The sequence below is a fragment of the Schistocerca nitens genome, chromosome 7, assembly GCF_023898315.1.
Source record: "Schistocerca nitens isolate TAMUIC-IGC-003100 chromosome 7, iqSchNite1.1, whole genome shotgun sequence".
NCBI classification, from domain to species: domain Eukaryota; kingdom Metazoa; phylum Arthropoda; class Insecta; order Orthoptera; family Acrididae; genus Schistocerca; species Schistocerca nitens.
This window is the reverse complement of record NC_064620.1, coordinates 583,316,710-583,893,425: the sequence shown is the minus strand read 5'-3', so window position 1 is coordinate 583,893,425 and position 576,716 is coordinate 583,316,710.

Below are 576,716 nucleotides of genomic sequence, written 5' to 3'. Positions count from 1 at the left end.
TTATTTGATTGGTAATGTCTGTAAGTTTTATCTCAGAGCTCCTTTTGTAAATTTCTACTTTTTCCTCCATGGTTCTCCTAGTCTGAACAATCTCTACCTTAAGTTTAGAATTTTCTACTTCTGCATGCTTATCTAGTTTTTTGAATCGTTCCTCGTTTTTTGACAACTCTTGTGTGAAATTAGTTTCTAATAATTCTAACCTTCCTTCTACTGCTCCACGAGTACTGAGTTCAGCCTTCCTTGTCTCAACAGTAATTTTTAGTGTTGCCAAACCATCCTGGATTTCCCTTATCCACTAGTATCCTGCCTAATCTGTCCCATCTGTTCCTTCACTTCTTTAATATGCTGCATTAATAACATTAACAACTATATTTCTGCCTACTTTTCCCTGCACAATTGGAGTACTCGAGGCAATATTAATTATGGAGGAAGACATAAAAATAAATAACAAATGAAAAGAGATCGCTTGGTAATAACTTTTAAGCTGTTTCTCAAGATATTGAGGTCTAAGGTTACTGGATTTTTAGATCATTTTGTTAATTAGAACCATTGATTTTTCATGCTAACATTTCTGCAGTCTCTAGTTATTTATTTCTAAGGACTTATTATTCAATTTCTTGATTAGTTTCTTAATTTAGTATATGTACAATCCACTGATAATTACGACAATGCACGTCCTTCCAGAACATTCCACACGCATTTGCAATGAAAATATATCAGGAAACATTCCACGCGGGAAAAATATATTTAAAAACAAAGATGATGTGACTTACCATACGAAAGTGCTGGCAGGTCGATAGATACACAAACAAACACATACATACACACAAAATTCAAGCTTTCACAACCAATGGTTGCTTTGTCAGGAAAGAGGCAAGGAGAGGGAAAGATGAAAGGATGTGTGTTTTAAGGGAGAGGGTACGGAGTCATTCCAATCCCAGGAGTGGAAAGACTTACCTCAGGGGGAGAAAAGGACAGGTAGCAAAGAGGTTGGGCAGAGATGCCAGTTGAGGTGGAAGTACAGAGGCAACGATGTTGTTGAATGACAGGTGAGGTATGAGTGGCGGCAACTTGAAATTTGTGGAGTTTGAGGCCTGGTGGGTAACGGGAAAGAGAATATATTGAAGGGCAAGTTCCCATCTCCGGAGTTCTCATAGGTTGGTGTCAGTGGGAAGTATCCAGATAAACCAGATGGTGTAACACTGTGCCAAGATGTGCTGGCCATGCATCATGGCATGTTTAGCCACAGGGTGATCCTCATTACCAACAAACACTGTCTGCCTGTGTCCGTTCATCTGAATGGATAGTTTGTTACTGGTCATTCCCACATAGAAGGCTTCACAGTGTAGGCATGTCAGTTGGTAAATCACATGGGTGCTTTCACATGTGGCTCTGCCTTTGATCGTGTACACCTTCCGGGTTACAGGACTGGAGTAGGTGGTGGTGGGAGGGTGCATGGGACAGGTTTTACACTGGGGTCAGTTACAAAGGTAGGAGTCAGAGGGTAGGGAAGGTAGTTTGGGGATTTCATAGTGATGAACCAAGAGCTTACGAAGGTTAGGTGTACAGCAGACAGACACTCTTGGTGGAGTGGGGAGGATTTCATGAAGGATGGATCTCATTTCAAGGCAGGATTTGAGGAAGTCGTATCCCTGCTGGAGAGCCAAATTCAGAGTCTGATCCAGTCCCAGAAAGTATCCTGTGACAAGTGGGGCACTTTTGGGGTTCTTCTGTGGGAGGTTCTGGGATTGAGGGGATGAGGAAGTGGCTCTAGCTATTTGCTTCTGTACCAGGTTGGGAGGGTTGCTGCGGGATGCGAAAGCTGTTTCCAGGTTATTGGTGTAATGGTTCTGGGATTCAGGACTGGAGCAGATTCGTTTGCCATGAAGACCTAAGCTGTAGGGAAGGGACCATTTGAAATGGAATGGGTAGCAGCTGTCATAATGGAGGTCCTGTTGCTTGTTAGTGGGTTTGATGTGGACGAGTGTGTGAAGCTGGCCATTGGACAGATGGAGGTCAACATCGAGGAAAGTGGCATGGGATTTGGAGTAGGACCAGATGAATCTGATGGAAGCAAAGGAGTTGAGGTTGGAGACAAAATTCTGGAGTTGTTCTTCACTGTGAGTCCAGATCATGAAGATGTCATCAATAAATCTGTACCAAACTTTGGGTTGACAGGCTTGGGTAACCAAGAAGGCTTCCTCTAAGTGACCCATAAATAGGTTGGCGTACGAGGGGCCATCCTGGTACCCATGGCTGTTCCCTTTAATTGTTGGTATGTCTGGCCTTTGAAAGTGAAGAAGTTGTGACTCAGAATGAAGGTGGCTAAGGTAATGAGGAAAGAGGTTTTAGGGAAGGTGGCAGGTGATCGGTGTGAAAGCAAGTGCTCCATCGCAGCGAGGTCCTGGACATACAGAATATTTGTGTATAAGGAAGTGGCATCAATGGTTACAAGGATGGTTTCCAGGGGTAACAGATTGGGTAACGATTCCAGGCGTTCGAGAAAGTGGTTGTTGTTTTTGATGAAGGATGGGAGACTGCATGTAATGGGTTGAAGGTGATGATCTACATAGGCAGAGATACATTCTGTGGGGGCTTGGTAACCAGCTACAATGGGGTGGCCAGGATGTTTTGGTTTGTGAATTTCAGGAAGTAGGTAGAAGGTAGGGGTGCGGGGTGTCGGTGGGGTCAGGAGTTTGATGGATTCAGGTGAAAAGTTTTGTAGGGGGCCTATGGTTCTGAGGATTCCTTGAAGCTCCTCCTGGACATCAGGAATGGGATTACCTTGGTAAACGTTGTATGTTGTGTTGTAGTGTTGTCTGAAAGCTGACACAGTCCCTCAGCCACATACTCCCAACGATCAAGTACCACGGTCGTGGAACCCTTGTCTGCCGGAAGAATGATGATGGATCGGTCAGCCTTCAGATCACGGGTAGCCTGGGCTTCACCTGTGGTGATGTTGGGAGTAGGATTAATGTTTTTCAAGAAAGATTGGGATTCAAGGCTGGAAGTGAGAAATTCCTGGAAGGTTTGGAGAGGGTGATTTTGAGGAAGAGGAGGTAGGTCCCGCTGTGACGGCGGACAGAACTGTTCCAGGCAGGGTTCAATTTGGATAGTGTCTTTGAGTGTTGGATCATTAGGAGTGGGATTAGGATTATTTTTCTTCATGGCAAAGTGATGTTTCCAGCAGAGAGAATGAGTGTAGGACAGTTAATCTTTGATGAGGGCTGTTTGGTTGAATCTGGGAGTAGGGCTGAAGGTGAGGCCTTTGGATAGGACAGAGGTTTGGGATTGGGAGAGAGGTTTGAAGGAAAGGTTAACTGCTGAATTGGGGTGTTGTGGTTCCAGACTGTGTTGATTAGAATTTTAAGGTTTTGGGGTGAGTGGAGCTGGAAGTGGGAGATTGAGCAGATGGGAGAGACTGGGTCTGTGTGCAATGAGATAAGGTTGAGGTTTGTTGGAATGGTTGTGGAGGGTGAGTGAGTTGCCTTTCCAGAGGTGGAAAACCAGGAGATTGGATAGTTTTTTGAGGTGGAGGGTGGCATGCTGTTCTAATTTGCAGTTGGCCTGTAGGAGGATGCTCTGAACAGCCGGTGTGGATGTAGGAGAGGAAAGATTGAGGTCTTTGATTAGGAATAGGAGTTGACGGGTGTGTTCATTGGCTGAGTTGATGTTTAGGTGAAGGATTAGGTAGGTGAGGGCTATGGATTGTTCGGTTTTGATCTGGTATAGGGACTGATGGAAAGAAGGGTTACAGCCAGAGATGAGAACGTTAAGTGTGAAGCCTTTGGGGGTAATGCCAAATGTCAGACAAGCCTGAGTAAATAGAATATGGGAGCGTAATCTGGCTAGGGCTAAGGCATGTTTGCGGAGGGAATGTAAATAAAACATAATGGGGTTTTTGTGGGGATGTTGTGAGGGTGACATGGTATTTAGAAGATGGAAAGTGTAGCATGAGGCTAAAATGAAAATAAAAATAAAAACATATGGGGAGTGATAAAGGTGAACTAGATAGCAACTGGAGTTCCGGTGTGAAAAAAGTCGAAAAGTGTTGGTAAAAGCTGAGCTATGTTGATCCTGTGGTGAACTTAGGTTGGTAAACAATGATGTGCACAAAGGGTAGGTAGTTGTGTTGCCTCCAAAACACATTAAAGGGTGGAGAAATTCGGGAAAATTTCGAAAAAACTGCGTGTAAATGTATTACAAGGACTGGTTATGTGGTGGCAGAAGTTGATGAGCTAGGGGCAATGACCTGGCATGAAGGGCAATGGAGCCTGTTCTTTTAGCACTAGGGTATCATTGACACATTGTAAGGTCCTTGACTTTTTTGTGGAAATATCAGGATACCTCTTCACAAGCTTTTCTACAGAATCTGTCTCTGGGCAGAAAATTTCCAATTGTTTAGTTTGGTATATTTTGACAATATTGTCCCAGTTAAATGGAAAGGATCTTAGCCAGTTTCTACCCAGTACAGCTATGAATAGCTTACTTTGTCAATGTCAACAACAACATTAACTATATATACACAGCCCTTCACATGTGTGTTATCACAGTGAATAATTTTTGTATTCACTTTTCACAACATATCTTTCAGAAATATTTACATCATTCTTGATATTTCATACAAGTGGCATGTGCACCCTTATCCAACTCAAATGGTATTTTATTTTCATCCACAACCTGCTCTACAACACAGGCATCATTATCCATTTGCTTAATAATGCTAATTCTGTACACTGGAAATTGCTCCACCATAATGGAACACACATCAATACTGTAACACTCCTTGCGCATATTGACATTTTCTTCAGCAAGATTGCTTTTTTGGTACACAATTGATGCACTCTGCTTGAAGAGGCCTAATTATATCCTTAGCCAAACATTGCAATATCAGTTATGGCAGTCTCCATAGTCACGGCATTTTCTTGCCGTTTATTGAATGTCAATTCATGTTCTCCAATCAGTTTTGGTTTTTTCTTTTTTTTCTCTAAAAATTGTTTCACTTCTTAAACCACAGACTAATCTGTCCTACAGGGTGGTCCATCAATTGTGACCAGGCCAAATATCTCACAAAATAAGCGTCAAAAGAAAAAAACTACAAAGAACGAAACTTGTCTAGCTTGAAGGGGGAAACCAGATGGTGCCATGGTTGGCCTGCTACATGGCACTGCCATAGGTCAAATGGATATCAACTGCATTTTTTAAATAGGAACCCCCATTTTTTATTACATATTCATGTAGTACGTAAATAAATATGAATATTTTAGTTGGACCATTTTTTTTTCTTTGTGATTGATGGTGCTGCAATAGTCACAAACATATGGCTCACAATTTTAGAAGGACAGTTGGTAACAGGTAGGTTTTTTAAATTAAAATACAGAATGTAGGTACATTTGAACATTTTATTTCAGTTGTTCCAATGTGATACATGTACCTTTGTGAACTTATCGTTTATGAGAACGCATGCTGTTAGAGTGTGATTACCTGTAAATACCACATTAATGCAATAAATGCTCAAAATGATGTCCATCAACCTCAATGCATTTGGCAATATGTGTAACGACATTCCTCTCAACAGCTAGTAGTTCACCTTCCGTAATGCTCACACATGCATTGACAATGCACTGATGCATGTTGTCAGGCATTGTCAGTGGATCATGATAGCAAATATCCTTCAACTTTCCCCACAGAAAGAAATCTGGGGATGTCAGCTCCAGTGAACGTGCGGTCCATGGTATGGTGCTTCAACGACCAATCCACCTGTCATGAAATATGCTATTCAATACCTCTTCAACTGCATGAGAGCTATATGCCGGACATCCATCATGTTGGAAGTACACCGCCATTCTGTCATGCAGTGAAACATCTTGTAGTAACATTGGTAGAACATTATGTAGGAAATCGGCATACATTGCACCATTTAGATTGCCATCGATAAAATGGGGGCCAATTATCCTTCCTCCCATAATGCCGCACCATATGTTAACCCGCCAAGATCATTGACATTCCACTTGTTGCAGCCATCGTGGATTTTCAATTGCCCAATAGTGCATATTATGACAGTTTACATTACTGCTGTTGGCGAATGACACTTCGTCGCTAAATAGAACACGTAGAAAAAATCTGTCATGATCCCATAATTTCTCTTGTGCCCAGTGGCAGAACTGTACATGACATTCAAAGTCGTCACTATGCAATTCCTGGTGCATAGAAATATGGTACGGGTGCAATCAATGGTGATGTAGCATTCTCAACACCGACGTTTTTGAGATTCCCAATTCTCGCGCACTTTCTCTGCTACTGATGTGTGGATTAGCTGCGATAGCAGCTAAAACACCTACTTGGGCATCATCATTTGTTGCAGGTCGTGGTTGATATTTCACATGTGGCAAAACACTTCCTGTTTACTTAAATAACGTAACTATCAGGCGAATTATCTGGACACTTGGATGAAGTCATCCAGGATACCAAGCAGGATACATAGCACATGCCTGTTGGGCAATTTGATCACTATAGCCTTACATCAACACGATATTGACCTTTTCGCAATTGGTAATCGGCCCATTTTAACATGGGTAATGTATCACGAAGCACATACCGTCTGCACTGGTGGAATGTTATGTGATACCACGTACTTATACATTTGTGACTATTACAATGCCATCTATCAAAAAGCGAAAAAAGTGGTCCAACTAAAACATTCATATTTCTTTATGTACTACGCGAAAATGTAATAAAAATTGGGGTGCCTATTTAAAAAAAAACACAGTTGATATCTATTTTACCTATGGCAGCGCCATCTAGCATGCCAACCATAGTGCCATCTGGTTTCCCCCTTCAAGCTAGAAGAGTTTCGTTTTTTATAGTTGTTTCGTTTGATGCTTGTTCCATGAGATATTTGGCCCGGTCAAATGGTTCAAATGGCTCTGAGCACTATGGGACTTAACATCTGAGGTCATCAGTCCCCTAGAACTTAGAACTACTTAAACTTAACTAACCTAAGGACATCACACACATCCATGCCCGAGGCAGGATTCGAACCTGCGACTGTAGCGGTCGCACGGTTCCAGACTGAAGCGTGGCCCGGTCACTATCAAAGGACCACCCTGTATAGTGCTTCTTGCAGATTGTCTTTAAACTCAAAGTTTTGGGCCAAATATTTCAACTGAGACATGTACTGTGGAATACATTCTTCCAGATGTGGGTTTCTTATGTGAAATGTATAGTGCTTCCAAATCACTGAAGGTGCAAGCTCTATATGATCTTTCACTAGTGTCACTGTTTCATTCTGGCTTCTGAGGGTATGTTAGCTTCGTAATAAGAGCTTAACATGTAAATCCAATGAGGCTCAGTAGTTATTTCATTTGCAAGTTGTCTAGAATCTCGTGCACAATGAACTTCTTTTTCACAATAGAGATATACACACCCCACCGTACTTGTTTCGTGAACTCGGGCATTGTGATGACACTGGGACTATCTACAGAAACTTTAATGTTCTTTGCTGCTTCCTTATCCTCATGTTCACTGTCAGTGCCTGACATGCTGCAGCCAACAGCTAATGCAGACTAATTTCCCCCTACACACTATTTCAGCAAAAATTTATTCACAAAGGTGCATACACTGATTTCTTCTTTAATTTTTCATTACCGGTTGTTATGTTTTGTATTGGATTGTTCAGTAATACATGGATTTAAAAACCACACACTTTATTTAGCTTACTGCATGCTTGTACACACACAAAAGATGACACAGACGATAATATCATAGCAAAGAACATAGAAAGGCACCTTACAGTAAGTTACTTTGCTTACTTAACTAGCTGTTATAACAAAACAGAAGTGAAATAACAGGGCCTTCCAGACAGTTAATAACCATCCCTATATCATTAAGTAATTTCAGGTTAATATTGTTGCTGAGGAAGCTGGAACAGTATAGTTACTGTAGTTGCCGGCACGGTAGCTCAGCATGTTCGGTCAGAGGGTTAGCTCCCTCTGTAATAAAAAAAACTGAGTTAATCAATCAACAACAAACTTAAACAGATGTCTTATGACGTCTGCCCCGAGCAGATGCAATGAACATAATTGAACAAAATGAGTAAATACATACCATATGTGTTTTGGCCGGAGGCAGTTTGCTCCATGATCTTGTATGTGCAAGTGCTGAATAAACCTTTGTTAAGTGAAGTTAGTGTTGTTCATTCATCTACTTACACCTTCTTCTGCATGACAAAATAATAAGAGAAAGTTGAGATGGCAGACTATAGTTTTTTCAACAATTATAGTTGTAAAATTTAGTATAAAAGACAGTTTTTTGTAAATTGCCATTATGTGCATCCTTATGTATTATTTTATGATACTGATCCCATACCAAAAGTCAGTAGTTCAGTTTCTTACTTTTGTTTGTTAATTTACAATGTACATGTCTAAATTTTCAGTGCTGTTCTGCAAAATCTGTAAAAGAAGTTCAGTATTTATTCAGTTGTGAATTTAAATATCAGTGGATATAAGAAATGAATGTGTGAAAACAAAATGGAGAAGAGATTAATGAAAACTAACTATTTTTGCTTTGTTCAAAGATTACATATGCTTAATGTCTTAAGGAAATGAGTGACATTTCAGAAAACATAATATGTTAGTACTGATCAAAACAAATGATAGGCATGTAAGAGGTGTAGCTACTGCAACATAAGTTCCAACTACAGTGTAAACAGATTATCAAGATGGGCTCAATATCATAAGGCATGTCAACCAATAATAACTGACAAATCAGTTACTCAAATATTTCTTATGTCAGGAAACTTCTGATTGCAGAGGCACTGTGTGGATTTCTTAGCATAACCATATTTTAGTGTTCTGCTACTCAAATCATGCATAGCACATTTGGCTTTTCCAGTCTCTTTTCTGTGAGAAGCAAAAAAATTTCTTTTTTTCTGAGACTAAGTGATAAGGGGTTACGAAGGACAACATAGTAATTCTTTGACAGTAACTGAAATATAAGCCAGTTCTTGCTGAAGGATATGACTCAGTTTGGCTAGCTAACATGGGAAGAGTGGAACATATGACATTTGTATGACACTGAACCAAATTTACACTGTCACATCAATGTGATTTTTCACAGAATGGAGAACTCTATTCTACAATAGAAATTTCTAGTAATCAGAAGAGCCTTGGAAAAATTGTTTTATGTAGTAGTAGTAGTAGTAGTAGCAGCAGTAGCAGTAGCAGTAGTAGTAGCAGCAGCAGAAGCAGGTTTATTCAGCTGCAGATCTCTTTTTAAAAGGATATAGGACATGTCAAAGTATTTACAAGTTTAGACCAATTAAAAATAAGATAATTCATATACACATACATTTACAGACTTCTAGTTAGATTTACTCCTGATATACAATACCTTTTTTACAAATAACTTATTAAATAATGCTACACACACACACACACACACACACACACACACACGTACTGTGCTATGCATAGCTAGGGTGTAAGTTTTTTCAGAAAAGGAAAAAAGAAGGAAAAAGACATAATGTGAAGGTATTATGTGGAATGTTGGATGTTTTATAATCATTATTATTATTTATTTATTTCTATAACATTTTTTTACCAAACCCCTACTCTGTTTTATCTAAGTAATCCTTCAATGTATAAAATGTATTGCATAACAGGTACTTTTTAGCTGCCTTTTTAAATAAGTGTATTTTTGAAATTTCTTTAATCTATTTTGGTAATTTATTGTACAGTTTTATTCCTTGGTAAAAAATGCTGTTTTGAGTTTTATGTTTATTTTTTCTTGGTAAATGTAAAATTGAGTCTAGCTCTTCTTACATGGTCATGGACAGAGCTGTTTGTGCAGTAATTACCAATGGTATTTTTGATGTGTACAACTGATTGGTAAAGGTATTCACAAGGAGCAGTAAAAATCCTGTGTTTTGAAGAGACTTTTACAATGATCTCGACTACCATTTTTGGTTATTATGTAAATGAAGCAAACTCACAAACACCTCTCCACTTAAGTTCACAGTAAAGGCTTCTACTTTTTGCTTAAAGAGTTATAAACAATGGTTTTTAGATTAACATGTGCTCTCCCCCCCCTGCAGGCTTCCTAGTTCAATTCAAAGGAAACTATTTCATAAAAGTATTCGATTGTTTCACATATTCTGGTTCCACATCACTGACTGATAATGTACTAAGTTTCTATTCACTATTGCTTTTAGTTATTGTGACACTTTGCAAATAAGTAAACTACTGGGCATATTTTGAAACATTTGCAGTGAAGAATGTAGTCACTGGCCAGTTTTAATTTGGGAGGCTTTAGGTCACACACTGCTAAGTATGAAATTTAGCTAACATACTGAAATTGTCTTTAATGGTGGAAGGAAAGTGGTGCCTTTTTCCATTTAGAGAAAATATGAGAGATATGTTGGGAGTTGTCTGCATTGAAGTTGGCAGCTCTATGCAATAAATGAGGGTATTGCTGCCTGCTATGCTGTCCGCAGAGTTGCTTCATGTCCCTCTTATTTGTATGCTGCCAATGCAGTCAAAAGCTGGAAATTAAAACTTACTGAAATGAAAAGACACTATGATTCTTGAGCTTATGATGATGACTGGATGTTTGTGGTCTACTCCCCAATTTCTGGAAACTTTGTGACAGGTGTAAAAGAGACCTGAATGCTAAATTCCTGTTGCTTATGAATGAACAACTGGATGAAGCCAAGTAGGACATGCTGGGATTTTCCTTAGCACCATGAACTACTTCCATTTCTTCAGAACAAGTTGTTTACCCCAGTGTAGAGTTCACCACCCTCTGCTGCACCACTGATTGTGGCTGAAGTCCTTTCAAATCCAGTATTTCTTCTGAATACTTCTAAAAGTGAATCAGTTACTGCTTTGTGAACTTGAATAGTTGTATAAACACTATGTTAGCTTTAATAATTTGCAACTACTATTTGTATATGCACCATCTTGAGCAAAGTTCCACTTTAGGTGGTCTTACAAAAAATGGATTTATTTTAGTGGCATTACCAGTTTACCTTATTGTAATGGTAGCTTCTCAGCAGTAGAAATAGCAAGTTGAAAATTTGTATCCTGCTCCAAAAAGTGCAAACTGTCTGGACTCATTCTATAAAATTCACCGAATTTGTGTCTTTTCTGAGATATTTCATGACATTTATACTATTTTATGGGTTCATCCAGTACTTCCTTTTCTTTTTCAGTTTTCTTGAGTTTTAAGTGACGATAAGCCAAATTAATGTCCTTTTCTCAAGAGCTCATGATTTCAACTGAAACTGAAATAAACTTAATTTCCAAGGAAACTGCCATGGGGATGCATATTCAAATACAGAAATATGTAAACACGCAGAATACAGTGCAGCGGTCTTCAACATGTATATAAGACAACAACTGGTGCAATTACTAGATCGGCTACTACTGCTACAATGGCAGGTTATCAAGATTTAAGTGAGTTTGAACATGGTGTTATGGTCAGCATGAGCAATGAGACACAGTATCTCCAAGGTAGCTATGAAGTGTGGATTTTCCCATATGGCCATTTCATGAGTGTTTTGCGAGTATCAAGAATCCAGTAAAACATCAAATATCTGACATCACTGTGGCCGGAAAAAGATCCTGCAGGAATGGGACCAACAATGACTGCAAAGAACTGTTAAACATGGCAGAACTGCAACCCTTCCACAAGTTGCTGCAAATTTCAGTGCTGGGCCACAAGAGTCAGCATGATAACCATTCTATGAAACATCATCGATATGGGCTTTCAGAGCCAAAAGCCCACTCATGTGCCCTTGATGACTGCATGCCACAAAGCCTTACACATTACCTGGGCCTGTCAACACTGATATTGGACTATTGATGACTGAAAACATGTTGCCTGGTCAGACAAGTCTTATTTAAAATTGTATTGAGTGAATGGATGTGTATGGGTATGGAGACAACCTCATGAATCCATGGACTCTGCAAGTAAGCAGGGACTGTTCAAGCTGGTGGAGGATCTGTAATGGTGTGGAGTGTCTGCAGTTGGAGTGATTTGAGACTCTTGGTACATCCACAGGTGACTCACACACAAGCATACTGTCTGATTACCTGCATCCATTCATGTCCATTGTGCATTCCTACAGACTTTGGCAATTCCAGCATGACAATGTGACACCCTACACATCCAGAGTTTCTACATAGTGGCTCCACGAACACCCTTCTGAGTTTACACACTTCTGCTGGCCATCAAACTCCCCAGACATGAACATTATTGAACGTTATTGAGCATATCCGAGATGCCTTGCAATGTGCTGTTCAGAAGATATCACCACCCCCTTGTACTCTTACGGTTTTATGGACAGTCCTGCAAGATTCATGGTTTCAATTCCCTCCAGCACTACTTCAGACATTAGCCATGTCCTGCCACATTGTGCTACAGCACTTCCGCTTGCTCGTGGAGACCCTGCACAATATTAGGCAGATGTACCAGTTTCTTTGGTTCTTTACTGTGGAAATGTGACTTGTGCTATTGTTCAGCTTGTCATATCATGAGTCATGTTAGTATTGTATCACACATTGTATAATCACAATAGGAACACAATTGTTGCCCTGATAATCATTATGTCATGTGATCTGCATTTCCACATTTTGTATCACATGTTGTATCACCTCAGTGACAACCAAACCCAACAAGTGAAACAAAAATCCTGATTTTGTTATGTAAATTAAATGCTATAAAGTTGTATTCAGGAAAATTGTACTTTCTGCTAAAAATTTACAAGTAATAGACTCATCTTATGACACAGAAATAAGACAAAAGTAGTGTGGTCAGTTGTTCGGTCGAAATCAGGAGCTAAAGTCAAAACTCAAGAGAGTCTGAAAATTAGATTTGAAAATGATATAGTATAAGTGTAGCAACATTAGATGTAGATATGGAAACCTATGAAGACAAAGTAAATTTCATAAGCTTGGAAAACATATATTTTAAACAATTTGAAAAACTGATCCAAAGAGATGTGGAATATGAAATATTGTCTTTAAAAAACGAAATATCAGGTTAGGACAAGTACATCTGTATCAAGGATTTATGTGATGTTATTTTGCTAACACTGTCAGTTATTATAAAACAATCCTTTGATTAGGGATGCTTTACAAACGTATAGAAATATGCCAAGATAAGATTTCTATAAGAGATATATCACCCTGTCTTTCTTCTGCCAGTCTTCTACGAAGTGTCTGAAAAAATTGCTGCAAAAGAAATTAACAAATTTATTATTATGATGACATAATTTTTAGAAATCAGTTTGGATTCCAACAAGAAAAAAAAAAACACTATAAATGTGATCAATGACTTTACTCAAAAGATATGCTCCACATTAGATAAGAATAGAAAGATCACAAGAATATACTGTGATCTAACAAAAGCATTCAGTCTAGTCACCAATTCCTTACTTCTACACAAATTACAGATATATGGAATCAGGCACACTACTTTACAGTGGTTCAACTCTTGTTTAAGAGATAGGAAGTAAAGAGTAATTGTAACTTTAAATTCAAACAATTACTCCAAAACTGGAAACCTATTTTGAAAGAAGCCCCACAAGGTTTATTAGATCCATACCTCTTCAATTTCTGCATACCACTTGCTACTTAGATTCATTTAGTTTTATTTGCTGATGAAACAGCAGCTCTAATGAAAAATGAGATGTGTAAAAGAAACCCAGAATGTGTCAAAAATGCTTTAGAAAATCTTCAACCTGGGTTCTATCAAAATGGACTAAAACTATATGAAACTAAAATCAAAATGATGCATTTAGAAATTACATCTTTAGAACAAAGTGAAATAAAAATAACATGCAATGACCAGGATATCACAGAAAAAAACCTTGTAAAGTTGTTGATACAAATTTAAATTTGAATGTACATGTTGACTACCTTATAAATAAGCAGAATAGCTGAGTATTTTCAATTGGTATTTTGCTAGGTGCCATAAACATAGACTCCAGAAAGGTAATCTATAACTGCTACTTTGAGTTTGTCATTCATTACACTAAATCTTTTGTGGACATTCAACAAATGTATCAAGGCTTCCAGTATTACAGAAGAAATTAATTAGGAAAATATTGTTGATGCTAAAAAATTAAAAATACTATTCATTCTCTCCCTTTGCATGCGAAAGGCTGTAATGTAGGAAAATAGGACAGTATTTAGCAAAGAACAAGATTCCAAACATAATGGGGAATGAGATACTACAATGCATGTTTACGCTAAGTTAGACAGGTGCAAGAGCATTAACTATAAGGTTGTTGGATTACTTTATTAATGAGAGTAAGTTCACTTAACAAGAACTGTGGTCAATTAATAAGTAATTTATGGAGATACTGAACTGCAAACTAAAAATATGAAAGTATAATGTAAGCAAAAGCTCAGTTTGTTATTTGTAACAATATTGTGGAAAGGAAAGTTACTACTCACCATATAGCAAAGATGCTGAGTCATAGATAGGCACAACCAAAAGACTGTCACAAATATAACTTTTGGCCAGTAAGGCTTCATCAAAGTTAGATGACAAACACACACATACATACTCATGCAAATGCAGTTCACACACACATGATTGGAGTCTTGCAGTCTCAGGCAACTGAGGCCACACTTGGCAATGTGTTCCATCCACCTATCAAGGTTAGGGCACTACTCGACTCTGTGAAAGATTATTTGGGGTTAAGGAAAGCTGATGTACACAAAATTCTGTGTCAACATGGGAAGGCTTACATCAGCCATTTGATTCACACAGTTTATGACAGGTCCATGGAACATCGCTATCATATGAGGCTACAACAGCCGGAAAAATTTTCAGTAGCAGAACACTGCTTAAGCACAAGACATGGTATGAAAGCTGAAGGAACTGAGATAGTTGCCAACACTTCCAGGTTTTGGAATAGTGTCTATAAAGAGGCAATTGAAATTAGGTTGGTGGATAATTCAGTTAATAAAGACAATGGATTACCTCTTAGCATTTCGTGGAATCCTGTATTGTCCCACATCAAAACAGAATGTTCTTTGTTGCAGCCAGTCTGAGTGTTCAAAAATCATCTCTGAGTATATTATATCATTGCTAATGGCAGTATCACCTGCCCAGTCTTGGAGGGCAGCATGCACCGTGTACGGTATGGAGGCCTATATAAGGTGTTGATTTGCAGCCTGGCATCTGTTCTCAGTGGGACTCATCAGCAGAAACAGTATTCTCCTGAAGATAGCCACACACCGTCAGGTGGCTTGCGGAGTATGGATGTAGATGTAGATGTAGATAGCAGTTGGATTGCTGAAATATTGAATGAATTTGATTTTAGAATCCAATAGCAAACCTGAAGAGACTTTCAAGTTGTCTTCCATTTTTAGAAGGTACGTTTTTCACTATCTATGAGTAGAAATATTTTTTGTGTTTGGTGACATTAGGTACAATGAATTACTGTGCTGTATGGTTTAATAGAAGTTCCATAAACATAAATTGTGGAAATATTTGAGGAACTTTAGTGCTATATTTACAACTGCAAAGATAGGAAGTTAGATTTGTTGGTTTGCTATTGTAATTTTCATGATCTGTTGCCAGCATTTGAATGTAACTATTATAGTGAAAGCGTTTGCAAGACATGATATGAAAAGAGAATAGTAAGATCAAAATTTAAAACTTTAATAACACTTGTCTGTTAAGTATATTCAATGGTGAAAAATGGTGTGAACTACAATAATGTTTGAAATGTATTAGGGAAGAGTACTGATCATGTGTTGGATAGTTATAATTTGAGAATTGATGCACTATGGTCAGAACCTATAACAATGTGGAGACAGAAGGTTGAATACTTATGAGAAGTTGACTATGAATATAATGATATTACATTGAGGTAGATGTATATGTGCTATGACAATGGTATGAGAGGTTTCCTTCGTGTATTGATTAAATCTCTATGAGATATAGGATGTGTTTTAGCAGATCGAAGATGATGATTATGATAAGGCAGCTATAAGTTAGAGAACTTTATTCTCTTCTGTGGCATGTGATAATGAATTGTGTCACATACTATAAGTTTATACCTGGAAATTAGATGAAGGAGTACACTAATTGCTTCTGATGAATTTGTATCAGTACATGTTTTGAGATGATGAAAGTAATAAAACTGTTATTTGTGGAAAATGTCTGGGTTGAAGTGATGTTGGTGACTAGCATTTTGTACTAGCTTAGTTTCTTATAGCAATCTACACTATTTAAAGAGAATAAGGCTCTCCTCGTGTACCAAAAAATTTTGTTTCTAGTAAATGAAATTTTCTGAAGAATCAATAAGCACAATGGGATGCTAGTGACTAGAAAGACATTCTGTACAATAGTTCTGTACTACTTACAAAGCTGTATAAAGCAAAAAAAAGATATTATTATTATTATTATATTGAAATATGCTTTTGTGAAATCAATACTGACATAAGTCTATACTCAAAGGGTCAGAACTGACTTAGGCCCTAATTTACATGTATACATAATTTACATGTACATGTGCTTGACTGTCCAAATGAAATGGTTTGTATCTTAAGTGTCTAACTACACAAAAAGTTAATGGGAGGAAATTTTGACAAGGAGCAACAAGCTGTGCTAGCTATGGATAATGAATTTAATGTAATGTTATCTAATGATCAATATACAGGGTGATTCAAAAAGAATACCACAACTTTAGGAATTTAAAACTCTGCAACGACAAAAGGCAGAGCTAAGCACTATCTGTCGGCGAATTAAGGGAGCTATAAAGTTTCATTTAGTTGTACATTTGTTCGCTTGAGGCGCTGTTGACTAGGCGTCAGCGTCAGTTGATGCTAAGATGGCGACCGCTCAACAGAAAGCTTTTTGTGTTATTGAGTACGGCAGAAGTGAATCGATGACAGTTGTTCAGCGTGCATTTCGAACGAAGTATGGTGTTAAACCTCCTGATAGGTGGTGTATTAAACAGCAGCTATCCAAACTGTTACGCCTGATATGCTACAGAGAATGTGGAACGAGTTGGAGTATCGGGTTGATATTGCTCGAGTGTCTGGAGGGGGCCATATTGAACATCTCTGAACTTGTTTTTGAGTGAAAAAAAACCTTTTTAAATACTCTTTGTAATGATGTATAACAGAAGGTTATATTATGTTTCTTTCATTAAATACACATTTTTAAAGTTGTGGTATTCTTTTTGAATCACCCTGTACTATACAACTACCCTTGTGTAAGTTGAGGAACTTGCAATTACTGAAAATAAACATGGGTGTGAATATGAATTATAGTCAGTGACAGCATTATTGGCCTCTGGCCATGAAGTTCACAAAGAATGCTGTGTTGTGAACTCAGCTGGAAGTGCAGAGATAGCTCCTACATTATGTTCCTTCAATAACGCCTTCTAGGCATTTCAGCCATTACAAAAACACTTGCAGAACACACAGATTACCATGTAAATCAGTTAATCATATTTTCATGCATGTAAAACATGATAGAATGCCCAAATATGGTGGAAGTTTACACTGTACAGAACACGGAAACAGACTGAGTGCTGCTTGGATAGTTGCACAGCTGTCTACTGCACATCCCCAGCCTAGAGGCCATAAGTGCTGTTGTGGACTGTAATTACCTGTTTCAAGAATATTTCATACAAGTGAAGCCCTTTGCATTTCATCAGGAATAACAACAGCACAAATCTTTCCCAGATGGCAAAGTGACCACAGTAATTTTAAATATGCTATTTTCCTAACGATGGCTTGTGTGTGGAAAGTATTGCCACATCATTTACATGCATGAAATGACTTATATACTATACCAGTTACATTTTTGGAGTGAGTCACTTAGATGCCTGATACTGGTATTAATTCAGTTTAATGTAACATTGTACTGTGGTGCAAACTAGTTATACTATATGCCAATTATTGCTATATGAGATACAGTTATCCAGTCATTATCATGATATGTAGAATTTTGCCCTTTCCTATACAAATGACAAACACTCATGTATGCTTGGTTACTGAAGGATGGAAATAAGAGTGTACTATAAATGAGTGTACATATAAATTCAGAATCAAAACAAATATATGTTGCTAAAAACAAAGATGATGTGACTTACCAAACGAAAGTGCTGGCACATCGATAGACACACAAACAAACACAAACATACACACAAAATTCAAGCTTTCGCAACAAACTGTTGCCTCATCAGGAAAGAGGGAAGGAGAGGGAAAGACGAAAGGATGTGGGTTTTAAGGGAGAGGGTAAGGAGTCATTCCAATCCCGGGAGCGGAAAGACTTACCTTAGGGGGGAAAAAGGACGGGTATACACTCGCACACACACACATATCCATCCACACATAATTTTAAATATGCTATTTTCCTAACGATGGCTTGTGTGTGGAAAGTATTGCCACATCATTTACATGCATGAAATGACTTATATACTATACCAGTTACATTTTTGGAGTGAGTCACTTAGATGAGGCAACAGTTTGTTGCGAAAGCTTGAATTTTGTGTGTAAGTTTGTGTTTGTTTGTGTGTCTATCGATGTGCCAGCGCTTTCGTTTAGTAAGTCACATCCACTTTATGTGTGGATGGATATGTGTGTGTGTGCGAGTGTATACCCGTCCTTTTTTCCCCCTAAGGTAAGTCTTTCCGCTCCCGGGATTGGAATGACTCCTTACCCTCTCCCTTAAAACCCACATCCTTTCGTCTTTCCCTCTCCTTCCCTCTTTCCTGATGAGGCAACAGTTTGTTGCGAAAGCTTGAATTTTGTGTCTATGTTTGTGTTTGTTTGTGTGTCTATTGACGTGCCAGCGCTTTCGTTTGGTAAGTCACATCATCTTTGTTTTTAGATATATTTTTCCCATGTGGAATGTTTCCCTCTATTAACAAATATATATTGCATTTGATATATGAGTGTGTCATTACAGTGAGAATGCTACTTGATGAATTAGCAAAACAGCTGAATCCATGGTAATTAGTAACTCACTTATTTAACATTTCATGCTCTATGTAGACTAAATGCTTCCCTAATGCTAGAGCAAGGCACTCTAGTTACTAAGAATCTGTATGTGTGACTGAGTTTTGCTACCTAAAAATGATTTCTTAAACTATATACTTTCATAAGATGTTTAACTCTGAAGTATGTCATGTTAAAAACTGTAAGGTTTAGCCATCCACTCATCATTTAGAACTGTGCTTATTTCTGTAGTTGTGCTATTACTGAACTTATAGTAATGTAGACTTTTTGTTATTTTACAGAAGGACGAAGCTTCTGAATAAAACTGAGAAGAAATGGGATACTGAAAGGTGATGCTTAAAGTGTAAGTTCACAGAGCAGAGGAAGATCTTTGAGAAAGCATTTATAAAAAGAAATGTATGTTAACAATCTATGGTAATGATATGTAATTATGTCAAAGCAATTCTTTGTATGAAATATCTGTGTAATGTAAGTAATAGAATATAATTTCTCACAACTTTGTTTTATATCCAGATTGGTTGCCACAGTAATTTTGTATATCGTAACAAACTACCTATTCTGGTGGATACATTTCATGACAAAGTCTCACCCATAATCCTTACATATAATAATTAGGGTGGGGACATGGTATGCAATGTACACAGAATAAGTCAATATTTAACAATTTCAAATGTATCTGAGAATGCGATACTACTATGCAGTGTTTGCACAAAGTTACATATATGCAAGAGCTTGAATTGTAAGGTTGTTAGATTACTGTATAAGTTGACTTACAGTTTATTGTGAACAATTAAAATGAATTCTATTTAATTTATAGAGATACTGGACTGCAAACTAAAATTACATCAAATAAATGTAAACAAAAGCCCAATTTATCATTTATGGAATTTATATGTAGAAAAGTGGTAGTAATTACAATACAGCCAACTGTAAAGACATAGGATTTATGTTAGGAACAAAAGCTACATTGTATTTGTGAAGTAATTGTTACTGATGTACATTCTGCATAACTTTAATGTGAAAAATAATGTATCAACATACTAACTATTTCAGAAACATTGTAATGGATTCATTGTATTTCTCTTCAAAACGTCCTTACTGTAAAACTTCACACATCTCCTATAAATCAAATCAAGTGTCTTGAAACTGCCCACAACAAGATGAATAAATCACACTTCAAATTGCACTTTACCGGGTAGCCACTGCAGTAAATTAAATGTAGACAGCTGCATTTTTCTCCTATATGAAAATTATTTTCAGTTCTGTTATTCTGGCTTTGACCTTCACAGTTCATCCCAGTTCATACTATCAACCAAAAATACCACTATGGAGCAAATCTAGTGGCACTTTAGTGTAAGCATCCTTAGGTCTTTGAATAAGCTTCTGCAAAATATTCATTTACCAAATCTACACAATACCTATCCTGTACATCTCTGTAGAACAAATACTTTTTGGCCTTTAGCTACATTGCCCTGAAATGTACTGACTGAAAATAAGCTAACAGGTCCATCTGCTGGATAACTCAATGAGAGAGACTTCTAAATGTAAATCAAGCATAAATCAGCCTCTTCATTAACTTTTGATGCCTATAAGACACTATTTACATGGGTAGATTTTTAAACAGTAGCATATTTCTTTGCCAAAATTAGTTGTAGAAAGGGTAAAGCAGATGATTTTTTTTCTTCTAGCACTGTACTTGTGAATATCTCTGTTACTCTCAAACTGATAAATATAAGTGGATAAATGTCCTGTGGGGCTATAGTTAATGTTTTCAGCAGCTTAAAAAGATGTCTGCAAGATGTTTGTGTGTGAACCCTACAAATAATTGCAATTACTTTCTTTTGCACAATGAATGCATTACACCTAAGTGTGGAGTTACTCCATAATATTATTACATAAATGAAAAATGCAAAATATGTTGCCTTACTGACTTCTGTATCCCTGAAAGTGGCAGTTTTTCCTCTGGTAAGGTAATAGTTATTTTCTTCAAAAGATGGTTTCAAAATTAATGCAAATCTTTCTTGAAGTAGTTGGTACTGGTTCTCATTTTCATGGATATACTTCATATTAGGCACTATGAATGACCTTGAATTCCTTGAAACAGAGTCAGGATCAGGGTGTTGCGGAACCGTAATTGTTTGTTGGCACATTAGCAGAGAAGTCAGTTTCACACATACATGTAATTACAAATGGTAAAAGTACATCAACTTTTGTTACAACTGATCAATATCATCATTTAAACTAGACCATGATTCTGATAGCAACATTAAATAAAATTTTTCTTCTGAGAAAGCAGATGACAGTTCAACAAGTCTTGTTTTTTCTGCTGACGTGATCAAAAGTCATGCAGTGACAATAAATGAGTTTTTAATCCACAGTTAATTTTTATTTTTGATCTGCTGTTCATTAGGAACCTATAGATATTCACTCTTTTCATGTGCTGAACAACATCTTCAATAAATCACCTCCAATAAATTTCTTTAGTATCCAACAATGATTCGGATTCCCTGACTAGCCTGATTGTGATATGAAGGAAAGTTCAGAGATATTTGGGCTTCATAGCGTGCTGCAGCTTGCTCTGCTGGAGGGTATTTCCACTGCAGGTATATCACATTGGAATGTCCATTGATGTGACAGTGTTTATGCACCTGTCCTGCATTGCTACTCTCTGAAGCATTTGGTATGTGTTATTTAACATTAAAGTGATTATCCTTTCATGTGTTAACATTTCTGATTTGCTTTGCTTCTTGGCTGTTTCATGCTCACTTACGGTGACTCACTGTAGTCTGAACTTTTTTTCTGGCTAACCATTCACTTCAAAAACTATTCTGTCACTGAGTACAGGAACCATCTGCTTGTTCTGTCACCAGTCTCCACATCACTGCCATTGCCAGAGCTCATAGACTATGTTCTACCTAGGCAGAGTCAGAGAGAAAAATTTCTCAACTATTTCAACCCCTTTGTCTTTTAAGGGACTCTTACTGTTTTTTGGAATGAAGCACATTTCAGGTTGCCATCTCTCTAGTAAATACTGCCTTATTAGTGTCAAACATTCCTTCAGACAATAAAAATTAGTAAATAGAAGTAATTCTACGTTTATTTTGCACACATTTTTTTTTTAAATTTTATGAAAAGAGGTATGTACATTTTGCAGAACCATTGAGTGATCTTCAAAGTTCCATGGAACACAGTATTAGAAACACTGGCCTGTCATAACTTTCTGCATACAGTTTTGTTAATAAGAATAAAACCTGGCATGAGCAGAACTACATATTCAACAAAAACTTAGTTTATCTAATAGAGTATTGTGTTTAACACAACTAAATACCTTTGATAAGTAGCAGAAGATCTCAACTGGTGATATTTGAAGATTTTATTATGTGCTCAGTAAATCTATAAAATATCTGACTCTGAAAGATGGCCCTTTTGAAATTCAAACTGTGATTGGCTAAGTATCCCATTACTACACAGTGAGTGACAGCCACGAATCACATCACCTTATAGAAAATTTAAGAAAATGATGTAAGATGCTACACTGGGCTGCTATTATTGACATTTGTGGAATCGCCCTTGTTATAGAGTGACTTGACGATGCCACACTTTAATCTGTCTGGGGAAACAACCTGAAGTAATGTTGAATTATGTAAGGGAGTAAGTACATTACATAAATATAGTGACACCACTTCTTACTGTCTTGTTGGCGATATTGTTTGCCCCACATGATCTTTTACTTTTTAGACTTACGGTGATCATCTTTATTTAAGATGGCAATGAGACATTAACGTTTATTTCAGTATATAACCTCTGTATTGCTTCTTCAGTGCAGGTTGTTGCTTTATCTTACGAATTTTATAGAAAAAATTTTCACCTTTTCTTAAAAATTAATTATTAAAAAATCTGCTACACAAAACTGTCTTTTATAATGATCCATTTAATTTAACAAAAATAAAGCCATCATCTATGGTTTCCTTCTCTGTCTCTCTTTCAATCATCTACCATACCTATTTGCTTTTCTTGTGTGATCTTTCAGTTTCAGAAAAGATGTGCATACTCCTGTTCTTAATATGTCACTGTACATTTTGTATGCTGAAATTATTTCTGGATCATCACTTGTTCTGACTATTTTGTACAACTTCTTTTTCTTTGTGAAGAGATTGATAGCTGTAGTGATGCTTAGTTTCTTTAATAACTTCCCATTACCACATTTAATTATGTTGTTAGGAAAAGTACTTTCACAAATAGATACAAACCCATGTGGTGAATTTAGAGCTAGCAATGTGTTTATTTCAAAGACTACCTCACTCAAAATTTTTTAAGCTTTCCTTAAACCCTGAGTACTTTTGCCATTAGTGAGCCTCACTATTTTCTTTGAGTATTTCTGAACTGTACATGAAACTAAGCTACATAATATGACTACATGTGCATCTTGACCTGACAATCTGTGTGCCACAGGATAAGCCCATATCTTTGACTTAATCTTTTATGAATACAAAGATAAGGATCCCAGTATTCTGAGCAACTCTTGTAGGGAAGCTGATGACTCATACTAAATTATAAGTAACTAAATTGCAACTATAGATCACTTTTTGTGTCAGATTTCCTCAAAACGTTCACATGAATATTACCATAAGCATAAACCCTTCCTTCTAACAGACAGCACAAAAATCTGTCAAAAATTTTCCATGAAAATTTCCCAGTTATCCAATAGGGACTTGTTCCACAATTCTGGCTGTGTCAGGTATGGATGTGCATGGCTCATTTATCAGTCCACTTCTTAGGTTTGAAGAGTCCTCCAAAGTTCTCTGGCAAACAATGTGTGTAGGTCAAGAACAGGAACAGGTGAACCACCAAAGTTTTCCATATCTGAACTTCGACTTATTATTGTGGCGTCATTTGATAACATGACCCTCTGCTTGCTACTGTTAAGATAATATGCTATATACAAGGTAGTCAGAACATGTGCAAATTCAAGCAACTCACCAGAGACAGTATCACCAAATGTGTGTTTTGTTTGGTTTCCTAAAACCAAACAAGAAAATTACACAGAAACTGGACTTGTGATGGCAGTAATGATCAAACTCAAGCAAAGGCTGAGCAGTCTCATGGACTATCATCTAAGATTCTATATTACAAGAACAACTGACACTAATTGTAATTGGTAAGGCATTTGAATTTGCACGCGCAATAGCCTGATTGGCTAATTTCAATGTTAATTAACTCAGAAATGGTGCAATGTATCAAATTTTTTATTAACAGTTATTTCTCAGCACAATCTACATGGCAACACCTTTACAAACTTTAAAGACTGTTTCTGACCGCCATGTATATGGTGGTGGAATGCCCTTAATGACATAACAATTGGGTGTCTCTAGTAGAATTTTATGAGGTATACATAATATTTCTGTTTGCTGATGACACTAGCTTGGTGGTAAAGGATGTTGTGTGCAACACTGGCTGAGTTTCAATAAGTGCAGTTCATGACATAAGTTCATGGCTTGTAGAAAATAAAATGACGCTAAATCACAGTAAGACTAAATTTTTTACAGTTTCTAACACACAATTCAACAAAATGTGACGTTTTAATTTCACAGAATGGGCATATGATTAGTGAAACTGAACAGTTCAAATTTCTAGGTGTTTAGATAGATAGTAAACTGTCATGGAAAGCCCATGTTCAGGATCTTGTTCACAGACTTAATGCTGCCATTTTTATTATTCGAACGGTCTCTGAAGTAAGTGATCGTTTGACACAAAAATTAGTCTACTTTGCTTACTTTCATTCACTTATGTCATGTAGTATAATATTTTGGAGTAATTCTTCCCATTCTAAGAGCATATTTTTGGCTCAGAAACAGATGGTTCAGGCAATAAGTGGTGTACATTCATGAACCTCTTGTTGACCCCTGTTCATGAGTCTGAGTATTTTGACATTGGTCTCTCAATACATATATTCCCTACTGTCATGACTTGTTAATAATATTAGCTTATTCCCAAGAATTAGCAACTGTAACCCAGTTAATACTCGGCAGAAATCAAATGTGCGTTTGGATCGGACTTGTGCAGAAAGCTACCATTCAAAAATCTTAGCAGTAATACATGCACTTTCAAATTGAAACTAAAGAGTTTCATCATGGATCACTCCTTCTATTCTGTCAAGGAGATCCTTGAAAAATTAAGCTGATTCTTGTTGTATTGTTGATTGCATTTACTTAAACTTATGGCTTGACTTTTGGTTCATAAACATTTGTTTTTTTATTTGTTATTAATTTCATGTTGTAATTTCATGGACTGACACATTCGATGACATTGGATTTTTTTCTCCTGAATTTGGTGTGTGAATAAATAAATTAATTAATTAAATAATCCACAGATTTAGCAAGAGATATAAAATGCCAACAAGATATTTATTATTGCTTAGTGGAAGTGAGAGAGTTGGATGACATATTGATTGCTTTATACAGAGGCCTTTACAGAAGCTGAGCTGAGCTGAGCTGAAATACTTTAGATTTGGGGAGCAGGATGTGTGTCTGTAATTGAGGATCACTTGCTTATTTCAGATTTATAATTAGTTATTACTATTCCACACTCCAGTCTTTCAGGACAAAGATCTTAAGCTATCTGTTCTGCTGATTACAAAGATAACTTAAGAGGGATGCTAAAAGTCAGCATAGTACCAGATTGTGCTGCTTTCTTTGAAATACTTTATAATCAGAAGAGCGACTACCTTCTCCACTGAATATTTTACACTTGGCTAGGGGACTCCACCTCCCTCACCCATTCTACACTCTTACCATGTTATGCAATGTTGCAGCAAAGTGGAATTTTCCACTGAGTGAGAGATGCAGAATAAACTACATCATTGGCATCTTCCTGAGGTTTAGCTGACAGCAGCTCCAAGAGCCTCACAAACTGCTATGTGCTGCATCCTATTTCTCGTGGACAAACAGAATCAACTGTATTTCTTGGAGTGACCCATAGGTTTTTATAGTCCTTTGCAGTGCTTCATTGATCCTAAGCTAAACTGCTCAGAAATGGAGAAAGCTCTATCACATAATCTTCCTGGCTGAAAATCCAAAGAGATTCTGGTCGTATGTGAAGTATTTTAGCGGCAAGAAACAATCAATGCCTTCTCTGCACAATAACAATGGAGATACTATCGAAGACAGTGCTGCCAAAGCTTATTTACTAAACACAGCCTTCCAAAATGCCTTCACAAAAGAAGAAAAAGTAAATATTCCAGAATTCGAATCGAGAACAGCTGCCAACATGAGTAACGTAGAAGTAAATATCCTCAGAGTAGCGAAGCAACTCAAATCACTTAATAAAAACAAGTCTTCTAGTCCAGACTGCATACCTATTAGGTTCCTTTTAGTGTATGCTGATACATTAGCTCCATACTTAACAATCATATACAACCATTCGCTCAATGAAAGATCTGCACCCAAAGACTGGAAAGTTGCACAGATCACACCAATGCTCAGGAAAGGTAGTAGGAGTATCCACTAAATTACAGGCCCATATCATTAACGTCAATATGCAGCAGGATTTTAGAACACATATTGTGTTCGAAAATTATGAATTACCTTGAACGAAATGGTCTATTGACACACAGTCAACATGGGTTTAGAAAACATCATTCCTGTGATCTATATAAACGATTTGGGAGACAATCTGAGCAGATGTCTTCGGTTGTTTGCAGATGACACTGTTGTTTATCAACTAATAAAGTCATCAGAAGAACAAAACAAACTGCAAAATGATTTAGAAAAAATATCTGAATGGTGCGAAAAGTGGCAGTTGACCCTAAATAACAATAACTATGAGGTCATCCACATGAGTACTGAAAGGAACTCGTTAAACTTCAGTTACACAATAAATCAGTCTAATCTAAAAGCTGTAAATTCAACTAAATACTTAGGTATTACAATTATGAACAACTTAAATTGGAAAGAGCACATAGAAAATGTTTCGGGGAAGGCTAACCAAAGGCTGCGCTTTATTGGCAAGACACTTAGAAAATGTAAAAGACCTTCTAAGGAGACTGCCTACACCATGCTTGTCCATCCTCTTTTAGAATACTGCTGCATGGTGTTTGATCCTTACCAGGTAGGACTGACGGAGTACATCTAAAAAGTTCAAAGAAAGGCAGCACGTTTTGTATTATCGTGAAATATGGGAGAGAGTGTCACAGAAATTATACAGGATTTGGGGTGGAAATCATTAAAAGAAAGGCGTTTTTCATTGCCAAGGAATCTTCTGACGAAATTCCAATCACCAACTTTCTCCTTTGAACGCAAAAATATTTTGTTGACATCAACCTGCATAGGGCGGAACAATCACCACGATAGAGTAATGGAAATCAGAGCTTGTACAGAAAGATATAGGTGTTCATTCTTTCTGCATGCTATATGAGATTGGAATAATGGAGAATTGTGAAGGTGGATTGATGAAACCTCTGCCAGGCACTGAAATGTGATTTGCAGGGTATCCATGTAGATGTAGATGAAGACTCAACAGGTCCAGCTGCCTTCTCCCTGTCTAGTGATATTAGTTCATCTCAGTTCCACTATCAGTCACCTCAATACCATATCTGTCTCTTTGGTGTTCAGATGTTGTGTTAGGGAATCTGAATTTTATCCATTATTAATCCCATGGATGTACTATGCCTCCAAGTGTAGTCCACATCTTTGTACCAAGAGATGACTGATTGATGTTGACTGTTTTCTTACCTTTCTTAATATTTCTTTATACACTTATATTTATTCATGTTGTAACATCCATATGATCACTTTATTTCCTCCTCTGCTTTCATCTAAACAAACAGTTGGTGTCTGTTGGCTATCATGATGTCTCAGAAGTTGTTGACATGAGTCAGTTTGCAACGGTACTTTCGCGTTCTTGTCAATACGATACCAGAACGTTTAAGTTCTACCACTGTAAAGATGGAAGATCCGCGATTCAGAATGTCAGAACTGTGCAGTAAGTAGCAGCAGGAACACCACCACAACATCACGCAGCACTAACACTCCAAACCATCAACTCTCGGAGAGAGATTTTAACCGTGTTCAACCTAACGGTAAAGTATCAAACTATTTTTCTCCGAATCATACAGTTTGGGGGAAAAGCAATGAGAATAATTACTTTTGGAAACCTTTTATCAGACAAAGCCTGTTATAACAATAAACTGTTTCGGTTAATAAAACGGCCACCAGCCCAAATTGGGCACAGTGTCTACACAAAAAGATGAAGTCAATTTTTTGACATTGAATAAATAACTACTTTCATTTACTACAGTCACTTGGCAGTAAGTACTATTAATCCCACTTTATGTTACTTATGGAATTTATCACTATACTTCAGTAATTATTTAAAGAAGACACACACATTTCAACAAGTATACAAAAACATATTAAACTTAGAGCTATGATTCATATGACCAAAACTATTATTTAACATGACTAAATTTCATTTCTTTAGTACTGTTATTTGTTAACGTTTTACTGACACCAATATTTGTCTGGCTTTCTTTGACATGGAGAAGCAACACGAACAATTACTGTTAAGACTGTTGCGTTAAACAATTATGTTACTTTACTTTCAGAAATACTGTTGAAAACTTATCCTCATGGTCACGCAACACGGTGGCCCTTAAACTGGTACGTGCAAAATTTAGTATTTAATAACGATTTTCAGAATTTACTACCAAAACAGTACTCTTGCCAGTAATTTACTATTATTCAAGCTTCAATAAACATCAGGATACTCGGAATAAATTTGTTTAGGTAAGGACCCTACTGAGATAAATGACATAGGAAAATCACAGTTAAGGGATGTCAAAGGTGGCGTGAGGCGGTGCTGCGTAGTAGCATTGTGCAGGTACGGCTCTTGATGTACATAGCTCTGTCTTCCTCTTGGTGGCAACGATGAAATTGCAAATTTCTGAGTTATTAATTTATTGCCGTACAGCGCAAATCATGTAGAACACGTCCGAGGCCAAAACCCAGTCTTGCAGTTAAATTTGGGGCCTCTAGTGCTTGACCAACGTAATGCGTGTCCACCACTTGCAGAGCAGCTACCAACCGACTGAGCCACCTGCACGCGAAATCTCACTTTTATTTACAAAATATGTTTTAATACATTTATTCCACCTACATCAAAGAGGTTATTTTAAATATATAAACTACACTTAACAAAAGCTTACTCTCATTATAGTATTTTCTTAATTTTTTAAAATTATTATGGAACCAAAAAAATTTAAGATATACAGATTAATGGCAGTATTATATTTACAACAGCATTACAAGCTCACTGATAATTGGCAATTTTCAGAGGATACTGCTCATCCAGGGGATTCTGAATGAATCATCATCCCTAGCCTATCTTTTATAATCAAGATTGTATCCTAGGCTGTTGTTGTGAAAACTGAAAACACTCCCTATTGTTGTAGAATATAACAAAATATATGTGCGCCACTGTCTGTTTTCCATTAAGCATTCTGCCACAACACCTCCTGAGACAGGTGGGCTATAAAAGCATCAGATAAACATCTTTGATGCTTAATTTCATCCAGAGTATCCACATTTGGAATCCACAGTAATATCATCTGATATTATTATTGTGTCTACCAATGAGAGCAATCAGGATGCAGATGACCAAGGTCAGATGACAACGTCAGAGAACACAAGGTTTATCGGACTGTGCTCTCCTTACAGAGAATAGCACTCCATGCAGCTGACACATCAACTAGCACCATTCACGGTCACATCTTAGACCTTAGGTGCACAATAGAACATTCATGGCACTCTGCTGTGTCAAGGTTTGAAACCAATGCAGAACAGTTTAGCCACATTACGAAGGGCAAAAAGCTGCCATTCTGTCATTACGCACCATGTGAAATGGAATCAACAATAACAGTTTTTCTCATTTTTAGCTGAAAGCAAGGACTGATTAACTATTGAACGGCTATATACATTATTATTTCACATGTAGTAGTAAAATTAATATAATTACCCTGTAATTTTGAATATTAATACAATGCTTATTTGGCCAGATGAAGGGGTAAGGAACAGTATGGATCACTGTATTGGTGTTTCTATCATTTTGAAAGTGACAGAATTATTGTTCTTCAGTGCATTTGTGTATTTGCTACACTACGAGTCATTCAGTTCACCACATCCACAAGAGTATAAGAAAATTATCAGTTTGGCAAGAAACACATTTAGTTTTCTGATGATTCATCCACAATATTTATTTATACATACTGAACTGTGATTTATTTTCCAAGAATATTCTTAAGAATTTATTTTATTTACTGCGATTCATCAAGAACATTAACATATTTAATCACACTATGTCATCATGGAAGTAGTTGCCAGGGAGTAACTGATGAAATCATAACCAAATTCCTTTTAACAAATGGGAATTTTATTCACTTTAATAGTGCCTAAAAGCATTTTTTTAAAGAAACTGATTTAAAATTATAATCAGAAAGCACCCTATAAATATCAAAGTTACAATTTATTCAGAGACAGAAAGAAACAAGCTTTGACTGTATGAGCTCTCGGGAAGACACGGCCATAGTTACGACCGCTCACAACAGTGTCTGAAAGACTAGACTGGTGCAAATCTGCAACACACCAGATAACTTTAAACTAAGAGTTTTAACAATTTACACAAGCACACAAACTATGCACCCCCCATAGGAGGGATGGAAATGGTACAAAACACTAACAATTAAAATATTAACCTTGCCACCAAAGGTGTAACTTGATTTTAACTTCTAAGAAACGTCTTACAGTGAAAGGCTGGCAACTTTATATACTAAAATGATCATTTAAATAAAATCCCATGAAATGCAATGTTATATAAAATTCTACAAGACTGGCCAAACAATAGTTAAGATGCTCTACATTACACAGATACTCCCTCTCACGATCATAGGCAATACTATCATAGTTTCCAAACATCAAAACATATTTCAGGTATTAGGCCATTACACTCCAAGCAATAAATTCGTTAACACACCAAATCCGACAAACATGACAGAGGCAGCTACTAATGTATGGTAGACTGATAGGGAGATCACCGAACAACCTGAACCGCAGTTTGCTCTAGGCCGCCTCTACTACACAAAGGAAAAACAGACCACCCAATTTATAAACAACCACCTTCCTGCGAATGGGAAAACGGAGAAGAATGGTGGGACGACCTCAAAGCAAAACGGCTAGTGACCTCACCAAGAAAACAAGTAGAATTTAACAAGAGTAAATGAAACAAGATATAACCAATCACCTAACTTCTAATAAACTGCAATTTCTCAAGAAGACCTGGCGCAGCACCCCCAAATCACGCTCCCGAACCGTCCGCGGCCAGCCGCTTCAACGGACGCAGGAAGGCGCGCCGATCTCCCGTCTCACGGCGTCGCATCTCTCACCGGCCAGACCGATGTCATGGGTTGACTCCTGTTGCTCTCGTGTCGACCGCGAAGTCACTACCCCTCGCTATACGGCGCGGCCCACTGCACTCACGTGGCGACCTCACATGCGCCGATGCTCAAGACGGACAAGTCATCTTGTGTCTCAGTGCGCGACCGACCAACCGATCGATCCAATTGCCAATGACCATTGGCTGAGCAAACTCGAGCAGACTGGCAGTGTAACGGGCAGACTAAGATGCAGGAACTAAGCCCCGACTGGGTGACCGCAAGCTGAGTTCTCTTACTGGCGGAGTGTAAAGACTCTCATTCTGCCGGCTTTAAAGGTTGATCCGAACGACAGACATACTAGCACTCTGAGCGACAGACTTACACTAACTGCCTAACAAATGCGGACGAGAGACAGACTAGCAAGCTGGGGACGAGAGACTGACCCACTGGCGAGCTGATAGCGCCTCTTAAATGCGTGTGAACAGGCAACCTTTCCCCTTTCCCACCAGAGGGAGACACCAAAGCTGCGATTGCCACAGCGACGCCACCGCCAGAAATGGTGGGCAACTGCTTCACACAACACGCTGCGGCGCGCTCTCAAAACAGCAATTTTTACCATGGCTTAGATACAATTTATACATATATTGTATGATGAATGGGTATTTTTTTTTATTGTGTAGTGATGTCAGACAGTTATTCTACAGTCACACACAGATAGTAAAAACAGTTTTTTGATAAACAGGATTTGACAGCTTTCTTGAATGCATTTACTCACTGAATTCTCTCTGCAATTTGTCGCAACTTAGTGTACAATGATGCACCTGAATGATAAGTACCGTTTTGTCAGAATTTTGCTGGGACAGTTTACACAAATATTTTTTCTCAACCTAGTATGCTGCTCATACGCAGAATTGTTTCGGATTAAAGCACTCTCCTTCTTCATCATACATTTCCTTACAGGCAACATGAAAATGTAAATACAGTGAAGAGGAAGAATATTTACATACCTAAGAAGTGGTTTACATGAACTTCTGTTTTCTTCTTTTTGTATTATTGTAATTATTCCCTTTTGCTTCCAGAATTTTTTTAAGGCATGATGGGAATTACCACAAAAGGTAACATTGCACCTTAACAGTGAGAGTATCTTGGGAAAATACACAGTGTTTACAGTTTCATGAGTTGCATTACTGGATAGCATACTTAGAGAGTTGTGAGTTTAAGGAAAATAATACGTGAAGTCTCAGTTTAGATTTACTTGCAGCCAAAGGTATGGAAATTTGGTCTCAGTGATATTTTGAATTTGATTATGTGTATTAGTGGCTTTCCTGCATTTTTATTTTTCTGGGTCTGAAAGGGCAAAGTAACAGTTTTTCCTGAGTTTAAGATAAGCTTGTTTCTATAGAGCCATTTAGAAATTTAATCTCTGATGATGATGATGTTTGGTTTATGGGATGCTCAACTGCGTGGTTATCGGTACCCGAATTTAGTCTCTGATGACACCTGCAGAATTGATAATGCCTTCTCTGTTTTTTGCTTCAATAAGTAGACTGTTATCATCTGCATTCTTTACACATGAGGACAGGTCATTAATGTGCTGTAGAAAAAGAAATGATACTAAGCCAGAAACCTGTAGTACACTGTGTGACGGTACGGATGGCCCTGAAAGATAGTTCTGCATAGTGCTACCATGCTTGTGTTTGACCTCTGCAGTATGAAATCAGTTACATAAATAAGATTTCAGTCACTTATTTGGCACACCTCACATACCATGACAGGTAAGTTCATTTAGAACAGAACATCAGAAGCCTTTGTCTCATCCAAGAAAATATCTGAGATTTCGGAGTTTTTCAGCTGCATTTACGATGTGGTTACAAGACTGAAAGTAGCAGTCTCAGTGAAATTCAGAGCTCCGAAACCATATTAGCATACTGATAATACATTATTCTGACTGAAAATGTTTGTTTGCCGAGCTAGAAAGTGTTATTTTTGAAAAGCCAGATACAGTTTACAGATCTATAATTTCACATTTCCTGGGAGTCTCCTTTCTTATCTAGAAGTATTACTTTAGCAGTTTTTAGAAGATCTTGGAAAATGTCCTCTGGCAATGAAGAATTGCATATGTCGACTAGCAGTGTGAGAACAGAGCTTGCTGATATCTTTATCATGTGATCAAACACGTTTGTCCTAACGTCTGGATTTCACATAAAATAAGTGTTTGTGTTTTATAACTTTTTTTGTGTGCAGATAATGAAATATCAAGATAATAAATGTAATATATCGGAAAACGCTGATTATATAAAAAAACTCTTGCAGTGACTTAAATATTAACATTCTGTCATCTTAAAATGTTCGTCATTCATGGAGTTTTCAATCTGAGGACCAACGTATTTTTGAGAGATAGTTTACATATACACTATATACGAACAAAAATATTTGGACACCCACATGTAATGTCGAATGTACCACTAGATTCATGAGATCCAGACAGGCCAGTATAAGAGAAACCAAAGAGTATTCTCATGGTGGATGCAGGTTCTATACCCATTCCTGAGTTTGCGGTCCATTCTTCTATCGCAGCTTGCCATCTAGATGGCACTGGTACGCCCAATCTTCGGATATGTCACTCTTGTCTGGGACAATGCGGCGGACTCACACACACTGATGGTCTGCAAACGCTTGAGAACTGTGTACTCCACCTAGCCTTACACGTGCCAGAATGCTTCTTGACTGGCGACCTTTTGGAAATCGGTGTATTACCCCCTCTCAGCAAGAGATACTGTCAAATGGCGCGTCCCTTTCACCAGAAGACAGAGCAGTCTAACAGCCAGCACGTGCCTGAAATTTTCACACATTTTCTGGGAGTAAACACCACCCACTGAGTGACTAAATCGCTGTTAGTATGAGAGGACATCATTAAATTACTGCAACATCGACGAAGGACAACCAGAACCACAGACCGTCCACCTTACCCAATCACAGTTTTGAGGGGATAAGTTAAAGCGTTTGAACTCTGCCACAGTTCAGTATTTGAAGAAATCCCTTCATTTTCTCTGTGACGACTCGTCAGGAGGGAACCAGCGGCAACAAAATGCGTTGGTCAGGAGAACTCACTGACTCCAAACATGAACTGGCCATGAGATGTCACCTAAGTAAAAAATACGTCAGTAACATTTCAGTTCTTCTAAAGCTGCTCAAGTCGACTGTTGATGATAAGATCGTGGAGTGGAAACGCGAAGGAACAAGCACACCTAGAACAGGCACACTCCACGAACTGACGGACAGAGACCTTGGAGCATTGCTCATGGATGTAGTGGAAGGAATCACTCGTGTGTACCAAAGTGCAGCCTGGAATCCACCTAGCACAAACACTGTGGACAGTGAGTTAAAAAGAATGTGGTAAATGTTAGACAGCTTCTCATAAATCATACATTTCTGTATTCAGTGTTCCGTGACGTTTGAGCTGGTGTACAGAGAAACGTCATTGGACAGCGGACGGCTAGAAACGGGTGATCTGGAGTGATTATCACGATGTAGACTGTGGCAATCCGATGGAAGGGTTTGGGTTTGGCGAATGCATGGAGAACGCTACCTGCCATCATCTATAGCGCCAACAGTGAAGTAAAGGGGAGATGGCGTTACGATATGGAGATGTTTTTCGTGGTGAGGATGTAATCTCCTTATTGCGCTTAAATGTTCAAATGTGTGTGAATTTCTAAGGGACCAAACTGCTGACGTCATCGGTCCCTAGACTTAGACAGTACTTTAACTTATGCTAAGAACACCACACACACACACACACACACACACACACACACACGCGCGCGCGTGCGCCCGCGGGAGGACTTGAACCTCCGGCGGCGGGAGGAGCCGCGCAATCCGTGACGTGGCGCCTCAAACCGAGCGGCCACTCAGCGCGGCTATTGTGCTTAAGAAAACACTGAATTCGGAATAATTTAAGCACATATTACAGTACTGCGTACTGCTTGCAGCAGAGGAACACCTCAGAGATGGTGTGTTCATGTATCAGCATGACAATGCACTCTGTGATTAGCGACATCTGTAAGGTTCTGGTAACTATTTGTGGACAATGACCATATTGAACTGGACCGTTCAGTCCAGAGTCCCAACTTGAACGCGGTGGAAAGCTCCTGGGATGAGTTAGAACGTCGACTTCGATCTAGATCCCAGCGTGCAAACCCACTACCTTCTCCGGTTCCTTCTTGAACAAAAATGGGCTGCATTCCTCCACAGACATTCAGTCAGATCACTGAGAGTGTCCCCAGCAGAGTTCAAGCCATCATGAAGCCGAAACGTATACAGACACCATATTTATGTTCTCCAATAGGTGTCCAGATACATTTGATCAGACAGTGTATAGGCCCCTGATGATCTTTATACTTCAATTTGTAATATTTGCATACAAATAAATACTTTCAAACAGAAGACCGTTCGCATCTTTTTGGCAACAATAGCACGCTTAGATTCAGCCTGTGAGTTCTCTGAGCTGCTTTCGATAAATGTATTTGCAAATTGCTTTTGTATCTAAATCAGCTTTGCCAGCGGAATGGAACATTTTTAGCTTTCGAAATTACTTTCTTTCGATGCTATTAAATGCTACGGAAGATTTCATCGATATATTAAAGAAGCCTTTACTGAAAATATTAAGATAAACTCAACGGTGTTTTAGAAGTCGTGTAGAAATGAATACCACCACCAGTCATCTGACTGAGATGTAGATTTCAACAAAATGACGTCCTGTATGGTATGTGTCATCTCTGATTTACAGTAAGGGCCATGTGGCACCCACCAATGACCTTTAGGCTGGCATATGTCTGAGTAGAAGTAACTCTCACCAGAGCTGTACATGTCTTCCCTGCATGTTATTTTGCTATGCTCCGGCTGCACCATTGACGGCGTCTTTGAATTCAGCTCAGCAGAATTGAGTGCAAATAGAAGAGGAGGCGTTTGTGATTACGCTGTAAGTAAATTCCATACATGTCTCACTGGAGTCAAGCTCCATTTTGTGACGCACCACAAACCTCTGTTGTCATTGTTTGAGTGGTATCATCCAAAGTTTCTGTGCTTTTACAAAGTCGTTGTCTCGCGTCGCTACCACAGGAGATGACGATGTCTTGTAGCACACTGCAGGGAGCGCTGGAGAAGCCACACCCTCTCTCAGCTTTGCAGCGCCACTGCACCGAATAGCCAATATACATCCAGCGGAAGAAGGCTCACCCCAGTTTTTGATCGCCGATTAAGATGACAGCATTGTCTTAAGTAGATCGTGAGTGTATTTCATGTCTTAAGCTGAAGGTTAACTGTGAACATTATGTCTATGTACGCCAGGTGAATAGTTTTGTAAAACTGTCAGTATGTTTCTTTCTTCCTTTTGCTGGTGCCTTGTCCCGCAGTTGCGCAGGGTCGGCACTGTTAGGAACGACTTTGGCGAGGTTAGTTTTAAGGGGTGGCCGGATGCCCTTCCTGCCGCCACACCATATCCCCCCAGACAGTATTAGTGTACCCCAGCTGTCTGCGTCTAGTGTAATCCATGGAATAGTGTGAACGTGTTCAGATGTCTGCGAGTCGTGTAACTGAGGCAGAACGTGGGAACCAGCCCGGTATTCACCTAGCGGGATGTGGAAAACCGCCTAAAAACCACATCCAGGCTGGCCGACACACCGGCCGACGTCGGTAATCTGCGGGGCGGATTCGATCCGGGGCCGGCGCGCCTACCCGAGTCCAGGAAGCAGCGCATTAGCACTCTCGGCTAACCTGGTGGGTTTTGTAAAACTTTCAGTATGTGATACTTTAATATTCAAAGTTAGCTACAAATACTCGGAAAATTCATGTGGAAATGGATTAAACAACGTTAAGTAAATCTTCATACAATTATTACAATAAAGTGAAGCAATATTTCTTATGTTCTTATGTTTCACTCCACCATCTCCCAGAACAATAAAAAAACTCACACTTATACCAGACAATTTTAGCTTCGCCAGGTGATAACAAATGACGACAAGAAATGGGGCCTAAGTTGATCATCTTTTAAGCGTTTTCGCCTGCCACTAGCTTCTGTGTGCGAGTTGTACACGTATTTCTGATAATTACTATTGCTTTAATTTTGTTCTTCCCAATTACTTTGTCCTGTTCCTTGTTTCACCGTATCTGAGGTGCTTCAGAAAATGTCTTAGCCGACCCTGCACAGTTTCAGGCACAGCAAAGTGAATGGCTGCTGCTCGGTGTCGGCCATTTGACATCATTACGGAGTAAACAATCAGCTCTGCTGCTGATAACTGCACCATAGCCAGGAATAAGAATGGTTGGACAAATGGCTGTAGATGGAGGCCACAATTCGAAGCCTACAAAATAACAGGCGTGGAGCGCAATGCTTACTTTTTATGCAACATTGGTCCCAACATGTACCCCTATGTATCAACTTGTGTGCAGACACTGCATCTGAGAACGTCTCGTATGACTACCTTGTTAAATTGGTGGACGGACATTCTGATAATCAGGTCCATGTAGCAGCTGCAAGGTTTAAACTTTTTCATCTGAAGCAGCAGCCTGCTCAGGCAATAAAATGCTGGATCACAGAACTTAGATGTATCATAAGATACTGGAAGCTTAAGCGTTCTTGTGGAATTGCCTGTTGTGATGCCGTGTTACATGGTGCAATCACACAGAATGTATCAGACGGACGCATTTGCGCTGCAGTTCTCGAGCTACACGGCGTCGATTTAAAAACAGTTCTGTCCATTGTGGAATCTCTAATATTTGTGGACTCAACAGAAGTTGATTTTGGGGCTTCATGTGTTTCTGTTGTTCAAAGCATACATGACACTGAGCCTAAAGTACATGATGGTGTTAAAGTGATTAAACCTAGGGCTCAGACAAACCCTAAGCGTAGAAGTAAAAGGATTGTTTGGTAGAACATGCCATGTGCTACAAAATTTTGTGAGAAAGTCTTTTCAACAGTGCTTTTTGATTCATGATCGGGAAACTTGCCCTTTTTTCGTGATGCAAACCGCTATCAGTGTAGACGCCTGGGTCACATTCAAAGAGTGTGTTTATGCGGCACACCAGACATAGCAACCAACCACTGCCGGGTGACGGACCGATCACGACTAAGCTGCCAACAGGTACACAGGTCTACGGTTTCGGCGAATCCATTCACAATGGCACACGCCAAATCTCATACTTCTGCATTGCGGATATCTTCCGCTGCCGTAAGAAGGCAGGCGTACAAACTTTTTTATTCAGTTACGAGTGGAACAACATACAATTAAGGTACAGTTGGATACTGCTGCTTCTGTTTCCCTAATTCATAAAGTCACGTATGGCAAACCAGTCAGTTGACCGCTACAGCACCCTACTTCTATTTTGTCTGCCTACAAAGGACAGGAAATTCCAGTTCTTGAAATGATAATTAAATTAAGACCCTAATCTGCCGACCGGCGTTGGTATACATCAACGGGGATAGTTGAAAATGTGTGCCCCGATCGAGACTTGAACCCGGTATCTCCTGCTTACATGGCAGTCGCTCTATCCATCTGAGCCACCGAGGGCACAGAGGATAGTGCGACTGCAGGGATTTATCCCTTATACGCCCCTCGTGAGACCCACATTCTCAACTTAATGTCCACACACTACATTCGTAGTGCCCCTGCCCACTACACTCATTAATCGCGGCAGACAATCTTACCGAGTCCCGTAAGATTTCGGGCACTGCGTGTGCATCCGCACAGAAGAAGAAAGTCAATGGCCGATTAGTCTTAAATATATGGAGGTGGTATCTGTTCTTTCGGACATGTCTGAAAGAACAGATACCATCTCCATATATTCCAGTTCTTGGCTTGGGTAGTTTGACAGCAGCTTTTCGTGGAGTGACAAAGTGTGTTTCATTGCAATTCTGGAAACAGTGGGATCATATTTTGGATTAGACTTATTTGATTCGTTCAGTCTGCGCATACAAGACAATGTATTACAGATCAGTATTTCAGTGTGTAGTAAGTACAAAGAACTGTTGGAATCAGGCTTAGGAAGGGCTAAAAGACTTTGAAGAACACATTACTGTGAAAGACAGTACACAGCCATGCTTTTTTTCTCGTGCAGCTTGTCACTCATGCAACACATCAGCGAGCTGTTTAGGAACTGCAAAGGTGGAAAGAGAGTGAGGGTATCCAACCTATTTCTGCAAACCAAAGGGCATCACCCTTGGTAGTTATAAAGAAGCCGTCAGGTGGTCTAGTGCGTGCTGATTTTAAAGTAACTGTACCTACAAACTATTGTAGATTCTTTCCCTCTTCCCCGTCTTGAGGAATTGATGGATAGACTGGGACAGGGCAGATACTTTTAAAAGACTGATTTCTGTGTAGCATACTTACAGTTACTGCTGGACTAACAGCCGAAGCGATGCTTTGTGGTAATTCTCACTTAGGTTTTGTCCCAGTATCAGAAACTACCGTTTGAAGTGCTTCAGCTCTTGCATTTTTTCAACGGTTTCTGGAACAGTAAACAGCACGGGTCCCTTGCTGTACAAACTATTTAGATGATATTGTAGTTGTGGTCATACTCTTGCTGAACATTTGGAAAATTTAGACTGCTTGTTTCAGGTCCTTTCTGCAGCTGACCTAAAGTGCAACAAAGAAAAGTTCTCCTTCTTCCAGGGAGAACTGAGCTAATTAGGTAATATAACTAAGACACAGGTTATTCATCCTACTGCTTCGGAAGAGGTTGCTATTAGAGATCTGCCAGTGACCCATAACGTTAAGGACCTGCAGTCTGTCATGAGGAACTTCACCTATTATCAGATTCATTTGTAATGCTGCACAAATTGCTGCACTGCTCAAACTGCTGAGCCACAAAAAATATTCCTTTCATGTGGTCCAAAGAATGCCAGAACGCAGTTCAGCAATTAAAGGTCACATTGTTCAGTCGTCGATGTTTGATTCATTGTGATACAGCTAAGCTTGTCATGTTAGCTATAGATGCATCTTGTTATGGAATTTGAGCAGTGCTCTCCAGTAAAATTGATTCTTCTGATCGCCACTTTGCTTTTGCCTTGGAAACTCTCAAGAAAGCATAGTGTACTTACAGTTAGCTTGAAAAAGTGGCGCTCACCATTATCTACGGTGTTTAAACAGTTCCATTGATGTTTGTACGGCTGGAAGCTCTATCTGCTGACAGATCATCGGCATTAGACAGCCTTGTTCCATCCTCCCAAGCCTGTTCCATCACAGACAGCACAAAATTTTCTAATTATCAGTGTAATTCATTGTACAGGTTGTCCGCCCCGATAGCTGAATGGTCAGCGTGATGTACTGCCGTGCTAAGGTGCCCGGGTTCGATTCCCGGCTGGGTGGGGGATTTTCTCCTCTCAGGAACTGGGTGTTGCGTTTGTCTTCACCATCATTTCATCCCCATCCGGCAAGCAGGTCGCCCAATGTGGCGTCGAATGTAATAAGAGCTGCACCAAGGCGGCCGGACCTGCCCCCTAAGGGGACTCCAGGCCCATGACGCCAAACGCTCATTTCCATTGTACAGGCCCATTGCCCAACATTTCAACATTGACTTGTTACAGTTACAGTTGGTACCGACACAGCATTCTGTTCACCTGATGAATCATGTTTTCATATCGGTTCTTAAGACTTTGAATGTCCTCAAAACTGTCCTCTCAGGTTTCGACGTGTTGCCACATCAGCTTTCTAACGCAGCTCTTCAGACTGTTTTTGTAACACGGTCATCATGAGTCCCCACACAATTTTAAATACATTGCCTACTCAGTGGTGGATCACTACTTTTCGCATTGTTATGCACTGTCCTCATACTCAGGTGTTCTGTCGTTGCATACAGAGGACGATGATATGTCGTTTGTGATTCCTCACTCTCTATAGCGGGAAGTTTGGTCTTTATTGCACCAAGATCATTTGGACATAGTTCACATGAAAAAAATCTCTAGACATCTTCGCAGGGAATAGACGCTCCGATTGAACAAGTTACCGCTCGCTGAAAAACTTGCATGGGAACTCACTCAGCTTCGCGCAACGTTTTCTCGACTGGCCCCGTCCTTCTGGACCGTGGCAACAGATTCACTTCGATTTCGTGGGTCCATACTGGAACATGTGATGGTTGTTAGTGGTAGATCCTTACAATGAGTGTCATTTTGGTGTCACATGAAATCCACTACAACAGCCAGTACTGTATCAGCTTTGTCTTCTATACTTTGTCTTGAAGGTCTTCCATGGATCTTTATCTCGGACACTGGACCACAATTCACGTCAGTCGATTTCCAACAGTTTTGTGTCGCCAATGGCGTACATCATATGATCACTGCACCTTTTCACCCACACTCTGATGGTGAAATTAAGCAGTTAATTGGAACGTTCAAAAGTCACATAGAGAAACTCCATTACTCACACAGTGGGCACTGAAAATTATTCTGTCCCTTACTGCTCCTTGTCACCTGACGGGAAGTTATCGGCAGAATTGTTACACGGTGATAGACACTGTAACCTGTGGCATCAGAAATAATTCATTCTACCAGATCAGACAAAGTTTCTTCTGCAAGATGAATTATTCTACAAAGTTTTCGGAAAGAAACAGCATTGGAAGCGAGAAGTCACTACAAAATCAGTTGGACGTTCTTCTTACGTCGTCGAAAGTTCTACTGGGCTGCTGCTGCATCACCAAAAGCTGCTGTGACACGCTTCTGAGTATGTCTGTGGTACAGCCACAGAATGTTTGTCCGCAGAACCAGCAAATCGCTGGGGTCTACACCAGCTGTCGCGGCTGGCACCATCCTCTTTGGCGCCCGTAGACATCAGTGCGCTGCTTCTGTTGATATCGCCGATGTCGCTGACTCAACCAATGGCCGTCGACGGGCCACTCCCAGGTCATCAAGCCACTACAGACAATTACTCTGCTGTTCGCCCAACCACGCGTCTGTGTGTCTGGATGTGAGTATGCACTCTGCAAATGGGTTTTTGGCCAGTGATCCTGGTCGCTTTCACAGCGAACACTGGGATGCGGGCAAGGAGGCGCTATTGCCTGTTTTTTTACCCTCCCTGCCACCTCATGTGCATTCACATTCAGCCCTCCCCCTTCTACCATTGTCATATGCATATGCCCTGCATGGTACGGAGGTTTGAGGGGGAGGGAAGTGATATCATCCAAAGATCTCAGTGCCATAACAAAGTCAGTATCTTGCATCGATACCACAGACGATAATGATGTCTCGTTGAATAATGCAATGACGATTGGGAGGCGCTGGAGAGGCCTCACCTTCTCTCACCTTCGCAGCATCACTGCACTAAGACACTGATGATACACATCTGAGCAGAGGAAGGCTCATCCTCGGGTGATGATGATGTCGTGTGACTAAGGTCTCCGTCTGGTAGACCGTTTCGCCGGTTGCAAGTCTTTCGATTTGACGCCACTATGGTGACTTGGGTGTCTATGGGGATGAAATGGTGATGATTAGGACAACACAACACCTAATCCCTGAACGGAGAAAATCTCCGACCCAGCCAGGAATCGAACCCGGGACCTTAGGATCGACATTCTGTCGCGCTGAGTACCGGGGTCGGACATCCTCGGGTCATGATCAACAATTAAGGATACTAATGTATTTCATGTCTTAAATGAACGTTAACTGTGAACACTATGTTTATGTGCTCTATGTGAAGAGTCTTGTTAAACTGTCAATATCAAGAGATACTTCAATATTAAGAATCAGTTGTAAATACGCAAAATGTTTATGTGGAACTGCATTTTGCAAAGTTAAGTAAATCTTCCTGTCATTCTTGTGATAAAGTGAACTATTATTCCATATCTTACAGTTCTACTCCACTATCTCCCAGAGCAATCAAAGAACCTACAGTTATAGTGGATGATTGTAGTTTTATATATGACGGTAGTATCTGTTCCCGAAAGAACAGTTACCGTGGATGACCATGCAGCTTTGCTGGAAATGAAATGATAATTAAATGGACACCCTAGCTGCAAACAGGCGTTGATGTACTTCTTTGGGGACATGTTGAAAATGTGTGCCCCGACCGGGACTCGAACGCGGGATCTGCTGCTTACATGGCAGACGCTCTATCCATCTGAGCCACCGCGGGTACGGAGGATAGTGCGTCTGCAGGGACTTATCCCTTGCACGCTCCCCGTGAGATCCACATTCCCAACATGTCCACACCACTACATTCGTAGTGCGCCTAATAGATGTTTGCCCATCATACTCATTACTCGTGGCAGATTAATCTACCAAGTCCACTACGAATGTAGTGGTGTGGACATGTTGGGAATGTGGATCTCACGGGGAGCGTGCAAGGGATAAGTCCCTGCAGACGCACTATCCTCCGTGCCCGCGGTGGCTCAGATACAGTCGTGCTCCGGCACTCGGCCAGTGCACATCGCGCGGTGTCGGGCGGTAGCGCGGGCAGTGTTTACGTCGCGAGCGGTGCTGCGGTGGAGAGCTGCGCAGCGTGTGCGAGCGCTGTTAACGTTTGTTTCTGCACCACTGTTGTAAGTAAGATGTCGACAATTAACAGAGCGAACAGCGTTCAGTGTGTTTTCGATCGTGCTGCCTTGCGACCGACGGCTTTCGAAATCCATGAGTGGATTTTTGAGGATCTGAAATTGCCGGAAGATGTAGTCGACACGTTACAGTTGGACTTTGTGCAGTACTCGTTATTTATCAAATTTATTTCGAGTGACACTTATGAGAAATTCGTTGAGGAGCATGCTGGTGTGAGACCATTTCGTCATAATGATGGCAGTATTAGCAATGTCCAAATCGTGCCTTCGGGATACGGAGTGAGAACCGTCAGGGTATTTAATGTGCCACCTGAGTGCCCTAATGACCTGATAGCACGTTCTCTGTCACTGTACGGCGTTGTTTTGTCAGTTACCAATGAAAAATGGTCGAGTGCATATCGCTACCAAGTTAACAGCGGGGTGCGAAGTGTACGTGTGGACTTAAAAAAGCATATACCTTCGTATGTTGCCATTGGCGGCTGTCGTGCACAGGTAACTTACATTGGACAACCCCCTACCTGTTCGATCTGCCATTCGACAGAACATCTGCGGATGAACTGTACACGTCGACGTCCATTTCAACTTCCACGGGAACGTCCTACAGACGGTAGTGAAAAGCTTGTTCCGCTATTGAGTGAGGTAGTCGCGGGGACTGTACCACCACCTCGGCAGCCGGAACGTGTTAGCGAGGCGGAGATGCCAGTTCAAGTGGAATGCAGTGCCAAAGACATTTGCGGTAGGACGGACGTCGATCTGGCACCGTCATCCTCACCGGGGCAGTTACCGCTGGATACCAACGATGCGCCAGCCACCTCTGAAACTAAGCCGTGTGAGATACAGGAGCGGGTTCAGGTCAGTTTGCCTGAACCGCCCCTCTCGGTAGAGACTGCAGCCGAAACGAAGAAAGGCCGCCGAAGGAGAAGCAAAGGGAATAGTAGCAAAGAGGAAAAGTCGGATGATTTGAGACCCGTACACATGTCAGAAAGTGGCAGCGAGACTGAACCTCAATCTTCTTGCTCCGTGCGCTGCGAGGACACCGCGAGGCAAGACCGCATCCGTGAACAAACCAAACACCTGAAGGCACTACTGAGCGCTGAGAGGGAACAGAGCACCGTAACGGCTAAGAGGAAGAGCGAACAGAGTAGCGAGCAGCTGCAGCAACGCTCCCGCAGGAACTCGGTGACGTCAGTCGCAGCCCCGCGTGGTGGGCAGGCGGACGCGACCACGTTGACAGACTCAGCCGGCGGTGGCGGGCAGGGCGGCGCGCGCACCGCGAAGCACCCCGACAGCAATGAGCCGTGGTGGCAGCAGGACGAGGAGATGCAGCAGTAGCTGGTCTCGCGCGTGCCCATCGCGCTGCGACATTTCCACTCTCTGAGTACTCCAGACGTTTCCAACGAGTTTGATTCAAAGACGTCGAGAAGGCCGATCCAACACAGAGCTCATTGTCCTCTGAACCATCATGTGCGATAGCCAAACCTACAACGTTACCACACTTAACGTCAATAGAATTCAAAGTGCGGTGAAACTCCGTTCGCTAACTGATTTCTTGTATGGTACCGGCGTTGACATTGCCCTCCTACAGGAGGTAGTCACAGTCTTGGAAGTGCCCGGTTACGTTCTCATTGATAACATCAATCTCCAGGATGCTGTCGGCACTGCCATACTTCTGCGCGACGGTATACCATTTACGGATGTGCAGCGGCTGCCTAGTGGTCGTGGCATTTCTCTTCGAGTGAATGGTGTGCAGATTGTTAACGTGTACGCTCCCTCAGGTAGCACTCATAAGAGAGATCGTTCAACATTTTATAAAAACGAGGTTCCCATCCTTCTTAGCGCTTATCGTGCACATCTCATCCTCGGTGGTGACTTCAATTGTGTGCTTAACGACAGAGACCAAACTCCTAACACGAACAGATGTATCGAACTTGAACATTTAATTCATGGCATGCGTCTTCACGATACATGGCAACAACTGCACGGTGAACGGGTAGCGTACACCTTCGTAACCAGTCATTCTGCCAGTCGGCTGGATAGGATCTATGTGTCCGAGGCCCTCCAGCGACACGCTGTGAACTGTGACATAGCTCCTGTCAACATCTCCGACCATTGTGCGTATCAGTGTTACCTTAACCTACACCGCCAGCAAATATACCGCGGGAAAGGCTACTGGAAATTGAATGTCAGCCTTCTGCAGGATGCCCAACTTGAAGCGGAGGTGAACATAACGTGGCAACAGCTCCAGCGGCAACGACGTCGTTACGATAGCGTTCTACAGTGGTGGATTCAGTGTGCTAAGCCTAAATTACGCCTCACCCTCATGAGTTACGCCCGACAAAAAAGCTTTTGGCAGAAACAGACTATTGAGTTTTATTATCGCTGTTTGAGAGAACTGTACAGTCGCGCTAACAATCCTTCTCGCGATATCGACATAAAGATCAAACGATATAAAGCGAAAATCACGGCGATACAACGCCAACGAATGCAAGGCATCATCGTGCGAGCCCACCCCAAGGACGTTGCCGCCGAAGAACGGGCCTCTCTGTACCACATCCTGAGAACGACGAAACGGTGCAAAGCCATGTTGATTGAAGCCGTCGTTGATGACGCTGAGAATGCCATCACGAAGCAACGTGACATCATCTCGCACGTCTACGACTATTATAGTCAACTTTACAAGAAGCAAGCCGTTGATGAACACTCGTGCGACGATTTTCTTAGGACCTTGAGCTGTCGCTTGTCACAACAGGATACTGCAAATCTGGAATCTCTTTTCACAGAGGACGAAATCCGACTGGCGGTCCACAGTGCAAAGAAAGGGAAGTCACCAGGACCCGACGGTCTCAGCGCTGAGTTTTACCAGCGTTACTGGAACCTCCTCGGTCCGACACTCCTCGAGATAGCGAATGAACTCTGGCACCTGGAAGTCATACCCAAGGCATTTACGGAAGGTATCATCCTGCCCTTACCGAAAAAAGGGAACAGCAGGAAGGTCGAAAACATGCGACCCATCACACTCCTCAATGCCGATTTCAAAATCATCACCAGATCGATTAAGCTCAGGATGCAAACCGTTATGTACAAGGTTTTGGGCAGTTACCAGTACAGTGCAGTGCAAGGTCGAAGTGCAATCTCAGCAGCCTGCGATTTGAGGGACATCATCTGTTCGTATGCTGAAACCAAAGGACAGGGCGCTCTGATCTTTCTAGATTTTGAGAAGGCTTATGACCGTGTACGTCATGACTTCCTCTTTAAAAGTATGAAGAAACTAGGTTTTGGACTTCATCTCATAGAATTAATTCGCAAACTTACTACAAACGCTTATTCACGGATTCTCATTAATGGCCATTTTACAAAAGAAGTTTCCATTGAGCAATCCGTCCGCCAAGGATGTCCTCTGTCAATGATTTTGTACGCCATTGCAGTGGAGCCGCTACTGAACAACTTGGCGCATAGCGGGATCGGACTTAGCGTCGAGTCTGTCACTATCCCATGCATTGCCTATGCTGACGATGTATGCGTAACTGTGTCATCATCGCAACAACTTCTGTCAGCGGAAACTCTTTTACAAACATTCACGTTTCTTTCAGGAGCAATCCTCAATAGAACTAAAACCACAGCTTTGCAGATCGGTGGCGGTATCGGAGACATATCCCATGTTACCTGGTGCAAGGTCAAGGATTCTCACACAACCCTCGGTGTTACTTTTGAGGCCAAACCAGACAAATTCCTGACGAAGAACTGGTCACACATGCTTAATAAATTACGTGCTGCTTTGATACTTCACTCCGACCGTGACTTGAACATACTACAGAAAGTTAAGACCATCGAGATCGCCATTACGAGCAAGATGACTTATTTGGCGCAAATTCTTCCAATCTCCGACCATCTAGCCAAGAGTATACAACAAGCGTTATGTTGGTTTCTTTTTAGGGGGCACATTTTCAAAGTTCAATTCGATACCTTAACCTTACCTTCGTTCAAAGGTGGCCTTAACCTCATTAAAGTACACAAAAAATGTGTCACCCTGCTCCTAAATCGCATCAGGAAGGAGTTCCGTACCCGGAGGACCAGTATCATCACAAACCTCATTCAGCGGTGGAAGCCTCATAGCCTTGACCCACCCGTTAATATCGCCGGAATTCCACTTTCTTACCGACATGTGCGACTGTACTATATGGAAATGAGCTACATTCGACACAACATCGTCGATAACGGAAGCCTGACGAACAGGAAGCTTTATGGCCTTCTCACGACAACAAACCACAGGAATCGTCTCGAAGAAAAACATCCACATACACATTGGAGTATAGTATGGCGGAATGTGCACAGCGACGTGTTACCGTCACGCGTCATTGCCGACTGGTATCTAACAGTCAACGATAAAGTAGCAACGAATGAAAAGCTACATAAAATTGGCCTTCATCCAACGCCCAACTGTGACGCATGCGGAAGGGTCGATACGGTTCTTCATAGGTTCACGTGCGGACATGCAGAAGAAATTACTACATTTCTTCGTCAACGATTGTCGGTGATAGACCGTACGACGCTCTGTGGTGTAGATCTTTTAGAGATCATTCAGCCACAAAAACTGAGATATCCACGAACAAAAAACAACGCTGCAACGTGGATCATGGGCCACACAGCATCGTTTATTATGCAGAATAGGCATGCTACTTTCCTCGACTATTATTCTTACATAGAAGTTGAACACTTTAAAATGAGACAACACTGTGACTACAGGAGGATATTTGGAAATATGCTGAACATCATAATTAACGGTTAAATGCTTCAAATGCAATATTTCGGATCGCAGAGGTTGCCAGTGACCTGTATGTATGAATCCTATTTGCTTCCTGGGACTTTAGTACTTGTCGGAATTTTACGATACTATTCAGATGCTCACCAATGCAGAAGGCATTTTTTCTTTCCCTTTTTCGCTTTTCCCTTCTCTCTCAGAGCGAGCGGAGCAACCTTCCTTCAATTATGAAGTGATAGTCTTTTGTGCACCATAAAAATTTCTGTTTACTACTAGGCTCAAAAAAAAAAAAAAAAAAAAAAGAACATACCTCAAGAAGACATTTCATTTCTTATATTGCGCTACGGCAGCCTAGCAATGATATACACTTTGTTCATTCTATTCTTATTACAAATTGGCGCAAATGTTAACAAACCTCAAGAAGATATTTCATTTCTCATCTTGCGCTACGGCAGCCTAGCAATGATATACACTTTGTTCATTCTATTCTTATTACAAAAAAAAAAAAACAAAAAAAAAAAATTAAAAAAGAAAAAATTTAAAAAAAATTTAAAAAATGTTGTCTAGGGGAAAAATATAATTAAAAAAAAAAGATGGATAGAGCGTCTGCCAATAAAAAAAAAAGATGGATAGAGCGTCTGCCATGTAAGCAGGAGATCCCGGGTTCGAGTCCTGGTTGGGGCACACATTTTTAACATGTCCCCAAAAAAGTACATCAACGCCTGTTTGCAGCTAGGGTGTCCATTTAATTATCATTTGATTGTAGTTTTGTCAGGTCACAACAGTTTGGCTCTCATTCTTCTTTACTGGACAAGACTTCTCAGTACTTGAAGCAGCAGGCTCTGTTGAGTTTAGGACTCAACATGCCTACATGCCTACTAGCCACAAATGCAGATGCGTTATCTAGGTTACTAGCTAGTCTAGACCTTGCTTTGATCAACAGGAGTTTATATATTTGAAGATCAACACAGAGGCAGCCCCTCATTGAAAGAGTCACCCATCAGCACATCCGTAATTGAGACAGAGCTAAAGAAGCACACCACACTTCCATATATCACGAAGTGAGGGAAGACCATCTTACCAGTGTGGGCCAAACCAAATCCGGAAATCTGTTTTTCCTTATGGCGTCATTTAAACGCACAAGATGGCTTGCTGAAGCGCAGTAACCGAGTCTCGCCAGGTGGTAGTCCCCCCCTCTCCGTGAAAGTTCTGTCTTTGGTACAAACAAGGCAGTGCGGCACACTGCGCAAAAAGATTCTCAACTGACGCGATGTATGTTCGCTAGCAGTAGACAAGCAGATCGACCGCTTGTCCTGTTTGTGTTCGGATTACACACATCATCAAGTTTTCCGTCAATTTTTTTTTCTCAAGGGCCTTAACCAGCCTGTTCTTGGGACCGATTTCCAGCACCATCCCCCCACCGCAGTCAGATGCGGCTTCCACTGACTCATCGGCTGTGTCTACCGCTCAAGGGGACGACAGCGCCGACACTCCACCACTCCCAATGATGCAACTGTTGCACTGGGTGGCGGAATCACCTCTTCATCCTCGGGGCCCTACCTTGCCTGCAAGGGACGTTCAGGTGGAGGGACCCCCAATCCATGACGCCTGAGGTGGGAACCGAATTGGCTCCAGTGTGTCACCTAAGGTGGGGTGTTGTGCTGTATCTGCCAATGTCAGCAGTAGCGATACAGAGAGGTGCGTATGCTCACTAGGTGTCATTTCACGAGTATTAAGAAAACGATTGTAAATATGTCAGTGGTACCTATATGACAGTTTGTAGGAGGGCCCTAGACTTGGGGGATATGCAGTATTTTTGATATGTCGAATTTTAAGTCGTCATAAAAAACTTGCAGTCAAACCCTATTGCGTGATATCGAGTTTTCAATCATTTTCTTGAAAGACAAGCTCCTGATTACACAATGTTTTTTTCCTTTCCCTGAGAGCTACAGAGAGTCGGCTCCCCTGCGCCAGTGTATGGACGTCATTGCCGTGCGTCCACATAGGTTACCATTGGTACATTCTTTAGAGACAGATAACTTTGCAAGTTAAATGTTACAGCGGGAACATGACTTTCTTGATAGTGTGGTGTTCACTGATGAAGCAGTTTTCATGTAATTTGGAGGTTAAAAACTCACAATGTTCGTATCTGGAGAGAGTGAGAGGGAGGCAGCACATACTTATGAACCTGTGCAATATCAATGAGATACACCAAAATTAAATCTTCTTTGCGCTGTATTCCGATATGAAGTGTACGGGTCGTTTTATTCACTAAAGCTACTCTGGAGGGGGAGGCTTATCTGGATACGTTGTAAGAACGGCTCTTGCCCCAACTAGAAGGTGAATCTGGAAACTTCACCTGGTAACAATATGGAGCACCTCCCCACTGGGATCTCTCTGAATGAGAGTGGTTGAACGTCAAAGTCCCTGACTGTTTGTCTGACCGTAATTGTCAATACGAAAGAGCTCTTTTCCGCCCGCTTCCATGTACACCTAACCTCACACCATGCGATATCTTCCTCTTGGTCTCTACAAAAGATCGTGTCTATTTTACGCCATTAACTAATGCTTTGCCAGAGTTGAGCCACAGAAACGAAGAGGCTATTTCTTCCATTACTCCGGACTTGTTAATCAAAGTGTGGGAAGAATTGGGTTTTAGGTTGTATGTGTGACGCATAACTAAATACGAGCATAGTAAACATTTGTATGAAAAAGTAGGTCAGTTTAGCTTCAGTTTTGTGTACATTTTGTTGTAAATAGTCTATATTAAACTGATAATATACAGTAGAATCTGGGACATTCTCTCTGTCTACGACGTTCTGGATGCCATGGACAAATAGAGCGAGCTGTATTTCCCAATATCTCTCTTTATGGCATCCATGTTCGTTTTATAGAAGACATTCTCATTCTCTAGAAACGTCATAATGCGAGAGCATAGCACATGCTACACAATTTCACAACAGACCGGCGTCAGCGATACAGGCATACAATTATGTGCATCCGTTTTACTATCCTTCCAGAGAACGCGAATGACCTAAGTTTTCCAATCGCTTTGTACCCTTCGCTATTTCCGCGACCTACTACGTAATTCTGAGGAAGCGGAGCAAGTTCTTTCCAATAATCTCACTAAAATGTCACAAGTATCTCGCCCAGTCCACATGCCTTTCAACCAACGATTTCGAGCGATTTTAGTTCATTTGGTTCAAATGTCTCTAAGCACTATGGGACTTAACACCTGAAGTCATCAGTCCCCTAGAATTAGAACTACTTAAACCTAACTAACCTAAGGTCATCACACACATCCATGCCCGAGGCAGTATTCGAACCTGAGACCGTAGCAGCCGCGTGGGTCCGGACTGAAGCGCCTAGAACCGCTCGAACACAGCGGCCGGCTTAGTTTATTTCCTACGCCACGATCACTTAACTCAGTAACTGCCATTCCGGTGTTATTGCTATGGTGAAAACAAGGAACAGTATCACGATCTTCCACAGTGAAACAATTTCGACTACTGAAGTTAGTATTTCGGCTCTCTCTCTGTCATACTGACGTAACAGCAAGTGAACCCAGGGCCATCTGTCGTGAAATCCCCAAACTGATTCGCTGTTCTTCGCCTTCCACTTTGCAACTGAAAATGTAGGGTGGCTCTGGATTCTAAGCGCTTCCAGCAGTCTTTTACCCTGAATTCACGGTATTTTTTCTCTTGTTACCAGCCAATGTCAAAAACTGTTAAACATTTGATTATAGGAAGTACTCACACGTATCTAAACGTTACGAGCCTGACGGAAAGGTAATACGTACATATCTTATACACTGAAGAGCTAAATAAACTGGTACACCTGCCTAATATCATGCAGGGCCCCCGCGAGCAGGCGGAAGAGCCGCAACACGTCGTGGCAAGGACTCGACTAATGTCTGAGGTATATGAATATGATTATATGAAGATGGTATCATTGGTGATCTTGCAGCTCTCGAAGAACGAAATTACAATGAAATCCAGACCATTAGGTACTTACAAGCGCTGATAAATATCAACAGGGACAGCTGAAAATTTGTGACCCGACCGGGACACGAACCCAGGATCTCCTGCTTGCATGGCAGACACTCTATCCGACTGAGTTCCCCGTTAGACCCATGTTTCCAACTAGGGGTCCACACACTACATTTGTAGTGCCCCTGCCCGCTATCAAAACAAAAGCAAAACGAGGATAATGGAATGTAGTCAAATTAAATCGGGTGATGCTGAGGGGATTAGATTAGGAAATGAGACACTTAAAGTAGTAAAGGAGTTTTGCTATTTAGGGAGTAAAATAACTGATGATGGTGGAAGTAGAGAGGATATAAAATGTAGACTGGCAATGGCAAGGAAATCGTTTCTGAAGAAGAGAAATTTGTTAACGTCGAGTATAGATTTAAGCGTCAGGAAGTCGTTTCTGAAAGTATTTGTATGGAGTGTAGCCATGTATGGAAGTGAAACATGGACGATAACCAGTTTGGACAAGAAGAGAATAGAAGCTTTCGAAATGTGGTGCTACAGAAGAATGCTGAAGATAAGGTGGGTAGATCACGTAACTAATGAGGAGGTATTGAATAGGATTGGGGAGAAGAGGAGTTTGTGGCACAACTTGACTAGAAGAAGGGATCGGTTGGTAGGACATGTTTTGAGGCATCAAGGGATCACAAATTTAGCATTGGAGGGCAGCGTGGAGGGTAAAAATTGTAGAGGGAGAGCAAGAGATTAATACACTAAGCAGATTCAGAAGGATGTAGGTTGCGGTAGGTACTGGGAGATGAAGAAGCTTGCACAGGATAGAGTAGCATGGAGAGCTGTATCAAACCAGTCTCAGGACTGAAGACCACAACAACTGCCCGCTATACGCATTACTCGCGGCAGTCAATCTACCTATTCCCGTAAGAGTTTGAGCAATGTGAGTGCATCCACACTGAAGAACATCATCGGCCGGTAAGACTTATCTATATGAAGATTGTATCTGTTCTTTCGGACATAAGGCTTACCGGCCAATGATCTTCTTCGGTGCGGATGCACCCACATTGCCCGGACTCTTATGGGAATCGGTAGATTGACTGCCGCGAGTAATGAGTATGGTGGGCAGGAGCACTACAAATGTAGTGTATGGACAGTAAGTTGGAAATATGGGTCGCACGGGGAGCGTGCCAGAGATAAGTTCCTGCAGTCGCACTATCCTCTGTGTCCTTGAGGCTCAGTCGGGTAGAGTGTCTGCCACGTAAGCAGGAGATACTGGGTTCGTGTCATGGTCGAGGCTCACATTTTCAACTGTCCCCGTTGATATTTATTAACACCTGTAAGCAGCTAATGGTATGGATTTCATTGTAATTTCATGCAATGTCCGAAGCAGTGCTGGAGGGAACTGACACCATGAATCCTGCGGGGCGGTCCATAAATCTGCAAGAATACGAGGGGGTGGAGATCTCCGCTGAACGGCACATTGCAAGGCATCACAGATATGCTCAGTAATGTTCATGTCTGGGGAGTTTGATGGACAGCGGAAGCGTTTAACTTCAGAAGAATGTTCCTGGAGCCACGCTGTAGCAATTCTGGACGTGCATGTCGTCGCAGTGACCTGTCGGAATTGCCCAAGTCCGTCGGAATGTCGGAATGCACAATGGACATGAATGGATGCAAGTGATCAAACAGAAAGCTTATGTACGTGTCACCTGTCAGAGTCGTGTCTAGACATATCAGGGGTCCCATATCACTCCAACTGCATACGCCCCACACCTTTACAGAGCCTCCACCAGCGTGGACAATCCCCTGCTGACATGTAGGTTCCATGGATTCATGATGTTGTCTGCATACCCGTACACGTTCATCGGCTCTATACAATTTTAAACGAGACTCGTCCGATCAGGCAACATGTTTCCAGTCATCAACAGTCCAATGTCGGTATTGACGGGCCCAGACAAGGCCTAAAACTTTGTGTCGTGCAGTCATCAAGGGTACACGAGTGGGCCTTCAGCTCCGAAAACCCATATTGATGATGTTTCGTTGAATGGTTCGCACTGTGACACTTGTTGATGGCCCAGCATTGAAATCTGCAGCAGTTTGCAGAAGGGCTGCAGTTCAGTCACGGTGAATGATTCTATTCAGTTGTCGTTGGTCCCGTGCTTGCAGGCAAAGGGCCGTCGGAACGAAACAAAATTTCGATGTAGACATCCACGCGCGGTATGTCACAGGTCAGCCGGCTCGTCTGAAATCAAAATTGAGCTGACGTTAGCGAAGTATATAAGATCCTTTAGGAGTTGTACCTCGCTTAAGTTATTTGGAGCATAGGAAACAAAATGGCGGCCATTTGAAAAAATGGGGTTTTTTCATCGATTGTTCGACTTCGTTGGCCAAGTAAAAATATTTATAGTTGATGGATCAGAATAAAAGTGGTACAACTCCTAGACAATTTAGTTATCTTCGTCGGAAACAAAGAATCGGTTCCGTAGATTAGAAGTTACGATACCGCGCGATAAAAAAATGTCATTTCGAGAAAAACGCGTTTGAAGTTTTTACTACATATAAATGCAACATTATGCAACGTACGTTCAATCTGCTATTCCGGGTCCATAAACTAGTCCTTCCTCTTCCTCATAGAGGGCGTTCTGCTCGATTGGGCCATCCTGCATTGCTCCAGAGCCGCTCGTACGGCCGGTAACAAGGGGTTTTCGGCCGCTTGAATTCGGTGGTCGTCCGAATGTTGGAGAACTGCGTCGAATAGAGTCAAAGAGTGACGTCCATCGTTGTCATGGTCTTCAGAATTGTTGAATACCCTTCGCTGAAGCTGCTCACTGCCAGGAATGTTGCAATCCCCACAGTCTTTGCACCAGAATGCAATTGCTTGTGGGCTAACTTCCAAACATTTGTTTGTTGAACCAAGAATAACAGACATTACCTTCCCATATTCGGAAAAACCCTTTCAGGGGTGGATTCTAAACACATTTATGGATCCAAAAATTTAATTTAAAAAAAATCGTTTTTTGTGAACCAAAAGATAGTAAACCTCCCCTTAATTGTCTTGATCGGAAAAAAATAGTTGACAAGTCTCAGTTACTAAAGAACCACCTTCAGATCACTCATGGTAACGACAGTGTGTCTACGTACGCTGCAGGCTACAAATGCTCCTCTGTTACTAAACTGTCGGAGTAAAAATCGCAACACCAAAAAATAATGAATGTAGAGTAATAAAATTTCGAGAATACATTTTTATTGGTACGCAACATATTTACGTTATTAACAATGCAAGATCGCATGTTAATGTATGCACAATATAAGCCACTGCAAACGTGAAATGCTAGTACATTAATAAACGGTGTAACAACCAGACTGTTGAATGCCAGCGCACATCACTGCATCGTACAGGCGCCGGATGTCAGCTTGTAGGATGGATTTCCATGCCTGTCAATACTGTGACGGGTAATGCTGGTTGGGGATCGCACGCCAGACCGTAAATCCAGGTTTAGGTCCATTTTGTCTAGCATGTAGATAGGTGGTTGCAGACCTTCAACTGACCTCCTCATGATCAACACACGGCCATCACTGGCACCAAGCAAAACCCGCTTTCATCAGAAAACACAACAAACTTCCACTCTGCCTTCAAATGGGCTCTCGCTTGACACCGCTGAAGCCACTAATGGCAGTGGTTTGGCGCCAGTGGAATGCACGGTACAGGGCGTCTGGCTCGGAGCTGTCCGTGAAGTAACCGATTTTTAACAGTTCGTTGTGTCAGTGTGGTGTCAACTGCTGCTCAGATTGTTGCTGCAGATGCAGTACGATTTGCCAGAGAGTCTAGTTTTCTTGGGGCCGTACATTCTCGTGACCACAGCTGCCATCAATCATGAACAGTGACTGCGTTCCTGCCTAGTCTTCCTGCAGAGTCGCAGAAGGAACATCCAGCTTCCCGTAGCTCTATTACACGGTCCCATTCAAACACTGTGAGGTGCTGATAATGGCGCCTTTGTCCCTTAAAGGTATTCTTCACTAACATCAAGTTACCACGTTCAATCTCTAAGGTAAGTAACGCTGACGACCGTTACAGCGTGTATTTGATGCAAACCTGATTTGCATCCTCATAGTGATTCTGCTAGCGCCACTCGTTTGCGAGGAGACATAACCTTTCGCCGGCTGCTGTGGCCGAGCGTTTGTAGGCGCTTCAGTCTGCAACCGCGTTGCTGCTACGGTCGCAGGTTCGAATTCTGCCTTGGGCATGGATGTGTGTGATGTCCTTAGGTTAGGTAGGTTTAAGTACACTACTGGCCATTAAAATTGCTACACCACGAAGATGACGTCCTACAGAGCGAAATTTAACCGACAGGAAGAAGATGCTGTAATATGCAAATGATTAGCTTTTCAGAGCATTCACACAAGGTTGGCGCCGGTTGCGACACCTACAACGTGCTGACATGAGGAACGTTTCCAACCGATTTTTCATAAACAAACAGCAGTTGACCGGCGTTGCCTGGTGAAACGTTGTTGTGGTGCATCGTATAAGGACGAGAAATGCGTACCATCACGTTTCTGACTTTGATAAAGGTCGGATTGTAGCCTATCGCGATTGCGGTTTATCGTATCGCGACATTGCTGCTCGCGTTGGTCGAGATCCAATGACTGTTTGCATAATATGGAATCGGTGGGTTCAGGAGGGTAATACGGAACGCCGTGCTGGATCTCAACGGCCTCGTATCACTTGCAGTCGAGATGACAGGTATCTTATCCGCATGGCTGTAACGGATCGTGCAGCCACGTCTCGATCCCTGAGTCAACAGATGGGGACGTTTGCGAGACAACAACTATCTGCATGAACAGTTCGACGACGTTTGCAGCAGCATGGACTATAAGCTCGGAGACCATGGCTGCGGTTACCCTTGACGCTGCATTACAGACAGGAGCGCCTGCGATGGTGTCCTCAACGTCGAACCTGGATGCCCGAATGGCAAAACGTCATTTATTCGGATGAATCCAGGTTCAGTTTACAGCATCATGATGATCGTATACGTGTTTGGCGACATCGCGGTGAACGCACATTGGAAGCGTGTATTCGTCATCGCCATACTGGCGTATCACCCTGCGTGATGGTATGGGGTGGCATTATTTACACGTCTCGGTTACCTCTTGTTCGCAATGACGGCACTTTGAACACTGGATGCTACATTTCAGATGTGTTACGTCCCTTGGCTCTACCCTACATTCTATCACTGCAAAACCTTACATTTCAGCAGGATAATGCACTACCGCATGTTGCAGGTCCTCTACGGTCCTTTCTGGATACAGAAAATGTAGGACTGCTGCCCTGGCCAGCACATTCTCCAGATCTCTCACCAATTGAAAACGTCTGGTCAATGGTGGCCGAGCACAATACGCCAGTCACTACTCATGATAAACTGTGGTATCGTGTTGAAGCTGCATGGGCAGGTGTACATGTACACGCCATCCAAGCTCTGTTTGACTCAATGACCAGGCGTATCAACGCCGTTATTACGGCCAGAGGTGGTTGCTGAGTACTGATTTCTCAGGATCTATGCACCCAAAGGCGTGAAAATGTAATCACATGTCACTTCTAGTATAATATATTTGTCCAATCAATACCCATTTATCATCTGCATTTCTTCTTGGTGTAGCAATTTTAATGGCCAGTAGTGTATTTCTAAGTGTACTGGTCTGATAACCTCAGATGTTAAGTCCCATAGTGCTTAGAGCCATTTGACCCATAACCTTTCAGATGTCGAAGCACAATGTCGAAGCACACGTATCATTTTTCGTTTATGTCGCAAAACGCCTCTTTGGTTTTGCGATTTTTTTCCGTCAGTGTATATCGCGGTATACGCTCGTTAATGAGCCAAGTTCCAATACGTTGCTGGTTATACCAGCGAAGTTACAGAGTGCATTTCTGAACCACGCTTCTTAAGAAGCGTACCCGAGTTTAGCGTTTCCACATCTTCGTTACGAAATGTAACTCGTCAATATAAAGAAAGATAATACAAACTTTGCACAGTTTTATATTTCGCAATCTTAGTAATTAAGAATTACATTTCGTAACGAAGATATGTACACTTTGTACTCAGGTGCACTTCATGATAACCATGGTTCAGAAACGTACTATGTAACTTCGTTGGTATAAGCAACGGTGCATTGAAACTTTTCTCATTAATGAGCATGAGATATACTAGAGGAGCCGTTCTAGGCTGCAGTGTATACAGACACAGTGTCTTTCTCTTGAGTGATCCGAAGATAGTTGTAATTTAATTTATATTTTTGGGATCAAGACAATTACAAATATTTGTAAAAAATCTTTAAAAATATTTTAAAAATCAATAATGTTCATATAAATCTTTGATGAAGTAAAGTGCTAAGTACAGGACTCTTCGTCTGCCTTTTCCACGAAATGCTGGTATTAAAGTATGCTTCAAGGGATGACTTCTAGAAGGAAGGAGTCATCCACGGTGGACTTAAAATTGGGAAAAATGGGAAGACTTTCGAGAGAATATAGTTAACTTAAACCTACTTATGAGTACGGCACATAAACACCATCCGCCGTTACAACTGTAGATTTCTCTGTTAGGTGACATAACTCGGAAACAAAAGTTGTTTACAGGCCAACATTGCTTTAAAAGGCTTTAAAGAAACACTAATAGTAACTTGATGCAAATACAGTAATGTGTATATGGTTTCGACTAATTACAGCGACGTATTAACTCCCACGCTGTGGAACAGCTCCGCCGGCCAACCTGTTTAAATTCGTAATTACTGGCCGCACGTTATACCGGTTCCACGAAGCCATTTCGCTTTCCGGAAAAATGCTCAAAGAGCAGTCGTCCATTTCAGCGGAATTGTTTCAGGATCTCATTAAACGCAACTCTTTGTGCCCCTGGCGCTGCCTATTCATTCCGCTCGCTTCCTTGAAAAGCGCCGTTAGTTAAAGAAATATAAAGCGGAAGCCATTCACGTAGCTTTTTTTTTTTGCTGCTCCTAAAATTTTGGTTCATCTCACTCCACTACACAAAATTCGACTTTTTTGTGCTGATTGTCAAGCGCTCTAGTCGATGTGTACGAAATTTTCATCATTCTAGAAGGTTATTTGTTAAAAATGGCATGATATGTTGTTATTTCCGAGATAATTTCTCTATAATGTTCTGCTTTTTTTCCCCCCACAAGTGTCTCTTCCCCCAAATCCACACAGAGGTTTTAACGAACCTGCACAATTACAGACGGAATGAACGCAAAGATACCTCTCTTTTTTTCGCTTATTTCATCAGTTCTTTTTTTAAATAGACATTTTGCGTACGTACCTTTTATTAGGTATGTGAGACATCTGATGACTGAAAAGCCGTCGAAGGACATACAGAGCACAAAATGTCTAACAGATTTTAATCACTTAAAGTACTGTTATGTGATGCTGAGGAAGAATGTGTAGAATTGTTCAAATATATTAATTCTTTCAGAAGAGCGTGTACTACAGAATCGTCTGGTTATGTCACTGCTTCCACCTATATACATAAAACTGTAAATGATCATTTGTTAAAAATCTTAAATGTCCGGACGTTCTTTGACAACTGCTTTTAAATTTTGACACAATGTTGCATTTGAATACACGTGTGTTTTACATTTTTAGCAAAAATCTCGAAAAGATGTTGATCGGTGTACGTCTAATCTTACTCAATATGCTAATGAGCGACTGGATCGACAGGAAACGTCAAAAATCTCGAAATATTCCTGCGTGACTTACTTCAAATTTAATCATTCGAAAGGTTGTAATCCTATGTGTTTGCAGATTAACAATCATACGAAATACTGTCACTGAAGCCACTATCTTCACCATGCCGTAACCAATGATCCCAAACGATTTATCTATTCATTCTAAATTTCCAACCATGGTTTCGTTTGCATCCACAATAAACAAGCGTCAAGGTCAGAGATAGAGAGAGAGAGTGGGGGAGAGAGATAGACAGAGAGAGAGAGAGAGGGGTGGGGGGGAGGGGGATGTTGGACAATGAGCGGAAGGAAAATGAGATTAGAACGAATATCCTATTTCCATACATATCTAACAATTGTCAAGTACTGCTTGATTCCTTGTAAATAAAATTTGGCACAGTCGCTTGACATAGTCTGTGACATGGTGACAACATGGCTATGGTATATTGTAACTTATTTCAACAGCTACGGTCGTGAACGCATTTAAGTTGTTTATTTTAATTTTTAGAAGAAAGATGTCGATATTGTAACAGATCATGTTCAGATCTTGCATTTTGTGAAAATGAATAAAACATAACGCTACAATTACAACCGAAAAGGGCAACCCATTAAAATAACGTACTAAAAAAAGGCAGCTGCCATACCCTTGATGACCGTACGAACCGTTGGCGTTAAACAGTCCATCTGTGCGGGGGTGGAGAACACTGCCAAATACGGCTCGGCCTGCTGGTAGAAAGCGGAAGCCATTCCCGTTATCTCTAGCATAATGTCATTGGTAACCAACGGCCGTGAAACTCGAATATATTGTATGAAGAACGTCTGTTAGAAGCATAATTATTAGGAGTTTGGTCACTGAGAAAACAACGAAGCATATTTAAATGTTATAAAGAAGGAGATACATTATAAAAAACTATCCAATGACAGTGCTCACTTAAATGTTGGCTGCCCTCTGCAGGGCCTTCTTGTAAATATAAACGTAGAAAGATACTCGACAAGACACCAGTTTGCTAACCAAGGAGACGATATACGTTCCACCATTAGTCAAAGATATTAAGAATTCCCACTGGCTAGAAGGATACTAGCTAGGAACCATAGAAACGATGTGGAATCGATAAGTACCGCCATCTGCCAACAGATGTACGTATCCACCTGCAGCTATTACAACACACTTACGTAATGCGTATTTCACGTAAATTAGTTGCTCATTCTTGCACTCTTAGAAGGAAGATTAAGGAAAGGCAAACCTAAGTTTCTAGCATTTGTAGACTTAGAGAAAGCTTTTGACAATGTTGATTGGAATACTCTCTTTCAAATTCTGAAGGTGGCAGGGGTAAAATACAGGGAGCGAAAGGCTATTTACAATTTGTACAGAAAGCAGATGGCAGTTATAAGAGTTGAGGGGCATGAAAGGAAAGCAGCGGTTGGGAAGGGAGTGAAACAGGGTTGTAGCCTCTCCCCGATGTTATTCAATCTGTATATTGAGCAAGCTGTAAAGGAAACAAAAGAAAAATTTAGAGTGGGTATTAAAATTGTAATTCTGTCAGAGACAGCAAAGGACTTGGAAGAGCAGTTGAACGGAATGGACAGTGTCTTGAAAGGAGGGTATAAGATGAACATCAACAAAAGCAAAACGAGGATAATGGAATGTAGTCGAATTAAGTCGGGTGATGCTGAGGGAATTAGATTAGGAAATGAGACACTTAAAGCAGTAAACGAGTTTTGCTATTTGGGGAGCAAAATAACTGACGATGGTCGAAGTAGAGAGGATATAAAATGTAGACTGGCAATGGCAAAGAAAGTGTTTCTGAAGAAGAAAAATTTGTTAACATCGAGTATAGATTTAAGTGTCAGGAAGTCGTTTCTGAAAGTATTTGTATGGAGCGTAGCGATGTATGGAAGTGAAACGTGGACGATAAATACACTCCTGGAAATTGAAATAAGAACACCGTGAATTCATTGTCCCAGGAAGGGGAAACTTTATTGACACATTCCTGGGGTCAGATACATCACATGATCACACTGACGGAACCACAGGCACATAGACACAGGCAACAGAGCATGCACAATGTCGGCACTAGTACAGTGTATATCCACCTCTCGCAGCAATGCAGGCTGCTATTCTCCCATGGAGACGATCGTAGAGATGCTGGATGTAGTCCTGTGGAACGGCTTGCCATGCCATTTCCACCTGGCGCCTCAGTTGGACCAGCGTTCGTGCTGGACGTGCAGACCGCGTGAGACGACGCTTCATCCAGTCCCAAACATGCTCAATGGGGGACAGATCCGGAGATCTTGCTGGCCAGGGTAGTTGACTTACACCTTCTAGAGCACGTTGGGTGGCACAGTATACATGCGGACGTACATTGTCCTGTTGGAACAGCAAGTTCCCTTGCCGGTCTAGGAATGGTAGAACGATGGGTTCGATGACGGTTTGGATGTACCGTGCACTATTCAGTGTCCCCTCGACGATCACCAGTGGTGTACGGCCAGTGTAGGAGATCGCTGCCCACACCATGATGCCGGGTGTTGGCCCTGTGTGCCTCGGTCGTATGCAGTCCTGATTGTGGCGCTCACCTGCACGGCGTCAAGCACGCATACGACCATCATTGGCACCAAGGCAGAAGCGACACTCATCGCTGAAGACGACACGTCTCCATTCGTCCCTCCATTCACGCCTGTCGCGACACCACTGGAGGCGGGCTGCACGATGTTGGGGCGTGAGCGGAAGACGGCCTAACGGTGTGCGGGACCGTAGCCCAGCTTCATGGAGACGGTTGCGAATGGTCCTCGCCGATACCCCAGGAGCAACAGTGTCCCTAATTTGCTGGGAAGTGGCGGTGCGGTCCCCTACGGCACTGCGTAGGATCCTACGGTCTTGGCGTGCATCCGTGCGTCGCTGCGGTCCGGTCCCATGTCGACGGGCACGTGCACCTTCCGCCGACCACTGGCGACAACATCGATGTACTGTGGAGACCTCACGCCCCACGTGTTGAGCAATTCGACGGTACGTCCACCCGGCCTCCCGCATGCCCACTATACGCCCTCGCTCAAAGTCCGTCAACTGCACATACGGTTCACGTCCACGCTGTCGCGGCATGCTACCAGTGTTAAAGACTGCCATGGAGCTCCGTGTGCCATGGCAAACTGGCTGACACTGACGGCGGCGGTGCACAAATGCTGCGCAGCTAGCGCCATTCGACGGCCAACACCGCGGTTCCTGGTGTGTCCGCTGTGCCGTGCGTGTGACCATTGCTTGTACAGCCCTCTCGCAGTGTCCGGAGCAAGTATGGTGGGTCTGACACACCGGTGTCAATGTGTTCTTTTTTCCATTTCCAGGAGTGTAGTTTAGACAAGAAGAGAATAGAAGCTTTCGAAATGTGGTGTTAAAGAAGAATGCTGAAGATTAGATGGGTAGATCACATAACTAATGAGGAGGTATTGAATAGAATTGGGGAGAAGAGAAGCTTGTGGCACAACTTGACTAGAAGAAGGGATCGGTTGGTAGGACATGTTCTGAGACATCGAGGGATCACCAATTTAGTATTGGAGGGCAGCGTGGAGGGTAAAAATCGTAGAGGGAGGACAAGAGATGAATACACGAAGCAGATTCAGAAGGATGTAGGCTGCAGTAGGTACTGGGAGATGAAGGAGCTTGCACAGGATAGAGTAGCATGGAGAGCTGCATCAAAGCAGTCTCAGGACTGAAGACCACAACAACAACAACAGTTGCTCATTATGTCATTACGTTTGCCAGTACATAATTGTTCTTTGTTTAAAAGGCAGAGTCACTGCCTACAAGCACCACACACATTACAAAATGGTTCATCACAAACCATCTTATTGTGAACACAGAGAAAACTGTTGCAATGCACCTTCATATCACAAACAACAAACAACCGTTAACCCCCCCCCCCACCACCACCACCGCAAATCTATTTAATATAAAGTTAGAAACTGTAAAATCAACCAAATTTCTAGGATTATGGATTCAGGACAGCATGAAGTGGGACACACATAATATATATCAACAAGAAGCTTAGCACTATATGCTATGGCATAAAAATACTTGATACGTGCGCAAAAAAAAAAGAAACGCTAAAATATTTATTATCCCCAAGCGGAATCACTGTTGCGATATGGGATAAGATTTTGGGGAAATTCGCCAGTGAGCAAAAGCTGTTTCACAACGCAGAAGAGTATCATTAGGGCAACAGAAAATGCCACACACAGAACTTCTGCAAACCTCTTCTCGAAGTACTCCAGCTACTATTGCTACCATGTCTGCACATTGTTGAGATAACGAAGTACGTAAAGAGAATTTCAGACACTAAAAGCCACTTAGTATGTACAAATCAAGCAGCCCAAGCACACGACTCCAGGTAAAACTCATCCACAGCGAACACGCAAACACAAATAGATCACTGCAAACTGATAAAAGACTCTACAATAAACTTCCCCACCACATCAAGGAAGTGAAAGAAACACAAAAATTCAAAGTGGCTTTGAAAACATATTTACAAGACTTGTACGAATATCTATTAACATAAATGTAGATTATTTCCCTTGATAAATGAATATCTGTAGACATTAAATGATTTCCTTTTTTATATCATGTATCTGAAACTGCAGTTGTCCTCTATTGCACTACATATTATGTTGTACTATTATACAGGGTGATTCACGAAGATACACAAATATTTTAACATGTTATTCTACAAGTAACACTAAAACAAATTTCATATTAACATAGGTCGGCAAACGTTTAGTTACGGAGTTACGGCTAATAAAAGATTTTGCCTGAAATTTAGCAACTTCGCTAATATGAAGCCATCGCAAAACTGTATGAGATTAAAGTAAAGCACGATTTCCATTTATTTTGTTGTTATTGATCTGTGAATCTAATAAAACATGTCCCAGAGGTATTTCTGCAGTGGTTTTCCAGAACATCTAGAGAAGCAATGAAGTAATTTAGTAACATTTTTAATTTATTGACTACTTGACCCCATTTGTTTTTTAAATTCCAGACAATTGTACAAAGTTTTCAACAGAAGTTGTGGAGAATTTAATTTTGGAAAAATGATCGTAATAACGTTAACTGAAACTGTATGAATGTGTCAGATAATCTGCTTTTATTAATACCATAGCACGTGAATTCGTGTTAAACTGGAAAAAGCAAAGCTCAGTGTTAGGGAAGTTGTACAGTGTACATACAATTTCACAATCCCTTCACAATAAATGTTCAACAATGTCTCCACTGAGTTATATGCATTTAGCTGTACATGCATGAACAGATTTTGTGGCTCACAGGGTTGTTCTTAAGTTCGTTTATTGCATTCATAATGCGAGCAAGTATTGTGTATTGACTTTGGCCTCAAAAACATGAGTCAACTCTTCTACCCCCTCGACTCTTAAGTATTGGCTCTGAGCACTATGGGACTCAACTGCTGTGGTCATAAGTCCCCTAGAACTTAGAACTACTTAAACCTAACTAACCTAAGGACAGCACACAACACCCAGCCATCACGAGGCAGAGAAAATCCCTGACCCCGCCGGGAATCGAACCCGGGAACCCGGGCGTGGGAAGCGAGAACGCTACCGCACGACCACGAGATGCGGGCTCTTAAGTATTACGGGTAACACAGAAAAGAAGGAAGATTAATATTTAATGTCCCATCGACGAGGAGGCAATTAGGGATGAAGCAGAAGTTTGGACTGAGGAAGGGCTGTAAAAAGTAAATCTGATGTGCCGTTTCCGAGGAACCATCCTGGAATTTTCCTGGAGCAATGTAGGGAAATTACAGAAAACCTGAATGCGAGTGCTGTATGTTAACCGCTGTGCCATCTCCCTCAGTGGGTGACATCCAGACTGACTAACAGTAAGGCTCAAATGACTTTGTCCTCATATACCAACACTTCAGACTCACGGCTTCTAGCTGAGAAACCCCTGGCCACTCTCACTTAGGGTTCCGTCGTTCCCTCAAATCATTTCAAGCAAATCCGAATGGGTCGTTAAAAATCCCTCGAAAAATTTTCTTTCCCAGCGTAGTTCAGCTGTGCTAGGACTTTTTCTGCACTCGACTTGATGTCACCCAGACGTAAGACTGCAAACTTCTATTCCTCACAGATTTCACTGTTCATTTAGTCATACATTTCCCCGTTTGGCCACCTCAGTGACAAATGGGTATGCAGTGGGGAAACTTATTTGCAGTCATTCCGTATATTTGGATTTCTAAACAAATTTCTTGCGGTACCTGTTGTATGTTGTTGTTGTCTTCAGTCCTGAGACTGGTTTGATGCAGCTCTCCATGCTACTCTATCCTGTGCAAGCTTCTTCATCTCCCAGTACCTTCTGCAACCTACTTCCTTCTGAATCTGTTTAGTGTATTCATCTCTTGGTCTCCCTCTTCGATTTTTACCCTCCGCGCTGACCTCCAATACTAAAATGGTGATCCCTTGATGCCTCAGAATATGCCCTACCAACCGATCCCTTCTTCTAGTCAAGTTGTGCCACAAATTTCTCTTCTCCCCAATTCTGTTCAATACCTCCTCATTAGTTATGTGATGTACCCATCTAACCTTCAGCATTCTTCTGTAGCACCACATTTCGAAAGCTTCTATTCTCTTTTTGTCTAAACTATTTATCGTCCACGTTTCACTTCCATACATGGCTACACTCCATACAAATACTTTCAGAAACGACTTCCTGACACTTAAATCTATACTCGATGTTAACAAATTTCTCTTCTTCAGAAACGCTTTCCTTGCCATTGCCAGTCTACATTTTATATCCTCTCTACTTCGACCATCATCAGTTATTTTGCTCCCCAATTAGCAAAACTCGTTTACTACTTTAAGTGTCTCATTTCCTAATCTAATACCCTCAACATCAACCGACTTCATTCGACTACATTCCATTATCCTCGTTTTGCTTTTGTTGATGTTCAGCTTATATCCTCCCTTCAAGACACTATCCATTCCGTTCAACTGCTCTTCCAAGTCCTTTGCTGTCTCTGACAGAATTACAATGTCATCGGCGAACCTCAAAGTTTTTATTTCTTCTCCATGGATTTTAATTCCTACTCCGAATTTTTCTTCTGTTTCCTTTACTGCTTGCTCAATATACGGATTGAATAACATCGGGGAGAGCCTACAACCCTGTATCACTCCCTTCCCAACCACTGCTTCCCTTTCATGCCCCTCAACTCTTATAACTGCCATTTGGTTTCTATACAAATTGTAAATAGCCTTTCGCTCCCTATATTTTACCCCTGCCACCTTCAGAATTTGAAAGAGATTATTCCAGTCAACATTGTCAAAAGCTTTCTCTAAGTCTACAAATGCTAGAAATGTAGGTTTGCCTTTCCTTAATCTAGCTTCTAAGATAAGCCGTAGGGTCAGTATTGCCTCACGTGTTCCAATATTTCTACAGAATCCAAACTGATCTTCCCCAAGGTCGGCTTCTACTAGCTTAACCATTCGTCTGTACAGAATTCGCGTTAGTATTTTGTAGCCGTGATGTATTAAACTGAGAGTTCTGTAATTTTCACATCTGTCAACACCTGTTTTCTCTGGGAGGGTATTTCGCCTGTCTCATACATCTTGCTCACCAGATGGTAGAGTTTTGTCAGGACCGGCTCTCCCAAGGCCGTCAGTAGTTCTAATGGAATGTTGTCTAGTCCCGGGGCCTTGTTTCGACTCAGGTCTTTCAGTGCTCTGTCACACTCTTCACGCAGTATCATATCTCCCATTTCATCTTCATCTACATCCTCTTCCATTTCCATAATATTGTCCTCAAGTACATCGCCTTTGTATAGACCCTCTATATACTGCTTCCACCTTTCTGCCTTTCCTTCTTTGCTTAGAACTGGGTTGCCATCTGAGCTCTTGATATTCATACAAGTGGTTCTCTTTTCTCCAAAGGTCTCTTTAATTTACCTGTAGGCAGTATCTATCTTACCCCTAGTGAGATAAGCCTGTACATCCTTACATTTATCCTCTAGTCATACCTGCTTAGCCATTTTACACTTCCTGTCGATCTCATTTTTGAGACGTTTGTACTCCTTTTTGCCTGCTTCATTTACTGCATTTTTATTTTTTCTCCTTTCATCAATTAAATTCAATATTTCTTCTGTTACCCAAGGATTTCTACTAGCCCTCGTCTTTTTACCTACTTGATCCTCTGCTGCCTTCTCTACTTCATCCCTCATAGCTACCCATTCTTCTTCTACTGTATTTCTTTCCCCCATTCCTGCCATTTGTTCCCTTACGCTCTCCCTGAAACTCTGTACAACCTCTGGTTTAGTCAGTTTATTCAGGTCCCATCTCCGTAAATTCACACCTTTTTGCAGTTTCTTTAGTTTTAATCTACAGTTCACAACCAATAGATTGTGGTCAGAGTCCACATCTGCCCCTGGAAATGTCTTACAATTTAAAACCTGGTTCCTAAATATCTGTCTTACCATTATATAATCTATCTGATACCTTTTAGTATCTCCAGGATTCTTCCATGTATACAACCTTCTATCATGATTCTTAAACCAAGTGTTAGCTATGATTAAGTTGTGCTCTGTGCAAAATTCTACCAGACAGCTTCCTCTTTCATTTCTTAGCCCCAATCCATATTCACTTACGTTTCCTTCTCTCCCTTTTCCTACTACCGAATTCCAGTCACCCATGACTATTAAATTTTCGTCTCCCTTCACTATCTGAATAATTTCTTTAATTTCATCATACATTTCTTCAATTTCTTCGTCATCTGCAGAGCTAGTTGGCATATAAACTTGTACTACTGTAGTAGACGTGGGCTTCGTGTCTATTTTGGCCACAATAATGCGTTCACTATGCTGTTTGTAGTAGCTTACCCGCATTCCTATTTTTTTTATTCATTATTAAACCTACTCCTGCATTACCCCTATTTGACTTTGTATTTACAACCCTGTATTCGCCTGACCAAAAGTCTTGTTCCTCCTGCCACCGAACTTCACTAATTCCCACTATATCTAACTTTAACCTATCCATTTCCCTTTTTAAATTTTCTAACCTACCTGCCCGTTTAAGGGATCTGACATTCCACACTCTGATCCGTAGAACGCCAGTTTTCTTTCTCCTGATAACGACGTCCTCTTGAGTAGTCCCCGCCCGGAGATCCGAATGGGGGACTATTTTACCTCCGGAATATTTTACCCAAGAGGACGCCATCATCATTAACGATACAGTAAAGCTGCATGCCCTCGGGAAAAATTACGGCTGTTGTTTCCTCTTGCTTTCAACCGTTCACAGTACCAGCACAGCAAGGCCGTTTTGGTTAATGTTACAAGGCCAGATCAGTCAGTCATCCAGACTGTTTGTTGCCCCTGCAACTACTGAAAAGGCTGCTGCCCCTCTTCAGGAACCACGCGTTTGTCTGGCCTCTCAACAGATACCCCTTCTTATTTTTTATAAATAAACAATATACCCTTGAATTTCCTGCTATGAGACCCTTCCTCTCCACCACCAGACCGCCATCTTGCGTTACATCATGGAAGGGATGACAGGGGCCCCTGGTGGCAGTACTGTGTAGTAGGCCCAGACCTCATGGCGAACACACTTGATGGTGGTACTGTCTCTAACTGTTTACATAAAGACTGCATGCATAATAATAAAGACTTATGTCCAGCACAGGACGAGTTTTTTCCGCCAATTCCTAGGAAAAGATGGTGGTCGGACTACTTATGTTAGTGGAGGTATCCCAAGTGACCTACTTTACTGCCTCTAATTGTTCAACTAAAGACTGAAAATAAAGACTTATGTCCAGCATAGGTCGAGTCCTTTTCCTCTCCAGTTCCTAGGAAGAGGAGGCTGTCAGGCGACTTAGGTTACTGGAGGTAGCCTAAGTGACGTATCTTCCCGCCATTTTCTTAGGTTAGTAGAGATTGCATTGTCCTGATGAAATTTGAACTTCCCGCCCGGGGTGTGGCAGGAGACATGGCATTTTCCCACCAAAAGCCGCCATCTTGGATAACAGTACTTGCGTCATCTGCTGTCGTCACGGCCGCCATCTTGGATGACGTCATGCGCTGTTGAAAAGTCTACAGGCTGCCATCTTGGATGACGTCATCGCCATCACCTTGGATACATCTGGCAACAGTCGAGAGTGGGGTGGCGCCGCCCTTGTCCCCCTACTGTCGAGTACATGGGCACTGCAAACGGATATTTGCTAATAGATTCCACAACAATAAGCCTACGAGTGTTCCAAAAGGGACCAGCAAAGTCAATACGCACTCATTGCTATGCGTAAGCTGAAAATGTTTGTGACAGGGCCGACAGATTTTCAGCACAAGTCCAACACCGTGACGACATGTGTTCAATATGGGCGTCCATGTCCGACCAAGTACATTGCCGACGCAGTAACTGCTTTGTGCGTACAATTCCCTAATGTCCTTGGTGGAGCAGTTGCAACACACCTTTTTGCAACGCTTGAGAAATAAGCACACGAAAATATTCAGACTCATTTTGCAATGAAATCACACTGTGCTGGACGGAGAAGCTATGCCGACGAGCAAAATATCGGTGCACAAAAGATTTGTGAATGTTTTTCACCGAACGAGGCCAAGCAGTACGGATGTAGTTCAACAAAAGGGTCAAATCAGGTTCTGGTTTTGTGACCTGTGCTGTTTTCCTATGCTTCAGTGGGAAAGTCTGTAAAAGTTCAGTATTCAGCACATCGATCTGATAACAGGATGTGGCAGTAGTATCGAATTCAGCACCAGGACCAACAGGAAGACGAGAAAGAGCATTAGCATTTGCATGCTTCAGTGTGGCCCAGTACAATGTTTCGTGCTGATACCGTAACAATAACGAAGCCCAACGTTACAGCTTGTGAACCGTGCGTGGCGGAACAAGTTTGGGCGGATGAACAAAGACTGAAGTGGCTTATGGTCCGTCACTGGGTAAAACTGCCGCATAAATTCTCGTGTCCGATTCCACTCGTCGGCTCTGAGCAATGACGTCATACCTAAGGCAAGGAGGCTACGTATAGGCTATCTATGGAAGCAACGGATCATACTCGTGAACAAACGAATGTAGCATACGACAAAATTACAATCACATTCACGCAGTTATTTACTTCGTCATGAATTATATCGAAACGAACTCAAGATAACGGAAATAATTAAGAACAAGAATTAAAAAGAAATTTTCATGTCTGGTAAGAGGTATTCTCGTAATTTACGCTACTAGAAAAGCACAGAGAACCTTTAAATTGCATTACAGTAAAGCCCATGGTGAAGTTACAAAATAGATTTAGTTTTTCATTAATTATTGAATCTAACGGGAGAAGCGCAGGAAAGCAGGGGGTTTGGGCGAGGAGAAACTAAAATGTATCAGAAAAACGGGAAAATTGAATGAATGACAACAAATACGAAACAGCAGCATAAAATTTGGAGAAACCGACTCACTAAATTCTAAAGGAAAAGCCAGTACACGACAAACGAATATCTACAAAAAAATAAGGAATACTGGAATCGATAACTAGAATTAACCTATGTAGGTAAATTAGCGTTGGAATATGGCAGGTGCGGAAGGATGCCAAAGGGTAAACGCAAAAATCTGAACAACCATAAATGCGTGTTGCCCACGAATATTTACTGAGACTCCTTATCTAGCGGAATTTGGAAATACGCATCGCCTACGTCAGTTTTTGAAAAATTGCGGCCTGCACCAAGCCTGTCCATTAATTCTTCACGACGAGGCAAAGGGTAAGTATCAATTATTGTTTGTGGATTCACAGTGGATTTAAAGCCAACGCAAACATAAAGTCGTCACCAAGAAGGCTTTGGTAAGATTACTAAGGGAGAAGCCCACTGACTAGCATGTATAGGAGCAATAATACCATTGCTTCGCCGTTCCTTAAGTTCACTTGCAACGTTGTCTCTAAGTGCATGAGGGATGGGACGCGCTCGAAAACAAAGGTTGTGCATTGTCCTTCATTGTGATGTGCGCCACAAAATTATTTGCTATGCCAAGTCCATCAGAATATAAATCAGGAAACACCTCAATCAGCTGGGTAACATTGTCTTTTGGGCAGAAAGCAGAAACAGAAAGCACATTGTCCTGAATACGAAGACCAAAACAAATCGAATGAATCTAACCCAATAATATTTTCACAGTCTCGCGAACGCAAAATGGTAACTGTCATTGTTCTGGTGTGAGACTGGAATGTGCTAGACAGACTACATACACCAATCACTAGAACGTCCTGACCGTTATACGCAGTAAGTTTCGTGCAAGACTGTTCATAAGTGGCACGATTATGGAATGTGACAGAAACGCCAGTGTCTAACAGAAGTAGCACACAGTGTCCGACAATGGTCAAGCTCACAAACAGTTTGACTGTCGTTGAACACCTCTTGTTCAGGGTGAAGGCACATCCTGAATTTGGTTATTACTAGTAGTGGTTGTTGCTTCAGAAAGATCTATTTTCACTGAATGAGAAGGTGCTCCGCGCTTACGTGAGCGAACACCGGTAGAATTCTTTTTCAGTTGCAAGGACGTAGACTGTACATGACCTGACTTCCCACAAGCAAAGCAAGTCACATTCTGCGAAGACAAATTTTGTCTTTTATGTGTGTAAAAGCAGCGGGTACCCGATTTCACAGGAGATACAGACGCTGACACTTGTTTACTCTGGCTGCGTCACAGCGCTCGATCCCACGGTCGTACCTGATTTTCACTTTGAGTTACACTGCAAATGGGAGCTACTCTGTAATTTTGCTCGGCGCTATCACTCGGATCCTGATGTTCAGTAATTCGTAACACTTGTGTTAAAGTGAGATCAGAATATTTGAGAGTTTGTTCACGAATCCTATTGTCTGGCACATTGAGCGTAATGGCATCACGATTCATTGCGTCATTATACAGGGTGATTCAAAAAGAATACCACAACTTTAGGAATTTAAAACTCTGCAACGACAAAAGGCAGAGCTAAGCACTATCTGTCGGCGAATTAAGGGAGCTATAAAGTTTCATTTAGTTGTACATTTGTTCGCTTGAGGCGCTGTTGACTAGGCGTCAGCGTCAGTTGATGCTAAGATGGCGACCGCTCAACAGAAAGCTTTTTGTGTTATTGAGTACGGCAGAAGTGAATCGACGACAGTTGTTCAGCGTGCATTTCGAACGAAGTATGGTGTTAAACCTCCTGATAGGTGGTGTATTAAACGTTGGTATAAACAGTTTACAGAGAATGGGTGTTTGTGCAAAGGGAAAAGTTCTGGACGGCCGAGAACGAGTGATGAAAATGTAGCACGCATCCAGCAAGCATTTGTTCGCAGCCCAGGGAAATCGACTCGCAGAGCTAGCAGAGAGCTGCAAATTCCACAATCAACTGTATGCAGAGTCCTACGAAAAAGGTTAGTTATGAAACCTTATCGTCTGAAATTGGTTCAAGCACTGTCTGCAGCTGATAAGATTAAAAGAATCGATTTCTGTGATTTTATCCTTGCTCAAATGGAAACAGATGAATCTTTCGTTTCAAAGATTGTGTTTAGTGACGAAGCAACTTTCCACACTAACGGGAAAGTCAACCGTCACAATGTCTGTATATGGGGCACTGAGAATCCGCGGGAAACAACTCAGTATGAACGTGACTCGCGTAAGGTGAACGTTTTCTGTGCCATTTCAGCCAATAAAGTTTTTGGTCCCTTTGTCTTCGAAGGTGCTACTGTAACTGGACTACAGTATCTGGAGATGTTAGAGAATTGGCTGTTCCCTCAGCTCGAACAAGAAGCACAGCAATTCATATTTCAGCAGGATGGAGCGCCACCACATTGGCACTTATCTATCTGTAACTACCTGAACGTCAACTACCCGAGGCGATGGATCGGCCGCCAGGCAGCCCGTGACAGAGCACTTCATCACTGGCCTCCAAGAAGCCCTGATCTTACCCCCTGCGATTTTTTCTTATGGGGGTATGTTAATGATATGGTGTTTCGGCCACCTCTCCCAGCCACCATTGATGATTTGAAACGAGAAATAACAGCAGCTAAACAAACTGTTACGCCTGATATGCTACAGAGAGTGTGGAACGAGTTGGAGTATCGGGTTGATATTGCTGGTGTCTCTGGAGGGGGCCATATTGAACATCTCTGAACTTGTTTTTGGGTGAAAAAAAACCTTTTTAAATACTCTTTGTAATGATGTATAACAGAAGGTTATATTATGTTTCTTTCATTAAATACACATTTTTAAAGTTGTGGTATCCTTTTTGAATCACCCTGTAGTACAGCCCACAGCTACACTGGAAACGACACAGTCATGTCAAACCCTGTAGTGACCCACTGACGGTACGTCTGTTCTGGCTTTTTCCGCAATCTAAAGAACTTGTAACGAGCTGCAGCATCCAACACATAATCGTCGTAGTACTTAGTGAGGGCAGAAACTAAATCCTCAAAAGCTAGCAACTCTGGCCTTCTAGTTGGGAATAACTTCTTAGCAAGGCAGTAAACTCCTGTGCCAGCTGTGGTCAAGGTAAGTTTCACAGTACTTTGCATTTGATGTGCAGCACAAAGAGTGACAAACTGAGCGTAGTACTCGTTCCATCTTCTTGTTGCTCACTGAACACATGGAGCGTTGGAAAACAAGAAGGCAGTGCCGTGGATGTTGTGGCGGAGTTGATGTAGCAGCGGGTTGGGCAGCAATGAGCTGCTGGACTGTCGTCACCAACTGAGTCGTTTGTTGGTTCTGAAACTTAATAAACTGCGTTAGATCAAAGGCGGCATAGGTGCTGGTGGTATAGGAGGCGGGTTAGAGGCCATTTTAATCAGAGGAGCGCCGCAACAAGTTATAAGTAGAAGCAAGGAAAAAGATAGAACACAATTAGTAGCAATGCGCCTCTGAAAGAAAAAGATGTATTAGTGAGGTGCTTGTGCCGGAGTGGCGAAGAGCGAAGCAATCCACGCCGCTAGATGTTGTGTGGCTACTGTGGAGGTCAGCACTGACACAAATAAGGATGGGGAGAAGTTGTGATGGCCGGTAGCAGAAATCCATAATCATCTGTACACTATTGTAAGATTAATTGAACACTTTATTTCTAAAAAGAAAAAGTGCGATGGGAGGCTGGTTATATCAGCGCTGCCAGGGGGCGCTGGACTCTGTCTTCCTGGAGGTGTGGTGCTGCCCGCTCTTTCCACTGATGCGCGGGTCAGCGCCTTCTTGATAACGTTTTGCGGTGCTGCACTGATTGGGGTGCTGTCGATCCTTGGGACTGCACAGGTGCCGTAGGAAAGAGGTACCCACTAAGACACCAGGACTGGATGGATTACCCCTGGAATTTTATAGGATGTACCAGAAGCTGATGATACGCTACTGAATGAATGTATGTCAAGACCTCAAGACGCTAGAGGTGCAACATCTGGTTGTCTTTGTGGAAGGTGTCATCACCCCAGTCCGTAAACCTCGTGGAAGATCACGTGCTACGGACTGCCGACCACTAGCTTTGTTGAACTGTGGTATGAAAGTCTTCGCGAGCCAATTGACAGCTAGAATTCGGCGTACCGTGTCTCGTATTCTGTCAATGGATCAGGCATCGACAGGCAGGACGCATACCATCCATGCCACCCTATGTTGCTGCAGCGACCTGACTGCCCTCGCTGAAATGGATAGCGTACTAGTAGCTCTGGTGGCGACAGGCTTTAGTCAAGCATTTGATCGTGTCAGTTATATGTAGTTAACTGCTATCCTTCAGAATATGCACTACTTGGGCACTTACGTCGAGGTGGTGCTCCGTCTCCTACGTGGTTCAACGTCGAAAGTGCTTGTCAACGGTAGAATGTCTAACACCTTGCAGATTTGTCGCTCTGTTAGACAAGGATACCACTTACCAACGATACTATGCGCTTTGGCACTGGAATCATTGTTGTGCAGTCTGCGACACCGCCTCACAGAATTGTCTCCTGATGGCATAGTTTTAGGTGCACTGCATACCCAGGTGATCTGATGTTAACTCTTCATGATGAACATGATGTTCACAGAGCTATGGATTGATTATCCACTTATGGTGATCCATCGGGGAAGCGTGTAAACATACGTAAATCGCTGACCTTGAATATTGGCATTGGGATGACACCTTGAAGCGTTGTCCCACTAATTCTGGGTGATGCTATTCGCTGTCTTGGTATCGACTTCACGAATGACATCTCATATACGACGACCCCCAATTAGTGGAGCCTCTTGCATCACACCTGTGCTTCATGCATGGATCATCGTGTCTGTGCTTTGGACTTTCGTCAACGGACCGAATTTATCAATGTCTGTGAGGCATCATGAACTCCGCGTGTAGTGCAGGCGCTACCAACGTCTAAACACATAGCCTGAAGCTACATTCAGTTCATTTGTCAGCGCTGGGATGATATTTAAGGTACGATTCTCCTCCCTCGCTCTCCCTAAGGGACGTGGCGGATTTGGCCTTGTCAGTGTCTATATGTCGTACACAACTCAAGCTTTGGTGGTGATGTCCGACCAGTCTCACATCATTACTGATGGAGGCTGTGGCATTGTCTTTCCCTGACCCTCTGGTGACACTTACTGAGATGGCATCGCGCGACTCCCCCCGTCGAAGGTTCGAGTCCTCCCTCGGGCATGGCTGTGTGTGTAGTCCTTAGCGTAAGTGAGTTTAAGTTAGATTAAATAGTGTTTAAGCGTAGGGACCGATGACCTCAGCAGTTTGGTGCCATAAGACCTTACCACAAATTTCCAATTTTTTCCAGCCGCCACTGATCTCCTAATGTCGTCGAAGTGACATATCCTAATTTGCATTGGAAAGTTGCATGGTGCACTGTCAATTACCCTGTTCATTATCCACGTACGAAAACTACCGCCGCCACGTGGACCAGAGGTTATGCGTTTCATTATTTGTTGGGAGGTGGTGTCACATCTCTGTGGAGTTTTAGAACTGTCTAAACGATCCTAACTGTGCTACTGTGAAGAACCCTACGTACAGCCAACACTTTCCAAATTACTTGAGGGGCATCTTCCACGATCCGCCACACAAGTGGATCATTCATGGCAGGAGATGAATTTGATACATCCGCACGTTCAAGAGCCATAAACGCTAGATCGCTGGATCGAGTCCCACTCATTTTTTATTCGTTTTTAATGTATATTTTTTCTACACTGGTCGTATCATTTCATATAAATGATATTTGAAAGGTATGGCCTCATGTTATGAAAAAACACGCGTGTTTGCATAAACATTTATTATGTCCGCAGCTCGTTGTCCAGTGGCTAGCGTTGCTGCCTCTGGAACACAGGTTCCCGGGTTCGATTCCCGGCCGGGTTGGGGATTTTCTCTACCCGAGAACTGGGAGTTTGTGTTGTCATCATTTCATCATCATCATCATCACTATCACCATCATCATTCGTGATAGTGGCTCGGATTGGACTATGGATAAAAATGGACTGTGTAAAAATTCGGACTTTGTACGGGCGCTGATGACCGCGCAGTAGAGCGCCCTACAATCCAAACTTCATCATCAAATTCGTAGTGTTCTTTGGCTTCTCACTAATTGTAATTATTATGTTTGTAACTATCGACAAGTAACCGATAAAAGTGCATAAAATTTTCCTGAAAATGTATGCCTGTCGTGATTTACGAATAAGGTCCGCATTCTGAAGAATAATATTGCGGTACACGAACAGAAATTTCAATTATCGTTTAGATATTGCATTATGCTTTGAATCTTCACGACGTTCATCATCTGCGTTAGTCCAACAACCGGAATTCAATCCATTTTTGCAGTACAAATGTAAATTTGAGGATTTCGAAAATCACGACAGGCATACATTTTCAGGAAACCTTCACGCCTTCCTTCGTTTACTTGTCGACAGTAATAAACATACAATTTGTCGTAATAATTAAAATTAATAAACAACGAAATATCTTTGGAAATTCAATAATAGTTCATGTGAATAGACGTGTTTCAGTATACTAACTTTCAAAAAATGGTTCAAATGGCTCTGAGCACTATGGGACTTAACTTCTAAGGTCATCAGTCCCCTAGAACCTAGAACTACTTAAACCTAACCAACCTAAGGACGTTACACACACCCATGCCCGAGGCAGGATTCGAACCCGGTCGCGCGGTTCCAGACTGTAGCGCCCAGAGCCGCTCGGCCACCCCGGCTGGCTACACTAACTTTCAGATGTCATATATATGAAATAATACGACCAGTGTTGAAGAAAGATACATTTGAAAAACAAAATTGCCGAGACTTGAACCGACGATCTACCAATTACGGCGATTGAACACAAACCACTTGACCGCCTGTATCCTGTGCTTAGAGTCGCATACTGGTGAATATTCCACGCTCTTGCGATTTTTCTCGAAATTGTCTGAGTAGTACGACTTACTACTTCCACATCATGTTGCCCTAATGGATTACTAAAAAGTATAAAGTTCGAAGTAAATCCGTGATCCGAAGGTCGTGGCCTCCTCCTGTAAGTGCAGAATCGGTGCACTCCATCCACCAGCAACAAAGGCATGTTTTTTTCTTTCTTTATTTTGATTTCATTCCCCTGCCCCATATGGGGGGACAATTAAAAAAGTCACCAGAAAGTTAAAAAATACAGTTCGCGATTCTTAAAACACAAAGAAGACACTGAATGCACATGCGCAGGTTAAAAGTCGGCCACAGTATTAAAAACACTCCAGAGCAACACACTTAAAACCCACTTGAAGTAAACACGATGAAGAATAAAACTGCCAGGTGGGACCTGCTGAGGGAGAGGTCAGAGAGGATGGAAAAGGAGGTGAGAGCAACCGGCAGCAGGGAAGGCGGCGGGATGAAGGGAGTAGGGGCGTCAGCGGGTACACTAAGAGGCAGGAGACACGTGGGGCAGGAGATGAAGAGGGAAGACAGAACAGGAGGGAGTACAGAGACACTGAAAGGGAGCACAAGAGTTGGATGGGGAGTAGGAGGGAAAGGTATGTGCAGCGGACTGCAGAAATGTCGGCTTTGCAGCCAATGCTACTGTGGGAACTATACTTAAACGTTCCCTGTTGGCAATAGCAACACCAGTTTGTTTCCTTATACAACTCGGCAAAGATGAGCAACATCCGATTCACGTACAGGCGATGCCCGTGCCACCACTAGAGGCGCGGTGGACACGGTACTACTTTCACCTGCCTTGTCGCTTGCCAGCAAGTAGGCCCAACCATGTGCGTCCATCGGAACGCTATTTAGGCCGCCGCCCGGCCATCTAAGGAGCAGTTCCTGCCGCCATACTAACACGCCAACCTCTGCAGCCACTATGAAGAGCCATCCATCGTCTCTGAGTCTCTAATTCTCCGACACCGGCCTCCTGTGGACTCAGGGCATAAGGGCTCGTTATCTGCCGTTTGTTATTGACTTTGTGATTGTGTTGAAGGAGTGCCATCCGTGGTCCCTCTGGACTTCGACTGGTACTATTTAACACTCTGCAGCGATATAAGTTCGTCCTGAACACATTATTTGAGGTGCTGGCGTATGAGATGTGGACTGTAGGAGACAATTATTCAGTATCAAGTATCGATCAAGATCATTTATTTGTGTTCGTCTAATCTAGCTAATTTGCTTCATCAGTGGACATTAGTTGTAAATGATCTATTTTATGCTTATTAAAATAAAGTGTTTATGGTTTTATCTCTACCTGGGAATCTCGTCTGGTGTTGTGAATATCCACATAAGGTCTGTACACTAACACCTGATAGAAGAACAAACAAACGAACGGATGGGGAAATAGACTGTAATGTATTAAACTCCCTTCACCGTCTCTACTTCTGCCTCACTATTCACTACTGCATTTAATTAATTGTTTCTACATTTTTAGTAAGTGGCTCCAGATTTGGAATAATGATTTCCCTTCAAATGGCCAAATCTGATATGGGATTAACAATCAGTAGTTTTTTTTTCCTAATAAAACTTTCAAATATAAGTTTTATATATCGTACTTCAACACTGTGGCTTAATAAAGTCAAAATTTTCGTTAACGTGAAGGAATTATTCTGCTGTAGCCTTAAAATTACACAGCTTGTTTCTTGTGTATAACAATCAAATAAATACACTGATCCAGCGTGAACAAAGTTTAGGCAGGTTCCACTGTGCTCAACAATAGCAAAACCTGCTGTTACAAAATACTATTGTTGGGGTCATAGAGTCGATTGACCTATTCCTTCAAATCGAAGATGCTATTTAATCTTATCTCTTATTCTGTACCAACAAGTGTACGAAACAAATAAAAAATATATTGAAACAAAAAAAGTAGAAGTGATTCGACAGCTAGATTGGTGGAGTGCTTGGTCGGAAAACGCGAAAGTTCCACGTTCGAGTTGCAGTTCAGCACACCCTTATGTTCCTGAAATACTGTTATGGGGTAGTGTATTCCCTAATTTTTTTTGTTTATATTTGTTAGAGATGACGACATTTTGTTATTTGATTTAATGTTTGGGTATGTAGAGATCCAACCAGTAGCAACTGAAAATTTGTTAGCATTGGCTGTGTTATTCACTAGTAGCACACCGTTGCTGCAAGTACTTTTTGCCGCATTGTCTCTTTTTATAAATTTTTTATAGCGATATAAAACAGCTGTAGTGTTGCAACAAGAACAACAATAATAACAGGTGTAGCAATTATACATTACACGCGTCCAAAAGGTGAGCAATAGATTCTTTTTATTTTGTCGGCCAGATTTGCTGAAAATAGTGGGGGGAAAATTGTCGGGCGGAAAGATGCTGAGGATACTTGACAGTAAGTATGAAAGTGATGCTGAAGGACGAGACAAATATCGGCGCAGTTAAATAGGCGAACGTGAGTGCAATGACGATGATCATTTTGAAGAGGATGCGATTATCGATGACGAAATGATATTTTGGGAGAAGAACTTCAAGTTACACAGTAGGAAAAGGAGATTAGTGTTTAACGACCGTCATTACAAAATGGTTCAAATGGCTCTGAGCACTATGGGAATCAACCGCTGAGGTCATTAGTCCCCTAGAACTTAGAACTAGTTAAACCTAACTAACCTAAGGACATCACAAACATCCATGCCCGAGGCAGGATTCGAACCTGCAACCGTAGCTGTCCTGCGGTTCCAGACTGCAGCGCCTTTAACCGCACGGCCACTTCGGCCGGCCCGTCATTACAGACGGAGCACAAATTCGGGTAATGATGGTGAAGGAAATCGGGCGTGTCCTTTAAAAGGAACCATCCAGTCTGAAGCGATTTAGGGAAATGAGAGAAAACCGAAAACAAACTGGTCTCACGTGGGTTTGAACCATCCTCCTCCCGAATGTAAGTCTAGTGTGCTAACCACTGCGCCACCTCAAGCGGTTGGAGTTACATCCCTATGAACAGTTCCAAAAGAGAATACTACTATAGCAGGACGTGGTTGTGTTTGACCCAGGAAGAAAAACAGAAAGACAACGCATAAGTATGAAAAATGTGACAGATTTATTTCCAATACACATAAAGTGCCTTTATGCCCTGATTGTTCACGTGAAAACTGATTTTGCCGTTCTTTGGATTGTTACCAGTAATTCGATAGCAGTGGAACATGCATTTCCCCCAGTAGAACAGTGAATATTGTTACTGTATTTTGCTGAGGTATGGAGTTCCCCAGCGCAGTGCTCACAGGTAGTGCGAATAAGTATTGTATTGTAGGATTAATCAGCCAGAACGTTTCAAATTAGTGCTCATTCTGCTGAAGAATGAAAATTCATGCTGGAAATAAAAAGAATCGCAGAAGGAACTTGGGATACTTGGCTGTGGAGCACCTAACTACGACTGCCGTAAGCGTACTGTAGAAGGACGGCAACCGTCACCGTGTGAATAGGTCCTTTCCTGTATTCAAAGAGGTGAGAGGAGTGGATGTGATGGTCTAATGAATGGCCGCTGGACGGCACTAGGAAACATCCAGGCACACACATGGACGTGCATGGACAACAGAACAATCACATACGGACACAACTTCCTCTGCTGACACAAAAAGAGATGAGTCACGTTTTGACCGAAAAGTTGGAAGAGGAAAATTTCTGCGAGTAGTAACGCAGAGGGGCAAAACGATGTAAACAAAGAGCCCTGAACTGCTTGCAATAGTTATCAAAAGAAGAGCGAGACTTCAGGTATAGCAATATCTGAATCGGAAGCTATCTCCCATGCCAGACACCAGTTACCTGCAGAGTTTCGTAAAGGAAGTACACAATGTTACTTTAAATTCCGGACCTGTTACAAGATCTTCTACCTACTACGTTTAGCAAAAAAGGTAAAGGAATAAAGCTTGTCACTTAACAGGAAATTCTTGTAATAAAAATGCAAAGCAGCTGGGCTGAGTAGCTAACAAAGGTGATGGAGTGGAGGAACTACGAGGGTTCGAATTTAAAAAGTGGCAACTATTTATTCACAACCGATACAAAAGATGAAAGGGTCCTGTAGCCACCTTTCATTGCCAACTCTCGTAGTGGTCAAGTCGGCAAAGAGGTTTCCGCTACTTGTGAGAAATCCACCTGCGTTAGGTTGGTGGCGGAAATGGCATCCTGGGGTTTTCCGGTCCACGCGGAGCGTGGAAGAGGCTGGAGAAGCGGGAGGCAGTCTGCCGCCGGTACGGGAAGCGTACACAGCTGTGCTCCAGTCGAAGAAGGGTGAGTTGGACTGACCGCGTGGCGCGTTGTCACATAGAGAGGGGAGCTTTTAGCTTTTGGTTTCGAATTTCGTCTTATAAAGATTTATTTGCTGGGTTGCGGCAGGGAATGCAAGGCTTTTGGAGACTTTCAGTTTGATTCCCAATGCAGTCTTGACTTTGATCCGTGAGAGGAACGCAGCACAAAGGAGTTGCATATGTTGAAGTGCCCTCGGTTCAGTGTGAATGTTTATGTGCCTACAACTGTGTGTGTATGCTTCTAATCTTTTCCGGATCTTGGTAATTGTTGTGTATTTGTGAATTTTCTTTGTCTCATGTGATTAAAATTTGGCCACGGTCCATAGAAATTGTCTCCGCGGACCGAGTAGGCACGCGAGTCTGTTATGAAACGTGTAGTATTTCACAAGCAATTGTACATAGTTAGCATGCAACAGCAGCCTATAGATGCACTACATCAATGTTTTAATGAATAAATAATTTTGCCTTCAATCTTACCTTCGCCATTTACCTTGTAGTTTTCCTTGTTGGCCCACCTATAGCGTTTCCATGTGCACAGGTGTAGTGATTAGTGTCCCTTTTTTTATCTGAAACAAATGCTCTGGAATAGATCGTGTTTTCACGAATCTTGCTGCAGGCTGCACTTACGCATGGTGTTCACGCCCTCTCTACTTTACTCAATATTTGATTCACGGGAAGAATGCCTGGATCATATTAATAACTACATCCCATTCTTTATCAATGACTTTACAATGAATGTTCTTTTGTGAGTTTTTCTTATTAATAAATTAAGTAATTTTCCGACTCAGTGCTACCTCTTCTTTGTCGTGTGGCTAGAGTTGGTGGCAAACCTATCTTTTATATTGATTTCAGTGTCAAATAGCATTTTCTTATTCAAAGTGCGCGTGGCTCTTTTAGCTATCAGGATACATTCAAAGGGCGCTTCATGCTCCTTGCACATAGCGTCCTTTTATTCACGCTACTTACAAAGAGTTACATGTTTTCACTTGTTACTGTCCTTCAAAGTAGTCATCGGCGTTGTGCGGATCTCGTTGCCAGCGATGTAGATGGCGTAGTACACCGTTAGCAGAGCCTGTTCTGTTGATGGTGCAAATGGAGCTGTCTAAAGTTATGGTGATTCTCGTGTACGACTGTGATGGTGTTATCCTAACGCCTTACGTTCCTCCACGGCAGACCGTCAGTGCACAGTATTACTGTTCGTTTTTGGAGCATCACCTGCGACCAGCTTTGCGGAAGAATCGGCGACACTCTATGCGCAGCCCACCCGTCATTTTGCACGACGATGCGCGGGCGCATACAGCGCAATCTGTGGCTGCTCTGTTCGGTCGATGGGACTGGGAAGTATTGTACCATCCACCATATTCCCCGGACTTAGGTCCTTGTGACTTTCATTTGATTCCGAAGATGGAGGAACCACTTCGTGGCACTCGCTTCAGAACTGTTCCAGAGATTCGACAGGCAGTAGACCGCTCCATTCGCACCATCAACAGAACAGGCTCTGCTGACGGTATACTACGCCTTTCACAAAGCTGGCAACGGATTCTACACAACGCTGAAGGCTGCTTTGAAGGACAGTAACAGGTGCAAACATGTAACTCTTTTGTATCAGTTGTCAATAAATAGTTGCCACTAGTTAAATTCCAAACCTCGTATAAATAGCTAAAAGTGGTGACATGCCAAAGTATGGGTCGAAAGATCTCAAGGTCACATGCTGTACAACACCTTCGCTGTAAAACATGTGTACCGTCTGATCAGTATTTACGAATGTGTGTCTCATAGTTTTTCTACCAGAGACACTCAAACAACATTATTTCCCGAGCAAAGAGACGTTAATGAAAGATGTTGTGTGATAAGTAGACTAGAAGGGGAAGCTTCATCTTGGAGAAAGAGAACAAGAGCACGATGCAACACGTACGAGCGATTTATAGGGGAGTTTATGAAGCAGCGCTGGTCGAATAGTGCTCAAAATTGTCAGGAGCAACCTATCTGAAGGTCGAAAATTCGATATCAATGAGTGCATGAGTTAAGAAGAGTTCTTCCAGACATTTAGAAAACAATCTGTATTTGCACTATCCACTGAAAGAATCTAATTTCAGTCGTAATCATTAAGTTACCAGTATGGGTACAGGAAAAGTTAATCGCAAATCCAAACATAGACGTTAATGAAACTGTGTAGGCTTTGGATCAGTTAGTCTTGCTGTTGGGTAACAACCAGCATTTTGAAGGTCAGCGCGAAAACAGATGGGAAGGCAACGGACAAAACAAACTGCGAAGCACACACTGCCACCGAGATGTAACGCGACGTTAGTAAAGACAGGCCGGCCGCGGTGGTCTAGCGGTTCTAGGCGCTCAGTCCGGAACCGCGCGACTGCTACGGTCGCAGGTTCGAATCCTGCCTCGGGCATGGATGTGTGTGATATCATTAGGTTAGTTAGGTTTAAGTAGTTCTAAGTTCTAGGGGACTGATGACCAAAGATGTTAAGTCCCATAGTGCTCAGAGCCATTTGAACCATTTTTGAAGTAAAGACAGGGCGCGAAGGAATCGCGAAGGGAGGTCGTAGTGTGAAGCGCAAGATTCGCGTGATAACCGTTACAATCCTCCTAGTCGAGGAAGGGATGCAGTTAATAAAGGAACAGGAAATTATCATGGGTAACTTTGGGATTACCACAACTATGATGATGGAAATTGTGAACAGCAGGCTTCACCTCAGTCAGACTCGCAGGGCGTTTGGAGGAGGTCCAGAGAAGAACTGTAATCACAAATTATCGCTAAAATTAAACTTCTTATGTAATGGAAAAATGGCTCAGGAAAGTAAAATTTACTATGACCTATGGAAAGGGGAAGTTATTAAAGGTCGTAGTTACCATAAGAAAACCAAGGTCAAAAATGTGTGTATGCACAATATAGAGACTGTAAATACAAAAAAGAGGTTCGCCTTGATGGAATCTGCTGAGCAGAAATGTGTGAACGAGAACTTAAAACCTGACAGGAATGACATCCCCTACAGCATTATAGTGCAAGAGGCGGAGTTCAGATAACTTTTAAGTAAATCCATGGAATGATGATTCGTTGAACGTTAATGTTTTAGAAATAATTGTTATGCATAGACAGACGATGAAAGGTTAAAAAATAAACAAATTAGAAATGAGAGAAAACAGGTGAGTCAATAATTATGATGACGTTATTGCTCTCGACTGTGATTACGGACTCAGTTTATGAAGTAATTTACAAAATGGGGCTGTAACTAGAAAATGAGGAGAGGGAAATCAGTGACGATGAGGACGAACAAGAAATGGTCGTATTGGAATACGATGAAGAGTATACTCAAAATGGCTCTGAGCACTATGGGACTCAACTGCTGTGGTTATCAGTCCCCTAGAACTTAGAACTACTTAAACCTAACTAACCTAAGGACATCACACACATCCATGCCCGAGGCAGGATTCGAACCTGCGACCGTAGCAGTCGCACGGTTCCGGACTGCGCGCCTAGAACCGCGAGACCACCGCGGCCGGCTGAAGACTATACTATATATCTCATTAAAGCCAACTTTCTAAAGTCTTACTCAGAGGGTCTGAGAGAGGTTGAAGACATCGGATGCAATGAGTGAAGGTGTCGATACTAACAATGGAATGGTTCAATTCGACATGTCGAAACCTACCCTGAAATTTCTCATGCATGTGGTATAGGCCTACACCGAAAGAAATACTCTGTCAAAATTTTAGCTGCTAAGGCGCACTTCAAGTGTTTCTCCTTTTAATGTTAAAATTACTCATTTTCGGTGCTTATAACAGCGGTTTGTACAGCCTAGAGCTCGAATCAGCGTATAAGGAGACGTCGCCATGGCAAAAGGACGTAACGCCGTGTCCAAAGTGCACAGACTTGAGATTTAACAACTTCGACCGTAACAAAAACGCCTCATTTCCTTTTAACTTGCCGTTCATATCGACAGCTAAACTGCTGCTGATGTTAACAAGCGTCTAATAGAGGGCAGAAAATCAAGGCAGTGTATGATGTTAGATTAAAGACGACTTCTATCAATTGTGACATTAATATGTTGATATGAATAATTTATAATAAGTCCAGTAATACCGTTTTATCATAATTTCTAAATAATGTAAATGTTGCTAACAATGACGCAGTTCCACGTTTATTTCCTGCAGTCATCACAAAATTGTGAAGTTCTATTTGATGACGAAAATGAACCTTTTCCTTGCACCGGGCACAGCTGATAAAAGAAAAATTAAATCATTCAGGCAATTAACAGTAGTTACTAATTTTATTTAGACAGAACTGCACTGCAGTAGAAAAACGGTCGTGGCCGTTGTTCTACGTATGATGCTGTGTACCAGACATACTTGATCGCATTCGTAAAATGTGGTGATGCAAAGTGACGATGCAGAAATGACTGATGCTTAACATTACTGTTCTACTGGTAAACCTGAAATGACAACGAGCTATCGTAGATTATATTGTCCGACAGTTATATGAAAAATACTATAAATTGTTGAAAATCTTTTTATCGAGAGGCTGAATCACGCCATTAGTTCCGGATGGAATCCAAATTATATTAAGAGTCTTTTCGTTGTCCTCCAAAACGCAGAACTGAAAATGTGTCCAGACCAAGACTCCAACAGAAATAATTAATTATTCTCTACAAAAAGTAAGAAGACGTTTTGGATGTAAATCGAAAATTATTTTCTCCCATTTTCCCATATTTTGCTACGTCGACTACAAGACTTTTGCAAGTTAACAGTACTTTTTTCAAAATATTTGGTCCTAATTTCCCTTGATGTTCCTCAAGACAGAGATAGACTTGCGGAAACAGTAATGCACTGATACTTGTCACTAGTACTGTCGTATATAAATGTGTTGTAACATTCATTTTCTGCTCAAAAGACTGTCTTTTTTTCACTCAAAATGATAAAGTGAAGTTTGCACAAAATCTGACTGCCTGCCATTATTCACAGCACTTTAGGGGATCATAAGAAACTCCATCTCCGTCAGCTACGAATTCTCTGCAGTGCTACCAATTACAGACATCTCCTCTACACATTTACTTGAGGAAAACTCATAATTTTGAGATTTAGTTTTTCAAATAACTTCCTGGAAACCAATAATGCTCATCTCACTTGCAATTCAGAGTGCTCTGTCTCGCAGATCTCCCATTGACTCTCACAAGCAGTTCTAAATCTTTCTGTTAAATGACCCTTGGATTGGCACCCTTAGAGGGTGAAACGAGACATCGGGATGACAGTGGGTTTGTTCAGCCGTAGTACATCAGGGACAGTTTGGTGGAGGCATCCAGTTACCTCACACACGAAACAATAGACGTCCAGCATTGCTGACAATGCTAAGACCAGGGACGAGTGTGGCATCACTGGAATGTCACTATCAGCCATGTCTCCAGCTGCGACTGTGACGAAAGCGCGGCCAAAAGAAAGATATGGGACCCCTCCACGCCCGCACCAACGTGGTGACCAAACCATAAGTTCTACTGTCACCTCCGGGAACATGTTAGTTATCTAGAATGGATCACAGCATGCTGGGCTGTGATGTTATCCGTGCGTCTGGGTAAGACTACGCATTAACACGGTCCATCAGGTGATAGATAGTGGACGGAACGCGAGTGAGGGTAGAGATTTGAAGAGCAGAGGGAAAAAAGTGCCACGGCTCGTGCCGTGGGAAAAAAACCTCTGCGACAGTGGGATGGGTAGTAAGAGCAGTAGTGGCTTACTAGCTGCGATAGTTCATGCAAGATTGGATTTGTTAGTATGGGTATCATGCATCATTACCGTGACAAGCGATGGCGATGTATCCCAGTTGCTGCAGCCGCTACATTCCTGGAACAATCAAGATCGTTATACAGTAGCGGGAGATCGGCCATAGATCATCTCACTGTGTGGGGTGTGTGCGTAGCTTCTCTGCATGCAGTGTACGGTACGGCTTCCCTGCGTGGTGCCAGTTTTTCGGCAGTGTATTCCAGCTGGATATCCAGTAATGGCGTCTGATTAACAGGGGCTCCCCCGTACCATTGTGTCTGCGTGTGCTAGGTCATAGATGTTAGGTCCTTACAAGTATGTCTTTTGGTCTTTTATGTTTCCATCTATGGTTGTGGTCGTAGTTCCCCAGATTCAGAATAAACGGGTTCTGCGAATGTCTGGAGTTTCTGTACAGTCTTGTGGTGAGTTTGTGGATTACCTCCGTGAGAGTCTCAAGTCGGTATTCCCGGTGAAGGTCCGCGATGCGCGTGTATCGTGGAGCATTGCTTATGATTTTGAGTACTTTGTTTTGTATGAGCTGCAGACGGCGCAGGAGTGTAGGTGCAGCGTATCCCCAGACAGGAGCTGCGTACGTCATCAAGGGTCGAATAAGTGTCATGTACATGGACCTCGACACCCTTCTGTTCAGTGTGCTACGCCTGTTGAGCATAGGGTAGAGCTGTTTCAGCCTCGCGCTAGCTCGGTTGGTCATGTGTTGTATGTGGTCCCCCCAGAGTTATTTCCGGTCCAGCCAGACACCGAGGTATTTGACTTTCTCACGGAAACGTATTGCACGTGCTGTAGAGTTATTGGTCTGCAGTATCGGTGTTTGCGCAGTTGCTTTGGTCTTCTAGTGAACAGAACGGCTTCGCACTTGTCGCCGCTTACTCTAACACGCCATTTTTCCAACCAAGGCTCAGCCACTCTGAGTGCAGTCTGTAGGCGTGACGTAATGTTTGATGGTTTCCAATCTTGCGCGAAGATGGCTGTGTCATCCACATGGATTGCCATCGTTGTGTTGTGTGTGGTTGGGAGATCGTTTATGTAGAGCTTAAACAGTAGGGGCCCTAGGATGCTTCCCTGGGGTACTCCCGCGTGTATACCGTGTCGTGTTGATTGTTTTCCCTGCACGTCAGTGTTGAAACTCCTATCTGTGAGGTATGAGTGTATTAGACGCACCAGCCCGTCGGGGAATCCCGCGTCGCTGAGTTTGCGAATGAGGCCGTTGTGCCATAGACGGTCGAAAGCCTTTTCGATGTCCAGGAACACCGCCTCTGTAGCTTTGTTTATGTTGAAGCCATGTGTTATATGTTCAATAACCCGTAAGAGTTGTGTTCCCTGACGATGGCCGTGAACTCCCTCCAGCGAGTGGGCGGCTCCCTCGTGACTCAGGGCAGCCTTCCCTGTCTCGTGGTCGAACAGCTGACCCCGTAGTGCGTTACAGAATGTCGCTCCATGTGTCACAGGCGCGTGGTGTAGGCTGTGACACTGAGATTTATACCAAATAAATTAATAAACGACGGAGCTGATCCTCCTTGGTAGTTCCCGGGTTCGATTCCCGGCGGGGTCAGGGATTTTCTCTGCCTCGTGATGGCTGGGTGTTGTGTGCTGTCCTTAGGTTAGTTAGGTTTAAGTAGTTCTAAGTTATAGGGGACTTATGACCACAGCAGTTGAGTCCCATAGTGCTCAGAGCCATTTGAACCATTTTGAACCTCCTTGGTACACAAAACGGGTCAGAACACTGTTGCAGAAACAACAAAACAAACATGCCAAATTTAAACAGACGCAAAATCCCCAAGATTGGCGATCTTTTACAGAAGCTCGAAATTTAGCGCGGACTTCAATGCGAGATGTTTATAATAGTTTCCACAGCGAAGCTTTGTCTCGAAACCTGGCAGAAAATCCAAAGACATTCTGGCCGTATTTGAAGTATGTTTGCGGCAAGAAACAATCAATGCCTTCCCAGTGTGATACCGAGCGAGATGGCGCAGTAGCTAGCACACTGGACTCGCATTCGGGAGGACGACGGTTCAATCCCGCGTCCGGCCATCCTGATTTAGGTTTTCCGTGTTTTCCCTAAATCGCTTCAGGCAAATGCGGGAATTGTTCCTTTTAAAGGGCACGACCGACTTCTTTTCCCACCCTTCCCTAATCCGATTAGACCGATGAACACGCAGTTTGGTCTCTTCTCCCCAAATCAACCCAACCCTCTGTGCGATAGCAATGAAGGCAGTGCTGCCAAAGCAGAGTTACTAAACACAGCCTTCCGAAAGGCCTTCACAAAAGAAGACGAACTAAATATTCCAAAATTCGAATCAAGAACAGCTGCCAACATGAGTAACGTAGAAGTAAATGTCCTCGGTGTAGTGGAGCAACTTAAATCACTTAATAAGAGCAAGTCTTCTCGTCCAGACTGTATACCAGTCAGGTTCCTTTCAGAGTATGCTGATGCATTAGCTCCATACTTATCATATACAACCGTTCGCTCGATGAAAGATCCGTACCCAAAGGCTGGAAAGTTGCACAGGTCACACCAATATTCAGGAAAGGTAGTAGGAGTAATCCACTTAATTACAGGCCCATATCATTAACGTCGATATGCAGCAGGATTCTGGAACATATATCATGTTCGAACATAATGAATTACCTCGAAGAAAACGGTCTATTGACACACAGTCAACATGGGTTTAGAAAACATCGTTCTTGTGAAACAAAACTAGCTCTTTATTCACATGAAGTGTTGAGTGCTATTGACAAGGGATTTCAGATCGATTCCGTATTTCTGCATTTCCGGAAGGCTTCTGACACTGTACCACACAAGCGGCTTTTAGTGAAATTGCGTGCTTATGGAATATCGTCTCAGTTATGTGACTGGACTTGTGACTTCCTGTCAGAGAGGTCATAGTTTGTATTAATTGACGGAAAGTCATCGAGTAAAACAGAAGTGATTCCTGGCGTTCCCCAAGGTAGTGTTAGAGGCCCTTTGCTGTTTCTTATTTATATAAACGATTTGCGAGACAATATGAGCAGCCGTCTTCGGTTGTTTGCAGATGATGCTGTCGTTTACCGACTAATAAAGTCATCAGAAGATCAAAACAAATTGCAAAACTATTTAGAAAGACGTCTGTATGATGCGAAAAGTGGCAGTTGACCCTAAATAACGAGAAGTGTGAGGTCATGCACATGAGTGCTTAATGGAATTCGTTAGATTTCGGTTACACGATAAATCAGTCAAATCGAAAGGCCGTAAATTCAACTAAATACCTAGGAATTACAATTACGAACAACTTAAATTGGAACGAACACATAGCAAATGTTGTGGGGGAGATTAGCCAAATATTCAGTTTTATTGGCAGTACACTTAGAAAATGTGACAGATCTACTAAGGAGACTGCCTACACTACGCTTGTCCGTCCTCTTGTAGAATACTGTTGCGCGGTGTGGGATCCTTAACAGATAGGACTGACGGAGTACATCGAAAAGTTCAAAGAAGGGCAGCACGTTTTGTACTATCGCGAAATATGGGAGAGTGTCACTGAAATGATGCAGGATTTGGGCTGGAAAACATTAAAAGAAAGGCGTTTTTCGTTGCGACGGAATCTTCTCACGAAATTCCAATCACCAACTTTGTCCTCAGAATGCGAAAATATTTTGCTAACACCGACCTACATAGGGAGAAACGATCGCCACGATAAATTAAGATAAATCAGAGCTCGTACGGAAATATATAGGTGTTCGTTCTTTCGGCGCGCTATACGAGATTGGAATAATAGAGAATTGTGAAGGTGGTTCGATGAACCCTCCGCCAAGGACTTAAATGTGATTTGCAGAGTATTCATCTAGATGTAGATGTTATCAAACGAAACAATCTTCGGGCACTGCTTACATTTAAACGTTTTCTCCCCCCTTCGCTTAACCAAAAAACTTACAGCCTTTTTTTTCTCACTGAAAGCTATTACCCTACATGTTTTCTTTGGGCATGGCAGAGGCTCAGTTTTCTTTTCTGGACTTCAAAAAAATGGTTCAAATGGCTCTGAGCACTATGGGACTTAACATCTGAGGTCATGTCCCCTAGAACGTAAAACTACTTAAACCTAACTAACCTAAGGACATCATACATCCATGCCCGAGGCAGGATTCGAACCTGCTACCGTAGCGGTCGCGCAGTTCCAGACTTAAGCGCCTAGAACTGCTCGGCCACAACTGGCGACCTTCTAACGATACAATAAATTCTAACGAAATGTTGATTCACTGGAATGAGTGGCCAAGAAATTAATTAGTAAATAACACATATCTAGGTTTTCAGTAGAAATAGGTGATTTAGATTACATGTTGTGTTCTTCAAGTTTTATCTTTGCAAGATTGAAAAAATTGACTGGATTCAAGATTACAGTGAAACTCTGGAGTCTGCACAAAGACAGGGTGCTATTAGCAAATATAGGCCAAGAAATCATAAAGAAAATTAATTCAGTTTTATCTCAATTGTTAGCACCTTTGATACCGCAAAGGCCACTGTTAATTATTACAGATATTACATGAGTTGCAAATTCGAGCGAATAGTGACCGTGGACAGTTGTGTCAGAGAAACTGTTAACGGAAACTGGAATTCATTTTTCGACTTAGGATCGCGTCGGGCCGTGTTATCCGTCCGCTGATGTGCCGTCAATCAAGGATATGCACCTGGGTGTTGCACAAGCGCCGACTGCTGTAACTACGGCAGGGATCCGCTTTGCCCCAGCTGCCTGGCGGGCTAAGAATGTAGCAAACTGCAGCATTTTTTAAAAATACTTGGAGAGTGTCTTAGCAGCTAAAATTTTGATATTGTACTTCTCTCGGTGTCTTCTTCCTGGGTAAAAAAAGAAAAAAAAATCTTGGCCGGTTTCGATGTGGCGGATTGGACGGTCCCCTTGCAAGACGCCAGCGTGTTTGCCACTATACAAACTACAGTCAAGTGCCAAAGAAACTGGTATAGGCATGCGTATTCAAATACAAAGATATTTAGACAAGCAGAATACGGCGCTGCAATCGGCAACGCCTGTGGAAGACAACAAGAGTCTGGCGCAGTTGTTCGATCCCTTACTGCTGCTACAATAGCAGGTTATTAAGATGTCAGTGTGTATGAACGTCGTGTTCTAGCCGGCGCACGAGCGATGGGACACAGTATCTCCGAGGTAGATGAAGCGGAGATTTTCCCGTACGACCATTTAACGAGTGTACCATTAAGATCAGGAATCCGGAAAAATATCAATTCTCCGACATGCTGCGGCCGGAAAAAAATACTGCAAGAAAGGAACGAACGACGATTGAAGAGAATCATTCAACGTAACAGAAGTGCAAACCTTCCGCAAATAGCTACAGATTACAATGTTGGGCCACCAACAAGTGTCAGCGTGCGAACCATTCAACAAAACATCATCGGCATGCGCTCTCGGAGCCGAAGGTCCGCTCGTTTACCACTGATGCCTGCACGACACAAAGCTTTAAGCTTTGCCTCTGCCCGTCAACAGCGACATTGGACTGGTGATGACTGAAAACATGATGCCTGGTCGGACGAGTCCGGTTTCAAATTGTATCGAGCGGATGGACGTATACGGATATGAAGACAACCTCATGAATCCGTGGACACTGCATGTCAGCAGGGGACTGTCCAAGCTGGTGGATGCTCTGAAGTGTGGGGCGTGTGCACTTGGAGTGATATGGGACTCCTGATACGTCTAGATACGACTCTGACATGTGACACGAACGTAAGCATCCTGACTGATCACCTGCATCCATTCATGTCCATTGTGCATTCCGACGGACGGCAATCCAGCAGGACAATGCGACACTCCACGCGTCCAGAATTGCTACGGAGTGGCTACAGGAACACTCTTCTCAGTTTAAACATTTGCTCTGACCACCAAATTCCCCAGAAGTGAACACTATTAAGTATATCTGGGATGTCTTGCAACGTGCTGTTCAGAAGAGATCTCCTTGCCCTCGTACTCTTATGGATTCATGGACAGCCCTGCAGGATTTACGACGTCAGTTCCCTCCAGCACTACTTCAGACATTAGTCGAGTCCATGCCACGTCGTGTTGTGGCACTTCTGCTTGCTCACGGGGCCCTACACGATATTAGGCATTTGTGACAGTTTCTTTAGCTTATTATATTAAAAAACTAGAAACCCGCCTCGATTGCGTAAAAAGCACCTAGTGTTAACCTAGGTTTCGGCGTAGATAACTACACCTTCTTCAGAACAATAAAACCCACAAGTGCGTAAGAAGAGCTTTGTCAATGATTAAAAGAACACCACAGCTATACATGTATAAACGAATAAAAGGGAAAAACGCAAACAGTAGATGTGTACAAAGTCTGAACCACTACTTAACTTAATGGTGTAACCTCCACCTCACACCGGCCTATGTTCGATGGGCCATGAGTTTATGGCGGGTCATGGCCCAGCGAACATAGGCCGGTGTGAGGTGGAGGTTATACTAATACTAATATTAATAAAGTGGAGAAGGTACGATGTATTATAATACAAGAAAGATTATGAAATATCATATGGAACCAGCTGTTGCAGACATCTCAGGTTATTAAAGAATATAATGGAGATGAAAAGATGTGAAAGAACATTGAATAATGTAGGCGAGAGGCAATGAATCATATTCTGTGAAAGAGTTTACCCCGCAGATGACTTGCAACGTGCTCTCGCTTAATAAAAAAATATTATTGAGTAGGCAACAAGTAGTTGTGTCATGAATTATTCGAAGAAGTAATGGAATGAACAATAAATGACTGGGTAAATACTGAGGTAGGAGCGTCCCAAAGAATTTTCTTATTATAATAGAAGCAATAAAGAAAGGAAATTATAAAATGGGTAAGGTTTATCATTAGTTCACATAGCAACAGTGGCATAAAGATATGGTAACGGACATTATGAGTCAGAGGTGAGACGTACAGAAACTATCCAATATAGCATGAGAGCTGAGAGATAATATTTTAAAACAGACACAGTGTGTATGGGCTGATTTGAGTTATATCACCTATTTGAGAAAGCTTGCACAAAATATTTATATAAGATATGGAATATACCCCCCCCCCCCCATGAACCATGGACCTTGCCGTTGGTGGGGAGGCTTGCGTGCCTCAGCGATACAGATGGCCGTACCGTAGGTGCAACCACAACGGAGGGGTATCTGTTGAGAGGCCAGACAAACATGTGGTTCCTGAAGAGGGGCAGCAGCCTTTTCAGGGGATCACAAATTTAGCATTGGAGGGCAGCGTGGAGGGTAAAAATCGTAGAGGGAGACCAAGAGATGAATACACTAAGCAGATTCAGAAAGATGTAGGTTGCAGTAGGTACTGTGAGATGAAGAAGCTTGCACAGGATAGAGTAGCATGGAGAGCTGCATCAAACCAGTCTCAGGACTGAAGACCACAACAACAACATGGAATATACTTTGAGTACCGAATGAATAATGGTTGCTGTGCGGCAGGCGGAATATAGGACGCCCGGATTCGACGGGAACACACGTCCCAATGAAGTGCATATTAAAACAACATCTACATCCTGTAGCAGCGAGTGTATTTAGAAATATTTTAATGTTCATGTCTTTAAAATGTATACGTAAACTTGTAATGCGTACAAATAACCATTCCATGTACAGATTCAGAGAACTTAACCATTTTCATTCTGTGGGTACCCCGAACGCGTACTCCAAAAATCAGATACGCAATACATTTCGAACAGCACACACTAAACCTCAAGAGTAGCCGGGAGAAACGGACAACTCCACGAGGGTGGTTTCTCCCCATTTTGTTGGTGGCGTGTCCTTCACCTTCGGCAGGCCCTCCAAGAGACATCAAGTAAAGAATGTCTGTCATTCTCTGGCAGGGATACCTACGCTGCTGGGTTATGTTCAAGACGATATAGGTCTAAGGAAACCAGGAACATATAAAATTCCGTGCCAGAGTGGGATATCCTGCATTGGCCAGACGTATAGCACTTAAAGACAGGTGCAGTAAAAATAGACGTCAACCAGAAAAATCTGCTATTGCTGAACACTGTCTGTACACGGAACACACTATGAACTACAAAGAGATCACGTAATGGGACTCCATCATTGAAGAAGCAGTCGAAATGTGTGCAATCTTCAGGTTGGTTGGTGGGTTGGTTGGTTGGTTTAAAAGAGGGGGAAATGACCAAACTGCTAGGCCATCGGTCCCTTGTTCCAAACAAAACTATGCCACAAGCGTGAGACTGAAACAAGCGCGACTGACAACACAAAACGGAGAGAAAGAACGACGGAAGGGCAACAAACACTTAAACGCACATAAGGGGACAAGGAAACCACAGAAACGCAAGAAACAGGTAGAAGAGGTTAAAACGACAAAACAGATTACCATGGTTGGCTGTACATGAGAATAAAAAGGAGAAGCCAGTCACTCTGCAACACATTAAAATCTCCATCATAAAAGCACTAGGGTGGAGGACACAGAGGGATAAAGGACATGCACTAAAATTTAGATCAAATTATAAAACCCATCCTCACGAATAAAACGTACAACTAAATCAGCCGATGAGGCGTTGTCAGATAAAATTAGCGGCAACGAGTCCGGTAACCGAAGATTTCGTCGCAGGACAGTCAAAGTGGGACAGTGCACCAGAATATGGGCCACTGTCAACCAGACGCCGCACCGACACTGGGGCGGGTCTTCACGGCGCAGTAGGTAGCCGTGATTCGCCCAAGCGTGGCCAATGCGGAGCCGGGAGAGAACCACAGAGTCCCTGCGAGAGGACTATCACACATTTGTAGTCTCCTTAATGGCACACAGGTCGTTGTGCGTACTGAGACTATGCCATTCCGTCTCATAAAGCCGAAAAACGTGGCGGCGTAAAAACTAACACAGGTCAGTTATTAGAATGCCAATCTCCATAAGCGGTTTTCGTGTAGCCTGTTTGGCAAGCCTGTCAACAAGTTCGTTGCCTGGGATTCCGACGTGCCCTGGGGTCCACACAAACACCACTGAACGACCGGACCGTTCCAGGGCATAGATGGACTCCTGGATGGTCGCTACCAAAGGATGACGAGGGTAGCACTTGTCTATAGCTTGCAGGCTGCTCAGAGAGTCAGTACACAGAAGAAACGACTCCCCACAGCATAAATGGATGTGCTCAGGAGCACGAGATACAGCCATCAGCTCTGCAGTGAAAACTCTGCAGCCATCGGGCAAGGAATGCTATTCAAAATGCCCTCCATGGACATACGCGAAGACGACGTGACCATCAGCCATCGAGATTGTCAGTGGTAGAGCTACTTAGGCGGAAACCGCCCTGGCACAGAAGCAGTAGGACACGTGACTCCAGGACCCAATCCAACCGCAGACACACCATACATTCCAGCAGCTTACAAAGAACGTTGGTGAGGGCTGATGGGCCGATAGCTATCCACATCAAGCGGGTTTTTGACGGGTTTGAACACTGGTATGATAGTGCTTTCCTGCCAGTGCGACGGAAAGACGTCATCGCACCAGATCCGGTTGAAGATCACGAGTAGATGTCGTTTGTAGACAGATGAGAGATGTTTCATCATCTGGCTGTGGATCCGATCTGGCCCAGGAGTTGTGTCAGGGCAATGTGCAAGGGCACTGAAGAGCTCCCACTCTGTAAATGGGGCGTTATAGGATTCCCTGTGGCGTTTAGTGAACGAGAGGACTTTCCCTTCTATCCATCGTTTGCGAGTGGAAAGGCTCGGGGGTAATTCTCCGACACAGAGGCGATAGAATTGTGCTCAGCAAAGTGCTCGGCAATCGCGTTTGCGTCGGTTGATAACACGCCATTTCTGGTTGGTTCAAATGGCTCTGAGCACTATGCGACTTAACTTCTGAGGTCATCAGTCGCCTAGAACTTAGAACTACTTAAACCTAACTAACCTAAGGACATCACACACATCCATGGCCGAAGCAGGATTCGAACCTGCGACCGTAGCGGTCGCTCGGCTCCAGACCGCCATTTCTGTTAACACTGGAAATACCTGTTGGGCTCTGGTACCCAAAAACTCGATTGATCTTTGCCCATACTTGGGAAGGTGACGTATGGCACCCAATGGTCGAGACATATCTCTCCCAACACTCCTGTTTCCGTCTTTTGATAAGCTGGTGAACGCGGGCACGGAGCCGTTTAAAGGCTATGAGCTGCTCCAGAAGAGAGTGCCCCTTATGCCGCACAGTGGGTCAGAATCTCAAAAAGCTGGTCAAAATATAAGTAGTTGTTCAATTTGTACCAAACTTAGTATGTAAGGGTTTACGGAGTTTCTGATTAAGAATATGATACCAAAAAGTGAAAAAAACAAAATGGTGGACCCAAGATGGCAGCCTCTATGTACACTACTATCGTTTTTTACGTATAAAATTAATTTTTAGGGAATTATCGAGGTTACTGATGATGACAGAGTTCAAAAAATTTAAAAATGGTGGATCCAAGATGGCGGTCAAAATCTATGTCATTTTATTTATTTATACCTTTATATATTTTTTTTCATACAAAAGTCAGTATTTAGGGGTTATTGTAGTTAATGCTTAAAAAATAAACCAAAAAAGTGGAAAACTCGAAGCAAGGACCAAATATAGGTTACAAGATGGTGTAAAATATTACAAAAAATTATTTCATTTTAATTACAATTATTTATTTTGTAAATTTTTTATAACTTAATTTACAAGTTTTCATTTTGTTATTCTTTTTCATCTTCTGCTTCAACTGAATCGTCATCATTCTCAAACACTGTTTCCTCATTAGCTGCATCTGCATCTGAATCTTCATAGTCTTCCGCCACAGGAACTAAGAGGGCAACGGCTTCTGGCGACAAACTCTTCAGTTTCTTCGGCCAAGATTTGCGTAAGGAAGAAACGTAGGGATCTGTCGTTGCCAACAATCTACTGAACACGTCTTCCGTAGTCTTAACTCTTGAAAACTTTCGAGAAAAACTCAGGCGATATTGCTTTATCAACTTATTGGTTGATTCCTGAGCATCCTCCGATAGTTGACCGATGGGTAAAATGGCGGAAGAAATAATGTCTGGACCGTGAATCAACAATCTATGGACTGCTGTTGGCATGTTGTACCAGGGGTATTCTTTCACGTAGCGCCTGGCAGTTGCTAAGGCGTATGCTCGAAACTTTTCAACGTCGATCTGACGTCCGCTCGAAATCGTCTGCAAAATTATATGGAAACGGTGGATTAGTTCTTCGGAAACTCCAGTTATCAGCGCTGATGTTGGAGTGTTTTCAAAAAAACGTCGAGCGGTGTTTCCGTCATTCGTACTGCCAAACCCTTGTTTCGGCATGTCAATTCCAATTCCAAGTTGCTCTTTGAAAGCTTTTTGAATTTTGGCTTTCAGTATTGCTTTTTCCTCTTTATCTTCTGCTTTACGTGCCTGCCACTTTTTTATTTTCATTTGGTATGCCAAATGAATACAACATTCAAAACATCGAATCCAGGCGTGAAGAGTTGATAGTCCGTACTGCAGATAATCGGCGGTAACTTGTTTTTTTTTTTCAAAACATCGTCAATGTTATTAAATTGGGCAGACGTAGCCTTGCAGAGATAGCACCGTTGCGCAGATTTCGTGTTGGTGATAGCATTGCATACTTCACCATCTACCATGGTGACGCTTAAATTGTATTTAATGGAAATGTCTTTCCCATGAATAACTGTTTCGAATGACTGGAGTTGTTCGATCTGTTTGCCGTAATACGCTTTCTCATTTAAAGCCGTTTGCTCTGTTTCCGTTGTTAATTCTAACTTCAGTGGTCTGCAAAAGAGGGTTGAAGACGGCTTCGGATTAATCCATAAGATCTTTTCTTCTTTAGTTTCTTCATTTACACCTGCAAGTTTCAGTGGAACAAGCGAAGTGAAAAATAAAGTTGCATCTGAAATACTCGAATCTGAAAACTTCATTTTATTCATGCTTTGCCCGGAGGTTCCGTCAAAGCTCCACTTACAAATAAGGGCCATATTAGACATTTCCGAATCACTCACATGTAAAATATCGTCTCGTTTCAGCAGCAGAACACGTTGAACAGTGTGATCTAACAAAGTTTGCAACCGTACCTCAGCTTTTGATTCGGTAAAAGTTAGGGTTACGTCTGGAGGGCAGCAAGCTTTTTTTGCTACCAAAACAGCTGAATACGGTGGATATAGTGTGTTTAAGCCTTTTCCTTTAGCCCCATATCTCAAATGCTGGTAAGATTCTTTTGACAATTTCAAGTCGAAAAGGAGTGCTAGACCTTCATTTGCATCATATGAGGATGGCGATGAAGTTGAAAATCGCAAGCCTGCCTTGTATTTTTTCACCTTGGATGGACTTGAGAGTGTGACGTCTTTCACAATCTTCGCAGCATCTGGGTGCCCCGAAGATCGAAGACTCATTTGCGCGGCGAACGATAATTCGACAGGACTGAACTTCGTACGAATCTCCTCAGTTCTCCTTCTTTTAGACCTGTCAGATAATGTTTCAAATTTTGTGGCAGGTCGGCCTGTTGATTTAGTCACACTTGCAGGTTTCGAATCAATCGGAATATATACTAATGTATTTTACCAGGTTTAGTTCTTCTTGAAAAAAAAAATATCCTTGTCGCCGAGTTGCTTCCTTATACTTGCTTCTTAACTTTGTTAACAAAATCGAAATGGTAGGCCTCATATCGTAGGGAATTTTAATTGTATGTCCACTTTTTTTCTGTCAACGACCTTTCCAAATGTTCTATGACCCCTTCCAAATCATTTCACAAATACTCTTTTGTTATTAGAAAAATATCTTTCCTCGAAAATCCGATTCTGGAATACGCTGGATCAGATGAAACTGAAATTAAAAAAAAAATCTGTGTTACACTTTTCGTCATTTTTCTAATTATTTTATTCTTTACAATGCTTCTACGTGTCGATTGTAATTTAAATTGTACAAATAAAACTCATAATTAATTGATTCTATTGTCATTTTGAAGATGTCTGAACAATGACATTTTGCAAGTGTCGCTTAAAACGTGGCTCAAAGCCAGAGTCGCAACTAGTTGCAGGATTTGAAGCTTAATTTACAAAGGTAATAATATATAAATGCGTACACAGCGCAAAAGAAAGCGGAATGTCGTGGAATTCGTAACTTATCTCTATTTTTTTAAGCGCATTTTACGATTTTGTCATTCATTTCCCCTTAGTACGTTAATTGAAATGTAAACGTGCATAATTGATGATTTAATAGTGATATAAGTGTTTTTTCACTAGTACATACCTCCTGGAATACATTCCATATTGAAAGTATTGGTTTCACTTGCACAAAACATAAATAACTTCCTTCAACAACACGACTGTTTTTGTAGCCTGGCCAGCTGCGCGGCGCACGCTAACAATGGCTCAAATGGCTCTGAGCACTATGGGACTTAACATCTTTGGTCATCAGTCCCCTAGAACTTAGAACTATTTAAACCTAACTAACCTAAGGACATCACACACATCCATGCCCGAGGCAGGATTCGAACCTGCGACCGTAGCAGTCCCGCGGTTCTGGACTGCAGCGCCTAGAACCGCACGACCACCGCGGCCGGCACGCTAACAATGAACTGCCGCATTTGACCTAAGATATTACCGAACAAATGAACATCTGGTCGTCCGCACAGCCGGCATTCAGTTGTCCCAGCATTGCTGCTGCCAACCTGATAGTCCAAAATCCCCATCTTTAAACTTTTTTTTACCTTTTCGGCCACGTTTTCAAGATTCTGGCCCACTGTGTGCCGCCATAGAGCTTTCCGACATTCCTTAATTGCCTGAGCGACTTCCGGCGACCACCAAGGGGCTGTCTTTCGCCGAGGGCACCCAAAAGAATGAGGGATGGCTTTGTTTAACCCTTTCAGACCTGATTTTTTATTTACTTATTTAAAAAATATCTGACATCATTTTCTCATTCAGGTCAGTCTCCTGACAACATTTTTCTAAGAAAAAATTTCATATGATCTCTAGTTTTCTAGATATTTAATGTACACAATTGTGTTCATCAGGTCTCAAGCTTCATGTCATACATTACGGAGGTTAACACTATGGATCAAGTATGCTACTCTTTATTTCACTTTAAAACAGAAGAAATAATAAAAATAATTCCAAATTACAGTTCTTATTTAAACAATAATTGTCAAAACACTGATTTTAAGGTTTCATATGAAACTGCAAAAACAATTTCTGCCCTTTTGCATACATAGATGTACTTTACATTTTCTGCACTGAATTCTAGAACCCCCTGTACATTTTGGAAATTTGCAGTGACTTGGAGCTCCTACATCATGCAAAGCCAAATGGCCAATGGAATCTATCTGTATCTCTGTAGCTGGTCATAATTCTCTTCATTTTCTTTGTATGACTCATGTCTGAAGCCAGTCATTTATCAGACAGATGCCCCCTCTTCTTTTCAGTCACTTTCTTCTGGCACAGTATCAATCCATCTGCTACCCTGATACGAAAGAAAAGAAGGTCCGTTTGCTTCTTCTTTGGGATAGACAGGTTGTCTGAATCTCGTCTGTATGCCAACCAACATTGCACGATGGCAAAGTCAACAGCATGAAAAATCATACGGAAAGGCCATTTTCGAGATCTGATGAAAACTCTGTAGTAACTTATCAATTGATCAAATAGTTCCACACTATCCATTGCATGATTATATCTTCTCAATATTTCAGGTCTTTCTACTTTCACATATTTATGGTGTTTTTCGTCCGAACACTCAACTTCATCCACAACATCCAACAAAGTTTGAACACAATACAAATGGCCTATAGTCTAACCACTTGCACATGGTAATGCTATCAGCACTAGTGATTTCTTCTCAGTAACTTCTGGTTTATTTCTTTATTGCTTTATCATCTGAAAAAGGCAAGTTCTTTCCAAATCTGTTTTGACGGACAATACCTGCCACATTGATGCCTTGAGATTTCAGAACTTGAAACATATGATAAGGTGAAAAGAAGTTGTCAAAGTATAATTTATGAACTTTACCTTTTGAGAGCGGAACAGAAAATTCTAAACCATCAGCAGGACCTAACTCAAATTTTTTACAGTATGCGGTGTGTAGTTCAGTTGTAGCACCTTGATACTATTCCACTCTTTTCACATGAAGTCTTTGATTCCCCATGGACTTGGTTTCCCCTTGACATACTGCTTTGCAGAAAACTTCCCAGTGAAAGGAATAATTCCTTCGCTGACACGAACATTCTCTTCTGTAGGAAGTTCACTGCAGCGTTTTCGAATGGCTGAGTAAATTGGCCTGACTTTGTAAAATTTATCTTTATTTTCAGGTGGCTTTTCCAGATTGTTCACCAATTGTAAATTTGTTCATAATTCTAAAAATCTGTCTCGTGACATGTTTTCCCAAAACACATTTACCTTCAGGCTTCTATCTCAATACATTCATAATCTGGGAAATTTCGGCCGGCCGGAGTGGCCGTGCGGTTCTAGGCGCTACAGTCTGTAACCGAGCGACCGCTACAGTCGCAGGTTCGAATCCTGACTCGGGCATGGATGTGTGTGATGTCCTTAGGTTAGTTAGGTTTAATTAGTTCTACGTTCTAGGCGACTGATGACCTCAGAAGTTAAGTCGCATAGTGCTCAGAGCCATTTGAACCATTTTTTTGGGAAATTTCAAGGTGCCAGTCAATATATGCAAACCAAATAGCATCTCTAGTGCTTGAGAAGTTGTTTGCTTGAATGAGGACTTGCCTTGTTGTAATGCATAAATATGAGTATGTGCTGCCATGCTAGTGAAGAAATCATCTGGTATATATATTTTGAAGTATTGCATTGCGAACACAAGAGAGATTCTTCAAAATTTGGAGCTTTGTACGTTTCTGCAATGGTACTGAGAGGCTTTTGTTTCCATTTTATGGATTCTTTAGGTGTCACCATTATGTTGTCACACAGGTTATTCAATTCTGGATTGTTTTCATTGCATAAAAAGTTCATTTCAGCATCCACCACCTCTCCATCTTCATCTTCAGATATGGTGTCTCTACACACGTCATTCACGCCCACTTTATTTGCTCGAACACGTTTTACTATTTGTGGAGCTTGCCTTTCAATAAGTGGTACACTGTCATCCTCATCTCCACTCAAACTTATGTCAGAAACGCCACCATGTTCAATTATGTGCATAATCAAGTCCCAATCTTTCTCCACAGAAAGATATTCCTTATCCATATTTGTAAGTCAAAAGCCAGCAATATAAAATCATATGTACAGGTCACTTATTCTCCTCCTTCCTGCTGGTACTGAAATTAATGGAAAAATTACCACACATAACTACCATAGCAAGGCAAATATAGCTGAGACACATTTTAGGTTATTTTTCCTATTTTACACCATTAAGGACCTGTTGTACACAAATGTGTACATTAATCTTACCTGATACATAACACAAATATGAACTGAATGAAATTGCTGAAAATTCCACTGAAAGAATGTCTAATTTTTCCAAAAGAAGGAAACCACACAAAACATTCATAAACAAAACCCACAATTTGACTATTATAGCAATAAAGTCAATGAGTAATGCCTTCCCACAGAGAACTATGCGGTTCACAAACTGCTCACAAGAGAGCAGCAGCTGTTGGAGCATGGCTAAAAGAAACACACACAAATGTGCACAGTGGGTTTGGATGCACCTGACATTTCTTGTCAGCAAGATATTAGTTAACAAACTTTATGTACACAGTTGTGACCACCAGGTCTGAAAGGGTTAAAGCACATCTGGTTAGGCGTCCGTGGGCCTGGCGCCAGGGCAGTGACAGGAAGATGGGGAAGTCACAGGTCGTTATGTGCTCTCTAGTAGAGAGATCAATGGCCGAACATGTGCCTTGAGCCACACTGAAATGTGTGGGGGCACCTGTATTTAAGAGGCAGAGGAAGAGTTGTGACAGTAAATTTTCGACATCTCTGCCTCGGCGAGTAAGTAAGATGCCACCCCACAAGGCGTTATGAGCGTTAAAATCTCCCAAAAGTAGGAAAGGTTTACGGAGTTGATCAATCAGTGCAGCCAATTGGTACAGGGACACTGCACCATCAGAGGAAGATATACATTGCAGACAGTTATTTCCTGGATTGTCCTTATCCTGATAGCCACAGCTTCGAGAACGGTTTGAAGGGGCACAGGTTCACTGCATACTGAGTTTAGGACATAAACGCAAACTCCACCTGACACAATATTATAGTTGTTATAGTTCCTGTAATAGCCCTTATAGCTGCGGAAGCAGGTGTCCACTTTGCTGGGAACCAGGTTTCCTGGAGGGTAATGCAGAAAGCAGGTGTAAAGCCTAACAGTTGTTGTAGTTCATTCAGGCTGTGGAGATAACCGCTGCAGTTCCACTGGAGGATGACGTAATCGTGGGAAGGTATGGAACATTCAATGAGACCGTCTATGCCTCAGGGTCGCCTGCTGCCATCGACGTATTGCATGAGCAGTCTATATCCATTGTGTCTGAGGATCCGGCGAGATCTAGGTCCTCAGTGGAAGCCAGAATCTTCACCTCATACGCAGACACAGAGCTTGTAGGTAGTGGTGGTGTGGGTGCTGCTGCAATCCCATGGTCTTGGGGATCTTCCTTTTGGATTTCTCTCGCTGCACCTTAGGTTTCGCTGACTGGAAGGACTTCACTGATTCAGTCTCCGGAACTGTGGATGAGCGTGAATCCTTACGACCAGCTGCTTTTGGCCTCTTCAGCCACTGGCGGGTGTCATCTTTCCCACTAGCAGAAACCTGGAAAGGGAGTGACCCAATGGACTCCTTCCTAGTGAGAGGTGCCAGAGAAGACTTACGCTTCTCTGGTGCAGATGTGGGGACTGATATCCTCTATGATTGGGGGGGGGGGGGGGTGTTGTTCCCAAAGTAGGTGGTGCAGGAGCAACAGGGAGGGAAGTACCCCCCACCATCAAGGGGGAAGTGTAGTTTTCCAGCTCTGAGAGGTGACTGGGTTTGACGAGCTGATGGGGCCAGAACTGTTGTAATGGCAACATAAGACAATGTCATACTCGTATGTACAGGATGTAGGTGTTCAAATTTTGTCTTAGCCCCAGTCTATGTCAGTCGGTCCAGGGTCTTGTACTCCATGATTTTCCTTTCTTTCTGGAGAATCCTGCAGTCAGGAGAACAAGGCGAATGCTGCTCTCCACACAGAGGGGAGGCGAGACACGTGGAGTATTGGGATGTGATGGGCGTCCGTAATCTCGACATGTGATGCTGCAAGTACAGCGGGAAAACATATGGCCAAACTTCCAGCATTTAAAGCACCACAATGCGGGAGGGATATAGGGCTTTACATCACAGCGGTAGAGCATCACCTTGACCTTATTGGGTAATGTATCAACCTCAAAGCCCAAGATGAAGGCACTGGTGGCAACCTCATTATTCCTCAGACCCCAGTGGATACGCCGAATGAAATGTACACCTTGCCGCTCTAAATTGGCGTGCAGTTCATCGTCAGACTGCAAAAGAAGGTCCCTGTGAAATACGATACCCTGGCTCATATTTAAGCTCTTAGGATGTGTGATGGTTACAGAAACATCCCCCACCTTGTCACAGGCGAGTAACGCCAGTGACTGGGCAGAGGATGCTGTTTTGATCAAGACTGACCCAGATCTCATTTTGGACAAGCCCTCAACCTGTACAAATTTGTCCTCTAAATGCTCAACAAAAAGCTGACGCTTCATTGCCCCATCAGCTCTAGAACATACAAGGTACCGGGGTGAATAAGAGCTGCTGCCATCCTTAGCCTGACCTTCCTTCCATGGTGTGGCTGGGGAAGGGAACGGTTTGGGGTTGTACATCTGTGTGTTGAATTGAGCCCATGAACGCTTAGAGACTGCTGGTGTTTGACAATGAGCAAGAGATGATGTACTACACTTCATCGCGTGTCATCTGCCCTGATGCCACCCACTCTGACCAGGGGCCCTTCCCATGGGCGCCACCCAGCTGCAGCAAAGGCCACCTGGCACGATGGCCATTGCTGGGAGTCCTGATCTCCCAGGGTGACGGGCATCTACTGCTTGGCAAACGTCGGGAGTTAACGGCGCAGGAATCAGCAGAGCGATCCCTGTGTGGTCAGGGGGCTACAACCAACAGGGTACATGGCGGCCCCGGCACAACGGACTGGCTACCGTGCTGGATATCAGGTGCAACCAAGCAAACAAGTCCATTATCGTCGTTAGCTCAGAAAACGATACTGTACAGTTGATGGAAAAATACGCACCCAGGAGGGTGACCTCCCTCAACAGTTGGAGAATGAGCAGAAGTGCAGATCCACGCCGACGAAGGATGCGATGGTCTCAGCACATGATGTACACGATGCACCATGTAAGGCGCCCTTCCCCAATTGACTCGCTCTTCGGGAAATTTTTTAGAAATGGTCAAACCCTACAAGGGACCATCACATAAAGGCCGCGTGTGAGACTCCATTTAGTCGCCTCTTAGGACAGGCAGGAATACCTCGGACCTATTCTAACACCAGGACCCGCAGGGATTGTGTAACTATCAGCCTAATTAATAGGGACAAGAGATTTCAACTCAGCAAAGCATGGGGGAAATCATTCGCGGCCACAGACAAACGATTGCAACGAGTTAACACAGAAGGGGGATCGAAGCCAGGACAGTTGTGCAGGGCACCAATACCCACGCGTGCATGCACACGGGATGTGCGGCTTGAGGGTGCCCTTTTCCCGTGCGCTGCACACGTAGTCTGTGGCGCGCTACTTGCGCAGGGGCCACTGGATGTTGACGTCCTCTACGCAAGTGTATGAAGGTGTTCCAGCTTCGTCCTGCGCTTTTCTGTGAGCCAGCGCACGAACTAGTGTGTGACAACATTTTCATTTCATTTATCCCGCATTTAAAGACCTGCTGTCTGGTATTTTGAAAAGCGCGTCGCAAATTCTACAATTTTACTTGTAATATAACATTGTTTCACATTACTAGCCTTAGGAAACGGACTGTTAAAATGATAAAGGCTCGTAGTATAGAAGAAAATAATAGAATGAAAGGAAAGGGACGATCTGCAAATTTTATTTTACTGTTAAAATAAAATATAACATATGCATTATGGTATTATGATCCGTGTTGTTGCTATTCCAGGTGGGAGGGCCTCGGCAGAAACATCGAGCCTCTTGAACCTGAACTAGCACACAAAATTATGTCGTCTTATATTACTAAATAAAATACATCTTGTGTACCTCTGTGTGTGTTTGCTTGTACTGTTTAAGAGCCACTACTACTTATAACTTATTTTAAATGCTTATGTAAGGCATACACTTTGGCTGTTTGTGTTTCTATATGCAGACGTAGCTGTACATGTTGTACGTTTGTGTGCTTGATGCTGTTGCCGCGCGGTGTGGCCGCGAGGTTTGAGGTGCCATGTCACGGATTGCGCGGCCACTGCCGCCGGAGGTACGAGTCCTTCCTCAGGCATGGATGTGTGTGTGTGTGTGTGTGTGTGTGTGTGCGTGTGCGTGCTGTTCTTAGCGTTAGATAGTTTAAATAGTCTGTACGTCTAGGAACCGAGGACATCAGCAGTTTGGTCCTTTAAGAATTCACACACATTTCAACACACACACAGACATTTGCTGCTGTTTCCCTTAACCAGTGCCGTAGGCGATAGGGGAGCCTCGGAACTTAAATTTCGGGCCTTATCTCCACGCATTGCGTATTTCTTAGATGTAATGATTGTCTTGTTGCTTATATTAGTCACTTTCCTTTGCATTTTTTAGATATCATGTTTAATGATGATGATGATGTTTGGATTGTGGGGCGCTCAACTGCGCGGTTATCAGCAACCGTACAAATTCCCAACCTTTCCTCAGTCCAGTCTCGCCACTTGAATGAATGATGATGAAATGATGAGGACAACACAAAAACCCAGTGATCTCGAGGCAGGAGAAAATTCCTGACCCCGCCGCTTATCACGTTTAAAGTGCGGCTTAGATACGTAACCAATGACGTCCTATGTCTTCTTTATATCTTATTTATTTCTTACATGCTCTACTCCGTACGTTAAGAATATGATGCTGTTGTGTGCATGTTATTGTGGTCTGTAGCTGTGTCTGAGTTTGTGTCCTCCCAAGGATCTTATTGTCGTGTTTGTTATTGTCTGTTTAGGATCTGCCGTATGGATTTCCTAGTCTATAGGCGTCCTGAAGTGTTCGCGAAACCTTATCAGCGTTGCTGCCTACAGCACACCATTTTCCTCGGCGGCGTAACATTTGTTTGATGTCACTACATTCTGTCGCAGGTGTCACATGAGTGAGGATGTTGCAATGTAAAGCCACGTGTTCAGGAGAGCCACATGTCGCACATGTGCGTGGCTGGCTAAGACCGAAGCGGTTCAAATGCGTCCGTGGCTCCTGAAGATGACGGGCAGCTGTCTCGTGGAAACATAGTGCAGTTTACACAACACTTTCCAATGCAACGCCCATCGATGGTTGAAGCAAATATTACGTGGGGAAAGCCTCAAACAGCAGAAAGCTAGTTTTTCAGGCGTCTCAATCTTTATGATGTCATACCTCGTAGAAAATGTGTTGTACAATGATATAACTTTGCAGCTAAATTCAGTGGTAACTATAGATAATGTCTGCAAAATGTGTTGCGGATAGAGTTTGTTAAAGAAGAAGTAAATTAAGACATCATGCCTGACTCTGTTTTTTTAAGAAACTTTGTGTTCTTCCTCACGGCAGGTCTTGTCATGTGTAAGCCTCGTCAGAGAGGTCCACCGTATGAGCGTCTAGGGAAGTGATTCCAATGGTGGTTTCTCGTTGCCTTCCACTGATGATGATGAAATGATAATGAGGACAACACAACACCCAGTCCGTAAGCGGAAAATATCCCCGACCCAGCCGGGAATCGAACCCGGGCCCCCTTGCGTGGCAATCCAACGTGATGACCGTTTAGCTAGTGGGGCGGACTGACGTTGTAGAGTCAGTATAAGAACAGCAGAAATTTAGTAAGCGATGAACTTGTTCCGATTCTTTTGTGTGTGTATCGGATGGGGGGGGGGGGGGAGGGTTGTCAGCGAGAAATTGTGTATAGTGCCTGTTAGGAATGTACTGGATGAAAGTTTTGTGTAATTTGTGCACTTAATTACACTGCCTCAAGACAACACACACAGTTTATAGTTTTAATACTGGAATTACTGTGTTAAACATTGAATCTAGGATTGTTCCTCTTAACGAGTAGATTTTGACAGAATTTAAAATTACTAAATTCTGACAGTAACTGTATGAAATACTGAGAATCAGATCTACGTCGCCCCTGGAAGTCATTTGAAAAGAGACCTGCAACTGGTGGCCGTTTAGCAGTTTAGTCGCGTACACTGGTGTGGAAAAGTTAAGGATAGATGTAGCTTACTCGCAGCGTGTCAGGAGCGAGCAATACAGATCAAAGAGACACGGACCACACGTAGAAAGAACCGCTACAGTATAGTACAGAAAGCAATTGAAAGAATGACGCATTGAAGTAAACAGAAACGACACTTATGTTGAAAGACAGTAATAACTGTGAAGTCACCGCGGTCCATGATGGCCCTCTGGATATTACAAATGGGGAACATATGCGGTCACCAAGAACGGAAATGCATCCTCTGCAGAGTGTTCCCACGCTGGACACAAGACTAGTAAGGAGTTCTTGTGTTAGGGTGGTCCATTTCTCCACCAGTGCGGTTGACAACTGCTGGATGGTCGTTGTTCTATGTGGACGCGCTGCAATATGCCACCCTAATGCATCCCATAGGTGATCGATGGGATTTCAGTAGGGGGAATGGACAGAGCAGTCGGTTCGCCGAATATCCTCTCGTTCCAAGAATTTCTCCACCTGTGTTGTTCTATGCGTTTGCGGATTTTCATCCATAAAAATGAAGTCATGGTCCAATGCACCCTTGAAAAAGACTTGTATGGTGACAGAGAACAGTGTCACAGCAAAGTTCACTAGTGAATGTACCGTATTCAGAGACTTGTAGGTCAATACATCCACACTACAGTCCCCACACCATAACATCTGGACCACCGAAATGAACATGTTCGACAATGCCAGATATATTCTCACATGGCGGGAGATGGGAGCACGTTGTGCATCCAGAAATGTTGTCTAAAATCATCGTTTTGATGGTCCAAGGTGTTATGTTGCACTTCGTCTTCAGACCACAAGTGGCCCATCGGGACCATCCGACCGCCATGTCATCCTCGCTGAGGATGCGGATAGGAGGGGCGTGTGGTCAGCACACCCTTCTCCTGGTCGTTATGATGATTTTCTGTGACCGGAGCCGCTACTATTCGGTCGAGTAGCTCCTCAATTGGCGTCACGAGGCTGAGTGCACCCCGAAAAATGGCAGCAGCGCATGGGTGCTCAGACGGTCACCCATCCAAGTGCCGGCGACTCCCAACAGAGCATAACGTCGGTGATCTGACGGGAAAGGTGTTATGTTGAGGGTACGTATAATGTTGTCTGGCTGTACTGATTTCCTAATGTCTGAGTGCGGTACACTCACTGGACAATGTTACGGTAATACAGGGTGAGCCAAAAAAGTCTTTACAACCTTGGAATGTGAAATTTATTGAGATAACTTACAGAATCGGTAGAGGTTTCATTTTGTAGCAAACTACCTCAAGTTTCCCGTACAACTGTCAAGCATCATTTTGGTTAGATATGACTACGATAGGCGGTGCGGCAAACATACCACTGGCAATCAATTTCTTCCCACTCTCGAAATCGGGAGTCACTTGTGCAATGGCAGCTTCGATTCGATTTTTCAGATCGACTAAATTGTTTGCCAGTGGAGGAACATACGCACGATCTATAATGGAACCTCAGAATAGGAAATCCACCGGTGTAAAGTCTGTGGAGCGAGGTGACCATGCGATTGGCCCTTCACGAAGAATCCACCGACATGGGAAGCGATTATCGAGGAATCCTCGAGGATACGGGGTGCTGCACCCTCTTACCGGTAGTAAACCATCCCATACAGACCATCTTCATCCATCTGCGGAATTAAAAGTTTTCAAACATATCCGGATACAGAATACCAGTGACACACAGCGAGCACACTCAGCACCAACGAAAGCAACCATTTTAACTGCGCAGTACAGTGGCTCTCCTGGTGGCGGAATGGGGTGCTAATGCACAACGTGAATCATTTTTGAGGTTGTTTGTTACAAAATGACATCTGCCGATTCTGTAAGTTATCTCAGTAAATCAGTAAATTTCTATTTCATTCCGTAGTTGTAAAGTTCTTTTTCACTCGCCCTGTACAATATTTCTTTGCCATGTGTGTCTTGTCAGACCTGCATTAGTCCCTGCCAACGATTTTTTTTTTTTTTTTGAGGGCTTGGAACGAGCGGATATTCGGCGAAGGGACTGGCCTTTCCATTCCCTATCAAGCACGTGTGGGATGCGTTGGGCAGATATTGCACCACGTCCATAAGCACCAACGAGCATCCAGCCGTGCTAATGAAGGAATGGAACGCTCCACCATAGCTCCATGCCTGCATCGGAGCAATTGCAGAGCATGCATTGACGTCTGTGGTGAGCACACGGCCTACTAGGAACTGCGTCCCATCTTTTGTAATGTCTGGGAGAAATAATGAATGGTAGTGACTTCCTTGCAAGTATTGTCTTTTATGTAAAGCGTCATTTCTGTTCGTCTCACTGCATACTTCTTTCAGCTACCTTCTACACTGCACCGCACTATACCGTCCTGTAGCAGTAATTTCAACGTGTGCTCCAAGTTTCATTGACCTAAATACAGAGTGTACATAAAGTACTGAATTACTTTCAATTATTTATTGCACAAGAACTAAACATTGTATGTATGGCATACATATTGCATTTTGAAGAGAAACTCTGATAGGTTTTTTTTTTTTACAAAAATTCGAAATGCGAATCATGAGTGACCCCGCAGACGTCAATACAGCAATCGAATTCACTCGGTAATCGAAACTTAAAACGCTTGTCTTTGTCGTCGACATTGAGCTTCTGCACTAGCTCCAATTTGAATGGTTTCATAGACAGCTTCTGTCGCAGGACTTTCCCCACTGTCACTGGAGCCATTTCGAGTTCACAGGATGCACGACGCACCGACTTCTTTGGACTCCTTCTGAATATCTCTCGTACGCGCTCCACATTTACTTCACTCTCACTGGGACGTCCGCTTCTCTTTTCCGGACACAAGCAACCCATCGTAACGAATTTGCTCCTTGTTGGTGGCTTCTTACTGTACTTGGTTGTAAACATCTGTTGAATAGCTCTAGCACACTTGTTTTTGTCGAACTCCGACACACAGTAAGCTTGCACCTGAACTCGCCATGTTTGCGACTAGCGCTGACTATCGGAAAATTACCAAACTACGCTGTGGCGGTGTACATTAAAAAAAAACTTTCAGGGTTTCTCTTCAAAATGACATACGTATGGTATCTGTACAATGTTTGGTTCTTGGACTATAATTAATTGAAAGTGTTCTCGGACTTCATGTACACCCTGTATTTGGCAGTCACACGTCATACGAAAGTTACCTTCATTCCAAAGTTTTGCACCAGAGTAGGTGGAGATGGACACCTAAGCAAAATGTAGAACAACTGCCGTGGATCTCCATCACAGCCGGCCGAAGTGGCCGCGCGGTTCTGGCGCTGCAGTCTGGAACCGCGAGACCGCTACGGTCGCAGGTTCGAATCCTGCCTCGGGCATGGATGTGTGTGATGTCCTTAGGTTAGTTAGGTTTAACTAGTTCTAAGTTCTAGGGGACTAATGACCTCAGCGGTTGAGTCCCATAGTGCTCAGAGCCATTTTGAACCATTTGAACCATCTCCATCACACTGTTGTGTCTTTAACAAACTCCTTACAGCCTTCTGGAAACACATTTTCGTCCAAATTAAGTACGCTGCAGGAGCTAGCGCTGGTGGAACATCCACTACTTCGTTAATGAGCGTAAAAGGTGACGCAGTATCATTTCATATCGAAGATACAAAAAAAGAAAGTGCCGAGAATGGAACTGATATGGTACCGGGATGCAGGGCACATCCATGAGCCAGGTCTTGGTTTTACGTGCCATCAGATAACGTCTGTTTCCAACGAAGTACACACAATGAACAGGCAGCGACTGTGTGACAAACAAATCTACGTAATGAGCTTCTGAAACAATTTCACAGAATCGTACGCCAGCGCTTTGTGTACTGTTCAGGAAAAACAAATCGGTTTCAGGGAACCGGTCTGACGTGCGAACGGTGATTAGTAACTTAAACAAACAGTTCGCCGGGCTGTTCCATAACGTGGGTGCTGAGACGGTCTCAGAAACATCTGACGTAGTAATATTTTCCGTAAGCGGGAATGGATTTGCATGGAATTATTATCAGTCTCTATCGCTTAATCGTATTCCCCTGTAAACAGCTTTTGTTTTAGAGTTTCTTTAGCAGATACAGCATCAGTTATAATGAAGGAGTGTCCTGCTGTTTCACTTCCGTTTTACTCAAAATAAGAACGGTGTACGTAATTTAAATGCGCTCCCTTTTATGTCCTTATTTTCCGTTCTTTAACCCACTCGGGTCCTCTCCCTCCTTCCGGCCAGATGTTCTTGAAACCTTAACAAGATTTCGTGGAAGCGAGAAAGAAAGAGCCCTGAGTCTGGCTACCAACCTTTATTAAAGGATTTTTGTGAACTTTCCGTGCCAGCAAATTACAGTTCCACAGAAAAGAGTCTCTATAATTGAAATTCACAATTTCCGTAAAAGAAACAAGAGCGACGCAAAATGGCGCTTTCTCCGTTATATGCGTCAGCTACTTAACAATTTCCCTTTGTCCTCATTTTATCCTAAGGAGTTATATTAGCATGCATGCAACCGCTAATGCATCTTTAAATCCACTCTCTCTCTCTCTCTCTCTCTCTCTCTCTCTCACACACACACACACACACACAAACTCAATGATTGTTATGTACATTATTTGGCATATAATAACACCTAAACTTTGCAGCCACTACGTAGAACATGTATGAGGACATAAAAACATAGGAAAACGCCACTATTCCGCACATAAGTCATCAATAAAGTAACGAGACCTGAGTGGAAAAATGGAAACACTGCAGTCGTCAGATGAAGCAACTACCTACAACTAAGTACTGCCTGGGAAAAGCTGAATTCATTCGGTTCTTCATAAGATTTAAAAGCGGTGCAAAGATTAGCAACCTGTTTTGAATGATCATAAACGTAAAACGCCACACACCACAAAACGCCGAAACGTGATGTCATACTACCAAAATATCAGTCAATTACAACTGCAATCAGCCAACTCATACTAGTGAATATCGATAAACAAGAAAATCACATTTAAATTCCGTTAAAATTAGTGTAATAGTGACCAACTTACAGTCGACCACTTTGTGATAAGAGTCGAGGTCCCTTTGTGTAGTCACAATAGTTGAATACGAAATAGAAAACCTTGCGTATGATCAGCCACTTCGAGCAATCACAAACATACACTACTGGCCATTAAAATTGCTACACCAAGAAGAAATGCAGATGATAAACGGGTATTCATTGGACAAATATATTATACTAGAACTGACATGTGATTACATTTTCACACAATTTGGGTGCATAGATCCTGAGAAATCAGTACCCAGAAAAACCACCTCTGGCCGTAACTACGGCCTTCATTCGCCTGGACATTGAGTCAAACAGAGCTTGGATGGTTCGTACAGGTACAGCTGCCCATGCAGTTTCAACTCGATACCACAGTTCATCAACAGTAGCGACTGGCGTATTGTGACGAGCCAGTTGCTCGGTCACCATGGACCAGACGTTTCAGTTGGTGAGAGATCTGGAGAATGTGCTGGCCAGGGCAGCAGTCGAACATTTTCTGCATCCAGAAAGGCCCGTACAGAACCGGCAACATGCGGTCGTGCATTATCCTGCTGAAATGTGGGGTTTCTCAGGGATCGAATGAAGGATAGAGCCACGCATCGTAACACATCTGAGATGTAACTTCCACTGTTCAAAGTGCCGTCAATGCGAACAAGTGGTGACCGAGACGCGTAACCAATGGCATCGCATACCATCACGCCAGGTGATACGCCAGTATGGCGATGACGAATACACGCTTCCAATGTGCGTTCACCGCAATGTCGCCAAACACGGATGCGACCATTATGATGTTGAAAACAGAACCTGGATTCATCCGAAAAAATGACGTTTTGCCATTCGGGCACCCAGGTTCGTCGTTGAGTACACCATCGCAGACGCTCCTGTCTGTGATGCAGCATCAGGGTAACCGCAGCCATGGTTTCCGAGCTGATGGTCCATGCCGCTGCAAACGTCGTCGAACTATTCGTGCAGATGGTTGTTGTCTTGCAAACGTCCCCATCTGTTGACTCAAGGATCGAGACGTGGTTGCACGATCCGTTACAGCCATGCGGATAAGATGCCTGTCACCTCGACTGCTAGTCATACGAGGTCGTTGGGATCCAGCACGGCGTTCCGTATTACCCTCCTGAACCCCCCGATTCCATATTCTGCAAACAGTCGTTGCATCTCGACCAACGTGAGCAAAAATGTCGCGATACGATAAACCGCAATCGCGATAGGCTACAATCCGACCTTTATCAAAGTCGGAAACGTGTTGGTACGCATTTCTCCTCCTTACACGACGCATCACAACAACGTTTCACCAGACAACGCCGGTCAACTGCTGTTTGTGGATGAGAAATCGGTTGGAAACTTTCCTCATGTTAGCACGTTGTAGGTGCCGCCACCAGCGCCAACCTTGTGTGACTGCTCTGAAAAGCTAATCATTTGCATATCACAGCATCTTCTTCCTGTCGGTTAAATTTCGCGTCTGTAGCACGTCACCTTCGTGGTGTAGCAATTTTAATGGCCAGTAGTGTATGAAACGTTCTCACCAATACTGCAGACACGCAGCCGTATCTAACTCCAGCCGAAACTTTTCAGCCATACTGAGCGTCCGTGAACGAGTGAGTACTTGGAATTTATTCGCAAGCACTGGGACTTCACCGCCAGTGTTCTGATTGGCTGAAAAACGTCCAGAAACATCAGACGAGACCACGCTACCGCCATACGTCTCAAAGCAACAAATCGAAGAATCTACAGTGCAAATATCGATACTGGTTACAATAATGTCTTTTCAAAGTATCAGCAAAGTTACCTGCTGTAGGAAAATTCTGGAAAATTTGAAGGTGGCTGTTTGACAGGCAAGTTTCATCACTTTCTCGTTATGGAATGAAGCAGAAATGGAATGTGCTCTGCAGCAAACCAGAAACTTACAGACTGATTAAAAAGCGTTCTACACAAATGAAGACTACCTAATTTACAAAATTTATGTCAAAATGATGATACCGATTTTAAAGGAATCAAGAGTAAGCCTGTAGATTTAACGGTACACAAAATTAAATCATGGGAAGCTGTGTTCAAATTCAAAGGAGCAACGAGCTGATTAACGCAACAAAAACGTGAAGAAACAATTATTTAAAACATTAGCTAACGAAGTGAAAATTAATTAATAGCCCAAAAATTTGCTGTAAAATTGTAAAATAAAATTATATAGTGAATATAAACCATACATAGAAAAAATGATTAAATTCCTAACATAAAGTAATGACATTAATGATGATCAATGAACTTGCTCATGGCTCAATTTAATTTCTTGAGTGGATACAACCGAACACCATGAGCCCATTAACACAGCTCCGAGAGCAGTGGCGTTTGCGTGGAGTCGTCAGTGCTACTACACAAGCAATACTGCGTGAAATAATCGCAGAAATCAATGTGGGACGTTCGACGAACGCATCCGATAGAACATTGAAGCGAAATTTGACCTTAATGGCCTATGGCAGCTGACGAGCGACGCAAGTGCCTTTGCTACTAGCAAGTCATCGCATACGGCACCTCTCCTGGACTCGAGACCATATCGGTTAGACCCCAGACGGCTGGAAAACCCTGGCCTGATCAGATGAGTTGTGATTTGAGTTTGTAAGGGCTGATGGCAGAGTTCGAATGTGGCGCAGACCCCACGAAACCATAGGCCCAAGAATTCAACAATGCACTGTGCAAGCTAGTTATGGCTCCATAATGGTGTGGACTGTGTTTAGATGGAGTGGACCTGCTCCTCTGGTCCAACTGAAGCGATCATTGTCTGGAAATGGTGATGCTCCGATACTTGGAGACCATTTGCAGCCATTCACGGAATTCATGTTCCCAATCAATGGTGGAAATGCACCATGTCATAGCGACCAAAATTCTTGTGGACAATTCGAGTGAATGATTTGGCCAGTCAGATCCCCCAACATGAGAATGCCATCGAACACTTGTGGGACATAATCGGGAGGTCAGTTTGAGCACAAAATCCTGCACCGGCAACCTTTTCGCAATTATTGACAGCTATAGAGGCAGCATGGCTCCGTATTTCTGCAGGGGACTTCCAAAGACTTGTTGAGATGCTGCTCTACGTAGGTGAAACGGACGTCCAACACGATTTTAGTAGATATCCCCTGACCTCTGTCACCTCAGTGTACAGGAAAATGAATGTGAAACAGACTTCATGTAGCACTGAGATAGGTACTGTCCTAAGCATTCCATAAAAACATACTAAAGTGGAGTAACAAAGGAAACAATTTGTACATAAAGAAGAGTAAAATACGAGGGGCGTTTGAAAAGTCCGTGCAAAGCCCGAGAGGTGGCACCACCGGCGCGTATCGAGGTCATGTTTAGTTAGTAGCATCTTTGGAAAGAACGCACACCAAGTTTCAGCCATATTGGTTTATTTCTTTGTTTTGGCATTCGTGTGAATCATGGGTCGAGTGATTGTCAAAAAATGGACGAAAAGGAATTTCGTGTGATGATTCAACATTATTTTATGAAAGACGATACGCCTCAGGAAACTAAAGAGAAGCTTGATAAACATTACGATTGCTCTACACCTTCGATTACAACAGTTTATAAGTGGTTTCAAAATTTTCGGAGTGGCCATATGGGCACAAGTGATGCTGGACGTCCTGGACGGCCTGTGGAGGTTACTACTCCCGAAATCATTGATAAAATCCATGATTTGGTGATAGATGACAGAAGAGTTAAGGTGCGTGAGATTGCTAGTACTGTTGGCATCGCGAATGAATGAATACATGATATTTTGCATAAACATTTGGACATGAGAAAGCTATCCGCAAGATGGGTTCCGCGATTGCTTACACTTGACAGAATCGTGTGAAGTGTTGCAAGGATGGTTTGCAGCTGTTCAGGAAGAATCTGCAGGACTTCAAGCGTCGTTTCGTCACAGTGGATGAAACGTGGATACATTACTATACTCCTGAGACCAAACAACAATTTAAACAATGGGTTACCGAGGGAGAATCTGCACCAAAAACGGCGAAGACCATTCTTTCGGCCGGAAAGGTTATGGCGACTGTCTTTTGGGACTCGCAAAGGCTAATCCTCATCGACTATCTGGAAAAGGGTAAAACTATACAGGTGCATATTATTCATCGTTATTGGACCGTCGGAAAACCGAGCTGCAAGAAGAACGCCGGCTATTGGAGCGCAAAAAAGTCCTTTTCCATCACGACAATGCACCAGCACACACCTCAGCAGTTGTGGTCGCAAAATTAATGGAAATAGGATTCCAACTCGTTTCACATCCCCCCTGTTCTCCAGACTTGGCTCCCTCGGACTACTGTTTGTTCCCCAATTTGAAGAAATAGCAGGCGGCACAAAGATTTTATTCAAACGAGGAGGTGATTGCAGCATATAATCGCCATTTTGCAGACTTGGACAATTCCTATTATTCGGAAGGGATCAACAAATTATAACAGCGTGGTCGAAGTGTATAAGTCTAAAAGGAGACTACGTAGATGAATAAAAAAGGTTTACCCCAAACACGTAAGTAGTTTTTATTTTTGCACGGACTTTTCAAACGCCCCTCGTATTTCCATAGCATGAATTAAACAGTGAAATTAGTCTTTAAGGAAAAGAATTATTAAGATACACAAGTCACGAAATCCCTCACAAGTAATAAATGATATAGGACTTCCATTCGATAAGGCACTCATCATTGGAATGATAAGCAGTTGTACGAAACACTCAAACAACAAGTACAATATAAAACACGAGAAATCTAATAATCGTAACCAAAATCAATGAACTTGAAATTAAGGTTGAACGATGTACCTTCTAACTTCAATATGTTGCAAGATATAAATAATATTCACAAAAAAAAACTAAATACGAAATAATAAGGAATGAAGCAGTTCTTAAATATCACCAAGTATTTGGTAAACTTCACCCTAACATACTGTGAAGGAATGATGGTATGCATGAAGTGTTCATACCAGATGAGCAAATGGTGGAACAACAAAATATGATTTAGTCTTATTCATGAGCTGTTTTGGGTGAACTCACTTTAAACGATGAGGCAGCACAGCAAACATATTATGTCGGAATTTAATATCCAACAGAAGATCTAACTTCCAACATTTCTCACATAACTTCATTTGTGTGGTTACTACGAATTATCCTGCACTATTAACACTATAAATTTCTTTGTTTTGGATATAGAGGAGAATGGAAAACCCATAAAATGATGCTTGTTTGCAGGTTTACATAGACCATGCACACATGGGGTACTCTATCGAGCATAGGGAGGATACACCATATTAGCAAAGCATGCTGACATCGAGTGACGTCGTTGGTTGACCATGTCACAGGTATTTTGGCATTTTCTGTGACATGCCCCATACGACGCAAGTTTCATGCAGTATGTGGATGGACCCACAGGCATCTTATTCTTCATACATTTTTTCATAATCCAGTTGGCAGCTCACCTGCACTGGTAAGTGCTGTCAGCGCTTACGGTAGGTGAGTGCCTTTCTGAACGGTAATGTCTTGCAATTAGAGTACTTACCTTGTCAACTCCTGTTAACTCAGACACTGCTCTGATTGTTAAACGGCGATCTTGTCGAACAAGTTTACCGATTTTTTCAATGTTTGCATCAGTTTTTGCTGACAATGGTCTGCCAGTGCGAGTGTCATCACTGGTGTCTTCGTGGCCATCTTTAAATTGTTTAAACCACTCAAACACTTGTGTTCGCGATAAACAATCATCGCCGTACACTTCTTGTAACATTACAAACGTTTCACTTGCAGATTTTCCTAGTTTGAAACAAAATTTGATGTTAACACGCTGTTTTTTCTGTACACTCAACATTTTCCGACGCACACACAAAACGTCAACTACTTAAAACAGACGCCACGGGCAGACTGAGTGCAGGAGGCAGATGAAACTCGAGCAGTAGGCGGAGCGAGAGTCACGTGACAGGCCACGCGACTTTCAGCCTTATTGCATTCGTTTTATTGTTTCACCAGTACTAGTCCGGTTTTTTTCCAGCCACACCTCGTATTAGAGCTTTTTCAATAACTTTCTGGCGATACACAGAGCGGCTGTTACTAGCGATACGTACTGCCAAGCCGACTCCAGGTCCCCTCTTGCTAGCAGCCGTTACGCCAGAAATGCTGCAAAGTGGCGCTGTTTCTACCAAGACGTAACGTTTATTCAGCCTGCTGAATAAACAGAGGTGATGTAGTCTGTACATAAAACATCACAGTTTTTCACTAGTCCAGTCTTCCACAAAGCCAAACAGACTATTCACTCATCTTTCAAAAAAACGAATCTCATATGGCAACTCACCCATGTTCCAGCGGAATTTGCAATCTTTGCTGGTATGTGGTTAACAATTTTTACATCTAAAGCCGCAGTAAGATTACAATTCAGTGAAAATTCATATTCTCAATGATAGATGATAGCATTAATCTTAAGCAATGCAGATTTTTTCTGTAGGTGGACTGTGGTGCGCCGGCCGCGGTGGTCTCGCGGTTCTAGGCGCGCAGTCAGGAACCGTGCGACTGCTACGGTCGCAGGTTCGAATCCTGCCTCGGGCATGGATGTGTGTGATGTCCTTAGGTTAGTTAGGTTTAATTAGTTCTAAGTTCTAGGGGACTGATGACCACAGCAGTTGAGTCCCATAGTGCTCAGAGCCATTTGACTGTGGTGCAAATGAGGAAATGAAATTTTGCTGTAGCCACAATCAAAGAGAGATTTAGTTGGCCAGTATGGTAGTGCAAGTGAAAACCTGTTTACCAGCACATTTGTCCACTTTCTGGTTTTTGGTTTTGTTTTTCCTTAGACGGCAAACACAAGCGGGAACGTAAACGGTTGAAATGAAATGATCGTATGGAATTGTTGGCTGGGAGGTCCCATTCGGGTTCGGTCGCCAAGTGCAAGTCTTATTTCAGTCGGCGCCACACTGGGCGACTGGCGGCTGATGATGAGGATGAAATGATGATGTGGACAACACAACACCCAGTCCCCGAGTGGAGAAAATCGCCAACCCGGTTGGGAATCGAACCCGGGCCCAGTGCATGGGAGGCAAGCACACTACCACCCAGCTAATCATATGGACTCGTAAACGGTTGAAAAATGGGCATTCCATTAGGAAGTGGTGGACAGTTAAAACTTGGGCGCAATGTGTACAAAGTGGTGGGGTAGCGCCACTTATCAAATTACGATGGTTAAAAAGGCAGTGCCCAATACGCAGCCTAGTTAAAATGACCTCCCGGCGGGAGGACCGAGAGGAGGTCATCCAAGCCGCTGGGAGAGGCTTAATAAGCCGGAGCTCATTCCCATGAAGGGAGGACCATTGGCGATGCCAAAGGGACACCAGCTCCTGACAGACAGCAAAACAGAGATCATCGGAGGGAATATAGGAACTCGTGGGCTAAGGTACGAGGACTGCAGCCTTGGCAGCAGCGTCAGCCTCGCTTTCTGGCAGACCGACATGATCAGGAACCCACAGAAACATCACACTAGCTCCTCCGAGAGTGCGCAAGTGACAGTTTTCCTGGACCCATTGCACTAAGGGATGGGCGGTATACAGCGCACATAGACTTCGAACGGCGCTGAGTGAGTCTGAGCAGAGAACACAAGTGAAAAGGCTGAGTCGATGGATGTACTCCGTGGCCTGATAAGCGCAAAGAGCTCGGTTGTAAATACTGAGCAGTGTGCCAGGAGCCGATATCGGAAGACACAGTCAGTCTGAGACCCATCAGTGTGTACAAAGGTACTATCGCGAAGATGTATGTGAAGGTCGTGTAACTGAAGGCGATAGACCGAGGCTGGAGTAATGTCCTTAGGAAGCGAATGAAGGCCAAGCTTAACATTGGCCGCTTCACGAAGCCAATGTGGTGGAGGGATCACACCCACTGGGAAGGTTGCAGGTAGTGTGAAGTTAAGCCGCTGTAGCAAGTGCCAAAAGCGCACTCTGGGAGGTAACAGTGAAGAGGGATGCGCGCCATACTGGCGATCAAAGGGATCATCAAAGAAGGAGGCATAGGAGGGGCGGCCAAGCAGGGCAGGCAAACGGCATGCATACCTGCTGAGGAGAATGTCACAGTGGTAGGACAGCGATAGTTCAACAGCTTCAGCATACAGACTCTCAGCCGGCCGTTGTGCCCGAGCGGTTCCAGGCGCTTCAGTATGGAACCGTGCGACCGCTACGGTCGCAGGTTAGAATCCTGCCTCGGTCACGGATGCGTGTGATGTACTTAGATCAGTTAGGTTTAAGTAGTTCTAGGGGACTGATGACCTCAGATGTTAAGTCCCATAGTTCAAAATGGCTCTGAGCACTATGGGACTCAACTGCTGTGGTCATTAGTCCCCTAGAACTTAGAACTACTTAAACCTAACTAACGTAAGGACATCACACACATCCATGCCCGAGGCAGGATTCGAACCTGCGACCGTAGCAGTCGCACGGTTCCTGACTGCGCGCCTAGAACCGCGAGACCACCGCGGCCGGCTAAGTCCCACAGTGCTCAGAGCCATTTGAATCATTTTGAACAGACTCTCAACTGGGCTAGTGTAAAAGCGCCCGTGGCCAAACGGATACCACGATGGTGGATAGTGTTGAGATGGCGTAAGATTTGCAGACACATAAACAAAGCACCCATAGTCGAGGTTCGAAGAGACAAGGGACCGGTACAAATGGAAGAGGGTGGTTTGATCGGCACCATAGTAAGTACCATTGAGGGCACATACGACACTGAGGAACCACGTACAGCGAGCTGCCAGGTAAGACACATAGGAGGACCAAGAGAGTTTCCTATCGAGCATCAGGAATTTCGTAGTTTCAACGAGCGGAAGGTCAGCAGCCCCAAGATGTAAATATGGTGGGAGAAACCAACTGCATCGCCAGAAATTTATACAGACGGTTTTGTCAGTGGAAAATCGAAAGCCATTGTCGATGCTCCAGGACTAAAGACGATCAAGACATCGCTGAAGACGTTGCTCAGTAAGACAGGTCCGTGGAGAACTGCAATAGATGACAAAATCGTCAACAAAAAGGAAGCCAGAGATGCCAGTCGGGAGACAGGTCATTATAGGGTTAATGACGATAGCAAAGAGGACTACACTCTGGACGGAACCCTGAGGCACAACGTTTTCCTGGATAAAGGTGTCCGGCAAGGCAGAACCCACACACCTTGCAAAATCGGTCTTTTAAAAATGTCTGAAGGAAACAGAGCAGACGGTCACAGAAGCCGCACGTGTAAAGAGTACGGAGGATACTAGTTCTCCAAAAGGTGTCGTAGGCCTTCTCCAAATCGAAAAACACAGCCACAGTCTGGGATTTCCACAGAAAAACATTCATGACAAGGGTGGACAAATAACGAGATGGTGAACTGCAGAACGCTGCGCTCGAGATCCACACTGTGCATTCATCAGTAAATTACAAGACTCGTGACACCATACCAGCTGGGTATTAATCATACGTTCCATCATTTTGCAAACGCAGCTGGTAAGAGAAATAGGGCTGTAGCTAGAAGGAAGGTTTTCGTCCTTACCGTGGTTAGGTGTGAGTATGACGGTTGCTTCACATCAGCATCCGGGAAATGTGCCCTCTGCCCAGACGCGGTTGTACGTGTCAAGCAGAAAGTGCTTGCCCGCAAAAGAAAGGTGCTGCAACATCTCAATGTGTATGGCGTCTGGCCCTGGGGCGGAGGATAGGGATGAACTGAGAGCATGATCTAACTCTCTCATAGTAAAGGCGGCATTGTAGCACTCACGATCCGGAGAAGAGAAGGGTATCGCCCGAGCCTCCTCGCTTCTGAGGGAGGAAGGCAGGTTGATAGTAGGAAGAGCTCGAAACTTCCGCAAAGTGGCAGCCAAAGGTGTTGGAGATAGCAATAGGGTCCACAATGACATCGTTTGCTACTGTCAGGCCGGAAATTGGGGAATGGATCTTGGTCCCTGAGAGCCGTTGGAGGTTGGCCCACACAACAGAGGGAGGGGTGGAATTGTTGAAAGAACCAGTGAATGAAATCCAGCTAGTTCTTGCGCTCTCCTGATGAACGCGACGACACTTCGCACGCATCTGTTTGTAATGAATGGATTTTCCTTCGTAGGATGACGGTTAAAAAAGTGGAGAGCACGTCGCCATGCGCGAATTGCGTCACAGCATGCCTCAGTCCACCAAGGAACTGGGACACGATGTGGTGAAGAGGAAGTGCGAGGAACGGAACGTTTTGCAGCAGTAAGGATAACGTCTGTGAGGTATTCCAACTGGTCATCACAACTGGGGAAATACGTTGTTTTAAGGCCGCCAGGGAGGAGTACAGGTGCCAGTCAGCCTTATTAAGCTGCCATTTGGGCTTGCAAACATATGGGGTAGGAGTCGGCAAATGGATAGCATATGGGAAATGGTCGCTCTCGTAGATGTCAGAAATAACGGACAACTCAAGACGGTGGGCAGACTGTGCAGTGCAGAAGGATAGGTCCAAATGGGAATAAGTGTGTGTGGAGTCAGAAAGAAAAGCGGGTGCTTCAGTGTTAAGGCAGAAGAGGTTATAATGGTTAAGAAGGTCAACCAAGGGAGCACCTCTCTGGCAGGTCCTGGGGAAGCCCAAAGGAGATGATGTGCATTAAAGTCACCAAGAAAGAAATGGGCGAGGTAGGTGCCCAATAAGCTGAAGAAAGTTTGCTCTGGTGACATCAAATGATGGAGGGATATGAATGGGACAAAGGGAAAAAGTCAGGTGAGGAAGGAAAAGGCACTGCAACAGCTTGAAGATGGGTAGTGAAGGAGATGGGTTGACTATGAATGTCATTCCATATGAGTAGCATGACGCCCCCATGATGGAGGGAAGTGAATAGTACAGAGGGAAAAAGTCTGGTGAGGAAGGAAAAGGCAAACTGCAACAGCTTGAAGATGGGTAGTCAGGGAGATGGGTTGACTATGAATGTCATCCCGCGTGAGCAGCATGACGTCCCCATGCGATAGATTGCTGAGCTCAAGGGGAAGGCCAAAATGAATTGGTAAGAAATGCGAAAGCTCAAAGCAGTCGTGAGGGCGCAATTTCGTTTCCTGAAGGCAGAGCACAAGGGAACACTGTGATCTAAAAGCAGCCATTAATCCTCTTTGTGAAGCCGAAGGCCACAAACGTTCCATTGGAGGAGTGTCATGATGAGTAAGAGATGTAAGGGTGTCATCTCCTCGACTGCCGAGTGACAGCCGGTGAAGAGTCGCTACTACAGGGCACAGAAACAGGAGGATCCTGCTCCATGGGTCCACAGAAGCAGCGGCTTGCTTGTGCGGTCGGTCTGTGTAATCCAACGTTGAAAAACGGTCGGTGTTGTGCACTGGTAACACAGAGGCCAGCCGAGCTAAGGTATCATGTGGTGACACCATCAAAGATGATCTTCGAGTTGGTGAAGGAGAAGACGGTTTGCCTTTGGTGGACTTCTTCAACACTTTCCGGTTGGAGGAAGACACAGGTGTTGTTTGGCTGGAGGGACAGAGAAAGTCTTCATGGGAGTACTCCTTCTGTCCTTTCCGGCCTACTGGTTTTGTAGCTGGTGGCTTCGCCCCGTGAGGCGAAAGTTTGACGGCTTGTTGCACAGCTGGACGGGGGGATGGCGATGCTACCTTGACTCTGCGCGATTTCACAACCTCAGAGCTGAAGTGGAGGTCGAATGTGTGGGTTTCCATGTCCTTCATGGACCGAGGGGTAACAAGAAGAGGACTATAGGTGCCAGACGGGAGAATACAGGGTTTTCCACTATGCAGTAACTTGCGAGCGGCTGGGTGAGGCACTTTTTCCTTTAGCCAGATCTCTTGGACTCATCGAGATACACAGAACAATCCAGAGAGGAGGCAGCATGGCCCCCATTGCAGTTGATACATTGGGAAAAGGAGACAGACAATCGCCCTCATGTGCATCCCTTCCACATGTTACTCATTAGGCTGGGTGTCGACAAGACGTTCTAGTGTGGCTGAAACCATGACACTGGTAGCAGCGCATCGGGATCGGAATGTATGGCCGGACTGCAATAATTTCATAGCCTGCTTTGATCTTGGACTGAAGCACCACTCTATCAAAGGTGAGAAAAAGAGTGTGGGTGGGTACTAAGGAGGAATCTACCCTTCTCATTACATGATGGACAGTAATGACACCCTGATAAGAGAGGTGAGATTGGAATTTGGCCTCAGTTAGACTGTCGAGCAGCCTGGTGTATATTACACCACAGGAAGAATTCAAAGTTCTATGGGCCTCAACACGTACAGGGTAGCTGTGGAGAAGCGAGGCAGCAAGCAGTTGTTGTGCTTGAGAATCAGTAGTAGTCTGCAAAAGCAAAGTGCCATTCTGTAAATGAGAGCAGGATTTCAAAGGGCTGGCAATTGCATCAACACCTTTCTCAGTAATAAACGGATTTACCGTGGTGAATGACTTCAGTAAGTGACACCATGAGGCACTGTGGTGAAGTAGAAAGGGTCTTTGAATCATTTGCCTCATTACGTTTACGTTTCGTAGATGTTGATTGGGAAGATGATAGCCTCATTGTGAGAAAATCCTCCATGATTGCCAGCGTCTCCAACGGCACGCTTCTTCCAGCTGGGGCCCCCTTCACAAGGGGGTGCACCTGCCTTAAGGCCTGGCCAGACAGAATCCGGCCTGCCGCTGCGACGGACGGCGCAGCGGTGGGCCGGACATGTCAGCGTCCAGGGACGCCACACAGGCAACGGCCGGCCGGCCGGCCGGCCGCAGCGACTCTTGATGCGGGGCCGAAACCCATTATTAAGCTTGCATGCGTAGCGCGATTGTCTCGCGTTAGACGATTTGGAATCTTCACGCGGGACACGTTACCTTTGTGCAAGTTCTCTCTCTCTCTCTCTTTTTTTTAATTGCAGAAATGAGTAGCACTAGCGATACGAAATGGCACCAAGAAGAGAAGATGTTGGGTGCACGACATTAATAGCAAGAGAGAAAGCTTAGGAGAATACCATCGTCTGTGTATTGATCTAGAGTCTGACGAAGATAGATTCTTCAAATATTTTCGTATGTCGCGAGAATGTTTCGAGGAAATGCATCGCCTGATAAAAAGGTAGCACCCAGAAGTGCAGAAGGAACTGGAGAAAGGCAATTGATACAATGGACAGACTAGCCATTTGTTTGAGGTAAGTTTTACCGTTTGTGGCCTCTTTGTGCTTCAAATAGAAGTCATATAAATTATTCCATTTCAGTTTTGCTGTATCATATGAAAGGTTCGGCGAAAGAAAGTGCTATCCCACAACGTAGTTACGAGTGGAGTGATAAATTTATCTGCAGTGTTTACGAATACAGCAAACGATAGTAAGATCTAGTTCCGTATGTCCCGCTAGAGAGAACTTTGTACTTAATAGATTGTTTTGTTTCATTGTATTCATAACATTGTCATTGAATTTAAACAAACATATCTGTGGTCGTTAACTTATCTATTCTTTCTATCGGCATAATTGATTTTAATCTTTTCGAGATACTTGACTACAGGCGACAGTCACCAGACCACAGCTTTTTCTTTTCGGTTAGGACGTTCAACAGTCTCAGATATTGTGAAACAAGTGTGCCAGGCAATATGGACTGTTCTACAGCTCAAGTATTTACCTAGTCCTACAACAGAGATGTGGAAGAAATCTGAAGGATTTGTAGAACTTTGGGGGTTTGCGGGCTGCCTTGGAAGCATACACGGAAAGCCTATCAGGTTAAAATGCCCGAAGGATAGTGGATCCCAGTTCTTCTGCTACAAACAATTCTTTTAGCTAGTTCTCCTGGCGATCGTTGATCCATACTACCGAGTTTACAGTAGTTGATAATGGAAGTTATGGACGTCACAGTGACAACACTATTTCTGAGAATTCAGCTTTCTATCAACAGTATATCGAAGGCAAAAGTATTCTACCTCCAAATCACGATCGCGTGTATCATACAAAAAGTTGTATTCTCTCACCTCCTCTATAAGTCTTTCTGTGTCAATGATGCGTGCACTACGAGCTGCAAGACAAAAACCGCCTCGCGCCGCTGCATCCAGTGTGACCACAGAGCAGTCGAGTGCGCCAACAGAGCCAAGCAGCCGCTCCGGCTTGCGGCGAATCTGTAATCTGTGACAACCCGGCGGCGGCCGGTGCGGCAGGCCGCATGCCGGTGCGTCAAAGCCGCACTCTGTGTGACCGCCGCCATACAATAACGAGAGATTCAACAGTGCGGCCTGCCGGCTGCGGTTCAAGGCCACAGGCCGGACGGCCAGGCCGCGTTCTGTCTGGCCAGGCCTTTAGGTGATTGTTCACACCTCAGGTCACACCTCCCGAACACATGACAGAGGGACCAATCGGCAATTTGGGAAGGTTGCATCCCAGACAATAACCCCTCCCTGGGTCTGGCCTGTACCAGGGACACGTTACCCTACCTGTCGACCCAGGGCTGGGAAATGTGCATTACCCAGTCATCTGTTACGCGTCAGATGGCGTGGGCTGGCCTTCAGGAGTGCACAGGGAGGAAGAAGAAAACGAGGAACCTCAAACGCCGAAGCGGGGGAACAAGAGGAGAAGGGGGGAAAAACAAAGGTGATACTCATCACTTAACACTTCCGGGCTGAGATGCTGTGGCCCATACATAAGACTCTCCCCTGACGTTTCGCCTTCGACTGCGGAAGGCGAAACGTCAGGGGAGAGTCTTATGTATGGACTACGGCATCTCAACCCAGAAGTGTTAAGTGATGACAACACCTGCCGTGAAAGCCTTCATTCCTCGTATGATCAAAGGTGAAACTGTTCTTACGTGAGCAATGGACAATGCAGAACATCCCCAATTACACCCCAGACATGTTTCGCAATGGAGGGGGAAAAGAATGAGAAGAGGATAGACAATCAGCACGGAAGTGGAAAAATTCTGCGAAGTCTGAGGCCCCCTGGTAGCCAAGCACGAACCCACCAAAGAGTGGCAAGAGCCCTGGGGGGTTGTCCACCTTCTGCGTGCAATATAGTGTCGACTTTGTGTTACATGAATTGAACAAGACTTTGCTTGACAGGTTTCCTCCTGAGGCATGTGGCATGAAATGTTTCCAAAATGCTCATCTGATTCCAGTGGGGAAGTTGGGATGTTTTCGATCATTCAGATAGAATGTATGGTAATCTTGAAGAGTTGATGAATGGTAGTCAGTGTGTTTCCTGGAGTGCAACACAGATGACAGGACAAGAGGAAATTAGTGGCTGTACTTGACAGTTTGATGAGCAATCGTGACCAGCTCTTTCAGTTCGAACATTGCAGTGGGAACACCAAGTGATGAAGTCGAACGTGCATGTGTATGATTAGAATGTGTACGACATGCTACCGTCCAGCAAGCAGTATTGGGTGACTAATATAGTCCGAAAGTTCAGCGAAATGGAGAAGTCCTTTGGCTCTGACAAGGATATGCTGAAGACAGGGCCGGAAATGTATGATTTCTGAACTGGTACGGCATTCTTCGCCTTTATCGGGTGAGATATATCCAGACGAAAACGTTTCCTTCTGAATCTGACAGATACACACCAGACTAGTATATGGCAGTTAATTCACTGCTGATGTCATTGCTACTTTTGGAATTTGTCACGAAATGTAGAATCCATTGTGCAATGCACAATATTTTCCAACAACAGTTGTACTTTGTGAAGTCAAAGACCGATTTCAATCTGTGAAAGTCGTGAGAAAGGTACTACCTTGTGACAGGAGAACCATGAAACGCCGTGTCACTGTAAGGAAGTTGAAAATAGACACTTTAGATATAGACCTTGTGATAGTAATCTGCCCAAGTGTCTTGGTTAGAATGATGGAACCATTGGGATGTGATGTTCGTGATCTTGGTCACAAGACTACAAAGGTTTTCTCAACGAATTCGATCACTTTGTATCCAGCCTAAAGCAATCGCAGAATCAGTCCACATCGTCACTTGTCTAAGGTCACGGTTTGTAGGTTGGCAGAAGTTATAGGAAAGCCTTGTACGTACAACTGTTGCAAACAACTGTGGACGTTGCAGAATAATCCTTGTGACTGGTGAAAGTCACACCCTGCCGTATTAGACGAATGGCGATTAGTACGACAGGCTTGTGATCGAAGTGAATTGTCGACGCTGGGCACCTATTCTAAAGCGTCGTTGAAGATATGAAGCTAGTTAAATTTTGTCAAATATAGACACTATATATTTCTATTGTGGCCAGAGAAATTACTTTCATTCGGCCATAACTGTGGGTTCTGTTGTATCAGCGGACCCAACCGAATAGCGCGCGCGCCCTGCCGTCGCATCGCTTGCCACAGTTTCCCGTCGCGACCGCCTGCTGAGCTGGGGCCTTCAGCGCCCTCTGGCTACACGATATAACAGGAGCGCTGGCCCCGAGTCAGGGGGTCTGGCAGACAGCTCGCTGCAGTCGTCAGTGCCGTCGTTCGTTGTCTGGTTGGCTAGCTCGCTGTGTGATTCAGTATTGTATAACGCCTTAGGCCACGAATCAGGAATATTCTTTGGACGCTAATTGGAACTGTATCTACGGTACACTCTTCGCTGTCAATAAAGCTAAGTAACTGTTTTATATAGCTGGCGCTTATTTGTCACTAATCGTTTTCCTGCCCCCAGAATTTAGTCACAACCTGGTCACGTCCTACTACATGTCCGAATTATGGTTGCCACGCCCGGGCAGCCATAAAAGGTTCTTTGGTTGCTCTGGGGGATGGCTCATCGTACTAGAACATATGAATATTAATTCACTTTACTACATTAATGACCAAAAGACTTGCTTAGCTGTGACACACTTGTTTGCCACAGGACTGCTGGACAATTTACAACTGTCAATGACTAACAAAGCATCACTTGATGTACTTAATTAACGAACTGTTCTCTTGAGGTACAATGTTCAACATTTGGTCCTACTCGAAGCTGGCTGCTGTAGCTGTAACTGGGCAGAGCTCTTGCTCGTTCGACACTATATTGACCTCAGTGTGAGGGCGCTGCTATGGTGGGAGGGAGGCGTGGTCTTTTGGAGCGCCTCCCATACGTCATTATGGCTGCACCAAGCTCTCCTTAATGTCTGTGGTATGGATTCGCGTTGTCGATTATGCTGTGACACCGCGAGTCCTGGATGATACCACAATTTCCACAGCATTTCTAAATCATTTCTGATGAATGCAGGTGTCCTTGCTTGAACAAGGTCACTACCGATTTATATCGATATGAGTGCGAGCTGGTGCCGTGTCTACAGTGATTTTGATACACACGATACGTTAAACTCTAATCATCTCTCTTATAAGCAAAAAGTCGTCTAGTGCTTGGGATACGTTTTGATTGTGCCATTTTGTTTAGAAATAATTGATCTTTTTTGTTTAAATGAGCGAATTTTGTGACGAAATTATTGAATTTTGTAACGAAATCAGTAAATTTTGTGTGGAAACCAGGAAATTTTCTGTTGAGATCAGTGAATAATGCGCCAAATTCAGTGAATTTTATGTTCACATAGAAGGTTCTTTTAGGAGTGTGATACAGCTTTTCACAGTAGCCTAGTCTCCGCAAGTCTTTTCATATGTATATAATATACTGAAGCGGCAAAGAAACTGGTATAGGTGTGGGTATTCAAATACAGAGATACGTAAACAGGCAGACTACGGCGCTGCGGTCTGCAACCCCTATGTAAGGCAGCAAGGGTCTGGCGCAGTTGTTATGCGGGTTAGTGCTGCTACAATGGCAGATTATCAAGTTTTAAGTGAGTTTGAACGTTGTGTTATAGTCGGTGAAGGAGCGATGGGACACAGCATCTCAGAGGTAGCGGTGAAGTCGGGACTTCCGCTTACGACCATTTCACGAGTGTACCGTGAATATCGGGAATCCGATAAAACATCCAATATCAGACGTCACTGCAGCCGAAAACAGATCATACAAGAACAGGACTAACGACGATTGAAGATAATCGTGTAACATGACAGAAGCGCAACTCTTCCGCAAATTTCTGCAAATTTCAATGCTGGGCCATCAAGTGTCAGCGTGAGAACCATTCAACGAAACATTATCGATAAAGCCCACTCGTGTACATCTGATGACTGCACGAAACGAAGCTTTACGCCTCGCCTGGGTCTGTCGACACAGACGTTCGCCTGTTGATGACTGGAAACATGTTGCCTGGTCGGCAAATTGTGTCTTTTCAAATTTTTATCGAGCGGATGGACGTGTGCGAGTGTGGAGACAACATCATGAATCCGTGGACCCTGCATTTCAGCAGGGGACGGTACACGCTGCTGGAGGCTCTGGAATGGTGTGGGGAGTGTGCAATTGGAGTGATATGGGACCTCTGATAGGTCTAGATACGTAACATGGGTGACATTTACGTAAGCATCCTGTCTGATCAGCTGCATCCATTCACGTCCACTGTACATTCCGACGGACTTGGGAAATTCTTGCAGGACAATGCGACAACCCACATAGCCAGAATTGCTGCAGGGTGGCTCCAAGAACACTCTTCTGAGTTTAAACACTTTCGCTGGCTATCAAACTCACCAGACATGAACATTATTGAGCATATCTGGGATGCTTTGCAACGTGCTAATCAGAAGAGATCTCCATCCCGTCGTACTCTTACTTATTTATGTACAGACCTGCAGGGATAATGGTGTCAATTCCCACCAGAGCTACCTCAGACATCAGCCGAGTCCATGCCACGTCGTGCTGCGGCACTTCTGCGTGCTCGCGGGAGCCCTACACGATATTAGGCAGGTGTACAAGTCTCTTTACCTCTTCATTGTAGATGCACCCTGCCGCCACAGGCAGTGTGTTAAAGCAGTGAGTGACAAGGGCAAGCAAGAGCACCATGACTGTGTTTACGAGATTGTTATCACTGGGAACTACGTACACTGTCAAACCATAAGTGCACGATAGGGTCAGTTATTCTGTTAGAATACATGCGTGAAAAGATGTGGACATCAGAATGGATGAAAGACATCGCCAGTGTGAGTGACTATAGCTACACAAAACAGAACGGTTGCATATAATACAGTGCATATAAACACCGAATTTGGCCACAAACTTATGAAATTGTGTCGTGTTCCTTTTATAACTGCAGTGATAATGCGTAGCTTCACGTAGAGATTAGATTAGATTAGTATTTGTTCCATAGATCATGAATACGACACTTCGTAATGATGTGGAACGTGTCAGGTTAATAAAAGGTGTCTATACAAGACATTACATTACACAAAATATTACATGGCATTTAACTTTTTTTTGTGGGTGTTGGCGAAATTACCCACTTACTATATCCAAAAATTCATCTAATGAGTAGAAGGAGTTGCCATTAAGAAATTCTTTTAATTTGCTTTTAAATCCTATACGGCTATCTTTCAGACTTTTGATGCTACTAGGTAAGTGACCAAAGACTTTCGTGGCAGCATAATTTACCCCCTTCTGAGCCAAAGTTAGATTTAACCTTGAGTAGTGAAGATCATCCTTTCTCCTAGTGTTGTAGCCATGTACACTGCTATTACTTTTGAATTCATTCGGAATGTTAATAACAAATTTCATAAGTGAATATATATTTTTTGAGGCTACAGTGAAGATCTCTAGCTCTTTAAATAAGTGTCTGCAGGATGATCTTGGATGAGGTCCAGCAATTATTCTGATTACGCGCTTTTGTGCAATGAACACTCTTTTAATTAATGGTGAGTTACCCCAGAATATGATGCCATACGAAAGCAGAGACTGAAAATAGGCATGGTAAGCTAATTTACTCAGATGTATATCGCCAAATTTTGCAATGACCCTAATAGCATAAGTAGCAGAACTCAAACGTTTCAGCAGATCCTCAGTGTGTTTTTTCCAGTTCAAACCCTTCATCAATCCATACACCTAGAAATTTTGAATATTCTACCTTAGCTCCGATTTCTGATCGAAGTCTATATTTATTAATGGTGTCATTCCATTTATTGTGTGGAACTGTATATACTGTGTTTTGTCAAAGTTTAATGAGAGCCCATTTGCAGAGAACCACTTAATGATTTTCTGAAAAACATCGTTTACAATTTCACCAGTTAATTCTTGTATATTGGGTGTGATAGCTATACTTGTATCATCGGCAAGAAATACCAGCAGTCCCAACAATGGCTGTTATCAAGATGTGTACGAGTACGTATGGTCATAAAACAAAAGGTCTAAATGATAGACTTTCTGGCACAGCGTCCCACAGTTTCATAATCGAACCCATATCAGGAGCGTAATTTCTGATTATCTGTTAGGCACAAACTTGGTCCCGTAGCTGTCAGTGCATATGCTACCATTATAGTGGTGTAAATAAGCAGTGACATTGTATACAACAGGCTTTTGACGAGGGAAAACTGAAGTTAATCATTGCACTTCTACTAGAGGCATATAGTGACACAGCATGTTCTTCAGAAAAGCTTTTCTTGCCATTGGCAGTCTACATTTTATATCCTCCCTACTTCGGCCATCGTCAATTATTTTACTTCCCAAATAGCAAAACTAATTTACTACTTTAAGTGTCTGATTTCCTAAGTTAATTCCTACAGCATCACTTGATTTAATTCGACTACATTCCATTATCCTTGTTTTGCTTTTCTTGATGTTCGTTTTATATCGTCCTGTCAAGACACTGTCCATTCCGGCAACTGCTCTTCCAAGTCCTTTGCTGTCTCCGACAGAATTACAATGTCATCAGCAAACCTCAAAGTTTCAATTTCTTCTCTCTGGGCTTTAATTCCTACTCCAAATTTTTCTTTTGTTCCCTTTAATGCTTGCTCAATATACTGACTGAATAACATCTGGGATAGGCTACAACCATGTCTCACTCCCTTTTCAACGACTGCCTCCCTTTTGTACCCCACGCCTCTTATAATTGCCGTCTGGTTTCTGTACAAATTTTAAATAGTCATCCGCTTCCTATATTGTACCCCTACCACCTTTAGAGTTGGAAAGAGAGTATTTCAGTAAATATTCTCAAAAGCTTTCTCTAAGTTTACAAATGCTAGAAACGTAGGTTTGCCTTTCCTTAACCAATCTCCCATTAGTCGTCGTAGGGTCAGTATTGCCTCGCGCGTTCCCACATTTCTTCGGAATCTAAACTGATTCTCTCCGAGGTCGTCTTCCACGAGTTTTTCTATTCTTCTGTAAAGGATTCGAGTTAGTATTTTGCACCCCTGACTTTTTAAACTGATAGTTCGGTAATTCTCATACCTGTAAGCACCTGCTTTCTTTGGAATTGGGATTATTATATTCTTCTTTAAGTCTGAGTGTATTTCGCCTGCCTCATACATCTTGCTCACCAGGTGGAAGAGGTTTGTCATTGCTGGCTCTCCCAAGGCTATCAGTAGCTCTAACGGAATATTCTCTACACCCGGGGCCTTGTTTCGACTTAAGTCTATCAGTGCGTTGTCAAATTCTTCACGTAGTATTGTATCTCCCTCCTCATCTTACTCTAGGTCGAGTTCCATTTCCATAATATTGCTCTCAAGTACATATCTCTATAGACTCCTTCCACCTACCTGCTTTCCCTTTTTTGCTTAGGACTCGTGTTCTATCCGAGCTCTTGATATTCAATGCAGGTGGTTCTCTTTTCTCCAAACCTTCTCTTATGATTCTTAAACCAATGATTAAATTATGCTCTAGCAAAATTCTAGTAGGAGGCGTCTTCTTTCATTCCTTTTCCCCAGTTCATAGTCACCTACTACTTTTCCTTCTCTCCCTTTACCTACTATCGATTTCCACTCCCACATGTCTATTAATTTTTCAGTTGCCTTAAGTATCTGAATAATTTCTTTTATCTCATCATATATTTCCTCAATCTCCTCCTCATCTGCAGAGCTAGTTGGCATATAAACTTGTACTACTGTGGTAGGTGTGGGCTTCGTGTCTATCTTGGCTACAACAATGCGTTAACTATACTATTCATTCTACCTTACACGCATTCCTTTTTTTTACTCATTATTAAACCTACGTCTTCATTAACCCTATTTCATTTTGTATTTACAGCACTGTATTCACCTTGCCAGAAGTTCTGTTCCTCCTGCCACTGAACTTCACTAATTCCCACTATATCTAACTTTAACCTATCCATTTTTCTTTTTAAATTTTCTAACCTATCTGCCTGATTAAGGGACCTGACATTCCATACCCTGATCTTTAGAACGCCAATTTTCTTTTTCCTGATCATGACGTACTCCTGAGTAGTCCCCGCCCAGAAATCCAAATCAGGGAGTACTTCACCCCCGGAAGGTTTTACCCAAGAGGACACCATCATCATTTATCTATACAGTAGAGCTGCATGTCCTCGGGAAAAATTACAGCTGTAGTTTCCCTTTGCTTTGAGCCATTTGCCGTGCCAATGCAGCAAGACAGCTTTGGTTGATGTTACAAGTTCATATCAGTCAATCACCCAGACTGTTGGCACTGCAGCTACAGGATTCCTCTTCAGGAATCACGCGTTAGTCCGGCTTCTCAACAAATACCCCTCTGTTGTGATTGCACCGGTACGGCTACGTGTATCGTTGATGCACGCAGGCCACCCCACCAATAGCAAGATCCGTGATTCATATGGTGGTGGTAAAGAGGGGGGGGGGGGGAGAGCAGAGTCGTATAAGCGATAAATTGTGTTCTGGGGATGTAACATGGTGGAGGGGGTGAGGAGATAAATGGTGTAAGGATGGCTGCAGGACTGTGGTCATTAACTTCCCTGCTTAATAGGTCTCCAAACTGAAGACTAAACAGGTGATTCCCCAGTCTCCCTACGCCACTGTGTCACAAGTAGCAACTAAGAGGTGTTTGACAAAATTATACCTACCGTTCACAACGCATCTCATGAATCACTTAGCACGCAGTGCGCAGACACGCTACTGGGCGTTTATAATCCACAGAGTGTATTACCCTTGTCTGGAATATAGATGCACCCGTGGTCTGGGGGGAAGCGTCTTTGATTTGTGATCAAAACGTTGTCTGTCCCGGTTTCGAAACCCGCCACCAGCTAAATTTTGATTAACAATCAGCATTGGTGGCCGTACACTTACGGCATAAGAACTTACCGTCATTCTGCCAACGGAATTGTCAAAGAGGGCGGAGGATCAGAGGTTAAGGGCACTCTCTTATCCTTCGGGTGGAAAATTTCCCCTGAAAGCGAAAGGATCAACAATGATCAACGGCATGAAGATGCAGAAGGCAATGGAAACCCCTGCATTAAGGACACATAACGTATATCCACAGGACATATATGAATAAGAAGGTAGGAGAGAGAGTGTATTACAGTGAACAGTTGGAACTTAGCTTGCGTCATGGTCACATTTGTAAGTTGAGGAAAAAAATTGGTGTTATGTGTAAGTTGTGTGAATCTCACTTTGAATAAGAAAATGCTATCTGACATAGAAATCAACGTAAAAGATTGTGTCGCCATCTACTCTAGCCACAGGACAAGTAAAGGGTTCGACTGAATCGAAAAATTAATTAATTTAATCCTAAGAAAAAAACTCATAAAACAACATTCATTGTACTATCACTCATAAAGAATGGAATATAATTACTAGCTTGGTCTAGGCATTGTTCACGTGAATCAAATATTAAAATAAAGTAAATAAAGCATGAACACTGTGCATAAGAGCAGCTTGCAGCAGCACTCGTGAAAACAACATTTATTCTAAGGAATTTGTTTTAAATAAAAAAGCAACACTACTTACTGGCCCTGTGAACATGGAAATGCTGTGGATGCGTTAACAAGGAAACAAGATAAATAGCGTAGCTAATAGTGACGTAACAACGGTACAGAGGATAAGATTGGTGGTAAAATTATTTATTCCTTAAAACATTGATGTAATGCATCTACACAACTGCTGTTGCTTGGTAACTAAGTAGAATTTCTTGTGAAACGGTACACGATTCACGACACACTCGTATGACCACGTGGTTTGCGGAGACACAATTTCCACAAACCGTGACCAAATTTTAACCACATTAAACTATGCAGCCGCGAACAATTAACATTTTTCAGAAGGCACATTTGAATGGAAAAAGGGCGATGGCAGTGGACCAACAAACTCTAATATTAAACCACGTGAATGGCTTCCAACGGATATAAGGTAAATGAGACAAAGAAAATTCACGAAGAGAGGAAATTATTAAGGTGCAGGAAAGATTAGAACATATACAGACGCAGTTGCAGGCAGACAAACATTCACACTGAACCGAGGGCGCACTTGTTACATATGCAACACCTTTGTGTTACGTTCTTCTTACGGATCGAAGTCTGCATTAGGAATCAAACTGAAAGTCTGCAGAAGCCTCGCATTTCTTACTCCGACAAGGTTAAACAATCTTTATGAGACGAGACGCGAGACCAAAAGCTGAAATTAAAAGGGAGGTGCACGGAGTCGCCAATCAACAAAAACTAAAAGCTGCCTCTCGCTACGAGACAACGCGCCATGCGGTTAAACCAACTCACCCTCCTTCGAAGAGAGCTCGGCTGCAGACCCTCGACCCGCTAGAAGCAGAATGACCGTCTCACACACTCCAACGTCTCTCACGCCAGTCTGTGGCCAGGAAAACCCAGAGATGAGGTTTCCGCCACCAAACTAACACCGGTAACTTTCACGCAAGGAGAGCAAACCTCTTTGCCTGCCTGAAAACTACAGGTGTTGGCCATTCTGTACAACTACCGCTGATTCTATGCAGCAGACTAAACCACCGTATAACAACAAGGAACACACGACATTCATTCACTCACGCCTGCTAGAGAGTTTTGTATCACTGGAAAGTAAATAAAATGATAATGAAAGGGGACTAGAGGACCCTTTCATCACCCCAAACGTCCCGGAGAAGACTGTGCCGTGAATTTTCTAGCCATGCTAGGAGATTCACCAACAGTCTTCGAAACAAACATAACTTGAGAAACAATTATCGCAACAGGCAAACAGCAGATAAAAAAAAGACTAATCTACACTATTTAAATGAATTTTGGATGACTTTAGTCGGCAGTTGTGACCTCATTTGGCCTGCAAAGCAAACAGATTAAAATAAATGAAATGTATGATATTGGAAGCTGACATCACAGCATCCAAGTTATTGCAGCAACAAACATCAGATATCATCTTAAAAATTGCTTCAAACAGTTGTTTACAGTTAACATAGAAACATACCTAAGGGGAACACAAAATAAACCGGTTTACGAAAAAAAAAAACAATATTACAAGATTAAAGTCATGAGTGCACGGTTATAACGATATTCAACAAAAAATCATCATTAACACAGAAACATTCTTAAAAGATATACAGGTTTACAAAAAAATCCAAATATTACAAGATTAAAGTCGTGAGTGCACGGTTCTAACGATATTCACCAATAATTATCATTAACACAGAAACATACATAAAAGACACACAATATATACAGGTTTACAAAAAAATCGCTAAATTACAAGATAAAAGTCATGAGTGCATTCAACAAAAAATCATAATTAACAGAGAAACAGGCTAAAAGGTACACAAGATATACAGCTAAATACAAAAAAAAAGAAACAATATTACAAAATTAAAGTGGTCAGTGCACGGTTAAATGAGAAAGTATTACGTCGGTGGTTTGTAAGCATGACGTCGTAACTTCCGTTGACACCTTGTTTACCATGATAGCTAGTATCACACCGTAACACACTAATGGAATACGCGCCTCGATAGATTATCTAAAGACAATAACACACCCATATTATGCGGCGAACAACGCAAAAAAAAAAAAAAAAAACACTTGCACTTCACTGACCGTGTGGTGACATAATCCTCGAATCCACTAGAGCGCACGCCGTCGTCCCACAGAGTGAAGGACCTCCTTGGTAGAACGCCTCCCTCCGGCATGGCTGTCAGCACTCATGGCTGTCCATTTGCCACGCCTTCTCGGCAGTTCCGAACCTCGCGGAAGTACTTCGTCGTGGCCGGTGTCAATTCTTCCGCTAGGACATCTTAACACACCTGGGTCGTTTGACGTCCCTGCCCGAGGGAGGCAAAACTGGCTCTTCTGTTTGCACCGCCCTCGGCAAGCAAGGAACATCGACCACGACTGCATTTCTTCTGAAAGCCAGGGTACAGCCGTTGACAAAACGAGCGAGACCCCTCGCCTTTTCGTTATGCTGATCCGCAGAGCTTAAGAGTCTGCTACACAGCATAACAGGCAAGGCGACGAAATGCTACCAACATACTACGCACAGACGTGAAATTGAAAAACTTTCCGAACTTTGTCAGACTGTTTTCAGTCATGTGTATCACGTGTAAGACTATATTAATGCTCATTAGTATGTTAAACACAACACGTAAATATAAGATATAAATGAAAGAAGAAACGCTAATTACTATGAACTGTACTAATAAAAGTGAAATTCAGCTTATCGAGATAACATAACTGTTTTAGTAAGACAAAGTACCCCATATCGTTACGAATTAGCAAAATATTATGTGCATTCGGCCGCGAAACGGTCTGTGTCAACGTTCAGACGAGTCATACTGGATTACCGTTGCTGGCTTACCGTGAAAGTGTGCAAATTTAGCAATGCGTGAAGATTCATAACGAAATTCAGTTAAAAATCATTCAGTGCCACACTTAAGTCAATTCAATTATTGACAGAAGCGGAAAAAGTGGGCAGTAACAAGTATAAAATTCTACAAGGGTTTCATATGGACATCCACAGGCTGCCGGTACAGAATAAAGGTAGCAATAAAACGTATTGGGGCGCGAGAATTTCTTAAAATTGCTTTACTGATAGTCCACTTACCTCCATCGAGATTAGAACCGAAAACAAACCAGACCTCCCTTGCAGTAGCAAACACCTTTCAGTACGCTAGCAGACAACTCAGGCAAACAGCCCTCTATTATTACCCCAGACATGAATAAGCCGGCAATTTCGCAAATAAAATGGCAAAATGATATGCAGTTTCTGTTGCGTAGAGCTTTGTGGACTCAAAAAAGTGAATTTTCTACCTTATTGTCACCGCTCATGTGTGAATCATTCGGGATGTTTACCGAAATAACGAAATACTGTTATTGGTTGGTTGGTTGGTTGTGGGGAAGGAGACCGGACAGCGTGGTCATCGGTCTCATCGGATTAGGGAAGGATGGGGAAGGAAGTCGGCCGTGCCCTTTCAGAGGAACCATCCCGGCATTTGCCTGGAGTGATTTAGGGAAATCACGGAAAACCTAAATCAGGATGGCCGGACGCGGTACTGTTATTAGCGAGTAAATTTAGTAGGATAATTCTGCACCACCCCAGGAAATAAACGGCTACATAGCCGCCAAACGTATTCTACAATGTTTCGAATTCTGCATTAGACTCGTCAAAGCCCGAAAACGTTCATTAGACGAAGTGTTTCTTAAGCTTGCTAGCAATGGGAATGCTCGCACTTTTAAAACGCGGTGGCATTAATACTGGGATCTGAATTACCACGTGTATAGGCAAATGGATTTTATTTGCATTCATGTAAACTTGATTTGGATCGAAAGCTTAGGTACGATTAATATGCTGATGTATCGACTGCAACTAGAACATTTCGAATAACGAGTAGGGGGAATTATTTATGTGATTCTCGTCTTCAGTAACGGTCGTAGCTATTTCTGTTGTTAGGATTTCGTCACCTAAATCGGTAAAAATGGAACCGTACTAGTCTCACTTTCTTGACCCTTTATCTGTCTACCCCAACCTTAAACTCTGTTTACCTCGAGTACGGTTAGACACAATAAACGGAAATGTGTCGCACTCCCTGCGGTACACGGTCCCTTGGTGGTTTTAAAAAAGTGAACTTCTTTCATTTATATCTTATATTTACATGTTGTGTTTAACACACTAATCAGCATTACACATGACTGAAAACAGTCTGACAAAGTTCGGATAGTTTTTCAATTTCACGCCTGTGCATAGTATGTTGGTAGCACTTCGTCGTCTTACCAGTTATGCTGTGTAGCAGACTTTAAAGCTGTGCAGATCAGCATAACGAAAAGGCGAAGAGTCTCGCTCGTTTTGTCCACGACTGTACGTCGCTTCAGTCGTCATATCATCGTCATCATCGTTTGCGCACAGATCGGTTGGTAGAGCCACGCAATGTTCGTCAGGACATTCCCGCGCATGGAAGGCAGTAATGAGCTCTTCTTTGTGCCTTCCCTCAGCGAGCAGGGAACGGCCACTTCAGGTGCAGTTTGGTAGCGGTCAGCTGCACAGTTCTGTACTTGTCACATGGGCACGCCCCCGTGCCATGAAACTCAGCGAAACCGTCTTCCTGAGATGGTAACGTCTCAGTAGACCAGGAGCCGTGCCATCGTCAGACCGTATTAATGTCTCTGGGTCGTGCCTCAGGCATTGCCCAAATCTTGCTTGTGTGTGCATGATCGACGCTCCTATGCGTCACGCTAAACCAGTTCCACGCACCTGCGCCTGGCCCGGATCAGCGACCATGGCGATGCCGTGCCGCGCCATGCAGTCTGCGCTGGCCGACAGTCTGGGACTGGGGGTAAACCAGCGTCCGCTCCCCTCTGTCGTGCAACAGCCGTGACCGCTCGCAACACCACTAGCTCGCGGCTGATAGCGAGGCTCCGCAACACCTGCCGTTGCAGAAAGACCCGTACTTTTTGACGCGCAGGATCACTGGGCGGCCTGGCGACGTTGCGCCCACTTAATAGCTGCACTCACACAGACTTTCACACAATATTATCCATGTATTACAACAAAAAATCAGCGTAGATTCCCACTACTGACTATTACATGAAAAATTTCCCAAAAATGGCTTGACAAGGAGGGCCTTCTTAATAATAAAAAAACAATGAGAAAATTTATATGACCAAAATTCAGACAAGAAAGGTACCTTTCATTTAACATAGATACAGCATTACATACGTTGAGACAATTGTTCAGGATAGGTCTTGTACAAGATTTGGTAAGGGCCGGTTGGGTGGCCGAGCAGTTCTAGGTGCTACAGTCTGGAACCGCGCGACCGCTACGGTCGCAGGTTCGAATCCTGCTTCGGGCATGGGTGTGTGTGATGTCCTTCGGTTAGTTAGATTTAAGTAGTTCTAAGTTCTAGGGGATTGATGACCTCAGAAGTTAAGTCCCATAGTGCTCAGAGTCATTTTTTGGTAAGGATTTGGAGTAGATTTGGTGAAGCTACTAACCACAAACACAAAACTTTATCTACTACTACCTACATTCCCACACACAATCTGCCGAATTTGTACCAGTCACCACAAACATATAGAACAACTACGACACCCTCACATAAAAATATATTTTTTCGAAACCTAGTACCCATATTGTTATTCGTTGACTGATTCTCCATGGTTTGCAGTACATATTTGCTGATCTGTGGAAAATTACTGTGACATCTTTTCTATGAACATTTCATAATAGAAGTTATGGTTAATGAGACACAGAAGGTCCATATAAGTCATACCTGGAATCGTAACGTGTTAATATTTAGGCATCAGACTGATGTAAACGAATGAATGGGCATAAAAATAGAAATCAAAATCACTTTATCCTATAAGTAAACATAAAAGATTGTCAAAAAGTCAAGACATTTGCCCATGGCCATAATTACTCGTCTTACTAAGTGTCATACGATACTCACAATCATTGCACCATTACTCACCACTGTCGCCAGGGATCCTTACATACCTTCGCCGGCCGGGGAGGCCGAGCAGTTGTAGGTGCTAAAGTCTGCAACCGCGCACCGCTACGGTCGCAGGTTCGAATCCTGCCTCAGGCATGGGTGTGTGTGATGTCCTTAGGTTAGTTAGCTTTAAGTAGTTCTAAGTTCTAGGGGACTGATGACATCAGAAGTTAAGTCTCATAGTGCTCAGAGCCATTTGAACCATTAGAATCACATACCTTCACGTTATTTCACACTTATAGGTTGTTACCTCGATTATTTATCAAATATAAAAATTGCGTGAGTTTAAAAGCTGTTTCAATATTCATCTTCCAGGGCTTCTATATTCTGGTATCCTTAAACGTACCTAGTAGTAGGTGGTGGCAAATTACAACTTCCAATCATTTATAAGGTGGCATCACTGAAATTCAAACACTGTGAGTCTCACTCCACACACAAAACCATCAGCTACAAGTCATCAAAACGTCTCATAAACATCGCAGTACATTTGCAAAGTCTCACTGAATCATCCTCACCTATGGGGAATAAGCACACTACAACTGTAATTTGTCATCAAGAATTACCTTACGACTATTGACTCGCCACGCCAACACACCCGATACCTTTTTAGTCATACAAAAAAACCACCATCTTACTGTAATAGGAAACGCTTCATCTGAGCCTCATAATCATTCACATTCAGACGTTATAAAGCTGCACAACACTACTCTTTTCTGCTAAGAAGAAGAAATAACTACACACATATTGGGGAACCCTGTACAATTCATAGAAAATATACACTTTAATTTTAATCACACCAGAGTGAATCAAAGCATTGGAAAATATATACTGTAATTTTACTGACAAAAGAATGAATGCAAGAAAAACATGTGGGCAATACGTCATTCCGACCTCCGAGGGGCAAGATCTGCTTTTTATTCAATATAAGGTTTTACATTGGAGATGTGATGCAGGCCCTTCCACTTACGAGAGCGGAGGGTTTCCACTACAAGCGCGTTCGGATGTGGAATCCGCTTCATTCTGCACGGCCCGTTGAATAAGAAAACGAACTTTGACAACCCAGCCCGTTTATTAGAGAGCTTCTGCGAGTGTACAAGTACTTTCTGGCCTATGCGAAAATTTATGTTCCGCACCTTCTTTTTTTTAGTCTCTTATCCAAGCCTCGGCGGCATTCTTTATATTTTTCAGGGCAAGCTCCACAATAGCAGATCTCCATAACCTGGGTTCTGCTGGCCAGAGAACCACCTCTTATTTTACTCGGAGGCTCCTTGTTTTTCAGGACCAGAATCGGTTTCAACATCGTCGAGGCATTTGGCAACTCATTTAATATGTTCTGGAAACCGGATAGTTTCGTGTCCCACGTCCGGCGGTCAGTGTGGCAGTATAACCGACACAATTTTCCAATCTCCTTCATCCACCTTTCACAGGGATTTTCTGAAGCATATACTCCCAGTGAAGTGACCTGAATTGTGGCCCGTAGTCCGAAATCACGCGCTTCACAGTGCCAACCTCCCGTAAGAAGTGATTTGCGACGCGGCAGCTACTGCCTTCCCGGTAGCACTACGCAGCGGGGTGAGGCAGACGAATTTTGACGTCAGCTCTTCTGCCACAAAAATGTACGCAAATCCGTTCCTAGAACGCACTAGCGGACCGAATATATCTGCTGCTGCGAGATCCCTGAATTTACTGGGAACGATCGGGTGTATTGGTGCGGCAAACGACACAGTGGGCGGCTTGGCTTGCTGACAGGGCTTGCATACCCTAATTACTTTACGTTGTAACACCCACCCGCCACTTATCTAGTTTTGGCGTGTGTTCACCCCAGGTAACTAACAGATCAACAGAGAGAGCGAAACTGCCGCAGTATCGCATAACGCAAAGTAATAAGGCCCTGTGACTCCTGATTGAACTGCAGTGGCAGTGTTGACATTAATTGATTCAGAATTGATCCCTTTTAATTAAAAAGGGGTGCACATTGATTTTATATTCAGCTATTGAACACCAGATGCAAATGTTGAACATAAAATTAATTAAGAAACTGACTTGGGATTTCAACTACTTGATTGAAAACAAATGCAGTCGATTAGCTCAAATTTATTTTAACTCACAACCTTCAATAATCACATTACATGACTCTCCTAACAGGCATGGTAATAAATTGCCTTTGCGTGGAGTAAAGCGCGATAAATCAAAAGTAATTCCTATCGACTGACCCAGGCATAATGCTAAGTGCGACAGGAATTCTACAATACACGGCCCATGAAACCCTCGTGGAAAGTTAGCCGACGTGACCCAACAAATTAATCAGTGGCCTGACTCAAGCCAGAGCGGGCGCAATATCACCGAATTCAGCGTGGCGGGCGTCGTCGTTGTGCAGACGTCGGCCAACCTCGTGGTGCTGCAAGGCTGCGCTCGTCTATTCACTCCTAGCTATCTTGCTCAGTACGTAGCTGAACCAAAACTTTATACCTCCAAGCTCAATCGTTCCTTTTGCTAAGTCCTAAACTGCAGAGATGCTCACTCTCTCTCAGGAAAGCTGAGCAAAGAACGCCACGTCCACACTCCAGGCAAGCTGGGAATGGAAGACTTCTACAGAGACTTCTGCCAGTCTGCTCTTCGCCTCGGTGTCCCCTCCAGCAAAATCACTTACGCCAAATGCAGCGCAAGTCGCGTTAATTATGTGTTGCTTCCCAGCGCCGACCAATGCCTGCTCTGGGAAGTGAACAAATTCCCACAAAATTTCCCTTCTTCTCAACTTCTGCTATTTAGATCCTCCCAGGCCACCCATCAAGGTTAGTGTCTGCACAAAACATAATTTTTTCCGGAATTTTGACTCCCAGGAGAGTACTCCTATTTCCTTGGTGCTATGTTTCTATCGGAGGCCGGCGTATTTCATTCTGTTGCTCTTCACCTGATTTGCTTCAGACTCTACGGACCGTGAATTCAGCGTGAAGTTGCTACAGTCATGGACACGCATATTTTTGGCCTCTGTTGACCGCTCTATCGTAGCTTTGCGCGGCTTTCTTGCCTGTTTCACTGGAAACGGTACGACGGACATTTATCAACAGGCGTACAAGTTCTCCGTCTTCTTCCCGGTACACCACCATGGGATCAACCACCCCCCTCACTGTCACTCATCTTAAGGCAGCTGGGGGCCGCGCCCCGTTACCGCTTTCTCAGAGTATGAGCCGTCCGTGGTTGCCTATTGTCGCTTCCCTTCGCTGCTCTCCAGCCTGGCTGCAGTCAACTCTGAATACTTCCTTGGGATAAACTAGCCTCCAGTGAATTGACACATTTCCACAAAGTTTTCACGTCTCGTGTATTACTTTTAAACCATCACCCAACGTTAATTATTCCAATACATCCATACTATACCCTCTACAAGATGCATTGTGCCTTGTCAGTCATTTTTCTTCAACCCCACTGTTCACTCAGCTGTTGGCCAACCCGACTACATATCTACTATTTACTACTTTTTATCTCTAATTTTGATTTTTTTTCTGAATACCCTATGTGGCAGACGTCCCTCTTATTGTGCCTGCGAAGATGTATAAAACATAACAAACTTAGACATGTGTCAGTCTTACCAATATTTTTGTTGGAAGTTTGGATAGCGTCCTTTATCGTGTTCTATTGCGACACCTCTTCTCTCCTCTATTTTCTTCCCGTTTTCTCCATTAGTCACGAATGGTTTTATAAGGCCTGTGAACATGTTTCGGGTTAGCAATGTCACAGTGGCACAACACAAATATAGCTCACTGCTCACACTCGCAGTTGTTACACTATCTGGGTATCAACAAGTAATGCTGTTGTTCGCTACATCTGGTTCATTTTAACATGCACTGGGTGCGCTAATTCACGCAACTGCGCATAGCTGCCCACCACTTACGTATTCACGGGCATTCGAGATGCGTCGGTGCGTCCTCGTAACGACCTACGGGACTGGCCACCTTAAATATGTTCTCCAATGACGGAGATACAATTACGGGGAACCTTTCTGTAATTTACAGAGTTCCTAATCTATCTTTTTCTAGGGGTACGCCCAGAAATACTTGTTTTCCATTCTTTAATCATGTGTTGTTACAGAGTACTCTAGTGCACTTCACTTTCACAGCATCGAGAGGCGAGATATCATTATTAATAATAAAAACACAAAATATCGGCACATATAAACGGGACATTCTACCACTAAGATCAGTACATACACAAACAAACAAGACACTTTAACAAAAATCCTTATCCTAAGCCTATATTTACTACAATTCCATGTACAAAATCTGCAGTTCATCATTCCACAAATGCCTTTACATGTGCTATCGGAGGCACTCCCAGTGATTTTCCTGTTTTTACGGATTCTACTTCCAATGCGTTGGCATGCGCTATTCTCCGCACGCGTACAGGCCCACTATACGCGGTTAAGAATTTGTGGCACAACTTCCTTTGCTAGTTTGACAAACGGTGTGTCTTAATGAGTCCCTTTTCCCCAACCACAAATTGTCGTACTCGCGCCCCTTTATCCGCTCGTGCTTTGCGCTTCTCGCCTGCACGTCGGATATTTTGTAGGACTTCCTCCACGACGGTCCCATGTCGGTGACGTGTTCTTGGAGGAAACTCCACTAACTGACGGAGCCTGTCCGGCGGGTCCCGGTTCTTTAGTACCGTAATTGGAGCTAACAGTGTGGTGCTGTGGGGTATCTCATTAATTACCTCCTGGTAATCTTTGATGAAGATGTCCCACGTGGCGTGCTTCTTACTGCAGTACAATCTGCAAAGGTTTCGTAAATCCTTCATGTTCTTTCAGAGGGATTAGAACTGGGGTGGAAGCGGGATATGAAAACTGGTTTAATTCCATGACTTTCAGGTGTTCTCTTCCATACCTCGGACCTGTACTGTGGCCCATAGTCTGACAAAATATATTCTACTGGCCCTACCTGTGCCAGGAAATCTCTACGTAGCGCCCTGCTCACCGTTGTCCCGGTTGCTCTTTTCAGTGGTGTCAGGGTGACGTACTTAGACGTTAATTCTAAGACCACCATGATGTATCTATAACCCCTTTGTGTGGTTGGTAACTGACCCATCAAGTCCGTCGCCGCTGTTTGTCTTAATTTCTCCGGAATAATGGGGTACAGAGGCGGCTGCATGGCTACAGTACTTGTTTTCGCCTTCTGACACTTCTTACATACAGCGAGAACCTTGCGTAATCGTCTCTACATATTTTTGAAATGACAGACGCTTATTAGTTTCAAGAAGCACTTCCTGGGTCCGAAGTGAGCATAACTGAGATGTGTATACCAGATGAGTTCGTTTATTACTTCCTCTGGCACACACACGACCCACAACGTCTCACCCGGATTTCTTCTGTAAAACAGGACCCCCTTTCTTAACAGATAATGCTGCCTAAGCCTGGCTTGCGTTCTATCTTCCCACTTTTCTTTTATTCCTCTCAGCACAGGATATTTGTCTTGTTCTCGCTCGATATCACGCATTGTCACTGTGATATAATTTTCAAATGCCACTTTTCGTAGATAGAACAAGGAGAAATGTTATTGTTCCAGTTCTTCAGCCTGATAATCGCCTATCCCCAGAGGGGAACGTAATAGTGCATCCGCGATTACATTTGTGGGTCCCGGTACGTAGACTATTGTGAAATTGAATTCCTGGAGGACAGCAACCCATCTCGCAAGCCTCCCATGCGTTAATTTGGCCGTAAGTAAGAACTCCAGATCACGATGGTTGGTATAGCCATGTGTCTTACGTCCGAATAAAAAGTACTTGAACTTCTGGAACCCCCCCCCCCCCCTCCACTATCGCTAGGGCCTCCTTTCGCTTTAACTCAGCACCCTACTCCCGAACGCGACCGTTTTGTGTATCTTTATTCCATCTTCTTCATATTCTTGGAAGACCATTACGCCTAGCCCGCTTTTCGCGCTATCCGTGGCTATACTAAAGTCATGCGTCAGATCAGGATGTGACAGAATCGGAGCCTTTACCAGAGCTGACTTTAGCATACTGAATTCGCTTTCTGCATCATTATCCCATACCCACGCCGCAGTCTCTCCGGTTAATTGACACAGTCGTCGTGTCGCCAATGCCTCTATATATATGAATTTTTTGTAAACATTCACGACACCGAGAAAGCCTCTGAGCTGTTTCCTTGTGGTAGGCGTTCCAAATTCTGCGATTGCCCTCATCTGCTCTGGGTCTCGCATAATGCCTTCCCCTGAGGTGACATGACCCAAAAAATGTACTTGTCTTCCTCCAAAACAAGACTTTTTTATATTTACCGTCACCCCGTGCTTTCTTAATTTGGAAATCACTTCTCCTAGAAAATTGTTGTGAGATTCCCATGTCTTTTCCGCAATGAGGATATCATCAACGTAACTTGTTATTCTATCCCTTAACCCCTCATCCAAAATTGTTCCTAATCCTCTTATAAATGCTGCAGACGAGATATTCCGGCCAAAGGGGAGTTTCTTAAATTGATAGAATCTACCAAATGCGATGAACGCCGTGTATCTTCTACATTCTGAATCCAACTCGATTTGCCAGGAGCTGGATTTCAATTCCAGAGAGGAAAACACCGAAACTCCATGGAATTTCTGGAGCAACTCATCGAGCCTCTCGGGTCTGTCGGTTTCCGGAAATATGATCCCATCGCGGAGCATAAAGTAACCTCTGGCGTGCCACAGGGGAGTGTTATGGGACCATTGCTTTTCACAATATATATAAATGACCTAGTAGATAGTGTCGGAAGTTCCATGCGGCTTTTCGCGGATGATGCTGTAGTATACAGAGAAGTTGCAGCATTAGAAAATTGTAGCGAAATGCAGGAAGATCTGCAGTGGATAGGCACTTGGTGCAGGGAGTGGCAACTGACCCTTAACATAGACAAATGTGATGTATTATGAATACATAGAAAGAAGGATCCTTTATTGTATGATTATATGATAGCGGAACAAACACTGGTAGCAGTTACTTCTGTAGAATATCTGGGAGTATGCGTGCGGAACGATTTGAAGTGGAATGATCATACAAAATTAATTGTTGGTAAGGCGGGTACCAGGTTGAGATTCATTGGGAGAGTCCTTAGAAAATGTAGTCCATCAACAAAGGAGGTGGCTTACAAAACACTCGTTCGACCTATACTTGAGTATTGCTCATCAGTGTGGGATCCGTACCAGATCGGCTTGACGGAGGAGATAGAGAAGATCCAAAGAAGAGCGGCGCGTTTCGTCACAGGGTTATTTGGTAACCGTGATAGCGTTACGGAGATGTTTAACAAACTCAAGTGGCAGACTCTGCAAGAGAGGCGCTCTGCATCGCGGTGTAGCTTGCTCGCCAGGTTTCGAGAGGGTGCGTTTGTGGATGAGGTATCGAATATATGGCTTCCCCCTACTTATACCTCCCGAGGAGATCACGAATGTAAAATTAGAGAGATTAGAGCGCGCACGGAGACTTTCCGACAGTCGTTCTTCCCGCGAACCATACGCGACTGGAACAGGAAAGGAAGGTAATGACAGTGGCACGTAAAGTGCCCTCCGCCACACACCGTTGGGTGGCTTGCGGAGTATAAATGTAGATGTAGATGTAGATTGATCTGCCGGGAATTTAACACAAGTCGAATTTCCCCGGTCTACGATCCTGAGGGGGCTGTTATATTGTGACTTTGCTGGCTCTATCACATCCTCCCTCTGCATCCGCTGGAGTTCGATAAGAACACGATCTCGGCACGAGCACGGAATCGGGTACGGCGGTACTCGAAACGGTTTGTGCCTCTTTACGTCAAATTTATATTGATAGCCCTTTATGGAGCCCGTCTTGGGGAGAAAAACTTCAATATTCCTTCTTAGCACATTGTCTAATCCTTCTTTGTCTGCGTCTCTTATGGCCTTTATGCCCTGCAATTTCTCGCTTACTTCCTTATGTATTTCTACTAACTGTGCTTCTTTCGAAGTACTATCTCGATTGTCCTGTCCACTGTCGGTTTCACCTGTTGACTCCTCCTGGTTTGGAAACTGTAGTCTGAGACAGCTCTTTTGTACCTGCCCTGGGATTGCCTGTTCATCGAAACGAAGATGGATTTTGTCACCCTCTCTTAATGTGACTTCTCCTCGACCCAAATCGATTATGGCTTTGTTTGTAGATAGGAAATCCATACCAATGATAATATCGGTGGACAGTTTCGGAATGACAAAAAGATTAGCAGCCAACTGATGTCTCTGACATTTGAATTCTAAACGTGTCTGTTTAGATATTTCTATGCTCTTTCCAAGTAATGCACCCCTGACCTTCTTCTTTTGTGTGGCAAGAGTCGGTGGGTTCAGCACATTTTTACATGTCTTAAATACCTTTTCTGAGATCGCTGAAAGCTGGTTTCCACTATCAATCATAGCGGCCACCGTTAAGTCACCTATTTTGATTTTGACTACTGGGTATATTTCTTTATTTCGTTGCCCTTCCTTTTCTTCGAGGAGTAACTCGGTGACATCCTCGTATTCGATAATGTTTATGTTACTGACTAGTTCCGAGGTTACGGACGTTTTGCAACTCCTTTCCGCGCTCTGGCTTAGTCATTCGTAATCCTGCCCGTTAAGGTGGGATGGACCAGGCTTCGGAGGGCGGACTTCGACCTCTTCCTGGTTGTTATTTTGGTAACCATTATTCCTTTTCCTTCCCGATTGCTGATTACCGCCCCAGGTCCTTTGTGATTTATTATGTTGCACCGGAGAGTGTCGCTCTTCTTCCGTGTACCTTCTTTTCGAGTTGCCATTTTGATTGTGGCCGTTGTAGTTCGGTGCTGGCCTACTATCCCACTGGGGTCCATTATTGCGACGATGTTATTTTCTTCACGCTGTTGGCGTTTCTCCCGCGCCTGTTCCTCTTGAAATGCGAATTCCAGTTCGCGCAAAATACCCTTGAATACCTCAGTATCGCTACCACAACAACCGGCAAGTAATTGTTGTAACGATATGGGAAGTTTCATGTAGCATAATCTGATGATTTCCGCACCGCTACTTGGGTTGTCTAGGTACTGGTTCCTTTCTGTCATATTTTCAAAAAATTTGACCGGACTCCGGTACCCTGCTCCTTCCATATCTCTGGACGTCATAATTTCTTGTTTCATGCTTTCTTGGGTTTGTTTAGACCAATACTAGCCGAAGAAGGCATTTTTGAATTCTAAGAACGAGGCGCTCGTCTTCGCTACGTTTCTCATGTACTCAGCGGTCGCGCCCTCCATATGGGAGCACACAAAATCCAGCTGGTACATCAATGGCCAGTGTGGGGGCAAAGATAACTCAAATTGTTCCATAAAAGTTTTTGGATGCAAGCTATTACCTTCGTCCTTGTAGTGATGGAACTTTCGGACTGATACAAAGTGCTTGTAGTCAAACCGGTCATCATTCCAGTTACCATTTCGCCCGTTCTTACGATTCGTAAGAACTTCGGGACGAGGACTAATTCGTTCCGATACGCTATCGTCATCTCTCCCCGTCTGTATGTTCGACAGTTGTTCGGTACATCTAATCAGCCGACAGAAATTGTGCTCACTGGACTGCTGGGCACAGTCCGTGTGTACCTCGGTCGTTGCCTCAGAGCTGGGTATCAAGGCGTGGCTCCCGTTGCTTATAGTGTCAACTTTGTCACGCCGTGAAGCGGTTATCTGTGTTCCGGCAAGTGACGGTTCAGTTGACGCAGTAATTACACCCTTCTCCTTTCCTGATGTCTCTGTAATGAGACGTTTTACCTTGTCCTCTAAATTTCTTTTTAATATCGCCACCTCCTGTTTCAACATTCGTTAGGCCCTATGTGCGGTTGCTCTTGTTGCTTTTCTTCGACACGTTTTATCCGGCTTTGTAGCCTTGATAACATGACTCTTCCTACTTTTGCCGCGCTTTGCGTGTAGTCCCTAGTTTCTCTAGCTGTTTTCCTTGCACCTTTCGCAATTAATTTGGCTTCAATTGCCGTTCGTTTGATGATGGCAATCTCTTTCTCTATTTTGACGCCGAGATTCTTTACCTCCTCCTTTACTTGCTCTTTCAACTCCGAATTCGCCTTTTTAATTTCGGCATTGAGGTTGACGCTCTGCTCTTTCAGCTCCGAATTCGCCTTTTTAATTTCGGCATTAAGGTTGGCGCTCTGCTCTAAGTTCATCGTTTGCATCTGTCCCAACAGGTCCATAATATTTTTGGGAGTAGCCGCATTTTGATCCTCGTTCTTTTGTGGTTGAAAATGCGACTCTTCTCCTCTGTTCTGAGGAACCCTTCGATATCTAGACAAGTACCGCCTCCGTACCCCCGTCGGATCACTTGTGAATGAATCGTTTGATAATGGTCGGACACCGTTTTGTTCCAACACACTCTGGCTTCTTAGGCTGGATCTTCCATTCTCATGGATTAATCCTGTACTCCCTGCATCCCCCGAGACCTCAGTATCACTGCCTGAATCAACGTCCTTCCTATTCAGTAGACTAAACCAGTCGTGAGACCCAGTTTCACGAAGTTGCAGCTCGCGTTCGTCACGCCCATCGGTAGAGCTTTCCCTACTATCAATCATGTCCTCCCGAGTAACAGTCTGATTATGTTCTGCCGTTGTCTTGGCTTTTCCCCTCGTTATCATTTGCACTTTTATGTTACACGAAAACTCAAAACCAAGGTACCCCTTACTCTCAATAATAAGATAACGCAAAACATATATCAGGACACAAATCGATACACTGGGTGTGAGCAATGACCCGACAAACAATTCCTGACGAATTCCCCCAGAAAGACTAGTACCAATGATTGTGTTCTGTGTGCTCAGCATCGGCTGATTACGGCAGTGCACATCATAAGTACTCCAACAAATCACAAATACAATGGACAGGCACCTATAAATGTCAATTTGAAAGGACAGGACATGAAGAAGACAATGTAACTTATTATAACTAATGTTACCCGTTTTTCAATTAAAATGGCTAAGCAATGCATCACGTGGAATAATTTCCTTTTTGAAGACTAATTCCTAGCAAATCCCAAAGTATCGTATCCTGGCATGGGTCAGCCATATGTAACATTCCACCCGTCACTTATCTGGTTTTGGCGTGTGTTCACCCCAGGTAATTGACTAACAGATCAACAGAGAGTGCAAAACTTCCGCAGTATCGGGTAACGCAAAGAAAGTAATAAGGCCCTGTGACTCCTGATTGAACTGCAGTGGCAGTGTTGACATTAATTGATTCAGAATTGATCGCTTTTAATTAAAAATAGGTGCACATTGATGTTATATTCGGCTATTAAACACCAGATGCAAATGTTGAACATAAAATTAATTAAGAAATTGGGATTTCAACAACTTGATTGAAAACAGATGCAGTCGATTAGCACAAATTTATTTTAACTCACAAATTTCAGTCATCACATTACATGGCTCTCCTAACAGGCAGTGGTAATAAATTGCGTTTGCGTGGAGTAAAGCGCGATAAATCAAAAGTAATTCCTATCGACTGACCCAGGCATAATGCGAAGTGCAAGAAGAATTCTACAATACATGGCGCATGAAACCTTCGTGGAAACTTTGTCGACGTGATCCAACAAATTAACCAATGGCCTAACTCAAGCCGGAGCGGGCGCAATATCACCAAATTCAGCGTGGCGGGGCGTCGTCGTTGTGCAGTCGTCGTTGTGCAGACGTCGGCTGACCTCGTGGTGCTGCAAGGCTGCACTCGTCTATTCACTCCTAGCTATCTTGCTCAGTACATAGCTGAATGAAAACTTTCTATCTCCAAGCTCAATCGTTCCGTTTGCTAAATCCTAAACTGCAGAGTTGCTCACTCTCTCAGGCAAGCTGAGTAAAGAACGCCACGTCCGCACTCTAGGCAAGCTGGGAATGGAAGACTTCTACGGAGACTTCTGCCAGTCCACTCTTCGCCTCGGTGTCCCCTCCAGCAAAATCACTTACGCCAATGGCAGCGCAAGTCGCGTTATTTATGTGTCGCTTCCCAGTGCCGACCAATGCCTGCTCTGGGAAGTGAACAAATTCCCACAAAATTTCCCTTCCTCCCAACTTCTGCTATTTAGCTCCTCCCAGGCCACCCATAAAGGTTAGTGTCTGCACAAAACACCAGTTTTTCCGGAATTTTGACTCCCAGGAGAGTACTTCAAATTCCTTGGTCCTATGTTTCCATCGGAGGCCGCAGTATTTCATTCTGTCGCTCTGCGGACCGTGAATTCAGCGTAAAGTTGCTATAGTCAAGAACACGCATATTTTTGGCCTCTGTTGACCGCTCCATTGTAGCTTTGCATGGATTTGTCGCCTGTTTCACTGAAAACAGGACGACAGACATTTATCAACAGGCGTACAAGTTCTCCGTCTGCTTCCTGGTACACCAGCATGGGGTCAACCACCCCCCTCACTGTCACTCATCTTAAGGCAGCTGGAGGCCGCGGCCCGTAACCGCTTTCTCAGAGTATGAGCCGTCCTAGGCTGCCTATTGTCGCTTCCCTTTGCTGCTTCCCTTCCCGGCCACGGTCAACTCTGAATACTTCCTTGGGATAAACTAGCCTCCAGTAAATCGACACGTTTCCACAAAGTTTTCATGTCGTGTGAATTACTCTAAAAGCATCACCCAACATTAATTATTCCAATACGTCCATACTATACCCTCTACAAGATGCATTGTGCCTTGTCAGTCATTTTTGTTCAGCCCTACTGTTCACTCAATGTGAGTTTGGTAATCTTTAATAACTTCATGTAAGGGGCGTAGTTCTTGCCATCTTACAACGTACATCCCGAATCATATTATTAAAGTAGCAGGTTTCCCTCAGCTTCTCCAGGCATTTCCTTGCACCAAAGTGACCATAGCTCAGATGCACATACCACATGAGCTTGTTCACCAGTTCCTCCGGAATCGCTAACAGGCACCTGGAGTCATACAGAGCTTGCCTCTTCAACAGGATACCATTCTGGATAATATAATGCTTCCTGATGGCCACGTAGGATTTATCATGCCATTTCTCTTTGATGTCACGCAAGACCTCGTCCTTGTCTTGCTCCTCCCCGATATTGCCTAGTGATGCAGTGATGTAATTGTCGAATGCCACATTTTGAAGGTATAAAACACTAAAATTGTTTTCTTCAATAGCGTTATCCTCAGCATGGGTGATCCCGATAGGCATCCGAGATAGAGCATCATCAATGATGTTCTTGTGCCCTGGAATGTACTCTATCGTGAAGTGGTATTCCTGGAGGAACACCATCCACCATCCGAGTCTACTGTGATTGATCTTGGCGCACATTAGGAATTCTTTAATTCGTCAAATTCGCTCTGTGCTTGTTCGTCCCACATCCAAACGGTGTTCTTACCCGTCAGTGCACATAAACATAAACGAGGGGTGGACAAAACAGTGAGATTTATAAATCTTTTGTAGAAATTGCAAAGCCCCAAATAACCCCTGAGCTGAATCTTCGACGTCGGCGTCGCGCACTCTGCAATCGCTGAAATCTTTTCGGGATCCGGATGAATCCCATCCGCCGACACAATATGACCCAGAAACTTTATGCTTTCGTGCCCGAAATGGTTGTCCAGATTCACGGTCAACCCCGCTTTCTCGAATACTTCGAGCAATCGATTTAGATCCCCGTTGTTTTCCTCCCATGACTTTCCTGCAATGAGAATGTCGTCCACATACACAGTTACGCGCGCTTATAGGTCGTCAGGTAGTATGCTATTCAGGTCTCTTATGAAGGTGGCTGAAGAAACATTCAAGCCGAAAGGGAGGCGTTTAAACTGGTAGCAACTCCCATTGCAGAGGAACGCAGTATATTACCTGCAAGACGAATCTAGCATAATTTGCTAACAGCTGTTTCGGAGCCCCGCGGATGACAAAACTCTTACTCCATGAAACCTTTGCAGCAGTTCCTCCAATCCTTCTGGCCTATCTGTCTCGGACATGATGAGCGTGTTTATTTGCTGCGAGTCCGACACCAAACGCACGGACTTGTCCCGCTTTGGCACAACGAGTAATGGCGAGTTATAGGAACTACTAGCTCGGTCTATTATACCCTGCTCCAGCATCCTACTTATTTCGGCTTCCACACTGCTCTTGTGTACCAGTGGGATGGGGTAGGGCTTAACAAAGAACGTAAGATGCTCGCCAACTGTAAACCAGTACAGAAATCCATCAACTTCCCCTGGTGAATCCGAAAATACTGGGGAATGGCTTCTGAGAACGCTACACAGTTCCACACGATTCGCTTCTGTGGCTCCCCCACCAGCAATACACCTTTTCACAGCGCTTGTGAAAACATGTTCCTATCATGCTCATTAGGTTGTGAATCTATGTCACTAATTAAATTGACCAAAACCTCCTGCCCAAGTCGCGACTCATTCCTAACGAGAAATTTCAGACAGCTCAACTCAGACTCGTTGCGCAAAACACATTCCTCGAAAATTAGTCTGGCAGGGATGCTCCCGGCAATCTTCTCTAATATCGTCTTCCTCTGTCAAATGCACACAAATCTTGGGTGCTTTGTGGGGACTGTGAGTCCATTAGGAGACCTTGGCATTATTCTTGTTGTATTTTGGAGCACGGAGCAACTATCCTTATGATAGAGACGCGTAGCTGTTCAGGGAGCCGCAATCGGAAAAACCAGCCAGACAAAAACCCTGAACAGGGACGAGAACAAAACGTCGAGTCCGACCAGGAACGAAACGCGCAAAACCCAAGTACAAGTGTTGTCCATCCTGAGCCCGCTGTAGTGATTTTGAATCAGTCGATAGATGCAAATTCATTACAGACGTTGCCACGACAATTACTAGACAGTAATAGGAGACATATCGAGGAAGTGAATAAAAAACAAGCAGAAGAAAATAGAAGGGATATCGAGGAAGCAAATAAAAGATTAAGTAGTGAAATAGTACAGGGTGCTGGGGAGAAAAAAAAAATGTTCAAATGTGTATGAAATCTTATGGGACTTAACTGCTTATGTCATCAGTCCCTAAGCTTACACACAACTTAAATTACCCTAATGACATAAATAGACACACCCATGCCCGATGGAGGACTCGAACCTCCGCGGGGGCCAGCCGCACAGTCAATGACTGCAGCGCCTCAGACAGCTCGGCTAATTCGCGCGGCTGTTGGGGAGGAACTGGCGATCATTGACCAACGCATCTCCACTTTAGAAGAGGGGCATGTAGTCATTAGTAAGCGAGTGATGGAGCAAGAAGAAAGGTTCGCTGGGAATCTACGCATGCTAGCAGAACAATATCGGAGTGAACACGACACTGCGGCTAAGTGCCCGGTCCACCTTAGCGCGCAGATAGAAACCCTCAGCCTGGCGATAATAGCCCTCGAGCGAGAGCAAGGGCATATGCAAACACAATAAGACACGGCCCACCGAGATATGCGAGAAGAAATATCCGGGATCTCAGACGCAGTAGCGCGTAAGTCTGACAATAATAGGGAAACGATTACCTCTTCATCAGCGGATGCGGACGAAACACGGTCGATAACGAAATGTCCGCGCGGACGGTGTGATATAAACATACCAGAAAGAGGGGCTACCGAGGGACTATGTGAGCGCATGGCCTGTTTAGAACTTCACCTAAAAGGGTTAACGGCCCATGAAGTTGAAAGAAATGAACTGAAGGGCCATTATTCCGACGATGATTCCGGGAACGATGGCGAATTTGATCATCGTCACGATCACGGATCTCTTACCATCTGGGAACGGCGCGGATCCCCTCAGGAACGTTCGTCAGGGAAAACTCAAGAATTTGACTTTAAACATTTTCTGACGGTGACGAAGTTTGGAGTCTTCCGTAACTCTGCTACGGGGTTCACCCGAGGGCCTGGTTACAGCAGTTCGAGTTCTCCCTTCCTCCTATGTGGCCCAGTGTGCACAAAATAGAGAATATGTGCGGCTAGCGCCGCGGATGAGGTCAATTGCACGCAATTGCTACACAGTCGGGGAGTTTCGTCAACACTTCCTGACGATCTATTGGTCAGTGCCAGCCGGGGTGGCCGAGCGGTTCTAGGCGCTACAGTCTGGAACCGCGCGACCGCTATGGTCGCAGGTTCGAATCCTGCCTCGGGCATGGATGTGTGTGATGTCCTTAGGTTAGTTAGGTTTAAGTAGTTCTAAGTTCTAGGGGACTGATGACCTCAGAAGTTAAGTCCCATAGTGCTCAGAGCCATTTGAACCATTTTTATTGGTCAGTGGCAGTGAAGAGTCGTGCAAAACACGGACTCATTATGCTACCAGAGTTAAACCGGTCGAAATTCTCCAGCCCTGTGGAGATGTTCGAGCACATGCTGCAGGCGAATGAACATCTTGCGATCCTATGGACCTGCAGAAATTATTCGTATATGCCTGGGAAAGTTTCCAATGCAGTTGCGGCACGTTATCCTTGCAGGACGATGTAAGGATGACGTAGAGGGGTTTCGCAATCTCCTTTTAGAGCTTGAGTGCGATGCGAGTGGCACCACGCAGAATTACGGTTAGAGCGCCTAAGAGCAGCGGCCGCGCGAGCAAAGCCGCAACCGTAGAGACAGGTGGGGCAATCCAGACGTAACGGGTCGCCTGAGAGTTACAGAGCGCGCGAGCGTTGGCAGCGTCGCGACTCCTCACGGAACGCCGGCAGAACAAACGTTGCCAATGGTCATCATTCGCCGAGAGGAAACCAAAAACACCCCGGGGAGTTTAGAAGATATGATAATGAGCAGAGATTTAGGCGCAATCATAGCGGACCTAGGAACGGTAGTCGTGACCGACTACAGAATAATTATCGAACAAGCAACAACAGGGGTGCCGTAAACAGTGCGGGTGGTCCGCCAGTGGGTGTTGAAATTCGTCCCGCAAACCCGCGGCACAATCCGACAAATGCCTCTAAGCAAAGGGATCAATGACCATTGGCTGACTCGGTTGGCGTCAACTTAATGAGTGCTATTGATGATATTGATGAGTATTTGATAGAGGACGACGATATTAGGGAAGATTTGTTGAGGGAGGGCCACAGTTTTGGTGTGACCGCGGTAAACCCAGTCGTCGGGGAGTCAGTCTTAGATGTGTACTCGATACAGGCAGCCCCTTTTCGCTGATTAGTGAGGCGGCGTTTCGGAAGTCTGAGGAAACGGGGAGTTGGCCGACTTTCCAGGTGAGAGGGACCACAGTCAGGGGTGTGATATATGGAAAACTTGTTAAAATTAAAGTACAGACTCGAGTAAACTTCGTCTGTCAAGGTCATGAGTTGGAATTCAATTGTTTTGTGATGCCGCAAATGAGCGTGACGATAATATTGGAGACTGGCTCTATGAATGCCCACAGCCCCGTAATCGACGAGGCTGGCGGTGTTGTGACATACACAGATACACGCCAAAAGACATGAATCAACCCACACTTTTAACACAATGGAATACTGAATCACAAAGTCTATACAGTAATACATAATCAAGATAAAACACGGAAGAAAATGCACACCTATATCCTAAATTCACGTAAATTCTGTGTTGCAGAACGATAATATATAAATTAGCACATCCAACCGAAAATAACCAATCCTCATTGCGCATCAGAAGATATCTGGTTTACCGACATCCGTGAGAAGGGTAAGCCATGTGTAACTTAGCTTGCGTCATGGCCACTGTTTGTAAGCTGCGGAAAAAAATATGGTGTTATGTGTAAGTTGCGTGAATCTCACTTTGAATAAGAAAATGCTATCTGACATAGAAATCAACGTAAAAGATTGTGTCGCCACCGACTCTAGCCACACGACAAATAAAGGGTTTGACTGAATCAGAAAATTAATTTCATCCTAAGAAAAAAACTCATAAAAGAACATTCATTGTACTATCACTCATAAAGAATGGGATGTAACTACTAGTTTGGTCCAGGAATTGTTCACGCGAATCAAATATTAAAATAAATAATGCGTGAACACTGTGCATAAGAGCAGCGTGCAGCAGCACTCCTGAAAACAACATCTATTCTAAATAATTTGTTTTAAATAAAAAGGTAACACTACTTACTGGCCCTGTGCGCAAGGAAACGCTTTGGATGGGCTAACAAGGAAACTACAAGGTAAATGGCGTAGGTAATAGAGACGTAACATCGGTACACAGAATAAGATTGGTGGCAAAATTATTTATCCCTTAAAACATTGATGTAATGCATCTACACAACTGCTGTTGCCTGGTAACTAAGTAGAATTTGTTGTTAAACGGTACACGATTCACGACACACTCGTATGCCCATGTTGTTTGCGGAGACACAATATATACATACAGTGGCAAAGTTTTAACCGCATTAAACCACACAGCTGGGAACGATTAACATTTTTCAGAAGGCACATTTGAATGGACAAAGGATGATGGTAGTGGGCCACCAAACTCTAATATTAAACCACGTAGATGGCTTCCAACGTACATAAGGTAAACGAGACAAAGAAAATTCACGAAGAGGCAAAATAATTTTGTTGTTGTTGTTGTGGTCTTCAGTCCTGAGACTGGTTTGATGCAGCTCTCCATGCTACTCTATCCTGTGCAAGCTTCTTCATCTCCCAGTACCTACTGCAACCTACATCCTTCTGAATCTGCTTAGTGTATGCATCTCTTGGTCTCCCTCTACGATTTTTACCCTCCACGGTGCCCTCCAATGCTAAATTTGTGATCCCTTGATGCCTCAAAGCATGTCCTACCAACCGATCCCTTCTTCTAGTCAAGTTGTGCCACAAACTTCTCTTCTCCCCAATCCTATTCAATACCTCCTCATTAGTTACGTGATCTACCCACCTTATCTTCAGCATTCTTCTGTAGCACCACATTTCGAAAGCTTCTATTCTCTTCTTGTCCAAACTAGTTATCGTCCATGTTTCACTTCCATACATGGCTACACTCCATACAAATACTTTCAGAAACGACTTCCTGACACTTAAATCTATACTCGATGTTAACAAATTTCTCTTCTTCAGAAACGCTTTCCTTCCCATTGCCAGTCTACATTTTATATCCTCTCTACTTCGACCATCATCAGTTATTTTACTCCCTAAATAGCAAAACTCCTTTACTATTTTAAGTTTCTCATTTCCTAATCTAATTCCCTCAGCATCACCCGACTTAATTCGACTACATTCCATTATCCTCGTTTTGCTTTTGTTGATGTTCATCTTATATCCTCCTTTCAAGACACTGTCCATTCCGTTCAACTGCTCTTCCAAGTCCTTTGCTGTGTCTGACAGAATTACAATGTCATCGGCGAACCTCAAAGTTTTTACTTCTTGTCCATGAATTTTAATACCTCCTCCGAATTTTTCTTTTGTTTCCTTTACTGCTTGCTCAATATACAGATTGAATAACATCGGGGAGAGGCTACAACCCTGTCTCACTCCTTTCCCAACCACTGCTTCCCTTTCATGCCCCTCGACTCTTACAACTGCCGTCTGGTTTCTGTACAAATTGTAAATAGCCTTTCGCTCCCTGTATTTTACCCCTGCCACCTTCAGAATTTGAAAGAGAGTATTCCAGTTAACATTGTCAAAAGCTTTCTCTAAGTCTACAAATGCTAGAAACGTAGGTTTGCCTTTTCTTAATCTTTCTTCCAAGATAAGTCGTAACGTCAGTATTGCCTCACGTGTTCCAACATTTCTACGGAAACCAAACTGATCTTCCCCGAGGTCGGCTTCTACCAGTTTTTCCATTCGTCTGTAAAGATTTCGCGTTAGTATTTTGCAGCTGTGACTTATTAAACTGATAGTTCGGTAATTTTCACATCTGTCAACACCTGCTTTCTTTGGGATTGGAATTATTATATTCTTCTTGAAGTCTGAGGGTATTTCGCCTGTCTCATACATCGTGCTCACCAGATGGTAGAGTTTTGTCATGACTGGCTCTCCCGAGGCCATCAGTAGTTCTAATGGAATGTTGTCTACTCCCGGGGCCTTGTTTCGACTTAGGTCTTTCAGTGCTCTGTCAAACTCTTCACGCAGTATCTTATCTCCCATTTCGTCTTCATCTACATCCTCTTCCATTTCCATAATATTGTCCTCAAGTACATCGCCCTTGTATAAACCCTCTATATACTCCTTCCACCTTTCTGCCTTCCCTTCTTTGCTTAGAACTGGGTTGCCATCTGAGCTCTTGATATTCATACAAGTGGTTCTCTCCTCTCCAAAGGTCTCTTTAATTTTCCTGTAAGCAGTATCTATCTTACCCCTAGTGAGACAAGCCTCTACATCCTTACATTTGTCCTCTAGCCATCCCTGCTTAGCCATTTTGCACTTCCTGTCGATCTCATTTTTGAGACGTTTGTATTCCTTTTTGCCTGCTTCATTTACTGCATTTTTATATTTTCTCCTTTCATCAATTAAATTCAATATTTCTTCTGTTACCCAAGGATTTCTATTAGCCCTCGTCTTTTTACCTACTTGATCGTCTGCTGCCTTCACTACTTCATCCCTCAGAGCTACCCATTCTTCTTCTACTGTATTTCTTTCCCCCATTCCTGTCAATTGTTTCCTTATGCTCTCCCTGAAACTCTCTACAACCTCTGGTTCTTTCAGTTTATCCAGGTCCCATCTCCTTAAATTTCCACCTTTTTGCAGTTTCTTCAGTTTCAATCTGCAGTTCATAACCAATAGATTGTGGTCAGAATCCACATCTGCCCCAGGAAATGTCTTGCAATTTAAAACCTGGTTCCTAAATCTCTGTCTTACCATTATATAATCTATCTGAAACCTGTCAGTATCTCCAGGCTTCTTCCATGTATACAACCTTCTTTTATGATTCTTGAACCAAGTGTTAGCTATAATTAAGTTGTGCTCTGTGCAAAATTCTACAAGGCGGCTTCCTCTTTGATTTCTTCCCCCCAATCCATATTCACCTACTATGTTTCCTTCTATCCCTTTTCCTACTGACGAATTCCAGTCACCCATGACTATTAAATTTTCGTCTCCCTTCACTACATGAATAATTTCTTTTATCTCGTCATACATTTCATCTATTTCTTCATCATCTGCAGAGCTAGTAGGCATATAAACTTGTACTACTGTAGTAGGCATGGGCTTTGTGTCTATCTTGGCCACAATACTGCGTTCACTACGCTGTTTGTAGTAGCTAACCCGCACTACTATTTTTTTATTCATTATTAAACCTACTCCTGCATTACCCCTATTTGATTTTGTATTTATAACCCTGTAATCACCTGACCAAAAGTCTTGTTCCTCCTGCCACCTAACTTCACTAATTCCCACTATATCTAACTTTAACCTAGCCATTTCCCTTTTTAAATTTTCTAACCTACCTGCCCGATTAAGGGATCTGACATTCCACGCTCCGATCCGTAGAACGCCAGTTTTCTTTCTCCTGATAACGACGTCCTCCTGAATAGTCCCCGCCCGGAGATAATTTTAAGGTGCAGAAAAGATTAGAACATATACAGACGCAGTTGCAGGCAGACAAACATTCACACTGAACCGAGGGCGCACATATAACATATGGAACACCTTTGTGTTACGTTCTTCTTACGGATCAAAGTCTGCATTAGAAATTAAACTGAAAGTCTGCAGAAGCCTCGCATTTGTTACTCCGACAAGGTTAAACAATCTTTATAAGACGAGACGTGAGACCAAAAGCTAAAATATAACATGTATGGTCGTTGTGAACACAGCACTCCATGGAGTCGCCAATCATCAAAAGCTAAAAGCTGGCCTTTCGCTACGAGACAATGCGCCATGCGGTTATACCAGCTCACCCTCCTGCGAAGAGAGCTCGCCCGCAGACCCTCGGCGCACTGGAAGCAGACTGACCGTCTCACACACTCCAACGTCTCCCATGCGATTCCGTGGCCAGGAAAACCCAGAGATGAGGCTTCCGCTACCAAACTAACTCCGGTAACTTTCACGCAAGGTGAGCAAACGTCTTTCACTACCTGAAAAGTACATGGGTTGGCCATTCTGTACAACTACGGCTGATTCTCTGCAGCAGACTAAACCACTGTATAGCAACAAGAAACACACCAAATTCATTCACTCACGCCTGCCAGAGAGTTTTGTATCACTGGAAAGTAAATAAAATGATAATGAAAGGGGAGTACAGGACCCTTTCACAGTTCAGTATACGGTTGTTCTTATCAAAGTCGACAGCAAACCAACACCGATAACGATAATTCAGGTATACATACCGAGTTCGCAAGCTGAAGAGGAGAAGATAAAGGAAATATATGAGGATATTGAAAGGGTAATATAGTACGTAAAGGGAGATGAAAATCTAATAGTCAAGAGAGCTTTGGAGGACTTAAGACTAAATAAGGCAGAGCGGATAGATAACATTCCACCAGAATTTCTAAAATCATTGTGGGAAGTTGCAACGAAACAGCTATTGAAGTTGGTGTGTAGAATGTATGAGTCTGGAGACATACCATCTGACTTTCGGAAAAATATCCTCCACACAATTCCGAAGGCTGCAAGAACTGATAAGTGTGAGTATTGTCGCACCATCAGCTTAACATTTCACGCATCCAAGTTGCTGACAAAATAGTATGCAGAAGAAGGGAAAAGAAAATTGAGGATGTGTTAGACGACGAGCAGTTTGGCTTTAGGAAAATTAAAGGCACAAGAGAGGCAATTCTGATGTTGCAGTTGATAATGGGAGCAAGACTAAAGGAAAATAAAGACACGTTCATAGGATTTGTCGACCTGGAAAAGGCGTTCGATGATGTAAAATGGTGCATGATGCTCGAAATTCTGAGAAAAATTTTGGTAAGCTATAGGGAGAGACGGGTAATGTAGAATATGAACAAGAGTCAGGAGGAAATGATAAGAGTGAATATTAAGAACGAAGTGCACGGATTAAAAACGGTGTAACGCAGGGATTTAGTCTTTCGACCCCACTGTTCAGTCTGTTGATCGAAGAAGCAATTATGGGATTGTAAGAAAGGTTCAAGAGTGGAATTAAAATTCAAGGTGGAAGGATATCAATGATATGATTCGCTGATGATATTGCTACCCTGAGTGAAAGTGAAGAAGAATTACATGATCTGCTAAATGGAAGGAACAGTCCAATGAGTGCAGAATATTGATTGAGAATAAATCGAAGAAAGACGAAAGTATCGACAAGTAGCAGAAATAAGAACAACGAGAAACTTAACGTCAGGATTGATGGTCACGAAGTAGATGAAGTTACGGAATTCTACTACCTAGGCAGCAAGATAACCAATGACGGAATGAGCAAGAAGGACATCAAAGGCAGACTAGCACTGGCAAAACGGCATTCCTGGGCAAGAGAAGTCTACTAGTATCAAACATAGGTCTTAATATGAGGAAGAAATTTCTGAGAATGTACGTTTGGAGTACAGCATTGTATGGTAGTGAAACATGGGCTGTGGGAAAACCGGAACAGAAGAGAATCGAATCATTTGAGATGTAGTGCTACAGACGAATGTTGAAAATTGGGTGGACTGATAAGGTAAGGAATGAGGTGGTTCTGTGCAGAATGGGAGAGGAATGGAATATGTGGAAAACACTACCCATAAGAAGGGACAGGACGATAGGACATCTAATAAGATAACAAGGAATAACTTCCATGGTACTAGATGGAGGTGTAGAGGGCAAATACTGTAGAGAAAGACAAAGACTGGAATACATCCAGCAAATAATTGAGGACGTAGGTTGCAAGTGCTACCCCAAGATTAAGACGTTGGCATAGGAGAGAAATTCGTGGCGGGCCGTACATATATTAGAAAAAAAAAGTGCAGAATCTACGAAAATGTCTGTAGACTGTTCCACTCTGTTAGAGGAGAAATTGATTATTAGTCATCTTGTATAGCAGCTATAGCATGCTTCCGGGAAAGACAACACCCCCCCCCCCTTCCCACATGAGCGCTGGTCGCTTTTTATTTTGCATACAGACTATACCTCTACAGCATTCCCTCTTCAGTTCTTTTATGTGAGTAGAACAAATAACTTCACTGAGCTCATGGTTATTATGGTAGAGATATTTTCAGTTTATTAAATAAGTAGTTAAGTTATTTGCAGTGGTTAAATGGGATTTTACGTAAAATACCTTCGTTTGAACAATGACTGAGAAGTGTATAATTTGTAAGTTTGGTGTTGTCAGTTACATTTGCATTGTTGGTGGGAAAGGGACTGGATTGGTGAATGTGGCACCTTGGTGCTGTCTATCGTTGCCAGTATTCTGTAAAGCCATGTAAATGTGTTATCATTTGGTGGCCAATTAATGAACGACCAGAAAGTTGCTGCTCTTCTCTAACAATTAATTGTGTTACTGGAAGACTTGCATAAATCTCTTCCATCCAGCAGCTGCTGGCACAGAGTGGGCTGCAGTGAGTGTAGCCGCTTACCACACATCCACGGTATATCTTCCAAGATGAATGTGATAATGCGTGATGGAATGGGACGGATCATGTTCAATCCTGGACTCTGTAATGTATTGCTTGACTTACGTTGAAATGTCTGAAGTTCTGTAACACCTGGGTGAGCTCCAGTTTAAGCCTCTGTGACTCATCAGATGTTGGAAGATTTAAGGCTATGGGGATGCAATTGATACTTCTCAAGCCGTGATAGTGGAGACAATGAAATCGACTTTGTCGAACGCATGTTGGCAGCATGTTGCACTTGGGACAGGGTCTTCACTGTGGTAGACAGTGGGCAGCTCCAGCTGTTGAACATTTTTACATCATGCCTCACTTAACAACTGCAAAAAGAAAAAAAAAAAAAAAAAAAAAAACTGCAAAGAAACTGAAAATAACTCCATTACACAAACATGAGTTTGGTGAAGTTTTTTTGTCTACTGCAAATTAAAATCGAACAGTGCTTGTGGTGGTGGAGGATGTCTTTCCTAGAAGAACGCTACAATTGCCATACCTGATTACTAGGCATCCGTTTATCTTGTAGCACTATAGAACAGTGCGCAGAGATATACGCAGAATCAGTCAGTTTTAGTTTTTGCATAAATATTATAAATAACTCATTCCTGTATTCTACATACATCAAAAAAAGTTTTGCATCACCTCGGTTTCAAGAGTTCCGGAACCTGTACAGAACATTGGAACAGAGGTCAACATAAACATCATTTCCGCATCTTTTTATTGCTCATGAAAACCACACATTGCATGTTGTACCACCATACAGCGAGACCTTCAGAGATGATGGTCAGACTGCTGAACACACCAGTACCTCTAATACCCATTAATGCATGCCTGTATTCGTCGTGGCATACTATCCACAAGTTCATCAAGGCACTGTTGGTCCAGATTGTCCCACTCCTCAACGGCGATTTGGCGTAGATCCCTCAGAGTAGCTGGTGGGTCACGTTGTCTAAAAATAACCCTTTTCAATCTATCCCAGTCATGTTTCATATGGTTCACGTCTGGAAAACATGCTGGCCACTGTAGTCGAACGATGTCGTTATCCTGGAGGAAGTCATTCACAAGATGTGCACAATGCGGGCGCGAATTGTCGTCCATGAAGAGGAATGCATCGCCAATATGCTGCCGATATGGTTGCACTATCGGTCGGAGGATGGAATTCACGTATCGTACAGCCGTTACGGCGCGTTCCATGACCACCAGCAGCGTACGTCGGCCCCACATAACGCCACCTCAAAACAGCAGGGAACCTCCATCTTGCTGCATTCGCTGGACAGTGTGTCAAGGCGTTCAGCCTGAGCGGGTTGCCTCCAAACACGTCTGCGACGATTGTCTGGTTGCAGGCACATGCGACACTCATCGGTGAAGAGAACGTGATGCCAATCCTGAGTGGTCCATTCGGCATGTTGTTGGGCCCATCTGTACCGCGCTGCGTGGTGTCGTGGTTCCAAAGATGGACCTCGCGATGGACGTCGGGAGTGAAGTAGCGAATCATGCAGACTATTGCGCACAGTTTGAGTCGTCGCACGACGTCCTGTGGCTGCACGAAAAGCATTATTCAACATGGTGGCATTGCTGTCAGGGTTCCTCCGAGCCATAATCTGTAGCTAGTGGTCATCCACTTCAGCAGTAGCCCTTGGGCGGCCTGAGCGAGGCATGTCATCGACAATTCCTGTCTCTCTGTATCTCCTCCATGTCCGAACAACATTGCTTTGGTTCACTCAGAGACGGCTGGACACTTCCCTTCTCGAGAGCTCTTCCTGGCACAAAGTAACAATGCGGACGCGATCGAACCACGGTAATGACCGTCTAGGCGTGGTGGAACTACATACAATACGAGCCGTGGACCTCCTTCCTGGTGGAATGACTGGAACTGATCGGCTGTCGGATCCCATTCATCTAATAGGCGCTGCTCATGCATGGTTCCTTACATCTTTGCGTGGGCTTAGTGACATATCTGTGTCTGTAATACAATATCCACAGTCAATGTCTATCGTCAGGAGTTCTGGGAAGCGGGGTGATGCAAAATTCTTTTAGATTTGTATATGTAGTGTTAACACACCTTGTGGAAAATAGACGCTCCCAGGCAAGTCTGCGCACTGTGTAGGCAGTGGTTCATATTGCACACTGTAGAGAGTATGTATAACTTTGTGAAACACCCAATAGTTGCTTCCTGTGGTGCAGTGGGGTAGATGGAGTGAGAAATCACCTACTTGCTTTTCAGTTTGCAGACCTCTAGAGGAGGGACAACAGTCTGGTAACCTACTTTCCCTCAAGCCTGCATCTTCCTCACCACCCCCTCCAACCTGTTACACCCTATAACTTAATTTATCCGTTAATACGGTTCTGCGGGACTTAGATGGGGATCACACTTTTAATATTTGTTCCTAACCCAATTCATTTAACGGTAAACAATAATTTTATACCACTAAATCGCTATTTGTAATAATCTGAGATTGTACATTCCCGTTTAACTCAGAACTATTTGTCAGAGAGAAAAAATGAATGGTTCGTGTTTTTGTAGGAAATTTTATTTGGTTTAAATTTGTAAAGAAAAACATTTTCGTTAGATGCCTCCATTTCCAAGTTATTCAAGAAAACATAAAAATGTAACCTTTAAATGCTCCCACCATCCACCCCCATGCTCACACCCTACTGTTGAAGATTTTTAGTATGTTGTTCACGGTACACCCCACTACCACTGTTGAAAAAATTGTGACTACGCGATTTTACCGCTATTCGACACTATTTAGTCTTTGTTTACTGGGCTATTTATTTATCATCTGCGGATAAAAGTGTTATTAGTAATAATACATTTTATATCCATTAAGATTTATTTTTTTCAATTCTTGATCATTTACGAAACGAATGCACATTCTATTGCTTTTAAATTACTTTTCAGAACAACTTCTTCTGTCAAACATCTTGTCAGGAACTTCCTTTGATTTTCGAGGACTTGCCCTGTGACAAAAAGAAAATACTTTCTACACATGCAATATGGACATTGGTGTGTTATATCTCATGAATTCGGCTTTATTTTACGATAGCAGTATATGACTTTCAACTCACAATCTTCTTTAGCAAAAACTGAGCCTGGCTGTGTGAATGATTCTGGGATGCAGCACACAGTGGACTGTACCTGCAGAGGGACTTCTGGCCGAAGCCCTCTCCTCCTTCCTCTTAGGGTTGGACAGAAGAGCGACAGTTGACAAAACATTTTACCTGGGCCAGTCAGCAGTCCATCGTGAAGGTGGTGGAAAGTAGGTGGAGGAAGCCATTTAAGAGTGACTGCCGTAAACTGAGCCATTGTGCAAATGGTAGGAAGGCCATAAAACTCCACGCACTCTCATAGCGGCTAGTAAACGTGTTTAGTGGAGGCAAGACTGTAACCCCCTGAGGCCAGGAAGTCGCCAGGATCTTTTAGCGAGCAGGCGAAACATATATTTCACATGGCATGACTGTCTGGGGAGCTTAACAGCCTTCTTTCAGAAACTGGAAGTAGTCAACCCATGAGGGACTGTGGTTCCATCTAGGAAGATGTTTTTTGCTAAAACATTGCCATGTTTATCGTGAGAACGACGCCTCCCCAGTCTAAAATCTCGATTTTTTTTCCGGATAAGAGATATTTGGAGTCTCTGACTGGTTCCTTTCAGGATATACAAAGTGGAGGCTTGCTCCCCCAGAACTGGAACCCCAGTGCTGTGTCTGGATTGGCTACTAGGCCAACAAAACACTCAAGAGGGGAGATTCAATGAGTATAGTTCAACTGGTCTGGCCAGTGTGGGGGCAGTTTGATCTTGCTAATTCGGCTCCCGTACTGAGCCTTGGTGGAAAGTGGTAGTGATGCTTTGCCTTGTTTTCCGTCTTCTGGTCCTCAGCTGGAGCGTGAGATTTGTGGGCTGTATCTCCTTGTGGACCCAGAGCCAGTGGCCGTTTCCAACTATACCGACAGTGGAACTGCATATCATCTTGGACATATCGTGTGTCACAAGTGTGAACTTATTCGTCCTAAGTCGGCTGTCTCATTTTTGACAATTCCAGCATGCACCGTCTAGCCTGTGAGTCAAATTGGTTTCGACGGACCAGCGAACGGGTGCATCTCACAGAGAAATCTGCCGGGATTTCTGTGCCATGATAGGGAAATTTCCCACGTTCTGTTAATCAGAATGCCAGACCGCGTACTTTACAAATATTCGTAGACGTGTCAAAACATATCAGTTGCCGCACAGCGCTGCTACCTGCCCACAGCGAGCCGTTTACTGCTGCGTCTGAATCAAGGTGAAAGGGTAAAATACTGATGTACCAGCATAGGGTTGTTAAATGCTATTCATAATTCCCTGTTATCGGTTGGTAGGACATGTCCTGAGGCATCAAGGGATCACAAATTTAGCATTGGAGGGCAGCGCGGAAGATAAAAATCGTAGAGGGAGACCATGAGATGAATACACTGCAGAAGGATGTAGGTTGCAGTAGGTACTGGGAGATGAAGGAGCTTGCACAGGATAGATTAGCATGGAGAGCTGCATCAAACCAGTCTCAGGACTGAAGACCACAACAACAACAACAACAACAACAACAACAATTCCCTGTTGCCATAGTTTGCGGTATACTTGGTCGTAAATGATTCCATTTCAATAGAATGGGCTTCACAGTGGATTCATGTAAACAAGGTCAGGATTAATTCAGGGGAGAGTTTGTATAGCTTCCACCCCAATGTATGCTTTATCAGCAAGCAACCACTCCTTTTTCTGACCACTTGGCCAGGATCTCGAATCATGGCACTTCTGTGAGGTAGTTAGACTGTTACCTTGCGGAACAGGTGCGCGTTTCTCTTTTTTTCTAAAGTGAGATTATGGTGCACTGGAAACATTTAGACTCGGAATTGACGCTATGCGCTGTATCTCAGCAACTTGTAGTATGTTGCAGTCATTTTATCTCATTGTATGTATTGTTTGTGTCACTGATTTTTTTGTTTGTTTCTCATTGTGTCTTCTCAGTGACTCCTGCGTCACTTCTTAACTGATGTTACATCGTTGCTAACGTCACTGTGCGAGCTTTTGTGAAACAAATTTGTTTATGGGGTTGTGTACGACATTTCAGAGTAGGTTTTATTACACGGGCGTAGGCACAATGTCTGCATTATTTAATAGAAGATCAGAGTAGAATAGTGGCGCATGATGCATTAGAATCGGAAACTTGTGGAAGTATCAATCGGTTTGAATGCTTAGGAGAAGCAAAGCTCATTTGTATAGTGAGAAAGGCTGCGCACTAACGTCGTCCAAAATGGAACATGAGCCAGCCATTGATGCAGAACAGGACAGAACGGCGGCAGAAGTTCATTTAAATCCCTTTGAAAACAGGGCACAAATGTCAAATGCAGAATACTCCGATGATGAGCGTTCAGGTCACTCAGGAAATGAAAGTGAAAACATTGCCAAGGTGGCAGGTCGTGGAGGTCCTGTAAATACGGAAAGAGATACAGTCAGGGGAAGTTACAGTCCAATTATGCGGACAAGGCGTCACAGAGCAGCTGGGTGACGTGCGTCTAGTCAGGGGTACGGTACTGGAAGTGTGCAGAGTCGATCGTTCTGTTTATGGAGGAGGCAGAGAAGAGACGACAGGAGGAGGAAAACAGTGGACGGAAAAGAGACGGCAGCAAGAAGACCAAAGACAGGAGTTTCACATTAATGAAATCAGGGAAATTCAGAAGCGACTTGAGAAGGAGGAAAACAGACAGGACGAAGTCGTGAAATCAATTACGGAAATTAAAAGGAGGGCTGATGAGTTTGCCAAAAACGTAAATCATGTCAGGAATGAAGTTAAGAGTGTAAAAGCAAAGGTTGAAGACATTAGGAAAACGTCAGATGAGACGCGAGAAGTAGTAGAAGAGTACAAACATGAAGCTAGGACAGCCAGATTAGTAGCACGAGATGCGCGAAAAAATGTCCAAATTGCCGGAGATCAGGCAGCGCTGGCAAAAGTCAAAGTGAGCACAACCAAGAAGGCTATTTCAGCTCTTGTAAAACAGGGACACAAGTAGCTGAAAATACATAGAAAGAAATATTAGAAATTAAAGACGAGCAAATACGTTCCACTACCCAGCAGGAAGAGCTGGCGGATGAGACAAATGTGCGAACGAGCCGCTCCTGTAGAAATTCAGCCAGAAGCAACAGCACATTACCGCCATTTCGTTGATCACCAGGACTGTCAAAGACAAGATTTTGCAACTCAGCCCATAGCCACATCCCCGCCACAGGCCAATATAAGGTTGGTTGGTCTGTGGTCGTGAAGGGACCAGAATGCTACGGTCATCGATTCCTTTTTCCAAAACTTCAAACACCCACACAGAAGAAAAACGAACAATTGACAACAGACGACACAGGACAAGAAAGACTCAGACAGAGACCAGACAAAAGGAATTAAAATCACACAGAGTGTGACAGTGGCCGGCCGAAGTGGCCGTGCGGTTAAAGGCGCTGCAGTCTGGAACCGCAAGACCGCTACGGTCGCAGGTTCGAATCCTGCCTCGGGCATGGATGTTTGTGATGTCCTTAGGTTAGTTAGGTTTAACTAGCTCTAAGTTCTAGGGGACTAATGACCTCAGCAGTTGAGTCCCATAGTGGTCAGAGCCATTTGAGCCATTTGTGACAGTGGTTGGCCGACCACAGAGACAAAAAAGGAAAATCCAACCACCTACAAACACACTAAAAAAATAACCCAGTCTAAAATCGTAGGCCAAAGGCCAGACTCAAATAAAAAAAATGACATACACTTAAATTAAGTGATAAAAGCCCCCTGCCCAAATAAAACGCAAAACTAAGCCTGCCATGGCAGTGTCATCTGTTAAAAGGGCAGGGAGCGTATCAGGCAGCGCAAACGTCTGCCTGAGCACAGCTAAAAGGGGACAGGCCAACAAAATGTGGACCACCGTCAAAGCGGATCCGCAGCGCCATAGAGGTGGGTCCTCACGGCGCAATAAGTGGCTGTGCGTCGTCGGGGTGTGCCCAATGCGCAGCCGGCAGAGGACAACAGACCCCTTGCGAGAGACCCAAAAGGAGGAACGCCACGCACCGGTAGCCTCCTTGACGGCCCGAAATTTCTTTGGTGAAGGCAGGGTGCGCCATTCTTCACCCCAGGTGTAAAGTACCTTCTGCCGCAAAACTGCCCTGAGGTCACTCTCCGATAGCCCATTCGATAAGGCTGGTGCACCGACAGCCTGTTTGGCCAGCATGTCAACACGTTCATTACACAGGATGCCGACATGACCAGGGGTCCACACAAAGACCAGAGAGCGGCCGAAATGGGCAAGAATATGGAGGGACTCCTGGACAGCCATCACCAGACGAGAGCGAGGGAAACACTGGGCGATAGCTCGTAAACTGCTGAGGGAGTCGCTACAGATAACGAAGGACTCACCTGAGCAGGAGTGGATATACCCTAGGGCATGAGAGATGGCGACCACCTCAGCAGTGAAATCGCTGCAGCCAGCTGGCAATGAGTGTTGTTTGTAATAGTCCCCTAGAGTGAGAGCATAACTGACACGACCAGCAACCATCGAACCGTCAGTGTAGACAATGCCAGAGCCCTGATACGTGGCAAGGATGGAAAGAAAGCGGCGGCGGAAGGCCTCAGGAGGGACCAAGCCCTTCGGGCCCTGTGCCAATTCGAACCAAAGGCATGGGTGGGGCACATACCACGGGGGTGTACACAGAGGGACCCGAAAAAGAGGGAAAACCCCAAGCCCGGAGAGAAGCTCTCTGATGCGAACTGTGATCATACAACCCAACTGGGGCCGACGTTCTGGGAGATGGACGACAGACTGAGGGAACAGGAGATGATAATTGGGATGCCCAGGCAAGGTGCAAACGTGTGTAGCATAAGCGGCCAGTAAACGTTGGCGCCGTAACTGCAGTGGAGGGAAACCTGCCTCCACAAGTATGCTGTTACAGGGCTGGTCCGGAAAGCTCCAGTGGCAAGTTGGATCCCACTGTGAAGGATGGGATCCATCACCTGCAAAACAGGAGGGGATGCTGAACCATAAGCCAGGTTCCCAAAATCCAGCTAGCTGGGGTGGCCATGCGGTTCTAGGCGCTACAGTCTGGAACCGCCTGACTGCTATGTTTGCAGGTTCGAATCCTGCCTCAGGCATGGATGTGCGTGATGTCCTTACGTTAGTTAGGTTTAAGTAGTTCTAAATTCTAGGGGACTGATGACCTCAGCAGTTAAGTCCCATAGCACTCAGAGCCATTAGAACCCAAAATCCAGATGGGACTGAATTAACGCCTGGTAAAGCCGTAAGAGGGTAGACCAGTCGGCTCCCCAGCTGGTGTTGCTCAAGCAACGCAGAGCAATAAGATGTCACCAACACATCTGTTCAAGCTGCCGAATATGAGGGAGTCAAGTCAACCAGGCATCAAAAACCACACCCAAAAAGCGATGCATCTCCACCACAGCAAGAGGTTCGCCGTCAAGATGAAGCCGTGGCTCAGGGTGAGCAGTGTGTAGCCGGCAGAAATGCATAACGAAGGTCTTGGCAGCAAAAACTGGAAGCCATGTGCTAGGGCCCAAGACTGCGCCTTGTGGATAGCGCCCTGCAGCTGACGTTCAGCAGCTGCAATGCGAATGGAGCTATAGTAGAGGCAGAAGTCGTCAACATACAAGGTAGTTGAGACAGACGTTCCCACCGCCGTAGCCTGCCCATTAATTCCAATTAAAAACAGGCAGACACTTAAGACAGATCCCTGCTGTACCCCCTTCTCCTGAACTCAGGCGGAACTATGGGAGGCCGCAACTTGCACGCAGAAGGTACGATGCGACAGAAAATTTCGTATGAAAATCGGCAGCAGAACCCGAAGACCCCAACCATGAAGAGTAGAGAGGATGTGATGTCGCCATGTCGTATCGTATGCCTTCCGCATGTCAAAAAAGACAGCGACGAGGTGCTGACGGCGGGCAAAGGCCGTACGGATGGCAGACTCCAGGCTCTCCAGATTATCGGCGGCAGAGCGGCCCTTACGGAACCCACCCTGAGACGGAGCCAGAAGGCCCCGAGACTCAAGTACCCAACTCAACTGCCAGCTCACCATGCATTCGAGCAACTTGCAAAGAATGTTGGTAAGGCTAATGGGGTGGTAGCTGTCCACCTCCAGTGGGTTCTTGCCAGGTTTCAAAATGGGGATTACGATGCTGTCCCGCCATTGCGACAGGAACTCACCCTCGACCCAGATACGGTTGTAATGGTCTAGGAGGCGTCGCTGGCAGTCCAACGAGAAGTGTTTGAGCATCTGACAGTGGATGTGATTGGGCCTGGGAGCCGAATCAGGGCAAGCGTTTAGGGCACTTTGGAATTCACATTCACTGAACGGGACATTGTAGGATTCAGGGTGGCGCGTGTGAAATTAAAGGCTCCGACGTTCCAACCGCTCTTTCAGGGAGCGGAAAGCCAGTGGGTAATTTGCAGAAGCGGAACTCAGAGCAAAATGCTCTACTAAGCGGTTTGCAATTATGTCGGGGTCAGTAAAAACTGCTCCATTCAATCAGAGCGCAGGGACGCTGACAGGCGTCCGATAGCCATATGGCGCCTAATCTTGGCCCAAACCTGTGATGGAGAGTTATGGAGGCCAACAATGGTGGAGACATACCTTTCCCAGCACTCCTGCTTGCCTTGGCGAATGATGCGGTGGGGCTGCGCACGGAGCCGTTTATAGGTGACGAGGTGTTCTAATGAGGGATGTCGCTTGTGACGCTGGAGCTCCCGCCGGCGATCTTTAATCGCCTCAGCGATCTCAGGCGACCACCAAGGCACAGACTTCCCCCACAGCCCATCTGCAAGGGCGCTCAGAAGGGTGACACTATGGCAGACAGAAAGACCAGAAAGTGGTCACTACCACACAAGTCGTCATGCACAGTCCATTGGACAGATCGTAAGAGGCTAGGGCTGCAGATCGAAAGGTCAATGGCTGAGTACGTGCCATGCGCCACACTGAAATGTGTGAAGACACCATCATTTAAAAGGGAAATGTCAAGTTGTGCCAATACATGCTCAATGGTGCTGCCTTGGCCTGTTGCCACTGTTCCACCCCACAGAGGGTTATGGGCGTTGAAGTCGCCCAGTAACAGGAAAGGTGGTGGCAATTGGGCTTTCAGCGCAGCCAGGACATGCTGCGCGACATCACCATGAAAGATACAGACTGCAGACAGTAACAGCCTGTGGCATCCACACCCGAACAGCGACAGCCTCTAAAGGTGTTTGTAGAGGGACAGACTCGCTATGAAGGGAGTGAAGGACATAGATGCAGACGCCACCAGAGACCCTTTCGTAAGCTGCCCAGTTCCTATAATAACCCCGATAGGGCAAGGGTGCGCATTGCTGGAAACCAAGTTTCTTGAAGAGCAATGCAGAGGAAATGGTGAAGGCTGACAAGTTGTTAGAGCTCAGCAACATGGTGGAAAAAACCGCTGGAGTTCCACTGGAGGATGACATTATCCATGGCCAAGAAAGGAGTGAGGGGACAGTGGAGGCAGATTACGCCTCCGGGTCACCTGCTGCCACCAATTGAGTACCCGTGCAAGTGACATCCATTGCGTCTAAGGGTCCAGCGAGATCTAGGTCCTCAGCGGACGCCAGAATCTTTACCTCATCCTCAGACGCTAAGCTTGTAGGAAGCAGTGGGATGGGTGCCACCACAGCGTCTGGATTCTTGGGAGCTTTTTTATTTTTCTGCTTTTCGCACTGTGCCTTTGGTGGTTCTGGATGGGAGGGCTCCACTGGGTCAGTCTCAGGGATGGACGAGGACCATGAAGCCCTACAACCAGCGACCTGTGGTTGCTTCAGCCACTGGCGGGTGTCCACTTTTCCACTGGTCAGAACCTGGGAAGGGAGGGCTCCAAGGGACCCCTTCCTGGTGAGAGGAGCTGAAGAAGACTTACGCTTCTCTGGCTGGGAAGTGGGAACTGATGTCCCCAATAGTTGTGGGGGTGTTGCTCCTGAAGTAGCTGGCGCAGGAGCGACAGGGAGTGAAGTGCCCCCCACCATCAAGGGAGCAGGTGGATTCTGACGGATCATAGAGTTAACTGTACGCGACGAAGTGGGAGATGGTAGAACCGTTGTTGCAGCGGCGGCATAGGTGGATGTCATTGGCACAGGATGGAGTCTCTCATATTTCCGTTTAGCCTCAGTGTAGGTCAGGTGGTCCAGGGTCTTATACTCCATTATCTTCCATTCTTTCTGGAAAATCCTACAGTCCGAAGAGCAAGGGGAAGCAAGAGCACAGTTAACACAGATGGGAGACGGGGCACATGGAGTATAGGGATGCGAAAGACATCCACAATCTCGACACATGACACCGGAAGTACAGCAGGATGACATATGCCCAAACGTCCAGCATTTAAAACACCACATCAGAGGAGGGATATATGGCTTCACATCACAGCGGTAAACCATCACCTTGACTTTTCGGGTAAGGTGTCACCCTCGATGGCCAAGATGAAGGCATCGGTGGCTACCTGATTATCCCTTGGCCCCCAATGTACGCGCTGGATGAAGTGAACACCTCGTCGTTCTAGGTTGGCGCGCAGTTCATCGTCTGACTGTAGAAGAAGATCCCTGTGGAATATAATACCCTGGACCATGTTTAAACTCGTATGGGGCATGATGGTAACTGAAACATTCCCCAACTTGACGCAACTGAGCAACCTCCGTGACTGGGCAGAGGATACTGTTTTGATTAGAACTGACCCAGAGCGCATTTTGGACAAGCCCTCCACCTCCCCGAACTTGTCCTCTAAATGCTTCACAAAAAACTGAGGTTTCGTCGACATAAATGATTCACCATCAACTCTCGCACAGACAAGGTACCAGGTGAATAAACTTCACTGTCTTCTTTAGCCATACATTCCTCTCATGGAGTGGCCAGGGAGGGAAACGATCGTATTTTTTGCCATTGAGGTTAGACGTCGATCACTTAGAGAACTGCTGGTGGAGGCCCACCAGCGAGAGATGATGTACCACGCTTCATTGCGGGCCATCCGCCCTGATGCCACCCACTCCGACCAGGGACTCTCCCCACGGGCGCCACCCAGCCACAGCAAAGACCACGTGGCAGGATGGCCTTTGCCGGGAGTCCGGATGCCCCAGAGAGATAGGCATCTACTCCTCAGCATATGTGGGGAGGTAGCAGCTCAGGCATCAGCAGTGCGATCCCTGTGTAGTCAGGGGGCTACCACCAAGAGGGTACATGACGACCCCACCACAATGGACTGGCTACCATGCTGGATGTCGGGTATCGATATCCATTTATATAGGGAGCGAAGATGGAAGTGCAAAATGGAGGGAATATATGCTACCCGGAACACACTGCAGCCGATGTGGCCGGAAGCTCGGTGTAAGTCCAACTCCAGGACAATATCGAATGTGCCAAATCTTAGAGCAAGATGGATTTATGATGCACCACATAAGGCGTCCTTCCCCAAATGGTACGCACTAACAGAAAGTTTTGAAATGTAGTGGTCAAACCCCTTAGGGGACCATCACATTAAGGCCGAAACGTTGGAGACTCCTTTTAGTCGCCTCTTAGGACAGGCAGGAATACCGCGGGCCTATTCTAATCCCCGAACCCGCAGGGGGGTCGACATAAGGTAGGAACGCCCACTTAACAGGGTACGCTGCTCGACCGAGAGCTCGCAGTCAGAGGTGCGTAGTGCACAAAGTACCGAGCCGGACCACAACCGCGCGCTACTCAGACGCACGGAAACGTTATTAATGACTCTGATGAGACGAGAAAAAGGTACAACAGCATTCAAGGATCGGTCGGCCATGAAATCTTAGGAAAACTCGCCAGAAATTAGAGGAAGTCCAATTATGGATATTTCGACTCGAAACATTTTCTCTAATTTCAAAATTTCCAGATTTGCAAAGAGAACCACAATTCATTACACCCCAAGTCATGGATTACCCATATGATAGGATACTATCCGAGTCATGGTCACTAGTATACAAACTAGAGTTTGTCTGTGGATATCTGAATGGCTGAAGAGCAGAGCACATGCGTAGCGTTGCAGCAAAGTGCCAGAGTTACGGTGAATTCTCAGAGGCTTTCCTAAATACCTACTGCTCACAGGACTCCCAAGAAAGGATTACACAGGAGATTATGTAAGGGATTACGAAGCATCGGGGTGCCGCAGTCTCGTAAAGTACTTCGAGGTACTTGTCAACAAGAGCCGTTACCTCCACCAACCGAATAATGATAAGGAGAAAATGCGACACTGCTACATGAAACTGCCATTGAGGTACCAGGTACCGCTGATTGGTAAATTTAATGACACAATAGAGTCATTCTAAAGCGCTCTACGAGAGTCAGACTTCGTCAAGGAAGCACAAAACAGGAGGGACCACAGAAGACATAATGAACGAAATTCACCTGTGTTCACTTTCAGAACTCAAATTAATAATTGTGGTATCGATAGTTCCGATACTACTGCATAGGTGCTCGCTCGTAGGTTGGCAGTACGAGAGCGGACGAACTACGGCGACCACAGCGCCCTCTAGCCGACGCTGGGGAGCTCAACGAGCGCCGCTGTGCTTTCTCCCCATTTCATCAAGAGCAGCAGACGTGCATGGAAATTACTGAAAAACTTAAGTGGAGACCCAACTGACCACCAGCAGAAGAACAACGGGGTAACAGCAAATCAGATTCCTAGCCAACTTCTGAAGAATGGGAAAACCAAAGGTAAAAGAGAAAGGGAAAGAGTTATATCCCAAGAACAAAAAGATTACGGACTCCTCAATGCTTCATTCACAGCAACCGAACTGGAAGACGCCATTCAGAGTATGAAACTGAATAAGGCCGCTGGAACTGATGACCTTAGAACGGAGCAGATAAAACAGTTTGGGCCCAAAGCACGAAACTGGTTACTACAAATGATGAACACCTGTATTAAAGAGCTGAATATTCAAAAATTATGGCGGCAGGCGAGAGTGGTGGCTTTACTAAAACCTGGCAAGGAGATAAAGGACCCCAAAAGTTACAGACCACTGTCGCTTCTATGCCATCTCTATAAGATACTGGAGCGGATGATTCTCAACCGGGTGGCAGAAACTATAGATGGAAAGCTCATAAAGGAACAAGCCGGTTTCAGACCAGGAAGATCTTGTTGTGGGAAAATACTTAATCTGACGCAACATATAGAAGATGGGTTTGAAAAAAAATTATAACTGGAGCAGCTTTCATAGATCTTACTTCTGCATACGACACGGTAAACCACAGAAAGCTATTGCGCAAATTATATCACCTCACAGGGGACTGTAGGTTGACGATGGTTATTGGTAGTCTTCTGCAGAATCGAAGATTTTTTGTCTCCCTAAATGGTAACAACAGTAGATGGCGACTGCAGAAGAATGGCTTACCACAAGGAAGTGTACTTTCTCCCATCCTTTATAATGTGTACACTAATGGCCAACCTATACCTCAAGATGCAAGACTGTTCGTATATGCTGATGACACAGCTGTGGTGGTCCAGGGGTCCAATTTTGATGCAACATCTGGAAATCTCTCTAGAGCGCTTGAAGAACTGGCTCAATACTACGACGCCAATCACCTCAAGCCAAACCCTGACTAAACCCAAGTATGTGCTTTCCATCTGCGCAATAGAGATGCTGGAGTTGAGCTCGACGTTACATGGCAAGGTAAGAAGCTAAAGCACTGCCCAACACCTAAATACCTTGGGGTTGTACTTGACAGAACGCTTTCCTTCAAGCAGCATTGCCAAAACACCAAGGCTAAAGTCTGCTCCAGGAATAACATCATCCGCAGGCTGACAAACTATGAGTGGGGAGCTCAACCATCAGTACTGAGAACATCAGCACTTGCTCTGTGTGTTTCTGCAGCAGACTATGCAGCGCCAGTATGGGAAGCATCTGCACATGCTAAACACGTTGATGTAAGTGTAAATGAGACAGTGCGAATTGTTACAGGCTGTCTCAGACCCACACCAACCGGTAATTTGTACCTACTTGCTGGAATTGCCCCATCCAAGATCAGAAGGCAGGTGGCAGCAGACGCTGAGAGAACAAAGAAAGAAACAGATTCTCGACACCCTAGACATATATCAGATGGTTCAAATGACTCTGAGCACTATGGGACATAACTTCTGAGGTCATCAGTCAGCTAGAACTTAGAACTACTTAAGCCTAACTAACCTAAGGACATCACACACATCCACGCCAGAGGCAGGATTTGAACCTGCTACCGTAGCGGTCGCGCGGTTCCAGACTGTAGTGCGTAGAACCACTCGGACACTCCGGCCGGCTAGACGTATATCATCAGGTCATACCTGCATATAGAACAAAACTAAATAAGTACACTCATGCTCATAAATTAAGGATAATTGCAGAACGTGGTGCCACACAATGTGGCACTACACAAAACTGGCGCTAATAGCGTAGGCACATACGGAACACACACGACACAGATCTGTAAGTCCACGAAATTGGTGATAAGTGGAGAAAACCGTCCAGAAACACATGTGCTACAAAACGCCACTGTTTCCTGCGCATGTACCCCGACATCAATGGGATATGATCACCATGCACACGTACACAGGCCGCACAACGGGTTGGCATACTCTGGATCAGGTGGTCGAGCAGCTGCTGGGGTTTAGCCTTCCATTCTTGCACCAGTGCCTGTAGGAGCTCCTGAAGTGTCGTAGGGGTTTGAAGATGTACAGCGATACGTCGACCGAGAGCATCCCAGACGCGCTTGATGGGGTTTAGGTCTCGAGAACAGGCAAGCCACTCCATTCGCCGATATATTCTGTTTCAAGATACTCCTCCACGATGACAGCTCGGTGGGGCCATGCGTTATCATCCATCAGGAGGAAGGGGGGCCCACTGCACCCCTGAAAAGGCGGACATACTCGTGTAAAATGACGTCCCGATACACCTGACCTGTTACAGTTCCTCTGTCAGACAAGCAGGGGTGAACGTGCACCAATCATAATCCCACCCTACACCATCAAACCACGACCTCCATACAGGTCCCTTTCAATGACATTAAGGGGTTAGTATCTGGTTTCTGGTTCATGCCAGATGAAAACCCGGAGAGAATCACTGTTCAGACTATACCTGGACTTGTCCGTGTACATAACCTCGGACCACTGTTCCAATGACCATGTACTGTGTGCTTGACACCAGACTTTACGGTCTCTCCTGTGACCAGGGGTCAGTGAAATGCACCTTGCAGGTCTCCGGGAGAATAAACCATGTCTGTTCAGTCGTCTGGCGACAACTGTTCCAGTGGCTGCGGTAAGGTCCCGAGCAAGGCTACCTACAGTACACCGTGGCCGTCTGCGGGCACTGATGGTGAGATATCGGTCTTCTTGTGGTGTTGTACACTGTGGACGTCCCGTACTGTAGCGCCAGGACACTTTTCCTGTCTGCTGGAATCGTTGCCATAATCTTGAGATCACGCTTTGTGGCACACGGAGGGCCCGTGCTACGACCTGCTATGTTTGACCAGCCTCCAGTGGCCCTAGTATTCTACCCCTGATAACGTCATCAATATGTGTTCTTTGAGCCATTTTCAACACACAGTCACCATTAGCACGTCTGAAAACGTCTGCACACTTACTCGCTGCACCGTACTCTTGACATGCACCAACACACCTCTGCGTATGTGGACTGCTGCCAGCGCCACCGTGCGACGACCGCAGGTCAGATGCAACGCATGGTCATACCCCGAGTTGACTTAAACCCGCAAACCGCCCACCAGAGCGTTCCTTCACCATGTATCAACATTATCCTTAATTTCTGAGCATGAGTGTAGAAGCACTAGTAGTCAACGTAACCTATCGAACAAAGTAAACAGTAAACCGATGTACTCACAAAACAATAACTTCATATGCCACGAATTCCAAGGAACAAGTGCGTGTAAAAACATTTCAGTGCTCGGGAAAACCTTTGATGAAGCGGCAGATGGGTACCCGATCCAAACCATGCATGATCACTAATACATCCTCAAAACCTGGTCCGAAGACGAGGCCGGAGAGCACATGACAATCTACGTTTGGTAGGATAAAACATACGAGAGCAAAAAATTGCAGAATGAACGAAATGTAAATTAAAACACAGTTCACGGTGTCGGTAGAATATAAAAGAGGAGAAACCTACCATCGTCAAAATCCGTGGGTGAAACAAAGAATTAACCATTACACATACGAGAAGTAGGATACAATTAAAATTACAGAAAGCTTAAGATACTGAACTACTTTGTTCCAACATAATAAACAGCTATGGCAGATTTGGACTTCCACTCAGTTTTAATATAGAATATTTTACATCTCTGGTTTTAAATTGTTTGATTACCCTTCACATTATGTACATGTTTTTAGCTATGGTTGCGCGACCTATAAGTTTATTTGTTTCTTTAAAGTGCTTAAAGCTGTTCTGTTGCACCAAGGATACGTACTTCTAAGCTACTCATGTTGGCAGTTGTTCTTGATTGGAATTCTGGAATGTTTTCTTGGTCTTGTTTTGGGAGGGAATTTCGGAAAACCGTGTTAGTAACTCTGCTTTAGTGGTGCTGTCACCATTAACATAAACACTCTAATAGCGTAGAAGGGTGGAATTTCCCGCCGGTTTTATATCATCATCGATCATTATCGATGTCTCCGATGTCTGATTAATGAATGCCAATTTTTTCCTAGTCCATTTTTATATGCCACTGCAATCACTGCGTATAAAAGTGTGTGCTACTGTAGTGACGAGGTGACACTTTTCGCAATATGGATTCGGGTTGAGGATTAAGATTGTTTGGGTGGTTGTTTCGGGGGAGGGGACCAAACAGCGAGGTCATCGGTGTCGTCGGGTTAGGGAAGAATGGGGAAGGAAGTCGGCTGTGCCCTTTCGAAGGAACCATCCCAGCATTTGCCTGAAGCGATTTAGGGATATCACGGGAAACCTAAATTTGGATAGCAGAACGCGGGTTTGACCATCTTCCTCCCGAATGCGAGTCCAGTCTGCTAACCCCTGCGCCATATCGCTCGGTGAGGATTATGTTATACACATTTTCACTTGTGGGAACTACTTCATTTACTAGTCATTCCCTTGTGCAGCTACGCCAGAAATTAGCGTGGGATTGTTAATATTTCCCTATATGAATTTACGGTTCTGAGAGGATATTTCTCTTGGATATCGCTGACTGCCCGTGAATTGGTAATAACTTTGTAAATCTGCTTGGTAATATGCTTTTGTTCACTGTCTGCCATGAAACAGATTTGCGTGAAATATCGACGAATGTATTTCAATGCCGTGTTGATGTGGCTGATATTCATTGGCGGAGTTCTGTCGTTGGGATCTAAGATATCAAATAATTTTTTCGTAATGCTTCACCGGATATCTTGTAGTGTTCCAGTTGTACTCTTAATGAACAAAGCTGTGCAGTAACTCGATGTCTTTGATCCCTAGTCCGCCTTCGAGTCGCCCTTAAGTTGTTGACTTACAGCTGACTTTAAACATATTACCTTTCCGGATGTGCAGACAAGCGAGGACTAATATTTTACTTGCTGTAATGGGTGTAACTGGAAGTATCACAACCATGTAGTACATTCTGATAAATGCTTACGTATAGAGGAAGGCGACTCTCTCTGTATTTGGTTAAAATTCGTATGTATGCTCATTGATCATATGCTGTAGTGAGGTAAGTTCCATGTTGATCATATCCTTCTGATTCTGGGTCAACGTGATCCCTGGCTGTTTCATCTCTTTCGTGTGCTGTAGCCTGGTTTGGTCCATGTTTTCTGTTTGGGAACCTAGGAGGATTATTCTAGATTTGTCGCAACTGAGTTCTGCTACCGTTGCATCAACACACTTTTTTATAATTCTTCAACTTTGTCATCCTCTTCCCTGGAAGTGATGATCATATTCAAGTCGTCTGCTTAAGTCCGCACACCGTTTTTAGGGTTCTATTGTAATGGCGAACAGCGAAATTGAGAGGAGGCATCCTTGCCGTACTCCTACTTTAATCGACACCGGACGTGGCTTGGTACTAACGTCCAGTTACTTTACCGAGTATTCGTTATATTCTGTTACGTATAACGCGTGATAGAATTTTAAAGTCGGCGTTGAGCAATGTAATAGCACGGAAATTTTCCAGCCTATTGTTCTGGGCAGTCTTTGGTATCAGATCTATCATTCCCTCCACAAATTCTGGGGGAGTGGGGGGGGGGAGGAGGAGGAGAGGTTATTTACTAAGAGTCCATTGTACATTTTGATGAGATCCTTTCCTATGATATCCCAAAACTATTGATAAAATTCGTTGGGAAATCCATGTAATCCAGCAGCTTTCCTCTTGGGACCGTGGATGATGATACGTAGGACGTCCTTATTTGTTATCCTAGCGATTAGGTCTTCTTTATCACTCGAGTCAAGACACGGCGTAACATTGTTCAAAAATATCCGCTACCAGTCACAATAAACATACATACAAACACGTTTGTATGTAAACATACTGTATTTCACGAGTGCACATCATAATAGTGTAATATGGAGCTATACTTGGTAAAACTGATATATGGATGTGAAAATGACCATAAGTGTGTAACTAAGTGACAAAACAATCACCACAGCATAACTGTAATAATGGTGCTTCATCTTTTTTGATCTCCAACAGTACAAACATGTACATGAATGTATAAATACCTGAAGATGGGCGCAAGCCCGAAACCGGTCGTGTGACAAATAAACTACCTTTTATTGTGACTGGTAGCGGATATTTTTCTACAACCCCATAAAGGAACAGTCACGGAGTTATACAGCATCAGCATCCACTATGGATAAAATTCATTTATTGTTCAAAAAGTAATCTGCCGATGTTTCCTCTACATTCGGCGCTAAGTAGAGGTCTTTGTAATATTCCAAAACATATTCTTTGATGGTGCTTTGTTGCATAGATTGATTTCCACCATCAGGACAAGCTGAAAAATACCAATCTCCGCTTAACAAACTTGCAACAAACAAGTTTCGATCACCCACTGTATCATCAACCCTGACACGATCCGATGGCACGATGACAACAAACTGGGAGACGCCAGTATAAAACATACTCAGAACTTTGTTGCCAGGCGGTACAACGATCAAAGACACAAACTACCATAAGCAGCTTCGCTCTGAATTACTAGAGCAGCATGTGAATAACAGTGTTGTGTTCCCTTTCCCCAGGAGGAAGTGAGACGGGCAATAATGAAATTAAAGAAGAAAGCACCAGGACCTTATGGGATACTGGTAGAATTGTTTCATCGGCTAGTGGACCAAACTGTGCTATATATAACAGTGTTATTAAACGAATGCCTTCTGCAAGGACGGGTGCCCAGAATCTCGAAAATTTCGAACATCATTATACTAAAAACATGGGGTGACAAAGATCCAAGAGAGCCGAAATCTTACAGGTCGATTTGTTTGGCAAATACTCTAGCCAAAGTACAGGAAAAGGTTCTGTGCCGCCGCCTGAGGGACTACAGACAAGTAGTAAGCATGAGCACCTGCAGTACGTTTTCAGGAAACGGAAAGTCATCAAGGATGAGATAAATCACCCAAGGGTCCCGAGTTTGAGTCTCGGTCCGGCACACAGTTATAATCTGCCAGGCTAAGCCACAACATCCTGTCCTCCAGAAGTGCTGGTCTTGCAAGGTTCGCAGGAGAGATTCTTTGAAGTTTGAAAGGTAGGAGACAAGGTACTGGCAGAAGTAAAGCTGTGAGGACGGGTCGTGGGTCGTGCTTGGGCAGCTCAGTTGGTAGAGTACTTGCCCGCGAAAGGTAAAGTTTCCGAGTTCGAGTCTCGGTCTGGCACACAGTTTTAATCTGACAGGAAGTTTCACGCAATGAATATTGTGAACAACTCAGATGACAAGTATGTTGTAGGCATAATGTTTGATATTGCTGGGGCATTTGATAACTTGTGAAGTCCTATTCTGTTCAAAAGGGTGAATCAGATGAGCTGTCCCAGCTGCCTTTATAACAGTCTGCCTGATTATTGCACAGACAGGCAGGTGCATTTAGAATGCCTCGGAAAGAAAAATGTGAAAGACGTCACTGAAGGCAACCATAGGGCTCTGTTTGTGGCCCAGAGTTCTGGGAAGATGGAGTAGAGCCATAACTGAACCACCTTCAAAATATAACAAACACTAGAGGCTGCATTTCCTACGCAACCATCTGCTAATTATAGTCTCTGCTAACCCAAGGGCTAAATTAGAAGAAAACGATAGGGTAGTTCTTGAAAGACTAATCAACTGGTGCGTAGAAAACAAACTAACGATACCAGCGCACAAAACAATTTAGATGTTACTAAAAGGAGCATTATCAAGAACGAGAAATGCCACAATCAGAACAAATGACCAACCTGTGGAAAGAAAAGTAGTATGTAGGTATCGTAGAATTAATATCAACAAAAAGCAAAACTTTCATTCACATGTAAAAATTGTCTGACAGACGGTCCTTAAAATTCTGAATAAAACAGCAGCAACTAGCAAAGAAGTTTCCAGTTGCCACGAAATGTAACAAGGAAGTACCACAACGCAGTCTTACTTGATAATGTGGACTGTGACTATTGGTCGAGGGTTTGGACTCTTAGTGCCAGAAAGGTAAGGATCAGAACGGTAAGGACAGCACAGGCTCTACGAAGAACACAGAGAAGTTTACTCCTGCACCCGACAGGCGCGTACACAACAACACCGACTGAGGTGCTGCTGATGTTATTACCTGTAGACCTAGCAGTAAGAAAGAGAGGTGCACAATATTTGCTCAAAAAACCCGAATGTGATAAGGTACGGGAGATACTTGGCACAAGAGCCGTATCTAATAACGAAACAAAGGCATGCATCGGTAGTGAATGGCCAGAAATCTGGAATAGGGCAGAAACAGAGAGAAGAATCTACCGGTTTCTTAATAAAATAAAATAAAGACCACAGGAGCTATACACTACCCGTCGGGACATAGTCCTTATCCCAGCTTCTTACTAAAAATACGACAGCGCTTCACACACACTTGTGGATTTGGAGCAATCGACACCCCGGATCTCATAGTCTGGGGATGTGTCATTAGACAAGATGTTCGAGACCAGGCCAGGAACGCATTTGGAAATGCAACAGTCTATTACATTAGTAAGGAATGAGAAACTGTGGAGTAAGCTGAACTTGCTGACAGCTAAGATACCAGCTTATGAATTACAAGCCAACATGACTGAGAGACAACCAAGAAAAGGCCATACATCATGTTAACGAGAAGCGCCACGGCAAGACATCCACCTGCAACAATCTTCTGGAAACAGTGAGAAGATGGCCTCGGGGAGGACCAGGAAGGATTTATTAAGACCGTGACAGCCCTCTCCCAATCTCTACATTTTGGGTGGCATAGCAGGGCAGCCGCTGTGAATCCTGAGTTGTACCTCAGCGCGCCGGGCACTGACCATCCAGGCAAATAAGAAAACGAGCTTGGTTCTAATACCAAGTACAGGAGTGTAGTGTACTGATGTATGGTGCAGTGCTGTGTTGTGTTGTGTTATGTAGTAGGGTAATCCAGAATCATAAATCAAAAAATTTGTGGTCACAGTGCTCCATAGTGTAATAGACCAGTATTTCGTGCTTTCTGGATTCCAGATGAACAGATATCTGTGCCATATGGCCAAATGGTAGTATGTAGATATCTGTGCGAGATGGCCAAACGGCAGTGGGTAGGTATCTCTGCCAGATGGCCAAATGACAATATATAGATATCTCTACCAGATGGACAAATGGTGGTATGTATACTGTTATTTATTTATTTTAGTTATTTTTATTATATTTCTTTTGATTTAGATATGCTATGTAGATTCTCTCTCCCTCCTTAAACATTACAATGCTTAGTTATTACTAACTCATTTGAAATTATGTTAAAATATTATGTGCTATATTCATACCAAGTCATGTGCAACATTCGGATTGTTCTTTTGTTCAGATAGCGGACTAAAAGAAAATACCCAATAAATAAATAAATGTTCATAGCACTCACAATGCACTAAGAATTGTTTCATCATTCTACAATAAAGGTTGTTAGAAATCAGCAATACTAATTGTCTCTTTGACTCTTTTGTTCATGGTTAACAAACCACACATAAAGAATAAATATAATTTTCCTTCTATAATTTTAAACATAAAAATATTGAAAGAAAATTCATTCTCATTCCAAAGTTTTGTTAGCGGGCGCTAATACTGACGATAGTGGGTGAAAGCTTGGGACGGACTACCAGTTACCTGATTCCTCTCTGGGCTAATGGTCAGAGAAAGGTTGGGAACCACTGCAGTACACTAACAGTAAATAAAGTTAAAAAAAAAAGCAGCGGTGACTGCGCAATAGCTGTAGAAACTTAAGATCATACCACAAGTGTTGTTGACTGAAAGACGATCATACTCTCAAGTACATACGCTTAATCTATGTAGCTGACTGTCAATTCCAGTATTTCTTTCACTTGCTATGCAAGTGCAGTTCAGGATCACATACAGATTTCGAGTAGCAATTCTTAACTTCACTACCTCTCCTCTGACTGGGCAATTCTTCTGGGGAGACTTTACAGCACCTACAGGTAAGATATGTTAAATTACGTTAAGAACAACGGCGTCGGGACTGTGTACGAAACCGTTGGCGCACATATCGTATAAAAGGATTGTCACCCCTTTGTATGGCGTTAACTTTTTGGTATATTTATAAGAGCACAGAATTATGCCTCGAATCAGAGAATTTTATGTCCAACTTTGTGTCGAAATCAATCAATTTTGTGTCGGAGATAGCGAATTTTGTGCCAACATCACCGAATTGTATGTCAAAATCGGTTCGTATAAGACATTCATTTAGGCCTTCCGATGGGTTAGTGAATAGATTTTTTAAATAAAAAAAAAAGAAACGTGGCCCATAGGAAAACAACATGTGGAAGAATCTCCAGGTAATCATATATGAGCCGTGGCACCATATTTTGCTTCGCTAGGGTCTTGTCTGGCACCCCTGGCTCAAGTTTTCTATCGATTTGCTACTTGGTCAGTAAGCATCTTTGGTCGAAGTCGGCCTAGGAGGAAGTGCTGGCTGTGTAGTGTGTGTCTGGGTGGGAAAACAGTTGGTTTGAGTCAACGGAGTTGCACGATTAGAGCCGAGTTGTTTGTGACATCGAGTTCCTATGTGAGAGCTGAGTTGGGCTGTTTCAGCCAAGTTGGTCTGCGAAAGCGCATCCGTCCGACACAGGAAATTGACTGTTGGACGGGTGGTGTGTGGCGCGTGTCGGTCGGTTGGTGCGGTCTGCCTTCGTTGCAGTCCGCCAGCTTGTGAGGCCCTCCGGTTGTGGAGAGGGGCAGCCTTGTGGCCGTCCCAACGTTGGTCAGTGACACTGAAATTCATTGGGTTGTATGGACTGCCGCTTCACGTTGCTCGCAGCATCGTTCGTCTGCTTTACCCTGGGTCGATCTGCCAAATACGCCATCCGACTGTTTGTTCAAAATTTGCCATCTCAAGGCACCTCTTGCATCCATGCAGTGCCAACATCTTACACAAGATGAGTATTAGGTGTGGCTTCGTTTGACTACAGTAGTCTGAAAAGAGTAGCCTTGTAGTCATATTTCTCCAAACTGTGGCCTTAAGATTTAAATTGCAAATTTCACCTGAACTTTTACATATCTGACTCTTTTCTTAGTACTATTATTATTATTATTATTATTACTATTAAGAGCATGTTATATTTCTCCAAACTGTGGCCTTAAGGGGACACACCCCCGAACGGGCTGCATTTTTAGCATTATCTTCACCCTCATAGTGCAACTGATCTAAAGATGAGAGATAGCTCAAAACTCTTACACACAATTAGGGTCATTAGTCAAAGCACTTCCCAAAAAATCATTGAGATATTTATTATATTTTGGCACTGACAACAATATTTATAATAGTATAAAAAACGGAACACTATTTCACTGCGGTACCATTTTCTTTGGAACCACTGATTGCACAGTTCGCAAAAAGAGTCAGAGCACAAACAACATTCACATAAGTGTTTTATCCTTCCCTGATGCTGATATGTGAAAAAGACAAGTAATTTAATTTACTTCAACAAAATATTTTAAAATGTAGCTCAAATACCACCGACCTCATCATCATGTTATAAATTTTCCAGGAAATACATCTACATCTAAATCTACATGATTACTCTGCAATTCACATTTAACTGCTTGGCAGAGGGTTCATCGAACCACAATCATACTATCTCTCTACCATTCCACTCCTGAACAGCGCGCGGGAAAAACGAACACTTAACCTTTCTGTTCGAGTTCTGATTTCTCTTATTTTATTTTGATGATCATTCCTACCTATGTAGGCTGGGCTCAAAAAAATATTTTCGCATTCGGAAGAGAAAGTTGGTGACTGAAATTTCGTAAATAGATCTCACGGCGACGAAAAACGTCTTTGCTTTAATGACTTCCATCCCAACTCGCGTATCATATCTGCCACACTCGCTCCCCTATTACGTGATAATACAAAACGAGCTGCCCTTTTATGCACCCTTTCGATGTCCTCCGTCAATCCCACCTGGTAAGGATCCCACACCGCGCAGCAATATTCTAACAGAGGACGAACGAGTGTAGTGTAAGCTGTCTCTTTAGTGGACTTGTTGCATCTTCTAAGTGTCCTCCTAATGAAACGCAACCTTTGGCTCGCCTTCCCCACAATATTATCTATGTGGTCTTTCCAACTGAAGTTGTTCGTAATTTTAACACCCAGGTACTTAGTTGAATTGACAGCCTTGAGAATTGTACTATTTATCAAGTAATCGAACTCCAACAGATTTCTTTTGGAACTAATGTGGATCACCTCACACTTTTCGTTATTTAGCGTCAACTGCCACCTGCCACACCATACAGCAATCTTTTCTAAATCGCTTAGCAACTGATACTGGTCTTCGGATGACCTTACTAGACGGTAAATTACAGCATCATCTGCGAACAACCTAAGAGAACTGCTCAGATTGTCACCCAGGTCATTTATATAGATCAGGAACAGCAGAGGTCCCAGGACGCTTCCCTCGGGAACACCTGATATCACTTCAGTTTTACTCGATGATTTGCCGTCTATTACTACGAACTGCGACCTTCCTGACAGGAAATCACGAATCCAGTCGCACAACTGAGACGGTACCCCATAGGCCCGCAGCTTGATTAGAAGTCGCTTGTGAGGAACGGTGTCAAAAGCTGAAACCGCTGTTCACAGCCAGCTGCCTAACACTACAATGGCGAGTATTACAACAATGCAAAGCAGCCACAGACTGCACACAGCACAGCCAGTGATTTTCATACAGAGGTGGCGTTACCAATAAAAAAACCTAAACAGCCTACTTACATAGCCCCCATGCTCCCCACAAAAAATTTTACAAATTGTTTTGGACAGTGGCCAATAATGATTTGATAAAAAAATTTTATAATTACAATAACAAAGATATCAATTGCACACACTTATTGATACAATGTTGGTCAAAAGCTAAACTTTCTCACAGTCCATAAAGACAGTCCTAATCGTTCATCACAGTAAAATAGCAGTGTTTTTCTCAAAGTCTGAGCAGTAAAAGAAAATGCACACGGAAGTAGTGGATTTCCATGCAGTCTTGAAGAAGTAGCGTTGTCCTTCCAACGGAAAGACAGTGCTGACTCTCGACATGCAGACAGATCATGGGCCACAACAGAGCAAACCCACAGCGGAGACAGTCGAAGTTTTGAAGAGTATTGGTGGGTAGGTCATCACAGAGCAGACCCACTGTAGTCCTGGTAGAGATTACGGTATTGGTGGGCCACCAGAGGTGCAGACCCAGTGCAGTCCTTGTAGAAATAATGGTATTGGTGGGCCATCAAAGATACAGACCCACTGTAGTCCTTGTAGAGATGGCCAGCAGCCATCTGTTGTGAGAGTGCAGGTGCACAATCACCATTGAAGAGTCTTGCGGATAATATAGCAAGTTCATAACCACCACTTGTGCACTCACAAAGTTTTTGGAATTGTCCTTAGAACCAGCAATGCTGTTATCCAGTCCCTTGCTGAATTATTAACACACGTGCAAACACTAACAGTCCCTACTTCTCACATATTGTCCATATACTATGACCAACAGAAACGTGTGCAGTGAAATGTAGCTTACAAGTTACTTAATTTGATGAACTGGTGTCAATTGCAATTTTATAACATAAGAATACAATTACAAAGGTATAAAATACATCATTAAAGAACATAACAATACAGATAACATTTGTAGTACAGGCTTTACAACAGAATAGAAATAAACATATACATCAATGTTACAGGAATTATGAGATAAGTAGATACATAAAAGATCAGAATAAATTTTGAAACATCAACTTCACACATGAGCATTAAAACAAAACAGAATAAATAATGTCTAAGCATATTTACAAGGTAAATAACATATTATTAATGCCAATTATATTTGAGGATAACAGTATTCCTCATCATAGTGAATGTAGCTTAGTATTAGAAAAATTCTACAACATAAGTCTTATCAGGTAAACACATAAATACAGGAAAAACATAAATACCCAAGAGTACACAAACATATAGCGGAATAATACAAGGAAAGGACAGGGTTTGTTTTACTGCAGTATTTTGCAAACGAAACTTTCTTTACTTCTCGGAGATCTCCCTTCGTTCTTCATTATTTCCAAAAGTCCTACCTATACCTGCTTCCTGTACTTTTCTCGTATAACCTCTCAGTGCATTTCTTCAAATTCATCGCAACTCATTCTCTTATAGGCTACCCCCTCTTAAGCTAACTTAAATCTACTGAGCTCACATCATAATAAATACACAGCATAATCAAATTCCTCATATAGCATCAGCTTACTGATCATAAACATACCTCAACAGCATAATACACATCGTCATCGTAAAAATAACATCGTAACACCTCAGTCAACTCTCAAAATCGTCGTGGCTTCCTCCAATAATTTCAAAACCTAAAAAAAATTCTCTGCGTATGTCAAAAGTGTCATCTGCCTCAAACGTACTTTAAAATCATGCTCCCTTACCAAATACATCATTCAAAGCTCTCATAGCATCACAATGGTTCCGAAAAAATATGAGCATTTCACAAAGTACAGACAAAATACAATTTCATAAGTGTGAAGTTATCCAACTGTGTAATTACGTAAACATGTGTCACTGATGTAGTAAAAAAAATGTTTGACTCTCAGTTAAATGATCAGATAGCTGTGTAATTCTGTGTTAGAGAAAAATGGTACCGATGTGTAAAGTTGTATAAGCAAATACCATATTAGCTAGGGCTACTTGTGCTTGCCAAACACACGGTACACAAAGTAAGTGTGTACCCCCCTGAGGATTAATGTAATTATACCCTCAGGTGTTACAGATTACAGCAATGGAATGAAATGTATCATGGAAAACTTTCTTTGTAATTCAAAAATCTTGAAAAATAAATGGCTTAAGTACAAAATTAATCTCTCAAATGCGTCTCCTGTAGCGCTAAATGTGCGTCTTGCTGTAAGATAATTCTGTGGAAGTGTCGTAGTTATCGTCCTCTGTAAGCAAAGTTCTGCTGAAGTCAATATACTTACCTCATCATAAACGAAAGTGAAATGCTTTGTGTATAGATATCGTAGTTATTATGCTTATTGGCATGATGAAGAAAGTACTGTACCGTAACGTATTGCTGTGCTACGGAAAAGGCTGTCTCATTGTAGCTATACCACAAAAGTTACTACTAAAACATGTTTTACTTTCCAGAAGAATTCAGAAAAATTGTGCAGATATAAAACAGAAACACCGCAAAAGCAACAATGTAAATTGTGTCACACATTAGTAGCGTCGTGATAAAATCGTGTAGCGGTCACATAAACTAACCACTGTGTCATCTGGTATCTTACAGGAAGCACTTTAAATTCAGAATGTATTTTCAAATAAACCAAAATGTTGCATTAAAATCTCATTAGCAGTACTGGTAAATGTTCTAAGTATGTAAGCCTTATAGTCGTTACGTAATCGTGCAACTAACACGCAAGAATGTACACACACAATGACACTGTGACGTCTGCTCACTATAACAATGCATTCGTAATTTCTGTTTAAATAAGTTCTCTTGGTTCTTGATTGGATATTTAACTTCAAACATTGTTGCATGTTAACAGATTCTAAGTCTGACAAAGCATACTAGTAATGTAAAGTGAAAAATTTTATAGCAAAGATTATCTTTAAATAAACGGTTTTACATGTGAAGTGTGGTGCTATCCTTTACTCTTCATAGTACTCACAGTTTTATTTGAATGCAATTATCATGTTGTATACGTCGGTAAGGAATGCTAAAATTTTTCTCAAGGTTAGCGTGTATGCTATTTTTCCCTGAGCCAGCGGGCGCAGGTGGCTGCCTGCGGTGCGAGTCATTGTCTGTTCCTTTATTGGCGCGCGTCGTTATTGGGATTAGGAGACCTAGCTTCTACAAATTCACGTTGTCGAAAGGGCCCTGCTCTGTTTGAATCCCGCCAGTTCTGATGCAATTCAGGTCTGTCGTCATGTCGGTAGATTCCATAGTTTCTTTCTTGTCGGTCACGTGGTGGAGAATTTCTCCCTGAATCGTAACTGTGCGCTGGACCGTTGCGTCTAAAGTTATTCTGTCTCCCTTGATAATAATTATTTTGGTTCCCAAATTGTCTGTTTCTCTGATTGTCTCTGTGATAGTCACTACTGCGGAGAGGTGATCTTTCCCTGTAATTATTACTACTCTGCCAACGGTTGTCATACGGGTGGTGTCTGTTTCGGTCACGATTTGTGTTGTGAGAATAGCCTTGTCGCGTCCAGTTATTATTTCTTTCATCGCGGAATTGCGACGGATGTGATCTGTAATTGTTGTGCTCCTGCGTTCCGCGACTGTCAGTGTCAATTTCCACTTTTTGTAACAGTCCCTGAAAAGCTTCAATGTCGTCTTTGCAACGTCCTGCCAAAATAATATGTCGTAAATGTTCAAGTAATTTGATTAAGCAAATGCGGATGAGTTCTGAGGGGCTGTATGGGTTCGTCAGGTACTGATTCTTATGCAACATGTCTTCAAAATACTTGACAAGACTGGAAAATTCAGATTGTTCGAAATGTTTCCATCATTATGATGCTATGTTTTACTCGGTCTTGTGTAGCTTGAGACCAATATGCTGAGAGGAAGGCATGGTAAAACTCTCCTTCACTGTGGCAATCGTGAATGACCGACCGCATTCTTACAGCTGGTTCATTCTCTAAGTAGCCACACATAAATTCTAATCTGTGCTCTAATGACCAGTTGGGAGGAAAACAATGAGAGAATTGATGGAGCCATGCTTGTGGATGAATGTCGTTGCCAGAATTCTTAAATGTTTTGAATTTACGTGTAGTAATGAACAGCTTATAGTCAAAGTCATCATGTCGGCGAGTAGCATATCGGTCATTGTTACGTCGTTTCGGCGGTTCCATTTCAAAATTCGGTGCACCTTGCCAATTTCTTTCATAGTTTCCGAAATGCCCTGTGTTATTATTTTGTGGCTTTTCCGTATTTCTATGTCCCTCTTCCCGTATTGGGGCGCGAGTGTCCTCTGAAATACGTAATTCTTGTATTACCTGTGTCAGCTGATCTTGTACTTCCCGGATTTCTCTTTGGTGTTGCGTATTTATTTGATTCTGATTTTGTTTGAATTTCCTAATTTGTTCGCACTCTTCTGTGTCGTTAAAGACTACCGGTCTTGTGTCATTCAGATCATTATCTACCTTTGTAGATAAGTTAGTGAACTGATCCGAAAGTTCGGCTACTTTCTCCGATAGTGTACTTATTTCCTCAGTGTGTTTTTCTGAACCAAGTTTCAGAGTATTTACTGTGTCCTTTAAATTTTCCTGAGTTTTTGCAAGTTGCGTAACCGAATCGGTAGATGCAACTGAGTCAATTTTAGCTTGCAAGGTGTCGTGATTTTCATGAACAATGGTTTGCAGTTCTTTTATGGCTGCTTCGTGATTCTGTAATGCATTTTCATGCCGCGAAAAAATAGGTTTGATATGCTCACAAATTTGTGTTTTTACGTCATTACAGACTTTTTGACATTTCGATTCGATGTTATGTAACTCAGTAGTTAAGTCTTCACGTGTTTGTTCAAGCGTATGTTCCACTGAGTCTAACTTTTGAAGCTTTTGTTCCATTGCGTCTAACTGTTGCTGCGTTTGTCTCTGGTGTTGTTCCATTGTGTCTAACTTTTCAAGCTTTTGTCCCATTTGTTGCATTAACTGTAATAACAATGCACTGGTGTCTGAAACATGTTCCTCAGTGCTTTTCGGCAGTGAATTTGCACCGGCAACATTGACATTTTGACAAGCAGAAAATGTGTCTTGACTTATTTGAGAAAACGGTGAGGACCCAAAACCTGAATCTGCAGTATTTGCAAGATTGTGTCCTGTCATTCCCGATTCCTGAGGCGAGCTGTTGCCGATCGATTGACAATGCTTCCCTCTTCACTAATTGTTTCACTGTACACGCCATTGTTTGCCGCCCGCTCCATTTCCCTATGCACAATTACCAAATTACTACTTTGAACATCAGTTAATTCATTACTCGGTGGCGCTAACACACTGCTTTCGTTTTCACTGTCATTTCTCAGTTTACTTTGGAGCCTAATATTACGTTTTTCACACGCCATTATTGTCACAATATTTCACACGAGAACACAGAAAAGCACAATTTGAAGAGCAAAAATAAGAGAACACATTAACATAACACCGAAAATAATATCTAGTTAATTGCAGCTGCAAAATACTTGGTGCAAATCTACATGCATGCTACAACTGTTTTACTGTACAACAATGAAAGACTGCAACAACAAAGAAAATTTTCTCTACAATTACGCGCTAGCAATAAACAACAGCCACACTAATTACACAAACTACAAGAAAAAAATCAGAAGATTCCAGTGAGGTATCCTCGGCTAAGGGTCGCCATATGAAACGTCCCCTTAAACAATTATACACGACTGTGCTTAAGCTGACACACAATATTTTTAGCGCAACGCAATCTGACTTTCAAAAATCCATACAAAAGAATGGCCCTGACTAACATTAACCTATACGTTTCACAAATCATTTACCTCACAAAAATCTTGGTTACTCGAGCTACTGCAATAAAGAGCGCCACTACTGCCAGCTAAATAAAAGATTCAAACTACTGAAGGCACTAACTAATGATAGGCATAGTTAGCAAATGAAAGATTTTAATAGAGAACAAACAATGTATTTACCTTAATAGTCATAATATATATAGCAGTACATGACAAATTTCAAAACTCCGCCATTTCTCTCCCCACATCCACCACTGCTGGCGGCTCACCTCCAACTGCGCAACGCTACGCGCTGTTCACAGCCAGCTGCCTAACACTACAATGGCGAGTATTACAATAATGCAAAGCAGCCACAGACTGCACACAGCACAGCCAGTGATTTTCATACAGTGGTGGCGTTACCAATAAAAAAAACCTAAACAGCCTACTTACAAAGCTTTCCGGAAATCTAGAATTACGGAATCAACTTGAGATCCCCTGTCGATAGCGGCCATTACTTCGTGCGTTGCAGAAGAACGATGTTTTCTGAAACCATGCTGATTACGTATCAATAGATCGTTCCCTTCGAGGTGATTCATAATGTTTGAATGCAGTGTATGCTCCAAAACCCTACTGCAAACCGACGTCAATGATATAGGTATGTAGTTCGATGGATTACTCCTACTACCCTTCTTAAACACTGATGCGACCTGCGCAATTTTCCAATCTGTAGGTACAGATCTATCGGTGAGCGAGCGGTTGTATATGATTGCTAAGTAGGGAGCTATTGTATCAGCGTAATCTGAAAGGAACCTAATCGGTATACAATCTGGACCTGAAGACTTGCCCATATCAAGCGATTTGAGTTGCTTCGCAACCTCTAAGGTATCTACTTCTAAGAAACTCATGCTAGCAGCTGTTCGTGTTTCAAATTCTGGAATATTCCATTCGTCTTCCCTGGTGAAGGAATTTCGGAAAACTGCGTTCAATAACTCCGCTTTAGCGGCACAGTCGTCGGTAACAGTACCATCGGCACTGCGCAGCGAAGGTATTGACTACGTCTTGCCGCTTGTCTACTTTACATACGACCAGAATTTCTTCGGATTTTCTACCGGATTTCGAGACAATGTTTCGTTGTGGAACTTATTAAAGGCATCTCGCATTGATGTCCATGCCAAATTTCGCGCGTCTGTAAATTTTAGCCAATCTTCGGGATTTCGCGTTCTTCTGAACTTCGCATGCTTTTTCCGTTGGCTCTGCAATAGCGTTCGGACCTGTTTTGTGTACCATGGGGGATCAGCTCCATCTCTTACCAATTTATGAGGTATGAATCTCTCAACTGCTGTTGCTACTATATCTTTGAATTTGAGCTACATCTCGTCTACATTTGCATAGTCAGTTCGGAAGGAATGGAGATTGTCTCTTAGGAAGGCTTCTAGTGACACTTTATCCGCTTTTTTAAATAAAATTATTTTGCGTTTGTTTCTGGTGGATTTGGAAGAAACGGTATTGAGCCTCTCTATTAGCTCTGGATTGCTTGTGGCTAAGAGGTCAAGTGTGTTTTCGCAACCATTTACAATTCGCGTTGGTTCGTGGACTAACTGCTCGAAATAATTTTCGGAGAAAGCATTTAGGACAATCTCGGAAGATGTTTTCTGCCTACCACCAGTTATGAACAAGTATTTTTGCCAACATATCGAGGGAAGTTTGAAGTCCCCACCAACTATAACCGTATGAGTGGGGTATTTATTTGCTACGAGACTCAAATTTTCTCTGAACTGTTCAGCAACTAAATCATCGGAGTCTGGAGGTCGGTAGAAGGAGCCAATTATTAACTTAGTTCGGGTGGTAAGTATAACATCCACCCATACCAATTCGCACGGAGTATCGACTTCGACTTCACTACAAGATAAACCACTACTGACAGACACAAACACTCCACCACCAATTCTGCCTACTCTATCTTTCCTGAACACCGTCTGAGACTTCGTAAAAATTTCTGCAGAACTTATTTCAGGCTTTAGCCAGCTTTCTGTACCTATAACGATTTCAGCTTCTGTGCTTTCTATTAGCGCTTGAAGCTCAGGGACTTTCCCAGCACAACTACAACAATTTACAACAACAATTCCGACTGTTCCTTGATCCAGACACGTCCTGTATTTGCCATGCACCCTTTGAGATTGCAGCCCATCCCGTACTTCCCCGAGGCCTTCTAACCTAAAAAAACCGCCCAGTCCACGTCACACAGCCTCCGCTACCCGTGTAGCCGCCAGCTGAGTGTAGTGAACTCCTGACCCATTCAGCGGAACCCGAAACCCCACCACCCTATGGCGCAAGTAAAGGAATCTGCAGCCAACACGGTCGCAAAACCGTCTGAACCTCTGATTCAATGGAGGTAGAGGAGGTCATTCTATATCTGTACTAATTTTTGTGAATTAACTTCAGTCATTTATGAGGAAAGTGTACCTGAATGATGAAATTTCAAGTTTTCGGCAAATTGCAAAAGAAGATTTACAGATTTATTAACTTACCACTACGCTCGTTTAGAACATTCCGCTGCATGCTCCAGTTTCCTTATCCTCCATATTCTTTCTCTTCGTTCTTTTCTTTATCCTTGACTCCTTGGTAGCAGCTTCTGCAGATGTCTCTGCTTCGGTTACCCGCCACTTATCAATAGCAGTTAGAGCTGAAGCCATATTCCTTCCCATCTGGATGTTCAATTTCTTCATAGAATTGATCCTTGAAATTGAACCATCATTGAATGTTACTATTGCATCCATTACACCAATCTTCAGCACTGTCAGCCCATCAAATACAGTTTTGAGTATTCTCTCCTATATACAGCTGTTGAAGCTTTCTTTTGCATTCTGAGAGAGACCATGTATACATTTCCTAAGTAGATTTTTATTTGCCGGGTCCCTATATATAGGCCTAATTGTCTCCATTACAGCAAGTGGTAAGGAATGCTTGTGGGAATACTGTATGCCTGTAGCATTGCTCAACTAGTACTTGCACCACGAATCTTCCTCTTTTGGACACAAACCATGCTGTGGAGTTTCATCTGTTAACACTCTGTGAAACCATGTTGCCCAAACAGCTCATCTAATGTTCTCCAATCTCCTACATTTCTCCTTATTGATAGTCCATAATATTGTGTCAATGAAACAATTTCACTTTTTGTAGGGCGACCTGGACCACTTATATGTTTTCCATATGACAGTTTTTTACCACTGAAGTCTTTATATAATTTTCTCAGCCAAGCTCCCATTCTCTTTTGTACATGCCCAACACAGTCAGGCTTTTCCATCAGTGTCCTCATATGGTCTGTCATTAACAACAGTTGTGTCCCTTACAGTCTCCATCCAAAAGGTAGCCTGTATACCTCACACGACCTTCTAAACATGTTTCCACTTGTGCCATCATAGTTCTTTATACAAACATGGGTGGCAATAAATTTACTTGAACAACCCTGCCAGTGCTTTTTAGACATTCATAATCACGTATCTTAGCAGTTTCAACAAATGTGGCAGCTACAACCCCATTCAGAGAAGTATGACCTCTCTTCTGCCAATATCCATCAAATACTGCTACAATGTCTGTATTCTCAGAGAAGGCTACTGCTGCTTCTGCTGCTCTTTTCATTGAATGTTCACTTACAACACATAAAGCATTATGTATTATTTTATTGTATCTGTCAAACCTCAGTGGAGGTGGAGGCAGCTCCATCACTGCACAAAAAGTCTGGGAAACTCTCCTTCCCCTTCCAATACATCGCACTGCATAAGCAACCTGAATATTTACATTGTAATATCGACTGTCAGTTACTGGCGATGTCATAGTATCACTGTGAATCTTACACGAGTTACGGGCAATCACTTACAGACTTGAAAGACCTTCCTTGCTGAAATATTCTCAGAAACGTCAATACTATCTTCACAATTACAGTACTTACATTTCACAGGACTTTTCAAAAGTCTTGACAGCATGTTTAGGTTCACAATAACATTTTCGTTGTTATAGCTGCTCACGATACTACTAGTCTTGTCCTCATTACATTCAGAAAGCGAAAGTTAACGACTAGAAGCACTGCTTGTAGACACAGTTTCCACGGGCGACTTTTGAAGCTACTGATGTGTATTATTTGGTTGTGTTTGGAGCTGGTTGCCGCGAAACTTTCGTTTGGGGCTAAATTTCTTTACTCTCGGCATTTGTAGCACAGCAAACACACACACAAAAACATAACAACACACAGTAACTACAAAACCACATGTGTATGAAATTCCAAAACCATTCTCAGATCTTTCTTTACATTCGAACCATAGCCTTCTAGACATGCCTGTACTTTGGTTGTGGGAGTCAGTGCCTTCTACAATACCCATGTGTTAACGATCCGTAACTAACGACAAAAGAAACGGAAGAACAAAATAATGCATCACATATTCTGCCGCACTTCAAACTGACAGATGGGCATGGCCCCTGTGCAACATTATATTCAACCTCAATTTTAGAACGAACGAAAAATGATACATATACATTTTCGAAATCAGCATGAAATGCTCTTTTCTATAGACCAAGAAATTTTTTTTTCAAATTTTTGGTCATTGTCACGAGCATTTGCCCTTAAGAATTAAATTGTAAATTTCACCTGAACTTTTACATAGCTGGGCTCTTTTCTTCTTCTTGTTATTATTATTATTATTATTATTATTACTAAAAGTATGTTATATTTCTTCAAAATGTGGCCCTTTGATTTAAATTGTAAATTTCACCTGAACTTTTAAATAGCTTTTCTTATTGTTACTGTTACTACGAGCATGTTATATTTCCCCAAACTATGGCCATAAGATTTAAATTGCAAATTTCAAAGATCCAGCTGTTATGTAGCTGGCTATTTTCTTCTTCTTCTTCTTCTTCATCTTATTATTATTATTATTACTAAAAGCATGTTATATTTCTCCAAACTGTAGCCCTAAGATTTAAATTGTAAATTTCACCTGAAGTTTTAAATAGCTGGCTCTTTTCTCATTATTACTATTATCACGAACATGTTATATTTCCCCAAACTATGGCCTTAACATTTAAATTGCAGTTTTCAAGTGAATTTTTAAATACATATTTTTTACTGTTTTCTTCTTCTTCTTATTATTATTATAAGAATGTTATATTTCCCCAAATTGTGGGCTTAAGATTTAAATTACAAATTTGACCTGAACTTATGCATAACTGGCCCTTTTATTATTATTATTAAAAGCATGAAATATTTCTTTTAAAATGTGGCCATAAGGCTTAAATTGCACTATTTATTTCTTTTATTTTTAAATTTAACTTATCAATAAATTACATGAAAAAATAACCAGCTGATTTGTGGCCCAGTTGTTCCCATTGTCCTTAACTCCCGATTGTCCAGTTCACTATAAATGTAAGTCCAAGAGAGAAGTACTTGCATTGCAAATCAGTAAGAGAAGGATGTCGTCCTATTGCCCTACCGATGAACCTGTACTTTCAAGAACCAAGAGCTACTGCAATATTCCACTCAGCTATTCAGTGACAACACCCATCTTAATGTCAGTCAATTCCACTTTATACGGTATGGCCAAAAGACTTTCATGTGCTTCCTAGATGGTTTTATCCATTATTGCTCTTGCTATCACAGTGCTATTCCGTTTTATCAGAAACCCTGTTTCTGCCATGATCCCATGTCTCAAAGAGAAGAACATGGACACTCAACCATGTAGATCCCTGTTAAATTCACCACAAGTTTCCTTCTCTAACTTGACAGACAGTTCTTTCTCTAATTTTTCATGAAAATCCACTAGGTCATAGATTTTAACTACCATAATATCGTCACAAAAAGGTTAAGTAATGAATGCAGGCACATTTAACTTCTTCTCCTGTGGATAGTACCATTTTTTGAATAATTTATGCTGCCAATGTCAGTAATAAGATTGGTCAAGTCCTCCAATAACAACCACAAAGGACTCAGCAGCTGGGCTCATTTTCATCCCAAGAAATTGAGAGGTGTCAAACTCTCTAGCGCAGGTCAGCTGACGCTTTGATCTGCCACAGAATTAAAGCTGCCCTGAGGTAGGCAACCAGAACCAGTCTGAACTTACTGCAAGACTGTAGCTGGTTAAAAATTAAAGTATGTATTATCGTGCGAACTGATACCTGGCGCAGAGGCTAATGGAAGCGACTGTAAAGGCATTTATTTCCCCTTTGCAGTTACTCCCATCAACTATCACATCAAGTGTCAACTCAGTTTGTACGAACAATACGGGTGAAGCATACAAGATGCTCACCAAGGATGCTACACCACACTGCATGGTTCAGAGTACCCCACTGCACTGCATAACTCGGATACTGTGCTGGGTAGTGTACCATCAGCATAATGCGGCTACTGCTTCTGGGTGCTGCATCTTGCTATCCTGTACATGTAGGTGTCAAGCTCAATGAGCAGCCCTATATCTCACTCCTTTTCAATCCAAGCACTTCTCTTCTTATGATAGATTCTTCCACATGTTGTTATTTACCCATCTTTCTGTAGAGCCTACCCATTTTTTTATATACTTCTACTCGCGCCACCCCATCGGAAATTCTAAAATTATATTTTATACAGACCCAACCAGCAGACATAAAATTCGTTGATTTTGACACAAAATTCACCGTTTTCGACGCAAAATTGACTAAGCTGAACTCAAAATTCGACACAAAATTCGCTGATTTCAACACAAAATTGAATGCTCTTTTATATGTATCTCACAGCTAACACAATACAATGGGTTTATCGGTTCCTGCTGCTACAATGGCAGGTTATCGTCTCCGAGGTAAACAGGAAGTGGGAATTTTCCCGTACGACCATTACACGAGTGTGCCGTGAATATCAAGAATCTGGTAAAACATCAAGTCTCCGACATCGCTGCGGGCGGAAAAAAACTGCTAGAACGGGATCAACGACAATTGAATGAATCGATCAACGTGACAGAAGAGCACTCCTTCCATAAATTGGTCTAGATTTCAATACTGGGCCATCAACAGATGTCAGCGTGCGAACCATTCAACGAAATATCATCGATATGGGCTTAAGCACGCGAAAACCTACTCGTGTATCCTTGATGATTGCACTACAGAAAGCTTTAGGCCTCACCTGGGCCCGTCAACACCGACATTGGACTGTTGATGACTGGAAACATGTTGCTTGGTCAGACGAGTCTCGTTTCAAATTGTATGGAGCGGATAAACGGGTATGTAGAGATCCTCATGAATCCATAGACCCTGCATGTCAGCAGGGGTCTGTTCAAGCTGGCAGAGACTCTATAATGGTGTGGGGCGTGTGCAGTTGGAGCGATATGGGGCCCGTGATACGTCTGGACACGACTCTGACAGGTGACACGTACGAGAGCATCCTGTCTGGTCACCTGCTTCCATTCATGTCCATTGTGTATTCCGACCGACTTGGGCAATTTCAGCAGGACAGTACGACACCCCACACATCCAGAATTGGTACAGAGTGGCTCCAGGAACACTATTCTGAGTTTAAACACTTCTGCTGGCCACCAGAATCCCCAGACATGAACAATATCGAACTTATCTGAGATGCCTTGCAACGTGGTGTTCAGAAGAAATCTCCACCCCCTCGAAATATTATGGACAGGCCTGCAGGATTCATGGTCTCAGTTCCCTCCAGCACTGCTTCAGCCATTAGACGAGTCCATGGCACGTCGTGTTGCGGCACTTCTGCTCGCTGAGGACCTACACGATATTAGGTAGATGTACCAGTTTCTTTGGCTCTTTAGTGTACGTAATCATTCTCCGATGGGTGTCTGTCGGTGTTTGTTCTTCGGTAGCCAAGAAGAGAATAACACTACGTTGGTCCTCTTTGGACGCATTTGGTAATAACGTCACAATAGTTCCATTTCTGCATTTACCGCACGCACGTCGAAAGACAAGAATATCACACTGATACCTTGGTTACATGTCGGTGATAATACACGCTGCAGCAGCGTTCTCAAAGGGAAACTTTTTGATCGCCCTTTATAAGCCGTGGCATGCATTCATTGTGGCTATGTGGTTAGTTATTAGCATGATAATATTAGTTTTTCCTCGTTCACGTTTGTAACAGATTCTGTGATCAGCAATAAAATTTATATTCATCTTTGTCACAAGTATTTGACCGTTTCATCCGAATACGTTGTGAATCCCGAGACTGTTGCTCGGCAGAGAAATTAAGGGTTTCATCCCCGAAGTCATAGATTAATTCTGCAGCGGAAAACAGCGACGCATGGAATTCATTTTCGCCGCTGAATGAATACCACATTTTACTTTAATATAATTTTTGGGGATTTGTTTTCTGTTTGTTTTTGTAATATTTTAGCACATTGGTAAAATTTTGCTCAAGGCGCTACTGAATATACTGAAGAAAAGTAAAAAGGGGGGAGGTGGGAAGGTGTGTGACCTTCATCTCTCTCCCGCTACGAAGACATTGACTGAAAAAAAGCAATATTCTAAAACTGGTGAAGTGTGATTCTCGCCTACTCTCCAGTACCTGGATGCATCCTGGAACAACCAATTATAAATATAAACACACTTCTTGGGTTGCCGTAGAATACCAGTGACGGATTTGAGGTGGGGGGAGGGGGCAGGGTCACGTGATATTTCCAGACGGGGTTAGTATAAAAAAATCAGTGAAGAAACAGTCTATTTCGCGATGGCACTTTAATAGAATGACCGGTTTCGGCCTATACTTAGACAGCACCATCTGCTGAAGTTGACGATGTGTACAACAGCCTTTTGACCTCAGTCATTTTATTAAAGTACCCTCGCAATATAGTCTGTTTTTTCACTGATTTTATATAGATTATAGGACTGCTGCTTCCCGAAAATGTTATAAAAATTTTTTTGTGTAAAACATCGCTTGTTAGAACACTGTATTCATGACCCACACATTTTGCAAGTATGTACTTTCAACTATGGTCGGTAGATGGTCGTAGTAGAGCCATTGCTGCTCGTATTCAGTATCATTTAAACAAGGAAGTTGGCAAGTACCACTTTTGTAACGAACGTGATTAGTTCAGCAATTGTTTGGAAGCATACGTTATTGTGTGTGCTTCCCGTTGTGCGTTTAATAGGAGACGATATAAGTGGGTCCAAATGACAGAAGACACTTGATCAGCTTTCTGTAAAAGCTTAAAAGTGAAAGTGAAATTAATGTTGGAGATGGGCGTTTGTGAACTGAGCTGCTACCAGTAATTCCCCTGTAAGTAATGTGAGTGGCTTATGTGATGACGAGACTATTGTGAATGAACATAATATCGGTCATTTGGTGAACAAAAGTCGACATCTGACGGACGAGGAAATATTTCAATGGTTAAAGTGCATCTGGCTTTCGAGTCATCGTTCCCACCCTAACTGATGCGCTACAGAAACTATGTTTTCACAGTGGCCGCAGTATTACAACGACTGCATTTTCTTTACTTCATGCAGCGCAGTCATCATAACTTACTGTAAGTCTATGTGTATTTACCAAAGAGATTGGGATAACATTGCTACTTGCTAGACAACTACAAGGCAAGGAAACTGATCTATTTCAAGCACTGGAACCCATGGAAGCAGCGAGCGACAGCTTGAAAGAACTTCGTCGAGACACGACGGGGGCGTTGTTTGAAAAGTCCGAGAGATGGCACCACCGGCGCGTATCGAGGTCATGTTTAGTTACTAGCATCTTTGGAAAGAACGCACACCAAGTTTCAGTCATATTGGTCTATTTCTTTGTGTTTGGCATTCGTGTGAACCAAGGAAGTCGAGTGATCGTCAAAAAATGGGCGAAAAAGAATTTTGTGCGGTGATTAAACATTACTTTATAAAAGGCAAAACGCCTCAGGAGACTAAAGAGAAACTTGGTAAACATTACGGTGACTCTGCACCTTCGATTAGAACAGTTTATAGATGGTTTCAAAATTTTCGGAGTGGCCATATGGGCACAAATGATGCTGAATTTTCTGGACGCCCTGTGGGGGTTACGACACCAGAAATCATTGATAAAATCCATGATATGGTGATGGATCACAGAAGAGTTAAGGTGCGTGAGATTGCTAGTGCTGTGGGCATCTCGAAAGAACGGGTACATATTATTTTGCATAAACATTTGGACGTGAGAAAGCTACCCGCAAGATGGGTTCCACGATTGCTCACGCTTGACCAAAAACGGAATCAGGTGAAGTGTTGCAAGGATGGTTTGCAGCTGTTCAGGAAGAATCCGAAGGGACTTCAAGCTACGTTTCGTCACTGTGGATGAAAGATGGATACATTACTATACTCCTGAGACCAAACAACAATCTAAACAATGGGCTACCAAGGGAGAATCTGCACGAAAATAGGCGAAGATAATTCCTTCGACCGGAAAGGTTATGGCGACTGTGTTTTGGGATTCATAAGGTAAAATCCTCATCGACTATATGGAAAAGGGTAAAACTATTATGGGTGCATATTATGCATCGTTATTGGACCGCTTGAAAACCAAGCTGCAAGAAAAACTCTGGCGATTGGAGCGTAAAAAGGCATTTTCGATCACAACAATGCAACAGCACACACCTCAGCAGTTGTGGTCGCAAAATTAATGGATATAGGATCCCCCCTATTCTCCAGACTTGGCTCCAACGTACTACTATTTGTTCCCCAATTTGAAGAAATGGCTGGTGGGACAAAGATTTTATTCAAAAGAGGAGGTGATTGCAGCAACTAATAGCTATTTTGCAGACTTGGACAGTTCCTGTTATTCGGAAGGGATCAACAAATTAGAGTAACGTTGGACGAAGTGTATAAGTCTAAGAGGAGGCTATGTCGAAAAATAAATAAGGTTTACCCCAAACACGTAAGTAGTTTTTATTTTTACATGGACTTTTCAAACGCCCCTCGTATTTTACACTTCCATCTTGTGTTTAAGGCAGCAGGAGAATTTACTGAAAAATTTATCACTCACATAAAAATTCCTAGAACAACAGACCCACAGAAGAATTGAAGGAACGTGTCAACTGAGTCACACGAGGACTACTTTAGAGTGACAATCTGGATTACTTCCCTAGGTTTCCTGCGAAATGAACTGACCTACAGATTCCCAAAGTACACCTTGAAGATGTTGATCACTTAAAAAAACTCATACATTGCTGATGGGCCCATTAGGGAAGTGCTGAAGAGCGTTGAAATATACGAAAATGATTTGCTATGTTTCGGAGATTTGGGAGGTGAACTTATGAGCTGGAATCAGTTGTAGAAAACACATGACCACAAGTTAACCTCTCCAGCAGAAGCTCATAAAATTTCATCTTGCTTTCCAGACATTGCAGTCCTCCTTCAGCTCCTGCCAATTCTGCCCAACACTGCTAGCACAGCAGAAAGATCATTTTATGAGCTGCGACGAATAAAAACCTACTGTACCTTCGAAGCACCATGGCAGAAAACCGACTGAATGGCTTCGCTCTGATGCACATCAACAGGAACATCAAATTTACAGCAGAAGAAGAGGTAGAAGTCTTCTGTCGAAAATTTAAGAGCAGACTGATCTTGCAGTATTTTTGAGAGTACGTTATACTTGTACAAAGAGTTTATTTAACTTAGTTTGCTGTAATTAAAACAGTAAAATTTGAATAAAACGCTTCAGTTGATTTAAATTGATTACAAAGACCACGTTGACCGTAGGAACCGTATCACGGAGAGATACACTGTGCTCTGCTGTGACATGGATAATTATTGACGTGAAAGCTTGTGCTCCCCACTCCCAGAGCAATATTCCAATTCGGCCCCTGTGTGAGACGTTAACTCCAGTTCAGTTCGTCCACGACTTGCGGGTGCCGGGTACTGCTGGCCTAATGATGTGGGGAGAGAGATGGGGCTACGGCGGCCCTACACGCCCTCTACTCCACTTCCCTTCTCCATTCATTGTGTCGAGCGCCTCATTTTTTGCCACTCCCGAGTGCCGGCTACACGCCACCTGTTGCGCTCTTCCCGACTAGGCGGCCGTCGCGACGCAGTATCGACGCACAAATCGATACGTGGGTGCAGGGACAAGACCTTCAATGTGGCACGGTCGTGACGTGAATGTAAGTCACATTTTCATTTTGCTCTGTCGCCAGGCACCGATCCAAGGGAGTGTGGGAGGGGGTATATTTACACACATACTCGCCAAGGAACCGCATGGTGCTTGGCGCAGGGTACTCTGTCAGTTCCTTCCATCCGTCACTCGCAAACAGAGCGAGGAAAAAAGAACAGTCTACATTTCTCCGTACGAGCCCTAATTTCTCTTATCTTCGTGGTCGTTAGGCAAAATGTACGTCGTCGGCAGCAGAATCGTTCTGCAGTCAGCTTCGAATGCCGGTTGTCTAATTTTTTCAATAGTGTATATTCTAACAAGGGAACCTCCCCATCGCACCCCCCCCCCCCCCTCAGATTTAGTTATAAGTTGGCACAGTGGATAGGCCTTGAAAAACTGAACACAGATCAATCGAGAAAACAGGAAAAAGTTGTGTGGAACTATGAAAAAAATAAGCAAAATATACAAACTGAGTAGTCCATGCGAAAGATATGCAACATTAACGTTATTCTAAGCTCAGGAGAGTCGTGGTCCCGTGGTTATCGTGAGCAGCTGCAGAGTGAGAGGTCCTTGGTTCAAGTCTTCCCTTGACTGAAAAGTTTAATATTTTATTTTCAGACAATTATTATCTGTCCGTCCGATGCGAGGTAACTGCGACGTAGTATGGCGACGCTAGACCTAAACAAACATCGAAACACACGACGTCAGTCGACTACAGCGCACGGAAGAGAGGGTATTTCCCGCTAACGAGGCTCCCTGGCTGACAGTTGACTGTTCGCCACTTTGGACGAGAGTGCATTAAATACGTGAGATGTTCCCATTGGGGAAGCACGTCCTTTCGTCTACTAATCGCACTGTTTTGCGGTGCGGTCGCAAAACACAGACTCTAAACTTATTACAGCGAATAGAGACGTCAATGAACGAATGGACAGATATTAACTTTGCGAAAATAAAGAAAGTAAACTATTTACTCGAGGGAAGACTTGAACCAAGGACCTCTCGTTCCGCAGCTGCTCACGCTAACCACGGGACCACGGCACTCCTGAGCTCCCGTTCTCCTTGATGTTGCCTGTCTTGCACATGCACTACTCAGTTTGTACATTTCGCATATTTTTTTCATAGTTCCACACAACTTCTTCCTGTTTTCTCGATTGATCTGTGTTCAGTTTTTCAAGGCCTATCCACTGTGCCAACTTATAACTAAATCTGAGGGGGTGCGATGGGGAGGTTCCCTTGTAAGATGGTATCTGTTCTTTGGGACATGTCCGAAAGAACAGATACCATCGGTGACCATGCAGCTCGTTAGAATGAAATTACAATGAAATGAACACCCTTAGCTGTTTACAGGCGTTGACATGTCCGAAAGAACAGACACCATGTTAGTATATATATAGTTAAGGCTCACCGGCCACTAGACCATCTTTTTCTTCTGTGAAAATGCACAAACAGTGCCCGAACTCTTACGGGAATCGGCAACGGGCCGCGAGTAATGAGTATAATGGGCGGGGGCACTACGAATGTAGTGCAGGACAATACGTTTGAGAATGTGGGTTTCGCAGGAGGCCTGCCAGAGATAAATCCCTGCAGTCGCGCTATCCTCTGTGTCCTCGGTGGCTCAGATGGACAAGTCGTGCTTCGGTGGGCGAGCTGTGCGGACGGGCCTTGTCTACGTGCTCGCTGCGGCCGGCCGCGTGCTGACAGATAAGTGGGCGCTCTTGCGGCTTACACGCCAATTGTATAGAGGTAAAGGTGGATAAATGGGCCCCCACTCTGTTTTTTTTATATAACACCTTTTATTTTTAGTATAATCACCTCAAATTAACATAAAACATTTCTCTAGTATGTCCTGCAATAGTTACGACATGTTTTGGTCCAACTTTTTAATATTTAAAACAATATTTTATTTTTTCCTGATACTCTGCATTTTGTTGCGTCAAGAATTTGTGCTGGTAATATGGGCCCCAAGGTAGTTTGGAATAAGAGAAACAAAAATTTGAAAAAAAAATAATTTTATTAAATTTTTCTGTATAATGAAAGGAAGATTCACTCTGGGCATTGTTAATTAGTCTACTGGTGGGATGATTTTCACAGCCTACGCCTAGCCTTTTTACAATAGTCACACATCACCATCTTTTTCGCATCCAGCGCATTCGTTGTGAGCCCTCATCTCACAGGCTATACACTGGACCCAAAGTTCACCTTTTGTGTCCTTTGAAAAAATCCCTTCACAAAATAGACATACAGCGTCGTCAACATCAGGGACAGAAACACCAACTTTTTATTTTTTGAGCAAAGCTGGTAGGCCATGCGCCTGACGTCATTTCTGGTAAGGCCGTAGAATTTGGATTCCATAATGAGAATATATTTAACCAGTTCGTACTCAAGTCCCTGTGGTAAAACCGGTGGAAAGCCTTCGGAGCGTAGAACGAGGGACAGAGCACACTTTAACTGCTTTTTTCAACCCCATTTTTTTCTCTTTAATAGCTACAATAGCATTTGCCATATTTGCTTTGTCCCACGATTGCCGTTTCGATTTTTTTGGGGGGTACAAGTTGTGTTCGAGGCATCTGAAACATAAAGAGTAGCAATATTTGTAAATGGTCCCATAAAATCTGATTGATTTTACGGGGCCCATAATACCAGCAGCAAATGGGGCCCATATATCCACCCTCGCCATCTTGGGAAAAACGATTTTGCCTACGGTTAGTTTGGTTCGCAACCGACGTTAATTAACGTAAAACGGTATCCCAACAGCAAGCCAAATACGTACCTTACTTTAGTTTTACTAATAACATGTTAGAAATTAGAGTTTTATTCAAGTAAACACTAACCTTTCAAACTTTTGATGACAGCGAAAAAATTCACAGCGCAACTACTCACAAACCATGACAGCTACTACGTCTGCGCACTGTACAGTGAAGTTTGGCAACTAGTTCTAGTAGTTCATGTGCTCTCCGCTAGAAATAGTGGCCTGTACTTCCAAATATGTAGGGGGCCCATAATACCAGCAGGGGCCCATTTTTCCACCTTTGCCTCTATTCGAAAATGAATCGAACATGAATATGACGCAACCGCTTCGCAAAGATACTTTGAAGTTCACGTTCGTTGAACGCTTTGCACGACCTAAAGCATTCGAAGTAGAACAGTTCTTGCGCGATGTAGTAAAGCTCAGTTCCACTGATATAATTGGGATCCACTTATCGATTGTGAGTAGCACAGTGTATGTAAAGATGGTGAATGCTAAATGCTGTGATAGGACTATTGAAGGATGTGGAGGACCTTTTAAATTTAATCACTGTGATGGAAACGTCGGTGATGTCAAAGTAGATCATGCAGGTTTCGGGATAAGAACAGTCCGTATTTTGGAACTTCCCTTTGAAATAACTACGGAACAAATTAATTGCGTCCTCAAAGCATATGGGAAGGTCATTGGTAATGTTGCGGAAAAGTGGCCCACCTTTCAAATGTTTCCAGTTTTAAATGGTGTCAGGCAAATAGAAATAGATCTTCAGCAGCATATTCCTTCGTATGTTTACGTATGCGGTTATAGAGCTATTGTGATGTATGATCGACAGCCGCGTACTTGCTCCGGCTGTGGACAGACTGGACACGTGCGTTCCGAATGTATACAGAGGAGGGTGACGCAGGTACCGGCGGGGGAAGCAGTCCCTCCCATGACGATGACGGCCTTACCAGTGGCATATGCTACGGCCACCCGTGGCCACACTGCTACGACATCGAGTTTCGCTTTGGAGAGCAGTGGCGACAGAAAAGACGACGACCAAAACTTGTCAGTGACCACTAGCTCTACTGAAGTAACGACTGTCGTTCCGTCGCCTGAAGCGGCGCCCATCACAGAAGCAGGATGTCTTTCCAAAAATGACAGCTATTGAGCAAGATGTAGAGAGAGACGAGAACGAGAATGCTGCACAAGATCCCAGCACGGCTTCCGAGACTGAAGAGCGACAGAAATCCGGATCTCTTTCCAAAAAGCATAAAAAACGGAGGATAGCTTCACCAGACGCTCCTCAAAAGTTACAATCAGTGCGTGAAAAGGCACAACAAATCGGTCGCAAAATCAGTGGTATGGCAACCGTCAATTTTGACGTAGACCCACAGACCCCGCATACAGCGGGAAAAGACGAGTTTCGAAAAGTGAAAACGCAGACGCAACAGGATGGCGAAACGAAACGGTCCACAAGTAAAGAAACAAAGAACAGAACTCCATCTCAACGTGGGCCAGAGATAGAGTTGTCTCAACGCAGTGATACGAAAAATTGGGCAGATGACATTGAAGAATTTGTAAGGGGTCCGTAGGCCCTTACTATAAATTTGCACTCGGCACAGGTCGATAGGGCGAACAATCGATTGTGTCGTGTTGCGAGAGCGAGTGTGGAGTTGTGCCAGTGCCATGTTGCGGGTAGAGGTGTGTGGAGGTGTTTGTCGAAATACAAGGCTTTAACGGAGAAGGGAGTCGCCATCGCCGTGGTTAGACCCCTTTGTACTAGAAATAATACCGGGAAGGTGGAGAAGTATTATTAGGAAAGTGATCAGTGACATTTCTAGGGCCGATATTTGGTTTCGCGTCCACCGCGCCGGCATCACCTTGGATTGCAGTGTTGGATTGCAGTGTTGGATGCAGTGATGGATTAGCGTGTGACGATAATGGAAAATGAAGAAGCCTGTGCTGAGATTAGCCGTAATTAGATATGTATGACGAAGGCAGTGGCTGTCTCCTTTTTTGTGTTTTTTGAGAAGAATATAGGTTCGTAATTAATGAAACTGTGTTGGTGTTTTTCTCGTTACCAGACATTTCATTATTACAGTATTGAACAGGACGAACTGGAAAGTAACAGCTTCCGTAGCAGTCAATTCCGATTACCAGCCCCATTAGGTACACGGTCACATTAATAATAAATAGTGGGCTGCTATTCGATCAGATCGGGTCGGGATAAAATACGGAGGTGTTACAAATTTCCCGCAGATGAGGAAATGAAGGAAGTGTCACACCTACCAGGAGGAAAGATTCCAGTGCAGAAAGACAAGCAAATGAGGGACGAGACATCGTCTCGGCCATTACACGGTGCTGTGTTGGCAGAAGAGCCAACACCGTGTTGCTAGAGGAGGCCGAAATGCACGCGTTTAATTACACGCAGACTGGCGTGAGGTCTGGAACAGTTAAATGCAATTAATATAGCCAATAAGCTACGTTGTTGCTGGAATACTTAACTTTAATCCATAATTGGTGTACATCGCTCTTGACGGTACATTAATATGCTCAATATAAACTGGTAATGGCGCCTTGCTAGGTCGTAGCAATTGACGTAGCTGAAGGCTATGCTAACTATCGTCTCGGCAAATGAGAGCGTATTTGTCAGTTAACCGTCGCTAGCAAAGTCGGCTGTACAACTGGGGCGAGTGCCAGGAAGTCTCCCTAGACCTGCCGTGTGGTGGTGCTCGGTCTGCAATCACTGACAGTGGCGACACGCGGGTCCGACGTATACTAATGGACGGCGGCCGATTTAAAGGCTACCACCTAGCAAGTGTGGTGTCTGGCGGTGACACCACATTCCTCCCCCGCAAATCGGCGTACGGTTGTGTTATAAGGCTTCCGCCCGCCGTGGGGAGGATCCCATGTTGACGTATGCGACGAGGTGGGGAGCCTAACAACAGGCGAGGCTGTGCCACCCGCACCCGGCCATTCGGTCCGAGGGGAGCTAGCAAACGCCTGAAAACCTAGTCCAGGGTGCACGCCAACATGCGGTGTATGCACCCGTAATGAGACAGGAGGGGCCGAAGGGTCGACCTCCATCGAGCCGGGGCACCTGACGGGCGAAGACGCCATCTGGTCCGGAGCGGGCAAGAGTTCCATGTCGGAGGACAGCTGGTCACGGGAAGCGATCGGCGGCGCGTGACCCAGGGAGGCGCCCGGCGGCTGCAGCGACGCGTCCACTGCGGGCGGCGCCTGCGGGAGGACCGGCGGCGGCGCGTCGCCATGGGCCAAAATGGAAGGCATCGTCGGGAACACCTGGGGATGAGGCGAGCCAGTAGATGGGTCCCCAGGGCGCTGACATGACGGCACCGTCGCTGAAAACAGACGGGGAGCAGCAGAACCCGTGCGACGACAGAGGCGCAGCTGATTGAGATGCCGACGCACCTCACCAGAGGCCCCCAAAACCAGATACATAGCGCGGCCGAGGCAGCGAAGAATGCGCCCTGCGAGCCAACGCCGTGAACCTCGATCTGGGAATAATTTCTTTGCGCAGACGAGAGCAATTTAGCCGGCCGGTGTGGCCGTGCGGTTAAAGGCGCTTCAGTCTGGAACCGCGTGACCGCTACGGTCGCAGGTTCGAATCCTGCCTCGGGCATGGATGTGTGTGATGTCCTTAGGTTAGTTAGGTTTAATTAGTTCTAAGTTCTAGGCGACTGATGACCTCAGAAGTTGAGTCGCATAGTGCTCAGAGCCATTTGAACCATTTGAACGAGAGCAATTTGGACGCAAAGGCAATAGGGCGATCATGCGATCCATCTTTGTGCGCAAGCACAGCACCGATCTCGAAATCCGATGCATCTACCATCAACAAAAGGGGTTTCTGGGGATCGAATGGCGTAAGGCAAGTATTGGAAAGCAACGCCGATTTCAACTGGCGAAAGGCGCGTTCGCATTCCGTCGTCCAGACAAACGGAACACCTTTACGGCGTAAGCGATGAAGCGGAGCTGAAATGGAAGAGGCATGTGGCACATATCTGTGGTAATAATTAATTTTTCCCAGCACACTCTGTAGCTGCTTCAAATTCTGCGGCGAAGGCAAATCCCGTATGGCACGGAGGTGCTCGGGACAGGGATGTATGCCTTGGGCATAGATTACATGTCCCAGGTAGGGTAAGTCACGAGCAAAAACCACACATTTGTCCTTCCGCAAGCGAAGACCATTTTGTCGCAAGACCTGAAATAATGTTCTGAGATTGGCTAAATGTTCTTCTGTCTTTCCAGAGATCACAATATCGTCCAGATAGTTTGCTGCAGTAGGGACCGAGGCACAAACAGTTTGCAGATATTGCTGAAACAATGCAGGGGCGGAAGCACACCCGAATGGCAGTCTTTTGAATCGATACAAACCAAGATGCGTGTTAACCACAAAAACGCGCTGGGATTCGTCGTCCACTGGTATTTGCAAGTACGCATCTGCTAGGTCCAACTTCGAAAAATATTTACCCGGGCACAGTTTGTCAAAAAGATCCTCCGAGCGGGGTAAAGGAAAAGTTGCAATCACTAGTTGTGGATTCACTGTAGCCTTGAAGTCCACACAAAGTCTCAATTTTCTGGCAGGTTTTGGCAAAATGACTAAGGGTGATGCCCAGAGAGAAGCCTGCACACGTTCAATCACACCTTGTGATTCCAAATCGTGTAATGTTCTTGTGACCTCATCACGCAATGCATGGGGAACATTGCGCGCTCTTAAAAATTTCGGTTGCGCGTTGACTTTCAGTTCCAAATGTGCGTCATAGTTCTTAGCGCAACCAAGGCCCGGTGCAAAAATGTCTGCAAATTCTTCACATAGACGAGAAACACTGTCTGAAGGCACAGTCTGGTTCACTGATAGGACCTGATTGACTATAGACAAGTTAAACAACTGAAATAAATCTAAACCAAACAAGTTCACAGCAGAAGAAGAACGAAGGACGTAAAAAGACACAAGTTTTGTTTGTCCCTTGTATGTTGCAAGAAGGCTGCACTGTCCTAACACAGGGATCTTGTGACCTGAATATGTAGTTAGCTTAACATTTGCGGCACGCAACGGAGGTTTGCCCAGCTGTTGGTACGTGTCGTGATTGATTAGTGAAACCGCAGCTCCTGTATCGAGCTGGAACAGTATTACTTTGCCTTGAATATCCAAGTCCACAATAAGTTTATTGTCCTGCTGACGACAAGAGCGACTGTATCGTGCAACGTGAACTGACACTGTTACAGAATCACATGCGACCGGATGGGATTTCCGTCGATGTCGACGCACACTATTTGTGGGACGAACACAGTCACAGTTAGAGAGAGTGGCACTGGGTGGAGTGGAATGAATGACATGAATTTCCATGGGCAAAGGTTCAAGAGCCTGAGTATTCTTGGTTCGATTCCGATTCCGGCATGAAGCAAAGGGCCTGGAATGGTTGTTAGTGTCCGATCTGAGATTTTTCTGGCAAACACTCTTAAAATGTCCTTTTTTATTACAGAAAAAGCAAATAGCTTGACGTGACAGGCAATTCTCACGCGAATGTCTAGTAGCACACCGCGGGCATGATTTTAGCACAGCATTTGCTTGCTGGCGCGGCACACGTTGCGGAGGGCTTGGCGGCAGCTGCGCGGACGGGCGCGAGGGCTGTTTACTGTTCCGTGCAGCGCGCCCGGCGGGCCGGTTAGCGTGACACACGGCTGGCGAAGTTGCAAATGATTCCTGAGCAAAGTCAAGTGTGTCTTGCCGATCCAATGTGTCCATCACTTGTTGAAGGGAGCAATTGACTAGTTTCAAAATCTGTTCCCTTATACGAACATCAGAAACGTTCTGTGCAATTGCATCACGCACCATAGTATCTGAATAAGGGAGTCCACATTCACAGTCAAAAGCACAATCCCTAGGAAGGCCTTGCAAAGTTGCAACCCACTCCCGATTAGTTTGACCGGCCGTACATTTTGTACGAAAGAAGGCATACCTTTTTGCAACTACATTGACTGATTCTTTGAAATAGGCTTCTAATGCAGACAAAATTTCGTCGTAGGACAGAGTTGCTACGTCGCGTCGGGGAAATAATTTCACTATCACTCGGTACGTGGACACGCCGACGCACGAAAGCAAAAAAGGCTGCCGCTCATTACCTTGAATTCTGTAGGCGGCGAGATGGAATCCAAATTGGCGTGACCACTCCGTCCAGCTTTCCAGTGCCGCATCAAAAAGACGAAAAGGTGGAGCAACTGCGTGTTGTGGCTGCGGTAGCGGTGGAGCGGCGGCTGCCGCATCATTTTGCAACGCACGTTGACCCTGGACGAGCTGTCCAAGGGCATCCAATAAGGCCTGCGTCTGCTGATTCTGCAAGCGATAAAATTCGGACTGTACATCTGGATATTGTGGCGAAGCCATGACACAAGTAATTTAAGCAAGTATAAAGAAGAAGACCATTTGTACACTCATCGCCATGTGCTGTGTTGGCAGAAGAGCCAACACCGTGTTGCTAGAGGAGGCCGAAATGCACGCGTTTAATTACACGCAGACTGGCGTGAGGTCTGGAACAGTTAAATGTAATTAATATAGCCAATAAGCTACGTTGTTGCTGGAATACTTAACTTTAATCCATAATTAGTGTACATCGCTCTTGACGGTACATTAATATGCTCAATATAAACTGGTAATGGCGCCTTGCTAGGTCATAGCAATTGACGTAGCTGAAGGCTATGCTAACTATCGTCTCGGCAAATGAGAGCGTATTTGTCAGTTAACCGTCGCTAGCAAAGTCGGCTGTACAACTGGGGCGAGTGCCAGGAAGTCTCCCTAGACCTGCCGTGTGGTGGCGCTCGGTCTGCAATCACTGACAGTGGCGACACGCGGGTCCGACGTATACTAATGGACGGCGGCCGATTTAAAGGCTACCACCTAGCAAGTGTGGTGTCTGGCGGTGACACCACACATGGAAAACCTTAGGCTTTGTCGACAGTGTGTCATAACGACTTGTATACTTACTTAATTAATCATGAATTCATTACAAGCTTATAGAATCGGGACTTTGAATCCAAACAAGATCCGTAGCGAATTAAACCTTAAGAACTTGCAAGACATGCTCTACGCTGCTGATATTGATGTTATTATGTTACAAGAAGTAACAGATATTAGACTGGATGCCATCACAGGTTACAATGCAGTCGTAAATCCAGGGAGCGACAGTGACCTCGGAACTGCGATACTCGCCAAAGAAGGAATTATCATCAAAGATGTCGAGAAACTGGTAAACGGCAGAGGTCTAGCTGCCATCATTCACAATACGCGTTTTATAAATAATTATGCACCATCTGGCACCGGGAACAGGAGGCGAAGAGCTGAATTTTATGAAGATGATATAGTTCCCCTTTTCGGTGGCCGCTACGAGCATATCATTTTTGGAGGTGATTATAATTGTGTGCTGTCTCCAAAAGACCAGACGCCGCATTTTAATAACTGTGCAGAACTCGGATCCGTAATTACAGAACTCCGCTTAATTGACACCTGGGAGCTCAAGAACGGTGCATTGCCGGGTTTCACTCATATTACGAATCATTCCGCTAGTCGCATCGACAGGATCTATGTAACAGTCGACCTGGAAACGCACGTTCTCCAGACAGAGTTATGGCCCACTATCTATTCGGATCACGCTGCATACATATGTACCATGAACTTAAAACGGCAAGACACGTATAGGGGACGAAGCTTGTGGAAGTTGGACGTGGAACATCTAAAAGACCCTGAATACCTCGAAATATTCAATAACGTATGGAACGCGTGCGAGAACAAATTCACTTCATATACCTCGGCACTGGCATGGTGGATGAAATGTGTGAAACCCGCGATAAGAAAATCGCTGATGAATTACTCCCGCGAGAAAAGTGTTTGGCAAAAACGGACGATAGAATATTACTACCAAGTCCTTCGTGACCTATACCAATCTGATGTGTCCGTAATCGCCAACTACGTGGAATTAAAACGGATTCAGGCTAAACTTCTCGGACTGAAGCGGAAACAGCTGGAAGGTCATCAAGTAAGAGCAGGACTTCACGTTGCTGTAAAAGGAGAACAAACATGTATATATCATGTGATTAATGAGAGGAAGGGGCAACGCAGGAAAATAATAACCGAACTAAGATCTGACGGCAGATTACTGACGCAGCAAAGTGACATCAAGAACGAAATTCACAAGTACTTCACAGAGTTATTAGGCAAAACGACAATGGATATCCCGGTGGACAATGGCATCATGACGGGATTCACACGCGGGCTCGACCCGGTAGAAGCAAACAACTTGTTAACTGAAATTACAGAAGAAGAAGTCGCAGACGCTATAAGACGAAGCCCGAAAAATAAGTCTCCTGGGCCTGACGGAATCCCGGCGGAGTTTTAACAAACGTTCAGAAGGCAGTTGATTCCAAAATTAGCGTGTATCTGTAACGAATTAATTAATCCCGCCAATGGCGTCCCACACGACTTCCTAGAAGGAACCATTGTTCTAATCCCGAAACATCCTGCAGGAAAATCTGTAACAAAGTTTAGGCCTATCACTCTCCTAAATTCGGACTATAAAATATTTGCCCGCATCATAAACGAAAGATTAAAATCAGTATTGAACACAGTCACTGGATCATATCAATCGAGCGTAGGAAAAGACAGATCAGTTTACCAAACACTGTGCGACTACAGATATATTATTTCCATTGCCGCAGCCTGTAAAATAAAATGCGCCATCGTATCATTGGACTTTGAGAAAGCGTTCGATAGAGTCGATCATGCTTACCTTTTTCACACCATGCGTGCCATGAACTTTCCGCAAGGTTTTATCAACATTATTACAAATCTTCTGCAGAAGTCAACATCGACAGTTATGGTAAACGATCAGTCCAGTAGTCCCATTGTAATGAAAGGTTCGGTGCGACAAGGGTGCCCGATGTCTATGTCACTCTTTGCAATAGCAATCGAGCCATTACTTTTTCGTCTGAGCCACAACCTACAAGGATTCACTACACGCGGCCGTAGGATTGTCTGCAGGGCATATGCCGATGACGTTGCATTTATTGTCAAAGACAACGACGAGATAGAGAAAGCACTCGACATAATAAACAAATATGGACAAGTATCTGGTGCGAAACTGAATAGAAATAAGTGTGGCATAATGAATATTGGAAGTGGATTAGGAGTTCCCATTCATTGACCAATAAAGGAAATTGTCAACATGACATGTCTTGGGGTGGAGTATACAAGGAATATTCGGCAGACCATCGCAGTTAATTACAGAAGAATCCTCAACACCATCCGTGCCTGTATACGTCAGCACAATCTCCGTACTGTTGATGAGATACAAACAGTGGCTCTCGTCAACGTCTATTTGTCCTCTAAATTAAATTACGTGGCGCAAGCCCTGCCAATGCCGAGGGAAGTGGCGAACAGGATTTTGGCTGCTTTTGGCCACTTCGTGAGCCTCGGCCACATCTTCAAAGTCAAGTACCAAACATTGACTCTACCGACTGGGAATGGTGGGTTGAATCTCACAGACGTGTACAATAAAGCACAAGCATTGTACGTCTGTGAAACATATAAACTGTGGAAGCGGTCAGTCAACAGTGTCGCCGCATTCTTGTTAAATGAAATAGCGCCGGCCAGCCAGGACGCCCCAATAGACGTTCACCACATCCCAAATGAACTTTACCACCTAAAACATTTCTTCGTAGAATATAGCTACATTAGACTGGGGACACCCGAGAAAGATGTCATCAAAGTCAAGAAAATATACCAAAACTTAATGAACTTTCAGACCAAGAACATCATAGAACAAAAACACGTCGGTCACTCTTGGCATGATATCTGGAGGAACATACATCACCCGTATTTACCAACAAAAGTGCGGTCATTGTGGTACTACTTTGTGAATAGGAAATTTCCAACGAACTCCAGACTATATTCCATTCACCTGGCTGATTCCCCTTTGTGTACCACTTGCAACCTGATTGATACAGATGAACATCAATTTGTCTGTGGAAATGCGAATAATATATGGTTGTCAATCAGAAAAAAATTAGCAACTGTGCAGAGAAAACCGCATTATTTGATAACGCCAGCGTGCCATTTATACCCGGAAGAAGAGCTGTACCCCACCTGGAAGAAAAATGCCGTCAACTGGTTGAAGGGACACGCGGTATTTTACCTGCTGTCCAGTAAAGAAAGGAGCGAAGGAGATTTTTGGACGTACATTTCCGACCAGCGTCACAAGCTACTACGCATGAATAATTATTATGATACATACACCAACTTCCTCAGAAGAACAGTCATGTGAACTCCATTTTCGATGATGCGATTCAGAACATGAAGAAACGAGAGACAATTTGATCTTTGAAAAACAAATACGATCAAGTGACGAACATCACTATCTGGTTTAGACTTGGATTTTTTTCTAAAATGCCAAGGAACCTGTAATTAATTTTAGTTTGTTTTATTACTTTTAAATGTCAGTTGGAAATTATGTACTACTGTGGAATGTTATGACTAATAAAAAAAAGAAAAAAATGGATAGAGCGTCTGCCATGCAAGCAGGAGATCCCCGGTTCGAGTCCCGGTCGGGGCGCACATTTTCATCTGTCCCCGTTGACGTATGTCAACGCCTGTAAGCAGCTAAGGGTGTTCATTTCATTGTAATTTTCAATAGTGCTCTTCGAAAAGAACAACGCCTCCCATGCAGGGATTCCGATTTGAGTTCTCAGAGCATCCCCGTAGTACTCGCATGTTTCTTCAACTTACCATAACAAATCTAGCAGCCCACTTCTGAAATGCTTCGATGTCTTCCTTCACGCTGATGTTGTGGGGATCCCAAACACTCAAGCAGTATTCAATAACTGGTCGTACTAGCGTCCTATACGCGCTCCCCCTTGGAGATGAACCATTAACAGCAGCATCAGTAGCACTCCGTCTTCAGGCCACAAGTGGGCCATCGGGACCATCCGACTGCCGTGTCATCCTCAGTTGAGGATGCGGATAGGAGGGGCATGTGGTCAGCACAGCACTCTCCCGGTCGTTATAATGGTTTTATGTGACCGGACAGATAAACCATACTTCCCAAAAATTCTCCCACAGAAACGAAGTCAATCATTCGCGTTCGCTACTACAATCCTAACAAGTACCTGCTCCTTCCATTTCATACTGCTTTGCAAACATTACGCCAAGTACTTGAACTAAGTGACTGTCAAACAGGGCACTACCAGTATGTATCTGAATATGAACGGAGGGATTGTTTTTCCTAATCATCTGCATTAACTTATATTCTTCTACATCTAGAGCTAGCTGACATTTTGTCTAAGTCGTCTCGTATCCTCCTACAGTCAATCAACGACGTCACGTTCCCATACGCCGCAGCAACATCAGCAAACAACAGCAGACTTCTTCTTTCCCTATCCGCCAAATCATTTACGTGTACAGAGGGTAATGAAGGTCGTAGCACACTTCCCTGGGACACTCCTGACGATAGTCTTGGCTCTGATGAACACTAGCCGTCGAGCAAAACGTACTGTGTTTTATAACTTACGAAGTCTTAAAGCCACTCACACAACTGGGTACCTTTTTTAACAGTATGCAGTGGGGCATCGTGTCAAACGCTTAAATCAAGGAATGTGGAAGCTGTCTGTTGTCCTACATCCGTGGTTCACAGAATATCGTGCGAGAAAAGGGCAACGTTAGTATTGCACGAGCGATGCTTTCTAAAACCATGCTGGTTTCCTTCTCAGGGAAATTTATTATATCCCAATTGAGACTATATTCAAGAATTATGCAGCACGTAAGGGGGAAAGACATCGTTCAAAAGTGGTTCAAATGGCTCTGAGCACTATGGGACTTAAATTCTGAGGTCATCAGTCCCCTAGAACTTAGAACTACTTAAACCTAACTAACCTAAGGACATCACACACATCCATGCCCGCGGCAGGATTCGAACCTGCGACCGAAGTGGTAGCGTGGTTCCAGACTGTAGCGCCTAGAACCGCTCGGCCACCTCGGACGGCGAAAGACAGGGTGAGTGTGAAAATGTTGCGGAAATTAGAGATTTTTTTTTCTCCGTATTGAAATGTAGTAGACAAGTGCAGTTTGCTGCAATGAATAAAGCATACATTGAAGTTCTTATTGGTATTTTTTAATTAATTCACTGTGTAATTGGGATTTTCCCGAGGCGTCTCTGAAAGAAGGTGGATCGACGGTTCTCGCTGTAACTCCTGTTGTGGTTATCTCAAACATGAAATTAACATATCATCCTGGTCCTAATAGACGTAATTTTAGTTCACTGTAGGCATTTGCAAAAAAAAAAAAAAAAAAAAAAAAAAAAGGATAAAAGTGGCTAAATTATAGGTATTTGAAAAAATGACAATTTTTGGACCGCTCTTTTTTGGCCGAAAAAATACTAAATATCAACTAAGAAAAAATCAGCTACGACGAAATGAAAAGAGTTTAGTTTGCTTCAAGGGAGACCAAAAATCATTCAAATCGGATGAAAATTGTAGCGTGGGCGACGACAACCATGCCGAAAAACATAGTTCTGAAAAAAAAACGCGTTTAAAGCTTGACAAACATTCATTAGATAAAGAAGGGGAAAAAGCTTGAAACTTACGAGATATCATCGATGGCTGGTCGCCGACCGCGGTGGTCTAGCGGTTCTAGGCGCGCAGTCCGGAACCGCGCGACTGCTACGGTCGCAGGTTCGAATCCTGCCTCGGGCATGGATGTGTGTGTCGTCCTTAGGTTAGTTAGGTTTAATTAGTTCTAAGTTCTAGGCGACTGATGACCTGAGAAGTTAAGTCGCATAGTGCTCAGAGCCATTTGAACCATTTTTTGATGGCTGGTCCATAATAACTATCGCCCCGGGTAGTGGATGGCCACTTTCTGCTACTTTGACCTGATAAGCCCTGAGTTTAGTCCTCAAAGCCCTTTTCGTCACTGAGCGCATCGCCGCTGACGTCTCTATCTTCACAGAATCGGCGCATTTCATCGCCGATTTTGAAGGGCACTTACCGCGTCCATTAGTACAGTATGGCCTACATTGAATAGACGTACGGTCAAATTTGCAGCAATGCTGACGATTTCCCATCGGCTGGATATTACTTTTGGAGCGTTCTTCACGTGAGACTGTTGAAACTTGCGTTCACATTTTGAGTAAAGCCGCCCAAACAGCGCTCCAGCAAATCAGGTTCACTCAAATCGGTATAAATAGGAAGCCTGAGTGCGCAGCCGGTTTCGTAACGCCGACGCTTGTCGTGCACTCACTGTTTCAAACACTGACAGAATCGCTACTTTCTGGAATTCGCCCATAATATTTCGGGAAATAATACTTCGGTGTATATACAATCGAATTCCGTAATAATTTTTTTTTTAATTTTCTTCGACCTTCACCCTGTCGTTAATGGGGGACGTTGGTGAAAAACACTATTTTGAAAATGTACCAAATCCACAGTTTTGGAGATATGGCAATGAAAATTATACCAGGCTTTACATGAAAGTAACAGATTTACATATAAAATCCATTGATGTTTTATTTTCAAAAAATAATGTATGTTCCTTTTTGTCAGAAAGTATTCAAGAGATTTCTATAAAAATTTCTCTGTTTTATCTCTTTATATGTTGTAAACTTCTCTCATGAGGTTTTTGGAATAGGTCAAATAGGAGAATTTTCATAATTCTTTCATTATAATTTCACAAGTACAATTTTAAATTCATGCAAAATTCCAAGCACTTTGCCCAATATCTTAGTTTGTAATCAGAATTTCAATATTTGCTCTTGAGACAACCTTTATTAGGAATACAAAATTTCATAATTCTAGCATTCATAGAATCTGAGGAAAAAGTACATAAACTTTAAAAAAACAAACTTTTCAGGAAACGCAGTTTAAAGTTCAACCTAACTTTTTTCCTTATGTCATTTCTTCAGAAGGCACCACATTTGTACTCTGGGTCGTCTTTCCCTTCAAGGCTGCTCTTCTGGTTTCTTGTTGTGTGTCTTCTTTCCTTCACCAGGTCTTCAAATGACTTTTCGGTTGCAGAGACGCGCTGTAAATCTATTTTTCTCAGGATGTCTTGAGTAAAATTTCCTATCTTGAAGTCCATTCTTTCTAATACCTTCAACCTCCCGACGTTCCCATCATTAAATACCATAACTGCATCATAAGTTGCAATTCTGACAACTGTAGCAGATGCAGATGAGTTTTTAGGGCATCGTTTCCATACGAGTGAATTTAGAGACTCAGTTGGATTTTGGGTTCTGCCATGAACACACTTTTTGAGAAGTGCAGGATCGGCCAGAAACCTGTAAGTGGGCTTGACAAGATCCAGGATACAATTTGGCAGTCTCTCCTTGTGAATGTAGGGGTTGTTATCCCTCTGAGCTTGGCTTGGCAGGGAGGCCGCGTCACACTTTTAATTAATTCTCAGGCACTTCGGATGCGATTTCAACATTGAAACTTTGGGAACTTATTGCCATGAGTTGTAGTAACAAATTAAAAATAAATCGAAAATTGACATTTTTGATCAATTTCAACAACGTCCCCCCCCCCCCCCCCTTAAGGATATTGGTCACTTGTCACTTTGCGGGTCCGTTCATTTACCTCATTTAAATACGAGAGTCACCTCCTCATTTTTGCAGTTTCTTGAGACTTCGCGCAAGCTGAGTCAGGGGCCAACATCTGCAGTAAATCATATTCCGCAAGCCAGCTCATGCTCTGTGGCTGACGGTACTACTGGTACCACTAAGTGATCCTTTCCTTCCCTATTCCACTCGCGAATGTCACGCGTGAAGTGTGATTACAGGTAAGCCTCTGCACTGGATTTAATTCCTAAGATTTTCTTTGGTGGTCATTACGCGAGAAGTATGTGGGAGGAAGTAGTATGTTGTCCGACTCTTCCCGGAAAGTGTTCCCTCGACATTTCAGCAGTGAAACTCTCCGTGACGCACAACGCCTCTCTTGTAACGTTTGCAAATGGAGTTCGTTGAGCGTATCCGTAACGCTCTCTCGCCGTCCAAACGACCCCGTGACGAAACGCGACGCTCTTCGCGGAATTTTCTACATCTGTTCTATCAGTCCTACCTGGTAAGGATACCACGTTGAAGAACAATACTCAAGAATCGGTACCACAAGCGCGTTATAAGCCACTTGCACCGTCGTTGAATTACATTTCCTTAAAAAGATTTTTCCTAAGAATCGTAGTCTGGCATCTGATCGTTCCATTTAAGATAGGTCTGGATAGTCACTCCTAAATATTTTACGGTAGATACTGTTATCCAGCAGTTCCTCATCAACAGTGTAGTTGTACAGTAGCGGCTTTCTTCCGCTTTCATGCGCGATATGTTACATTTATTTTCGATCAGGGTCAACTGTCATACCGTTCAATCAATCCTCAGCGGGTCATTCTGCAAACTGATACTCTCTTCTGGCGTTGCTACCTTATTATCTGCGAACAGTCTTAAAGAGCTGCCCACGCTTTCCACTAGATAATTTATATACATTGTAAACAGTTACGATAGTATCACTTTCTTGGGGTACTCCAGAAAACACCTTCTGATTCCTTTATTTTGTTCCTTTAAGAGTGACGTGTTGAGTTCTATCTGCAAGGAAGTCTTGAATCTTGTCGCAAATCTCATCCGACACTCGATAAGCTCGTAATTTTTTCACTAAACTGCAGTGCTGAACGGTCTGGTCAAATGCCTTCTTTGTAATTCGAATCGGCATTCCATCCAGACCTCTTGGCGTATTCGTTTTCAACTATTTCGGTTGCTTCTCCGCCGCAGGGATGCCTATTAGTATGTCCTCCATACAACAGTCTGTGCTGGTGTCGTGGTGCTCATGGCTGCCTCCCCGTAAAGGTAACAGTACTGCACTGAGCACTGACGTAAACAAATTATTATCTTGTGACTCTTCAAGATTTGCCTCAAATGGCTCTGAGCTCTATGGGACTTAACATCTGAGGTCATCAGTCCCCTAGAACTTAGAACTACTTAAACCTAACTAACCTAAGGACATCACACACATCCATGCCCGAGGCAGGTTCGAACCTGAGACCGTAGCGGTCGACTTCAAGCTTTCCTGGCGGATGTGTTGTAAATAGTCTTCACGGGTTTGCCGCCGGATCACGTTGTGCAAACTCCAAAATATTTCCTTGGAGGAACTGTCCGACATCTTCAGTTGGTTAATCCTTGCTGGTGGCTAGGTACGACTGACGGTATCCGCACGTCGACTCCCCGTTTCTAGAACACGTGCGCGAAGAATGCGCAGGCGCGGAAATCGCGCATGCCCAATGATTTGCAGGTAGGTGGTGCCACATTTAAACGCCCTCTGCCGAAAATCGCAGAGTGGCTCTCCTGCGCGTGGACTCGTGCACTGTACGCTGCATTTGCCGACAGTGCGGCCAGACGTTACTCACCAACGGCCATACTAGGCCAGTGTTATGAGGGGGCCTGTTATCGAAGAATCTTTATTTTCACGTTCTGTTGGGACGGAGCAGCAGAGAGGTCCGGCAGAGCGTAGACACGCAAAGACCGCTGGCGGCACGCAGGCATTGCCGGATCGAGGGGCGGTAGTTGCGAGGGCCACAACCTCGTTGTCCACCGGACCCAGCACGTTGAGTTGAGTGAACATTAATCCAGTAGTGAAACCTCCATTTTTGTGATCACGCCTTCGTTCGTGCATTGCTGCTCGAGGGTCGCCGTGAGACGAACAGCAGCAAGCGGGGCGTGTCGAGTTGGCAGCGTCTATCTTCTACCGCCTGTTATTAGTTTTTGAACTTGTGTTATTATTTGGTGAAGTGCAACCAGCGGTATTTTAATGCTTAGTGGCCGCTAACGCCCCAGTTACGTGCCCTGGAGGTTAGCGTATTTTTGCGGCAGTGTACTTTTCCTCTTCTTGCCGATGCTGTCCGGCATGACGTGTAGTTCGACAGCCTCCTTGATTGCTGTGTGGATTGTGGTTTCTTTTGTCTAACTTGGTTGTAGTGGTTCCTTCTGCCTTTCGACGTTTCAAACACCGGATTCTGAAGACGCAGTGCTGTCTGTCACTTTGCCCTCGCTTCAATTATTCCATCGTCGTACTGGTTATCACACGTTAGTTGGATTTGGTAAGAGGATTGATCGTCGTTTAAACTGTCCCTAGTTTGAGTTGCCATCCTTTAAGGTGAGCATAGCTCTCGGCTGCCTGTCTCACCGCTTACGCAGCTGCAGGGACTTTTCTCAGGTCGATCCTTGGAGCACTGTCTGTGGATCAATCCCTTTTTTATTTGGTCTGATTGTGTCAACTGTTTAAAAATAATATTTTGTTTAAATTATTCGTATTGGTTGTGGCCTTCAGCTGACAAATAATTTTGAATTCTCTCTTAATAAGGCCTTCAGCCGTCAGTGTAGCTTGTGTTAGTCAATTTTTTTCAAATGATTGTTTTTAAAACATTATTTCCTTAAATAAAGTGTATGTGTTTACTGTGCAACCAACGGTAACTGGTTAGGCCCGGTCCACACCTTTTTCTGCTTTCCCTAAGCCCCACGTCTCAGTTATTTTGTATTTTCTCGACTTTGTGGCCCTTAGGTGGAGTCGGTGGTGGTGGTATAGACTCTCTATGCCAGAGAGTAACTTGTCGCGTAAACGTGGTCCGCTGGGCGACGCTTGCGAAGAGATTCTGGGTTGGGAGCGTTACGAGGAAGATGGCGAGCCGGGCCGGTGATGGGAACAGGATTGTATTTGTGTCGGTGCTGGGCTGGCCTGTAGCAGCGTCAAAGCGGCGCGGGCGGACGTGTTTACCGCGCCGTGTGCCTCACTGTTCTTTACTTCACAGAGGTATTCGCGCATGTTACGATCAACGCTAGAAGGCCAATTCTTACCGTAAACCCACAATGAAGTTCACCTTTCCGAATCAATATGCGCGACGAAAAGCACTCGTCGTCGAACAGTTCCTACCTCACGAAGTGAAGATCCCTCGTGAAAACGTGATTGGGATACACCTCTCCATTGTTACTAGCGTGGTGTACGTCAACGTACCTTGCCACGAGACCGTAGAACGGACGAAAGACGCCCTCAAATACCGACATTCAGACGGCCACATGGGCCCAATAATTGTTGAACGTGCCGCTCTGCGACTATGCACGATCCGTATCTTCGAAATTCCGTTCGAAATGACGGCAGTGCGCCCGTATGGAACAGTACTCGGACACGTAGCAGCGAAATGGGCACACTTCATTACATATTCAGTTTTGAATGCAGTGCGGCATGTCCGCATTGGGCTAAAGAAATGTGTCCCTTCCTAATTCTCCATTGGCGGTTGCCCGGCCGTATTCGTGCACGATGTGCAGCCAAAGACCCGTTGTGGAGGCGCTAAAGAAGGACATGTGCGAAATGAATGCCTCCAGGGCCGAATTACGCAGTTGTGGACCGACGAACTGCCTCCCCTTCCGGCTATGACATGCCTTCCGCACACCTACATGGCGACCCGATGCCCTCCAGACAGCTGCAGAGAAACTTCCACACGACCTGTCACAACCTGCAGAGACCAGACGAGACGAGGCCGACAGCCTACAACAGCGACCGACCCCCTCTCCTGGAGGTCCCTGTGTCGGATGAAGATCTTGATAGATGTGAAGGTGATATGGCTCACATATTGTGCCCACTGCCGCCTTCGTTTCTAATAGTTGCGAATCCATCCCCTCGTCCGACTCTGAACCGTATGCCCGCAAACAGAATGCAAGCTTCCAACTATCAATTGTAATCAAGACTTTAATAAAAATGCCAAAGGTAATGTTAATCAGAACACTGGGAGGAGTTGTTGCCTAAATAACAATAGATTTATTCACACTGTAACCTCCCCACAAAAATATTATAAAAAATAAAAAATGATCCTAGTGAAACCTCCCCTCGGAAATAAGAATTAAATGAATTTTAATTATTGTAACATCTGAACAAAATTGGTTACCATTCATAATCTCTGTGCAGAAATGCATTCACATTTAATGTACCCACAAAATTCTTTTCTCATTTAATGTCAAGTTCGAAACAGAAAAATTCATAAACACCAAAATAAAAAAAGGAAAATTCAGTAATCTGGTAAATTTTATGACGACAGCAGCGCTGCGCCACGGCCCTGTACTCTGAACAAAAAAACAAAAATTCTTACCTCAATAAAAACTGCGAATATATCTGCTCTTACCTAAAAATTTTTCGGCACAGCTTCGTGCAATGCTGGCCTATGCTTTGTGATTCGTGAAAGGAATAATTATGCATTGGGTAAAATCTTTAAATTGAAATGAATGCTTTTTTTTAAAAAAATTGCTTTATATTATAAAAATTATTATTGGGGCATTTTTTAAAAGAAATTGATGACAGTTAACATACATTACTAGATATGCGCATGGCTGCTTCTTTACCTTCTCTGGACTCGCATTCGGGAGGACGACGGTTCAATCCCGTCTCCGGCCATCCTGATTTAGGTTTTCCGTGATTTCCCTAAATCGCTTCAGGAAAATGCCGGGATGGTTCCTTTGAAAGGGCACGGCCGATTTCCTTCCCCATCCTTCCCTCACCCGAGCTTGCGCTCCGTCTCTAATGACCTCGTTGTCGACGGGACGTTAAACACTAATCTCCTCCTCCTCCTTTACCTTCTACAATAATACTCATCCTCCAGAGTCCCGACCAGAGCAGTCTGCACACAAGCGCAGACACGCGCCGACTACCGCCGACTACTGAAGACTCACGCAGAATACTGTCGACTAGCGACAAGTAACAACTACATACTGCTCTCTGGTCAGAGACTCTCCTAAGTCTTGCCTGTTGCAGGCAGCGTATACATCGCATACCTCTTACAACACTTAACATCACAAGACAAAAAAAGGCTAAAGAAACTGAACCGTGTTTTATTTTCAAAGAATATACATAAGAATTTATTTTATTTACTAGCGATTCATCAAGAACATTAACACATTGAATCACACTATGTGAGCGTGGAAGTAGTTGCCAGGGAGTAACTGAAGAAATCATAACCAAATTGCTTTTAACAAATGGGAATTTTATTCACTTCAATAGCGCATAAAAGTATTCTTTTTAAAGAAACAGATTTAAAATTATAATCAGAAAGCACCCTCTAAATATCAAGTTACAATTTATTCAGAGGCAGAAAGAAACAAGTTTTGACTCTATGAACTTTCGGGCAGATAACCATGTCGCTCCCTTTTCGACACGGCCGTAGTTACGACCGCTCACAACAGCCCCTGAAAGACTACACTGGTGCAAATCTGCAACACACCAGATTACTTTAAACTAAAAGTTTTAACAATTTACACAAGCACACCAACTTGAATTTAACTTCTAAGAAAAAGTCTTACGGTGAAAGGGTGGCAACTTTATATACTAAAATGACCATTTAAATAAAAGCCCATGAAATGCAATTGTTGGCCAAACAAGTTAAGACGCTCTACAGTACACAGATACCGCCTCTCAAGATGATAGGCAAGATCAAAATATATTTCAGGAATTAGGCCGTTACATTCCAAGCAATAAATTCTTTAACACACCAAATCCGACAAACATGAGAGAGGCAGCTCCGAACGACAGACAGACACTAACTGCCTAACAAATTCAGACGAGAGACAGACGAGCAAGCTGACGACGAGACACTGACCAAGAAAACAAGTAGAATTTAACAAGAGTAAATCACACAACATATCACCAATCACTTAACTTCTAATAAACTGCGATTTCTTGAGAAGACCTGGCGCTGCACCCCCAAATCGCTCTCACGAACTGTCCGCTGCCAGCCTCTTCAACGGACGCAAGAAGGCGCGCCGATCTCCCGTCTCACGGCGTCGCAGCTCGCATCGGCCAGACTGATGTCATGGGTTGACTCCTGTTGCTCTGGTGTCGACCGCGAAGCCACTACCCCTCACTATACGGCGCAGCCCACTGGACTCACGTGACGACCTCACATGCGCCGACGCTCAAGGCGGACAAGTCATCTTGTGTCTTAGTGCGCGACCGACCAAACCGATCGATCCAACCGCCAATGACCATTGCCTGAGCGAACTCGAGCAGACTGGCGGCCTAACGCGCAGACTCAGATGCAGGAACTAAGCCCCGACCGGGCGACCACTCGCTGAGTTCTCTTACTGGCGGAGTGGAAAGACTCTCATATTGCCGGCTATAAAGGTTGATTTGAACGAAAGACATACCAGTACTTCGAACTACAGACAGACACTAACAGCCTCACAAATTAGGACGAGAGACAGACTAGCAAGCTGGGGACGAGAGTCTCACCCAGACTCACTGACTGGCGAGCTCATAGCGCCCCTTAAATGCACGTGAACAGGCAACCTTTCCCCTTTCCCACCAGAGGGAGTCACCAAAGCTGCGACTGCCACAGCGGCGCCACCGCCAGAAACGGAGGGCGACTGCTTCACACTACGCGCTGCGGCGTGCTCTTCTAAACAGCAATTTTTTACCACGGCTCAGAAACGTCACACAGACATTTTTATTTGGGAAACTCTTTCACTAATATGCAGTCTGTGGTGAACAAAGTGATCAGCCGGGGACCATCACACGACACTAACCGGAACTAATTGCTTTACCTGACTTCATACATGTGAATCCGTGGTATGGCGCAAAGATTACGCTATTATCAATTATCTATACTCTAGTATTCCATAAAGAAAAATATGGTTCAGAAGAACAGGGTGCTGAGAAGCATGTATCGGAGCTCTGTGCCGTAGCAGCTAATACTTGACCCTCCTGCTGGTCAGGGCGGCATACAACGATGCGCCCGGCGACTGGAGTCATGGACGGCAGCATTCTGTTATTAATGGCGCGCGCCAGTAGAAATGTAAGTACGCGGCCGCACGTTCAGCTAATTCGGAATGCAGGAACTTCCCTATGAGCCTCTGAAACTCCGGTGGACCCGTTTGCTGGTCTGCCAAACCACTGTGACTCTGTGCCACGACTATGCCTGATGGAATATGTCAAATGTTTAGAAGCTCGACTCAAAACAAACAAGTACACCCATGCATCACTCGTTGTGTGCATGATGCTAGAAGCAGTACCTCTGACAGTTCAGATGGTGACTGGCACAGGCTCTACGTGACACACTAGCAAAGGACACAAGTCTCACCGTTTAGGTAAAGACCTGTAGTTCCTTACTAGCGAAGCGCCAGTACAAAAGTGATCTCTTCTCTTTCTCTCAGCTTTCCTCGCAAGGTTGGTAACGTAGCATATTTAGCCACTCCCACTTTAGCAAAAGCCATCCACAAGCTGGAACACGGCGTTCGAGGCTGGGAGAGTGTCTCTTGCTCTGCATACACAGATTTGATCAATCAACGACTTTAATAATTAATTGGGGAAAAGGAAAAAAGATTCCGTTTTGCAGCCTCTTTCCCACGCGTTACGCCATGTCTTTGCTAAAGCATGACATGGATGGAACCACAGCCACCCATAAAAAGATCGTTATCTCCCCTGTTGTGTCCATTTCGAACTTTCCAAAGAACGGCCATAAACTCGCTAAAAGCCTTATGCCTTCACAGATATGTTTTGTAGCAGAGTCTGGACGCCACTGACCTGTCCCAGGGAAATTCGCAGAAACACACAGTTTTCTCAGTGGCTTCCTGGCAAACAAGGGCCCATCCTCTGCTTTGTTGCCTGTATTCAATGCTCTGGCCATTGCAGTGGCAACTCATCGGCGCTAGTCAGCCTACCTGGACGTGGCCGCCGACCGACCGGCGCCATCCAACGTGTCTACACAATTATACCCCTGAACTCAGCAGTCCGTAAATGTTTCCACCCAGATTCTGCGGAAAAAAAACACTCCCCTGGGCCCTCAGCCGACGTACGCTTTTACTACAGTCGTTTAAATCTGCACCCTCTTCCTTTGAACGCAGGTAAAGCTTACCGCTATTCCTTCACTAGAGCACACAAGCAAGAGCATTAACTACTGCCAACCATTTCATCATATGAATGAAGTCAGATCGTATCAAATGTAGCAACCAAGTAATAAAGATCTACTTCCCTAAGAATATTACGCAGCATAACACCATATTGGAAGTGAGAGTGGCCTGCAATATCTCAAGAGGTCACCAAATCGACAAAAGAAGAAGAGGATGACATCGATAGCAGAATCGGAGTCGTGCTTTCAGGATGAAACCGTGATACGCTCACCAGATGATACCCAGGAGGAGGTCACATGCGCAGTTGCCAGTACCCACCCCCATCACGGGCGGGACAACTTACTGCCTGACTCCGGAACACAGCAACGCTCTGAAGACCACAACAGTGACTTTTCCTGCCACCAGCACGGACACCCTGATGAAAACAGCTCTTCCTGCATCAGGGCTGCCCGACTTCGTGGCAGTCAGACGTTGTTCCTGAACCCCCAGCAGACAAAGAAAACCCACAGGCTGCACTGGTAAACCAGGCATGGTCAGGAGACAGACAATGCTTAAACCCTGCGACATTCGTTCTTGCCGATACAGGAGCGCACGGCAAATGAGTTGCCATTGATGATGTACGAAATTACCACCGTCAGTTTAAATATGAGCGGTTCCTATATTAAACTTCAATTGTTTCGTGGCACGTTAAGAGTAGCAGACATTGACGTGGCCCTGTTCAAAGAGCTACAGTCGGAGGCTTGGCTCGATTGTCATGGTCACCCCAGCCGTCAACGGAGATAGTGGAGCAGCGCTGGTGCAGAAGACATCACTTACTTGCAGCCCGCCTGAGGCCTAGTACTAACAGCACACAGGATTAGACTAGCCAATGTCTAGGCGCCATTTGGCATAGACCAATGACGAGAGCGCTCACAATTTTATTCTGAAACAATCATGCCGCTTTTTCTGGGACGATATTTGGACAGTGTTCTCACAAGGAGAACACCGAGGCCTGAGGCCTAGTACTAACAGCACACAGGATTAGACTAGCCAATGTCTAAGCGCCATTTGGCATAGACCAATGACGAGAGTGCTCACAATTTTATTCTGAAACAATCATGCCGCTTTTTCTGGGACGATATTTTGACATTGTTCTCACAAGGAAGATTCAATATCCAAATTTTGCCACCTGCCCCGAACTCCATTACGTAGCACGTCGCCTCACTCCCGTTGACACCTGAGAAGTGGTAGGCGGCGATCGCCTGCGAAACGAACCAATCAGCCAGTCGACTGGGCTTCGGAAGTCCTGAATGTGGTAAGATGGCCTTTTATCTTCACAGATCATACTGTTTATGAATGCACGATCAACCTCTGAAAATAAACGTTATGGTGCAGTTTGGGTCAGTGGAAACTTAATGTTGCCTACTTACAGGAACTGGAATTTTGACGAACGGTCACCACCACGTGCGAATCCTGCGAAAGATGCACCACATGAGACTCGTCCATACTTCTGTGGTGGGTACAGTGTGTAAGGCCAGCCCTACGCCTCGCGCTGGTCCAGTGTGGCAAGGAACAAATGTAGAGTATTCGAGACACGACAGAATTTTATTACATGATCCTCCAGGTCCTTACGGAGGACCGTCCATCCCCAGAACCTCAGGTCGAGGTTCAACGCGTCAAGTTAAGATTTTTGGTCTACTCGGCGCTGCTTGGAAGTCGTAGCTGTCCAAGCGCGATGCCAAGACAGCATCACTGGCGAAACACACTCAATGAACTATGATGTCACCGATGTGACACGCCGTCGACCAGCGCTGATCCATTCATTAGATTTGCATGACTACCGATGGCTGGTATCATAGGCGGACAGCACAGCAGCCTGCGAAGCTCATTGTCGTCACTTCCATCGTGAAGACGATCCTAGCGTTGTGAGGCATTTACGGACAAATTACATACGGTCCATCGTACTCTTGATGACCAGGCGGCGAACTCTGCTTTAGCAATCATCTCCACTGAAGACATCACTGATGCTCTAGCCAATGGGACTCTCAGCCGATCACCAGGACCAGAATTATAATTTTATAGGACCTTCAAGGACTTAATGTTGATGCGATGGAGGAAAATGTACCGGGAACTACTGTCCCAACGACACCATCGCTACTGGAACTCTGGAAGGTCTGATACCCCGAACCCTCTGGAGGCACGTGACCTGTACTGCACATAAATTCATTTACACTATAATAACAGTTTAGCCCGCCCGGTTGGGCGTGTGGTCTAACGCACGGCTTTCCGGGCGGGAAGGAGCGCCTGTTCCCCGGCACGAATCCGCCCGGCGGACTTATGTCGAGGTCCAGTGAGCCGGCCACTCTGGATGGTTTTTAGGCGGTTTTCCATCTGCCTCGGCGAATGCGGGCTGGTTCCCTTATTCCGCCTCAGCTACACTACGTCGGCGATTGCTGCGCAAACAAGTTCTCCACGTACGCGTACACCACCATTACTCTACCACGCAAACATAGGGGTTACACTCGTCTGGTGTGAGACGTTCCCTGGAGGGGGTCGACCGGGGGCCGAACCGCATAATAACCCTGGGTTCTGTGTGGGGCGGTGGAGGGGTGAAGTGGACTGCGGTAGTCGTCGTGGGGTTGTGGACCACTGCGGCTGTGGCGGGGATGGAGCCTCTCCATCGTTTGTAGGTCCCCGGTTAACATGCCATTCCATACCATACTGGTTACATATTCTAGGTCAAGTATGACACCTCATACTTCCAAAGCGAAGAGGGGGTGTCACCCTGGGCGGCGTCCATGCGCACGCTACAGCTCTTTACGTAGGTGCAATCTTGAAGTTATGGAATCACAGTCTCAACAGTATCAATGGACTTTTGGTCGATAAACTCGCACCTAGTTCATGTCAACCACCGACGGCACTGGTGCACATTGTACCAGAGCTGTCACATATCAGACTATTCCTTTTGGGATACGGTTATGTAAATGAAGACTTCCCTCGCACTAGGGCTCCCACCCTGTGAGATAGTTATCGCTTCTCAAGGCGGACTCACCCTAGGAATGCCGTCGAAGGATGTCAGCCCCTAGTTAAGGGCCAGGCGGTATGGCACTCAGCTAATCAACCGGAAACGAGCCACACTAGGTACATCGTCGTTACCGGTAAATACCAGACGCGACACAGACTCCATACCATCGCTCTGGCAGATACCATCAAAGATACATGCAGTCACCTAGATACAAGATAGGGCCCTCCTTTATCTTTTCAGAAATGGGCCTAAGAACGTGATCGATTTTTGGACGTTTTTGCTAACACGATACCACAAAAGTCAATAGATTAAATACCAGTCCACTTTGGTAACTACCTAGGGAGAATTTTTCCGACCAACCCCGCAGTTGGAAACTCCCTGGTGAAAGGGTTTGACGGGTGAAGCAGTATTCTCATGACCATCAAAGGCACAGCGTTCGTTTTCCAAAGGCATGTTCCAACCGGTGTCTTCAAAACGAGCGGTCTCTGATTTTCGTACACCAGGTTCATCTTTGAGTTACATTTTTCCCATTTCCTATGTTAAATAAAGTAGTTTTACGTTACCATTTTTATACTGTATAACTAAAAAAGATCCACACAAAATTGTCTCCTTAAATAAAATTAAAGCAATCACAGGCCTCGGTCGCTAAATGAAGTCTTTTGACCTAGGTTTCAGCACTACTAAGAGTGCCTTCATCAGGAGTAAAACACTCAAACTGGCATGTCACGTATGAAGCAAATATCAAGCCATAAAGACTCTAATCTGATGCTACCGTAGCTCGACACGTGTGAGCAGCCCATAGTGGCTTGTCTTCTATGTTTTCTACTTTGAAATTTTGTGACTAAAGCTTTATCGCTTGATATTTGTTTTATACGTGACATGCAAGTTTGAGTGTTTTCCTTCTGATCAAGGCACTCTTAGTAGTGTCGAAATCTAGATCAAAAGACTTTATTATTGCGACCGACGGCTGTTATTACTTTAATTTTACTTTGTAAACGGTCGCTGACAACGCAGCCATGTTCAAAACTTTATTGTTTCCTTAGTTACGTTACCTGTATACTGTAATTTTTAATCAATGGAGAAAAGTTAATTTTAGAGTAAGTGCTGTTTCATGTAAGAACTATGATTACTATGTTCATATATATAAATTGTTTTGTTATCAACATTCGTAACAGAAATATGGTATCTGTAATCCTGAAAAACTATTCTTAAAATTTCAGTTGGAAAAAAAAAGAAGAAGAGAAAAGAAAAGAAATGGTTAGGCGACAGCTCGCAATAAGCGAGAGATCCGGATTTGGGTCCCAGACCGCCACAAATTTTCACTGTCGTCAATCATCCGTCATACGGCTGAATGTTGTCCATATTTGCAACTGGGAATACATTTCATGGAAGAATTATAGATGAATATGGACTGCGGGAATAAAATGAATGAGAAAGCGGCGTGGTAGAATTTCGCACAGAGCATAATTTAATTATCACTTGGTTTAAGAAACGTGAAAGAAGATTGTGTACGTGGAAGAGACCTGGAGACAACTGAGGGTATCAGATCAATTATATAACGGTAAGACAGAGATTTCGGTACCAGATTTTAAATTGTAAGATATTTCCAGCAGTAGATGTGGACTTTCACTAGAATTTATTATTTATGAACTGCAGATTAAAACTAAAGAAGTTGCAAAAAGGTATGGAATAAAGGAGAGGGACTAGGATAAGTTAAAAGAACCAGAGGTTGTTCACTCAGAGAGAGCATTAGGCACTGATTAGCTGGAGCAGGGGAAAGGAATACAACAAAGACGAATGGATAACTTTGAGAGATGAAATTGTGAAAGCAGCAGATGGTCGAATACGTAAAAAGAGAAGGCCTATACTAATTCCTGGATAATTCAGGAGATATTGAATTTTATTGGCAAAAGGAGTTATGAAACTGTCGTAATTGAAGCAGGCGAAAGGGAATGCAAAAGTATAAAGAAATGAGATTGACGGGAAGTGCAAAATGGCTCAGCAGGAACGGCTAGAGAAAAAAATAAGGATTTAGAAGCACATTTCGCTAGGACAAAGATAGTTGCAGCCTATAGATTTAAGTGTTAGGAAGTCTTTTCGGAAAGTATATGTATGGAGTGCAGCCAAGTACGGAAGTCAAACATGAACTATAAACGGCTTTGACTAGAACAGACGCTTTTGAATTGTAGTGCTGCAGGAGAATACTGAGGATTATATGGGTAGATCACGTAACTAATGAAGAGGTACTGAACAGAACTGTGGAGAAATGAAATTAGTGGCACAACCTGACCAGAAGAAGGGATCGGCTGATAGGACACATTCTGAGACATCAAGGGATCATCAGTTTAGTATTGGAGGTTAAGTGTGGAGGTTAAAGTCGTAGAGGGAGACCAAGATATGAATACAGTAAGCAGATTCTGGAAGATGTCGGTTGCAGTAGTTACTCAGAGATGAAGAGGCTTGCACAGGTTACAGTAGCGTGGAGACCTGCATCAAACTAGTCTTCGGAATGAAGAGCACAACAACAATATACAGGTATGCATGGAGAGGCCACATATTCAAAGTTTCACTTCATATCATAACTTTGGCTCGCACTGGCGGCGCTTTAGGTGTGAACGACGTACACTGACAGTGTACTGCAACGTTTATGAAAGAAACTTCTAAAATGTTACAGACAGAGATCACACAGGCATGACCAAACAGCCGTTCTCTATCTTAGCCCCGACCAAAGGGTGCCTGTCAATGTGAGACACATTAATGCCCAGTCAGCATGTGCTCGTAAATATTGTACAGAATTAAGTTAATTGAGTTATGTACAGAAAGCCCCTCACCGGTATGCCACTTCCAAGTTGTACGTCTCTCTGACTAGGGACAACTACAAAACCCGATAGAACTGAAATATGGGGCTAAAGACTAGAATGCTATCTGAGAGCACATTAACTAAAAATATCTAACTTGAGTCGTAAGATCTGTGTAGTATGATATTGTCAACGAGGAAGTTTTAATGGGAGAAAAACTGCAGAAGGTTAAACAGAAGCCTGATCCTTCCTGTCACGGCTGTCAACTAGGAGACACGCTAGCACCTACCTTTGTCTGCAAAGATCGCACTAAATTTTGGAACCTGAGGGGAACAGCATCTATACAGGAGGCGCTCTCTCCAGACTGGAGTTATATCGCTGCATGAAACACATTTGTGGCTGGCTGCTTGGAAATTTCACGATCTGTGTCATTAGAACCAAAGTTGCAGCGTAAGAAGATTTTATGGCTTAGGATTATGTGGCAGCAGCTCTCCGTGGTCTCTATCCAGTGCAAGCATCTTCATTTCTGAATAACTACCGCAACCGACATCCCTCTGAATCTGTTTACTGTATTCATCTCTTGGTCTCCCTCTACGATTTTAACCCCTACACTTAACCTCCAACAATACTAGGTCGGCGATTCCTTGATGTCTCAGAATGTGTCATATCAGCCGATCCCTTCTTCTAGTCAGGTTGTGCCTCAAGTTTCTTTTCTCCACAGTTCATTCCAGTACTTCTTCATTAGTCACGTGGTCTACCCATATAATCTTCAGTATTCTTCTGTAGCACCACATTTCAAAATTAGAACAGAATAGGTTATAATCAAAACCATTTATCGTTCATGTTTGACTTCCGTACTTGGCTACACTCAATACAAATACATTCCGAAAAGACTTCTTAACAATTAAATCTATAGGCTGCATCTACCGTTGTCGTAGTGAAATGTGCTTCTACATCCCTACATATTTCCTCTGGCGTTCCTGTTGAGCCACATTGCACTTCCTGTCAATCTCATTTTTTAGACTTTTGCATTCCCTTTGCTCTGCTTCACTTACGACAGTCTCATATTTTCTCCTTTCCACAATTCCATTCAATATCTCCTGGTTTATAGGCCTTGTCTTTTTACGTATTTCATCATCTGCTGCTTTCATTATTTATTTTATATAGCACTTGCCATCGAACGGCAAAGGTTCAAGATTCGGGTCTCGGTCCAGCACGGAAGCACAGACTTTTAATCTGTTAGAAAGTTTCAACAATAACTGTGACAGCAATACAACAACCGTAATTACATGGAGTTTGGACTCATCATTATTTATCTACGAAGTTAAAAGGAAGACAAAACCAACGAAACAAACTACATATATATATTAAATTTCCAGCACCTTAATGTAAGAACGTGAATTTTGTCACCATATTTTTGTTTGCTCGAACGTGTTGAAGATACCACTACAAAAAAAATTGCAATTGTCAAAAAGTTGAGAAACAAATCAAACTGCCTTATTTATGTAATTGAGGTTACGAACGTTATGCGACAATACCTGTTACTGTTCGGAGCCATGTGTTGGTAGACTCTTTCAAAAATAGTTCCAAATTACCGCCTCTCTCGGTAGTAAATAGAAGGACGTCCCACATTCAGGGCGACTGCTAGTGTAGAGGTACCCAGGGCTCCACGGAAGGGATTGCTCTGCAGGAAATTGAACCCGCGTGGCTTGATCGTCTCGTGACGTAAATAAGAGATACAGGCCGTGGGTCGGGGGTTAACTGGCTCAATTTTCGGTTGCAAGTATTCCAGAGGTGTCCAACGTGGACAGGGTTAACTAGGAGATCTAGAGCGCAGTTCTAGGAAGCAGACTCAGGCAAGAGTTCGCAAGAAATACCGCTAACCTTGTAGCCTTGGTCGTCGGCATCTCTCCCTGCGGCGCAGTTTGCGCTCGCGGAGTTTGTCAGCCGTCTGTTCCGTTAATGGACTGCTGGCGGCGCAATCGTAAACCGAGAACTTGAGAACGGCCTTTAATCTTTCTCCAGTAAATAATTTCCTGTCCGCCCCTGGTAGCTGAGTGGACAGCGCGACGGAATGTCATACCTAACGCCCCGGGTTCGATTCCCGGCTGGGTCGGAGATTTTCTCCACTCAGGGACCGTGTGTTGTGTTGTCGTTATCATCATCATTTCATCCCCATAGACACGCAAGTCGTCGAAGTGGCGTCAACTCGAAAGACTTGCACCAGGCGAACGGTCTACCCAACGGGAGGCCCTAGCCACACGGGAAAAATAGCCTTAATTTCCTGCTAAATTTCATAAGTAGAATAGTTGCGTTCAAGCGATATTAAACTTCATCGTAAATAAACAAATGTTGTGAAAAGGTGGCACGCACTGCATAATATGCCGTAATCAGAAGCCTCAAACTAAGTAGTGTAATGTAAACATACCAGAAAAGGACTAATGCCTTCAAGAGACGTCGCGCCAATACCAAATAGACTTTGTGACTGTGTAAATTTGGCGACAAAGAGACTCTATGAGTTTCTTCACGTATGTCATATCTACTGGAAGCCATTCATTGATGATTAGATCCGATACAGGTACCAGACTGCTGGGATGTTGATTGCTACGTTAATCCACTGTGTCATAGAGTCCTAAATATTTTCTATGGAATTAAGATCGGATGAATTAGTGGATCAGACACTGTGTGACGGACTGCTTATGTGTTCTTCATATGAGCAACGTACGCACGTAGCGCTGTGAAAACACCTGCTGCCATCTAGGGAGACGACAGTGATCACAGCATACTCTCATCAAGATGTAGAAGATAGCGTAATACTTCGTCATCGAAAATGTTCAAATTGACATCCTGTTTCATGTTCACGGTAACCTGTATGACTGGGCCCAGGTCAAAGTACGAAAATTACCCCCAAAAACACCGCTGAACCATGCACCCACCATACAGGGATTGGACAAAAATAAGGAAACACCAAAAACCATGCCGATTACGGTATAGGAAACCTGTTGGGATTCAAAACAGCTTCCAGTCGATTCGAAATGGATAAATTCAGGTCCTATATGATTTTCAAGGGAGTCCTATGCGATTCTTCCAGCAAATTAGTGGAAAGTTCAGATAATGGTGGTGGATGTGGATAGTGACGACGCACTCTTCTCTCGGATGTAGACCGCAAAGTTTTAATAATACTGAGATCTGGTGACTATGGTGAGGAAGAAGGTGCGAAAATTCAATCTCGTGCTCAAGAAAACAGTGATGGAGGATGCGAGCTGTGTGAACAGGGGGCCTGTCCTCTTGGAATACAGCGTCTCCATTGGAGAACAAATGTTGTCCCTTTGGATTGATATGATCACCCAAAGTAGTCATCTAATCCTTGGCGATTATGCCACCTTGCTGAGTACCTGCGGGATCCATGGAATACCGTAATACGCCTGAGTCATCACCGAACCCCGGCCACGTTCCCCTGTGGGAACGTGAAGTCGACGAGAGGCTGAAAACAGAGTAGGACAATACTCACCCGACAAAACGACTTTCGACCACTGCTCGATAGTCTAGGTTTTACGGCTTCGGCACCACTTTTTCATGTTACGAGCATGTTCACCATTGACGTGTGGTTTTGGAGTTCGAGCTCGCCCAGCAGTTCTCTGCTTATCTTCCTTCACAATCCTCTTCAATGACCGTCTACCACTATCACTCAACGCACACTTTTCTCCGCGTTGTGATTTAGCGGATGATGTCTTCCCGCTTTTCCTGTATCCTGACGTTACTCAACTTCAGCAAACTCTTTATCATTGGGTTCTGAGCCTATATCCGCTCCCGGATCCGTCTTAAAATTCAACACCTCATTTCAGAATATATCTTTCACCATTATACGTGGTACTTTTCTATGTCTTCTCTATGTCTCCAGCAACTTTCCAGACCATCCATCTAGTATTTTCTTGCGTGTCAAGGAATGTGTACCCTTTCCTCTTCCTTTGGACAGTGTACTCGACACGCTTTTTTTATCATCAGTCTACCGACTGGTCTGACACGGCCCACCAAGAATTCGTCTCCTGCGATAATGTCTTCCATCCTAGATGTATTCCAATGTATGTCTTTCCCTGCAGTTTTCACCCTCTACATCTCCACATAGTACGATGGAGGTTATTCTCTGATGTTGCAACGCATGTCCTATCATCATATTCCTCCTTCCTGTTGGTGTTTTCAGGATGCTCCTTTCCTCGCTGATTTTATGAAAAACCTCTTCTTCCTTTACCTTATTAGAACACCAAATTTTTAAGATTCTTTTGTAGCATCACATCTCAAAACACTTCAGTTCTCTTCTGTTCCGATCCTCTCACTGCCCACGATCCACTACTCTACAACGCAGTGTTACAAACGTAAATTCTCAGAAATTTCTTCTTCAAATTAAGGACTATGTTTGACACCAGCAGACTTCTCCGTGATAGTCTACTTTTTATGTCCTCCTTACTTCGTTCGTCATGGGTTGTTTACGCGATTCTCCTTAATATCAACTGCAAAGCAGTATGCTACCGATAACTTGCACAGTATAGTTCTGAAGATAAAGAGTGGAAATTACATCTTTAGAGAGCGGAAACTTTACTGTTAATTGTGCTGCAAACGAATAAGAAACTAGAAACTTATCTCGCCTGCCAAGATTTTTACGTGAAAACTCTAAAAGAGAGGAAACTGGTAGTTCCACCCGTATTTCTTTTAATGAATACCGATGCCAATGATAAAACAGATTCCAGATCACACTTGTGCTAAGGTTTCAATACTCATAATCACATGTGCTTTTAATGTCTAGAGAATCAACAAATATCTCTTCCACGGGTGTTTCACCACCTCAGTGCAAACATCATATCACAATCTATGTCCTCTCAACCAAATGGAGACGGGAAATGAAGAATGGCAGAATACCTCACAGTCCAACAAGAGTCTTCTAGAACTCTCGGACCTGCTGGATGGAGAGAGAGAGAGAGAGACTTGTAATAGTTTGTCTCACTACAGCTTTGACGAGGAACTGTGACGTCACTGATTACATCACCTCACAGTCCAACAAAAGACTTCTGTTGCCAGTCTGTAGAACTCGTCACAAATGGTCAAAAGACTCAAGAACAAGACGCTTCCTAGAAGCAGTTAAACGTATTTCCTGGGTGGTCTGGTCATTCTGGAGCAATAACGAAATACCTGACTATTCATCACGGATGAAGGACTGAACAGTCAACAACAGTGTGCTTTCAAAAGTTCTAGATGTGCCAGCGCTATCGAAAAGTGGTACTCGGTTAAGTAAAATGAGGCTTACGTATAGGGTGACAATTATTGAACTATAAGAAAAAAAAAACTTAAATTAGTTACAAACTACGGCGTACAGGTACACACACTTCATTCAACATGTGAATGTCACCACAGATATTCGGAATTACGTTATGACATGTTCGATATCCATGCCATCACTGGCGGTGATGTGGCGCAGACGGATGGCGATATTCTACATGACTCGCTGAAGTGTCGGAATATCGATGCTGTCGATGACCTCTTGAATGGCTGTTTCGGGGTTACTGGGGGTTTTTTCGCCACAAAAAGGAGTCGCTTGTGTTCAGACTCGGAGAATATGGTGGCCAATCGACGCCCACACCAGTGGCTTCTGGGTACCCCAGAGCGAGAATGCGGTCCTCAAAGTGCCCCTCCATGACATCAAACACTATCCGGCTTCGATGGGGTCGAGTTCCGTCTTGCATGAACCACATGTTGCCAAAAAACCGGCGTCATTTTGCATACTGGGGATGAAATCACCTCCCAAAACCTTCACGTACCGTTCGGTAGTCACCGTGCCATGAAGGAAAATCGCGCCGATTACTCCGTGACTGGATATTGCACATCACACACCTGTTGAGGGTGAAGAGACTTCTCGATCGCGAAGTGCGAATTCTGAGTCTCCCCAAATGCGTCAATTTTGCTTATTGACGAACCCATGTAAATGAAAGTGGGCTTCGTCGCTAAATCAAACCACATAGCGCATACTATATCCCATCAAGCCCCGCGACTAACCGTGCAGTTTGAAGGTCCTAACGCAAACTGTTCAGGAGTTGTGACGATTTTGTTTCATATAGTTCAATAACTGTCCCCCCGTAGGAAAAACATTAGGCTGGTCAAAGCTACTCTTTGACACTTCTCACTGCTGATACCATCAATACCTACACCCACCGGAAACTTTTATAGTACGTCATTCGTTGGGTTTACTATGATATGAGAGATGTTTCGAAAAAATTGAGGAAAACGCTGCATTGCTGTGTAGCCTAGTCCGTATGAATCTGCCGATGGAGTTCACTCAAAAATTGTCCCTAAACGCGCCTACAGATCGTTCGCAAACATTGCACAGTACCGGACCCGAGTCCGTGGCAGCGACCGGCGAGAGTGGTCTCAACTGCCGGCAAAGTCCTGTTATCATTTCACAGCAGTGACATGCTCCATTCTGCGGGACCCAAACACAATTGTGCACTCGGCCTCTCGTGTATAGACAGAGGAGAGCAAACTGGAGCTGTCGCCGGTCTAGAACAATATTGTACTTTCGCAAAACCAGTTCGTGTATGTGTGTGTGTGTGTGTGTGTGTGTGTGTGTGTGTGTGAGTGTGTGTCATGCAGACAGCGGTCCTCATGGTTCCTAAATAGCTGACTCTGTCGATCATTTCCACAGACAAAGAGAGATACAGCTCTCTAACCTTTTCGTTGTCAAAACTTCCAACAGTAGCTTCCTTTGCTGAAGAGCCAAAATAACTGGTATACGTGCCTAACATCGTGTAGGGCCCTCGTGACCACGCAGAAGTGCCGCAACACGTCGTGCCATGGACTGGAATAATGTTTGAAGTAATGCTGGAAACCATGAATCCTGTAGGGCTGCCCATAAATCCGTGAGAGTACCGAGGGGGGGGGGGGGTGTAATGTCGACGCAGGCTGCCACAATACGTTGTTTCATATCCTCTGAGGTTGTAGGCACATCATGGTACACATTCTCCTTTAACGTACCCCACAGGAAGAAGTCCAGAGGTGTAAGATCAGGAGAACGGGCTGGCCAATTTATGCGTCCTCCACGTCCTATGAAACGCCCGTCGAACATCCTGTCAAGTGTCAGCCTATTGTTAATTGCGGAATGTGCAGGTGGGGTACGTCAAAGGAGAATGTGTACCGTGATGTGCCTACAACCCCAGAGGATATGAAACAACGTATTGTGGCAGCCTGTGGCGACATTACACCAGATGTACTGCGGCGTGTACGACATTCATTACGCCAGAGAATGCAGTTGTGTGCAGCAAATGATGGCCACCACATTGAACATCTATTGGCCTGACATGTCAGGACACACTCTATTCCACTCCGTAATGAAAAACGAAAACCACGTGTGTACGTGTACCTCACCCCTCATGGTAATGTACATGTGCGTCAGTGAAAAAGACCAATAAAAAGGTGTTAGCATGTGGACGTAATGTGCTGTTCCAGTCTCTTCTGTACCTAAGGTCCATCACCGTTCCCTTTGGATCCCTAGGTAATTCGGTGCTCTCCGATACACACGATCGAACAGCGGAGGAGTGGTACTCAAGCGTCAACTTTGGGTTACAATATCTCCGGATGTAATTAACATTTTACAATGCAACAAACGGCACTGATTACGTATTTGTTTATATGTTCAGATGTGCTAACAAAACTAACGGGGTTCCGTTTTAAAAAACATAGGTTTGTGTTAAAAAACATACTTCCGTGCATTTTTCTATGGTTTGTATTAACCAATTATACTAGCCCCTCTCCTCACGGTCGGTCTGTGGAATCGGTTCGTCAGTATTTGATGTGGTTTACGAAATATATCCAGCGGTAATGTTAGGTGACTAACCCTGTATAATAACACCGAGATATTGGCATGCACGTCCAGCTATTGGGACAGTGTTATTAGGGAGGAAGTTGAGATTAAATTAGCGGGCAACCTCGTTAACAGGGATGGAGGTTTCTGTTTAAACTCTGTTTGGAATCCGGCTCTCTCCCTTGACAAAAACAGAGGGACAGAGTCAATGCTGCCTCACCTGCGAATTCATAGTCTCACTATCGATAGCTCTGACTTTGCTCATCTTTGGTGGCACTAGTGTTCAGTGTGTGTGTGTGTTATCTTTCCTGCTTCTGTCCGAGAACCGAGGTATTAAATTTGCATGTACACCGCCTGTCCGTTGCAGTTTGCCTTGAAAATGGCGGGGTGTTCTCCCGCCGAAATATCGGCGGTCGCTGAAAGTGTTACCTGGCTGAATTCCCGGAAGTTATTTGAAAGGGAAGCAAGGGACATGAAAGGGAAGCAGTGGTTGGGAAGGGAGTAAGACAGGGTTGTAGCCTCTCCCCGATGTTATTCAATCTGTATATTGAGCAAGCAGTAAAGGAAACAAAAGAAAAATCGGAGTAGGTATTAAAATCCATGGAGAAGAAATAAAAACTTTGACTTTTGCTGATGACATTGTAATTGTGTCAGAGACAGCAATGGACTTGGAAGAGCAGTTGAACGGGATGGATGGTGTCTTGAAGGGAGGATATAAGATGAACATCAACAAAAGCAAAACGAGGATACTGGAATGTAGTCGAATTAAGTCGGGTGATGTTGAGGGTATTAGATTAGGAAATGAATGAGTAGTAAAGGAGTTTTGCTATTTGGGGAGCAAAATAACTGATGATGGTCGAAGTAGAGAGGATATAAAGAGTAGACTGGCAATGGCAAGGCAAGCGTTTCTGAAGAAGAGAGATTTGTTAACATCGAGTATAGATTTAAGTGTCAGGAAGTCATTTCTGAAAGTATTTGTATGGAGTGTAGCCATGTATGGAAGTGAAACATGGACAGTAAATAGTTTGGACAAGAAGAGAATAGAAGCTTTCGAAATGTGGTGCTACAGAAGAATGCTGAAGATTAGATGGGTAGATCACATAACTAATGAGGAGGTACTGAATAGAATTGGGGAGAAGAGGAGTTTGTGGCACAACTTGACCAGAAGAAGGGATCGGTTGGTAGGACATGTTCTGAGGCATCAAGGGATCACCAATTTAGTATTGGAGGGCAGCGTGGAGGGTAAAAATCGTAGGGGGAGACCAAGAGATGAATACACTAAGCAGATTCAGAAGGATGTAGGTTGCAGTAGTTACTGGGAGATGAAGAAGCTTGCACAGGATAGAGTAGCATGGAGAGCTTCATCAAACCAGTCTCAGGACTGAAGACCACAACAACAACAACAACATTTGAAAGTTGTATACGCCAGGAGAAACTCAGGTCTGACCTATCTCTAGTCGTTTAAGTTGTTCTGTTTTTTCTTGTAGGTGAAAGCGGCAGCTAGTCTCAGCGCCGGCGTGCGTTGCACTGTTAGGCCACGTGTTTCAAAAGACAATGGAAGTCGAGGCACGGTGCTACAGGTGGGAAAACTGCGAAAGAAAACAAAGTCGTCACACCCTCCTTAAACATCCATTGCAAGTGAATGCACTGTTTGCTGCTGCACAGTTCATGGTGGAAGGTACATCACATCAGTATTTCTGACTTCCCTTCTATCCCAACCTCACTCGTTGATCGAGTAAAAAATACATACCTGAATCCACCCTGTTTTCGAGAAAAATACTCGTCTTTCCCACATTTTTCCGTCACATAATCAAGGAAAGCTACGTAGCAAACTGACGTATCTATCGACAGCAGTCGAAGGCTAAGTAAGACACATTCTGTCTCAGCATTCCAGTTTTCGACAGCAGATTTAGTGTAGCAATTACTCACTGTGCTTGGTATTCCTACATTAAAATTAACAGCTCGAGAAGTATCACAAGACGTATGTCTAAAGCAACAAAATGCCGTGAACACACATGATCTGCAGGAAGTGGTGCGAGAGTAGATCTGTGGTATTGTTTTGCTTAAGACAGTGGGAACACTGAGATGGAGATGTGCTTTTCGTTATTTCGGTCACATTGTCATTCTAACATCTACGGAAGTTCATTTCAAGATCGTGTCCCAACTCCAACAGGTGTTTCATGCAATAAATGTGGAATTCGAAGCATACAGAAAAAAGGCTATTAGCGAAATGCTACCGGATAGTCGCTCCTATTTAAGTACAATAATGCTATGTTTGGTACTCCCTCCAACCATTAACAAATGTTCCATAGTCTTCCATTGCATACACGTGCATATAGACTCCACCCTGATTTCAAAAGGTAATCTGCTTACGGTGAAAATATAGCCCATCCAGTAAAGCAATGGAATCAGATGTCTGTAATGTAGTTACCAAACGTCTGTTGGGGGTATTTAAGTAAAGTGATGCTGTGTGTGGTACTCCCTCCCACCATTAACAAATGTGTCATTACATCTACAGTCTTCCATGTCATATACGTGCATACGAAAAGTAATTTGTTTAGGAAAAAAGAATGCCCAGTAACCCAGAGATGCAATGGGATGAGATGCATGTAATTTAATCTCCAATCGTCTGTCAGTGCTACTTACAAGGGAACCTCCCCATCGCACCCCCCTCAGATTTAGTTATAAGTTGGCACAGTGGATAGGCCTTAAAAAACTGAACACAGATCAATCGAGAAAACAGGAAGAAGTTGTGTGGAACTATGAAAAAAATAAGCAAAATATAGAAACTGATCAGTCCATGCGTAAGATAGGTAGCGTCAAGGTTTGCATCACGTCAGGAGCACCGTGGTCCCGTGGTTAGCGTGAGCAGCTCCGGTTCGAAAGGTCGTTGGTTCAAGTCCTCCCTCGAGCGAAAAGTTTAATTTTTTTTATTTTCAGACAATTCATTTGTTGCAGTTTATGTGGCAAACTCTTATGTTTTCATCACTTTTTGGGGAGTGATTATCACATCCACAAGAAAACCTAAATCGGGCAAGGTAGAAGAATCTTTTTACCCATTCGCCAAGTGTACAACTTAGGTGGGTCGACAACATATTCCTGTCATGTGACGCACATGCCGTATAGTATATATCAGACGTGTTTTCCTGTGGAGGAATCGGTTGACCTACGATCTTGCGATCAAATGTTTTCGGTTCCCATTGGAGAGGCACGTCCTTTCGTCTACTAATCGCACGGTTTTGCGGTGCGGTCGCAAAACACAGACACTAACTGAACAGAGACGTCAATGAACGAACGGACAGATCATAACTTTGCGAATATAAAGAAAGAAAACTTTTCTCTCGAGGGAAGACTTGAACCAAGGACCTAGCGTTCTGCAGTTGCTCACGCTAACCACGGGACCACGGCGCTCCTGCGCTCAGGTTCTCCTTGACGCTACCTATCTTACGCATGGACTGCTCAGTTTCTATATTTTGCTTATTTTTTTCATATTTCCACACAACTTCTTCCTGTTTTCTCGATTGATCTGTGTTCAGTTTTTCAAGGCCTATCCACTGTGCCAACTTATAATTAAATCTGAGGGGTGTGCGATGGGGAGGTTCCCTTGTTAGGTACACTGATGCTGTGTGTGATACTCCCTCCAGCATCAACATATGTTCCATTCAAACTACAGTCTTCCACATCATATGCTCCCCCACACTGATTACTGAAATGTACTTCTTGGTCGCTAGCATATAGGCAGGATCAGATTCGAACAGTACATTTCCATAGTTTTAAATCAGGTATTAAGAAACCAGATTCTTTTTAACGGAGGGATCTTCCTCGATACATTTTTACAGAAGCGGGAAGAGTCCGCGGCACAGTCACTGCTAGGGACGTAGATTTCCGATGTTGTGGTGAGTAGATGTTTGAAATTCTAAGAAAATGAGCATAAGCTACAGGGAAAAGAAGTATAACGACTGACAGCTACTGCAGTATTTCAGTCAGTTGCCTCATCAGAATAGCAATTTTAACATCAGCCATTTGTGTGTGTGTGTGTGTGTGTGTGTGTGTGTGTGTGTGTGTTGTTCACCTATTTGCTGTGATATGATTTGCGAGTTGCACCGGTAATCAGGCGTTTTTCGTTCCGCTACGTAACAGATAAGAACAGATTTTTGGCTGGGTGAGACAACACTTAGACGAAAAATATAGTCTATGACATACTGTTGTACAGGATTGTCACGATACTTTTGTGATGTGAAAACAAGTATTTCCACAGTCGTTACAAATATGGGGCATGTTGTACGTTTAGGTTCAAATGGCTCTAGACACTATGGGACGACACCTGATGTCATCAGTGCCCTAGAACATAGAACTACTTAAACCTAAGTAACCTAAGGCTATCACACACATCCATGCCCGAGGCAGGATTCGACCCTGCGACCGTAGCAGCAGCGGACTGAAGCGCCTAGAACCACTCGTTTAGGTACGTTTAGGAAGGGGTGGTGAGCACACAAGTGCTTTGCTATTGTTCACAACGCTTGTATGTGTTGGTTTTCAGAAAGCACTTCCCCTCAGCATTCAAGAATGTTTCTGAAGCCAGAATTCTTAATGCTTCATGAGATATTCTAGACAAGAATTTTCTTTACTAATTCTGAGAGGTATTAACTCTCTCTCTTTTCTGAGAAAGCTTTTAGCATTAACGGCAGACTGCTCTGGAAATAAACATATTACTGGAGACTGGTGTTGAAAGTTTTGACAACGGAGAAGTTAGAGAGCTGTATCTCACTCTGACTGTGAAAATGATAGACAGAGTTCGTTATTCACGAGTGGTGGGGACCACTGGCTGCATGTCATACACAAACACACACACACACACACACACACACACACACACACACACACATACACACGCACAGGTGTTGCGAATGTATACTGTTGTTCTAGACCGTCAACAGCTTCAGTCTACTGTCATCCATCTATACACGTGAGGCCGAGTGCATACTTTTGATTATGAGTATTAGAACCTTAGCTGAATTTGTAAGCTATAAGGCATGATCTGGAATCTGTTGTGTCACTGAAATCGGTGTTTGTTTAAAAAAATCAGAGTGGAACTACCAGTTTCCTCTATTTTCGAGTTTTCACCTAAAAATTTTCGCAGATGAGATAAGTTTCTAGTAACTCCATGGTTTGCAGCGCGTCCTACAATAAAGTTCAGGCTGTCTAAAGATACAATTTACTCCGTTTATCTGCAGAATTATACTGGGCAGGCGATCGGTGGCATGCTGCTATGAGGTTGATTTTGAGGTCGTAAATGGTTGGATATTCCGAGAAACCATGTGAAAATACGTGAAATTCTGGTAATTTTCATATGCTACTGCATCAAAATGACGCAAATATCACCGATTTCTGGTGTGTAAAAACTTATATTGCAGCTGATATCGGTTTCGAGATCGGTAAATTAATTCACGACTGACGAAGCACTTCTCATCGACAGACCTCTGGAAGTAATTATTCTTGTAATGCCGAGAACCTGGAGATGGTCGCATCTCGTTGCAGCAACCAGGCCTGGCTGGAAACAGAACTGTTAGCAGACGCCTTCGTGCTGGAGAGACGAGCCCAGCTTTTGTACAGCAGTTCAGACAGTGGCCCGTGTCCGCAGGGGGCATGACAATAACACATCAGGCCAGCGCAGGGGGAGGGGTGGGGGACAGTTTCTTCCTAATCGCTGGCCTCGGTGGATGACCGGTCGATCTCGCTAGGGATACCTGGCACCGCGACTATACAGCGTGAGTCACCTAACGTTACCGCTGGATATATTTCGTAAACCACATCAAATACTGACGAATCGATTCCACAGACCGAACGTGAGGAGAGGGGCTAGTGTAATTGGTTAATACAAACCATTAAAATATGCACGGAAGTATGTTTTTTAACACAAACCTACGTTTTTTTTAATGAAACCCCGTTAGTTTTGATAGCACATCTGAACATATAAACAAATACGTAATCAGTGCCGTTTGTTGCATTGTAAAATGTTAATTACATCCGGAGATATTGTAACCTAAAGTTGACGCTTGAGTACCACTCCTCCGCTGTTCGATCGTGTGTATCGGAGAGCACCGAATTACCTAGGGATCCAAAGGGAACGGTGATGGACCTTAGGTACAGAAGAGACTGGAACAGCACATTACGTCCACATGCTAACACCTTTTTATTAGTCTTTTTCACTGACGCACATGTACATTACCATGAGGGGCGAGGTAAACGTACACACGTGGTTTCCGTTTTCAATTACGAAGTGTAATAGTGTGTGTCACTGGAAACGCGTCGACGTATGTGGTATCAGCATGATGGTGCACCTGCACATTCCGCAATTAACACTAGGCTGACCCTTGACAGGATGTTCGACGGGCGTTTCATAGAACGTGGAGGACGCATAAATTGCCAGCCCGTTCTCCTGATCTTACACCTCTGGACTTCTTTCTGTGGGGTACGTTAAAGGAGAATGTGTACCGTGATGCGCCTACAACCCCAGAGGATATGAAACAATCTATTGTGGCAGCCTGCGACGACATTACACCAGATGTACTGCGGCGTGTACGACATTCATTACGCCAGAGATTGCAATTGTGTGCAGCAAATGATGGCCACCACATTGAACATCTATTAGCTTGACATGTCGGGACACACTCTATTCCACTTCGTAAATGAAAACGGAAACCACGTGTACCTCACCCCTCATGGTAATGTACATGTGCGTCAGTGAAAAAGACCAATAAAAAGGTGTTAGTATGTGGACGTAATGTGCTGTTCCAGTCTCTTCTGTACCTAAGGTCCATCACCGTTCCCTTTGGATCCCTACGTAATTCGGTGCTCTCCGATATACACGATCGAACAGCGGAGGAGTGGTACTCAAGCGTCAACTTTAGGTTACAATATCTCCGGATGTAATTAACATTTTACAATGCAACAAACGGCACTGATTACGTATTTGTTTATATGTTCAGATGTGCTAACAAAACTAACGGGGTTCCATTTAAAAAAACGTAGGTTTGTGTTAAAAAACATACTTCCGTGCATTTTTTTATGGTTTGAATTAACCCTCTCCTCACGTTCGGTCTGTGGAATCGATTCGTCAGTATTTGATGTGGTTTACGAAATATATCCAGCGGTAATGTTAGGTGACTCACCCTGTATAGGGTGCATTTGCTTTTGTTTTTGGGATGTGTTTTTCTTCCTGGTATAAGCATGAGTGCCTAGTGGTTGAGAGATGTATGCAGCAGTGATGATTTTGTATGGTGCAGGATATGAATTGTGTTTACCGTAGCGATGTAGCGATAAAGCGTTGTGGTACAATTGTTTGTAAGAATTTTTAGCATATTGCAGCCCCATCAGCAACTGTGATAGACTAATACACTCCTGGAAATGGAAAAAAGAACACATTGACACCGGTGTGTCAGACCCACCATACTTGCTCCTGACACTGCGAGAGGGCTGTACAAGCAATGATCACACGCACGGCACAGCGGACACACCAGTAACCGCGGTGTTGGCCGTCGAATGGCGCTAGCTGCGCAGCATTTGTGCACCGCCGCCGTCAGTGTCAGCCAGTTTGCCATGGCATACGGAGCTCCATCGCAGTCTTTAACATTGGTAGCATGCCGCGACAGCGTGGACGTGAACCGTATGTGCAGTTGACGGACTTTGAGCGAGGGCGTATAGTGGGCATGCGGGAGGCCGGGTGGACGTACCGCCGAATTGCTCAACACGTGGGGCGTGAGGTCTCCACAGTACATCGATGTTGTCGCCAGTGGTCGGCGGAAGGTGCACGTGCCCCTCGACCTGGGACCGGACCGCAGCGACGCACGGATGCACGCCAAGACCGTAGGATCCTACGCAGTGCCGTAGGGGACCGCACCGCTACTTCCCAGCAAATTAGGGACACTGTTGCTCCTGGGGTATCGGCGAGGACCATTCGTAACCGTCTCCATGAAGCTGGGCTACGGTCCCGCACACCGTTAGGCCGTCTTCCGCTCACGCCCCTACATCGTGCAGCCCGCCTCCAGTGGTGTCGCGACAGGCGTGAATGGAGGGACGAATGGAGACGTGTCGTCTTCAGCGATGAGAGTCGCTTCTGCCTTGGTGCCAATGATGGTCGTATGCGTGTTTGGCGCCGTGCAGGTGAGCGCCACAATCAGGACTGCATACGACCGAGGCACACAGGGCCAACACCCGGCATCATGGTGTGGGGAGCGATCTCCTACACTGGCCGTACACCACTCGTGATCGTCGAGGGGACACTGAATAGTGCACGGTACATCCAAACCGTCATCGAACCCATCGTTCTACCATTCCTAGACCTGCAAGGGAACTTGCTGTTCCAACAGGACAATGCACGTCCGCATGTATCCCGTGCCACCCAACGTGCTCTAGAAGGTGTAAGTCAACTACCCTGGCCAGCAAGATCTCCGGATCTGTCCCCCATTGAGCATGTTTGGGACTGGATGAAGCGTCGTCTCACGCGGTCTGCACGTCCAGCACGAACGCTGGTCCAACTGAGGCGCCAGGTGGAAATGGCATGGCAAGCCATTCCACAGGACTACATCCAGCATCTCTACGATCGTCTCCATGGGAGAATAGCAGCCTGCATTGCTGCGAAAGGTGGATATACACTGTACTAGTGCCGACATTGTGCATGCTCTGTTGCCTGTGTCTATGTGCCTGTGGTTTTGTTAGTGTGATCATGCGATGTATCTGACCCCAGGAATGTGTCAATAAAGTTTCCCCTTCCTGGGACAATGAATTCACGGTGTTCTTATTTCAATTTCCAGGAGTGTATATTGAAAAATCCGCCTGACTTGCGGACTTCGAAACTGAGGCGGATTTTTCAATATATTATACAATTGTTTGTGGTGATATAGTCTAGTTGGAGATCGGTTTCACGCCGAAAAATTAAAGCTTTCCTCGACAGTATCAGAGGAGTGTAATTGACTAAGTGTCTTTGGCAATAGTTTGCATATTTCACGATCTGTAGAACATTTTTTCGGGATTTAACTGTCGGTGCTGTATGTTTTTTTCGATCTTCACAAAAACAGATTTCCGCTGAAATTCTCGTAATTTGTCCATCTGTAGGAAGTGGCGGACAGTGCTCCCATGCCACCTTAGCAGAATTTTGGCAGGTAAATTCAGTGAGAATCAGTCAGGATGCTCCAGTCACAGGAAGTTCCATGACGTCAGAGAGTCACAAAACATCCTTTGTGGGAGAGCAAAGGAATCTCTACAGACTGGGTCGAATAGTATAGAGGCAGAGCAAGGCATCTAGGGAAATTTCCTTGATGACAGAGAGTCACGTGCTATCTTGTTTTTTCGACTGTTCAGAGACAAGTTGAAACGTTCCCTTTGGAAAATTATTAGTGACTGTGCTGATAAAACCTCTTTCGTTATTTGATTTTCAAACAGCTGAGCAAAACTGAACGTACTTAGACATTTCTCTCTTTACTTATTCTGATCAACACTAAACTGACACACAATATTTTTAGCGCAACGCAATCTGACTTTAAATAATCCCCACAAAAGAATGGCCCTGACTAAAAATAACCTACACCTTTCATGAACCACTTACCTCACAAAAATCTTCGGTACTCGAACTACTTCAATACAGCGAGCGCCAATATTGGCAGCTAAATGAAAGATTCTAACTACTGAAGGCACTAACTACTGATAGGCATGGTTAGCAAATGAAAGATTTTGGTAGAGAACAAACAATGTATTTACCTTAATAGTGTTCGAAAGTCATAATATATATATCAGTTATGACATCCAGTCTTACAAATTTCCTTTTTCTGATGGACACTCGTCCATATCGTTCGCTCTTAAAATCCTGCCATTTCTCTCCCCACACCACCACTGCTGGCTGTCACCTCCAACTGCGCAACGCTACGCGCTGTTCACATCCAACTGCCCAACACCACAATAGCAAATATTCCAACAATGCAATTCAGCCACAGACTGCACACAGCACAGTCACTGATTTTCATACAGAGCGCTACGTGGCGTTACCAACATAAAAACATAAACAGCCTACTTACAAAGTCCATGGACCAGCCCCCTCTCTTTTGGGCAGGTGGGATGCTGTCTCTCACGCATCATTGTGGCTTTAGAGCAGGGGTCTCCAAACTACGGCCCGCGAAGGCTGGCAAACCGGCCCGCATTAGCTGCCCGGTCATCCCCGGTATATGGCCCGCCAAATATTTGAGGTGGTACCTATACTGGCAACAACTGAGTTTCGAGGCGTAGCGCGACGAATACACAGCGACATTGTCGGAGCTCTATCTTTACAAAGCGGATACAGTGCGATACTAAAAATAAAAGAACGGTTAACAGACTAGTTTGGCGAAAACATTTTAAGTAAAAACATTCTTTGCATTTTATTCTACTCACGAGTCTGGTGCAAGTGTTTCAAATGGACGCCACTTCGGCGACTAGCCTTAGTAATCAAACATTATGGAAGATGCTTCCTAAGCGAGGTTTCACTTTCTTTTGATTACGTTGTAAAATACACACAGAATGTGCAGTGACATACGTTTTTGTCGGTGAAATTCGCCAGAATAAAATACGCCAGAATTTCGGTCAGGTATGTGCACCCAGGTTCGTCGTTGAGTACACCATCGCAGGCACTCCTGTCTGTGATGCAACGTCAAGGGTAACCGCAGCCATGGTCTCCGACATGATAGTCCATGCTGCTGCAAACGTTGTCGAACTGTTCGTGCATATTGTTTTTGTCTTGCAAACGTCCCCATCTGTTGTCTCAGGGGTCGAGACGTGGCTGCACGATCGGTTACAGCCATGCGGATAAGATGCCTGTCATCTTGACTGCTAGTGATGCGACGCCGTTGGGATCCAGCACGGCGTTCCGTATTACCCTCCTGAACCCAGCGATTCCATATTCTGCTAACAGTCATTGAATCTCGACACACGCGAGCAGCATTGTTTCGATACGATAAACCGCAATCGCGATAGGCTATAATACGACCTTTATCAAAGACGGAAACGTGATGGTACTCATTTCTCCTCCTTAAACGAGGCATCACAAAAACGTTTCACCAGGCAACGCCGGTCAAATGCTGTTTGTGTTTGAGAAATCGGTTGGAAACTTTCCTCATGTCAGCACGTTGTAGGTGTCGCCACCGGCGCCAACCTTGTGTGAATGCTCTGAAAAGCTAGTCATTTGCATATCTCAGCATCTTCTTCCTATTGGTTAAATTTAGCGTCTGTAGCACGTCATCTTCGTGGTGTAGCAATTTTAATGGCCAGTAGTGTATAAAGTCTGACCGTTGCGTTGGTTCTGTGAGAATGGTGACTCGGTCCTGGATTCAAATAGAGGCTCGGTGTCTAGTCTCACCCGCAAACCGACTGTGTGTGTGTGTGTGTGTGTGTGTGTATGTGTGTGTGTGTGATGTCCGAAAACAGATTCTTGTTGAGGTGTCATCCATATACATGAGTCGACAATGGTCAGTACTTAGTGGCAGTGCATGTGTTTCTTTTGACATTCATTGTTCATTCCCTGTTGCTTGTGTTTACGTCTGTTTCCATTTTTGGAATGTAGCAAAAAACAGAAAATCTGAAAAGAGACATGCAAAGGCTCAGTCTACAGTTGCCAGTTAAGTGAAACTGAAAGAATGTAAGGATTTCTAGTCAGACGTACATACGTTAATGTCGACAGCATTAACACAACATTCGCTATGGGTAGGAAGATAGGGCAAATTGTGGGTTAATGTGAACAGTTGAGTAATATCAATATTCTCAACAGAACCGGCAGCAATCCAGTAACAACAACAACAGATGAGGTATGCGTGGCAACGTGACAATCATAAGAAGAACGAGAGAGGAAGAGTGTATGAAGACATTGAATGATTAGCTCAGTAAGGCCGACTGGAGTGGCCGAGCGGTTCTAGGTGCTACAGTCTGGAACCGCGCGACCGCTACGGTAGCAGGTTCGAACCCTGCCTCGGGTTAGGATATGTGTGATGTCCTTAGGTTAGTTAGGTTTAAGTAGTTCTAAGTTCTAGGGGTCTGACGACCTCAGAAGTTAAGTCCCATAGTGCTCAGAGCCACTTGAACCATTTTTTGATTAGCTCAGTAAGCAATGGGAATTGAAATTCTAATACTCACAGAGCATTGGTAGACTGTAGTAAGGCAAGGAACAGGATGGAGGCAAGGTACAATGCGGCCTCCATTGTAGGAACGGCAGAGAAGCAAGATTCCGTACGTTCTTTAAAAAATTCCAGTTTATTTTAGTTAATTGTCTTGTCAGAGAGGGCAGAGGAGCGGGCAGAGGTTCAGGGCACTCCCTTGCACTCCGAGTAGGAAACTTCCCATTGTAGACTGAGGAACTAATGGCATGAGGATGCACAAGGCAATGGAAACCACTGCATCAAACACACATAATATGCCTCCACAGGACATGTGACCTGTAACTGAAAATCGTCATTATGATCTCTCCATTGGCAAATGATTCAGAAATCATCCCCCGTTGGATCTCCAGGAGGGGACTGCCAAGGTGGAGGTGACCACGAGAAAAAGGTTGAATAAGCAGCGGTGGGATAAGATTCGATGAGTCAGAACGTGGAATATCATAACTTTGAACATAATACGGAATCCAAAAAATCTGAAACGGCAAATGCAATGGTTCAATCTACATAAATTGTAGGTCAGTGAACTGAAGTGGAAAGAAGATAAGGATTTTTGATTAGGCAGATGTAGGATAATATCTACAGTAGCAGTAAGGGGTGTAATGAGACTACGATTCGTTACCAATAGCAACTTATTTCAGAGAGTTATCTACTACCAACATTTCAGTGAAAGAGATACTCTTATCAGATTCGACAGCAAACCATTGCCGACAACTATAGTTCAGGTATACATGTCAGCATCACAAGCAGGAGATGAAGAGATATAAAAAGTATGTGGGGAAATACAATGGGTAATTCAGTATGGTCGGCCGCGGTGGCCGTGCGGTTCTGGCGCTGCAGTCCGGAACCGCGGGACTGCTACGGTCGCAGGTTCGAATCCTGCCTCGGGCATGGGTGTGTGCGATGTCCTTAGGTTAGTTAGGTTTAAGTAGTTCTAAGTTCTAGGGGACTTATGACCTAAGATGTTGAGTCCCGTAGTGCTCAGAGCCATTTGAACCATTTTTTGAATTCAGTATGTAAAGGAAGATCACAACCTAATAATCGTGAGTAGTGGGGCTATGCTGTTTCTGGTGCAGCTTGCATTGAAGCGAAATGTATTCAAGATGGCGGCTGTGGATATGGCAATGTCGCACTGATGTCACGGCGCGAAATCCAAATTTTGGTGGGAAAATACGACAATTGGTCTACCACCACTAACTTAGCTCTGCACCCCTCCCTCAAGCCTGCCACATGACTCCCTCAACACCACCCCTCCCCAGGAAGTGGTGGGAAATTGTCAGTCTCTGTCCAGCTCCCTGAGACCACGGTTAGGTTAGTGATTTTTATTTGTGGTGGGAAACGGTAATTCTGTGCTTTAAAGGAAAGTAGGGATTTAATTAATTAATTAATTTAGTTACAGTTCAAATGGGCTACCTCCAGTAACCTAACATAGAGATGTGTGTGTTCACCTCGATGTACAGGGACCAACTGAGCTAGTTCGCACTACATCAACCAGAGGGCACTGTTGGCCTCCTGCCACTCCTACGATGTCACCCACCCCCACCAACTATCAACCCTCCCCTGGAAATAGGGGTAAACCGTCAATCTCTGTCCAGCTGCCAGAGAGAATGGCTAGGTTAGTATACTTTACTTATTTTTGTGGGTAACTGAAATAAATACGACTACTAATTACGCATCTATATGCAAAGTGCGAATTAACATGCACCTAATATCGCAATACGGCTCAAAATTTACGATTTCACACAACTAGTGTTATCCTGCTGGAAAAAATTCACAATACCACTCGAAACCAGTGGCAGACGGACTCAAAATAAATAGTAACTCCACACAGAACACTCCTTTCACCTACAAACTTGTGAATTTGCAGGAAAGATGCATTTGTTTATTATTTTCCTCACTTTACGAAGCACATTTCTAAATGGGAAAACCATATTGGCGTCCAAGCACAGAAGAGAAAACACAGACCAGAAAATCGGAACAATTACTTATCTAAAAGTTCATGACATATTTCTAAATCAAGAGCAGATCATGAAAAAAACATAGACACACATCAGATCAGATGTACGAAAGATTCTCCTAGAATTCGAAACATTGCCCCTACAGACGAGGAAAATGGCTGACATTTTTGGTGAATTTTCCATATCTTACAACTGCTGGTCTGTCCGCCCCCGGTAGCTGAGTGGTTAGCGCGACAGAATGTCAATCCTAAGGGCCCGGGTTCGATTCCCGACTGGGGTGGAGCTTATCTCCGCTCAGGGACTGGGTGTTGTGTTGTCCTAATCAACATTTCATCCCCATCGACGTGCAAGTCACCGATGTGGTGTCAAATCGAAAGACTTGCCCCCGGCGAACGGTCTACCTGACGGGAGGCCCTCGTCACATGACATCACAACTGCTGGTCTGGGAATGCTCTAAAGCAGGGGTCTCCAAACTTTTTAGTGCGCGGGCCACATTGACCCCTCCACGAAGTCATAAGGGCCAAGATGTACCTAGTGGAATTAAAGCACCCTAGCACTCCATGATCACCGTAATGTAAGGCTAAAGGAAATATGAAATCGCAAAAATCTAAGGTTGTGTGAAACGAACTACAATTTTTATTTAATTAGATAATTTTGATTGGTGGACATACCTGACCGAAATTCTGGCGTATTTTATTCTGGCGAATTTCACCGACAAAAACGTAGGGAGTTAAAAAGCCACACAATCCCAAATGACGCTTGAGGTGGTGTAGGGGGTGACGCCAACGGACAGTGGACGGGCGGAAATGAATGGTTTGTAGAGATGAATTACACTATGCCCTGTGGTAATTCCATGGAATGGTTAGGTATACCAATGCCTCTTCTTTAGTCTTCTTCTTCTTCTTCTTCTTGTTTATCCCGGCTTCTTGAGATCTCTTGTGAAGAGACACGATACAACAAGTTCGGTAATGATGTAGGACAATCAATGAAGTTACACAACAGTTAATAATTTAACGTTTGAAACTGCTTGTTTGTTGGCATTTATGGAAAGAAAAACACTCTAATACTCTCATGCGGTCAGAAAACTTTGTGTAACATTGTGTGTGTGTGTAATGGGATTTACTACGTCGCAAATCGTTGCAATGAATTAATTAAGCTTCTTTACAGTGTTGCTAGGTAACGTAATCAACAAGGCGATACGTGTCTCAATTAAAACTGGACCTCGATATTTTGAATAAACTTTCGGTTCATTTTTTTGTAAAAATCAGCACTTGTCTCAAAATTAACTTCCAACTTCGTGCACTAAGTCCAAACGCATTTGCAACTATTGTACGAGATTTACTGAATATCTCGATCACGCACAGGCGTGTAACGTATTTCAAATCGAGCGCGCAGGTTTCAGTTTTCCCTAGTGGGCTAAACGACTCTTTTGTAATAACGTGATGTGTCTATCTCACGTAAAGTTTTAATGAAACTGGATTTACTCTCCATTCTGGTCAAGATCACAAAATAAAATTCACCACATAGGTCAGCGAACTACAGACATGCACTTTTAGCACTTGAAGTGATAACACGTGCCAGCCGGTGTGGGCGAGCGGTTCTAGGCGCTACAGTCTGGAACCGCGCGACCGCTACGCTCGCAGGTTCGAATCCTGCCTCGGGCATGGATGTGTGTGATGTCCTTAGGTTAGTTAAGTTTAAGTACTTCTAAGTTCTAGGAGACTGATGACCTCAGAAGTTAAGTCCCATAGTGCTCAGAGCCATTTGAACCATTTTTTGTAGTAGTAGCTTGCACAGGATAGAGTAGCATGGAGAGCTGTATCAAACCAGTCTCTGGACTGATGACAACAGCAGCAGCCAAATGAAGTCGTGGGGAAATATAACCACAGGAGTCATAGATTTCGTTATCTAGTAATGGGATCTCGATTGCATGCTATAAAATAAATACAGGTAGATCTCAACCTTATCTGGTTTCGATAAAAAAAATCCCATTTTCAGAAGACTCCACGGATAAGGGCAGAGCAGATGTGGATGAACGAGATCAGGTGAGCTCCCACTGCAGCTTAGACAGGAGTAACGAGCGTAGAAAGTAATGCACAAGTTGTGACCGTTGGCAATATTCTGATCTCAGGGGAGCTCACAGTACACTCCTTTCGGTGACTCAGCACGGTAGCTCTCGTATTGTACGGGATCATCCTGGAGGCGACAGCTGCCAGATAAGTGGTCGCCCCTCCCACCCCACCCCCACTCTAGCCGAGCTTTCGGGCCTGCCCTGCTCCGGAGACCATCTGGCGCTGGCGTATATTAACATACGGGTGTGGGGGTGGTGGTGGCCCCTCTCTTCCTGGAAGGTGGCCGGCCGCAAACACGGGCCCGTCATCAATTATCACGCCGCCACGCCGCCCCTCCAACCCCCAGTACACGGGCCGCCAGCCCTCCGGACAGATAAAAATTGATGTCGATACTGGGAAGCGGCTGGCTGGAAACAAAGGCAGCCAAAGGCAGCCACGGCCAGCGCGGCGTCCCGTCCCGTCCCGTGATGGATCGCCGCGATCGGCCGGCCTGGCTTCGTGGAAGCCTACTTCTCGGGAGGGCCGACCGCCCAGAGTCACTTGCGCTCCATCGGAAATAGACTCGCGCCGGCCGATACATTAGCGTCGGGCGACGGTAATCCTCCTTTCCCCATATAAGGCAGGTGCCGAACCGGCGGCGCCGCCCTAGCGGGAAGCGGACAAAGGCTATTGTCCCGTTTCTTGGAGTGCCCATCCACCGCTAGACGAATTTTACCATAACTCCTTGTGACAGACATATTGGCCACCGCGGTCCGAGCCAGGCGAGGATATCGAGCGGATATCTGCTTCCCCCAGCAATCCACTGACGGCCATGCTGAAACTTGGGCTGTGATTGGCTGCTTCAGCGTCGCTCTAGCAGAGGTCTGCTGGTCGTTACTCGGTATTCTTAGCTCGATACGGCAGTGTCCGCTCTGAGCTACGCAGGTTGTTTCAGAAATGGTTCAAATGGCTCTGAGCACTATGGGACTTAACATCTGAGCTCATCAGTCCCCTATACTTACAAGGGAACCTCCCCATCGCACCCCCCTCACATTTAGTTATAAGTTGGCACAGTGGATAGGCCTTGAAAAACTGAACACAGATCAAGCGAGAAAACAGGAAGAAGTTGTGTGGAACTATGAAAAATAAGCAAACTATACAAACTGAGCAGTCCATGCGAGCCGGCCGGTGTGGCCGAGCGGTTCTAGGCGCTTCAGTCTGGAAACGCGACAACTACGGTCGCAGGTTCAATCCTGCATCGGGCATGGTTGTGTGTGATGTCCTTAGGTTAGTTAGGTTTCAGTAGTTCTAAGTTCTAGGGGACTCATGACCTCAGATGTTAAGTCCCATAGTGCTCAGAGCCATCTGAACCATTTGAACCAGTCCATGCGCAAGATAAGCAACAACAAGGAGAGTCTGTTTCGGAGCGCCGTAGTCCCGCGGTTAGCGTGAGCAGCTGCGGGACGAGAGGTTCTTGGTTCAAGTCATCCCTTGGGTTAAGAGCTTAATTTTTTATTTTCAGACAATTATCAAAGTTCAGGCACTCACACATAGTGAACTTCGCTCTCCAAAATTCCAGGACGTGTTCAGATTTGCTTGGACATATGCAGGATTTGACGGTCTACACACGGAAAAATTTGAAATCGTTAAAAACATATGTTTTGACAGAGCACAGGGAAAACTGTGCGACTGTGAAACTGTTGCATTCATTTGTTGCAGTTTATGTGACAAACTCTTATGTTATCATTACTTTTTTTGGGAGTGATTATCACATCCACAAGAAAACCTAAATTGGGCAAGGTAGAAGACTCTTTTTACCCATTCGCCAAGTGTACAAGTTAGGTGGGTCGACAACATATTCCTGTCATGTGACGCACATGCCGTCACCAGTATCGTATAGAATATATCAGACGTGTTTTCCTGTGGAGGAATCGGTTGACCTATGACCTAGCGATCAAATGTTTTCGGTTCCCATTGGTGAAGCACGGTTTGGCGGCGCGGGCGCAAAACACAGACACTAAACTTATTACAGTGAACAGAGACGTCAATGAACGAACGGACAGATCATAACTTTGCGAAAATGAGTAAAGTAAACTTGTCACTGAAGGGAAGACTTGAACCAAGGACCTCTCGTTCCGCAGCTGCTCACACTCACCACGAGACCACGGCGCTCCTGAGCTCACACTCTCCTTGATGTTGCCTATCTTGCGCATGGACTACTCAGTTTGTATATTTTGCTTATTTTTTCATAGTTCCACACAACGTCTTCCTGTTTTCTCGATTGGTCTGTATTCAGTTTTTCAAGGCCTATCCACTGTGCCAACTTATAACTAAATCTGAGGGGGGTGCGTGGGGAGGTTTCCTTGTTAGAACTATTTAAACCTATCTAACCTAAGGACATCACACACATTCATGCCCGAGGCAGGATTCGAACCTGCTACCGTAGCAGTCATGTGGTTCCGGACTGAAGCGCCTAGAACCGCTCGACCACCGTGGCCGGCGATTGTTTCAAAATTCGGAACTATGAGCGACGATTTTAAACAGGCACTTATTTCACCCATTTTAGAATGCTAATCTGGGAGCAGAGGTAAATCATCACAACTGCTTCATACTTGATCACATTAGGGGTAAAAGCTAATTTTGGGAATTTAGCACTACTGTTTCACCTCTACATCTGTGCTTCTCCAGGTACACTAAGGTTTGTCGTGGAGGGTACTTGTGTCCACTGTCAGTTTGTGGCGTTCGCTGTGTTATTCAGTGGTTTGGTATTTAACTAATTTGTAAATGAAAATGATACTCTTACTTTATTACAGTGAGTAGTTACTAAGTAATTTTTCTCCCGGCTAAAGATTTGGTCAAGTTGCTGAAGAACTCCAAGTTAACGTTGTGTTAAAGTGTTGTCTGTAAGTTGTGTAAGTGGCACTAAATCACAGTTCATACAACAGATTCTATACAACTATTGATTATGATGGAAACAGTTATCTTCAGCTAAATGATCATTAAAACCACCGAATATCAGTCGCGCACAACACTGACGTATGTTACCTGAAACAATATTCTTCGCAACTCATGCGTAATTAATTTCGGCTCCATACATCAGCTAGAAAAGTTTGTTATATGGATCGTGCTATGAGCACTGTTTTCAAAGAACCAATCTGATTCGAATTATTTTCATTAAAATGAGTTCGGGACCACCGGCGCATATTTATTTTTACACATTGTTATTACCTTCGGCATTTATGTCTGCAGAGTTGCGTAATTTGAATTTGCCGCTGAGATAATTGTTAAGATGGCGGCAGACAATTGATAGAGACTTTTTATTCTTAGATCAACTTTCCGTTTAAGAGCAGAAGTATCTGAAATGCTTATAAGCTTTACTTTCATATTGTGCACTATTTAGACTAATTTTCATCCTAAGAAACACAGATAAAAAGGCAATATAAATCGCTATCATCAATGGCTGCGCTCCTTGCAGCGGAAAGAAATAATTAACACAGATAATGCTTATTGAGAGAGGAATTAAAGTTACAAATAATTATTCAGTCATATTTATAATAATAATGAACTCTATTCTCAAGTAATAATTAACAAACAATTACAATTTCTTAACAGACCTCAGTTTGATATGCGTCTTGCGTCCGCAACCTACAGAAAACAACCAACAAAAGGAAAAAACAAAGGAAGACGAACGCAGATCATAAAAGGAATTTACAATTACCATTGTCTTCGTATGATACATATCGATATGTCCAATTACATCATAAAATTTATTATATAAATAATTAATATTTATCATCGTTTTCACTGTTTTTTCATGTGTGTATAGATAAAGTTTATAACTGTTAGAGGAATAATTTCCTCTCGTCGCACTGTAGCTAAAATTTATCTCGTGGATGTTACAACTTTCCACTTTCCGGTTTGCAGTTCGAACGATTGCTGGTAAGCCTTTGTGTGAGCTCCAGTTTAGACTTCATGGTCTTTTGGCGAAATGTACGTAAGAGGACGCAATATACAAATTGAGTCTTCTGGCAATGCACGCTCTGGAAACTGTAACAGTAAATCATATTGTGAAACAGAACGTCTCTCTTGGCAGCGTCTGCCAGTTGAATTGGCTGAGCATTTCTGTTACGCTTTCGCGCTTCCTAAATGTACTTGAAAAGATACTCGATGCTCTTCTTTGGATCTTCTCCATTTCCTCCATCAATCGTATCCTGCCTGGTTCCTAGACTGATGAGCAGTGTTCAAGTACCGGTCAAATGAGGTTTCTATGAGCTACCTCTCTTCTGGGTGGACTACATTTCTTGAAGATTCTACCAAATAATCCGAGTCTGGTATCTGCCTTACCTACGACTAGTTGTGTTTGGTTGTTCCACTTTAAATCGCTCCCTATTGAGACTCATAGATAATTTATGGATTGACTGCTTCCAGTGATTGTTCTGCAATCGTGTAATCACGCAGTAATGAGTCTATCTGCCTCTTTATCGGAAATACGTTTCACTTATTTATGTAGAGGCTCAGTTCTGAATCCAACCTCCGCTAGTCTTCCTAAATTTCGATCGAGTTTTCTCGAATTGCGACTTCTCTCTATACAACAGCATCATCCACCGAATGCCTCACGGAAGTTCCGATGTTATGAACTATACCAGCAATCGTTTTATAAACAGGCTGTGAACGATGACTGTTTGATGTATGGGAAGTCGAGACGAAGAGTGGGATAGAAGGCACTTGTGGCTATCATGTCGGGAAACAACCTCACATTGGGCTGCAGAAGTGGCTTAAGGTACAGTGCGTGCACGTCGCATGAGATTTTTAATATCTCATCGCTCTCTCATGCCACCAGCTTTCGTCAACATTAGTAAGTTAACATTGCCTGTGAAGGTAATGAAAAGAAAATACTTTTGAACACCAACGTCTTGCGCGTTTAGTGATCTGCAGCTTGTACAAATTGTAAATAAGTCATCTTATTAATTAATTGTTCGACAAAGGCTGTTGCTTGGTGTTATTGTTTTCCACTGTGCTAGTTTCGGGTGTTGTCCATCATCAGCGGTACACATACGAGTATTTCTTACAATAAGTTACTTACAGTGTATATTGTAGAGTTTCATGTATCTGTGAGTTTTCGGTTCATTATAATTCGACTTGCCTTATATGTAATGTTCAGTAGCTTATTCCACTGACAATGTTTGGGTGTTTCCGTAAGAGCTTGCAAAAATTTAACAGGTCATAAAGGATGATCCTAGTGAACAATTTTAAGGTAGCGAACCTGGCGTTGGAGAAGTCAGCTTAGGGGTTAAGTAGGAATAAAATCACAGTACCGTGTTCTTCTTTCTTTACTTTAGTTACAGTTAACTACAAATACCATAACTGACACAGTGTACGTACCATTTGTCAAATGGTTCAAATGGCTCTGAGCACTATGGAACTTAACATCTGAGGTCATCAGTGCCCTAGAACTTAGAACTACTTAAACGTAACTAACCTAAGGGCATCACCAACATCCATGCCCGAGGCAGGATTCGAACCTGCGACCGTAGCGGTCGCGCGGTTGCAGACTGAAGCGCCTAGAACCACTCGGCCACACTGGCCGGCGTACCATTTGTCCTTTATCTTACAAAATATGCTGAAACTGACTGCCATCAATCTCAATGCAAGCATGACATAGGCGAACAAGATTCTGACACCATGACAAACATCCCTGGTGTGTTTCGAATCACATCACAAGCAGCTACAATTCTGGCAACTAATTCCATCTACGTATCCATTGGGGTCTCATATACAACTGACTTTAGATAACCACATAGGAAATAATGAGATTTAGGTCAGGTGACCTCAGCGATCAGGAAATACAGCATTGAGGTGGTTGCAGACATCCACACTGAAGTGAGGCGGTTCACCATCGTGTGGTATCCACATCCTCTCACGGACAGCAAGGGTACGTTCTCCAACGATTCAGGTAGAACTCTTTGCAAGAACCTCGAGTGCAGGTGGCCATTCAGACTGCAACGTAGAGGATATGACCCAATGAGATTATCGCCTGCAGTAAGAGACGAAATATTCGCAGAAGAACGTACTTGATGGTGTGACTATACTACAGGGTTAGGGTCTTCCTCGTCCCACACATGGCTATTCCAGCTGTTCGAAATACCATCAAATGAGGCCTCGTCAGCAAACAGCACTATATGGAGGAAATCTTGTCAATCAATCCATTGTTGGAACAACTACCGACATAGTGCGACCCTTGGGGCAAAGTCAGTCATAAGAATTGCATGGACTCTTTGTGGGTGTTATGGGTGTAATAATTGTTTGTGGAGTACTCGCTTCAGGCTAGTATGTGCAGGACCCATTTCATATCCTTCCCCATACACAAGGTGCACGCCAGTAAGTCCTGTGAAACTCTACCAGTATTCTTCCATCGTTTTGTACTGCACGTCTTTGAATAGCTCTGAGTAATGAATGGGTCCGCCGTTGATTCATAGCACGATCTGTCACGGGATAATGTAAATACGATACAACACAGCCACCTTGCGAACAAGCAAAGTAAATAAAACCTGCATGATGACTTCCTAGTAATCAGGCTCGTCCTCCTTGTCGCCGCGCAGGAAATAAAGAATGTACACGTAAATAAACAGCACAGTACTTGTAAATGTGTACACATGTTAGTTCTAAATAAGCTGGAAAACAGTAATGCTAGACAAAGTAGTAGACAAGATTACTTTCATACTTCAAAATGGCTTCTCCGACCCCAGTGTTCAGTAGAACATTCTCGTATACTCTTATGTGCTGTTGCAGTATTACACGCTCTTACGGAAACACCATACAATACAGGGACAGCTACAAGTAAAACAGTTTCTGCGTCCGTTACTTATTTATTTTGCCACTACGCGTTTTGATGGTTCCCACCATCATCTTCAGATGGATATGGGACACCTAATATCGTGTCGGACTCCCCTTTTCCCGACGTAGTGCATCAATTCGACGTGCCATTGACTCAACAATCGTTGGAATACAAACATAGGCTTCCGCGGCCATTGTTACAGTCAATAAAATTTTTCTGGGTTTCTGGCCGCATTATCAATAAGTAAAACTACCGACGTTTCAGTCACTGTTGCAAGTGATCTTCGGGGTGTTTTTGTTTAATGCTGAATGAGAAAACTTTTTTCTTATATACCTGCAGACGTGGCTGTTATCTAATTCTGAAGCCGGCCGGAGTGGCCGAGCGGTTCTAGGCGCTTCAGTCTGGAACCGCGCGACCGCTACGGTCGAAGGTTCGAATCCTGCCTCCGGCATGGATGTGTGTGATGTCCTTAGGTTAGTTAGGTTTAATTAGTTCTAAGTTCTATGGGACTGATGACCTCAGCTGTTAAGTCCCATAGTGCTCAGAGCCATTTTTCTAATTCTGATAAGCTGTTAAGGATGAAGGGGAGGGATGTTAGAAGTTCTTTATTGTTGTTTTCATTATTTCTTTTCTTTTTTCTTCATCGATGGTTCAAATGGCTGTGAGCACTATGCGACTTAACTTCTAAGGTCATCAGTCGCCTAGAACTTGGAACTAATCAAACCTAACCAACCTAAGGACATCACACACATCCATGCCCGAGGCAGATTCGAACCTGCGACCGTAGCGGTCACGCGGTTCCAGTCTTCATCGATGGAAACCCGACGTTTTGATAGATGTTTGCATTACTGCTTGTGATTGGTGGAAATTGGCGAGTGGAAAATCAGGTGGCAGTTGCGACGAGGCGTTGTTTTACTGCTTTCTAGGGCCGTCTGAGGCGCGCCAGTATTCTGTGCACCTGCGGCCGCTGCGGTCTGTGTATATTACTTCACGTGAGCTCTCGTCCCGTAACGCTGTTACTGCTAGCAGCCAAGACGTCGGGAGTCAGTACGCGCGTTCTCTGTTCATGTTGGCGGATAGCCTGCCTTTTTCTACTGCCTCTCTAATCTTCCGCCTGAAATAAGAGGCTGTGTCGTCAGTGCGCGAGCTTCACCAAAATCAATCTGTTTTCCGCACACATCCTCGTGTTCTGCCACCGCTGACTTGGTGTGTTGCCTCAGTCGGGTATATCTTTCGTGTTATCCGAGCGCTGATGGGTCGCCCCGTCTCTCCTACATACACTAATCCGCATTCGCAACTGACTTCATAAACTCCAGCAGCATGTAATTTGTCAACTGCATCTTTCGTTGCGCGAATACCATCTTTTCTTCTGTTGCTGCTTCGGAAAATCGGCTTGATGCCTGCTCGGCGGAGAATTTTGCCCACCCGTTGGAACTCGTCTGAAGAAATGTTGAACAATGCTGCCTCTATAGCCGTCCACATTTGCGAAAGGTGTAGGACTTTGTGCCAAAGTTGACCTCTCGATTATGTCCCATAAATGTCAGATGGGCGGCAAAATCATTCACCCGAATTGTTCAGAATGTTCTTCAGACCAATCGCGAACAATTGTGGCACGGTGACATTGCGTATTGTTATCCATTAAAACTGCATCGTTGGTTGGAAACATGAAGTCCATGAACGGCTGCGAATGGTCTCCAAGTAGCCGAAAATAAACATTTCCAGTCAATGATCAGTTCAGTTGGACCACAGCACCCGGCCCAAACACAGCCCACCCCATTATGGAGCCACCACCAACTCACTCCAAGCCCCTTATCGACAACTTGGGTCCACGGGATCGTGGGGTCTGCGCCACGCTCGAACCCTACCACCAGTCCTTTCCAACCGAAATCGAGACTTATCTGACCAGGATACGGTTTCCCAGTAGTCTGGGGTCCAACCGATATGGCCACGAACCCATGAAAGATGCTGCAAGCTGTGTCGTGCTGTTAGCAAAGGAACTCGCGCCGTTTGGCTGCTGCCATAGCCAATCAACGCCAGATTTCGAGGCACTGTCCAAGTGGATACTTCCGTCGTACGTCCTACGTTGATATCTGCGATTGTTTCACGCAGTGTTGCTTGTCTGTTAGCACTGACAATTCTACGCAAACGCCTTGCTCTCGGTCGTTAAGAGAGGTAATGCCGGAAATATGGTGTTCTCGGTACACTCTTGACACTGTTGATCTCCGAATACTGAATTCCCCAACGATTTCCAAACTGGAATGTCCCATGTGTCTAGCTGCAAATAGCACTCTGCGTTCAAAGTCTGTTAATTCCCGTCTTGTGGCCATAATCACGTCGAGAACCTTTTCACATGAATCATTTGAGTACAAATAACAGCCCCGCCAATGCAAAGGCCTTTTATGTCTTGTGTACGCAACACTGCCGCCATCTGTGTATGAGCGTACAGCCATCCCATGACTTGTGTCACCTCTGTGTATTATGGGAGCAGGTGTGAAATGGGGTCTGCTTTGTGAAACAGTTAGAGTTTTCGGAGGATCCAACAAACTGTGACACATACATCTTGGTGATTGATCTGACTGACAGTTCTGAGAGAAGTTAGTGGCTAGCTTGCTGTTGTAGGTATGTCTTAGAATGATTAATTCGTTATAGCAGCAATGAGAGTTCTACAGAAATACATTTGCTGACTTACTGAACACCATTTGAGTATCCACTTTTACAGTTATTTATTTCTAGTTTCTGCTACCAGTCACTTTTTTATTTTATGTTTAATCTAACATAATACAACGCGTTTCGAACATGTTCTGTTCATCTTCAGGCGCTTATACATACATAAAGAGAAATGTTACTTAAGGTTAAACAGTCTTAAACTAGATTAATCTAGAACTTTTTGTCCATTGTGTGTTAATGTAGGGACTGGTGTGGCATTTGGGGAGGGGGGGGGGGGCGGGGGGAGGTTGACTATGTATGATGTGGTTGACTATGTATGATATCACAGCCTGTATGGGATGCAGATAGATTTGCATCAGTTATGTGTTACGAAAATAGTGTGAAAGACTTTTATGACAGTTGATCATTTACGATTTTTTACAGTTCTTCGGCATACATTAATCCTGTTCCTGTGATGTGATTATTAATAATTGTATTGAGAGTGTATATGAAGTATAAGATGCCAACATTTACAATAAACAACCATAATCTTTTTCATAATCCTGGGGTAGAAATGTACCTACTGCACATACCCAACCTGGAAGCTGTTGTTATTGGATCTCACGCTAAAAAATAAAAAAAATAAAAAATAAAAAAAAAGGTTCAAATGGCTCTGAGCACTATTGGACTTAACATCTATGGTCATCAGTCCCCTAGAACTTAGAATTACTTAAACCTAACTAACCTAAGGGCATCACACAACACCCATTCATCACGAGGCAGAGAAAATCCCTGACCCCGCCGGGAATCGAAACCGGGAACCCTCTCACGCTAAATACTTTAGCAACAGTAACTATTACATACATAATTTTGGCTTGTGCAGTTATCTCCAGCAGTTCTATGTAATCTGGACGGGAAGGAGAAGTAACTGGAGGCGTGACATCTTCACTGTATTCTTCCTCGTTTTCTACAGTCATCTCTGCTTATAACTGTCTGTGAACATAGAGCTCAAAACTAGGATAAGAAAACAAAAATTAAAACACATGGTTTAAAAATAAAACCATGTTAATCATACACATGTATTCATTTTATTTTCATCTACTTACATCATAAAACTGAAATAATTAACGAAATAGTATCTTGAGAATGTTGTCCAGTTTCATACACATCCTTTTAATATTCGTGCTGACTATCCCATTGCCAATACCAATAAACTCTGCAATGGACAAAACGTAATCACTAGAAGCAAAATATTTGTGTTTCATTGGTAGATTGTTCATTGGTGGAAGAGAAGTATTTCTGCAAAGAAATAAATGAATGACAAGAGACAATTTGTATGATAATGCAAGAGAAATTGAAAAACTTAACTTGTCAGCCAGTCTTCCCACTGTTACGATTATGTAGACTCAATAACTATAGATTCCTGTTGGCTGACAAGTACCTGTGTTATTATAACACTCAGATAACAATTAATTTTTGATAAATATGGTGTAGTTATGTGAATAATACCATTAACTAAGAAACAAAACAATTATATCCTACAGCCTTCTTAAAAGAAACTGACTTTCCTGTCAATTTTGCTGTGATAACCTTAGCTCCAGGAGGCACAAACAGTTTATATATTTAGGGGAATAATGCTAGGCCTTGGAAAATTTTGCTACTCGGAAACACTCACTAAAAGATGGAAAGTTGGTGTCCCAATGGGAGATAAGAGTGGCCAATATTTCCAGCTCTAGATATGGCTGAGTAAACTCGGGACATTAGTGTGCTGTCAAACTCTTTGTTACATTAAACAACCATAATTAGCCATCAATTTCACAGAAATTATACTTCACTAAAGTGCAATATATTTCAATATTAAGTTACCTTCAACTAGCTAAAATTTGACATAAAGAAGTACACTGAAAATAACTTGATATTCAAGGAAAGTTGAAAGCATAGCATTCCAGTCACTCCTTTCGCAGCTACAATTATGTAGATTCAACAACTAGATTCTTGTTCTGTTCTTGTAACATACATATGTAGCTGTTAATTTATGACAAATGTGGATTGTCTTATGTGCATAATACTAATAACTGAGGAACACTACAGATACATTCTATAGTTGAGCAAGTATCACCATTTTTTAAATAAGAAAATATTAATTTTCCTGTTAATCTTACTGTGTTAAACTTAACTTGAGTAAGCACATAAAGTTTACACGCCTCAGTGAATAATGGTAGCTGGGAGGCACTGTTATTGCCTTGAAGCATTAATGGGCTGTGATCCTAATATTTTCACTAAAAGGCGTAAAGTTGTTCTGGCACTGCTGTGGTGTTCACAGGAAGGGTCATTCCCGATAGAGAACGGAGTGGAACAATATTTTCTGCTATTGATGTGATGTGGCTGAGTGAAACTAGGACATGCATGATTTAGCAAAACGTTTTGCAACATGAAAAATCATAATGTTTTTGTCTAAAACTGAAGAAGGTCTTAACACAAATAGTTCCCATCACTGGTGTGGTTTTTCGATTTGGTTAAGTCTGCTAAATAAAAAGAAAAAGTCCTTTCCAGTGCTGCAGCAATTGTGACACAAGCTAAATAAACAAGATTATTTTGGCACGATCGTCATTTTATTGTGCCTAATTTACATAAATAACACGTCGGAATTCACGAATTACTGAAACCAAATGCACATTACTACAAATAAATAGTATTATTTTAGGGAGCCGGCCGTAGTGACCGAGCGGTTCTAGGCGCTACAGTCTGGAACCGCTCGACCGCTACGGTCGCAGGTTCGAATCCTGCCTCGGGCATGGATGTGTGTGATGTCCTTAGGTTAGTTAGGTTTAAGTAGTTCTAAGTTCTAGGGGACTGATGACCTCAGAAGTTAAGTCCCATAGTGCTCAGAGCCATTTGAACCATTTATTATTTTAGGAAACAGAGAAATAGTCTCAGCTGTCCGTCATATGCTCCAGTTTTTCACGTACAAGATTGAAAAGACGGAGTACAGCTTCCTTTGATAAGCGAACTCTGATATAAAATCGAAATCGTCGAATTCTTCGAAATAATTAGGGCGAAGTCTCACTTTCTTTTCCTTTCTCATTCTCGTGAACAGTTCAGCCATAACTGGGCCAGAGCTCTGCACTTAAGTTATCCTGAGTTTATTCTCCGGTAAGGCGTTATTGCGGCTTCGTACAACGCGTTTCTCTAGCTTTTTCGAGAATAGAGGATAACCTGCTGTTAATCGGTGAGTGTACAATCGGATCATAAGGATTTTTTACGGAATATATTCTTTAACCATTGGTAACTTCTGTATATGCAAAGATTATTTTTGGTATACATCATAAAATATACATAATCCTATTTCTAATTTTTATTATATCTGTTACTGTACTTTGATGAAAACATATCTTTGTTCTGCTGAGAGAGATAATACAAATTAGAGGTAGCAATACATATATATTTTACGGTGTATACCAAAAATAATCTTTGCACGTACAGCAGTTGTCAATTTCGTAAAAAAATTCCTTATGCTGTTTAGATGTGCGTACATGTAAACCATGTAATCCTATTATTACATGAACATTACGAAATATTGTCGATGTGATACGCTATAGAACATTACGTATAAGGCAAGTCGAATTACAATGAACTGAAAAACCGCAGATTATTATTGTAAGAAATACTCGTATGTGTCTTTTGTGTAATACAGACACCGCTATTGATGGGCAACGCCCGAAACTAGTCTTGTGAAATAAAATACTACCACATATCAGTTTTCGTCGAACAGTTAGTTAAAAAATGATACAGTTACAAGTTTCGAACACACTATAAAACTGCTTATGTTTCCAACCCCTTCTAAATTCAACCCTTACAAGTAAAGTCGTCTTGTAGTAAGAACACCAGAGAAATAAAACGACTTAATTGTTAATATTACGCTGCTAAAAATCACCAAACTGTGAGGTAAAATTTACACAGTCGTCAATTTTGCAATTTGCAAGTGCACGACTAAGCCTGTGGAGGAAAAAGGCGACAGGATATTGAGAATCTCGCGCGGCGCACATGCACTTCAGCTTAGGTGGCAATATCAGTTTCTTTCGCGGCTTGACAGACCACAACCGTCCTCCATCGAACTGTTCGACTCGATTTCTCCTACGCCACCATGGTACGTTGTACACAGTTATCATTTACACCCTGTACATTGTGAAAAGAAACGGTCCTATACGACTCCCTTGTGGTACGCCCGAAATTACTTTTAAGTCTGGATATTTTTCTCTGTTAATTTTTGTCCAGAAAATGGAAGGACGAAATTCTATATGCCTGCGATGTAATGCATGAAGCAACTGCAGATAAAAACTGACGAAATATCACCCCAGAGTGAGTAGACATACCAATAGTTCTTCCGCAGAAACCCGTCAATGAGTGTATAATAAACTTCAGCTTTCCCTTTACCCAAAAGAAACAGTTCTACCTCTGATTTCAATTCATACAGCTTGTCAGACATATTGTTCTTCGAATACCACCGAACTTGTTTATGAAAGACTAAAGATTGGTGTTCATCACAGAGATCATACACAGAACTCGAAAAAAGCGAGTTTATACAGCACTTGACTTAATTTCGTTAATAATGGTGGCCTGAATCTGCACCTTTCCATCTAGCTTTGTTTCAGTAATATTAAAATATATTCAAGAGTTTGTTGTGACATCCGGAAAAGTTCTGTGTATCATTTTTCGGCTTTTGATTTGTCTGGTAAAAGTATCCAGAGTGTGGACGTTCTGCAGTCAAAGGGTTCATCAACTGCACATCCTGTTCTTCTTCCTTACCAGTAATCCCTTTTATATCGCGAACGAGTCACTGTCACTACCATCAGATGATGCAGGGATCTTCGCTCTCGCTTCATACCGCTGCAAGTACTCGTAATGCACTGAGACAGCGAAGAGAACTGCCGAAGGGTGGATGCTCAAGGCTAGCAGCGAGGTGCCAGCAACAAGGTTATAGCTGAGACGCACCCTCAAAGCGAGTAAGAAGAAAACAGAATACGTAGATTTCTTGACCAATTGGCGTGAAATGATCTCCTAATATCAGCGTTCACTCTGCATCAGATGAAACTAATGTTGTTACAACGGTTACTAGACACAGGGGACCACGCGTGCTCATTTTACACGTAGCTCGTAATGACTTATGGGTATTATAGAACTAAACGTGGATGTAATGTGTATATTCCACAGGAAATGTACTGCACGTGCTGACAGATTCATACAATTTCAGTTTTTAAACAGAGACACACACTTTATTCACAGCTTTTAAGAGAGTTGTAGAAAAATGTTCGTACTTGAGTTTCAAGGCGCTGTAAACAATGGCGCACCGGTTTTAACCATTGGCCTTGAATTCCGGAATAAATTCTATGCGATTTTGCACTGTCGTTTTGTAAACAAAGGTCTGCCAAGTATCGGACCAAATCTGTGACTGGATTCAGACTTCCTAGAGGTAAAACTACACGTCTTCTTAACAGGGTGAAATCGACAAATGGAGAGGTAATTTGTCACGAACCATTCCGGGGTGTTGTGTTAGACCAGCGGTTCCGCAGCTGTTCTACCTGGTGCCCCCTTTGCAGCCCCATAATATCTCATGGCTCATTATGTTTATTTATTTTATTTATCGATTAATTCATTTTTTGGTTTCTTTCCAAAATATTTATCTCACAATAATCTGCAATGAACAATTCAGGAAAAGCTGGTTATCAAATGTAGAGTGGTTCAAAACTTCGGTGTTTCAAAGGACTTGGTAGACGAAACAGAAATGTCTTCATGTCGTACTTAAAAACCTTATGCTATTGTTTTCACTAGAACAACAGTTTTCACGTCTAACATTTTTTATGTGACGAAAGTGAAAACATTAGTGAGGCGGTTGAAGTTGTTTTTCTTTGAGCAGCTAGGTAAAGCACATCTGAGATCACTCTCCACGTTCAGGCGACTGCTCTGTTCAGTTTTCATGGCGGCGAGTGTCTAAGTCTGGGGGGCAGTTTTAAGACTACCTGGATAAATAGGAACAAACGGGTCCAAAATTCTTCCAACCCCCTTTCTAGAAACTGTTCTTAAGGACTGGAAGCACATTTCAATTACATTTTCTGGCACTTCGTCAGGAAGTGCATGCACGTCAGTTGTGAAGGACGGCCTTGCCAATTAACAATGCCAGCCTTCTGAAGACAAACGAGGAAAACAAAGTTTAAACGCTTCATGAAGCCGTTCCAGGTCTTAACTGATGATGACACTCCACTAATTTATATTGCGCTGTTGCCTATCTAGAAGTTAACTGACACGAGGGAACGACGAAACGTTAGTAATGGGAATATCCAGGCGACGCTTCCGTATGGTGTCTTTCTCAAGAAGGCGCTTATGGGATCATTTGTATTGTAGTTTCAAATTCGGATTATACATGGTTTCACAGAAGTCTGAAAGGTATGGCAGGGAAAATATGAAGCTGTCATCAATGAATCTACGATAAACTTCAGCTTTACCTTGACTCAAAAGAAATCTACCTCTGATTTCAGTTCATAGTCTGTTCGAAAACTACCGGACTTGTGTATGAAAGATTAAAGATGGGTGTTCATCACTGAGTTCATATATAGGACTCGGAAAAAGCGATTATTCACAGTACTTGACGTAATTTTATTAACTTCTGAGATAGTCCCTTTCAGTACCGTGTCCAGTTCCTCAGGTAAAGTTTTAGAAGCTAGAACCTGTGTGTAGATCAGACAGTGAGAGCCAGTATGATTACCATTGTCTTCTGCGGCAGTACTCAAGAAGTCAGAACGTGAAGCTAATATGACTCGTGCTCCCTCAGTACAGACTGCCGTAACTCGGTCCCAAGACAAACCATTTTCAACCAAAAATGTTGTTTCCAAGTTTTTTAAATATTTCTTCCATTATTTTCTGTCTCGTCTACGAATCAGTCGTGTACTATTAAATAACATTGTTGAGCTGTATTAGTAGAATCTGCACACTGCAAGGTAAAAAACGCAGACATTTTCAGTGTTTTAACTAGCTGGTATTTCACATTCAGGGCCATTTCTTCGACCCTACGTTGCAAACTGTTTTATGAAAGAGGTCGTGTCCATTTTTCGCTGACTGTCTTCTCCAACACAGATCGCAATGAGTTGTTACTGAGGACATTATGACAACGGACAACGCACTGTGGCGGTTGGACATTGTCTTTTTCAGTAAACGTGGATCTAAACTTAATATACTTTTCATTATGCAATCTTCTTTTAGCAGCAGACATTTTCACTCAATGTACAAAACTAATTAAAATACTATTTACTTTTGCAGAGCACTATAGGTATAATACTGAGTTAAGAAAGCAGAGCCAGACCGAAGGATGTGTTGTGTCAGCAAGAACTCCGTGATACGCGAGGCAATGCTGCCAACTCAACAAAAATGCATTCGCTAACTGTACTAGGAATATAAGTCTTTTGTTTCGTCTGACTGCATGTTCTGCTTTCTTCTGTGCTGTCTGCGCACCCATTCACAATAAATCTGTAACGCTCCCCCCGCCCCCTTCCATGTGGCGCCCGCCCCCCATATTAGACTTACTGCTATTCACGATATTTTTTAAGTAGTTTAATTTGGTGCTTGATGTCAGAAGCTCGATATGCTTATTGGTGGATGATGCTGTCGTGTTTAGGAAAGTTGCAACAAAGTGCAGGAAGGCACGGTGCGGATAGACGCTTGGTATAGCAATTTGCAGTTGACACTCGATAAAAGAAACCGACACATCTGATTTAATTGGACTACATAACATTATTCTTGTTTACTTCAGGTGATATTCAATTTATATTTTTTTTTTTCAAGAGATTCTCCATTGATTACTAATCAAAGATTCTACCCCTAGACCAGGGGTAGCATCTTTGACTAACAATCAAAACGTTGTCGGTCCTGGGTTCGAAGACCTGGTGGTCGAAGACTTTCGGCATAAGATGTCAACCTCATTTTGCCAAAGGTCTCGTCAAAGAGGGTGGAGGAGCGGACAGAGACTCAGGGCACTTCTTGTCCTTGGGGTGTGGAACTGTCCCTAAAGATGTAAGAATCAGCAATGATCAACGACATGAGGATGCAGAAGGCAATAGAAAGATGGACAGATAACCTGTGTTCACCGGACATGTGGGCTGTAATTGAAAAAGTGTCATGATGATCTCTCCATTGCGAAAACATTCCGGAATAATACCCCATTCTGATCTGTGGGAGGGGACTGTGAAGAGGGAGATGACCATGAGAAAATGATTGAATAACCAGCGAAAGGATAACGTTTCACGGGTAGGGCCGTGGTATGTCAGAAGCTTGAACGTGGTAGAGAAGCTAAAAAACTCAAAAGGAGAACGCAAGGAAGTAGGGGTCAGTGAAGTGAAATGGAAAGAAGTATTTTTAATCAGATGAGTATAGGGTGATATCAACAAGATCAGAAAATGGTATAACGGGAGTAGCATTTTCAGTAGGAAGGTAGAGCAGAGAGTATGTTACTGTGAATAGTTCAGTGATAGGGTTATTCTTATCAGAATCGACAATAAACCAACGCCGACAACGATAGCTCAGGTATATATGCCGACGTCACAAGCCAAAGATGAAGAGTCAGAGAAAGCATATGAGGATATTGAACGAGTAATGCAGTATGTAAAGGGAGATGAAAATTTAATAGTAATAAGGAATTGGAATGCGACTGTAGGGGACGGATTAGAAGAAAGGGTTACGGGAGAATATGGGTTTGTTAGTAGGAATGAGAGAGGAGAAAGGCTAATCGAGTTCTGCAATAAATTTCAGCTTGTAATAGCGAAGACTCTGTTCAAGAATTGCAAGAGGAGCAGGCATACTTGGAAAATGTCGGGAGATACGGGAAGACTTGAGTTAGGTTACATCGTGGTCACACGGAGATTCTGAAAACAGATACCGGACTGTGAGGCATAACCAGGAGAAGAAATAAACTCAGATCACAATTTAGTAATGGTGAAGAGTAGATTGAAGTTTAAGAGAACCCTCAGGAAGAATCAGTGCACAAAGAAGGGGAATACGGAAATACAAAAGAATGAAGAAATACGCTTGAAGTTCTCTAAGGATGCATTTGTAGATACTGCGATAAATAATAGCTCAGTAAGCAGTTCAGTCCAATGGACATCTGTAAAAAGGGCAATCACAGAAGTTGGAAAGAAAAACATAGGTACAAAGAAGGTAGTTGCATAGAAATCACAAGTAACAGAAGAAATACTTCAGCTGATCAATGAAAGAAAGAAATAGAAAATGTTCATGGAAATTCGGGAATACCGAAATGAAAGTCATTTATAAATGAAATAGATAGGAGGTGCAGGGAAGCTAAGGCGAAACGGCTGCATGAAAAATATGATGAAATCGAAAAAGAAATGATTGTCAGAAGGACAGACTCAACATACAGAAAAGTCAAAACAACCTTCTATAAAATGAAAAGTAATAGTAGTAACATTAATAGTGCAATGGGAATTCCACTGTTAAATGAAAAGGACAGAGCAACTACGTGGAAAGAGTTCATTGAAAGCCTGTATAAGGGGGAAGACTTATCTGATGACGTGGTAGAAGAAGAAACGTGAGTATACAGGGATGAGATATGCGTGCTTTCAAACAAATTAATGGTGGTCCTCAACTACGTACCCTCAGACTCAGAGTTGAAATATTAAAACTTTTGGGTGGTTTCGTTGTCTAGGGGCTGGGATACGTAGATGCTGCATTACAGGCCAAATACTGTTGAGTCTACAGTATACAATATGAATATACACATGAATCTAATAGTCTAAGGTTCCTATCACTCGGCAATTGCGAATTTTGAATCCAACATGGAAATTTATAAATGAAAGATTGTAATTAAATAAAATCTGCTGGTACTATTTTTAACGACTTTAAATGATGAGTACAATAGCAGAAGTACCTTTAAGAATGCCATTTATTACTACTAAACACTTATTGGTGTCGATGGCCCAGCAATTAAATAGAATATTAGTTGAATAACAGGGAAACAATAGATTCCTACATCACGTAATTAGTTATGAACCACAACATAGCTCTCGAGATATTAACTTCTAAACGCATACTACGTCTTCACTGCAGAAGCCACGGAAATCTCACACGTGCACAAGTCAGCACTACAAAATATTTCTGTCTCCCGCGACCACGAGCAAACTGCTCAACACTCTCAAAGTATTTCCCACGACCGTACATCTCGCCTTCCCATCCAGCACTCCCCATGTCCTCTCACCCGAGGCATCCCCCACTTGCCTACAGCCTCTCGATTGACTTCGGTAGTCGACTACCGTAGTAACGAGCGCTGTGATTGGCTAGAGCGCTCCCGCCATGTCTCCGAGCCAACGCACACTCACAAAAATATTGGAACACATGCAAACTACTAGATTTACACTTAAATAACTTGAAATTAAATAAATATTCCAACATCTGGACCATGAACACGCTGTAACACACATTATTAAACGCATAAACAAATTAAAATATATATCAAAGGAATAGCAACAAAAGTAGACCAGTAGCCTAATGTCTGTGTCCTTTCTACAAAACAGTAAATATGTGACCAATTTCTTCATGAATAGTTTATAAAAATGGCTCAAATGGTTCTGAGCACTATGGGACTTAACATCTGTGGTCATCAGTCCTCTAGAACTTAGAACTACTTAAACCTAACTAACCTAAGGACATCACACACATCCATGCCCGAGGCAGGATTCGAACATGCGACCGTAGCAGTCGCGCGGTTCCGGACTGCGCGCCTAGAACCGCTAGACCACCGCGGCCGGCAATAGTTTATATCGCATATAAACAAAGACATAGAAGAGTAAATATGTTTATAAGCATTCTGCTACCGTTTTTTCGTGTAACTGTGGAGTACTTATGGCCTGATGCGATCAATAGTAACCAGCTACTTTGACCTCCAATAACTCATGTACAATTCAAGTTACATGCCTGTAATTCATACCAATTTAGGTTTACACAAATAGCTTTCTAAAGACATGTCGATGGACAAAATCGTATGAACCGTTTAGATTTTGGAAATTCGTTGCTGGGAGTTACTTGTATAATTTAGAGTTAGATACTAAACTTTAAACTAATAAACATACTGAAAATCTGATAACACCATCAGAATCATCGTGCAAATAATGGTAATGTAAGTGTTTCTTTTTAAGGTATCATGATTCCTCTGGCTATTATTAATTTCTACATGAACTGTGAAATGTCTGCCATTATGGTTTCACAAAGTCCGCCATCTTTGGCACTCCCAGCATACAAATCCCCTTCATCGATACAAAGCACAGTCCTCGACACAGCGACAACATTGAATTCCCAGCCACGCAGTCAGCCTGGACCACGCGCTGGGGCCACCCCTCTTGCTGTTACCTCAGAGATAGTAGCTCCAGTATTAGAGTCAGAAGTTAAAAGAGCTGTGGAAGACTTAAGATCGAATAAGTCAGAAGGGATAGATAACATTCCATCAGAATTTCTGAAATTGTTGGAGGAAGTGGCAACAAAACGAATAATCACGTTGGGATGTAGAATGTATAAGCCTGGCGATATACAGTTGTGTCTTACCCACTCGTCAAGTGTGGGGTACCTAGGAAACCTGCTTCTCGTATAGCTAGACAACAATTCAAGCAAATCGTATTAATGAATTTTATTACAGATAATAAAATGGCAATACTTAACTTTGAGAATTTACAATCATGTGTCGCAAGCAAATCGTGACAGACAAATAAGAAGTCTCTTCAGTATATACAATTGGTAATACAAGAGAAGTAATACAGTTCCTAAGTCGCTGCTATACAAGTGCCTATTCTTGATGCTGCCGTCGAAGTCGGCGCACTAGGCTGGTCTTCAACTGGGCCGAGGCCAGGCGGCGCGGTGCTTCGTGTCGAGGTCGGGTTGTCGTCCTAGAGAGGCGTCGGTCCGTGTGGTACTGGCTGACGACTTCCCCACAGCCCTCTCTGCTCCAACGTTCCCCACCGGAGTGCAGGCGCTTGACTTTATGCCGGAACATATACCATCTGGCTTTCTGGAAAAAATATCATTCACACAATTCCGAAGACGGAAAGAGCCGACAAGTGTGGGAATTACCGAACAATCAACTTAATAGCTTATGCTTCCAAGTTGCTGACAAGAATAATTTACAGAAGAATGGAAAAGAAAGTTGAGGATGTGTTTGATGACATTCAGTTTGGCTTAAGATAAGTTAAGGGTACCAGAGAGGCAATTCTAACGTTGCGACTGGTAATGGAAGCAAGGCTAAAAAAATCAAAAAAAAAAATCGGGGTAAGGTATAGGGAGAGACGTGTAATATACAATATGTACAGGAGCCAAGAGGGAATAATAAGAGTGGATGACCAAGAACGAAGTGCTCTGATTAAAAAGTGTGAACGACAGGGATGTAGTCTTTTACCCCTACTGTTCAATCTGCACATTGAAGAAACAATGATGGAAATAAAAGAAACTTTCAGAAGTGTAATTAAAATTCAAGGTAAAAGGATATGGATGATGCGATTCGTTGATGACATAGCTATCCTGAGTGACAGTGAAGAAGAATTACATGATCTGGTGAATGAAATGAACAGACTAATGAGTACAGAAATGGATTGAGAGTAAATCGAAGAAAGACAAAAGTACTGGGAAGCAGCAGAAAAGAAAACAGTGAAAAACTTCTCACGATAGCTGATCACGAAGTAGATGAAGTTAAGGAATTCTGCTACTTAGGCAGCAAAATAATCCATGACAGATGGAGCAATAATGACATAAAAAGAAGACTAACACTGGCAAAAAGCGAATTCCTAGCCAGGAGAAGTCTACTAGCATTAAATATAAGTCTTAATTTGAGTAAGAAATTTCTCGGTATAAACATCTGGAGAACAGCATTTTATGGTAGTGTAAAATGAACTGTTTGAAAATCGATACAGAAGAGAATGGAAGCATCTGTGATGTGGTGCTACAAAGAATGTTGAAAGTTAGGTGGACTGAGAAGGTAAAGAATGAGGAGGTTCTCCAGACAATCGGCGAGGGAAGGAATATGTGGGAGAAAAAAGGCCATTCCGTTCATCTGATATACCAAGACCTTTGCCATCTCTGAGAGACATGTTACGTCATCAGCAGACCTTAATGTTTTAAAATGTAAAACATTCTCGGTTTTCAGGCCGTGACAGTTCTGGATAAAATCTCAAGCTTTCGACGTTACCTTCATCGCCTTCGTCAGGAGCAACTGACTGTCTTCACTGCTGCTGTGGTTGCCTTTTTATAGCCCGCGGACGGCTTCTGATTGGTCGGCTTATGATTGGTCGGCGATTACGTACTGCTGTCGCAGATGGTGTCAATGTCTGCGCCGGTGGCGCCACCGCTTCCGTTGGAACGTCAACCTTGAAAGGAACGTCTCTGCTGCTTCTCTGCATCAACCGTTCGTTTCCATGCGCAGCTCAGATGGTATCCGCTATCGCGGTTAAAGTTCTTTTGGCTCATTCTTATCTCTACAGCCTCCTTAATAAAAGAATCACAGTACGTGGAGGCATGGGACAGAATTTTTGTTTCATGGAACAATATTTGCCGGACGAAGTGGCCTTGCGGTTAAAGGCGCTGCAGTCTGGAACCGCAAGACCGCTACGGTCGCAGGTTCGAATACTGCCTCGGGCATGGATGTTTGTGATGTCCTTAGGTTAGTTAGGTTTAACTAGTTCTAAGTTCTAGGGGACTAATGACCTCAGAAGTTGAGTCCCATAGTGCTCAGAGCCATTTGAACCATTTTTGTACAATATTTGATGTTTGTTCGTAAGGCTGTGCTCCGCAATTACCGATTTCTGCAGTTCTCTATTTTAAATATGGCGTTGGTGTTCTGCACAGCGGTCGGAAACGATACGAATCGTCTGACCTATATAATTGCTTCCACACTCACAGGAGATATTATAAACTCCAGGGACCCTGAGGCCGCGATTGTCCTTAACAGGGCGCATCATCTCCTTAATTTTCTTAGGATGACGAAAAATCGGTCTTATACCTCACCTACGCAGCACTCTTCCTATTTTGCTGGAAATTGTGCCACAAAAAGGAAGAACCGCAATCGGTGTTTCATCCTGTGAGTGTGCAGCATTTCCACGTTTCCCTGTTTTTGGAGAACGCTGCCTGTATATCGCGTCCATCATAGTCATTCTTTCGGAACACGTACTTCAGATGGTTAATCTCGGACCTTAAGTGGTCCTCGTCAGAAACAGTTTTTGCTCTATATACCAACGTTTCAGAACGGCTCTTTTCTGAGCAGGACGATGGAAACTCTGTGCATTCAGGTATAAATCGGTATGCGTCGGCTAACGGTATACAGAGTGACCAAGACTCCCGTCCACCTGTCGTTGTACTAAAACGTCCAAGAAAGGCAGTCTCCCTTCCTTCTCCATCTCGACAGTGCACTGGATGTTCGAATGTATGCTGTTCCTGTGTTCCATGAATTGTTAGAGAGCTTCTGCGCCGTGTGGCCAGATCATAAATGTATCGTCTACATAACGATAAAATAAGGATGGACGGATGGGAGCCGAATTTAATGCACGTTCCTCAAAATTCTCCATAAAAATGTTAGCCAGTGATGGAGATAACGGAGAGCCCATCGCCATACCGTCCGTCATTTCATAAAATTTGTTACCATACAAGAAGTAGGTGGTCCTCATCACGTGCCGGAACAAATTTATAGTTTCAGGAGGAAAAAAATCCGCCAGAATTTTTAAAGTGTCCTCCACAAGAACTTTTGAGAACAGCGATACCACATCCAGGTTGACTAAAATGTCATTTGGACCAACATTGAACATCTGGGAGTTTTTGATGTGATGTTCACACCGGCCGACTGACTATAGGAGTCATCAACTTTGTTAGGTATTTGGCCAGCTTATAAGTAGGAGAACCAATTGCACTGACAATAGGTCTCATGGGAACGTTATCCTTGTGGATCTTCAGTAGTCCGTACAACCTGTGCGGTCTAGGAGCTCGGACTCTGAGATTTTTTGTAACATCGTCTGGCAGCCCGGAATTCTTCAGTTACTGCACGGTTTTTCTGCTGTACGTTAAAGTTGGGTCCCGTTTAGGACATTTATACGAACTGCCCTCCAACAGCGACGTCATTTTACTATGATATTCATTAGTATTAAGGACCACGGTGGTATTTCCTTTGTCAGCTGGTAATATGATAAGATCTTCATCCTTCCGAAGTAAACGGAGCCCCTCTCCTCTCTACTGATATTAGATCTGGGAGGCTTAGCTGAGGCCAAAATGCGACTGGTAAAAAGTTTCACTTCGTCGGCGTCGTCCTGTGCAAGATTCCGCTCCGCCTGTTATACTCCACTGATAAGATCCACCATGGGTATAGTACGTGGTGTAGGAGAAAATTAAAACCTTAATTAAGGGCCGAGATGGCTCCTTTGTCCAGGTTCCTGCTCGACAAGTTGACGACAGTGCGTGCTGTTTCGTACGGTGACTCTGATCTTTGCATAGCTGCAAGACGCTCAAATTTCTTTACCTGTTTAGCCGATGTGTTGCTAAGACGAGCTCTTTGATGAGCAGCCCTCGTCATATCGCCCCACTCCCAGTCAAACGGCGAGAGAACTGTAGATAACAAAAAATGGCAACTATATAAACTTCGTGCATTAAGATCCAGTTCGTATCTTGTGTGTAGTAACCTTTCTTTGACGATCGACCGGCTTGTCTTCTGTAATATATTCTTCATTCCAACCGACTTGATGTGGTGTTTAACCACAACAATCTCAGGCACAATCTCCTTATCGCGACAGCGTTGCAGAAATGCCAAATTACTCCGCAATTGTGCATATTTGATGCGCAGCTTCTCCAGTTGGCGAACCTGGCGTGCGATGTCCTCCCCGTAGAGGAAAGTAATATGGGAAACGATGTTTTTCGCGTCGACACTTATATGTAAAACATTCTCGGTTTTCTTGCCGCGTCAGTTTTGAATAAAATCTCAAGATTTCGACGATTACCTCCATCATCATCGTCAGGAGCAACTGACTGTCTACACTGCTGCTGTGGTAAAGATTGCGATTCTTCCTTTTTGTGGCGCGATTTCCAGCAAAATAGGAAGAGTACTGCGTAGCCGAGGTACGAGACCGATTTCTCGTCCTCCTAAGAAAATTAAGATGATGCGCCCTGTTAAGGACAATCTCGGCCTCAGGTTCCCTGGAGTTTATAATATCCCCTGTGAGTGTGGAAGCAAGTATACAGGTCAGACGATTCGTATCGTTTCCGACCGCTGTGCAGAGCACCAACGCCATATTAAAAATAGAGAACTGGAGAAATCGGTAATTGCGGAGCACAGCCTCACGAACAAACATAAAATATTGTTCCATGAAACAAAAATTCTGTCCCACGCCTCCACGTACTGGGATTCTGTTATTAAGGAGGCTGTTGAAATAAGAATGAGCCAAAAGAACTATAACCGAGATAGCGGATAGCATCTAAGCTGTGCATGGAAACGAGCACTTGATGCTGAGAAGCAGCAGAGACGTTCCTTCCAAGGTTTACGTTCCAACGGAAGCGTTGGCACCACCGGCGCAGACATTGACACCGTCTGCGACAGCAGTACATAATCGCCGACCAATCATAAGCCGACCAATCAGAAGCCGTCCACGGGCTATAAAAAGGCAACCACAGCAGCAGTGAAGACAGTCAGTTGCTCTTGACGATGACGATGGAAGTAACGTCGAAAGCTTGAGATTTTATCCATAAAGACGCGGCAAGAAAACCGAGAACGTTATTCGGACCCGCAAAATCATGCGCCAGTCAAATCATCTCCCGAGCAAAACAAATAGAGGAAGGATTCGAAAACAAACAAATGACGGGTGTACTTCCGTCAGATTTAATTTCTGCATATAAATGCATCAAAACTAAAATGTACATCTGCAAATCAAACCAGACAATTTTAGTAAACGCTGGGGGGTGGGGCAATCGTCATCGATTTTCCTTTCCACCCCCCCCCCCCCCAACGTTTTCTAAAACTGTCTAAAATTGTCTAAAATCGATGACGTCGACGTAAGAACGGTCTCGCCCAGAGCAGTGGCCTGGTCTTCTTTTTATTTAATCTGCACGCAAATGATCAACCAGCACCAGACCATATTACCCATTTTTTGTATGTCGACGGTATGGCTGTTACTGAACAAGTAATCAAGTTTGAGAAAGTAGAATGAAAAACACGTTAATCATCATATTTTGAACATGACCAAGAGAACTCTATCAAACCAAATTCCTTGAAGACACAACGTAGCGCTCTACACCTTCGCACAACACAAGCAAAGAGAAAGCTGAACGTTACCTGGAATGCCAGCTATCTGGATCATACGGACGAACCAACATACACGGTCGTCGTGCTGGGCAGACTACAGATATACAAATGTCACTGCGAGAAGAGCCCCCAAAAGCAACAACTTCTTGAGGAAACCAGCGAATAGTAAATGGGAAGCCAGACCAACTGTATTAAGAAGAACTGTCCAAGCACTTTGCTTGTCCACGGCATAATATGCATGCCATGTATTGGCCGGATCAGCACTTGCACACCAACAACATATTGCACGATACCCACACCTCTTGTGAGGTTATATAAAATGATTCGACTCTTGAGATCCTGAAACCTGAAGAGTTGGACATAAGCGCACAGATAAATTTAAAGGGACTTTCGATGACGGTCGTCGTGCTGGGTAGACTACAGATATACAAATGTCACTGCGAGAAGAGCCCCCAAAAGCAACAACTTCTTGAGGAAACCAGCGAATAGTAAATGGGAAGCCAGACCAACTGTATTAAGAAGAACTGTCCAAGCACTTTGCTTGTCCACGGCATAATATGCATGCCATGTATTGGCCGGATCAGCACTTGCACACCAACAACATATTGCACGATACCCACACCTCTTGTGAGGTTATATAAAATGATTCGACTCTTGAGATCCTGAAACCTGAAGAGTTGGACATAAGCGCACAGATAAATTTAAAGGGACTTTCGATGACGGTCGTCGTGCTGGGTAGACTACAGATATACAAATGTCACTGCGAGAAGAGCCCCCAAAAGCAACAACTTCTTGAGGAAACCAGCGAATAGTAAATGGGAAGCCAGACCAACTGTATTAAGAAGAACTGTCCAAGCACTTTGCTTGTCCACGGCATAATATGCATGCCATGTATTGGCCGGATCAGCACTTGCACACCAACAACATATTGCACGGTACCCACACCTCTTGTGAGGTTATATAAAATGATTCGACTCTTGAGATCCTGAAACCTGAAGAGTTGGACATAAGCGCACAGATAAATTTAAAGGGACTTTCGATGACGGTCGTCGTGCTGGGTAGACTACAGATATACAAATGTCACTGCGAGAAGAGCCCCCAAAAGCAACAACTTCTTGAGGAAACCAGCGAATAGTAAATGGGAAGCCAGACCAACTGTATTAAGAAGAACTGTCCAAGCACTTTGCTTGTCCACGGCATAATATGCATGCCATGTATTGGCCGGATCAGCACTTGCACACCAACAACATATTGCACGATACCCACACCTCTTGTGAGGTTATATAAAATGATTCGACTCTTGAGATCCTGAAACCTGAAGAGTTGGACATAAGCGCACAGATAAATTTAAAGGGACTTTCGATGACGGTCGTCGTGCTGGGCAGACTACAGATATACAAATGTCACTGCGAGAAGAGCCCCCAAAAGCAACAACTTCTTGAGGAAACCAGCGAATAGTAAATGGGAAGCCAGACCAACTGTATTAAGAAGAACTGTCCAAGCACTTTGCTTGTCCACGGCATAATATGCATGCCATGTATTGGCCGGATCAGCACTTGCACACCAACAACATATTGCACGATACCCACACCTCTTGTGAGGTTATATAAACTGATTCGACTCTTGAGATCCTGAAACCTGAAGAGTTGGACATAAGCGCACAGATAAATTTAAAGGGACTTTCGATGACGGTCATCGTGCTGGGTAGACTACAGATATACAAATGTCACTGCGAGAAGAGCCCCCAAAAGCAACAACTTCTTGAGGAAACCAGCGAATAGTAAATGGGAAGCCAGACCAACTGTATTAAGAAGAACTGTCCAAGCACTTTGCTTGTCCACGGCATAATATGCATGCCATGTATTGGCCGGATCAGCACTTGCACACCAACAACATATTGCACGATACCCACACCTCTTGTGAGGTTATATAAACTGATTCGACTCTTGAGATCCTGAAACCTGAAGAGTTGGACATAAGCGCACAGATAAATTTAAAGGGACTTTCGATGACGGTCGTCGTGCTGGGTAGACTACAGATATACAAATGTCACTGCGAGAAGAGCCCCCAAAAGCAACAACTTCTTGAGGAAACCAGCGAATAGTAAATGGGAAGCCAGACCAACTGTATTAAGAAGAACTGTCCAAGCACTTTGCTTGTCCACGGCATAATATGCATGCCATGTATTGGCCGGATCAGCACTTGCACACCAACAACATATTGCACGATACCCACACCTCTTGTGAGGTTATATAAAATGATTCGACTCTTGAGATCCTGAAACCTGAAGAGTTGGACATAAGCGCACAGATAAATTTAAAGGGACTTTCGATGACAGTCGTCGTGCTGGGCAGACTACAGATATACAAATGTCACTGCGAGAAGAGCCCCCAAAAGCAACAACTTCTTGAGGAAACCAGCGAATAGTAAATGGGAAGCCAGACCAACTGTATTAAGAAGAACTGTCCAAGCACTTTGCTTGTCCACGGCATAATATGCATGCCATGTATTGGCCGGATCAGCACTTGCACACCAACAACATATTGCACGATACCCACACCTCTTGTGAGGTTATATAAAATGATTCGACTCTTGAGATCCTGAAACCTGAAGAGTTGGACATAAGCGCACAGATAAATTTAAAGGGACTTTCGATGACGGTCGTCGTGCTGGGTAGACTACAGATATACAAATGTCACTGCGAGAAGAGCCCCCAAAAGCAACAACTTCTTGAGGAAACCAGCGAATAGTAAATGGGAAGCCAGACCAACTGTATTAAGAAGAACTGTCCAAGCACTTTGCTTGTCCACGGCATAATATGCATGCCATGTATTGGCCGGATCAGCACTTGCACACCAACAACATATTGCACGGTACCCACACCTCTTGTGAGGTTATATAAAATGATTCGACTCTTGAGATCCTGAAACCTGAAGAGTTGGACATAAGCGCACAGATAAATTTAAAGGGACTTTCGATGACGGTCGTCGTGCTGGGTAGACTACAGATATACAAATGTCACTGCGAGAAGAGCCCCCAAAAGCAACAACTTCTTGAGGAAACCAGCGAATAGTAAATGGGAAGCCAGACCAACTGTATTAAGAAGAACTGTCCAAGCACTTTGCTTGTCCACGGCATAATATGCATGCCATGTATTGGCCGGATCAGCACTTGCACACCAACAACATATTGCACGATACCCACACCTCTTGTGAGGTTATATAAAATGATTCGACTCTTGAGATCCTGAAACCTGAAGAGTTGGACATAAGCGCACAGATAAATTTAAAGGGACTTTCGATGACGGTCGTCGTGCTGGGTAGACTACAGATATACAAATGTCACTGCGAGAAGAGCCCCCAAAAGCAACAACTTCTTGAGGAAACCAGCGAATAGTAAATGGGAAGCCAGACCAACTGTATTAAGAAGAACTGTCCAAGCACTTTGCTTGTCCACGGCATAATATGCATGCCATGTATTGGCCGGATCAGCACTTGCACACCAACAACATATTGCACGATACCCACACCTCTTGTGAGGTTGTATAAAATGATTCGACTCTTGAGATCCTGAAACCTGAAGAGTTGGACATAAGCGCACAGATAAATTTAAAGGGACTTTCGATGACGGTCGTCGTGCTGGGCAGACTACAGATATACAAATGTCACTGCGAGAAGAGCCCCCAAAAGCAACAACTTCTTGAGGAAACCAGCGAATAGTAAATGGGAAGCCAGACCAACTGTATTAAGAAGAACTGTCCAAGCACTTTGCTTGTCCACGGCATAATATGCATGCCATGTATTGGCCGGATCAGCACTTGCACACCAACAACATATTGCACGATACCCACACCTCTTGTGAGGTTATATAAACTGATTCGACTCTTGAGATCCTGAAACCTGAAGAGTTGGACATAAGCGCACAGATAAATTTAAAGGGACTTTCGATGACGGTCGTCGTGCTGGGTAGACTACAGATATACAAATGTCACTGCGAGAAGAGCCCCCAAAAGCAACAACTTCTTGAGGAAACCAGCGAATAGTAAATGGGAAGCCAGACCAACTGTATTAAGAAGAACTGTCCAAGCACTTTGCTTGTCCACGGCATAATATGCATGCCATGTATTGGCCGGATCAGCACTTGCACACCAACAACATATTGCACGATACCCACACCTCTTGTGAGGTTATATAAACTGATTCGACTCTTGAGATCCTGAAACCTGAAGAGTTGGACATAAGCGCACAGATAAATTTAAAGGGACTTTCGATGACGGTCGTCGTGCTGGGTAGACTACAGATATACAAATGTCACTGCGAGAAGAGCCCCCAAAAGCAACAACTTCTTGAGGAAACCAGCGAATAGTAAATGGGAAGCCAGACCAACTGTATTAAGAAGAACTGTCCAAGCACTTTGCTTGTCCACGGCATAATATGCATTCCATGTATTGGCCGGATCAGCACTTGCACACCAACAACATATTGCACGATACCCACACCTCTTGTGAGGTTATATAAAATGATTCGACTCTTGAGATCCTGAAACCTGAAGAGTTGGACATAAGCGCACAGATAAATTTAAAGGGACTTTCGATGACAGTCGTCGTGCTGGGCAGACTACAGATATACAAATGTCACTGCGAGAAGAGCCCCCAAAAGCAACAACTTCTTGAGGAAACCAGCGAATAGTAAATGGGAAGCCAGACCAACTGTATTAAGAAGAACTGTCCAAGCACTTTGCTTGTCCACGGCATAATATGCATGCCATGTATTGGCCGGAGCAGCACTTGCACACCAACAACATATTGCACGATACCCACACCTCTTGTGAGGTTATATAAAATGATTCGACTCTTGAGATCCTGAAACCTGAAGAGTTGGACATAAGCGCACAGATAAATTTAAAGGGACTTTCGATGACGGTCGTCGTGCTGGGTAGACTACAGATATACAAATGTCACTGCGAGAAGAGCCCCCAAAAGCAACAACTTCTTGAGGAAACCAGCGAATAGTAAATGGGAAGCCAGACCAACTGTATTAAGAAGAACTGTCCAAGCACTTTGCTTGTCCACGGCATAATATGCATGCCATGTATTGGCCGGATCAGCACTTGCACACCAACAACATATTGCACGATACCCACACCTCTTGTGAGGTTATATAAAATGATTCGACTCTTGAGATCCTGAAACCTGAAGAGTTGGACATAAGCGCACAGATAAATTTAAAGGGACTTTCGATGACGGTCGTCGTGCTGGGCAGACTACAGATATACAAATGTCACTGCGAGAAGAGCCCCCAAAAGCAACAACTTCTTGAGGAAACCAGCGAATAGTAAATGGGAAGCCAGACCAACTGTATTAAGAAGAACTGTCCAAGCACTTTGCTTGTCCACGGCATAATATGCATGCCATGTATTGGCCGGATCAGCACTTGCACACCAACAACATATTGCACGATACCCACACCTCTTGTGAGGTTATATAAAATGATTCGACTCTTGAGATCCTGAAACCTGAAGAGTTGGACATAAGCGCACAGATAAATTTAAAGGGACTTTCGATGACCCTCACCGCCTACACGATGCTTGCAGACTTTCCTTACTACTGATCTAAACAAGCCCTAAAAGGACTATCCTGCCTCAAAAGAGAACAGATGCCCACTGGAAATACATCAAGCTGTAAAATTTGAAAAACACTGAAGCGCATCAGAACGGGTGTAGCCCTACTCAATTCAAATCTAATTAAATAGGACCTCAAAGACGAAGCAGAGAACAAACGCGAATGTGATGAAGTCCGAGACACGAACGTCTTCATCTACAAAGCCCCAATCATTTCACGAGATGTGCCTCTGGCCACCTGCGACTTCAGAAGAACGAAGTTCGGGGCATGGTTTTCTATTTAGCTGAAAAACTTTAAAAGAATTCTGCTAGACACGAAAACGTAACGTAAAGTAAGGGACGGATTAATACAAGGGATAGGCTGCAACTCTTTCAGGTTCTTCTCATCTAATGCTCCCAGGCTTTGGCCTGGAGAGTTGGACAGGTCACACGAATATTCAAGAAAGGTAGTAGGGGTAATCCACTAAACTGCAGGTCCATATCATTAATGTCGATATGCAGCAGGATTTTAGAAGATGTATTGTGTTCGAACATTATGAATTACCTTGAAAAGAACGTTCTATTGACACGTAGTCAACCCGGATTCAGAAAATACCGTTCTTGTGAAAGCCACTAGCTTAATTTTTCTAGGACAATTTGAGGTAGTTTCCCGATTTGATAGACCCAAAGTGTCCCGTATCAAACTGTTCGTCTCAACTTGCTACCTCAATAAGCCACCTCAATTTGACCTACAAAAAACACGTAAGCTACAGCGCATCCGCGTCCAGAGAGTTTTTCAACTTTCTCGAGCTGTCTTCGCACAAACTATTAGTTCTAGAGGAAAAAATGAATGGGACCTTTTTTGTAGGAAATGTAATATACACTCCTGGAAATGGAAAAAAGAACACATTGACACCGGTGTGTCAGACCCACCATACTTGCTCCGGACACTGCGAGAGGGCTGTACAAGCAATGATCACACGCACGGCACAGCGGACACACCAGGAACCGCGGTGATGGCCGTCGAATGGCGCTAGCTGCGCAGCATTTGTGCACCGCCGCCGTCAGTGTCAGCCAGTTTGCCGTGGCATACGGAGCTCCATCGCAGTCTTTAACACTGGTAGCATGCCGCGACAGCGTGGACGTGAACCGTATGTGCAGTTGACGGACTTTGAGCGAGAACGTATAGTGGGCATGCGGGAGGCCGGGTGGACGTACCGCCGAATTGCTCAACACGTGGGGCGTGAGGTCTCCACAGTACATCGATGTTGTCGCCAGTGGTCGGCGGAAGGTGCACGTGCCCGTCGACCTGGGACCGGACCGCAGCGACGCACGGATGCACGCCAAGACCGTAGGAGCCTACGCAGTGCCGTAGGGGACCGCACCGCCACTTCCCAGCAAATTAGGGACACTGTTGCTCCTGGGGTATCGGCGAGGACCATTCGCAACCGTCTCCATGACGCTGGGCTACGGTCTCGCACACCGTTAGGCCGTCTTCCGCTCACGCCCCAACATCGTGCAGCCCGCCTCCAGTGGTGTCGCGACAGGCGTGAATGGAGGGACGAATGGAGACGTGTCGTCTTCAGCGATGAGAGTCGCTTCTGCCTTGGTGCGTATGCGTGTTTGCGTGTATGCGTGTTTGGCGCCGTGCAGGTGAGCGCCACAATCAGGACTGCATACGACCGAGGCACACAGGGCCAACACCCGGCATCATGGTGTGGGGAGCGATCTCCTACACTGGCCGTACACCACTGGTGATCGTCGAGGGGACACTGAATAGTGCACGGTACATCCAAACCGTCATCGAACCCATCGTTCTACCATTCCTAGACCGGCAAGGGAACTTGCTGTTCCAACAGGACAATGCACGTCCGCATGTATCCCGTGCCACCCAACGTGCTCTAGAAGGTGTAAGTCAACTACCCTGGCCAGCAAGATCTCCGGATCTGTCCCCCATTGAGCATGTTTGGGACTGGATGAAGCGTCGTCTCACGCGGTCTGCACGTCCAGCACGAACGCTGGTCCAACTGAGGCGCCAGGTGGAAATGGCATGGCAAGCCGTTCCACAGGACTACATCCAGCATCTCTACGATCGTCTCCATGGGAGAATAGCAGCCTGCATTGCTGCGAAAGGTGGATATACACTGTACTAGTGCCGATATTGTGCATGCTCTGTTGCCTGTGTCTATGTGCCTGTGGTTCTGTCAGTGTGATCATGTGATGTATCTGACCCCAGGAATGTGTCAATAAAATTTCTCCTTCCTGGGACAATGAATTCACGGTGTTCTTATTTCAATTTCCAGGAGTGTAGTTTAATTTTGTACTGTGACACGTTTTCGCAGGAGGGTGCGGTTTTCGAGTTATTCAAGATAAACATACAAAAGTGACATGAAATGTGTTCTACCTCTGAAACCATTCGGAATAGGGCATACGTCCATATGAAGGTTTTTATTCAGAATCACTAATACTGTCACCCCTCAAAGCATGTACCTTTCCTCCTGACTCAACCTGTATATTGACAGGCCAATGTCAGAATACCCAGACTAGTAAACAGGCGTCGTTAAGAAGTTCGCGAACGTACACCACTTATTGCCCGAACTGCCTATTTCTGAGCCAAAAATATCCTTTGAGAATGAGGAGATTTACCCTGAAATAAAATACCGTATGACATAAACGAATGAAAATAAGCAAAGTAGACTAATTTTCGTGTCGAACGATCACTTACTTCATATACCTTTCGAATAGAAAAAATGGCAGTATTAAGTCTTTGAACAAGATCCTGAAAGAGGGCTTTTCACGACAGTTTAGTGTCTGTCTGACCACCTGGAAATTTGAACTGTTTAGTTTCACTAATCATATGCCCATTCTGTGAAATTAAAACGTCAGGTTTTGTTGAATTGTGTCTTAGAAACTGTAATATCTGAGTCTTGCTGTGATTTAGCGTTAGTTTATTTTCTACAAGCCATTAACTTATGTCATGAATTGGACTATTTGAAACAGAGCCAATATTACACACAACACTGTTTACTGCCAAGGTAGTGTCATCAGCACGCAGAAATATTTTAGAATTACTTGTAATACTAGAGGGCATATCATTTACATAAATAAGAAACACGAGTGGTCCCAGCAGTGATCCCTGGGGCACCCCGCATTTGACTGGACCCCATTCAGACACAACATCACAGCCGTTCTCAACACTGTGAGTAACGACATTTTGCTGTCAGTTATGAAAGTAAGAGGTGAACCAATTGTGAGCTACTCCCCATGTTCCATAATGGTCCAACCTCTGGAGCAATATTTTTTGATCCATACAATCAAACGCCTTAGTTAAATCAAAACATATGCCTAGCGTTCGAAACCTTTTGTTTAATCCATCCAGTACTTCACAGAGAAAAGAGAATACAGCATTTTCAGTTGTTAAACGACTTCTCAAGCCGGACTGTACGTTTGATAGTAAAGTATGTGATATAAAATCAATTATCCTTACATATACAACCTTTTCAATAACTATAGCAAACACTGATAGCATGGCAATAGGTCTAAAATTGTCTACATTATCCCTTTTCCCTTTACATAAAGCGGCTTTACTACTGAGTACTTTAATTGTTGAGGAAACTGACAATTCTTAAAGGAAGAATTACAAAAATGGCTAAGTATAGGGCTAATACTTGCAACACAGTACTTTAATATTACGCTAGGCACTCCATCATATCCACGAGAGTCATTAGTCTTCAGTTATTTTATTATTGACTCAATCTCCCCTTTGTCAGTGTCACAGAGGAGTATTTCAGACATCAATCTCGGAAAGGTATTTGCCAAGAGAGTTGTATGATTCGCTGTAGAAACTAAGTTTACTATTTAATTCACCAGCAATGCTCAGAAAATGATTTTAAATACTGTACATATATCTGACTTATAAGTAACAGAAATATTTTTACTACGAACTGACTTTCCATCGTCGACCTTGTGCTGTTGACCAGACACTTTCTTCATAACTGACAAATTGGTTTTAATTTTATCCTGTGAATTAGCTATTCTACTTGCGTACAACATAATCTTTGCCTTCCTAATCACATTTTTAAGCACCTTACAATACTGCTTATAATAGGCTACTGTAGCTTGATTGTGACTAATTCTAACATTTTGGCCGGCCGCTGTGGCCGAGCGGTTCTAGGCGCTTCAGTCTGGAACCGCGCGACCGCTACGATCGCAGGTTCGAAGCCTGCCTCGGACATGAATGTGTATGATGTCCTTAGGTTAGTTAGGTTTAAGTAGTTCTAAGTCCTAGGGGACTGATGACCTCAGATGTTAAGTCCCTTAGTGCTCAGACCGATTTGAACCATTTGAACCAACATTTTGATACAATTGCCGCTTTGTTCTACACGATATCCTTATCCCACTAGTCAGCCACTCTGGCTGCCTTTTACTGGAAGTACCCCGTTTAGAACGTTCTAATGGAAAGCAACTCTTAAAGAGCATGAGAAATGTGTTAAGGAAAGCATTATACACTCCTGGAAATTGAAATAAGAACACCGTGAATTCATTGTCCCAGGAAGGGGAAACTTTATTGACACATTCCTGGGGTCAGATACATCACATGATCACACTGACAGAACCACAGGCACATAGACACAGGCAACAGAGCATGCACAATGTCGGCACTAGTACAGTGTATATCCACCTTTCGCAGCAGTGCAGGCTGCTATTCTCCCATGGAGACGATCGTAGAGATGCTGGATGTAGTCCTGTGGAACGGCTTGCCATGCCATTTCCACCTGGCGCCTCAGTTGGACCAGCGTTCGTGCTGGACGTGCAGACCGCGTGAGACGACGCTTCATCCAGTCCCAAACATGCTCAATGGGGGACAGATCCGGAGATCTTGCTGGCCAGGGTAGTTGACTTACACCTTCTAGAGCACGTTGGGTGGCACGGGATACATGCGGACGTGCATTGTCCTGTTGGAACAGCAAGTTCCCTTGCCGGTCTAGGAATGGTAGAACGATGGGTTCGATGACGGTTTGGATGTACCGTGCACTATTCAGTGTCCCCTCGACGATCACCAGTGGTGTACGGCCAGTGTAGGAGATCGCTCCCCACACCATGATGCCGGGTGTTGGCCCTGTGTGCCTCGGTCGTATGCAGTCCTGATTGTGGCGCTCACCTGCACGGCGCCAAACACGCATACGACCATCATTGGCACCAAGGCAGAAGCGACTCTCATCGCTGAAGACGACACGTCTCCATTCGTCCCTCCATTCACGCCTGTCGCGACACCACTGGAGGCGGGCTGCACGATGTTGGGGCGTGAGCGGAAGACGGCCTAACGGTGTGCGGGACCGTAGCCCAGCTTCATGGAGACGGTTGCGAATGGTCCTCGCCGATACCCCAGGAGCAACATGTCCCTAATTGGCTGGGAAGTGGCGGTGCGGTCCCCTACGGCACTGCGTAGGATCCTACGGTCTTGGCGTGCATCCGTGCGTCGCTGCGGTCCGGTCCCAGGTCGACGGGCACGTGCACCTTCCGCCGACCACTGGCGACAACATCGATCTACTGTGGAGACCTCACGCCCCACGTGTTGAGCAATTCGGCGGTACGTCCACCCGGCCTCCCGCATGCCCACTATACGCCCTCGCTCAAAGTCCGTCAACTGCACATACGGTTCACGTCCACGCTGTCGCGGCATGCTACCAGTGTTAAAGACTGCGATGGAGCTCCGTATGCCACGGCAAACTGGCTGACACTGACGGCGGCGGTGCACAAATGCTGCGCAGCTAGCGCCATTCGACGGCCAACACCGCGGTTCCTGGTGTGTCCGCTGTGCCGTGCGTGTGATCATTGCTTGTACAGCCCTCTCGCAGTGTCCGGAGCAAGTATGGTGGGTCTGACACACCGTGTCAATGTGTTCTTTTTTCCATTTCCAGGAGTGTATTTGTCATTTATGTTATTGGCACTATAAACATCCTGCCACTCATGTTCCTTAACGATGTTTAAAAAACTCTCTCTTACCGTTGGATTAGCTTTCTTACGTAGTTTGTAATTATATGTGACATGTGTTTAAAATTTGTGCATCGTGGTCTGAATGAAGAATGCCCGTCTAGTAATGAAGAATGAATAAAAATATTGTCTATGGTTGTGCTGGTGTTCCCCTACACCCTGGTTGGAGAAAACACAGTTTGTATCAGATCATATGAGCTTAGAAGCTGTACCAACATCCTTGTCGTTGCACAATCGTATAAAAAAAATTAATATTGAAGTCACCACTTATAACTAACTTTTGGTACTTCTAGCTTGAGCAGAGATGCTGTGAAGTCAGAGTTAGGGGACCTATGAACAACAACAATTAGAAGTTTAGTTTCACTAAATTCAACTGCCCCTGCACATCCTTCAAATAGCTGTTCAGTACAGTGCCGTGATAGTCTATGGATTCGAATGGAATACTGTTTTTTGCGTACATGGCCACTCCACCTGGAACTCCTTGAAAAACAGCCAGCTAATCTGTATCCTGGTAAAGAAAGACTCTAAATTGTCAAATTATGTAAGCGGTGCACCGGTATTTAATAATATCAGAGTCAACATCTATAAGAAGTTCACTTTATCTCTAATACCTCTTATATTTTGATGGAATATGCTAATTCCTTCTCTACTTGGATACTTGACCTCCTCTGAAAGTGATTCCTTTGTTAGAGGAACTTCCTTTACGCAGGTATACTTATCAATGACTTCAATTTAAAAAAAAAGGTGCAGCTCTAACACCAACTAATACAGGAATTTTTCCATGAGTGATCCCACCATCACCAACTATATTGTCACCTACAAGCTATGCCAGCCTTCCCTTCCCATACCTATTGAGGTGCAGGCCATGAATAGCGAAACCCAATCTAATGATAGACTCAACTGGCACCACTGTAATGTGAGCCATGCCCTCTGACATCAGTGCCTTCTCCAGCCCCATGTCAAGACACCTAACAGCAGCATTAAGATGAGACTGATGATGCATGAAGTGCACATTAGTGCCACCAGTTTAACTATCTTCACTGGGTCACCACATACATCGTATCCCTCGTTCCTACCAAGACTATTCCCTGCTCCAACCACAATCACTACATCACTACCTGATGATCTTTCGTAAAATTCCTGCATAGCTCTCCTACGCTGTCAGTCACTGGAGCCAACCCTGGACTAGGCTTCACAATGCTGGTGACCTGGTACTCACTCCACAACACTTCCTGCAACTGCTGGCCCATACCTCTAATGTGCAAACTACCTAGCAGCAGAACCGTCATCTTTCTGTTAGAACTTCCAACTGACTTAGACTTCCTAACTGCTGAAGACTGCTTCATGTTTCCGACACCTACAGCTACTACACGCTGGCTTCATTCAGTGTGTGGCTGGCGCCGTAGTGTGTAGTTCTGCTTGAGGCATGCCAATACATTTTAGTATGTTGACGACTCCCAAGGTTTGTGTGTCTTTTAATTCAATGTTTCTCGCGCGGATTTTTGACGATGGTAGGTTTCTTCTCTTTTATACTCTACCGATACTGATAGCTGTCTTTTAATTTACTTGACATTCATTCTGTAATGTTTTGTGCTCATAGGTTTTACTCTATCATACGTGGAATGTCATGTGTTGTCTTGGCTCGTCTTTTTACTGTGTTTTGAAGATGTATTAGTGATGATGCATGTTTCGGATCGGATGCTCATCTGCCGTTTCATGTAATGTTTTACCGAGGAGAGACATGTTTTACGCGCACTTGTACATTGGAATTTGTGGCACATGGAGTATTAGATTTGTGAGCACATCGCTTTACTGTCTGCTTTGTTCGGTAGGATATGTTGACTACTAGTTTTATTCTGTATGCAGATAAGATCTGGAGATATGTTTCCTGGTGTGAAACTGGCCTTCATACAGAGAAAACGAAATAAACAGCTATTAAGGAATTGGACTTCCACTCCGTTTTAATATAGACTATTTTACCAAATCTGATTTTAAATTGTTTGATTGTCTTTCACGTTATGTACAAATATTTTAGCTGTGGTTACCCGACCTATAAGGTTATCAGGAGGAAGCTTATGAAAGCGGATTCAAGCTTTGTCTATAATGAATTTAGAGAACACACCAGGGAAATGGTTGGTCACCTGTATCCTATTCGATGTACGCAGTGCAAGCTGATAGGACATTTTGCTCCATGCTACCAATCTCCCCAGCGTTTCCTTCGATCTGCAGGAGATACGGACATCTCTCTACTGATTGCAGAGAATGTTCTTGGCTAGCTGTGCCACAGAGGAAACGGACACACTCGTTGGCTAAGGAGGACATTGTAGGCAAAAAGATAGGGTGAACAGGGGAACACTTAAGCTAAATGAGATGAGGGTGGAAATTTTCATTGGGAGAAGGTGAACATTCAGCTGAACTTAAAACTCGATGGTCCTTGAAAAGATAAGCTAATTCTGAATTGCGAAGCCCGCAGTAAACTTGAAAGAGGTCGGGAGTCGTGGCTCGTTGTTTTCTTAATTGGTTTATTTTGCATTACTAAACAAGTGTTTTGCTGTCTCAATAGAAGAGTGCATCTTATTAATCATTTCATTTGTGAGTATGGTAGTTGCATGATTCAATAACGCACTCTATGGAAGCCTATTTATTTGGTTGATTCCTCCAATCACCGTTGCCAAATGAAGAACATTACAAATCAGGGAAGTAAATGGATGAAATTCTCGGATGCTGATTTAAAAAAGTTTGGGATTGAGTAGGAGACGTATATTGTACTACAAGATGGCTCTATTAGCGGGACTAACTGTTCAAAATTGTAGTCTGAACGGTGGTAAAAACCTTGACAGCGAGAACGTCAAAGCTTAACTGCAGGAGGTTTGAATATGAGTGACCGATATGGCTGGTCTTACGTGGAGGGTAGAGAGGAAACTAAGGGCGACAGGGACAGTGTACGTGTTGTCGAGGATCCCGGAGTGCCGCAGAATGCACAGGTACGGGCATGTCCTCTAGGAATTCAGATACGAAAGGCAACGCTTTACCCAATTCTAAGGCGGCCATCGAGGTTCGATTGAGCCGGCCTAGTACATCAGTGAGAAAAACCACCGGAGCGAGAGATGACATCTTGGTACTAGAGGTTAAGTTCATAGATTAGATGAAAGAGAGAACTGATAGGGTGATGGGTGAAATTGAGCATAGGGAATTTCGGGTTGGTAACCACAAAATAATACACTACTGACCTTTAAAATTGCTACACCACGAAGATGACGTGCTACAGACGCGAAATTTAACCGACAGGAAGAAGATGCTGTGATATGCAAATGATTATCTTTTCAGAGCATTCACACAAGGTTGGCGCCGGTGGCGACACCTACAACGTGCTGACATGAGGAAAGTTTCCAACCGATTTATCATACACAAACAGCAGTTGACCGGCGTTGCCTGGTCAAACGTTGTTGTGATGCCTCGTGTACGGAGGAGAAATGCGTACCATCACGTTTCCTACTTTGATAAAGATGGGATTGTAGCCTATCGCAACTGCGGTTTATCGCATCGCGACATTGCTGCTCGCGTGTGTCGAGATCCAATGACTGTTAGCAAAATATGGAATCGGTGGGTTCAGAAAGGTAATACGGAACGCCGTGCTGGATCCCAACGGCCTCGTATCACTAGCAGTCAAGATGACAGGCATCTTATCCGCATGGCTGTAACGGATCGTGCAGCCACGTCTCGATCGCTGAGTCAACAGATGGGGTCGTTTGCAAGACAACAACCATCTGGACGAACAGTTCGACGACGTTTGCAGCAGCGTGGACTATCAGCTCGGAGACGATGGCTGCGGATACCCTTGACGTTGCATCACAGACAGGAGCGCCTACGATGGTGTACTCGACGAGGAACCTGGGTGCACGAATGGCAAAACCTCATTTTTTCGGATGATCCAGGTTCTGTTTACAGCATCATGATGGTCGTATCCGTGTTTAGCGACATCGCGGTGAACGCTCATTGGAAGCGTGTATTCGTCATCACCATACTGGCGAATCACCCTGCGTGATGGTATGGGGTGCCATTGGTTACACGTCTCGGTCACCTGTTGTTCGCATTGACGGCACTTTGAACAGTGGACGTTACATTTCAGATGTGTTACGACCCGTGGCTCTACCCTTCATTCTATCCCTGCGAAATCCTACATTTCAGCAGGATAATGCACGACCGCATGTTGCAGGTCCTGTACAGGCCTTTCTGGATACAGAAAATGTTCGACTGCTGTCCTGGCCAGCACATTCTCCAGATCTCTCACAAATTGAGAACGTCTGGTCAATGGTGGCCGAGCAACTGGCTCGTCAGAATACGCCAGTCACTACTCTTGAAGGACTGTGGTATCGTGTTGAAGCTGCATGGGCAGCTGTACCTGTGCACGCCATCCAAGCTCTGTTCGACTCAATGCCCAGGCGTATCAAGGCCGTTATTACGGCCTGAGGTGGTTGTTCTGGGTCCTGATTTCTCAGGATCTACGGACCCAAATTGCGTGAAAATGTAATCACGTGCCAGTTCTAGTATAATATATTTGTGCAATGAATACCCGTTTATCATCTGCATTTCTTCTTGGTGTAGCAATTTTAATGGCCAGTAGTGTACAGGAGTTTAGGAAGTTGTATGAAGTAGAGCGGATTGACCCAGGATTAGGTAGTGAAAGGTGAAGTTTCTCTTGCGTTACGTGAGTACGGGGAAGATCCTGGTCGCATGATTAATGATCTATCTTGATGCTGGTTGGAGGAATCTTTGGACTAGAAACATTTCTTATCGATACGGAAGTTCCATATTTGCAGGAACGATGACAGGACAGTGCACCTGACAGTTTGGGCAGAACAGTTTGATCACTCTTCGCCCACTACCTGGTCACTGGGATAATGCATGAAATTTCTTTGCGACTACCTCGATCGTGAAGCACCGATGAAAATGCGGACGGCGGAATTACGACGCACATCATACGAGTAGCAAGGTGTACTAGATGTAAGCAATGCATGGTCGTGAAATGCTGGTGGACATGCATCAGGCCGCAGGCGACATCGCTGGCTCACTTCACAGCTGCGCAAGCAGAGACGCCCGGGGCAGCTGACGCTGATCCACTGGTAAGAGATGGGGCCCCTCCACGCCCGCACCAACGTGGTGACCAAACCAAAAGTTTCTACTGTCACCTCCGTAAACGTGTTAGTTATCTAGTAAGTGGATCACAGGATGCTGGGCTGTGATGTTGTCCGTGCGTCTGGGTAAGACTACGCATTAATACGGTCCATCAGGCGATAGATAGTGGTTGAAACGCGAGTGAGGGTAGCGATTTGAAGAGCAGAGGGAAAAAAGTGCCATTCTGATCCACTGGGCTCAAGTCTCAGCTGAGGTTCCGGGCCGTGGTGACGTTGAGGCACAGCGAAGACGTAAACAGGCCTAGCGAGTGACTCACAATTACAACGGCCGCAAGCCGAGGTGGGCAGGGCAATAGGCAATCCCGCGTCACCAGGCGCCTTTTATGACTACTTAACTCGCTACTTGAGAAGGAATTAGTCATCACTAGGAAGCTACCTGCAAACAAAGGATACGTGCTTCAGAAAAAAAGAGTCACAATAGGCAAGGGGCAGGCTTCAGTTGTGGGCAGAGCAGGGGAGGAAATTAGAAGGTTATCGGGCGATTGTTGAAGATAGTGTCTGCTGACCATCTTCGGTGCCATTCGGAATGCAACCTTACCCTGAAGAGAACATAAGCGAACACATGCAAATGCACATTTGCAAACAATGCAATTTATGAAACACAGTTTTAATCTGCCAGGAAGTTTCATATCAGCGCACACTCCGCTGCAGAGTGAAACTGTCATTCTGGAAACATCCCCCAGGCTGTGGCTAAGCCATGTCTCCGCAATATCCTTTCTTTCAGGAGTGCTAGTTCTGCATGGTTCGCAGGAGAGCTTCTGTAAAGTTTGGAAGGTAGGAGACGAGGTACTGGCAGAAGTAAAGCTGTGAGTACCGGGCGTGAGTCGTGCTTCGGTAGCTCAGTTGGTAGAGCACTTGCCCGCGAAAGGCAAAGGTCCCGAGTTCGAGTCTTGGTCGGGCACACAGTTTTAATCTGCCAGGAAGTTTCATATCAGCGCACACTCCGCTGCAGAGTGAAACTCTCATTCTGGAATGCAATTTATGATCATGAGATTAAATTAACTTAGGGATAACAGCGTAATTGTTTTTGAGAGCTCATATCGAACTGTAGGTTAAAACTGAAGAAACTGCAGAAATGTAGGAATTTAAGGAGATGAGACTGGATAAAATGAAAGAACCAGAGGTTGTCGAGACTTTCAGAGGGAACATTAGGAAATGATTGACAATAACAGGGGAAAGGAATACAGTAGAAGAAGAATGCATAGTTCTGAGGGATGAAATAGTGAAGGCAGCAGAGGATCAAGTAGGTAGAAAGACGAGGGTTAGTAAAAATCCTTGGATAACACAAGAGATATTGAATTTAACTGATGGAAACATAAAATATAAAAATGCAGTAAATGAAGCAGTCGAAAAGGAATACAAACGTCTCAAAAATGAGACCGAGAGGAAGTGCAAAACGGCTAAGCGGGAATGGCTAGAGGTGAAATACAAGGCTGTAGAAGCATATATCACTAGGAATAAGATAGATCCTGCCTACAGAAAAATTAAAGAGACCTTTGGAGAAAAGAGAACAACGTGTAAGAATATCAAGAACTCGGATAGTAAACCAGTCTTCAGTAAAGAAGGGGCATCAGAAAGGTGGAAGGAGGATATAGAGCATCTATACAAGGGTGATGTAGTTGAGGGCAACATTATGGAAATGGGAAAGGACGTAGATGAAGATGAGATGGGAGATATGATACTGCGTGAAGAATTTGACAGAGCACTGAAAGACCTAAGTAGAAACAAGGCCCCGGGAACAGACAACATTCCGTTAGAACTAATGATAGCCTTGGGAGAGCCATGCATGACAAAACTCTCCCATTTGGTAAGCAAGATGTATGAGACAGGCGAAATACCCTCAGACTTCAGTTCAGTTCAGTTGGACCGGAGGACCCAGTCCATTCGATGTAAAGACGGTTGACACCATTATGGGACCACCACCAGCTGGCACAGTGCCCTGGTGACAACTGACGTCCGTGGCTTCACGAGGTCTGCGCCACGCTCGAACCCTACCATCAGCTGGTACCACCTGAAATCTAGTCTTATTCGAGCAGGCCACCGTTTCCCAGACGTCTAGGGTCCAACCAAGATGATCAGGGGTCTAGGGGAGGCGCTGCAGGGGATGACGTGCTGTTAGCAAAGTCACTCACGTCAGTTGTCTACTGCCATTCATAGCCCATTAACGCCAAATTTCTCCGCACTCTCCTATCGGATACGGTCGTCGTAGATCCCACATCACTTCACGCAGTGTTACTTGTTTGTTAGTACTGACAACTGTACACAATCGCCACTGCTCTTGGTCGCTAAATGAAAGTCGTCGGCCACCGTGTTGTCCGTGGTGAGAGGCAATGCCTGAAATCTGGTATTCTCGGCGCACTCTTGATACCGTGAACCTCGGAATTCTGAATTCCCAAACTGTTTCCGAAATGGAATTTCCCATGGGTCTAGCTCCCACTACCCTTCCGCGTTCATTGTCCGTCAGTTCCCGCCGTGTAGCCATAATCTCGTCGAAAACCTTTTCACATGAATCACCTGTGTAAAAATGAGATCTCCGCCAATGCACTAACCTTTTATACCTTGTGAGCGCACTACTAGCGCCATCTGTATGTGTGCGTATCGCTGTCCCACGGCTTTTGTCAGTGCACTGTGCAGTGTGCTTTTTGCCAACTGCAGCACACTCTCACAACGTACATATGTCTACTCAAATGAAGGAAACAGCCACATCTCTGGCTATTGTTGCTGGAATGTGTGCACATCTAGTCAGTACCGCCAAGTAATAACATATTGCAGCTACACTCCTGGAAATGGAAAAAAGAACACATTGACACCGGTGTGTCAGACCCACCATACTTGCTCCGGACACTGCGAGAGGGCTGTACAAGCAATGATCACACGCACGGCACAGCGGACACACCAGGAACCGCGGTGTTGGCCGTCGAATGGCGCTAGCTGCGCAGCATTTGTGCACCGCCGCCGTCAGTGTCAGCCAGTTTGCCGTGGCATACGGAGCTCCATCGCAGTCTTTAACACTGGTAGCATGCCGCGACAGCGTGGACGTGAACCGTATGTGCAGTTGACGGACTTTGAGCGAGGGCGTATAGTGGGCATGCGGGAGGCCGGGTGGACGTACCGCCGAATTGCTCAACACGTGGGGCGTGAGGTCTCCACAGTACATCGATGTTGTCGCCAGTGGTCGGCGGAAGGTGCACGTGCCCGTCGACCTGGGACCGGACCGCAGCGACGCACGGATGCACGCCAAGACCGTAGGATCCTACGCAGTGCCGTAGGGGACCGCACCGCCAGTTCCCAGAAAATTAGGGACACTGTTGCTCCTGGGGTATCGGCGAGGACCATTCGCAACCGTCTCCATGAAGCTGGGCTACGGTCCCGCACACCGTTAGGCCGTCTTCCGCTCACGCCCCAACATCGTGCAGCCCGCCTCCAGTGGTGTCGCGACAGGCGTGAATGGAGGGACGAATGGAGACGTGTCGTCTTCAGCGATGAGAGTCGCTTCTGCCTTGGTGCCAATGATGGTCGTATGCGTGTTTGGCGCCGTGCAGGTGAGCGCCACAATCAGGACTGCATACGACCGAGGCACACAGGGCCAACACCCGGCATCATGGTGTGGGGAGCGATCTCCTACACTGGCCGTACACCACTGGTGATCGTCGAGGGGACACTGAATAGTGCACGGTACATCCAAACCGTCATCGAACCCATCGTTCTACCATTCCTAGACCGGCAAGGGAACTTGCTGTTCCAACAGGACAATGCACGTCCGCATGTATCCCGTGCCACCCAACGTGCTCCAGAAGGTGTAAGTCAACTACCCTGGCCAGCAAGATCTCCGGATCTGTCCCCCATTGAGCATGTTTGGGACTGGATGAAGCGTCGTCTCACGCGGTCTGCACGTCCAGCACGAACGCTGGTCCAACTGAGGCGCCAGGTGGAAATGGCATGGCAAGCCGTTCCACAGGACTACATCCGGCATCTCTACGATCGTCTCCATGGGAGAATAGCAGCCTGCATTGCTGCGAAAGGTGGATATACACTGTACTAGTGCCGACATTGTGCATGCTCTGTTGCCTGTGTCTATGTGCCTGTGGTTCTGTCAGTGTGATCATGTGATGTATCTGACCCCAGGAATGTGTCAATAAAGTTTCCCCTTCCTGGGACAATGAATTCACGGTGTTCTTATTTCAATTTCCAGGAGTGTATTTTAACTCCAACGTTTAAAATCTCTAAAAATAAAATTTCTAAATAGCCTTGCTCAGGGACAAGAACAATGCCATTGTAAATTGTTCATCAGAGTATAAAATTTTGTCACTGACACTTGTGTGTCTTTCCTCGTCACAGGAGACGTGACAAAGTGAACTTCTTGGAATTCCCTCTTTGAGCGGAGCCCTGTCTGGGTTACTGCCAGCGGCAAGTTCGGGGACTTCGTACGACCAGCGGCGTGCGCAGCTGCTTATATTGGAAAACTTGTCAAACAGCGCACCCGCAAAATCTGAAAGTTAAACTCACTATGACGTCAAACATTCCTTTGGAGGTTTATTAAGCGTCGTTACCCGATTCCATGGAAACACGTTTGAGTACGAAAGTGTTCGTTACGGTCATATAATGTTGTTAACGTTGTTCTTTGACAAAGTTTTAATACGAAACGTGTAAAACGAAAGCGAACAACTGAGTTGCAATTTCCAGTTACCACAATTATCCTGATAAGTATTTGTATTTTACAAGTACCACGCTGAAGAGGATTGTTCGGTGTTAACGCTGACTTCACTTCGCAAAAGTAATTAACTTTTCACCGGTTTTTTAAAGTTATTTTATTAATCGAGAGAAAATTTCACATTATAGCGAGTGTGAAGAGAACAAAATGGTTCAAATGGCTCTGAGCACTATGGGACTTAACATCTGTGGTCATCAGTCCCCTAGAACTTAGAACTACTTAAACCTAACTAACCTAAGGACATTACAAACATCCATGCCCGAGGCAGGATTCGAACCTGCGACCGTAGCAGTCGCGCGGTTCCGGACTCAGCGCCTAGAACCGCAAGACCACCGCGGCCGGCCTGAAGAGAACACATTGTTCCTAAAGAATTTTTGACCAGGAATCGAACTGAGGAACTTATCACAAACTCATGATGCTTTACCATCTGCTCCTAGAAAGTCCAAGCCTTAAGTAGCGTTATACAAAATTTTAATACATCTTTCTGTTTGTAACATTGCTGCCGACCAAGTCCACAAAATTACTGCAACCATGTTCGCTGTTCGCGTACCCGTCGACACTAGGGACGAATTTTTCTTCTAGTGTCATCGCATCGTTCGCTACGCCGAAGCTGGCAACAAAACATTTGACGTTGCAGATTCGAATTGTGTGTTACGCTATATCGGCGGAGGGAATTTATGGTGTGTGCTGATGAGTTACGAGAGGCGTTGAGTAAGTAATGCTACACTTTTCTCTCTCGGTCAGTTTAGTTTGAAAAAAAGATTGTGGGATTTGTTGTGGGCGTTGTTGAATATTCCCATTTCAGCCCTTACAGTTCCATGAAGTTCAGATGGGTGGCGGCGCCTTCAAAGTGGCATCTGTAAGGGAGGTGAGTTCGAAGCAGAGAGCTTTCATTGAATTTCTTTCTTTCTTTTTTTTCTTTTTTTTTTTTTTTTGCGGAAAATCAGAGCATATGAAATCTGTGCGGATACCCAACAGTGAACAAAAGCACGTTGAGTCGTTAGCACGTTTGGGCGTCTCTTATCGCACCCAAGTCACTCGACCTGTCCGATGCCCCGCGTGCCGGCCGGCCGTACACACTTGCAACTTCTGGAATGTTGGAACGTGTGGACACTCTCATTCGAGGTGCTCGACGGGTCGCTATCAAACACCTCACTGCTCAAGCGGACGTCTCTGTTGGTAGCTGGTCGTCTCTTTTCGCAGTGCTCACACGCTCGTCCGCCAGTTGAGGTACTGAATGGTGTTTCCCCGCTGGGTTCCTCACCACCTAACACAAGACCATACAGATCAACGTAGGGCCTCCTCTGCGGAATTGCTTGCGCGTCACAAGGCTGGTAGTGACAACTTTTTGTCGAAACTCGACACTGGCGATGAAATATAGGTTCATCAATTCGGGCCAGAAACAAAACGGGAATCCACGGAGGGTGGCCACACCACACGCCCACCAACTCTTCTCCGAAGAAAAAGCCGCACTGTGAGCCGCCAAAGTAATGGCGACGGTCTTCTGAGACTCAGAAGGGGTTATTCTGTTTGGTATTCTCCCTCATGGTGCAACGATCAACTCGGAAGTGTATTGTTCTACTCACAGAAAATTGAAGAAACAATTTGAGCGTTGGGACCTGGATAAACTAACAGAACCAGAGGCTGTAGAGAGTTTCAGGGAAAGCATTAAGGAAAGATTCACAAGAATGCGGAAAAGAAATACAGTACAAGAAGAAAGGGTAGCTTTGAGAGATGAAATAGTGAAGGCAGCAGAGGATCAAGTAGGTAAAAAGACGAGGGCTAGTAGAAGTCCTTGGGTAACAGAAAAGATATTGAATTTAATTGATGAAAGTGGAAAATACAAAAATACAGTAAATGAAGCAGGTAAAAAGGAATGCAAGCGTCTCATAAATGAGATCGACAGGTAGTGCAATATGGCTAAGCAGAGATGGCTAGAGGACAAATGTAAGGATGTAGAGGCGTATATCACTAGGAGTAAGATAGATACTGCCTACAGGAAAATTAAAGAGACCTTTGGAGAAAAGAGAACCACTTGCATGAATGTCAAGAGCTCAGATGAAACCCAGTTCTAAGCAAAGAAGGGAAAGCAGAAAGGTAGAAAGAGCATGTAGAGGATCTATACAAAGGTAATGTTGTTGAGGACAGTATTATGGAATTGGAAGAGGATGTAGATGAAGATAAAAATGGGAGATGTGATACTGAGTGAAGAGTTTGATAGAGCACTGAAAAACCTAAGTCGAAACAAGAACCCGGGAGTAGACAACATTCCATTAGAACGATTGATAGTCTTGGGAGAGCCAGACAGGCGAAATACCCTCAGACTTCAAGAAGAATATAATAATTCCACTGCCAAAGAAAGCAGGTGTTGACAGATGTGAAAATTACCGAACAATCATTTTAATAAGACACGGCTGCAAAATACTAACACGAATTTTTTACAGACGAATGGAAAAACCGGTAGAAGCCAACCTCCGGGAAGACCAGTTAGGATTCCGTAGAAACGTTGGAGGCAATACTGACCCTACGACTTATGTTAGAAAATAGATTAAGGAAAGGCAAACCTACGTTCCTAGCTTTTGTAGACTTAGAGAAAGCGTTTGACAATGTTGACTTGAATACTTTATTTCAAATTCTGAAGGTGGCAGCGGTAAAATACAGGGAGCGAAAAACTATTTACAATTTGTACAGAAACCAGAGGGCAGTTATAAGAGACGAGGGGCATGAAAGGGAAGCAGTGGTTGGGAAGGGAGTAAGACAGGGTTGCAGCCTCTCCCCGATGTTATTCAGTCTGTATGTTGAGCAAGCAGTAAAGGAAACCAAAGAAAAATTCGGAGTAGGTATTAAAATTCATGGAGAAGAAATAAAAACTTTGAGGTTCGCCGATGACATTGTAATTCTGTCAGAGACAGCAAAGGACCTGGAAGACAGCTGAACGGAATGGACAGCGTCTTGAAAGGAGGATATAAGATGAACATCAACAAAAGCATAACGAGGATAATCGAATGTAGTCGAATTAAATCGGGTGATGCTGAGGGAATTAGATTAGGAAATGAGACACTTAAAGTAGTAAATTAGTTTTGCTATTTGGGGAGCAGAACAACTAATGATGGTCGAATTAGAGAGGATATAAAATGTAGACTGGCAATGGCAAGGAAAGCGTTTCTGCAGAAGAGAAATTTTTTAACATCGAGTACAGATTTAAATGTCAGGAAGTCGTTTCTGAAAGTATTTGTATGGAGTGTAGCCATGTATGGAAGTGAAACGTGGACGATAAATGGTTTAGACAAGAAGAGAGTAGAAGCTTTCGAAATGTGGTGCTACAGAAGAATGCTGAAGATTAAATGGGTAGATCATACAACTAACGAGGAGGTATTGAATATATTTGGGGGGAAGAGGAATTTGTGGCACAACTTGACAAGAAGAAGGGATCGGTTGGTCGGACATGTTATGAGGTAACCAGTGATCACAAATTTGGTACTGGAGGGCAGCGTGGAGGGTAAAAATCGTAGAGGGAGGCCAAGAGATGAATACACTAAGCTGATTCAGGATGTAGGTTGTAGTAGGTATTGGGAGATGAAGAAGCTAGCACGGGATAGAGTAGCATGGAGAGCTGCATCAAACCAGTCTCTGGGCTGAAGACCGTAAGAACAACAACAATTTCAGGGTGTTCGTCGCCACAAAAATGCATACGAACTTTCCTTCTCCACGACAACGCAAGGCCTCACACAAGTCTGCGAACCCGAGACGAGCTCACAAAGCTTCGTTGGACTGGTGTTCCTCATCAGTCCCTTTCTCTTTTTTGTGTCATCAGTCTTCTGACTGGTTTGATGCGGCCCGCCACGAATTCCTCTCCTGCGCCAACCTCTTCAAGTCAGAGCACCCCTTGCAACCTACATCCTCACTTATTTGCTGGATATATTCCGATGTCCGTCTCCCTCTACAGCTTTTGCCTTCTAAAACTCCCTCCAGTACCAAGGAAGTCATTCCTTGATGTCTTAAGAGATGTCCTATCCCTTCTCCTTATCAGTGGTCTCCACATATTCCTTTCCTCTCCGATTCTGTGCAGAACCTTCTCATTCCTTACCTTATCAGTCCACCTAATTTCCAACATCCATCTGTAGCACTACATCTCGAATTCTTCGATTCTCTTTTGTTCTAGTTTTCCCACACTACACTTTTCACTACTATACATTGTTGTACTCCAAACGCACATTCTCAGAAATTTCTTCCTCAAATTAAGGCCTATGTTTGATACTAGTAGAGGTCTCTTGGCCTGGGATGCCCTTTTTGCAAGTGCTAGTCTGCTTTTGATGCCCTCCTTGCTCCGTCCGTCATTGGTTATTTTCTTTAACTTCATCTCCTTCGCGACCATCAGTCCTGCTGTTAACTTTCTCGCTGTTCTCCTTTCTGCTACTTCTCATTACTTTAGTCTTTCTTTTCGATTTACTCTCAATCCATATTCTGCACTCATTAGACTGTTCATTCTATTCAACATATCATGTAATTCTCCTTCACTTTCACTCATGATAGCTATGTCATCAACGAATCGCATCATCAATATCCATTTACCTTGAATTTTAATTCCACTCCTAAACGTTTCTTTTATTTCAATCATTGTTTCTTCGATGTACGGATAGAACAGTAGGGGCGAAAGACTATTTCCCTGTCTTACACCCTTTGTAATCCGAGCACTTATTTGTTGATCATCCATTCTAATTATTCCCTCTAGGCTCTTGTTCATATTGTATATTACGCATATCTCCCTATGGGTTACCCTAAGTTTTCTCAGAATTTCGAACATCTCGTACAATTTCACATTGTCGAGCGCTTTTTCAGGTCGACAAATCCTTTGAACATGTCTTGGTTTTTCTTCAGTCTTATCTCCATTATCAACCGCAACTTCAGAATTGCCTCCTAGTGCTAGTGCTGGTTCCACAAGGTTCGCGGGAGAGCTTCTGCAAAGTTTGGAAGATAGGAGACGAGATACTGGTAGAAGTGTGAAGCTGTGAGGATGGGGCGTGAGTCGTGCTTGGGTAGCTCAGTTGGTAGAGCACTTACCCGCGAAAGGCAAAGTTCCCAAGTTCGAGTATCGGTCCGGCACATAGTTTTAATCTGCCAGGAAGATTCATATCAGCGCACACTCCGCTGCAGAGTGAAAATCTCATTCATGACACAGTCAGTTAATCATACAGCGCAACTGCTAATAGCTGTATGGAACTGTGAGCTCTTCTGCTGCTCTCTGCCAATCGGAGACTAATAAATATTAAAATCTGTAGCAGTCAGTCGCCTGGCACTGACTTCTGAGGAATCTGAGTCACACACAATGACTCAAGTTCCATGTATAATGTCACCAAACAGATAACCTACCTGTCCACAATGACCGATATCCTTATCCAAAATACAATATTTATATCAAGAGAAAGAAGTGACATGAAGAACAAAAGAGTAGGAACACAGACATAGTAAAAAGAAGAAACACAAAGAACTGAAGACTAGATGCCAATACACTTCTCTTAGCCGATGCAGAAGAATTTTAGGTGGCCTATAAAGATCCTGCCTGACTGTACCTCCCTCATACTATGCAAATTCTACGAAAACTTGGCTGTTTCAAAACATACACCCACTTACCTTGTTGTATATTCCGAAGATCTTCCACATCATCAACTCTGCCAGAGACTTGTAACCTGACGGGATCAACAATGGGTTGAGGGTCCAAAGACAGACCTGCAAAGCTACCGTGACCAATCTCAAACAGTTGTTGAACCAATCTTCGCTTCCTAAACTTCACAAAAAAAAACTGTAACTTCCATCCCCGTACACAAATGAAGATGAAAGTGTGTTTTGAAATCCGAATCAGTGTGTGACTCTTGATTTGAAAAAAAAAAGCCGTATAATTTAATGAAAACTGAACAGTTACGTCCACAAACTAACAGTTTCTGATATATTTATCATTTTTGTAAACATCTTGTACTTATTTTGTAGGGTAGTCTTAAGAAAATATTTGTGTATTTTTTCATGTAAAATTATTGTTTGTCATTTTCCTTGATAGTGATGCTATGTGTTTTAACGTTTTAATATATTACATTTTATACACCGTGAACAAGAACATTAGTTAAAATTGGTGTTGTAGCGGGGCCGGAAGCATAACCGGATAATACGAGGTGTGGCTAGAAAAAAACCGGACTAGTACTGGTGAAACAATAAAACGAATGCAATAAGGCTGAAAGTCGCGTGGCCTGTCACGTGACTCTCGCTCCGCCTACTGCTCGAGTTTCATCTGCCTCCTGCACTCAGTCTGCCCGTGGCGTCTGTTTTAAGTAGTTGACGTTTTGTCTGTGCGTCGAAAAATGTTGAGTGTACAGAAAGAACAGCGTGTTAACATCAAATTTTGTTTCAAACTAGGAAAATCTGCAAGTGAAACGTTTGTAATGTTACAACAAGTGTACGGCGATGATTGTTTATCGCGAACACAAGTGTTTGAGTGGTTTAAACGATTTAAAGATGGCCGCGAAGACACCAGTGATGACACTCGCACTGGCAGACCATTGTCAGCAAAAACTGATGCAAACATTGAAAAAATCGGTAAACTTGTTCGACAAAATCGCCGTTTAACAATCAGAGCAGTGTCTGAGTTAACAGGAGTTGACAAGGAAAGTGTCGAACAAGTTTACCGATTTTTTCAGTGTTTGCATCAGTTTTTGCTGACAATGGTCTGCCAGTGCGAGTGTCATCACTGGTGTCTTCGCGGCCATCTTTAAATCGTTTAAACCACTCAAACACTTGTGTTCGCGATAAACAATCATCGCCGTACACTTGTTGTGACATTACAAACGTTTCACTTGCAGATTTTCCTAGTTTGAAACAAAATTTGATGTTAACACGCTGTTCTTTCTGTACACTCAACATTTTCCGACGCACAGACAAAACGTCAACTACTTAAAACAGACGCCACGGGCAGACTGAGTGCAGGAGGCAGATGAAACTCGAGCAGTAGGCGGAGCGAGAGTCACGTGACAGGCCACGCGACTTTCAGCCTTATTGCATTCGTTTTATTGTTTCACCAGTACTAGTCCAGTTTTTTTCTAGCCACACCTCGTACTTCGGAAACTCTGAAAATCTTGGATGCAGCAGAGAGGAACGAGGAAGTGTTACCTTGGAAATCACGCAGGCTGGGTTATTTCCAAGGATTTTTTGTCTTAGAAGCGTGCCATTGTGTGAATTCCTAATTTACGGTGATAGCTATTTCCTCGCAAAGTTTCCGCGCTGGATGAGAAAAGAATAAAATATGGTGGGTCGGCGTTCGGAAGAATCTGTAGAGAGGGGGAATATTCTGTGGTTTCAAGAGTATGATTCGCCTTCTGCAATTACGAGGGAGGAGAGCCAAGCTTTGCTGGAAAGCCAGCAGTGGCGAGAATGAGGTCTTTCGTTTTGAGCGCCTGTGTTTGACGGTCGCTGTCTTTGGTCTCAGGAGATTGTATGGTTAGAACTGTTGGGCACTGTACTGGTGCGAACTTATACGACTCTGGATATCACTTCTGGGTAGGGAGTCGTCGTTGAGTACGCAGCATTCAATGATTGAGAGCACTTCTTCTATCTATACTTACGTAGAGATGTTATCTGATTTCCGTCCTTGTGGCTGGGAGTTCGCGTTTCTAGCCTGTAGAACACAGAGAGGAGAAGGCAGTATTAGATTATACTAGTCAGAGGACCGCCTTCTGCCGTCATAGTGTTTGAAAGAGTTTATTTGGGGCTGGAGTTCTTCCATTGTCGCAGACGTGTACGAGAACCATCACTCCGACGCACCGGATGCAGTACATACAGCCATATTGCTAATTGCTTCGGCTTATTAGGGCTATAATGCTAAATAGCTGTGATCACGTAGGTTTTATTTCCACTGAGGTTGTACACCACTGTAGATCATCTTTGAAAGTAGTGTCTTCTAGTGTTTGGTATGTAGATGATGTCAGTCATCTTGCGTTAATTATATTAGATCGCGTAGTCATAAAAAGGGGGCAGGTTTGCGCAAATGATCGGTAATATTAGTTAGGAAATTAATTTGTGTCTCTTTATGGACACTGATTTATAAACATTTGTAATATATAAAAGAGGTTTTAATCTACAATAAATGTATAAGCAGAATCGACATTTATCATTTGGTAGTTACTAGTTCCCGTGATCATTCATTAATGTAACTTATATGTTAAAGAGCAACAAGGAGGAAATAATATCACCATTAAGAGACCCTACGATCTGCTTCAGAGGGTAGTCAGACACGGCCAAATTTTCATTTTCGCGCTCAGCAGTTTCCGTCGCGCACATTCATTTTTACACCCGCCTGGTTAAGCACCTTGGATAACTACCTCACAGTACAGACTCAAAGATTGAATATTACACACCTCCGCCAGCTTAAGCAAATGGAACAAATGGGTTGATTCCTTATGCAATAGATGTAGTCTGTGGTGAGTGTTAAGAGCTTATGGAGGCACCGTTTAGTTTATGGGCAGTTCCAAGAAAAAATACGAAAAACATGCTTTGTGTGTGTACCAAAACCGAGCCGCGGATTCCAAGGCGGCTACGCACAGCAAATGGCTGAAATTTTTACGACATATCACTAAGACTCCGATCTGGAACGATCTTGAAAATTTTCTTGATATATTTATCCGTTTCCGAGGAACAGAGGGTCAAAGTTACCCTATAGGTACATGTGAAAAACGCACATAAAATCCGGTGAGATTCCATATTGTGGGGAAAGTTGGGCGCAGAAGTCGACGTTGGAGACGAGAGAAGTCTGGTGGTGCAGCGATCATCGCGCGCCATCGGCGCACTGTCGGATGTACGTTTACGTCTTCCACAAGTCGAACCTGCAGTCTACTTTTCTTTTCTTCGAAGTCCGACTATCACTGCAACTGCCATGGAAATCGTTTCGTGCTCTGCGCTTTAATTATTTTCACGGTACTGTGATACCGGGCTTCTGCCCTCTCCAACGACGACTTCTGTTCCTGACTTTCACCAGAATATGAAATTTCACCTAATACACTCATGCTCATAAATTAAGGATAACGGTGATACATGGTGAAACAACGTTCTGGTGGGCGGTTTGCGGTTCACCACAGGGTATGACCACGCGGTGGATTTGACCTGCGGTCGTCGCACGGTGGCGCTGGCAGCAGTCCACATACGCCGAGGTGTGTTGGTGCATGTCAGAGTACGGTACAGCGGGTAAGTGTGCAGGCGTTTTCAGACGCGCTAATGGTGACTGTGTGTTGAAAAAGGCTCAAAGAACACACACTGATGACGTTATAAGGAGTAGAATACTAGGGCGACTGGAGGCTGGTCAAACACAGGTCGTAGCATGGGCCCTCCGTGTGCCACAAAGTGTGATCTCACGATTGTGGCAGCGATTCCAGCAGACAGGAAACGTGTCCAGGCGCTACAGTATGGGACGTCCACAGTGTACAACACTACAAGAAGACCGATATCTCACCATCAGTGCCCGAAAACGGACACGGAGTACTGCAGGTAGCCTTGCTGCTACCGCAGCAACTGGAACAGTTGTCTCCAGAAACACAGTCTATAGACGACTGAAAAGACATAGCTTATTCGCCCGGAGACCTGCAAGGTGCATTCCACTGACCCGTGTCACAGGAGAGCTCGTAAAGACTGGTGTCAAGAACACAGTACATGGTCATTGAAACAGTGGTCCCAGGCTATGTTCACGGACGAGTGGAGATATAGTCTGAACAGTGATTCTCGCCGGGTTTTCATCTGGCATGAACCAGGAACCAGATACCGACCCCTTAATGTCCTTGAAAGGGTCTTGTATGGAGGTCATGTTTTGATGATGTGGGGTGGGGTTATGATTTGTGCACGTGCACCACTGCATGTCTTTGACAGAGGAACTGCTACAGGTCAGGTGTATCGGGACGTCATTTTGCACCAGTATGTCCGACTTTTCAGGGGTGCAGGTGGGTCCCAACTTCTTCCTAATGGATGATAACGCACGGCCCCACCGATCTGCCATTGTGGAGGAGTACCTTGAAACAGAAAATATGACGAATGGAGTGGCCTACCTGTTCTCCAGACCTAAAGCCCGTCGAGCACGTCTGGGATTCTCTCGGTCGACGTATCGCTGGACGTCTTCAAACCCCTACGATACTTCAGGAGCACTGGTGGAAGAATAGGAGGCTGTACCCCAGCAGCTGCTCGACCACCTGATCCAGAGTATCCCAACCCATTGTGCGGCCTGTGTACGTGTGCATGGTCATCATATCCCATAGTGATGTCATGGTTAATGCGCAGGAAACAGTGGCGTTTTGTAGCACATGTGTTGCAGGACGGCTTTCTCAACTTGCCACATTGTGTGGCAGCACGTTCTGCAGTTATCCTTAATTTTTTAGCATGACTGTAGTTTTTATTCGGCACTGGAAAGAACTGATTTTAATCATTAAGTCTACAGTTTTATGTTCTCGTCATACTCCTGCTGTCTAATTGTCATGCGCCACACCTCTGGAATAAGTAATATTCAAAAATTTCACTTCATTTATTTAATTTTTTTAAGGATTACATTACAGGTTGTGACGTCATACTGATAAGTGGACTCATACTGTAAACTTCTTCGCCAATTTCACTGGATTTTGTAAACACCGAAATAACATCTCATAGCGTATGATAATGTGAAGTTTCATTTCGTTTCCCTCTTTCGTTCTCTTTCTCTCTCTCCCGCTCTCTCTCTCTCTCTCTCTCGACTTTTTTTTTTTTTTTTTTTTTTAGTTTTTGAGACCGACAGATGATCTGCATGCTGGACAAAGACCAATTCGACCAGACGCTGGAAACCCACTCTGGCGTCCCTAGCATAGAGGATGTCCCAACGACGGGGCCAACAGTGCTACGTCACACACAGAACAAACGATTCACAGTAGGCGCAAATGATCGCTTAACGTTAACAGTAAACGACAACGTCGGCACTGCCGCGTCCTGGATACCACGTGCTTCTGCAGCACGGAACCCCGTGCTGGTACGAACGAAGTGACTTCCTGGAATCAGACAGCACGAATCAGGTGAGGCGCAGCGCGACAGGTTTCCGCCTCCGCCGCCGCCGCGCCGCCGCCGCCTCCGCCCTCGCGGATCAATACAGCCTCCCACAGCAGAGACGAGAAAAACTGTGGCGATAGAAGACGGCTGCCTCCGCGGTGCTTCTGCCGCACAACTCGCCCGGCAGTGAGAGTGCGTCGCGTCGCAGCGCAGACTTGCCCGGCAGTCCAGTGAGCTAACCAGCTCAGTGAATGCGTCGAGGTAGTAGGCGAGATCATCTGTATCTCTAAACGGCTAAAACGGTGCAAAGTGGCTGCCAGGGGAAACAAAATTTTCGTATTCAGTATTTCATATAATTACCAGCGGACCACTAAAAAGGCTAATATGCTCTTGTTTAAAATAAAACACTCCGAATGAAAAGATGGATGCCGACTGCCCCATTATACTTTTCTCGGCATCATTGAACATTTTCCTAGAAATTTTGGCATGCGTACACATGTGCTCAGTTTTTAACATGCAGCTCAGCTCTCACTCCTGAAAGGTCCCCAACTCCATTAGTGTGTACCGACAACTACAAAATTAATAGAGATGTATAAATCTGAAGAGGCGCTTTACAACGTGAGGCACCCATAATAGATTAAGAAGATTGGAGACCTAACCTAACCTTACCTAGCCTAACCTAACTCTCTCCTGTAGCAAGGAATCGGAGTGTTACAGTGAGCCTGTCTTCTGCAGATGTAGCAGTTCTTAAGTAAATGTTGTCCTTTGTGATATGAGGATACACTTCACTGAGCACATACAGAAATGTATGCTCATCCATTCTTAAGTAATTGATGTACTACTTGACGTCCTCCACTATAAGCTCATGTAACAAGTTTTGTTGAATGTTTTTATCACGTCGTCGTAAGACCCACAGCTTCACCCAGGTACATTTCCTTTTTTTCCCCCGCTTGTCTTCCGCAAGTGCACACAGTACAATTGTGGTGCATGCAACTGCTGCGGTTAATAACAAGATGTTGTTGTCAGCCATCTTGAACTTTGAGGAAAAATATGATGACAGTGTAATACCCCTTCTGGCGCTACGTCAAAGATCTTTTTCAAATATATTTGACGGAATATCTGGTCACATCTTTGATCAAATCTTTGACAAAGAAATTTGATAGTGTAATACCGACCTTTCCCCTGTCTCCCAGCCACAGTCTAGGTTTTGTCCTACTAACACGTACTAGCTCCTGTCACTGTCTCCCCCTTGCTCTCTCTCTCACTGCTACTAACTCACACATTCTTTCTCACTGCTGCTGTCTCTACTCACTGTCACCATCTCACTCTGTCATACACTCTGTCTCCCATTATCACTGCCTCTCACTCACTTCCACTTCCCCCTTCTCTTTACTCCCATCCCACTGGCATAGTCTCCTTACTCTTTTCCTAGCACTATTCTGCCACTCTCAACTATAATACTGGAGAAAAACATCGCAACACCAGGAAGGAGGTGTGACATAAACGAAAGTTGTCAGGCCTGTTTCTAAATCTGAAAGAAGATGTCTGTTCAAATTCGTGGCACCACAGTGACAGAACAAACTGTTACAAATCGGTTACTTCAAAGACAGCTCTGAGCCAGACGCCCTGTAGTGGGCATTCCACTGATCACAAACCACCGCCATTTGCGACTTCAGCAGTGTCATTGCCGGGTGAAGGGCTTCTTGTGTTTTCTTATGAAAGCTGGTTCTGCCTCTGTGCCAGCGACGGCCGTGTGTTGGTTAGAAGAAGAGCAGTTGAGGTCGTGCAATCAACCTGTCCCCGTGCTAGACGCATTGGACGTACACCTGTAGTTATAGCCTGGGGTGCGATTTCGTATGACAGCAGGAGCGCTCTCGTGTTATCCTACTGTGACAGTACGTTACATAACTATTGACATTTTTATCGATTGTAAACAGTGAACTATATTGTGAAGTGTTAAGGGCGACTAAAAATTATTTGTAAACCCTTAAATATTTTATGAACATAATAAGTATAAAAGATACAGTTAATGTTCTCGAAACAACTGATATGCAGCGATAATTTAAAAGTAGCATCTTTATTTAAAACATGTCTATGAAAATAAAAAAGGATCGTAAAGAGACGCGATTGAACGGCCGAGGAGGAAGGACGTACTTTATGGTACTCACACTGTTTTGTTTCGTGATACGGAAGGCAGCCGCTGAGCGGCTACACATATCTTATGTAAGTTATTCGGTATTCTGCTAAAATAAACTCATTTTTGTTATCACAAAATGAATTTCTTTGTAATAGTTGTCACCTCAAATGGTCGCAGCGTCTAGTTATTTTTAATAAGCATTTTTTTCAGTAATTTGCGCTACGGGAAGCTCATCTTCCGATGCAGCCTCTGGTCGGCCATTACGCGCCGAAGTATTAATTTATTTCTCAAAGTGTTAGCAGTAACTGTAAATGCGAGAGATTTCGTTGTAAGAACCTTTCTAAATTGCAACATATAATTAATTTACGTTAAAGTTCATTTTTTAAATTATACAGATTCCATGAGTTCAGTAGGCTAAGTTTTATCTTGGGCACTCCACGGCAACAATCGAAATTCTCTCGAGTCTTTCTTTGGAATCAATAAATGGATATTAACAAAATTACATTCAATTAAGTTAACGGCAACTATATTTTAGTTATCATATTCAAAATATAAAGTTGGTACATGAATAACAGCGGCCCTTCAAGAACCCATTTCATATTTACTTATGCACGTAAGTGAAAGTGATAAGAAAAGATAATATCCCTGAGAGAAAGAATCATGCTCTATCAAAAGAAAAATTCACCTGATTAATTCAAATAAATTGTATACTTTGTATACTGCGTAGTGTTATAACGTAACACTACGCACTGCAAATTTGTACGTTAATCTGATGACTCTACCTGTTGTGCTACCATTCATGAACAGCACGCCAGAGGGTGTTTTTCAACAGGATAATTGTGGCCCACATACCGCTGTTGTAACCCGACACGATCTTCACAGTGTCGACACGTCCATTGGCCTACTCCATCACCAGATCTGTCTCCAGCACATTTGAGACATCATCGGACAACTACAACTCGAGTGTCATCCACAAACAGAATTAACCGTCCCTGTACTGACAGAACAAACGCAACGGGCGTAGAACTCCACCCCAAAAACTGACATCCGGCATCTTTCCAAAACAAAGTATACAAGCGTATGCATGCTTGCATTCAACATTCCGCCGGTTACACCGGTTATTAATGTACCGTATTTCATATTTTCAGTGACTTCTCTAGCGCTTACGTTAACCTGTGATGTTGCAGTGTTAATCACTTAAATATTTTACCTAGAAAATGTGTTCCCGAAATTCCATTACTGTACATTGATCATTTTTTGCTCTTGCAATTTTTTCCGTCAGTGTATGTTCCACTGCCAAGCTTACCCTCTCACGCCGCCATTGTCTCCTTCGGTTTTTCTATACCACAACCACAGTAGTATCTCTTCCAGGATTTATTTGTAACTACTCGTATTCCGTCTCGTTCTCACTGCAACTGTCTCCTTCGCTGTGAGCATAAAAAGGTGCGAATATGTTCACATGTCGAAATTATTGGGAAAATTTTAAAGGTTTTGAGGAAGCTACTATGAGGTAACTGATACCTCTGTTTTCAGCGTTTTTTTTATAAACAGAAGCGTATTCGTCTTTTTTGTGCTGCAATAGGAGCTCTTTTCCGCTGGTTCCTTTCTTTCTCCCGCTACAGCAGGACACGTTATTTATATGAAAAGAAATTTATGAGTCTGTAAAATATTGATAGCTTACTTACGAGAGACTTAAATGACAGAAACTATATAGTGTTGCACCACAGACTGGATTTTATGTGCACAAAACTTCTGCACATGCTTCAGTACTTCAACAGATTGGATATTCCAGAACCCTGCTGTTGGTAAAGGAGACACTTTACAGCACGTTTCTCCCTATCTATGTCACTTTGTAAACTATGTTTTCGTCTAATACCAGATTTTTCGTGCGTATTTTATATGTACATGTAGGGTACCTTTGAGCCTCTGTATCTCTCAAAATGATATCAAAATCCTGTTATTGAGTGCGGCGTTTTAAAACATATTAGTTATCGCATGCTGGCGCACAAGTACAGACTGACCGAGTTAAAAATTTAAAATGCTCTTTTAACTTCAGCATGACGCTGAGGGTTTGCGGCAATAAGACACGTTTAAAAGTTAAAAACTGTCTACACGTCTTGAAAACAGCGTAACACACGGCGTGCAAATTGTCCAGACTATCTTCATCTATTATTTGACATTGATATCACTTAGTGACTTTCAACAAATGTTACACACAATGTAAAACCTTCTCTCGTTGACACGCAGTGATACTTCAGCACCAAACAAAACTTTTTAATTGATTAAGCCATTATTACTAATTCTATCCGCAACACAATTTCCAAACAGTATCCACATATGTCTCTAAATACACCTGCAAAATTGTATGGCTCAACGACACGTAGTTTAGAAGATACGACGTAATAAACATTCAGATGCGTGAAAAACTAGCTTCTGTTAAAAAGTAGCACAAATTAACGAAACTATAGTCATCCAGTTTTTGATAATTAAAGCACTCGAAGCTAATGAAATCAACATAATTAAGTCGTGGGAAATGCAACCACAAGGTTTTACGTGCTTATCGTCATATAATTAACAAACTGACTATTTATAAAGTAATCAAAAGTACGAAGATATTTTAGACGTGGGAGTTCGATTCTTTAAAGAATCGCTGATTATTGGTGGTGGTGGTGGTGTCATCTCTGAAAAAGAACAGTTATAAGTCGCCAGCCTCAAAAAACCTAACTAGGCTTTAGTGTGTATGTGTTCAAATGGTTTAAATGGCTCTGAGCACTATGGGACTTAACATCTGAGGTCATCAAGGACATCACACACATCCTGGTCGTCAATCTAATTGTACCCCTGTTAGTTGTCGATTTTCCGAACTAAGATTACAGTTATTAACACGATTTGTTACTAATGACAGTTGACAACTACTAAGACAGATCGGACAACAAATGAAATAAACATAAGATAAAAAAAATGGACTGGGTCTCTTTCGGTAAACTGAACAGAGTTTTCAAAAGACAGTTCCCTACATGTCTGAAACTGGAAGTTTATGATCTCTTTGATTACTGCCTTATGGTAGTGAGACAAGGACTTCAACAGTAACAGTGAACAGTGGAGAGATGCATGATGAGATTTACCAGGATATAGGCAGAGGGAAAGAAAGAGAGAGAAGGGGGTGGGGAGGGGGCGACAAGCAACTAACGGATCGGAAAAACATGCTGGTGTGGAAAAAAATTTGAATGTAATTCATTTAATTGATGTACTTCAATCCCACAACCTACTATAGAGAGCGTATTTTCCAACTATACTTCAGGGGAACAGCAGAGCCATCATAGACAATATATTCATACATTGCTCTTTAGTTGATGGGCATAGTGTGAGAAAAAATAGTAACTGTCTGTCAGACCATGATGTACAGATAGTAATACTGAAGGGAATTAAGGCAGAGTTAAATTTCAAAGTAGTAAACAGAAGATTTGGGAATATGAGTGCAGTTCCAATGCAGGCGTTTAAAGGTACACTCCTGGAAATTGAAATAAGAACACCGTGAATTCATTGTCCCAGGAAGGGGAAACTTTATTGACACATTCCTGGGGTCAGATACATCACATGATCACACTGACAGAACCACAGGCACATAGACACAGGCAACAGAGCATGCACAATGTCGGCACTAGTACAGTGTATATCCACCTTTCGCAGCAATGCAGGCTGCTATTCTCCCATGGAGACGATCGTAGAGATGCTGGATGTAGTCCTGTGGAACGGCTTGCCATGCCATTTCCACCTGGCGCCTCAGTTGAACCAGCGTTCGTGCTGGACGTGCAGACCGCGTGAGACGACGCTTCATCCAGTCCCAAACAGGCTCAATGGGGGACAGATCCGGAGATCTTGCTGGCCAGGGTAGTTGACTTACACCTTCTAGAGCACGTTGGGTGGCACGGGATACATGCGGACGTGCATTGTCCTGTTGGAACAGCAAGTTCCCTTGCCGGTCTAGGAATGGTAGAACGATGGGTTCGATGACGGTTTGGATGTACCGTGCACTATTCAGTGTCCCCTCGACGATCACCAGTGGTGTACGGCCAGTGTAGGAGATCGCTCCCCACACCATGATGCCGGGTGTTGGCCCTGTGTGCCTCGGTCGTATGCAGTCCTGATTGTGGCGCTCACCTGCACGGCGCCAAACACGCATACGACCATCATTGGCACCAAGGCAGAAGCGACTCTCATCGCTGAAGACGACACGTCTCCATTCGTCCCTCCATTCACGCCTGTCGCGACACCACTGGAGGCGGGCTGCACGATGTTGGGGCGTGAGCGGAAGACGGCCTAACGGTGTGCGGGACCGTAGCCCAGCTTCATGGAGACGGTTGCGAATGGTCCTCGCCGATACCCCAGGAGCAACAGTGTCCCTAATTTGCTGGGAAGTGGCGGTGCGGTCCCCTACGGCACTGCGTAGGATCCTACGGTCTTGGCGTGCATCCGTGCGTCGCTGCGGTTCGGTCCCAGGTCGACGGGCACTGGCACCTTCCGCCGACCACTGGCGACAACATCGATGTACTGTGGAGACCTCACGCCCCACGTGTTGAGCAATTCGGCGGTACGTCCACCCGGCCTCCCGCATGCCCACTATACGCCCTCGCTCAAAGTCCGTCAACTGCACATACGGTTCACGTCCACGCTGTCGCGGCATGCTACCAGTGTTAAAGACTGCGATGGAGCTCCGTATGCCACGGCAAACTGGCTGACACTGACGGCGGCGGTGCACAAATGCTGCGCAGCTAGCGCCATTCGACGGCCAACACCGCGGTTCCTGGTGTGTCCGCTGTGCCGTGCGTGTGATCATTGCTTGTACAGCCCTCTCGCTGTGTCCGGAGCAAGTATGGTGGGTCTGACACACCGGTGTCAATGTGTTCTTTTTTCCATTTCCAGGAGTGTAATATCGAAGGACTAACCTGGCAAAAAGTCTACAACACTGACCACATGAACCACAAATGAGTATAATACATTTCTTCCAATCTTTATCGCTTTTTAATAGCTCTTCCCCACTAAAAAAGTTACAAGCAGAAATACAATACCAAAAAGCAAGGGAGATTGATAATAATTAATCACACTGGAACATCTAACACGAAACCTGAGCTTTCTCATGATATATAGGATAGTCAGAGCCCAGTAATAGAATTTCACTACAGACAATACTCCAAAGTGCGAGGTAAGTCGTATAGAATAGAAAGATCTGAGAACAAAATTAAAGCTTTATTGTCAATTGATAAAAGCCATCCAACAGCCAAGATCGCATAGAATATTTGTTTACTTAAGACAACCGGTTTCAACAGATTTTGCTGTCGTCTTCAGGTCCTAAAAGGCTTGTGCTGTAAAAGTGTTAATTTTACGCTGAACATCACGCACAAGATGTCAAGTGGATGAAAATCGGCACATCCCAAAAGGTTTGTCATCGTTAAAATACTTAAAAACGTAAAGCACCCTGTGCAAAAGGCCATGTCCATATGTATACGTGTATGGAAGTGGCTTTTTGTACTAGGTGCTTTATGTTTTTAAATATTTTAGCGATGACAAACCTTTTATAATGTGCTGATTTTTATTTACTTGACATCTGGTGCTTGAGGGTAAGCATAAAATCAACGCGTTTTACAACAAAGGGTTTTTTAAGACCTGAAGATCACAGCAAAGTCTGTTTCATGCCGTCTTGACTGTTGAATGGTTTTTAACAATTAAAACAGATCGCCCTTCAGTACCCTCAAAATGAGAAAATTCATTTATATGGTCAATTACGAAAGAGGTATCAGTACAGAATGTGGGTCCTAAATATATTACATCTCTTTTGTGCGAGATTAAAACTGTTAGTGGTTCACCAAAGTAGACCGTAACACTGAATAATCACTTCCTGTCAAAATGTAGCAAGTTAAATAAAAATTTATTGGTAGAGGAAAATAGGTAGAACTCTCGAATGCTTGTGTCACAAAACAACAGTATCCCCTTCAGGTACAGGAAACAGGCAAAGATGAAATTGAATCAGTTACATCACCAAACAGTAAAGACTCCAGTACTGTAGCTACCAACTATCTGATGTACTTTGCACTTAAACGTTATTAAAAACCACGCTTGTCATTACCACTTTTCAATCACGCCATATTCATGAAATAACAAGCCACACCCAGTTTTCGTATGATGTCACGTTGGCGGGAAATTTAAGAAAAATACTAAGGAAACAGACAATCAGTATGTATCCTCCATGTTCAGTCCAAATGATTAGTATCATTTTTTTGTAAGAAATACGTAAGGTTCACCTAATTGTATGAAACAGCGCCATGTTCAAAAATATTTGCCATTACTGCAGAATTTCGAGAAATACGTAAATACTGAACCTATCGGGTCACATCCACTGCCCCTCAGACACACACAACAACAAAAATTATGTAATGGGTGTAATTTACTGAAATTACACATTTATCCAGAAATAATACATAAGCACCTATAATTATGCCTCATCAGTTAATTGCTCTCTTACATCTGCCCCTGAATAAATGGAATTTTCCTATTTTCGTTACAACATGCACTATTTCTTCTCTCTTCATGTGTTGTGAGATCAATAACTGGCAAAAGAAAAGAACAAATAATATGATATTACAAACACGATCTTACGTCAAATGTAATCTGGGATGTAGCTGCATTGCGGTAGTCTATAGCTTTTTGACTTACAAAGGTAATAATCACAACTAAATTGAATACATTATTTTTATGTAAGAAAACTGAACTGTTTAAATATATTTAAATTTTGTAATTTATAGTTTAAAATTGAGTGGCATGAAATAAAATGGAAAACAAAAGTTGGTAGCAGTGTACTTTGACTCTCGGCCACAGCGCTATCACGACAACTTCTCCTCTAAAACCCTTCATACTCTGCGTTTGCACAGCAGGTTACACGCAATTTAAAAGGAAATTACCGACCTGGTTCTGTGGCCAACGTAGCACTCATAGTGCTGGAAGGGATGACGTCACGTCAGAGCATGCGCAGCAGAAAAGAAACAGCTGCGTACCTTGTCTCAGTTGATCGCAGCACATGTGCCTGACTCGTCACTGGTTGCTGGTTGCTGATTGTTGACGACAGAGCAACTCGAAACATGTTTTCGTCTGTTTTATTTGCGTACCAGCACGAATTCTAAGAGAAATGGCGTGATTTTATCGCGATTTCTAGCTCACATTCGAAGAGAAACGCCACAATTAAAGTCCAATATCTTGCTCCAAGAGAAATGGCATAATTTTATTGCGATATTTACAGCGTGCTGTAGCACATTGGCACACGATAAGCTGCCTCCACTGTGTGCTATGATGGAAACTGTATGAGTAGATCTTGTAACTAACGAGGAGGTCGTGTACAGAACTGGGGAGAAAATGAATATGTGGCATTACTTGACTGTCATCAAAGAATCGTCACTTTGGAATTACAGGGTGAAGTGAAGGGAAGAGTACAGCAAGCAGGCTAAAATAGATGTAGGTTGGACTAGATGGACTTCTCACGTAACCAATGAACAAAAAAAAATTGTGTCATAGCTTGATTGACGTCAAGAAACCAATGATTAAGTACTACAGAGGGAGACCAAGAGATGAAAACAGTAAGTGGATGTAGGTTCCAGTAGTCATTCAGAGATTAAGCGACTTGCTCGGGACAGAGTAGAACGGAGAGCTGCAGCAATCTAGTCTTCAGGCTGAAGAACACAACAACAACTATTACAACAAACTATGAAGTTTTATAAAGTGCAGTCAAGTAGAATTACGATCAATGTCTGTCATCCTCTCCTCGTTCAACCTGCAGCAGCAAACAAAATGCGTGCTAGAAGATATACACTATAATCCTTACACCACAAGAATAAACCTGATGTAAACAAAAACAAATGCGATGATTGGTCAGAAGCCATAGCACACGTACACTGGTGTTGTTACGCTCTTGCAAGTAGGTCCTACGTATGTATTAGATATCTTATTGCTAAGTTATAATAAATGAAAGTTTAAGATATTCAAATGTATTATCAGCCATCGACGTTTTTCTTAATCACGCTTTAGTTACGTAGTTTTTATTTCAAAAATCGTGTACAATCACAGCTTCTGAGCGTTGTGCTGTTAATGCGCAGTATGAAAATGGCTGAGGCTGCTTTCCGTTCCGCAGTGAAACACACGTGTGGAAAACGGTTAAAAAGTGCCGAGAAATAGGCTGTTTTTTATAAATTTACGGAGTTAATCGGTCTTGAAGTTTTCCCAGTGCTGTATATACAGCAGTTGATAAAAAACCCATATAGAACGTATAGCGCAATCGACAGTGTAATGGCATCTGAACGAAGTACGGTTATCTGCACATTAAAAAAAAATGGCTCTGAGCACTATGGGACTCAACTGCTGTGGTCATCAGTCCCCTAGAACTTAGAACTACTTAAACCTAACTAACCTAAGGACATCACACACATCCATGCCCGAGGCAGGATTCGAACCTGCGACCGTAGCAGTCGCACGGTTCCGGACTGCGCGCCTAGAACCGCGAGACCACCGCGGCCGTATCTGCACATAAGTTCAAAACCTCCGTGTATCATTTTTTTTCTCGTTCAATTGGAAATACATACATCTCGCAATTATAAAACTCATCATCATTTCTATGAATAATGCATGTCTTCATGTTTCTAATTAAACATTGGACGCGAAATTCTTGTTTCCATTTCAAATAGAAATTCTTAATTATCGATGTTTTATGAAAGACTGCTCATAAAAGTTGTTTAAATTAAGAAAACACAACAATTTAATTTTTAAGGCAAAAATGAAAAAACCGAATCCTCTTTATTTGGACTATGTCCATCGTTTTATACCACAGAGATAGATAAGTATCGTAGGAACGTGAAAAACAATCATTTTCGCAGCAGCGAGCACATTATACAAGTGCAGCGTTTTTACATTTGCTACTGTACCATTACAATGTGAACCCAACAGAACTGATCTGGTGCCAAGCTGCGCGATTTGGCGCGAGAAGTAACAAGATTGTTAAGCTGCCAGACGTACCGGCACTGACGCACGCAGCTCTTTCACACGTCACTGCCGAACGCTGGCGCGATACAGAGCGGCTCGTCATAAATGATGAAGAGGAGAAAATGCTGCACCTGGTCGGCTTCGTGGATTCTGTTGTTGGCAGGCTCGTTATCCACGTAGCAGGTGACATTTCCAGAACTGAAGTGTATTTCTCGGATTCGGATAAGGAAGGAACGACGAGATTTACCAGACGACTGACTGTAAGTAATATCTTCAGTGGCTCCATATTTAACTGTATGGTGAAATAATTCAATACTCTCTTACATTACACTCTCTTACATTGATAAACAAAGTAAGAGCCTACGGAATATCAGACCAGCTGTGTGGCTGAATTGAAGAGTTTTTAGCAAACAGAACACAGCATGTTGTTATCAATGGAGAGACGTCTACAGACGTTAAAGTAACCTCTGGCGTGCCACAGGGGAGTGTTATGGGACCATTGCTTTTCACAATATATATAAATGACCTAGTAGATAGTGTCGGAAGTTCCATGCGGCTTTTCGCGGATGATGCTGTAGTATACAGAGAAGTTGCAGCATTAGAAAATTGTAGCGAAATGCAGGAAGATCTGCTGCGGATAGGCACTTGGTGCAGGGAGTGGCAACTGTCCCTTAATATAGACAAATGTAATGTATTGCGAATACATAGAAAGAAGGATCCTTTATTGTATGATTATATGATAGCGGAACAAACACTGGTAGCAGTTACTTCTGTAAAATATCTGGGAGTATGCGTGCGGAACGATTTGAAGTGGAATGATCATATAAAATTAATTGTTGGTAAGGCAGGTACCAGGCTGAGATTCATTGGGAGAGTGCTTAGAAAATGTAGTCCATCAACAAAGGAGGTGGCTTACAAAACACTCGTTCGACCTATACTTGAGTATTGCTCATCAGTGTGGGATCTGTACCAAATTGGGTTGACGGAGGAGATAGAGAAGATCCAAAGAAGAGCGGCGCGTTTCGTCACAGGGTTATTAGGTAAGTGTGATAGCGTTACGGAAATGTTTAATAAACTCAAGTGGCAGACTTTGCAAGAGAGGCGCTCTGCATCGCGGTGTAGCTTGCTCGCCAGGTTTCGAGAGGGTGCGTTTCTGGATGAGGTATCAAATATATTGCTTCCCCCTACTTATACCTCCCGAGGAGATCACGAATGTAAAATTAGAGAGATTCGAGCGCGCACGGAGGCTTTCAGACAGTCGTTCTTCCCGCGAACCATACACGACTGGAACAGGAAAGGGAGGTAATGACAGTGGCACGTAAAGTGCCCTCCGGCACACACCGTTGGGTGGCTTGCGGAGTATAAATGTAGATGTAGATGTAGCTTATGCAGAAAAATTACCATGTGGTTAAGTCGGGAATTATCATAATTTTTGTTTTTAATTAAAATAGTACTTTAGCCAAAAACGATAACGTGTTGTGGTCTTCGTCTAGTCGGGTAAGGAGCGTGTTGAGGGAGATTTGCAGTGTATTGTTTCATTCTGCTTAAAAAATTAAATGATATTCCAAGCTGTATTGTTCCTCTGCTCGTCTCTTTTTAGTTCTGAACTGCAGCTGGCCACGTCACTGCAGGCTAGCGGTACCAGCTGATCAGCCAGTGCTGTCCAAGTTAAATGCGTCAGTAAAGCTGTTGTCCTGTATTATCGCTAAGTCGATGTGCGCGTAACGCACAACACAAAACGTACCGTTATTATCGTACTCGACAGTACTCGAAACAGATTGGATGCAGTCCCAACTGAACCGGAAATCCAGTGAGGTTCCAGCAAACGCTAAAGCATATATAGTGCAATGTTTAAATTGTAAGACGTCGTGGTCTCCTGACCTTCATTGCTTACATATTATGCCCTCACAATCATATTCCGCACATCAAGACGCTTCATTCGAAACCAAACTCGATAAGATAAAGTCGATATTGTATGAATCCATGTAAACAATATGCAAATAACTAATAAATCACAAGTGAGCACCGTGGTTGAAATACTCGAGGCTGGCGTACACACATACATTCCAGACACTATGGTCACTGGAGATTTTAGTTCGAGAGAGGCAACTGCATGCCAGGAGGCCGGTCCCAACCCATCTACGTCGGCCAGTGACCGCCCGTAGAGCAGACAGAATTTGCCCGAGCGAAAGGACGACCCCATGTTCAGTTTAAAAGCAAATTCCGCCACATTGTGTGGGAGCGCCCAGCCTACGCATTCTTTACATATAGCACGTAGTTTCCCAGATACTACAGAGATACAAACGCTGATACTACAGATTTGCGGATTGGTCGCCTTAATCGGAACGTCATTCTCCCGTTTTAGAAGAGCAATGCTGATTGGCAGACGATATTTCTGACGCCTTGAGCTGAAGGAGTAACGGAAGAGACCGAAAGACATACCTCTTCACGTCTGGTGTGGAGAGGGCCTCTTCCGTTGTCGCTCTTGGAGCGAGAACACGTAGTGAGAGCTTGCGCGCTCGTACGTGTACTCAAAGAGTGAGGAACAAGTCTCTCCTCAGTACTTCACTGGGAGCGCACCTCTGTCGAGAGCGAATCGAAGTGTGACTCTATACTTAATCCTTCCGATGAAGCGTTGTTCACTGTGTTGGCCGCCACACTTATTGTGTGATGTGAACGGACATAGTTATAGTTAAACACCTGCGAGCGAATTTTTGAGTGGCATCGCGGTGGACTGGTTATCTGACCAGTGTGCATCCTGGGGGGAGTCATTGCAGATGTGGAAAGGGTCCTTCCGGATGCCATGAAGGGTACAGGGTGCACCCATCTGCAGGTGGTCGCTCATGTCGGCACCAATGATGTGTGTCACTATCGATCGGAGGAAATCCTCTCTGGCTTCCGGCGGCTATCTGATTTGGTGAAGACTGCCAGTCTCGCTAGCAGGATGAAAGCAGAGCTCACCATCTGCAGCATCATCGACAGGACTGACTGCGGACCTTTGGTACAGAGCCGAGTGGAGGGTCTGAATCAGAGGCTGAGACGGTTCTGCAGATTCCTTGACTTGCGCCATAGGGTGACGGGGTTTCGGGTTCCGCTGGATAGGTCAGGAGCCCACTACACGCAGCAGGCAGCTACACGGGTAGCAGCGGTTGTGTGGCGTGGATTGGGCGTTTTTTTAGGTTAGATGGCCTGGGGCAATTACAGAAAGGGCAACAGCCTCAAAGGGTGTGGGGCAAAGTCAGGACATGCGGGGACCAAGCAGCAATCGGTATTGTAATTGTAAACTGCCGAAGCTGCATTGGTAAAGTACCGGAACTTCAAGCGCTGATAGACAGCACCGAAACTGAAATCGTTATAGGTACGGAAAGCTGGCTGAAGCCAGACATGAATTCTGCCGAAATTTTTACAAAGGCACAGACAGTGTTTAGAAAGGATAGATTGCATGCAACTGGTGGTGGCGTGTTTTTCGCTGTTAGTAGTAGTATATCCTGTAGTGAAGTAGAAGTGGATAGTTCCTGTGAATTATTATGGGTGGAGGTTAATAATTGGCTCCTTTTACCGACCTCCCGACTCAGCAGCAGTAGTGGTAGAACAACTGAGAGAAAATCTGGAATACATTTCACATAAATTTTCTCAACATATTATAGTCTTAGGTGGAGATTTCAATTTACCAGATATAGATTGGGACACTCAGATGTTTAGGACGGGTGGTAGGGACAGAGCATCGAGTGACATTATACTGAGTGCACTATCCGAAAATTACCTCGAGAAATTAAACAGAGAACCGACTCGTGGAGATAACATCTTGGACCTACTGTTAACAAACAGATTCGAACTTTTCGACTCTGTAAGCGCAGAACAGGGAATCAGTGATCATATGGCCGTTGCAGCATTCCTGAATATGGAAGTAAATAGGAATATAAAAAAAGAGACGAAGATTTATCTGTTCAGCAAGAGTAATAGAAGGCAGATTTCAGACTACCTAACAGATCAAAATTAAAATTTCTGTTCCGACACTGACAATGTTGAGTGTTTATGGAAAAAGTTCAAGGCAATCGTAAAATGCGTTTTAGACAGGTACGTGCCGAGTAAAAATGTGAGGGACGGGAAAAACCCACCATGGTTCAACAACAAAGTTAGGAAACTACTGCGAAAGCAAAGAGAGCTTCACTACAAGTTTAAAGGCAGCCAAAACCTCTCAGACAAACAGAAGCTAAACGATGTCAAAGTTAGCGTAAGGAGGGCTATGCGTGAAGCGTTCAGTGAATTCGAAAGTAAAATTCTATGTACTGACTTGACAGAAACTCCTAGGAAGTTCTGGTCTTACATCAAATCAGTAAGTGGCTCGAAACTGCATATCCAGACACTCTGGGATGATGATGGCATTGAAACAGAGGATGACACGCGTAAAGCTGAGATACTAAACACCTTTTTCCAAAGCTGTTTCACAGAGGAAGACCGCACTGCAGTTCCTTCTCTAAATCCTAGTGCAAACGAAAAAATGGCTGACATCGAAATAAGTGTCCAAGGAATAGAAAAGTAACTGGAATCACTCAATAGAGGAAAGTCCACTGGACCTGACGGGTTACCAATTCGATTCTACACAGAGTACGCGAAAGAACTTGCCCCCCTTCTAACAGCCGTGTACCGCAAGTCTCTAGAGGAACGGAAGTTTCCAAATGATTGGAAAAGAGCACAGGTAGTCCCAGTCTTCTAGAAGGGTCGTCGAGCAGATGCGCAAAACTATAGTCCTATACCTCTGACGTCGATCTGTTGTAGAATTTTAGAACATGTTTTTTGTTCGCGATCATGTCGTTTCTGGAAACCCAGAATCTACTCTGTAGGAATCAACATGGATTTCGGAAACAGCGATCGTGTGAGACCCATTTCGCTTTATTCGTTCATGAGACCCAGAAAATATTAGATACAGGCCCCCAGGTAGATGCTATTTTCCTTGACTTCCGGAAGGCGTTCGATACAGTTCCGCACTGTCGCCTGATAAACAAAGTAAGAGCCTACGGAATATCAGACCAGCTGTGTGGCTGGATTGAAGAGTTTTTAGCAAACAGAACACAGCATGTTGTTATCAATGGAGAGACGTCTACAGACGTTAAAGTAACCTCTGGCGTGCCACAGGGGAGTGTTATGGGACCATTGCTTTTCACAATATATATCAATGACCTAGTAGATAGTGTCGGAAGTTCCATGCGGCTTTTCGCGGATGATGCTGTAGTATACAGAGAAGTTGCACCATAGAAAATTGTAGCGAAATGCAGGAAGATCTGCTGCGGATAGGCACTTGGTGCAGGGAGTGGCAGCTGACCCTTAACATAGACAAATGTAATGTATTGCGAATACGTAGAAAGAAGTACCCTTTATTGTATAATTATATGATAGCGGAACAAACACTGGTAGCAGTTACTTCTGTAAAATATCTGGCAGTGTGCGTGCGGAACGATTTGAAGTGGAATGATCATATAAAATTAATTGTTGGTATGGCGGGTACCAGGTTGAGATTCATTGGGAGAGTGCTCAGAAAATGTAGTCCATCAACAAAGGAGGTGGCTTACAAAACACTCGTTCGACCTATACTTGAGTATTGCTCATCAGTGTGGGATGTGTACCAGATCGGGTTGACGCAGGAGATAGAGAAGATCCAAAGAAGAGCGGCGCGTTTCGTCACAGGGTTATTAGGTAAGTGTGATAGCGTTACGGAAATGTTTAACAAACTCAAGTGGCAGAATCTGCAGGACAGGCGCTCTGCATCGCGGTGTAGCTTGCTGTCCAAGTTTCGAGAGGGAGCGTTTCTGGATGAGGTATCGAATATTTTGGTTCCCCCTACTTATACCTCCCGAGGAGATCACGGTTGCAAAATTAGAGACATTCGAGCGCGCACGGAGGCTTTCCGACAGTCGTTCTTCCCGCGAACCATACGCGACTGGAACAGAAAAGGGAGGTAATGACAGTGGCACGTAAAGTGCCCTCCGCCACACACCGCTGTGTGGCTTGCGGAGTGTAAATGTAGATGTAGATGTACCACGCCAATAGTTAGACTAGGGGCGAATAGGAGTCCTCGACTTCATCAAGGCGTAGGGAGAATTTGACTGGCGAAGCTCAATCCAGATAGAACGAGAGTTACCTTATTTGTCAGCAGCGAGAGGCGCAGACAGCAGTCATTGCAGCTTACGGTATTATGCGCTACAGCTCTGGCTAGCCCCATATTTCCTCCACAACATTACACTTCACTGCATTTCACACGCGACAGTCTCGACCGTTCCTAGCACATTCTAAAGGATAGTTATTCAAGTTGAGTAAGCGCGGCTCTCAGCCATTCTGCCAAGTCAATAACAATCTTAAACGTTGTATAGAAATTTAATTAGCGAATCCTATCCTTAAGAGGAAACTTCACATTCCGAGAAGAACCCGGAAATAACGGCCGGCCGCGGTGGTCTAGCGGTTCTGGCGCTGCAGTCCGGAACCGCGGGACTGCTACGGTCGCAGGTTCGAATCCTACCTCGGGCATGGGTGTGTGTGATGTCCTTAGGTTAGTTAGGTTTAAGTAGTTCTAAGTTCTAGGGGACTTATGACCTAAGATGTTGAGTCCCATAGTGCTCAGAGCCATTTGAAATAACGTGGTAAGTTCATAACTAAAAGTGCCATTGTGATTTCTCAGAATTTTTGCAAAATAAATAACAATTTCGTTAGTTTCATGTTTTTCTTACACTAACTAGCAATACTCCAGTGCCCAAGTATCCCACTAGTTACGTAAGAAATTTTGTGAATTTTTGTGTCATTTCCTTACAGCAGACGACTCCAGAAGTTATTTATTGCTGAAAGTTTTTCAGGCATTTCTCTTTAGAACGTTAGGAGCGTCTGTCTGACTTCTGTAGTAGTGTGGGGATGGAAATTGCATCTTGCAGAAGCCACAGGGTAAAGGGTACATCTCAGATTAATCCGTTGCGCAGAATAACAGCATAGCACTCACACGTTCACAACATCAGGTTTATTCTTATGATGAACGGATAACAGAACCTGAGCGCTTGTAAGTACCTATTTAACTCACATCATTTCCTCTGCGCAGGACCTTAACAACGAAATCCACTTGGAGATCATGTGTGTGCAGCAAATAGAATATGAGCTGGTGAGAAGCACATTTACAAAGCTATTATATGTAGATGTAATATATTACCTAGAACTGCTTAGTTGACTGAAAAATATCTGGGGAAAGATACGTTAACATACCCCGACTTCAGCGCAGCTGAGACGCTGGAGAGAAAGGCTTTCTGTGGAGCACCTTGGAGCTGCTGCAGTATAAGATAACACGCTTCTCTTTGCAAATATCTTGATAACTCAGCAGAAGCAAACAAACTTGGGATGTTTTCGCTGCCACAGCTCCGAGCGGTGCGCGATAAGTCACGACTGCCATCATACTGCTGCGTCCCAGCTGAGAGAAAGGTTACAGTGTTGAAAAACCGCGTTCTGTAATAACCCCTCTATAATGACCCATGATTTTCGTTAAGGATTAGTGCCCGCTGTGTTAAAAACTCCACACGCCAAGATGTTGTGCTCTTGACACGGTAGTTCAGAAGTTATTAGGTATAGAGTGATGTTTAAAATAATAATGAGATCTGATATACGATTAAAGATACGAACAGCAAATTTGGTACGAAGTTTTAATTACACATACCATCATCTAATTAGTGTTGCTTAGTTATTGAGTTTTTTGAATTAGTAAATTGTCGCTTTCAAACACAGTGAACGCATTGAAGGTCACATAGTGGTTATGCGATCGGTGAATACGTCGCTCAAATTATGCTCGTATTGTTTGAAAAGAATAAAGACATAGGTAAAAACTGTCTACACCATAATTACGACTCATGCTACCTCTGTGGAAACAGCTCAACATAGTCTGTATGGCGCTGTTCATCTGCATTCAGCGAGCCCATACGCCAAAAATGTATAAATCGACTCTTCATTAGTAAAACTACCCGTGTTGTTGCGTATCAGTAATATCCGCCTACCACTGCCGGGAAAACAAACCCGGGCTGTTCTGAACGCAAGCTTTAAGGCGAAGAGTGAAGTACGCATTACTGTTGTCAACAGCAAAGTACCGTGAGCGAACGGAACAAGTTTCAAGACACACGGCGCATACATCGTTATTTGCAAATATTATCGGTGTGATATTGATACAAAGCAAATGAAACGATCTGTCAAAAGTGTGCCTCATACGCAAATGTGAAATAGAAACCGAAATTTTTGGCATGTTTATTAGATTTATAGTAATTAAAGTGACTACATGAAAAAACTGAGACTTCCAACCAGTTTTCCATACGCGAGGCTACTCGCCGTTTCAGTGCACCGAATGCACTCGTTTTTATCAAAGAGTGGCCTGCATTTAAGTGATTTAGATAGGAAATGCTGCTTTCATACTGTTGACTTTGCTTATTATTGTTAGGCTGGGCGATATACTATTGGAATTAGAAATTCGCGGATTTTACTGCACAACATTTATTTCGTTAAACGCAGGAGAATTGATATTACCAGAGACAGTTAAAGAACGCTTCAAACAAACTTTGTGCCTGATGTGTCGGCAGCTGGGCCAACACCTTGTAGATACAGGTGGCTTAAAAGGCACGCTAGACTAACGCAGACGGGCGTGAAGTACTGGAACAGGATACGTAATTAATGCTATGAAGAAAAGTACGTAGCTGGTATAATACTTATCTTTAATCAATCATTGTGGTACATCGCACAAAGGAGACTTTAATTACAATCACTGTAAGGCTAATGGCGCCTTGCTAGTTCGTAGCCATTAACTTAGCTGAAGGCTATTCTGTCTCTCGGCTAATGAGAGAGAAAGGCTTCGTACGTGTAGTCGCTAGCAATGTCGTCCGTACAACTGGGGCTGAGTTCGAGTCAGTCTCTCGAGACCTGCCTTGTGGTGGCGCTAGGTTTGCGATCACACAGTGGCGACACGCGGGTCCGACATGTACTACAGGACCGCGGCCGATTTAAGCTACCACCTAGCACGTGTGGTGTCTGGCTGTGACACCACATTCCTCCCCCGCAAATCGGCGAACGGTCGTGAGATAAGGCTTCCGCCCGCCGTGGGGAGGACCCCATGTTGACGTATGCGATGAGGTGGGGAGCCTAACAACAGGCGAGGCTGTGCCACCCGCACCCGGCCATTCGGTCCGAGGGGAGCTAGGAAACGCCTGAAAACCTAGTCCAGGGTGCACGTCGACATGCGGTGTATGCGCCCGTAAAGAGACAGGAGGGGCCGAAGGGTCGACCTCCATGTGGTCGGAGAATCCGACGCGCGATGACGACATCTGGTCCGGAGCGGGCAAGAGTTCCATGGCGGAGGACAGCTGGTCACGGGAAGCGATCGGCGGCGCGTGACCCAGGGAGGCGCGTGGCGGCTGCAGCGAAGCGTCCACTGCGGGCGGCGCCGGAGGCGGCTGCGGCGGCTGCGGCGGCTGCGGCTGCGGCGGCAGCGCGACGCCATGAGGCAAAACGGAAGGCAGCGTCGGTAACACCTGGGGATGAGGCGAGCCAGTAGATGGGTCCCCAGGGTGCTGACCTGACGGCTCCGTCGCTGAAAGCAGACGGGGAGCGGCAGAGCCCGGGCGACGACAGAGGCGCAGCTGATTGAGATGCCGACGCACCTCACCAGAGGCCCCCAAAACCAAATACATCGCGCGGCCGAGGCAGCGAAGAATGCGCCCTGCGAGCCAACGCCGTGAACCGCGATAGGTGCGATAGAAGACAACGTCGCCAGGAGCAAAAGCAGGAGTCTGCCGCTGCACAGGAACCTGATGCGGCGGATGCAGCAAAGACATCAAGGTTCGATGAGAATGACCATGGAGCAACTCAGCCGGCGAGCGACCATCGCGGGGCTGAGAGCGATACGAGGACAAAAAGAGCAATAATGCGTCCTCCCGAGAATGCGACTCTTTCAATTTCAACATCTGTGACTTGAAAGTCCGGACCAATCGTTCCGCGGCACCGTTTGACTGAGGCGAAAACGGCGCGGACGTCAGATGGTGAATACCATTGGCCTTGCAGAAGGACTGAAATTCTGCGGACATGAATTGTGGGCCATTGTCGGAAACAATAGTCTGCGGAAGACCTTCAATGCAAAAGATAGCAGACAAGGCTTGGATTGTGGCAGAAGACGTCGTGGAAGACATCCGGACAACAAAAGGAAAATTACTGAAAGCATCGACCACAACCAACCAACGAGCATTCCAGAATGGACCAGCAAAATCGATGTGCAAGCGTTGCCAAGGGGAAGTGGCTTTCGGCCATGCAAAGAATTTCCGCGGCGGTGCGGATTGTTGTTCGGCACACGCCACGCAAGAGGAGCACATATTCGTAATCGCAGCATCGATTCCGAACCAAGTACAGTGCTGACGAGCAAGTTGTTTCGTACGCACTATACCCCAATGTCCGTGGTGAAGAAGCCGTAAGACAGAGGACTGTAACGAACGTGGGACCACGACTCGGGACTGATCATTATCAGAACGCAACAACCAAACACCATGTCGTACAGAAAGTCTCTCCTTGTGAGCAAAAAATCGGCGAACCAGCGGATCCTCGATCCGTGACTTGGACAAGGGCCATTGCGTAGCAACAAAACGCAAAACGGGAGCAAGGACAGGGTCAGCAGCCGTGGCTGTAGCGACACGACGAAAATCAATCGGAAACGATGCGACCACTTCATCGGATTCCGCATCAATGAACATGCAAGCAAGTTCGGAAGAATCGAATGCTGTATCCTCAGCAACAGGCAAACGGGACAACGCATCAGCGTTTCCGTGCTTAGCAGTGGACCGACACAAGATATCGTAGCGGTACTGCGAGAGGAAAAGAGACCAGCGAATGAATTTCTGCGCCGTACGCGGAGGTACCGGCTTGTTCGGATGAAAAAGCGATGCCAAAGGTTTGTGGTCCATGATGATTGTAAAGTGACGACCATACAAGAAATCGTGAAACTTAGTAACACCAAACACGAGAGCTAAAGCCTCTTTCTCTATCTGTGAATAATTTCGTTGCGCAGATGAGAGCAATTTTGACGCAAAGGCAATAGGGCGATCATGCGATCCATCTTTGTGCGCAAGCACAGCACCAATCCCGAAATCCGATGCATCTACCATCAACAAAAGGGGTTTCTGGGGATCGAACGGCGTAAGGCAAGTATGTGAAAGCAACGCCGATTTCAACTGGCGAAAGGCGCGTTCGCATTCCGTCGTCCTGACGAACGGAACACCTTTACGGCGTAAGCGATGAAGCGGAGCTGAAATGGAAGAGGCATGGGGAACATATTTATGGTAGTAATTAATTTTCCCCAACACACTTTGCAGCTGTTTCAAGTTCTGCGGTGACGGCAAATCCTGTATGGCACGGAGGTGCTCTGGACTCGGATGTATTCCTTGGGCATTGAGGACATGGCCCAGGTAGGGTAAATCCCGAGCAAAAAACACACATTTGTCCTTCCCCAAGCGAAGACCATTTTGTCGCAAGACCTGAAATAATGTTCGGAGATTTTGCAAATGTTCGGCTTCTGTCTTTCCGGAGATCACAATATCGTCCAGATAGTTCGCAGCAGTAGGGACCGACGCACAAATACTTTGTAAATATTGCTGAAACAATGCAGGGGCGGATGCACACCCGAAAGGCAGTCTTTTGAAGCGATACAAGCCAAGATGCGTGTTTACCACCAAGACGCGCTGGGATTCTTCGTCCACAGGTATTTGCAAGTACGCATCTGCTAGGTCCAACTTTGAAAAATATTTTCCCGGGCACAGTTTGTCAAAAAGATCTTCCGGGCGGGGCAAAGGAAAAGTAGCAGTTACTAGTTGTGGATTCACAGTTGCCTTGAAGTCCACACAAAGTCTCAATTTTCCGGAAGGTTTTGGCAAAATTACTAAGGGTGAGGCCCAGAGAGAAGCCTGCACACGTTCAATTACACCTTGAGATTCTAAATCGTTTAATGTTCTTGCGACCTCATCACGCAATGCGTGGGGAACATTGCGCGCTCTGAAAAACTTCGGTTGCGCGTTTGCTTTCAGTTCCAAATGTGCTTCATAGTTCTTAGCGCAACCAAGGCCCAGTGCAAAAATGTCCGCAAATTCTTCACATAGACTAGAAACACTGGCGGAAGGCACAGTCTGAATCACTGAGATGACCTGATTTACTATAGACAAGTTAAACAACTGAAATAAATCTAAACCAAACAAGTTCACTGCAGTAGAAGAACGAAGGACGTAAAATGACACAAGTTTTGTTTGTCCCTTGTATGTTGCAAGAAGGCTGCACTGTCCTAACACTGGTATTTTCTGGCCTGAGTAACTATTGAGCTGAACATTTGCGGCACACAACGGAGGTTTGCCCAGTTGGTTGTACGTGTCGTGATTGAGCAATGAAACTGCAGCTCCGGTATCGAGCTGGAATGGTATCACTTTGCCTGCAAAGTCTAAGTCGACAAAAAGTTTATTGTCCTGCTGACGACAAAAGCGACTGTGTTGTGCAACTGGAACAGACACTGGGACAGAATCACGTGCGACGTGACGGGACTTCCGTCGACGTCGACGCACACTTTTTGTGGAAGGAACACTGTCACCGGACGGGGTGGAATGAACTACATGAATATCCATGGGCGATGGTTCACAAGCCTGAGTTGCCTTGGTTCGATTCCGGCGCGAAGCAAAGGGCCTGGAATTGGTGTGAGTCTCTGATCGGAGCTTTTTCTGGCAAACACTTTTGACATGTCCTTTCTTATGACAGTAAAAGCAAATAGCTTGGCATGACGGGCAATTTTCACGCGAATGTCGAGTTGCACACCGCGGGCATGATTTCACTGCATTAGCTTGCTTACGCGGCGCACGTGTTTGCGAGCTAGGCTGCCGCTGCGCTGACGGGCGCGAGGGCCACTGAGCGTCCCGTGCAGCGGCCCCGGCGGGCCGGTTAATGTGACACACTGCCGGCGAAGTTGCAAATGAGTCCTGAGCAAAGTCAAGTGTGTCTTGCCTATCCAATATGTCTATCACTTGTTAAAGGGAGGGATTAACTAGTTTCAAAATCTGTTCCCATATGCGAACATCAGAAACGTTCTGTGCTATTGCATCACGCACCATAGTATCTGAATAAGGAAGTCCACATTCGCATTCAAACGCACACTCCCTAGTAAGTCCTTGTAATGTCGCAACCCACTCCCTATTAGTCTGACCGGCCGTACGTTTTGTACGAAAGAACGTATACCTTTTTGCAACGACATTTACTGTTTCCTTGAAATAGGCATCTAAAGCAGACAAAAGTTCTTCGTAGGACAGAGTTGCTACGTCGCACCGGGGAAACAACTTCACTATCACACGGTAGGTGGACACACCGACACAAGAAAGCAAAAACGGCTGCCGCTCATTACCTTGAATTCTGTAGGCTGCTAGATGGAAGTCGAACTGGCGAGACCACTCTTGCCAGGACTCGTGGGTTGCATCAAAGGGTCTGAATTGCGGTGCAACAGCATGTTGTGGCTGCGGTAGCGATGAAGCGGCGGCGGCCGCATCGGTGTGCAGCGCACGTTGACCCTGGACGAGCTGTCCAAGAGCATCCAATAACGCCTGCGTCTGCTGATTCTGCAAGCGATAAAATTCGGACAGTACATCTGGAGATTGTTGCGAAGCCATGACACAAAGAAATTAGGGCAAAGGAAAACACAAGATCCTTTGTAGACTCGTCGCCATGTGATGTGTCGGCAGCTGGGCCAACACCTTGTAGATAGAGGTGGCTTAAAAGGCACGCTAGACTAACGCAGACGGGCGTGAAGTACTGGAACAGGATACGTAATTAATGCTATGAAGAAAAGTACGTAGCTGGTATAATACTTATCTTTAATCAATCATTGTGGTACATCGCACAAAGGAGACTTTAATTACAATCACTGTAAGGCTAATGGCGCCTTGCTAGTTCATAGCCATTAACTTAGCTGAAGGCTATTCTGTCTCTCGGCTAATGAGAGAGAAAGGCTTCGTACGTGTAGTCGCTAGCAATGTCGTCCGTACAACTGGGGCTGAGTTCGAGTCAGTCTCTCGAGACCTGCCTTGTGGTGGCGCTAGGTTTGCGATCACACAGTGGCGACACGCGGGTCCGACATGTACTACAGGACCGCGGCCGATTTATGCTACCACCTAGCACGTGTGGTGTCTGGCTGTGACACCACATTCCTCCCCCGCAAATCGGCGAACGGTCGTGAGATAAGGCTTCCGCCCGCCGTGGGGAGGACCCCATGTTGACGTATGCGATGAGGTGGGGAGCCTAACAACAGGCGAGGCTGTGCCACCCGCACCCGGCCATTCGGTCCGAGGGGAGCTAGGAAACGCCTGAAAACCTAGTCCAGGGTGCACGTCGACATGCGGTGTATGCGCCCGTAAAGAGACAGGAGGGGCCGAAGGGTCGACCTCCATGTGGTCGGAGAATCCGACGCGCGATGACGACATCTGGTCCGGAGCGGGCAAGAGTTCCATGGCGGAGGACAGCTGGTCACGGGAAGCGATCGGCGGCGCGTGACCCAGGGAGGCGCGTGGCGGCTGCAGCGAAGCGTCCACTGCGGGCGGCGCCGGAGGCGGCTGCGGCGGCTGCGGCGGCTGCGGCTGCGGCGGCAGCGCGACGCCATGAGGCAAAACGGAAGGCAGCGTCGGTAACACCTGGGGATGAGGCGAGCCAGTAGATGGGTCCCCAGGGTGCTGACCTGACGGCTCCGTCGCTGAAAGCAGACGGGGAGCGGCAGAGCCCGGGCGACGACAGAGGCGCAGCTGATTGAGATGCCGACGCACCTCACCAGAGGCCCCCAAAACCAAATACATCGCGCGGCCGAGGCAGCGAAGAATGCGCCCTGCGAGCCAACGCCGTGAACCGCGATAGGTGCGATAGAAGACAACGTCGCCAGGAGCAAAAGCAGGAGTCTGCCGCTGCACAGGAACCTGATGCGGCGGATGCAGCAAAGACATCAAGGTTCGATGAGAATGACCATGGAGCAACTCAGCCGGCGAGCGACCATCGCGGGGCTGAGAGCGATACGAGGACAAAAAGAGCAATAATGCGTCCTCCCGAGAATGCGACTCTTTCAATTTCAACATCTGTGACTTGAAAGTCCGGACCAATCGTTCCGCGGCACCGTTTGACTGAGGCGAAAACGGCGCGGACGTCAGATGGTGAATACCATTGGCCTTGCAGAAGGACTGAAATTCTGCGGACATGAATTGTGGGCCATTGTCGGAAACAATAGTCTGCGGAAGACCTTCAATGCAAAAGATAGCAGACAAGGCTTGGATTGTGGCAGAAGACGTCGTGGAAGACATCCGGACAACAAAAGGAAAATTACTGAAAGCATCGACCACAACCAACCAACGAGCATTCCAGAATGGACCAGCAAAATCGATGTGCAAGCGTTGCCAAGGGGAAGTGGCTTTCGGCCATGCAAAGAATTTCCGCGGCGGTGCGGATTGTTGTTCGGCACACGCCACGCAAGAGGAGCACATATTCGTAATCGCAGCATCGATTCCGAACCAAGTACAGTGCTGACGAGCAAGTTGTTTCGTACGCACTATACCCCAATGTCCGTGGTGAAGAAGCCGTAAGACAGAGGACTGTAACGAACGTGGGACCACGACTCGGGACTGATCATTATCAGAACGCAACAACCAAACACCATGTCGTACAAAAAGTCTCTCCTTGTGAGCAAAAAATCGGCGAACCAGCGGATCCTCGATCCGTGACTTGGACAAGGGCCATTGCGTAGCAACAAAACGCAAAACGGGAGCAAGGACAGGGTCAGCAGCCGTGGCTGTAGCGACACGACGAAAATCAATCGGAAACGATGCGACCACTTCATCGGATTCCGCATCAATGAACATGCAAGCAAGTTCGGAAGAATCGAATGCTGTATCCTCAGCAACAGGCAAACGGGACAACGCATCAGCGTTTCCGTGCTTAGCAGTGGACCGACACAAGATATCGTAGCGGTACTGCGAGAGGAAAAGAGACCAGCGAATGAATTTCTGCGCCGTACGCGGAGGTACCGGCTTGTTCGGATGAAAAAGCGATGCCAAAGGTTTGTGGTCCATGATGATTGTAAAGTGACGACCATACAAGAAATCGTGAAACTTAGTAACACCAAACACGAGAGCTAAAGCCTCTTTCTCTATCTGTGAATAATTTCGTTGCGCAGATGAGAGCAATTTTGACGCAAAGGCAATAGGGCGATCATGCGATCCATCTTTGTGCGCAAGCACAGCACTGATCCCGAAATCTGATGCATCTACCATCAACAAAAGGGGTTTCTGGGGATCGAACGGCGTAAGGCAAGTATGTGAAAGCAACGCCGATTTCAACTGGCGAAAGGCGCGTTCGCATTCCGTCGTCCTGACGAACGGAACACCTTTACGGCGTAAGCGATGAAGCGGAGCTGAAATGGAAGAGGCATGGGGAACATATTTATGGTAGTAATTAATTTTCCCCAACACACTTTGCAGCTGTTTCAAGTTCTGCGGTGACGGCAAATTCTGTATGGCACGGAGGTGCTCTGGACTCGGATGTATTCCTTGGGCATTGAGGACATGGCCCAGGTAGGGTAAATCCCGAGCAAAAAACACACATTTGTCCTTCCCCAAGCGAAGACCATTTTGTCGCAAGACCTGAAATAATGTTCGGAGATTTTGCAAATGTTCGGCTTCTGTCTTTCCGGAGATCACAATATCGTCCAGATAGTTCACAGCAGTAGGGACCGACGCACAAATACTTTGTAAATATTGCTGAAACAATGCAGGGGCGGATGCACACCCGAAAGGCAGTCTTTTGAAGCGATACAAGCCAAGATGCGTGTTTACCACCAAGACGCGCTGGGATTCTTCGTCCACAGGTATTTGCAAGTACGCATCTGCTAGGTCCAACTTTGAAAAATATTTTCCCGGGCACAGTTTGTCAAAAAGATCTTCCGGGCGGGGCAAAGGAAAAGTAGCAGTTACTAGTTGTGGATTCACAGTTGCCTTGAAGTCCACACAAAGTCTCAATTTTCCGGAAGGTTTTGGCAAAATTACTAAGGGTGAGGCCCAGAGAGAAGCCTGCACACGTTCAATTACACCTTGAGATTCTAAATCGTTTAATGTTCTTGCGACCTCATCACGCAATGCGTGGGGAACATTGCGCGCTCTGAAAAACTTCGGTTGCGCGTTTGCTTTCAGTTCCAAATGTGCTTCATAGTTCTTAGCGCAACCAAGGCCCGGTGCAAAAATGTCCGCAAATTCTTCACATAGACTAGAAACACTGGCGGAAGGCACAGTCAGAATCACTGAGATGACCTGATTTACTATAGACAAGTTAAACAACTGAAATAAATCTAAACCAAACAAGTTCACTGCAGTAGAAGAACGAAGGACGTAAAATGACACAAGTTTTGTTTGTCCCTTGTATGTTGCAAGAAGGCTGCACTGTCCTAACACTGGTATTTTCTGGCCTGAGTAACTATTGAGCTGAACATTTGCGGCACACAACGGAGGTTTGCCCAGTTGGTTGTACGTGTCGTGATTGAGCAATGAAACTGCAGCTCCGGTATCGAGCTGGAATGGTATCACTTTGCCTGCAAAGTCTAAGTCGACAAAAAGTTTATTGTCCTGCTGACGACAAAAGCGACTGTGTTGTGCAACTGGAACAGACACTGGGACAGAATCACGTGCGACGTGACGGGACTTCCGTCGACGTCGACGCACACTTTTTGTGGAAGGAACACTGTCACCGGACGGGGTGGAATGAACTACATGAATATCCATGGGCGATGGTTCACAAGCCTGAGTTGCCTTGGTTCGATTCCGGCGCGAAGCAAAGGGCCTGGAATTGGTGTGAGTCTCTGATCGGAGCTTTTTCTGGCAAACACTTTGGACATGTCCTTTCTTATGACAGTAAAAGCAAATAGCTTGGCATGACGGGCAATTTTCACGCGAATGTCGAGTTGCACACCGCGGGCATGATTTCACTGCATTAGCTTGCTTACGCGGCGCACGTGTTTGCGAGCTAGGCTGCCGCTGCGCTGACGGGCGCGAGGGCCACTGAGCGTCCCGTGCAGCGGCCCCGGCGGGCCGGTTAATGTGACACACTGCCGGCGAAGTTGCAAATGAGTCCTGAGCAAAGTCAAGTGTGTCTTGCCTATCCAATATGTCTATCACTTGTTAAAGGGAGGGATTAACTAGTTTCAAAATCTGTTCCCGTATGCGAACATCAGAAACGTTCTGTGCTATTGCATCACGCACCATAGTATCTGAATAAGGAAGTCCACATTCGCATTCAAACGCACACTCCCTAGTAAGTCCTTGTAATGTCGCAACCCACTCCCTATTAGTCTGACCGGCCGTACGTTTTGTACGAAAGAACGTATACCTTTTTGCAACGACATTTACTGTTTCCTTGAAATAGGCATCTAAAGCAGACAAAAGTTCTTCGTAGGACAGAGTTGCTACGTCGCACCGGGGAAACAACTTCACTATCACACGGTAGGTGGACACACCGACACAAGAAAGCAAAAACGGCTGCCGCTCATTACCTTGAATTCTGTAGGCTGCTAGATGGAAGTCGAACTGGCGAGACCACTCTTGCCAGGACTCGTGGGTTGCATCAAAGGGTCTGAATTGCGGTGCAACAGCATGTTGTGGCTGCGGTAGCGATGAAGCGGCGGCGGCCGCATCGGTGTGCAGCGCACGTTGACCCTGGACGAGCTGTCCAAGAGCATCCAATAACGCCTGCGTCTGCTGATTCTGCAAGCGATAAAATTCGGACAGTACATCTGGAGATTGTTGCGAAGCCATGACACAAAGAAATTAGGGCAAAGGAAAACACAAGATCCTTTGTAGACTCGTCGCCATGTGATGTGTCGGCAGCTGGGCCAACACCTTGTAGATAGAGGTGGCTTAAAAGGCACGCTAGACTAACGCAGACGGGCGTGAAGTACTGGAACAGGATACGTAATTAATGCTATGAAGAAAAGTACGTAGCTGGTATAATACTTATCTTTAATCAATCATTGTGGTACATCGCACAAAGGAGACTTTAATTACAATCACTGTAAGGCTAATGGCGCCTTGCTAGTTCGTAGCCATTAACTTAGCTGAAGGCTATTCTGTCTCTCGGCTAATGAGAGAGAAAGGCTTCGTACGTCTAGTCGCTAGCTCTGTCGTCCGTACAACAGGGGCTGAGTTCGAGTCAGTCTCTCGAGACCTGCCTTGTGGTGGCGCTAGGTTTGCGATCACACAGTGGCGACACGCGGGTCCGACATGTACTACAGGACCGCGGCCGATTTAAGCTACCACCTAGCACGTGTGGTGTCTGGCTGTGACACCACAGTGCCATTACACAATAACCGTATGCGTGATTGATTATCAGCCCTGTCTGAACGCTACTACCTCCAAGTTCTATCGCTCCACAACAGTTACAATTGCACTCTCTGTTGACTGCGCATAAACGATCAGAAGATCGTATGTAAATGGTATTGTACCCTTTAATACATGAGGGAACCCTGCATTGTTTTCAAATAATGATCAGGCGTTTTACTTTGAATACCTCTGCCTTCCATTATCAAACATTTCCGTAAACTGTTGTAAATCTAAAAACGAAAAAGCATGCGAAATTCCAAGACAGGCACTGTGTAAGTAGGCTGTTTAAGTTTTTATGTTGGTAACGTTACGTAGCGCTCTGTATGAAAATCACTGACTGTGCTGTGTGCAGTCTGTGGCTGGTTGGGAGTATTGAAATAGTCGCTATTGTAGTGGTGGGCAGTTGGATGTGAACAGCGCATAGAGTTGCGCAGTTGGAGGTGAGCCACCAGCAGTGGTGGATGTGGGGAGAGATATGGCAGAATTTTAAGAGCGGACGATCTGGACGTGTGTCCGCCAGAAAGAGTAAATTTGTAATGGCTCTGAGCACTATGGGACTTAACATCTGCGGTCATCAGTCCCCTAGAACTTAGAACTACTTAAACCTAACTAAACTAAGGACATCACACACACCCATGCCCGAGGCAGGATTCGAACCTGCGACCGTAGCAGTCGCGCGGCTCCGGACTGAGCGCCTAGAACCGCTAGGCCACCGCGGCCGGCAAAATTTGTAATACTGGATATCATGAACTGATATATATATATATCCCGTGTGGGGTTGTTGGTACCCCCATCGGGCGCCTCCCCGGGTGGCGGATAGGGGAAAGCTTCCTAGATATAGGTGGTACTGGGGAAATGAAATACCCAGGGCGGACCAAAAACCAATAAACACAGTGGTGTCTGTTCAGCATCTGGCGGCCAGTGGTCAGCGTCTGTTCCTCTAGTTGAGGCGGCTGCACAAAATCTTCTCGAACTCAAAAATCGAGTCGTATACCTGTGGTCTCAACAGAGATCACCACAAAAACTAAAATTCAACTTGAACGCATGATGGAAAAGACGACCACAGAGTCACTACCCCAGGCACCAGTCGATAGACTGGATTCACCTGATCATCGGATTCTGGGGGATCAGGGACACCATGCAGAGAAGAATCGGATCTTCTCAAAAACTCGTCACACTCTCAAAACGAAACGTAAAAATTTTATTGGTACAACTAATGTGAACACCCTCACTAAAACAGGCAAATTAAAGCAACTCACCAACGCAATGGGAAAATTTAACCTGAAAATCACTGCACTGCAAGAGACAAGATTCACAGATGAAGGACACTTTAACACATAGAATTACAGGATCTACAAGGGCAAACCTGCCATAAAAGTAAGAGACAAACTACCACTTTTCGGAACAGGATTCGCCGTAGACACTTCCATACTCAACTCAGTTATTGACTTCACGTCTCCCAATGAAAGAGTCTCCCTGTTATCAGTAAAATCAGCTAATAAAGCATACACTCTGATCAATGTGCACGCCCCCACAAATCACCACAATAAAATCTACCCTGAAACAGTGGACAATTTCTGGGAAACACTAGAAGAAACAACAAATAAAGTACCTAAGCACCATGTAAAAATCTTAGTAGGCGATTTTAATGCACAATTAGGGAAGGAAAAAAAATTCAGAGATACCACTGGACCCCACACCATACACAAACGTACCAACAAGAATGGTGAAAAACTAATCGACTTCTGAAGAAACTTTGGACTTAAAATAATGAGTACCCAGTTTCAAAAACCTGCACATAAATTATCCACATGGAGATCAGACAGGGTGAATACCAAATAGACCATGTCGCAATTTCCAAAGAAAACATAAAAGAAATTCAAAACATCAGAACCCGCAAAGGTGTCTTTGAATCAGATCATCATCTTCTCCAAATAAAAACAAAATTCCAACCCAACAGAATGCTAAAAAGGCCACCCAAAAGTACCAAACCAAATCCGGAATATCTGCAACTGAACAAAGAAAAAATCATCATGCAAATTAATCAGGAAAAATCAACAGACTGGAAGAAACTAACAGAGAAAATTCAGGAAGCCCTCAAATTAGGACAACCCCCTCGCAACAGGAAACATCGCTGCTGGAATGCAACCTGTGATGAGGCAGTTGACAACCGAATAACTGCATGGAAAAAATTTAGCAGTCACAAAACTGAAGAAAACTGGAAGAACTTTCTTAAAACCCAAAAACAGACCTCAAAAATAATTAGAAAAGAAAAACGGGGATATGACAACAACAGACTCTCTAAAATCCAGCAGGATTTCATCAAAAATAATACAAGAAATTTTTATAAGACTTTCAGAGAAAACTTACAGGGATACCAAGCGCCTAGCTTGTGCTTCAAGAAACCCGATGGCTCTTTGGATACCAACACGAAAAATAACTGCAAAATCTTAGCCCAATATTTCAGTTCCCTCCTCAACTGCGAACCACCCCAAGAAAAACTTGTCTTCTCTTCTCCAGTATTCACACACCCAGACTAACATGCCTCGGATCTTGAAGAAATTATGGAGATAGTCAAGCAGTTGAAAAATAACAAAGCACCAGGAGAAGATGGGATCATTGCTGAGTTCTGGAAACTAAACGATCCTATACTTATGCAGAAATTACACCGTATAATATCAGACATATGGATAACGGAGCAGATACCAGAGGACTGAAAATGCGCTCTAATTCACCCGCTACACAAAAAGGGCGACAAGACAGACATGAACAATTACAGAGGAATTTCCCTGCTCCCAGTCGCTTACAAAATCCTTTCCAAAGCGCTTTTAAACAGGATAGAATCCCAAGCAGCTACACTAATTGGTGAATACCAGGCCGGATTCAGAAAAGGACGGTCATGTGCGGAACAGATCTGGTGCTTAAAGACAATATTACAAATGAGGAAATGCAGAAACACAGTAGTTACATTCATCGACTTCAGGAAAGCATATGATTCAGTGGACCGTGGAACCCTGTTTAAAATCATGGAAGAATTTGGGATCGACCGAAAGACACGAAAAATCACAGAACAGACACTTACAGGAACAACGGCCAAAGTGAAATTCATGGGCGAAGTATCAGAACCCTTCGAAATCAAATCTGGAGTCCGACAGGGGGACGGACTATCCCCAATCCTTTTCAATATTGTTCTAGAAAAGATAATCAGGGAATGGGAACCTCACGTAAAGGGTATCCAAATCGGTATCAAGAAAGAGAACCGAATTAAAGTCAAGTGCCTTGCTTTCGCTGACGATATTGCAATTATCACCAATAACAGAACAGAAGCGATTCACGCAGTGGAAAAACTACATGAAATTTCACAAAAAACCGGACTACAGATATCTTATGAAAAAACCCAATATATGGAAAGGCAGCCAGAAAATAAATCCCCTTTAATAACAAAATATGGTAAAATTGCACAAGTCTGCCATTTTAAATACCTCGGTGAAGCTATACAGTCCTCAGGATTAAACCGAATTGCAAATGAAGAAAGAATCACCAAGCTCCAGAAAGCCTACAAGCTAACATGGACGCATTACAACAAGAAGTGCATTTCGACAGACGCAAAATTAAGGCACTACACACCAGTGATTTTTCCAGAAGCAATCTATGCAGCTGAAACAATGGTGATTGATGGCCATTCTAAAATTAAGGAAATAGAAAAGCAGGAAAGAAAAATTCTCAGGAAGATTTACGGTCCAATCAACAAAAATGGCATTTGGATGAAGAGACCACAAAACGAGCTCTATAGAAGGATCAACATAGTAACAGATGAAATTAGAAAGCGCCGAGCCAAATTTTATACACACATCTACAGGATGGAAGACTCCAGAACAGCAAAGAAATTATTCAATATTATAACAAGGAGTAAATGTGGCACGGAATGGCTGAAAGAAGTCCAGAGGGATCTGCAGCATATCAACATAAAAAATCTCGAAGATCGCACCGAGTGCCGGCATAAAATCACAAGTGTGAAGTTTGGGGAAAGAACATCGCGTCAGCCTGGTAAAAAATGGACAGAGGAACGGAAGAAGGAGCATTCTGAGAGGATGAGGAGGTTTTGGGAAGCAAAGAAGAAAAACATCCGAAGATGAAATTATGAATTCAAGTTCAATCGCTCTCCTAAAGGGGAACAATCGTTATAATAATATATATATATATATATATATATATATATATATATATATATATATATATATAATGACTTTTGAACACTATTAAGGTAAATACATTGTTTGTTCTCTTTCAAAATCTTTCATTTGCTAAGTATGCCTATCAGTAGTTAGTGCCTTCAGTAGTTAGAATCTTTTATTCAGCTGGCAGTATTGGCACACGCTGTATTGCAGTAGTTTGAGTAACGAAGATTTTTTTTAGGTAAGTCATTCATGAAAGGTATACGTTATTGTTAGTCAGGGCCATTCTTTTGTAGGGATTTTTGAAAGTCAGATTGCGTCGCGCTAAAAATATTGTGTGTCAGTTTTAGCACAGCCATTTATAATTTTTCTAAGGGGACGTTTCAACTGAAGACGTCTTGTTAAAAAGTGGACAAAGGTGCTAAAAGGTGTTAAAAGGTGCACAAAACAATTGAAAAAAAAGTGTGTGCATCAAGCCAGGAGCCGTTTCCTTCTAGACTACATCATTTTACAAAATTTGCTTTGTTAACATTTAATTGCAAACCAGTTCCTCTGAGATATCCGATCGACTGTGAGGTGAAGGTTGTAATTCTTAGAGCTGCGTCATTGGAAGTGGTCGTCCTGTAAACTGACCACCATTTCGCCACTCGAATTTATCCTGGGAGTAACGGCAGTCACCCCGCAAACTGACGGTCATCGCCTCTCCCAGCAGCATCCGGGGAGTAATGGTGGTCACCATCCGATGCAACGGATCGAAACAGTTTGGAACGTCAAAAAAGTTCCATAATGCATTTCAAATGGCTGTATTTACACAGACCATCAATGGGGCGAAAGTTTTCTCAGTATGTTGACGGTGACATATTCCTTCTTGCTTCACTCACACGTGTTCCAGTATGGGATTCTGCGTTTTCGTGACACATTGCAAACCACCTGTGAGGACTAGCACGTTTTTTCCTTGTGAGTGTTGTTCCATGAAAGAGGTCAAATAACTGAAAGCGAAAAATGATTTAAGGTTTACAATCAATGGGCAAATAAAAATACTACCCTGGGCGCAAATAATAACATAAATTGATAAAAAGTTAACTCTATTAGACGAGAAGGATGTGTAAGATGTGATCAGCCGAGCAATTGCGAGCGCGTACATAACCACACCTCCTGCGTGCATGCACTGTTCATCACAGCCTATTAGATATACTGTAGCTATAACGAGGTACATTGTACACAGAGCGCGATCGGATGAGATGATTCACTGAACATCTGTATGTAATTGCTGAGACTGTGAATGAGCTTTTACTGCAAAACAAAAGGGTGGCCAGGAGAGCAATGCATCATGAAGGGGATGACAGAAGCCCACTGCAACACAGAAAATGTTTAAAGAAATCCATATCCCACCATAAATGTTTAAACAGCACAAGTGGCTGACAACAGTGGTTGGGAAAATGGTTTGAACATACATGACATGTGAGACTTAGACTTAAGGTAATCGATTTTTTTAAAATTTTCCTTTCATTTTATACTTAGGACAAGATTATGAACTTTGCACTAGTAGCTTGTGACATCAGGGAAAACCCAGTACCCATACTGAAGTCTATACTTAGCACATGTGATCTGCCAAACATGCAGGGTGGCCTTGAATGTCAAGGTCGGCCATTTTGGATTCTATGTTTAGAACAAGTGACCTGGTAACCATGCAGTACATATAGCTCCGCCTTCTTATTTTCAGGTGCCATAGAGGCTAGCCTCGTATGTCCAGGCTCACCATTCTCGAAGCTGAGCTCATAGAGACTCATAGCCCCAGGTCAGCCACTGTGGCTTCTCACATCATACAGACTGCTCTTATATGCACAGGTCTGTCTTATTGGATCGCTACCTTCCTTTCTCTTTAATTTCATGCAAATAGCACAATTGCCCATCTTTGCTTCCAATCTCACAAAGGCTGGCCTAAGATTCATCATCTGTGATTCTTTACTTAGGTCAATTGGACTCTTAGTAAGCTATAGCTTTGTAGGAATGGAGGAAAACACTGTTGCAAAGTCGACTCTCTTGAACATCCCACCATTTTTTGAATTTCCAGATATTTGTACATATGAGGAGGTTAACTGGTCAGTGACCTCAGCAGAATGGGGGAAAGCATCAATGATATCATCATAAATCTGGCAAGAATGCAGTAAACGCCAGAAATGGTACAGTCCGACTACTCACATGTACTGCTTTACTACTAATACGATATCATTCTCACAACCAAGATAATGGTTGCGTCAATTATTGACCCCTGCAAATCATCGGAAATAAGTGTTTTGCAGCGTCAGTAGTAATTATGTCACTGATGTAGTTACATTCCCGCAAAGGAGACATTTTTGATACGAAAATATTCCGTCTGTCTGTCCGACGCGAGCGCTGCTCCAGCCTTCCCTTACGTCGATACGGGCGTAACGACGGAGCAGACTGGAGAGCAGTTAACGACCTCGGCGTCTTCGCCTCCCACGTAACGAGGCGTGCTATTTTCGGCGCCCGGTAGCGCACACGAGACAGAGAGAGAGAGAGACAGACAGAGACAGAGGAACAAAGTGAGGACGCATCGTCGCGGTTACGGCCATTGACGCTGACGGCGGCGTCTGGCGTCTGTTCCGCTGCTGCCGACGCTCACTTGTCACTGGTGGGCCTTTGAGTCGAGAGGCCTAACCTTGAGTTGTACACGTCACAACTGGCCGCCTGCCACAACACATCTGCGATACATTTCTTCTCACTCCGTCACAGAGAATGGAATGTTATTGATCAAAGCGTTGTGACCAAATGCAGGGCATAGTCTACAAGTTCTAATTTTCACGTCGAAAAAATTAGTTTCGTATTTAATACTATACTTCTTTCCAATATAAGCCTCTCCATCTGTCTCTGGCCCCCTGCCCTCCACCCCCCACTGCTCCCGCCTGACGACGCTTTTCCTCTCCAGTGTGTCCCAGTCTTCTCTCTTCTTCACATGTTACTTCACTACTTCTGTCTCTCGGTCTTCCTCTAAGTGTCTTGCCTCCTTCTTTCATTTCATGGGCCTATCGCGGTATTCTTTTAACATGCCCATATTGTCTTAATCTAGTATTTTCTGTTCTCTCGTGCATGGGTTTTTCTTTCACTATTTCTCCCACCATCTCATTTCTTATTCTGTCCAAGAGTTTGTAATATTCTGTTTTTTTGAAGTTTCATCTCGCAAACTATATACTGCTCAACTGCCTTCACTTTATTACCCACATTTCTAAAGCTTACGAGGGTGTTGCAGCATAATACAGCGCTATAACATTTGCTTACGTTTTGGCTGTACACTCTAGCCTCAAATCAAGCTTCTTAAACTCTGCAGGAAACCATCGACTTACCTTTCCCTCTCACTTATCTCTTTATCATTCTACCCACTGTCTTTTATTAAAGTTCCCAGTTACTTGAAATTATTCCCCTTTTTCAGTGTTTGCCCTCTAACGGTGACAGTTATTGAACTATACGAAATAAAATTGTCATAATTACTGAGCGGTTAGCGTTAGTACATTCAAACTGCGCGGTTGGCCGTGAGGCATGATGGGAATTAGTATGCGCATGGTATGGTTTATTTTACCGACGAAGCCCATTCTTATTTGGATGGGTACATCGATAACCAAAACTGGTGTATTTGGGGGACTGAAAATCCGCATTTCGCGATCGAGAAGTCTCTTCACCCTCAACTGGTGACTGTGTGATGTGCAGTGTCCAGTCAAGGAATAATCGGTGCAATATTCTATGACCTTCAAGGGCTCATCTGCATGCGAAAGCGATAATATAATTTTTTCGCGCTGTCAAAGACATGATATGAAGCGCTACCGGTAAACAATACGAAATTGCGGTGAAAAAACAGCAAATGTTTTAATATTGTACTTCAGTTTTTCCTCTTATCGCGCTACTTGGAGTGGTGAGATAATCTATTTTTGTACGGACGCATTTTGTTATTGCTCCGTAACTCCAGACATTTTGTTGCATACTGAACCTAGGCAGATTTAAAGAGGCGCATCGAAGTACTCATTTATATTAATATACTGACAAGCACAATTATTATTTATATGTAAGTGTCTATTCATAATTTATGTGATTTCTTAAATATGTATTTTATTAATGTCTGTGTCTTTTTTTCATTGTCTTTTTAGAATGATGTAAGCGGCTACGACATGGCAGAGGTTCGTGTGCAATCTGATGGAAAATTATAAATTCCTAGCATAAAAGAACCATAAGTCAATCTTCACAGCCATTTTAGTGCAAGAAGTCCGATATTCCACACGGTAATGGAAAAATACTTAGCAAATGCACGACCTCAGCCACCAATGCCATTGTTCGCACGCCAGACAACGTATGAGGAAATAATATTATTTAATCTCAATACTTTGAAATATTATTGATTATCTGATCTGTATTTTCACCCTCACACGCAGAAGCAGCAATATTATTATTTACAGATGTCACGGTGACTACCGAACGGAGCGTGATTCATCCTCATTATCCAGAGTGACCCTGATTTCGACAAGATGTGGTTCATGCAAGACGGAGCTCGACCCCACCGAAGCAGGAGAGTGTTTGACGTCCTGGAGGAGCACTTTGGGGAGCGCATTCTGGCTCTTGGGTACCCAGGCCCGCTGGCATGGACCTCGATTGGCCGCCGTAGTCTCCATATCTGAACAAATGCGACTCCTTTTTGTGGGGCCACATTAAAGACAAGGTGTACAGAAATAACTTCAAACCCCTTTCTTAGCTGAAAACAACTATTCAGAAGGTCACCGACGGCATCGATGTTCCGACACTTCAGCGGGTCATGCACAATATGGCTATTCGTCTGCGCTACATCGTCGCGAATGATGGCAGGCATATCGAACATGTCATAACCTAAATCCGAATATCTGTATTGACGTTTAATGTTGAATAAAGTGTGTGCACGCCGTAGTTTGTGACTAATTTACGTTTTTTTCATATAGTTCAATAATTATCACCCTGTATATCAGTTGATGCTCACCTGTTATTTCTAGTTGTCAGCACATTATTTACATTACATTTCAATCAATACTACCCCAGCAACTCCTCCCATTGATTTATCCTTTCTTGTACCTCTCCTTTCCCATTTCGCCACACCATTAAATCATCTGCAAAACATCATCGGTCTCATGTAATCATTTCCTGTCATTACCGCATCTATAACAGTGCTGCAGCTTAAGGGACAGAGCACTCCCTGCCTGAACTAACTTTTCTGTTCAAACCAGTCTCTCTTCTCTCCTTCTCTCCTCTTCTCGTGCTTCTTTTCACACTATCATAAACATTTTCAGTGTCCAGGAACAACATTACTAAACCCCGAAACTATTAGTAGTATCTCTCTTGGAGCTGCCTTTCACTAAAAATTAGATCCACTGTCTACCTTCCTGTTAAGTGCTTTCCCAGTCCTCGTCTTACAGTGCGCGTCCGCAAAAATTTTTCCACAACGGGGCAAAATTGTGTCATAACCAGCTCTTGTGTAAAAGACTGTGTGAGTTAAGCCGTGCTATGCTCTATGAACTAAAAAAATAAATAAAACTTACTACAGCTCAAAGATTGATGGCTATGTAATTAGTGTTTTTAAGTTAGATCATTCTGATATCGCAATGGTAAGCACATTTCACTTTATGTTCAAGATACAGTTTTTATGCTATTAATATGAATATGGATGCCGCTTCGTTGATTCAACGATCTAAAATTTCATCCTGATATGATTTAAATCCAGGGTATCCGACGAGCTATGAAACAAAGCTTGAAAATGTGTACCAAAAAATTATTTATAGCCTTATAATGCGCAATGAAGAACTTCAAACAAGAAAATGTCACAATGATTGACAAAATATTGTTGAATATGAAACAAAAATCCAACATTAACGCTCGTCAAAGTGGACGAATAGGTTAAACTTTGAGAAAAGACTGATTACATTTAAATTTCATCTACAGCACTTTATAGGCTTTTACGTGTAATGGCGTTACTGGCCATATTCTATCATTTTCATGCTTTCTAGTTTTTGATACTGGCATAACAAAAATTGATCAAACTGTGTTTGGAAAGTTACTTTTTTTTGCTTGATGATGTAAAATCTAGTCAAAGACCTCTATCCGACGAGATGAACGACAGAAGACTTCCAAAATTACTCACAAATTTGCCAGTATAATCAACTTTTTATAAATTACGACAGAACAGAGACATTCCTCATCTCTCTGGGTTACCACCCTATTGTGCAGTCAGGCCAAATGGACAGCAGGATTCGTAGCTCTGTGACTTTGTTTTGTGCCGTATTAGACGGCATAGAGTTGAGAAGGTTCCAGTTCCTGGAGAGAATAATCTTTCGACACGGGAAATCTATACTTTTCCCTCTCTTCTAGGGGACAGAATAGGTTTTTCTAAAGAAATGGCTCTGAGCAATATGGGACTTAACATCTGAGGTCATCAGTCACCTAGAACTTAGAACTACTTAAACCTAACTAATCTACGGACATCACACACATCCATGCTCGAGGCAGGATTCGAACCTGCGACCGTAGCGGTAGCGTAGTTCCAGACTGTATCGCCTAGAACCGCTCGGCCACACCGGCCGGCTAGGTATTTCTGTTTCGCCTCAGGCATTTGGAGTTACAGATTATGGAAAGACAGTTGTGTTGTCCAGAGTCTATTGCTGTAGCTCGGTCGTGCGAAACTGTACGTAGGGTTGGCAGGCCATCTCGGGTCTTCTCTGAAGACGGACAAATGGTTAAACTACTACTGAGACTAAGTTGTGCACCAGGAGAAGTTAGGAAGGATGACAGGCACGTACTCTGCTGCCAAGTTTATGTTTTTCCTGGAATCCGCGATACAGGGTGTTTGATCGGCCCCTTTCTGGAGTTCTAAAATGGCTGTACGGGGAATAGACGATGAAAAGATTGGTGACACTATTACAGCACTGTTCGGCGAAAGTTCTTATTCATCTTTACAGAATGGTGCCGAAACAGTCGTCCCACTAAGGAATCCGTCTAATTCTTTTGAACGGCGAAAAACCTAAAAAAATCCCAAGACGTAATCATTGCTAAAGTAAAAGTATTTCCGACGCGCCAAGTAATGTTGATCTGCAGTTTAGCGACGCTACAGACAATCGCTGCAAGAAATTCGAGAGAATTCTGTAGTAAATAAAAAGACTGTACCCAAATTCCAGGAGGGTTTATTGCTCTACCCCTTGCTGACGCACATACCTTCTACCATTTTCCGCACAGTATAAACTTTAAGAATTAATAACTTGATGAAATCTTTGCCGATTTTTACTAACGGAGTGTCTATGTATAGGTCTCACAGAGATCAAAACAGAATTGCTATAGATTTCTCATAGTCGTCACCATAATACGTCAAAGTAACTGCCCTACAATTCTGACACCGCTTCCAGAGAGCATGTGGCGTTCGCTGGGTTATTCAGTGGTTTGGTATTTAACTAATTTGTAAATGGAAATGATAATCTTATTTTATTACAGTGAGTAGTTACTAAATAATTTTTCTCCCGGCTAAGGTTAGGTTAGTGTTGTTTAACGTCCCGTCGACAACGCGGTCATTTTTCTCCCGGCTAAAGATTTGATCAAGTTGCTAAAGAAATCCAAGTTAACGTCGTGTTAAAGTGTTGTCTGTAAATTGTGTAAGTGTCACTAAATCACAGTTCATACAACATATTCTATACAACTATGGATTATGATGGAAACAGTTATCTTCAGCAAAACGATCATTAAAATTACAGAATATCAGCCGCGCACAACACTGACGTATGTTACCTGAAACAATATTCTTCGCAACTCGTACGTAATTGATTTCGGCTCCAAACATCAGCTAGAAACGTTTGTTATAACGATCGTGCTATGAGCACTGTTTTTAAAGAACCAATCTGATTCGAATTATTTTCATTAAAATGAGTTCGGGACCACCGGTGCACATTTATTTTTACACATTTGTATTACGTTCAGCATTTATGTCTGCAGAGTTGCGTAATTTGAATTTGCCGCTGTGATAATTGTAAAGATGGCGGCAGACAATTGATAGAGACTTTCTATTGTTAGAGCAAATAAGCAAATATTTAAAACGTTTATTAAACGCTATAAACTATACTTTCATATTGTGCAGTATTTAGACCTCATGAAGCAAATATTTGATTTGTTTCTAAGGAAAACACAGACAAAAACGCGATACAGATCGCTATCATCAGTGGCTGCGCTCCTTGCAGCGGAAAGAAATAATTAACACAGATAATGTTTACTGAGAGAGGAATTAAAGTTACAAATAATTATTCACTCATATTTATAATAATAATGAACACTATTTTCAAGTAATAATTAACAAATAATTACAGTTTCTTAACAGACCTCAGTTTGATATACGTCCGCAATCTACATAAGCCAACCAACAAAAGGTAAAAACAAAGGAAGACAAACGCAGATCATAAAAGGAATTTACAATTATCATTGTCTTTGTATGATACACATCGATATGTCCAACCACATCATAGAATATTATATAAATAATTAATATTTATAAGTTTTCACTGTTTTTTCATACGTCGAATAGATAATGTTTATAACTGTTAGAGGCATAATTTCCTCTCGTCGCACTGTAGCCAAAAATTTATCTCGTGTATGTTACAATGCCCCTTGGGCTGAGAAAAAAATTAGTTTCTCTATTGAATTTTTTTTATCAGTCCACGTAATCCACGTAGATTTGCTACTCTCAAGATGCAAATGTTTAGTTTCAATGTTGTTTTAGACATGACAAAATTATAGTTGAATCGAGTAGTTCAAATGACTTCAGTGACTGTATTATCTCGGAAATTGCTGCGGATAATTCTCGGATTAACTTATCCCCCCCCCCCTCATTTGGGTTCACAGGACTCGGAAAACCGGGAATAAAACCATCCAAGGGGTTTCAAGAAAATACAGACACCTACTTTTAACAGTCAGGCTTGACATGAATGTAATAAAATATGCTGGAAAATGCAAATTTATGACTCTGTTGTAAGCATCTGAGATAATGAATGTTTTTTCATGGTGGTATATCGTGCCTCAGCGATACAGATAGCCGTACCGTAGGTGCAACCACAACGGAGCGGTATCTGTTGAGAGGCCAGACAAACATGTGGTTCCTGAAGAGGGGCAGCAGCCTTTTCAGTAGTTGCAGGGGCAACAGTCTGGATGATTGACTGATCTGGCCTTGTAACATTAACCAAAACGGCCTTGCTGTGCTGGTACTGCGAACGGCTGAAAGCAAGGGGAAACTACAGCCGTAATTTTTCCCGAGGACATGCAGCTTTACTGTATGATTAAATGATGATGGCGTCCACTTGGGTAAAATATTCCGGAGGTAAAATAGTCCCCCATTCGGATCTCCGGGCGGGGACTACTCAAGAGGACGTCGTTATCAGGAGAAAGAAAACTGCCATTCTACGGATCGGAGCGTGGAATGTCAGATCCCTTAATCGGGCAGGTAGGTTAGAAAATTTAAAAACGGAAATGGATAGGTTAAAGTTAGATATAGTGGGAATTAGTGAAGTTCGGTGGCAGGAGGAACAAGACTTTTGGTCAGGTGATTACAGGGTTATAAATACAAAATCAAATAGGGGTAATGCAGGAGCAGGTTTAATAATGAATAAAAAAATAGGAGTGCGGGTTAGCTACTACAAACAGCATAGTGAACGCATTATTGTGGCCAAGATAGACACAAAGCCCATGCCTACTGCAGTAGTACAAGTTTATATGCCAACTAGCTCTGCTGATGATGAAGAAATTGAAGAAATGTATGACGAGATAAAAGAAATTATTCAGTTAGTGAAGGGAGACGAAAATTTAATAGTCATGGGTGACTGGAATTCGTCAGTAGGAAAAGGGAGAGAAGGAAACATAGTAGGTGAATATGGATTGGGGGGAAGAAATGAAAGAGGAAGCCGCCTTGTAGAATTTTGCATAGAGCATAACTTAATCATAGCTAACACTTGGTTCAACAATCATAAAAGAAGGTTGTATACCTGGAAGAATCCTGGAGATACTAAAAGGTATCAGATAGATTATATAATGGTAAGACAGAGATTTAGGAACCAGGTTTTAAACTGTAAGACATTTCCAGGGGCAGATGTGGATTCTGACCACAATCTATTGCTTATGAACTGCAGATTGAAACTGAAGAAACTGCAAAAAGGTGGGAATTTAAGGAGATGGGACCTGGATAAACTGAAAGAACCAGATGTTGTAGAGAGTTTCAGGGAGAGCATAAGGGAACAATTGACAGGAATGGGGGAAAGAAATACAGTAGAAGAAGAATGGGTAGCTCTGAGGGATGAAGTAGTGAAGGCAGCAGAGGATCAAGTAGGTAAAAAGACGAGGGCTAATAGAAATCCTTGGGTAACAGAAGAAATATTGAATTTAATTGATGAAAGGAGAAAATATAAAAATGCAGTAATTGAAGTAGGCAAAAAGCAATACAAACGTCTCAAAAATGAGATCGACAGGAAGTGCAAAATGGCTAAGCAGGGATGGCTAGAGGACAAATGTAAGGATGTACAGGCTTATCTCACTAGGGGTAAGATAGATACTGCCTACAGGAAAATTAAAGAGACCTTTGGAGAGAAGAGAACCACTTGTATGAATATCAAGAGCTCAGATGGCAACCCATTTCTAAGCAAAGAAGGGAGGGCAGAAAGGTGGAAGGAGTATATAGAGGGTTTATACAAGGGCGAAGTACTTGAGGACAATATTATGGAAATGAAAGAAATGAAAGAGGATGTCGATGAAGATGAAATGGGAGATAAGATACTGCGTGAAGAGTTTGACAGAGCACTGAAAGACCTGAGTCGAAACAAGGCCCCGGGAGTAGACAACATTCCATTAGAACTACTGACAGCCTTGGGAGAGCCAGTCATGACAAAACTCTACCATCTGGTGAGCAAAATGTATGAGACAGGCGAAATACCCACAGACTTCAAGAAGAATATAATAATCCCAATCCCAAAGAAAGCAGGTGTTGACAGATGTGAAAATTACCGAACAATCATTTTAATAAGACACGGCTGCAAAATACTAACACGAATTTTTTACAGACGAATGGAAAAACCGGTAGAAGCCAACCTCCGGGAAGACCAGTTAGGATTCCGTAGAAACGTTGGAGGCAATACTGACCCTACGACTTATCTTAGAAAATAGATTAAGGAAAGGCAAACCTACGTTCCTAGCTTTTGTAGACTTAGAGAAAGCGTTTGACAACGTTAACTGGAATACTCTCTTTCAAATTCTGAAGGTGGCAGGGGTAAAATACAGGGAGCGAAAGGCTATTTACAATTTGTACAGAAACCAGATGGCAGTTATAAGAGTCGAGGGGCATGAAAGGGAAGCAGTGGTTGGGAAGGGAGTGAGACAGGGTTGTAGCCTCTCCCCGATGTTATTCAATCTGTATTTTGAGCAAGCAGTAAAGGAAACAAAAGAAAAATTCGGAGTAGGTATTAAAATTCATGGAGAAGAAGTAAAAACTTTGAGGTTCGCCGATGACATTGTAATTCTGTCAGAGACAGCAAAGTACTTGGAAGAGCAGTTGAACGGAATGGACAGTGTCTTGAAAGGAGGATATAAGATGAACATCAACAAAAGCAAAACGAGGATAATGGAATGTAGTCAAATTAAATCGGGTGATGCTGAGGGGATTAGATTAGGAAATGAGACACTTAAAGTAGTAAAGGAGTTTTGCTATTTAGGGAGCTAAATAACTGATGATGGTCGAAGTAGAGAGGATATAAAATGTAGACTGGCAATGGCAAGGAAATCGTTTCTACAGAAGAGAAATTTGTTAACATCTAGTATAGATTTAAGTATCAGGAAGTCGTTTCTGAAAGTATTTGTATGGAGTGTAGCCATGTATGGAAGTGAAACATGGACGATAACCAGTTTGGACAAGAAGAGAATAGAAGCTTTTGAAATGTGGTGCTACAGAAGAATGCTGAAGATAAGGTGGGTAGATCACGTAACTAATGAGGAGGTATTGAATAGGATTGGGGAGAAGAGAAGTTTGTGGCACAACTTGACTAGAAGAAGGGATCGGTTGGTAGGACATGTTTTGAGGCATCAAGGGATCACAAATTTAGCATTGGAGGGCAGCGTGGAGGGTAAAAATCGTAGAGGGAGACCAAGAGATCAATATACTAAGCAGATTCAGAAGGATGTAGGTCGCAGTAGGTACTGGGAGATGAAGAAGCTTGTACAGGATAGAGTAGCATGGAGAGCTGCATCAAACCAGTCTCAGGACTGAAGACCACAACAACAACATATCACTCATTTATCGAATGTCGTAAGAATTTGCTGCTGACGTCGTAATACCTCCCCCATGTCGAGCCGTTGGACCGCAGACAGGTAGTGGCTGCTGCTGGACCGCCCCCGGCCGAGTCGGTGGGGCGTCGGTTGCCGTCGGCTGCATCGTGGTTTGGATCTGCTGCTGGCTAGAAGTCGCGCTGCAGCAGATCTTGTTTCTCCTTTCCCACGTCCCTCAGTTTAAGACGGGTACATGAAATGTCGAAATATAAGCATCAGTGACAAGATAATTACTATTCTCATCCTGTGGAAAAGTTTATTAGTGTCAATTTCACTTGCATTCACACGCATGGAATTAGACTGTTTTTGGAGAATGTTCTGTATTTTGATACTGTTCAACACTATGTAGTGATTCACATGTAAGTTTATCACAATATGCACATTTTGAACACTGCACCGTTAATCATACAAGTGTCCGTAGTGTGCTTCGTTTACTTAAGCGGAATGTAAATATTTTCGTGACGCGCTGCGTAGCCAACGTTGCATTATTGTTTAGCCGCGCGGCTGGCTGTACAGTCTGTCACATTCAATTTGGCACGCGGAGACGCTTCATATCAAACTACTAAAGGTCATCAGTTCAAATTAATTATTAATACAGTCAACAGTAGTCAACGTTCATAGCGTTGCTGCTAACTTTGACACTCCAAGAGCGTTCATAAGGTTACGTGATCACAGTTTTTATCAATGTTCATCATTATTCACAATGTAAATCACAGTTCTTCACGCGTCCACTAGTTCCTGCGAAACACGTTTCACTGTTCTGATTGCTGTCAGTAGTTTTCCACAGTACTTAACAGACAATATATATGCAAATGACATTTTTCAAGTAATGAGGTCTGGTACACTTGCACATAAGTTCATATTATCATGACTGAATAACAAAATTTAAAATTTTACACTGTCACATAAACATGAGACAATATAAAACTTTCAGAATCTGCTACATTATCTTGACCATGAGATCATTACTGAACTGTCCAGATAACAGTACATTTCCATTTTTGACAAACTGCCTATTGGCTTCTGTCTCGGGTTCTTCGGCCGACGTTCATCTAATGATTTTTCTGACGTTTCGCCAGCACGAGTGGCTGGCATTGTCAAAGCTTCACCCTCCATTGCCGGTGGTGAACTGGAGCCGAGCTCGCGGGCGCAGGCTATATGTACCTGGCGCGCCAACGTCCGAGGGCTTCTCCGCGGTCATTTCCGGTGCGGTTCTCCTCTTGCTACCTGCGACGGTCGTTCGCTGCAGTACGGGAAGCCAGGATCCGTTGACCTTAAGGCTTTCCTCTTTCTTGTTCAAACTGTTCGCGTGTTTTTGTATTTCTACAGCTTCTCTGAACAAGCGCGTGTGATAGTGCTTCTCTACAGCCAGAACTTCCGTGTCGGCGAATTTTATTACATGGTCGGTCTCATTCAGTGCGTGCTCTGCCACGGCCGATTTCTCCACCTGCCCCAACCTGCAATGTCGCTTATGCTCTTTGATCCTGGTGTTAATGGATCGTCCAGTCATTCCGACATAAACTTTTCCGCATGTGCATGGTATGCGGTATATTCCCGACATTGCAAGTGGGTCTCTTTTCTCCTTCGCCGATCTAAGACACTCTTTGATCTTCCTTGTCGGTTTGAAAATAGTCTTTACGCCATGTTTGCGCAATATACGGCCGATTCTGTCCGTCACTCTGGGAATGTATGGCAGAAAGGCCGTACCCGACAATTCTTTTTCCGGTTCCTTACTTCGCCGAGGGTTGGGCTCTGTTACACTTCTAATATAATTTGTGGAGTAACCATTGCTCCTCAGGACAGTTTCCAGGTGTTGCATTTCTCGTTTGAGGTGTTGCGGCTCACATATTCGTCCTGCTCTCGTTACGAGCGTACTAATCATGCCTCTTTTCTGGCTCGGGTGGTGGTTTGACAGTTTGTGCAGGTGCAGGTATCGGTCCGTGTGAGTCGGTTTTCGATACACGCTGTGTCCCAGATCTTCGCCGTCCCTTGTGACCAGAACATCTAGAAATGGCAGTTTCTTGTCCTTTTCTACTTCCATGGTAAATGTTATGTTGGCATGGAGGCTGTTCAAGTGTCTTAGGAAGTCACTGAGCTGTTCTTCACCATGGCTCCACACCACGAAAGTATCATCGACGTACCTGTACCACACCTTAGGTTTGCAGGTCGCCGAGTCCAGTGCCTGTGCTTCGAATTGTTCCATGAAGAAGTTGGCCACCACTGGACTGAGAGGACTACCCATGGCGACGCCTTCCAGCTGTTCGTAGAAATCGCCATTCCACGTGAAATAGCTCGTGGTGAGACATGCATGGAAGAGCTTTCTGATGTCTAGCGGAAAAATGGAACCGATGTGCTCCAGAGCGTCACTGAGTGGCACTTTCGTAAATAACGAAACAACATCAAAGCTGACCAGGATGTCGTTTGGTGCAAGTTTCAGTTTCTTCAGCTTCTCAATGAAATGTCCTGAGTCCTTAATGTATGTGTCGGTCTTCCCCACGTGTGGCTGGAGCAGAGAGGCCAAGTGTTTTGCCAGTTTATATGTCGGTGATCCAGGAGCGCTAACGATCGGTCTCAGTGGAACGTTGTTCTTATGGATCTTGGGTAATCCATACAGCCGAGGTGGTAGGGCTTCTGTGTTGCGCAGGCTTCTCTGTATGTCCGCCGGCAGAGAAGACGCCTTGATTAATCGATTCGTATTCCGTGTGATACGTTGCGTCGGATCTGCGCTTATTTTTCGGTACGTCGTCGGATCTAATAGGTCTCGGATCTTTTGCTCATAATCTTCGGTGTTCATTACGACGGTCGCATTCCCCTTATCGGCAGGCAGTACCAATATACTCTTGTCGGCGTTGAGATTCTTAATGGCTTGTACCTCTTCTTTCTTCAGGTTGCAAGCTGGTGGTTTTGCTCGGCGCAGTATCCTGGCTGTTTCCGTGCGTATTTCCTGTGCCCTTTCACAAGGAAGGGTACGAATGGCTGCTTCGGTGCTGGCAATGATGTCCTCCATAGGTATAGTTCTTGGGATGATAGCGAAATTCCCTCCTTTTTGAAGAACAGACACTTCCTCTTCGGTCAATTGTCGTTCAGTGAGGTTGACCACTGTGTGTGACATGTCGGGAGTCGCCTTGTCGGTGTGCTTCCGGCATCTTTCAAACTTTTTCTTCTGTCGCTCGGTGCAGCGCTCGAGTTCGTTCTGCATGCTCCTGTGAGTGATGCTGTCAATCTTGTCCCAGTCGTCTCGATGCATTCTGCTACTTAGTTGATAGAAAAGGTCCAGAAGTTCCTGATCCGTTCTTGCCAAGTCTCTCCGTGTTGTATGTATTCGCTCACGAAGAAAAGCTCGTTCCATTCTGTCGTAGATACGATGTGCTTGGGCGGTGGTGAATAGGCGCTTACATCTCAAGAACTTCGGTGTAGCACATTCATCTCGGCAACGTGACAGAAAGGCGAGAGAGGACATCAGTCGCGCTTTCTTCTTCCGTCGTTGGTCAAGGCGTCGGTACAATCTGCAAATCTCCTCCCCGTAGAGGCGTAATACAAAATTGTTGAGGCTTTCGTGGCCACTTGTTGACAAACTGCCTATTGGCTTCTGTCTCGGGTTCTTCGGCCGACGTTCATCTAATGATTTTTCTGACGTTTCGCCAGCACGAGTGGCTGGCATTGTCAAAGCTTCACCCTCCATTGCCGGTGGTGAACTGGAGCCGAGCTCGCGGGCGCAGGCTATATGTACCTGGCGCGCCAACGTCCGAGGGCTTCTCCGCGGTCATTTCCGGTGCGGTTCTCCTCTTGCTACCTGCGACGGTCGTTCGCTGCAGTACGGGAAGCCAGGATCCGTTGACCTTAAGGCTTTCCTCTTTCTTGTTCAAACTGTTCGCGTGTTTTTGTATTTCTACAGCTTCTCTGAACAAGCGCGTGTGATAGTGCTTCTCTACAGCCAGAACTTCCGTGTCGGCGAATTTTATTACATGGTCGGTCTCATTCAGTGCGTGCTCTGCCACGGCCGATTTCTCCACCTGCCCCAACCTGCAATGTCGCTTATGCTCTTTGATCCTGGTGTTAATGGATCGTCCAGTCATTCCGACATAAACTTTTCCGCATGTGCATGGTATGCGGTATATTCCCGACATTGCAAGTGGGTCTCTTTTCTCCTTCGCCGATCTAAGACACTCTTTGATCTTCCTTGTCGGTTTGAAAATAGTCTTTACGCCATGTTTGCGCAATATACGGCCGATTCTGTCCGTCACTCTGGGAATGTATGGCAGAAAGGCCGTACCCGACAATTCTTTTTCCGGTTCCTTACTTCGCCGAGGGTTGGGCTCTGTTACACTTCTAATATAATTTGTGGAGTAACCATTGCTCCTCAGGACAGTTTCCAGGTGTTGCATTTCTCGTTTGAGGTGTTGCGGCTCACATATTCGTCCTGCTCTCGTTACGAGCGTACTAATCATGCCTCTTTTCTGGCTCGGGTGGTGGTTTGACAGTTTGTGCAGGTGCAGGTATCGGTCCGTGTGAGTCGGTTTTCGATACACGCTGTGTCCCAGATCTTCGCCGTCCCTTGTGACCAGAACATCTAGAAATGGCAGTTTCTTGTCCTTTTCTACTTCCATGGTAAATGTTATGTTGGCATGGAGGCTGTTCAAGTGTCTTAGGAAGTCACTGAGCTGTTCTTCACCATGGCTCCACACCACGAAAGTATCATCGACGTACCTGTACCACACCTTAGGTTTGCAGGTCGCCGAGTCCAGTGCCTGTGCTTCGAATTGTTCCATGAAGAAGTTGGCCACCACTGGACTGAGAGGACTACCCATGGCGACGCCTTCCAGCTGTTCGTAGAAATCGCCATTCCACGTGAAATAGCTCGTGGTGAGACATGCATGGAAGAGCTTTCTGATGTCTAGCGGAAAAATGGAACCGATGTGCTCCAGAGCGTCACTGAGTGGCACTTTCGTAAATAACGAAACAACATCAAAGCTGACCAGGATGTCGTTTGGTGCAAGTTTCAGTTTCTTCAGCTTCTCAATGAAATGTCCTGAGTCCTTAATGTATGTGTCGGTCTTCCCCACGTGTGGCTGGAGCAGAGAGGCCAAGTGTTTTGCCAGTTTATATGTCGGTGATCCAGGAGCGCTATCGATCGGTCTCAGTGGAACGTTGTTCTTATGGATCTTGGGTAATCCATACAGCCGAGGTGGTAGGGCTTCTGTGTTGCGCAGGCTTCTCTGTATGTCCGCCGGCAGAGAAGACGCCTTGAGTAATCGATTCGTATTCCGTGTGATACGTTGCGTCGGATCTGCGCTTATTTTTCGGTACGTCGTCGGATCTAATAGGTCTCGGATCTTTTGCTCATAATCTTCGGTGTTCATTACGACGGTCGCATTCCCCTTATCGGCAGGCAGTACCAATATACTCTTGTCGGCGTTGAGATTCTTAATGGCTTGTACCTCTTCTTTCTTCAGGTTGCAAGCTGGTGGTTTTGCTCGGCGCAGTATCCTGGCTGTTTCCGTGCGTATTTCCTGTGCCCTTTCACAAGGAAGGGTACGAATGGCTGCTTCGGTGCTGGCAATGATGTCCTCCATAGGTATAGTTCTTGGGATGATAGCGAAATTCCCTCCTTTTTGAAGAACAGACACTTCCTCTTCGGTCAATTGTCGTTCAGTGAGGTTGACCACTGTGTGTGACATGTCGGGAGTCGCCTTGTCGGTGTGCTTCCGGCATCTTTCAAACTTTTTCTTCTGTCGCTCGGTGCAGCGCTCGAGTTCGTTCTGCATGCTCCTGTGAGTGATGCTGTCAATCTTGTCCCAGTCGTCTCGATGCATTCTGCTACTTAGTTGATAGAAAAGGTCCAGAAGTTCCTGATCCGTTCTTGCCAAGTCTCTCCGTGTTGTATGTATTCGCTCACGAAGAAAAGCTCGTTCCATTCTGTCGTAGATACGATGTGCTTGGGCGGTGGTGAATAGGCGCTTACATCTCAAGAACTTCGGTGTAGCACATTCATCTCGGCAACGTGACAGAAAGGCGAGAGAGGACATCAGTCGCGCTTTCTTCTTCCGTCGTTGGTCAAGGCGTCGGTACAATCTGCAAATCTCCTCCCCGTAGAGGCGTAATACAAAATTGTTGAGGCTTTCGTGGCCACTTGTTGACAAACTGCCTATTGGCTTCTGTCTCGGGTTCTTCGGCCGACGTTCATCTAATGATTTTTCTGACGTTTCGCCAGCACGAGTGGCTGGCATTGTCAAAGCTTCACCCTCCATTGCCGGTGGTGAACTGGAGCCGAGCTCGCGGGCGCAGGCTATATGTACCTGGCGCGCCAACGTCCGAGGGCTTCTCCGCGGTCATTTCCGGTGCGGTTCTCCTCTTGCTACCTGCGACGGTCGTTCGCTGCAGTACGGGAAGCCAGGATCCGTTGACCTTAAGGCTTTCCTCTTTCTTGTTCAAACTGTTCGCGTGTTTTTGTATTTCTACAGCTTCTCTGAACAAGCGCGTGTGATAGTGCTTCTCTACAGCCAGAACTTCCGTGTCGGCGAATTTTATTACATGGTCGGTCTCATTCAGTGCGTGCTCTGCCACGGCCGATTTCTCCACCTGCCCCAACCTGCAATGTCGCTTATGCTCTTTGATCCTGGTGTTAATGGATCGTCCAGTCATTCCGACATAAACTTTTCCGCATGTGCATGGTATGCGGTATATTCCCGACATTGCAAGTGGGTCTCTTTTCTCCTTCGCCGATCTAAGACACTCTTTGATCTTCCTTGTCGGTTTGAAAATAGTCTTTACGCCATGTTTGCGCAATATACGGCCGATTCTGTCCGTCACTCTGGGAATGTATGGCAGAAAGGCCGTACCCGACAATTCTTTCTCCGGTTCCTTACTTCGCCGAGGGTTGGGCTCTGTTACACTTCTAATATAATTTGTGGAGTAACCATTGCTCCTCAGGACAGTTTCCAGGTGTTGCATTTCTCGTTTGAGGTGTTGCGGCTCACATATTCGTCCTGCTCTCGTTACGAGCGTACTAATCATGCCTCTTTTCTGGCTCGGGTGGTGGTTTGACAGTTTGTGCAGGTGCAGGTATCGGTCCGTGTGAGTCGGTTTTCGATACACGCTGTGTCCCAGATCTTCGCCGTTGATGTTGTTTCGTTATTTACGAAAGTGCCACTCAGTGACGCTCTGGAGCACATCGGTTCCATTTTTCCGCTAGACATCAGAAAGCTCTTCCATGCATGTCTCACCACGAGCTATTTCACGTGGAATGGCGATTTCTACGAACAGCTGGAAGGCGTCGCCATGGGTAGTCCTCTCAGTCCAGTGGTGGCCAACTTCTTCATGGAACAATTCGAAGCACAGGCACTGGACTCGGCGACCTGCAAACCTAAGGTGTGGTACAGGTACGTCGATGATACTTTCGTGGTGTGGAGCCATGGTGAAGAACAGCTCAGTGACTTCCTAAGACACTTGAACAGCCTCCATGCCAACATAACATTTACCATGGAAGTAGAAAAGGACAAGAAACTGCCATTTCTAGATGTTCTGGTCACAAGGGACGGCGAAGATCTGGGACACAGCGTGTATCGAAAACCGACTCACACGGACCGATACCTGCACAAACTGTCAAACCACCACCCGAGCCAGAAAAGAGGCATGATTAGTACGCTCGTAACGAGAGCAGGACGAATATGTGAGCCGCAACACCTCAAACGAGAAATGCAACACCTGGAAACTGTCCTGAGGAGCAATGGTTACTCCACAAATTATATTAGAAGTGTAACAGAGCCCAACCCTCGGCGAAGTAAGGAACCGGAAAAAGAATTGTCGGGTACGGCCTTTCTGCCATACATTCCCAGAGTGACGGACAGAATCGGCCGTATATTGCGCAAACATGGCGTAAAGACTATTTTCAAACCGACAAGGAAGATCAAAGAGTGTCTTAGATCGGCGAAGGAGAAAAGAGACCCACTTGCAATGTCGGGAATATACCGCATACCATGCACATGCGGAAAAGTTTATGTCGGAATGACTGGACGATCCATTAACACCAGGATCAAAGAGCATAAGCGACATTGCAGGTTGGGGCAGGTGGAGAAATCGGCCGTGGCAGAGCACGCACTGAATGAGACCGACCATGTAATAAAATTCGCCGACACGGAAGTTCTGGCTGTAGAGAAGCACTATCACACGCGCTTGTTCAGAGAAGCTGTAGAAATACAAAAACACGCGAACAGTTTGAACAAGAAAGAGGAAAGCCTTAAGGTCAACGGATCCTGGCTTCCCGTACTGCAGCGAACGACCGTCGCAGGTAGCAAGAGGAGAACCGCACCGGAAATGACCGCGGAGAAGCCCTCGGACGTTGGCGCGCCAGGTACATATAGCCTGCGCCCGCGAGCTCGGCTCCAGTTCACCACCGGCAATGGAGGGTGAAGCTTTGACAATGCCAGCCACTCGTGCTGGCGAAACGTCAGAAAAATCATTAGATGAACGTCGGCCGAAGAACCCGAGACAGAAGCCAATAGGCAGTTTGTCAACAAGTGGCCACGAAAGCCTCAACAATTTTGTATTACGCCTCTACGGGGAGGAGATTTGCAGATTGTACCGACGCCTTGACCAACGACGGAAGAAGAAAGCGCGACTGATGTCCTCTCTCGCCTTTCTGTCACGTTGCCGAGATGAATGTGCTACACCGAAGTTCTTGAGATGTAAGCGCCTATTCACCACCGCCCAAGCACATCGTATCTACGACAGAATGGAACGAGCTTTTCTTCGTGAGCGAATACATACAACACGGAGAGACTTGGCAAGAACGGATCAGGAACTTCTGGACCTTTTCTATCAACTAAGTAGCAGAATGCATCGAGACGACTGGGACAAGATTGACAGCATCACTCACAGGAGCATGCAGAACGAACTCGAGCGCTGCACCGAGCGACAGAAGAAAAAGTTTGAAAGATGCCGGAAGCACACCGACAAGGCGACTCCCGACATGTCACACACAGTGGTCAACCTCACTGAACGACAATTGACCGAAGAGGAAGTGTCTGTTCTTCAAAAAGGAGGGAATTTCGCTATCATCCCAAGAACTATACCTATGGAGGACATCATTGCCAGCACCGAAGCAGCCATTCGTACCCTTCCTTGTGAAAGGGCAGAGGAAATACGCACGGAAACAGCCAGGATACTGCGCCGAGCAAAACCACCAGCTTGCAACCTGAAGAAAGAAGAGGTACAAGCCATTAAGAATCTCAACGCCGACAAGAGTATATTGGTACTGCCTGCCGATAAGGGGAATGCGACCGTCGTAATGAACACCGAAGATTATGAGCAAAAGATCCGAGACCTATTAGATCCGACGACGTACCGAAAAATAAGCGCAGATCCGACGCAACGTATCACACGGAATACGAATCGATTAATCAAGGCGTCTTCTCTGCCGGCGGACATACAGAGAAGCCTGCGCAACACAGAAGCCCTACCACCTCGGCTGTATGGATTACCCAAGATCCATAAGAACAACGTTCCACTGAGACCGATCGTTAGCGCTCCTGGATCACCGACATATAAACTGGCAAAACACTTGGCCTCTCTGCTCCAGCCACACGTGGGGAAGACCGACACATACATTAAGGACTCAGGACATTTCATTGAGAAGCTGAAGAAACTGAAACTTGCACCAAACGACATCCTGGTCAGCTTTGATGTTGTTTCGTTATTTACGAAAGTGCCACTCAGTGACGCTCTGGAGCACATCGGTTCCATTTTTCCGCTAGACATCAGAAAGCTCTTCCATGCATGTCTCACCACGAGCTATTTCACGTGGAATGGCGATTTCTACGAACAGCTGGAAGGCGTCGCCATGGGTAGTCCTCTCAGTCCAGTGGTGGCCAACTTCTTCATGGAACAATTCGAAGCACAGGCACTGGACTCGGCGACCTGCAAACCTAAGGTGTGGTACAGGTACGTCGATGATACTTTCGTGGTGTGGAGCCATGGTGAAGAACAGCTCAGTGACTTCCTAAGACACTTGAACAGCCTCCATGCCAACATAACATTTACCATGGAAGTAGAAAAGGACAAGAAACTGCCATTTCTAGATGTTCTGGTCACAAGGGACGGCGAAGATCTGGGACACAGCGTGTATCGAAAACCGACTCACACGGACCGATACCTGCACAAACTGTCAAACCACCACCCGAGCCAGAAAAGAGGCATGATTAGTACGCTCGTAACGAGAGCAGGACGAATATGTGAGCCGCAACACCTCAAACGAGAAATGCAACACCTGGAAACTGTCCTGAGGAGCAATGGTTACTCCACAAATTATATTAGAAGTGTAACAGAGCCCAACCCTCGGCGAAGTAAGGAACCGGAAAAAGAATTGTCGGGTACGGCCTTTCTGCCATACATTCCCAGAGTGACGGACAGAATCGGCCGTATATTGCGCAAACATGGCGTAAAGACTATTTTCAAACCGACAAGGAAGATCAAAGAGTGTCTTAGATCGGCGAAGGAGAAAAGAGACCCACTTGCAATGTCGGGAATATACCGCATACCATGCACATGCGGAAAAGTTTATGTCGGAATGACTGGACGATCCATTAACACCAGGATCAAAGAGCATAAGCGACATTGCAGGTTGGGGCAGGTGGAGAAATCGGCCGTGGCAGAGCACGCACTGAATGAGACCGACCATGTAATAAAATTCGCCGACACGGAAGTTCTGGCTGTAGAGAAGCACTATCACACGCGCTTGTTCAGAGAAGCTGTAGAAATACAAAAACACGCGAACAGTTTGAACAAGAAAGAGGAAAGCCTTAAGGTCAACGGATCCTGGCTTCCCGTACTGCAGCGAACGACCGTCGCAGGTAGCAAGAGGAGAACCGCACCGGAAATGACCGCGGAGAAGCCCTCGGACGTTGGCGCGCCAGGTACATATAGCCTGCGCCCGCGAGCTCGGCTCCAGTTCACCACCGGCAATGGAGGGTGAAGCTTTGACAATGCCAGCCACTCGTGCTGGCGAAACGTCAGAAAAATCATTAGATGAACGTCGGCCGAAGAACCCGAGACAGAAGCCAATAGGCAGTTTGTCAACAAGTGGCCACGAAAGCCTCAACAATTTTGTATTACGCCTCTACGGGGAGGAGATTTGCAGATTGTACCGACGCCTTGACCAACGACGGAAGAAGAAAGCGCGACTGATGTCCTCTCTCGCCTTTCTGTCACGTTGCCGAGATGAATGTGCTACACCGAAGTTCTTGAGATGTAAGCGCCTATTCACCACCGCCCAAGCACATCGTATCTACGACAGAATGGAACGAGCTTTTCTTCGTGAGCGAATACATACAACACGGAGAGACTTGGCAAGAACGGATCAGGAACTTCTGGACCTTTTCTATCAACTAAGTAGCAGAATGCATCGAGACGACTGGGACAAGATTGACAGCATCACTCACAGGAGCATGCAGAACGAACTCGAGCGCTGCACCGAGCGACAGAAGAAAAAGTTTGAAAGATGCCGGAAGCACACCGACAAGGCGACTCCCGACATGTCACACACAGTGGTCAACCTCACTGAACGACAATTGACCGAAGAGGAAGTGTCTGTTCTTCAAAAAGGAGGGAATTTCGCTATCATCCCAAGAACTATACCTATGGAGGACATCATTGCCAGCACCGAAGCAGCCATTCGTACCCTTCCTTGTGAAAGGGCAGAGGAAATACGCACGGAAACAGCCAGGATACTGCGCCGAGCAAAACCACCAGCTTGCAACCTGAAGAAAGAAGAGGTACAAGCCATTAAGAATCTCAACGCCGACAAGAGTATATTGGTACTGCCTGCCGATAAGGGGAATGCGACCGTCGTAATGAACACCGAAGATTATGAGCAAAAGATCCGAGACCTATTAGATCCGACGACGTACCGAAAAATAAGCGCAGATCCGACGCAACGTATCACACGGAATACGAATCGATTAATCAAGGCGTCTTCTCTGCCGGCGGACATACAGAGAAGCCTGCGCAACACAGAAGCCCTACCACCTCGGCTGTATGGATTACCCAAGATCCATAAGAACAACGTTCCACTGAGACCGATCGTTAGCGCTCCTGGATCACCGACATATAAACTGGCAAAACACTTGGCCTCTCTGCTCCAGCCACACGTGGGGAAGACCGACACATACATTAAGGACTCAGGACATTTCATTGAGAAGCTGAAGAAACTGAAACTTGCACCAAACGACATCCTGGTCAGCTTTGATGTTGTTTCGTTATTTACGAAAGTGCCACTCAGTGACGCTCTGGAGCACATCGGTTCCATTTTTCCGCTAGACATCAGAAAGCTCTTCCATGCATGTCTCACCACGAGCTATTTCACGTGGAATGGCGATTTCTACGAACAGCTGGAAGGCGTCGCCATGGGTAGTCCTCTCAGTCCAGTGGTGGCCAACTTCTTCATGGAACAATTCGAAGCACAGGCACTGGACTCGGCGACCTGCAAACCTAAGGTGTGGTACAGGTACGTCGATGATACTTTCGTGGTGTGGAGCCATGGTGAAGAACAGCTCAGTGACTTCCTAAGACACTTGAACAGCCTCCATGCCAACATAACATTTACCATGGAAGTAGAAAAGGACAAGAAACTGCCATTTCTAGATGTTCTGGTCACAAGGGACGGCGAAGATCTGGGACACAGCGTGTATCGAAAACCGACTCACACGGACCGATACCTGCACCTGCACAAACTGTCAAACCACCACCCGAGCCAGAAAAGAGGCATGATTAGTACGCTCGTAACGAGAGCAGGACGAATATGTGAGCCGCAACACCTCAAACGAGAAATGCAACACCTGGAAACTGTCCTGAGGAGCAATGGTTACTCCACAAATTATATTAGAAGTGTAACAGAGCCCAACCCTCGGCGAAGTAAGGAACCGGAAAAAGAATTGTCGGGTACGGCCTTTCTGCCATACATTCCCAGAGTGACGGACAGAATCGGCCGTATATTGCGCAAACATGGCGTAAAGACTATTTTCAAACCGACAAGGAAGATCAAAGAGTGTCTTAGATCGGCGAAGGAGAAAAGAGACCCACTTGCAATGTCGGGAATATACCGCATACCATGCACATGCGGAAAAGTTTATGTCGGAATGACTGGACGATCCATTAACACCAGGATCAAAGAGCATAAGCGACATTGCAGGTTGGGGCAGGTGGAGAAATCGGCCGTGGCAGAGCACGCACTGAATGAGACCGACCATGTAATAAAATTCGCCGACACGGAAGTTCTGGCTGTAGAGAAGCACTATCACACGCGCTTGTTCAGAGAAGCTGTAGAAATACAAAAACACGCGAACAGTTTGAACAAGAAAGAGGAAAGCCTTAAGGTCAACGGATCCTGGCTTCCCGTACTGCAGCGAACGACCGTCGCAGGTAGCAAGAGGAGAACCGCACCGGAAATGACCGCGGAGAAGCCCTCGGACGTTGGCGCGCCAGGTACATATAGCCTGCGCCCGCGAGCTCGGCTCCAGTTCACCACCGGCAATGGAGGGTGAAGCTTTGACAATGCCAGCCACTCGTGCTGGCGAAACGTCAGAAAAATCATTAGATGAACGTCGGCCGAAGAACCCGAGACAGAAGCCAATAGGCAGTTTGTCAACAAGTGGCCACGAAAGCCTCAACAATTTTGTATTACGCCTCTACGGGGAGGAGATTTGCAGATTGTACCGACGCCTTGACCAACGACGGAAGAAGAAAGCGCGACTGATGTCCTCTCTCGCCTTTCTGTCACGTTGCCGAGATGAATGTGCTACACCGAAGTTCTTGAGATGTAAGCGCCTATTCACCACCGCCCAAGCACATCGTATCTACGACAGAATGGAACGAGCTTTTCTTCGTGAGCGAATACATACAACACGGAGAGACTTGGCAAGAACGGATCAGGAACTTCTGGACCTTTTCTATCAACTAAGTAGCAGAATGCATCGAGACGACTGGGACAAGATTGACAGCATCACTCACAGGAGCATGCAGAACGAACTCGAGCGCTGCACCGAGCGACAGAAGAAAAAGTTTGAAAGATGCCGGAAGCACACCGACAAGGCGACTCCCGACATGTCACACACAGTGGTCAACCTCACTGAACGACAATTGACCGAAGAGGAAGTGTCTGTTCTTCAAAAAGGAGGGAATTTCGCTATCATCCCAAGAACTATACCTATGGAGGACATCATTGCCAGCACCGAAGCAGCCATTCGTACCCTTCCTTGTGAAAGGGCAGAGGAAATACGCACGGAAACAGCCAGGATACTGCGCCGAGCAAAACCACCAGCTTGCAACCTGAAGAAAGAAGAGGTACAAGCCATTAAGAATCTCAACGCCGACAAGAGTATATTGGTACTGCCTGCCGATAAGGGGAATGCGACCGTCGTAATGAACACCGAAGATTATGAGCAAAAGATCCGAGACCTATTAGATCCGACGACGTACCGAAAAATAAGCGCAGATCCGACGCAACGTATCACACGGAATACGAATCGATTAATCAAGGCGTCTTCTCTGCCGGCGGACATACAGAGAAGCCTGCGCAACACAGAAGCCCTACCACCTCGGCTGTATGGATTACCCAAGATCCATAAGAACAACGTTCCACTGAGACCGATCGTTAGCGCTCCTGGATCACCGACATATAAACTGGCAAAACACTTGGCCTCTCTGCTCCAGCCACACGTGGGGAAGACCGACACATACATTAAGGACTCAGGACATTTCATTGAGAAGCTGAAGAAACTGAAACTTGCACCAAACGACATCCTGGTCAGCTTTGATGTTGTTTCGTTATTTACGAAAGTGCCACTCAGTGACGCTCTGGAGCACATCGGTTCCATTTTTCCGCTAGACATCAGAAAGCTCTTCCATGCATGTCTCACCACGAGCTATTTCACGTGGAATGGCGATTTCTACGAACAGCTGGAAGGCGTCGCCATGGGTAGTCCTCTCAGTCCAGTGGTGGCCAACTTCTTCATGGAACAATTCGAAGCACAGGCACTGGACTCGGCGACCTGCAAACCTAAGGTGTGGTACAGGTACGTCGATGATACTTTCGTGGTGTGGAGACATGGTGAAGAACAGCTCAGTGACTTCCTAAGACACTTGAACAGCCTCCATGCCAACATAACATTTACCATGGAAGTAGAAAAGGACAAGAAACTGCCATTTCTAGATGTTCTGGTCACAAGGGACGGCGAAGATCTGGGACACAGCGTGTATCGAAAACCGACTCACACGGACCGATACCTGCACAAACTGTCAAACCACCACCCGAGCCAGAAAAGAGGCATGATTAGTACGCTCGTAACGAGAGCAGGACGAATATGTGAGCCGCAACACCTCAAACGAGAAATGCAACACCTGGAAACTGTCCTGAGGAGCAATGGTTACTCCACAAATTATATTAGAAGTGTAACAGAGCCCAACCCTCGGCGAAGTAAGGAACCGGAAAAAGAATTGTCGGGTACGGCCTTTCTGCCATACATTCCCAGAGTGACGGACAGAATCGGCCGTATATTGCGCAAACATGGCGTAAAGACTATTTTCAAACCGACAAGGAAGATCAAAGAGTGTCTTAGATCGGCGAAGGAGAAAAGAGACCCACTTGCAATGTCGGGAATATACCGCATACCATGCACATGCGGAAAAGTTTATGTCGGAATGACTGGACGATCCATTAACACCAGGATCAAAGAGCATAAGCGACATTGCAGGTTGGGGCAGGTGGAGAAATCGGCCGTGGCAGAGCACGCACTGAATGAGACCGACCATGTAATAAAATTCGCCGACACGGAAGTTCTGGCTGTAGAGAAGCACTATCACACGCGCTTGTTCAGAGAAGCTGTAGAAATACAAAAACACGCGAACAGTTTGAACAAGAAAGAGGAAAGCCTTAAGGTCAACGGATCCTGGCTTCCCGTACTGCAGCGAACGACCGTCGCAGGTAGCAAGAGGAGAACCGCACCGGAAATGACCGCGGAGAAGCCCTCGGACGTTGGCGCGCCAGGTACATATAGCCTGCGCCCGCGAGCTCGGCTCCAGTTCACCACCGGCAATGGAGGGTGAAGCTTTGACAATGCCAGCCACTCGTGCTGGCGAAACGTCAGAAAAATCATTAGATGAACGTCGGCCGAAGAACCCGAGACAGAAGCCAATAGGCAGTTTGTCAACAAGTGGCCACGAAAGCCTCAACAATTTCCATTTTTATTACAGATACATATATTTATATATTTCTATTTCTTACTTTTTTTATTGGGATTGTTATTTACTATGTTTTTGGGACAGATGTCCATGTTCGGTTTATCTAACCGGAATGTTGCTCATAAGAGCATTTTAAATGACTTTGTAATGAAACCGTGTACGTAAGTGAGTACACATTCAGATTTCGCTTCACTAGTGGTGAAAGCAGTTTATTTCATTTTTTATTTATTTATTTATCTGTTCTCAGTCACACAGCTCACACACCACCAACACTCGCTACGTGTGTGGGACTACATGACTCAATCTTATGAAAATATTTTTGTTATATCCATTCTTACACACGAACAAAATATATTATTTAAGCTTTTTAATCATTTCTATCCTACGTATAGGAAGGTAAAATTCCTCACATTTAATGCAACAACACTCAAGTGTTTATCAAGTTATTTATCCCTTTTAGAGTAAAAATACATTTATTATGGGGATTCTCTACTCCTTGTTCAAATAATTCAAGAACATTACAGTGTAATACTTGACATAAAAGCTTATAAACTAATACATACATAAAATTATCACATTATTACTGCTAATTATTTTACCATAAACATTATATTTACAGTTATGGGGTAGTGCACTTGCACTTCTGATTGGTTCTTTGTATATTCACTTCGTTTTTCTTAGTCCAGGGGACCGAGTAAGACGCTCTGCAATAGGTCTTGTGCGGATATACTTTCATATTATACTGGTAATCTTTTATGATTCCAGGGCGTTCAGTGAATACTTCGAGGTATCCGGATAATAATTCTGTTAATTGTCTAGCTTCTGAGGCATTAATGCAAGTTTCCTCCTGTACTTTCTCTTCTATTGTTGTGACGATGTCACTCATATTGCTGGGTGCATCGTTATTTCACTTTTTGTGACATATCTGTGGGTGCTTATGATCCAACACTAACAACTTCTGATTGCTGACAGAAAGATTCATTTTTCTCTTCAGCGGAAGGTTCGCACCGAACTCCCGACTCAGCATTAATGTTATGGGTCGCTGTTGGTACTTTAGTGCACATGTCCCACGGGCGAGATCAATTACAGCTTCTCTTTCCCGAAGGAACTCAAGACCCAGAAGCACCGGTACTGACAAGTTATCCATTAGTAGGAACGTGGATAATAAGCGATCATTTCCCAAGGAAACTTCCACCTGTGTCTGGTATTTTTTCCAAATGCCCCTGTAACCCACAATTTGCAACCGGTAAAATCGGCAATTTCCTTATCTCCGATACCTTCTTGAAAAACTGCGCGTTCATAACTGATACATTCGCACCTGTGTGAAGCAGAATAGTAGTTGTTACACCATGTACAGCTCCGGTGACACATGCTTGGATATTTTCCCTTTGTGGCTTATCAGAGACAGCAGGTTCCTGATATAGCTCATCTTCGATCCTGTTGCCATCCTGATACCGTATCATGTTTATTTTTTGTTCCGTCGACCTATTGCCTTCATTTTTGGCATCGGTCACCTGGCGAAGGCCTACAGGGACCGAAATTAGTTTGTTGGCTTCTGAGTGTTTCGTTTTGTTTCCGAAGGTACCTCCACTGTTCTAACATTTTGTGAGTTTTCAGTCGGAGGAGGCATGCTTGGATCCCACCACGGTGGATATTGATTGCTTGGTGTAGGTATAGCCTGTACATAATTTATTGGCTGACCTGAATTGATAGAATTTTGCTACGGCTGCCAGTGACTTGGCCCTGGCTGTCGCCAATATTCACTGTCACCCCGCATATTTTTAGGCCTGTCTTTATATGGACTGTCTGACCTGTTGTCATTTCGTCTCTTTCGGTTGCTATTGCTATTGTTTGGGTTTTCATTGTGGTACGGCCTCTGATTACCATTCGGTTGTTGGTGTTCTTCGGCCTTTTGATAATTACTGCTATTATTATTATTAGGATAACCAAAATTTTGGTTGTAGGGATTCCTACTACTATTATTATTACTGTATTTTCCGTTACTATAAGCTTTACTTTTATTTTTCTTTGGACTACCTTCGCCCCTATTTCCATTATTTCCATTCCATGAATTTTTTCTATTAGGACTATTATTATTGCTGATCACGTCAGAATTTTTTCTGGCGTCTTCTTGCACTAGATCCAGAGAATCAATTACAGACAGAAATTCTTTCAGATCGGTATCTGTAACATTAAAAAATTTTTCTCTAATATGTATGGGTAATCTAGCTTTTAACACTCGCAATAAGTCTCTGGTGGTTACTGGCTCATCCCAGTACCGGGTCATGTTAATATATTTTTCAAAGTTCTTTCTTAAGGAAGCTGACTTCGGATTGTACATTTCTGCATTGTAAACAATTTTACGGAGTCGCTCTTGAGTAGACGCTGACCAGAACTGATCAAGGAACGCCTTCTCAAAGTCGTGGAAAGTCTTGCAAGTTTCTGCTGTATTTAATGCCCAGAGCGAAGCGTCACCAGAAATATGTGAAATCACAAACTGTATTTTCTGTTCTTCCGACCATGATTTTGGAAGAACACTTTTGAAGTTTCGAATGAAAACTGCTGTATGTATGTTTTTATTGCTTTCTTCGTTAAATATTTGAAACTGTCTATGCTTAATTAGGCTTTCCTCATGCATCAAAATAGTTAAGTGCATGGAATTGCTATCATTCGCAGGTGGTGTGGTTACTTTATTACAAGTACATTCTATTCCACTATTATTGTTCCTTGGTGTCACATATTGCTCTGGTAATATCGGTTGATTGCTAAAATTTGGTCTTCCTTCTGGTGCATTAAAATTCGCCGTTAGATTGTCTGCGATCTTTTCCCTGTCAGTACCTGTGTTGTCATTACTGCATATTGTCAGATTTTCAAAGTTTTGATTTTCAAAGCTCAGCACCCTGGCTACTTCTGTTCGGACTTGCTTTCGGATTTCCGAGGGAATGTCCTCCTGCATTGTTTCCACAGCGGTAGCCAAGACTGAATTGGTTCTCTAGCCTATCTACTTCATTTCGAAGACTATTGACCTGAACTGGAATGTTTGTTAACGGTTCAATAGTGGTTTTTAATGCATCGATCTCCTGCTTAAAATGGGTAGTAATAGCATTATCACGATCGACCAACACTTGATTTATCCTACGGACAATTTCTTTATCTCTTTCCAGAAAAATATTGTTTATATTTTCCATAAATTTCTTTTCCTTTTCTTGGTCACTGAGCTCCTGTTGCTGTTTTTCTATAAGCTTTTCCTGTCTACGTTTTTCCTTTTCCTGCTGACGTTGTCTTTCACGCTCCTGCTCTTTAATAGTAAACTTTTCAAAAAATGCTGTTAGCATATCCTGTATCGACATAGTTTGAGCATTGCTAACTTCTGCCCCTTGCTCAGAACAAACATTGTCATTAATTCCTAACTGGTTGAATGCAGGAGTGTCAGTTTGTTTTGGCAACTCGTCGGTTTTACTATTACTCGTGACATCAGTTTCTAAATTATCATTCATAATTAAATTTTCTAATAATTCGACAGAAATATGGGTAGATTGTTCTACCTGAGAGTCTGATGCCATCTCTGCATCAGTATGCTCATTCGGTTTATTTTTATTTTGTTTAACCATTCTATCACCAATATAGCACAACAAATACATAAATCACTGACAAGCACCAATTGGCACAAAATAATCTTATAACTTACACATATACACAAATAACACTTAAAAATATTATTCTCTCAGCCAGAATATTCAATTATTACTACTTATTGTTGGAGGTACTGGTTTCGATTTTGATTTGCACACGCAGCAAATTGCATATAATGTTAGTATGCTACTACGTATTTATAGATCATGAACGTCTGTTCGTACCTGTATGAATTTAGAGTGGTGAACCGCACTGCTGATATGAAGTTACTCCTGTGTATCGCTCCAGCGCAGATACAGACTCGTACAGCACTTCGGGAGGAAGATGTCAATGCTCATGAAACAAATAAATAAACAATGATTAATAGCTTGTTTTGGTACTCCATACCTGTAATAGATCACAATTTCAATTATTAAAATGAATAAATGTGCATTGGTGGCCCCACGTTGGGCGCCAGTGTGGCGTTTGCTGGGCTATTCATTGGTTTGGTATTTAACTAATTTGTAAATGGAAATGATAATCTTATACTGCTGACGCACATACCTTCTACTATTTTCCGCACAGTATAAACTTTAAGAATTAATAACTTGATGAAATCTTTGCCGATTTTTATTAACGGAGTGTCTATGTATAGGTCTCACAGAGATCAAAACAGAATTGCTATAAAGTTCTCATAGTCGTCACCATAATTCATCAAAGTAACTGCCCTACAATTCTGACACCGCTTCCAGAAATCTGTCTTAAAAATTGGCACTGTGATTCTCTTCTTGTAGTCTTCAGGTGTTCTTTTTTCCATAGTGTTCTCAGGACCGTATAGAGCCGCCGCACTCTGTGTTGGTAACCCCTCAAAAAGTTGTCCATGAACTTTGTGAGCAGATGCTGCGGCCGCGCTGATCTGCCCACTGAGGTATCAGATCTGAAGTTTGTACCTGCCCTGTTAAATTGTTGGAAGCTTAGTCAGCCGGTGTCGTAATTTTGAAATGAGAGTTATTATCACTGTCGCGTAATACGTATTTCTCGTGAAGCACCTTTGCGACACAGGCAAATGTCAATTGTGGAAACTAAGCCACTGGATATTACAAGTAACGTTATTATAGAATACAGCCGATTGACTACACAAAATAAGAGGGCACGTACATTCGCAAATGAGTCGTTCAAAATAAGAATTAATACCGTAAAGGAAGTAGGTCGTAAATATAGTTCCGTCGGTACAAACTCAGTTGTATGCGAACGTACGGGCGGGATAGAGGCACGTACATCCAAAGTACTATCATTCCTCGTGGCCTAGATAAAAAGAATTGTGACTAAATTGCATTTATTCATCTTAGAAGGAAAATTATCGGACTTCCAAATTCAATGAAAAGAAAAACTGCAGGTTCTGAATGTCGCGGCAAATACATCGAAATAGACAATGGCGGCCATGAAGGGGAAGAGAGGAACACATTCACGTACCTCTATTGTTGAACAGCGCCGTCTTGAATATCGTCGCCTCCATCTAAATTCTCCACATAAAATTAAAATAATTAACTGATGAATTCGTCTCGGGTTATCAGCCGAGTGGTGGCGTCGTTTTGTCGCAACTTTTCAATGAGTTTCGTACCCTGAAACGTTGCGACAAGACGATGCCACCACTCGGCTGATAACCTGAGAAGAATTCATCAGTGTAACACGCCGAGAAAGACTGTAATCGCAAAATAATAATAATCTCCCAGAGTTACAGGAGCTGGGATCCGTAGTATCGTAACTCAGAAACTCATATTGACGATGAATTGCTTTCATTTTGTAACACTATTTCACTTTAAAATTACACAACACGTCTTATCACAAGGACAGGATCTTTTCATCGTCTCTTCCCTGTACAGCTATTTTAGAACTCCAGAAAGGGGCTGATCAGACACCCTGGATCGCGTATAAGGTAACTAATACTAAAATTAATAAACGAAGAGCGTAAAGCATCTTTTGTCCATCAAGTATTAAATACTTTTCACATTAATCTTTGGTATGAGAGTCGAATAACTAGAAATCTATTTATCAATAAGAAACAATTATTAAGTTCCTTTACCTCGCCCCCTTGGGCGAATTGTCCAGAGAAAAGTAAAATGTCGGGCAATGAGCCCAACCACTTTACACACTGGCAGTCCTTGGCTCCTTTACACACGTACTTGAATAGCACTGTTCATCTCTTTAAGGGGTTTCTCTTCACCACTTTGCTTATATAGTTCTGGTGCACTCCCTGGCTCTTAGCAATCAAAACAAAACGTATACACTAGGGCACACAAAATGTACATTTACTTACATACTACACACAAAAATTACTACATCGTCCTTTACATCAAATGAATGGATATTACATTACATTTTATACAACTCCATAGTTCAGTTCTTTATGATGGTTTGCAGCGTCATTGTTCTTACGTACAAATAACATTTTCTATCGCACTTTGACAATAAAATTACATTTCACAAGTATTTTCTATGGTTCTATAATTACATTTTTGGTAAAAATGAGAAACTTTCACAAGCACGTCGTATATTTTGGTGTATCGATTCAGGCTGTAGGGTTAGCAGGGGTACCTGGAGTAGTAAGTGGGCTAAGTTCTTCCTTACAGTTGCTTATGCTCTCCACTGTCTCCCTCTTCTATACCAGGATCTATTTGATAACGTCGCAGTATATTTCTTATCTGGGTTTTATAGTTGTCTCATCATGGGCAAGATAAACAAAGGAAATTCACAGAGATTAGTACTTAGTCTAACTTAACACTAACGTATATATAAACATAGGTGCTGTTCAATGAACATGGGTGTCGTTTTTATTTTTTAACGTGGGACGTAAATCATGAGTGGGTCAGGAAATCGTGTCTCTACATCTCCTTGCACTATGGTGAGTGTCCATTTGAACTTATATATGAAGTCTTCACGGGTTGTCAGCCGAGTAGCATCGTCGTCTCGTAGCAACGTTTCGATGGAATGCGTCTCCATCATCTTCAGATGAAGTCCACACACTTCGCTTGAAGATGATGGAGACGTATCCCATCGAAATGTTGCTGCGACCACGCTACTCGGCTGACAACCCGTGAAGACTTCATATATGAAATTCGCCGAGAAAGCCTGCACTCACAGTGTGCACCTATTTTTACATATTTCTCTGTGAATAAACTGTCATCAGATGTAATGACTGAAATTGAATAATTTATTTACCGAAACTGTTTTCTGTAGGTGTACTTGTGAGATCAGTGACATTGTGATGGTGTTGCTGTCAACATTCTGACTGTGAAAAATATTGGGTGTTCACTGAATATTGAAAATTTTGCAGCTTACTTCAAGCTTCCTGTCAATGAGAGTGATGTTCATGCAGCTCTTGATCCATACTATATGGTGAAATTAGTTTGTAAAACTTTAGCCGAAAAGAGAATTATTAACTATGAAGTTGAAGATGTGAAGTGGTATTTTATTTTGAAGTTACATTATCTGCAAGATTTACCTAGTCACTCTCTGGTTCACATGTGAATTTCCATAGTAAGAAAATGAATGTCTTTTTAGGAGCCCAGACAGACAGCTCTAGTGTTGCTGACGGTGCTGAATTTCTAGACGGTTCTCAGCACCCAGATTTTCAGGGTGCTTCTGCCACTGTCGAATTCATCACAACTATTGATAAACTGTTTTATGTGTGCAATTCTAGAAATTTTCATGCTAAGGGCTTTAAACGGCCATTGACAGCTGAAAGGTAAATTATTGGACTGAATTTCGGGCAGAAAACTTCCTTCAAACATCAAGGAATGATAGTGCGTGTTCATTAGTATATCAACGAAAAACATTTGTGCTGGGATTTTTCAAGCATACACGGTGTTAGAAACCTCTCCCAGAAGTTTCTGTTTCGGGATACAAAACCTCTAAAGTATTTTTTAGCATACAAACTCTCAGACGATTATCTAAAACTCTTTTTTCCTTGCATCAGATCTAGGTTTGGTTGGAACAATAATCCCACCACATTACAGTTCCAGTTTGGACTGAGAACAATGATGCTAAAAAACAATGTTACTGCAAGTGACAAGAATAACGTAGATGACATTGAGAAAGTGAGCTCTTTCAGTGTACGTGAATTCATGTGCCATAAGAAGCAAAATCATAAGTTCACTGATGATAGGGACGATACTACTTACTTTGAGTCTCTTGATTCAGCACTATTCAGTGAATATCAGGATAATATTATTTATTATATGTAACGATATGTTGTGAAATAGATTATGCAAATGTTAAGATGTGCTGAGTGCAAAGAACGTATTACTGTTCCCTACATGTGCTCAAAAGACCACACTTACTGCAGGACTCCTGTGGTAAATCCAGTTGCCTTGAAGGTTGATAGAGGTGGTTTCTTCACCCATCTGTAGCAGTGTTTAAAATAATGCAGTATACAGAAAAACGCTTTTGTTCTGCTCTAGTGAGATTTACCTTAAACTCACTCCATGTTTATGACAGGCTTTTTAATTCTGTTTGTTGTTTCTTTGATGAAGAAGCCAATGTATTTGGCAAAGCACATACACTAGCCTTGTCTCTGCCATTGACTGTGAAGACGTGGATGCATCACAGCTACCGTGCACCTTCAGATTAGATTAAAGGCACACTCAAAAGAAGCAACAGCTGCTGCACAGGGTAACTATTCTGACATGAGGCAGGGGTTTGGGAAGCTAATTACATTTGCCAGTGTGTGACATGTGAATATATATTGAATGAAGCAAAACAATAAATAAAAATGAAAATTTGATGTTTACATGTTACTAATTTGACCACATCCTTCCTTTCCCAATATTCTTGCCTGTCAATTGTTAACACAACAACCTGTTAAGTGATTAGTATTAACAATAAAGATCTTTCCCTGTTAGCAGCTGAAATTATTAACAAAGCAATGGTTAAGCAGTTTTGTTGCCCAATGATGTGTGCACACATTTTCTCGTTAGATGTAGAGAGAAACGCCCTTTGCATTACATGTGTTATTGCGTGAAAGTTCGGTACATGTGTGATGAAATAACTATAGTAAAAAAAATTCATGTCAATTTGTTGGTCATTTTCTATCGCTATGTAGTTTCTTCATTCAGGAAATAAAATGCGAAAAGTGAAAGCAAAAAATCCTTTGCACAGAGATAAGATTTTTGAGAAGCACAATTTGTCAGCAGCTTTAGGGGCAGTACGGAAGGCACGTATGTAAGCACATCAGAATAATTGCAAAACTGATCTTGTAGGGAATGGTTAGAAGGTATAAGGCAATAATTAACAGTGAACTGTAAACTAAACACACACAGCGTCATAAAGTGTACTTAAATGGTAATTGTACTTTTTTAAGTAGCAGAACAATTTGATGTATTTCCACGGTTTAACATGGCGACTGTGACGTCACTCGTCACGGCTTTCCTTCGTGCAGCAGTCTCTCCAGTTTAGCGTTGAGTTTACTGGAATCGAGTCGTCTTGTCGAGTGGCTGCGAGTAACTGTCGAAGGAGCAGATGGAAAAATGCTAAACTAAAAATGTTTAGATTTCCGGTCAAAGATGAAGAAAGCTTAAGGAAGTGGATTTAGAATTCAGATGAATGAATATATTAGTTACGAGATAGAATTAATAAAAGCGCCCAAAGCACTCGATACTGCCCAAATTTTAAAACTTACATGTCGATACAATGCGGCAACTGAGCTTTCTGCACAGAAGCCGTATGATACTTTAAAATGAAATCATTGCCACTATTTGACATCTATTTATTAATTTCACTATCGCGATGTCCGCCTGCTTAGCTGGGTGGTAACGTGCTTGCCTCCCGTACAAGCGGGCCCGGGTTCGATTCCCGATTCCCGGCCGGGTTGCAGATTTTCTCGCTCGTGGACTGGGTGTTGTGTTGTCCTCATCGTTATTTCATCCTCATCACCGGCGCACAAGACGCCCAGTGTGTCGTCGAATGAAATAAGACCTGCACTTGGCGGCCGAACTTCCCCGAATGGGGCCTCCCGGCCAACGATGCCATACGCTCACTTCCATTCCACTTCCACTGAAAGGGTACAGTACCGCCCGACATTGAAAATAGGTACGAAATACTTCATTATTTTTGTCAGAACAACACATTTTTTTTGTAAAATAACTCAATTTCAATTAATACAGCGAAGCCGGATACCAGTGTGGGAAAGAATGACAATTTATTTATTTAATTGATCACATGTGCACTCCCACAAAATAAATCCCTACATCCAGTTTGGTGAGATCTGTGAAATGAATGAATGTATGGTCGTCTGCTAACCGCAGATAGTGAATGTGGATATATGATCATCTTTAAGTCGATCCTTTGGCCACCTTTGGTGGGACCAAAGAGATGAAATTTACCAGAGCTTTGAGCGCCTGACATGTGGCTGACCAATACGGTAAGAAGGTGCTCCCCCCACTTCGACAGAGGTGTGAGAGAACCTAGAGGACGGCCATGTTTCAGCACTCTGCCGCTGGATCTTGTGCTGTTAAGATCTGTTTTAGTTGTGCTCCGTAATGACGAAAGAGTGGAGACATGGTATGCATGTGGAATATTTAAGAGTAGTTTGAAATAATAATTTCTCTATCTCAGGAACTTTTGTGGGGAGAATTAAATATCAGGCAGGTAATATTAATGGGATAGTAGTAATCATCGGAAGTGACCAACGGTCACAATGAAACCACGTGAAGCAATAGGTGGAAATACTTCCGTGTGCTTAAGTTAAGCTGAATTACTAGCGCGTGTACAATAAGTTGAAATATTTAAGAAATAGCGTGTGTACCATAAGCTGAAATATTTAAGAAATGGCGTGTGCAGGACTTGAAATTAGAGACGAGTACTTCCACGTGGTGAGTACTGTGTGAGTCTCAATCTGTGTATGAGACAAAGGATGTGGTATCAGTTGAGGACTCGCGTGTGTGATTATTATGTTCTTAATGTTAAATTGCGTGATATGATTCCGTGTGACGCTAGATTTAAACTCTGAGAGAGAATCAAGGTGAGTCGGCCGTCTATCCAGCAACGCCACTTGGCTTGCATTGCACAGGAAGACGTGCATATATCTCCAGAGTTCACAGTAGGAAAGTAGAATTACAAAGTGGGGCAGTGTCGTGTGAAACTGGGATAAATATTAATTGAAGTGGGAAAGCTGAAAGTGATAGTGTTGTGACTATTTAGTGTTTTATATTTCTTATTGCAGTGTGATGTGTGTCATGTAATTTAGGTATGTGTGGTTTGCATGGGAGAGTAGCAAGGTAGTTTCAAAAGATTTGTGGGTTATGCATGTTCCTTCTGTATCGCTCGATCTGGAGGAAAGTTTCGTGATGATGATTGTGAGAGTCGAAGCGTGAGATATAATAAAAGATCCACCATCCTATCCAGAAAGTGCACTGTAGCGTTAAATAATTACGAGACCATAATAGAGAGATTCACTAATGTAAAGCCATGCCCACTGGGCGGAATTTCTCATGTGATATTGTTGTAGGTTATAGAATTTGTGTGTTTAGGTTACAGAATTTATCGGAATAAATAAGATAGTGAAAAGGAAAAGATTGGTGGACTTTTCCTTCGAATTGTATGTTGTCATAATGTCCCGAATTTATAATGTGTGCGCCATTCATATTCAGTGCGGTGGCCACGTGTTGACAAAAGCCGTTAAATAAAAGACAAAAAGAAAATGTGGTATTGCCAGTGCGTAGTGTACAGTCAGAGTTCTGTAAATTACTGATAGTCAGATGCGTGTTTCCGTTGCGTATTATTCATACAGGAGGATAATTTGTAACTAAATAGTAAGATACGAGAGTTCATGTTACTCGATAAATTAAGAATGAATCCACTCGCTTGGCAGACCACTCATCTTGCAGGCCTGACTGCTTGATGCCACAGTATGAGCAAGGCATGTGGGTGCCTCTCACCACTATCGCGATTTCGGCTAGAGAGCCGTTTTTTGGGATTCCCAATGAATAATCTTCACAGATTGCTACGAAAAAGGAACAACGATAGCGGAATCCTAGTATGCTTTTGAACCGTAAATTTACTTTCAAAACTTTTTCTTAAGAATTTACTTTACTTACTAGCGATTCATCAAGAACATTAACACATTTAATCACACTATGTGAGCGTGGAAGTAGTTGCCAGTGGGTAACTGATGAAAACAAATCAAATTTCTTTCAACAAATGGAAATTTTATTCTTGAAATCCCCCTTTCTTTTAGAAACAGATTTAAAAATTATAATCAGAAAGCACCCTCTAAATATAAAGTTACAATTTATTCAGAGGCAGAAAGAACAAATTTTTGACAGTGTGAGATTTCGGCTAAGAATCTTGCCGCTCCCTTTTGACACGGCCGTAGTCACGACCGCTCACAACAATCTCTGAAAGACTACACTGGTGCAAATCTGCAACATACCAGATTACTTTAAACTAAAAATTTTAACAACTCACACAAGCACATAAACTATGCACCCCGTTTGAGGGATGGAAATGGTACAAAACACTAACATTAAATGATTTACTTGCCACCGAAGGTGCAACAAAACTCTTACGGTGGAAGGGTGGAAACTTTATATACTAAAATAACCATTTAAATAAAACCCATGAAATGCAGTCTTACATAAAATATACAAGGTTAGCTCTACATTACACATATACCGCCTCTCAAGATGACAGACAAGGTAAAAACATATTTCAGGAATTCGGCCGTTACACTTCAAGCAATAAATTCGTTAACACCGAATCTGACAAACATGACAGAGGCAGCCATTAACGTATGGCAGATTGACAGGGAGATTACTGAACAACCCGAACCGCAGGTTGCTCTAACCCGCCCCTACTCCATAAGAGAAAAACGGACCACCCAATTCATAAATAACCACCTTCCCGCGGGTGGGCAAACGGAGAAGAATGGTGGGACGACCCCAAAACAAAGCGGCTGGTGACCTCACCAAGAAAACAAGTAGACTTTAACAACTAAATGAAGCAACATATCTCCAGTCACTTAACTTCTAATAAACTTCGATTTCTGGCGAAGGCCTGGTGCAGCACTCCGAACGCTCTCCCGAACCGTCCGCTGCCAGCCGCTTCAAAGGACGCAGGAAGGCGCGTCGATCTCCCGTCTCACGGCGTAGCAGCTCGCACCGACCAGACCAATGTCGTGGGTTGACTCCTGTTGCTCTCATGTCGGCTGTGAAGCCACTATCCCTCGCTGTACGCCGCGGCCCACTGGACTCACGTGGCGACCTCACATGCGCCGACGCTCAAGGCGGACAAGTCATCTTGTGTCTCAGTGCGCGACCGACCAACCGATCGATCCAGCCACCAATGACCGTTGCCCGAGCAACTCGAGCAGACTGGTGGCCCAAAGCGCAGACTCAGATACAGGAACTCAGCCCCGACTGGGCGAACACTAGCTGAGTTCTGTTACTGGCAGAGTGGCAAGACTCTCATTCTGCGGGCTTTAAAGTTTGATCCAAACGACAGACATACTAGCACTCTGAACGACAGACAGACACTAACTGCAGCACAAATGCGAACGAGAGACAGACTAGCAACTGGTGACGAGTGACTAACCCAGCCTCACTCCGACTGACCAACTGCCACTGGCGAGCTTATAGCGCGCCTTAAATGCACGTGAACAGGCAACCTTTCCCCTTTTCCACCAGAAGGAGACACCGAAGCTGCGATTGCCACCGCCAGAAACGGAGGGCGACTACTTCACACAACACGCTGCGGCGCGCTCTTCAAAACAGCAATTTTTTGTACGGCTCAGCTTTATTGCTGGATCGTTTGAAACTAGCGTTGGCTGAAAAAAAACCAAGGTTGTCATGCAAGAAGCGCTCTTTCACCAGATAATGCACCATCCCACATATAAGCGATAACAATGCTGAAAGTGCATGAATTCGGTATTGAATTGGTTCCTCATGCACCCTATGCATCATCCTTAGCCCGAAGTGACTTCTTCATGTTCCCCAACTTCAAACTTCGGCTTGCTGGGAAGAAATTATCATCAAATGAGGGTCTTAAATCACCTTTCTAAATACAGATTACAATACAGTTGCAGGGCTGACAAACTTCGTAAAACTCTCTCAAAACGTAAGGGACTAAAGATATATAATCGTTTATTTATATTGTATGCAACGACAAACTAACTCTGTATACTGTACTAATCGATTCCATTGTCTTTCCTTCATCACTCTGCCCATTGAACTCAAAGGAGGTAACATGTTAAATCTGAGCAAACCAGTACTTTTCGTGACTGACGTAGACCTGCTGACAGTATAAACGAAGATGTTTACAATTTAATAGCATTCTTGAAGATACAGATAGATGAAATGACATTCAGTTAGGTCTGATAGTAATCAGATACAAAATGTCATTGTTCTGAAGAATGGCTACAGAAATACTGACAAAGGAAGCAAAAAAATTTTCTTAAGTTTGTTTACTGTCTCAGTGTGAAAAATATATTGTCATTAAAATTCAGCTAATTCGTAGACATGCACTGTGGAAAATAGAAGCTTATGTCCATAGCGTCAGCACGTGATACCCGACGGTGCCCACTTTCTATTTTCTGAACTGCGCTCAAATCATTTACTCAATTAGCGGTTGTAACGATACTTCTAAACCTGTCATTCGTCAGATAAATTTCTGTGACGTACTTTGAAACCACTGTGTTTTGTTGAACATGTTCATTCTGACGTCAGGCAGGAGCAGTCGGATGTAAAAAAAAGAAAAAAAAAAGAAAACGGAAACCAGACCATCGACTGTTATTGTGTAGCACTTATTTGTGTTGTTGCTAACTACGACCGATTTGGCAAGTGCTTAACAAAATTAGAGCAAAGAAAGATATACATTACTGAGGCAGTTGTAATCGAATTTTGTATAGGACTTGGAATTCAAAACCACTCAGCTCCTGACAGTTAACTCTTGTTTGCTTATAGTGTCGTTGGTACAATATATGTTTAATATTAGTAAGTAAATTAATTAATTAAATATAAAGAAGTTGAGAATTGTGTTGTACTTACAGGTGGAGATTTCTTTAACCCCATAATCCATATCCAACGAGCTGCAGAACAGAGAGCATGGAGAGCGACGAGTTTGTGAACTACGCAACTGCGTGGAACCGACAATTTATCCGAAACTTTTATGGCAATACAGCCTTTTATGGCAATACAGCCTGTATCCCCCCCCCCCCCAATGAACCATGGACCTTGCCGTTGGTGGGGAGGCTTGCGTGCCTCAGCGATACAGATAGCCGTACCGTAGGTGCAACCACAACGGAGGGGTATCTGTTGAGAGGCCAGACAAACGTGTGGTTCCTGAAGAGGGGCAGCAGCCTTTTCAGTAGTTGCAGGGGCAACAGTCTGGATGATTGGCTGATCTGGCCTTGTAACACTAACCGAAACGGCCTTACTGTGCTGATACTGTGAACGGCTGAAAGCAAGGGGAAACTACAGCCGTAATTCTTCCCGGGGGCATGCAGCTTTACTGTACGATTTAATGATGATGGCGTACTCTTGGGTAAAATATTCCGAAGGTAAAATAATCCCCCATTCGGATCTCCGTGCGGGGACTACTCAAGACGACGTCGTTATCAGGAGAAAGAAAACTGGCGTTCGACGGATCGGAGCGTGGAATGTCAGATCCCTTAATCGGGCAGGTAGGTTAGAAAATTTAAAAACGGAAATGGATAGGTTAAAGTTAGATTTAGTGGGAATTAGCGAGGTTCGGTGGCAGGAGGAACAAGACTTTTGGTGTGGTGAATACAGGGTTATAAATACAAAATCCAATAGGGGTAATGCAGGAGTAGGTTTAATAATGAATAAAAAAGTAGGAGTGTGGGTAAGTTACTACAAACAGCATAGTGAACGCCTTAATTTGGCCAAGATATACACGAAGCCCACGCCTACTACAGCAGTACAAGTTTATATGCCAACTAGCTCAGCAAATGACGAAGAAATTGAAGAAATGTGTGATGAAATAAAATAAATTATTCGGATAGTGAACGGAGATGAAAATTTAATAGTCATTGGTGACTGGAATTCGATAGTCGGAATCGTAGTAGGTGAATATGGATTGGGGGTAAGGAATGAAAGAGGAAGCCGCCTGGTAGAATTTTGCACAGAGCATAGCTTAATAATAGCTAACACTTGGTTCAAGATTCATGAAAGAAGATTGTATACATGGAAGACGCCTGGAGATACTAGGAGGTATCAGATAGATTATATAATGGTAAGACAGAGATTTAGGAACCATGTTTTAAATTGTAAGACATTTCCAGGGGCAGATGTGGACTTTGACCACAAACTATTGGTTATGAACTGTAGATTAAAACTGATGAAACTGCGAAAAGGTGGGAATTTAAGGAGATAAGACCTGGATAAACTGACTAAACCAGAGGTGTACAGGGAGAGCATAAGGGAACAACTAACAAGAATGGGGAAAAGAAATACAGTAGAAGAAGAATGGGTAGCTTAGAGGGATGAAGTAATGAAGGCAGCGGAGGATCAAGTAGGTAAAAAGACGAGGGCTAGTAGAAATCCCTAGGTTACAGAAGAAATATTGAATGTAACTGATGAAAGGAGAAAATATAAAAATGCAATAAATGAGCAGGCAAGAAGGAATACAAACGTCTCAAAAATGAGATCGACAGGGAGTGCAAAATGGCTAAGCAGGGATGGCTAGAGGACAAATGTAAGGATGTAGAGGCTTATCTCACTAGGGGTAAGATAGATACTGCCTACAGGAAAATTAAAGAGACCTTTGGAGAAACAAGAACCACTTGCATGAATATTAAGAGATCAGATGGAAACCCAGTTCCAAGCAAAGAAGGGAAAGCAGAAAGGTGGAAGGAGTATATAGAGAGTCTACACAAGGGAGATGTACTTGAGGACAATATTATGAAAATGGAAGAGGATGTAGATGAAGATGAAATGGGAGATATGATACTGCGTGAAGAGTTTGACAGGGCACTGAAAGACCTAAGTCGAAACAAGGCGCCGGGAGTAGACAACATTCCATTAGAGCTACTGACAGCCTTGGGAGAGCCAGTCCTGACAAAACTCTACCAACTGGTGAGCAAAATGTATGTGACAGGCGAAATACCCTCAGACTTCAAGAAGAATATAATAATTCCAATCCCAAAGAAACCAGTGAAAATTACCGAACTATCAGTTTAATAAGTCACGGCTGCAAAATACTAACGCGAATTCTTTACAGACGAATGAAAAAACTGGTAGAAGTCGACCTCGGGGAAGATCAGTTTGGATTCCGTAGAAATATTGGAACACGTGAGGGAATACGGACCCTACGACTTATCTTAGAAGGTAGATTAAGGAAAGGCAATCCTATGTTTATAGCATTTGTAGACTTAGGAAAAGCTTTTTACAATATTGACTGGAATACGCTCGTTCAAATTCTGAAGGTGCCAGGGGTAAAATACAGGGAGCGAATGGCTATTTACAATTTGTACAGAAAGCAGATGGCAGTTATAAGAGTCGAGGGACATGAAAGGGAAGTAGTTGTTGGGAAGGGATTGAGACAGGGTTGTAGCCTCTCCCCGATGTTTTTCAATCTGTATAGTGAGCAAGCAGTAAAGGAAACCAAAGAAAAATTCGGAGTACGTATTATAATCCATGGAGAAGAAATAAAAGGTTCGCCGATGACTTTGTAATTCTGTCAGAGACAGAAAAGGACTTGGAAGAGCAGTTGAACGGAATGGATGGTGTCTTGAAGGGAGGATATAAGATGAACATCAACAAAAGCAAAACGAGGATAATTGAATGTAGTCGAATTAAATCAGGTGATGCTGAGGGAATTAGATTAGGAAATGAGACACTTAAAGTAGTAAAGGAGTTTTGCTATTTGGGGGGCAAAATAACTGATGATGCTCGAAGTAGAGAGGATATAAAATGTAGACTGGCAATGGCAAGGAAAGCGTTTCTGAAGAAGAGAAATCTGTTAACATCGAGTATCGATGTATTTGTATAGAGTGTAGCCATGTATGGAAGCGAAAGATGGACGATAAATAGTTTGGACAAGAAGGGAATAGAAGCATTCGAAATGTAGTGCTACAGAAGAATGCTGAAGATTAGATGAGTAGATCACATAACTAATGAGGAGGTATTGAATAGAATTGGGGAGAAGTTTGTGGCACAACTTGACTAGAAGAAGGGATCGGTTGGTAGGACACGTTCTGAGGCATCAAGGGATCACCAGTTTAGTATTGGAGGGCAGCGTGGAGGGTAGAAATCGTAGAGGGAGACCATGAGATGAATACACTAAGCAGATTCAGAAGGATGTAGGCTGCAGTAGGTACTGGGAGATGGAGCAGCTTGCACAGGATAGAGTAGCATGGAGAGCTGCATCAAACGAGTCTCATGACTAAAGACCACAACAACAACAATACAGCCTGCATTCAAACACTAAATCGCGAGAAATGTTCATAAGCGACACTTTGGTTCATGTCATCTATTTATTGCGCATGTAAATATAATTTTCAGTTATAGAATTACGGAAGCTAATCTGCGAGCCTTGAATTTCAGTCGGCTACGGAGCGAATGCCCTCGTCTTGCAGCGCACCGGCCTTCTGCTAAACGCAAAAAAATCCAGCATCGAACACTCCACCATAGAAACAGCGTTACCAATTCCGTGACTCGTCAGGTCAACGAGCATCGTAGCGTCACCTGCGATATCTGTAGTTCGACAGAGAAACTATTTTTGCTATGCCTGTTCCGCCGTAAAGATGGTCAATCTGCTTATTCTGTGATCTGGGGTGATTTGGTGCGTTGTTTACCATTCCAGCATGCGCGCATACTACCAGAATCTATTGACGAGATTACAGGAGGCAGGAAGCTGTCCAAGGGAGCGTTTTTCGTTCACGACAACGCCGCAGCTCATCCTTCAGAGGACGCAATCACATACATACCACTCCTTTGATCTGTCAAGTCTACTCTTTTCTGTATTCTGATAACAACTGTCTACTGCTACAACTAACTTCTTCCTCCTTCTTCAGCTCAATAAACCACGGGGTTGAAATGGTTCAAATGGCTCTGAGCACTATGGGACTCAACTGCTGTGGTCATCAGTCCCCTAGAACTTAGAACTACTTAAAGCTAACTAACCTAAGGACATCACACACATCCATGCCCGAGGCAGGATTCGAACCTGCGACCGTAGCAGTCGCACGGTTCCGGACTGCGCGCCTAGAACCGCGAGACAAACCACGGGGTGTCAGACAAAGACAAAGTGTTATCTTACCAGGGTTTCCCACAAAACAATGCACTGCATTTCTTTTCTTCAACAATTCTTTTTTGAAAACAATAAGAACTACACACACCAAAGAATGATGTTTTATCTACACACCCTGTTTTCCACGTAGTCTCCAACCCATTCTATGGCCTTCCTCCAGTGCGAAACAAGGGCGTGTTTGCCCTGTCGGTACCAGCCCTTGTCCTGGCGGCGCAGCCAGTGCTTCATTGTGTGAATCACTTCCTCATCGTCCTCAAAATGTCTTCCACGAATGTCATCTTTTAATGGTCCAAACAAGTGGGTGTCCGACAGGGCTAGGTCTGGTGAGTCAAGTGTGACAACCGTAGATGGTCTCCCCGACCGCTGCAAGTCGTGGATCTCCGCCTAACCGCCTCCTGATGACCTCACCCTCCGTGTCCAGCGACTAACTGTACTCCTGTCGACAGCAGATGCTCCATAGACTTTGCACAATCGTTTGTGAATATTCCCCACGGTTTCTTTCTCTTCAGGAGAAATTCAATGACGTCACGTCGATTGTAACGTACGTCACCTACAGACGCCATTTTGAATCTGTCCTGCACCTACGTTATCTGTCGGAAGTGACGGGAACTTGGCGTGCTCACTCAGGAGACTTCAAATAATACATACGTAACGTCTTTGATTCATAATCAAAACGTCTTCCGTCCCGGGTTCGATCCCCGCCACTGCCTAAATTTTGATAAATAATCAGCATTGGCGGCCGAAGACTTCCGGCATAGAAGTCAGCCTCATTCTGCCAACGGCCTTGTCAAAGAGGGCGGAGGAGCGGATAGAGGTTCAGGGCACTCTCTTGTCCTAGGGGTGGGAAATTGCCCCTAAAGGCGGAAGAATCAGCAATGATCAACGACATGAGGATGCAGAAGGCAATGGAAACCACTGCATTAAAGACACGTAACGTGTATCCACAGGACATATGAGCTGTAATTGAAGAAGTGTCATGATGATCTCTCCATTGGCAAAAGATTCCGGAATAGTCCCCCATTCGGATCTCCGGGAGGGGACTGCCAACGGGGAGGTTACCGTGAGAAAAAGATTGAATAATCTACGAAAGGACAACGTTTTACGAGTCGGGGCGTGGAATGTCAGAAGCTTGAACGTGGTAGGGAAACTAGAAAATCTGAAAAGGGAAATGCAAAGGCTCAATCTAGATATAGTAGGGGTCAGTGAAGTGAAGTGGAAGGAAGACACGGATTTCTGGACAGATGAGTATCGAGTAATATCAATAGCAGCAGAAAATGGTATAACAGGTGTAGGATTCGTTATGAATAGGAAGGTAGGGCAGAGGGTGTGTTACTGTGAACAATTCAGTGACCGGGTTGTTCTAATCAGAATCGACAGCAGACCAACACCGACAACGATAGTTCAGGTATACATGCCGACGTCACAAGCTGAAGATGAACAGATAGAGAAAGTGTATGAGGATATTGAAAGGGTAATGCAGTATGTAAAGGGGGACGAAAATGAGTAGAAGAAAAGATTACAGGAGAATATGGGCTTGGGACAAGGAATGAAAGAGGGGAAAGACTAATTGGGTTCTGTAACAAGTTTCAGCTAGTAATAGCGAATACCCTGTTCAAGAATCACAAGAGGAGGAGGTATACTTGGAAAAGGCCGGGAGATACGGAAAGATTTCAATTAGATTACATCATGGTCCGACAGAGATTCCGAAATCAGATAGTGGATTGTAAGGCGTACCCAGGAGCAGATATAGACTCAGATCACAATGTAGTAGTGATGCAGAGTAGGCTGAAGTTCAAGACATTAGTCCGGAAGAATCAATACGCAAAGAAGTGGGATACGGAAGTACTAAGGAATGACGAGATACGTTTGAAGTTCTCTAACGCTATAGATACAGCAATAAGGAATAGCGCAGTAGGCAGTACAGTTGAAGAGGAATAGACATCTCTAAAAAGGGCCATCACAGAAGTTGGGAAGGAAAACATAGGTACAAAGAAGGTAGCTGCGAAGAAACCATGGGTAACAGAAGAAATACTTCAGTTGACTGATGAAAGGAGGAAGTACAAACATGTTCCGGGAAAATCAGGAATACAGAAATACAAGTCGTTGAGGAATGAAATAAATAGGAAGTGCAGGGAAGCTAAGATGAAATGGCTGCAGAGAAAATGTGAAGACATTGAAAAAGATATGATTGTCGGAAGGACAGACTCAGCATACAGGAAAGTCAAAACAACCTTTGGTGACTTTAAAAGCAACGGTGGTAACATTAAGAGTGCAACGGGAATTCCACTGTTAAATGCAGAGGAGAGAGCAGATAGGTGGAAAGAATACATTGAAAGCCTCTATGAGGGTGAAGATTTGTCTGATGTGATAGAAGAAGAAACAGGAGTCGATTTAGAAGAGATAGTGGATCCAGTATTAGACTCGGAATTTAAAACAGATTTGGAGGACTTACGGTCAAATAAGGCAGAAGGGATAGCTAATTTCTAAAATAATTGGGGGAAGTGGCAACAAAACGACTATTCGCGTTGGTGTGTAGAATATATGAGTCTGGCGATATACCATCTGACTTTCGGAAAAGCATCATTCACACAATTCCGAAGACGGAAAGAGCTGACAAGTGCGAGAATTATCGCACAATCAGCTTAACAGCTCATGCATCGAAGCTGCTTACAAGAATAATATAAAGAAGAATGGAAAAGAAAATTGAGAATGCGCTAGGTGACGATCAGTTTGGCTTTAGAAAAAGTAAAGGGACGAGAGAGGCAATTCTGACGTTATGGCTAATAATGGATGCAAGGCTAAAGAAAAATCAAGACACTTTCAAAGGATTTGTCGACCTGGAAAAAGCGTTCGACAATATAAAATGGTGCAAGCTGTTCGAGATTCTGAAAAAAGTAGGGGTAAGCTATAGGGAGAGACGGGTCATATACAACATGTACAACAACCAAGAGGGAATAATAAGAGTGGACGATCAAGAACGAAGTGCTCGTATTAAGAAGGGTGTAAGACAAGGCTGTAGCCTTTCGCCCCTACTCTTCACTCTGTACATCGAGGAAGCAATGATGGAAATAAAAGAAAGGTTCAGGAGTGGAATTAAAATACAAGGTGAAAGGATATCAATGATACGATTCGCTGATGACATTGCTATCCCGAGTGAAAGTGAAGAAGAATTAAATGATCTGCTGAACGGAATGAACAGTGTAATGAGTACACAGTATGGTTTGAGAGTAAATCGGAGAAAGACGAAGGTAATGAGAAGTAGTAGAAATGAGAAGAGCGAGAAACTTAACATCAGGATTGATGATCACGAAGTCAATGAAGTTAAGGAATTCTGCTACCTAGGCAGTAAAATATCCAATGACGGACGGAGCAAGGAGGACATCAAAAGCAGACGCGCTATGGCAAAAAAGGCATTTCTGGCCAAGAGAAGTCTACTAATATCAAATACCGGCCTTAATTTGAGGAAGAATTTTCTGAGGATGTACGTCTGGAGTACAGCATTGTATGGTACTGAAACATGGACTGTGGGAAAACCGGAACAGAAGAGAATCGAAGCATTTGAGATGTGGTGCTATAGACGAATGTTGAAAATTAAGTGGGCTGATAAGGTAAGGAATGAGGAGGTTCTACGCAGAATCGGAGAGGAAAGGAATATGTGGTAAACACTGATAAGGAGAAGGGACAAGATAATAGGACATCTGCTAAGACACGAGGGAGTGACTTCCATGGTACTAGAGGGAGCTGTAGATGGCAAAATCTGTAGAGGAAGACAGAGATTGGAATACGTCAAGCAAATAATTGAGGACATATGTTGCAAGTGCTACTCTGAGATGAAGAGGTTAGCACAGGAAACGAATTCGTGGCGGGCCACATAAAAAAAATAAAAAAATAAAAAAAAGTTTCGCATTTGTAGCATTGCTTTTGGCTGAGAAAAAAATGCGATGCATTACTTTCTGGGCAACCCTCGTATGACTAACCGTCGTACTTTCTGCAGGCACTGCACCACAGCTCTGGTTGTTGTTGGTGTGGCTGTTGCAATTTTCAGTCCGAAGACTGGGTTAGTGGACCTCTTCATGCAAGTCTGTCCTGTGCAAGCTACCTCAGTCTGTTTGAACTTGCTTACTGCGTTCAAGCCGTGGCCTCCATCATTTTTTCCTGCCACCCCTACCTCAATTACCAAACTGACTCTTTCTTGTTGGTTCAGGATGTGGTCAATCATCTGAACCCTTCTTTTAGTCCATTTCGGCCACAAATCTCTCCCAGTTCGATTCAGTATCTCGGCATACGTTATTCGATCTACCCATGTAACTGTCACCATTCTTCTACAGCAATGCATTTCAAATTCCCCGTATTTTCTTCTTACCCGAATTGTTTATGTTTCGCGTTTCACTTCCGTACAGTAGACACAAATACCTTGAGAATAGACTTTCTAACACCTAAATTTAAATTCGGTGTTAAAATATTTCACTTTTTCACAAACAACTTTACTCCAATTGTCGGTTTGTACAGAGTGATTCAAAAAGAATACCACAACTTTAGGAATTTAAAACTCTGCAACGACAAAAGGCAGAGCTAAGCACTAGCTGTCGGCGAATTAAGGGAGCTATAAAGTTTCATTTAGTTGTACATTTGTTCGATTGAGGCGCTGTTGACTAGGCGTCAGCGTCAGTTGATGCTAAGATGGCGACCGCTCAACAGAAAGCTTTTTGTGTTATTGAGTACGGCAGAAGTGAATCGATGACAGTGGTTCAGCGTGCATTTCGAACGAAGTATGGTGTTAAACCTCTTGATAGGTGGTGTATTAAACGTTGGTATAAACAGTTTACAGAGAATGGGTGTTTGTGCAAAGGGAAAAGTTCTGGACGGCCGAGAACGAGTAATGAAAATGTAGCACGCATCCAGCAAGCATTTGTTCGCAGCCCAGGAAAATCGACTCGCAGAGCTAGCAGAGAGCTGCAAATTCCACAATCAACTGTATGGAGAGTCCTACGAAAAAGGTTAGTTATCTGTCCGTAACTACCTGAACGTCAACTACCCGAGGCGATGGCTCGGCCGCCAGGCAGCCCGTGACAGAGCACTTCATCACTGGCCTCCAAGAAGCCCTGATCTTACCTCCTGCGATTTTTTCTTATGGGGGTATGTTAAGGATATGGTGTTTCGGCCACCTCTCCCAGCCACCATTGATGATTTGAAACGAGAAATAACAGCAGCTATCCAAACTGTTACGCCTGATATGCTACAGAGAGTGTGGAATGAGTTGGAGTATCGGGTTGATATTGCTCGAGTGTCTGGAGGGGGCCATATTGAACATCTCTGAACTTGTTTTTGAGTGAAAAAAAACCTTTTTAAATACTCTTTGTAATGATGTATAACAGAAGGTTATATTATGTTTCTTTCATTAAATACACATTTTTAAAGTTGTGGTATTATTTTTGAATCACCCTGTATTTTACATCCCCATCTACTTCGGCAATTTTCAGCTAATTTTCTACCAAAACAGCAAAACGTATCCACCACTTCCAGTGCTCCATACCCCAGTCTAATTCCCTGTGATATAATTTGGCAATACTCTATTACCCTTGCATTACTTTTGCTGTGTTCATCTTATAACCTCTTTTCAAGTCACTATCGATTACATTCTGTTTGTCGTTTCGTCGCTGACACAATTGCAGTGTTGTAGGCATACCTTAAAGTATTCATTTCCTCTCCCTGAACTTTAATTCCCTTTCGAAATTACTGTTTTCTTTGCGTCACTGCTTCCTTAATGTATACATCTAGTGTCATGGGGGATGGGCTACAACCTTGTCTCAACCCCTTCTCAACTAGTGACTTGTTTTCGCGTCCTTTGACTCTTATGCCTGTGGTCTATTTTCTGTACAAATTGTAGACAAGCATTAGCATCCTTCTGCCTTCAGATTTTCGAAGAGTGTACTCCTGACAACAAAGTCAAAATATTAACAGCGAAAATAATTCTTGTATTAATAATATTTATTACTTTTGACTAGTTTCGATCTCCAGTCATCATCATCACATCATCTCACCGAAAAATAGCGTCAGCACAACCAACAAGAAAGAACGATTCATTGACATCAGAAGTACAAGCAGAACACAGGAATCTATTGTTTCAACTCCATAGTTCAGGCGGTTGACACAAAATGAAGCTGTTATAAATGCCATTGGCATAGCGCAAAAGTGAATCTGTAGAGGCAGGATTCGAACCTGCGGCCGTAGCAGTCGGCCAATTGCTATGGCAGTTATTGATGAAGGTGCTGTAGTTATAGTCGACCGTGCATCACATGCCAGTGGTCAAGCCAGTGGTCAAACTGCGTCACAGGAATTACGCCTCCCCTGGTGAACAGTTTACATGAATTTGTGGCACAAGTGTCCCTACAAGATTCAGAAAGCGCACCGGACGAAGCCCCAAGGTAGGCTACAATGCCTTGACTTCACGCTTTGCTTTTGGCACGCATGGAAATTGGCGGTGGGGGATATTCTTATGATGAACGAAGCACACTTTACTCTGGGCAGCGCTGTGGTTACACGGAACTGAGGCATATAGCGGAACATCCACTGCACTCAGCTTATGTCACTTCACAAGCTACTTCATTTTCAGTCCATTTTTCTTCGTGGTGATGGCACCTCGTGAGCCTATTAGTGCAACACGTAATCTCAGTTTTGCAATACCGCAACTGTGTCCACACGCAGTCTTCCTGATCTGAAGGATATCACACGATGACGTACTGCTCTGATTACACAAGACACGCTGTGAGCAAACTGTTACAGATGCAGCACGTCTCTTGAGTCCTCTGACCATACTGTAAACCATACTGATCACACTTTGTAACTTGTGACCACGTCTTAACCACACCTGATTCTGACCGCTTACAGCGCCACATTTTCACCTGATGACAACAAGTGGAACTATTATTTTTTCAACATACTCCACGAGCCCGTGCGATTAATGCACGTTGCTACGCTGTTTCAGCGTCATATGACGTATACAGCCCACACTACTGCACTCGAAACACTGTCAGTTTAATTATAACTACCCAGTATTAATTCAGGCCATTTCTTTTAATCATACTCTGAAAACGAAGGTCTTTTAACGCGGCCGAGGGAAAGTCGACGTCCTTGCCATCCACTGGACACTGCTTATTTCTAAGCAGCTTCTGTCAGTAATGCGATGAACGGGTTCCTTTTTTTTTTATCATGTCTGCGCTGTTTCCATGTGAAGACAACTTTCCCACACTTTCGTATCAACAACCGCCACTGAATCTTCCGTTTTCTCGGTGGTTTCCTTGCGTTCGTTTTAGTTTCCAATGGAAGTTTTTGGCTGCTCCTTTTATGGGGTCGGGCTAAAACAAACAGTGAGTCTTACGCGGGAACTTTCTCCTGGGACTTGTCATTTTGTGGGCGTGCTAGTTCCGCGAAATCAATGTCTTTTCATTTTCACTGGCGTTGCAACTTGCAGCCTTCTCAGCTAATTCAGTGGACTTGCCTCCCTCCTGTGCCCCTGCTGCTCCGGCAGTTCAATCCAATCAGAGCCCGTGCCGCGTTCGGCGGAATTTAATCAGCGGAGGCGTCTCCCCCGGGAAGCTTGAGACACAAAGTGGTTCTCAGAAGCCCCTAAGTTCATGGCTACAGCCGAGGGCAACCGACGCTGCCGGCAAAGAAACTGCGGTCTGTGGTACAAAACCTATTCCAATAGTCGAGCGCTATCCTTTCCACGGGTATACTCCTCCCACGAAACGCTATAACTGTTTATTTTATCTTCAGTTACTTCAGCGTCCGGTTATTGTTACGACGTTTTACTTCATTCGCGATTCAGTCTAGAGATCCGTTCATTTGAAGAAAAACAACCGAATTATAGGCTTGATATCAACCTCCATACACTCTTAATTTGTGCTGATCTTTTATTACGATTTGAAAGCAGTATTTTATCTGCAGATTCTAAAAATAAACACAAAAAATTTTGGTCGTACGTTAAATCTACGAACGCTACAAATAATTCAATACCTTCTCTTGCTAAAAGTACGGGTAATGTAACGGATGATGATAAACAGAAGGGCGAAATTCTAAACCTACCTTTCAAAAACTCGTTTACGGTAGAGGACTGCTGCACCGTTCCCCCTTTCAATTATCGAACAAACGGAAGGATGGCTGACACAGTGTTTAGTGTATATGGGATTGTAAAACAGTTTAGATCCTTAGACGCCAGGAAGGCATCTGGCCCAGACGGTATCCCCATAAGATTATATGTTGACTATGCTACAAATATAGCACCATTCTTATCCATCATCTATGAGAGATCATTGGACAACGGCAAGTTCCACGAGACTGCAAGAAAGCCCAGGTCATAGCAATCTATACAAAGGGTAGAAAATCAGATGCACGTATTTACTGGCCAATTTCACTGACATCGATTTGTTGTAGGATCATGGAACATATTTTGTGTTCAGACATAATGAACTTCCTAGACTCTGAGAAGCTCATCTGCAGAAACCAGCACGGTTTTAGGAAACAGCGGTCATGCGAGACACAGCTGGCCCTCTTTGTGCATGATATACAACAGGCTCTAGATACCGGCTCCCAGGTTGATGCCATTGTTTCTCGACTTTCGAAAGGCGTTGGACTCAGTTCCGCACTGTCGCTTGCTCCAAAAAGTGCGTGCTTACTGTCTATCCGACGACATATGCGGTTGGATAGAAAGTTTTCTAACAGACAGAGAGCAGTATGTCGTCCTGAATGGGGCGACTTCAACAGAAGCAAGCGTAGCTTCAGGTGTTCCCCAGGGCAGCGTAATACGTCCGCTGCTTTTTACGATTTACATAAACGATCTGGTTGATGGTATTCACAGCGGCGTTAGACTGTTTGCCGATGATGCTGTAGTCTACAGGAAATTAGTATCACACGAAAGTTGTGAACAATTCAATGAGGATTTGGAGAAAATAAATGCGTGGTGTAATGACTGGCAGTTATCTCTCAGTATTAGTAAGTGTAACCTACTGCGTATAACAAGGCGAAAATATCCATTAATGTACCCGTACAAAATAAATGCCCAGTCTTTGGAAGCGGTAACATCGGTCAAGTATTTGGGTGTGACTATTCGAAATGATCGCAAATGGAATGATCAGATTACACAAGTAACGAGCAAGGCGAACTCTAGATTTCGGTTTATTGATAGAATCCTGAAGCGATGCTGTTATTCAACAAAGGAAATTGCTTATAATACGATAGTTCGTCCAGTCTTAGAGTACTGTTCGTCTGTATGGGACCCTTACCAGCTGGGTCTGATTCAAGAAGAGCGGCAAGATTCGTGACTGGCACATTTAGCTATCGCGAGAGCGTTACAAATCTCATAGAGAGTTTGAAGTGGGACACACTTGCAGATAGACGAGCCCAGTTACCGGATCGTGTACTTCTTCTTCACTTTCACTCAGGACAGCAATGGCATCAGCGAATCGTATCGTAGGTATCCTTTTACATTGAATTTTAATCCCACTCCTGAAACTTTCTTTTATTTCCGTCATTGCTTCTTCGACGTACAAATTGAACAGCAAGGGATGAAGGACTACATACCTGTCTTACATCCTTTTTAATCCGAACACTTCGTTCTTGGTCGTACACTCTTTATTATTCTCTCTTGGCTCTTGTACATATTCTCTCCCTACAGCGTACCCTAATTTTTCTCAGAATTTCGAACATCTTGCACCATTTTACACTGTCGAACCCTTTTTCCAGGTCGACAAATCCTACGAACGTGTTTTAATTTTTCTTTAGTCTTGCTTCCATTATCAACCGCAATATCAGAATTACCTATCTGGAGCCTTTACCTTTCCTAAAGCCAGACTGATCGTCGTCTAACAAATCCTCAAATTTCTTTTCCATTCTTCTGTATGTTATTCTCTTCAGCAACTTGGATGCATTGGCTATTGAGAGGATCTTGCGATACTTCTCGCACTTGTCAACTTTTGCAGTCTTCGGAATTGTGTGGATGATATCTTTCCGAAAATCTGATGGTATTTCGCCAGACTCATACATTCTATCCACCAACGTGAATAGTCGTTTTGTTGCCACTTCCCCCAATGATTTTAGACATTCTGATGGAATCCATCCCTTCTGCCTTATTTGATCTTAAGTCCTCCAACTCTCAAATTCTGATTCTAGCATTGGATCACCTATCTCTTTCAAATCGACTCCTGTTTCTTGTTCTGTCACATTACACAAATTTTTCTCCTCGTAGAGGCCTTCATCACACAAATCTTTGTTCTCATCGTGTTCCTTCCACCTCTCCTCTGCATTTAACAGTGGAATGCCCGTTGCCCTCTTAATTTTACCACCCTTGCTTTTAATTTCACAAAAGCTTTTTGACTCGCCTATATGCTGAGTCAGTCCTTCCCGACAATCTTTTTTTTTTTTTTCGATTTCTTCACATTTTTCATGGAGCCACTTCGTCTTAGCTTCACTGCACTTCCTATTTCCTCAATGACTTGTACCTCTGTAATCCTGAATTCCCCTGAAAATTTTTGTACTTCCTTTTTCCATCGGTCAGCTAAAGTATTTCTTCTCTCACTCATGGTTTCTTCGTAGTTGTCTTTTTTGTACCTATGTTTTCCTTTCCGACGTCAGTGACTGCCCTTTTTAGAGATGTCCATTCCTCTTCAACTGTAGTGCCTACTGAAGTATTCGTTATTGCTATATCTATAGCCTTAGAGAACTTCAATGGTATGTCGTCATTCTTTAGTACTTCCGTATCCCACTTCTCTGTGTACTGATTCTTCCTGATTAATCTCTTAAACTTCAGCCTAATCTTCATCACTACTACTTGTGATCTGAGTCTATATCTGCTGCGGGAGGGTACGCCTTACAATGCAGTATCTGATCTCGAAATCTCTGTGTGTTCACGATGTAATCTAACTGAAAACTTCCCGTATCACCCGGCGTTTTCCAAGTATGCCTCCTCCTCTTGTGATTCATGAACATAGTATTCGCTATTACTGGCTGAAATGTATTACAGAACTCAATTATTCTTTCTCCTCTCTCATTCCTTATCCCAAGCTCTTATTCTCCTCTAACCGTTTCTTCTACTCCTTCCCCTAAAACTGTATTCCAATCCCCCACGACTATTAGGTTTTTATCTCCCTTTCAATATCGTCATATACTTTTCCTATCTCTTCATCTGCAGCTTTCGACGTCGGCATGTACTTGAACAATCGTTGTGACTGTTAGTCTGCTGTCTATTGTGATAAGAACAGCCCTATCCGTGAACCGTTCACAGTAACACACTCTCTCCCCTACCTTCCTATTCATAACGAATCCTACTACCGTTACACCATTTTCTGCTGCTGTTGATATTACCCTACACTCATGTGATCAGAAAGCCTTGTCTTCTTTCCATTTCACTTCACTGACTCCTTCTGTATCTAGATTGTGGTTTTTCATTTCCCTTTTCAGATTTTCTAGCTTCCCTACCACATTCAAGCTTCTGACATTCCACGTCCCGACTCGTAGGACGTTATGCTTCCACTGGTTATTCAGTCTTTATCTTATGGCCACCTCATCCTTTCCAGTTCCCTCCCAGAGATCCGAATGGGGGACTATTCCGGAATCTTCTGCCAATGCAGAGATCATCATAAGACTTTTTCAGTTACAGGTCTCATGTCCTCTGGATACATGCTATGTGTCTTTCATATAGTGGTTTCCATTGCCTTCTGCATCCTCATGCCGTTGATCACTGCTGATTCTTCCTGCTTTAGGGGCAGTTTCCCATCCCAAGGACAAGAGAGTGCCCTGAAACACTGTCCGCTCCTCCACTCTATTTGACAAGTTCATTGGCTGAATGAGGGTGGCTTCTTATGCCGGAAGCTTTCGGCTGCCAATGCTGGTTATTAATTAAAATGAAAGTGGGGGGTTTCGAATCCAGGACCGACTACATTTTGATTACTAATCGAAGACACTACCTTTTCTTTTCCATTTCGTTCGTTGTGTTTGGTCGTTGCGGACGTCACATGACATCCGTTCAAGTTCGTTGTTGATTTTTTCACTCAGTTTTTTTATTACAGAGACCAAGCAGCTCTCTAACCGAACACGCTGAGCTACCGTGCGGGCGCCCTTAGACCACAGGTGCAACTCCGAAATTAGATAAAAGTGGATATTAACCTGTTACAAGAGTGGTAAATAAATGAGTGTCAGGTCACCACGCAAATGGGAGTACTGTCGTCGTCCTAGTTAAATTATTTGAATATACACTATGTGATCAAAAGTATCGAGACACCCCCGAAAACCTACATGTTTCATATTAGATGCAGGTACTCCATATCAGCGACCTCAGTAGTCACTAGACATTGTGAGAGAGCAGAATGGGCGCTCTGCGGAACTCATACTTCGAACGTGGTCAGGTGATTGGGTATCACTTATCCCATACGTCTGTACGCGATATTTCCACACTCCTAAACATCCCTAGATCCACTATTTACGATAGTGAAGCGGAAACGTGAAAGGACACCTACAGCACTACAGCGTACAGGCCGGCCTGTTGACTGACAGAGACGGCCGACAGTTGAAGAGGGTTATAATGTGCAATAGGCAGACATCTATCGCGACCATCACACAGGTATTCCAAACTGCATCAGAATCCACTTCAAGTACTATGAGAGTTAGGCAGGAGTTGAGAAAACCTGGATTTCATGGTCGAGCGGCTCCTCATAAGCCACACGTCATGCCGGTAAATGCCAAACGACGCCTCGCTTGGTGTAAGAAGTGTAAACATTGAACGATTGAACAATGGGAAAACTTTGTGTGGAATGTCGAATCACGGTACACAATCTGGCACTGTAGACGCAGACGCACGTGACTGAGGGTTGTGTCCTCTGCTGGGGACGAAGTTCTAGCGCTACTGAGGCGCTTCTCCTTCTTATATGGTGTGTTGATATGGGATTACATGATGGTTGTGGTCATTTCTTGACTTCTGTGCTGGTTAAAGGTTGAAAGGATAGTCATAGCGGTAGTAGAAGAAATGGGAAAACGAACGGCCCAATTGACTGGCCAGCGTGATTTTTAAATGAAAGAAGACAGGACGGTAGAAGGGACAGTAGAAGTGTGCAGGCTACCGTGAGTCAATGTTACAATTCAAGACTTATTTCTTTTTACGTCTTTATTGCCATGCAGTGAGCCCAGTAGAGGACGTCAACGAAAAAATTCAGTGCCCTCATCTGAGTGTCGCTGATGTAGAAAAAATATATGAGGGCTTGATTTGGATATTGAATGGAAGGCGTGATACATTTGAACACATTTGGAAATGGTGTTTAAAAGAAAAACCTTCACAAGCTGTTGATCCTTCGCTTCCTCGGAATCGAGGTATACCAAAGAAGTATGAAAACAACGAAGCCAGCTCACCGCACACTTTCAAAATCCCAAAGGAATACTACAAAGCTATTTACATTGAAGTTTGTTAAACGGTGCAGTGTTGCATTACTGAGCGGTTTGCTTCAACTGGACTCACACAGGTCATTGCAGTTGAACAAGAGTGCCTGCTTTTAGTGAACAGAGGTGAAAAAAATTTGGAAAAATCAACTGAATTTTTCAGAAATGACCTAGACATTGAGAGACTGCGCTTACACTTGAATATGTTAGCCGATATCGCTACTAAAAAAAAACTGGTCTTAAAAAACATGAGTGATGTAAGAAACTACGTTACACAAGAGCCTGCAGTTGGAGAAATGTTATGTGAAGTAGTGAAGAGCATTAAGCTTCTCCAAGTAGTTTCAATCACGACAGCAACAGCAGAACGGTCATTTAGCGCCCTTAGACGTTTGAAGTCATATCTCCGATCAACAATGGGACAGAAGCGATTGAACAACTTCGCTGTTCTTCCAGCCCACCGAGATGTTTTGGACGAACTGGATATCCGACCAGTCACCAACGACTTCATATTCAGTAATCCAGTCAGACGGTCGACATTTGCACCTTTCTAAAGACACTCTAGCCCTAATAATGGCATTTAGAGCAATATTAAAATTTTTTATAAAATAGAGAATTAAATACATACATGATGTTAAATTTTCAGTTTCGAAATGTCCACCCCCGGTAGCTGAGTGGTCAGTGCGACAGAATGTCAATCCTAAGGGCCCGGGTTCGACTCCCGCCTGGATAGGAGATTTTCTCCACTCAGGGACTGGTGTTGTCCTAATCATCATCATCTCATCCCCATCCGACGAGCTGGTCGCCGAAGTGGCGTCAAATCGAAAGACTTGCACCGGGCGAACGGTCTACCCGACGGGAGGCCCTAATCACACGACATTTACATTTCTTTTAGTTTAGTTTAGTTCTGTATTACTATATTACTATAGTACTGTATTAGTTATTTTCAAATACTTAAATATTTTTACGTTGTAAGACCCAATTAAAACCCGCTATTTACATACTTTTTGACTGAATTTATTAGGCACACTGTATTAACTTTATTAAAACATTAACTTTGAGATATTGTTTTTATTTAATGAACCCAGAGCCTTATTCAAAGTAAGCTTAAATTAGCTATTTCACTTATTAATCAAAGTGCTATTACTGTGCGACAGGAATATTTTATGTTTTATTCTTTTAATGACAGTTTAGGATTTATTTAAATATAATTTCAGTCTTTTCAGAGCTATACCCGTATCCGCTGCTCTGTAATAATCTATAAGCATGATTATTATTGTAAATTAAATTAGCTTTTTACGAAAATAACGTGAGTGTTTATGTTTTGTTTCTTTTTTCAAAGCCAAAAAACTGTGTCAGGCTTGTCGAGTTTCCCGGAGTGTCGAGTTTTCGGGGTTCTAATGTTGATCATATGACACTAAAATGCTTTATAAAACATTAAAACTCACTATTTTTCATCTAAAATTTAGAAAATCGCCCCTGCCGAAAGACGTCTGTTAAACTTCTCTAAGATGCGGCACTGGTATATGGTGACTTGTGTTTGGCCGTTTTTAGGTGATGCTCTATGTCGTACTTCCCTCCATGAGAAACAGAAAACTCTCCTACACATTTCGCGCAACGGACATAGTGGTCTGTTCTCCCTCTTTTTATTGTGAATGGATACGAGTGTCAAACGTACAAAAGTGACAGTGTATGAGGATTTGTTCCCTTAGATTTGATTTAACCCGTCTACTATCTATGGATGGCTTCAGGAACACAATTACTACGTAGGGGTCTATCAGACTGCCTTTTTATTTTTTATGTAAATCGTTCCGTTGAATATACGTGTTTATGATTTCCTGTTTTTTTTCTGCTTTGTAAGTGCTGAAACGAGCAACTTCAAAAGACAGAAACAAGCATCGTTGGTCAGTCTTACAAGATAAACATACATTCTCGAAGTCATTAATTTAGATCTTTTTAACGCGTTAACAGAAACGGCAAAAATGAGTGAATTACTCCCAGAATCAATGTTAAACGATTCATACAGTTGGATTCGTCATCTCAGTTGTAATCCGTCTGTCTCCGAAAATTTTTAAAAACAATTATTGACGAAAACACAGAGCCTGCCAATTATGTCGTATATCTCATAGTTGACGTAAAGAGTGGAAAGTTCAGAGGCGCAATAATATCGTCTTACACCTCAAAGAAATGGAGCAGGAGATGAAAGTACATCTTCCAGATGAGTTGCGTACGTCTGTGTTCTTATTAAATGATCCTACCGTTAATTGCCTTTTACCTGTTATCTCGTGTTTTTTTCTCCAATTTTTGAAGAAACACGAAGTCTTTGCTTTGAAGAATGCTTTAAGACATCGTTTCCCAACTGAAGGGTCGCGACATGGCACCGGGACACGAAAATAAAATACCGGCTCGCACAAGTATCTCCTCGTCGTAATTGACAGTTCACAGTTACGAACGTTATTAAATAATCACATTTATTAATAGTAAGTTAATTAAGAAAACTTAGTTGCTAAAGGGAGTCATATGACAGTTGTACAGTATGTTACACAGAAGTTGTAGTCATTCTAGTAAACAACGAAACTGTGCGTCGTTAAGCTACTTCTTTACTGACGATCGTCCTGCGTTTGGTCTAACACCGAGGCTCACAAAGCTAAGAGAATTTCAAAGAGAGTAAAACATAGGTTCCTTCCCGCACGATACAGTAACTCTTACCAAGGAGCATTTACTGGGAATCGACAGTAGACACCGATCTGAAATAATATTTTCCTTCGATCAACAGCTACCGAACATGGATCAGGAAACTATCTTCAGTCAATTTAGAATAGTGTAATTCATCAATTCAAATGCTGACTTGTTAACTTTGCTGTCGCGTGCCAAATTTTTGGCAGGGGTACAGGACTCCAAAAACCGGAACTTTCCCGTCCAAATCGGGTCGTCTGGTCACTTTATGTTAAGACATCAGCGAATAACCTCCATAAACTAGAGGGAGATGTGCAGGGCAGTAATGGTAGGGGAAGACAGAGATTGAAATCCATCCAACAGATAACTGAGGTCGTCTTGTGCGAGCACTTCTCTGAGATGATGTTGGCACAGGAGTGAAAGTCGTGGTGAGCCGCATAAAGCCAATCAGGAGACTGACGTCCCGAGAAAATGCGTTCGTAACAAATCGGGGTCCATTTGAAAGATAACGCATGTGTTCATTAATGTTCTTGATTAATGAAAGCGCCGCCTCTTAGAATATTTAACTTTCCTCGTGGATCATACCTTAATTTCTTTTTCATGCCGTAAAATTTGTCAGCCAGTAAAGTTTTACCGGTCAACAGGTCTTTTAGTAGTACATTTACTACGCAAAATTTTTTTTACTAAATTACGGGTTAATGTGTCCTCCTCTTCGTCAGGAAAACATTTTCGTTAGTCTTCTATCCTCGCTTAACGTTTGTGGTACGCCTACGTTCTGTTTCGTGTGCCTCAGAAAAATTAAGCTCGCAGATTAGCCTAAATTACTGGCGTACTTCTGTATGTTTACAATTTCTCCTTCTGTATTCTCACAGTTCACATTTCACGTTCACTGAGTGATGTGTTCCAAAAGTACTGTTGTAGAAACTTCTTTTCCTCATTTGCACCTCCGTAATTTATTTCAGTGGAACTCCTTTGACAAATAAACCTTTCTTTAAGTGGAGGAATCTTCTTATATCTGACAACTGTAGTCCATTTCATGCACTGTTACTTACTACGTGGGAGAAATATTTGAGTTAAGACTGTTTCTTCCAGCATTATGTTGTTCGGAAGTTGCTGTTCTCCTTTCGCTTGTAATTCATCATAAGCTTATCCAGTCATGGACTATGACATGTGTTCGTTCCAGTAATTAAAATTCGCCTTTACCACACTTCTCTTTACTGAAGGAAAGGGCATATGGCTATCATTATTGCAACTGAAATCTTAACAATATGTGATTGAGCTTCTCAAATCGATCACAATTAATAAAGGAGAGTGTGACAGAGACGAATGTTAAGTAATATAAATGATTACTTTTTCTGTAGCTTCTTCATCCATATTTAAATTAAGTAGACGATATACGTATTTAAACTGTACCCATACAACGTTATCACGTTCACCTAAAAAGATTACAACTTAAAAAACTGATAACTGTATCCATCCCACACGTGCTTCTGTTACCATCTCTAGTTTGTTTGTTTTACCTCCATTACTCTTCGTCATATTACCTCCTTTGTAATAACGACTTGTCATTCTTTGTGCTCCACTGTTATTACACTCACTTGGTTTTGTAATTTTTTTATTAGTGGTCTCCTGGAATCCATCTTTTCTATACGCCTCTGGATTTATTAAATTTTACATTGCCGAAGGCTTTCTGTAGAGCTATACATCAGATTCATCAAAGTACCCTTCAGCTATTAAGAAGCGGACCAAAATGATTTCAGGCTTCTATTTTGTCTGAAACCAAGCTGGAATTCTTCTTCGTAACTGAAGTTTTTACGAGGGCTATTCCGAAAGTAAGGTCCGATCGGTCACGAAATGGAAACGACTATGAAAATCCGATAAAGCTTTGCACAGATGTGTTGGGTAGTGTCTCTAGTATAACCCCAGTTAGCATCACGTCGCTCTTCTCATTTCTGAGCTCGCAGTGAGTGCGTAAAGATGTCTAGAAAATAGTGTCTGCCGCCAAGTACGGGGGCCTGGTGAGAAATTTCCCCTGAAGCTATGCAGCTAACATTACATAACTGTCGTGCTGTTTCGTCTTCAAGACAATTCTCAGCCGCATTCTGCAGGGGCAATGAAGATGCTCCTGCATCGTTTTCAAATGGAAATGTGAGATTACCCACACTACAGCCCGTAATTGTCTCCCTCTGAGTTTCAGCTCAGGTCACATGAACCGCTGGTTATGAAGACAACATTTCGGCACAAGACAACGAGCCGTAGGCCAGCGTAGAGAATTGGCGGAGAGCACTGGCGGCTGCCTTCTATAGCGAGGGTATGGGAAAGTTGGTACAACGCTACGATACACGTCTAAGTCGGGTCGGCGACTATGGAGATAAGTAGCTGCAAGGTGTATCTAACTGTTGCAAATAAAACATTTTTGATTTTTACCGTGGTTTCCATTTCGCGACCTATCGGACCTTACTTTCGGAATAGCCCTCGTACTTTTGTTCGTGTTTATATTATTTTTTTCAGTATTTGAAGTGTAAGATCGCCGACACCACGTCCATAAGCTACTAGATTCAGTGATGTTGCAAGGTGAACGTACTTTTCACGAAAACTCTAAGAGTTGTAGATTCCAGATTTCTGTTTAAAAAAAATTGTTCAAATGGCTCTGAGCACTATGGGACTCAACTGCTGAGGTCATTAGTCCCCTAGAACTTAGAACTAGTTAAACCTAACTAACCTAATGACATCACAAACATCCATGCCCGAGGCAGGATTCGAACCTGCGACCGTAGCGGTCTTGCGGTTCCAGACTGCAGCGCCTTTAACCGCACGGCCACTTCGGCCGGATTTTCTGTTTAACATAGCATCCACCACGTTTAGCTCTTCCAAAGATTTAACATTGATTGGTGCAGGCTCTTTTGTAATTTTAATTCATTCGCTCTTCTCTCATATTCTGATCACGTTACTGGACCTCTGTTTCTTCCCATCAGGGTTAAAATACAAATTCACCATCATTTTTGGTTCTGCGCGTGGATACCAATAGCTTCCGTTATATTTAACAGTAATATAGCTTAGTAGTCTTTCCAGGTCTCCTAGTCCTTCATAAGTTACCATAGACGTCAGCACAAATTAAGCTAAGAGGGAGCAACATTCTAAAACTGCCAGTTCTGATGTCAATCATTCGGTAAGTTCCATATTGTATCATAATGCAAAACTAAATTTTACAAGCACAGTTCGTTAGTACGAGCAGCGTTCAATACGTAATGCAACACCTTTTTTTCTCGGCCAATTTCCATTGAAAAAGTACGGAATTTGTTGTGGAACATCTCTAAATACTCCGTCTTCAGTCCCTATAGTTTCATGAAGTTCTGATAAGAGGCGGCGCTGTATGTAGCATTTAAAATAGCGTTTGTAAAGGAGGTGCGCTCTAAGCAGAAAGCTATCACTGAGCTTGTTTTGGCGGAAAACCAGAGCATCACATATACTCATAGTCGCTTGCAGAATGTCTACAGGGAATTGGCAGTGAACAAAAGCACGGTGAGTCGTTGAGCGGGACGTCTGTCATCATCGCAACAATATCGCGAAAACTTGTCCCATCTCCCATGAGTCGGCCGACTACACCCAGTTGTGACACCTGCAATGTTGCAACGTGCGTACATTCTGAGTCAATATAACCGATGGATCACAATCAGACACCTCGCTGCACAACTGGACGACACTATTGGTAGTGCTCACAAAAGTTCATTGGACTGTTCTTCTTGATCCACTCTACAACCTGGATGCCGCAGCTTCTGACTTTCATTTGTCTGACTCAATTAAGGATGCACTCCACGGGCAGCAGTACATAGATGATGGGGAGGTAATTGATGCAGCAAGACGTTGCCCCATCGTCGACGAGAGCCTCCCAGTAAGGTGGTGTAAGCCATCGCACTCAATGGTGATTACCTTGAAAACTAGGATATTGTAGCCAAAAGAGCGGGGAATAACATGGTGTATCGGAATTCTGAATAAAACCAGCCTACTTTCAGAAAAGAAGTATATCATTGCTTATTGAGCACTGTTCGTCATCTAAACTAAATACACTGACCAGACAACCCGCCTCCGTGGCCGAGGTCTTTAATGCACGCTGAAGCCGTGCCGCTCGACTCGGGAGCAACCCGGTCGTAGAAAAAATTTATTCTGCCAGTATGTGGCCGGCAAGGGGAGGGGAGGTCGTCCGAACATCAGACTTTGTTCCAATGTCCTCGTTTAAATACCAAACCTCTCCTCAGTGTCTCATGAAGTGAGGGCATGCGGCACTGTTGATGGTGATCTGTCTGTCGGATGGGGACGTTAAGAGCTTGGCGGACTCCTTGGTGCTATTCGCAAGGAGTAGACTATGTGCTGACATGGGGTTTGACAGTCTCCCTTCTATCATCATGTACATCTACATCTGTATGGTTACTCTGCAATTCACACGTAAGTGTCTGGCAGAGGGCTCATCGAACCATTTCCATACTACTTCTCTACCATTCCACTCTCGAGTGGCGCGTGGGAAAAAGGAACACCTAAATCTTTCCGTTCGAGCTCTGATTTCTCTTATTTTATTATGATGATCATTTCTTCCTACGTAGGTGGGTGTCAACAAAATATTAACGCATTCGGAAGAGAAAGTTGGTGATAGAAATTTCTTAAATAGATCTCGCCACAAAGAAAACCGCCTTTGTTGAAGTGACTGCCACCCCAACTCGCGTATCACACAGTGACACTCTCACCCCTACTGAGCGATAACACGAAACGAGCTGCCCTGCTTTGCACTTTTTCGATGTCCTCCGTCAATCCTACCAGGTAAGGATCCCATACCGCGCAGCAATATTCAAGCAGAGGACGGACAAGTGTAATGTAGGCTGTCTTTTTAGTGGGTTTGTCGCATCTTCTAAGTTTCTGCCAACAAAGCGCAGTCAACAAAGCGTAGTCTGTGTTTCGCCTTCCCCACAATATATGTGGTCTCTCCAATTTTAGTTGCTCGTAATTGTAATTCCTAGGTATTTAGTCAAATTAACAGCCCTTAGATTTGTGCGATTTATCGTGTACCGAAAATTTATCTGGTTTCTTTTAGTACCCATGTGGTTGAACTCGCACTTTTCTTTGTTTAGTGCTAATTGCCAATTTTCGCACCATACAGAAATTCTCTCTAGGTCATTTTGTAATTTTAATTGATCGTCTGATGATTTTACTATACGGTAAATTACAGCGTCATCTGCAAACAAGCTAAGGCATTTATATAAATTAGGAACAGCAGAGGGCCAATGACACTACCTTGTGGAACGCCAGATATCACTTCTGTTCTACTCGGTGAGTTACCGTCTATCACTACTAACTGTGACCTCTCTGAGAGGAAATCACGAATCTAGTCACACAACTGAGACGATACTCCATATGCACGCATCATCATTATCATCATCACCATCATCATCATACAATACAAACATTATACTACATTACACACACACACACACACACACAACATAACACATACATGTAGTATTACAAATATTTTAATAGAGCATGTTGTAAATAAATAAACCAAAAACCGATGAGACTAAACAAACGATCACTTGTTTAATATCGTGTTGGTTCACCTTTGAAGATCAGTACATCAGCCATTCTGGGTGGTATGGATTCGATAAGTCGTTGGTAGATTTTCGGAACATTCGTGGCCCCAGATGTCTATGCAATGCACAGGATACGAAATTCCCGTAAATTATAGCCCTGTGGTTTGTGCTCGGGGAGCTAGCACACCCGATAGCGTGCTACTGTTCCAGCGAATTCAGATAAGGCGAATTTCGTAACCAAGACAACGCGAGTTCACTATCGTGCTCCTTAAACGAGTGTAAGACGATTCTGGCTGTGTGACACCGGCCGTTATCCTGTTGAAAGCTGCCATCGCCGTCGGACAAGACATCACACATGAAGGAATGCAGATGGTCCGCACCAAAGTTCACGTAGTCCACAGCTGACATGGTGCCTTCGATTACCACCACAGGTCCCATATAGAAGTCTTGGTAGGTGTCCCCATACCATAATAGCCCCCCCCCCCAAGCATCCTGCGACCATTGTGTGGTTCATGTTTTGAGCAGTTGTTCACCTCACTGAAGCCATGTCCGAGCACTACCACTTACATAGTGTACGAAACGTGACCCATCCGACCAGGCGACGTGTTTTCATTGATCCAAGGTTCACTTTCGATGATCCAGTGCCCATGCAGACGTAACTAAAGCAGTCCACGGGTCAACGAGGGAACAACTAAGTGTCGTCTGCTGTGGAGCAACATGTTCAACAATGTACGCTGAACAGTGTGCTCTGAAACACCCGTTCCTACACCAGTATCGTACTCTCTACTCAGGCCTGACACAGAGGGCCGCCTATACAGCTTTACAGAGCAGGAAAGCCTCCGAGCTCCACATTGTAGCCGACCGGTGTGGCCGTGCGGTTCTAGACGCTTCTGTCTGGAACCGCGTGACCGCTACGGTCGCAGGTTCGAATCCTGCCTCGGGCACGGATGTGTGTGATGTCCTTGGGTTAGTTGGGTTTAAGTTGTTCTAAGTTCTAGGGGACTGATGACCACAGATGTTAATTCCCATAGTGCTCAGAGCCATTTGAACCATTTGAACCCACATTGTATGAGGAGGTGCGGTCGTCCAATACCTAGTCGCCCACTCGTGGTTTGACCATCCTTCAATCTATTTCCGTAGGTGCTCACGACAGTACCAAACGAACAGCCTACCATCTTCGCAGTTTCTGGGATGCTCGAACTAGGAGCCGTTCTGCAACAATCTGCCCTCTTTCAAAGTCACTTCTACATTTCTACATTTGTAGCCTGTATTGTAGGTGGAATGATTCTTCATTTGTCTCTGCACCGCTTATGTACTCGTACTTGCCCTACCACGTCGTGTTCTTACACTCAGTTTGGGAAGCTGTCATAATGTTTCGGCTCTTCATTGTATAAGTTATTACTATGTATATGGACACGTCAGTTCTTTAACGATATGAATTTACGTTCCCATATTATTATATCCAACTTTGTTGTAAAACTTCACGTCAGTAATACAGCTATGTTGGTTGGGATCCACATCCCAAGCGAGTAGCGCCGAGAGGAGGGGCCACACTGCCCTCCCCCTGCGTCCCTCACTCCCCCCGCCCCCCCTGACTGCCTGTCTGTCTGTCTCTCTCTCTCACTCTCTCTCTCTCTCCATGTGTGTGTGTGTGTGTGTGTGTGTGTGTGTGTGTCTGACATCACAAACCAAGGCGACAAATGTCGGAAAATTTAAATACCAATGATGGTGGGCAGATGGCCTAAAATTTAAGAATCAGAGATGGTGGATGGTGAGAAATTTAAAAATCGGACTGGCAGTGGCAGGAAATTTAAAAATACGCGAGATGTTGGATTGCAGAAAAGCTGCCATTGAAATGAAACAGCCTATGACGGTACAGAATCTTTGCCATTCAGTACATTTAGTCTGCCGTGTTCAAAAGTATCCAATTACACTGCAATATTTCAGAAGTTTCTGCTTCTGAATTGGGCACCATATTCAAAGGTATTCTATTACTTATCAAAATATTTGAATAGTACGCACTCAAATGCACGCACACACACACACACACACACACACACACACACACACAAATTCTGGACTACGTACAAAAGTATACTCTGCAGTAGTTTATCTGACGCAAAAAAGTTCTGTTTCAACAGTTAATTTCATGTCTCTCTTTGTAATAAGTGGGAACAAGAGATAAATAAAAAGAAAAGTACACTAGACATATTTTATTACAAATATATTTTATTCCAAAGAAAAGCTAGATACACACTCTAGCTTTGACGACGGATATTCAGAGTTTAAATTCTATTTTTTTTAAATTACTGCTTTACATTTTTTACGCAGTTAACGTTTTTAGATTCCCACACAAGCACTTAGGATATGCGCGAAGCATACAGGAACTACCACCGTCCTACTGTAGAAAAAGATCTTGTCAAGAACCCAAAAGCAGTTTGGTCCGGTGCAAAATCGCTAGGTCAGGGGCTGCTATGCAGTCACTCATTAACGAATCTAGTGTAGCAATAGAAGGCAGTGAAATAAAAGCCGACATCTTAAATCTCACTTTTAAGAAATTGTTCACACAGGACCATCGGTTGACCACCGTATGTTTATGGAGTACAGACTCACGTATGGTGTATATACAGGACCTCCCACTCAAAAGAAGTCCCACAAACGTGTGTTGTAATTCCGCTGAAAATGAAATGAAATTTCGTGTGGCTAGGGCGTCCCGTCGGGTAGATCGTTCGCCTGGTGAAAGTCTTTTGAGTTGACGCCACTTTGGCGACTTGCGTGCCAGTGGGGATGAGATGATGAAGATGATGACAACACAACACCCAGTCCCTGAGCGGAGAAAATCTCCGACCCAGCCGGGAATCGAACCCGGGCGCCTTGGGATGACATTCTGTCGCGCTGACCACTTCTTTTATTTTTTATTTTTTTTACGGCTGGGACTCGGAACCTGGTTGTTTTAACCTCTTTTTTTTTTAAGAGAAAAGAGTTGAGTGGTCAGTTCTGAGCTGGTGGAGACAGGGTGGGCAGGGCTAGAAAACCCGAGGCCTGGCCACGATGCCTCCCCCTTCCCAACCCTGAATCACTCCCCTCAATTTTTTTTACTGGGGACAGGGTAAGGAAAACGAAACATCTTTATTTGTACAAGCATAAATACAACAGAAATGCTATTCTTCCGGCGGAATCAACAAGAGACACTAGACTCGAACAAGGCAAGCAAAAGTCTTTATTAACAAGGTGCTGGAAAAAAATAATAACAATAATACTGAAGTAAGCTAAGAAGTGTGAGGCAATGGAAGAAGATGCGGGGGTATGATAAGACTTGCAGGCAACTGTCCAGCAGATTAGGAGCGTGGAGACAGAGTGGGCAAGGGTCAACACGTCAGGCTGGCAATGTCCCTGGCACCACTACCGGGAAGAAGCACCCGAAAGAAGAGTAGAAACCAAAGAGGAGGGGACAGTAGAGTTGGTGGAATGACCAGCGTGTTCTGGTATAGTGCATAAAAGAAAGCAGGCAGGTGTCCATGCGCCTACTCCGTTGTGTGTTACGGTAGAGAAAGTATCGCGGAGAGTCTTAGATGTCAGCAGGGCGGGGAGGGGGGGGGGGGAATGTCGTCCACGGGTAGGTAATTGGCGAAGAAGGCGGGGTAGCGCGATCGGTGCTCGACTTCACTGTGGGCGGTATGTAAGTACTGCTAGAAGTCAAGGCGTGTTTTGTCGCCTTCATTATACATGTAGGTGATCGTCCACCCCTTGACCCATACACTCGCATGATTTTTGGTGGCGAGGAAATAAGTATCCTCAGGATGGATAAAAGTCCATGGGTCAATCGGATCCGGTGGAACGCGGAGGTAACAGGCAACGAACTGTCGACGAAGTTTCCAGACGTCGCTGGAGGCAGCACAAGTCAGTTGGTGGATATCGTCATCCATGAGGTGACAAATTGAACAAAGTGGAGAGTCCGTTAGTCAGATGGCGTGAAGACGTTGATTTGTGGCGAATTTTCCACGTTCGATGTGGTACCATGTTGTCCGGACGTTGGACGACCACTCAGCCGCAGAAATTACACTGTGCAGTTTGTGACGTTTGACGTGGCAACACTGCACTCTGCAACATCGTCTGATGCAGCACTGTACTGCTGCGCGTCGCTGTGGCTGGAGCTCAGTGTCCAGTGTTCAGTGACAACGTATCGCTGTTCTATCGAAGAGCGCGTGTTTCTTGTGAAACATTATCGCATTACTGGTTCCAAAAGGCATGTCGGCGACTGTTTGTTGAACGGTTTGGTGACGAGCATATACCGTCTAAATACTGCATACGAAAGTCACTGAACAACATGGAGAGCAGATGAACGGTGTTGGATCTTCACGGCGTTGGACGGCCGCCATTATCGGAAGAAAAAGTGACTGACGTGACACAACGACTGTTGGCCTCTCCAGCAACGTCTGTTCGACGTTCGTCTCCGGAATATGTAATGTCACAGAGCACATGTCACAAAGATGTGAAGAAAGCTGGCATGTATCCACACAGGTTTACAGTTGTCCAGTAACCGCATGTCAGTGACAAAGACATTACGTTTTGTCATTGTGTAAGTAGGCTGTTTAGGTTTTTTTATTGGTAACGCCACCTCTGTATGAAAATCACTGGCTGTGCTATGTGCTGTCTGTGGCTGCTTTGCATTGTTGTAATACTCGCCATTGTAGTGTTAGGCAGCTGGCTGTGAACAGCGCGTAGCGTTGCGCAGTTGGAGGTGAGCCGCCAGCAGTGGTGGATGTGGGGAGAGAGATGGCGGAGTTTTGAAATTTGTCATGAACTGCTCTATATATACATGTATATGATGATATCAAGGTAAATACATTGTTTGTTCTCTATTAATATCTTTCATTTGCTAACTATCCCTATCAGTAGTTAGTGCCTTCCATAGTTTGAATCTTTTATTTAGCTGGCAGTAGTGGCGCTCGCTGTATTGCAGTAGTGGGAGTAACCAAGATTTTTGTGAGGTAAGTGATTTGTGAAAAGTACAGGTTAATGTTAGTCAGGGCCATTCTCTTGTAGAGATTATTGAAAGTCAGATTGCGTTGCGCTAAGAATATTGTGCGTCAGTTTAAGCACAGTCTTGTAAAATTATTCAAAGGGGACGTTTCAATTGGTTTCAGCAATTTATTGCCCAGGGGCCAGGAATACTGTAATACACATGGTTCAGTGATGAGGCGTGATTCCACGTCTCTGGCTATGTAAACTCCCAGAATACACGTTTGTGGTGTGATGAATATCAACATGCACTGGTCGACCAACCACCGCATTCGCAAAAGATTGGCGTGTTCTCTGCAATATCACAGCATCACATCTTCGGACCAATATTATTCCAGTCTACTATGACAAGTACAGTTTACATCGAAATGTTTGTAGTAATAGACGGCAAATCATCGAGTAAAACTGAAGTGATATCAGGTGTTCCCCAGGGAAGCGTCCTGGGACCTCTGCTGTTCCTGATATATATAAACTACCTGGGTGACAATCTGAGCAGTTCTCTTAGGTTGTTCGCAGATGATGCTGTAATTTACCGTCTAGTAAGGTCATCCGAAGACCAGTATCAGTTGCAAAGCGATTTAGAAAAGATTGCTGTATGGTGTGGCAGGTGGCAGTTGACGCTAAATAACGAAAAGTGTGAGGTGATCCACATGAGTTCCAAAAGAAACCCGTTGGAATTCGATTACTCGATAAATAGTAAAATTCTCAAGGCTGTCAATTCAACTAAGGACCTGGGTGTTAAAATTACGAACAACTTCAGTTGGAAAGACCACATAGATAATATAGTGGGGAAGGCGAGCCAAAGGTTCCGTTTCATTGGCAGGACACTTAGAAGATACAACAAGTACACTAAAGAGACAGCTTACACTACACTCGTTCGTCCTCTATTAGAATATTGCTGCGCGGTGTGGGATCCTTACCAGGTGGGATTGACGGAGGACATGGAAAGGGTGCAAAAAAGGGCAGCTCGTTTTGTATTATCACGTAATAGGGGAGAGAGTGTGGCAGATATGATACGCGAGTTGGGATGGAAGTCATTTAAACAAAGACGTTTTTCGTCGCGGCGAGATCTATTTACGAAATTTCAGTCACCAACTTTCTCTTCCGAATGCGAAAATATTTTGTTGAGCCCAACCTACAAAGGTAGGAACGATCATTAAAATAAAATAAGAGAAATCAGAGCTAGAAAAGAAAGGTTTAGGTGTTCGTTTTTCATGCGCGCTGTTCGAGAGTGGAATGGTAGAGAGATAGTATGATTGTGGTTCGATGAACCCTCTGCCAAGCACTTAAATGTGAATTGCAGAGAAATCATGTAGACGTAGATGTAGAATTTGTGAAACAGTTGGACGATGAAGAATTTACCCGCATCTGGTTCCAACAGGATGACGCCACACGCCACACGTGTCGACTGACCATGGCCGAGGTCGAATCATTTATTCCACGGCAGAGTGATTTCGAAAGGACTGTGACCCCCAAAGTCACCTGTTTTAACATCACCTGACGTTTCCCTCTGGGGTGGCCTAAAAGGGAAGGTCTACAGGAAAAAACTACACAAATCGGAAGATTTTCGTGAGAACATCATCCGTGAAATCCAGGCAGTCACACCAGAGGTCCTGGCAGCAACACTCGGCAGTCTGCAGCGTCACGTTCAACTGTGCTTACGAGCCGAGGGCGGTCACTTCCAGCACATTTTCTGATCCACCTTTATTTCGCCATGAAGAAGGTATGTCACGTTCATTCAATTTCATTTCGTGATTTTTATGCAAAGCCTTTAACTGCAATTTAAGGAAATGTTTGTTTGTGAGGCCGCTTTCTAGTGTGACACCCTGTGGTAGCCGCCGCTCGTGGTGTAGAGAAGCAACTGAAAGAGTTGAAAACGGAAATGTCACCAGGTCCGGATGGAATCACAAATCGGTTTTGCAGAGAATGTTCTACTGCGTTGGTCCCTTACTTGGTTTGCATTTATGGCGATCTCTCGCCCAGTGCAAAGTCCCAAGCGACAGGAAAAAGTGCAGGTGACTGTTCTGCATAAGAACGGAGCCACATTATTACAGACCAATATCCCAAACTTCTGTTTGCTGCAGAATCCTGGAACATATTCTCAGTTCGAATATAACAAACTCTCTTGAGACCGAGATGCTTATGTCCACGAATCAGCATCGTTTTAGAAAGAATCACTAAGTCTTGTCTTTCTCACATGGTATACTGTAAACTATGGATGAAGGGTAACAGGCAGGTTCCATATTTCTTGATTTCCGGAAAGCATTTGACACTGTGCCTCATTGCAGGCTTTTAACGAAAGTAAGAGAATATGGAATAGACTCACAGATATGTGAATGGCTCGCTGTTTGGTCGCCCCTTGCATAATCCAATCCCGGTCAAGCACATTTACTTACAATGTTGAGCGTAGCCTATTACATACACTCTAGCTATGATGAGGGATATTCAGATTTTAAATTGTACGATGTTTTTACGTTTAGTGTTTTACGTTTAATATTTTTATATGTATTTACCTTCTATGACGACTAGCTTGTGGTATTGGCACTGCATTTCAGCGTATATGTTCAACTAACCTTTGAAACCGAATAGAATCTCTTGCCATGTGTCCCCAAAATCGAAAATGTGCTGACCAGTATGCGAAATCCCACACGATAATTAAGTAAACTGTTTCCAAATATCTGGAATATGGGAATTACACCATTTGAGCATGTCCTTCAACTGAGAGAATATTCTCATGTTCAACTTAACATTCTGCAATTGAGCAATTCATTTTATTATATTTGAGAGTCATTGTAAGCTTCACGGATTAATCAACACATTTGTTTGTTTGTTTATTAGTAACGTGTTCCATTACGACTCCTTGTAAAACTACTTGTATGTATTGGGTGTGTATGGAGTGCAGTATAATGTTTGTGTTGTATGATGATGACGATGATGATGATGATGATGATGGAAAAAGGGTGGCTGAAACCTGGTACTGGCACATAGCATACTCTCCGCGAATAGCATCAAATGGGCCACCGAGTTTAACGTTTCCAACCGACGGATACATCAACATTAACAGTGTCACAGCCCTCACAGTTGAGAGGTTTGGTATTTAAATTAGGTCACTGGAGAAAAGTTTGGTAAACAGGAACTTTAATCCACCACCTCTCCTCCCCTTGCCAAATACTGCCAGTGAAAAATTTTTTCTACCCCTAGGATTCGAGCCAACTTGCCCCCGGATCGAGCGTCTGCGACCCCGGCCACAGAGACGGGTATTTATAAGCAGAACAACAAGTTCTTTTTCGGTGGATATTATTCCATTATCATGCGAATTTTTGCCTATGGCTTTCAAAGCTGGCAAAGGAACTAACTGAAGATCATTGCAGCTAACCAAATCTATATGTAATGGCGATTTGTTGGAGACCGGCTTTCAGAGTTCATGTTCCTCATCAGAATCATCCTCTTGTTCTTCACGTAGGTAGGAAATGTGAGTTACTATACTATCGGCTTCCTAGACAAAAGACACACAAAAATTAAAAATTCCAGTTTTTTTGGCAGTGCAATGGACGAGAAAACAAATATCCTTGTCAAATTATTTATTTTTGTGTGTCTTTTGGATAAAGAGCGTCTGGTCCTTTTTATTGTGATCACGGCTTGTGTGAATTAGGGGCTAGAAAATACTACGAGTCCCAACGAAACGGCGGGGTTGATGCAGGAAAATCACTCTTATCACCATAGGACGCATTACGTAGAGCGCCGAAGTAGACCACGTGGACTTCTAGAATGTGTTTCAACCATGTAAAGTCTTTTCTCTTTACGGAAGATGAACCACCGTTTTAAATTTCGAGGAAAGCGCTCCCGGAAAGATTGGACAGGATACTTACAGATGTATTCTGTCATTAAATGCACATCTGTGTTATTATTTTCCCGATCCTAGGAAGTACAGCTTCCAAAAATTTTGACAATAGCTTCGATATACAGTGAAAACTACATCAAAATTTGTGTACTGATTTCCATCCGAAAGTGACTGAGGTGTTCGGAGAATAATTGCTTTCCAACGCACCTGGCGAATCTCTAATAACTCCTCTGACTGCTCTTTAATACACTGGCGGAAGAGAAACCGCGGCACCAAGAAGGACTTGTGCGACATAAACGAAAAACGGTAGGCATGTTCCTATGTCTTAAAGATGATAACTTCACAAATTTCGTGCCAGTCGCATAGGAGGGGCGCTAGTAGAGCTACTATGAGGATGCAAATCAGATTTACTTTAAATACACGCTGAAACGGCCATCAAGGTTAGTTAGCTTTGAGATTTGACGCTGTGAGTTAGTTGAGCCGTGGTAAAAATTGCTGTTTTGAAGAGCGCGCCGCAGCGCGTAGTGTGAAGCAGTCGCCCTCAGTTTGTGGCGGTGGCGCCGCTGTGGCAATCGCAGCTTTGGTGTTCACGTGCATTTAAGGGGCTCTATGAGCTCGCCAGTCGGTCAGTCTCGGTCAGTCTCTCGTCCCCAGCTTTCTACTCTGTCTCTCGTCCGCATTTGTTAGGCAGTTAGTGTCTGTCTGTCGTTCGGAGTGCTAGTATGTCTGTCGTTCGGGTCAACCTTTAAAGCTGCCAAAATGAGAGTCTTTACACTCCGCCAGTAAGAGAACTCAGCGAGTGGTCGCCCGGTCGGGGCTTGGTTTCTGCATATGAGTCTGCGCGTTACACCGCCAGTCTGCTCCAGTTTGCTCAGGCAATGGTCATTGGCTGTTGGATCGATCGGTTGGTCGGTCGCGCACTGAGACACAAGATGACTTGTCCGTCTTGAGCGTTGGCGCATGTGAGGTCGCCACGTGAGTCCAGTGGGCCGCGGCGTATAGCGAGGGGTAGTGACTTCGCGGTCGACGCGAGAGCAACAGGAGTCAACCCACGACATCGGTGTGGCCGGTGCGAGCTGCGACGCCGTGAGACGGGAGATCGGCGAGCCTTCCTGCGTCCGTTGAAGCGGCTGGCAGCGGACGGTTCGGGAGAGCGATTTGGGGGTGCTGCGCCAGGTCTTCTCCAGAAATCGCAGTTCATTAGAAGTTAAGTGATTGGTGATATGTTGTTTGATTTACTCTTGTTAAATCCTACTTGTTTTCTTGGTGAGGTCACCAGCCGTTTTGCTTCGGGGTCATCCCACCATTCTTCTCCGTTTGGCCATCCGCGGGAAGGTGGTTGTTTGTAAATTGGGTGGTCAGTTCAAAATGGTTCAAATGGCTCTTGGCACTATCGGACTTAACATCTGTGGTCATCAGTCCCCTAGAACTTAGAACTACTTAAACCTAACTAACCTAAGGACATCACACATCCATGCCCGAGGCAGGATTCGAACCTGCGACCGTAGCAGTCGCGCGGTTCCGGACTGAGCGCCTAGAACCGCTAGACCACCGCGGCCGGCGGGTGGTCAGTTTTTCCCTTCTGGACAAGGGGCGGGTTAGAGCAACCTGCGGTTCGGGTTGTTCGGTAATGTCCCTATCAGTCTACCGTACCTGCCTCTGTCATGTTTGTCGAATTTGGTGTGTTAATGAATTTATTGCTTGGAGTATAACGACCTAATACCTGAAATATGTTTTGATCTTTGGAAACTTTGATATTATTGCCTATGATATTGAGAGGCGGTATCTGTGTACTGAAGAGGATCTTAACTATTGTTTGGCCAACCTTGTAGAATTATATATAAGGTTGCATTTCGTAGGCTTTTATTTAAATGATCATTTTAGTATATAAAGTTGCCACCCGTTCACCATAAGACTTTTCTTGGAAGTTAAAATGAAGTTTCTCCTTCGGTGGCAAGGTTAATATTTTAATTGTTAGTGCTTTGTGCCATTTCCATCCCTCCTACGGGGGGTGCATAGTTTGTGTGCGTGTGTAAATTGTTAAAACTCTTAGTTTAAAATAATCTGGTGTGTTGCAGATTTGCACCAGTCTAGTCTTTCAGAGGCTGTTGTGAGCGGTCGTAACTACGGCCGTGTCAAAAGGGAGCGGCGAGGTTCTCTGCCCGAAAGCTCATACAGTGAAAACTTGTTTCTTTCTGCCTCTGAATAAACTGAACTTTGATATTTAGACGGTGCCTTCTGATTATAATTTTAAATCTGCTTCTTTTAAAAATTGCTTTTAGGCACTATTAAAGTGAATAAAATTCCGATTTGTTAAAAGGAATTTGGTTATGATTTCATCAGTTACTACCTGGCAACTACTTCCATGCTTACATAGTGCGATTAAATGTGTTAATGTTCTTGATGAATCGCTAGTAAATAAAATAAATTCTTAAGAATAGTCTTTGAAAATAATCATGGTTCATTAATGTTAGTCAAGAATGCATTTAAGGCGGGAAAACGTCATTATCAACACCTCACTCAGTTTAAACGAGGTCGTGTCATAGAACTACGAGAAGCTGGATTTTAATTCTGCAATATTGCAGAAATTGATGGCAAGACTGCAGCCACTGTACATTATTGTTGGCTGCGGTAGTCACAAAAAAATACAGCCACTCCGGACGCCAATTGGGCACTATCGAGAAAGACGACCATTGTGCCAGGCGTATTGCTCTGTCTCTTCGTACCGTATCTGCAGCGGTCACTTCAAGGACAGCTCCGAGCCAGACGTCCTTCAGCGTGCACTCAACTGGCCCCAAACCACCGCCGTCTGCAACTTCAATGGTGTCTAGCGAGAGCTCATTGAAGGATAGCGTGGAAGTCTGTTTGTGTTTTCTGATGAAAGGTGCTTATGCCTCTGTGCCAGTGATGGCCGTGTGCTGGTGGGCCTGCAACCAACCTGTCTATGTGCCACACACAGTGGACTTTTACCTGGAGTTATCGTCGGGGGGGGGGGGGGGGGACGATTTCGCAAGATATCAGGAGCACTTTTGTGGTTATGCCACGCACCCTGATTGTAAATTTGCTCTTTAATCTGGTAATTCGACCTGTTGTGTTGCCATTCATGAGTAGCATTCCAGGGGTGTTTTCCAGCAGGATAACGCTCGTCCCTCGCCTGCATACCGCTGTTGCAACCCAACATGCTCTCTACAGTGTCAACATGTTGCCTCGGCCTGCTTGACCACCGTATCTGTCTGTAATCGAGCACATATGGGACGTCATCGGATAACTCCAGAATCTTCGACATACAGCGTTAACCGCCCCTCGGCGTTGACGACCAAGTGAAACAGGCCTGGAAATCCATCCGAAATTGACATCCAGAACCCGTATGATAAATGAATGCACGTTTGCATGCTTGCGTTCAACATTCTAGCGGTTACACCGGTTGTTGATGTACCAGCATTTCACATTTGCAGTGGCTTATCTCGTTCTTGCATTAGCCTCTGATCTTGCAATGTTAATCAGTTAATGGGAGTATGTTACATAGCCAAATGTATTCCCGAAATTTCATTACCCTACATTAATTATTTTTTGCCCGCATCTCGCGGTCGTGCGGTAGCGTTCTCGCTTCCCACGCCCGGGTTCCCGGGTTCGATTCCCGGCGGGGTCAGGGATTTTCTCTGCCTCGTGATGGCTGGGTGTTGTGTGATGTCCTTAGGTTAGTTAGGTTTAAGTAGTTCTAAGTTCTAGGGGACTGATGACCATAGATGTTAAGTCCCATAATGCTCAGAGCCATTTGAACCAATTATTTTTGGTGCTGGTTTTTCTCACTTCAGTGTATAAAGAACACCCTCAAGTTCTTTGGAGTAACGTTTCTATAATGTGCACCAATATACATCCATCCATTTAGGGAGAAAGTGGATGCTCATCCCTTTAGACAGAGTGACAGACACTGCAGTCCTGCATTTTAATTGTGTCAGTCTTATGACTATCACTCCAGTGTTAACGTAATTCACTCTGTAATGTCTTCACATCTACATCTACTATTTAGAAACTACTATGAAGTGCATGACACAAGTTACTTCGCATTGTACCACGTGTCAGGCTGATTCCCTGTTCCATTCACGTACGAAGGGTGGGGAATACTGCTTAAATGCCTCGTGCACGCTGTGCTGAATCTAATATCGTCTTCGTCATCTCTGGAAGAGCGATACGTAGGGTGTTACACTCCAAGATTCCTCTCTTAATGAAGGTTCTTGATACTTTGTAATCTGGCTTTCAGGTTATCTTCTATTCTCAGGCGTCTGACAGTTCAGATGGTTCATCATCTCGCTGGCAGCCTCCCGTGGGTCAAATAAACCTGTGACCAATCGTGTGCCCTGCTTTGTATGGCCGGCCAAAGTGGCCGCGCGGTTCTGGCGCTGCAGTCTGGAACCGCGAGACCGCTACGGTCGCAGGTTCGAATCCTGCTTCGGGCATGGATGTGTGTGATGTCCTTAGGTTAGTTAGGTTTAACTAGTTCTAAGTTCTAGGGGACTAATGACCTCAGCAGTTGAGTCCCATAGTGCTCAGAGCCGTTTGAACCATTTTTTTGCTTTGTATGCATTCGATATCCCCTGTTACGCCTATTTAGTATGGACTCCACTCACTTGCGCAATATTCTAGGGTGAATCGTACGAGCGGTAGGTTATCGGTCTCCTTTGCTGTGGCGCTTCGTGTCCTACCGTTTGCTCCGAAACACTTGTGCATGCTCCAACATTGCTCTCCTTCGTCAGATATGACACAGATGGACAAAGAGAGATGTATATTATACGTATTTTTATTTCGTCTAGGCATCAACTGAGAAAACTTTTTAAATCTATACTTCTCTTACACCTTGATGTGGCATATGGTGAGCGAAGCATTCACGACGTACTTTCTCGAACTGAAATGCGTGCCATCAAAGCTTTTCGCCACAAGCAGATTAAGAATTGCGGTTTCTGAAGGTGGCCAATGCACGGCCGAAACCGATCACAAGTAAATGTGAGTTCTGTGACTGAATCTGGGGAAATAAGAAGTATGTAGCGCATGTCAATCATTAGTGGCCGCCGGCCGCGGTGGTCTCGCGGTTCTAGGCGCGCAGTCCGGAACCGTGCGACTGCTACGGTCGCAGGCTCGAATCCTGCCTCGGGCATGGATGTGTGTGATGTCCTTAGGTTAGTTAGGTTTAAGTATTTCTAAGTTCTAGGGGACTGATAACCACAGCAGTTGAGTCCCATAGTGCTCAGAGCCATTTGAACCATTAGTGGCCATAGACAAAATGCCTATTTTCTAGGAAGAGAGAGAGAGAGAGAGAGAGAGAGAGCAATGAAGAGACACATTCATATATATATACAGATTGAGTCACCTAACGTTACCACTGGATATATTTCGTAAACCACATCAAATGCTGAAGAACCGATTCCACAGACCGAACGTGAGGAGAGGGGCTAGTGTAATTGTTTAATACAAACCATACAAAAATGCACGGAAGTATGTTTTTTAACACAAACCTACGTTTTTTTAAATGGAACCACGTTAGTTTTGTTAGCACATCTGAACATATAAACAAATACGTAATCAGTGCCGTTTGTTGCATTGTAAAATGTTAATTACATCCGGAGATATTGTAACCTAAAGTTGACGCTTGAGAACCACTCCTCCGCTGTTCGATCGTGTGTATCGGAGAGCACTCCAACATACATCGCGTTTCTACAGAATGATCTGCCAACGTTGCTCGAAAATGTCCCACTGGAAACGCGTCGACGTATGTGGTATCAGCATGATGGTCCACCTACACATTCCGCAATAAACACTAGGCTGACCCTTGACAGGATATTCGACGGGCGTTTCATAGGACGTGGAGGACGCATAAATTGGCCAGCCCGTTCTCCTGATCTTACACCTCTGGACTTCTTTCTGTGGGGTACGTTAAAGAAGAATGTGTACCATGATGTGCCTACAACCCCAGAGGATATGAAACAACGTATTGTGGCAGCCTGCAGCGACATTACTCCAGATGTACTGCGGCGTGTACGACATTCAATACGCCAGAGATTGCAATTGTGTGCAGCAAATGATGGCCACCACATTGAACATCTATTGGCCTGACATGTCGGGACACACTCTATTCCACTCCGTAATTGAAAACGGAAACCACGTGTGTACGTGTACCTCACCACTTATGGTAATGTACATCTGCGTCAGTGAAAAAGACCAATAAAAAGGTGTTATCATGTGGACGTAATGTGCTGTTCCAGTCTCTTCTGTACCAAAGGTCCATCACCGTTCCCTTTGGATCCCTACGTAATCGGTGCTCTCCGATACACACGATCGAACAGCGGAGGAGTGGTACTCAAGCGTCAACTTTAGGTTACAATATCTCCGGATGTAATTAACATTTTACAATGAAACAAACGGCACTGATTACGTATTTGTTTATATGTTCAGATGTGCTAACAAAACTAACGGGGTTCCATTTAAAAAAACGTAGGTTTGTGTTAAAAAACATACTTCCGTACATTTTTGTATGGTTTGTATTAAACAATTACACTAGCCCCTCTCCTCGCGTTCCGTCTGTGGAATCGGTTCGTCAGTATTTGATGTGGTTTCCGAAATATATCCAGCGGTAACGTTAGGTGACTCACCCTGTGTATATAGAGGGGGAGAGAGAGAGAGAGAGAGAGAGAGAGAGAGAGATCGGATGAGATATCTGCAAGATTCTGCAGAGATTATACGAAAGAACTTACTCTCGTACTAGCTGCAGTTTGTCGAAGAACGACTGGAAACAAACGTAGGTCATTCTCGTTTTCAATAAGAGTCGTAAGACATGTACATAATTATAGGCCTACATAGCCTACGTCAACCTGTTGTAAAATTATGGAACAAATTTTACACTCAAGTGTTCGGACGTTTTTGGAGAATCTCCTCTATAAAAATCCACAAGGATTCAGCAAACCGGGATCTCGGGAAACTCACCTCTCTCTGTTTCCGCATGAGATTCACTGCGCTGTAGGCGCCGGCACTCAGATTGATGCCATGTTCCTAGACTTCATGAAGGATTTTGAAACCCTCCTGTATCACCGTTTAGTGAAAAAACACAAGCTTACCGAATACCGTACCAGAGCTGCGACTTCCTTGAAGAGAGACCTCAACATGTCGCTCTTAACGGAACAAAACCGACAAATGTAAATGTAATTTCATGATTACCCCAAGGAAGTGAGATGGGATCGATACTGTTTACAATGTATGTGTGTAAATGATGTAGTAGAAAATGTCGGATGCTGCAAAACACGCTATTCAAAGGTGATGCGGTTGTCTACAAAAAGTTAGCAACTGTAGTGATTTAGAGTTGGCGTTAGTCTGTGACATAAGGTACATGTAACTTATGCAAATGGTTCAAATGGCTCGGAGCACTATGGGACTTAACATCTATGGTCATCAGTCCCCTAGAACTTAGAACTACTTAAACCTAACTAACCTAAGGACAGCACACAACACGCAGTCATCACGAGGCAGAGAACATCCCTGACCCCGTCGGGAATCGAACCCGGGAACCCGGGCGTGGGAAGCGAGAACGCTACCGCACGACCACGAGCTGCGGACTAACTTATGCGAATATTCTATCCTGTGGCACCTATTACAATTTTATGTTGACAAGAACCTCTTCCTGTGGGCATTTACTAATGAGTATTCATTCTGGAGTATGTAACGGAACATAATAAAGGCTTTACTTTAATGAAGTATGCGATACCCTCCAAATTCAACCAGTTTAACGAGTATTTATGATTATAGAAAAGTTATTGTGTATGTTAACAATGATTGCACAACATGTCTCCATAAACAGTCAACCCATTAAATTATACTGAATAACTGACCCACACAAAAGTTAATATCACTTGATCACTGATACAGCAAATGTCATCATATAAAAACACTAAGTTCATCTTAAATAATTAAGATGAAGTACGAAAAATAGTGGCCAACTTAGGTATTTTGGATCTCCTTAAATAAAAATCACCCAGTGAAACCTATTTGTTCACTAGGAGCGTTTTCACTCAGTATTGACGTAATCAATCCTATTTTAGACGAAAACCAATGTAATTCTTAATAATTCATGTTACTTACTTATTTATGCAAATTAGAGAAGTCAATTGACAAACTTCTAAAAAACGGCCTTTTTTGTAACAAAGAATTATTCTGGCAAGTCAACAAATCTGTCTGTCATTTTAATAACATGTTAAATTATGTCACTCGATGCAAATTAATAACTTTTCTGCACAAATTATGATAACAGATGTACATGTGACTTATAAACTATATCTCTTTTTAGTAGTTCTTTGACAATGTTATAAATACAAGCAGCAAGAAGGGTCGAGGAGGCAGTCGGAACATCACTTTGGTAAAGTGTGTTTGTGTGTTATTGTTTGAGGTGGATAAACAATGCAAAGAACATGTAAAGGAAGTACTACTTTGTGTTGTGTCATGGTCTTTGGTGGACAGTGGAGTTAAGATGGCCACCAGAGTAATAAATATTTGAAGTTTGCATATTTGTTGGTTTCGCTCGTTCTTTATCATCAAAAGCACATAAAAAACACGGGACCTCATGTTTTTACCCTAGACAACCAGATTTAGAGCCAGCATCAGCATCGAGACACAGCAGCGATCCAGCAAGCAGCAGCGATTACTACAATGCATTTTAATGGCACCAATCTAACATCAAGTGCTAACAAGCTCCGTAAATTGGAGTGAAATAGTGCGATTATAGCAATTAGCAATATCTACGACTAGGCGACCATTACAAGTACAATGTATGTAATCTGGCGCTATCTAAAGCGATAAAAACAAAACTGAACTCCGCCAAAACAGGCCACGAAGGCCCAGGCGTCACCGGATATGGAGGGGCACGTGGTCAGCACACCGCTCTCCCGGCCGTACGTCAGTTTACGAGACCGGAGCCGCTACTTGTCAATGCAGTAGCTGCTCTGCCACAGGCCGAGTGCACCCCGCTTGCCAACTGCTCTCGGCAGACCGGATGGTCACCCATCCCCGCCCGACAGCGCTTAACTTCGGTGATCCGACGGGAGCCAGTGTTACCACAGCGGCAAGGCCGTTGGCGTCTATGATCCTCGCATCAATTTTATTTGTGACAAGAGCCGCTCGACTTCATCTAATCTATTGTGCCATCGCGTGATGTAATAATGCCATTACCTTCGAAGAAGATGTTTTTACAAATATCAAAACCAAGTCAAGGGCTAGTAAACCTTTATTTGCAACTGGTTGGCTGACTTTTTCGACCTCTTTACTTTTACAAAAGAACCTGCAAAGATTTATGAATGGTGCAGGGACCAGCACTTGACTCTGAACGCAAATAAAAGCAACATACTACGCGTACGTCGGAGAAGACGAGCGCTACTGTATAAATCTACCATTGATGACAAATTTCCCGAGTCAGTATCTACCGTAAAATACCTACAGGGTGTTTCAAAAATGACCGGTATATTTGAAACGGCAATAAAAACTAAACGAGCAGCGATAGAAATACACCGTTTGTTGCAATATGCTTGGGACAACAGTACATTTTCAGGCAGACAAACTTTCGAAATTACAGTAGTTACAATTTTCAACAACAGATGGCGCTGCAAGTGATGTGAAAGATATAGAAGACAACGCAGTCTGTGGGTGCGCCATTCTCTACGTCGTCTTTCTGCTGTAAGCATGTGCTGTTCACAACGTGCAAGTGTGCTGTAGACAACATGGTTTATTCCTTAGAACAGAGGATTTTTCTGGTGTTGGAATTCCACCGCCTAGAACACAGTGTTGTTGCAGGACGAAGTTTTCAACGGAGGTTTAATGTAACCAAAGGACCGAAAAGCGATACAATAAAGGATCTGTTTGAAAAATTTCAACGGACTGGGAACGTGACGGATGAACGTGCTGGAAAGGTAGGGCGACCGCGTACGGCAACCACAGAGGGCAACGCGCAGCTAGTGCAGCAGGTGATCCAACAGCGGCTTCGGGTTTCCGTTCGCCGTGTTGCAGCTGCGGTCCAAATGACGCCAACGTCCACGTATCGTCTCATGCGCCAGAGTTTACACCTCTATCCATACAAAATTCAAACGCGGCAACGCCTCAGCGCAGCTACCATTGCTGCACGAGAGACATTCGCTAACGATATAGTGCACAGGATTGATGACGGCGATATGCATGTGGGCAGCATTTGGTTTACTGACGAAGCTTATTTTTACCTGGACGGCTTCGTCAATAAACAGAACTGGCTCATATGGGGAACCGAAAAGCCCCATGTTGCAGTCCCATCGTCCCTGCATCCTCAAAAAGTACTGGTCTGGGCCGCCATTTCTTCCAAAGGAATCATTGGCCCATTTTTCACATCCGAAACGATTACTGCATCACGCTATCTGGACATTCTTCGTGAATTTGTGGCGGTACAAACTGCCTTAGACGACACTGCGAACACCTCGTGGTTTATGCAAGATGGTGCCCGGCCACATGGCACGGCCGACGTCTTTAATTTCCTGAATGAATATTTCGATGATCGTGTGATTGCTTTGGGCTATCCGAAACATACAGGAGGCGGCGTGGATTGGCCTCCCTATTCGCCAGACATGAACCCCTGTGACTTCTTTCTGTGGGGACACTTGAAAGACCAGGTGTAACGCCAGAATCCAGAAACAATTGAACAGCTGAAGCGGTACATCTCATCTGCATGTGAAGCCATTCCGCCAGACACGTTGTCAAAGGTTTCGGGTAATTTCATTCAGAGATTACGCCATATTATTGCTACGCATGGTGGATATGTGGAAAATATCGTACTATAGAGTTTCCCAGACCGCAGCGCCATCTGTTGTTGAAAATTGTAACTACTGTAATTTCGAAAGTTTGTCTGCCTGAAAATGTACTGTTGTCCCAAGCATATTGCAACAAACGGTGTATTTCTATCGCTGCTCGTTTAGTTTTTATTGCCGTTTCAAATATACCGGTCATTTTTGAAACACCCTGTAGAAGTAACCATACGGAGCGACCGTAAGTGGAATGACCACATAAAACAAATAGTTAGAAAAACTGACGCTTGACTGGCATTTGTAGGAAGACTTTTAAAGGAAATGTAACTCATCCACGAACGAAGTGGCTTACAGAAAGCTTGAGCAACCGATTCTTGAGTATATCTCAGAAGCAGAGACAGAGAAGACGCTACAAAGAGCGGCGGGTTCCGTCAAGGAGTCATTTAGTCGGTGCGAGAGCGTTACGGATATGCTCAACGAACTCTATTGGCAAGGGCTGCAAGAGAGGCGTTGTGCATCACGGAGTTGTTTACTATCGAAATACATGAAGAGTGCGTTCCAAGAAGAGTCAGATAATATATTATTTCCTCCCACATACGTATCGCGAATTGAGCGAAACGAGAAAATTCAAGGAATTAGAGCCACTTCAGAGGCTTGCCGACGATCATCCTTTCCGGGCGCCATTCGCGTACGGAACAGTGAAAAGGGCGAGAAGGGTGGGGGGGGGAGGGGGGACGGAAACCAGAAGTACCCTCCACCACACGCCGTCAGATGGCTTGCACAGTTTTGATGTAGGTGTAGGGCCATTAAAATTGCTACACCACGAAGATGACGTACTACAGACGCGAAATTTAACCGACAGGAAGAAGATGGTGTGATACGCAAATGATTAACTTTTCAGAGAATTCACACAAGGTTGCCGCCAGTGGCGACCCCTACAACGTGCTGACATGAGGAAAGTTTCCAACCTATTTCTCAAACACAAACAGCAGCTGACCGGCGTTGTCTGGTGAAACGTTGTTGTGATGCCTCGTGTAAGGAGGAGAAATGCGTACCATCACGTTTCCGACTTTGATAAAAGTCGAATTGCAGCCTATCGCGATGCGGTTTATCGTATGGCGACATTGTTGCTCGCGTTGGTCGAGATCCATTGACTGTTAGCAGAATATGGAGGGTAATACGGAACGCCGTGCTGGATTCCAATGGCCTGACTAGCAGTCGAGATGATAGGCATCTTATCCTCATGGCTGTAACGGATCGTGCAGTCACGTCTCGATCCCTGAGTCAACAGACGGGGACGTTTGAAAGACAACAACCATCTGCACGAACAGTTCGACGACGTTTGCAGCAGCATGGACTATCAGCTCGGAGACCATGGCTGCGGTTACCCTTCTACAGTCTGGAGCCGCGCGACCGCTACGGTCGCAGGTTCGAATCCTCCCTCGGGCATGGATGTGTGTGTTGTCCTTAGGTTAGTTAGGTTTAAGTAGTTCTAAGTTCTAGGGGACTTATGACCTCAGCAGTTGAGTCCCATAGTGCGCAGAGCGGTTACCCTTGACGCTGCATCACAGACAGGAGCGCCTGAGATGGTGTACTCAACGCCGAACCTGGGTGCACGAATGGCTAAATGTCATTTTTTCGGATGATTCCAGGTTCTGTTTATAGCATCATGATGGTCGCATCCGTGTTTGGCGACATCGCGGTGAACGCACATTGGAAGCGTGTATTCGTCATTGCCATACTGGTGTATCACCCGTCATGATGGTATGGGGTGCCATTGGTTACACGACTCGGTCACCTTCTGTTTGCATTGACAGCAGTGAACGTTAGATTTCAGATGTGTTACGACCTGTGGCTCTACCCTTCATTCGATCCCTGCGAAACCCTACATTTCAGCAGGACAATGCAAGACCGCATGTTGCAGGTCCTGTACGGTCTTTTTTGGATACAGAAAATGTTCGACTGCTGCCCTGACCAGCACATTCTCCAGATCTGTCACCAACTGAAAACGTCTGGTCAATGGTGGCCGAGCAGCTTGCTCGCCACAATACGCCAGTCACTACTTTTGATGAACTGTGGTATCGTGTTGAAACTGAATGGGCAGTTGTACCTGTACACGCCATCCAAGCTCTGTTTGACTCAATGCCCCAGGCGTATCAAGACCGTTGTTACGGCCAGAGGTGGTAGTTCTGGGTACTGATTTCTCAGGATCTATGCACCCAAATTGCGTGAAAATGTAATTTCATGTCAGTTCTACAATAATATATTTGTCAAATGAATACTCTATTATCATCTCTGTTTCTTCTTGGTGTAGCAATTTTAATGGCCAGTAGTGTACTTTGCTGTGAGCGTTAGTCTGTAAAAGATATATAGTAACATATAAACTTTTGTATTGTGGATAAATAATTGGTGCAAACGTCAAAATGTACGTAACCCCACGACCAAACAGACCCGGCACAGTTTCCACGACAGCAGAAGCTACCAAAGCCAGACTGGCACAATCGGCGAGGGCTTCAGCGAGCCAACAAGGCACTTCCAGAAAATCCTTTGTCCATTATTCTTTGAAGCGTTCTGCTGTGACAGTCGCTAACGAAGCCATCTAACAGTTAACTGCAGCCGGTCGAACACGTCTCGCCTCCACCAATGGACCAGTACACGGGGAAGCCGAAAGACGGCAGCTCAGAGAGATTAAGCGCTCCAAAGCCCACCTTCCTGCAGCCCTTTGCCGCTGAATTCCCGGGAACGGCGCTGGAGAGGCCTATTGTTCGCTTTATGCGGCAGCCATTTAGTGCAGCAGCCGGCAAAGCGGCTTTTCAGCCGAGCTACAGCCCACCACGTGAACTCAACTTGAGGCTACGTGGAACCTGTAATTGCCTTTTTTTCTGCGTACTGATCTTTGAAATTCGTCAACCACCGTATGACCTGTTGGAAACAGCGTTTGTTAAACGGAGGCTGCTGAATAATTACGTGGAAGCCAATCGTTATTCTGCTTTCAGTTCCGGATACAGTACAGGTGGTATCAGAAAGCCCTTTACAAAATCCTGGGCAAACAAAAAAAAGTCCACACGTTCGAATGTATGAAGCTTCTTCATTTTTAAACTGTAATGGATAAAAATTTTACAATTTTCCCAAGACCAAAACTAATGCCAAATATTAAAAGTGTCCTCCAATTCCTTCTATATACGCATGCTGTGGAAACGTACAGATCTATCAGGCAACCTGCTAAACCTCTAGTCCATACTGCGTCACCGTAATCATCATCATCATCATCATCTTCACTTTCAATGATTGGGAGTGTGCCTGATTGTTCTTCTGGGGTCACGGCAGTACAATTACGTACGTTTTTATCCACAGTTCACGTCTCCATCGCTCCTCGGCACTACAGTCCCAGATAAAGTCTTTGATTTTTAAATTTCCCGCCATCTACTATCTTTGTTCTGGAATTTTCTGCCGCTGCCATCTCCGATATTTTGGTGGCTGCAGTGCCACTTAATGACATAAATATGAACTATGGAGACGAACGTAACACAGCCTCACTAATGATCTCTTCTCGAGTTATCCACGATTTTTTTTTTTTTTTTTTTTTGGTACATATTTAACAGCTTGTGGTTGTGTCCGCACTCTGACATTCTTTCTACATTATCTTTCCAGTCATCTCCACGATTCATCCATCCGTCATTATTGGTAAAACTTTTAACTCTTTTCTTATTGATTGGCGACTCCATGTTGTCCTGTGCACCACGACCAGATAACAGGTTTACTTGAAAAAAAAGAGACAGCATTGGTCGTATATTTTTTACTATTGCAAAATCGATTTTCTGTCACTGAGTGACCATCTTCAGTGCTATATTGTATAACTTAAATTGGGATGCACTGTTGTCACTAAGCTTACGATCTATGTGATCGCCGTAAGCTTAGTGACAACAGTGCATCCCAATTTAAGTTATACAATATAGCACTGAAGATGGTCACTCAGTGACAGAAAATCGATTTTGCAATAGTAAAAAATATACGACCAATGCTGTCTCTTTTTTTCAAGTATTTTCTTATTTCTTAATTTTTTTGTTTTATCTGATTTTGTACAACCTTTCATCGCTTTAAGTAATCTCATTCCAATAATAAATGAAAAGCACCAGTTTGCTTTTGTTCTACAATATTATTTTTATTGCTAACCGGTTTTCGGCTTACAAGGCCATCTTCAGGCATTTACTGAGTATTATCAGCAAAGAAGTTAAATGTTAGCAGACAACATTGGAAGAGAAACCGGTTAGCAATAAAAATAATATTGTAGAACAAAAGCAAACTGGTGCTTTTCATTTATTATTATAATGTTGTTCTACCAAGAACCGACGGAAGATTCTGTTAATATGAATCTCATTCCAGACGATCGTCATTTGGTAAAGGTCCCAGTCCCATTGGCATGAAGAAGCACAACCACCATATATTTTATAAAATTAAATTTATGAAAATTTGGTCCTATTTCTTCCAAATGTGCCCTCGTGTGTAAACAAGGCTGAACGTGCAAGCAAGGGACTGACAACATATGCAACAAACTAGTAGCAAAAGTTCTTCTGTGGTCAGTGATTGCTAGGCAAAGAGCGCTGGACACATTGAAGGAGATACTGATACCTGAACCACCAGTGAAGTATCTTCCATGTGGTACTAGGAGATGTGTAACACGTTACGACGTGTTACGTGCTTATATCTCGGTCTACTACGACGGTCCTCAAAATGCGATCCTTCTGGTGAGGTGTAAGAGTGAATCTTCGACTACTTCGATTCTGCCCTTGGGGGATAGCAACTCATGTCTCACCAACGCTGTGATAAACACTCCCAGACGTTAAATGAATCGATCTGCCTGTCCACAAAATTAATACCCTACCAAGGTCAAATGAAACATTCTTTTTCTTTAGCCTACCTCACTCCACTGCTGGATATAGGTTTCTTCCATATATTTTCATTGTCTTCGACGTTTAGCCACCCGCTACCATTGTGTTCCAGCCACCAGCTTCATATCTTTAAGCCACGTCCTTTGGGGCTTTCAATACCTCTTCTGGCGTCCCAAGGTCTCCAGTGTACAATTCTAAGAGTGCACCTGCTGTGAACTTGATCTACGTGTCCGACACATTGCCACTACAAGCTTATTATTCTCTCAAGGACGCCTATTACCTTTGTTCTCCTTCTAATGTTCTCTGATCCATTCCTATCCCTGAGGATGACTCCTAGCATACGTCGCTCCATGGCGTTAAATGAAATACTTGCCATGTAATTTACTTCTGTTACTACGCTCATGGAACATTCCAGAGATTAATCTCAAGTAAATACGAATGCCAAACTGAAAACATTTATCTATGGCAACACTTCGCTTTCTACGATAAGATGAATGTTGTTGTTGTTGTGGTCTTCAGTCCAGAGACTGGTTTGATGCAGCTTTCCATGCTACTCTATCCTGTGCAAGGTTCTTCATCTCCCAGAACCTACTGCAACCTTCACTCTTCTGAATCTGCTACGTGTATTCCTCTCTTGGTCTCCCTCTACGATTTTTACTGTCCACGCTGCCCTCCAACACTAAATTGGTGATCCCTTGATGCCTCAGAATATGCCCTACCAACCGATCCCTTCTTCTAGTCAACTTGTGCCACAACTTTCTCTTCTCTCCAATTCTATTCAATACCTCCTCATTAGTTATGTGATCCACCCATCTAATCTTCAGCATTCTTCTGTAGCACCACGTTTCGAATGCTTCTATTCTCTTCTTGTCTAAACTATTTATCGTCCATGTTTTACTTCCATACATGGCTACATTCCATGCAAATACTTTCAGAAACGACTTCCTGACACTTAAATCTATACTCGATGTTAACAAATTTCTCTTATTCAGAAATGCTTTCCTTTCCATTTCCAGTCTAAATTTTATATCCTCTCTACTTCGACCATCATCAGTTATTTTGCTCCCCAAATAGCAATACTCATTTACTACTTTAAGCTCCCGGGGCCTTGTTTCGACTTAGGTCTTTCAGTGCTCTGTCAAACTCTTCACGCAGTGTCGTATCTCCCATTTCATCTTCATCTACATTCTCTTCCATTGCTATAATATTGTCCTTAAGAACATCGCGCTTGTATAGAGCCTCTATATACTCCTTCCACCTTTCTACTTTCCCTTCTTTGTTAAGAACTGGGTTTCCATCTGAGCTCTTGATATTCATGCAAGGGGTTCTCTTATCTCCAAGGGTCTCTTTAATTTTCCTGTAGGCAGTATCTATCTTACCCCTAGAGAGATAAGCCTCTACATCCTTAAATTTGTCCTCTAGCCATCCCTGCTTAGCTATTTTGCACTTCCTGTCAATCTCATTTTTGAGACGTTTGTATTCCTTTTTGCCTGCTTCATTTACTGCATTTTTATATTTTCTACTTTCATCAATTAAATTCAATATCTCTTCTGTTACTCAAGGATTTCTATAAGACCTCGTCTTTTTACCTACTTGATCATCTGCTATCTCCACTATGTCGCCTCTCAAAGCTACCCATTCTTCTTCTACTGTATTTCTTTCCCCCATTCTTGTCAATCGTTCCCTAATGCTCTCCCTGAAGCTCTCTACAACCTCTACTTCTTTCATTTTATCCAGGTCCAATCTCCTCAAGTTCCCACCTCTTTGCAGTTTCTTCAGTTTTAATCTACAGTTCATAACCAATAGATTGTGGTCAGAGTCCACATCTGCCCCTGGAAAAGTCTTACAATTTAAAACCTGGTTCCTGAATCTATGTCTTACCATTATATAATCTATCTGTGACCTTCCAGTATCTCCAGGCTTCTTCCATGTATGCATCCTTCTTTTATGATTCTTGAACCAAGTGTTGGCTATGATTAGGTTATGCTCTGTGCAAAATTCAATGAGGCGGCTTCCCCTTTCATTTCTTCCCCCCAATCCATATTCACTAACTACGTTTCCTTCTCTCCCTTTTCCTACTATCGAATTCCAGTCACCAATGACTATTAAATTTTCGTCTTCCTTCACTATCTGAATAATTTCTTTTATCTCATCATACATTTCCTCAAACTCTTCGTCACCTGCGGAGTTAGTTGGCATATAAACTTGTACTACTGTGGTAAGCGTGGGCTTCGTGTCTATCTTGGCCACAATAATGCGTTCACTATGCTGTTTGTAGTAGCTTACCCGCATTCCTATTTTTTTATTCATTATTAAACCTACTCCTGCATTACCCCTATTTGATTTTGTATTTATAAACCTGTATTCACCTGACCAAAAGTCTTGTTCCCCCTGCTACTGAACTTCACTAATTCCCACTATATCTAACTTTAACCTATGCATTTCCCTTTTAAAATTTTCTAACCTACCTGCCCGATTAAGAGATCTGACATTCTACGCTCCGATCCTTAGAACGCCAGTTTTCTTTCTCCTGATAACAAAGTCCTCCTGAGTAGTCCCCGCCCGGAGATCCGAATGGGGCACTATTTTACCTCCGGAATATTTTACCCAAGACGACGCCATCATCATTTAACCATACAGTAAAGCTGCATGCTCCCGGGAAAAATTACGGCTATAGTTTTCCCTTGCTTTCAGCCGTTCGCAGTACCAGCACAGCAAGACGGTTTTGATTAGTGTTAAAAGGCCAGATCAGTCAATCATCCAGACTGTTGCCCCTGCAACTACTGAAAAGGCTGCAGCCCCTCTTCAGGAACCACACGTTTGTCTGGCCTCTCAACAGATACCCCTCCGCTGTGGTTGCACCTACGGTATGGCCATCTGTATCGCTGAGGCACGCAAGCCTCCCCACCAGCGGAAAGGTCCATGGTCCATGGGGGGGGGGGGGGGGAGGGGGGGGGGGAGGGGGGGGGGGATGGGAGTTGATAAGATGAATATAGATTGAAAAAAAAAAGGCACACCACGAAAGAGTTATGCAAACTGGTCAGAAACTGATACTCATAAAGGTACCGACGGAAAATGGAAAAAATTTCGGCGTTCGATGGATGAATGTGTGATGCTGCAGCGCAATTTCACCGCGCAACTGGCAAGGATGGTCAACAGGGAACATGTCGATACCACGGCATAAAGTCTTTGCGAGTTTCATTCCGTGTACTCAGTTGGACAGTAATTATGCCTCGCAGATAGGGGTTGAACAATGTACGCCGTGTGGAGTATTTAGAAAACCACTCGACATTGGAACAGGAGCTATGACAGTATTCGACGATGTTAGCAGGAATGGGTGAGCCATGTCCGAACAGAGCATGAAGAAGGTTGATAGGTTGATTTGGGGGGAGGGGACCAAACAGCGAGGTCATCGGTCCGATCTGGTGAGGGAAGGATGGGGAAGGAAGTCGGGCATGCCCTTTCAAAGGAACCATCCCGGCATTTGCCTGAAACGACGTAGGGAAATCACGGAAAACCTAAATCAGGATTGGCGGACGCGGGTTTGAACCGTCGTCCTTCTGAATGCGTGTCCAGCGCGGTAAACACTGCGCCACCTCGCTCGGTAGCCTCAAGAAGGAAGCGGTTGACCGAGAGAGCAGACGGAACGTGAAGACCGAGCGATCGTCAGAGAGGCACCCAGAGCCCCGGATTCGTCGCTATCATCGATCCGACGTGCAACTGGTGCTTGAGTGACCACAAGCTCCATTAACAGGCCGCTGCTCTGTACTCCAACAAGCCAATTTGTAGTGGCGTCGGGAACATTCGCCCTGGAATCTCATTGACTGGAGTAGAATTGTCTTCAGTGAAAAGTCCCGCTTAGAACTGAGCGTAGATGAAAAGCGAAGATGCTCCGGACACCGGTGGGATGCTAACTTGACTGTCGTCCGCCATACACACCGACACCCTTACAGAACAGTGGTACGTCGACGATATTCTAAGCTCGTTTTGTAGCCCTTCATGGCAGGCCTTTCTGGGCTTACATTTCAGCAAGATAATGCCCGCCCGCACACGGAAGGAGTTTATACTGCTTGCGTTCTTGCTTTTCAACCTCTACCTTGACCAGCAAAGTCGCCGGATCTCTCCCTAATTGAGAACATTCAGAGTGTTACGGGTAGGGTCCTTCAACAACGGGATTCTGAGGATCTAACTCGTCACTTGGACTGAATTTATAGCTACATCCACCTGGAGGGCGTCCTACAACTCTATTAATTTCAGAACGGAATTTTCACTCAGCAGCGGAGTGTGCACTGAATTGAAACTTCAGATTAAGACTGTGTGCTGGGTCGAGACTCGAAATCTGGACCTATGCCTTACGCGGGCAAGTGCTCTACCGACTGAGCTACCTAAGCACGACTCGCGACCCCTCCTCATAATACCCCCTCTGTCAGTACCTCGTCTCCTACCTTCCAAACTTCACAGGAGCTATTCTGCGAACCTTGCAGAAGTAGCACTCCTGGAAGAAAGGATTCTGGAAGGTCTGCAGAAGAGCTTCTGTGAAGTTTGGAAGGTAGGAGACGAGGTACTGACGGAGGGGGTATTATGAGGAGGGGTCGCGAGTCGTGCTTGGGTAGCTCATTTGGTAGACCACTTGCCCGCAAAAGGTAAAGGTCCCGTGTTCGAATCTCGGTCCGGCACACAGTTTTAATCTGCCAGGAAGTTCAACTCTTAACAATTATTGCTAAGCCCAATAACTGTGTGCATAAGGGCTAGAAGTGGACCAGCGCGTTGTTGACTTGCTCAGTTTCTGAAACTCTTTGTATTGGACAAATGATCCAATTTTTCTGAAATTATAATCATTTGTCTGTCTATACATGTACAACACATCTAACGGTTTGTGTCCCCTTCTTTTAAAGAGTGTATTTGGTTGCAATTCGTTTGGTAGCTTTATAATAACTCTATTACCTGATAAATGATTTTTATTAATTGGATACAAATTTATGTTGTTTTATTGTACCTTGAAACAGGTTTAACATAAATTTCCATTAGTAATTGACAGGGAATTGGTTTTCTGAGAAGCAATTCCTTGACTTTTTTCCCAGTTTTAGCGATATAAATTCGCTGTACAAAGCTTATAAAAGTATTTACGATACAACATGTATGAAATTTAGTGTCAGGTTGTGACATCACTCTTTTCTCTTTTTTTTTTTTTTTTTTTTTTTTTTTTGAAGATATGGTAACACTTTTGGCGAAGTCTATTGTGGCAACATGTTTTCGTAATTACGCTCAGCATCCTACTAACACCAAAGGAAAAATATATTTCCGTTCGTGATTCATTTTTCAGCGCCTGTAACTATGTCCTGTGAACCTCAGGTCAACGATTATCAACTAAAACACTTCAATTTATTTACGTTTTCGATCTTGACTCTTGTATGAGTGAAATATCACTTCACATATTTCTTCAATAGTGTTTGGTGGAGTAATAATGGCTCAAATGGCTCTGAGCACTATGGGACTTAGCTTCTGAGGTCATCAGTCCCCCAGAACTTAGAACTACTTAAACCTAACTAACCTAAGGACATCACACACATCCATGCCCGAGGCAGGATTCGAACCTGCGACCGTAGCGGTCACGCGGTTACAGACTGAAGCGCCTGGAGGCAAGCGGAAGTAAGTAAACACAGTAATGTACGTTGTTGGTCTCAGTACCGCAGCCTGCTTTAACCCATTCTACATGCAGCCACACATATAGGTCGGAATCACTATCAGCCCGGTGCTCACAGATTACCAACACCACAAGTACCGAACCGAGAACGATACCGATATCCAGCACATCCTAACACTCATATTTCATTCTCTTTCCGCCTAAGTTATGGAGCCAAAAAAGTATTGCAGTGAAACGCAAGATCAGCTAACTCCAACAGAGAAAGTCTGCAAAGACTTCATTAGCCAGCCTGATATAGTCGTGGTATGCGAAAATTTGTCCAGGTCTTAACAGACTGTTCGGTTTAGAAATTATTTCATAATAAGAATGGGGTGAGTGGTGTTGCTATATTGGTGACAAATTCATTGTTGCCTAACCATACCCGCTCAATATAAGTAACAACAACACTGAATTGTTTGCTATGCAGATAGAATCTCTTGATGAAACCTTTACATTTGCCTCAGAGTGTAAAATGTGCAACCATGAAATAGTCCTCGATTCTTGGAGACACTTAATAAGCCATCTTCGGCATCCCTTTATAATAGGTGGAGACGTGAATTCCCGTCATAAAGGGAGACGAAATATGACAGGCACGACTGACAGAAACGGCAGGGCTTTGATGAATGTTTTTGAAGACAATGTTGTTGTTGTTGTGGTCTTCAGTCCTGAGACTGGTTTGATGCAGCTCTCCATGCCACTCTATCCTGTGCAAGCCTCTTCATCTCCCAGTACCTACTGCAACCTACATCCTTCTGAATCTGCTTAGTGTATTGATCTCTTGGTCTCCCTCTACGATTTTTACCCTCCACGCTGCCCTCCAATGCTAAATTTGTGATCCCTTGATGCCTCAAAACATGTCCTACCAACCGATCCCTTCTTCTAGTCAAGTTGTGCCACAAACTTCTCTTCTCCCCAATCCTATTCAATACCTCCTCATTAGTTACGGGATCTACCCACCTTATCTTCAGCATTCTTCTGTAGCACCACATTTCGAAAGCTTCTATTCTCTTCTTGTCCAAACTATTTATCGTCCATGTTTCACTTCCATACATGGCTACACTCCATACAAATACTTTCAGAAACGACTTCCTGCCACTCAAATCTATACTCGATGTTAACAAATTTCTCTTCTTCAGAAACGATTTCCTTGCCATTGCCAGTCTACATTTTATATCCTCTCTACTTCGACCATCATCAGTTATTTTACTCCCTAAATAGCAAAACTCCTTTACTACTTTAAGTGTCTCATTTCCTAATCTAATCCCCTCAGCATCACCCAATTTAATTTGTCTACATTCCATTATCCTCGTTTTGCTTTTGTTGATGTTCATCTTATATCCTCCTTTCAAGACACTGTCCATTCCGTTCAACTGCTCTTCCAAGTCCTTTGCTGTCTCTGACAGAATTACAATGTCATCGGCAAACCTCAAAGTTTTTACTTCTTCTCCATGAATTTTAATACCTACTCCGAATTTTTCTTTTGTTTCCTTTACTGCTTGCTCAATATACAGATTGAATAACATCGGGGAGAGGCTACAACCCTGTCTCACTCCTTTCCCAACCACTGCTTCCCTTTCATGCCCCTCGACTCTTATAACTGCCATCTGGTTTCTGTACAAATTGTAAATCGCCTTTCGCTCCTTGTATTTTACCCCTGCCACCTTCAGAATTTGAAAGAGGGTATTCCAGTTAACGTTGTCAAAAGCTTTCTCTAAGTCTACAAATGCTAGAAACGTAGGTTTGCCTTTTCTTAATCTTTCTTCTAAGATAAGTCGTAAGGTTAGTATTGCCTCACGTGTTCCAATATTTCTACGGAATCCAAACTGATCTTCCCCGAGGTCCGCTTCTACCAGTTTTTCCATTCGTCTGTAAAGAATTCGCGTTAGTATTTTGCAGCTGTGACTTATTAAACTGATAGTTCGGTAATTTTCACATCTGTCAACACCTGCTTTCTTTGGGATTGGAATTATTATATTCTTCATGAAGTCTGTGGGTATTTCGCCTGTCTCATACATCTTGCTCACCAGATGGTAGAGTTTTGTCTTGACTGGCTCTCCCAAGGCCATCAGTAGTTCTAATGGAATGTTGTCTACTCCCGGGGCCTTGTTTCGACTAAGGTCTTTCAGTGCTCTGTCAAACTCTTCACGCAGTATCTTATAGCCCATTTCATCTTCATCTACATCCTCTTCCATTTCCATAATATTGTCCTCAAGTGCATCGCCCTTGTATAAACGCTCTATATACTCCTTCCACCTTTCTGCCTTCCCTTCTTTGCTTAGAACTGGGTTGCCATCTGAGCTCTTGATATTCATACAAGTGGTTCTCTTCTCTCCAAAGGTCTCTGATAATCTACGATTGAGCTTCTACTATGGTTCCAGAATGAGATTTGCGTTCTGCACCGGAGTGTGCGCTGTTATGAAACTTCCTGGCAGATTGAAACTGTGTGCCGGACCGAGACTCGAACTTGGGACCTTTGCCTTTCGCAGGCAAGTGCTCTACCAACTGAGCTACCGAAGCACGACTCACGCCCCGTCCTCACAGCTTTACTTGTGCCAGTACCTCGCCTCCTACCTTCCAAACTTCACAGAAGCTCTCCTGCGAACCTTGCAGAACTAGCACTCCTGAAAGAAAGGATATTGCGGAGACAGGGCTCAGCCACAGTTTGAGGGATGATTCCAGAATGAGATTTTCACTCTGGAGTGGAGTGTGCGCTGATATGAAACTTCCTGGCAGATTAAAACTGTGTGCCGGACCGAGACTCGAACTCGGGACTTTGCCTTTCGCAGGCAAGTGCTCTACCAACTGAGCTACCGAAGCACGACTCACGCCCCGTCCTCACAGCTTTACTTCTGCCAGTACCTCGCCTCCTACCTTCCAAACTTTGCAGATGCTCTCCTGCGAACTACTATGGTGTCTTCACCTTTCAGTAGAAGTTTTTCAAAAGATGTAACGCTTTGCACTCCTTGCTTTACTGAACTTTCTGATTGGCTGAAACAGATTCAATGCGATCCCATCATCTCCAGTAGAGTTCTGCTTTAACATGAACGTTAATACTAGGCAAATATGTTACGCTAATAGCACGTGAGAAATTCCAAAAATCGACTGGGACATATAAGGTCATATTTCGACAAAACTCGAAATGGGATGAAGACACCTGTTAAGCTTTAATCAACAGCTATGGAATTTGCAGCATTGTCAGCATTCGTAAGAAAAAAAGAGTTAACTGTTATAAAGCAACATTCCCCTTCTTGGTGAAATCCCAAATGCTCTAGAGAAATATTTGCACTGAAAAACTATCGCCAGAATTATAACTTAAGTGGACAAATGCCCGAAAATATCAGAAAGGACAGCTGGATTAAATTTTACCCTTCACTCAATAAACCAGTATGGCAAAAATTTGCTATACAACAAAGATTCTTAGTAACAACCAACAGCCATCCACTCTGCCTATTAGAGCGTGAAACCGATCTCCAACCCGGCAATATATCACAGTGTACTGTGTCGACACACTAAAAATACAGTTTGTATCCTGCGCCATACATTTGCATTGTCCATATAGCTATCGACCGCCAGACACTCGTGCATATACCGCGAAGACAGACAGCATAAGCACCTGATATTTCCCACAGCCAATGGCCACAAGCCATCAGCTTCCAATGCATGACCAGAGCGCCCTCGGCAAACCGAAGTCGCTCTTTGAACTGTTGTGCAAAGGCGGGCTCGTTTGCCCTCGGCACACAGGCGTCACCGTTTGTGGTCCCGACCTGCTCCATATCAAGCACACAACAATACCGCTCACACAGTATACTTCCAAAGATACAGACTGGAAATTGTTTCTCTGGGAAGCCAAAACAACACCGAGCTGGAGCGTGCTGTAAACCACTGAGTAACTAGAAACTTATCCCGTCTGTGAAGACCTTTATGTAAAAACTCGAAAAAAAAAAAAAAAAAGGAAAACTAGGAAACTGATATTTCCACTTGTGAATACCGATGTCGGTGATGTAACAGAATCCAAATCATTCTTATAATTTACAAAGTCAACTAAGGTGTTTCTAGTGTCTAGAGAACCAGCAAACATGTCTTCCAACCTTCTTTCACATGCTAGATGTGCACACCGCAGTCGATGTCCCCCCAATCAACTAGAGATGGCAAATGTGAAGAAGCAGTCAAGGGAAATGTTAATAAGCAGTCAATCGGACAATTTACATGGGGGGGGGGGGGGGGGAGAGGAATAGTGGTCCAGCGCAAACATATCTTCATACTGAATATTCTCAAATTTCCACGCCATCACGAAGACTACCTTACGACTGGACATAGTCATTTCCTTTGCACATGTCGGAACACAGACAAATACTTTATAAACCTGATGCTCATGGTGAACCTATCACGCACCCCCTACTACTAAGTATATTACTTCGCCAATAACTGACTGCTGGCGATACGAAATAGTACTCACTGAAAATCAGCGATGGGTGGATATGTTTCATAAGATTTCCTTGCGAGCAGTACCACTGTGTCTTAGAAAGAGAGACGTAATGGTCTTACAAACCGCCAGATATTAAAAAACACGACCATATCACTATCACAAGCCCTCTCGGTTCGACAGATGCACACAAGTATTCATGTAAAAAGTTATACTGGCTTTATAAATCGAAAATGTGGCATTGCCTCCGAATGTAGTGGTTTTTCAGACAAATACCATGACACTGAAGACAGACGGTGATCGCCGGAGTGTATATTACCAGACCAGGAGTGTGGTTACACGTCGCCAACGGTGCGCCCTCATAATAAAATTACGGAATTTTGAAAGTGTTTCGGCTAAGGAACATGGTATGAAACCGGTGTTTGGAACTCTCTCATGCCGCCGCTAGATATTTCTCCAGTATTTGTAATGCATTCTGTCTCGATGCCACATCAGAGGTTCGGTGATATATCGACTTGGTTATAGGCGATGGTTTGATTGAGAAGGATCACAAACAGCAGTAGATGCTGTGCTGATTGAGGTCGTAAGAAATGTACACAGGCTTTTCAGATTTCTAGTGTTACGCTATCTGGTAGAAATGCTGTCTGGGATTTGGAATCAAGTCTTTCCATTCAACCACATATCTGTGTTGGATGCTATGGAGAAGTCCTTTATTGATTACAGCCACTTGTGAGTCATATTTCTGGACCTCTCATATCTCGAAACGAGTTACCTTTCTCGAACCTATCTGCTACATTAAAATTCCAGCACGGTTTCAGGTAGTCCCTATGCATCTTGCAACTGCCCCTCAGACTCTGCACTACCATTCCTGCAACTTCGCGCATGTGATAGTTCCAATTTAAGACGGAACTGTGTTGAAGTCGGAGAAAACTATACCTACCACCTTCTGCAACCTGTGCAGAAACAGCTAAGCTGAGTTAGTGCGACAGTACTGTGTTTTGACCATTCAATGGAAATGGGAACATGTTGTCATTGCTCTGCCAACCAAGCACGATGTGTAAGGTCAGCGCCAGACGAAGCCTGCTCCTGCAACACGATGTAGTATAAGAGACAGTAAGGGACTGGGATAAGGAGGGGGATTCTGCTACTGCATTGTTGTGCGACCCAGATTCTGTTCCTGGGAGCCATCCGCGACACATTCACGTACTCAGACATACAGAAAACAGAGCAGACGCTCTGCAAATGTGGAATATGTGGGGTGGAGGCGACTGGATACAGTCGAGTACAGTGCTGTACTCTGCCTCCCCATCAGTGCATTTGTGCTAGGTGTTGGCAGCTGTACTACATTTACAAGCAATTTTAGAACACAGAACTAACATTATGTAAAGATCGCATGGGTAGAACTGACATAAAAAGTCGATAGAATTGATGGAATATACACCGAAATGCAGGCCAATTGAGGAAGTACTTGGGTGTCTTCTGGTTGTCGTAGAAGAACTTGTGCATGGGATCACATATGCGACAGCAAGAGGAATCTGAGAAAACGTCGGCAGCGAAGGAAACCAGGGGAGCAATCACTTTTTTCTGTCGAGGCAGCATTCTACTGTATGTCTCTTGAGGTAACAGTGATACACACGAGTTGACTACTGTATTTGACGCTTCAGGATGATAGAGAACCATTTGCTTCTGAATTTACTTGCATCTGCTTTAAAGGATGACACTGAGTGGATGGATTGTTCAGTTGAGGTGTAGTAGTAACGAGGTATGATTTAATGGTAGACTGATGATGCATTCTAGAGAGAGAGGGAGAAGTTGCTGTAGGTCATTTGACCATATTTTCCTGCAGTTCTGTCAGGATGCATCATTTGCGTTGGACTCGTATACAGCCGCGTGTTTCAGGTAGGTCTTAGAGCAGTGTCTACTTACGATCGTTAACAGTAAACCTCTCGGCCATCAGAGGATTTCCATCTCATGTGTGATGAATCGTGACACATTCCTCTATACGAATGAAGATTTATGCGATGTACTCCATTCCCCTGTCACATCTTTGGTGTAAAATCGATACTTCAGTTTCATAACTAAGATGATTGTAAGTTATCGATAGGTGTTTGTGAGACACTTCAATCCTAGTGTATACATCTGCTTGGCAGATGTGCTGTTTACAGAGTTAGTGGCGGCATGACTTGTAATTTCACATGTCGGACGCTGCTGCTATGCGTTTATATGTTTCCTTGTGAGAGGTATTCTCCGTTACTAACTATCATTTTATATAGGACTGATGTGGGCATAGTATAATTTCTGAACCGTGATCGGATGTGAACAGTGGACTCTATACGCCTCTGGAAAGCTATATTGTGCATGTATCACAAAGAGCCACTGTTATAAGGAAGTAGTTTTTCCGTTTACAGTTTTTTACCATAGTTTATCGTAGAGAAACCTGCAAGAAGGATCTATGTCATGCACTGGAAATATATTTATTACATTGGAATATTAACAGCGCTGCATTCCACGTGACTGATAGGTCGGAAACTCAAGCGATCTAACATTATAGCCTGTTTTAAGTGCAGACCTGTGTAGCCTTAGGAGTGCATGTGCTTATGTTCTCTCTTACCAATACCCTCCTTGTACTGATTCCAGCGCCGCGTGGGATTAGCCGAGCGGTCTAAAGCGCTGCAGTCATGGACTGTGCGGCTGGTCCCGGCGGAGGTTCGAGTCCTCCCTCGGACATGGGTGTGTGCGTTTGTCCTTAGGATAATTTAGGATAAGTAGTGTGTAAGCTGAGGGACTGATGACCCTAGCAGTTAAGTCCCATAAAAATGAGATTTTCACTCTGCAGCGGAGTGTGCGCTGACATGAAACTTCCTGGCAGATTAAAACTGTGTGCCCGACCGAGACTCGAACTTGCCTTCGCGGGCAAGTGCTCTACCAACTGAGCTACCGAAGCACGACTCACGCCCGGCACTCACAGCTTTACTTCTGCCAGAATCTCGTCTCCTACCTTCCAATCTTTACAGAAGCTCTCCTGCGAACCTTACAGAACTAGCACTCCTGAAAGAAAGGATACTGCGGAGACATGGCTTAGCCACAGCCCGGGGGATGTTTCCAGAATGAGATTTTCACTCTGCAGCGGAGTATGCGCTGATATGAAACTTCCTGGCAGATTAAAACTGTGTGCCCGACCGAGACTCGAACTCGGGACCTTTGGCAGAAGTAAAGCTGTGAGTACCGGGCGTGAGTCGTGTTTCGGTAACTCAGTTGGTAGAGCACTTGCCCGCGAAGGCAAAGGTCCCGAGTTCGAGTCTCGGTCGGGCACACAGTTTTAATCTGCCAGGAAGTTTCATATAAGTCCCATAAGATTTCACACACATTTGAACTGATCCCAGACACTAGAACAATACTTTAAAATTGATAGCGTAGTTGATTTACGTAAAATGCTTCGAAATCCATCCATCTGGAGCTCCATCATGCATAAAAATCACCCGTTTCTTATTTTTCTTAACCGTCTGCTATTACATCACAACACTTTCAAATCTGTTACTATGTCGATAAGGAGTGCTAACCTCCTCGACATGGGCAAATCTGGGAAAATCTAGTGCACTTGGATGGACGAGGACTCGGCAGGGTCTATTCTTTTATGAGCGGTCTACTTCTGGTCAGCTGCAGATTAAATCGGTAACGGTGCTGCAGGGCGGGCTGGTCAAAGACAGTGTGAGGGGGTCTTTCAGTCTCTAATTTTATCCTAAGACTGCGAGAATGCTCTGTGACACCCATCCGCATAGAGATAGATCGTAAATTATGCACTATGGTTGAGGTGCTAGAAATATATAGAGAACCGTGTGGTATACTTTGATGATGTATGTGTTCAAGAATTCACAACGAGTGGACATACTGCACAGTCATCCATCTTCATTCTCAATGATACTTGCAAAGTAGAGAAGGGGCGGTTTAGCTACGATACTGAAATGGGGAATCAGACTGTCACATCACTGGCGGGTGTTGAAATTACGGTAAAATTGCTAAAATTGTTCGCACTGTCAACTGTGACGCTTATTATTACAGTACATCGACAGAGTCTTTTCCACCCCATCCGTCCACCGGCACGCTGTTTGTTACCATATAATGATTGACTGACATCGCTTGTCAGAGATGTAGAAAGAGGTTTGGCGGAGAAGCAACAATTTCTAGTGTAGCTAGCACCGAAACAGTCATCACATACATGACTGCAATATGAGGAATCAATCGAAATGGTACGCAGAGCCATCAGCTATTCCATCACTGTGACAAATGAGTTTTAATGTAGAGGTCGTCAGTCACCTTCGGACAGCAGTTTGGAAACGCTCCACAACACCGCAAAACTCTTCCAGGTTCCTTATGTTGTAACTGTCTTTTATTTAAAATTGTCCAGTGTGTGTTGTGCATTTGGCAGCAGCAGTAACAGCATGATTTACACTGTGAGACATCTAGTTTTCTGCGAGAGGCAATCGATCAGAACGTGTTAATGTCAGTTTAGAACCTGACATAGACATCGAAGTCGTGCCGGGAAAACAAAATGTATGGCAGTGTACAAATTGTGTTACAGTGGAAACAAAAAAGCAATGTTTCAAACAACGGCACAGGGTCACAGGGTCACAGGGAGCGTCTCTTGCAACTTACAGTATAGTCTGTGGGGTACGGTCATCCTCCTACAGTACAGGTGGGGAAACTTTAAACTGGTCTGTGCAGTGGATCAATACCTGTATATTTAATAGGATCGCCACTTGTGCTCGGTGCCAGCACACATAAGGTATTTGTTTTCGATGTATAGGAGGAGAGAGATGTAGTAAAAATCTTATGGAGTTCTCTATTGGATGAAGTTAGTGGAGCTTTCATAGGTAGTAAGTTTATCTGTTGGATGGTGCAGAATAACGATGATGGAAAGTTGGGGTGATAGACATGAATGGGCCCTGAGGGATGCAAATCTGCTTTGGAGTGCTGTAGCTGCATGTATTTTAGGGGTGCACAATAATGCAGTAGCAAATGCAGTAGCAAAATCACCATCCTTCTCCCAGTTCCCGTACTGTCTTTTATACTACGTCCTGTTGCAGGAGGCGGCTTCGTTTGGCGCTGACCTTACACATCGTGCTTGGTTGGCAGAGCAACGACAACATGTTACCTATTCCGTTGAATGGTTAAAACACGGTCCTGTCGTACTAACTCAGCTTAGCCCATTCCTACACAGGTTGCAGAAGGTGGTAGCTATAGCTTTCTCCGACGTCTACACACTTCCGACTTAAATTGGAACGATCACAGACGCGAAGCTGGAGGGATGGTAGTGCAGAGTCTGAGGGGCAGTTGCAAGATGCATAGGGACTACCTGGAACCGTGTTGGAATTTTAATGTAGCAGATAGGTTCGAGAAAGGTCACCTGTTTCGAGATATGAGAGTTCCAGAAATATGATTCACTGGTGGCTGTAATCAGTAAAGGACTTCTCCATAGCATCCAACACAGGTATGTGGTTGAATGGAAAGACTTGATTCCAAATCCCAGACAGCATTTCTACCAGATAGCGTAACACTAGAAATCTGAAAAGCCTGTGTACATTTCTTACGACCTCAATCAGCACAGCATCTACTGCTGTTTGTGATCCTTCTCAATCAAACGATCGCCTATAACCCAGTCGATATATCACCGAACCTCTGATGTGGCATCGAGACAGAATGCATTACAAATACTGGAGAAATATCTAGCGGCGGCATGAGAGAGTGCCAAACACCGGTTTCATACCATGTTCCTTAGCCGAAACACTTTCAAAATTCGGTAATTTTATTATGAGGGCGCACCGTTGGCGACGTGTAACCACACTCCTGGTCTGGTAATATACACTGCGGCGATCACCGTCTGTCTTCAGTGTCATGGTATTTGTTTGAAAAACCACTACATTCGGAGGCAATGCCACATTTTCGATTTATAAAGCCAGTATAACTTTTTACATGAATACTTGTGTGCATTTGTCGAACCGAGAGGGCTTGTGATAGTAATATGGTAGTGTTTTTTTAACATCTGGGGGTTTGTAAGACGATTATGACTCTCTTTCTAAGACACAGAGGTACCGGTCGTAAGAAAATCTTGTGAGACATGTCCATCCATCACTGATTTTCAGTCAGTATTATTTTGTATCGCCAGCAATCAGTTTTTGGCGATGCTTAGTGGTAGGAGGTGTGTGATATGTTCGCCATGAGCATCAGGCTAATAAAGCATTTGTGTGTGTTCCGACATGTGCAAGAGAAATGACTATGTCCAGTTGCAAGGAAGGTATGGATATGACTTAGAATACTGTGATATCAAAGGGAAAAGTATGTGAAGTCATAAGAATGGTATGAATATTTCTGTTTCCAGGACCACAACCGTCAGCAAGGTGTACTTCAGACACTTCACTCATTGTCGAATGTCATTCAATTGGGACCACAATCGTAATATTTATTTATAAGTATAGCGATTATATATGTAGGACAATTCTGTCTAGGAGTGCGTAGTGCACTGACCGTGGCCTGTGGCTGGAATGGTTCACGTTTCCGGCTAACGGTAGGATCTGTCCAAATGGAGAGGCCTGTTGGGATGCATGAATGTAGCTGACTTAACCATGTCGTCATCTAGCCAGCTGAATAGCAAACTAATACTTAGTATGTGTTGGACAGTCGTCGTGTTGGGAAGATTCGGTATGGACATGTGTTTGTGCTGGAACATTATTCTTCCCATGTAAATTGTCTGATTGCCTGCTTCTTCACCGTTTCTCTTGACATTTCTTCTTCACATTTCCTGTCTTTATTTTGTTGAGGGGACATAGATTGCGGTGAGTGGATTTATCAAGTGAAGAAAGAAGGGTGGAAGACATAATTTTGCTGGTTCTCTAGACACGAGAAGCATCTTAGTTACCTTTGTAAATTGTAAGAATGATTTGGATTCTGTTACATCACCGACATTGGTATTCACAAGTGGAAATATCAGTTTGCTCTATTTTCTTTTTTTTCGAATTTTCGAGTAAAGGTCTTCGCAGACGGGATAAGTTTCTAGTTACTCAGTGGTTTACAGCACACTCCACCTTGCTAAGGTTTCGGGTTTCTAGAGAAATAGTTTCCAGTCCATATCTTCAGAATTATACTGTGCGAGTTTTATTGCTGTGTGCTGGATATTGAGAAGTATTGCGAAAAGCTAGCAAGCAGGTCAGGACCAGAAATGGTGACTCCTGAGTGCTGAGGGCAAACAAGCCCATCTTTGCACAACAGTTCAAAGAGTGACTTCAGCCCACCGAGGGCGCTCTGGTCATCCGTTGGAAGCTGATGACTTGTGACCTTTGGCTGCGGGAAATACATGTCATCGCGGTATATGCACGATTGTCTGTCGGTCATAGCAATATGGATCATGCAAAAGGCGCGATTTTGTATGGCGCAGGATACGAATTGTATGTTTACTACGTCGACATGGAACATGGTGATATATTGCTGGGCTGAAGATTAGTTTCACACTCTAATATTCAAGCTTCCATCCTCAGTGGCAGAGCAGTTGTAATTGAGCAAGAGACTTTCCGTATTTGACGAAATGTAGGTCACTTTTGCAGGGTTTAACTTTCGGTGCAACATGGTGATCGGTACGAAATATTTTTGCCACTGAAGGTCTCATCTGCAGAAAGAGAAAGGCGAACAGTGCTTCCACACTGGTAGCAGCAGCAGTTTGGCAGGTAAATTCAGTAAGAACCAATCAGAATGCTCCATTCATTCACAAGACATGCTCTGTGCTGGGACGTTGAAGCCTCTACAAAGCGGTGAGAACGTTTATCGTTTTTGAGATGGATGTTGAAAGCAGGACGTCGCGCTTACTCGGAATGGTGACAGGTGATGGACGGGTTGCCTCGTTAGTACCACCAAGGGGAATGCAATAGGTGTTATTCCGGGCTATTTTCGTTAACAGTTCCTGTTAGGGAGCATGCGGATAAAGTGAGACATCACGAAAGCTCCTACAAAAGCGACCGTTAACTATTTCTGCAACGCTTTACGATTTGCGAGAGGTAGTCTTGGCTCTTATTCGCATCGCCATGTGACGCCAGTATAACATTGAGAGCATTTAACTGCGCCTACGCACACATCTCTCGCTTGGCAATTAGGCCTGAACTGGACCAGCAGGTAAGCGTGGTGGCTGGATAAGCATGTACGCAGTCGGAGGCATCTCACTTGTCCCATTAGGATCGCTAGGAACAATGCACCCTGTGCTATTCTGGGAAGCACTGGAACAGATAGCTATAGCGCGAGCTGTGACATGAGTATCCATAGGTAGAGAGGTATCGCTACAGCAACGGTAAATACGCTCATGTGGCCCAGGCGCTTCTCTCGTATGGGACTGGTGTGAGCGCACCACCCGGCGTGCGCGCCTTGGATTTCTGTAGGGAGCGGTTCACTGATACGACGATGATAGTTTGAAAGCGTTTTTTGTGTGCAATGAGTGTTTGTGCACTACATTATTTTCGGCTGTTTAAGCTTTCTGAGTGTGTTTGCATAGCGTTACACAGGCATTATCTTTTGACAATTTACGAGTTTTTTTCGTGTCGCATTATTTTGTGAAGAAGTGTGCAGGCTGTGCAATGCATGATTTCGACAGTTGACGGTTAGCAAGGGTGTTTGCAAAGCCTTTTACATGCATTATTTTGACAATTTACGAGTGGTTTGCGTCTCTGCACATCAGTGTACTGCATTATTTTGGCGATTTACGAGTAGTCTGCAGGTCTGTGGGCTGTGCAAAAATATTATTTCGACAGTTTACAATTAGTGAGCGTGTCTGCAGGGCATTATACATGCATTATTTGGGTGATCTATGAGTAGTCTGCAGAACTGTAGGGTGCGCATTACATTATTTCGGGAATTTACGAGTTGTTTGCATGTTTGGATATCAGTGTACTGCAATATTTCGGTGATCCACAAGTTGTTTGCAGCCTTCTAGCCTATGTACCATGACCCCAAGCATGTCAGGGCGAGTGTTTTGTGTCAGTATAATAAATGAACTATGTGAAATCCATCCCTGAATAAATTGTTCCAAAATAAATAAAGTACACTCTTTCCTCTCTCCAGCTGCCCATCACAGGCTGAGTCATTTTCCCGCAATTTTTCCCCACCCCACACCGCCATCTTGGATTATGTCACAGAAGGGACCACAGTGCCCTCTAGTGGCAGTACTGAGTACTAGGTCAGTTAGACTGCAGATCTCATGGTGAAAACACTGGATGAAGGTACTGCTTCTAATTGTTGAAATGGAGACTGAAAATAAAGACTTACATCCATCGTATCCAGCACAGGCTGAGTCCTTTCCCAGCCAATTCCTAGGGAGAGGTGGCGGTCGGATGACTTAGGTTAGTGGAGGTAGTCCAAGTGACCTATTTTCCCGCCATTTTCTTAGGTTAGTGGAGGTAGCCATGGTGTGTTGCATTGTCCTGCTGGAACTTGGACTTCACGCCATTTTCTAGGGGCGGGAAAGGAGGGGGGAGGGGAGGGGGTTAGGATAGTGGAGGTAGCCTAAATGACCTATCTTCCATCCAAAATGTGAACTTCCCACAATGATGTCATTGCATGGTTGCCATATCTATCGCAGCCTTCTTGGATCCGCCATAATGAATAAATTTGGCGACAATGGAGAGCGGGGTGGAACATACTATATTTCACTGCTGTTGAAGATACTCAGTGATCGCAATCGTTTACGAGACTCCGGAGTCTTCTTGCCTACACTGGCCAGGAGCAGAAGTCTGTCACTAGGGTACAAGTATAAATGAGCAGTTCTCAATACTGACAGCGCCACAATGAAGTACCGAGTTCTTCCTCTCACTACAGAGAAACCAATTGCTTGTACTTGAAGTAGTGCAATTGGCGCTGTACTAAGAAAGACTGAGGCTCGTCTCTGGACCTGTTGCCAGAAACATCTCAGAGTAGCTGTGCTCTGTGATTGTCTCGCTAACGTTCTCTCGTTAGAATGTGCTGCATGAGAGTGCAGAAGGCAGTGCAAACCACTGCAATAAAGGTATGTACCATGTAACCACAGGACATGTGGCCTGTAACTGAAAAGTGTCAAGATAACCTCTCCATTGGCAAAAGATTGCGGAACAGTCCCCCACTCGCATCTCTGGGAGGGGAGTGCAAGGGGGAGGGGACCATGAGAACAAAATGAATAACCAACGAAAGGGTGACGTTCTAAGAGTTTGCAGTTGGGGAGGGATCTGGAGAATGTACTGGCCAGGGCAGCAGTCGAACATTTTCTGTATCCAGAAAGGCCCGTACAGGACCTGCAACATGCGGTCGTGCATTATCCTGCTGAAATGTAGGGTTTCGCAGGGATCGAATGAAGGGTAGAGCCACGGGTCGTAACACATCTGAAATGTAACGTCCACTGTTCAAAGTGCCGTCAATGCGAACAAGAAGTGACCGAGACGAGTAACTAATGGCACCCCATACCATCACGCCTGGTGATACGCCAGTATGGCGATGACGAATACACGTTTCCAATGTGCGTACACAGCGGTGTCGCCAAACACGGATGCGACCATCATGGTGCTGTAAACAGAACCTGGATTCATCCGAAAACATGACATTTTGCCATTAGTGCACCCAGGTTCGTCGTCGAGTACACCATCGCAGGCGCTCCTGTCTGTGATGCAGCGTCAAGGGTAACCGCAGCAATGGTCTCCAAGCTGGTCGATGCTGCTGCAAACGTCGTCGAACTGTTCGTGGAGATGGTTGTTGTCTCGCAAACGTCCCCATCTGTTGAATCAGGGATCGAGCCGTAGCTGCACGATCCGTTACAGTCATGCGGATAAGATGCCTGTCATCTCGACTGCTAGTGATACGAGGCCGTTGGGATCCAGCACGGCGTTCCGTATTACCCTCCAGAACCCACTGATTCCATTTTCTGCTAACAGTCATTGGATCTCGACCAACGCGAGCAGCAAGGTCGCGATACGATAAACCGCAATCGCGATAGGCTACAATCCAACCTTTATCAAAGTCGGAAACGTGATGGTACGCATTTCTCCTCCTTACACGCTCAACTGCTGTTTATGAGAAATCGGTTGGAAACTATTCTCATGTCAGCACGTTGTAGGTGTCGCCACCGGCGCTAACCTTGTGTCGATGCTCTGAAAAGCTAATCATTTGCATATCATAGCATCTTCTTCCTGTCGGTTAAATTTCGCGTCTGTAGCACGTCATCTTCGAGGTGTAGCAATTTTAATGGCCAGTAGTGTACAAAATGGCGGGAGATTAAAAAAAAATACCGATTTGAAATCAAAGGAAGTTGAAAAATCCTCATGTCATTGTGCACTGCCGCAGCCTCCGTGCTTGCCGTGATGTCTGAAAAATTTCCCGACCCAAGCTGCCGTAAGTATAGAATGTTGTAGCCCAGTGACGCAGCATGTTTACACAATTACTCTCTCTGCCAATGAGTGTGTAGTAGGATAGAACAGAAACGTTAGTTTATATAACTCTTGGCCCCTGCACCGCCGAAGCCCACACACTGAGATCTCCTGCGGCCAAAATCTCCGACCACCAGCCACTGCTGGGCGGTGCGCTGCCACACACCTGGGCCAGCAGTCGCAGGTTCGCGTCGCTGGCCTTGAGTCGCAGCGCCTCCAGCGCCATCTCGATGCAACCCACCTTCTCTTCTTTGTTCGACAGATTCTAATGCCTGCAGGGCCTGCAACTTTATTCGTACTTTTTTTTCAGCTTTGTTTAGAATTGTCTTTCAGCTATTCTTGATGGTCTTGGTGTACTCATGCTCACAAATTAAGGATAATGCTGACACATGGCGAAACAACGCTCTGGTGGGCGGTTTGCGGGTCTAAATCACCTCGGGGTATGACCATGCGGTGCATTTGACCTGCCACGGTCTCGCTGGAAGCAGTCCACATACACAGAGGTGTGTTGGTGCATGTCAGAGTACGGTGCAGCGAGTAAGTGTGAAGACGTTTTCAGACGTGCTAATGGTGGCTGTGTGTTGAAAATGGCTCAAAGAACACATATTGATGACGTTATGAAGGGTGGAATACTAGGACGACAAGAGGCTGGACGTAGAACGGGCCCTCTGTGTGCCACAAAGTGTGATCTCAGTATTATGGCAATGATTCCAGCAGACAGGAAACGTGTCCAGACGCTACAGTACGGGACGTCCACAGTGTACAACACTACAAGAAGACCGATATCTCAGCAGCACTGCCCGCACAAGGCCACGGAGTACTACAGGTAGCCTTGCTCAGGACCTTACCGCAGCCACTGGAACAGTTGTCTCCAGACACACAGTCTACAGACGACTGAACAGACATGGTTTATTCCCCCGGAGACCTGCAAGGTGCATTCCACTGACCCCTGGTCACAGGAGTGCCCGTAACGCCTGGTGTCAAGAACACAGTACATGGTCATTGGAACACTGGTCCCTGGTTATGTTCACGGATGGGTCCAGGTATAGTCTGAACAGTGATTCTCGCCTGGTTTTCGTCTTGTGTGAGCCAGGAAGCAGATACTAACCCCTTTATGTCCTTGAAAGGGACCTGTATGAGGTCGTGGTTTGATGGTGTGGGGTGGGATTATGATTGGTACATGTACACTCCTGCATGTCTTTGACAAAGGAACTGTAACAGGTCAGGTGTATCGGGACGTCTTTTTGCACCAGTTTTTCCGCCTTTTCAGGGGTGCAGTGGGTCTCACCTTCCTCCTGATGGATGATAACGCACGGCCCCACTGAGCTGCCGTCGTGGAGGAGTACCTTGAAACAGAAGATATCAGGCGACTGGAGTGGCCTGCCTGTTCGCCAGATTTAAACCCCGTCGAGCACGTCTGGGATGCTCTCGGTCGACGTATCGCTGCACGTCTTCAAACCCCTACGACACTTCAGGAGCAACGAAAGGCACTGGAGCCAGAATGGGAGGCTATACCCCAGCAGCTGCTCGAACACCTGATCCAGAGTAAGCCAACCCTTTGTGCGGCCTGTGTACGTGTGCATGGTGATAATATCCCATATTGATGTCGGTGTACATGCGCAGGAAACAGTGACGCTTTGTAGCACATGTCTTTCGGGACAGTTTTCTCAACTTATCACCAGTACCGTGGACTTATAGATCAGTGTCGTGTGTGTTCCCTATGCGCCTATGCTGTTAGCGCCAGTTTTGTGTAGTGCCACGTTGTGTGGCACCACATTCTGCAATTATCCTTAATTTATGAGCATGAGTGTAGTCAGATGTTGTTCTTCTATCTTGATGAACACTTTTTGATTTCTTCCACCAACTGTTCTTATGATCTTCACTCCATGGACTGGACTGATACAGCGTTTCACAGTAGTCTCTTCCCCAAAAGTCTTTTCATTTATGCGTGATCTACATTCTCTGACATGCTAATGTAGAGGGTAACAAACGACAGGTCTGCTGTGACTCTGCGTTTTAGACCCACGGGTAGGCGAAGGGCGGCGATTGGCCTGTGGAACGAATTCATGCGATAAAGAGTGAGAGGCTGCAGAATTTTTCAGCGAGAGTTTTTCAGACAGCTACTGTAAAACTTCGTAAGTAAAGGGGAATGTTCACGACGCGTGAATAAGTGTAAACATCTGAAGATGCGGTACACATAAAATGAATTTACTCTCAGAAACGTATCTTTTGTGGGGCACTTTGATTACGTGGTGTGTCAGAAAAGGAATCGACGCCAATATCGGTGCGTTACTCTATAAACATTAATGTCACTGATGCTACAGTTTTGACAGCATTCGCTGAGAAAACTGCTATCTAGTCACGTTATGAGATGGCCCTCGAGCTTTATTACGTACGAGAATCAGCCCCGCAAGTCAACAAAAGTTTCCCTTGCCTATATTAGATGGTAACTATGGCTCGAAGTTGTCAGATGCGCTTAGAAAAGAAGTACCTGGCCAGGTCTGCACGTGCGGTGACAACCGAGTGACAACGGACCAGCCATCAAGCAGTGATGGGTCGCCGTTGGTGTCATTCAAGAAATGAAATTACATATATGCAACTTCAGTTATTGTTCTCTATAATTTGCTGACATGATCCTCTTATGCTGCACCAGAGCATTTCTTTTATTGAAATTAACGTAAAAACTCATTGAATATTTAAAAAGAGAGATAGAAAGAAGATGGGGTAGAGAGCGTGTAACGTTTGTTCGAGAAATTACTTAAAATGTGTCCAGTATTTCTTGGTTTTTATTCATGGCTGGAAGATATTAATGTGACAGTAACAAACTGTGGTAATTAGTCTGCTGATTAATTATCAGTGTAACGTTAAGTCTATTTGAAAATATTTACGCATAGTCATATACACTCCTGGAAATTGAAATAAGAACACCGTGAATTCATTGTCCCAGGAAGGGGAAACTTTATTGACACATTCCTGGGGTCAGATACATCACATGATCACACTGACAGAACCACAGGCACATAGACACAGGCAACAGAGCATGCACAATGTCGGCACTAGTACAGTGTATATCCACCTTTCGCAGCAATGCAGGCTGCTATTCTCCCATGGAGACGATCGTAGAGATGCTGGATGTAGTCCTGTGGAACGGCTTGCCATGCCATTTCCACCTGGCGCCACAGTTGGACCAGCGTTCGTGCTGGACGTGCAGACCGCGTGAGACGACGCTTCATCCAGTCCCAAACATGCTCAATGGGGGACAGATCCGGAGATCTTGCTGGCCAGGGTAGTTGACTTACACCTTCTAGAGCACGTTGGGTGGCACGGGATACATGCGGACGTGCATTGTCCTGTTGGAACAGCAAGTTCCCTTGCCGGTCTACGAATGGTAGAACGATGGGTTCGATGACGGTTTGGATGTACCGTGCACTATTCAGTGTCCCCTCGACGATCACCAGTGGTGTACGGCCAGTGTAGGAGATCGCTCCCCACACCATGATGCCGGGTGTTGGCCCTGTGTGCCTCGGTCGTATGCAGTCCTGATTGTGGCGCTCACCTGCACGGCGCCAAACACGCATACGACCATCATTGGCACCAAGGCAGAAGCGACTCTCATCGCTGAAGACGACACGTCTCCATTCGTCCCTCCATTCACGCCTGTCGCGACACCACTGGAGGCGGGCTGCACGATGTTGGGGCGTGAGCGGAAGACGGCCTAACGGTGTGCGGGACCGTAGCCCAGCTTCATGGAGACGGTTGCGAATGGTCCTCGCCGATACCCCAGGAGCAACAGTGTCCCTAATTTGCTGGGAAGTGGCGGTGCGGTCCCCTACGGCACTGCGTAGGATCCTACGGTCTTGGCGTGCATCCGTGCGTCGCTGCGGTCCGGTCCCAGGTCGACGGGCACGTGCACCTTCCGCCGACCACTGGCGACAACATCGATGTACTGTGGAGACCTCACGCCCCACGTGTTGAGCAATTCGGCGGAACGTCCACCCGGCCTCCCGCATGCCCACTATACGCCCTCGCTCAAAGTCCGTCAACTGCACATACGGTTCACGTCCACGCTGTCGCGGCATGCTACCAGTGTTAAAGACTGCGATGGAGCTCCGTATGCCACGGCAAACTGGCTGACACTGCCGGCGGCGGTGCACAAATGCTGCGCAGCTAGCGCCATTCGACGGCCAACACCGCGGTTCCTGGTGTGTCCGCTGTGCCGTGCGTGTGATCATTGCTTGTACAGCCCTCTCGCAGTGTCCGGAGCAAGTATGGTGGGTCTGACACACCGGTGTCAATGTGTTCTTTTTTCCATTTCCAGGAGTGTATATTTCTTGTAAGCGGTAGAGCCTCTGAGAACTGGAACTTTGTATTTCGTGTTCGGAAGAAGTTTACCAAGTACGCTGTTAGAAGCAGGACAAAATCATTGACAGTTTCAATTAAAGATCCGTTGTGTTTTCTTGTCTAGTTGAATATCAAGATTTCAATGTAAGAAGTTTCATCTGAGTGGTAGTTGACTTACTCTGTGAGCACTCAGGATCGGGAGTGTGGGAACAGCACACGGTTTAAATAATACTACACTACTGACCATTGAAATTGCTACACCAACAAGAAACGCAGATGATAAACGGGTATTCAATGGACAAATATATTATACTAGAACTGACATGTGATTACATTTTCACGCAATTTGGGTTGATAGATCCTGAGAAATCAGTACCCAGAACAACCACCTCTGGCCGTAATAACGGCCTTGTTACGCCTGGGCATTGAGTCAAACAGAGCTTGGATGGCGTGTACAGGTACAGCTGCCCATGCAGCTTCAACACGATACCACAGTTCATCAGTTGCTCGGCCACCATTGACCAGACGTTTTCAATTGGTGAGAGATCTGGAGAATGTGCTGGCCAGGGCAGCAGTCGAGCATTTTCTGTGTCCAGAAAGGCCCGTACAGGACCTGCAACATGCGGTCGTGCATTATACTGCTGAAATGTAGGGTTTCGCAGGGATCGAATGAAGGGTAGAGCCACGGGTCGTAACACATCGGAAATGTAACGTCCACTGTTCAAAGTGCCATCAATGCGAACAACAGGTGACCGAGACGTGTAGCCAATGGCGCGCCATACCATCACGCCTGGTGATACGCCAGTATGGCGATGACGAATACACGCTTCCAATGTGTGTTCACCACGATGTCGCCAGACACGGGTGCGACCATCATGATGCTGTAAACAGAACCAGGATTCATCCGAAAAAATGACGTTTTGCCATTCGTGCACCCAAGTTCGTCGCTGAGTACACCATCGCAGGCGCTCCTGTCTGTGATGCAGCGTCAAGGGTAACCGCAGTAATGGTCTCCGAGCTGATAGTCCATGCTGCTGCAAACGTCGTCGAACTGTTCGTGCAGATGGTTGTTGTTTCGCAAACGTCCCCATCTATTGATTCAGGGATCGAGACGTGGCTGCGCGATCCGTTACAGCCATGCGGATAAGATGCCTGTCATCTCGACTGCTAGTGATACGAGGCCGTTGGGATCCAGCACGGCGTTCCGTATTACCCCCCTGAACCCAGCGATTCCATATTCTGCTAACAGTCATTGGATCTCGACCAACGTGAGCAGCAATGTCGCGATACGATAAACCGCAATCGCGATAGACTTCAATCCGACCCTTATCAAAGTCTTAAACGTGATGGTATGCATTTCTCCTCCTTACACGAGGCATCACAACAACGTTTGACCAGGTAACGCCGGTCAACTGCTGTTTGTGTATGAGAAATCGGTTGGAAACTTTCCTCATATCAGCACGTTGTAGGTGTCGCCATCGGCGCCAACATGGTGTGAATGCTCTGAAAAGCTAGTCATTTGCATATCAGATCATCTTCTTCCTGTCGGTTAAATTACGAGTCCGTAGCACGTCATCTTCGTGGTGTAGCAATTTTAATAGCCAGTAGTGTAGCTAAGTACCCAGTGTTGCCCAGGTATGTATGTATTCCCGTTCTGTTAGTCCATTTTCTCCTTCTCCTTCACCGCCCCTCTCTGTACAGCTCCACCCCCCATCTCTACCCATCTCCTCCTATCATCTCTGTGTCCATCTCCTCTTCCATTTCTCTGGCCAGCCGGTGTGGCCGTGCGGTTCTGGGCGCTTCAGTCTGGAATCGTTTGACCGCTACGGTCGCAGGTTCGAATCCTGCCTCGGGCATGGATGTGTGTGAGGTCCTTAGGTTAGTTAGGTTTAAGTAGTTCTAAGTTCTAGGGGACTGATGACCACAAATGTTAAGTCCCATAGTGCTCAGAGCCATTTGAACCATTTCTCTGTCCGTTTCCTCTTCCCAGTCTTTCTGACAATATCGTTCTCCTCCTCCTTATTTCAGTGTACCACCTCCTCTCGCCCTCTGGCAATGTTCTCCTCTTTCTTTCCTCTGCTTCCCACTCTCTCTCCGCCTCCTCCTCATTCCCTCCTCAGCTCACCACGCCCCCCCCCCCCTCTCTCGGTCCATATCGCCCTCTTTCCTTGCTCTGTCCATCTCCTTCCCCGTTCACCTCCTCCACCCCCATATCTGTGCTTATCGCATCCTTTCACCTGTCTGTCTGTCTATCTCCTCCTCTCCCTTCTCTCCCCAATTTATGACTCCCACCCCAACAGCAAACTGTTGGTTCTTACTGCCATGGTGCTTCTTTCTAGATAGTAATTGTTATGTGTACTAAGTTTGGTTGAAACCGAACCAAGGGCTTAGGAGGAGTTTTCTTACCCATGGCTTTTCCCGAATACCCACTTGTAACATGTATCTCCCAAACATTTAACATAGTTAGAACATATTTGTACACATTTTTCACCTGTGTCCCTAGCGAATTTCGCCCTGTAGTTTCGTTTTCACACAGTTCATTGTTTATGACGTCACATCTCCTGAACTATTTGTTGTATAACGATATAATTTTGTTGGTACATTTAGTGGATTATGTGGATACTGTCTGTGAAATTTGTTGTGAATAGAGTTAGTAGGAAAGAAGTAATAAATTTAAACGTCATGCATGATGTAGCAGTTTTTCATGCATAGCAGTGTCTATGATGCCATACTCCTGAACTACAATGATATAATTTTGAACATTCGGGTGAACTTGTTCAACTTTACCATTAGAATGAGAGTGAAACGGAGCAGTAGTTACACCGTGTGCGCCGTTGTTGGCAAAAAACAATTCAAAATCGTTTGACGTGAACTGTCTATGGTCTGTTATCAAAGATAATAACATTGGGAGGACCTTAGAGCAAAAAAATAAAGGACAAACCCGATATAATACTAGAACTAACGGTCAAAGTCATTGGGGCAACAAAAAGATGTTTCAAATGGTTCAAATGGCTCTGAGCACTATGGGACTTAACATCTGAGGTCATCAGTCCCCTAGAACTTAGAACTACGTAAACGTAACTAACCTAAGGACATCACACACATCCATGCCCGAGGCAGGATTCGAACTTGCGACCGTGGCAGCCGCGTGGTTCTGGGATGAAACGCTCGACCACAGCGGCCGGCTACAAAAAGAAGTTTACTCTACTTGTCAACCACCACCAACCATCGCCTGTTCGATAATGGACCAGTGAAATCAATATTCAAGCATTGCCACAGTCCGGAAGGACTGCTCACTGGGAAAACCATTGTGGCGGAGACAATTGATGCTGCACAGAAACTGTGCAGTGAGAGGTCATTTGCTGAATTTGGGCGGCCGTGCTCTGCCAAATACAACGACGTCAGATGAGGTGCTTTGCACAAATGGTGCCCCAGCGACATTGGTGCAACAAAGACAAAACTTCCTGCTGGAAGGAGCGAGGAATCACAACCCATGCATTGTCATGCTCTGTGTGTAGCAACAGAACAACTGACCAAATGTGTAGCGTGTTTTGATGCGAAAATTGGTGATACACCAGTGGGTGGGGAATTTCTTTGAAACTACATGGCCACCGTTGGCTCACGTATTACAGAACTACCAAAAGAACCAAGTCAGAAGTAGTCGCTCCATAAATGTGGCGAATGTCAAAAGGAAAATTTGAAGTATTTAAATCTCTTGAGTGTTAAGTTGTTAGTGTGATCCCTGAGACGAACCAAACACTGTGTTGATACCAACCGGTAACTGAGACAACAAGTCAGCGTTTGAATGTGGTGGAGTAGGCCCATATAGCATCTTGTGTTCATAAGTACACAATAACAGAGCCCAGAGCCCAACGTTGCTATTTTTGCGCTGTCTGTGGTGGGACAGGTTTAGTTGGAGTGAACAAAGCCATTAAATGTTTATGATCTTTAATAAAATAGACCTATCGCCTGTTGTTATACCATAGGCAATGACGACAGCCTCTTTTTCAAATTGACCATAGATGCACCGCACTTCGTTGAGAGTTTCTGAGGCAAAAGAAGTGGGCCTATCACACAAAGTAATCTTAAGGGACGCCATTGCTCCAGTCCCATAAGAAGATGTATAAACAGCTAACATAACAGGTTTAGCTGGATCAAAATGAGTTAGACAATGACAGCTTAACAAAGCATCATTTAAAAGCTGAAATGCGTCGTGACATTTTTGGGACCATACAAAGGCAACACCTTTCCGATGCAGCTCGTCCGTAAAACAGCAGCTTAATAAATTTAAGGTAACAGATTAATTTCTCTGTGAGTCCTGTAGCCCCTTGATGTTACAGGATACCGGCAATCCCTTAACTGCAAAAAACTGCGACTGAGCATGGTGTGCATTGACAACATCTCCTAAACATTTAGGTTGTTCATGGAATAAGGTGCCCTTTTCCTTGACACACATTAAGGCAGCCTCAGTGAGAATTCAATGTAATTTTTGCCACATGTTCAACAGATGTACGACCTGCAACAACTACATCATCGAGAGAGTTCATACATGAAGGAACTTTGGCTGTTAAATTTTCCAGGAAACAGTGAAAAATAGCAGGAACTGAAGCACTTCTGAATGGTAATCTTGGAATCTGGAACAATCCCAGGTGAGTGTTGATCACAAAATATTGCTTGAACTGCTCATCCAGTGATAACTGTAGATATGCCTCACATAAATCAATCAACAAAATGATCTATCCTGTCCCAATCTGACCATTAATTCCTCTGGTCATGGGAGAGCATAGCAATCCACTATAGTTTGTGGCTTTAACGTGGCTTTGACATTAGCACTTGGACATAAACATCGTGACGGGTTTTTAAGTATTACGACTGGAGATACCTATTGGGTTGCAGAAATGAGTTGTACCACCCCACTGTCCTTCCATTACTCCAGCTCCTTAGCAACCGGCTTACGTATAGCATGGGGAATAGGCCTCGTGGTTGTGCATTATCTTTAAAAGTAAGGTGCACTCTAAAATCCTTAGCTCTTCTTAATCCTTGTTCATAAAGTTCACTGTACTCATTGCACAAGTCACAAACATGAGTGTGAGGCACCGAAACGCTGATTTGTAGCACATTATCTTGCATGCACAGGTTGAACAAATCAAACAATTCTAAGCCAAAAATGTTCGCAAAGTTGCTAGGACATAGTCCATGGAGCAAAAACCACTTCACAAACCCACGAAAAGTTACTGCAAGCTGTACACATCTAGCACTGGTATTTCGTATCTGTTATAAGCGAACAAAACAAAATTATGGTTACAATGAAATGAACACCCTTAGCTGCTTACATGTCCGAAAGAACAGATACCATCTTAGTATATACAAAATTAAGGTTTTGTAACAACGAGGTACCGGGCATACCATAGGTGTCTTCATTGATTATCGAAACAGACATACCTATGTCTGAAATTTAATAGTCTTGTGAGACAAAAAGTCTACACATCTAGTACTAATATTTCGTCTCTGTTATAAGCAAACAAAATAGAGGTATGGTTTCGTAGCAATGGGTACCGATGATATACCATACGTGTCTTCATTGTCTATGGAAACAGACACACCTGTGCCAAACTGAAATTTAAGTCTTGTTAGCCACTCTTAATTAGACAAAAAGTTCGTTTTCCTATCTGTGGATTATAGCATAAGGTTTTCACTAAGCAGAAAAACGAGACCTCTTTTGCTCCTGTCACACTGTATTGTCCATGACAACATGAACTTGCTGATAGCCACTCTACAGTTTCTCGTCAGACTTGAACCATGCCTGGCTGCATTGTAAACAGACGGTCTGGTTATGACGTTTTTTACCATACTTGAAGCACTGTACGTCACGACAAAAACATGGTTTTCCGCCATGAGTAGAAAAACACTGCGGACAAGGATTCCTCATCTTAATCTGAAGTACATCTCATGTATAACGTGACCAAATGGTTTTAGCTTTACCTTAGCCCTATTTTATTCACTTTAATATTAATTGTATACCGAAGGCCTTGTGCGCTACTGACAAGCGAAATAGACGGAATCTCAAAATCAACTTCAGCTGTGTCCACAGTACTAGGGGGCCCTACATCTGACAGAACTGTTTTCACTTAATTAATGATATTAAAATCAACAGCTGTATTGTAATCCAACGTCTTTTATATGAAACCTACCAGGTTCGACGCCAAAAAGCGACATCTTCAGGGCGGAACCTGCCATCAAGGTACCAATCGCAATGACAAAGACCAATGGAGTTTTCAAATGGAAACAATAAAATTTACTAAGCATGTGCGCCCGCATGTACAACCAAAAAAGTTGTGTGCAGCGGAGCCAAAATCAACTGGATTCCGTATCTTCACAGCAGTAACAAGCCCAGCAACGGTCAGACGACAACTGTCTTCGATGGATTACCAGAGAACTGTTTTCAACTCTGGGTCTGGATATTTTATGGCAGCAGCACGTATAAGTGCATCTGCACGTTCTTCGTGGTTACATCACGTAGCATAATATTATTATAATTTTGTCTGGCAAGACAACTTAAACCTGCAATGTCTTGTTAATCCTTTAAGTTCAGCAATCTCCTGTTTTAATGATTGTCAGGGGTGCTTCTTAAGACGAAAAAAATTAAATCTCGCCGCAGTGACATAAATCTGTGTGTCGTAATGCTCGTCGATTTTTCCAACGATTTCTTCGTAATCGACATCTTCTGGACGAGAGCCGGGAAACAATTTCAGACGTAGAAATGTGCGTCGGCTCAGAGAGTGAACAAAGAGAATGCAAGCGTGCCATTCCGTTAATAGCGTAGGCGGAGGAATGTGTTTGCAGTTGAGTGCAACATTCCGACCAGTTCTCTTCCTTGCAGCTGTACGGGGGAAACTTCGGTGCACCCGTTGGCTGCGGTGCTGCCTGTTGTGAGAGTAGATTCGTCATTTATTGAACACTGAGCAGCAGCCGTTCAATCTCATGCGCCTGAAACTGAACAGCTTCGTTTAAAGATAATTCACGTGAAGGCTCAAAAATGTTGAAACACTTTTGATTAGATACAATAACACAAAAAATAATTGTTGCTGTGAGTAGCGGAACACGGAGCACGTCCATAGAGGCAGGCGAAGGTGGAATTCAAGCCAAAATTTCCCCTTAGCTATTTTTATACATGGTAAACGAAGAAACGCACTTGAAGAAACTTGAGAACCAGACTCTCGCCATTTTTATATGTCGTAGCAAGCCTAGATCTCAGTTCAATGGGTTTGACATCTGGAGGAGGTCGAGTAGACAAAAGAATAAAAAATAAAAAATATATAAAAAATATGGCATTTCAGTCTTTGATCGCTATTTTTTATTTTAAATGAGCGGTTTCAGGTTAGCTGCCCATCTTCAGATCATATATTGCAGTTACAGAGTAACCTGTCAGTACAGAACTATTGGTTTGCTGCCATGTTAGTTATGACAGCGAACCAATAGTTCTGTGCTGACAGGTTACTCTGTAACTGTAACATATGATCTGAAGATGGGCAGCTAGCCTGAAACTGGTCATTGAAAATAAAAAATAGCAATCAAAGACTGAAATGCCATATTTTTATTCAAAGAACGATCGTGGCAAGCCCAATAAGACAATCATGTCTAGTTTTAATACACTCTAATATAGGGAAAAAAAATGACGCACCACGAAGGAATTATTCGAATGTGACGGAAATCGGTAGATGTGATGTACATGTACAGACATACAAATGATTACAGCTTCATAAAAATTAAAAGACTTATTCCAAATAAAAAGAACTTCACAAACTGAATATCTCAATGAAACTTCCTGGCAGATTAAAACTGTGTGCCCTACCGAGACTCGAACTCGGGACCTTTGCCTTTCGCGGGCAAGTGCTCTACCATCATTTTTTTTTTTAATTTTTGCGCGGGGGTCTCAGATGTCAGCGGGGGGAGGGGGGGGCGGGAGTGCTGTCGGCGTGTGGCACCATCCAACTGAGCGGGGGTGACATAAAGATCGCATGTAGGTAATTGGCGAAGAAGGCGCGGTAGCGCGGTCGGTGTTCGACTTCACTGTGGGCGGTTTGTAAGTACTGCCAGAAATCAAGGCGTGATTTGTCGCCATCATTATACATGTAGGTGATCGTCCATCCCTTGACCCATACAATCGCAAGATTTTTGGTGGCGGGGAAATAAGTATTCTCAGGATGGACAAAAGTCCATGGGTCAATCGAGTCCGGCGGAACGCGAAGGTAACAGGCAACGAACTGTCGGGCAAGTTTCCAGACGTCACTGGAGGCAGCACAAGTCAGTTGATGGACATCATCATCCACGAGGTGGCAAATGGAACAAAGTGGAGAGTCCTTTAGTCCGATGGCGTGAAGACGATGATTTGAGGCGAATTTTTCATTTGCGACTTGGTACCATGTTGCCCGGACGTTGGAGTGAAGAAAAGGCTGGTGGATGTGACGCCAAACCGTGGGCCACCGCGTGGACGGATGTCTCAGTTCGATATTGTTGCTGGATATGGAACGAAGGAGTGGGGTGTAAAAATCTTTAGGTCGAGGAGAACGCGTGGTCAGTAAGTGTGTGTGAGCATAACTGAAGTCGACGATGAAATCAGAAATGTGCGTCAGATGGTGCTTGATGTGTCCGACTGGTACTGGTGGTGTTATGGTCGCGGGCACAAGAATTTCCAGCAAGCTGCGCGTAAGGGAGGTGCCCCCGTGCCACTGCTTGTGCATGGTGGACATGTACAAGGACGCCGCGCGGAGTCGCACATTGACAAGGCCGAGGCCCCCCGCTCACGGGGGAAGGGTGAGCGTGTCGTAGCGGACCTTAAAGAGCGTACTGGCCGTACGGAAGAATCCGAAGGCAGCCTGGAGGCTGCGTCCAATAGTTGATGGCAGCGGGAGGACCTGTGCAATGTGGACCATTCTGGACGCCACATGTTGATTCAGGTATTGGACACGTTGTAAAGAATCGAGTCGTCGGAGAAGATTTTGTCGCACCGTCGTGCGGATAGTTTGGCGTGCACGCCGAAAATTGATGGCAGCGGAGCGGCGCACGGTGGAGGTGAAAATGATACCAAGGTATCGTATTTTTTGTACACACGGGAGAGGTGCTAAGTCGTCGTGTGAGAGGCCAAGTCCAATGGGCATCGCCGCGGATTTAGCCACATTCATGTTACTGCCCGCTGCAGTGCCGTACGTTGATATCAAATCAAGTACCGTGTGTGTTTCACTCCGTGAGCGGATCAAGAGGAGGAGGTCGTCCGCATACGCACGACTTCGAAAACTGTGCTGTCGCAGAGTGAGACCAGAAAGGTGGCTCGTCAGACTCCCGATGAGTGGCTCCAGGCTTATTGCATACAGTAGGGTCGAAAGTGGGCAGCCTTGCCGTACGGAACGCCGGATCGCCACTGGTCCTGCCACACGGCCATTAACCTGAATCAGCGATTCGGCGGTGCCGTACAGGCGCCGGATCACGTCGATAAAGGCTGGTGGAAAACCCATGCGGTTCATCACTGAGAACAGAAAAAGATGCCGCACTTTGTCGAATGCGCTGTCGAAATCAATGGCAACCACTGCGGCGCGGAGTCTGCACGCCGCTGCCAGTGCAATTAAATCGCGACATTCTCCTGTGGCCGTTTGTGTATTAACTGAGCCGCCCGGAGTTGTCTGTTCCGGGGATAGAATGCTTGGAAGGACCTTGCGGCATCGCGTTGCCAGTAGGCGTGTAAAAATTTTACAGTCTGCATTAAGCAGAGTCAGGGGACGGTAATGTGCTGTCGTCACACCTGGTGTCGGTTTGTGGATGGGTATAATAATTCCCGTGACGAAGGACGGCGGTACGGCATTCCCCATCGTCAGCAGTTCATGAAACATCGTTGTCCACCGTGACGCCATTAGTGTGAAGAAAGTGCGATAAAATTCTATCGGCAATCCGTCGACACCAGGTGACTTATTCAAAGCACCTTTTTTGATTGCATCGTGGATTTCGTCACGCGTAATGGGCTCCATCAGCTCGTCCGCTTCGTCGTTGGTGAGGGTGCGAGTTACGTGTGGTAACACAGACTCCTCAGCGTCGTTGTTGGTAGTCTCCTCCTGGTACATTGTGCGGTAGTGGTCGACAAAGGCACTGACGATTTCGGCCTGGCAAGTGACGTGCTGGCCGCGACAGGTGGTGATCTCGGTGATGAGTTGTTGTCGTCGATGTTTCCTATCGGAGGCGATATGATGCATGGTCGGATGTTCTTGTTCCGCCGAATCTTGACATCGGGTTCGCACCATAGCCCCCTGCAGTCTACGGCGTGTCGAAGTTACAATTTACGCCTTAATCCTGCTGCGTTCCCTCCGGGTGTCGTGGGTGGGCGGTTGGGCGTCCAGGTCGCGGAGAACGGCGTAGAAATAGTCGGTAGTGTGCCGGCGCCACATAGCAACTTCCTTTCCATACCGAATCAAAGTACGTCGAATGGCAGGTTTGGCACATTCCAGCCACCAGGTCAAGGTCGTACAGTATTTAGGTAAGCGACGTTCACAGGTGGCCCATGTCTTGGTAACACGTTGAAGACATTCGGGATCGTGAAGATGGGAGGTGTTTAGCTTCCACGGTGCACGACTACGCCAGACCACTTGCTTGGGGAAGAGAATGTTGCAGATGTAGGCACAGTGGTCCGAAAAGGCCAGGGGCCAAAGTTCTGCACCATGGACTGCAGGTGTGAGTTCCCGAGAGACGTAAATTTTATCAAGGCGGCTCGCGGAGTGACTCGGCTGGTAAGTATGTCCAGGCGCGTCGCCGTGCCGAACTTCCCAAGTGTCGCGGAGTAACAGATCTCGGACGACAAGACGCAGTTCTTGACAGGTGTTGTAGTGGGGCACTTGATCTTTAGGGTGCAATACACAATTAAAATCACCCCCATGCAAGTAATGGTCGCAGCGTCCAAGAAACAAAGGAGCGATTTCTTCTGAATGGAAGATTGCCCTGTCGCGTCTGCGGGTGGAGCCTGACGGAGCGTAAATGTTGACGATACGCGTCCCCATGACGGTGACGGCCATGCCTCTGGCAGATGGAAGGTATGTGATATCGGCCACTGGAATGCCTTCTCTGGCGTAGATGGCTAAGCCGCGTCCCAGGTGGTCACCAGGAGAAAGATAAGTGTTATATCCCGCGACGTCAGGAAGTGTGGCCAAGTGTACTTCCTGTAGTAGTGCGATATCGACGTCTGACGCCCATATCATCTCTCGCAGCAGTTGAAGTTTCACTGGTGAGCTAATGGTGTTAGTGTTGATCGTCGCTATTCGGTAGGTTTGGAGCCGCACCCCGCCGTGGAGGGGAACTCCACCGGCGGAGAATGAAGAGGGGCGAGGCAACGGCGAGTCGTCCCGTACGCCACCTGACGGTGTTATCAGCGGCGTAACGATGCTTCCGTCTGGGGTAACTCTGTCCCCAGCGTGTTGTCCGGGTCCTCATCGACATCCTCACTCCACACCATGGAAGGCGTTGTCGTTCTCATGATCGTACGTTCCACTTCGCTCGTAGGGGCGGAGGACGTCTCGGCGGCAGTAGAGACGGTGGAGTTCATTGGTTCAGGAGCATCTGGGCGAGCCAGTAGAGTAGGCATCGACACATCCCCAGTCGGCGTCATGTTGTCGTCATTCGTATCGTCGTGTAGGTTCTCCGAGGCCTCGTCGGGTCTGACGGCCTCTAGAGCATCAGGGGGAGGTGATCCGTCTCGTTCCGAGACCGTACGGCGCCTCCTCTTGCGCCTCTTAGGTGAACGTTGTTTGCGGGTTCGTCCCTCCGTGTCGGAAGACGGAAGGGAGTCGCGTCGCTCTGAGAGGAAGGCCGTCGCGGGAACGTCAAATGAAGGGGTGTCCATATATTCAGGCGGGTGGGTGTCGGAAGTCGTCGCTGTTGGTAGTGGCGCCGGAGTAGCGTCAGGATTTGAGCGCGACGTGTCGGCCCCGGCGGTATCCGTAGCAGCTGGAAGGGTCACCGTTACGTGGTCCGATGGGCGGCGGCCGGTGGGAGGAGAAGAGAGCACCGATGCGTAGGTAGCAGCTGGCAATTGGGTGATTCGTCGCTGAAGACACTCAGATCTGAGGTGGGCTTCTTTGCCGCACCCGGATCAGCTCTTGAGTTGGCCGTCGTATATGACAACCGCGCGGCACCCGCTAATTTGCAGGTAAGATGGCACGTGGCGGTGGAGGTCGATGGTGATCTGCCGTACACCGTTAAGAACGGAGTACGTTTGGAATTGCGCCCAGCGTTCGGCAGTGTGGCCATGTACAGTGCCATAGAGGCGGAAAGCCGCGATAACGTCTTCCGCCGGAAGGTCGAACGGGAGTTCGAAAACTCGTATGGTGCGCATTCCTATGCCGGCATGGTCGACAGTGACCGCTCCGACATTGCCGTCGGCGTGGCAAAAGCGTAATCCATGGTTGGTGTCACGAAGTATTCTTTCACATACCGCGTCATTGACGACTTTGACGTACACAGTACTGCATAATATGGACAAATGGATGCCCAAGATGTCGGAAGCTGGGATCTTAGCAACGTCGCGTAGGAAGCGTTCCACTTTCAAGGCCTTTGCTCATGCGTATTCGTTGCAGAAGTTGAATCGTAATGTTGATTTTCGAAAACGGTTGACCATGGTTCTAGTGCAAGTAAGCGACACGTAAGTGACGGCCGCTGAAATGTAAACAACAGCGAGCGCGCGTGCCCCGCAGGCGGAAACAACAACACGTCCGCACTGCACGGCGGCGAAAGCCGGACTGACCACTGAGCTACCGAAGCACGACTCACGCCCGGTACTCACAGCTTTACTTCTGCCAGTATCTCGTTTCCTACCTTCCAAACTTTACAGAAGCTCTCCTGCGAACCTTGCAGAACTAGCACTCCTGAAAGAAAGGATACTGCGGAGACATGGCTTAGCCACAGCCTGGGGGATGTTTCTAGAATGAGATTGTCACTCTGCAGCGGAGTGTGCGCTGATATGAAACTTCCTGGCAGATTAAAACTGTGTGCCCGACCGAGACTCGAACTCGGGACCTTTGCCTTTCGCGGGCAAGTGCTCTACCATCTGAGCTACCGAAGCACGACTCACACCCGGTACTCACAGCTTTACTTCTGCCAGTATCTCGTTTCCTACCTTCCAAACTTTACAGAAGCTCTCCTGCGAACCTTGCAGAACTAGCACTCCTGAAAGAAAGGATACTGCGGAGACATGGCTTAGCCACAGCCTGGGGGATGTTTCCAGAATGAGATACTGGCAGAAGTAAAGCTGTGAGTACCGGGCGTGAGTCGTGCTTCGGTAGCTCAGATGGTAGAGCACTTGCCCGCGAAAGGCAAAGGTCCCGAGTTCGAGTCTCGGTCGGGCACACAGTTTTAATCTGCCAGGAAGTTTCATATCAGCTCACACTCCGCTGCAGAGTGAAAATCTCATTCTGAATATCTCAATAATGCGTGGTTTCACCTCTGGCCCTTATGCAAGCAGTTATTCGGTTTGGCACTGACTGATAGAATTGTTGGGTGACCTCCTGAGAGCACATTGCAAGGCTTCCCAGATATGCTCAATGATGTTCATGTCTGGGGAGTTTGGTGGCCAGCGGAAGTGTCTGAACTAAAAAGAGTGCTTCTGAAGCCACTCTGTAGTAGTTATTGAAGTGTTGGGTGTCGCATTGTGCTGCTGGAATTGGTCAAGTACGTCGGAATGCACACTGGACATGAATGGCTGCAGGTGGTCAGACAGGATGCTTAAGTACGTGTCACCTGTCAGAGTCGTACCTAGACGTATCAGGGGTCCCATATCACTCCAACTGCACACGCCCACTCCATTGGGGAGCCCCACCAGCTTGAACAGTACCCTGCTGACATGCAGGATCCATAGATTCATGACGTTGTCTCCATACCCGCTCATGTCCGTCCGCTCAATACACTTTGAAACGAGACTCGTCCGGCCATGCAACATGTTCACAGTCATCAAAAGACTAATGTCAGTGTTGACGGACCCAGGCGAGGCGTCAAGCTTTGTGTCGTGTGGTCATCAAGGGTACACGAATGGGCCTTCAGCTCCGTAAGCCCATATCGATGACGTTTCGTTGAATGATTCGCACGCTGACATTTGTTAATGGGCCAGCATTGAAATCTGCAGCAGTCTGCGGAAGGGTTGCACTTCTGTCACGTTGAACGATTGATCCTCTTCAGTCGTCGTTGGTCCCGCTCTTGCAGGATCTTTTTCCGGCCGCAGCGATGTCAGAGATTTGATATTTTACCGGATTCCTGACATTTACGGTGTACTCGTGAAATGGTCGTGCGGGAAAATCAAATCCCCACTTCATCGCCACCTCGGACATGCTGTGTCCCATCGCTCGAGCGTCCACTATAACACCACGTTTAAACGCACTTACATTTTGATAACCTGCCACTGTAGCAGCAGTAACCGATGTAACAACTGCGCCAGACACTTGTCTTATTTAGACGTTGCCGACCACAGCGCCGAGCTATGCCTGTGTACGTATCTGTATATTTGAATACGCATGCCTATACCAGTTTCTTTTGCGCTTCAGTGTAGCTCACCAAAAGACCATGAAAGTAAAATTAGTGAGATTGAGATTCAAGTTCACATAGTGGCTTGCCAACAATCTTTGCTTCCCGCGAACCATTCGCGACTGCAACAGGTGGCACGTAAAATACCCTCCCCCGCACACCGTACGGTGGCTTGCGAGGTGTAGATGCAGAAGTTCACATAAATTATAGAGTGATGAATGTAGTGCTACAGAAGAATGCTATAGATCAGATGAGTAAATGTAGCATATCTTTCACTTAGACTGTTGTTTATTTGATCTTTCTCTCTTTTGACAATCGTGTCGCCTCATGAAGCCATTTTCTAGTGGTTATCTGCATGAAAAAACACACTGTGTTACTGATACGAAATGAGAGCACAATGGCGTCAATATAAATTAGCTTATTAATAGTTACCTTTAAATTTGCCAAATATCGAAATTAGTAGCGCCTTCACAGTCTGCGTGGGATTCAGGTTTCGTGTTTTTTCGTTCAGATCGAATTCCTACGTCATTTAAATGTAATATTCATCAAACGTATGCTCATTGACGTATATCTAATTCTTGTATTTATGAAAAGTGAATGCCTTCTGGTTTCTAAATACTTATTGCACACAAAAAAATTCAGTTCCATTTCAACACAAATTCTTAATTACCGCTTTTTTTACAACATAATTTTATAAGGATGGTTTAAATTTAAAAGAAAAATGTAATTTATTTTTTCCCCTCCTATTGTATTTTATGCTTCACGGGAAATGTTCAGGGGACATGAACGTCTGCTTAAAAATTTGCATTGCCTGAGAATGGAACGCAGGCTCTTACATGACGAGCAAGCATTCTACCACAGAGCCACGCTTTTTGTCGAAAACATTGATATTGATAATTTCAAAATCGATATTCTAGAGAGTTTTTAGAGTTGCATTGATGCTTTGTTTGATTGGTGTTACTCGTATGATTCTCGGTATTCATTATATTTTCAGCTACTTTAATTTTATTTAATCAAATAAACATCTTCTCTTTTAAGCGTCACGTCCTGTATACACTGAAGAGCCAAAGAAACTCGTTCACCTGCCTAATATCGTGTTGGGCACCCGCGAGCACACAGAAGTGCCGCAGCACGACGTGGCATGGACTCGACTAATGTCTGAAGTAGTGCTGGAGGGAATTTACATCATAAATCCTGTAGGGCCGTCGATAAATCCGTAAGAGTAAAAGGAGATGGAGATCTGTTCCGAACAGTACGCTGCAAGGCATCCCAGATATGCTCAATAATGTTCATGTCTGGGGAGTTTGGTGGCCAGCTAATGTGTTTAAACTCAGGAGAGTGCTCCTGGAGCCAACCTGTAGCAATTCTGGTCGTGTTGGGTATTGCATTGTCCTGCCGTAATTTCCCAAGTCCTTCGGAATGCACAATGGACGTGAATGGATGCAGGTGAGCAGACAGGGGCTTACATACTTGTCACCTGTCAGAGTCGTATCTAGACGTATCAGGGGTCCCATATCATTCCAACTCCACACCCCCCCACACCATTACAGAGCCTCCACGAGCTTGAACAGTCCCCTGCTGACATGCAAGGCCCATGGATTCATGATTTCTTCTCCATACCTGTACACGTTCACCCGCTTGAAACAATTTGAAACGACATTCGTCTGCCCAGGCAACATGTTTCCAGTTATAAATAGTCCATTGTCGATGTCAACGGGCGCAGGCGAGGCGTAAAGCTTTGTGTCGTGCTGTCATCAAGGGTACAAGAGTGGGCCTTCGGCTCCGAAAGCCCGTATCGACGATGTTTCGTTGAATGGTTCACACGCTGACGCTTGTTGATGGCCCAGCATTGAAATCTGCAGCAATCTGCGGAAGGGTTGCACTTCTGTCGCTTTGAAAAATTCTCTTCAATCGTTGTCGGTCCTGTTCTTGTAGGATCTTTTTCCGGCCGCAGCGATGTCGGAGATTTGATGTTTTACCGGAGTTCTGATATTCGCGGTACAGTCGTGAAATGGTCGTACGGGAAAATCCCACTTTATCACTATCTCGAAGATGCTGTGTCCCATCGCTCGTGTGCCGACTGTAACACCACGTTCAAACCCACTTAAATCTTGATAACCTGCCATTCCAGCAGCAATAACTGATCTAACAACTGCGCCAGATACTTGTTGTCTTATGTAGTCGTTGCCGACCGCAGCAACGTATTCTGCCTTTTAAAAATGGTATTGTTTTTTTATTGTTATTAAATAATATATACGTTTATTTGATACCACAAACGTCAGTCGTTAGACCACAGTCACTAAAACAATAAAAGTTTTAAAAGGTTACACTGCTCAAACGGGTTATGCAGACGCAGTGCGATGCGCTAGATCCATACGGCGAACACGGAGGTCTTTTATGTCGGTAGTGCCACACGGCTATTCGGAGCCCGGTCTTCTTGCGACAGTACATTCTTCTGACCACCGCTGCCAGTAATCATACGATATATAGTAGCTGTATTCCTGGCAGATCTTTCTGTAGTATCGCAGAAGGAACGTCTAGCTTCTCGTAGCCCTGTTACAAGACCTCGTTGAAACTCAGTGACGTGTTTATAATGGCGTACTTGTCGTCTTAAGGGCGTACTTAACTAACATCAGCTTACGACATCGAGTCTCAAGGGAAACTAACACTCACAACCGTTACAGCGTATATTTACAGTAAACCTGATTCGCATGCTCATAGTTGGGCTACTAACGTCACCGTTATGCGACCGGCACGAAATTTGAGTAGACATCGTCTTTATGATGTAGAAGCACGCCTACCAACTTCCGTTTATGCCGCACAACTCCTTCTTGGTGTTGCGATTTCTTTTCCGTCAGCGTATTTTTACTATTGTTTTCTGTGAGAAATCCAATTTTAATTTTGTTATGCCCGCATTCATTCACAAATATTTCGTTGCGGTGCCCTGTAGGCAGAAGAGGTAGATTGAGTAATTAATGGGGAATTACTGAATCGAACTGGGTAAAGAGAAACTTATGGCACAAGTTGACTAGAAGAAACGATAAGTTGACAGGACGCATCCTGAGTGGTCAAGGAATCGCCAGTCTGGTAATGGAGGGTGTAAATTATGGAGGGAGAATAGGGCACGAATACAGTACGCAGTTAAAATGGATTTAAGTTAAAGTAGTTATACAAAGATGAAGAGGTTAGCACGGGATAGACTAGCATTGGAAAGGTGCACCGAATCAGTCTTCGGTATGAAGATCAGAACAACAACAAAAGGAAAATGAAAACTGATTCATCACTTTACCTAAGACAAACAATTTCATGTTTTCTTTAACGGCAGGCTATTGCACAGTCCAAACCAATGCGTGCCCCGGAAGGGCTTTTGGCTCCCCGCCGTGTTTTGACAGGAAGCATTTTTTGCGTCGCCTACCGGCGCTCGTGACCACGTCACCACGCCAGCTGTTGACTGGCGTCTGTGAGATGGGGCGGCCAGCGAAGTAGTCAGTTATAGCCAAGGGCGGGGCGGCGTCGCGACGCGCAGTCCCAGATTAAACACTCCGCAAAACTGGCGGCCGTGCCGTGTCGTCACCTGGACATCTGGTCCACACGCCAAGCATGCACTTCTGCCAGACTTTTTGTTATTTTCAGCCCAAGCACACAAAGGCGACATGCGGTTTCTGAGAAACGCGGTATTCGGGGTATCACCTGAAATCGCTATAAACTCTAAGTTAAGAGCTTCACTCTATAAACGTCCGACAATTCAGCACGTAGTTCACACTTGTGAATTTCGCCAGAACTTTGCGTCGGTGCCTGTAACTAGGAACACTGTTGTATGGGGCCTCTCCACAGTGTTGCTGAGAAGGTATTTTCTATTTTTTGACGAAGTAGATGTCGAGATGGATGTTTGGGGCAAGCCGGAACTTTGTGCCAGGCTAGTATTCGTGCTCGGCTCCCAGTGGCGTTTAGAAGGTATTCAGGGGACCCAGTGACTGTTGAAAAGTTTCATTCAACCCTTGGCGTAGGCAATACCCAATTCAACAAGACAGTAGAGAAATCCTCCTCTGAAATGGCAAAGAAAAACGCAATGGCAACCGTTTAGAGGATACATACGAGAATGCAACTGTGACAAGAGTGTTATTTTATGTAATTTAGAACTCTTTTGAAGACAAGGATAATAATGTTTGTAGTAAGTCAGATCTTAATATTAGAATGTGTATAATTCAGATAACTAAAATGTTGGTAAATTAGTCTCACTTACAATATGTTTGAACAAAGCCCTCATTTCTTCAACATGAGCATCATAATTACGTTCATTTCCTTGTTGCCCGCTTTTTTTTGTTTTATGGATAAATAATGGTTCAAATGGCTCTGAGCACTATGGGACTTAACATCTGTGGTCATCAGTTCCGTAGAACTTAGAACTACTTAAACCTAACTAACCTAAGGACATCACACACATCCATGCCCGAGGCAGGATTCGAACCTGCGACCGCAGCCGTCGCGCGGTTCCAGACTGTAGTGCTTAGAACCGCTCGGCCACTCCGGCCGGCTCCAATGGAAAGAGTAGGCAGCGCCACACCGCCAGGAAAGCAGAGTTCAGTGCCCCTCAACTTAACCAGCCGCCCATCGTTGGTCGACCCAGTTTGGTCACAGACTTCGAGACCATCAGTACTTAGTAATAAGAAGACTGTTCTTAGCCTGTGTTCTGTAACATGTAACAGTAATTACAGGTAGGAAGCACAGGAAGTAACTCAAGCCACCTCATAACAAGAAATTATGTTCCCCAAAAAGTTCTATTAATCTGAAAGTGTTTTGTGTAGATGATTTTGGATTCCTGCCACCGGCCATCGCAACTTCTGTTCATCCTTGTTTGTGTCATTGCTGACACAGTAGCCGACACAAGAGTGACTGTCCATCTTCAGGAAGACCATGAGGGTTTGATGAAGATCATTTAAACGCATTGATCCACAATGATCCACATCAGTGTACTCGATAATTGGCAAATCTGATGAAACGTGATTATTCCACCACTGTGCGACATTTGTACATAGTAGCGAGGGTTCAAAAGTAGGGTGTATGGAAACCACCCAATCTAAGCCAGGAGCTTCCAAACTTTTAATTTACCCGGGCCACACTGACAGAATACGAGTACTTTTGGCCTGCATAATATACTTAACACAAACAATAACCAATGAGAAGAAAACAAAATAATGGATCAATGAAATGAACATGTGAGAAATGTTGTAGGCAAGGCGAGTGGCCGACTTTGGTTTATTTGGACAATTTTAGGGAAGAATGGTTCACCTGTAAAAGAGACCACATATAGGACATTGGTGCGACCTATTCTTGACTACTGCTCGAATGTTTGGGATCTGTACCAGGTTGGATTTAAGGAAGTCATTGAAGCAATTCAGAGTTGGGCTGCTAGATTTGTTATTGCTAGGTTCAAACAGCACATAAGTGTTACAGAGACGCTTCGTGAACTTAGATGGTAATCCCCTGGGGCAATGCGACGTTCTTTTCGGGAAACACTATTGAGGAAATTTAGAGAAGCAACATTTGAACCTGACTGCCAAACGATTCTAATGCCGCCAACATACACTGTACATAAGGACCACACAGAGACAAGATACGAGAAATTAGGGCTTGTACAGAAGTATACAGACAGTCGTTTTTCCTTCACTCTATTCGTAAGTGGGACAGGAAAAAAAATTAGTAGTGGTACAGGTTATCCTCCACCATGCACCGTATGGTGGCTTGTGGAGTATGTATGAGGAGGTAGATGAGTGAAAGAACAGCATTATGTGCCGGAGTTTCAAACTGAGAATATCCAGTTTATCGTATCTGTGCTGGCGTAAGCTGGCGCCAGCGCACCGTATGGCAAAGAGGTTGCGAGAAAATCGACAGAGGCCAAAAACAGACTAGCAGGCAGCGTTCCGCCAACGCCTTCTGGGCCGCCAGTATTTAGACAGCCTCCGTGGACTGGAAGGCCAGCCCGTCACAGTCCGTCATACCCAGTCAGTTCCAGTCTGTCATCAGTCGCAGACCAGTGGGAGTCGCAGTAGCAGTTTGCTCCCCTGCTAGCTCAGAATCAGGCAGCACATGGCAACGAGAATAGTGTACTCCACCAACAGTGAAGGCTAACGTGGACTATTACGGAGAGCTTGTACCACAACGACTATCTTGAATTAAGTAACTCTCTATTCTAATGAATAAACAACACAGTTAATATATGTGTGGAGTTTGTGTTACAGAAAGAGGATCCCGCCCACCAAACAACATCCTCTAGCGACACCGACCATTCCTATGCTGTATCATTAATGATGACGAGAAATGGTGTCTTTATGCCAACATAAGGAAAAGAAGGGAACAGATGAGTCCAAACAAAGCAGAAACTTGTAATGTTCCACCGTTTAGTGAGTAGTTAAAAATGATTTAAGTACTTGTGAATATCTTGCCTTCGGTGTCCCTCGACGACTGCATACGTCAGCTAAAATATGCTTGTTCAATAAATACAGGATATCATAATGGATTTCACTACAATGATGTAGGCCACAACTGAAGTAAAGTAAATACGTAGATTTACTCACTTCAAAACCTGTATCTTATGAGCTCATGCTCAATCTTCGGTGTAATAAGCCTCGTTGTTACTACTACACTGACGATATTAAATAGTCCAGATACAGTAATTTGATAGAAATGCGTGTGTGAGGTCCATTGCATTGTTCAACACTAATACTCAACAAAGTACGAATATGAAGTCACATATCATTCTGCCTTTTGCGATATTAAATCAAACTGTTTAACATTCCGAAAGAATCCCGTCATTTCACTGCTCTAATATACTGTTTTAGACAATGTCCAGCACACGAGTAGCTCTATTGTAAATCCAAACCTGAATCATTCACCAAGAACGTATCTCAACTGTAGGTACAGATCTGTCCTGTAGTGAGTCCAACACTCATCTGCCCTAACAATACTCGAGGCCGTGTATTTATACTCTTCCTACCATGTACTACTGGTTATAATAATACAAAACATAATTTATAATATGAAATAGTTTAACATCATCAAGCACTCTATAATATTCCCTACTTTACTAGAACAAGTTTAAGACATTTTCTAAACACATAAAAATCACATTAATATTGAAATTGCAGAAATAAGCGTTCTAACAGTGGTAAACGATCAATGATCTATATTTTGTTAATTAGGCTCCACATTTAATTCCTGCCATTTACAGATGATGATAACGAAATATATTATTCTTTTATTTAAGCATTTTCCATATATTAATTTCCTGAATCTGATTTTGATTATTTATGGTACAAATGGTTTTGTAACTACTATTGTTTGGTTTTGTTATTATTCTTCTAAAAGCCTTTTTTCATATTATCGAAAAGTAATTGAATGTAATTATAGCTGCCGGCCGCGGTGGCCGAGCGGTTCTAGGCGCTTCAGTCCGGAACCGCGCGACCACTACGGTCGCAGGTTCGAATCCTGCCTCGGGCATGGATGTGTGTGATGTCCTTAGGTTTAAGTAGTTCTAACTCTAGGGGACTGATGACCATAGATGTTAAGTCCCATAGTGCTCAGAACCATTTGAAGCATTTTTGTAATTATAGCTGGAGATATAAGAGTATTGATCTAGTAAATCTAGTAATAGATAATGCACGAGTGGTAACCATAAGCCTGGAATGTTACAAACTCCTTGTAACACGCCCGAAAGTACGAATGGGTGGGGTCTCTTAAAACTGGTTGTCGCTTCTGCTTTTCTAGACCGTGCGCCCTGTCCACACCACGTACCTGATAATCCCGCGGCGGTCGTACTGTTCTGCTCCACACTGCTGCTGGCTTGCCTGAAATTATCTATCGAAATATGCAAGTGGGTTTAGGGGAGCCACTCAACGGTAAAACACAACACTGTTCGACGTCTGGTATGAACAACTATATTCTGAGACGATAAAAGAAAGTTGCAGGTTGCACTGTTTAAATTCTAATTCAGAAGTGTTATCCCATTTAATGGATGAATACAGTCCACAATATCATTCGGACGAGCGTACACGTAACCGACAAGACGCGGGTGATTGTTGATGGTGTGGAAGCCGAATGATCGCACGAAAGTTCTTACGCTCGTCACGCATACACAGATATTTGGTACCAGTCCTCCTTGACGCTAGTAATAAATTTTAACACTGTGCACAAGGTCAAATTTACAGTTCACAGTTCTCAGTTGTACGAGCGTGCGCGTAACCGTCGCGGCGCGGCTGATTGTTGATGACGCGGAAACGCGATGACCTAACGCACGTTCTCACGCTCGCTACAAGACACTGGCACTTGTTAGCACTCTGTTATGGTAACTAGTTTTTGCTGATTCACATTAGTTCATTCTGAGAGACCGAACACGGCGCGGATGATTGATACTGTACGGTATGACACGCAACGAGAGGATACACAAATACGTTATCAGCTACACTGCCCCTTTTTTAAATTGCTTCTTGACGCACTTTCCTCTGAATCACTTGCATATTTTATCACTTTACTGTAATAACACTTGCAGCAACACTTCAACTTCAATGCTAACAAAGACTCTCACATGTAGAGCTACACACTACACAACATAACAGTTCCGTGTCCCGTTCTCGACTCTTTAGAGACGCGGCTGCCCCCAAAGATACTCCACAACTAAGCCAGCGATATGGCAATACGCTTACATCCTCTTACAAAGACCTGCATGCATCCACAGAAGATAGCGTTACGCACCTAGTGGAACAGCAACAATGTGGTGTACGATGAATTGCTTGCCCGAGATGTAAGCATCACTGGTGTCATTTATTGCCAACAACTGAGTCCAAGAACAACGATCAGGAGGAATGTGTGAAGTGATGCTACTCCACAATAACGACACCCCGCATTCTGCTAGATTGGCGAAAAGCACTATACAAGAGTTGGGATAGGACGTCATTCCACACTCACCTTATGCACCATATCTTGCGCCCTCGGATTTTCACCTTTTCCGCTATTTATTGAACAACCTTCAAGAAACCTTCTCTCCAGATGAAAATAAGCTCCAAACATGGCTGGACGAGTTCTTTGCCTCAAAACCACCTGATATCTGCAATCGCGGAATGGGAAAGTTACCCCAGCGTTGGCAGACACCAGCAAATAGTGAAAGAGAGTATATTATTGATGATTAAAGTTTGTTATATGTAACTGTTGCATTTTTAAAATGGAAACTGGTTTCGAACTTATGTACAAAATCAGTACATAAGAGGAAAATTTATGTGTCTGTACCGCTCAGAAATCTCATTTGAATATAGTTTGTTTCTGAGAAGATCGTGTTGTGCCTTGTGTAAGAAAAACATACGTCTGTCAGCATATGTAGGAGCATTTGGTGCAAACAGCGTTCCCTACCGAGAAAGCAGTTTACATTCTGCGACGTTGCTGCCCTCATTGGTGTGGGTTCCACGACTGTCGTACCAATATTGTGTGTATAGGTTCATCGCCAGTACCTCAACGGCTTCAGGCGACTTGCACCTGACAGGACAGACATATTGCTTGAGTGGTTGTGTAGGACTATACATCCACGGCGTGCACCGTGAATCATAAAAGTGGCTTGTTTCCAGCGAGGCAAATATGCACACATAAACTGCAGCGGTACTAACTGCAAAAACCGCCACCATTGTTATGGCTTTCTTCGAAGCAGCAGCAGAGAGAGAATCTTATCGACAGAGGAGCGCCCTTTCTGTCTTATTTGATCTTAAGTCCTTCAAAGCTCTTTTAAAATCTGATTCCAATATTCGATCCCATGTCTCTTCCACATCGGCTCCTGATTCTTCTTCTATGGCGTCAAACAAGTCTTCCGCCACATAGAGGCCCTCAGTGTAGTCTTTCCACCTATCCCCTCTCTCCTCTCCATTTAACAGTGAAATTTCCATTGCACTCTTAATGTTACCAACCTTTCTTTTAATTTCACCGGAGGTTGTTTTGACTTTTCTTTATGCTGAGTCAGTCCTTCTGCCAATCACTTGTTTTTCAATTTCTTCACATTTTTTCATGCATCCATTTCATCTTGGCTACCCTGCACTTCCTAACGATTTCATTCCTCAGCGACTTGTGTTTCTGTGTTACTGAATTTTCCAGAACATTTGTACTTCCTTCTTTCATCAGTCAGCTGAAATATTTATTCTGCTACCCATGATTTCTTCGCAGTTACCGCGTGTGTACCTATGATTTTCTTTCCACCTACCGTGATTGCTCTTTCAGAAATGTCTATTCCTCTCCAACTGAACTGGTTGCTGACACCAGACACAGGAGTGCCACTATGCCGTATTTGCCGACGATGCCTGGTTCTGTGTACAAGATCAGCTTGGACATGGCTGCGTGTGGAGGGTTCGAGAAGGGTCAGTGATTCCAGACTCCTGTGCACAACATCTTCGACTTATCTGTGTGCTGAGGTTTCGAGGGGAACGAATGTTTCCAGACAATATTAGTCATTGCCACACAGGCATCGTACACCATATGATCTTGTCTGGAATAGCCCATAATTTTGAGAGCAATCGTTACCTTTATCAATTGTTAAGGCTGTGTCTTATGGTCAGGGTCTCAGTGGCGTTACCTTCTAACAAGATAACATGAGATCTCGCACTTCCTGTGCTGTCCTGATCTATCTCCATACGGATGGTGTTCGACTGTTTTCCTGACAAACATGTCTTCCAGATATCTCACCCACTGAAAACAAATGGTGGTCGGTTTACTGGGAGTCGGTCACGCCGTCAGTCGTCAGACACCAAGACTGACCAACTCAGACCAAGAGCTGAAGCTGCGTGGAATCACCGGAAGACCAGCAGAGGCTAGATCCATTGTCACTACCTGGAGTGGGAACCCTGTAAACAAAAGTTTCGCATCCTGTATACTCCCTTAATCAGGTAGAAACGCGTCGTGTATTTTTCCTACTGTGCAGTAGTTCAAACGTGCAATAAGCTTAACTTCAGTAATTGCTGTCTTTCGGCTTGTTCTATTATGAATGACCAGCAGTGTGTATGTTACTGCCTCAAGGAGTATACAGCTGGGTATTTTAGGTACAAATGGAGCTCCGACACCATACTAGTGGGGGGTATCATTCTCATTTGTCAGGCCCCAGTAACCCCCTTCCGTATCAGAGACCAGTTCTCCACGGCTATACAGCTGTTTCTAAGAACCATAGTCCATTGTCTTTCGTCATCAATTGGTTCCCCTACCGCTGAGATATGGCTTGGGTCATTCACATAGAACAGCCAAAATACACTCCTGGAAATGGAAAAAAGAACACATTGACACCGGTGTGTCAGACCCACCATACTTGCTCCGGACACTGCGAGAGGGCTGTACAAGCAATGATCACACGCACGGCACAGCGGACACACCAGGAACCGCGGTGTTGGCCGTCGAATGGCGCTAGCTGCGCAGCATTTGTGCACCGCCGCCGTCAGTGTCAGCCAGTTTGCCGTGGCATACGGAGCTCCATCGTAGTCTTTAACACTGGTAGCATGCCGCGACAGCGTGGACGTGAACCGTATGTGCAGTTGACGGACTTTGAGCGAGGGCGTATAGTGGGCATGCGGGAGGCCGGGTGGACGTACCGCAGAATTGCTCAACACGTGGGGCGTGAGGTCTCCACAGTACATCGATGTTGTCGCCAGTGGTCGGCGGAAGGTGCACGTGCCCGTCGACCTGGGACCGGACCGCAGCGACGCACGGATGCACGCCAAGACCGTAGGATCCTACGCAGTGCCGTAGGGGACCGCACCGCCACTTCCCAGCAAATTAGGGACACTGTTGCTCCTGGGGTATCGGCGAGGACCATTCGCAACCGTCTCCATGAAGCTGGGCTACGGTCCCGCACACCGTTAGGCCGTCTTCCGCTCACGCCCCAACATCGTGCAGCCCGCCTCCAGTGGTGTCGCGACAGGCGTGAATGGAGGGACGAATGGAGACGTGTCGTCTTCAGCGATGAGAGTCGCTTCTGCCTTGGTGCCAATGATGGTCGTATGCGTGTTTGGCGCCGTGCAGGTGAGCGCCACAATCAGGACTGCATACGACCGAGGCACACAGGGCCAACACCCGGCATCACGGTGTGGGGAGCGATCTCCTACACTGGCCGTACACCACTGGTGATCGTCGAGGGGACACTGAATAGTGCACGGTACATCCAAACCGTCATCGAACCCATCGTTCTACCATTCCTAGACCGGCAAGGGAACTTGCTGTTCCAACAGGACAATGCACGTCCGCATGTATCCCGTGCCACCCAACGTGCTCTAGAAGGTGTAAGTCAACTACCCTGGCCAGCAAGATCTCCGGATCTGTCCCCCATTGAGCATGTTTGGGACTGGATGAAGCGTCGTCTCACGCGGTCTGCACGTCCAGCACGAACGCTGGTCCAACTGAGGCGCCAGGTGGAAATGGCATGGCAAGCCGTTCCACAGGACTACATCCAGCATCTCTACGATCGTCTCCATGGGAGAATAGCAGCCTGCATTGCTGCGAAAGGTGGATATACACTGTACTAGTGCCGACATTGTGCATGCTCTGTTGCCTGTGTCTATGTGCCTGTGGTTCTGTCAGTGTGATCATGTGATGTATCTGACCCCAGGAATGTGTCAATACAGTTTCCCCTTCCTGGGACAATGAATTCACGGTGTTCTTATTTCAATTTCCAGGAGTGTATTATCACCGCTGCCAGCTGCGTGACTCAAGGTTCAAATGGCTCTGAGCACTATGGGACTTAACATCTGAGGTCATCAGTCCCCTAGAACTTACATCTACTTAAACCTAACTAACCCAAGGACATCACACACAGCCATGCCCGAGGCAGGGTTCGAACCTGCGACCGTAGCGGCCGCGCTGTTCCAGACTGAAGCGCCTAGAACCGCTCAGCCACACCAGCCGGCGAGACTCAAGGCTCCCAGGCGATGATGCAGACATGCGACACAGTAAGGAACATACCAGGTGGTTAAAACTAAAGTGCAGATGCTCACGGAGGTCCAGTGGGGTCTATAATTATCGTGAGGCAGTGAAATTTGCCAGATATATAATACTGCATAAATGCGGACCCGATTTACGCTGGAAAAATATTAGTTCCAATTTTGGCCACCAGGTGCAAATCTGTCGCTGTGAATGAAAGAAAGATATATAGAAATGTCTCCGTATCTAATGGATTAGGAACAGGATATAGACAAAGAACGCGAAACAAGTGAGAAAGGCATAGTGTTGGTTTTAGTATTAACCACCACTTAAACAATTTTTTCAGTATGAGCTCTAGAGATGCCGAGATGCTGCGTCTACAAGTGGATCAACAGTTGTTCACAGCAGTTCCAGTGGAATCTGAACAACATGTTCCCGTGTACTGTCGTTCAGATCGGGTAGAGACCGAACGCATCCCTGCTAAACGGGTTCTTTTTGATATCCCCTGAGCCAAAAGCCTCATGGATTCAAATGAACTGGGCTTGCAGGCCGTGCATCAGCAAAAACACTGGAGATAGCGCGTGCGAGGAAGGTTGCATTAAGCAGCTCTTTCACTGGGCGAGCGAGATGAGGTGTTGCCCCATCTTGCGTGAAAACATTGGTTCCCACGCAGTTGTGCTCTTCCAAAGAAGCAATCACACGCTACACAAGGTGGTCTCCATAACGTGCGTACGTCACTGTATACCTGATATGTCCTTTGGGCGCGTTCTCTCCTAAGAAGAACGGACCGAGAGTAAAAGTATTTGTGGATGCATACCACACAGTCACATATGGCAAGTGCAATAGTTCTTCATGCACCATACGCAGTTTAACAATACCCCAGAATCGGCACTTCTGTGTATTCACTGCAGCCTGCAGTGTAAAATGTATCACGTTACTACAGAGTATATTATCCAACCACATCTCATCAACTTTGATCTGTGACAGGAACCTAAGAGAAAATTGAGAACGTTGCTGTGGATCATGAGGTTTCCATTGCTGCACCGTCTTGATCTTGTATGGATTCCAGTGTAATAAAGAGCGCAAATTTTCCCGTGCTGTTGACCATGGGATGGACAATTTTCGTGACACTGCATGAGCTCTAGCACCAGCCGCGGCACATACTGCATGGTCGCTTACAGCAGCAGCAACTTTGTCAATAATTTCCACCAGCATAGCACGCCTGCCTCTTCCAGGTGCCATACCAAGTTCACCAATGTTTTCTAATTTCCGTATCACCTTGTTTAAACCATTTACTGACGTCGGACAGCTCCTCAGACATTTCAGTCGGCGAGACACTGTCAATGCAGTACTGTAATTGCTGCCATTGACATAAAGCAGTTCCATTAACAATGCGCGGTATCTCTTCTCGGTGGTCACGGTGTTCACTCACTTTAAAGCTTGTCAAATGACACCGTGGATGGCATGCCGTCATACAAACAGTGTACAGCGCCAGATTTGAACCTACTGGCCAAAATTGGAAGTATTTTTTTCAGCATAAATCGGTTCCGCATTGATGCTTTAGCGAATCTATCAAGTTTCGCTGCTGCACGGTAATTACAGTACACACTGAACTGCTTTGAGTAGCTCCACGTTGATTGAAAGCACCCAGTATGTAAGGAGAGCAGAGGTGATTGGGGTATCACTCTAATAACAATATGGGATCAAAATGAGGAATCCACTTACAAAATCGATATTGACAATGACTGTATTGTTATGGGCCAGCACCTGGGGATAAGCATCCCTGAAACAACGAAGCTGACCGAGTGTTTGCATGGTTGTGTCGTGATCTAAGTAAAGTGGCTGAACGATGGTGGAATAATGAGTAGACGACAAGGTTATGAACACGTCATCAAAGAATGAAGAGGTTGGGTGCTTGTCTGCTCCGTAAAGTGGGATAGGCGACCGTCTGGGGCAGATCTGACGCCAGAGTAAGATGGTGGTGAGGGCAGAAGTGTTTTGGTCCAAAAATGTTCAAATGTTTGTGAAATCTTATGGGACTTAACTACTAAGGTCATCAGTCCCTAAGCTTACACACTATTTAACCTAAATTATAGGACCTAAATTATCCTAAGGGCAAACACACACACCCATGTCTCCGCCGGTATCAGCCGCACAGCCCATGACTGCAGCGCCCTTAGACCGCTGGGCTGCGCACCATTCGATGCACATTGCTAAAGTTCACGACAGACGACCACCACTCGTTCTCAAGTTGATCCAACATCATCAGTGTGTAACCTCCCCCTCACTTATCGACCTCAATGACAGTGAAAAATTAAACCGCATGTACCCAATGGAAATTTGGGAAAAGCAATCGTCACCGAAGTTACTCTGTCGGTAAAGAGGGAGGAAAGGGTTACATCTAAATTGAAAGGAAAAATGCAAATGAAACTGGTTGAAATTAATTTTGAAAAGGGCTAAAGTTAATAAAGAAAGTAAGTGCAAATGAAACTGGTTGAAATTAATTTTAAAAAGGGGTAAAGTTAATAAAGAAAGTAAATGTGCGGTCGTTACGTTAACAATTAACTGGCGTTAATTAGATATTTGAGATTTGGGGAAAATTACGGTCGCCAATCCTATGGCCAACTACTATAATAACTGAAAAGGAAACGTTAATGTACATATAATTAGCGCTAAAAGCGTGGCAACTGAACGTTGACACGTGTCGTGTGAAAACTGAATGTGTGTCAGAAGTAATAAATTTCGCTACACTCTGACTTAATTTAGCAAAAGAATTAATAAAACCGGAAAACTGAAAGTTAATTTAGTGACTGAAATTAATAGTGAAGTTTGTTTCTGAAGCACTACGAAATTCAGTAAAATAAGGTTAGTCTTGGGCTACCTCAACAATCCTTTCAAAAGCTACTTGAAGCTACGCAATTTAGAAATAAGAGATTTAACTTTGAACTTGAATTAAATGATTCTGAACAATTAACGATAGTAAAATTTAGTACATACTAAGCTGAGCTGCTGTCACAAGTAAGCTTAAATATGGTAACAAAACTCGCACTCTTAATTTGTGCTTGTGTAATCTAAATATTGTACCCAGCTATGAATATCTTAACTGAACTTTGAAATTAAAGCAGTGAAATCGAATGATATTACTTTAATGCTGGCGTTTGAATTTCAACGACACTCGGGTTCATTCCGGAAAAGGAAGGGACCCTGCTTGGTAATGCAATTGGGACAATGAGCAACAAAGGTTCATGCTAAGTTGCTGTAATTTTGTGAGGCAAATGGAACAATTTTAAAAGCAGAGGTCTGTCATACAGTTCTAAAACTTTACGTGCTTCCAGTCTTCCTTGTTGGTTGCTTGAAGGATTGAAGTCGTCGATCGGGGAGGTGGCGACAGTCACTCATTGTCGGCCGTCGCTGTTGCAGAAGCTGGATGTTGGCGCGCCTTCTTCTCGACACGGTCACCAGGCGAAACGGACTGTTGATGTGCGTCAGCTAATGCTTCCCGTCCGCGACACCGTGTCGGCAACTACTATCGCAAGTCGAGCGCAATTACATGCTGCCAAACCCCGAAAGCGCGGCAACTGGCGGGAGCGTCACACAACACACCTGCTCCACCGCCCTACTCCAGCCAGACTCCCTCTGCCCGCGCTCCACGCGGCAGAGTTAACAATACCAAAGATCCTAAACACTTTGGTTCTCCACACGACCTATCGATGTAATCGTTCGATAGCATAGTTCTCCCTAGGCCAGACCCAGCGTAAAAATACAAATAATATTTACAAACAAATGAATTATACATCGACATAAATGCATATATATATATATATATATATATATATATATATATATATATATATATATAGTAAAACAATTACAATATATAAAGACACAGAAATGTCATATCTTCAGGTAACAAAATAAGGAAAAAAATGTATAGTACAATAGATGGAAATAGGAGGATATGCATTTCCGGCGTTACAAGTGCAGTGGGCACAGGGTCACTGAAATTCGATTGTGGATCTATGGAAATGTGTCACTTAGTCAGCAGATTGACATTTATTGTTAAAGCAGGTCATGTCGAGATATGTCGTCGTGAAGGCGTTTGCTGCCGTAAAAATGCACTGCACCAAGGACCCAGGCTGGTGGGTTATGGGCTGCATTATTCTGTGGAGGACATTGTCCTGGACTTCTGTGGTACTTGGAACAGTAATCGAAAGCATCGTGCAGCTGTGGACTGTCTGAGTATTATTGCCACCACCTGCGATCGCTCATGCTTGATGTCTTACCGATGGTGGTGGCATCTTCCAGCAGGATAGCTCTCTGTGCCACAATGCCGGAATCGTGTTGGGTTGGGTTGGGTTTGGTTGTTTTGAGGGAGAGACCAGACAGCGAGGTCATCGGTCTCATCGGATTAGGGAAGGACGGGACAGGAAGTCGGCCGTGCCCTTTCAAAGGGACCACCCCTGCATTTGCCTGGAGCGATTTAGGGAAATTACGGAAAACTAAATCAGGATGGCCGGACGCGGGATTGAACCGTCGTCCTCCGGAATGCGAGTCCAGTGTGCTAACCACTGTGCCACCTCACTCGGTCGGAATCGTGCTACAGAGATTCAAATAGCGTGATACTGATCTAATGGTGATGGTTCATGATGTGTTGGAGAATGTGCCAACACCTTGTAGATAGAGGAGGCCGAAATGCACGCTATCTAACGCAGACGGGCGTGAATTCTGGAACAGGATAAGTAGTGAATTCTAATAAGAAAAGTATGCAGCTCCTTTGGTACTTATCTTTTAATCCATCCTGCGTATACATCGTTCTTGATGAGACATCTGGAGATTGTGGCGATACAAGTGAGACTCTTTTGATACAAGCTATCTAAGGCTAATGGCGCCTTGCTAGGTCGTAGACATGAACTTAGCTGAAGGCTATTCTGTCTCCCGGCAAAGGAGAGCAAAGGCTTCGTCCGTATAGTCGCTAGCAACGTCGTCGTACAACTGGGCGAGTGCTCGTACGTCTCTCGAGACCTGCCGTGTGGTGGCGCTCGGTCTGCGATCACACAGTGGCGACACGCGGGTCCGACATGTACTAATGGACCGCGGCCGATTTAAGCTACCACCTAGCAAGTGTGGTGTCTGGCAGTGACACCACAGTTCAAATGGCTCCGAGCACTATGGGACTTAACTTCTAAGGTCATCAGTCCCATATAACTTAGACTGTAGACTGTAGCGCCTAGAACCGCTCGGCTACCCTGGACGGCCTATGGTGATGTCTCCGATACCAAACTGGCCTGATTTGAACACGGTGGATCACAACTGGGACGCCTTCGTATGCCATCTCAGCAGTCACAAAACACTGTGTAACGTACCCTCTCTCTGTTATTGTTTTTGTTTTTTGTTGTTATTGTTTTCTGTTATTGTAGTTGTAGAGATGTGAAATTATTGTAGCGGTTTGCTTAGTCAGCCGTACTTTGGAATTTTTTGACATTAAGTGGAGCCTGAAACTTGCGTAATAAATACTGCGCGTGAAGTGCGATTTGCGGCATAAACAAAAATTAATTGCGGAGATGCAAACCACAGAATATTAACAGAAAAGCTTTAGAACAATGCGTACGACTGACTAGACACATTCAGAGGGTACGTACATTCGCGTACGAGTGGTTGCGATCTGATGAGAAAGATCTATCTTTTTTTTTTTTTTTTTAAAAAAAAAAATATTACGTACAATCAGGGTAGAGGCACGTACTTTCTATCATTCCTCGTGGCCTGCGTAAAAGAATTGCAATTATTTAAATTTAAGAATATTTCTTTTTCAATCGGACTCTTATTTTTATACGAAAAGGAAGATTGCAGGTTCTGAATGTCTCGGCAACAACACATCGGAATTAATCTTAGCGGCCACCAAAGGAAAGTAGCACAGTCACGTACCTCTATTGTTGAGCAGCGGCGTCGTAGAGATCTTCGCCTTCTCGAATTAACAGAATAATTTGTACTCCGTTGGTATGGGATTTAGGCTTGATCTTGACAGAAATTATAAAACACATTTTTCATCATTTAACACCTTCATTTAACACACACATAGACATGAAACTATACAGTACGTCTTTACGCCAGCACATCACAACAAAAAGGTATTTAATACTAGAATAATAAAAGAATATCGAAATTAGTCCTTTGTCTCTCAATGATAAAAAAGTTTTGTAAAGTATTCCTCTGGTATGATAGTCGAACAAATTTTCTTCTTGTATCTTTGAGATTAAATCACAACATTTTTTAGTTCCTTTTCATCTGGCCCGTATTTTACAGGAATTACGTGTTCCGCGCATAGACATCTGCTGCCAAACACTTCCAGAAACCTACCAAGTACTTGTCGAAACCGTGCCACACGGAATCTCTGTTGTATTGCATTCGAAAGGTAGACCCACACTGTACTCAGCTAGTGGCCGTAGCGTTTTGCATCATCAGTGTAGGTGTTTACCCGTAGCCAGCGACGGTTCGTACCGTGCATTAATCCAGCTGCCCGCCGGCCACTGCGCTGTTTCTTTTCTTTTTCGGTGTCCCATTACTCTGTGGCTGTGCAAGCGTTCTGAGAGATGCATACAGTGCCAGGCGAGCAGTGGCGCGTTCCCGCCGAGGTGACCGACTATGCACTCTTGGCCGGTGGCGGACATCATCCGAGGCGCCCAAAGCGCTCTTCTGGGAAGCAGACCCGCTATTTCGGCGGCGCCGCCAGCGGCCGGTCGCGGAATGCCGCCAAAATATACGGCCCCTCGCGAGTGGCACACAAATAGAGCCGGCAGCGCAGTTCCCAGAAGGCAGTTGCACGAGCCGCCGGCGGCGCGGCCAGCTCTGTGTTTACCTCTGTGCGGAGCGCGGCGCAGCCACTGCCGCCGCCCCGGCGGGAACCGGGGAGCGCCAGCGGGCGCGTCCCGACGCCTGCGTTTCTGGCATCCGCAGCCACTGCGGGGATTCTCCTATACGAGGTTTGTCAGGAAAATACGTATAAAAGTTGAATAATGTCTTTATGTTACAAGTTGCAGTCACCGCCAGGTGGGACTACTGCTGTAATCAATCCCATCGACGCTCAGGTCGAGTCAGAGCACTCTGCGTGAAGGTGGGAGTGTGCGGCAGCTTGTTGACAGTTACCCTTTTTCACCTGCCGTCGGCATGGAGCTCTCTCTGATTGAGGAACAGCGCGTCAACATCAAGTTTCTTGCAAACCTAGGCAAGAACTTTTGAGTGTTTGAAACAGGTTTACGGAGACAATTCTCTGAAGGAACCAACCGTGAAAAAGTGGTTGAAAAGGTTCCGGGATGGCCGAGAAGAAGTGAACGATGGACCCTCGCCCAGGACGCCCGTCGACATCGAGTTCCGAAGCAAATGTTGAACTAATTCGGGCTTGTGTTCTTAAGGACCGTAGATTGGGAGAGTGGTTGCTGACGAGCTGTCAGTCCCCAAAACAATCGTTCACGAAATCCTGGCACAAAAACTTGAAATGAAGAAATTGTGTGCGAAAATCGTACCGAAGCTCTTGACGCCAGAACAGAAAGCAAAGAGGGTCGAGTGCTGTGAGGATTGGTTGGAAGCAGAGGAACGAGGGGACTTTCTCAACCGAGTCATCACTGGAGACGAGTCCTGGTTTTACGAATTCCATGTGGAGCTCAAATCTCAAAGCAAGGAATGGAAACTAGCGGGAGAACCGAGAGCAAAAAAGTCGCGAAAATCAAGGTCCAATGTGAAGACAATGTTCATTGTTTTCTTTGATTCTAGGGGCATTGTTCACAAGGAATTTGTCCCTCCCGGCCAGAAAGTGAACGGAAATTTTTACGTTGAAGTTCTGACACGTCTCTGAGCTCGTGTGGCCCGAGTTCGACCGGAGTTGGCAAAAGGAGGCAGGTGGATCCTTCATCACGACAATGCGCCAGCTCACACGTCGCTCGTTGTGCGCGAGTTTTTGGCCCGAAGCTCAATCACCGTGACAGACCACCCGCCTTATTCACCCGATTTAGCCCCGTGTGACTCCTTCATGTTCCCGAAATGCAAAATGGTGCTTCGGGAGCGGCACGTGGGAGATGTGGAAGCCACCAAGGCGGAAACTACACGGCAACTGAACAACATCTCAACTGAAGACTTTCAGCAATGTTATCAACAGTGGAAACGGCGTTGACGGAAGTGTATCCCGTCTCAGGGCGAGTACTTTGAAGGAGACCATATTGTAATACCTGAATAATTGTAAAATCAAGCTATTATTCAACTTTTATACGTATTTTCCGGACAAACCTCGTACACCGGGAACAACTACGCGAGCATTGAAACACATTCAAGCGTATGGGTGTGTACTGGTAATCGGCACGAATCTTTACACTCCTCGGTAATCTACAACGGTCGTTCAATAAGTAATGTCCCACATTTTTTTTAAAAAGCCATTAATGTGTAACACCCCACCCGTTGCTTGTCCGATTTTTGCGTGTGTTCGCCCCTGACAAACAACTTACACAGAAATTGGGAGTGGAACTGTACGCCGAAATGGATAACGCGAGTTTTAAACGTGGCTCAGTCACCCCTAATTAATCTGCGGTAGTAGTGTTGACGATAAATCACACATAGATGTGACTCTTCAGGCTTTCCCGGCGGATATGATGTAAATAGTCTTCACGAGTGTGCCGCCGGATGACGTTGTGCAAATCCCACAGTATTTCCTCGGAGCAACTGTCGGACATCATCAGGTGGTTGAACCTCGCTGGTGGCTAGGTACGACTGACAAGATGCGCATGTCGACGCCGCTGTATATAGAGCACGCGCGTGAAGATTGCGCAGGCACGGGAACCACGCATGCGCAAAAATTTGCAGATAGATGGCGCCAAACTCAAACGCCCTCTGCCGAGAAACGCAGAGCGGCCATTCTGCGCGTGCGCTGACGCTGTATTTACTAACATGCTGCCAAAGTTATGACGGGTCTATTATCGAAAGCTCTTTGCTTTCTCGTAGTGATTTAACAGCAGCCAATGCAGGGTTCCAGGCTGTACTCAATTGAAATCCCGCATCCCTGTTGATAAGGTTCTCAGCTGTCCGGATATGTATTGCTTCCTTAATGACTCAGTCCCAGAAAGAGGATGCTGGGGATAAATCTTCCGTCTTTTCATAAATCATGTGATGTCCTGTGTACAGACAGTGTTCTGCAATTGCCGACTTCTCTGGTTGGCGTAGGCGTGTATGACGCTGATGTTCATTGCAACGTTCTTGTACTGTGCGACATGTGTGACCTATATATGCCGCCCCACACTGACAAGCAATCTTGTACACACCACGTTTCCTCGGACCGAGATCATCCTTAACCGAACCTAACAGGTTCCTCAGTTTTGCAGACTGTCGGAAAACACACTTGATGTCATATCTATCGAGTACTCTTCCGATTCTTGACGACATGGCACCAAAGTACGGCAAGAAGGCCAAGGTGGTGGGTGTCTCGTTTCTTCATTCTGCTCCATAGATTGAACTCGCTTGGGCCTGAATGCATTACGTATCTGTCTCTCAGAATAACCGTTTTGAAGGAAGACTGTCTCCAAACGTTGCATCTCACTCGGCAGGCTTTCAGAGTCAGATACCACAAGCGCACTATGAACTAGCGTACGTAATGCACTACCGCATTGTGCTGGATGATGGCAGCTTGTGGCCTGCAAATATAGATCTGTATGCATTGGCTTGCGGTATACTCTGTGTCCCAAAGTTCCATCTGCTTTCCTTCGTACCAAAACATCAAGAAAAGGTAATTGAGTACAGCCTGGAACCCTGCATTGGCTGCTGTTAAATCACTACGAGAAAGCAAAGAGCTTTCGATAATAGACCCGACATAACTATGGCAGCATGTTATAAACACAGCGTCAGCGCACGCGCAGAACGGCCGCTCTGCGTTTCTCGGCAGAGGGCGTTTGAGTTTGGCGCCATCTATCTGCAAATTTTTGTGCATGCGTGGTTCCCGTGCCTGCGCAATCTTCACGCGCGTGCTCTACATACAGCGGCGTCGACATGCGGACCTTGTCAGTCGTACCTAGCCACCAGCGAGGTTCAACCACATGATGATGTCCGACAGTTGCTCCGAGAAAATATTGTGGGATTTGTACAGCGCCATCCACTGGCACACTCATGAAGACTATTTACAAATCACACCTATTTTGACTTCCAAACATGAACGATCACGAACACTTACGGTGTTCAATGACATCAAACACATACACAAAAATAAAATAAATAAAGCAAAAGGCTGAATTCAGGATCAATTACTCAAAGTAAAGGCTCTACTGGACCACAATAATTTTATTATAACCTTCAGATCAATGCTGAATAAAACACAATGAACAATTTACAAATTATCCTCCTAACTGGCATTGGCAGTAACTGTGTTAAAATCGGTCCAAAACGCGATCTCTTATAGCATATATACGAAGAACCACTACACTCAAAAGTACCGTGAAACCTCTGTGGAAACAGCAATTGCAATTGATCCAACTATTTGACGTTACTCCTAACACAGGCCGACGTGAGAGCGATATCACCGTAATGTTCCTGTTGCAGCGGCGGTCACCGACGGCGACGGAGCGGCCGTGCGGTCGGCGTGTGGCGTCTCGGCAAGTACAATCCTACAGTATTCGAACACCATACTGCTGTCCGTAAACTTCTCTAATTGCGACAATGTTTCCGTCAGCAATGAGCTGGCGTGGCCAACGTCCTCTCAGAACGAGAGACCAAGAGGGTAGACGACTTGGCTAACGTCCTCTCAGTACGAGAGCCCAGAACGGAAGACCACTACGGAGAGTCCAGCAAGATCGCTCTTCTCCTTTGTTTTCTCCCCTCAACTTTTACCGAGCGAATCACGTCACTAGAAAATCTCTCAAAATACCCAGTTTGCCAGTGCCGACCAATGTACGGCCTGGGAGTAGAACTCTTTTCCACAATTCTTTTAATTCTACAAAATTTCACGAGTAAACTCCGCCCTCGCCGGCTGGGAAGAACCACAGCAGTGGGCAATAACACGTTTACTGGAAGTTTTCTCCCAAGAAACCACTCTAGATTTTCCCGGCTAGATTCCTCTTCGAAGTGAACACAGATTCTTGCATTGAAAGTTAGTTATTCGGAACTCCTGGCCTGCCCCACTTGAGTTACTCGAAGGCGTAAAATTGGTGGGACATAGGCGAGAGCACGCACAGGAAAGCCCGTCCAGCTATCCACTGCTGTGTTTTGGTAAACACCTGAACACCTGCAGCCGCGCGTCCCTCAGAGGTTGGCGGCCGCTGTGGCCTCTCTAAACCGATTACAGAAATCCCCCAGTTCACCATTCATACCGTCAGGCTGTGGTCTTCGGCGGCTAGGCGGGGACGTAGCGGAGCTCTGTCTCGCGTACTGCCTTTCCGCAAAATCTTGTAATTACAAAATCGCGGAATTCTCGAGTGCCGATGCATTTCCACATAGATTTCCTACACCGTAATTTAGAGTATTACTTCAACAAAACCTAAAGTGTCACGTTAAATGAACTCATGTAAGGTGCAAGGCCGTTGCCACCTTACAAATGTACATAGACAAACGTCCTTGTCGGTGCTTCACATTTGATGATTGTTCCATGCTCCGGTGAAGTTTTGAGCCGTTCTGGCAGATGGCAGAGCCGCAGTACAGCGTCAAAATGTCGTCTACATACGACTCACCTTGCAAGCAGCGTGCTGTTATTGAATTCTTGTGTGCAGGAAAAGCAACCGTGGTGAACATCCATAAACGTTTGTGTGCAATGTATGGCGATGCTGCAGTTGATAGGAGTACGGTTGGTTGTTGGGTAAAGAAAGTTGCAGCCCCAGGAAACGCAGAAACAGAGCTCCGTGATCAGCCACGCTCGGGACGTCCTGCCACAGCCACTACTCCAGACGTGCTCAATCGTGTGGATGCCATTATTCGTGCCGACCGGCGCATCACAAGTAGAAAATTGGCCCTACAGTTTGAAGATGACCAGTGTCAGTCACGCAGAGAAACCATGGCTACGCTTACAAGACAAGAGCTTTTACCAGCAGAGAATACATGCTCTTCCACAACGTTGGCGTACGGCCATAGAACGTGATGGAGACTACGTAGAAAAATAGGACATGGACAAGACGTGTTGATGTATATTGTCACCAAACTCTGACTCTTAACAATAAATATGTTCTGAGAAAAAATAAGTGGGGCATTACTTATTGAATGACCCTCGTAGAATACTGGAGTATCAAGTATGGTCACTAGACAGAATGACGTTGGCAATTGTTCAAGAAACACATTCAGCAGATAAAGGAAGGAAGAAACGAAGTAAGATTTAAGTGCATTGTGTACTTGCGGATAATGAAAGACTCGCCGGCCGCTGTGGCCGAGTTGTTCTAGGCGCTTCAGTCTGGAACCGCGCGACCGCTACGGCCGCAGGTTCGAATCCTGCCTCGGGCATGGATGTGTGTGATGTCCTTAGGTTACTTAGGTTAAAGTGGTTCTAAGTTCTAGGGGACTGGTGACGTCAGATGTTAAGTCCCATAGTGCCCAGAGCTACACTCCTGGAAATTGAAATAAGAACACCGTGAATTCATTGTCCCAGGAAGGGGAAACTTTATTGACACATTCCTGGGGTCAGATACATCACATGATCACACTGACTGAACCACAGGCACATAGACACAGGCAACAGAGCATGCACAATGTCGGCAATAGTACAGTGTATATCCACCTTTCGCAGCAATGCAGGCTGCTATTCTCCCTTGGAGACGATCGTAGAGATGCTGGATGTAGTCCTGTGGAACGGCTTGCCATGCCATTTCCACCTGGCGCCTCAGTTGGACCAGCGTTCGTGCTGGACGTGCAGACCGCGTGAGACGATGCTTCATCCAGTCCCAAACATGCTCAATGAGGGACAGATCCGGAGATCTTGCTGGCCAGGGTAGTTGACTTACACCTTCTAGAGCACGTTGGGTGGCACGGAATACATGCGGACGTGCATTGTCCTGTTGGAACAGCAAGTTCCCTTGCCGGTCTAGGAATGGTAGAACGATGGGTTCGATGACGGTTTGGATGTACCGTGCACTATTCAGTGTCCCCTCGACGATCACCAGTGGTGTACGGCCAGTGTAGGAGATCGCTCCCCACACCATGATGCCGGGTGTTGGCCCTGTGTGCCTCGGTCGTATGCAGTCCTGATTGTGGCGCTCACCTGCACGGCGCCAAACACGCATACGACCATCATTGGCACCAAGGCAGAAGCGACTCTCATCGCTGAAGACGACACGTCTCCATTCGTCCCTCCATTCACGCCTGTCGCGACACCACTGGAGGCGGGCTGCACGATGTTGGGGCGTGAGCAGAAGACGGCCTAACGGTGTGCGGGACCGTAGCCCAGCTTCATGGAGACGGTTGCGAATGGTCCTCGCCGATACCCCAGGAGCAACAGTGTCCCTAATTTGCTGGGAAGTGGCGGTGCGGTCCCCTACGGCACTGCGTAGGATCCTACGGTCTTGGCGTGCATCCGTGCGTCGCTGCGGTCCGGTCCCAGGTCGACGGGCACGTGCACCTTCCGCCGACCACTGGCGACAACATCGATGTACTGTGGAGACCTCACGCCCAACGTGTTGAGCAATTCGGCGGTACGTCCACCCGGCCTCCCGCATGCCCACTATACGCCCTCGCTCAAAGTCCGTCAACTGCACATACGGCTCACGTCCACGCTGTCACGGCATGCTACCAGTGTTAAAGACTGCGATGGAGCTCCGTATGCCACGGCAAACTGGCTGACACTGCCGGCGGCGGTGCACAAATGCTGCGCAGCTAGCGCCATTCGACGGCCAACACCGCGGTTCCTGGTGTGTCCGCTGTGCCGTGCGTGTGATCATTGCTTGTACAGCCCTCTCGCAGTGTCCGGAGCAAGTATGGTGGGTCTGACACACCGGTGTCAATGTGTTCATTTTTCCATTTCCAGGAGTGTATTTGAACCATTTGGAAAAATCGAAATGTTTTATAAATTAATTGAATTTCGCAATGCTTCCTGATTGCATTGATACATTCCATAGTGGATTTAGAATGAAAACGAATATCATATAGAGGAGAGAGTTCACCTTGGTACACTTTTGGATTTTCGCCCCTAGACAGCTGCGTAATACTAGTTTAATATGACTATATATCACTGCATATTTAAATGATGCTCATCACTTTTTGTGTGCTGCAGTGTTCTTCTGAAATTACAAAAATTACTCCAGAAAATTAACGTTTCTCCAGGTGTGTATACATCTTCCCAGGTACAAATTTTCGATTGAAATTTTAAAGCGTTGCTTGGTTCAAATGGTTCAAATGGCTCTGAACACTATGGGACTTAACATCTGAGGTCATCAGTCCCCTAGAACTTAGAACTACTTAAACCTAACCAACCTAAGGACATCACACACATCCATGCCCGAGGCAGGGTTCGAACCTGCGACCGTAGCAGTCGCGCGATTCCGGACTGAATCGCCTAGAACCGCTCAGCCACCGTGGCCGGCTAAAAGCGTTGCAATCGAGGTAGTCTTGTATTGTGTTTAACAGTCTATCTGTTATATTATTGCTCTACTACACACAACAATCAGTAAATGAAATTATAAAAAAAATTATAAAAAAAACCAGTTACAGGTTAAATACATTCCAAAATGGATCTACTGCAAACTAACACAAATTTCCATTTTCAAGAGTAGTAAAATTGTCAAGACGTCAAAGAAAGTCAGCTCATGTGCATGTATCACATGTTCCATGGTAAAAAGCCTCCTGTTTCAAGATGCAAGATGGTACACGACCGACAAAGTACGGCTTACGTAAAAATGAAAACGATCCGTGTGGCACTGTTGGCCGGGCCCCCCGTCCGAGAATGTGCGGCCGCCGGGTTACGATGACGCCACGCTGGGCGACTTGCGTGTCGGTCATGAAATGGTGACGAGGACAGCATAACACTCAGTCCACGGGCTGAGAAAGTCTCTAACTCGCCCAGGAATCGAGCCTGAGCCTGCTGCATGGTAGACAAACACGTTACCACTCAGCTAAACAGGCGGACAATGCTTAATTGATCATATGTTATGTAAACAATGCCAAAACATATAGCATTTTACTCATCGTAAGGTTTGTAACTAAAGGATTAAGAATATATACCAAGTATCTTTAATATATTATACAGCCCTTAAACATGTAGAATTGGAAGCGTTATAAATATGTACAAAACACAATCTCATGTTCATCAGCAAAAAAACTGTAGAATATGGCGGAAACTTCTTATTGCTCCTAGTCACTCTAAAATCAGTCACTAGACTGAAGTACCACTGGTATTCTGTAAAATAAGTGGCAAATATTTAGTTGCTGCAATTCTGTTTTTGATAAACGCGGGCTACTAGATTTCTTGCCGGAAGGTTCGAGCAACATGCAAATATTATGGAGATGCTTCGAAAATTGTAAAGGGAATCCCTGGAAGGAAGGTGACGTTCTGGCTTAGCCACAGCCCAGGGGATGTTTCCAGAATGAGAAGTAAAGCTGCGAGGACGAAGCGTGAGTTGTGCTTGGGTAGCTCAGTTGGTAGAGCACTTGCCCGCGAAAGGCAAAGGTCCCGAGTTCGACTCTCGGTCCGGCACACAGTTTTACTCTGCCAGGAAGTTTCACTCATCTACATACTTCGCTGTGATTTACAACCAGACTTAGGTATCATTTGATAGGTTGTACATCGTGTATATGAATATTTAAAGAAGACTGACGTCACGTACACCTTGTAACAAACTGTTAACGCTTATTGCATGAAAGGTGACGGAGTGTCTTTATTATCAAAACACCGTAATGAATGATTGCCTGTACTAGTAGTGGTTGGAACGCTAGTGGAAATGAAACGGCAGGAGTAACTCAAGCCCTGCGTGGAAAAGCCCTCACAGGTGACTTTAGTCTTGCTTGACACAGGAAACAGCCAAGACGGAGGGTCGGGGCACGTGAACACTGAAGCACAATACAGCAGCGGCCGGCCAGTTAGTAGCGGGGCTGGAAGGGTGACCGGATAATACTTCAGAAACAGTGCAAATGTTGGATGCAGCAGAGAGGAACGAGGAAGCATTACCTCGGAAATCACGCAGGCTGGGTTATTTCCGAGGATATTTACTCTTAGAAGTGTACCGTTGTATGTATTCCTAACTAAAGGGGGTAGGTATTTCCTCGCAAACTTTCCGCCCTGGGCGACAAAAGACTGGTAAATGGTTGGTTGGCTTTCGGAAGAATCTGTAGAGAGGGAGAATATTCCGTGGTTGGGAGAATATGATTTGCTTTCTTCAGTTACGAGGGAGGGGAGCCGAGCTTTGCTGGGAAGCCAGCGCTGGAGAGAACGAGGTCTTCCGTTTTGAGCGCCCGTGTCTGACGGTCGCTCAGTATCAGCTTTTGTTGGTACAGACGGACTTGCTGTCTTTGCTCTCAGGGGATTTTATAGTTAGGACGGTTAGGCACTATACTGTTGCGAACTTGTACGATTCTGGACTTCGCCTCCGGGTAGGGAGTTGACGTTAAGTACGCAGCGTTCAGCGATTGAGAGCACTGCTTCAGCCTATACTCACGTTGAGACATTGTCTGAATCCCGTCCTTGTGGCTGGGAGTTCGCGTTTCTCGTCTGTAGAACAAAGAGAGGAGAAGACAGTATTATACACTCCTGGAAATGGAAAAAGGAACACATTGACACCGGTGTGTCAGACCCACCATACTTGCTCCGGACACTGCGAGAGGGCTGTACAAGCAATGATCACACGCACGGCACAGCGGACACACCAGGAACCGCGGTGTTGGCCGTCGAATGGCGCTAGCTGCGCAGCATTTGTGCACCGCCGCCGTCAGTGTCAGCCAGTTTGCCGTGGCATACGGAGCTCCATCGCAGTCTTTAACACTGGTAGCATGCCGCGACAGCGTGGACGTGAACCGTATGTGCAGTTGACGGACTTTGAGCGAGGGCGTATAGTGGGCATGCGGGAGGCCGGGTGGACGTACCGCCGAATTGCTCAACACGTTGGGCGTGAGGTCTCCACAGTACATCGATGTTGTTGCCAGTGGTCGGCGGAAGGTGCACGTGCCCGTCGACCTGGGACCGGAGCGCAGCGACGCACGGATTCACGCCAAGACCGTAGGATCCTACGCAGTGCCGTAGGGGACCGCACCGCCACTTCCCAGCAAATTAGGGACACTGTTGCTCCTGGGGTATCGGCGAGGACCATTCGCAACCGTCTCCATGAAGCTGGGCTACGGTCCCGCACACCGTTAGGCCGTCTTCCGCTCACGCCCCAACATCGTGCAGCCCGCCTCCAGTGGTGTCGCGACAGGCGTGAATGGAGGGACGAATGGAGACGTGTCGTCGTATGCGTGTTTGGCGCCGTGCAGGTGAGCGCCACAATCAGGACTGCATACGACCGAGGCACACAGGGCCAACACCCGGCATCATGGTGTGGGGAGCGATCTCCTACACTGGCCGTACACCACTGGTGATCGTCGAGGGGACACTGAATAGTGCACGGTACATCCAAACCGTCATCGAACCCATCGTTCTACCATTCCTAGACCGGCAAGGGAACTTGCTGTTCCAACAGGACAATGCACGTCCGCATGTATCCCGTGCCACCCAACGTGCTCTAGAAGGTGTAAGTCAACTGCCATGGCCAGCAAGATCTCCGGATCTGTCCCCCATTGAGCATGTTTGGGACTGGATGAAGCGTCGTCTCACGCGGTCTGCACGTCCAGCACGAACGCTGGTCCAACTGAGGCGCCAGGTGGAAATGGCATGGCAAGCCGTTCCACAGGACTACATCCAGCATCTCTACGATCGTCTCCATGGGAAAATAGCAGCCTGCATTGCTGCGAAAGGTGGATATACACTGTACTAGTGCCGACATTGTACATGCTCTGTTGCCTGTGTCTATGTGCCTGTGGTTCTGTCAGTGTGATCATGTGATGTATCTGACCCCAGGAATGTGTCAATAAAGTTTCTCCTTCCTGGGACAATGAATTCACGGTGTTCTTATTTCAATTTCCAGGAGTGTATTATACTATTCAGAGGACCGCCTTCTGCAATCACAGTGTTTGAATGAGGTTTCTTTTATTTTTGTGGAAGGAGTTCTTCCGTCATCGCAGACGTGTAAAAGAACCATCACTCCGACGCACCGGACTCAGTACATATGGGGATATTGGTAATTGCTTCGGCTTATTAGGGCTATAAAGCTAAACACCTGTGATCACGTAACTTATCTTTCCACTGAGGTTGCACACCACTGTAGATTATCTTCGAAAAACAGTTTCTTCTAGTGTTCGATACGTAGATGATGTCAGTCATTTCGCGTTATTTATATTAGATTGCGTAGCCGTAAAAAGGGGGCGGATCTGGGCAATTGATCAATAATATTAGTTAGGAAATTCATTTGTGTCTTTTTATGCCCATTGGACATTGATATATAAACATTTGTAATATATAAAGTGGTTTGATCTACAATAAATGTATAAGCAGAAACATGGTTTATCATTTTGTAGTTACAAGTTCCCTTAATCATTAATTTATGTTTATGTTGTGATTTATATGCTGAAGAGCAAGAAGGAGGAGATAATATCACCATTAAGATCTGCTTCAGGGGGTTGTCAGATCTTCATTTTTGCGTTCAGTTTTTTCTGTTGCGCACATTCATTTTACACCCGCCTGGAGCAGCATCTTGGATATGGTCTACCCTACGAGGATCCTACTTAGAGTCTTCAGCTAGTAGTCATAAATTGGTTTGAAACCTCAGAAATTTTCAAAAACAATTTTTCCCATTTCTAATGTTTAAGTGTTATTGACAGTAATCACCAGCTTGCATGTACAGTTTGCAGTGGTTAACTCACGCGATAACATTAAAAATAATATTTGTATATTTTATTGTATTTCTTTTCAGAAGCGTTGCGCTTCAGCACGCAGGCTGCTATTTACTGATATTTATGTTATGTCCTTTGTCGTTGTATTTTGTTTGTATTGTAACAACACTACTCGTTCACGATGTTGCCATTAGTTTAGCTTCTTTGTTGTAGATATTTTATGTTACGTGCCCGTGACATAATAAATATGAGTAGTGTAAATTGTGTGTACTTTTAAGAGGGGACTGTTATCAGAGCACAGTCCATGGTAACTAGGACGAAAGCGCGCTTATCAGCACAACAGAGCACTAGTTGAAACAGTATAGAAATGGCAGAGTCATGGAGTAGTCAAGAAAGCCTGTTGGATGAGAAATTGTTAGCTTTATTAGCAGCGCAAGGCACAGGTGAGGAGAATACCGGTCCAAGGGATCTTTTTGTGGATCACAGACACAGTCAAGCCTGAGGTGGGCAATCTGATAGCGAAGATGAGGCACAGAGACGCACTGAGGCAATCGTAAAGGTACGAGACTACAATGTAGGGAGTCCAAGTGAACGCGGAACAACTGAGAATCGTGGTGGATCGCCGTCAAGGACATCGTCACTAGGCAGCATATCAGGAGCGCGCGGTGATGGCTTTCTTGAACACCAAGAAATGGAAAGGGAAAAGGGGAGAAGATCACCTAAGAGTAGAGGAAGGGAAAGTCACTGTAGGAGAGAAGATTTAGATAACACAGGTGTGTTGGACATCCTTGCATACATAAAAGCAATGGGAAGTAAAATTCAGAAGGCCAACTTAGAAATGGGAAAAAAATTCAGAAGATCAGCTCAGAAATGGGAAATAAAATTCAAACGGTCAGCTCTGAATTGGGACGCCAAATAAAAAGGGGGAATTATGAAGTACGCGCAGAGTTGGGAGATCAAATAAAGGGGAATGACGAAGTACGCTCTAAAATGGGAAGTAAAATTCCAAACGTTAGTGCTAAAATGGGAAGTAAATTTCAAAACTTTAGTATCGAAATTCAGTCGATAAAACATGAAACGAGGGAGGTGAAAAATGAGGTAGTGTCGTTCCGAACAAAACTAGAATGAGAGATTGCGGAGCTAAAAAAAAAAAAAAAAAAGGTTCAAATGGCTCTGAGCACTATGGGACTTAACATCTGGGGTCATCAGTCCCCTAGAACTTAGAACTACTTACACCTAACTAACCTAAGGACATTACACACATCCATGCCCGAGGCAGGATTCGACCTGCGACCGTAGATGTCGCGCGGTTCCAGACTGTAGCGCCTAGAACCGCTCGGCCACCCCGGGCGGCTGCGGAGGTCAGAAGACCCGCGAACGAGGCGCGATTACTACCGAGGGGTGCAAAGCAGATTGAGCTTGAAACATTAGAGAAGCCAGAAAATACGACAAAGATAGGTAGAGGTGCATTAACAAAGTTACAAAGGCGCGTGAAACAAGTGGAAACAACGCAGCTGCCAAAGATAGCAATTGCGCCAAATAAGGCATTGACCGCGGAGCTCTCACAATTTAAACAAAAAATAGAAAGCGAAGTTAAGCAATTATGTCGGAAAGTCAAGTCGCAACCTAGTCAAAAATCACATCTTAGAAAAGAAATACACTCCTGGAAATTGAAATAAGAACACCGTGAATTCATTGTCCCAGGAAGGGGAAACTTTATTGACACATTCCTGGGGTCAGATACATCACATGATCACACTGACAGAACCACAGGCACATAGACACAGGCAACAGAGCATGCACAATGTCGGCACTAGTACAGTGTATATCCACCTTTCGCAGCAATGCAGGCTGCTATTCTCCCATGGAGACGATCGTAGAGATGCTGGATGTAGTCCTGTGGAACGGCTTGCCATGCCATTTCCACCTGGCGCCTCAGTTGGACCAGCGTTCGTGCTGGACGTGCAGACCGCGTGAGACGACGCTTCATCCAGTCCCAAACATGCTCAATGCGGGACAGATCCGGAGATCTTGCTGGCCAGGGTAGTTGACTTACACCTTCTAGAGCACGTTGGGTGGCACGGGATACATGCGGACGTGCATTGTCCTGTTGGAACAGCAAGTTCCCTTGCCGGTCTAGGAATGGTAGAACGATGGGTTCGATGACGGTTTGGATGTACCGTGCACTATTCAGTGTCCCCTCGACGATCACCAGTGGTGTACGGCCAGTGTAGGAGATCGCTCCCCACACCATGATGCCGGGTGTTGGCCCTGTGTGCCTCGGTCGTATGCAGTCCTGATTGTGGCGCTCACCTGCACGGCGCCAAACACGCATACGACCATCATTGGCACCAAGGCAGAAGCGACTCTCATCGCTGAAGACGACACGTCTCCATTCGTCCCTCTATTCACGCCTGTCGCGACACCACTGGAGGCGGGCTGCACGATGTTGGGGCGTGAGCGGAAGACGGCCTAACGGTGTGCGGGACCGTAGCCCAGCTTCATGGAGACGGTTGCGAATGGTCCTCGCCGATATCCCAGGAGCAACAGTGTCCCTAATTTGCTGGGAAGTGGCGGTGCGGTCCCCTACGGCACTGCGTAGGATCCTACGGTCTTGGCGTGCATCCGTGCGTCGCTGCGGTCCGGTCCCAGGTCGACGGGCACGTGCACCTTCCGCCGACCACTGGCGACAACATCGATGTACTGTGGAGACCTCACGCCCCACGTGTTGAGCAATTCGGCGGTACGTCCACCCGGCCTCCCGCATGCCCACTATACGCCCTCGCTCAAAGTCCGTCAACTGCACATACGGTTCACGTCCACGCTGTCGTGGCATGCTACCAGTGTTAAAGACTGCGATGGAGCTCCGTATGCCACGGCAAACTGGCTGACACTGACGGCGGCGGTGCACAAATGCTGCGCAGCTAGCGCCATTCGACGGCCAACACCGCGGTTCCTGGTGTGTCCGCTGTGCCGTGCGTGTGATCATTGCTTGTACAGCCCTCTCGCAGTGTCCGGAGCAAGTATGGTGGGTCTGACACACCGGTGTCAATGTGTTCTTTTTTCCATTTCCAGGAGTGTAGTAGTCGATATGGAAATAACAGAAACCGAAAGAGCCAGTTCAAACTCAGCACGATAATGTCCAAGCCCAGACGGTACTAGAATGTGCTCAAATGTAAGGGTTGCTCGTCAACTACAGACTGAAAGCGTATCTGCAGAGCAACGAAATATGGCTAGAGATACGGCCCTCGCGTCTACATAGGGCATGAGTGGGTAGCATGGAGAACAGCAATCTGATATTTCGAATGCTTAATTGTTACCCGATAATGCGCACTATGGGAAATTTTTCCAGTGATGAAAACGTGACAGGGAATAGAATACAGGACGCCCAAGTTAACGGTAGACAGGAAACGTTCGCGCCAAGTGAGAATGTGGTAGGCCGAGCGGGAAGATATTCTAATGAAATTTTAGATTTTAAGCATTTTATCTCTGTACGAAAATTCCAGCATTACAAAGACGAGGGTAATGTTTTACACCCAAAAACTTTCATTGGACAATTTGATTTATCACTATCCCCTCACTGGCCTCTGAGTATGGACTTCGTATGTTCACATATCGAGGGAACATCAGCCGAATGCATGCGGAACATTGCAAAAACGTGCACAATATACGAAGAGTTTCGTGACGTATTTTTAAACAAATACTGGTCCAAGGAGACATAGGACATTATCAAACAGGAAAAGATGATGGGCAGAGACTTTGAGAGTTCAGGGTTCTGTAGTCCGGTGAAGTATTTCGATACTTTGACCAAGAAAAATCAGTATTTGGACGACCCATGCACACCGACTGAGATCATAAGATTATGTTACATGAAGTTGCCAAATTCCTACCAGAAAACGCTCATCGGCCGATGTGGAAGTGATGTAGGAGGATACAAGGGTATCCTAAGAGAGTTGGAGTTCGCTTTCAATGAGCAGCAGGTGAGAGGAAAACGCTGGCAGAGAGACGTGCACAGTGAAAGAAGGGAGAAAAATAGAGGGAATAATAGAGGCCCTAATTGGCAAAACAATGTAAATCGGCCGCCTCACCAAAACGTGGACCACAGAAATCGTAGTGGGAACAATGTACAGTGGAAATACAACGGCAGAGAAAATAGTCAACAAAATGAACGCAGATGGGAGCCACACAATAATGGCAAATCATGGGACGACAATAGAGAAAGTCGTCAACGGTCGGACCCAGGATGGGGTGTAATGAATAACAACAGGAATCTGGAGCAATCAATTGAAATTAGACCGCCTAACACTGGGAGAGCACACCAAAATGACGTAGAGAGTGAACAGTGACTATGCCAGACGATAGGTATTAGTGAAAATGCGCCCTTAAACCGTCTCGGAAAGAATAACAAAATATTATAGAATATGAGGACGCGAGGGAGATATTACTTGATGAAAAGGAAACGTTACCCAAACAGGAAATCTACTGCTATAATACACTCCTGGAAATTGAAATAAGAACACCGTCAATTCATTGTCCCAGGAAGGGGAAACTTTATTGACACATTCCTGGGGTCAGATACATCACATGATCACACTGACAGAACCACAGGCACATACACACAGGCAACAGAGCATGCACAATGTCGGCACTAGTACAGTGTATATCCACCTTTCGCAGCAATGCAGGCTGCTATTCTCCCATGGAGACGATCGTAGAGATGCTGGATGTAGTCCTGTGGAACGGCTTGCCATGCCATTTCCACCTGGCGCCTCAGTTGGACCAGCGTTCGTGCTGGACGTGCAGACCGCGTGAGACGACGCTTCATCCAGTCCCAAACATGCTCAATGGGGGACAGATCCGGAGATCTTGCGGGCCAGGGTAGTTGACTTACACCTTCTAGAGCACGTTGGGTGGCACGGGATACATGCGGACGTGCATTGTCCTGTTGGAACAGCAAGTTCCCTTGCCGGTCTAGGAATGGTAGAACGATGGGTTCGATGACGGTTTGGATGTACCGTGCACTATTCAGTGTCCCCTCGACGATCACCAGTGGTGTACGGCCAGTGTAGGAGATCGCTCCCCACACCATGATGCCGGGTGTTGGCCCTGTGTGCCTCGGTCGTATGCAGTCCTGATTGTGGCGCTCAACTGCACGGCGCCAAACACGCATACGACCATCATTGGCACCAAGGCAGAAGCGACTCTCATCGCTGAAGACGACACGTCTCCATTCGTCCCTCCATTCACGCCTGTCACGACACCACTGGAGGCGGGCTGCACGATGTTGGGGCGTGAGCGGAAGACGGCCTAACGGTGTGCGGGACCGTAGCCCAGCTTCATGGAGACGGTTGCGAATGGTCCTCGCCGATACCCCAGGAGCAACAGTGTCCCTAATTTGCTGGGAAGTGGCGGTGCGGTCCCCTACGGCACTGCGTAGGATCCTACGGTCTTGGCGTGCATCCGTGCGTCGCTGCGGTCCGGTCCCAGGTCGACGGGCACGTGCACCTTCCGCCGACCACTGGCGACAACATCGATGTACTGTGGAGACCTCACGCCCCACGTGTTGAGCAATTCGGCGGTACATCCACCCGGCTTCCCGCATGCCCACTATACGCCCTCGCTCAAAGTCCGTCAACTGCACATACGATTCACGCCCACGCTGTCGCGGCATGCTACCAGTGTTAAAGACTGCGATGGAGCTCCGTATGCCACGGCAAACTGGCTGACACTGACGGCGGCGGTGCACAAATGCTGCGCAGCTAGCGCCATTCGACGGCCAACACCGCGGTTCCTGGTGTGTCCGCTGTGCCGTGCGTGTGATCATTGCTTGTACAGCCCTCTCGCAGTGTCCGGAGCAAGTATGGTGGGTCTGACACAGCGGTGTCAATGTGTTCTTTTTTCCATTTCCAGGAGTGTAGATGGTGGACGCGAACTCTCAGCTATTTCAGATAGGCTGTTCGCTAAATGCAAGGATACAGTTAATCCACCGATGCCCACAGTACAAGAAACAAAGGTACGAGGTGCGTTCGTTGGAAAGGGTCTGGAACTATCGCAACAAACACGTCTAGGTTTTGAATGGCTGCAAATCTATTCATAATACCGAAACTAACAGCTGATATAATAATGGGTGTAGATTTTCTTTCAGGGCAGAAAGCTCTCATTGATCTAGGAAGAGGGAGTTAATGTTAAAGAAAGAGAATAAAATAAAAATCAGGTAACAAAAGTTCAAATTCCGGCGAGCTGTTTAAAACTACAATTCACGGCAGAACATGCCGTTCAGAGCGAAGAGTGTAAAAAAAAAATAATGAGAAAAGAGCAGAGTTCAAGTCACAACGGGAGCAGATTAATGAAATTAACAGTAAGATTGATTTGAAGCTCGAGAATCTGGAAAACATAGATAACATGGACAGGCAAGGGTTGGAGCTTGCACTCAAAAATAACGCAGAGATCTTCTTACCTAAAACCGGATGCATTAAAGAGTGGCAATATAAATTTGAGGTAAAGAAACATAGGCCATTTCGGGGAACGTCCCTATGCCATCCCATAGTCATACTGGGAAAGGGTTCTCGGTGAAATGCGAAGAATGGAGGACGAAGGTGTAATTGAGACCGTGAGATCTGAGTGTAATAGTCCACTATGCATAGCAGACAAAAAAGACAGCGGAATTCGACTGATGTTAGACTCAGGCCAAATAAATACCTTTATTGTTCCAGAGACGGATCGCCCTGAAAGGCTTGAGGAGCTCCTTCAAAGATTTCATTGGGTTTCTGTGTTTTCCTCACTTGATTTGGGATCGAGATTTTGGCAGATAGTGCTCGATCCTGAATGCCGAAAATACGAGACCATTATTGCCTTCGGAAGGTGTTTTCAATTCAGAAGGCTCCCTTTTGGATTGAATATATCTTCAGCTTCATTTTTAGCAAAATACTGAGTGAAGAGTTGAAAGAGAAGATCACATGTTTTGTAGTCGATATATTGATAGCAGAAAATACCTGGGAGAGACATAAAAAACTCTTAGAGGAAGTGTTAAGCAGTTTGAAAAGGTATGGGGTGTCTGAAAATATTGATAAGTCTTGTTTTGGGAGCAGTAGGGTTAGCTTTCTGGGACACGAGATATCAGGAGAAGGGATTAGTCCCGACCACAGAGGATGGCAGCAATTCCAAAGTTTGCCACCCCTACAACCAGAAAAAAACTGAGAGGGTTTCTAGGGATAATAAATTTTTATAAAAAGTTTATCTATGTAGAAACATTAGCTAGTCCCCGAATCTGCCAATTGACGGGAAAAGGAACATTCCGGGTGTGGGATGAATGTGCACACCGAGAATTTAATAATTTGAAGGTGGCACTCGTCAGTACTCCTATTTTATCACATCCTGACTTATCACAGGATTTTTGTATGGCCATTGGCAACGCGAAGACCGGTTTGGGAGTTATGTTGTTTCAGGAGTTTGAACAAGACGGCAAGCAGGGTACTATCCAAAAGTGAAAGGAATTACTCTGTTACCGAACTTGAAGCCCTTGCAATAGTACGGGGATTTAAAAAGTTTAGATACATTCTGTTCAGTAGAAAAACAAAAGTCTACACGGACCATAGGGCCCTAGAACTTCTCCTAACAGCCAAACTTCCGCTTGGAAGACTAGCGAGATGGGTAGCTGTGCTTCAAGAATACCAGTTTTCAACATTCTATGTGCCTGGTCCGACTAACGTCATTACTGACGCCCCGTCCCCCTCACCTACTGGTATAACAGAAGAGACGGGTGAAGCATTAGATCAAGAGCACTTTTTGTTGTTCTACCTCAAAAGGGTTGCATTTGAAAACTTCGTCACTGTAACGATGCGGAATATCCAGAATGAGCAGGACAAGGAACCATATTTAGTCGAAATAAAGGAAAAATGGAAGGATCGGACGCTGGCCTGCATAAGACAGCACTACCTCTTGAGAAAAGGGATTTTGATTTATAGGGCAAACGTTAATGATTCGTTGTAGGTGGTGAGCATACAAAATGAGTTAATAGATGAGCTTATATGGTATAAACACCTAAGTTATGCACATTTCGGTCCACGAAAATGTTTTATGAAAATGAGGAGTGTCTGGTATTTAAAAAATATGGGGAAACGTTTAAGGGAGCCATCTGTAAAAACTGCCAAAAGGCGAAATCCACAACTGTAGGGGCCTTGGCTCCTTTATACCCGATTATTCCTGAAAAACTAAAGGCATATGGCAACGACGGATATAATGGGACCATTACCCAACACACCAAAAATGGTTCAAATGGCTCTGAGCACTATGCGACTTAATTTCTAAGGTCATCAGTCGCCTAGAACTTAGAACTAACCTAAGGACATCACACAAATCCATGCCCGAGGCAGGATTCGAACCTGCGACCGTAGCGGTCGCTCGGTTTCAGACTGTAGCGCCTAGAACCGCACGGCCACTCCGGCCGGCCAACACACCAAGGGGCCATCAATATCTATTAGTAGTATTGGACCTCACATAGAAATTTGTGACGCTGACAGCACTAAAAAGGGCGACTGATGCAACTGTGAGTAGAGCCTTGTGCAGAGACTTCATAAACCAAGTGGGAACTGTAGATTGTATTATGTCAGATAATGGACCTCAATATAAACCTGAGGTACGGAAAAGAACACTAAGAAGGTATAAAATAAAGCCCAAATTTATTAGTAGATTTCATCCGAGTTCGAACCCCCTGGAGAGAACGATGAAAGATTTGGGTAATTTATGTAGACTATACTGTGGAAAGAATCATGCTAGCTGGGATGTATTTCTTAAAGATTTTCAGGATGTGATAAACAAGCTACCCCACACTACTACACTGATGCCGCCTATGATGGTTCTGAAGGATAGGGACCCTCCAGTAAAATTCGAGGACATCGATTTTCCACAAAGGACGCGCCGACAACATAAAGTTACAGTGGTGGAGTCTTTGCGCAATATTCGTGTCGCTTGAGGGAAGTGCAAGTTGTATAGGCCAAAAGTAACACCTAAGGGAATTTGTAGTTGGACAAAAAGTCTTAGTTAAGTCTTATAGGTTGTCCAATAAACGAATGAAGCTATGTCAAAAGTTCCTCAAGAGATGCAGCTGCCCTGTATGTATAAGAAGACTTACACACGCAAGTGCAGTTGAAATTAAGACTGTGACATCAAGAAATTCTTTAGGACTCCATCATGTGAGCCATCTCAAGCCATTTATAGAATAAGTAGGAAGAATGAAAATGAGATTGTATGGCGAAAGTAAACCGCATTGTATATAGTTAGCAATTAAGTTATTACGCTGAAGGGATATGCAGATTTATCTATATTTTCTGTGTCATTATCATGTTAAAAGAGGCACTGTAGTGCATAAAAAGGGCAGGATGTCGAGGGTGAGAAAATTGGGGTTTATTTCTTTGTGTAGGCTATAGCTTTGTGCACAGCAGGGTGAGCGTACAATTTAAAAGGTGTTTGGAGTTTAAGATGTGCTATCTGTCCATGAAAGAATAAAGTAAAAATGAGAAACGTGTGGTGGTGCAAAATTGTTGTAAAGATGTGTGAATAGGTAAGTTTGTTACCCAATTTATGTGGAACATATTAGCAGAGAACGTCAGCATTTTGAAAAAAAATTTAGAAATACTTCATGAAATGAGTGTCTATTTTCCATGTTTAGCAATGAGATCACAAATGAGTGACTTGCTAGTGGCGGTTTGCGGTGACATGCAGGTGTGTCCTCCAAGTATGATTTATCTCCATTCAAAGAAACAAGACTTCACTAGCTGGCCTGATCCATGTGGCTACGTGAGAGTGCACCGTTATATGTATAAAAAAGTGTTGTATTTATGCTGTTCAGAGAGACGGAATAATAGTACACATGGTGGCCAGTTCTGCGGAATACCATATGAGCTCACCGAAATATTGCTTGAGTGTTATAACGACATGAAATGGAAGTGTAATAATGGGATATAGACACATAAAAAATTAATAAAGTAAGAAATGCTATATGTTCGAAGTACATGACATCGTAGGTAATACATAAGGGCATGGCAGTTGTGTTGATGAGCAGTGATTTTATATAATGTACTAAAATCTTTACATTTGGAGGTACCACTAGTAAAATGAAATGTAACTTCTTAACATAAAAGGCCCCCCCATGAACCATGGACCTTGCCGTTGGTGGGGAGGCTTGCGTGCCTCAGCGATACAGATGGCCGTACCGTAGGTGCAACCACAACGGAGGGGTATCTGTTGAGAGGCCAGACAAACATGTGGTTCCTGAAGAGGGGCAGCAGCCTTTTCAGTAGTTACAGGGGCAACAGTCTGGATGATTGACTGATCTGGCCTTGTAACATTAACCAAAACGGCCTTGCTGTGCTGGTACTGCGAACGGCTGAAAGCAAGGGGAAACTACAGCCGTAATTTTTCCCGAGGACATGCAGCTCTACTGTATGATTAAATGATGATGGCGTCCTCTTGGGTAAAATATTCCGGAGGTAAAATAGTCCCCCATTCGGATCTCCGGGCGGGGACTACTCAAGAGGACGTCGTTATCAGGAGAAAGAAAACTGGCGTTCTACGGATCGGAGCGTGGAATGTCAGATCACTTAATCGGGCAGGTAGGTTAGAAAATTTAAAAAGGGAAATGGATAGGTTAAAGTTAGATATAGTGGGAATTAGTGAAGTTCGGTGGCAGGAGGAACAAGACTTTTGGTCAGGTGATTACAGGGTTATAAATACAAAATCAAATAGGGGTAATGAAGGAGTAGGTTTAATAATGAATAAAAAAATAGGAGTGCGGGTTAGCTACTACAAACAGCATAGTGAACGCATTATTGTGGCCAAGATAGACACAAAGCCCATGCCTACTACAGTAGTACAAGTTTATATGCCAACTAGCTCTGCAGATGATGAAGAAATAGATGAAATGTATGACGAGATAAAAGAAACTATTCAGGTAGTGAAGGGAGACGAAAATTTAATAGTCATGGGTGACTGGAATTCGTCAGTAGGAAAAGGGAGAGAAGGAAACATAGTAGGTGAATATGGATTGGGGGGAAGGAATGAAAGAGGAAGCCGCCTTGTAGAATTTTGCACAGAGCATAACTTAATCATAGCTAACACTTGGTTCAAGAATCATGAAAGGAGGCTGTATACTTGGAAGAAGCCAAGAGATACTGACAGGTTTCAGATAGATTATATAATGGTAAGACAGAGATTTAGGAACCAGGTTTTAAATTGTAAGACATTTCCTGGGGCAGATGTGGATTCTGCCCACAATCTATTGGTTATGAAATGCAGATTGAAACTTAAGAAACTGCAAAAAGGTGGGAATTTAAGGAGATGGGACCTGGATAAACTGAAAGAACCAGAGGTTGTAGAGAGTTTCAGGGAGAGCATAAGGGAACAATTGACAGGAATGGGGGAAAGAAATACAGTAGAAGAAGAATGGGTAGCTCTGAGGGATGAAGTAGTGAAGGCAGCAGACGATCAAGTAGGTAAAAAGACGAGGGCTAATAGAAATCCTTGGGTAACAGAAGAAATATTGAATTTAATTGATGAAAGGAGAAAACATAAAAATGCAGTAAATGAAGCAGGCAAAAAGGAATACAAACGTCTCAAAAATGAGATCGACAGGAAGTGCAAAATGGCTAAGCAGGGATGGCTAGAGGACAAATGTAAGGATGTAGAGGCTTGTCTCACTAGGGGTAAGATAGATACTGCCTACCGGAAAATTAAAGAGACCTTTGGAGAGAAGAGAACCACTTGTATGAATATCAAGAGCTCAGATGGCAACCCAGTTCTAAGCAAAGAAGGGAAGGTAGAAAGGTGGAAGGAGTATATAGAGGGTTTATACAAGGGAGATGTACTTGAGGACAATATTATGGAAATGGAAGAGGATGTAGATGAAGACGAAATGGGAGATAAGATACTGCGTGAAGAGTTTGACAGAGCACTGAAAGACCTGAGTCGAAACAAGGCCCCGGGAGTAGACAACATTCCACTAGAACTACTGATGGCCTCGGGAGAGCCAGTCATGACAAAACTCTACCATCTGGTGAGCACGATGTATGAGACAGGCGAAATACCCTCAGACTTCAAGAAGAATATAATAATTCCAATCCCAAAGAAAGCAGGTGTTGACAGATGTGAAAATTACCGAACTATCAGTTTAATAAGTCACAGCTGCAAAATACTAACGCGAATTCTTTACAGACGAATGGAAAAACTGGTAGAAGCTGACCTCGGGGAAGATCAGTTTGGATTCCGTAGGAATGTTGGAACACGTGAGGCAATACTGACCTTACGACTTATCTTGGAAGAAAGATTAAGAAAAGGCAAACCTACGTTTCTAGCATTTGTAGACTTAGAGAAAGCTTTTGACAATGTTGACTGGAATACTCTCTTTCAAATTCTGAAGGTGGCAGGGGTAAAATACAGGGAGCGAAAGGCTATTTACAATTTGTACAGAAACCAGATGGCAGTTATAAGAGTCGAGGGGCATGAAAGGGAAGCAGTGGTTGGGAAAGGAGTGAGACAGGGTTGTAGCCTCTCCCCGATGTTATTCAATCTGTATATTGAGCAAGCAGTAAAGGAAACAAAAGAAAAATTCGGAGTAGGTATTAAAATTCATGGAGAAGAAGTAAAAACTTTGAGGTTCGCCGATGACATTGTAATTCTGTCAGAGACAGCAAAGGACTTGGAAGAGCAGTTGAACGGAATGGACAGTGTCTTGAAAGGAGGATATAAGATGAACATCAACAAAAGCAAAACGAGGATAATGGAATGTAGTCAAATTAAGTCGGGTGATGCTGAGGGAATTAGATTAGGAAATGAGACACTTAAAGTAGTAAAGGAGTTTTGCTATTTAGGGAGTAAAATAACCGATGATGGTCGAAGTAGAGAGGATATAAAATGTAGACTGGCAATGGCAAGGAAAGCGTTTCTCAAGAAGAGAAATTTGTTAACATCGAGTATAGATTTAGGTGTCAGGAAGTCGTTTCTGAAAGTATTTGTATGGAGTGTAGGCATGTATGGAAGTGAGACATGGACGATAACTAGTTTGGACAAGAAGAGAATAGAAGCTTTCGAAATGTGGTGCTACAGAAGAATGCTGAAGATAAGGTGGGTAGATCACGTAACTAATGAGGAGGTATTGAATAGGATTGGAGAGAAGAGAAGTTTGTGGCACAACTTGACTAGAAGAAGGGATCGGTTGGTAGGACATGTTTTGAGGCATCAAGGGATCACCAATTTAGTATTGGAGGGCAGCGTGGAGGGTAAAAATCGTAGAGGGAGACCAAGAGATCAATACACTAAGCAGATTCAGAAGGATGTAGGTTGCAGTAGGTACTGGGAGATGAAGAAGCTTGCACAGGATAGAGTAGCATGGAGAGCTGCATCAAACCAGTCTCAGGACTGAAGACCACAACAACAACAACATAAAAGGAGGAGTTGATGACAGATAAAGGAAATAGCAGCAGCTCCAGAAAAAGGACAGCGACAGAGAAGGTATTACTGAGTAAAAACATGAAAGAAGGCATGTGACAGTGTGATTAAAGTAAGTATCAGTAATTTTGTACTAAACTTGCTATGTATTTTATGACTGTCCACAGAAAGCAAGCTGAAGCATGAACTGAAAAGAGGCTCGACGAATCATTCAGTTGTGTATGTTTGTGAAGACATGCACTTTCTTGTTCACAGATATTCATGACGACATCCACGACGAAATCAAGAGCCATGAGATCAGACGATCTTGTGATACACAACGGCAGTTTAGTACTTTGAATAGGGTTGTTGTTAGACTAGTACAAACATCCTACTGGCCAGTAGTTTAACTAGTAGTATTTGGAATTATTAACATTGGGATCTGGTGATGATCATAATTCTACTGTTATGTGTGTGTCTTCATAGTTATACAGGTGCTGACAGATATTTAATAATTAAATTACATATGTCAAGGAATATATTCTTTTATAATTAACATTAACTTTGTACATGAAATTTTGATCAAGACAATAAGAGTAAATAAGTGAGCATCTTGGCTGATTGTACAACTCGAACAATAATAAATGTAAAGATAAATGACCTTACTAGTGAGTGCATCTTTAAAAAAAATTATATTTCATAACAGAAACATGTCAATGATTTTGTGTTATGTATTTTATAGTACTTGTGTAAATCGGAAACTAATTGTATGTATTAGTGGGTACAGGATTGAATAGAAAAAAGAAAACTTTTGCAAAGCACACTGGAAGCAACAACGTGATGTGTGGATGGAATGGGAGGCTAACGGCACAGCTACAGAGAAAAGTGGAAGCCAGGGACGCCCTCCATAAGCCAAAGCCATGTCGCGGATGTGGGCAGACAGCAGGCCTATTCAAATATGGCTACCTCTAGACCTCGGGCGGAATAGGCGATGACTGAGCAGGTAGTGTGGTAGTCTGCGGCAGACGATGGAGACAAGATAAACAAATTGCAAACATGATACAGTCAGTTAATCCTACAGTTCAACTGCTAATAGCTGTACGGAACTGTGAACTCTATTTGCTTTTCCTTGCGAACTCTAATTGCTTTTCCTTCTGCTGTTCTCTGCCAGACAGAGACTGATAAACATCATAATCTGTAGCCGTCAGTAACCTGGCACTGACTTCTGAGGAATCTGAGTCACACACAGACACTCAATTTCCATGGATAATGTCACATAACAGATAACCTACCTGTCCACAATTACCGATATCCTTATCCAAAATACAATATTTATATCAAGAGAAAGAAGTGACGTGAAGATCATAAGAGTAGGAACGGAAACATTGTAAAAAAAAAAAAAAAAAAAAGAAACATGAAGAACTGAAGACTAGATACCATTACACTTCTCTTAGCAGATGCAGAAGAATTTTAGGTGACATAGAAATATCCTACCTGACTATACCTCCCTGATACTGTGTGCAAATTCAACGAAAACTTGGCTCTTTCAGAACGTACACAGACTTACTTTGCTGTATATTCCAAGGATCTTCCACATCATGAACTCTGCGAGTGACTTGTAACTTGACGGGATCAACAATGGGCTGACGGTCCAAAGATCCACTTGCAAAGCCACCACGACCAATCTCGAACAGTTGTTGAACCAATTTTCGCATCCTAAACTTCACAGAAGAACTGTGTCTTCCATCCCTCTACACAAATGAAGATGAAAGTGTGTTGTGAAATCTGAGTCAGTGTGTGACTCTCGATAAAAAAAAGCCATATAATTTAGTGAATACTGAACAGTTACACCCGAAATCTAACAATTTCCGATATCCTAGTGCAAAATAGTTCATTAGGTGAGGGTACTGTAAGGTGGATATAATTTCGCACGTTACAAGCACTCATCTAAATACTTTGCCGTGATTTACAATCGGACTTAGGTATCATTTGATAGGTTGTACGTATTGAATATTTAAAGAAGAGTGACATTGTCATGTACACCTTGTAAATAGTTGTTAACGCTTATTGCATGAATGGTGATGGAGTGTCGAAACAGCATAATTAATGATTGCCTATACCAGTAGAGGTTGGAACGCCAGTGTAAATGAAACGGCAGGTGTAACTCAAGCCTTGGGTGGAAGAGCCCGAGGGTGTCGGGCTTACTTGACACAGGAAATAGGCAAGATGGAGGGTCGGGGCACCTGAGCGTGGAAGCACAATACGGTGGCGGCTGGCCTGTGTTGTAGCGGGGCCGGAAGGATAACTGGATAATACTTCGGAAACTCTGAAAATCTTGGACGCAGAAGAGATGAAGCGTTACCTCGGAAATCATGCAGGTTGGGCTATTTCTGAGGATTTTTACTCTGAGAAGCGTACCATTGTATCGATTCCTAATTAATGGGAATAGGAATTTTCTCGCAAACTTTCCACGCTAGACGACAAAAGACTGAAATATGGTTGGTCGACTTTCAGAAGGATCTGTAGAGAGGGAGAATATTCCGTGGTTTCGAGAATACGATTCGCTTTCTTCAGTTACGAGGGAGGCGAGCCGAGTTTCGCTGGGAAGCCAGCGCTGGAGAGAACGAGGTCTTCCGTTTTGAGCGCCCGTGTCTGACGGTCGGTCAGTATCAGCTTTGTTGCTACAGACGGAATTGCTGTCTTTGCTCTCAGGAGATTTCATAGTTAGGACGGTTAGGCACTATACTGTTGCGAACTTGTACGATTCTGGACTTCGCCTCCGGGTAGGGAGTTGACGTTAAGTACGCAGCGTTCAGCGATTGAGAGCACTGCTTCAGCCTATACTCACGTTGAGACATTGTCTGAACTCCGTCCTTGTGGTTGGGACTTCGCATTTCTCGTCTGTAGAACACAGAGAGGAGAAGACAGTATTGGATTATAGTAGTCAGAGGACCATCTTCTGCCGTCCTAGTGTTTAATGAGGTTTCTTTTATTTTTGTGACTGGAGTTCTTCCGTCGTCGCAGACGTGTAAAAGAACCATCACTCCGACGCATGGTGATACGGTGATATTGATAATTGCTTCGGTTTGTTAAGGCTATAAAGCTCAACAGCTGTGATCACGTAACTTCTGTTTCCACTGAGGATGCTCACCACTGTAGATCATCTTTGAAAAATAGTGTCTTCCATTGTTCGATACATAGATGATGTCAGTCATTTCGCGTTATTTATATTATTTCGCGTAGCTATAAAAAGTGGGTAGATTTGGGCAGTTGATCACTAATATTAGTAAGGAAATTCATTTGTGCCTCTTTATGTCCATTGGACATTGATATATAAACATTTGTAATATGTAAAGCGGTTTGATCTACAACAAATGAATAAGCAGAAACAGCATTTATCATTTTGTAGTTACTAGTTCCCTTGATCATTCCTTTATGTTTATGTTGTAATTTATATGTTAAAGAGCAAGAAGGAGGAGATAATATCACCATTAAGAGATCCTAAGATCTGCTTCAGGGGGCAGTGAGACAGTGTCAAATCTTCAGTTTTGCTTTCAGTATTTTCCGTTGCGCACATTCATTTTTACACCCGCCTGGAGTAGCATCTTGGACGGTGCGTAGTGGACAGAGCCGTATGCCACTACCAGTAATATCATTTCGTGTTCCACTCGTAAACAGAGCGAGGAAGAAATGAGTCTCTATACGAGCCTTAATTTCTCAAATCGTATCTTAGTGGTCCTTATGCGAAATGTATGTTGCGGCAGTGGAATCAGCTTCAAATGCCGGTTCAGTAAGTTTTCCCAAAATTATTCCTCGAAGAGAACGTCACCTTCCCTCCAGCGATTCCCATTACAGTTTCCGAGGCACCTCCGTAATATGTGCATTTGTAAATACCGACTAGATTTCTTGCCGGTAGGTTCGAGCAACATGCAAATATTACGGGGGTGCTTCGGAAACTGTAATGGGAATCCCTGGAGGAAATGTGACGTTCTCTTCGAGGAATAATTTTGGGAAAACTTACTGGACCGGCATTTGAAGTTGATTCTACCGCTGCAACATACATTTCGCATAAGGACCACTAAGATACGATACGAGAAATTAAGGCTCTAATAGGGAGTCGTTTCTTCCTCGCTCTGGTTACGAGTGGAACACGAAATGATATTACTAGTAGTGGGAAAGGGTTCTGTCCACTACGTACCGTACGGTGGCTTGCAATGTGTGTTGATGTAGACATATATTTTGATAACATTCCTCGTTTCCAGCATCTGTAAACGATCATCTTTGTTGTTGTTTATTTTGCCATCGGTGAAGTGTTTTGTTTATTTCCTGGTGAAAGTTTGTTGTCTAAGTGCTACTGGCATATATGGGTGTAGGTATATTTGTAGTGTGCAGTAAATGCTGATAATGCCACGTACCAAGAACTTATGTAAAAAAAATTCAGGGCAAACCAATTTACAAAAAAAGCAGTTCATACTCCTGGGAGGAAGCTATGTATCAGTTCTTCGGGGAAGAATTCACCCATGGATCGCCTTCTGATCATCCAAGTTTCTATGTTAACATTGATGTCGACTTAAGTGGATTGGTTTCGTTGGTGTGGGCATCTTTATCTTCTTTGATGAAGAAGGTGGTCAAATGTAAGCAGTGTCATGGTGTAGATGACCTGGAAGTAGCTCAACAACAAAGTAGTGGGAACTTGCAAGCTCTGGATTCATCCTGACATTCGTCTTAGTCAGTTTGGTGATACTGTTGTAAATATAAGCCAGAATGGACAGACTGGCATTTGAACTCCACCCCTTCCGAATGCAGGTTCAGTATCCTAGCCACTGGCTACTCCTTCGAATATTTCAGCGTAAGATGCCTGCTAAAATCGTGCTAGATCGCATGTGTTGCGTATTTTTTTTTTTTTATCTTGGACTTAACTGCTAAGGTCATCAGTCCCTAAGCTTACACTCTACTGAACCTAAATTATCCTAAGGACAAACACACACACCCATGCTCGACGGAGGACTCGAACCTCCGCCGGAACCAGCCGCACAGTCCATGACTGCAGCGCCTTAAACCGCTCGGCTAATCCCACGTAGCTGTGTTTCGTATAAAAACTACTGAACTCTCCTCTGAATTATAGTTTGCAGCCTTGTTCCCATGAATGTGTTTTCATCGCTACAGTATACAATATGATGATATAAATAACGTGGGGGCTCGGCTCACATTTCAACTGTGCAAGACACCACAGAAATATTTTGGTCAAGTGCCAGCAGTTAAATCTGTGAATGTTTTACAATTTCTTAAACTCTTCCAACTTTCTTTACCTACAGAAACTTTACAATAGAAATTTGTAATAGAACACTCAACGTAGAATCAACTGCTGCCTGTTATAGAACGGACGTAAAGTATTTACTTATGCCTGATTTTAATACTGAGGCTGAGGATACTTAATTTGCGTCACAAAGATGTGTTTACATCACGGTAACTACTATAAAGACTCTCACTCACCAGTTACAGAATATTGGGAGCTGTACCAACCATAACCAACATTGGGTCGAGGTAGTGTTTACAGATGGATAAAGTCAGTTCCTCGAACATTTTTTCCATCTGTTATGCACATCTCGGAGCTATAGAGTACATACCAAACTTTGGCAGCAACCGTTGATCAGTATTCTTTGCTATTAACAGACGAGAAAGTGAGAATGAATGTCGCCTTTGTTAGCTGATTATGGACTGGGATTTTTTTAAGAATCATTAAGCATGAAGCCGTATTTAAGGTAACTAAAATGTCCACAATCACCTCCTAGGCTTTAACTAACATTGTAATGCAATCCATTCCCACCACAGTCCATGTGTTTTAGTGTATATAAAGGATGGCTTTGTTAGTTAGCATTGCGTGTTTACTGAAGTTTTTTTTTCTTTTTAGACATTTTGAGGAAGAAAAACAAATACTCGAGCAAATACTTTTGTAGATACACCTACTGGGGGATTAAATCTGAACCGCACTTTGATACTGAAGTAGCTAACCCACACGTAGTAAGGTAGGAAATTAAAATGAATATATTCGTGCACAAAAAACTTAATTAATCACTGTGTATACATTTAAACAAAGAATGTGGAAAAAAATCCAGGTGCGAATGGGGGTACAATATATCTGCATGTACTGTAAATACTGTACTAGTGGAGTGTGTCCATTTCATTCCTGATCATTGATTCAGAACACTCTTATTTAAAAATTATGAACGCAACAATGGGTATATTACAATCGCGTGATACATGACACGTGAACAGCTTGCAATCTCCGACGTTAAAGTCATTTTTGTTGTGGCGTAACAAGACAGCCACGCCACTCGGAAGTAGCCGAAAGGCACGCGTTAACTCACGCAGGCTAGTAGATAGGTCTGAAACAGGATACGTAATGAATGCTATAAAGAAAAGTACGTAGCTCCTGGAACACTTAACTTTAATCCATCCTTGTGGTACATCGCTCTTGACGATACAAGTGAGACTCTTTAGATACAAGCTATGTAATGCTAATGGCGCCTTGCTAGGTCGTAGCCATTGACTTAGCTGAAGGCTATTCTATCGGCTCTGCAAATGAGCGAGGCTTCGTCAGTGTGCATCGCTAGCTACGTCGTCCGTACAACTGGGGCGAGTGCTAGTCCGTCTCTCGAGACCTGCCGTGTGGTGGCGCTCGGTCTGCGATCACTGACAGTGGCGACACGCGGGTCCGACATGTACTAATGGACCGCGGCCGATTTAAAGCTACCACCTAGCAAGTGTGGTGTCTGGCGGTGACACCACAATTTTCACACCTTTTCGACTTGGCGAAGGAAGCGAACACACGCATTTCGTGGCCAGCTTATGCTGAAGTGTTCGAATTTTTGACGGACCCGCGTGTCGCCACTATCAGGATTGCAGACCGAGCGCCGCCGCACGGCAGGTCTAGTCTAGAGAGACTCCCTAGCACTTGCCCGAGTGGTACAGCCGACTTTGCTAGCGATGGTTCACTGTCTACAAACGCTCTCATTTGCAGAGACGACAGTTTAGCATAGCCTTCAGCTACGTCATTTGCTACGACCTAGCAAGGCGCCATATTCAGTTACTATTGATAGTGATATTGTGACTCATGTAACGTCAAGAGCGACGTTCTACATTAATAGATTAAAGTTAAGTATCAAACTATTTACGTCCGCTTTCTGAATTCTAATTCCTTGTCATGTTCCAGACCTCACGTCAGTACAGTCCTTCCCTCCTCACGCCAGCCTGCGTGAGCTAAAACGCGTGCATTTCGGCCTCCTCTAGTAACACGGTGTTCGCTCTTCTGCCAGCCCAACACTGTTAGCGTTAGGCCGCGTTCGCGCTGAGTTCTGCGACATGGTTCGTAGCTGTTACTGGACTACAGATGTTCGCAACGTGTTGACAACACAACACCTGTGTCCCACGGCTGTGTCACTACAGATTACAGGAACGTTGTTCGTGGCCTGCTACCACTAAATGACGCTGTAAAGCGCTACTGTTGTTTTGGCTCTGTCTGTAATGTTGCGTGTTGACTTTCCGTGTACCATTCCTTTACAAAATGGAGTGGACAACAAGCAAAATTTACGAACTAGGCGCACTCTATGATGCAGAGGGTCTCCTCTGGAATGTTCTAAGTCGTAGTTTCTAAAACATTAAACAGGAGGATGACTGAATGATTCCCTAAAAAAATTGCTGCGCTTCCTACCAACAGCAGCAGTGAAGTGAATAAACAATGAAATCTCTCGTTTCTCAATATCGCAGCAACAACAACCATAACAGGATTCGTTATCTGACTTGCTGACTTGGGAAAAGCAAGTTACTTGTGAGAGGCACCCACATGCCTTGCTCATACTGTGGCATCAAGCAGTCACGCCTGCAAGATGAGCCGTCTGCCAAGCGAGTGGATTCATTCTTATTTATCGAGTAACATGAACTCTCGTACTCACAATTAAGTTACAAATTATCCTCCTGTATGAATATCGCAACGGATAACGCACATCTGACTGTTAGTAATTTACATAACTCTGACTGTTCACTACGCACTGGCAATACCACATTTTCTTTCTCATTCAACGGCTTGGAACAACACGTGGCCATCGCACTGAATATGAATGGCGCACACATTATAAATTCTGGGTATCATGACAACATACTAGTCGAAAGAAAAGGCCACCAAACTTTTTGTTTTCACTATCTTATTTATTCCGATAAATTCTATAACCTAAACACACAAATCTATAACCTGTAACAATAACACATGAGAAATTCCGCCCAGTGGGCATGGCTTTACATTGGTGATTCTCTATCTTATAGTCTCGTAATTATTTACCGCTACAGTGCACTTTCTGGATAGGATGGTGGATCTTTTGCTATATCTCACACTTCGACTCTCACACCCATCATCACGAAACTTTCCTCCAGACCGAGTGGTACAAAAACGAACATGCATAACCCACTGCCTCTGAAACTATCTTGTTACTCTCCCATGCCAACCACACATACTTAAATTTCATGAAATACATCACACTGGCAACATACAATACAAAACAAGGAATAGTCATAACGTTATAATCACATCACTTTCAGCTTTCCCACTTCAATTAAAATTCATCCCAGTTTCACACGACACTGCCCCACTTCGTAACTTTTCTTTCCTACTACGAACTCTGGAGGATATGTGCACGTCTTCCTGTGCAATGCAAGCCAAGTGGCGTTGGTGGATAGACGGCCGACTCATCTTGCTTCACTCTCAGAGTATTATAGTTTGAATCAAGCGTCACACGAAAACATAACATGCAAAGTAATATTAAGAGCATATTCATCACACACGCGAGTCCTCAACTGATACCATGGACGAGTACTTCTCTTTATCCTTTGTCTCATACACAGATTGAGACTCATACAGTACTCACCACGTGGAAGTACTCGTCTCTAATTTCAAGTCCTGCACACGCCATTTCTTAAATATTTCCAACTTATAGTACACACGCTAGTAATACAGCTTAACTTAAGCACTCGGAAGTATTTCAACTTATTGCTACACGTGGTTCCATTGTGACCGTTGGTCACTTCCGAAGATTACTACGATCCCATTAATATTACCTGCCTGACATTTAATTCTCCCCACAAAAGTTCCTGGAAAGAGAAATAATTATTCCGAACTACTCTTAAGTATTCCACATGCATACCATGTCTCCACTCTTTTGCCTTTACGGAGCACACCTAAGACAGGTCTTAAAAATACTAGATCCAGCGGCAGACTGCTGAAACATGGCCGGTCTTCAGGTCATCTCGCACCTCCAGCGAGGTGGGGGAAGACCATGCTACCTATTGGTCAGCCACATTTCAGGCGCTCAAAGCTCCGGTAAATTTCATCTCTTTGGTTCCACCAAAGGTGACCGAAACATCGTCTCAAAGATGATCATATATTCACATTGACTATTTGCGGTTAGCAGACGACCATACATTCATTCATTTCACAGATCTCACCAAACTGGATGTAGGGATTTATTTTGTGGGAGTGCACATGTGATCAATAAAATAAATAAATTGTCATTCTTCCCACACTGGTAATCAGCTTCGCTGTATTAATTGAAATTGAGTTATTATTATATTATTAGAAAAAATATGTTGTACTGACAAGAATAAGAAGAATGTTGTACCTATTTTCAATGTCGAGCGGTACTGTACCCTTTCACTTGAGCTGCCGCCCTACGAAAGGGAGGTGACGAAAATTTATATATATATATATATATATATATATATATATATATATATATATATATATATATATATATAGGAAAGGTGGAAGGAGTATATAGAGGTTCTATACAAGGGCGATGTACTTCAGGACAATATTATGGAAATGGAAGAGGATGTAGATGAAGATGAAATGGGAGATACGATACTGCGTGAAGAGTTTGACAGAGCATTTAAAGACCTGAGTCGAAACAAGGCCCCGGGCGTAGACAACATTCCATTAGAACTACTGACAGCCTTGGGAGTGCCAGTCCTGACAAAACTCTACCATCTGGTGAGCAAGATATATGAGACATGCAAAATACCCTCAGACTTCAAGAAGAATATAATAATTCCAATCCCCAAGAAAGCAGGTGTTGACAGATGCGATTATCTGACTATCAGTTTAATAAGTCACGGCTGCAAAATACTAACGCGAATTATTTACAGACGCATGGAAAAACTGATAGAAGCCGACCTCGGGGAAGATCTGTTTGGATTCCGTAGAAATGTTGGAACAAGTGAGGCAATACTGACCCTAAAACTTATCTTAGAAGCTAGATTAAAGAAAGGCAAACCTACGTTTCTAGCATTTGTAGACTTAGAGAAAGCTTTTGACAATGTTGACTGGAATACTCTCTTTCAAATTCTGAAGGTGGCAGGGGTAAAATACAGGGAGCGAAAGGCTACTTACAATTTGTACAGAAACCAGATGGCAGTTATAAGAGTCGAGGGACACGGAAGCAGTGGTTGGGAAGGGAGTGAGACAGGGTTGTAGCCTCTCCCCGATGTTATTCAATCTGTATATTGAGCAAGCAGTGAAGGAAACAAAAGAAAAATTTGGAGTAGGTATTAATGTCCATGGAGAAGAAATAAAAACTTCGAGGTTCGCTGATGACATTGTAATTCTGTCAGAGACAGCAAAGGACTTGGAAGGGCTGTTGAACGGAATGGATAGAGTCTTGAAAGGAGGATATAAGATGAACATCAACAAAAGCAAAACGAGAATAATGGAATGTAGCCTAATTAAGTCGGGTGATGCTCAGGGAATTAGGTTAGGAAATGAGACACTTAAAGTAGTAAAGGAGTTTTGCTATTTGGGGAGCAAAATAACTGATGATGGTCGAAGTAGAGAGGATATAAAATGTAGACTGGCAATAACAAGGAAAGCGTTTCTGAAGAAGAGAAATTTGTTAACATCGAGCATAGATTGAAGTGTCAGGAAGTCGTTTCTGAAAGTATTTGTATGGAGTGTAGCCATGTATGGAAGTGAAATGCGGACGATAAACAGTTTGGACAAGAAGAGAATAGAGGCTTTTTAGATGTGGTGCTACAGAAGAATGCTGAAGATTAGATGGGTAGATCACATAAATAATGAGGAGGTACTGAATAGGATTAGGGAGAAGAGAAGTTTGTGGCACAACTTGACTAGAAGAAGGGATTGGTTTGTAGGACATGATCTGAGGCATTAAGGGATCACCAATTTAGTATTGGAGGGCAGCGTGGAGGGTAAAAATCGTAGAGTGAGGCCAAGAGATGAATACACTAAGCAGATTCAGAAGACTGTAGGTTGCAGTAGTTACTGGGAGATGAAGAAGCTTTCACGGGATACAGTAGCATGGAGAGCTGCATCAAACCAGTCTCAGGACTGAAGACCACCACAACAACAACAACAACATATATATATTTACATACAGGGTGAGGCAGCTAAGTCATAACACCCCCTGTATCTCCCCAACCGTAATAGATACAAAGATGCCGTTTGGAGAATGAACTGGAAGGACAGCGGCTACCTGAATACATCACATTTCATGTTTGTGCTATTTTTTATTGCAGAGATATGATGACATCTTTGGTTTTTTCATATGGAATCGTATGTTAAATTTTATTGTAACATGACGAGCTTAAAAAGACTGTTTCAAATATGTGTATGTCATAATATTTAGGCGAATAGTTTTTGAGACACGTGTATGTTTTCGTATCGTATTCGTCCTTCGAAGCGGCGTTGTCCAATGCAACCTTTCTTGTTGACCAGTGAGGAACTTAACAGGGAAGGCGTTGTTTTCCTGCTTCTCGATAACGCCTCAAGGTGACGCACGAGGTAGCTGGAGAGAAGGGTATAAATGCGCTGCTGGGGTAATGAGACATCGCATTTCCGTCACATTTTCTTGGAGCAGACATGTACACCAACGAAGAAAAGTTACGTATGCTTCTAGCGTATGGTGAAAGCAGATAAATGATGTTAGAGCAAGAAAGCGATATGGAAAGCTCTATCCTGATCGTCGGCGTCCTATGCGCCAGCTTCTTGCACGTATTTGCAAGAAACTACTTGAATCGGGATCATGGAACGCCATACAGAGGACAAGGGCCGGCCGTGGTGGCCGTGCGGTTCTAGCGCTGCAGTCCGGAACCGCGGGGCTGCTACGGTCGCAGGTTCGAATCCTGCCTCGGGCATGGATGTGTGTGATGTCCTTAGGTTAGTTAGGTTTAAGTAGTTCTAAGTTCTAGGGGACTGATGACCTAAGATGTTAAGTCCTATTGTGCTCAGAGCCATTTGAGCCATTTTAGAGGACAAGGCAGAAAAACTGCAACTGGCGAGGTACATGAAGAGGGCGTTCTAGCATTGGCGCATGACTACCCTACTATTTCGTCGCGACGTATCGCCTCGGAATGTGGTATAAGTCAGAGAAGTGTTCTACGCATAATGCACCGGCATAGATTTCACCCGTTTCACCTCTCAGTACATCAAGCACGCTCCGGTGTGGATTTCGAACGGCGCCAGGAATTTTGCCGGTTTGCTCTGCAGCGCCTAGAAGATGATCCAACGTATCTTCAACAGGTGCTTTTTACTGATGAAGCGACTTTCACCAACCACGGTAATGTGAATTTGCATAATATGCATTAGTGGTCAATAGAGATCCCTTATTGGCTTCGACAGGTACAGCTTCAGCAACCGTGGAGTGTTAACGTCATATTGGGCCGTACGTCATTCCGGGTATACTAAATGGCAACAACTATGCACAGTTCCTGCGAAACGTTCTGCCCATTTTGCTGGAAGAGGTACCACTAACTACGCGTCAGTGCATGTGGTTCCAACACGACGGCTGTCCTGCTCACTCTTCCCGTGTGGCTACAGAGATGTTAAATGAAAATTTCCCGGATTGTTGGATAGGACGACTTGCTGAAGTGAATTGGCCAGCCCGGTCTCCTGATCTGAACCCTCTTGATTTTTTTTTTTAATTGTGGGGAGCAATCAAACAAAGTCTATGCTCAAATACCAACTACGCCAGAAGATATGAAGCAACGTCTCATCAAAGCGTGTGCTGCTATCTCAGGTGACACCCTCGCAGCCGGTCACAAATCATTCAAACGGCGACTACAAATGTGCACTGCAGCAGAGGGGGAGCATTTTGAGCGCATGCTTCAGTAAAGTTTTGTATCAGGTACAGCATGTATTTTGCATATTTGTGTCCATTTGCTTCGTATTGTGATCAATAGTAAATATTTTCAAATAAAAAACAAATACTTACGAAATAATTGTGACCAATAAGGGCCTCCTCGTTTACATTTGTATTTCTGTTACTTAAAATGTATTAACATCTTGTAGTATTTACTACTGTATGTTGTCTACTATTTTGGTATCACAGTTGTCAAATAACTGAATAATATTTGCGAGATATCATCAGTTAATTGTAGCGCAAAATATCGCAGTGTGTAGTACTACTGTCGGGTAAATGGGCGTGTTTGTGTAAGGACGGACTCGGGATGTTTACCATGCACTCTACACAACAGGAAAGGTCGCATTGGACGACGCCGCTTCGAAGGACGAACACGATAAGAGACCATATCTGCGTCTCAAAAACTATTCACCTAAATATTATGATACACACATATTTGAAAGCGTCTTTTTAAGCCCATCATGTTACGATAAAATTTAATATAGGGTTCCATTTGAAAAAAACGAAGATGACCTCGTATCTCAGTAATAAAAAATCGCACAAACATGAAATGTGATGTTTTCAAGTAGCCCCTGTCCCTGCAATTCACTGTCCAAACGGCATCTTTGTATCTATTACGGTTGGGGAGATACAAGGGGTGTTATGACTTAGCTGCCTCACCCTGAATATATGTATGTATATGCGTGTGTGTGTGTGTGTTTGTATGACGACGCTTTCAGTAAAGTAGAGATGAATGTATGAAGAAGGCAATAGTCAGTAGTAAACGTGGGATCGTCAACAGCTCATTCCCCTGCCACATTCATTGGAAGCGTGAATTACACTGAAGATAAAGAAGTTTTCTTTATTGAAAATGAGACTTAGGATTAATTTTAATGAGAAAATGAAATAGGTATATCATCAATTAAATATAAGTTTCAGGATGCTTAATATAACTGAATTACGTGTACATAATCTTTCAGTTCTTCATCCAAAGCATAAAAAAATTCAAGAACTTTTTGAGATATGGGTGGCTTTGAAATGTGGAATAAACTTGCAAAATTTTCATAGTAATCTCGTGTTTCCAAGACACGAAGAGTAGCAGCTGTGGCAGTAATATTTAAGTTGATTAAAAGACGCACTTTCTGACCGCTGGATAGCGATAACATCTCTCACAACGAGAAAAGATAGTGACGTCAGAGATGATTATTAATGAAGAATCCAGAGTGCACAAATTAATCAGTAGCTGTCTGTGGTGTCACCGCCAGACACCACACTTGCTAGGTGGTAGCCTTTAAATCGGCCGCGGTCCGTTAGTATACGTCGGACCCGCGTGTCGCCACTGTCAGTGATTGCAGACCGAGCGCCGCCACACGGCAGGTCTAGAGAGACGTCCTAGCACTCGCCCCAGCTGTACAGCCGACTTTGCTAGCGATGGTTCACTGACAAATTACGCTCTCATTTGCCGAGACGATAGTTAGCCATAGCCTTCAGCTACGTCATTTGCTACGACCTAGCAAGGCGCCATTATCATTTGTTATTTATCTTGGGATGCATGTACAGTCAGACCGATGGTCACCAATGATGGATTAAAGTTAAGTATTCCCGAAGCTCCGTACTTTATTTACTAGACTCAACTCCTTTAACTGTTCCAGATCTCACGCCAGCCTGCGTTAGCTTAAACGCGTGCCTTTCGGCTATCTCCTAGTGGCTTGGCTGTCTTGCCAAGTCACAACACTGTCTGTGTTGAGATCTGAAAGAGACGGGACGTATACGAAAATTTGTGTAAAAAATGTACGCACGCCAAGTATTATTAACCTTCTGATAGTATAATGTAAAGGCTGAGTATGAAAGCATATTTAGGAGAGTTTTAAAAAGTTGTTTGAATGTTTATTCATTATCCCATGAAACTACATCGTAAAAAATGTTTGGAAGATCGCGAGGACCTGCAGGGTCACCACTAATAATGGAGGAAACACCAACGAGTCACAGCAGCACTGAGGAGATATAAGAAATCGTTTCAAGAAGAGGCATAAGAACATTTTTTAATTTTCATATCTCTGTATTCATAACGAAATGTACTGTTTAATTTTTTCTTCATTAGCTACGGTAGCTGTTCGGATAGCCGAAACCCCTCCTTTATCTGATAATACATTCCGGAATAGTCTCAAAAAATTATTATCCCATTAAATAATATTTCCCTTATTTCTCTGAAGCAGGGGGCACTGTAATATTTATTAGAATTTCAAAATCGGACGGAGACAACCTAGTGAAGTTAACGAAAAACAGAACCATCATTCAAAGTTAGCTCACACAGCATCTCATTCCTGTCACGTCTTCTACGTTTTTGTCCACCAACCAATGTCTTACTCTTCGTTTGCTTATATCGTCGAGTACTTCTAACGCAGCACCACATATCGTTAATTACTCCTCCTCACCTGCCGTAGCGTAGCTCTTGATGCGAATACACAATGTGAAATGTTTGCAGCCAGTTCAGTGAAGCAGACGATGCGAGTACATATGTACACAAGTTTGTCGCCAGTCTAGACCGGGACAAGAACAACGAACAATATTGCCAACATGTTGTGGAACAATTTCAAACAGCGTTGCGAACAGTAATATGTTTTTTATCTCAGTGTAAACACGACTTTACGTATTTAAACAAAAGTGCGATTGATACCACTGTTGTATTTCAACAGGAAATATTCTCAACATTTATAACTTTAAACATGAATAAGCTGATATATTCCGTTCTCACTTACGTTTACAGTAAACATCCATATTTTCTAAAAGAAATTGCGGAGAACAGTGTTAGGGACAAAACGAAAGTATAGCAGTAGCATTACAGATTAAAACTCAAAAGAAATAGCACTTAACTCTTGGGGCAAACCTTCAACATGTAACCCCAAGTATGTAATGAACTTTATCGTTACCACTATCATTCCGCGTAGTAGAGGAGTCGTCATTTAAAGAGCGTTTACGTCTGAGTTTGCCAAAGCCTCTATTAGTTGTATTAAGAAGAACTGTAAGCGAAAGATGGAGTAAGGAATTTGAGGAGAAGAAATATCAAACACAAGATGAACTCGAGACGGTGGACGTGGTGGCAACTATCACCGATGTATGGATTAAAGGCAGAAGGTACTCTCAGAAATCTCTGATATTTTACATTATTTCTTATTTCACTTGTTGAGTGGAAATCAACAACGGGCTAAGTGCCAAACAACTGACTCCAAGTTATTTTGTTTTCTTTGTTTTGACAAACATACTTTAATGAAAAAACCTTAACAATATTTTATCTGTTCTCTACAGTAAGTCACACAACTACTGAAATTTTTTAAGTTCCCTTCCTATTATTAATGAAAATAAATGTTTTAATCAGAAAAATGCAAAACGTGCGAAATGCCATACTACAGGTATCGGCAAAAACGAGGTAAGTGCCAATGAAAGAAATCTTAGGTATTTACCAGTTTTTAATAATAAACGTTTTACAGATATATTCTACAGATACATTATCCTGTGATAAAATTATTTGAGTCCTTCTTTCAAATTCATACAGCAAAAAGGAATTTCATTGATTAACTGTTCGAAAAATGTTCTATTTACTACTTCCAGATACGGCAGCATCTGTTGCAGATCCTTTTCCTTTTCAGCTGACAATTGTTTTTACATTGTTGCGCTGATAGAACATATTTCTTTATTATGTCAGTAGCAATCTGTTTCTTCAAAATCTTGTAGGTGCTCCAAACTTAAAGTTCGTTAAAAATTATTCTCGTCACGACGACACCAGGTGCCATTTCTTTTCACTTGAATCCAACTACATTTGGAAATATTTATTGTTACAAAGCTTTGTGACACTTAGAAGCTTTAGCCTAACCGGTAGGCGCCACTCATGCTATCTTTTGGGTCTTATATGCACTGCTACAAATAATCGTAACGCTTATCGCTTAGCCCCCTTTTCTGGTAGTTAGCAACGGCACTTAGCTTGCTTTCTCGGATGTAGCCAAAAAAAAAAAAAATGTTTTTTTTTCACTTAGCCCATTATTGGTTTCCCCTCTAGATTGATTTACTTAGTCTGCTTTATAATTTAATGTGGAGATCAACACAGTTCTCAAGAGCTTTCCTTGCTTTTTCAAGTTCTATTTTCAGCTGATTAGTTTATTCTGTTTCAGGAGCGTCACTGGACTAAATGGTCACTGGCTTGATCCAATCACATTGAAAAGAGAAATGGCAGTGTTGGCCAGTAGGCGTATGAATTCAAGGTACACAATCGATGCTCTCTCCAAGGAAATAAATAATACATTCTTAGAATACCAGATACAAAATAGAATATGTAGCATCACAAGAGAAAAGGACCAAAAAATTGCATGGCTTTTAGACTGTTCCAAGGGCAAAATATTATTGATGAACAAGAAAACAATAATGAAATTGACGATGATTTAGGATTATAAAGGTCTTCGATACATTAGACTCATGAAATAGAACAGAAAGTGCTAAAGTAGAGATACTATTTCCTCCTCACCAACAGTGTGCAACTCATACATTAAATTTCCAACGAAAAATTCTAAACATGCACTTGAAAATATACTATTCAAAGAAGTTTTAAGGATTTAGAGGGAAAAGTGCTTCAAGCTTTGGAACAAACAGAATCAGTCAACACGAGTTGCAGAGCTTATCAAAGATCGTTGTGGTGTCTGTTTGTCAATGCATGTAATACGAGATGAAAGTCAATGTATGAGGCTGTCCAATGGATCTGCAGATGGATGGATAGTGGCAATGAAAAATTTGACAGTTATTGGATTCTTTTTTCTTTGCCAAGACTAGCCCCTGAAGAAGTTAATTTCCTGAGTGAATATTGTGAAGTGATGGGTTCACTGGCAGAGGCTCTAAACTTGCTACAAGGTGAATGCAATACGTTCATGGGATTCCTTCCCACAATTTTTATTATGTTCAAACAAAGGCTGAATAAGTTATCCACTTAGCTGACACTCTGCAGACCTCTGTTTCATGCAGTTCTTCTGGAGTGTCAGAAGAGCTCTGAACATTTGAAAATAAGGATCTAATTTTGTCTGCATGCTTCCACCCAAAATTCAAAACCAACTTGATGGATGAAACACATGCCCGTGCAGCGGAGGGTTATATATTCGAAGCCATGCTAAACCGCAGCTGTGAATGACACTATCAGGAAAGAAGCAGAAGTACTAAGGGATGAGGAGGAAGATTTTTTTCTGCTTTGAGAGACAAAATACACTTACCTCACTTGCTCAACACTATCTTCAACAATTTTTGCTAAATTATTCAACACATATACAGATCCTCAATGTGTTACCCACAACCAAGACCCTCTTCATTAAAAATAATAGTCATACCAACTAGTCCGCCTGTTGACAGTTTTCAGTATAGGTGGTATTGTGTTGAGGAAATTGAGGAGCAAATTGCGAGATGGAACATATGAAAAACAAAATTGTTGAAAATGAGCAAGGAGCTAAACTGAGATAGAACATTAGTCAATGCATGCAGTTATTGACTGACATTAAATGTTGTTTCCTTTGTACATGTATAAGGTTCATTATTTATTTAAAAATGAGTTACAATTATGATTTCTAAAAGGAACTGTAACAATAGCCATAACTGCTATAAAACTTTTGATGTAACTATAACTGTAACAATCTTACTTTTCCTGAGAAGTAACTTTGTTACTTACAAAAAGTGACTTTACCAACCCTGATTGGGACATTTACAGAAGATCTGTTTATAAAACTTCGTTGCCAGGTGGAATTGCTTAAAAGATGTAGGAATAAATCAGAATGCTCTCAGTTAATGGAAGACATTGCGTATGCAGTCTCTTTGGTATATTTTTACATCTTCTAAATTTACCCGTATAAAAAGCTATTGTACTGTAATGTATTGCAACAGACTTTAGCTTATGTGAAACTTCAACATTCTACATCGAGACAGATAAACCTAGACAGGACAACTCTTACTATGATAGTTGTCAGTAAACTATGATCTTAACACAAAAAAGCAATTTCTGTTCCTCACAAAGTGTCATTGTAAAGACCTGCCCTACACTGTTCCATATCAGCCGGTATCAAGTGTTTTGCGATAAGGAAATAGCACGACAGAGGCAGCTTGTATACTCCGCTAACCTGGTAGTGGCTCTAGGCTGCAGCAGGAAGTATACTGTGGAAAATATCCAGTTCCATTACACAACAATTATGGTTCGGCACCTAAACCGTCATGTTGCGTCTCTAACACACAATTCTGTATCATCTCGAAACAAATGCTTTGTGATGTGGCAATAGCACTGCAGTAGCAACTTGTAAACTCTGCTATGCAAGTAGCGACTTGATACTGTATCGAGGTGTACCACGTGGTAAAATGTCCGATTCTATTAACATACAAACTAGTTGTGAGGTATCAATTATAATTCAGTGTTGTGGTTGGCAGGAGAGCCAACACCGTGTTACTAGAGGAAGCCGAAAGGCACGCGTTTTAGCTCACGCAGGCTGGCGTGAGGTCTGGAACAGGACAAGGAAATTAGAATTTAGAAAAAACGGACGTAGCTGGTGGAATACTTAACTTTAATCCATTAATGGTGAACGTCGCTCTTGACGGTACATGATTCAGTATCAATAGTAACTGGTAATGGCGCCTTGCTAGGTCGTAGCAAATGACGTAGCTGAAGGCTATGCTAACTATCGTCTCGGCAAATGAGACCGTATTTTGTCAGTGAACCATCGCTAGCAAAGTCAGTTGTACAACTGGGGCGAGTGCTAGGAAGTCTCTCTAGACCTGTCGTGTGGCGGCGCTCGGTCTGCAATCACTGATAGTGGCGACACGCGGGTCCGACGTATACTAACGGACCGCGGCCGATTTAAAGGCTACCACCTAGAAAGTGTGGTGTCTGGCGGCGACACCACATTCAGTGCCTGTTGTAAAACATTTCAGTTGAAGTCAATGTCAACTTACTTCAAAAAATTTCCAAGAAAAGCAAAAACATAACTATCTCCAAATTTAATATTAGGGCAGATCCAGTTAGATCACGTGGCTAATTCTGAAAGCAATATTTCAGAAATCATGAGTGTAAAAGTAACAAGAGGCAAGACATTCAACTCTGAACGTTACCTGACTGAAATTAAACTTAAACTTCTTCCTAACAAAAACCAAAACACACAGCAAAAATTGTTTAAATATAACACAGGGCAGGTTCAACATCACAAAAAGGGCGATAAAACATTTTCAAGAAGAAATTAAAATAGCTTAATCAGGGAAATGGGAAGCATTATCAAAAGATATCGACAGGACAGCGAAGAACTTATTTAGATCAACAAAAATGAAGAAGAAAGTCTGGTGGAATGAAACCTGCGAAAAAGTAGTTGCTCAAAGTACAAAACAGTGGAGAAAATGGAAATGTTCTGGAAAGACTGAAAGCCTTGGTGAACTTAAAATGCAACGGAAAGAAACAACAAGAATAATAATGAGTGCCAAACGATCTTTCCAGAGGTCACAACTTCTTGACACAAAAAAGCTTTGTTACAAATAACTCCGAGAATTTCTATCAGATTTTTAAAAATCATCTAAAGGGTTACCAAGTTCTAAGTATTTACTTCAGAGATGAGAGTGGTAAGATAGGCCTAAGCAATACCCAAACTGTGAAATACTGAAAACAACTCTTTAACTGTGAAGAACCGAACTTTAAACAAGAATTTCCAGATCTTCTTGGAAACACGGTAGCAGATCCATCACCTACAGCTGAAGAAATTAAAAAACAACAACAATAAATATCCTGCAAAACAACAAAGTCAGTGGAGAAGACTGTTTTACTGCTAAACTTATAAAATGGTCTCAACCAAAAATTATGAGTAATCTTCAGATCATGTTTGAAGAAGTGTGGGAAACTGAAAAGATTCCATGAGACCGGAAAGTGGCTCCTATCCATCCTTTGCACAGGAAAGATGATTACCTTGGTATATATACTACTATAAAGGTGTTGCCAGCGGGTTATAAAATATTTTCAACAATATTACTAAAGAAGGTAGTAGCAACATTTGGTAACTACTTGGGGGTTTACAAAAGGACAGGTCTTGCTCAGAACAGATTTTCAACCTGAAGTCCATAATCCGTCACAGATTTACAAACTCTTTGTATATAGTTGTATCTTTTATAGATTTAAAAGGGATTTGATTCGATTGACAGGGAGACAGTACATAAAGTGATCTGAGAATATGGTATTAAATTTACATTATCAAAGCCTATCTGTGAAACGCTCACAGACACCAAATCAAAAGTAAAGTTTCAGGGTGAAGTATCTACGGTACTCATAGTAAAAACAGGTGTAAAGCAAGATGACGGCCTAACTCCACTCCTCTTCAACTTCGTCCTAGAGAAAATAGCAAGAGTATGGAAACAAAGACAAAAAGAACATAAACCATCACCAATAAGACTGGAGACTAAGAAGAAAGTATTGAGATTCACTGTCTAGCGTTTGCGGACGATTTTGTCGTCCTTGCTGAAAGTCTAACAAATGCAGAAATACAAATCAGTCTCTGAGAAGAAATAGCCAACAAAGCAAGTTTATAATTTATGTACTAAAAAATTATGACAAACATGAGAAATGCTTCAGAAATCCTTGTTAACTGATACTGGACAGACAAAGAGGGTTAACAGATTCAAATATTTGAGAGAAATGATTCAAGAAAATGGCTGAGAAAAATTCGCTGTAGAAGACAGAGTGCATAAAAAGGTGAGACCATATGGTATAATCAGGAACATTTACAACAAAAGGTCCCTATCTAAAAATTTGAAAATACAGCACTACAACACTGTAGTGAAACTGGAATGTCTTAACGCGTGTGAATGTTTAGTATTGAACTACAAATTACATAAACTTGAAGTCTTTCGAAAAATACTCGGTCTACTAAGAAATACAGAGGTGTGGAAATTAAGAAGTAATGACGAAGTATATTGCAACATAGAAAACATAACTGCAATGCTACAGACGAGGCGACTGCTGTTTGTTGGATGTTTATGCAGAATGAATGGCAACAGGTTAACCAAGGAGATTTTTAAATATCTTTGGAACAGGAAGTCAAAAACAACCTGAATTCAAGAAGTTAGGAAAAATTTGGAAAAATATAATATAAGTGAAAAAGCCGCAACAGAAAGAGAGATTTCTGAGGTGAAACTGTTACAAAAGGAATGATTTCAAGGCCGGAGGGAGGAGAAGAAAGGATCAAAATGGTCTGAGGAGAGAAAAAGGATGCATAGTGAGAGGATTAAAGAATACTGGAGGATGAAGAATGAAGAAAAAAGGAAGGGGCATTGAAATTGGTGTGTAGTACTTTGATGACTCAAATGGAAAAAAGAAAGAATTCAGTGTGTACACCCTTGTGTCATATTACCTTAGTAATATTACACCCATTTTATGAAGTATGATGGGAGCTGAAAAGTTTGTAGGACAAATTATACAAGGCACAAAGGGGGCCATAATATGACGTTGGTTTTTTTGTTGCTAGGCGGGGTCGCGTCAGAGATATGAAAATCAGCTTTGTTTTTTTAAGTGGGATGCAATAGTTTGGTACTTACTTTCTGATAGTGGCTATAGAGACGAATCCAATGATGAGTAACAGTAAGGTCTTTGAAGGTCAAAAAAGGTCACGAAGTGACATGAAGGTCTATTTACAGCGAAGTGATGACCACTGGTATCAATGCAATGCTTCAGTCTTCTTATCACGGATTGAGTGGTATTCCTTTTCACATCGGAACTTATCGAAGCACATGCTCTGACAATTCTCTCTCGCCCATCTTACGGCGTAGTTGGAACGTCTTTATAAACAATGTCTTTTACGAATTCCCACAAGAAAGAATTCAGAGGCGTCGAGTCCTGCGAACGAGCCGGCCACGACACATCTCCTCCGCGTCCAATCCAACGATTTGGGAATTATCTCTGCAACTCTTTTCTAGCCATCAGCGAAAATTTTGTCGGACACCCATCCTGTTGATACCACATTCTGTTCCTTGTTCCTAAAGGTATGTCTTCCAATAACAGACGTAATATTCCTTGCCGTATTGTGGTGTACTTCCTATCATTAAGATTTCCTTCGATGAAATAGGGGCCTATAGTTCTGTCCTCCAGAATCACCCACCATACATTCACCGGCCACGGCTTTTGGTGTGCAACTTGTCGCAGCCAAAACTGATGTTCAGTTGCCCAATAACGCATGTCATGCAAATTAACATTTCCATTGTTCGTGAAAGTAGCCTCGTCAGTAAATAAAATCAAATTAAATTGTATCATCCCTCTGAATCTGAAGTTGAGACCGTCGGCAGAATTCAGTGTGACGTATACAATCCGTACCAGTTAATTTTTGGTGGAGACTGATACGGTAAGGATGATATTTATGGCGATGCAGAACATAAACACTACTCTCGCTCATGCCAGATTCCCTTGCGATTTGACGAGAACTAACACAAGGATCTCGAACCACAGTGGCAAGAGTACCAATTTCCGTTTCCTCGTTAGTAACTTTCCTTTGCCGGATATGTTTCCGATGCGTTAAAGATCCGGTTGTTCTCAATTTATCACACACATATTTAAATGAGCGATGTGTAGGGTGAGTACGTTGAGGATATCTTTCACTGTATAACTCTCTAGCTCTCACTGAATTTCGTTGGCATTCTCCGTAAATGAGAAGCATATCGACTTGTTCCTCTAAGGAATACATCATTTACATTCGCTCGATTCGACGATACTAGTCTTACTGTTTCTATTAGTGTTGTATTACGAAACCGTCGAATGGTGTTTACATGTCAATGGCATGTTAGATGCATGCGCCGTATTCAGCGAATATTTACTAGTTGCACGATATACGAGAGAGAATTGTCAGAACATGTGTTTCGATAAGTGCCGAAGTGATAAGGAATACCACTCAATCCATGATAAGAAGATTGCAGCACTGCACTTATACTGTAAGTAGGCTGTTTAGGTTTTCTTATTGCTAACGCCACGTAGCGCTCCGTATGAATATCACTGGCTGTGCTGTGTGCAGTCTGTTGCTGGTTTGCATTGTTGTCTGCCATTGTAGTATTGGACAGCTGGATGTTAACAACGTGTAGCGTTGCGCAGTTGGTGGTGAGCCGCCAGCAGTGGTGGATATGCCGAGAGAGATGGCGGAATTTTGAGAGCGGACGATCTGGACGTGTCTCATTAAGAAAGAGTAAATTTGTAAGACTGGATGTCATGACATGATACACACACACATATATATATATATATATATATATATATATATATATATATATATATATATATATATTCTCCTGGAAATGGAAAAAAGAACACATTGACACCGGTGTGTCAGACCCACCATACTTGCTCCGGACACTGCGAGAGGGCTGTACAAGCAATGATCACACGCACGGCACAGCGGACACACCAGGAACCGCGGTGTTGGCCGTCGAATGGCGCTAGCTGCGCAGCATTTGTGCACCGCCGCCGTCAGTGTCAGCCAGTTTGCCGTGGCATACGGAGCTCCATCGCAGTCTTTAACACTGGTAGCATGCCGCGACAGCGTGGACGTGAACCGTATGTGCAGTTGACGGACTTTGAGCGAGGGCGTATAGTGGGCATGCGGGAGGCCGGGTGGACGTACCGCCGAATTGCACAACACGTGGGGCGTGAGGTCTCCACAGTACATCGATGTTGTCGCCAGTGGTCGGCGGAAGATGCACGTGCCCGTCGACCTGGGACCGGACCGCAGCGACGCACGGATGCACGCCAAGACCGTAGGATCCTACGCAGTGCCGTAGGGGACCGCACCGCCACTTCCCAGCAAATTAGGGACACTATTGCTCCTGGGGTATCGGCGAGGACCATTCGCAACCGTCTCCATGAAGCTGGGCTACGGTCCCGCACACCGTTAGGCCGTCTTCCGCTCACGCCCCAACATCGTGCAGCCCGCCTCCAGTGGTGTCGCGACAGGCGTGAATGGAGGGACGAATGGAGACGTGTCGTCTTCAGCGATGAGAGTCGCTTCTGCCTTGGTGCCAATGATGGTCGTATGCGTGTTTGGCGCCGTGCAGGTGAGCGCCACAATCAGGACTGCATACGACCGAGGCACACAGGGCCAACACCCGGCATCATGGTGTGGGAAGCGATCTCCTACACTGGCCGTACACCACTGGTGATCGTGGAGGGGACACTGAATAGTGCACGGTACATCCAAACCGTCATCGAACCCATCGTTCTACCATTCCTAGACCGGCAAGGGAACTTGCTGTTCCAACAGGACAATGCACGTCCGCATGTATCCCGTGCCACCCAACGTGCTCTAGAAGGTGTAAGTCAACTACCCTGGCTAGCAAGATCTCCGGATCTGTCCCCCATTGAGCATGTTTGGGACTGGATGAAGCGTCGTCTCACGCGGTCTGCACGTCCAGCACGAACGCTGGTCCAACTGAGGCGCCAGGTGGAAATGGCATGGCAAGCCGTTCCACAGGACTACATCCAGCATCTCTACGATCGTCTCCATGGGAGAATAGCAGCCTGCATTGCTGCGAAAGGTGGATATACACTGTACTAGTGCCGACATTGTGCATGCTCTGTTGCCTGTGTCTATGTGCCTGTGGTTCTGTCAGTGTGATCATGTGATGTATCTGACCCCAGGAATGTGTCAATAAAGTTTCCCCTTCCTGGGACAATGAATTCACGGTGTTCTTATCTTTTGAACAATATTAAGGTAAATACATTGTTTGTTCTCTATCAAAATATTTCTTTTGCTAACTGTGCCTGTCAGTAGTTAGTGCCTTCAGTAGTTTGAATCTTTTATTTAGCTGGCAGTAGTGGTGCTCGCTGTATTGCAGTAGTTCGAGTAACGAAGATTTTTTTGAGGTAAGTGATTTGTGAAACGTATAGGTTAATGTAGGGATTTCTGAAAGTCAGACTGCGTTGCGCTAAGAATATTGTGTGTCAGTTTAAGCACAGTCTTGTATAATTGTTCAAACGGGACGTTTCATATGTCGACCCTTAGCCGAGGATACCTCACTGGAATCTTCTTATTTTTTCTTGTAGTTTGTGTAATTAGTGTAGCTTTTGTGTATTGCTTGCGCGTAATTGTAGAGAGAATCTCCTTTGTAGTTGCAGTCTTTCATTGTTGTACAGTAAAACAGTTGTGGCATGCATGAAGATTTGCACCAAGTATTTCGCAGCTGCGCTTGCGATTAACTAGATATTATTTTCAGTGCTATGTTAATGTGTTTTCGTTTTTTGCTCTTCAAATTGTGCTTTTCTGTGTTATCGTGTGAAATATTGTGACAATAATGGTATGTGAAAAACGTAATACTATGCTCCAAAGTAAACTGAGAAATGGTAGTGAAGACGAAAGCAGTGTGTTAGCACCACCGTGTAATGAATTAACTAATGTTCAAACTAGTAATTTGATAATTGTGCATAGGGAAATGGAGCGGGCTGCAAATAATGGTGTAGACAGTGAAACAATTAGTGAGCAGGGAAGCATTATCGATCGATCGGTCGGCAACAGCCTGCCTCAGGAATCGGGAATGACAGGACACAATTTTGCAACTACTGCAGATTCAGGTTTTGGGTCCTCACCGTTTTCTCAAATAAGTCAAGACACATTTTCTGCTTGTCAAAATGTGAATGTTGCCGGTGCAACTTCACTGCCGAAAAGCACTGAGGAACATGTTTCAGACACCAGTGCATTGTTATTACAGTTAATGCAACAAATGGGACAAAGGCTACAAAAGTTAGACACAATGGAACAAAATCTTCAAAACTTAGTCACAATGGAATAAAATCTTCAAAAGTTAGACACAATGGAACAACACCGTAGACAAACACAGCAACAGTTAGACGCAATGGAACAAAAGCTTCAAAAGTTAGACTCAGTGGAACATACGCTTGAACAAACACGTGAAGATTTAACTACTGAGTTACATAAAGTCGAATCGAAATGTCAAAAAGTCTGTAATGACGTAAAAACACAAATTTGTGAGCATTTCCAACCTATTTTTTCGCGGCATGAAAATACATTACAGAATCACGAAGCAGCCATAAAAGAACTGCAAACTATTGTTCATGAAAATCATGAGACCTTGCAAGCTAAAATTGACTCAGTTGCATCTACCGATTCGGTTACGCAACTTGCAGGAACTCAGGAAAGCTTAAAGAACACAGTAGATACGATTTCAACACAAATGGACACTCTGAAACTTGGTTCAGAAAAACACACTGAGGAAATAAGTACACAATCGGAGAAAGTAGCCGAACTTTCGGATCAGTTCACTAACTTATCTACAAAGGAAGATGATGATCTGAATGACACAAGACCTGTAGCCATCACTGACACACAACAGTATGAACAAATTAAGAAATTCAAACAAAATCAGAATCATATTAATACGCAACACAAAAGAGAAATCCGGGAAGTACAAGACCAGTTGGCACAAGTAATACAAAAATTACACATTTCAGAGGACACTCGCGCTCCAACACGGGAAGAGGGACTTAGAAATACGGAAAAGCCACAAAATAATAACACAGGGCATTTCGAAAATTATGAAAGAAATTTGCAAGGTGCACCGAATTTTGAGATGGAACCGCCGACACGACGTAATAGTGACCGATATGCTACTCGCCGACACGATGATTTTGACTATAAGCTGTTCATTACTACACGTAAATTCAAAACGTTTAAGAATTCTGCCAACGACATTCACCCACAAGCGTGGCTCCATCAATTCTCTCATTGTTTTCCTCCCAACTGGTCATTAGAGCACAGATTAGAATTTATGTGTGGCTACTTAGAGAATGAACCAGCTGAAAGAATGCGATCGGTCATTCACGATTGTCACAGTGAAGGAGAATTTTATCATGCCTTCCTCTCAGCATATTGGTCTCAAGCTACACATGACCGAGTAAAACATAGCATCATAATGATGAAAAATTTCGAACAATCTGAATTTTCCAGTCTTGTGAAATATTTTGAAGACATGTTGCACAAGAATCAGTACCTGTCAAACCCATACAGCCCCTCAGAACTCATCCTCATTTGCTTAATCAAATTACCTGAACATTTACGACATATTATTTTGGCAGGACGTTGCAAAGACGACATTGAAGCTTTTCAGGGACTCTTACAAGAATTAGAAATTGACACTGACAATCGCGGAACGCGAAAACACGAACGCAACAATTACAGGTCACATCCGTCGCAATTCCGCGATGAAAGAAATAATAACTGGACACGACAAGGCTATTCTCACAACACAAATCGTGACCAAAACAGACACCACCCGTATGACACCCGTTAGCAGAGTAGTAATAATTACAGGGAAAGATCACCTCTCCGTGGTAGTGACTATCACAGAGACAATCAGAGAAACAGACAATATGGGAAACAAAATAATTATTATCAAGGGAGACAGAATAGACACAACGGTCCAGCGTGCAGTTACAATTCAGGGAGAAATTCTCCACCACGTGACCGACAAGAAAGAAGCTATGGAATCTACCGACATGACGACACACGATATGATCGTAACGACAGACCTGAATTGCATCAGAACTGGCGGGATTCAAACAGGGCAGGGCCTTCTCGACAAGGTGAATTTGTAGAAGTTAGGTCTCCAAATCCCAATAACGACGCGCGTCATCAAAGAGACAATAGGCAATGACTCATACCGCTGGCAGCCACAAAACGTACTTATGAAACTGACGACGCAGCTGTCGTAGCTAGTAATTACGTTAAAATTGAAGACATTAGGGACATCTTACTCCAGGAACACGACGTAAAACATAACAACATTACATATCCTGTGATTCACGTTACAGTAAATGACGTAAAATTTTCGGCAGTACTTGACTCTGGCAGTCCCATTTCAGTAATTAGTGAAACAGCCTTTAGCAAATGCAACAAATCAAACGACTGCCCCACACTTCTGTTACGTAAGATTAAATTACAGGGTGCAATCTTTGGAAAAAGTGTAGATGTACGCCAACAAACCAACTTAGAATTCTTTTGCCAAAGCCACAGCTTCTCTATGAACTTTCTTATTGTTCCATTATTGTCGACGGAAATTATATTGGGAGTAGACTTTTTGATTTAGAGAAAGAAGGTAAGTCAATAGCTTTGAAATTTGAAGATTGGCTCTCAAACCACGATGAAGAAATTAATCGGCTTTACCTCCTGTTAGACAACAGTTCGGAATTTTCGACGGAACTTGACACTCACAATCACTCTCCAAGTATTGACAGGGAGGATATCGACGGCACATTTGATACTAATGAGTTAATTCAGAATAAAATTCAAACAATTGAGAATTGTAATGACACTGATAGGCAAGACCTTTTTGAGATTTTACAAGCGCATTCCACAGTTTTTACTCACAAAACAGGAACAATCAAGGGATTTCAATAGCAATTTCGTGTTCGTGAGCATACTAAATTTTGTGTTAGACCATACGTAATTCCGGCACATTATAGGGACAGTGTTAGAACAGAAATACAATCTATTCTTGAAGAGGGCATTATTGAGCCTGCAGTAAGCTCATACAACAATCCTGTTGTTGAGAAGAAAAATGGATCGATCAGGCTTGTCTTAGATCTGAGACAAATCAATACTATCATCATTCCTGAAACAGACAGGTCGCAAACGTTGGAAGAACTTCTTCAAAATTTTAATGGTGTAAAAGTGTTGTCTTCTATTGATCTCAGATCCAGCTTTTATCAGATCGAACTTCATCCAGAATGTAGAAAATACACAGCTTTCCTTTGTTTCGGCGTTTGTTATCAGTTTCGGAAACTTCCTTTTGGTTTGAACATTTCTTCGGCAGCATTCATTCGCGGGCTAAATTCCATACTACCTGAGTTCTTAAAACGTCACGTCACCTTATATGTGGACGATATCCTGATAGCAGATGCCTCATGGGAACAACACAATCGCATCCTCAACAGCGTGTTACATATTTTTGCAGAATCTGGAATTACAGTTAACTCGAAAAAGTCTGAATTCGGTAGGACAAAGGTGAAGTTTTTGGGACATATTATTTCTTCTGAAGGCATTCAGCCGGATCCTGAAAAGTTAGAAGCAATCACAGCCATTCCAGTTCCATCCACAAAAAAACAAATCCGCAGTTTTCTACGTCTCGTAAATTTTTGCCGTCGTTTTCAGAATTCTAGTTACACCAAAACTTTGTTCTCTCACTGGAAAAATTACTATTTGGAACTGGGACGAACAAGCACAGTTGGAATTCAATTCTTTGAAAGAAGCGTTACTTAACGCGCCAATACTAGCTCATCCAGATCTGTCACAAGATTTCTGCCTTAGCACGGATTCTTCTAAAGTCGGTCTTGGTGCCCATTTCTTTCACGAAGCCATAGAAAATGACACTACTGTTCAGAAAACAATTGCTTTTGCTAGCCGAGAGCCAACAAAATCTGAAAAAATTATTCCGTTACTGAATTAGAAGCTTTAGCTATCGTTTGGGCATTATCAAATTCCGTTTCTTTCTTTCTGGTAAGCACGTAAAAGTATACAGTGATCATCGTGCATTATAATTTCTTATGTCTTCAAAATTAAATCATGACAGGTTAAAACGTTGGGCATTGTTTCTGCAAGAATTCCACTTCACAATAGTCTACATTCCCGGCAAGGAGAACATTGTTACGGACGCACTGTCACGCGCACCGGCTGGGCTTGAGAAAAGTAACACAGAAGGCAACCTCGAGAAAAATTTCAGTATTCTTTACATTCAGAAACTCGCCTTTGAAAACTTCATCACCACATCTTTAAAGGACATTGCTCATGAACAAGATAAAGATCCGATTCGGAAAGACATCAAAAGTAAATGGCATGAAAAGACGCACACACAGATTTGGCATTATTATCTGGTTAGAAACAACATACTGTTCAAACGCTGCACTGTTGATGACAAGCTATGGGTACTTTGCATTCCTGACGATTTTGTTAATAAGCTCATTTGGTACATTCATTTCAGCTATGCACATTTTGGTCCACGAAAATGTTATCATATTCTTCGGACGACTTGTTATTTTAACAATATGGAAAAGAGAATTCGAAGAGTCTTGTCTATTTGTAAACTTTGTCAAAAGGCTAAACCATCTACTGTCTCACATCGTGTTCCGTTTTTTCCTATCATTCCTTCTAAATTAAAAGAATTTACTGCTGTTGATCTCTTGGGACCCCTTGTCAGAACATCTAATGGATTTTCGTACGTTCTAGTCGCTGTTGAACTTACTTCAAAATTTGGTTCTTTCACTCCGTTACGTAAAGCCACTGGACGGTCTGTATCCAACGCCTTTGTTAAAAATTTCTTATGTGAAGTTGGACACGTTAGTAAAGTCATTTCAGATCACGGACCGCAATTCAGATCTGCTGTTTGGTCACGCATGCTTCGGAACCATAAAATCAAACCTGTTTTTATTTCATTGTACTCACCACATTGTAACCCGTCTGAACGGATTATGAAAGAAATCAATAAGCTTTGCAGACTTTATTGTCACAGAAAGCGTCAGTATTGGGACAGATATTTACACTTATTTCAAAACGTGCTGAATGAAATGCCTCATGACTCCACTGCTTTACCACCTATTCTTGTACTGAAGAATGGAGAACTACCGAACAGAATCAGAGAGCTTGTACCTTTCCCGAATACACGTAAACTTCGACACAAAGACATAATTGATTTGGCTATTAAAAATATAAAATCTGCAGCAGACAAAAGGAGAAAACTACACGATAAAGCAAATGCAAAGAAATTATATATTGATCAGAAAGTTCTCACTAAAGCTCAATCATTGTCACATAAGAAGAAACACTTTAGTCACAAATTCTTTCTAGTTTACAATGGACCTTACAGAATCCGACGTCTACCACATGATAATTGCGTTGAAGTTGAAGCTCTGCGTACTAGGAAGAATAAAGGTTTACACCACATTTCACATGTAAACCCGTTTATTGAAAGATAATCTGTTTTTTAACTTAGTCTTTACCATAAAACTTTTCACTTCACGCTACTTGTACAATTTGTCACACTGAGAAACTGTTAACATGCAACAATGTTTTGAAGTTAACTATCCAGTCTAGAACCTTGGGAACATTTTTAAACAGAAATTACGAATGCCTTGTTATAGTTAACAGACGACACAGTGTTGTTATTTGTACATTCTTGCTTGTTAGTTGCACGATTACGTAACGACTATCAGGCTTACATACTTAGAACATATACTGGTACTGTTAATGCGATTTTAATGCAACATTTTGGTTTACTTGAAAATACATTCCGGATTTAAAGTACTTTCTGTGAGATACCAGATGACAAAGTGGTTAGTTTATGTGACAGCTACACGATTTTATCACGACGCTACTAATGAGTAACAATTTACAATGTTGCTTTTGCGCTGTATCTGTTTTATATCTGCACTGTTTTTCTGTATTATTCTGCAAAGTAAAACATGTTTTAGTAGTAACTTTTTTTGGTATAGCTACAATGAGACAGCCTTTTCCATAGCACAACAATATGTTACAGTATAGTACTTTCTTGATCACGGTAATGTACGTAATAACTAAGATATCTATACGCAAAATATTTCACTTTTGTTTATGAGGAGGTGAGTACATTGACTTCAGCAGAACTTTGCTTACAGAGGACGATAACTACGACACTTCCACAGAATTATCTTACAGCAAGACGCACATTTAGCGCTACAGGACACGCATTTGAGTGATTAATTTTGTACTTAAAACATTTATTTTTAAAGATTTTTGAATTACAATGATACAAACGTTTTCTGTGATACATTTCATTCCTTTGCTGTAATCTGTAACACCTGAGGGTATAATTCCATTAATCCTCAGGGGGGTACACGCTTACTTGGTGTACCATGTGTTTGGAAAGCACAAGGAGCCCTAGCTACTATGGTATTTGCTTATACAACTTTACACATCGGTACCATATTTCTCTAACACATAAATTACACAGCTATCTGATCATTTAACTGGGAGAGACAAACATTTATTTTACTACATCAGTGACAGATGTTTACGTAATTACACAGTTGGATAACTTCACACTTATGAAATTGTATTTTGTCTGTACTTTGTGAACTGTTCATATTTTTTTCGGAACCATTGTGATACTATGAGAGCTTTGAATGATGTATTTGGTATGGGATCATGATTTT